The sequence below is a fragment of the Mobula birostris genome, chromosome 9, assembly GCF_030028105.1.
Source record: "Mobula birostris isolate sMobBir1 chromosome 9, sMobBir1.hap1, whole genome shotgun sequence".
Taxonomy (NCBI): domain Eukaryota; kingdom Metazoa; phylum Chordata; class Chondrichthyes; order Myliobatiformes; family Myliobatidae; genus Mobula; species Mobula birostris.
Window position 1 is genome coordinate 57,820,346 of NC_092378.1, and position 576,716 is coordinate 58,397,061.

Sequence of the window (576,716 nt, forward strand, 5' to 3'; positions counted from 1 at the left end):
AATGATCACCAATGCACTGCAATTTCCAGAACCACCTCCTTTAGTACCCTAGGATGCAGACCATCTGGACCTGGGGATTTGTTAGCCTTCAGTCCCATTAGTCTACTCATCACCGTTTCCTTCCTAATGTCAATCTGTTTCTGTTCCTCTGTTGCCCTATGTCCCTGGCCCATCCATACATCTGGGAGATTGCTTGTGTCTTCCCTAGTGAAGACAGATCCAAAGTACTTATTAAATTCGTCCGCCATTTCTCTGTTTCCCATAACAATTTCTCCCAATTCATTCTTCAAGGGCCCAACATCGTTCTTAACTATCTTCCTTCTCTTCACATACCTAAAAAAACTTTTGCTATCCTCCTTTATATTCCCAGCTAGCTTGCGTTCATACCTCATTTTTTCTCCCCGTATAGCCTTTTTAGTTAAGTTCTGTTGCTCCTTAAAAATTTCCCAGTCATCCGTCTTCCCACTCACCTTAGCTCTGTTATACTTCTTTTTTAATGCTATGCTACCTCTGACTTCCTTTGTCAACCACTGTGGCCACTTTCCCCCCTTTGAATCCTTCCTTCTCCGGGGGATGAACTGATTTTGCACCTTGTGCATTATTCCTAAGAATACCTGCCATTGCTGTTCCACTGTCTTTTCTGCTCCGATATCCGACCAGTCAACTTTGGCCAGCTCCTCCCTCATGGCTCCATAGTCTCCTTTGTTCAACTGCAGTACTGACACTTCTGATCTGCCCTTATCCCTCTCAACTTGCAGATAAAAGCTTATCATATTATGGTCACTACCTCCTAATGGCTCCTTTACTTCAAGATCACTTATCAAATCCTGTTCATTGCACAACACTAAATCCAGAATAGCCTTATCCCTGGTTGGCTCTCGTACAAGCTGCTCCAAAAATGCATCCCGTAGCCACTCTACAAACTCCCTATCCTGGGGTCCAGTACCAACCTGATTTTCCCAGTTCACCTCCATGTTGAAATCCCCCATAACTACTGCGACATTTCCTTTGCCACATGCCATTGTTAACTCCCTATTCAACTTGCACCCAATATCCATGCTACTGTTTGGGAGCCTGTAGGTAACACCTATTAGGGTCTGTTTGCCCTTACTGTTCCTCAGTTCTATCCACACTGACTCTACTTCTCCTGATTCTATGTCCCCCCTTGCAAGGGACTGAATCTCATTCCTCACCAACGGGCCACCCCACCCCCTCTGCCCATCTGTCTGTCCCTTCGATAGCACGTATGCCCTTGTACATTCAGTTCCCAGGTCTGATCCCCCTGCAGCCATGTCTCCATTATCCCAACAACATCATAGTTACCCATTCACACCTGAGCTTCAAGCTCACCTGCCTTATTTCTAACACTTCGTGCACTCAGAGATAGAATTTTTAACCCATTTCTCCTCTCTCTGTTTAAATCGCTGCCTATTGTGCATAACCCAGCTCCCCAAACTCTCACCGGGCTATACGCCCCTTGAATTTTGTTGTCCTTCTTAAATTTACTTACTCTTTCTGCACATTTAACTCCATGCTCCGTCAGACCATCCCTCTGCACATGTATCCTCCTTATCACTCGTTCCACCTCACCTTTCTCTACTTCACACTTAATATTCTGGAACTGTGTAGTCCCCACCTGTCCTTTATACTTCATCTCGCTATCCTCTCTCACATTCTGGATCCCTGCCCCCTGCAAATTTAGTTTAAACCCCCCCAAGCAGCACTAGCAAACTTTCCTGCAAGAATGTTAGTACCCCTCCAGTTCACGTGTAAACGGTCCCGTCGGAACAGATCCCACCTTCCCTGGAACAAAGCTCAATTATCTAAAAACCTGAAGCCCTCCCTCCTGCACCATCCTCTCAGCCACGTATTGATCTGTATAATCCTTTTGTTCCTCGCCTCACTCGCACGTGGCACAGGTAGCAATCCTGAGATTGTTACCCTGGAGCTCCTGCCCTTCAGTTTCGCACCTAACTCCCTGAACTCACTACGCAGGACCCCCTCACTCTTTCTACCTACGTTGTTGGACCACAGCATCTGGATTCTTGCCCTCCCTCTCGAGAATAACCTGCACCCGATCTGAGATGTCCCAGACCCCAGCACCAGGGAGGCAACATACCATCCGAGTCTCCCGATCTCCTATCTGCCCCCCTGACTATAGAATCCCCTAACACTACCGCTGTCCTCTCTTCCCTTCTCCCCTTCTGAGTCGAGGGTCCAACCTCAGTGCCAGAGACAGGACCACTGCAACTTGTTCCTGGTAGGTCACCCCACCAACAGTATCCAAAATGGTATACTTATTGTTGATGGGAATGGCCACAGGGGTACTCTGCACTCTCTGCCTGCTCCCCCTCCATCATGGTCATAACACAGTCACAAAATATCCATGAGGTATGTAACACTTCCCTCCAAAAAAAAAATTTTGATCTTTTAAGAACAAAATTTTTACAATTAACTATTTACAAAAAAATTCACAACATACACAATATACACAGTATTATCTTTCAGCACTTTACAAATTAATATACAGCAGGAAGGTTACAAATGTTAAAATACCACTCCATAAAAAATTTACAATGTACATTTAACATCTAGATACACAATCAGCGATCACATTATCTTTACCTTTAATATAAGTGATCAAAATATTATACTCTTGCAACATTAAACTCCAACATAATAATCTATTTTTGTTTTTCATTTCACTCAAAAACACTAACAGATTATGATTGGTATAAACTGTGAGTGGTTTATGAGTAGTACTAATATACACTTCAAAATATTGTAAAGCCAAAACAAGAGATAATAATTCCTTTTCTATTGTTGAATAATTTCTTTGATGGGCATGATCAACTTCATCACCCTCATCTCTTTGAAGTAACACTGCTCCTGCAGATTCATCACTAGCATCTACAGCTAACGAAAATGGTTTTTCAAAGTCAGGAGATTTGAGCACAGGTTGACTATATAGAACCATAGAACCATAGAAACTACAGCACAGAAACAGGCCCTTTGGCCCTTCTTGGCTGTGCCGAACCATTTTCTGCCTAGTCCCACTGACCTGCACACGGACCATATCCCTCCATACACCTCCCATCCATGTATCTGTCCAATTTATTCTTAAATGTTAAAAAAGAACCCGCATCTACCACCTCGTCTGGCAGCTCATTCCATACTCCCACCACTCTCTGTGTGAAGAAGCCCCCCCTAATGTTCCCTTTAAACTTTTCCCCCCTCACCCTTAACCCATGTCCTCTGGTTTTTTTCTCCCCTTGCCTCAGTGGAAAAAGCCTGCTTGCTTTCACTCTATCTATACCCATCATAATTTTATGTACCTCTATCAAATCTCCCCTCATTCTTCTACGCTCCAGGGAATAAAGTCCTAACCTATTCAACCTTTCTCTGTAACTGAGTTTCTCAAGTTCCGGCAACATTCTTGTAAACCTTCTCTGCACTCTTTCAACCTTATTTATATCCTTCCTGTAATTTGGTGACCAAAACTGAACACCATACTCCAGATTCGGCCTCACCAATGCCTTATACAACCTCATCATAACGTTCCAGCTCTTATACTCAATACTTCGATTAATAAAGGCCAATGTACCAAAAGCTCTCTTTACGACCCTATCTACCTGTGACGACACTTTTAGGGAATTTTGTATCTGTATTCCCAGATCCCTCTGTTCCACTGCACTCCCCAGTACCTTACCATTAACCCTGTATGTTCTACCTTGGTTTGTCCTTCCAACATGCAATTCCTCACACTTGTCAGTATTAAACTCCATCTGCCATTTTTCAGCCCATTTTTCCAGCTGGTCCAAGTCCCCCTGCAGGCTCTGAAAATCTTCCTCACTGTCTACTACACCTCCAATCTTTGTATCATCAGCAAACTTGCTGATCCAATTTACCTCATTATCATCCAGATCATTGATATAGATGACAAATAACAATGGACCCAGCACTGATCCCTGTGGCACACCACTAGTCACAGGCCTCCACTCAGAGAAGCAATTTTCTACCACCACTCTCTGGCTTCTTCCATCGAGCCAATGTCCAATCCAATTTACCACCTCTCCATGTATACCTAGCGACTGAATTTTCCTAACTAACCTCCCATGCCGGACCTTGTCAAAGGCCTTACTGAAGTCCATATAGACAATATCCACTGCCTTCCCTTCATCCACTTTCCTGGTAACCTCCTCGAAAAACTCCAACAGATTGGTCAAACATGACCTACCACGCACAAAGCCATGTTGACTCTCCCTAATAAGCCCCTGTCTATCCAAATGCTTGTAGATTCTGTCTTTTAGTACTCCCTCCAATAACTTACCTACTACTGACGTTAAACTCACCGGCCTATAATTTCCTGGATTAATTTTCGATCCTTTTTTAAACAACGGAACAACATGAGCCACTCTCCAATCCTCCGGCACTTCACCTGTAGACAGCGACATTTTAAATATTTCTGCCAGGGCCCCTGCAATTTCAACACTAGTCTCCTTCAAGGTCCGAGGGAACACCCTGTCAGGTCCCGGGGATTTATCCACTTTAATTGTCCTCAAGACAGCAAGCACCTCCTCCTTTTCAATCTGTACAGTTTCCATGGTCTCACTACTTGATTCCCTCAATTCCATAGATTTCATGCCAGCTTCCTTAGTAAATACAGACACAAAAAACCCATTTAAGATCTCCCCCATTTCCTTTGGTTCTGCACAAAGCCGACCACTCTGATCTTCAAGAGGACCAATTTTATCCCTTACAATCCTTTTGCTATTAATATACTTGTAAAAGCTCTTTGGATTATCCTTCACTTTGACTGCCAAGCCAACCTCATGTCTTCTTTTTGCCCTCCTGATTTCTTTCTTAAGTATTTTCTTGCACTTCTTATACTCCTCAAGCACCTGATTTACCCCCTGTTTCCTATACATTTCATACAACTCCCTCTTCTTCTTTATCAGAGTTGCCATATCCCTTGAGAACCAAGGTTCCTTATTCCTATTCAATTTGCCTTTAATCCTGACAGGAACATACAAACTCTGCACTTTCAAAATTTCCCCTTTGAAGGCTTCCCACCTACCAATCACATCTTTGCCAGAGAACAACCTGCCCCAATCCACGCTTTTTAGATCCTTTCTCATTTCTTCAAATTTGACCTTCTTCCAGTTCAGAACCTCAAACCTAGGACTAGATCTATCCTTGTCCATGATTAAATTGAAACTAATGGCGTTATGAGCACTGGAACCAAAGTGCTCCCCTACACAGACTTCCGTCACTTGCCCTAATTCGTTACCTAACAGGAGATCCAATATTGCATCCCCTCTAGTTGGTCCCTCTATATACTGATTTAGAAAACTTTCCTGAACACATTTTACAAACTCTAAACCATCTAGACCCCTAACAGTATGGGAGTCCCAAACAATGTATGGAAAATTAAATTATATTAGAGTTTTCAATTTATCAAATGCTTCTTGACAATGCTCTGTCCGAACAAACTTTTTGCTTTGATTAGTTAATGGAAGAGCAATGTTCGCAAAATTCTTACAAAATTTTCTGTAATATCTTACCATACCCAAGAATCTTCTGAGAGTTTTTTTACTAGTTAGAGTGGGTACTTCTAAAATTGCCTGAACTTTTGCTTGAACAGGAGCTAATTTTTCTTGACCCACAACATGCCCAAGGTAAGTCACAGTGGTATGTCCAAATTCACTTTTAGCTCAGTTAATAGTTAAGTTAGCTTTTGAAAGTCTCTCAAATAATTTCTCCACCGCAGTAATATGTGCTTTCCACATATTATTTCCTGTACTAAATCATCAATACAGGCATCTGTATCTTTTAATCCATGAATCACACTATTAATCATCCTCTGAAAAGTACCTGGTGCATTCTTCATCCCAAATGGAAGAACATTATGTTCATATAACCCAGATGGAGTTACAATTGCAGAAATCTCTCTACCTCTATCCGTCAACAGAACACACCAATAACCTTTTAACAACTCAAACTTTGTAAGGAATTTGGCTTGTCCAACTTTACCTACACCATCATCTACCCCCTAGGAATTGGATACGCATCAGATTTTGTCATAGCATTCACCTTCCTATAATCTGTACAAAACCTAACACTATTGTGTGGCTTAGGCACCATGACACCAGGTGAATGCAATTCCAATCAGAAGGTTTAATAATATCATTCTCTAACATATACTTAACTTCTTGTTCAGCAAGTTCACATTTTTCCCTGTTCATGCGATACGGATGTTGTTTTATGAGTTTTGCATCTCCAACATCTACAGCATGTGAAGCTACGGTGGTTCTTCTAGGAATGTCTGGAAATATATCCCTATATTTTAAAATTAACTGTTCCATCTGCTCTCTCTGCTCTGGCTGCAAATGAGGTAATTTCTCATCAATATTTTCTAGAATTTTTGAATTTGGTAACCTAGCTGAAATAATGTTGGGTTTAAAATGAGTTTCAGACAAATCATCCATTAAGTTTTTAGAAAGATTAGGCTCATTATTGACCACAACAGTCATAGTAGCAGCTTCTCTCTCATAATACGGTTTTATCATATTTATATGACACAGTTGTGTTGGCTGTCTTCGATCTGCGATTTTTATCATGGAATCCACATCATTTACTTTAGATTTCATCTCATATGGACCATGAAATTTAGCTAGTAACGGGCTACAGGTGTCTTTAGATGTCTACTGGCGCGAGATGAGATTCTATCGCTCTCCCGCTCACCCACTGCTCCTGGAGGAAGGAACTTGCGGGTGAATGGTCTCTTTCTCACCCTCACTTGATGTTGCTGGAATCATTGGTCTTTAGTAAGGTGTAATCAACGTGATTTGTGGATTGCACTCCAGCTCACGTTAGATGTGTCCTGATTTCACGTCACTCCCTTTTTCTGTGCAATGCTGATCGGGGTGGACAGAGCCCGTGGCCCACAGATAGTGAGATTGAACTGAACTGAATATGCCTCCACTGATGACTAGATGCTGGTACTGGATGCGTCCTATAATGAGAGTGAGAGGATATTTCACAATATCTTTCAGCTGCTTCCTAAAATTCATCTGGGTTATCGCGTAAAGAAGGGGTCCTCAACCTTTTTAGCACCACAGACTGGTTTGATATTGACAATATTCTTGTGGACTGGCCGACCGGGAGGTGGGGGGGGGTGTGGTAGGGTTGCCAACTTTCTCACTGTGTTACCCGGAGAAAGACTACCATGACCATGAAGCCTTGCACGGGCACCTGTGTGCTCATGCATGCCATGCGCATACATTCTGTGCGCGTGTGTGTACGTGCCGAAATCGTTTTTGGCGATTCTGCTCAGTGAAACTACATTGTGCATACATTATTTCTACTTTATATAGGCTGTGTATTTATCATATCATTCCTTTTACTATATGTTAGTGTTATTTTATGTTTTATGTGTTACTTGGCATGATTTGGTAGGTTACTTTGGGTCTGGGGACGCTCAGAAAGTTTTCCCATATAAATTAATGGTATTTGCTGCTTCGCTTTACGCCATTTTGGCATGAAAGGTTTCATATGAATGCTCTACCTTAGCGGGGGAAATACGGGACAAAGGCAGTCTTGTATGGGACAAACCAATTTAACCCAATATACTGGATATCCTGGCGAATACGGGACAGTTGGCAACCCAATATCGCTGAATCAGTGGGAGCCCTGGGCCTGTTTCACTGCAACAAGACGGTCCCATCGAGGGCTGATGGGAGACAGCGATACTCAAAGGGGGTTTCTTAGGTCCAGTCTATTCCACAAACTTAGTTTTCATTGCATTCATTGCAGAAAATTCCACTTCACAAAGATATGATGTTGGAAATGGAAGCAACGTTTTCAGTGCTTTCGTGGTTATCTCAGGGTATTCAGCCTTGACTTTGATCCAGAATGCCGGCAGAGATGTGATGCCAAACATACTTTTCAGCCCACCGTCACTAGCAAGCTCGAGGAGTTGATCTTCTTCCTGCGCTGACATGGATGATTCACAGGGGACATTCACAAATGGGTCACGGACCCATTCCTTTGCACGTCTTGGGTCACTTGCGGTTGGGAAGTAACGCTCAAATTCTGTCGACAGCGAGGTTAAGTGATCGCGCACCAGGTTTGAGAAAGACGGTGCAGCCTCAGTCTCTCCCAAAATCCCAGCTAATGTTGGGAATATGTCAAATATGCCCCTGTCCACTCGCCGTCCCTGCAGTTCCAGTTTGGCTTTGAAAGCAGACACTTTATCTGCCAACTTGAAGACAGTTGTCATTCTCCCCGGTGACAAATTGAGTTCATTGAACAGGTTGACAATGTCACACAGATAACTGAGTTTTGCCATCCACTCCTTGCCACTGAAGTGTGCTGCCAGTGGTGACTTTTTTCCTGAAAGAAACCTCTGTAGCTGCTCTCTCAACTGTATATATCGAAATATATATCGCACATAAACCAGCAGCATTGCCTTGCTGTCGACATCGGCAGTCTCATCGACCTGGATAGCATACCATGGTGACTTGTTAAGCTGTTCCAACAGCTGATCTTTGATGTCCTCCGCTATGTCATTGATTCTCCTTCAAACTGTGGTAGCTGGAAGTGAAACCAGTGCCATCTTGTTAGCTGCAGCTTCTCCCAACAGTTCACAGCACATGCCCTTGGCAGCAGGCAGAATCAATTCTTCACCAATGGTGAAAGGCTTCTTAGCAATACAGCTAGCCAGTAAGTACGATGCTGTCAGCGCAGCAGCATTTGCAGAGGTGGTGGCTCTCAGCACTTGCTTGCTCATGTTTTTTCCGCTCAAAAAACTCAACGGGTTTACCTTCAAGTGCAGGGTGCTTGGATTCAAGGTGCCGAAGCAGTTTTGGGGGCTTCATTACCTCATTAGACAGCTTGTCTCCACGCATCACACACAGGGGGTTTGGAGCGTGCGAGTCACTGGTCACAATAAAGCCATATTTTATGTACGACTCATTGTATTTTCTGTTGAAGGAAGCTTTTTCTTTTGCAGTCTCTGCCTCAGATGTCCCTGTGTTATCATCACCGTTAGACCTTGTATGTCCTCTTCCAAAGAAATTCTCAAGCGCCGTTTGTTTTTTACTCATACTGGCTGATGACATCCAGCGTGGGTGATGTCCGCATGGGTAATAACCACGCGTGCGTTGGAGCTCAACAGTTCACATGACAGGAAATGAGGAAAGGTGCAGCTGACCCATATCGCTTCACATCGCCAAATCATACAGATTCCTCGTGGCCCGGCAGCACATGCTTTGCGGCCCGGTGGTTGGGGACCACTGGCGTAAAGAGCCGCGGCGGTGCAGCAGCTAAGAAACTGCAGCATGTAAGCCAGCTCTTGCAATGAATAAGGCGGAATTTCTGTCCTCCGCACCAAGTAACCGAGTCGACACCATATAAAATTTACTGCAAGCCAGGTCCATAATCTTTTTAAAATCTGAAGTTCGTAATGCAATAATTAAGACGAAGATAGGAAAGACTATGGAATTGAAAAACTTACTGATGTCATCAATGACATTTATGAAACTGGAATAATACCAGAAGAGATGAAAAATCAGTACTTATCACTCTTCCTAAGAAACCTGGAGCAATAGAATGCTAATTACATAGGATCATAAGCTTAATGAGTCATATTACTAAGACACTTCTAAGAATTTTGATGACAGCGCTGAAAGTAAGATACAAGCTGAAATAGGTAAATGACAATGTGATTTTGTGAAAGACCAAGGTACAAGAAACGCGATGTTGATGCTAAGGATACTTTCAGAACAAGCTATTCAAGTGCAAAAACATTTGTTTGTTTTATCGACTACACAAAAGCATTTGATAAAGTGAAGCACAATAAGTTATTTGAAATATTACAGGAAACTCTAGATCAAGATCCAAAAGACCTCCGCCTAATCAGAAATCTGTACTGGGAACAAACTGCCGCTGTAAGAATAGATGGAGAAGTGAGTCAGTTTACGAAAATCAGGAGAGGCGTTAGACAAGGGTGTGTTTTCTCCACTGATTTAATGTGTACAGTGAAACAATATTACAAAAAATTACAGACATTTTGGGAATCAAAGTTGGCGGTGAAAACATCAATATTTTAGATATGCGGATGACTTTATATACTTTATTGTCGCCAAACAATTGATACTAGAACGTACAATCATCACAGCGATATTTGATTCCGCGCTTCACACTCCCTGAATTACAAATATTAAATATTAAAAAATATTTAAAAGTTAAAATTAGTAAATATTAAAAATTTAAATTATAAATCATACATAGAAAATAGAAAAATGGAAGGCAAGGTAGTCCAACAGTTGGAGAGGCAGGTCTGGATATTTGGAGGGTACGGCCCAGATCCGGGTCAAGATCTGTTCAGCAGTCTTATCACAGTTAGAAAGAAGATGTTCCCAAATCTGGCCGTACGAGTCTTCAAGCTCCTGAACCTTCTCCCGGAGGGAAGAGGGACGAAAAGCATGTTGGCTAGGTGGGTCGTGTCCTTGATTATCCTGGCAGCACTGCTCTGACAGCGTGCGGTGTAAAGTGAGTCCACGGACGGGAGATTGGTTTGTGTGATGTGCTGCACCGTGTTCACGATCTCCTGCAGCTTCTTTCGGTCTTGAACAGGACAACTTCCATACCAGGTTGTGATGCACCCTAGAAGAATGCTTTCTACGGTGCATCTATAAAAATTAGTGAGGGTTTTAGGGGACAGGCCAAATTTCCTTAGTTTTCTTAGGAGGTAAAGGCGCTGGTGGGCCTTCTTGGCAGTGATCTCTGCTTGGTTGGACCAAGTCAGGTCATTTGTGATATTGACCCCAAGGAACTGAAAGCTTTTGACCTGTTCCACTTGCGCACCACTGACGTAAATTGGGTCGTGCAGTCCACTACTCCTTCTGAAGTCAACTACCAATTCCTTCATCTTGCTGATGTTGAGGGATAGGTTATTGCCTTTGCACCATGCCACCAGGTTCTTAATTTCCTCTCTGTACTCAAACTCGTCATTACCCAAGATACGGCCTACAATTTTTGTGTCATCAGCAAACTTAAATATTGAGTTTGATGGAACCTTGGCTACACGATCATGGGTGTGCAGTGAGTACAGCAGGGGGCTGAGTACACAGCTTTGTGGGGCACCGGTGCTCAGAGTGATTGTAGAGGAGAGCTTCTCCCCTATTTTTACAGCCTGGGTCCTGTCTGTGAGGAAGTTGAAGATCCAGCTGCAGATCTGAGTGCTAAAGGAGGCCCAGGTTCCGGAGCTTAGGAATCAGTTTATTTGGAATGATGGTATTAACGGCAGAGCTGTAGTCAATGAAAAGGAGCCTTATGTATGCATCTTTATTCTCCAGGTGTTCTAAGGAGGAATATAGGGCCAGAGAGATGGCATCTGCCGTTGACCTGTTGGTCCAGTAGGTGAATTGCAAAGCGTCGAGGTTGACCAGTTGGCTGTGGTTGATGTGTGCCATAACCAATCTCTCGAAATACTTCATAGGAATTGATATCAGAGCCACAGGTCGATAGTCATTCAGGCATACCACCTTGCTCTTCTTTGGCACTGGGATTATCGTTGCCTTCTTAAAACATGAGGGGATCTGAGACTGAAAGAGGAGCAGTTGAAGATATCAGCAGACACTCCAGCCAGCTCGCTTGCACAGGGCCGGATAACCCGTCCTGGGACGCTATCTGGTCCCGTCACCTTCCTTGGATTTATCTTCGTGAAGGCCCTTCTAACATCCTCCTCGGTGACAATGAATCTCCATGCCATCAGGTCTGGTTCATCCGGAGGATGCGGGACGCTCCTCTTCTGTTCGAATCTTGTGTAGAATACATTAAGTTCATCAGGAAGAGAAGCGTGACAGTTATTGATATTCCCAGCCTTTTCTCTGCGCCCAGTGATCTCATTTAGACCCTGCCATAGTCTACTGGCATCCCTTTGGTTAGCCTGGGCTTCCAACTTGGCTCGATATTGCCTCTTGGTGCCCTTAATGGCTTTCCGGAGTTCACGCCTGGACCCCCTGTAGCGACTGGTATCTTCAGACCTAAAAGCCGCAGCTCTAGCCTTTAAAAGGACCTCATAATTCATCCAAGGTTTCCAGTTAGGAAATACCCAGATCGTCTTGCGAGACACGCGGTCCTCCGTGCATTTCCGAATAAAGTCCGTGACAGCTGAGGCATACTCATCGAGGTTAGCTGCCGAGTCCTTGAATACTAACCAGTCCACTGATTCAAAGCAGTCACGGAGGACCTCATCCGTTTCCTCCCTCCAACACGACACTACTTTTGACACCATGACCTCCTGCTTCAGTTTCTGTTTGTAATCCGGGAGGAGGAGTATGGCCTGATGGTCCGATTTTCCGAAGTGAGGGCGTGGAACGGAATGGTAAGCATCCTTGTGTAGCAGTGGTCAAGTATATTCGGGCCTCTCGTGGGGCAGGAGACACGTTGGTATAACTTTGGCAGCGCATTTCTGAGGTTGGCCTGGTTAAAGTCCCCGGCTGTAATGAGCAAAGCCTCCGGATACCTGGTCTCAAGTTCATTGATTTTGGCATACAGTAAATTCAGAGCACACTCCACGTCCGCCTGGGGGGGGGCGGGGAATGTAGACCGCTGTCAGTATGACCGAGGTGAATTCCCGTGGCAGATAGTAGGGACGACACTTCACCGACAGGTGTTCCAGATCCGGGCTGCAGGAGCTTTTCAGTGCCACTGTGTCCGAGCACCACCCAGTGTTGATTAGTAGGCAGACACCACCTCCCCTCGCCTTGGCCGAAGATATTGTGCGGACCATCCGATGGATCGAAAATCCCTCCGGTCGGATGGCACAGTCGGGGGTGGCAGGGGAGACCCAGGTCTCGGTGAAACAGAATACACAGCAGTTCTGTATCTCCCTGCAGTAGGTGCGTCTCCACTTATGATCATCCACCTTGTTAGCTAGTAGATTGGTGGGCATAGGGGCCCTGAAGCCCCTCAGCTTCAATCTGACCAGCAGCCCAGCTCTTTTCCCAAGCTTCCTCGGTAAGTCGTGCATCTTTCCAGGTCAAGGCTCGATTTCCGAGGTCGGCGATGGTGGCCTCACTTCCGGCAGGCGTGCATAGCCACCAACGGGGCTTTACGGTGGTCGCCCCAGGGAAGCGTCTGGGGTACCTTGAGGTCTCCGGGAACATGGTGGACCTCGTTGGTCGGATCCAGTTGCGGTCCGGAGTTTAAGAAGCAGTTCTGCCGCGGTGGTCTCCAGCTGGGTCAGTAGCTTCGGCAGGGTGTTGTTGATCTTGATCTTGCTAAATTGGAGGTTTAGAAGGGTTTCTCGGGTATAGGATAGTGGAGAGGGCAGTTTGCTCGGGAGAGCACGCGCGAAGTCGCCAGTTACCGGCACCGTCTTAACATATGAAGACACTGTGTTAATTGCAAGTACGGAGAAAGAACTACAAAACTTAATTGATACAGTTGTGGAAGAAACTGGAAAAATGGGTCTCTCTATCAATTTCATAAAGAATGTATGGTGTATCATGGGCCGGATCGGGTTCCCTTTAAATTTACTTCCTTTGTGTTACGATCCGGACGTTGAATCCCAGGATCCCTTTGGTTCCCAGTTTTCCCGTGTCGCTCGGGCTTGGTGATTGGAGGCAATTTAAACTCGGCTGCACCGGCAGGTTATAAATCGCCGGCTTTCGGCTGGTTGGTGTGAGAGTGGTAACAAAATCGGTGGAGGTGCTGTGAGCTAGTATCATCTGGCCGGAGTAAGCTTAGTCTCCTTCCGAAGCAGGTGCCAGTAAGCTGCCTTCCCTTGTCAGTACGGGTCAGTCAAAGTTAAGCGGCTGGAGTGAGTCAAGAACTCGGCGCGGTTTGGAGCGTATTTGAGCCCAGTTACAGTTTTGTTTATCGTTGTGTAGTCTCCGTATCCAAGTCGTTCGTCTAAACGGGGTGCTGGCCCTATAGCCTGATCGGGTTTTGACCCTGTGTTAAGAAGAGTCCCGACTCCATCCTGTATTTAAAGGCGATTCCCGGCGGCTCCTGGCAGCTGGGTGCCGGGCCCCGGCGGCTCCTGTCAGCGGGCTGGCGGGCCCCGGCGGCTCCTGTCAGCGGGCTGGCGGGCCCCGGCGGCTCCTGTCAGCGGGCTGCCGGGCCCCGGCGGCTCCTGTCTGCGGGCTGGCGGGCCCCGGCGGCTCCTGTCAGCGGGCTGCCGGGCCCCGGCGGCTCCTGTCTGCGGGCTGCCGGGCCCCGGCGGCTCCTGTCAGCGGGCTGGCGGGCCCCGGCGGCTCCTGTCAGCGGGCTGGCGGGCCCCGGCGGCTCCTGTCAGCGGGCTGCCGGGCCCCGGCGGCTCCTGTCTGCGGGCTGGCGGGCCCCGGCGGCTCCTGTCAGCGGGCTGCCGGGCCCCGGCGGCTCCTGTCTGCGGGCTGCCGGGCCCCGGCGGCTCCTGTCAGCGGGCTGGCGGGCCCCGGCGGCTCCTGTCAGCGGGCTGGCGGGCCCCGGCGGCTCCTGTCAGCGGGCTGGCGGGCCCCGGCGGCTCCTGTCAGCGGGCTGGCGGGCCCCGGCGGCTCCTGTCAGCGGGCTGGCGGGCCCCGGCGGCTCCTGTCTGCGGGCTGGCGGGCCCCGGCGGCTCCTGTCAGCGGGCTGGCGGGCCCCGGCGGCTCCTGTCTGCGGGCTGGCGGGCCCCGGCGGCTCCTGTCAGCGGGCTGGCGGGCCCCGGCGGCTCCTGTCAGCGGGCTGGCGGGCCCCGGCGGCTCCTGCCTGCGGGCTGGCGGGCCCCGGCGGCTCCTGTCAGCGGGCTGGCGGGCCCCGGCGGCTCCTGCCTGCGGGCTGGCGGGCCCCGGCGGCTCCTGTCAGCGGGCTGGCGGGCCCCGGCGGCTCCTGTCAGCGGGCTGGCGGGCCCCGGCGGCTCCTGGCCATCCACTCCTTGCCACTGAAGTGTGCTGCCAGTGGTGACTTTGTTCCTGAAAGAAACCTCTGTAGCTGCTCTCTCAACTGTATATATCGAAATATATATCGCACATAAACCAGCAGCATTGCCTTGCTGTCGTCATCGACCTGGATAGCATACCATGGTGACTTGTCAAGATGTTCCAACAGCTGATCTTTGATGTCCTCCGCTATGTCATTGATTCTCCTTCAAACTGTGGTAGCTGGAAGTGAAACCAGTGCCATCTTGTTAGCAGCAGCTTCTCCCAACAGTTCACAGCACATGCCCTTGGCAGCAGGCAGAATCAATTCTTCACCAATGGTGAAAGGCTTCTTAGCAATACAGCTAGCCAGTAAGTACGATGCTGTCAGCGCAGCAGCATTTGCAGAGGTGGTGGCTCTCAGCACTTGCTTGCTCATGTTTTTTCCGCTCAAAAAACTCAACGGGTTTACCTTTAAGTGCAGGGTGCTTGGATTCAAGGTGCCGAAGCAGTTTTGGGGGCTTCATTACCTCATTAGACAGCTTGTCTCCACGCATCACACACGGGGTTTGGAGCGTGCGAGTCACTGGTCACAATAAAGCCATATTTTATGTACGACTCATTGTATTTTCTGTTGAAGGAAGCTTTTTCTTTTGCAGTCTCTGCCTCAGATGTCCCTGTGTTATCATCACCGTTAGACCTTGTATGTCCTCTTCCAAAGAAATTCTCAAGCGTCGTTTGTTTTTCACTCATACTGGCTGATGACATCCAGCGTGGGTGATGTCCGCATGGGTAATAACCACGCGTGCGTTGGAGCTCAACAGTTCACATGACAGGAAATGAGGAAAGGTGCAGCTGACCCATATCACTTCACATCGCCAAATCATACAGATTCCTCGTGGCCCGGCAGCACATGCTTTGCGGCCTGGCACCGGGTTGCGGCCTGGCACCGGGTTGCGGCCCGGTGGTTGGGGACCACTGGCGTAAAGAGCCGCGGCGGTGCAGCAGCTAAGAAACTGCAGCATGTAAGCCAGCTCTTGCAATGAATAAGGCGGAATTTCTGTCCTCCGCACCAAGTAACCGAGTCGACACCATATAAAATTTACTGCAAGTTAAATTGCAAGTACGGAGAAAGAACTACAAAACTTAATTGATACAGTTGTGGAAGAAACTGGAAAAATAGGTCACTCTATCAATTTCATAAAGAATGTATGGTGTATCATGGGCCGGATCGGGTTCCCTTTAAATTTACTTCCTTTGTGTTACGATCCGGACCGTTGAATCCCTGGATCCCTTTGGTTCCCAGTTTTCCCGTGTCGCTCGGGCTTGGTGATTGGAGGCAATTTAAACTCGGCTGCACCGGCAGTTTATAAATCGCCGGCATTCGGCTGGTTGGTGTGAGAGTGGTAACAAAATCGGTGGAGGTGCTGCGAGCTAGTATCATCTGGCCGGAGTAAGCTTAGTCTCCTTCCGAAGCAGGTGCCAGTAAGCTGCCTTCCCTTGTCAGTACGGGTCAGTCAAAGTTAAGCGGCTGGAGTGAGTCAAGAACTCGGCGCGGTTTGGAGCGTATTTGAGCCCAATTATAGTTCTGTTTATCGTTGTGTAGTCTCCGTATCCAAGTCGTTCGTCTAAACGGGGTGCTGGCCCTATAGCCTGATCGGGTTTTGACCCTGTGTTAAGAAGAGTCCCGACTCCATCCTGTATTTAAAGGCGATTCCCGGCGGCTCCTGTCAGCTGGGTGCCGGGCCCCGGCGGCTCCTGTCAGCGGGCTGGCGGGCCCCGGCGGCTCCTGTCAGCGGGCTGGCGGGCCCCGGCGGCTCCTGTCAGCGGGCGGGCGGGCCCCGGCGGCTCCTGTCAGCGGGCGGGCGGGCCCCGGCGGCTCCTGCCAGCGGGCTGGCGGGCCCCGGCGGCTCCTGCCAGCGGGCTGGCGGGCCCCGGCGGCTCCTGCCAGCGGGCTGGCGGGCCCCGGCGGCTCCTGCCAGCGGGCTGGCGGGCCCCGGCGGCTCCTGCCAGCGGGCTGGCGGGCCCCGGCGGCTCCTGGCAGCGGGCTGGCGGGCCCCGGCGGCTCCTGGCAGCGGGCTGGCGGGCCCCGGCGGCTCCTGCCAGCGGGCTGGCGGGCCCCGGCGGCTCCTGGCAGCGGGCTGGCGGGCCCCGGCGGCTCCTGGCAGCGGGCTGGCGGGCCCCGGCGGCTCCTGTCTGCGGGCTGGCGGGCCCCGGCGGCTCCTGTCTGCGGGCTGGCGGGCCCCGGCGGCTCCTGGCAGCTGGGTGCCGGGCCCCGGCGGCTCCTGTCAGCGGGCTGGCGGGCCCCGGCGGCTCCTGTCAGCGGGCTGGCGGGCCCCGGCGGCTCCTGCCAGCGGGCTGGCGGGCCCCGGCGGCTCCTGCCAGCGGGCTGGCGGGCCCCGGCGGCTCCTGCCAGCGGGCTGGCGGGCCCCGGCGGCTCCTGCCAGCGGGCTGGCGGGCCCCGGCGGCTCCTGCCTGCGGGCTGGCGGGCCCCGGCGGCTCCTGTCAGCGGGCTGGCGGGCCCCGGCGGCTCCTGTCAGCGGGCTGGCGGGCCCCGGCGGCTCCTGGCCATCCACTCCCTGCCACTGAAGTGTGCTGCCAGTGGTGACTTTGTTCCTGAAAGAAACCTCTGTAGCTGCTCTCTCAACTGTATATATCGAAATATATATCGCACATAAACCAGCAGCATTGCCTTGCTGTCGTCATCGACCTGGATAGCATACCATGGTGACTTGTTAAGATGTTCCAACAGCTGATCTTTGATGTCCTCCGCTGTGTCATTGATTCTCCTTCAAACTGTGGTAGCTGGAAGTGAAACCAGTGCCATCTTGTTAGCAGCAGCTTCTCCCAACAGTTCACAGCACATGCCCTTGGCAGCAGGCAGAATCAATTCTTCACCAATGGTGAAAGGCTTCTTAGCAATACAGCTAGCCAGTAAGTACGATGCTGTCAGCGCAGCAGCATTTGCAGAGGTGGTGGCTCTCAGCACTTGCTTGCTCATGTTTTTTCCGCTCAAAAAACTCAACGGGTTTACCTTTAAGTGCAGGATGCTTGGATTCAAGGTGCCGAAGCAGTTTTGGGGGCTTCATTACCTCATTAGACAGCTTGTCTCCACGCATCACACATGGGGTTTGGAGCGTGCGAGTCACTGGTCACAATAAAGCCATATTTTATGTACGACTCATTGTATTTTCTGTTGAAGGAAGCTTTTTCTTTTGCAGTCTCTGCCTCAGATGTCCCTGTGTTATCATCACCGTTAGACGTTGTATGTCCTCTTCCAAAGAAATTCTCAAGCGCTGTTTGTTTTTCACTCATACTGGCTGATGACATCCAGCGTGGGTGATGTCCGCATGGGTAATGACCACGCGTGCGTTGGAGCTCAACAGTTCACATGACAGGAAATGAGGAAAGGTGCAGCTGACCCATATCGCTTCACATCGCCAAATCATACAGATTCCTCGTGGCCCGGCAGCACATGCTTTGCGGCCTGGCACCGGGTTGCGGCCTGGCACCGGGTTGCGGCCCGGTGGTTGGGGACCACTGGCGTAAAGAGCCGCGGCGGTGCAGCAGCTAAGAAACTGCAGCATGTAAGCCAGCTCTTGCAATGAATAAGGCGGAATTTCTGTCCTCCGCACCAAGTAACCGAGTCGACACCATATAAAATTTACTGCAAGTTAAATTGCAAGTACGGAGAAAGAACTACAAAACTTAATTGATACAGTTGTGGAAGAAACTGGAAAAATGGGTCTCTCTATCAATTTCATAAAGAATGTATGGAGTATCATGGGCCGGATCGGGTTCCCTTTAAATTTACTTCCTTTGTGTTACGATCCGGACCGTTGAATCCCTGGATCCCTTTGGTTCCCAGTTTTCCCGTGTCGCTCGGGCTTGGTGATTGGAGGCAATTTAAACTCGGCTGCACCGGCAGTTTATAAATCGCCGGCATTCGGCTGGTTGGTGTGAGAGTGGTAACAAAATCGGTGGAGGTGCTGCGAGCTAGTATCATCTGGCCGGAGTAAGCTTAGTCTCCTTCCGAAGCAGGTGCCAGTAAGCTGCCTTCCCTTGTCAGTACGGGTCAGTCAAAGTTAAGCGGCTGGAGTGAGTCAAGAACTCGGCGCGGTTTGGAGCGTATTTGAGCCCAATTATAGTTCTGTTTATCGTTGTGTAGTCTCCGTATCCAAGTCGTTCGTTTAAACGGGGTGCTGGCCCTATAGCCTGATCGGGTTTTGACCCTGTGTTAAGAAGAGTCCCGACTCCATCCTGTATTTAAAGGCGATTCCCGGCGGCTCCTGTCAGCTGGGTGCCGGGCCCCGGCGGCTCCTGTCAGCGGGCTGGCGGGCCCCGGCGGCTCCTGTCAGCGGGCGGGCGGGCCCCGGCGGCTCCTGTCAGCGGGCTGGCGGGCCCCGGCGGCTCCTGTCAGCGGGCTGGCGGGCCCCGGCGGCTCCTGTCAGCGGGCGGGCGGGCCCCGGCGGCTCCTGTCAGCGGGCTGGCGGGCCCCGGCGGCTCCTGTCAGCGGGCTGGCGGGCCCCGGCGGCTCCTGCCTGCGGGCTGGCGGGCCCCGGCGGCTCCTGCCTGCGGGCTGGCGGGCCCCGGCGGCTCCTGTCAGCGGGCTGGCGGGCCCCGGCGGCTCCTGTCAGCGGGCTGGCGGGCCCCGGCGGCTCCTGTCAGCGGGCTGGCGGGCCCCGGCGGCTCCTGGCCATCCACTCCTTGCCACTGAAGTGTGCTGCCAGTGGTGACTTTGTTCCTGAAAGAAACCTCTGTAGCTGCTCTCTCAACTGTATATATCGAGATATATATCGCACATAAACCAGCAGCATTGCCTTGCTGTCGTCATCGACCTGGATAGCATACCATGGTGACTTGTTAAGATGTTCCAACAGCTGATCTTTGATGTCCTCCGCTGTGTCATTGATTCTCCTTCAAACTGTGGTAGCTGGAAGTGAAACCAGTGCCATCTTGTTAGCAGCAGCTTCTCCCAACAGTTCACAGCACATGCCCTTGGCAGCAGGCAGAATCAATTCTTCACCAATGGTGAAAGGCTTCTTAGCAATACAGCTAGCCAGTAAGTACGATGCTGTCAGCGCAGCAGCATTTGCAGAGGTGGTGGCTCTCAGCACTTGCTTGCTCATGTTTTTTCCGCTCAAAAAACTCAACGGGTTTACCTTTAAGTGCAGGATGCTTGGATTCAAGGTGCCGAAGCAGTTTTGGGGGCTTCATTACCTCATTAGACAGCTTGTCTCCACGCATCACACACGGGGTTTGGAGCGTGCGAGTCACTGGTCACAATAAAGCCATATTTTATGTACGACTCATTGTATTTTCTGTTGAAGGAAGCTTTTTCTTTTGCAGTCTCTGCCTCAGATGTCCCTGTGTTATCATCACCGTTAGACGTTGTATGTCCTCTTCCAAAGAAATTCTCAAGCGCCGTTTGTTTTTCACTCATACTGGCTGATGACATCCAGCGTGGGTGATGTCCGCATGGGTAATGACCACGCGTGCGTTGGAGCTCAACAGTTCACATGACAGGAAATGAGGAAAGGTGCAGCTGACCCATATCGCTTCACATCGCCAAATCATACAGATTCCTCGTGGCCCGGCAGCACATGCTTTGCGGCCTGGCACCGGGTTGCGGCCTGGCACCGGGTTGCGGCCCGGTGGTTGGGGACCACTGGCGTAAAGAGCCGCGGCGGTGCAGCAGCTAAGAAACTGCAGCATGTAAGCCAGCTCTTGCAATGAATAAGGCGGAATTTCTGTCCTCCGCACCAAGTAACCGAGTCGACACCATATAAAATTTACTGCAAGTTAAATTGCAAGTACGGAGAAAGAACTACAAAACTTAATTGATACAGTTGTGGAAGAAACTGGAAAAATGGGTCTCTCTATCAATTTCATAAAGAATGTATGGAGTATCATGGGCCGGATCGGGTTCCCTTTAAATTTACTTCCTTTGTGTTACGATCCGGACCGTTGAATCCCTGGATCCCTTTGGTTCCCAGTTTTCCCGTGTCGCTCGGGCTTGGTGATTGGAGGCAATTTAAACTCGGCTGCACTGGCAGTTTATAAATCGCCGGCTTTCGGCTGGTTGGTGTGAGAGTGGTAACAAAATCGGTGGAGGTGCTGCGAGCTAGTATCATCTGGCCGGAGTAAGCTTAGTCTCCTTCCGAAGCAGTTGCCAGTAAGCTGCCTTCCCTTGTCAGTACGGGTCAGTCAAAGTTAAGCGGCTGGAGTGAGTCAAGAACTCGGCGCGGTTTGGAGCGTATTTGAGCCCAGTTATAGTTCTGTTTATCGTTGTGTAGTCTCCGTATCCAAGTCGTTCGTCTAAACGGGGTGCTGGTCCTATAGCCTGATCGGGTTTTGACCCTGTGTTAAGAAGAGTCCTGACTCCATCCTGTATTTAAAGGCGATTCCCGGCGGCTCCTGCCTGCGGGCTGGCGGGCCCCGGCGGCTCCTGTCAGCGGGCTGGCGGGCCCCGGCGGCTCCTGCCGGCGGGCTGGCGGGCCCCGGCGGCTCCTGTCGGCGGGCTGGCGGGCCCCGGCGGCTCCTGCCTGCGGGCTGGCGGGCCCCGGCGGCTCCTGTCGGCGGGCTGGCGGGCCCCGGCGGCTCCTGCCTGCGGGCTGGCGGGCCCCGGCGGCTCCTGTCGGCGGGCTGGCGGGCCCCGGCGGCTCCTGTCGGCGGGCTGGCGGGCCCCGGCGGCTCCTGCCGGCGGGCTGGCGGGCCCCGGCGGCTCCTGCCGGCGGGCTGGCGGGCCCCGGCGGCTCCTGTCTGCGGGCTGGCGGGCCCCGGCGGCTCCTGTCAGCGGGCTGGCGGGCCCCGGCGGCTCCTGCCTGCGGGCTGGCGGGCCCCGGCGGCTCCTGCCTTCGGGCTGGCGGGCCCCGGCGGCTCCTGCCTGCGGGCTGGCGGGCCCCGGCGGCTCCTGCCTGCGGGCTGGCGGGCCCCGGCGGCTCCTGTCAGCGGGCTGGCGGGCCCCGGCGGCTCCTGGCAGCTGGGTGCCGGGCCCCGGCGGCTCCTGCCTGTGGGCTGACGGGCCCCGGCGGCTCCTGTCAGCGGGCGGGCGGGCCCCGGCGGCTCCTGCCTGCGGGCTGGCGGGCCCCGGCGGCTCCTGCCTGCGGGCTGGCGGTCCCCGGCGGCTCCTGCCTGCGGGCTGGCGGGCCCCGGCGGCTCCTGTCAGCGGGCTGGCGGGCCCCGGCGGCTCCTGTCAGCGGGCTGGCGGGCCCCGGCGGCTCCTGTCAGCGGGCTGGCGGGCCCCGGCGGCTCCTGCCTGCGGGCTGGCGGGCCCCGGCGGCTCCTGCCTGCGGGCTGGCGGGCCCCGGCGGCTCCTGCCTGCGGGCTGGCGGGCCCCGGCGGCTCCTGTCAGCGGGCTGGCGGGCCCCGGCGGCTCCTGCCTGCGGGCTGGCGGGCCCCGGCGGCTCCTGCCTGCGGGCTGGCGGGCCCCGGCGGCTCCTGCCTGCGGGCTGGCGGGCCCCGGCGGCTCCTGCCTGCGGGCTGGCGGGCCCCGGCGGCTCCTGCCTGCGGGCTGGCGGGCCCCGGCGGCTCCTGCCAGCGGGCTGGCGGGCCCCGGCGGCTCCTGCCAGCGGGCTGGCGGGCCCCGGCGGCTCCTGCCTGCGGGCTGGCGGGCCCCGGCGGCTCCTGTCAGCGGGCTGGCGGGCCCCGGCGGCTCCTGTCAGCGGGCTGGCGGGCCCCGGCGGCTCCTGGCCATCCACTCCTTGCCACTGAAGTGTGCTGCCAGTGGTGACTTTGTTCCTGAAAGAAACCTCTGTAGCTGCTCTCTCAACTGTATATATCGAAATATATATCGCACATAAACCAGCAGCATTGCCTTGCTGTCGTCATCGACCTGGATAGCATACCATGGTGACTTGTTAAGATGTTCCAACAGCTGATCTTTGATGTCCTCCGCTGTGTCATTGATTCTCCTTCAAACTGTGGTAGCTGGAAGTGAAACCAGTGCCATCTTGTTAGCAGCAGCTTCTCCCAACAGTTCACAGCACATGCCCTTGGCAGCAGGCAGAATCAATTCTTCACCAATGGTGAAAGGCTTCTTAGCAATACAGCTAGCCAGTAAGTACGATGCTGTCAGCGCAGCAGCATTTGCAGAGGTGGTGGCTCTCAGCACTTGCTTGCTCATGTTTTTTCCGCTCAAAAAACTCAACGGGTTTACCTTTAAGTGCAGGGTGCTTGGATTCAAGGTGCCGAAGCAGTTTTGGGGGCTTCATTACCTCATTAGACAGCTTGTCTCCACGCATCACACACGGGGTTTGGAGCGTGCGAGTCACTGGTCACAATAAAGCCATATTTTATGTACGACTCATTGTATTTTCTGTTGAAGGAAGCTTTTTCTTTTGCAGTCTCTGCCTCAGATGTCCCTGTGTTATCATCACCGTTAGACCTTGTATGTCCTCTTCCAAAGAAATTCTCAAGCGCCGTTTGTTTTTCACTCATACTGGCTGATGACATCCAGCATGGGTGATGTCCGCATGGGTAATGACCACGCGTGCGTTGGAGCTCAACAGTTCACATGACAGGAAATGAGGAAAGGTGCAGCTGACCCATATCGCTTCACATCGCCAAATCATACAGATTCCTCGTGGCCCGGCAGCACATGCTTTGCGGCCTGGCACCGGTCCGCGGCCCGGTGGTTGGGGACCACTGGCGTAAAGAGCCGCGGCGGTGCAGCAGCTAAGAAACTGCAGCATGTAAGCCAGCTCTTGCAATGAATAAGGCGGAATTTCTGTCCTCCGCACCAAGTAACCGAGTCGACACCATATGAAATTTACTGCAAGCCAGGTCCATAATCTTTTTAAAATCTGAAGTTCGTAATGCAATAAATAAGACGAAGATAGGAAAGACTATGGAATTGAAAAACTTACTGATGTAATCAATGACATTTATGAAACTGGAATAATACCAGAAGAGATGAAAAATCAGTACTTATCACTCTTCCTAAGAAACCTGGAGCAATAGAATGTTAATTACATAGGATCATAAGCTTAATGAGTCATATTACTAAGACACTTCTAAGAATTTTGATGACAGCGCTGAAAGTAAGATACAAGCTGAAATAGGTAAATGACAATGTGATTTTGTGAAAGACCAAGGTACAAGAAACGCAATGTTGATGCTAAGGATACTTTCAGAACAAGCTATTCAAGTGCAAAAACATTTGTTTGTTTTATCGACTACACAAAAGCATTTGATAAAGTGAAGCACAATAAGTTATTTGAAATATTACAGGAAACTCTAGATCAAGATCCAAAAGACCTCCGCCTAATCAGAAATCTGTACTGGGAACAAACTGCCGCTGTAAGAATAGATGGAGAAGTGAGTCAGTTTACGAAAATCAGGAGAGGCGTTAGACAAGGGTGTGTTTTCTCCACTGATTTAATGTGTACAGTGAAACAATATTACAAAAAATTACAGACATTTTGGGAATCAAAGTTGGCGGTGAAAACATCAATATTTTAGATATGCGGATGACTTTATATACTTTATTGTCGCCAAACAATTGATACTAGAACGTACAATCATCACAGCGATATTTGATTCCGCGCTTCACACTCCCTGAATTACAAATATTAAATATTAAAAAATATTTAAAACAGTTAAAATTAGTAAATATTAAAAATTTAAATTATAAATCATAGAAAATAGAAAAATGGAAAGCAAGGTAGTCCAACAGTTGGAGAGGCAGGTCTGGATATTTGGAGGGTACGGCCCAGATCCGGGTCAAGATCTGTTCAGCAGTCTTATCACAGTTAGAAAGAAGCTGTTCCCAAATCTGGCCGTACGAGTCTTCAAGCTCCTGAACCTTCTCCTGGAAGGAAGAGGGACGAAAAGCGTGTTGGCTGGGTGGGTCGTCTCCGTGATTATCCTGGCAGCACTGCTCTGACAGCGTGCGGTGTAAAGTGAGTCCACGGACGAGAGATCGGTTTGTGTGATGTGCTGCACCGTGTTCACGATCTTCTGCAGCTTCTTTCGGTCTTGAACAGGACAACTTCCATACCAGGTTGTGATGCACCCTAGAAGAATGCTTTCTACGGTGCATCTATAAAAATTAGTGAGGGTTTTAGGGGACAGGCCAAATTTCCTTAGTTTCCTTAGGAGGTAAAGGCGCTGGTGGGCCTTCTTGGCAGTGATCTCTGCTTGGTTGGACCAAGTCAGGTCATTTGTGATATTGACCCCAAGGAACTGAAAGCTTTTGACCTGTTCCACTTGCGCACCACTGACGTAAATTGGGTCGTGCAGTCCACTACTCCTTCTGAAGTCAACAACCAATTCCTTCATCTTGCTGATGTTGAGGGATAGGTTATTGCCTTTACACCATGCCACCAGGTTCTTAATTTCCTCTCTGTACTCAAACTCATCATTACCCAAGATACGGCCTACAATTTTTGTGTCATCAGCAAACTTAAATATTGAGTTTGATGGAACCTTGGCTGCACGATCATGGGTGTGCAGTGAGTTCAGCAGGGGGCTGAGTACACAGCTTTGTGGGGCACCGGTGCTCAGAGTGATTGTAGAGGAGAACTTCTCCCCTATTTTTACAGCCTGGGTCCTGTCTGTGAGGAAGTTGAAGATCCAGCTGCAGATCTGAGTGCTAAAGAAGGCCCAGGTTCCGGAGCTTAGGAATCAGTTTATTTGGAATAATGGTATTAACGGCAGAGCTGTAGTCAATGAAAAGGAGCCTTATGTATGCATCTTTATTCTCCAGGTGTTCTAAGGAGGAATATAGGGCCAGAGAGATGGCATCTGCCGTTGACCTGTTGGTCCGGTAGGTGAATTGCAAAGCGTCGAGGTTGACCAGTTGGCTGTGGTTGATGTGTGCCATAACCAATCTCTCGAAATACTTCATAGGAATTGATATCAGAGCCACAGGTCGATAGTCATTCAGGCATACCACCTTGCTCTTCTTTGGCACTGGGATTATCGTTGCCTTCTTAAAACATGAGGGGATCTGAGACTGAAAGAGGAGCAGTTGAAGATATCAGCAGACACTCCAGCCAGCTCGCTTGCACAGGCCCGGATAACCCGTCCTGGGACGCTATCTGGTCCCGTCACCTTCCTTGGATTTATCTTCGTGAAGGCCCTTCTAACATCCTCCTCGGTGACAATGAATCTCCATGCCATCAGGTCTGGTTCATCCGGAGGATGCGGGACGCTCCTCTTCTGTTCGAATCTTGTGTAGAATACATTAAGTTCATCAGGAAGAGAAGCGTGACAGTTATTGATATTCCCAGCCTTTTCTCTGCGCCCAGTGATCTCATTTAGACCCTGCCATAGTCTACTGGCATCCCTTTGGTTAGCCTGGGCTTCCAACTTGGCTCGATATTGCCTCTTGGTGCCCTTAATGGCTTTCCGGAGTTCACGCCTGGACCCCCTGTAGCGACTGGTATCCTCAGACCTAAAAGCCGCAACTCTAGCCTTTAAAAGGGACTTGACCTCATAATTCACCAAGGTTTCCAGTTAGGGAATACCCAGATCGTCTTGCGAGACACATGGTCCTCCGTGCATTTCCGAATAAAGTCCGTGACAGCTGAGGCATACTCATCGAGGTTAGCTGCCGAGTCCTTGAATACTAACCAGTCCACTGATTCAAAGCAGTCACGGAGGACCTCATCCGTTTCCTCCGGATACCTGGTCTCAAGTTCATTGATTTTGGCATACAGTAAATTCAGAGCACACTCCACGTCCGCCTGGGGGGGGGGGGCGGGGAATGTAGACCGCTGTCAGTATGACCGAGGTGAATTCCCGTGGCAGATAGTAGGGACGACACTTCACCGACAGGTGTTCCAGATCCGGGCTGCAGGAGCTTTTCAGTGCCACTGTGTCCGAGCACCACCCAGTGTTGATTAGTAGGCAGACACCACCTCCCCTCGCCTTGGCCGAAGATATCGTGCGGACCATCCGATGGATCGAAAATCCCTCCGGTCGGATGGCACAGTCGGGGGTGGCAGGGGAGACCCAGGTCTCGGTGAAACAGAATACACAGCAGTTCTGTATCTCCCTGCAGTAGGTGCGTCTCCACTTATGATCATCCACCTTGTTAGCTAGTAGATTGGTGGGCATAGGGGCCCTGAAGCCCCTCAGCTTCAATCTGACCAGCAGCCCAGCTCTTTTCCCAAGCTTCCTCGGTAAGTCGTGCATCTTTCCAGGTCAAGGCTCGATTTCCGAGGTCGGCGACGGTGGCCTCACTTCCGGCAGGTGTGCATAGCCACCAACGGGGCTTTACGGTGGTCGCCCCAGGGAAGCGTCTGGGGTACCTTGAGGTCTCCGGGAACATGGTGGGCCTCGTTTGTCGGATCCAGTTGCGGTCCGGAGTTTAAGAAGCAGTTCTGCCGCGGTGGTCTCCAGCTGGGTCAGTAGCTTCGGCAGGGTGTTGTTGATCTTGATCTTGCTAAATTGGAGGTTTAGAAGGGTTTCTCGGATATAGGATAGTGGAGAGGGCAGTTTGCTCGGGAGAGCACGCGCGAAGTCGCCAGTTACCGGCACCATCTTTACATATGAAGACACTGTGTTAATTGCAAGTACGGAGAAAGAACTACAAAACTTAATTGATACAGTTGTGGAAGAAACTGGGAAAATGGGTCTCTCTATCAATTTTATAAAGAATGTATGGTGTATCATGGGCCGGATCGGGTTCCCTTTAAATTTACTTCCTTTGTGTTACGATCCGGACCGTTGAATCCCTGGATCCCTTTGGTTCCCAGTTTTCCCGTGTCGCTCGGGCTTGGTGATTGGAGGCAATTTAAACTCGGCTGCACTGGCAGTTTATAAATCGCCGGCTTTCGGCTGGTTGGTGTGAGAGTGGTAACAAAATCGGTGGAGGTGCTGCGAGCTAGTATCATTTGGTCGGACTAAGCTTAGTCTCCTTCCGAAGCAGGTGCCAGTAAGCTGCCTTCCCTTGTCAGTACGGGTCAGTCAAAGTTAAGCGGCTGGAGTGAGTCAAGAACTCGGCGCGGTTTGGAGCGTATTTGAGCCCAGTTATAGTTTTGTTTATCGTTGTGTAGTCTCCGTATCCAAGTCGTGCGTCTAAAAGGGGTGCTGGCCCTATAGCCTAGTCGGGTTTTGATCCTGTGTTAAGAAGAGTCCCGACTCCATCCTGTATTTAAAGGCGATTCCCGGCGGCTCCTGGCAGCGGGCTGGCGGGCCCCGGCGGCTCCTGGCAGCGGGCTGGCGGGCCCCGGCGGCTCTTGGCAGCGGGCTGGCGGGCCCCGGCGGCTCCTGGCAGCGGGCTGGCGGGCCCCGGCGGCTCCTGGCAGCGGGCTGGCGGGCCCCGGCGGCTCCTGGCAGCGGGCTGGCGGGCCCCGGCGGCTCCTGGCAGCGGGCTGGCGGGCCCCGGCGGCTCCTGGCAGCGGGCTGGCGGGCCCCGGCGGCTCCTGGCAGCGGGCTGGCGGGCCCCGGCGGCTCCTGGCAGCGGGCTGGCGGGCCCCGGCGGCTCCTGGCAGCGGGCTGGCGGGCCCCGGCGGCTCCTGGCAGCGGGCTGGCGGGCCCCGGCGGCTCCTGGCAGCGGGCTGGCGGGCCCCGGCGGCTCCTGGCAGCGGGCTGGCGGGCCCCGGCGGCTCCTGGCAGCGGGCTGGCGGGCCCCGGCGGCTCCTGGCAGCGGGCTGGCGGGCCCCGGCGGCTCCTGGCAGCGGGCTGGCGGGCCCCGGCGGCTCCTGGCAGCGGGCTGGCGGGCCCCGGCGGCTCCTGGCAGCGGGCTGGCGGGCCCCGGCGGCTCCTGGCAGCGGGCTGGCGGGCCCCGGCGGCTCCTGGCAGCGGGCTGGCGGGCCCCGGCGGCTCCTGGCAGCGGGCTGGCGGGCCCCGGCGGCTCCTGGCAGCGGGCTGGCGGGCCCCGGCGGCTCCTGGCAGCGGGCTGGCGGGCCCCGGCGGCTCCTGGCAGCGGGCTGGCGGGCCCCGGCGGCTCCTGGCAGCGGGCTGGCGGGCCCCGGCGGCTCCTGGCGGGTCTGCTGGACACCAAAACGTTTCTGATGGTAACTGTCTTGAGCACCAGAACCAGGAGAAACGGGAGCACAGGAGTGAGCGGGTAATAGAGGGTAGCAATTGCTCCCTAGACTGGAGAATCCAGAACACCTTTTTTTGCACCGCAAAATTTGGGGTTATCAGCAGTAAAATACATTCCTGTCGGAATTAAATAGCAGAAAATGTTCTTTGAACAACTCACTGCGGACCTTGTCTCCAGGATCACCGCCGCCGTTCTCTCGGTGTTGTATTTATTCTTCAGCCTCTGGCAACAAATGGCCACACATTGATCAAATGTGAATGCGACAGTAAACCAGATCGACCAGTCGGTGGCAGCGTAAATCAGAGCCCCCTGGATGTTACACGACGCAGTGAAACCAGTAAACTGAAGTATTTCGAATAAACAATCGGATCTGCCTCATAATCAGCTTGAGAAAGATGACCAGTAGAACAGCCGCTGTCATGGCAACCAGCTAGCGAGTGCCAACTTTGGAGAGTCCGCACTGCTCCCGCGATAGAATCGCAATCGTCACAATGTTTAATCCGGCGTGGGGAAAAAACAGGAGGATTCCGTACGAAGCCGAAGAACAAGATAACAGATTCACTGAGAACGATTAGTAATGAAACCAGGCTGTGTAAATCTGGGGAAAACTCCTTCCGGTCCTGCCAGTGCGACTGAGACGGCTCTCCCGTCCCAAAGCCAGGCTTTTGTGGATGCTGTGTAATTTGTTACTCTGTTACAAATTGGTGCCCATGAAATAACTGATAGTGCACTGCATACGATTAAAACAATTATATTTATGAATCTCAGTTTAAGGGTTAGTAAAGAAAAGTACCCATTCTAATTAAAGAGTCAAGTATGCACAAATTAGAGCTCATCTTGAACTTCTCCGTCATTCACACGCTGAGCACCGTGAAAGCACACACCACCTTCCGACGTCGCTCGCAATCCATCTCGAACAAACGGGTCTCCCACCAAGTCGTATGCTATGAGTGGTTCTCCCCAGAATATTCTCTCCATCTCCTGCTGAACACAAAACCCAAGACCAACCTTATTGTCCCTCACCAAGAAAACCTCCCCCAGAATGGATGGCACATTTTCCACATCAACCCGCTTCTTCAACAGGCTAAACGCAGAAAAGACTGCTTTCCCAGTGCTGCTGAATGAAATACCTATACCATAACAGTAAAGATGTGAACCAGGGTAGAATGATGGTGCAACTGTGATTATGAATAGCAACGAGGCAATCAGCTTAACTTGCCGCTGACAAGCATGCGCAAGTACGCTCCTTTGGTGTCAAAGTAGGAGTAATTGTTCCAGCTCTTGAGCATCGCCCAAAACCTTGGGCAAATATGAGGGATTAGTCCAGTTTTGTGTTCCTGATTATTTAACAAAAGCAATGGATGCGAGGAGAAAAATATCTGCTTCATCGTTGACCTTTACACAGAGATTTGGGTCACTGGGGGAGTGTGGGGAGGCAGCCTGCGTATGATGTGAGGTGTTAAATCAGCCCAAATCCTTTCTGCTCTTTGCTGTGCACGAAACCAGAGAGTGTGTGGTGCATCTGGACCCAAAATGTCGATAACTCCTCCCCCCCCCCCCCGCACCCAACAGATGCTGCTCAAACCGCTGAGTTTCTCCAGTAAATTGCTTGTTGCTCCAGATTCCAGTATCTGCAGTTTCTTGTGTCTCCATATGGAGGAGAAGAGGATAAAGAAGTAAGTTGAGAAGTTTAGATAAGAAAAGATGGAGGTTCAAGTGGAGTGTGAACACTGGCATAGATCAGTTGGGCTAAATGGCCTGTGCTCCATATCCTATATAATCTAATAAATTATGCTCTGCTTTGTGCTGCGAGTTTACAGTCTTCAACTCAACACATCACAGGCCACTTCTCTGGGCTATCTCAATCACCATCTCAGTAGGGATCAAAGAATTTTGTCCCCACACACTGCAACACACTATGTTTAAAGTGTGAGTTAAATTGAGCAATTCAAATCCTGAAATGAAACTACAGATCCAGGGTGGAATTAATAGTCCGGATGTGTAGAATGAGACCAATATAAGCTCTAAGGAGCATAGATATTTCCGTGCAGTTGGGCTAACAGGAGTATCGTTTGTTAGAAGGGTTGTCCACTGCAACGAAAATGAGACTTTCATTTCTGTAGCACTTTTTGCTGCTTAATGTGTCCTAAACAAATCCAGTCACTGATGTAATATAGTCAGTGTGAGCACAAAAATCTCCCGCAAACAGAAATGTGATAATGTTCAAATTATCTGGTTCAGTATTGTTTATCGAGATTTAATCATGGGCCAGACCACTGGCAGATCCCCTGCCCTTTGTCATATTGTACCTAATGATCCTTTAGGTCTATCGAAGAACACTTTGGTTTAACATGTCTTTCTAATGGTGCAGCACTGTCTCAGCTTTGCTTGTAAAGCATAGTAACAATTCCTCAGTATTGCACTGAAGCATCAACTGAAATTCCTGTGCTTGAATTTGAGGACTGGGACTTGAACCCACAAGCTGCTCACTTAGAGGTGGGAGCACTGCCACTGGGCACTGGTGTAGATGTAAGCAAGAGGGTAGTTGTAAGTTGTGGAGATCCAACCATCTGCAACCCTGTGAAGAGGAAAGCATTGCATTTGGTTTCCTTCAAATCACGTCCATCACGTCACGGACTATATTACATCAGGGGAGATCTAATAGAAATTTACTAGATTATAAGAGGCATGGATAGAGTAGAAAATGTGCATTGTTTGCCTAGTATGAAAATGTCTGATACTCAATGGCATGTAAAAATCATGTGAGGGAGTTAGCTTAAAGGTGATGAGTGGGCAGATTTTATTTTTTTTTTAACAGAGTGGTGGGTCCCTGCAATATGCTGTAATGAGTGACAGTGGAAACAAATATGGTAGAACAGAGGCATTTAAGAGACTATTGGACAGACACATGAATGTACAAGATTAGATGCATATGGATGTTGTGTAGACAGTGGATTAGTATGGTTAGACACTTACTTTATACTTTAATTAGTTTGGCACAGTATAGTAGGCAATGGGACCTGTTTCTGTGCTATTTGTCTTTTTTGATTTTTGAATTCCATCTTTAATGCAAAACCAGTCCCTTGTCATTAGATTCACATACTGGCATTTGGAAGTAAATGCCAGGAATTATTTTTTTTAAGCCTTTGACACTGGTTTGACTGCTGCATCCGTTTCAGAGTGAAGGACAGTGACAGTCACATCAAACACTCTGAGAAAATGCGGAGGAAAATGAACAAGATGGACCAGTGATTTTATAATGGATGAAGAAATTTATTCCTCTCTTCCGAGAACAGTAATGATATTTTAAGCAGTTCCAGTTCATAAGGGCTTTTGATGTAATCTGTCAAGTGGATTTCTTGGCAGAATCAGATAATGGAGACCAGAAGACTTTAGGACGAGAGAGAGAGAGAGAGAGAGAGATCCTGAAGGGATAGCTGTTTTTACTCAATACCAGTTAAAATATAGCTATGTGCCTTTCTCTGCTGTGTGTTATCCTGTTTAGTCTGACTGAAGGAGGGAGTGAGTGATGGAGGAGGGAGCAATGAGGGACAGAAAGAGCAAGGGATGGAGGGAGGGACAGATTCAGATCTGGAGAAAAGTGAAAGGGAAGTAGACAGATAGAGAGGGAGAGGTTGAGAGATAGAGGCAGGCAGGAAATTTACAAAGCTGTCGTGAACATATAGGGAAATGGGTCTCTCTGAAAGGATAAGTTCGTTTCTTTCTTTTCCAGTCTTTATTAATTTTTAAATGGTGAGCAAAACAATAATAATAATGGGGAATGGGATTACATTATTGATAGCTAACATTAGCAAATATAAAATTGCTAATAATACAAATAGATCTCCCCAACTCCAAATACAATTGAACATGGTAAAGAATAAATGGAAAAAAAAACTTTTAAAAAAGAAACCCCCAAACCAAAAAAGGGAAAAAAAAAAAAGCATTTAACGATGCTAATCAAAACTAAAACACAGTCGGGCTAACATATTACATTGCATACAATCATTAATGTCGTTAAATCCACTCCTCTATCTGTATATCTTTAGTTTAAAAAAAAATAGGATTCAAAAAGTTCAAACTACATCATATGAAAATGTTGAATAGATGGTCTCCACATTTCTTAAAATTTAAGCGAGGGATCAGAGGTTCCACTTCTAATTTTCTCTGAATTTAAACAAGATATAGTTTGAGAAAACAGTTGAAATGTAGTAGGAGGATTGACCTCTTTCCAATTCAATAAGATAGATATTCTCAGCTTTAATGTGAGAAATGCAATCATTCGACAGGCTGAAGGGGATAGGTAACTATCTTCAATCATCGGTAACCCAAAAATTGCAGTAATGGGGTGAGGTTGTAAATCAATACACAAAACTGTAGAAATAATATTGAAAATATTTTTCCAATATATTTCCAAAAAGGGACAAGACCAGAACATGTGAGTCAAAGAAGCAACTTCAGAATGACCTCTGTCACTAATAGGGCTGATATGAGAATAAAAATGAGCTAATTTATCTTTAGACATATGAGCCCTATGCACCACATTAAATTGTATCAATGTATGTTTAGTGCATAAAGAAGACAGATTAACTAATTGAAAAATCTGTACAAGGGTTTTCTGACTTCCAGTTTAGGGACTTCTCTTCCATTTGCTCTTTCTAAATTAAATGAATGATTAATCCAATAATTAAACATACACTATGAATATGGTTTCAATTTCGTAAATATTTTGGATCGAGTCCGATTACATCGAACTTTTTGATTCAACCATCCCTATTAGACCAACCTTTTTTAGTATGGAAAATGAAGGGTATATTAAGCTTTCGTGATTTACTTTTGGATAGCTGTTTTATGTCTTTTGAACAGTTATCTAATAAATATAATTTGCCTAGATCTCAGTTTTTCAGATATTTACAAATTAGGAATTTTTTTAAATACTAGGCTACCTACATTCCCAACTTCATATCCATTTGATATTACGGAAAAAAATTAGGTTTAAATCCTTACCAGAAGGGTTTAATAGCAATCATTTATGATTTGATTATGAAAATAAATTCAGGTATATCTGATAAAATTAAGACTGAATGGGAAAGGGAACTTCAACTTTATTTATCTACAGAAAAATGGGAAACAATTTTCAATGAGTTCATTTCTTAATATGCTAAGAATGATAAAATTGATAAAAAGGGGTTAATGACACTGGATCGACATTTGTAAAACGCAGCAGATCCTGGGAAGAGTTCTTGTTTGTCAAACCTCTTAACAAGAGATGCCAGGTGAAGATGGAAAGTTCAATGCACATATCCAGAAAGGAGTGTGATGGCTGTCAGGGTTGTTGGTAATGCAGATAATATGAAATGGCTAAATTTCCAGATGAAAAATGAGTGAGAAAACAGTCTCCTTCAATCACAGATATTGTCCAGTAGAGAGTGCAGTTAGTGAACAGAAATTTAGAATTTATACCCTAAAAATAGTCCCCAAACTTCCAAATATTGAAAAGACAGTAACTAAAACACAATAGAAATTCACAGTTGTGATAACTGGAAATGATGACTTCATTGAAACACCCACACCCAAAGTAGCAGTGTTGAGTAAGTAACTTAGAAGAAGCGCAAAGCTTTTCTTAATTAACACCAGTAACGCCAAGTACGAAGGGAGAATATCCCTTAGCAAGGGTAAGGCATTTAAGCGCATCTTGGAATTAGACAATGAATTGAGAGACTCACCTGGAACAGCAACAATAGCAAGGATGGGAAGGTAAATTTGTTGAATAGTCAGGAGTGCATAGTAGATCCAGTCATCCAGTGTCAGCCAGTCTGCATCTGCAAATATATAGTGAGCTGCCCAGAATACATTTCCCCCGATTCCTGGAATATTCGACACATCTGTTCCCATATTCTGATGGATCTCTTTCCTCTTCCACCCAACTGTTCACAGAGTTCACCGTCCCTCCTTCATGTGCTACTAATTTCTGCTGGTGCGAGAGGAACTGCTGTTGCAAACAGGTATGGAATGAAACCCTCTTTAATACAGGAGACAGACACATCAGTGACACAATCCAGCTCCATGGAAACCAACTTTAATTGCAGCTAATGAACAAATCGGCGAATCCCTTTCTGTCTAGAAAGCTTTGGCAACAGGAGCAGAGAGCAGTCAGCAGGCCAATGGATATCAGCCTTTCTATCCAGAGAGTTAAACATTCAGTCACAATCAGCAGGACTGATGACATCAAGACCTCATAATCAAAATTCCATTGGATCTGAATGGTTCCCAGTACCTGCAAATCAGATATCTGTACAAACGTTCATATGGCATCGCAATAATAAAATAAATAAATAGAATACAATGTCTGAGCACAACTTAATATCGGAGAGCAAAGCCATTGAAACTTATTCTCGCTTGACTGGCTTCACTAATTGGGAAAAAATAGATGTTGTTGTGAAAGAATCTGTAACAGTAAATTATGGTGATAAAAGTGGATTTGGGTTGATTCAACAGGGATTTTTGAAAAGGAGCTGCTATGGAGAAACTGTTTTGCTGGTGTTTTGACGCTGTAGCTTGCAGCAGATCTAAGGGTGAAACAGTGGCTACGACTAAATAAACTTCAGGAAGACCTTCAACATATTTCCTCACAGGAGATTATCAAAAGAAACTGGAACTCACTATATTTGCATAGTATTTCGAATTGGTGAAATGAGAGAAAATTGAGTTGGAAATAATGGATCCTTTAGAATTGTAAGATACCCCTTTGTACTGTTTTGTGCCACAAGTTCACTGACCTTGTTTTGAATACCACGGACATTGAAATAGTGTCCTAACACTCACCGTGCTTTTAAAACCTTTCAATCTTTTAATCTGATGCTCTTCACTTTTCTGCACTCCACTCTTACTTTTCTCTTTCTACCTTTTGCTTTTTCTTTATCCACACTTTTTGTTTTTTACTTCATCTATACTTCTCCAACCTGCTGAAACCCACCACCACAACCACTATTTAAATTAAAGCACTATTCACAGTCCTAGTTATGCAATTCACTCGGATCCTGGACCCATCATGCTTCAGGTGGAGCCCATCCCATTAGTGCAGTTGAGATGGCAAAGGGAACTGGAAAAGGCATGTAATAAGCATAATGTCACAATTGCAATGGGGGAGTTCAATATGCAAGGGGATCAGGTTGGTGTTGAATTCCAAGAGGAAATCCGTTGTATCCCCATGAGGTGGCTTTATTTCAGTAGCTTGCACTTGAGTCTACTTATGGAAAGGCTGTCTTAGGTTGAATGTTGTGTAATAATCCAGATCTTATTAGGGAGTGCAATGTAAACTAACCCTTAGGAGGCAGTGAACATAATATGATTGAATTCATACTAACAGTTGAGAGGGAGAAGCTTAAGTCACATATATCAGTATCATAATCGAATAAAGGGAACTACAGATGTATGAGAGAGGAGCTTGCCCAGGTGGATTGTAGGAGAATACAGGTGGGGATTACGGCAGAGCAGACATGGCTGAAATTTCTGTGAATTGTTCACAAGCCACAGGATAGATATGTCCCACAGAAGAAGCTGCTCTCAAATGGCAGGGGTAGGCAGCAATGGCTCACAAGGGAAGTTAAGGACTGCATAAAAGCCAAGGAAAGGGTATATAAGGTAGCAAAAGTGAGTGGGAATTTGGATGATTAGGAGGCTTGTAAAATTCAACATTATCTAAATGGGGATAAGGTTCCATCATCAGAGGTGCAGAGGGACAGGAGTCCTCATGCAAGACTCCCAGAAGGTTAATTTACAGGTTGAGTCTGAGATAAAGAAGGAAAATGCAATGTTGACATTTATATCAAGGGGAATAGAATATAAAAGCAAGGAGATAATGCTGAGGCTTTATAAAGCTTTATAAAGCACTAGTCAGGCTGCACTTGGAGTATTGTTGATGGTTTTGGGCCCCACCTCAGAAAGGATGTGTTGCCATTGGAGAGAGTCCAGACAACTCCACGAGGATGATTCTGGGAATGAAAGGGTTAACATGTGATGAGCGTTTGGCAGCTTTGGGCCTGTACTCAATGGAATTGAAAAGAATGGAAGGGGATCTCACTGAAACCGACTGAATATTGAAATGACTGGATAGGGTGGATGTGGAGAGGATGTTTGCTATGGTGGGGGTATCCAGAACTAGAGAGCACAGCCTCAAATTTGAGGAGCGACCTTTTAGAACGGAGGTAAGGAGGATTTTTTTTTTGCCAGAGAGTAGTGAATCTGTGGTATTTCTGCCACAGACTGCGTGGAGGTGAAGTCTGTATTTAAGGTGGAAGTTGATAGTTTACTCATCAGTCAGGGCATCAAAGGACATGATGAGAATGCAGTATTGAACCAACCCAATATTTGCTGTTAGAAGACCATCAGTATATAAAGACGCAAGACAGAGTAAACTCTGATGAGGAAGCCAGTACATCCGATAAATCTGATTGGTGCTCATTATTGAAGATCATGTGTCACTTCATTTACTTCATTTTTTTCTTTCAAAGGTCATTTTGCTACTATTGGAGCCTGTGGTCTACATTTTGGTGGTGTGTTTTCAGGCTGAACAAGCGATCTGGTGCTTTGCTGTTCCCGAGGGAGTTCGGTGAGGTTTCAACTGAAGTGTATGGCCTGGAGGCCAAGAAGCCTGGTGATGAGGCATGAGCACAATGATTGATGCTAGTTCTTGCCGATCTGACTGATTAAAACATTGAGGAAGATTGAAATCAATAAGAACAAGAGTGGAAGGTGCCTGCACATTAATGGATGTTTTCTCCCTCTTGCTTGATGCTGCTGGAGTCCGGGGTCTTGGGCAAGGTTTAGTTGATGTGGTTTGCGGATTTGTGAATCAGAATCAGGTTTATTATCACTGGGATGTGATGTGAAATTTGTTAACTTAGCAGCAACAGTTCAATGCAATACATAATATACCAGAGAGGGGGAAAGCTCCTCCACTGGACAACTATAGAAGTCTTTGAGTTTATTTGTTGACGTGCCAAAACTCTTCAAACTACTGATAAAATATCGCCACTGTCTTTATGACTACATCGATATGTTGGGACCAGGTTAGATCCCCAGAGATCTTGACACAGAGGAACTTGAATCTACTCACTGTCTCCACTTCTGATCCCTCTATGAGGATTGGTATGTGTTCTTTCATCTTACTTTTCTTGAAGTCCACAATCATGTCTTTCATCTTACTGATGTTGAGTGCCAGGTTGTTGCTGCGGCACCATTTCTGGAGTTGGCATATCTCACTCCTGTACACCCTCTCGTCACCACCTGAGATTCTACCAACAGTGGTTGTATCATCGGCACATTTTTAGATGGCATTTGAACTATGCCTAGCCACACAGTCATGTGTATATGGAGAGTAGAGCAGTCAGCTAAGAACACACCCTGGAGATATGCCAGTGTTGATCGTGAGCGAGGAGGATATGTTTCATCTGTAACTTCTCAATTGTGGGAATGATGGTATTAAATGCTGAGCTGTAGTCAATGAACAGCATCCTGATGTAGGTGTTTGTGTTGTCTAGGTGGTCTAAAGCCTTGTGGAGAGGCATTGAGATTGCATCTGCCAATGACCTATAGTGGTGATAGGCAAATTGCAATGGGTCCAGGTCCTTGCTGAGGCAGGAGTTCAGTCCAGTCATAACCAATATCTCAAAGCATTTCATTGCTCTCGATGTGAGTGCCATCAGGTAACAGTCACTAAGGCACCCACATTATTCTTCTTAGGCACTTATGTAATTGTTGCCTTCTTGAAGCAAGTGGTAACTCCTGCCCGTAGCAGTGAGAGGTTCAAAATGTCCTTGAATACTCCTGCTAGTTGGTCAGCACAGGTTTTCAGAGCCTTACCAGGTACAACATCGGGACCTTCTGCCTTGCGAGGGTTCATTCTGTTTAATGACAGTCTAACATCGGCCTCTGAGACAGAGATCAGTGTCATCAGGTGCAGCAGGGATCATCACAGCTGTAGTTGTGTTCTCCCTTTTGAAGCGTGCATAGAAGGCGTTGAGTTCATCTGGTAGTGAAGCATTGCTGCCATTCATACTATTGGGTTTTGCTTTGTAGGAAGTAACGTCTTGCAGATGCTGCCAGAGTTGCCGAGCATCTGATGTCACCTCCAACCTCTTTCAAAGTTGTCTGATCACCCTTGAAATAGCCCTCCGCAAATCATCAAAGTTGCTGGTGAACGCAGCAGGCCAGGCAGCATTTCTAGGAAGAGGTACAGTCGACGTTTCAGGCCGAGACCCTTCGTCAGGACTAACTGAAGGAAGGGTGAGTAAGAGATTTGAAAGTTGGAGGGCGAGGGGGAGATCCAAAATGATAGGAGAAGACAGGACGGGGAGGGATGGAGCCAAGAGCTAGACAGGTGATTGGCAAAAGGGATACGAGAGGATCATGGGACAGGAGGTCTGGGAAGAAAGACAAGGAGGGGGAGGGGGAACCCAGAGGATGGACAAGGGGTATATTCAGAGGGACGGAGGGAGAAAAAGGAGAGTGAGAGAAAGAATGTGTGTATAAAAATAAATAACAGATGGGGTACGAGGGGGAGGTGGGGCATTAGCGGAAGTTAGAGAAGTCGATGTGCATGCCATCAGGTTGGAGGCTACCCAGACGGAATATAAGGTGTTGTTCCTCCAACCTGAGTGTGGCTTCATCTTTACAGTAGAGGAGGCCGTGGATGGACATGTCAGAATGGGAATGGGATGTGGAATTAAAATGTGTGGCCACTGGGAGATCCTGCTTTCCGTACCCCATCTGTTATTTATTTTTATACACACATTCTTTCTCTCACTCTCCTTTTTCTCCCTCTGTCCCTCTGAATATACCCCTTGTCCATCCTCTGGGTTCCCCCTCCCCCTCAGTTGGTTTTCAAATGAATCCCACATGTCAGATGTGCACTTGCCGAAAACAAATGCTCCTTATTTACTTTGTCCAGTTCCTGTCTAATAACGCTGTCATTGCCCTCAAAGTCCAGACTTACCCTTATGCATAACTATCTAAAAACCTGAGGAGTTTTGATGACTGTTCCTAAAAAGCTATCCTACTGACTCCAATCACTTGGCAAGGATAATTTTCCAAACACGGCCTAATATAGCTTCTCTTGTTTGTCTAGCTATTTACTGTTTCTTGAACAGATATCGTCCCATCTAAGCCTCTGACACAAAGAAAGACCCAGTCAATCTTAGAGTAGTTAAATTTACCCCTTACTACAGCTCCTTTATTTTTACATTATACCATAATCGACCAATATCTCTATTCCTCTGTCTTGAAGAGGTTTTTAGAAGGCATACAGTACAGTCAAATCCCATCACAGTTATCCTACTTTTACTATTTTGAGCTCAGCCCATTCTGCCTCAGTGGATGAGTCCTCTCGTATATTCTTTGTGAGTTCAGCTGGTGATATTTTTCCTCTCTTACCTCCCTTTTATCACATTGGAAACATCAAAATCCTGGAACAGTGTTGTCCCTCTCACCACCCAAGCCTCAGTGACTCTGGTCCTGGACTGGTGAAGTGGAGAGGGCCAAAGTTTCTGTTCTTGATGGTCATGTAGTTTACCAGTGTAACTCTGTGGCTATAAATAGCAACTTCACGTAATCAGTCTAGGTTTCTGCTGACAAGCATGTGCAAGTACTCTTGGCTGGTGTCAAAGTAGAAATACTTGTTCCAGCTCTTGAGCATCACCCAAAGACCTTGGGCAAATGTGAGGGACTCAGTCCAGCTTTGTGTTCCCAATTATTCTATGAAAGTTATGGGCTTGTGAGGAGAAAAGTTGCTTGCTTCATCTTTTGACCTTTATCCAGTGACCCTGGGTCACCAGTCTGAGTGTGGGGATGGGGCCTGGGAATAATGTAGGGAGTGGGAGAAATCAGTCCAAATCTTTCTTGCTCTTTGTTGTGCGTTAAACCTGAGTGTGTAGGTGCTGTCAGATCAAGCTTATGCCATTATACATTGCCACTGACCATGGTATACTCATATCAAATAACCAGTCTTGACCCTGGTCATTAGCTGATGACCCAGTGACATCATCAGTTTCACCAGGTCACCATTTGACCTGTCATGTCTTTAACATTCACTAGTTTTGAATGCCATCTTTGACTTCACCTTGTACACTTTAACAGATTTCTCATTCTTGAATCCTTCTCTCCCATATTCATCCATGCCTTAGTAAATGTGATCTCCTGTTCTGCTGCCAGTTCATGAACCTGTAACAAAGACAGTGGTTCTTTCCCACACCACTTCAGAAAAACCTGCTGCTCCAATCCTTTCCAACATTTTCTGTTTTATTTCATAAAACTCTGATTAGGCCCCACCTGGAGTACTGAATTCAGTCAACAGGAATTCTACAGATGCTGGAAATTCAAGCAACACACATCAAAGTTGCTGGTGGATGAAGGGTCTCGGCCTGAAACGTCAACTGTACCTCTTCCTAGAGATGCTGCCTGGCCTGCTGCGTTCACTGGCAACTTTGATGTTTACTGAATTCAGTTCTGCTCACCCCATAATAGGAAGCACGTGGAACTGTGCAGGAGATGCAGAAGGGCCTGTACTATCAGAAGAAGCATCGACAAACTTAGCTTGTTCTCTCTGGAGTGGTTGAGGCTAAGGGGAGATCTGACAGAAATTTACTAGAGTATAAGAGGCATAGATCGAGTTATATGAGATGCATTTGAGAGACTATTAGATAAATACATGAATCTACAAGATTAGAGTCATATAGATGTTGTGCAGACAGATGGGATCAGTTTAGTTGGACATTTTAGATTAGATTTAGTTTAGTTAGACCTCTTAGTTTAATTAGTTTGGCACAACATAGTGGCCCAGGGGACCTGTTTCTTTGTTGTTTGGTTCCATGTTATATTTTTGAATTACATCCTTAATGCAAAAACAATCCCTGGGACATAAAATTCACCTTCTGGCATCAAGAAGTAAATGCCAGGAATGATTTGTTTTTAAGCTAGTGAGCACTGTTTGACTGTTGTATCCATTTCAGAGCCAAGGACATTGGCAGTCACATCAAACACTCAGAGAAGATGCAGAAAGGATGAACAAGAGGGACAAGTGATTTAATATTGAATGAAGAACTTAGTTTTTCCTCTGTTCAGAGAAGGGCAATGATATTTAATGCAGATTTCCAGCTCAAAAGGGCTTTTGTTGTAATGATTTAAGTTGATTCCTTGGCAAAGACTGATACCAGAGATCGAAGACATTGAAACAGAAATGAGAGTGATACTAAAGAGATGGTTCTTTCTATTCAATAGCTGTTTAAAAAGTAGCTTTCTCTGCTGTGTGTTATCCTCTTTTTACTCTGACTGAGGGAGGCAGCGAGGGAGGGAGATTGCTAGGGAAGGAGAGATATAAAGAAAGATGGTAGAGAAAGAGAGATTGAGAGAGAGAGACAGAATACAGGGAAACAGCACATTTTTGAAGTTGTAGTGAATATTATAGGGAAATGTGTCTCTCTGAAAGGTTGAGTCCATTTGGCACAAATAACCCATGCTGACCTTAATCCTGACCCTAGTTCCTCCTATTTGCCAGCGTTTAATGTATATCCTTCTAAATATTGCCATTCCAACTGACTTTTAAAAGTGTTGGAGGGCAGCAAAACAGAAAGGATCCAATATGACCATCCATGGTCTCCTCCTTTGCCGGGATTAGGCCACACTTAGGTTGGAGGAACAAAACCTTATATTCCGTTTGGGTAGCATCCAACCTGATGGCATGAATATCAATTTCTCAAACTTCCAAGTAACGTCTCCACGATCCACACCCCCCCCCAACTTCACCATTTTTCATCCCCTTGTCCCTCTCTCATGTTACCTCCTTGCCCACCCATCACCTCGCTCTGGTGCTCCTCCCCCATCCACCTTTCTTCTTTCTTCCATGGCCTTCTGTCTCTTTCATCAATCTGCTTCCTAGATGTTTTCTCTAGTCCTGCCGAAGGGATTCGGACCAAAACATCAACTGTACTTTTTTTCGTAGATGCCGCCTGGCCTGCTGAGTTCTTCCAGGATTTTGTGTGTGTCTTTTAAGAGCATTATTACTCCCTTTCTCAGACAGCTCCTTCCCCATATATACCACTGTTTGTTGAAAATTATTGTTCTTCGAGTTCTTAAGAAATCCTTCTTCCCTTAAACCTATGCCCTTTAAATTTCTGATTTCCCAACCTTGTGAAAAGGACAGAGTGCCTTCACTCTATGCCCCTCATGATTGTGTACACATCTATAATATCACCTGTCATTCTCCTACACTCCAAGGAATCCTAATGTCTCCAACCTCTCCCTATATCCCAGCCCCTCAAGTCCTGGAAACATGCTTGTAAGTATTTTCTATGCACTTCCCAGTTCGATAAAATCTTTCCAAGGTGACCACAGCTGAGCAAGATACCCTAAGTGTGGCATCTCCAGAGTCCTGTACATGACGCCCAAATTTTGTACCAATGCCCTGAATTATGACGGCCAGCTTGCTAAAAGACTTCTTCACCTAGATGACTACTTCTGATTCCACTTTCAGCAAAACACATACTTGCACACCAGAGCTGCTTTTTTCTGCAACTCTCTGCAGATTTCTGCCATTCACTGTAAAATTCTTCCTGGGTTTTACTTTCCAAAAATGTTACAGTTTGTACATTTGATTTAAACTCCATTTACCTGTGTAGATGGGTGGGATTTTGATGTGCTGAAGATGTTTATGACCTTAAACTCTAATAATGCCCCTTATAACATTGTATGCCTCAGTCAGAACCCTCATCAGCTTTCCCCCCCATTAAAGAAAATAAGCACAGCCTGTCCAGTCTATCCTCATAACTGAAATTGTTATTTTTCGCGCAAAAGGCAAAACAGCACCTCTTTCACCTCAGACGTTTGAAGAAGTTTGGTATGGGTACCCAAATCCTAAGAACTTTCCACAGGGGCACAACTGAGAGCATCCTGACAGGCTGTATCACAGGCTTGTATGGGAACTGTACTTCCCTCAATCGCAGGATCCTGCAGAGAGTGGTGTGGACAGCCCAGCACATCTGTAGATATGAACTTCCCACTAAACAGGACGTTTACAAAGACAGGTGTGTAAAAAAGGCCCGAAGGATCATTAGGGACCCGAGTCACCCCAACTACAAACTGTTCCAGGTGAAATCCAGAGAAGTGTGAGGTGGTACACTTTGGAAGGACAAACTCCAAGGCAGAGTACAAAGTAAATGGCAAGATACTTGGTAGTGTGGAGGAGCAGAGGGATCTGGGGGTACATGTCCACAGGTCCCTGAAAGTTGCTTCACAGGTAGATATGGTAGTTAAGAAAGCTTATGTGGTGTTAGCTTTCAGAAGTCGCGGGATAGAGTTTAAGAGTCACGATGTAATGATGCAGCTCTATAAAACTCTGGTTAGGCCACACTTGGAGTACTGTGTCCAGTTCTAGTCGGCTTACTATAGGAAGGATGTGGAAGCATTGGAAAGGGTACGGAGGAGATCTACCAGGATGCTGCCTGGCTTAGAGAGTATGCATTATGATCAGAGATTAAGGGAGCTAGGGCTTTACTCTTTGGAGATAAGGAGGATGAGGGGAGACATGATAGAGGTGTACAAGATAATAAGAGGAATAGATAGAGTGGATAGCCAGCACCTCTTCCCCAGGGCACCACTGCTCAATACCAGAGGACATGGCTTTAAGGTAAGGGGTGGGAAGTTCAAGGGGGATATTAGAGGAAGGTTTTTTACTCAGAGTGGTTGGTGTGTGGAATGCACTGCCTGAGACAGATACACTTGTGAAGTTAAAGAGACTATCAGACAGGTATATGGAGGAATTTAAGGTGGGGGGTTATACGGGAGGCAAGGTTTGAGGGTCGGCACAACATTGTGGGCCAAAAGGCCTGTACTGTGCTGTACTATTCTATGTTCTAGCATCTGGGAAGCGTTACCACAACATAAAAACCAGTACCAACAGGCTCTGGGACAGCTTCTTCCACCAGGCCATCAGACTGATTAATTCATGCTAACATAACTGTATTTCTATGTTATATTGTTGTACAGACCACTTATTGTAAATTACTATAAATTTCACATTGCACATTTAGACGGAGATGTAATGTAAAGATTTTTACACCTCAGGTACATGAAAAATGTATGTAGTAAATTCAAAATCAATTCAGTTCAATTCAATACATGCATTGACAATAAAATGAACCTTTGAACCTCTTTGAACCTTTATAATGGCACCCTCTGCTGCGCAAGCGTACCCTCCCTTTAATGTAACAACTGGAACTACACAAAATATTCGTGCTATGACCATCCTTTATGAATTTGTACCATGATCTCCCTCCAATAATAGTATCTATGCTTCGGCTGATGATGACACTCATTCCCCTTGCTTCCTCAGTATCCTACTAGTGCACGACAGGGAAGTCCAGCAGACAGAGTAACAGTTCACATCACCAGTGGCCCGGGTTCAATTTCTGCCTCTGTATGCAAGGAGTTTGTTCATTCTCCTCAATAAGAGTGTGTGTTCCTCCTGGATATTCCGGTTTCCTCCCACATTCCAAAGGTGCACTGTTATGGTTATTGATACTACTTGGGATGCTACTTTGGAGCTGAAATCACAGCAACACTTTCCCAGGATGGTGTTCTGCTCTCATTCTTCAGGATCAGGGATTTCTCAGTGTGGCTAAAGAATGTTCTTAAGAACATTAAAGAATGCAGCCAGAGTTTGTGGTACATGTTGGAATCGATGACAGAAATAGAAAAAGGGATTAGATTAGATTATGAGGACACACAGTCCTCTTTTATTGTCATTTACTAATTCATGCATTAAGAAATGATACAATGTTTCTCCAGAATGATATCACAGAAACATGTGACAAACCGGCTGAAAAACTGACAGAAACCACATAATTATAACATATAGTTACAACAGTACAAAGCAATACCATAATTTGATAGAGAACAAACCATGGGCATGGTAAAAAATCTCAAAGTCTCTCGAAAGTCCTATCATCTCACGCAGACGGTGAATCTCCAGCACCGCAGATTTGCTGATGCAGCATCCTGGAAGCATCTGACCACAGTCCGACTCTGAGTCTGTCTGAAAACTCCGAGCCTCCGACCAGCTCTCTGACACCGAGCACCATCTCTACCGAGTGCTTTAACCCCGGCCCCGGCAACAGGAAGTAAGCAAAGCCGAGGATTTGGGGCCTTCCTCTCCGGAGATTCTTGATCGCGCAGTAGCAGCGGCAGTGAAGCGGGCATTTCAGAAGTTTCTCCAGGTGTTCCTCTGTGTTTCTCACGGCTGTCTCCATCAAATTTGAATTGTGCACAGCCCCTAGTTACACATACAATATCATTCAGAACGGCCACGCGCCCTGTGTCGCGCCACCATCTTCTCCTCGCTCCTTCTCCATGTGAATACATGGAGTTAACAGAGAAATAAAGAGGAGGACCTGATGCAGTAATGTCTGTGTCATGTGTAGTTCAGGTTGGGAACAGAACTTTAGAGCCATTGGATGTGTGGATGAGGAGCTGGTGCTGTGGACAGGGTTTCAGGATTCTGTGCCATGCAATTTCTTCTTAGATAGGTGTGGGCTGGACAAGAGGGATGGACTGGAGGAGGACCAAAATCCAGGCGGTGAGACTTCCTGCTGCTATGCGGGAGGTTAAAACTACATTAGAAGGAGGCAGGAAGCATAACAGTAAATTAAAGGATTGAACCTAAAACTTCTTCAGGGTCGGCAGTTAGATGACAAGAGCAGCAATACTGTAAGGAAAGAGAGAGAGAAAGAAAAACTACTGTAAGGTTCAGAAAGCAAGGATCAGACAAGACTCTATGGATTAACTAAGTAGCCAAGAAGGAGCTGAAGAACAGGTTTAGGAGAGCAAGAAGGTGCCACAAGAAGCCTTTGTGAGAAGGATTAAGACACGTCCCAATGCATTCTACACTTACATGAAGAACAGGAGAATGAAGGGAAGACATCTGCCCGTAGTTAGAGGAGGGAGCATGGTTCTTAATAAATTCTTTTCTCCATATTCTCTAAAGTGAGGGATCTTGTTATTTGCCATTACAGCGTAAAACAGGCTGTGTGATAGAATATGTCAACTTTAAGAAAGGGGATGTGCTGGAAGGTTTGAAAAAGATTACGATAGATATGTCACGGAGACCAGATTGTCTATACTCCAGCTTTCTGCAGGTAGTGAGGGAAGAGATTGCTACACCTTTGGCAATGATCTGTGCATCATCACTAGCCACAGCAGTAGTACCAAATGATTGGAGAGAGACAGATGTTATTGCTTTTTTTTTTCCAAGAAAGGGAGTAGGGATAACCCAGGAAATTATTAACCAGTGGGTCTTACTTCATTCAGTTTTGGGCAAATTATTGGAGGAGATTCTTAGAGATAGAACATATGAATATTTGGAGAAGCATAGGGATATCCGATCTGGCTTTGTGATGGATAGATCTTGTCTCATGAACCTGTTTGAATACTTTGAGGATACAACAAAGCACACTTATACAGGTAGAGCAGTGGATGTGGTGTATATGGTTTTCAGTGAGGCACTTGATACGGTTCCCCATGGTAGGCTGATTCAGAATGTCAGGTGACAGGGGTTCCAAGGAAATCTGGCTGCACGGATTCAGAATTTGCTTGTCCAGAGAAGGTAGAGGGTGGTAGCAGATGTAGTGTATGCTGCCTTGAGGTTGCTGACCAGCTGGGTTTCTGCAGGCATCTGGTCTGGGATCCCTGCTATTTGTGATATCTATAAATGACTTGGATGAGGAGGTGAAGGAGTGTGTAAGCAAGCTTGAAAATGAGACAAAGGTTGGTGGAGTTGTGAACAGTGTAGAAGGTTGTCGCAGGTAACAATGAGGCAGGGACAGAATGCAGAGCTTTCTTCTTTACTTTGTTGATCTTTTTGTTGATTTAAAAGGAACATAAATACAAACAAGTGGAGAATTATCTCGAGTATATATATATCAATAACAATACAAACCGAGATTGAGATAGACATTATCAAAATCATACATAGTCTTAAGGCAGTATATAGTATAAAACAAAAAAAACCAGCAATTTTCCTCTTATCAGTTGATAAAGAGGAAAACATTCATTTTATACATAAGAATGAGATGAGGTTACCATATCCAGCGAGCTCAGTCCTTCTGGCACCTTTGTTGTCGTCTGCCGTCTGCAGTTGACACACCTCTCCTGCTTCCTTATATTTCCTTAATGCTAAAGAAATTTACTGAATACTGTTTCCCTTTCATTTACCCACCCTAAGTGCACACTTGTCTGGATTATTGTCTGGCAATTCCCTTCCCATATTGGTATTGACTGTAATCCCACTGATTGTTAATGAACACCACTGGTCACAGACCTTTAGCCAGAATTAATGCCTTCTCCCACTAATTTGTTTCTTTGGTAAAGCTACAATGACTATTCCTGTTCACTCCCAACTTTTGCAATAGCTCAAAAACCCTGTCACTCAAAGTCATTAATGTGAATTTGATCTTGGAGCCATCTGAACTTTGCAGTCACTTTCCAGAATCTATGGACAAGATCCCCCACAAAATAATCTATTCCTGTATTTTAATTTCTTCAGGGCAACTTTCTCTGAGTTTCAGTAGTTGCTCAATGTGAAAAAGGTGAAAAGATTAAGACATTAAAGATGGAAGTACATTCATTAAGCTGTTACCAACAAGTTAAAGGTAGGTGAGGGACAGTGACTGGTCTGTTGATAATTGTTTCTTTAAGTTTCATCTTAATACATGACAGAGAAGGACTATATCTTTTATCCCCACAGAAGACAGATGAAAAAATGCCCTTTGATCCATTCACAATCCTTGAGGGCCTCGAGTCACAGTTCTAGCTTCTAGAGGACTTGCAGAGTATGGTGTGTGAGACACCCTGCACGAGACCAAATATACAAGTGTTGCAAGGAAATAAGCTATATATATTTAACCAACCCACGTAAGCATATAAAGACTCAAGAAAGAATGAAACTCTTGCACCTGTGTTTAAGAAATAATAAAAGGATGGTGAGGTAGACAGTTACATCCGGTGAAGCCAATTGGTCTTCATCACTGAAGATGGTGCCAGCGAACAATGCATCCAAGGGCAACATCCGTCAAGCAGCTCATGAAACTATTTCTTTCACTATGGTTACTTAATCTTTTTCTTTCAAATGTCATTCTGCTATGATTGGAGCCTGTGATCAACATTATGGTGGTGTGTTTTTGGGCCGATTGAATGAACAGGTACTTTGCTGTTCCCGAGGGGGTTCAGTGAGGTTTCGAGCAGAGTGTATGGCCTGCAGACTGGGCGTGACCCCTTGTGTGACTCTATTCCTTGCTGATCTCACCAATTAAACCTTCAAGGAAGATTGAAATCATTAACAAGAGCAGAAGGCAGGTGCGTGTTCAATGATGTCTACCGGCACGAGATGAGATTCTCTCTTTCTCCCGCTCATCCACTGCTCCTGGAGGAAGGATCCTGTGGGTGAATGGTCTCTTTCTCACTCTCACTTGATATTGCTGGAATCCTTGGTCTTGAGTAAGGTGTAATCAAAGTTGTTTTTGGATTGGACTCCAGTTCACTTTAGACATGTCCTGATTTCTGGTCACCCCCCTATTTTTGTGAAATGTTGATCATGGTGGACAGGCCCTGTGGCCTACAGACAGTGAGATTGAACTGAACTGAATATGCCTGCACTGATGTCTTTCTGATTAGGTGTTTTGTTTATTTTACGCATTGTTTTTTTGCTGCTTGTGTAACTTGTTCAATTTTTTTTTGCGTGTTGGGAGTTTGTTATTTTCCATGGTTTTCTTTGTCTCATGGCTGTCCGTGACAATATGAATCTCAGAGCTCTATGCTGCATGCATACTTAAATAATAAATGTAATTTGAATCTTTGCATTTATGTCGTTTAACTGTGGAGTACGATGTTGGTAAATACTCCAGAATGCATCATGCTAGAGAATGCAGGGTGCAGAAGGAAATAAGTTTTGGTGCAAGTGTTGTTAAATGACAAAATGAATATTTTGTCTTAGAACAGACAGAGAAAATGCTAGAGGAACTCAGCAGGCCAGGCAGCATCTTTGGGGAAAAAAGCGCAGTTGACGTTTCAGGCCAAGACCCTTTGGCAGGACACCAGCATCTGCAGATTTTGTCTTATTTGTATTTTGACTGTGTAGTTCATTTGAGAACAAAGCAGTGAAAATAAGTGTTAGTTGAAGTAAACCATCGAATTGTCACAACAGAACGAGCCAGCGATACAGCACAGATACAGGCCCTTTAGCCTAAGAAGTCCATGCCTACTATATTGCCAATCAGGCCAGCCCCAGTAGCCTGTGTTTAGCGCACTTCCCTCCAAGACCTCACCCTCCAGAAAACTATTCGTGCTTCTTCAATGATGCTATCATACACACTTCACTCACTTCTTCTGGCAGAATATTCCATTTACTCACCACACTGCACATGAAAAAGTAGCCCCTGAGTGCCTTTTAAAATCATTCACCTCACATCCTAAACCTATGTTCCTTTTTGGATTCCCCTACCCTGGGGAAAATACTGTTGCCTCCATAATTTCTCATAATTTTAAACACATCAATAAGGTTGCCTTTCAGTCTCCCGTGTTCCCAGGAGTGAAGACCTAGCCGGGCCAACCTCTATAACTCAGGGCCTCTGGAGCAACACACAATGTATTGGCTCATACCAGTTTATCCAACTCGATTGAGATCAATTTTTAAACTGTCAAAAATTATTAATTAGCACATCTAATTTAAGTGAAGTCACACCTCATAGAGAAGTGACTCTTCCCCTTTATTAGGGAGAGAGAGAGAACCTGTGGTATGTCAAATTGTTGGGTGAATGATTACTTTTTGTCATACTGCAGATCATGGTCTCTCTCGTGGGGCTTTGCTATTGCTTACTTGGTGGTTGGAGGCTGTTGATGCTTTTTTGCTGAAGCATGTGGGACAAGGGTAGGGTCGATGCTTTGCTGCAGTTCCTGTGTGGGTGGGGGTGGGTGTGTGTGTGTGTGTGTGTGTGTGTGTGTGTGTGGCTTTAGGGTTCTAACTTTTTAACTGTCACTCATTCTTTGCAGTACACTTCTGCTTTAATGGATGTCTGTGAAGAAAAATAATTTCAGGTTGTATATTCTATACATTCTCTGTTAATAAATGAACTACTGAACTAATTTGATTTTTTAATCTGTGGTTTATTTATTTGTCATATGCAGAATGAAACATCAAAACAAGCAGTGAGTATGTTGTTTGCATCAATGACCAACACAGTCCAAGGATGTGCTGGAGGTAGCCCAGCCAGTGTCACCGTGTTTCCAGTGACAAAATAAGATGCCCACAACTCATGAACCCTAACTCTACATCTTTGGAATGTGGGAGGAAACATGAGCACCCAAAAGAAACCTATGTAATCAAGGGTAAAATGTACTGACAGAGTTTGTTTCGAATTGATCAGGTGGTACTTGATATACACAGTGAAAGATATTTATACTACAAGACAATGCTGTTCAGTTTAATTTTGACAAAGTGAAACTGCCAAGTTAATGTGGCAACAGGGGGTTGGAGGTAAATGGACAAGATTCTGGGAAATGAGAGATTACCAACTTCAGTTTGAAAGGAGAGATTATATGCTTCCTGCAACATTTTGATCAGAAAGAGGAATGGAATAGGTTTGAGAATGATTTATTAATATGATTTATTGATGTTTGAACAGTTTATAATAGAGTAGTTTTAGTAACAATGAAATAAAGGGCAGAAACAGAATCTTATTTTGTTCACAACTGGTGAAGATTTCATAAGACTCCTTCTGGAAAAACCCACCAATCCTGTGCTTGAGAAGGTGAAGAAAATAAATCAAATAATAAAGGAAGATCAAGTTGTCAAACCTGAGAAGGCATTGTATGATGTGTGCACATTAACTATTATTTGATAGAACATACCTATCATACTCTGACATATTATTTTAATCATACAACATCAAAGATACTCATATGGACCATCTTATCAGAGGGCCTTTTTCACTGCTGTGTTACTCAATGTTCCCCAGCCCCTCATGTCTAGGATGACCATCAAATACTCATCTATGTTATTGTCACTTACCAGCATCTGAACTTTAGTCCTTGATGCACAAGTGGTGAAGTCTTCTTCTTACCGAAATGACCCGAAGTCCTCAGGCAACTGTCCTCTTCTGTAATTTTTTTCCCTTAGTCATCATCTGAAACCCCTCCAATCCCCTTTTGAATTATTTTCCTGATGCTCTACTTGTTTCAGACCCTACCATGAAAAAAGACTATGTACCAAATTCGTGCCTTTTAGAATTTGAACATCTCTATCAAGTCATCCCTCAGCCATCAGAATGAATGAACCATTCAGTTAGTTGGAGGAGGTTTGTGGTACTTTCATTATTAATCTGCAATAACTTGTTGCATTAATTGAGTCAGAGAGAGGAATATAATTGGCTGTGAAAAGAGAGCGTTTAAATAGAAACAAAATATTTACAAGCAGGATGATTAGCAGCCCAGCATATTATCCACTCTGAATCTGGTAGATATCTGTAGGAACAGAGGGTGACATGGACCTGGCGAAGTATCAGTGGAACAAAGCACGTGATGAAGGGGAGGGGAGGGTGCTGGTTGCGGTAAGTCACGCATGTTGGGCAGAAAGGGACAGTAGATTACTTGGCGCTCGTAGGTACTGGGTGCCTGGGTGCTGTAATGAGAGTGAGAGGATATTTGACAATATCATTTAGCTGCTTCCTAAAATTCATCTGGGTTATCGCGTAAAGAGCTGCGTTGGTGCAGTAGCTCAGAAACTGCAGCATGTAGGCCTGCACTTGCAATGAAAACGGTGGAATTTCTGTCCCCCACAACAAGTAACCGAGTTGAGCCCATATAAAATTTACTGCAAGCATTACCCATAATCTTTTTTCAAATCTGAAGTTCATAATGCAATAAATAAGCTGAAGATAGCAAAAGTTATGGAATTGAAAAACTTACTGATTTAATCAATGACATTTATAAGACTGGGATAATATCAGAAGAGATGAAAAATCAGTATTTATCACTCTTCCTAAGTAACCTGGAGCAATAGAATATGAATTACATAGGATCATGTTTAATGAGTAATATCACTAAGATACTTATAAGAATTTTGATGACAAGAGCTAAAAGTAAGATACAAGCTGAAATAGGTAAAGAGCAATGTGATTTTGTCAAAGACGAAGGTACAAGAAATACAATGTTGATGTTAAGGATACTTTCAGAATGAGCTATTCAAGTGCAAAAACATTTGTTTGTTTGTTTTACCGACTACACAAAAGCATTTGATAAATTGAGGCACACTAAGTTATTTGAATTATTACAGGAAACTCTAGGTCTAGATTCGAAAGACCTCCGCCAAATCATAAATCTGTACTGGGAACAAAAAGCTGCTGTAAGAATAGATGGAGAAGTGAGTCAGTTCACCAAAATCAAGAGAGGCGTTGGACAAGGTTATGTTTCCTCCCCTGATTTGTTTAGTGTGTGCAGTGAAACCATATTACAAAAAATAAGAGAAATCTTGGGGATCAAAATTGGCAGTGAAAACATAAATAATTTTAGATATGCGGATGACACTGTTAATTGCAAGTACGGAGGGAGAACTACAAAACTTAATTGATATAGGTGTGGAAGAAACTGGAAAAATGGGTCTATCCATCAATTTCAAAAAGACAATGTATGGGGATATCCAAAAAGAAGGAAAATCCTATCTGAAGTTTTGGTCCCCTAATCTGAGGAAAGACATTCTTGCCATAGAGGGAGTACAAAGAAGGTTCACCAGATTGATTCCTGGGATGGCAGGACTTTCATATGATGAAAGACTGGATGAACTAGGCTTATACTCGTTGGAACTTAGAAGATTGAGGGGGGATCTGATTGAAACATATAAAATCCTAAAGGGATTGGACAGGCTAGATGCAGGAAAATTGTTCCCGATGTTGGGGAAGTCCAGAACAAGGAGTCACAGTTTGAGGATAAAGGGGAAGCCTTTTAGGACTGAGATTAGGAAAAACTTCTTCACACAGAGAGTGGTGAATCTGTGGAATTCTCTGCCACAGGAAACAGTTGAGGCCAGTTCATTGGCTATATTTAAGAGGGAGTTAGATATGGCCCTTGTGGCCAATGGGATCAGGGGGTATGGAGGGAAGGCTGGTACAGGGTTCTGAGTTGGATGATCGCCATGATCATACTGAATGGCGATGCAGGCTTGAAGGGCCAAATGGCCTACTCCTGCACCTATTTTCTATGAAGGCTGAATATAAACCGGGAAGACATAAAATAAGTACAGAACTTTTGATATTTGGGAAGCTGGGTGACATCAGATGGCAGATCTGACATTGACATCAAAAGAACAGTAATGGAAAAAGACACCCTTTCGAGAGTGAAGAGAATACTGACCAACACTAAACTCGGCATGACAACTCGCCTCAGAGTACCGAAATGTTACGTTTATCCAGTTATGTTATATGGATCAGAATGTTGGACAATATCTAGTAACATGAGGAAACGAATTTGCGCAGCAGAGGTGTGGTTTTTGAGGAGGATGCAAAGAATATCATGGACGAAATATCTAACGAGGATGTCATGAACAGAGCAAGCACAAAAAGAGAAATAATGTATGAGATCATGAAAAGGCGACGTAACTTCATTGGACATGTGATTAGGAAAGAGTAGTTAGATTGCATGATAATTATGGGAAAGACTGAAGGGAAGAGTGCAAGAGGAAGGCAAAGACAAATGATGATGGAGACAGCAGCCAGAGAACTGGAAATGAATACCAATTAATTGATCCACTTGAACCAAAACAGGAGTGTATGGGCCATGGCAGTCAAAGCTCAAACTGGGCATGGCACCTGAAGATGACGAGGAGTGCCCATAAGGAAATGAAGTTCCCAAAAATGACCAGCAATAGAATGAGGGATTTTCTGCGGCTCTCCATCGCTGGGTCTCTGGGAGTTTCCCCAATGCCGGGATCTCGGAGTCTCTTGCGTGCTCTGCTGGACACCAAAACATGTCTGATAGTCACTGCGCTGAGCAGCAGAACCAGGACAAACGGGACCACAGGGGTGAGCAGGTAATGGAGGGTAGCAATTGTTCCCTAGACTGGAGAACCCAGAACACCTTTTCTTGCACCGCAAAATCTGAGGCTATCAGCAATAAAATGCATACCTGTGAGAATAGAATACCAGAAAATATTCTTTGAACAGCTCACAGCGGTCACTGTCCCCAGGATCACTGCCGCCGTTCTCTCGGTGCAGTATTTGCTCTTCAGTCTCTGGCAACAAATGACCACACATCGATCAAATGTGAAAGCGACGGTAAACCAAACCGAACGGTCAGTGGCTGCGTAAATCATGGCCGCCTGGATGTTACACAACGCAGCGAAACCAGGAAACTGAAGTACTACAAATAAGCAATCAGATTCTGCCTCGAAATCGGCTCGAGAAAAATGACCAGTAGAACAGCCGCTGTCAAGAGAACCAGCTAGCGAGTGACAACTTTGGAGAGTCCGCACTTCCCCCGGGACAGAATAGCAATCGTCACAATGTTCACTACAGGGACGGAAAGAAAAACAGGAGGATTACGCATGAGGCCAAGGAACAAGATAACAGATTCACTGAGAACGATTAGTAGTGAAACCACCTGGTTTCCTTGGCTGTGTAAATCTGGGGAAAACACTTTCCGGTCTTGGCAGTGAGACTGAGACGGCTCTCCCGTCCCTAAGCCAGGCTTTTGTGGACGCTGTGTAATTTGCTGCTCTGTTACAAACTGGTGCCATGAAATAACCGATAGTACACTGCATACGGTTAAAGGAATTATATTTATGAATCTCAACTTTAGGGTTAGTAAAGAAAACCAAAAACAAAGATCCCATTCTAATTAAACAGTCAAATATGCACAAGTTGGAGCTCATCTTGAACTTCTCCGTCATTCACACGCTGAGCAGCGTGAAAGCACACACCACCTGCCGTCGTGGCTCGCAATCCATCTCGAACAAACGGGTCTCCCACCAAGTCGTATCCTATGAGCGGTTCTCCCCAGAATATTCTCTCTCCATCTCCCGCTGAACACAAAACCCAAGACCAACCTTATTGTCCCTCATCAAGAAAACCTAGATGGCACATATTCCACATCATCCCCTATCTTCAACAGGCTAAACACAGAACAGACTGCTCTGACAGAGCTGCTGAATGAAATATCTATAGCATAACAGTAAAGATGTGAACCAGGGTAGAATGATGGTGCAACTGTGATTTTGAATAGCAACGAGGCAATCAGCTTAAGTTGCCACTGACAAGCATGCGCAAGTACGCTCCTTTGGTGTCAGAGAAGGAGCATTTGTTTCAGCTCTTGAGCATCACCCAAAGACCTTGGGCAAATGTGAGGGACTTAGTCCAGTTTTGTGTTCCTGATTATTTAACAAAAGCTATGGACGTGAGAAGAAAAAATGTCTGCTTCATCTTTTGACCTTTACTCAGAGATCCAGGGTCACTGGGGGAGTGTGGGGAGTGGGCCTGGTATGATGTGGGGTTTAAATCAGCCCAATTCCATTGCCAGTGACCTTGGGGTACTCCAATGGAAAATCCAATCTACGTTCTGATCATTAGCTAATGACCCCATGACCCTGAGGGGGTTTCAACCCCACGGTAAGTGTGAGGTAAATTACCAAGTCCCTGCTACTGGTTATTCCCTAGTGACATTGGGTTATGATGACAGAATCACCCAGGATCCTTCTACTAGTTTTTATGCACTGACCCTGATTGGGGTGGGGCAATCAATTGAAATTCCGGCTCCTGATTGTTTCCCAAAGACTCTGAATTTGATTGGATAACAGGCCAGGCACCTTGGCCATTCCTCTAGTGTCCCTGGGAAATATGAGGAAATCAATCCAGTTTCTGCTCCAGTCTATTGCCCCTGTGCTAGCGTGGGGATGACAGTCCCATTTCCATGTCCCAATGGTTACAGAATGAACTTGGCATTGTTGGTGAAAAAGCTCAATTCTCATCTGTTGATCATTACATTGTGTGAGCGAGTCAGCCATGTTCTACGTCATTGCATGGTGACCCTTGGACCTGGACCCCACTTCCACTGATTGTGTTCCTCCTTCTTGCCATTTTTGACTCCATCTTGTACACTTTAACAGATTGCTCATTCTTCAATTCTTCTCTCCCATGTTCATCAATACCTTCATAAATATGACGTACCTGTTCTGATGCCAGATCCTGAACCTATAACAAAGACAGTTCTTCTTCCCCACATTGCTGCAGACAAATTTGCAGAACAAATTCTTTCCAACATTTTCTGCTTTACTTCATAAAACTCTGATTAGGGCCCATTGGGAGTTTAGCATTCAGATCTGGTCACCCCACAATAGGACGCATGTGGAATGGTGTAGGAGGTGCAGAAGAGGCTTAGCAGGATGCTGTCTGGATTAAACGGCCTACTCCATTACGAAATGGATGGACAGATTTGGGTTGTTCTCTCTAGAGTTGTTGAGGCCAAGGGGAGATCTAATAGAAATTTACTGGATTACAAGAGGCATGGATAGAGTAGATAATGTGCATCGTTCTCCCAGGCTCAAAATGTGCCATACTCAAGGGCATGCAAATCAGGTGAGGGGGTTAGCTTAAAGGCGATTAGTGGGCACAGTTTTTTTACAAAGTGATGGGTGCCTGGAACATGCTGCTAGGAGTGACAATGGAAACAAACTTAGTAGAACAGAGGCATTTAAAAGACTGTTCGATAGATACATGTATGTACAAGATTAGATAGATATGCATGTTGTGTCGACAGATTGGGTTAGTTTGGTTAGACATATACTTTCTAATTTAATTAGTTTGGCACAATATAGTAGGACATGGGACCTGTTTCTGTGCTATTTGTTTCCATTTTCAATTCTTGAATTCATTGTGGAGTGGAATGATTGAACAGGAATTAAGAGTTTATACCCTGAAAATAATCCACACACTTCCAAATATTGAAAAGATAGTAACTAAAATACAACAGAAATTTACAGTTGTGATAACTGGAATTGGTGAATTCATTGAAACACCCACACCCAAAGTAGCAGTGTTGAGTAAGTAAATTACAATTACCGCAAGGGTTTTCTTAATTAACACCTGTAACACCAAGTAAGAAGAGAAAATACCCCTCAGGGCATTTAAGCACATCTTGGAATAAGTCAATGAACTGAGAGACTCACCAAGAACAGCAACAATAACAAGGATGGGAAGGTAAGTTTGTTGAATAGTCACGAGTGCATAGTGGATCCGGTCATCCAGTGTCAGCCAGTCCACATCTGCAAATATATAGTGAGCTGCCCAGAATACATTTCTCCCCATTCTTGGAATATTCCACACATTTGTTCCCATATTCTGATGGATCTCTTTCCTCTTCCACTCTACTATTCACAGAGTTCACCCTCCCTCCTTCATGTGCTACTGATTTCTGCTGGTGCGAGAGGAACTGCTGTTGCAAACAGGTATGGAATGAAACCCTCATTAATGCAGGAGAGAGACCCATCAGTGATATAATCTACCTCCATGGAAACTGACTTTAATTTCAGCTAATGAACAAATAGACAAATCCCTTTCTGTCTAGAAGGCATTCACAACAGGAGCAGAGAGCAGTCAGCAGGCCAATGGATGTCAGCCTTCCTATCCAGAGAGTTAAACATTCAGTCAGTCAGCAGGACTGGATGATATCAAGACTTCATAATCTAAACTCCATTGTATCTAACTGGTTCCCAGTACCTGCAAATCAGATATCTGTACATACGTTCATGCGGTATCTCAATAATAAATTAAATAAATAGAATGCAAATGTCTCAGCACAATTTAATATCAGAGAATGAAGCCATTGATACTTAGTCAAGCTCGGTTGGTTTCGCTAATTGGGAAAAATAGATTCTGTATGGAAAGAATCTCTAACAGTAAATTCTGGTGATAAAATTGGATTTGGGTTGATTGAACAAGGATTTATGAGTCTGAGCTACTATCGATATGTTGCTTGCTGGTGCTTTGATGTTGTAGCTTGCAGCACTTCTAATGGTGAAACAGTGTTTATAACTAAATAAACTTTAGGAAGACATTCAACATATTTCCATACAGGAGATTATCAAAAGAAACTGGAACTCACTATATTCGGGGAGTATTACATTGTGGTGAAATGAGAGTTGGAAATAATAGATCATTTACATCTGTGAGATACCCCTTTGTGCTGATTTGTGCCACAGGTTCACTGACCTTGTTTTGAATACTACGGGCATTCAAATTCTGTCCTTACACTCACAGTGTATTACTTTACTCTTATGCACTTCACTTTTCTTAACTCCACTCTTACTTTTTTCTTCTATCTTTTGCTTTTTCTTTATCCACACATTTCTTTTTTACTTTATCCATAATTCTCCAATCATTGAACCCACTCACCAACCCCTACTATTTAGATTAAAGCACTATTCGCAGACCTAGTTATGCAATTCACTCAGATCCAGGTCCCATCATGGTTCACGTGGAGCCCGTCCCATTGGTACAGCTGCCTCCTTCCCCAATACTGGTGCCAATTTTCCCATCAGTTCAAATCCATCTCTCCCACGCCAATCCTTGAGCCACACATTTAACTCTCTAATCTTCTGGATCCTATGCAATTTGCATGTGGCCCATGTAGTAACCCAGAAAGCACCACCTTTTTGGTTCTACTTTTTAACCATTCCTCACTGCTCGAATTCCCTCAGCAGAACCTCTTTCCTCGTTCTACCTATGCCATTGGTTCCCACATGGACCATGATAATTGGGTCTTTCCCCTCCCACTCCAAACACTTCTGCAGGTCAGATAAGATGTCCCGAACCCAGCCACAAGGCAGGCAACACAGCCTTCAGGACACTTTGTGCTTGTGACAGAGAAGTCTGGTCCATTCTGCTGACTGTACTATCCCTAATTTACCACCACATTTCTTTTCTTTCCCCCGCTCTTGAATGTCTCCCTGAACTACAGTTCCACAGTTAGGTTAATCATCCTTCCTTCAGACCTCACTCTCATGCACACAGGGAGCAAGAATCTCAGACCTGTTGGACAAGCTGAAGGATTGAGGATCCTCCAGCACTATGTCTTGGATTCCACTACTCGCAATCACACCATCTGGTCCATGACCACAGACCGAATTTGAGGCAGCTAATCTAATGGGTGTCACTACCTCCTGAAACAGAGAATCCAGGTAACTATCCCCCTCCCTAATGTGCCACAGTGTATGAAGCTCAGATTCCAGGTCATCAGCTTTGAGCCCGAGTTCCTCGAGTCGTCAACACTTGCTGCACGCAGAGGCAAATTTTAAACTGATGAAGACTACAGGACTGAATTTGTTGTATTTAATAGTGCACTGCATTTGGAATAAGCTGGGCGAGCTCATGGTGCATATAGAGATTGGTCGGTAGGATATTGTGGGCATCACTGAGCCATGGTTGAAAGAAAACCATAGTTGGGAGTCTAATATCAAAAGATATAGTTTGTACCGAAAGGACAGGCAGGAAGGCATAGGCAGTGCTGTGGCTATGTTGGTAAGAGATGGAATTACATCCTTAGAAAGAGGTGACAAAGGATCAGAGAATTTTGAATCTTTGTGGGTGGAATTAAGAAACTGCAAGGGTACAAAAAACATTTTCTGAATCATGTATAGGCCTCCAAATAGTAGCCAGGATGTGGAGTTGAGATTGGAAAGGGAACTGGAAAAGGAATATAATAAGGTTAATTCACAATTGTAATGAGGGACTTCAATATGCATTGGGATTGGATAAATCAGGTTGGTGTCGAGTTGTGAGAAGAAATTTGTTGTATACCTACGAGGTGGCTTTTCTTCGGTAGCTTGCACTCGAGTCTACTTGGGGAAGGACTATCTTAGATTGCGTGTTGTGTAATAACCCAGATCTTATTAAGGAGTGTAATGTAAAGGAACCCTTCAGAGGCAGTGATCATAATATGATTGAATTCATACTACAATTTGAGAGGGAGGAGCTTTAGTCACATGTATCAGTATCACAATAAAATAAAGAGAATTACAGATGCATGAGAGAGGAACTTGCCTAAATTGATTGGAGGAGAATACTGGTGGGGATTATGGCAGAGCAGACATGGCTGAAGTTTCTGGGAATTGTTCACAAGCCACAGGATAGATATGTCCCACAGAAGAAGCTGCTGTCAAATGGCAGGGGTAGGCAACCATGGCTCACAAGGGAAGTTAAGGACTGCATAAAAGCCAAGGAAACTGTATACAAGGTAGCAAAAGTCAATGGTATGTTGGATGATTAGGAAGCTTGTAAAATCTAACATTATCTAAATGGGGATAAGGTTCCATCATTGGAGGTGCAGAGGGACTTGGGATTCCTCATGCAAGACTCCCAGAAGGTTAATTTACAGATTGAGTCTGAGGTAAAGAAAGAAAATGCAATGTTGACATTTACTTCAAGGGGAATAGAATATAAAAGCAAGGAGATAATGCTGAGGCTTTATAAAGCAGTAGTCAGGCCGCACTTGGAGTATAGTTAATGGTTTTGGGCCCCACCTCAGAAAGGATGTGTTGCCATTGGAGAGAGTCCGGAGAAGATCCACGAGGATGATTCTGGGAGTGAATTGGTTAACATATGGTGAGTGTTCGGCAGCTTTGGGTCTGTACTCATTGGAATTGAAAAGAATACAAGGGGATCACACTGATACATACTGACTGTTGAAAGGACTAGATAGGGTGGATGTGGAGAGAAACTAAAGAGCACAGTCTCAAATTTGAGGAGCGACCTTTAAGAAGAGGTCAGGAGGATTTTTATTTGCCAGAGAGTAGTGAATCTGTGGAATGCTCTGCCACACACTGCGATGGAGAACAAGTCTATATATATTTAAGGTGGAATTGATAGTTTACTGATCGGTCAGGGCATCAAAGGATATGGCAAGAATGCAGATGTATGGGATTGAGTGGGATCCAGAGTCAGCAATGATAGAATGACAGAGCACGTTCAATGTGCTGAATGGCCGAATTCTGCTCCAAAGTCTCATTGTCTTTGGCCCAAAACAGATTAAAATCTGCCCTTTGACACAGTCAAAATACTTGAAGGCCAGATGTCTCAGCTGCAGCTTCCAGAGGACTTAGCATATAACCATATAATCATATAACAATTACAGCATGGAAACAGGCCACCTCAGCTCTTCTAGTCCGTGCCGAACTCTTACTCTCTCCTAGTCCCACCGACCTGCACTCAGCCCATAACCCTCCATTCCTTTCCTGTCCATATATCTATCCAATTTAACTTTAAATGAGAACATCGGACCTGCCTCAACCACTTCTGCTGATGGCTCATTCCACACAGATACCACTCTCTGAGTAAAGAAGTTCCCCCTCATGTTACCCCTAAACTTTTGTCCTTTAACTCTCAACTTAAGTCCTCTTGTTTGAATCTTCCCCACTCTCAATGGAAAAAGCTGATCCATGTCAACTCTATCTATCCCCCTCATAATTTTAAATACCTCTATCAAGTCCCCACTCAACCTTCTACGCTCCAAAGAATAAAGACCTAACTTGTTCAACCTTTCTCTGTAACTTAGGTGATGAAACCCAGGCAACATTTTAGTAAACTTCCTCTACTTTCTCAATTTTATTGACATCTTTCCTATAATTTGGTGACCAGAACTGTACACAATACTCCAAATTTGGCCTTACCAATGCCTTATACAATTTCAACATTACATCCCAACTCCTATACTCAATGCTCTGATTAATAAAGGCCAGTATACCAAAAGCTTTCTTCACCACCCTATCCACATGAGATTCCACCTTCAGGGAACTATGCACCATTATTCCTAGATCCCTCTGTTCTACAGCATTCTTCAATGCCCTATCATTTACTATGTATGTCCTATTTTGATTAGTCTTACCAAAATGCAGCACCTCACAGTTTTCAGCATTAAACTCCATCTGCCATCTTTCAGCCCACTCTTCAAAGTGGCCTCAATCTCAGAGTATGGGCTTGCTGAGCATGGTGCAACACTCTCTACATAACATTGATATAAACATGTTGTAAGTAAATAAGCCATATATTGAACCAACCCAAAAGACCACATCAGTATATAAATACACAAGACAGAGTGAAACTCTGATGAGGAAGCCAGTTACATCTGATGAATCTGATTGGTGCTCATTATTGAAGGCCGTGCCACAATTCATTCACTTCATCTTTTTCTTTCAAATGTAGTTTTACTACAATTGGAGCCTGTGATCTACATTTTGGTGGTGTGTTTTCAGGCTGAACAAGCGATCTGGTGCTTCCCTGTCCCTGAGGGAGTTCAGTGAGGTTTCAAGTGAAGTGTATGGCCTGGAGGCCAAGAAGCCTGGTGATGAGGCATGAGCCCATGGTTGACGCCATCTTTAGCCAATCTCATTCATTAAAGCATTGAGAAAGTCTGAAATCAATGAGGACAAGAGTGGAAGGTGCCTGTGCATGAATGTATGTTTTCTCCCTCTTGCTTGATGCTGCTGGAGTCCGGGGTCTTGGGCAAGGTTTAGTTGAGGTGGTTGGTAGATTTGTGAATCAGAATAAGGTTTATTTTCACTGGCATGTGACGTGAAATTTGTTAACTTAGCAGCAGCAGCAATCTACCAAAGAGATTAAAAATAATTAAACTAGATTTGCAGGGGGATGGGAACCAGAGTGCCAGAGCTGACAGTGTGGCTGGGGTGAAAATAAATGATATTGAAAGTTTAAGCAAATCTGCTGATAGAAAGGTTGTGAGTGGTGGTAAAAATCTTCTGAGGTGTATATATTTCAATGCTAGGAGTATTGCGGGGAAGGCGGATGAGTTGAGGGCGTGGATTGACACATGGAATTATGATGTTGTAGCAATTAGTGAAACTTGGCCGCAGGAGGGGCAGGACTGGCAGCTTAATATTCCGGGGTTCCGATGTTTCAGATGTGATCGAGGCAGAGGAATGAAAGGTGGGGGAGTAGCACTGCTTGTTAGGGAAAATATTACAGCAGTGCTCAGGCAGGATAGATTAGAGGGTTTATCTACTGAGTCCTTATGGGTGGAGCTGAGAAACAGGAAAGGTATGGCCACATTAGTGGGATTGTATTACAGACCACCCAATAGTCAATGAGACTTGGAAGAGTAAATCTGCAGAGAGATAGCAGACAACTGCAGGAAAAATAAAGTTGTGGTGGTAGGGGATTTTAATTTTCCATACATTGATTGGGACTCCCATACTGTTAGGGGTCTAGATGGTTTAGAGTTTGTAAAATGTGTTCAGGAAACTTTTCTAAATCAGTATATAGAGGGACCAACTAGAGGGGATGCAATATTGGATCTCATGTTAGGAAACGAATTAGGGCAAGTGACAGAAGTCTGTGTAGGGGAGCACTTTGGTTCCAGTGATCATAACACCATTAGTTTCAACTTGATCATGGACAAGGATAGATCTGGTCCTAGGGTTGAGGTTCTGAACTGGAAGAAGGCCAAATTTGAAGAAATGAGAAAGGATCTAAAAAGCGTGGATTGGGACAGGTTGTTCTCTGGCAAAGATGTGATTGGTAGGTGGGAAGCCTTCAAAGGGGAAATTTTGAGAGTGCAGAGTTCGTATGTTCCTGTCAGGATTAAAGGCAAATTGAATAGGAATAAGGAACCTTGGTTCTCAAGGGATATTGCAACTCTGATAAAGAAGAAGAGGGAGTTGTATGAAATGTATAGGAAACAGGGGGTAAATCAGGTGCTTGAGGAGTATAAGAAGTGCAAGAAAATACTTAAGAAAGAAATCAGGAGGGCAAATAGAAGACATGAGGTTGCCTTGGCAGTCAAAGTGAAGGATAATCCAAAGAGCTTTTACAAGTATATTAAGAGCAAAAGGTTTGTAAGGGATAAAATTGGTCCTCTTGAAGATTAGAGTGGTCGGCTTTGTGCGGAACCAAAGGAAATGGGGGAGATCTTAAATAGGTTTTTTGCGTCTGTATTTACTAAGGAAGCTGGCATGAAATCTATGGAATTGAGGGAATCAAGTAGTGAGACCATGGAAAATGTACAGATTGAAAAGGAGGAGGTGCTTGCTGTCTTGAGGAAAATTAAAGTGGATAAATCCCCGGGACCTGACAGAGTGTTCCCTCGGACCTTGAAGGAGACTAGTGTTGAAATTGCGGGGGCCCTGGCAGAAATATTTAAAATGTCGCTGTCTACGGGTGAAGTGCCAGAGGATTGGAGAGTGGCTCATGTTGTTCCGTTGTTTAAAAAAGGATCGAAAATTAATCCAGGAAATTATAGGCCGGTGAGTTTAACGTCAGTAGTAGGTAAGTTATTGGAGGGAGTACTAAAAGACAGAATCTACAAGCATTTGGATAGACAGGGGCTTATTAGGGAGAGTCAACATGGCTTTGTGCGTGGTAGGTCATGTTTGACCAATCTGTTGGAGTTTTTCGAGGAGCTTACCAGGAAGTGGATGAAGGGAAGGCAGTGGATATTGTCTACATGGACTTCAGTAAGGCCTTTGACAAAGTCCCGCATGGGAGGTAAGTTAGGAAAATTCAGTCGCTAGGTATACATAGAGAGGTGGTAAATTGGATTGGACATTGGCTCGATGGAAGAAGCCAGAGAGTGGTGGTAGAGAATTGCTTCTCTGAGTGGAGGCCAGTGACTAGTGGTGTGCCACAGGGATCAGTGCTGGGTCCATTGTTATTTGTCATCTATATCAGTGATCTGGATGATAATGTGGTAAATTGGATCAGCAAGTTTGCTGATGATACAAAGATTGGAGGTGTAGTAGACAGTGAGGAAGTTTTTCAGAGCCTGCAGAGGGACTTGGACCAGCTGGAAAAATGGGCTGAAAAATGGCAGATGGAGTTTAATACTGACAAGTGTGAGGTATCGCACGTTGGAAGGACAAACCAACGTAGAACATACAGGGTTAATGGTAAGGCACTGAGGAGTGCAGTGGAACAGAGGGATCTGGGAATACAGATACAAAATTCCCTAAAAGTGTCGTCGCAGGTAGATAGGGTCGTAAAGAGAGCTTTTGGTACATTGGCCTTTATTAATCGAAGTATTGAGTATAAGAGCTGGAATGTTATGATGAGGTTGTATAAGGCATTCGTGAGGCCGAATCTGGAGTACTGTGTTCAGTTTTGGTCACCGAATTACAGGAAGGATATAAATAAGGTTGAAAGAGTGCAAAGAAGCTTTACAAGGATGTTGCCGGGACTTGTGAAACTCAGTTACAGAGAAAAGTTGAATAGGTTAGGACTTTATTCCCTGGAGCATAGAAGAATGAGGGGAGATTTGATAGAGGTATATAAAATTATGATGGGTATAGATAGAGTGAATGCAAGCAGGCTTTTTCCACTGAGGCAAGGGAAGAAAAAAACCAGAGGACTTGGGTTAAGGATGAGGGGGGAAAAGTTTAAAGGGAACATTAGGGGGGGCTTCTTCACACAGAGAGTGGTGGGAGTATGGAATGAACTGCCAGACGAGGTGGTAAATGCGGGTTCTTTTTTAACATTTAAGAATAAATTGAACAGATACATGGATGGGAGGTGTATGAAGGGATATGGTCCGTGTGCAGGTCAGTGGGACTAGGCAGAAAATGGTTCGGCACAGCCAAGAAGGGCCAAAGGGCCTGATTCTGTGCTGTAGTTTCTATGGTTCTAAATAACATAAAACATAATAATAAACAAATCAATTACGTATATTGAATAGCATTTTAAAAATTGTGCAAAAACAAAAATACTGTATATTAAAAAAAGTGAGGTAGTGTCCAAAGCTTCAATGTCCATTTAAGAATCGGATGGCAGAGGGGAAAAAACCGTTCTTGAATGGCTGAGTGCATGCCTCTAGGCTTCTGTATCTCCTACTGATGGTAACAGTGATAAAATGTCATGCCCTGGGTGCTGGAGGTCCTCAATAAGGAATGCTACCTATCTAAGTTACCTCTCCCTAAAGATGCCCTTGATACTTTGTAGGCTCCTGTTCAAGATGGAGCTGAATAGATTTACAACCTTCTGCTGTCATAAATGGGGCACTGAGAGCAGACCCAATGCAAGACACAGACACTGAAGAACTAGGAACAGGTCTAGGCAAGACAAGGAAGCAAGGGTATAAGGGAAGAAATGACACTGGACATTGACACAGGCCCTAGATGAGACAAGGATTCAGGGCCTGGGCTAGGACTCGACTAGGATAGCGGAACCAGGAAATGGAACTGGGAACTAGGAGCCTGGGCTTGGAATCCGACCCAGAACCTGGGTCTTGACTTGGGCTCGGACTCCAGAACTAGGCGAGGATGAGACATGCCTACAGGATGAGGAGTGGCAACAGGACTGCACGTAAGACTCCTGGACAGGACAAGGGAACCCCAGAACTGGGCTGGGCAAAGTAGTTCTGGGCTGGGCGAGGCAGATGGACAGGATGAGAACAGAAAACCACTAGGTAGCGACAAATGGCCAGACCTACCTAGCGAAGGCGTGGACACAGGGACAGTTCACAACAACGATAGACAGTTCCTTATCTTGCCCCTGTGGTTGAACTTGACAGCGGTGCAGGCAAAGGTTACAGGCGAGGTGAGACACGGCGAGACAAGGCTTCAGACGGCGGTTGCAGACAAGGCTTCAGGAGGAAGGTGAAGGGAAGGGATTCACACAAGAGGTTTGGACAGGAACAAATAGCAGGCAGAGGCTGAATCCTGAAGCTATTTATGAAGCCAGCCCAAACGAGAATCAGCTGCCTCAACAGAAACTGAGGAAAACTGGAAAACCTGGAAAAAGGAACATGGACTGGATTGTGAACCGGAACGGGGATTACACGGACCGTACCATGGCACCTGCAGCTTCTTTCAGTTCTGTGCAGTAATCTCCTCCATATTAGACAGTGATGCAGCCTGTCAGAATGCTCTCCACTGTACAACTATAGAAGTTTTTGAGTGTATTTGTTGATGTGCCAAATCTCTTCAAACTCCTGATAAAGTATAGCCACTGTCTTTATGACTACATCGATATGATGGGACCAGGTTAGATACTCCGAGGTCTTGACATCGGGGAACTTGAATCTGCTCAGTCTCTCCACTTCTGATCCCTCTATGAGGATTGCTATGTGTTCCTTTGTCTCATCTTTCCTGAAGTTCACGATCAGCACTTTCATCTTACTGTGACGTTGAGTGGCAGGTTGTTGCTGCAGCACCATTCCACTTATTGGCAAATCATACTCCTGTACACCGTCTCATCACCACCTGAGATTCCAGCAACAATGGCTATATTGTCAGCAAATTTGTAGATGGTAATTAAGCCTAGCCACACATTCATGTGTATACCAAGAGTAGAGCAGTGGGCTAAGCACACACCCCTGAGGTACGCCAATTTTTATCGTCAGCGGGAAGGATATGTTATTATCAATCTGCACAGACTGTAGTCTTCCGGTTAGGAAGCAAAGGATCCAATTGCATAGGGAGGCACAGAGGCCCAGGTTCTGTAACTTCTCAACCAGGATTGTGGGAATGATGGTATTAAATGCTGAGCTGTAGTCGATGAACAGCATCCTGATGTAGGTGTTTGTGTTGTCTAGGTGGTCTAAAGCCCTGTGGAGAGGCATTGAGATTGTGTCTGCCGCTGACCTATTGTGGCAATAGGCAAATTGCAATGGGTCCAGGTCCTTGTTGAGGCAGAAGTTCAGTCCACTCAAAACCAACCTCTCAAAGCATTTAGTGACTGTCGATGTGAGTGCTACCGGGCAAGAGTCATTAAGGCAGCCCGCATTACTCTTCTTAGGCACTGATATAATTGTTGCTTTTTTAAAGCAAGTGTTAACTCTTGCCTGTAGCAGTGAGAGCTTGAAAATACTCCTTGAATACTCCCGCCAGTTGGTCGGCACTGATTTTCAGAGCCTTACCTGGTACACAATCGGGACCTTCTGCCTTGCGAGGGTTCACTCTCTTTAAGGACAGTCTACCATCGGCCTCTGAGACAGAGATCACAGGGTCATCAGGTGCAGCAGGGATCTTCACAGCTGTAGTTGTGTTCTCCATTTCAAAGTGTGAATAGAAGGTGTTGAGTTCATCTGGTAGTGAAGAATTGTTGCCATTCATACTATTGGGTTTCACTTTGTAGGAAATAAACCTGCCAGAGTTGCTGTGCGTCTGATAGTGCCTCCAACCTCATTCAAAATTGTCTATTCACCCTTGAAGTAGCCCTCCGCAAATCATACCTGGTTTTCTAGTACAGGCCTGGGTTACCAGTCTTGAATGCCGCTGTTTACATAGATCTACTGATGCTTCTGGACACATCTTTAGTGATGTTCCTGGAATCATCGGGTGTTTCAGGTCTTCCAACATCATACAACCTCCTCCAGGTGACCCAGCCGGGGCTGATCAGACCCCAGCTTGTCCAGATGGCTAGCTACTTCTGACTCCATGGCTCCCCTCTTTTCAGCCACAGCCATCTTGAGGCCCTCTCTGCCGCATCGGTGGTAATGCGGATGGCTCTCCTCTTCCTCTCCACCTTGATGCCCAAATTGCTGAAGGCTCTAGCTAAAGAACAGGCTGCAAATCCCCTACAACCAACCTCCACTGGGAGACACTTCGCTCTCCATCCATCCTGCTGACATTTGCTGACCAGTCCTGCGTACTTGGAGAGCTTCCTTTCAAAGGCCTCTTCCAGGCGATCTTCCCATGGGACTGTCAGCTCCAGCAGCACCACTTGCTTAGTAGAATCAGACACAAGGACAATGTCTGGTCACAGGGTGGTGGCTGCGATATGGTTGGGGAACTTCAGCTGCCGTTTGATGTCCATCAACAGCTGCCAGTCCCTTGCAGAGGTCAGAATGCCTGCAGATGTTCTTTTGGCGGGTATTGGCTGCTCCCCAGCTCTGACAAAGGCAATGGTTTGCTTGGAGGTTCAGGACCGCTTTGCCCACTCAACTGCTGCGCTGACGGCTTCAGCGATGGTCTTCAGGACCTGATCATGCCTCCATCTGCACCGTCCCTCACCAAGTGTCCTTGCGCAGCCGCTGTGGACGTCCTCCAGGGTTCCTCTCTTGGAGCACAGTGAGCACGCAGATGACTCTGCCTTGCCCCATTTGTGCACGTCTGATGGGCTTGGAAGCACATCGTACACTGCCTGGATGTGAAATTGGATGCGGTGTTGTTCGGCTTTCCAAAGATTTGTCCATGTGGCTTTCCTCTCAACCGCATTCTCCCGTCTTGCCCAAGCTCCCTGTTGCTTCATTCCCACCAACTTGCAGGTTCTTGTCTCCTCCACTACTGCTCACGCCTCCTCCTGAACTCGACAACGCCTTTCCTTCCCTCTGGTGTCGATTTGGAAAGGATCCTAGCCCAGCTCGGCCTCGTTTGACCACTCCCACCAGCCTCCTGTGATGCAGCCTCGCCTCTGCTTCCTGAAAAGCTTCCTCTGTCCTCCACTTCCTGCCAGTCCTAACTTGGATCCCTGCTCTAGCCACCTTCGGGTCACCTGAGTCCCTATACTGTAGCACTTCTCTGGCTCTTGTTACCTTGAATTCTTCCTCCAAGGATTTGAAGGGCAGTTGCAGTTTGTTGTGGTGTCCATAGAGTGCGATGCTGTTCAGGCTCTTTGGCAGCCTCAGCCATCTCCTGAGGAGGTTGCTAACCCTCTTCTCTAAGGTTTCGACTGCCGAGAACAGAACTGCATGGAAGAGGAGGGGCCACAGGATTCTGGGAAGATTGCCATGCTGATACACCCAGGCTTTAAACTTCCCAAGTAGGCCAGATTTGTCCACAGATAGTCAGTCATAGATATTGAGAGATAAGGCACTGGACTGAATTGAACAGAATATGCTTGGATCAATGACTTTATGTTTTGTATTTCGTGTTTTTACTTTTTTTTGATGTTTGTGTGGTTTAATCAGTTTTTTGCAAATTGGTGTTTGCTGTTTTTCTTTGAGTGTGTTCCATGGTTTGTGTCTCGTGGCAGTCTGCGGGAAGATGAATCTCAGGGATGTATACTACATACAAAATGAGGTAATAAATCTACTTTGAATCTTTTAATTTGTGTCAATTACCTGTAGAGAATATTCCAGATTTATCACGATTCGAAGATCTAAACAAGATGCAAAAGAACATTAGCTTTGGTGCATAAAATGAAGCATTTTGCCATTGTTAAATGACAAAATAAATATTTTGACTGTATAGTTCATTTGAGAACAAAGCAGCAGAATTAAGTGTCCACTGAAGCAGACCATTGATTTGTCACAGTGGAGGCAGAGAGCAACACAGCATTGGTACAGGCCTTTTTGCCAAAAGATTCCATGCTTACCAGATTGTCCATCACCCCAGTCCCAATAGCCTGTGTTCAGCTCATTTCCCCCCAGGCCCTAAATGATGCTATCATCTCTGCTTCACCCACTTCCTCTGGCAGAACATTTCATCAACTCACCAGTGTCTGCATGAAAATGTTGCCCCTTGGGGGCCTTTCAGAATCATTTGCCTCACATCCTAAATCGATGCTCCTTTTTGGACTCCCCTACCCTGGGGAAAATATTGTTGCCATCCACCTTATCTATGTCTCTCATCATTTTAAACACATCTATAAGGTTATCTCTTAGTCCTCTACGTTCCAAAGAGTGAAGACATAGCCCGGCCAACCTCCATAACTCAGGGTCTCTGGAGCAATACGCAATGTATTAGTTTATAACAGATCACCCAACTAGATTGAGAACATTTATTAGACTGTCAAAAAAAATTAGATTAGCTAATCTAATTTAAGTAAACTAACGCCTCACAGAGAAATGACGCCTCTCTGCCCCGGTGAGAGATAACCTCCGGTATGTCAAATTGTCAGGAGAACAATTAGTTTTTGTTCTACTGCAGATCATGGTCTTTCTTGGGAGTTTGCTAATGTTTGCTTGGTGGGTGTAGGGTGTTGATGTTTTCTTTGCTGAAGAAGATGGGGTAAGGGGATGGTCAATGGTTTGCTGCTGCTTGTGCATGTGGGGACTTTGGGGTTCTAACACTTTTACCGTCACTCATTCTTTGGGGCACTCTTCTGTTTCCATGGATGTCCATGAAGAACAAGAATTTCAGGTTGTATATTGCATACATTCTCTGATATTAAGTATAACTATTGAACTAGATTATTTTTTTTTATCTGAGGTTTACTTATTTGTCACATGCACTATGAAATATCAAAATATACTGTGTGTTTATGCATCAATGACCAGCAGAGGCCGAGGATGTGCTGGAGGTTGCCCAGCCAGTGTCACCATACTTCCAATGCCAAAATAACATGCCCACAACTCACTAACCCAAACCATACATCTTTGGAATGTTGGAGGAAACAGGAGCACCCAAAGGAAACCCATGCCATCAAGGGGAGAGTGTACTTACAGTGATGGGAATTGAACCCAGGTTACTGGCACTGTAAAGCATTATGCTAAATGTTACACTACCACACTGCCCAATATACCAGGACAAATGTACTGAGCAATAAATACATTCTGGTGTTTGGTCCCTATTGATCAGGTGGTACTTGAAATACACAGTAAAAGACAGTTAGTGTATAGGACAATGCTGTTTGTTTTAATTTTGACCAAAATGAAACTGCCAAATTGGTGTGGCAACAATGGAGCTAAATTGATGTGATTTTGAGAATTGAAAGTTTAGCACCTTCAGTTTGAATGGAAATATGGTATGCTTCCTGCAACAGTTTGATCAGAAGGAGGAACGGAATAGAGAAGTTTGAAAAATGATTTACATGAACAAATATGATTTATTTGAGACTTGACCACTTTATAATAGAGTAATATTAGAAACAAAGAAATTAAGGGTAGAAACGAAATTCTGATTTTGATCACAACTAGTACAGATTTTATAACACTGAATTTTGCAAAGCTTGTCAATCTTGTTGAGATGGCAAGGAAGATAGATGAAATAATCAATAAAGTACAATAAAGTTGTCCAACCAGAGAAAGCACTGCATAATGTGTGCGCAATACCTGTTAATTGTTTGATGGGATATATCCATCATACTCACACTCATTATTTCCAGCATACAACTTCTGGTGAGGCACAAGAGAAGATGGCAGCACAGCACTGAGCGCTGACATATAACCCTCCCTTTTCAAGTTCTTTAGGGCTCATAGATGGTCTTAATACAAGGTTGAGTTGGAGAAAGATCTAACTAAAGACACGACCACAAAAAAGGTCCAAATTCAACCAGGAAACAAGATACCAGCAGACGACACCAAGCTAGCAATTCATCCGAGGAAATAGCTATGCTGATTAAGCAAACAATGGCAACGGAAATGGAATTGCTGCAAGACACGGTAGCCCACATGCTAAAGGAGTCGCTGGAAAAGGCTCTCGACCCCATACAGAAGCATATGGCAGAGAATGGCAACATTCCCGGCCGTTAAAGGAGCAAGCGGACATTCACGCTAAAACATTTAACACGGTTTTCAATAAAGTAGACAACATTCAGGTTTGCTTACGCAAGAATGAGAAAGTTACTAACTCCTGTCTCGCGGAGATGACTAAGATATGGAAGAAGCTAAACGAGTTGGAGGGCAGATCCAGGAGAAACAATGTGCGGCTGGTCAACTTACCGACAGGTGCTGAGGGCGACGATCCAAGAGGTTACCTCCATGCTGCCTGATTGGATTCCAACGCTCAATATCTCCCACAGCACTCCATTGAAGATCGATAGAGCACATAGGATCTTTTCCAACAACACCACAAGACCGCGGACCATGGACTTTAGGCTTCTACGGTACACCGACCAGCAGGCTATTCCGGAGGGTGCGGGGAAAGCCAAACCTAAACCTACTCTCCCTGATGGCACCCAGCTGCAGTTCTTCGCCGACTACAGCCCCGGCACGATGCAGGAACGGCAAGGGTACAAGGAGATCCGCGCTAAGCTTCGACAGAAGGGGATCGACTCGTTCCTCATATACCCGGTGATTTTGAGAGTGAATATCAAGGGCATGAAGATGTTGTTTAACTCGGCAGAGGATGCGAAAGAAGCTCTGAAATCATCGGTGCTGGGAGATACGGAAGAAGACCCTGGGCAAAGTCCACACGCCCCTCGGGAGGAGATGGACCTGCGTTGAGAGGCTCGGACCAGCCTGTATGTGCAATCTAACAGACATGGCCAAGTTAACGCCCTGGGTGTAAAGTTCTCTGATTATTCTTTTATCAGAAAGTCATTCGTTGCACTTTTGTATTTAGTTTATTAAGGGGACAATTTGTTTCTGAGTATTGGAGGTCAGAGTTTTAAGGTGATATTCAATATACCCAAATGTCACACTTCATCAAAAATGAAGCTGAAAAACAGCAGTTTGTTCTGAATAACTTTAGAACATTATGTCTCCAGTAGACTTGTTTACGTTCCTGGGCACCAGATAAGACGTCCCGGGCGTCATCGCTAAGTGACGGTCTATTAAGGCAACATTTTCTTGCAAAGATAGCTGTTGGGGTCTTGAATATGTGTTATTCTATATTTGAGACGGAAATGGTTTTAATTATATATGTTAACGGGTTTATCCAGGTTTTTTTTCCTGTCTTTTTGATATGATTGTCCATGAGAACTGCTTTGCCTTTCTAATTTGTTGGTGCTGTGGGGGGGGAGGGGCAGTTAATGTCAATGTTCAGTGTCTGACATTGCTAAGTGACTCTCACAGATGTTACAAAGTAAAGGATTGAATGCGTGGAGTGATGGGGCGGGGGGGGGGATGGTGGGAATGGGATAACTCAGGGCTCTACCACCAACTTACAACAGCAGATCCAGGGGAAGATGAGCAATACAGATAGATTAGAAAATCTTACTATTGTGGCATTTAATGTTAGAGGATTAAACTCTCCCTACAAGCGTTCAAAGTTTTTAGATTTCTTACGCAGAAAGAAAATAGATACTGCGCTGTTACGGGAAACACATTGTAAATCTAATGCCATTCCCAGGGTTCAAAACGGCTTTTATAAACCTGTTGTGGCATCAGCTGATGGTACTCTTACGAAAGAGTTATTATATTAATGAGACGTAATATTAATGTATCAATTGAAAGGACTGGCGCCGACAATAAAGGACGTCTATTTTTTTGCTGCACATCTATTCAGGGTAAAAATGTTACATTCATTAGCCTATATGCCCCAACTATATTCAAGGTTGAATTTTTTCCCTCAATTACCTCACAATTACTGAAGTTAAGTGACTACCAACTATATGTTGGTTCGGACATGAATGCGTTTGTAAACATTAACCTCGATAAATCTTCCTCAACTATATCAAGCTCTCAAGAATCCGCTTCCAAAGCACTTAACCTTTTCCTAACGGATTTAAATTTAACTGATGTGTGGAGGGTGCATAATCCATCTGCTAAAGACTATATCTTCTCCACAAGACAATAGACCATAGACAATAGGTGAAGGAGTAGGCCATTCGGCCCCTCGAGACAGCACCACCATTCACTGTGATCATGGCTGATCATCCACAATCAGTATTCAGTTCCTGTCTTATCCCCATAACCTTTGATTCCACTATCTTTAAGAGCTCTATCCATCCCTTTCTTGAAAGCATCCAGAGACATGGTCTCCAAAGCCTTCTGGGGCAGAGCATTCCATATATCCACCACTCTCTGGGTGAAAAAGTTTTTCCTCAACTCCGTTCTAAATGGCCTACCCCTTATTCTTAAACTGTGGCCTCTAGTTCTGGACTCACCCATCAGTGGGAACATGCTTCCTGCCTCCAGCGTGTCCAATCCCCTAATAATCTTATATGTTTCAATAAGATCCCCTCTCAGCCTTCTACATTCCAGAGTGTACAAGCCCAGTCGCTCCAATCTTTCGACATATGACAGTCCCGCCATCCTGGGAATTAATCTTGTGAACCTACACTGCACTCCCTCAATAGCAAGAATGTCCTTCCTCAAATTTGGAGACCAAAACTGCACACAGTACTCCAGGTGTGGTCTCACCAGGGCCCTGCACAGCTGCAGAAGGAGCTCTTTGCTCTTATACTCAATTCCCCTTGTTATGAAGGCCAGCATGCCATTAGCTTTCTTCACAGCCTGCTGTACTTGCATGCTTGCTTTCAGTGACTGATGTACAAGAACACTTAGTTCTCATTGTGCTTCCCCTTTTCCTAACTTGACTCCATTTAGATAATAATCTGCCTTCCTGTTCTTACCACCAAAGTGGGTAACCTCACATTTATCCACATTAAACTGCATCTGCCATGCATCTGCCCTCTCATCCAGCCTGTCCAAGTCACCCTGTATGCTCATAACATCCTCCTCACATTTCACACTGCCACCCAGCTTTGTGTCATCAGCAAATTTGCTAATGTTACTTTAAATTCCCTCATCTAAATCATTAATATATATTGTAAACAGCTGCAATCCCAGCACTGAATCCTGCGGTTTCGAGAAAAATGACCAGAAGATCTGCTGCTGCCATGGCAACCAGGTAGTGAGTGACAACTTTGGAGAGTCCGCACTTCCCCAGGGATAGAATCGCAATCGTCACAATGTTTACTATGGGGAGAGAAACAAACAGGAAGATTACACATGAGGCCAAAGAATAAGATAACAGATTCAAAGAGAAGGTTTAGTAGTGAAAACACCTGGTTAAGAGGAATAGATAGTGTGGATAGTCAGCGCCTCTTCCCCAGGGCACCACTGCTCAATACAAGGGGACATGGCTTTAGGGTAAGGGGTGGGAAGTTTAAGGGGGATATTAGAGGAAGGTTTTTTACTCAGAGAGTGGTTGGTGCCTGGAATGCACTGCCTGAGTCAGTGGTGGAGGCAGGTAAACCAGTGAAATTTCAGAGACTACTAGACATGTATATGGAGGAATTTAAGGTGGGGGGGTTATACGGGAGGCAGGTTTTGAGGGTTGGCACAACAATGTGGGCCGAAAGGCCTGTACTGTGCTGTACTATTCTATGTTCTATGTTCATTGACTGCGTAAGTCTCGGGGAAAACACTCTCCGCTCCCGCCTCATTCCCTGTATGTGTGGATGTTGTGTAAGTTGCTACCCTGTTACAAATTGGCGCCATTAAATAACGGAAAGAACACTGCATACTACTAAAGGAATTATCGGTTCTCCCCAGCGTCTTCTCTCTCCATCACCGGCTGAACAAAAATCCCAAGACCAACCTTATTGTCCCTCACCAAGAAAACTTTCCCCTAATTGGATGGCACATATTCCACATCATCCCTTATCTTCAACAATAACCCAACAGGGTGAACACAGAACAGACCGCTCTCACAGAGCTGCTAAATGAAATACCCAGAGCATAACAGTAAAGATGTGAACCAGGGCATTATAATAGTGTAATTGTGGTTGTAAATAGCAACGACGCAATCAGCATAAGTTGTCACCAACAATCATCGGCAAGTACCCTCTGCTGATTTCAAAGTAGGAGTAATTGTTCCAGCTCTTGAGCATCACCCAAAGACCTTGGGCAAATATGAGGAATTAGTCCAGTTTTGTGTTCCTGATTAATTAACAAAAGCAATGGACACGAGGAGAAAAAATGTCTGCTTCATCTTTTGACCTTTACCGAGAGATCCTGGGTCACTGGGGGAGTGTGGGGAGACGGCCCGCGTATGATGTGAGGGGTTAAATCAGCCCAAATCCTTTCTGCTCTTTGCTGTGCAGTAAACCAGAGTGTGGTGTTGTCGGATCATGCCTATGCCATTATACATTGTCAGTGACCTTGGGATACTCCAATGCAATATCCAATCTACACTCCGATCATTAGCTAATGACCCAGTGACCATAAGGGGGTTTCAACCCTGCTATAAATGTGAGGGAAATTACCAGGTCCCTGCTACTGGTTATTGCCTAGTGACCTTTGGTTGCGATGACAGAATCATACAGGATCGTTCAATTAGTTATATTGAACTGGCCCTGATTGAGGTGGGCAATCAATTCAAATTCCTGCTCCTGATTGTTTCCCAGTTACTCACAATTTGACTGGATAACAGGCCAGGCACCCTGACCTTTCCTCCAGTGTCTCTGGCTTAATATGAGGAAATCAATCTAGTTTCTGCTCCAGTCTACTGCCCCTGTGCTAGATCTGGGGATGACAGCTCCATTTCCAGGTCCCAGCTGTTACAGAATGAATTAGGCAATGTGGGTGAAAAATCTCAATTCTCATCTCTTGATAATCACCTGGTGTGGGCGAGTCTGCCATGTTCCACGTCATTGCATGGTGACCCTTGGACCTGGACCCCACCTCCACTGATTGTGTTCCTCCTCTTTACCGTGTAAGTGTTGTGAACGTGAGGCAAGTGCAATGATCCCTGCTGTTCTATCTACAGAAAGTGATGATTACTGCCCAGTCCATCACAGGCAAAGTCATCCATACCATTGAGCACACTTACAAGGAGTGTTGCCACAAGAAGGCAGCACCCATACTATCTACAGACTCACTTTGAAGGACTCTACAACTGATATTCTCAGTATTATTTATGGGTTTTTTACATTTTTTCTGCAATTTTCTTCTTTTGCACATCATTATGTTGTGTTCTTGTTGAAATATAGTGTTCATAGTGTTTCCTTATTTTCCTGTAAATTACTGCAAGAAAATGAATCTCAAGTTTGTAGCTGGTGACACCCACACACGTTGATAACAAATTTACTTTGACTGTTCAGTAGACATCTTGACCTGGTATCTCTGTCCCCCTGATTTTAATTGATCTCTCCACTATGATCTCCCTCCTCAGACACTGATGCTAGTCCTATCAAACTCATCATCAATTTGACCAGGTCACCATTTGACCTCAACAACAGGAATTCTGCAGATGCTGGAAATTCAAGCAACACACATCAAAGTTGCTGGTGAACGCAGCAGGCCAGGCAGCATCTGTAGGAAGAGGTACGGTCGACGTTTCAGGCTGAGGCCCTTCGTCAGGACAATTTGAAGAAAGACTTAGTAAGAGATTTGAAAGTGGGAGGGGGAGGGGGGGATCCAAAATAACAGGAGAAGACAGGAGGGGGAGGGATGGAGCCAAGAGCTGGACAGGTGATTGGCAAAGGGGATATGAGAGAATCATGGGACAGGAGGCCCAGGGAGAGAGAAAGACAAAGTGGTGGGGGGGGGGGGGGAACCAGAGGATGGGCAAGGGGTATAGTCAGAGGGACAGAGGGAGAAAAAGGAGAGTGAGAGAAAGAATTTATGTATAAAAATAAAACGGATGGGGTACGAGGGGGATGTGGGACATTAGTGGAAGTTAGAGAAGTCAGTGTTCATGCCATCAGGTTGGAGGCTACCCAGACGGAATATAAGGTGTTGTTCCTCCAACCTGAGTGTGGCTTCATCTTTACCGTAGAGGAGGCCGTGGATAGACATGTCAGAATGGGAATGGGACGTGGAATTAATATGTGTGGCCACTGGGAGATCCTGCTTTCTCTGGCAGACAGAGCGTAGGTGTTCAGCAAATTGGTCTTCCGGTCTGCGTCGGGTCTCACCAATGTATAGAAGGCCACATCGGTAGCACCGGACGCAGTATATCACCCCAGTCGACTCACAGGTGAAGTGTCGCCTCACCTGGAAGGACTGTCTGGGGCCCTGAATGGCGGTAAGGGAGGAAGTGTAAGGGCATGTGTAGCACTTGTTCCGCTTACAAGGATAAGTGCCTGGAGGGAGATCAGTGGGGAGGGATGGGGGTGATGACTGGACAAGGGAGTCGCGTAGGGAGCGATCTCTGCGGAAAGCAGAGGGGGTTGGGGAGGGAAAGATGTGCTTAGTGGTGGGATCCTGTTGGAGGTGGCGGAAGTTACGGAGAATAATATGTTGGAACCGGAGGCTGGTGGGGTGGTAGGTGAGGACCAGGGGAACCCTATTCCTAGTGGGGTGGCGGGAGGATGGAGTGAGAGCGGATGTGAGTGAAATGGGGGAGGTGCGTTTGAGAGCAGAGTTGATGGTGGAGGAAGGGAAGCCCCTTGCTTTAAAAAAGGAGGACATCTCCCTCGTCCTGGAATGAAAAGCCCCATTCGTCCCCCCCATTCCTCCCCACTGATCTCCCTCCTGGCACTTATCCTTGTAAGCGGAACAAGTGCTACACATGCCCTTACACTTCTTCCCTTACCATCATTCAGGGCCCCAGACAGTCCTTCCAGATGAGGTGACACTTCACCTGTGAGTCGACTGGGGTGATATACTGCATCCGGTGCTCCTGATGTGGCCTTCTATATATTGGCGGGACCCCATGCAGACTGGGAGATCGCTTCGCTGAACACCTACGCTCTGTCCGCCAGAGAAAGCAGGATCTCCCAGTGGCCACACATTTTAATTCCACATCCCATTCCCATTCTGACATGTCTATCCATGTCCTCCTTTACTGTAAAGATGAAGCCACACTCAGGTTGGAGGAACAACACCTTATATTCTGTCTGGGTAGCCTCCAACCTGATGGCATGAACACTGACTTCTCTAACTTCCGCTAATGCCCCACCTCCCACTCGTACCCCATCCGTTTTATTTTTATACACACATTCTTTCTCTCACTCTCCTTTTCCTCCCTCTGTCCCTCTGACTATACCTCTTGCCCATCCTCTGGGTCCCCCCCGCCACTTTGTCTTTCTCCCTGGGCCTCCTGTCCATGATCCTCTCATATCCCCTTTGTCAATCACCTGTCCAGCTCTTGGCTCCATCCCTCCCTTTCCTGTCTTCTCCTATCATTTTGGATCTCCCCCTCCCCCTCCCACTTTCAAATCTCTTACTATCTTTTCCTTCAGTTAGTCCTGACAAAGGGCCTTGGCCTGAAACATCGACTGTACCTCTTCCTAGAGATGCTGCCTGGCCTGCTGCGTTCACCAGCATCTTTGATGTATGTTACCAGGATGCTGTCTGGATTAAACGGCCTGCACAATTATGAAATGGATGGGCACACCTGGGTTCTACTCTCTGGAGTGGTTCAGGCCAAGGGGAGATCTAACAGAAATTTTCTAGAATATAAGAAGCATAGATAGAGTAGATAATATGCGTCGTTCGCCCAGGCTGAAAATGTCTGATACTCAAGTGCATGCAAATCAGGTGAGGGAGTTAACTTAAAGGAGATGTGTGGGCATTTTTTATACAAAGTGTGGTAGGCGCCTGGAATGCGCTGCTAGGAGTGACAGTGGAAACAAATATCGTAGAGCAGAGGCATTTAAGAGTCTATTAGATAGACACATGGATATATGAGATTAGATGGATGTAGATGTTGTGTAGACAGAGGGGATTAATTTGTTTAGACATTTAATTTCTAGGTTATTTAGTTTGGCACAATATAGTAGGCCATGGGACCTGTTTCTGTGGTATTTATTTCCATTTTCTAATTTTGAAACGCATCTTTAATGCAAAAACAATCCCTTGTCATTTGATTCACATACTGGCATTAGGAAGTAAATGCTATGAATTATGTTTTTAAGCCAGTGAACACTGGTTTGACAGCTGCATCCGTTTCAGAGCCCAGGACAGTGGCAGTCACATCAAACACTCCAAGAAAATGCAGAGGAAAATGAACAAGAGGGACCAGTGATTTTATAATGGATGAAGAACATTGTTATTCCTCTATTCAGTGAACAGTCATGATATTTTACACAGTTCCAGTTCATAAGGGCTTTTGGTGTCATCTGTCAGGTTAATTTCTTGGCAGAGACAGATATTGGATTCCAAAAGACATTAGAACAGAAGAGAGAGAGAGAGGGAGAGATACTGAGAGTGACATAGTTAATTCAGAAACAAAGGTTCTGAACTTAAAGAGGGGTAACTTTGAAGGTATGAGACGTGAATTAGCTAAGATAGACTGGCAAATGACACTTAAAGGATTGACAGTGGATATGCAATGGCAAGCATTTAAAGATTGCATGGATGAACTACAACAAGTGTTCATCCCAGTTTGGCAAAAGAATAAATCAAGGAAGGTAGTGCACCCGTGGCTGACAAGAGAAATTAGGGATAGTATCAATTCCAAAGAAGAAGCATACAAATTAGCCAGAAAAAGTGGCTCACTTGAGGACTGGGAGAAATTCAGAGTTCAGCAGAGGAGGACAAAGGGCTTAATTAGGAAGGGGAAAAAAGATTATGAGAGAAAACTGGCAGGGAACATAAAAACTGACTGTAAAAGCTTTTATAGATATGTAAAAAGGAAAAGACTGGTAAAGACAAATGTAGGTCCCCTACAGACAGAACCAGGTGAATTGATTATGGGGAGCAAGGACATGGCAGACCAATTGAATAATTACTTTGGTTCTGTCTTCACTAAGGAGGACATAAATAATCTTCCAGAAATAGTAGGTGACAGGGGGTCCAGTGAGATGGAGGAACTGAGCGAAATACATGTTAGTAGGGAAGTGGTGTTAGGTAAATTGAAGGGATTGAAGGCAGATAAATCCCCAGGGCCAGATGGTCTGCATCCCAGAGTGCTTAAGGAAGTAGCCCAAGAAATAGTGGATGCATTAGTGATAATTTTTCAAAACTCGTTAGATTCTGGACTAGTTCCTGAGGATTGGAGGGTGGCTAATGTAACCCCACTTTTTAAAAAAGGAGGGAGAGAGAAACCGGGGAATTATAGACCGGTTAGCCTAACATCGGTGGTGGGGAAACTGCTGGAGTTAGTTATCAAAGATGTGATAACAGCACATTTGGAAAGCGGTGAAATCATCGGACAAAGTCAGCATGGATTTGTGAAAGGAAAATCATGTCTGACGAATCTCATAGAATTTTTTGAGGATGTAAATAGTAGAGTGGATAGGAGAGAACCAGTGGATGTGGTATATTTGGATTTTCAAAAGGCTTTTGACAAGGTCCCACACAGGAGATTAGTGTGCAAACTTAAAGCACACGGTATTGGGGGTAAGGTATTGATGTGGATAGAGAATTGGTTAGCAGACAGGAAGCAAAGAGTGGGAATAAACGGGACCTTTTCAGAATGGCAGGTGGTGACTATTGGGGTACTGCAAGGCTCAGTGCTGGGACCCCAGTTGTTTACAATATATATTAATGACTTGGATGAGGGAATTAAATGCAGCATCTCCAAGTCTGCGGCTGACACGAAGCTGGGTGGCAGTGTTAGCTGTGAGGAGGATGCTAAGAGGATGCAGAGTGACTTGGGTGAGTGGGCAAATTTATGGCAGATGCAATTTAATGTGGAAAAGTGTGAAGTTATCCATTTTGGTGGCAAAAATAGGAAAACAGATTATTATCTGAATGGTGACCGATTAGGAAAAGGGGAGGTGCAACGAGACCTGGGTGTCATTATACACCAGTCATTGAAAGTGGGCATGCAGGTACAGCAGGCGGTGGAAAAAGCGAATGGTATGCTGCCATTTATAGCAAGAGGATTCGAGTACAGGAGCAGGGAGGTACTACTGCAGTTGTACAAGGCCTTGGTGAGACCACACCTGGAGTATTGTGTGCAGTTTTGGTCCCCTAATCTGAGGAAAGATATCCTTGCCATAGAGGGAGTACAAAGAAAGTTCACCAGATTGATTCCTGGGATGGCAGGACTTTCATATGAAGAAAGACTGGATGAACTGGGCTTGTACTCGTTGGAATTTAGAAGATTGAGGGGGGATCTGATTGAAACGTATAAAATCCTAAAGGGATTGGACAGGCTAGATGCAGGAAGATTGTTCCCGATGTTGGGGAATTCCAGAATGAGGGGTCACAATTTGAGGATAAAAGGGAAGCCTTTTAGGACCGAGATTAGGAAAAACTTCTTCACACAGAGAGTGGTGAATCTGTGGAATTCTCTGCCACAGGAAACAGTTGAGGCCAGTTCATTGGCTATATTTAAGAGGGAGTTAGATATGGCCCTTGTGGCTACGGGGATCAGGGGGTATGGAAGGAAGGCTGGGGCAGGGTTCTGAGTTGGATGATCATCCATGATCATAATAAATGGCAGTGCAGGCTCGAAAGGCCGAATGGCCTACTCCTGCACCTATTTTCTATGTTTCTATGAAGAGATAGCTCTTTCTACTCAATGCCAGTTAAAAATATAGCTCTGAGCCTTTCTCTGCTGTGTGTTACCCTATTTTTAGTCTGACTAAGGGAGGGAGGGAGTGATGGATGAGGGAGAAATGAGGGACATTACCGACAAGGGAGGAAGGGACGGAGAGAACGAGGGAGGGAAGCAGGGATATGGAGAAAGGTGAAAGTGAAAGAGAAATACATAGGTACAGAGGGAGAGGTTGAGAGATGGAGGAAGGCAGGAAATTTACAAAGCTGTAGGGAACATATAGGAAAACGGGTGTCTCAGAAACGCTGAGTTTATTTCTTAATGTGCTAAGGATCATAAAATTGATGAAAAGAGGTTAATGACACTGGATCAAAAACTGTAAAAAGCAGCAGATACTGGGAAGACTTCTTGTTTGTCAAACCTCTTAACAAGAGATGGCAGGGGAAGATGATGGCATAATGGAGAGGTTCAATACACATGTCCAGAATGGAGTGGGATGGCTGCCAGAGTTGTTGGTAATGTAGACAACGTGAAATAGCTAAATTTCCAGAAGAAAAATGAGTGACAAAGCAGTCTCCTTCAGTGACAGGTATTTTCCAGTATAGAATGCAGTTAGTGAGCATGAATTAAGAGTTTATACCCTGACCATAGTCCACGAACTTCCAAATATTGAAATGACAGTAACTAAAGCACAATAGAAATTTACGGTTGCGATAACTGGAAATGGTGACGTCATTGAAACACCCACACACAAAGCAGAAATGTTGAGTAAGTAATTTACAAGAACCGCAAAGCTTTTCTGAATTACCACCTGTAACACCAAGTAAGAAGGGAGAATACCCCTCGGGAAGAGTGAGGCATTAAGCACATCTTGGAATTAGTCAATGAATTGAGAGACTCACCAGGAACAGCAACAATAGCAAGGATGGGAAGGTAAATTTGTTGAATAGTCACGAGTGCATAGTCGATCCGGTCATCCAGTGTCAGCCAGTCTGCATCTGCAAATATATAGTGAGCTGCCCAGAACACATTTCTCCCCATTCCTGGAATATTCGACACATCTGTTCCCATATTCTGATGGATCTCTTTCCCCTTCCACTCTGCTGTTCACAGAATTCACCTTCCCTCCTTCATGTGCTACTAATTTCTGCTGGTGCTGGATAAGCTGATGTTGCAAACAGGTATGGAACGAAACCCTCTTTAATACAGGAGGGAGACACATCAGTGACACAATCTAGCTCCAGGGAGACCGACTTTAATTGCAGCTAATGAACAAATAGGTGAATGCGTTTCTATCTAGAAGTCTTTCACAACAGGAGTAGATAGCAGTCAGCAGGCTAATGGATGTCAGCCTTCTATCCAGAGGAGTTAAAGATTCAGTCACAGTCAGCAGGACTGATGATATCAAGACTTCATTATCAAAATTCCATTGCATCTAAATGGGTCCCAGTACCTGCAAATCAGCTATCGGTGCATATGTTGACGCAGTATCTCAATAATAAAATAAATAAATAGAATGCAAATGTCTCAGCACAGCTTAATATCGGAAAGTGAAGCCATTGAATCTTATTCAATCTTGAGTGGCTTCACAAATTGGGAAAAAATAGATTCTGTTGTCAAATAATCTGTAACAGTAAATTGTGGTGATGAAAGTGGATTTGTGTTGATTGAACAGGGATTTATGAAACTGAGCTACTACCGACAAGCTCTTTGCTGGTGTTTTGACGCTGTAACTTGTAACACATCTAAGGGTGAAACAGTGGCTACGACTAAATAAACTTTAGGAAGATCTTCAACATATTTCCACACAGGAGATTATCAAAAGAAACTGGAACTCACTGTATTTGGATAGAATTACGAATTGATTATGACAAGAATACACATAGATTAAGATGTAGCTGGCCTGGGATGGCACCAGTGGAATCAGCAGTTGGTCTGCCACCTGTCTTCAGGAGAAAGAGAGATAAGGAAAACATTGGGCAGCATTTGGAGATGTTAATGAAGGAAGGAGAGCTGTCAAGAGCGGCTCGCCCTTTGAACCCCGAACTGTTTGAAGTGATGGACAGGCGATACCCCAGCAGGGGGATAAAAAGGGACAGGTTCACTAAGGTGACACACACGACACCCGAGGTAACAAGACCCTGGAAGCGGTGGTCTCTCACAAGTCGGTGGGAAGTTTTGAAAGGCACGATCGGCGGGAACCTGGTGTGTGTCCACCCTTGCCTGGATGCCAGGTTCACCGCAGGGAAACGATTCGCATCTGGAAACGGAGGGGTCACGGTCGGTGACCTCAGATGACATCACAAAGGACTCGCCCGAAAGCTGACTGCGAAGGTCTGTCTGGAAGTCTTGAATATTCATTCGTTTTGGCTCTCTCTCTCCTTCCCCCACACTGTCCATCTCCCACGGCAGCGATTACTGCAAACTGAACTGAACTAAATTGAACTGTACTTTGTGTCATTTTGAAACTGGTCATTTACCCCTAGACAATGATAGAGCTTGATTGATCCGATTATCTTAATTCTGTGTACATGTATGTTTATCATTGCTGAACTGTTGCATTCATTATCCTTTTGATTAGTACTGTGTTGCTTGTTTCTTTAATAAAACTTTCTTAGTTCTAGTAATCCAGACTCCAACTGAGTGATCCATTTCTGCTGGTTTGGCAACCCAGTTACGGGGTACGTAACATGATGAAATGAGAGAAAGTTGAGTTGGAAATAATGGATCATTTAGTATTGTCAGGTACCACTTTGTACTGATTTGTGTGACAAGCTTAATGACCTTGTTTTGAATATTACGGGCATTCAAATTGTGTCCTCACACTCACCGTGCTTTTAAAATCTTGTAATATTTTACTCTTATGCACTTCACTTTTCTTCACTCCACTCTTACATCTCTCTTTCTATCTTCTGCTTTCTCTTTATCCACACTTCTTTTTTTACTTTATCCGTACTTCTCCAATCTGTTGAACCAACTACCCCCACTATTTAGATTAAAGCACTAAACCCTAGTTATGCAATTCACTAGGATCCAGGTGCCATCATGGTTCAGGTGGAGCCCGTCCCATTGGTACAGCTCCCTTCTTCCACAATACTGGTGCCAATTTCCCATGAATTCAAATCCACTTCTCCCACACCAATCCTTGAGCAACACATTTAACTGCCTAATCTTCTTGACCGTATGCCAATTTGCACGTGGCTCATGTAGTAACCCAGAAATTACCACATTTTTGGATTTGCTTTTTACTTTAGTCTCTAGCTGCTCAAATTCCCTCAGCAGAACCTCCTTCCTCAATCTACCTATGTCATTTGTACCCACATGGTCAACGACAACTGGATCTGTCTCCTTCCACTCCAAATTTCTCTGCAGGTCAGATAAATGTCCCGAACCCAGGCACCAAGCAGGAACAGAGGAATTCAGGACACTTTATGTTCGTGACAGAGAACTCTGGTCCATTCTGTTGTCTATAATCATCCTCATCAGGTGCCATGGCCAGTTTGAGCTTTGACTGCCACGGCCCACGCACCGCTGTTTCGGGTCAAGTGGATCAATTCATTGGTATTCACTTCCAGTTCGCTAGCTGCTGTCTCCATCATCATTTGTCTTTGCTTTCCTCTTGCTTTCTTCCCTTCAATCCTTCCCAGAATTACCATGCATTCTAGGTCCTCTTTCCCAATCACAAGTCCAATGAAGTTACTTTGCGTATTCATGATCTCATATATTATTTCTCTTTTTGTGCTTGCTCTGTTCATGACATCCTGGTAAGATATTCGTTTCGTCCATGATATTCTTTGCATCCCCCTCAAAAACCACATCTCTGCTGCTTCAGTTCGTTTCCTCATGTTACTAGATATTGTCCAACATTCTGAGCCATATAACATAACTGGATAATTGTAACATTTCAGTGCTCTGAGGCAGGTTGTCATGCCTAGTTTAGTGTTCATTAGTATACTCTTCATTCTCGTAAAGGTGTCTTTTGCCATCCCTATTGCTCTTTTGATGTCCATGTCGTACCTGCCATCTGATGTCACCCAGCTTCCTAAGTAGCAAAAGTTCTGTACTTGTTTTATGTCTTCCCCTTTATTCTCAGCCTGCAGATAGGATTCTCCTTCATTTTGGATATCACCATACATTCTGGCTTTTTGCAATGGATAGATAGACCCATTTTTGCACTTCCTTCAACAACTATATCAATTAAGTTTTGTAGTTCTTACTTCGTACTTGCAATTAACACAGCGTCATCCGCATATCTAAAATTATTGATGTTTTCACCGCCAACTTTGATGCTCAAGACGTCTATTATTTTTGTAATATTGTTTCACTGTGCATATTAAACAAATCAGGGGAGAAAACACACCCTTGTCTAAAGCCTCCCTTGAATTTCGCAAACTGACTCACTTCTCCATCTATTCTTAGAGCAGCAGTTTGTTCCCAGTACAGATTTCTGATTCACGGAGGTCTTTCAAAACTAGATCTAGAGAGTCCTGCAATATTTTAAATAACTTATTTTGTTTCACTTTATTAAATGCTTTCGTCTAGTCGGTAAAATAAAGAAATCTTTTTGCACTGGAATAGCTCCTCCTCATGGTATGCTTAAAATCAATATTGTGTTTCTTGTCCCTTTGTCTTTCACAAAACCACATTGTTCTTTACTGATTTCAGCTTGTATCTTACTTTTAGCTCTTGTCATCAAAACTCTTGGATGTATCTTGGTAATATAACTGATTAAACTTATGGTCGTATGTTATTCACATTCTATTGCTCTAGGTTTCTTAAGAAGAGTGATAAACACTGATTTTTTAAAAATCTTTTCTGGTACAATATTATTCCAGTTTCATAAATGTCATTGATTAAGTCAGTAAGTTTTTCAATTCCATAATCTTCAAGGACGATAATTTATTCTATTGCTAATTTATCAGGACCTGCTGCCTTTCCTTTCTTCATCTTATTTATTGCATTACGAATTTCAGATTTTAGAATAGTTGGACCTTCAATGTTCTTCTTAATTTCCGGTTTTTCACCTCGATCATCTTCAAACAATTCCTGAATATACTCAGTCCATCCGTTCATAATCTTATCTTTTTCCCTGATAATTGTACAGTCCTTTGCTTTCAAACATCCACCTGAGGAACAGAGGTGCTTTTTACAAGTGATATTCTTGATTTGTTGGTGTAACCCTTTTGGATCAGTGATAGGGATTCTTTCTAATTGCTCACATTCCTGGTTTAACCGTTCTTCTTTTGCTTTTTGACACAAGCTTTCAACTTTTTTATCGAAGGACTTTATAAAGGATTTGCTTTCTTCCGTTTTCTTTCTTTCATTAGATTTTTGATTTCATCTGGCATCCATTTATTCTTAGTGCTCTTTTCTTTTTTAGTAATCACTGACTTTGCTGATTCTACCAAGGCATCCGTTAGAGAATTAAACTTCATTTCTACATGATTGCTATCATCTTGAACAGATTCTATTTCTAGTCTTTGAAATCTATTCCTTACTTCAATTGTAAATTTTTGTTGTAAATTTCTTTCTTTAATTAATTGTGAGTAGTCAAGGGATTGTTCAGGTTTTTGCTTCTTTAGTTTTTTTAACTTTTACTTTTACATGATGTATTACTGGCTTATGGTCTCTATTACAGTCTGCACTTGGATATGTTTTGCATTGAGTCAATGAGTTTCTAAATCTTTGGTTTATAGTAATGGAGTCAATTTGATTTCTGGTGTTATAATCTGGACTTTTCCATGTCCATAAGCGTCTTGAATTGTTTTTAAAGTAGGTATTCATAATGACTTGATAATTCATCTTGCACCATTCTACCTATTTCCCACCTCTTTCATTTATTTCCCTTTGTCCAAATATTCCTGTGGTATTTGCATCAGCTCCTCGTCCTACATTAGCATTTAGATCTCCCATGACAATAACAATATCTACAGATTTGCATCCATTCTTTGCTTGTTCAAGCTCTTCAAAGAATTTATCTCCATCCTCATTTGTTCCAGCTGTTGTTGGTGAATATACCTGTATAACTGCTGTCTACACTATCCCCAATCACCACTACATTTCTCTTCAATCCCATCCCTTTCTTCAGTAGTTTGCACTTGAATCTACTTGGGGAAAGGGTATCTTAGATTGGGTGTTGTGTAATAACCCACATTTTATTAGGGAGCGTAATGTAATGTAACCCTTGGAAGGCAGTATTCATAATATGACTGAATTCATACTACATTGGAGAGACAGAAGCTTAAGTCAAAAGTATCAGTATCTCAACGGAATAAAGGGAACTACAGATGTATGAGAGAGGAGCTTGCCCAGGTGGATTGTAGGAGAAGTCAGGTGGGGATTACAGCAGAGCAGACGTGGCTGAAGTTTCTGGGAATTGTTCACAAGGCACAGGATAGATAAGTCCCACAGAAGAAGCTGCTCTCAAATGGCAGGGGTAGGCAACCATAGCTCACAAGGGAAGTTAAGGACTGCAAAAAAACCCAAGGAAAGGTTATATAATGTAGCAAAAGTGAGTGGGAGGTTGGATGATTAGGAAGCTTGTAAAATCCAACATCACCTAAATGGGGATAAGTTTTCAGCATTAGAGGTGCAGACAGACTTTGGATTCCTCATGCAAGACTCCCAGAAGGTTAATTTACAGGCTGAATCTGAGATCAAGAAAGAAAATGGCCGTGGCTGGGTATGGCAGGGGGGGGTTTTCTTCCTTCTCCCGTCTGCGTGAGATGTGGGACGTTTGAGAGACTTTAAACTTTCACTGCACTCATGGACTTCTTCATCAAGTTATGGTATTGTTGCACTGTTGTAACTATATGTTATAATTATGTGGTCCTGTTAGTTTTTTTTCCAGTCTTGGTCTGTCCTGTGTTTTGTGATATCACACTGGAGGAGATACTGTATCATTTCTTAATGCATGCATTACTAAATGACAATAAAAGAGGACTGCGTGTCTTCATAATCTAAAAAATGCAATGTTGACATTTATTTCAAGGGGGAATAGAATATAAAAGCAAGGAGGTAATGCTGAGGCTTCATAAAGCATTACTCAGGCCGCACTTGGAGTATGTCAATGGTTTGGGGCCCCATCTCAGAAAGGATGTGTTGCCATTGGAGAATGTCCAGAGCACTCCACAAGAATTATTCTGGGAATGAAGGGGTTAACATGTAATGAGTGTCTGGCAGTTTTGGGCCTGTATTCATTGGAATTGAAAAGAATGCAAGGGGATCTCATTGAAACCTACTGAATGTTGAAATGACTAGATAGGGTGGATGTGGAGAGGATGGTTCATATCGTGGGTGCATCCTGAACTAGAGTTCACAGCCTCAAATTTGAGGAGCGATCTTTTGGAACAGAGGTAAGGAGGATTTTTTTTTTTGCCAGGGAGTACTGAATCTGTGGAATGCTCTGCCACAGACTGCAGTGGAGACCAAGTCTGTAGGTATATTTAAGGCAGAAGTTGATAGTTTGCTGATCGGTCAGGGCATCAAAGGATATGGTGAAAAGGCAGATGTATGGGATTGAGTGAGATCTGGGATCACCCATGATAGAATGGCAGAGCAGACTCAATGTGCTGAATAGCCTAATTCTGCTCCTGTGACTCATTGTGTTATGGTCCAAAACAGATTAAAAACTGCCCTCTGACACAGTGAGAATACTTGAGGGCCAGACATCTCAGCTGCAGCTCAAAGAGGACTTGAAGAGTACGGTGTAACACTCCCTGTATAAGATCGATATACAAGTGTGGTAAGTAAATATGCCAGATATTTAGCCAACCCAATATATGCTGTTGCAGGACTACATTAGTATTTAAAGACCCAAGATAGAGTAAAACTCTGATGAGGATGACACTTCCATCCGATGAATCTGATTGGTGCTCATTATTGAAGATCCAGCCTCACTTCGTTTACTTCATCTTTTTCATTCAAAATGGTTTTGCTACTATTGGAACATGTGATCTATATTTTGGTGGTGTGTTTTCCAGCTGATCAAGCAGTCTGGTGCTTTGTTGCCCCGAGTGTGTTCAGTGAGGTTTCAAGTGATTTATACGGCCTGGAGGCCAAGAAGCTTGATGACGAGGGATGAGCCCATGACTGATGTCATTTCTTGCAGATCTCACTGATTGAAGCATTGAAGAAGATTGAAATCAATGAGGACAAGAGTAGAAGGTGCCTGCACATTAATGGATGTTTTCTCCATCTTGCTTGATGCTGCTGGAGTCCTGGGTCTTGGGCAAGGTTAAGTTGAGGTGGTTTGTGGATTTGTGAATCAGAATCAGGTTTATTATCACCGGCATGTGACGTGAAATTTGTTAACTTAGCAGCAGCAGTACAATGCAATTCATAGTCTACCAGAGAGAGAAAAACAATAATAATAAATAAAATAAAACAAAATAATAAATAAACAAGTAAATCAATTACGTATATTGAATAGCTTTTTTTAAAAATGTGCAAAAGCAGAAATACTGTACATTTAAAAAAAGTGATGTCGTATCCAAATCTTCAAGGTCCATTTAGGAATCAGATGGCAGTGGGGAAGAAACTGTTCCTGAATCGCTGAGTGTGTGCCTTCAGGCTTCTGTATCTCCTACCTATGGTAGCAGTGAGAAAAGGGCATGCCCTGGGTGCTGGATGTCCTTAATAAAGAATGCTGCCTTTCTGAGACACCGCTCCCTAAAGATGTCCTCGGTACTTTGTAGGCTCGTGCTCAAGATGGAGCTGACTAGATTTACAACCTTCTGCAGCTTCTTTTGGTTCTGTACAGCAGCCCCTCCATACCAGACAGTGATGCAGCCTGTCAGAATACTCTCCACTGGACAACTATAGAAGTTTTTGAGTGTACTTGTTGACTTGCGAAAGCTCTTCAAACTCCGAATAAAGTATAGCCACTGTCTTTATGATGACATCGATATGTTGGGACCAGGTTAAATGCTCAGACATCTTGACACCCAGGAACTTGAAGCTGCTCACTCTCTTCACTTCTGATCCCTCTATGAGGATTGGTATGTGTTCCTTCATCTTACCTTTCCTGCAGTGCACAATCAGCTCTTTCATGTTACTGACGTTGAGTGCCAGGTTGTTTCTGCGGCACCATTCCACCTGTTGGCATATCTCACTTCTGTACACCCTCTCATCACCACCTGAGTTTCTACCAACAATGGTTGTATCGTCAGCGAATTTGTTGCTGGCATTTGAGCTTGGCCTAGCCACACAGTCATGTGTATACAGAGAGTAGAGCAGTGGGCTGAGCACACCCCCCTGATGTGCACCAGTGTTGAAATTCAACGAGGAGGATATGTCATCACCAATCTGAAAAGACTGTTTTCTACCGGTTCAGAAGTAATGGATCCATTTGCAGAGGGAGGTACAGAGGCCCAAGTTCTGTAACATCCCAATCGGGAATGTGCGAATGATGGTAGAGTCGACATTCACTATTCCAACTACCTGTAATCCGGTTCCTTAGATAATTCGACACTGATTATGCTTAATGTGATCCTTCTGTAATTCAGTATTTTCACTAACCCAGCTCTCCTCAGGTCCAAATGGTGCCGGATTAGTGCAGGTTGACCTGTATTAAATGCTGAGCTATCGTCAATGAACAGCATCCTGCTGTAGGTGTTTGTGTTGTCTAGGTGGTCTAAAGCCTTCTGGAGAGCCATTGAGATTGCGTCTATTGTGGTGACAGGCAAGTTGCAATGGGTCCAGCTCCCTGCTGAGGCAGGAGTTCATTCTAGTCATAACCAACCTCTCAAAGAATTTCATTACTGTCGATGTGAGTGCTACTGGGAGATAGCTATCAAGGCAGATCACAGTATTCTTCTTATGCATTGATATAATTGTGATAACTTCTGTCTGTAGCAGTGAGAAGTTGAAAATGTCCTTGAATACTCCTGCTAGTTGGTCGGCACAGGTTTTCAGAGCCTTACCAGGTGCACCATCGGGACTTTGTCTTGTGAGGGTTCACACTCTTTAATGACAGCCCGACATCGGCCTCTGAGACAGAGATCACAGGGTCATCAGGCACAGCAGGGATCTTCACGGCTGTAGTTGTGTTCTCCCTTTCAATGCGTGCATAGAAGACATTGAGTATATCTGGTAGTGAAGCATCGCTGCCATTCATACTTTTGGATTTCGCTTTGTGGGAGGTAATGTCTTGCAGACCCTGCCAGAGTTGCCGTGCATCTGTTCTCGCCTCCAACCTCCTTCAAAATTATCTCCTTGCCCTTGAGATAGCCCTCCGCAAATCATACCTGGTTTTGTGGTACAGGCCTGGATTGCCAGACTTGAAAGCCACAGACAGTCATAGATATTAAGAGATATGGCACTGGATTGAATTGAATTGAATAGAAAATGCTGGGATCAATGACTTTGTGTTTTGTATTCTGTGTTTTTCACTTTTTTTTTGATGTCTGTATGATTTGATCAGGGCTGTATACTACATACAAAATTCGATAATAAGTCTACTTTGAGTCTTTTAATTTATGTCAATTACCTGTAGAGAATAAAGTTGGTAAACACTCTAGAATGCATCATGCTTCTAAGTATAAACAAGGGAAAACAAGATGCAAATGAACATTAGTTTTGTTGCATAAAATCAAACATTTGACCAGTGTTAGATGTCAAAATTAATATTTCGACTGTATATCTTATTTGAGAACAAAGCAGCAGAATTAGGTGTCCACTTAAGCAAACCATTGAATTGTCACAATCAAGGCAGAGAGCAATACAGCTTTGGTACAGGCCCTTTTGCCAAAGAGTCCATGCTTACCTTATTGTCCATCACCCCAGTCCCAATAGCCTGTGTTCAGTGCATTTCCCTCCAGGCCCGAAATGATGCTGTTATCTATGCTTCACCCACTTCCTCTGGCAGAACATTCCATTTACTCACCACTGTTTACTTGAAAACGTTGTCCCTTGAGTGTCTTTCAGAATCCTTTCCCTCAAACCCTAAATCGATGCTCCTTTTTGGACTCCCCTAACCTGGACAAAATACTGTTGCTATCTACCTTATCTGTGTCTTTCATAATGTTACACACATCTTTAAGGTCATCACTTTGTCTCTTAAGTTCCAAAGAGTGAAGACCTAGCCTGGTGAACCTTCATAATTCAGGGCCTCTGGAGCAATACACAATGTATTAGTTCATAACAGATCAACCAACTAGATTGAGAACATTTATTAAACTGTCAAAATAAACTAGATTAGCTAATCTAATTGAAGTGAACTAACACCTCACAGAGAAATGACACCTCTCTGACCCTTTATGAGGGAGAGAGAGAGCCTGCAGTATGTCAGATTGTCAGGAGAACAATTAGTTTTTGTTCTGCTGCAGATCATGATCTTTCCTGGGGTTTGCTATTGCTTGCTTGATGGGTCGAGGGTGTTGACCAATCTTTGCTGAAGTAAATTGAGGAGGGGGATGTCATTGCTATAATGGTCCTTGTGCATGTGGGGACTTTGGGTTCTAATACTTCTACCATCACCCATTCTTTGGGGCACTCTTCTGTTTTCATGGATGTCTGTTAAGAACAAGAATTTCAGGTTGTAGATTGCATACATTCTCTGATATTAAATATAACTATTGAACTAGTTTGATGTTTTTAATCTGAAGTTTACTTACTTGCCACATGCACTATGAAATATCAAAATATACAGTGTGTGTTATTTGTATCAATGACCAACAGAGTCCAAGGATGTGCTGGAGGTTGCCCAACAAGTGTCACCATACTTCCAATGCCAAAATAACATGCCCACAAGTCACTAATCCTAACCCTACATCTTTGGAATTTTGGAGAGGTCCTGGCTCTGTTCTGCATTTCTGTCGTCCCGAGTCCAAGGTTCCGAGGTTTCTGTCGTCCGGAGTCCAAGGTTCCGAGGTTTCTGTCATCCCATGTCCGAGGCTCGGCTGTTCCTGACTACGAAGTCTTCGTGTTCTCGTCCGATCCATGTGCTTCATCCTGTGCTGGATTTCCTTCGTCCTGTACTGGAGTTCCCTCATCCTGTACTGGAGTTCCCTCGTCCTGTACTGGAGTTCCCTTTTCTTGCACAGAAGTCTTTCGTTCTGTCCTGTAGCCTTGCCTAGTCCTGTCTCCCAAGACCACGTCATGTCTCCACCAAGTTCCGGAGCCTGAGCCCGTGTCAAGACCTAGGTTCTGGGACCTTCTTCAGTCTCTGGCTCGGAGTCCAAACCCAAGCCTCATCCTGTCCTCGCCTCGAAGAACCAAAGTCATGAAGTACCAAAGCCACGAAGTACCCAAGCCATGAAGAACCCAAGCCTCAAGGAACGCAAGCCATGTCCAGTCCTGTAGCCACGTCATGTCCTTGCCTAGTTCCGTGTTCCGAGCCCAAGTCAAGACCCTGGTTCTGGGTCCATGTCCAGTCTCCGGCTCGGAGTCCAAGCCGAGGCTCCTAGTCCTGGTCCTGCTTGCCTAGCCAATGTCCGAGCCCAAGTCTGCGTTCTTGTCCCAGCTCTCTAGTCATGTCCTGTTCCTAGTACTTCAGTGCCTGTGTCTTTCATTTGGATCCACCCTCAGCGCCCTCCTTATGACAGAACTAACCAGCGATACATGGACCCAGCAATGTAGACACTGTCATTTAACTCTTGTCATCCTGGGTTCCCTCTTGATTGTATAACCCCCCCCCCCCCCACCACCCACCCAGGTTTTCCTTAGTCCTGGAGAGCCTGTTCGGTCGCCCAGAGACTCCCATAGAGGGGGTGGTACTGTTATGGTCTGGTCCGTGATGTCTGCATTCTGGTTCATGGTCCAGTCCCTGGACACCGGACTCCAGGTCTCCTGGCTGTCCCTTGTATCATTTGGGCTTAATATTAGGCACCTGATGCTCATCTTGGGGCTGGGATATAAGTGTCCCTGGGTTCGTGTGGTTGCTGGTTCGTCTTCTCAGTATCCCGTCCTTGCCTCTGTGAGGTAAGTCAGGCCGTCTTTGCCATTAACCTGAGGTTGGATCTGTCCCTTCATGTCTGTGCCTCCATTGGGTAAGCCAAGCCGTCTTTGCCTTTACCCTGAGGCTGGACTGTTCTCCTCCCTTCCCCTTCCTTCTGAAGCCTTGCCTTCAACCTTGTCAAGTTCAACCACCAGAGCGAGACCAGAGTCTTGCTGTGCCAAGATAAGGAACTGTTTATAGATGAGTTGGATCTGTCTCTGTGTCCACGCCTTTGCTAGGTAGGTCCTGCCGTTTGCCGCTACCTAGTGTTGCAAACTGTCTGTGTCCACATCTGAGGCGACACTTCACTTCTGAGTCGGCTGGGGTGATATACTGCATCCGGTGCTCCCGATGCAGGCTTCTATATATTGACGAGTCCCAGCGCAGGCTGGGAGACCATTACACTGAACACCTATGCTCTGTACACCAGAGAAAGCAGGATCTCCCAGTAGCCACACATTTTAATTCCATGTCCCATTCCCATTCTGATACGTCTATCCATGCCCTCCCCTACTGTCAAGATGAAGCCACACTCAGGTTGGAGGAGCAACACGTTATATTCCATCTGGGTAGCCTCCAACCTAATGGCATGAACATTGACTTCTCACTAATGCCCCCACTCCCCTTCCAACCCATTCATTACTTATTTATTTGTTACTGTTTTTTTCTCTCTCCTTTTTCTCCCTCCGTCCCTGACACTATACTCCTTGCCCAGCCTCAGGACTTCCCTCCTCCCCATTTCTTTCTCAGTTGGCCTCCCGTCCCATGATCCTCTCCTTTCTCCAGGCTCATGTCCCTTTTGCCAACTACTTTCCAGCTCTTGGCTCCATCCCTCCCCCTCCCCCTCCTGTCTTCTCCTATTATTTTGGATCTCCCCCTCCCCATCCCACTTTCAAATCTCTTACTAGCTATTCTTTCAGTTAGTCCTGATGAAGGGTCTCAGCCCAAATCATTGACTGTACCTCTTCCTAGAGATGCTGCCTGGCCTGCTGCATTCACTAGCATTTTTTGTTTATGTTGCTTGAAATTCCAGCATCTGCAGATTTCCTTGTGTCTTTCAATTACATAATATTGGAATCACAGATATAGTTTAATTTCCCCATGTCCGTATACATTAAGTTTAAACATAATATTGAAAAGATATACTTTTATTATACAAAAAAAATCTAACTACACTACCAGAAAAAAACGCTACTTGGTTTAAAAAAAAAAAAGGAAAATATCCTTATCATGTAATAAAAAAGTATTGTTAGCCAACATCTGTGGTTAATAGCAAATCAAAGATTTTAAAAATAATTCAAAAAAGGTCCCCACAATGTTAAAAAGTCTTGTCTGGGTTCAGAAAGTGAACAACGAATCTTCTCTAAATTAAAACATGACATAACATCATTTAACCAATGAGTATGAGTAGGTGTAGTAGCATCCTTCCACTTAAGCAACAATACCCTCCTGGCTATAAGAGACATAAATCATGCAAATCATGTGATTCCACAATAATATCATTTCCTCCAACAATACCAAGTAAGGCAGTCAAAGGATTAGGTTTAAAGTTTACTTTAAAATGCACGGAAAAAGTTTGGAACACTTTCTTCCAATATTTTTCAAGACTCGGACGAGTCCAAAACATATGAATTAGTGAAGCTTCTCCATTGTTACATGTATCACAATAGGGAGATATATCCGAATAAAAATGAGAGAGCTTATCTTTAGTCGTGCGGGTCCTATGAACACTTCAAATTGTAGAAGGGAATGACGGGCACATAATGATGAGGTATTAACCAATTTAAAATTTTCATTGCAAGTGTTCTCAGCAATTGGAATCTGTAAATCTTTTTCACGTAGCTAAACAAGCCTGGATGATGGATCACATTCTGAAGCTCATGGAAGAGAGGAGGAAGCATAAGAAGGACGCATCTAAGCACAAGGAATTGGACCAACACATAAGAGCAGAATGTGCAAAAGCTAAAGAACAATGGTTTATCCTAATAATCTAATGGTGTTCTCATAATCTAATCTAATCTAATCTAATCTAATCAAACAACGTGAAAAGATAGAGACCATTGACATGTTGCATCATTCAAGGGATATGCACAGGGAGATTGCAGAGATGACCAACAGGAACAAGAAACAATCAAGGACTGGCATTATTCAAGACAAGGACGGGAACATACTCTTTGAATTGACAGGGTGGAAAGTAGATGGATGAAATACATTAGGGAATTGTACTACGATGCTAGAAATGATCAAGTAAGTGAGAGGAACACGGAAGGTCCGGAAATTTTGGTAACGGAAGTAAGGGCAGCAATTGTAAAGTTAAAAACTTGTAAAGCTTGTGGTGTAGATGGTATTACAGCCGAAATGATGAAATGCCTTGGCGACTCGGGGGTTGAGGAGATCACAAGGCTTTGCAATACAATCTACTCAACAGGAAACTGGCCAACAGATTTTGTGGTGTCAGAGTTTGTCATGATCCCAAAGAAAAGTAAGAGCACGAAATGCTCAGACTTTAGAACTATAAGTCTTATAAGTCATGCCTCCAAGATCTTGTTATTAATACTTCGAAGCAGAATAAAAAGGACAGTCCTTAAGGAAATTAATGAGTGCCAGAGCAGATTTATACCGGGTAAGGGTACCCGTGAAGGGATTTTTGATTTGTGAACGATTGCAGAACGAGGTCTAAGAAATAAAAGACATTCACATGTGCTTCCTGAATTACAGAAAAGCTTTTGACCGAGTCAATCATGACAGCTGGTCAATTGCCTGAACTCATTGTGGCTGGATGGGAAAGATATTCGACTGATTGTGAGTCTGTACTGGCATCAGAAGGCAGTAAGTTGAAATCCAAAAAGGGGTTTTCGAGGGCTACATTATCTCCCCTTTATTGTTTAACATTTACTCAGAGGTAATCTTCAGGGTGTTGAATGATGAAGCAGGTGTCTAAATTGGTGGAGTAATGGTGAACAACTTGAAGTATGCAGATGATTCAGTGTTGTTAGCCGAGACTGAGGACGAGTTACTCAGAATAGTAGATAAGATAAATGCTGAAGGTGCACGATTTGGAATGAAAATAACTGCTGCAAAGACGAAGATGATGCTAGTATCACGGAAGAAAGAATTCCTCAGAATCACTATCAAAATTAATGGTGTAGGCATAGAGCAAGTCAAGAAGTTTGTGTACTTGGGACATATGGTCACAGAGGATATGAAATATGATTCAGAAATTAAGAACATAGAACATAGAATAGTACAGCACAGTACATGCCCTTCAGACAACAATGTTGTGCCGACGCTCAAACCCTGCCTCCCATATAGGCCCCCAACTTAAATTCCTCCATATACCTGTCTAGTAGTCTCTTAAACTTCACTAGTGTATCTGCCTCCACCACTGACTCAGGCAGTGCATTCCACGCTCTAACCATTCTCTGAGTAAAAAACCTTTCTCTAGTATCCCCCTTGAACTTCCCACCCCTTACCTTAAAGCAATGTCCTCTTGTATTGAGCAGTGGTGCCCTGGGAAAGAGGCGCTGGCTATCCACTCTATCTATTCCTCTTATTATCTTGTACACCTCTATCATGTCTCCTCTCATCCTCCTTCTCTCCAAAGAGTAAAGCCCTAGCTCCCTTAATCTCTGATCATAATGCATACTCTCTAAACCAGGCAGCATCCTGGTAAATCTCCTCTGTACCCTTTCCAATGCTTCCACATCCTTCCTACAGTGAGGCAACCAGAACTGGACACAGTAGTCCAAGTGTGGCCTAACCAGAGTTTTATAGAGCTGCATCATTACCCCTCGACTCTTAAACTCTATCCCTCGACTTATGAAAGCTAACACCCTATAAGCTTTCTTAACTACCCTATCCACCTGTGAGGCAACTTTCAGGGATCTGTGGACATGTACCCCCAGATACCTCTGCTCCTCCACATTACCAAGTATCCTGCCATTTACTTTGTACTCTCCCTTGGAGTTTGTCCTTCCAAAGTGCACCACCTCACACTTCTCTAGGTTGAACTCCATCTGCCACTTCTCAGCCCACTTCTGCATCCTATCAATGTCTCTCTGCAATCTTTGACAATCCTCTACACTATCTACAACACCACCAACCTTTGTGTCATCTGCAAACTTGCCAACCCACCCTTCTACCCCCACATCCAGGTCGTTAATAAAAATCACGAAGAGGTCCCAGAACATATCCTTGTGGGACACCACTAATCACAATCCTCCAATCTGAATGTACTCCCTCCATCACGACCCTCTGCCTTCTGCAGGCAAGCCAATTCTGAATCCACCTGGCAAAACTTCCCTGGATCCCATGCCTTCTGACTTTCTGAATAAGCCTTCCATGTGGAACCTTGTCAAATGCTTTACTAAAATCCATATAGATCACATCCACTGCACTACCCTCATCTATATGTCTGGTCACCTCCTCAAAGAACTCCATCAGGCTTGTTAGACACGATCTGCCCTTCACAAGGCCATGCTGACTGTCCCTGATCAGACCATGATTCTCTAAATGCCCAGAGATCCTATGTCTAAGAATCTTTTCCAACAGCTTTCCCACCACAGACATAAGGCTCACTGGTCTATAATTAGCCAGACTATCCCTACTACCCTTTTTGAACAAGGGGGCAACATTCACCTCCCTCCAGTCCTCCGGTACCATTCCCGTGGACAACGAGGACATAAAGATCCTAGTCAGAGGCTCAGCAATCTCTTCCCTCGCCTCGTGGAGTAGCCTGGGGAAAACCCTGTTATTTTTGCACCTTTCCAAAATCTGCCTCCCAATCTGCTCCTCGGTATCTCTGCTGCTATCAGGGGGCCTATAGAATACCCTCAATAGAGCTACTGCCTCCTTCCTGTTCCTGACTTCCACCCATACTGACTCAAAAGAGGATCCTGCTACATAATCCACCCTTTCTGTAGCTGTAATAGCATCCCTGACCAGTAATGCCACCCCTCCTCCCCATTTTCTGCCCTCTCTATCCCTTATAAAGCACTGAAATCAAGGAATATTGAGAATCCATTCCTGCCCTGGTGCCAGCTAAGTCTCTGTAATGGCCACTACATCATAATTCCATGTATGTATTCAAGCTCTCAGTTTATCACCTTTGTTCCCGATGCTTCTTGCATTGAGGTTCACACATTTCAGCCCTTCTACCTTACTGTCTTTACACCGTTTATCCTGCTTCTCTTTCCTCAAAGCCTCTCTATATGTTAGATCTGGCTTTACTCCATGCACTTCTTTCACTGCTCTATCGCTCTGGGTCCCATTCCCCTTGCAAATTAGTTTAAACCCTCCCGAACCATGCCAGTGAACCTACCTGCAAGGACATTGCTCTCCCTCGAGTTCAGGTGCAACCCATCCAATTTGTACAGGTCCCACCTTCCGCAGAAGAGATCCCAATGGTCCAAAAATCTAAAACCCTGCTCCCTGCACCAACTCCTCAGCCACGCATTCAACTGCCATCCCCTCCAATTCTTACCATCATTGTCATGTAGCACTGGCAGCAATCCTGAGAACGCCACCCTTGAGGTCCTGTTCTTCGACCTTCTGCCTAGTTCCTGAAACTCACACTTCAGGACCTCATCCCTCTTCCTGCCTATGTCGTTGGTCCCAACATCTATCATGACTTCTGGTTGCTTTCCCTCTCATACCAGGATGTCGTGCACCCAGTCAGAGACATCCCGGACCCTGGCACCCAGGAGGCAACAAGCCATGCGGGTGTCCTTCTCACGTCCACAAAATCTCCTGTCTGTTCCCGTGACTATAGAGTCTCCAATGACAACAGCTCTCCTCTTCTCCGTCTCACAATTCTGCACCACCGGGTCAGACTCAGTGCCGGAGGCCCTACCACCATGGCTCACACCTGGTCGGTTATCCCCGCCAACAGTATCTGGGGCGATAAACTTATTATTCAGGGAAATGGCTACAGGTGTGCTCTGCACTACCTGTCTGCTTATCTTCGCTTTCCCCCCTCTGACTGTCAGCCAATGACCTGCTTCCGACAGCCTAGGTGTGACTACCTCCCTGTAGCTCTCATCTATGACTGCCTCATTCTCTCTTATGAGTCGAAGGTCATCCAGGTGCTGCTTCAGATTCCTTACATGGTCTTCCAGATCGCCCAGCCGTATGCACTTCTGGCAGATGTGACTCTGCGGGAGAGGGGCGTTCCCCCAAGACTGCCACATCTCTCATGAGAGGCACATCACCGTCTCAGGAGACATTGTAAAGACTAACTGCGATCAAGCTCGTCCTCCGCCTCTTCTCGTCAAATCCTCTCAAGTCAAAGCCTCAAAGCTCCACTCCTTCACTGGCCCACTCACTCATTGGCTGCTTTCCACAGGCCACTTCACTTGAGCTATTCCTCTATTTATCTGTTTGAGCTTTTCAAAGTACTTGGTCACCTGATCTTGATTGCCCAATCAGCTGCTTTCTGCTGAGTCTGAGCAATCAAATTTTGATTGTCTAATCAATGGCTTTCTGTTGATCTATTCAAATCTTGATTGACTTGATTGCACAGACCAACTGCCAAAACTGCCAGAATCTCTCGAGTCAAAGCCTCAAAGCTGCACTCCTCCACTGGCCCACTCACTCACTGGCCGCTTTCCACCTCAACGAAGAATTGAGGTTGCAAGATCAACGTTCTGGAGCCTGAGTGACGTGCTGTGTGGCAACAGGTTGGACTTTGGGCTGCGTTGTAGAATTTGGAAATGCTACGTCTGGAGCAGTCTGTTGTATGGATTTGAATCATGGACCTTATGCAAGGAAGCGCAACGACGACGGGTGGCATTTGAAATGTGGTGTTTAAGGAGAATGCAGAAAATTTGATGGGTGATGAAGGTCAGTAATATGGAAGTGTTGAAGAGAGCGAGGAGATAAAAGGAGTTGCTTAATAATGTGCAGGAAAGGAAACTGGAATATGCTGGGTACTTGTTAAGAGGTGGTGGACTGCAGAAATTGTTATCGGGAGGGATGATACTGTAGAAGGAAAGAGGGAAAGAGGAAGGCAGCGAACCACTTGGTATGATAATGTGAGGCAATGGACTGGTTTGAGTTATGCTGAGGCCAGAAAATGAGCGCAAGATCAAAGAAGATGGAGGTGCATAGCTGCCAACCCCGAATTCAGGATGGCACCCACTGACTGACTGACTGAAATGTTGTTCCCAGAGATTTTTAATTTAGTATAAAGAAATATTTCTCATTCCCAGCAACATACCATAAATATTAAGTATATATCCATTATGGAAGGGTTTCAAATTAAAAATTATATCAAGTAAATTCATTTCTTTGTAATTTATTTTTTTATTGAGTTTCATCATCAAACAAAGATTTCCATAAGAGGTATTTCAGATACTATACATATATATCATATCATCATATTAGTAACAGATCTCCACGTAATATTTATCTGAAGTATACACTTACAGAAAGGACAGGAAAGAAAGAACAATCGAAAGAAGAAAACTATGTATGGAGTAGAAAGTGATCTTTTGATGTGATTTTGGGAATTGAAAGCTTAGCACCTTCAGTTTGAACGGAAACATGGTATGATTCCTGCAACAGTTTGTTCAGAAGGAGGCACGGAATAGAAAAAGTTGAAAAATGATTTACCTGTACAAATATGTTTCATTCAGGCTTGAACAGTTTATAATGGCGTAGTATTATTCAAAAAGATTCAAAGACAATCTGAAATCGTACATCAAATGGGCAGACCTCCAGCCTTGACAACTTGAGGAGTCCACAGCCGACAGGGCTGCGTGGCGCGCCCCAACCGGAAAAGCTGCATCTGACACTGAGGATGACCGAAGTCAGTGCCTTGTAGCAGCACGAGACCGACACCACAAAGCTGTGTATGCACCTGTTCGAACAACAGCCATTCCATGTCCAACCTGCAACCACATGTGTGTTTCGGCCTTGGGCCTCCAAAGCCACATGCGCATCCACAGATGACTGCACAATGTTTAGTCCTCCTCGGACCCCGAGAGACGACCACCATTAGTAACAATGAAATTAAGGATAAAAACAGAATCTTATTTTGTTCACAACTTGTATAGGTTTCATAACACTCTATTTTGCAAAGCTCGCCAATCCTGCTGAAATGACAAGCTGAAACACCTCCAAACTCCTTTTAAGTTCTTTCCTCTTAGCTTGCTCTACTTGTCTCAGACCCAGTCTATGCCTTTGATAATTTCTTTGCCTCCCTCAATTCTTCCTTCAACCACTTTTGCATTGAAAAGTAGGAATTGTTGAACTAGCTGGAGGAAGTTTGTGGTTCATTCATTTTAAAGTCATTGATTACTCTACAATATCTACAATAATTTGAAGCTTTAATTGTGTCAGACAGAGGAGTACAATTATCCATCAGTTGGCTGTGAAAAGATGGCGTTTAAATAGAAACAAATGATTCACGAACAGGATGATAATCAACCCAGCACATTATCCACTCCGATTCGGGTCGATGAGGGTCATGAACCGCAGGAACAGCATGTGACACGGACCTTTCCAAGTATCAGTGTAATGAAGAACGTGTTAAAGGAGAGTGGGGTGCGGGAAAACCAGGCATGTTAGGCAAAACGAGGCAGTGGATTGCTTGGCCCTCGTCGGAAATGGCTGTGTTTTATAATGAGAGTCAAAGGATATTTCACAATATCTTTCAGCTGCTCCCTAAAAAGCGTCTGGGTCAGAGCGTAAAGAGCTGTATTCGTGCAGCAGCCAAGAAGCCGCAGCATGTAGGCCACCTCCTGCATTGAATAAGGTGGAAATTCTGTCCCCCGCAACAGGTAATACAGTTGGAACCATATATAATTTACTGCAAACAATGCCCATAATGAAATGAAGTTCCCCGAAATTGCCAGCAATAGGATGAAGGTTTTTCTGCAGCTCTCCATCTTTGAGCGTCTGGGACTTTGCCCAATGACCAGATCTCGGAGTCTCTTGCGGGCTCTGCTGGCCACCAAAATGTGTCTGATGGTCACTGAGTTGAGCAGCAGAACCAGAACAAACTGGACCACAGGGGTGAGCAAGTAATGGAGGAGAGCAATTATTCTCCGGACTGGAGAACCTTTACCTTGCCGTCCCTGTCCTTCCTCCTAACTGGAACATGTCAGTTCTCAACTTGGACCAGTTAATGTTCAAATGACTCCCACAAGTCAGGTGTGCACTTGCCGATAACAAATGCTCCTTATTTATTTTGTCTAGTTCCTGTCTAATAACACTGTCAATGCGCTCCAAAAGTCCATACTTAACCTTGTTCATAACTATCTAAAAATCTAAGGAGCTTTAATCAGTGTTCCTAAAATACAATCACTTGGCAAGGATAATTTCCCAAACAATGCTTAATGCAGTTTCTCCTGTTGGACTAGCTATTTACTGTTTCTTGAACAGATATTGTCTCTGACACAAAGAAAGCCCCAGTCAATCTTAGAGTAGTTAAATTTACCCATTACTACAGCTCCTTTACTTTTACATTATTCCATAATCTGCCAATATTTCAATTCCTCTGTCTCTAAGAGGTTTTTAGAAGGCATACAGTACAGATAAATCCTATCACAGTTATTCAACTTTTTCTATTTTTGTGCTCAGCCCATTCTGCCTCAGTGGATGAGTCCTCTAGTATATTCTTTCTGAGTTCAGCTGGTGATATTTTCCCTCTCTTACCTCCCTTTTATCACATTGGGAACATCAAAATCCTGGAACAGTGTCGTTCCTCTCACCACCCAAGCCTCAGTGACTCTGATCCTGGTCTGGTGAAGTGGAGAGGGCCAAAGTTTCTGTTCTTGATGGTCATGTAGTTTACCAGTGTAACTCTGTGGCTATAAATAGCTACTTCATATCATCAGTCTAGGTTTCCACTGACAAGCATGTGCAAGTACCCTTGGTTAGTGTCAAAGTAGGAATACTTGTTCCAGCTCTTGAGCATCACCCAAAGACTTTGGGCAAATGTGAGGGATTAGTTCAGTTTTGTGTTCTCAATTATTCTATGAAAGTTATGGGCTTGTGAGGAGAAAAGTTGCCTGCTTCATCTTTTGACCTTTATCCAATGATCCTGGGTCACTAGTGTGAGGGTGGGGAGGGAGCCTGGGTATAACGTAGGGAGTGGGAGAAATCAGTCCAAATCTTTCTTGCTCTTTGTGAGTGTGTTGGTGCTGTCAGATCAAGCTTATGCTATTATATATTGACACTGACCATGGTATACTCAAATCAAATAACCAGCCTTGACCCTGGTCATTACCTAATGACCCAGTGACGTCATCAGTTTCACCAGGTCACCATTTGACCTGTCATGTCTTTAACGTTCACTAGTTTTGAATGCCATCTTTGACATCATCTTGTACACTTTAACAGATTTCTCATTCTTGAATCCTTCTCTCCCATATTCAACCGTGCCTAAGTAAATATGATCTCCTGTTCAGCTGCCAGTTCATGAACTAGGTCCAAAGACAATGGTTCTTTCCCTCACCGCTTCAGATCAATCTGCTGCTCCAATCCTTTCCAACATTTCTGTTTTATTTCATAAAACTCTGAGTAGGCCCCACCTGGAGTACTGAATTCAGTTCTGGTCACCCCATAATAGGAAGCACGTGGAGCTGTGCAGGAGATGCAGAAAAGGCTTACCAGGGTGCTGTACAGATTAGAGAGCCTGTACTATCAGAAGAAGCATCGACAAACCTAGGTTGTTCTCTCTGGAGTGGTTCAGGCTACGGGGGGATCTGACAGAAATTTACTAGATTATAAGAGGCATAGATAGAGTAGATACAGAGCATCATACTCCCAGGCTCAACATGTTTGATACTTTAGGGCATTTAAATCAAGTGGGAGGGGTGATTTTAAATGAGATGTGTGGCCATTTTTTTAAAGAATGGTGAATGCCTGGAACGTGCTGCCAGGAGTGAGAGTGGAAACAAATACAACAGAAGAGAGGTATTTAAGAGACGATTAGATAGACACATGAATCTGCAAGATTAGAGACATATAGATGTTGTGCAGACAGATGGGATCAGTTTAGTTAGACATTTTAGATTAGATTTAGTTTATTAGACATTTTAGACTAGATTTAGTTTAGTTAGACATTTTAGATTAGATTTAGTTTAGTTAGACATCTTAGTTTAATTAGTTTGGCACAACATGGTGGCCCGGGGACCTGTTTCTTTGTTGTTTGGCTCCATGTTATATTTTTGAATTACATCCTTAATGCAAAAACAATCCCTGGGACATAAAATTCACGAACTGGCATCTGGAAGTAAATGTCAGGAATGACTTTTTTTAAGCGAGTGAAGACTGTTTGACTGCTGTATCCATTTCAGAGCCAAGGACGTGCAGTCACATCAAACACTGAGAGGAGATGCAGAGGAGGATGAACAAGAGGGACCAGTGATTTAATAATGGATGAATAACTTTGTTTTACCTATGTTCAGAGAAGGTCAATAATATTTAATGCAGAGTTCCAGCTCATAAGGGCTTTTGATGTAATAATTCAAGTTGATTCCTTGGCAAAGACTGATATCGGAGATCAAAGACATTAAAACAGAAGATAGAGCGATACTAAAGAGATGGTTCTTTCTATTCAATAGCCGTTAAAAAACAGCTACGTGCCTTTCTCTACTGTGTGTTATTCTCTTTTTACCCTGACTGAGGGAGCAAATGACGGTGGGAGCGAGCGAGGGAATGAGAGAGGGAGCAAGCGAGGGAAGGACCGAGGAAGGGAGCTAAGGAGGGAGAGATATAGAAAAAGGTAAAATTGAAAGAGAGGTTGAGAGAGAGACAGAGTACAGGGAAACAGCAGACTGATGAGTTGTAGTGAACATATAGGGAAATGTGTCTCTCTGAAAGGTTGAATACTTTGAGCATGTAATGAAGCACACTGATAAAGGTAGAGCAGTGGATGTGGTGTATATGGTTTTCATTAAGGCAGTTGATAAGGTTCCCCATGATAGGCTCATTCAGAATGTCAGGAGATAGGGGACCCAGGGAAATCTGGCTGCACGGATTCAAAATTTGCTTGTCCAGAAAAGGTAGAAGGTGGTGGTAGATGTAGGGTATGCTGTCTTGAGGTTGCTGACCAGCAGGGTTTCTGCAGGCATATGCTCTGGGATTCCTGCTATTTGTGATATTTATAAATGACTTGGATAAGGAAGTGAAAGAGTGGGTAAGTAAGCTTGAAGATGAGATGAACGTTGGTGGAGTTATGAATAATGTAGATGGTTGTCACAGGTAACAATGAGGCAGAGACAGAATGCAAAGCAGGTAGAGTAATGATAGATGGATCTCAAACCAGAAATGTGTGAAGTAATTCACTTTGGAAGATTGGACTTGGAGGAAGTAAATAGGGTTCATGGCAAGGTTCTTGATTGTGCGGAGGAACTGAAGGATCTTGTGGACCATATTCATAGATCCCTAAATGTTGCCTTGTAAGTTGAGGGGGTTATTAAAACGTGTTTGGTGTATTTGGTCTTCAGCAGCTGGTGAATTAAGTTCAGGGGCCATGACGTAACCAAATAAAGCCTCAGTCAGACCACAATTGGAATATTGTGTATGTTTCTCATCTCATCATATAAGAAGGATGTGGAAGCTTTCGAGACTGTGCAGAGGAGATTTACCAGGCTGCTGCTGGATTAGAGAACATATCAGACAAGGAAAAGTTGAGTGAGCTAGGGCTTTCCTCTTTGCTGAGGAGTTCCAGAGGTGTTTTGTTAGAGGTGTACAAGACAATAGGAGGCATCAACCAAATAGATAGTCGCAGATTTTTCCCCCAGGGAGGAAATAAGTAACACTGGGGGCACAATTTCAGGGTAATTGGAGAAAAATATATGGTGCATAAGAGGTGAGATTTATCTTTGAACAGAGTGTTGTTAGAGCATGTGACACACCACGGTTTGTGGTGGTAAATGCAGGTATATTAGGGACACTTAATAATCCTTTAGACAAGGGCATGGATCATAGAAACATGTAGGGCGATGTGGAAAGGAAGGATCAGGTTGATCTTAGCGTAGGTTAAAATGTTGGCACAATATCGTGGGCTTAAGGTATGTATTATAATGTGTATTATTGAAAATGTTTGCTTTCATTGTTCTAACTGCAGATTTTTCTGTTTCACTGAAGGTAGTTGGATATGGAAACTGTTTTAACTTACCACTATTGGTCACTCATTGGAAGAATTCCCACTCATCACATGGGATGCAGAGGTTGGATTCCTACCCAGCGTTTTATGTACTGTGATGTCAGTTACATTATGTCATGTGGTTTAGAGCTGCTTCTGTAAAGTTTGATGAGCCTTTAAGTATCCTACACCTTCTGGCTTTTCCAGTCCATTTATCTTACATTCACTAAAGTAGAACTCCTCTTTTAGCAAACTCGCAATTTGTTAACATGCAGTTCAACTTCCCACCTGCTTCAGAAGGGCATCTATTGCATTGCTGGTCAAGAAAAGCGTTGTGACCTGCTCATGACTACTGAGATCAGTGCAGAATGTACTAATATGCTAGCGCATTTTGAGATAAAGAAGGTGGGGGTGTTGAAACACCATGCTGGATAATCCCCCATTGCTTATCGGATATATCTCAAATTTTTGACAGAAGGGAGAGGTGAGATTACTGGGTTCTTGATCCATATCTCTGCGTCTTCTTAAGCCAGGTAAAGTCCTGGAGGATGGACAAGTAGCTGTTGTTGTTCTGTATTTAAGTAGCTAATAAATTGGTGACTTTTATATCAGTGGTAATGAAGTGTCGAGTCTCTGTCCACCAAGTCTCACAATCACAATGCCAACAGTGAATAGATCTTTATCACACACCTTTATTACTCGCAAAATGACTGTTTATCTCCACTCCCATCTAGGATGATGGGACACCTCCAACACACTATTTACAAAGCGTTCATTTTATACATAAAAATGAGATGAGGTTACTATATCCAGCGAGCTCAGTCATTCTGGTACCTTTGTTGCAGTCTGCCATCTGCATTGACATACCTCTCCTGCTTCCTTATTTTTCCTTAATGCTAAAGAAATTTACTGTATACTGTTTCCCTTTCATCTACCCACCCTAAGTGCACCATTGTCTGGATTATTTGTCTGGCACTTCCCTTCCCGTATTGGTATTGACAGTAATCCCACTGATTGTTAATGAACACCACTGGTCACAGACATTGAGCCAGAGTTAATGCCTTCTGCCACTAATTTGTTTCTTTGCTAAAGCTAAAATGTCTATTCTTGATCATTCCCAACTTCTGCAATGGCTCAAAAACCCTGTCACTCAAAATCATTAATGTGAATTTGATCTTGGAGTCTTCTGAACTTTGCAGTTACTTTCCAGGATCTGTGGACTTGGACTCCAAGATCACCCACACAAAAAGTAATTCTATATTTTCATTTGTTCAGGGCAACTTCCTCTGAGGTTGAATTGTTGCTCAATGTGAAGAAGGTGAAAAGATTAAGCCATTAAAGATGGAAGTACGTTCACTAAGCTGTTATCAACAAGTTCAATGAATTAAAGGTAGGTGAGGGACAGGGACTGGTCTGTTGATAATTTGTTTACGTTTCATCTTAATGCATGACAGAGAAGGACTATAACTTTTATCCCCAGAGAAGACAGATGAAAATCTGCCCTTTGACCCAGTCACAATCTTGGAGGGCCAGAAGTCTCAGTTCCAGCTTCCAGAGGACTTGACGAGTATGTTGTGTGAGACACCCTGCACAAGACCAATTGTACAAATGTTGCAAGGAAATAATCCATATATTTAACCAACCCACATAAACATATAAAGACTCAAGAAAGAGTGAAACTCTTGCTACTGTGTTTAAGAAATAATAATAAGATGGTGAAGAAGACAGTTACATCCGGTGAAGCCAATTGGTGTTCATCATTGAAGATCGTGCCAGCGAACAACACATCCAAGGGCAACATCCGTCAAGCAGTTCATGAAACTACTTCTTTCCTTTTGGCTGCTTAATCTTTTTCTTTCAAACGTGGCTCTGTTATGATTGGAGCCTTTTCCCTCAATTACCTCACAATTACTGAAGCTAAGTGACTACCAACTATATGTTGGTTCGGACACGAATGCGTTGGTAAACATTAACCTCGATAAATCTTCCTCAACTATATCAAGCTCTCAAGAATCTGCTTCCAAAGCACTTAACCTTTTTCTAACGGATTTAAATTTAACTGATGTGTGGAGGGTGCATAATCCATCTGCTAAAGACTATACCTTCTTCTCCACAAGACATAAAACTTTCTCTCCGATTGATTACATTCTTATATCCTCCGGTCTGCTGCATTTAGTACACTCAATAGAATTTTTGCCCAGACATCTATCTGATCACATCCCAGTCATATCTACTTTTAATTATGGCAAAATTAAAAATAAGGCTACTAGGTGGAGGTTCAACTCCACCCTTCTAAAAAACGATGAATTTCTATCACAACTGAGAACAGAATAGACAGAATTTATAAATTTAAATAAAAATAGTGTCTCAGATGTGAAAGTGATATAGGCCTCCATCAAGGGTTTCTTATGAAATAACGCCATATGGTTCAGTTCCCACCTACATAAAAGCCGCTCCAAAAGATTTCCACCCGAGAAGAAGAATGTAAGGTTTTGGAGAATGATCCCAAAAGGAGATAGACCATAACAAAAGAGAACGAACTCAAAACAAAACAAGCAGAAGTAAATGATTTATTAAGAAGCAGGGCAGAATATATGATCCATATAACCAAACATAAGTATGATGCAGAAGGCAGCAGACAAAGCCATCTTTTAGCTCTAACACTCAAAAACAGGAAGCTAAAAGGTCTATACCAGCGATTAGATGTGCTAAACGTGGAGTAGTATCTTCAGAGGAAATAAATGAAATATTCAAGAATTACTTTAAAGAGCTGTATACAAGTGGGTCAGTTCCTTCTGAGAATGACTTCACCGATTTTTTTTTAGTGGATTAGACCTCCCTACGGTGTCATTAGAGGACACCAAAACTCTAGACTCTGCTATTACACTGGATGAGCTACTTAAAGCAGTCAAAGCTACAAATAAGGGCTGTACGCCAGGCATAGATGGCATACCTGTGGAACTTTACCGAGCACTTCAGGATATTCTGGGACCAGTATGGTTAGAAACATTAAATTATGCTTTTGGAAATGGCGCTTTCCACAGAGGTCTAAACACAGCCCTGATCACAGTTATACCTAAGCCCGGTAAGGACCCTTGGAGTGTGCCAATTACCGTCCAATCTCCTTGATAAATGCCAACCTCAAGATATTTTTCAAAGTTTCTGCCAGTAGACTTGATACAGTAGTTGGGAAAATAACTAGCCCAGATCAAACGGGCTTTATCAGGGGGCGTCTCGCATCTGATAATATGCGCTGGCTCTTACACATACTGAGTGCAACACATAAAATCCCACCTGCCTGTGGTCTGCTATTTCTCGATGCTGAAAAAGCATTCGATCGCCTTGAATGACCATACCTTTGCAGAGTTCTAAAAGAATTCAAGTTCGGCGATAAATTTATCAATATGATTCAAACACTGTATGCTAATCCTTCAGCCCAGGTATGTGTGGGAGGAGGATTATCAGAGCTATTTGACATAGGAAGGGGCACACGACAAGGGGACCCTTTGTCTCCTTTAATTTTTACTATATGTATTGAACCGCTTGCACATTTAATTAGAAACTCTCCTCAGATCTCCCCTATTACAACAGGTACAACATCACACGTTAGTTTATATGGCAAATGTTCAACAAGCTCTCCCCTATGTTTTAAAAACACTGGAGCAGTTTGGATTTGTTTCAGGATACAAAGTCAATTTGTCAAAATCAGCACTGATGCTGATTAATACGGATAAAAGTAAGATATCTCTTCCTCCCCAAATTAAGGTTACATATGAGGTCCTCTACTTGGGTATTAAAGTTAATACTTCCCTATCATCTGTGGCTAAAACAAATACTCTTTAATTTTGAAAAAAATAGAAGAAGATATTAATAGATGGAGAAACCTGCCAGCATCAGTCCCTGCCCGTATATCGGTCATTAAAATGAACATCTTGCTCCGCATTAGTTTTATCAGCTGAATGATCCACTTGCACCTCCAGCAGGATATTGGCAAAAACTGGACTCCTTACTACGATGCTATGATTGGAATGGTAAACGACCCAATATAAAACGGTCAGCGCTACAATTCAAAAAGTCGGAGGGAGGATTGGCATGTCCAAATTTTAAATTGTTATCACTGGACATTTGTACTAAAAAGTCTTAGCTATTGGATGGAGGAGGATAAAGTTTCATCATGGAAAAATATAGAACAAGAACTAATAGCACCAATAAGGTTGAAGGACTTTCTCCTTATAGGTATGTCTACCAAAAAATCTGATTTGTATTACGGTCCAATTTTAACCTAAATGCTACAAGTGTTTAGAGCGGCAGAGAAATTCCTGAAATTTAAAAACGTATGGTGGAAATCATCTCCATTATGGAACAATAATCGTTTTCTATGTGGGGGGGAAACCATTCATTAACAGAACTTGGGAGGATAAAGGTATTATTACTCTTCAAGATATTAATGGGGCAAATACTATCCTTAGCTTTCAAGAACTGATATCTCGATATAATATTGATAAACACTCTCTTTTCTTCTACTTTCGAGTAAGACCAGCTTGTAAAGCCTACGGCGTTCCCTGGGGGATCAGATTTAAAGGATCATCCCATTTTAAGTTGGATACAGAGTGCTCCAGGACAGATAGTGTTATATACCAATGATAAATTAAACTCCCAGAAATATATGCCCACATCAGGAACGAAAGCCTGGGATAGGGACATATCCGAATTGGGACAAGACTTAGACTGGGATGCGATTTGGGATAATGCTGCCAGTGCTTCGAAAAACCCAAATCATCGGTATATACACTTGAAATTTTGTCATAGAGCATATTTAGCACCGAGAATTAGACATCAAATGGGACTAGTTCCTGACCCTTATTGCTTATTTTGCCCCCATGGAACCGTTGGCTCTTTTATACATATTGTATGTGAATGTCCAGGGGTTTTTGGTTTGTGGGGGAAGATTATGAGTACTCTTACAGAACTAACAGGGGTACAATTACCAATGGACCCCACGGTGCATCTTCTAAATGATGACTCCCACCTTTCCCTTAGAGAAAAAACACACAAAATCTGGCTGGCAGGCCTGACTGCAGCTAAGAAGATTGTAGTCCAGCGTTGGAAACCTCCCCATGATATTTCAAATACTCACTGGCTTCGGAGATTTTTGGACATTTCTTACCTGGAACTTTCGTCAGCAAGAGTAAATGATGCACAGCCAAACACAATCTTAATGTGGACACATTTGATATCCAACTTAAAAGATCTTTTGTTAAAATAGGAATGCTTTGTCTGTGTATGTACTACTATTCAGTTGGTTGGTGGAGGGGGGATGGTGATCAAGGTTGGGGATGGCTGGGTGAAACAGTCAAAATGTAATTGGCAATTGGTTGTATCGAATTTAATTTGTTGGTGTTGCAATAAAAATAATAAAAAAAAGAGAGTCAGCTGGACCATCTTATCACAGGGCATTTTACCCTGCTGTGTGACTCAACCCCCCCCACCACCCCATGTCCATGATAACCACCAAATACTTATCTATCCTATTACCACTTACCAGCACTTGGACTGTAGCCTTTGAAGCTTAACCGGTTCATGTGTTCTTCTTTTGTCAATGTTGTGCTGTCTCCACTAAGTTCTCAGGCAATCATTCTCTCAGCGACGTTCCTTTTTCCCCTTGGTTCCTTTCTTAGTGGTCAGCTGAAACCCCTCCAATCCCTTTTTAAATTCTTTCCCCTCACCTTGCTCTACTTGGCTCAGACCCAACCATGAAAAAAGACTATATACCTTTGATAATTTATATACCACCGTCAAGTCATCATTCAACCACTTTTTCATTGGAAAGAAGGGATTGTTGAATTAACTGGAGAAGGTGTGTGGTTCTTCCAGTTTAAAGTCCTTTATTAATCTACAATAATTTGAAGCTTTAATTGTGTTAGCCAGAGGAGTACAATTATCGATCAGCTGGCTGTGAAAAGATGGTGTTTAAATAGAAGCAAATGATTGACAAACAGGATGATAATCAGCCCAGCACATTATCCACTCTGAATCGGGTCGATGAGGGTCATGAACTGCAGGAACAGCGTGTGACACGGACCTTGCCAAGTATCAATGGAACAGAGAGCGTGTTAAAGGAGAGTGGATGCGAGAAAACCAGACATGTTAGGCAGAACGAGGCAGTGACCCCAAAGTGGGTGTTTGAAAAAGCTGATTGGGGTAAGTTCCAGAAGTTGAGTGAAGAAGGGTTGACAAAGATTGATATTTCTGGAAATGTAGATGAATTAAACAGTCAGGTGACTTCAGCAATTATCATGGCAGCAGAAGGATCTATACCGAGGAGTCAAAATAGGATGAATAGAAAACTGGTACCATGGTGGACAGAGGAATGTTGTCAGGCTGTAAAAAACAGAAACAGAGCATTCAGGCTAGTTAAAAGAACCCATAATATGCAGCATTTGGTTCAATATAAGAAAGCACAGGCAGTGGTGAGAAGAACTATACGTCAAGCAAAAAGAGCAAGTTGGAGGAGTTTTTGCAACAAGGTAGGAAGAACAACACCTGTGGGAGAGATATGGGGAATGATTAAGAGGATGGGAGGAGATAGAAGGGAATGGGAATATCCAGTAATGATATCTGAGGAGGAAATTGCAGTCTCCAGTAGGGATAAGGCTGAGATCATGGCCAAGTCATTTGTTCTGATACACAGTTCAGAAAATTTGTCTGAAGAAGGGAGAAGAAGAAGGGAAAAAATAATGAGCCAACACCCAGGTGTGTTAAGCAGGAGGGAAGGAACAGATGATATAATTGATGATCCATTTACATTCGCAGAAATGGTGAGAGCAAAAAAGAGATCGAGACCAACTTCCCCAGGGAAAGATCTGATATGCTCTGTGATGCAAAAAAATCTAGGAGAAGGAGCGCTCTTGAAGTTGCTGCATTTTTATAACAGAGTGTGGGAGGAGGGAAGATTACCAAGTGCATGGAAAGAAGCAGCAGTAATTCCAATAAGGAAGCCTGGCAAGGATCTGTCAAAACCCACTAGCTACAGACCAATTGCATTAACATCAAGTATATGTAAGATAATGGAAAGGATGATAACAGAAAGGTTATCATATGAGCTTGAGAAAAGGGGAATGCTGGCAAGTTATCAGAGTGGTGTTAGAAAGGGAAGGAATTCCATGGACTCAGTGATTATGTTAGAGACTGAAATAAGGAAGGACCAGGCAAATAGAGAGTCAGTAGTGGCAGTGTTCTTTGACATTGAAAAAGCCTATGATATGATGTGGAAGGAAAGATTATTAATTAAACTGCACAAATTGGGGGTTGGTGGGAGAGTTTTTAATTGGATTAAAGATTTTTTGTTTGGTAGAAAAATTCAAGTTCGGATTGGATCAGAATTATTAAAACAGTACATAGTGGAAAATGGCACACCTCAAGGTAGTGTGATTAGCCCGTTACTTTTCATCATTATGATCAATGATATCTTCACAAAGATACCAGTGGATATAGGTAGGTCATTGTTTGCGGATGATGGGGCCTTGTGGAAAAGAGGCAGGAACATGGACCATATAATCAGGAAACTACAAGAAGCAATTGATGAAGTGGTGGAGTGGGGTTATGATTGGGGATGTAGATTTTCAGTAGACAAAACTCAAACTGTATTTTTTACCAGGAAAAGGGTTGAGGTAGGGAAGAAGTTAAGGATGTATGGGGTTGAATTAGAAAGGGTTGCATCATTTAAATTTCTGGGAGTTATATTTGATTCACGAATAACATGGGCAGACCATATCAGGAAGGTTGAGGAGAAAAGTAAAAAAGTAATAAATGTGATGAGATGTTTGACTGGTAGGGAATGGGGAGCAAGTTGTTCAGCTTTGAAGAGAATGTATGTGGCATAAGTAAGATCTGTATTGGATTATGGAAATATAGTATATGGATCAGCAGCTAGGTCTCTTATAAGGAAACTGGATATGATTCAGGCTCAGGCCTTGAGAGTGTGCAGTGGGGCTTTTAAAACGTCACCAGTGTCAGCCCTACAGGTAGAAATGGGAATAATGCCTTTGGAACTAAGAAGGATGCAACTGATGGCAAACTACTGGGCTAACTTGCAGGGGCACAATGATTCTCACCCTACTAAAGGAGTGTTGCAGGAGTGCTGGGAAAATGGGAGGTTTCAGAGGGATACTTTTAGTCGGGTAGGGAATGATATCGCGAAAGAATGTGGAGTATTTGATCTGAGGATAAGTCCTTCAGTAGTTTATCCAGTGGTAGCTCCATGGAAGCTTGTATGGCCTGACATAGACTGGCATTTGTTAGAGGTAAAAAGGAAAGAAAGATGTAAAACAGATTTGGTAAATGCATTTAACTGTCATGTGATGGAAAAGTATAATGATTATACTCACAATTATATGGATGGTGCGAAGTAACCTGAAACAGGAGTGACAGGGTTTGGGGTGGTAATACCAGCAAAAGAAATTGGAATCATCAGAAGAACATCTAATAAGTTAGGGGTGTTTACAGTGGAGATGCTGGCAGTGTTGGTTGCGTTGCAATGGGTGCAGAAAGCCAGACAAGCCAAAGCATTGATATGTTCAGATTCATCCTCAGTTCTAGCAAGTTTAAGGTCTTTTCACACAAACAGTCAGCAAGATGTACTTTATGAAGTCCTTCAGTTAGTTACAAGAATTGCAAATCAGGGAGGTCAGGTAAAATTTCTATGGGTTCCAGCACATGTAGGGGTGAAGGGGAATGAGAGGGTGGATGAGTTGGCAAAGAGGGCGTTAAAGAAAGAAAATGTGGAAATGCACATTAGTATCAGTAAAGCAGAGGTTAAGTGTGTAATCTGGGAAAAAGTCAACCGAATGTGGCAAGAAAGATGGAACAGGGAGGGGAAAGGGAGGCATTTATATCAAATACAAAAGAGTGTTGCAGTTACTAGGGTAGGTAATGGAAACAGAAGAGAGGAAATTGTGTGGACTAGATTAAGGCTGGGGCATTGTGCATTAAACAAAACATTGAAAATGATAGGGAAACACCAGACAGGATTGTGTGAGGAATGTCAGGAAGAGGAGTCAGTAGAACATGTAGTTCTGAGTTGCAGGAAGTATGGGATACAGAGAGAGATGATGAGAAATAAATTAAGGGAGTTGGGGATGCAGGAATTCACATTAAAAGGGTTGCTGGGCATGGGTGAGAGAGCGCAAGTCCGGGTATTTTTAGCATTTTTAAGGGGTACAGGGGTTTTTTATAGAATATGACGAATAAACAGGAATAGGATACTAGGATGGTCAAAGATGGGAGGGTGGTGTGGGTTTGTGTGTGTGTGCGTGCGCACGTGATTGGGTGAAGGGATTTAGAATGTATGTCTAGTGCACATTCTGGAGCAGAGGGTGGCGGTAATGCACCATTAAGCTGGATGCCAACCGCCGTAAAACAAGATACAGACAGACAGGCAGAACGAGGCAGTGGATTGCTTGGCCCTCGTCGGAACTGGGTATGCTTTATAATGAGAGTCTGAGGATATTTCACAATATCTTTCAGCTGCTCCCTAAAAAGCGTCTGGGTGATAGCATAAAGAGCTGTATTCGTGCAGCAGCTAAGGAGCTGCAGCATGTAAGCCACCTCCTGAATTGGTGGAAATTTTGTCCCTCGCACCAGCTGATACAGTTTGACCCATATAAAATTTACAGCAAGCAATGCCCATAAGGAAATGAAGTTCCCCGAAATTGCCAGCAATAGGATGACGGATTTTCTGCGGCTCTTCATCTCTGGGTCTCTGGGAGTTTCACCAATGCCGGGACCTCGGAGTCTCTTGCGGGCTCTGCTGGCCACCAAAATGTGTCTGATGGTCACTGCGTTGGGCAGCAGAACCAGAACAAATGGGACCACAGGGGTGAACAGGTAATGGAGGATAGCAATTATTCTCCAGACTGAAGAACGTTGAAAGCTATTTCTCGTCCCGCAAAATCTGGGGTTATCAGCAAAAAAGTACATACCTGTGAAAATAAAATAGCAGAAAATATTCTTTGAACAGCTCACAGCGGTCACTGTACACAGAACCACTGCCGCCATTCTCTCAGTGCAGTATTTATTCTTCAGCCTCTGGTAACAAATGGCCACACATGGATCAAATGTGAAAGCAACCGTAAACCAAACCGAACAGTCGGTGGCTGCGTAAATCATGGCCGCCTGAATGTTACACATGCTCAGCGAAAACAGGAACCTGAAGTATTTCCAATAAACAACCGGAATCTGTCTCAAAATCAGGTCGAGAAAAATGACCAGAGGATCTGCTGCTGCCATGGCAACCAGGTAGTGAGTGACAACTTTGGAGAGTCCGCACTTCCCCCGGGATAAAATCGCAATCGTCACAATATTCACTATGGGGAGGGAAACAAACAGGAAGATTACGCATGAGGCCAAAGAATAAGATAACAGATTCACAGAGAACGTTTAGTAGTGAAAACACCTGGTTAAGAGGAATAGATAGTGTGGATAGTCAGCGCCTCTTCCCCAGGGCACCACTGCTCAATACAAGGGGACATGGCTTTAAGGTAAGGGGTGGGAAGTTTAAGGGGGATATTAGAGGAAGGTTTTTCACTCAGAGAGTGGTTTGTGCGTGGAATGCTCTGCCTGAGTCAGTGTAGGAGGCAGATAAACCAATGAAATTTCAGAGACTACTAGACATGTATGTGGAGGAATTTAAGGTCGGGGGGGGTTAAATGGGAGGCAGGTTTTGAGAGTCGGCACAACAATGTGGGCCGAAGGGCCTGTACTGTGCTGTACTATTTTATGTTCTATGTTCATTGACTGCGTAAGTTTTGGGGAAAACACTCTCCAGTCCCGCCTCATTCCCGGTATGTGTGGATGCTGTGTAAGTTGCTACCCTGTTACAAATTGGTGCCATTAAATAACGGACATAACACTGCACACTATTAAAGGTATTATCAGTTCGCCCCAGCGTCTTCTCTCTCCATCACCCGCTGAACAAAAAACCGAAGACAAACCATATTGTCCCTCACCAAGAAATCCTCCCCCAGTTGGATGGCACGTATTCCACATCATCCCTTATCTTCAACAATAACCCAACAAGGTGAACGCAGAACAGACTGATCTCACAGAGCTGCTAAATGAAACACCCAGAGCATAACAGTGAAGATGTGAACCAGGGCATTATAATGGTGTAACTGTGGTTGTAAATAGCAACGACGCAATCAGCATTAGTTGTCACCAACAATCATCGGCAAGTACCCTCCGCTGATGTCAAAGTAGGAGGACTTGTTCCAGCTCTTGAGCATCACCCAAAGACCTAGGGCAAATATGAGGAATTAGTCCAGTTTTGTATTCCTGATTACTTAACAAAAGCAATGGACACGAGGAGAAAAAATGTCTGCTTCATCTTTTGACCTTTACCCAGAGATCCTGGGTCACTGGGGGAGTGTGGGGAGGTGGGCCACGTATGATGTGAATGGTTAAATCAGCCCAAATCCTTTCCGCTCTTTGCTGTGCAGTAAACCAGAGTGTGGTGTTGTCAGATCATGCCCATGCCATTATACATTGTCAGTGACCTTGGGATACTCCAATGCAATATCCAATCTACACTCCGATCATTAGCTAATGACCCAGTGACCATAAGGGGGTTTCAACCCTGCTATAAGTGTGAGGGAAATTACCAGGTCTCTGCTACTGGTTATTGCCTAGTGACCTTTGGTTGCGATGACAGAATCATACAGAATCCCTCAATTAGTTATTTTGAACTGGCCCTGATTGGGGTGGGCAATCAATTCAAATTCCTGCTCCTGATTGTTTCCCAATTACTCTCGACTTGACTGGATAACAGGTCAGGCACCCTGGCCTTTCCTCCAGTGTCTCTGGCTTAATATGAGGAAATCAATCCAGTTTCTGCTCCAGTCTACTGCCCCTGTGCGAGATCTGGGGATGACTGCTCCATTTCCAGTTCCCAGTGGCTACAGAATGAATTAGGCAATGTAGGTGAAAAATCTCAATTCTCAGCTCTTGATAATCACCTGGTGTGGGCGAGTCTGCCATGTTCCACGTCATTGCATGGTGACCCTTGGACCTGGACCCCACCTCCACTGATTGTGTTCCTCCTTTTTACCGTGTAAGTGTTGTGAACGTGAGGCAAGTGCAATGATCGCTGCTGTTCTATCTACAGGAAGTGGTGATTACTGCCCAGTCCATCACAGGCAAAGTCATCCACACCATTGAGCATACTGACAAGGAGTGTTGCCACAAGAAGACAGCACCCATACTATCTACAGACTCACTTTGAAGGACTCTACAATTCATATTCTCAGTATTATTTGTTTTTTTTTCTTTTTTTCTGCAATTTTCTTCTTTTGCACATCATTATGTTGTGTTCTTGTTGATTTATAGTGTTCATAGTGTTTCCTTATTTTCCTGTAAATTACTGCAAGAAAATGAATCTCAAGTTTGTAGCTGGTGACACCCACACACGTTGATAACAAATTTACTTTGACTGTTCAGTAGACATCTTGACCTAGTATCTCTGTCCCCCTGATTTTAATTGATCTCTCCACTATGATCTCCCTCCTCAGACACTGATGCTAGTCCTATCAAACTCATCATCAATTTGACCAGGTCACCATTTGACCTGTCATGTCCTTAACAATCAATAATTTTGATGGACATCTTTGATTTCACTTTGTACACTTTAACAGATTGCTCATTCTTCAATCCTTCTCTCCCATATTCATCCAGATGTTAGTGATTATGATTTACCTGTTCTGATGCCAGTTTGTGAAACTGTAACAAAGAGAGTTCTTCTTTTCCACAGTGTTGCAGACAAATCTGCAGATCCAATTCTTTCCAACATTTTCTGCTTTAGTTCATAAAACTCTGATAAGTGATCATTTGGAGTATTGCATTCACTTCTGGTCACCCCACAATAGAAATCATGTGCGGTAGTGTAGGAGGTGCAGAAGAGGCTTACCAGGATGTTAACAACAGAAAGTCTGCAGATGCTGGAAATTCAAGCAACACACATCAAAGTTGCTGGTGAATGCAGCAGACCAGGCAGCATCTCTAGGAAGAGGTACAGTCGACGTTTCAGGCCGAGGCCCTTCATCAGGAAAACTGAAGGAAGAGTTAGTAAGAGATTTGAAAGTGGGAGGGGGAGGGGATGATCCAAAATGATAAGAGAAGACAGGAGGGGGAGGGATGGAGCCAAGAGCTGGACAGGTGATTGGCAAAGGGGATATGAGAGGATCATGGGACAGGAGGCCCAGGGAGAAAGACAAAGTGAGGGGGGGGACCCAGAGGATGTGCAAGGGGTAGAGTCAGAGGGACAGAGGGAGAAAAGGGAGAGTCAGAGAAAGAATGTGTGTATAAAAATAAAACAGATGGGGTGCGAGTGGGAGGTGGGGCATTAGCGGAAGTTAGAGAAGTCAATGTTCATGCCATCGGCGTGGAGGCTACCCAGACGGAATATAAGGTGTTGTTCCTCCAACCTGAGTGTGGCTTCATCTTTACAGTAGAGGAGGCCATGGATAGACATGTCAGAATGGGAATGGGATGTGGAATTAAAATGTGTGGCCATTGGGAGATCCTGCTTTCTCTGGTGGACAGAGCATAGGTGTTCAGCAAAGAGGTCTCCCAGTCTGCGTCGGGTCTCGCCAGTGTATAGAGAGCCACATCGGGAGCACCGGACGCAGTATATCACCCCAGCCGACTCACAGGTGAAGTGTTGCCTCACCTGGAAGGACTGTCTGGGGCTCTGAATGGCGGTAAGGGAGGAAGTGTAAGGGCATGTGTAGCACTTGTTCCGCTTACAAGGATAAGTGTCAGCAGGGAGATCAGTAGGGAGGGATGGGGGGGACGAATGGACAAGGGAGTCGCATAGGGAGCGATCCCTGCGGAAAGCGACGGGGGGCGGGGGAGTGGTGAGGGAAAGATGTGCTTAGTGGTGGGATCCTGTTGGAGGTGGCGGAAGTTACGGAGAATAATATGTTGGACCCGGAGGCTGGTGGGGTGGTGGGTGAGGACAAGGGGAACCCTATTTCTAGTGGGGTTGCAGTAGCATGGAGTGAGAGCAGATGTGCGTGAAATGGGGGAGATGCGTTTGAGAGCAGAGTTGATGGTGGAGGAAGGGAAGCCCCTTTCTTTAAAAAAGGGGGACATCTCCTTCGTCCTGGAATGAAAAGCCTCATCCTGAGAGCAGATCCCTTGTCCATTCGTCACCCCCATCGCTAAATTTCTAGAAGCAAAATGAGTGACAAGACAGTCTCCTTCAGTGACAGGCATTTACCAGTATAGAGTCAAGTTAGTGAACAGGAAGTAAGAGCTTATACCCTAACCGTAGTCCACAAACTTCCAAATATTGAAATGACAGTAACTAAAACACAATAGAAATTTACGGTTGCGATAACTGGAAATGGTGACGTCATTGAAACACCCACACACAAACCAGAAGTGTTGAGTAAGTAATTTACAAGAACTGCAAAGCTTTTCTGAATTACCACCTGTAACACCAAGTACGACGGGAGAATACCCCTCGGGAAGAGTGAGGCATTTAAGCACATCTTGGAATTAGTCAATGAATTGAGAGACTCACCAGGAACAGCAACAATAGCAAGGATGGGAAGGTAAATTTGTTGAGTAGTCATGAGTGCATAGTAGATCCGGTCATCCAGTGTCAGCCAGTCCGCATCTGCAAATATATAGTGAGCTGCCCAGAATACATTTCTCCCCATTCCTGGAATATTCGACACATCTGTTCCCATATTCTGATGGATCTCTTTCCTGTTCCACTCTGCTGTTCACAGAGTTCACCCTCCCTCCTTCATGTGCTACTGATTTCTGCTGGTGCTAGAGGAACTGCTGTTGCAAATGGGTATGGAACGAAATCCTCTTTAATACAGGAAAGAGACACATCAGTGACACAATCCAGCTCCAGGGAGACCTAATTTAATTGCAGTTTATGAACAAATTGGTGAATCCCTTTCTGTCTAGAAAGCTTTCGCAACAGGAGCAGAGAGCAGTCATCAGGCCAATGGATGTCAGCCTTTCTATCCAGAGAGTTAAACATTCAGTCACAGTCAGCAGGACTAATAATATCAAGACTTCATTATCAAAATTCCATTGCATCTTAATGGTTCCCAGTACCTGCAAATCAGATATCGGTGCATATGTTCATGCGGTATCTCAATAATAAAATAAATAAATAGAATGCAAATGTCTCAGCACAGCTTAATATCAGAGAGTGAAGCCATTGAATCTTAGTCAATCTTGAGTGGCTTCACAAATTGGGAAAAAATAGATTCTGTTGTGAAATAATCTGTAACAGTTAATTTTGGTGATAAAAGTGGATTTGTGTTGATTGAACAAGGATTTATGAAACTGAGCTACTACCGACAAGCTCTTTGCTGGTGTTTTGACGCTGTAGCTTGCAACACTTCTAAGGATGAAACAGTGGCTACGACTAAATAAACTTTAGGAAGATCTTCAACATATTTCCACACAGGAGATTATCAAAAGAAACTGGAACTCACTATATTCTGACAGTATTACAAATTGAAGAAATGAGAGAAAATTGAGTTGGAAATAATGGATCATTTAGTATTGTCAGGTACCCCTTTGTACTGACTTGTGCGACAAGCTTAATGACCTTGTTTTGAACACTACGGGCATTCAAATTGTGTCCTAACTCTCACTGTGCTTTTAAAATCTTGTAATATTTTACTCTTATGCACTTCACTTTTCTTCGCTCCATTCTTACATTTCTCTTTCTATCTTTTGCTTTCTCTTTATCCACATTTCTTTTTTTACTTTATCTGTACTTCTCCAATCTGTTGAACCTCCTACCTCCGACTATTTAGATTAAAGCACTAAACCCTAGTTATGCAATTCACTGGGATCCAGGTGCCATCATGGTTCAGGTGGAGCCCGTCCCATTGGTACAGCTCCCTTCTTCCACAATACTGGGGCCAATTTCCCATGAATTCAAACCCACTTCTCCCACACCAATCCCTGACCCACACATTTAACTGCCTAATCGTCTTGACCGTATGCCAATCTGCACGTGGCTCATGTAGTAACCCAGAAATTACTACGTTTTTGATTTTGCTTTTTAATTTAGTCCCTAACTGCACAAATTCCCTCAGCAGAACCTCCTTCCTCATTCTACCTATGTCATTTGTACCCACATGGACAACGACAACTGGATCTTTCCCCTCCCACTCGAAATTCCTCTGCAAGTCAGATAAATGTCCTGAACCTAGGCACCAGGCAAGCAATACAGCCTTCAGGACACTTTATGTTCGTGACAGAGAACTCTGGTCCATTCTGCTGTCTATAATCATCCTCATCAGGTGCCATGGCCAGTTTGAGCTTTGACTGCCATGGCCCACGCACTGCTGTTTCGGGTCAAGTGGATCAATTCATTGGTATTCACTTCCAGTTCACTAGCTGCTGCCTCCATCATCATTTGTCTTTGCTTTCCTCTTGCTTTCTTCCCTTCAATCCTTCCCAGAATTACCATGCATTCTAGTTCCTCTTTCCCAATCACAAGTCCAATGAAGTTACTTTGCCTATTCATGATCTCATATATTATTTCTCTTCTTGTGCTTGCTCTGTTCATGACATCCTCGTAAGATATTCGTTTCATCCATGATATTCTTTGCATCTCCCTCAAAAACCACATCCCTGTGGCTTCAATTCGTTTCCTCATGTTACTAGATATTGTCCAACATTCTGAGCCATATAACATAACTGGATAATTGTAACATTTCAGTGCTCTGAGGCGGGTTGTCATGCCTAGTTTAGTGTTCATTAGTATACTCCTCATTCTCGTAAAGGTGCCTTTTGCCATCCTTCTTGTTCTTTTGATGTCCATGTCGTACCTGCCATCTGATGTCACCCAGCTTCCTAAGTAGCAAAAGTTCTGTACTTGTTTTATGTCTTCCCCTTTATTCTCAGCCTGCAGATAGGATTCTCCTTCTGTTTGGATATCACCATACATTCTGTTTCTTTGCAATGGATAGATAGACCCGTTTTTGCACTTTCTTCAACAACTATATCAATTAAGTTTTGTAGTTCTTCCTCAGTACTTGCAATTAACACAGCGTCATCCGCCTATCTAAAATTATTGATGTTTTCACTGCCAACTTTGATGCTCAAGACATCTATTATTTTTGTAATATTGTTTCACTGTGCATATTAAACAAAGCAGGGGAGAAAACACACCCTTGTCTAAAGCCTCTCTTGATTTTCGCAAACTGACTCACTTCTCCATGTATTCTTAGAGCGGCAGTTTGTTCCCAGTACAGATTTCTGATTCGCGGAGGTCTTTCGAAACTAGATCTAGAGAGTCCTGCAATATTTTAAATAACTTATTTTGTTTCACTTTATTAAATGCTTTTGTCTACTCGGTAAAATAAACAAAAAAATCTTTTTGCACTGGAATAGCTCGTTCTCATGGTATCCTTAAAATCAATATCGTGTTTCTTGTCCCTTTGTCTTTCAGAAAACCACATTGTTCTTTACCGATTTCAGCTTGTATCTTACTTTTAGCTCTTGTCATCAAACACTCTTGGATGTATCTTGGTAATATGACTGATTAAACTTATGGTCATATGTAATTCACATTCTATTGCTCTAGGTTTCTTTGGAAGATTGATAAATACTGATTTTTTAAAAATCTTTTCTGGTACAGTAATGTTCCAGTTTCATAAATGTCATTGATTAAGTCAGTAAGTTTTTCAATTCCTGGTCTTGGTCTGTCCTGTGTTTTGTGATATCACACCGGAGGAGATACTGTATCATTTCTTAATGCATGCATTATCAAATGACAATAAAAGAGGACTGCGTGTCTTCATAATCTAAAAATTGCAATGTTGACATTCATTTCAAGGGGGAATAGAATATAAAAGCAAGGAGGTAATGCTGAGGCTTTATAAAGCATTACTCAGGCCGCACTTGGAGTATGTCAATGGTTTGGGGCCCCATCTCAGAAAGGATGTGTTGCCATTGGAGAATGTCCAGAGCACTCAAGAAGAATTATTCTGGGATTGAAGGGGTTAACATGTAATGAGTGTCCGGCAGCTTTGGGCCTGTACTCACTGGAATTGAAAAGAATGCAAGGGGATCTCATTGAAACCTACTGAATGTTGAAGTGACTAGATAGGGTGGATGTGGAGAGGATGTTTCCTATCGTGGGTGCATCCTGAACTAGAGTTCACAGCCTCAAATTTGAGGAGCGACCTTTTAGAACAGAGGTAAGGAGGATTTTTTTTTTTGCCAGGGAGTACTGAATCTGTGGAATGCTCTGCCACAGACAGCAGTGGAGGCCAAGTCAGTAGGTATATTTAAGGCAGAAGTTGATAGTTTGCTGATGGGTCAGGGCATCAAAGGATATAGCGAGAAGGCAGATGTATGGGATTGAGTGCGATCTGGGATCACCCATGATAGAATGGCAGAGCAGACTCAATGGGCTGAATAGCCTAATTCTGATTCTGTGACTCATTGTATTATGGTCCAAAACAGATTAAAAACTGCCCTCTGACACAGTGAGAATACTTGAGGGCCAGACGTCTCAGCTGCAGCTAAAAGAGGACTGGAAGAGTATGATGTAACACTCCCTGTACAAGATCGATATACAAATGTGGTAAGTAAAAATATACTTAGTTAACCCAATATATGCTGTTGGAGGACTACATTAGTATTTAAAGACCCAAGATAGAGTAAAACTCTGATGAGGATGACACTTACATCCGATGAATCTGATTGGTGCTCATTATTGAAGATCCAGCCTCACTTCGTTTACTTCACCTTTTTCATTCAAAATGGTTTTGCTACTATTGGAACATGTGAACTATATTTTGGTGGCGTGTTTTCAAGCTGATCAAGCAATCTGGTGCTTTGCTGCCCCAAGGGTGTTCAGTGAGGTTTTAAGTGAAGTGTATGGCCTGGAGGCCAAGAAGCTTGGTGACAAGGGATGAGCCCATGACTGATGCCATTTCTTGACGATCTCACTGATTAAAACATTGAGGAAGATTGAAATCAATGAGGACAAGAGTAGAAGGTGCCTGCACATTAATGGATGTTTTTTCCGTCTTGCTTGATGCTGCTGGAGTCCTAGGTCTTGGGCAAGGTTTAGTTGAGGTGGTTTGTGGATTTGTGAATCAGAATCAGGTTTATTATCACCGGCATGTGACGTAAAATTTGTTAACTTAGCAGCAGCAGTACAATGCAATTCATAGTCTACCAGAGAGAGAAAAACAATAATAATAAATAAAATAAAACATAATAATAAATAAACAAGTAAGTCAATTACGTATATTGAATAGCTTTTTTTTTAAATGTGCAAAAACAGAAATACTGTACATTAAAAAAAGTGATGTCGTATCCAAATCTTCAATGTCCATTTAGGAATCGAATGGCAGAGGGGAAGAAGCTATTCCTGAATCGCTGAGTGCGTGCCTTCAGGCTTCTGTATCTCCAACTGATGGTAGCAGTGAGAAAAGGGCATGCCCTGGGTGCTGGATGTCCTTAATAAAGAATGCTGCCTTTCTGAGACACCGCTCCCTAAAGATGTCCTCGGTACTTTGTAGGCTTGTGCTCAAGATGGAGCTGACTAGATTTACAACCTTCTGCAGCTTCTTTTGGTTCTGTGCAGCAGCCCCTCCATACCAGACAGTGATGCAGCCTGTCAGAATGCTCTCCACTGGACAAATATAGAAGTTTTTGAGTGTACTTGTTGACTTGCGAAAGCTCTTCAAACTCCGAATAAAGTATAGCCACTGTCTGTATGATGACATCGATATGTTGGGACCAGGTTAAATGCTCAGAGATCTTGACACCCAGGAACTTGAAGCTGATCACTCTCTTCACTTCTGATCCCTCTAAAAGGATTGGTATGTGTTCCTTCGTCTTACCTTTCCGGAAGTCCACAATCAGCTCTTTCATGTTACTGACATTGAATTTCAGGTTGTTGCTTTGGCACCACTCCACCTGTTGGCATATCTCACTCCTGTACACCCTCTCATCACCACCTGAGTTTCTACCAACAATGGTTGTATCGTCAGCGAATTTGTTGCTGGCATTTGAGCTTGGCCTAGCCACACAGTCATGTGCATACAGAGAGTAGAGCAGTGGGCTAAGCACACACCCCTGATGTGCACCAGTGTTAAAATTCAACGAGGAGGATATATTATCACCAATCTGGAAAGACTGTTTTCTACCGGTTCGGAAGTAATGGATCCAATTGCAGAGGGAGGTACAGAGGCCCAAGTTCTGTAACATCCCAATCGGGATTGTGCAAATGATGGTACAGTCGACCTTCACTATTCTGACTACCTGTAATCCGGTTCCTTCGATAATTAACACTGATTATGCTTAATGTGATCCTTCTGTAATTCAGTATTTGCACTAACCCGGCACTCCTCAGGTCCAAATGGTGCCGGATTAGTGCAGGTCGACCTGTATTAAATGCTGAGCTATCGTCGAAGAACAGCATCCTGCTGTATGTGTCTGTGCTGTCTTGGTGGTCTAAAGCCTATTGGAGAGCCATTGAGATTGCGTCTATTGTGGTTACAGACAAATTGCAATGGGTCCAGCTCCCTGCTGAGGCAGGAGTTCAGTCTAGTCATAACCAACCTCTCAAAGAATTTCATTACTGTCAATGTGCATGCTTCTGGGCGATAGCTATCAAGGCAGACCATATTATTCTTCTTAGGCATTGATATAATTGTGGTAGCTTCTGTCCGTAGCAGTGAGAAGTTGAAAATGTCCTTGAATACTCCTGCCAGTTGATCGGCACAGGTTTTCAGAGCTTTACCAAGTACACCATCGGGACCTTCTGTCTTGCAAAGGTTCACACTCTTTAACGACAGCCCGACATCAGCCTCTGAGACAGAGACCACAGGGTCATCAGGTGCAGCAGGGATCTTCACAGCTGTAGTTATGTTCTCCCTTTCAATGCGTGCACAGAAGACATTGAGTACCTCTGGTAGTGAAACATCGCTGCCATTCAGACTATTGGATTTTGCTTTGTAGGAGGTAATGTCTTGCAGACCCTGCCAGAGTTGCCGTGCATCTGATATCGCTTCCAACCTCCTTCAAAATTATCTCCTTGCCCTTGAAATAACCCTCCGCAAATCATACCTGGTTTTGTGGTACAGGTCTGGATTGCCAGACTTGAAAGCCACAGATAGTCATAGATATTAAGAGATATGGCACTGGATTGAATTGAATTGAGTAGAATATGCTCGGATCAATGACTTTGTGTTTTGTATTCTGTGTTTTTCACTTTTTTTTGATGTTTGTGTGATTTGATCAGGGCTGTATGCTACATTCAAAATTCAATAATAAGTCTACTTTGAGTCTTTTAATTTACGTCAATTACCTGTCGAAAATAAAGTTGGTAAACACTCTAGTATGCATCATGCTTCTAAGTATAAACAAGGGAAAACAAGATGCAAATGAACATTAGCTTTGTTGCATAAAATCAAACATTTGACCAGTGTTAGATGTCAAAATTAATATTTCGACTGTATATCTTATTTGAGAACAAAGCAGCAGAATTAGGTGACCACTTAAGGAAACCACTGAATCGTCACAATCAAGGCAGAGAGCAATACAGCTTTGGTACAGGCCCTTTTGCCAAAGAGTCCATGCTTACCATATTGTCCATCACCCTAGTCCCAATAGGCTGTGTTCAGTGCATTTCCCTCCAGGCCCTAAATGATGCTGTTATCTATGCTTCACCCACTTCCTCTGGCAGATCATTCCATTTACTCACCACTGTCTACTTGAAAACGTTGTCCCTTGAGTGTCTTTCAGAATCCTTTCCCTCAAATCCTAAATTGATGCTCCTTTTTGGACTCCCCTAACCTGGACAAAATACTGTTGCTATCCACCTTATCTATGTCTTTCATAATGTTACACACATCTCTAAGGTTGTCGCTTTGTCTCTTAAGTTCCAAAGAGTGAAGATCTAACCCGGCGAACCTCCATAACTCAGGGCCTCTGGAGCAATACACAATGTATTAGTTCATAACAGATCAACCAACTAGATTGAGAACATTTATTAAACTGTCAAAATAAACTAGATTAGCTAATCTAATTGAAGTGAACTAACACCTCACAGAGAAGTGACATCTCTCTGACCCTTTATGAAGGAGAGAGAGAGAGCCTGCAGTATGTCGAAATGTCAGCAGAACAATTAGTTTTTGTTCTGCTGCAGATCATGATCTTTCCTGGGGTTTGCTATTGCTTGCTTGGTAGGTTGAGGGTGTTGATGCTTCTTTGCTGAAGTAAATTGGGGAGGGGGATGTCAATGCTATACTGCTGCTTGTGCACGTGGGGACTTTGGGGTTCTAACACTTTTGCCGTCACTCATTTTTAGATATTACTGGAACTATATAATTAATAGAGAATAAAATATAAAAGGAAAATAAAAGGCACCACATTTATCAAAGTTCAATCACTTTGTGTACAAACAGTTGAAGCTCAGGACCATTCTTCTTCACCCTGCGACCTCTTGGACCACCTCGACCGGCCGCCTGGGACCAAAAACGGTGGTCGACCTGATGCTCCACATGAGTCCATCTCCGTCTCCTCTCCTCGCTTGGGGTCTGACCCTACTAGTGGTCTCAATGCACCTGGACCATCCTCTGTCTCTCTCTCCCGCCGTCTACCCCAAAACCCCGCACATACAATATCTTCAGATACACCAAAAACATAACAACTATCCCAGTTGGTTCATAACATCTTCTTATCACAGTCTAACCCAAAACAAGCTGCTTGCACAAGAACTTTCTCAGCGTTTAACATAACAAAGAAGCATTCCGAAGTGTAACATAACAAAGAAGCTATTTTAGTTAGCCTACGCAGTACCATAAAAGTCGAAACCCCCTTACACGCCTTTGTACTGATTTGTGCCACAAGTTCACTGACCTTGTTTTGAATAGTACGGCCATTCAAATAGTGTCGTAACACTCACGGTGCTTTTAAAATATTGTATTCTTTTACTCTTATGCACTTCACTTTTCTTCACTCCACTCTTACTTTTTTTCTCATTCTATCTTTTGCTTTTTCTTCATGCACACATTTCTTTTTTTACTTTATCCATACTTCTCCAATCTGTTGAATATCCCACCCCCACCACTACTTTGATTAAAACACTATTCACAGCCCTAGTTATGCAATTCACTCGGATCCAGGTCCCATCATGGTTCAGGTGGACCCCGTCCCATTGGTACAGATCCTTCCTTCCCAATACTGGTGCCAATTTCCCATGAATTCAAATCCACTTCTCCCACAGCAAACTTGAGCTACACAGTTAACTCCCTAATCTTCTTGACCCTATGCCAATTTGCAAGTGGCTCATGTAGTAACCCAGAAATTACCACCTTTTTGGTTCTGCTTTTTAACTGAGTCTTTAACTTCTTGAATTCCCTCAGCAGAACCTCTTTCCTCGTTCTACCAATGCCATTGGTACCCACATGGACCATGACAACTGGTTCTTTGCCCTCGCTTTTCAAACTCCTCTGCAGGTCAGATAAGATGTCCCGAACCCAGGCACAAGGCAGGCAACACAGCCTTCAGGACACGTTATGCTCGTGACAGAAAAGTCTGGTCCATTCTTCTGAATATACTATTCCCAATTACCACCACATTTCTTTTCTTTCCCCCTCTTGAATGGCTCCTTGAACTACAGTTCCACAGTTAGGTTACTCATCCTTCCTACAGCCCTCTCTCTCATCCACACAGGGAGCAAGAATCTCAGACCTGTTGGACAAGCTGAAGGATTGAGGATCCTCCAGCACTATCTCTTGGATTCCACTACTCGCAATCACACCGTCTGGTCCCTAACCACAGACTGAATTTGAGGCAGCTAATCTAATGGGTGTAACTACCTCCTGAAACAGAATATCCAGGTGACTATCCCCCTCCTTAATGTGCCACAGTGTTTGAAGCTCAGATTCCAGGTCATCAGCTTTGAGCCCGAGTTCCTCGAGTTGTCAACACTTGCTGCACACAGAGGCAACTTTTAAACTGATGAAGAATACAGAACTGAATTTGTTGTATTTAATAGTGCACTGCATTTGGAATAAGGTTGAAAGAAAACCATAGTTGGGAGTATAACATCAAAGGATATAGTTTGTATCGATAGGACTGGCAGGAAGGCATAGGCAGTGCTGTGGCTCTGTTGGTAAGAGATGGAATTACATCCTTTAAAAGAGGTGACGTTGGGTCAGAGGATGGTGTATCTTTGTGGGTAGAGTTTAGAAACTGCAAGAGTACAAAAAACATTTTCTGCATCATGTATAGGCCTCCAAATAGTACCCAGGATGTCGAGCTGAGATTGCAAAGGGAACTGGAAAAGGCATGTAATAAGGGTAATGTCACGATTATAATGGGGGACTTCAATATTCAAGGGGATTGGAAAAATCAGGTAGGTGTCGAATTGTGAGAGGAAATTTGTTGCATACATATAAGGTGACTTTTCTTTCATTAGCTTCCACTTGAGTCTACTTGGAGAAAGGCTATCTTAGATTGGGTGTCGTGTAATAACCCAGATCTTATTAGGGAGTGTGGTGTAAAGGATTGAATTCATACTACATTTTGCGAGGGAGAAGCTTAAGTCACATGTATCAGTTCACAATGGAGTAAAGGAAATTACAGATGTATGAGAGAGGAGCTCGCCCAGTTGGATTGGAGGAGAATACTGGTGGGCAGAGCAGAAATGGCTGAAGTTTCTGGGAATTGTTCACAAGGCACAAGATAGATATGTCGCATAGGAGAAGCTGCTCTCAAATGGTAACGGTAGGCAACTATAGCTCACAGGGGAATTTAAGGTCTGCATAAAAGCCAAGGAATGGGTATGTAAGTCAGCAAAAGTGAATGGGAAGTTGGATGCTAAGGAAGCTTGTAAAATCCAACATTATCTACATTGAGACAAGGTTCTATCATTTGAGGTACAGAGGGATTTTGGAGTCCTTATGCAAGACTCCAGAGGTTAATTTACAGGATGACTCTGAGGTAAAGAAAGAAAATGCAATGTTGACATTTATTTCAAGGGGAATAGAATATAAAAGCAAGGAGATAATGACGAGGCTTTATAAAGCACCAGTCAGGCCGCACTTGGAGTATTGTCAAGCAACACACATAAAAGTTGCTGGCGAACGCAGCAGGCCAGGCAGCACCTCTAGGAAGAAGTACAGTCAATGTTTCGGGCCGAGACCCTTCATCAGGACTAACTGAAAGAAGAGTTAGTAAGAGATATGAAAGTGGGAGGGGGAGGGGGAGATCCAAAATGATAGGAGAAGACAGGAGGGGGAGGGATGGAGCCAAGAGCTGGACAGTTGACCGGCAAAAGGGATATGAGAGGATCATGGGACAGGAGGCCTAGGGAGAAAGAAAAGGGAGAGGGAGGGGAAATCAGAGGATGGGCAATGGGTATAGTGAGGAGGACAGAGGGAGAAAAAGGAGAGAGAGAAAAAGAATGTGTGTATATAAATAAATAAAGGATGGGGTATGAGTGGGAGGTGGGGCACGAGGGGGAGGCTGAGAAATCAATGTTCATGCCATCAGGTTGGAAGCTAACCAGACAGAATATAAGGTGTTGTTCCTCCAACCTGAGTGTGGCTTCATCTTTAAAGTAGAGATGGCCATGGATAGACATATCAGAATGGGAATGGGACGTGGAATTAAAATGTGTGGCCACTGGAAGATACTGCTTCCTCTGGTGGACGGAGCGTAGGTCTCCCAGACTGCGTCGGGTCTTGCCAATATATAGAAGGCCACATCGAGAGCACCGGACGCAGTATATCACCCCAGCCGACTCACAGTTGAAGTGTCACCTCACCTGGAAGGACTGTCTGGGGCCCTGAATGGTAGTGAGGGAGGAAGTGTAAGGGCAGGTGTAGCACTTGTTCCGCTTACAAGGATAAGTGCCAGGAGGGAATTCTTTGGGGTGGGGGGGATGGTGGGGGGGGGGGGACGAATGGACAATGGAATCATGTAGGGAGCGATCCCTGCGGAAAGCAGATGGAAGGGGGTGGGAAAGATATACTTAGTGGTGGGATCCTGTTGGAGGTGGCGGAATTTACGAAGGATTATATGTTGGACGCGGAGGCTGGTGGAGTGGTAGGTGAGGATAATGGGAACCCTATTCCTCGTGCTTGGAGTATTGTCAATGGTTTTGTGCCCCATCTGAGAAAGGATGCGTTGCCAGAGTCCAGAGAAACTCCATGAGGATGATTCTGGGAGTGAATTGGTTAACATATGATGAGTGTTCAGCAGCTTTGGGCCTGTACTCATTGGAATTGAAAAGAATGCAAGGGGATCTCACTGAAACATACTGAATGTTGAAAAGACTAGATAGGATCGATATGGAGAGGAACTAGAGAGCACAGCTTCAAATTTGAGGATCGGCCTTTAAGAACAGAAGTAAGGAGAATTTTTATTTGCCAGAGAGTAGTGAATTTGTGGAATGCTCTGCCACACACTGTGGTGGAGGCCAGGTCTGCATGTATATTTAAGGCAAGAGTTGATAGTTTACTGATCGGTCAGGGCATCAAAGGATATGGCAAGAATGCAGATGTATGGGATTGAGTGGGATCCAGAGTCAGCAATGATAGAATGACAGAGCACGCTCAATGTGCTGAATGGCCTAATTCTGCTCCTATGTCTCATTGTCTTATGGTCCAAAACAGATTAAAATCTGCCCTTTGACCCAGTCAAGATACTTGCGGGCCAGACGTCTCAGCTGCAGCTTCCAGAGGACTTGCAGAGTACGGTGTAACACTCCCTGCGTAAGATCGATATACAAATGTGGTAAGTAAATAAGCCATATATTGAACCAACACAATATTTGCTGTTAGAAGACCACATCAGGATACAAAGGCCCAAGACAGAGTAAGACTCTGAAGAGGAAGCCAGTTATATCCGATGAATCTGATTGGTGCTCGTTATTGAAGATTTTGCCACAATTCATTCACTTCATCTTTTTCCTTCAAATGTGGTTTTGTTACTATTGGAGCCTGTGATCTACATTTTGGTGGCGTGTTTTCAGGCTGATCAAACGATCTGGTGTTTTGCCATCCCTGAGGGTGTTCAGTGAGGTTTCAAGTGAAGTGTATGGTCTGGAGGCCAAGAAGCCTGGTGATGAGGCATGAGCCCATGATTGACACCATTTCTTGCCAATCTCACTGAATAAAACATTGAGGAAGATTGAAATCAATGAGGACAAGAGTGGAAGGTGCCTGCACATTAATGGACGTTTTTTCCCTCTTGCTTGATGCTGCTGGAGTCCTGGGTCTTGGGCAAGGTTTAGTTGAGGTGCTTTGTGGATTTGTGAATCAGAATCAGGTTTATTATCACCAGGATGTGATGTGAAATTTGTTAAATCAGCAGCAGGAGCAGCAGTTCCTTGCAATACATAATCTACCAGAGAGAGGAAAAATAAATAATAATAAATAAAATAAAACATAATAATAAATACACAAGTAAATCAATTACGTATATTGAATAGATATTAAAAATATGTGCAAAGACAGAATTACAGTATCTTGTAAAAGGTGAGATAGTGTCCAAAGCTTCAATGTCCATTTAGGAATCGAATGGCAGAGGGGAAGAAGCTGTTCCTGAATCACTGAGTGTGTGCCTACAGGCTTCTGTATCTCCAACTGATGGTAACAGTGAGAAAAGTTCATGCCCTGGGTGCTGGATGTCCTTAATAATGAATGCTGCCTATCTAAGACACCGCTCCCTAAAGATGTCCTCGTGACTTTCTAGGCTCCTGTTCAACATGGAACTGAATAGATTTACAGGCCTCTTCAGCTTCTTTCGGTTCTGTGCAGTAGCCCCTCCATACCAGACAATGATGCAGCCTGTCAGAATGCTCTCCACTGCACAACTATAGAAGTCTTTGAGAGCGCAAACAACAGGAATTCTGCAGATGCTGGAAATTCAAGCAACACACATCAAAGTTGCTGGTGAACGCAGCAGGCCAGGTAGCACCTCTAGGAAGAGGAACAGTCGACATTTCAGGCCGAGACCCTTCGTTAGTCCTGACGAAGGGTCTCAGCCTGAACCCTCGACTGTACCTCTTCCTAGAGATGCTGCCTGGCCTGCTGTGTTCACCAGCAACTTGAAGTCTTTGAGAGTATTTGTTGACATGCCAAAACTCCTCAACCTCCTGATAAAATATCGCCGCTGTCTTTATGACCACATCAATATGTTGGGACCAGGTTAGATTCTCAGAGATCTTGACACGGAGGAACTTGAAGCTGCTCACTCTCTCCACTTCTGATCCCTCTATGAGGATTGGTATGTGTTCCTTCGTCTCACCAATCAGCTCTTTCATCTTACTGACGTTGTGTGCCAAGTTTTTGCTGCAGCACCATTCCACTAGTTGGCATATCTCACTCTTGTACACCCTCTCATCACCACCTGAGATTCTACAACAATTGTTGTATTCTCAGCAAATGTGTAGATGGCATTTGAGCTCTGACTAAACACACAGTCATGTGTATACAGAGAGTAGAGCAGTGGGCTAAGCATACACCCCTGAAGTGAGCCAGTGTTGATCGCCAGCGAGGAGGATATGTTATCACCAATCTGCACAGACTGCAGTCTTCCATTAGGAAGTAAAGGATCCAATTGCAGAGGAAGGTACAGAGGCTCAGGTTCTGTAACTTCTCTATCAACTTTGTGGGAATGATGTTATTATATGCTGCGCTGTAGTCGCTGAACAGCATCCTGATGTAGGTGCTTGTGTTGTCTGGGTGATCTAAAACCCTGTGGAGAGCCATTGAGGTTGCTACTGCTGCTTACTTATTTTGGCGGTAGGCAAATTGCAATGGGTCCAGGTCCTTGCTGAGGGAGGAGTTCAGTCCAGTCGTAACCAACTTCTCAAAGCATTTCATTACTGTTGATGTGAGTGCTACTGGGTGACAGTCATTAAGGCAGCCCACATTATTCTTCTTAGGCATTGATATAATTGTTGCCTTTTTGAAGCAAGTGGTAACTTCTGCCCATAGCAGTGAGAGTTTGAAAATGTCCTTGAGTACTCCCACTAGTAGTCGGCATGTGTGTTCAGAGGCTTACCAGGTACACCATCAGGACCTTCTGCCTTGTGAGGGTTCACATTCTTTAAACACAGCCTAATATCAGCCTCTGAAACTGAGATCACAGGGTCATCAGGTGCAGCAGGGATCATCACAGCTGTAGTCGTGTCCTCCCTTTCAAAGTGCGCATAGAAGGCGTTGAGTTCATCTGATAGTGAAGCATCGCTGCCATTCACACGATTGGGTTTCGCTTTGTAGGAGGTAATGTCTGGCAGACCCTGCCAGAGTTGCCGTGCATCTGATATTGCCTCCAACCTCGTTCAAAATTGTCCCTTCACCCTTGAAATAGCCCTCCGCAAATCATACCTGGTTTTCTGGTACAGGGCTGGGTTGCCAGACTTGAATGTCACAGATAGTCATAGATATTGAGAGATACTGCACTGGATTGAATTGAACAGAATATGCTCAGATCAATGACTTTGTGTTTTGTATTCTGTGTTTTTACTTTTTTTCTGATGTTTCTCTGATTTGATCAGTTGCACATCGATGTTTCCTGTTTTTCTTTGAATGGGTTCCATCGTTTTTGTCTCGTAGCAGTTTGTGGGAAGAAGAATCTCAGGGATGTATACTACATACAAAATTAGATAATAAATCTACTTTGAATCTTTTAATTTATGTCAATTACCTGTAGAGAATAAAGTTGGTAAATACCCCAGAGTGTATCATGCTTCTAAGGTCTAAACAAGGGAAAACAAGATGCAAAAGAACATTCGCTTTGGTGCATAAAATCAAGCATTTGTCCAGTGTTAAATGACAAAATGAACATTTCGACTGTATAGTTCATTTGAGAACAAAGCAGCAGAATTAGGTGTCCACTGAAGCAAACCATTGATTTGTCACAGTAGAGGCAGAGAGCAACACAGCATTGATACAGGCCCTTTTGCCAAAAGAGTCCATGCTAACCAGATTGTCCATCACCCCAGTCCCAATACCCTGTGTTCAGCTCATTTTCCTCCAGGCCCTAAATGATGCTATCATCTCTGCTTCACCCACTTCCTCTGGCAGAACATTCCATCTACTCACCAGTGTCTACATGAAAATGTTGCCCCTTGGGGGCCTTTCGGAATCATTTCCCTCACAGCCTAAATCAATGCTCCTTTTTGGACTCCCCTACCCTGGGGAATATATTGTTACCATCCACTCTATCTATGTCTCTCATAATGTTACACACATCTATAAGGTCGTTCCTTGGTCTCTTAAGTTCCAAAGAGTGAAGACCTAGCCCGGCCAACCTCCAGAACTCAGGTCCACTGGAGCAATACACAATGTTTTAGTTCATAACAGATCACCCAACTAGATTGGGAACATTTCTTAAACTGTCAAAACAAATTAAATTAGCTAATCTAATTGAAGTGAACTAACACCTCACAGAGAACTGACACCTTGCTGCCCCTTTATGAAGGAGGGAGAGAGAACCTGCAGTATGTCAAGTTGTCAGGAGAACAATTTAGTTTTTTTTCAGCTGCAGATCATGATCTTTCTTGGGGGCTTTGCTATTTCTTGCTTGGTGGGTGGAGTGTGGTGATGATATTTGCTGAAGTAGACAAGGGAGAGGGACGGTCAATGCATTGCTGCTGCTTGTGCATATGGGCAACTGTGGGGTACGAACACTTTTACCGTCACTCAATCTTTGGGGCACTGTTTTGTTTCCATTGACGTCTATGAAGAACAAGAAATTTTCGGTTGTACATTGCATACATTCTCTGATATTAAATATCAATATTGAACTAGTTTGATTTGTTTATCTGAGGTTTACTCATTTAGGTTAGATTATGAGGACACTTTTATTGTCATTTAATAATGCATGCATTAAGAAATGATACAATGTTTCTCCAGAATGATATCAGAGAAACAGAAATTTGTCAAAAGCACTATGAAATATCAAAAAATACAGTGTGTTTTATTGGCATCAATGACCAACAGAGACCAAGGATGTGCTGGAGGTTGCCCAGCCAGTGTCAGCATACATCCAATGCCAAAATAACATGCCCAACACTCACTAACCCTAACCCTACATCTTTGGAATGTTGGTGGAAACATGAGCACCCAAAGGAAACCCATGCCATCAAGGGGAGAATGTACTTACAGTGATGGGAATTGAACCCAGGTTACTGGCACTGTAAAGCACTATGCTAAATGTTACGCTACCATACTGCCCAATATACCAGGACAAATGTTTTCAGCAATAAACACACTCTGGTGTTTGGTCCCTATTTTGTCAGTGGCACTCCGCACAGACTTCCAATCTGCACCCTGTAAGGCATGAAAATGCCCAACGAAGGCCTCTCAAGGTCTGAGTCGACGTTCCCCTCCCCTGTCAGGTGGAAATTGAAATACACACTACAAGACAGTTAGAGAATAGGACAATGCTAGCTGTTTAAATTTTGACCAAAATGAAAGTGCCAAATTGGTGTGGCAGCAATGGAGCTAAATTGATGTGATTTTGGGAATTGAAAGCTTAGCACCTTCAGTTATAAAGGAAACATGGTATGCTTCCTGCAACAGTTTGATCAGAAGGAAACACGGAATAGAAAAGGTTGAAAAATGACTTACCTGTGCAAATATGAATTATTTTTGTGTCTTGAACAGTTTATAACAGAGTAGTATTATTAACAATGAAATTCAGGGTAGAAACAGAATCTTACTTTGTTCACAACTGATAAAGATTTTCTGAGACTCCAATTTGCAAAGCTCGCCAATCCTGTTGAGATGGCAAGGAAGGTAGATGAAGTAATCAATAAAGTACGATAAAGTTGTCAAACCAGAGAAAGCACTGTATAATGTGTGCACAATAACTGTTAATTCTTTGATACGGTATACCCGTCATACTCACACTCGTTATTTCCAGCATACAACATTAAAGAGAGTCAGTTGGACCATCTTATCAGAGGGCCTTTTCCTCTGCTGTGTGACACTATGTCTCTCCCTCCCACCCAATGTCTATGATGACCATCAAATACTTAACTATCCCATTACCGCTTATCAGCACTTGGATTATAGCCTTTGAAGCTTAACCAGTTCATGTGTTCTTCTTTTGTAAATATTGTGGTGCCTCCACAAAGTTCTTAGGCCAGCATGCCCTCAGCGATGTTCCTTTTTCTACTTGGTTGCTTTCTTGGTGGTCAGCTGAAACCCCTCTAATCTCCTTCTAAATTCCTTCGCTTCACCTTGCTCTACTTGGCTCAGACCCAACCATGAAAAAAGACTCTGTACCATATCTATGTCTTTGATAATTTAATACCACCTCAGGCCATCCTTCAACCACTTTTGCATTGGAAAGAAGAAATTGCTGAATTAACCGGAGAAAGTTTGTGGTTCTTGCATTTTAAAGTATTTGATTAATCTATAATATCTACAATAATTTGAAGCTTTAATTGTGTTAGACAGTGGAGTACAATTAATCATCATTTGGCTGTGAAAAACTGGTGTTTAAATAGAAACAAATGATTGACAAACAGGATGATAATCAGCCCAGCACATTATCCACTCTGAATCAGGTCCATGCGGGTCATGAACTGTAGGAACAGCGTGTGACACAGACCTTGCCAAGTATCAGTGGAACGGAGAGCGTGTTAAAGGAGAGAGGGGTGTGGGAAAACCAGGCATGTTAGGCAGAAGGAGGCAGTGGATTGCTTGGCCCTCGTCTGAACTGGGTGTGTTTTATAATGAGAGTCAGAGGATATTTCACAATATCTTTCAGCTGCTCCCTAAAAAGCGTCTGGGTCATAGCGTAAAGAGCTGTATTCGTGCAGCAGCTAAGGAGCTGCAGCATGTAGGCCACCTCCTGCATTGAATAAGGTGGAAATTTCGTCCCCCGCACCAGCTGATACAGTTTGACCCATATAAAATGTACAGCAAGCAATGCCCATAAGGAAATGAAGTTCCCCGAAATTGCCAGCAATAGGATGACGGATTTTCTGCGGCTCTCCATCGCTGGGTCTCTGGGAGTTTCCCCAATGCCGGGACCTCGGAGTCTCTTGCGGGCTCTGCTGGCCACCAAAATGTGTCTGATGGTCACTGCGTTGAGCAGCAGAACCAGAACAAATGGGACCACAGGGGTGAGCAGGTAATGGAGGATAGCAATTATTCTCCAGACTGGAGCACCTTGAAAACTATTTCTTGTCCCGCAAAATCTGGGGTTATCAGCAAAATAATACATACCTGTGAGAATAAAATACCAGAAAATATTCTTTGAACAGCTCACAGCGGTCACTGTACACAGAACCACTGCCGCCATTCTCTCAGTGCAGTATTTATTCTTCAGCCTCTGGTAACAAATGGCCACACATCGATCAAATGTGAAAGCGACGGTAAACCAAACCGAACAGTCGGTGGCTGCGGAAATCATGGCTGCCTGAATGTTACACATGCCCAGCGAAAACAGGAAACTGAAGTATTTCCAATAAACAACCGGAATCTGCCTCAAAATCAGGTCGAGAAAAACAACCAGAAGATCTGCTGCTGCCATGGCAACCAGGTAGTGAGTGACAACTTTGGAGAGTCCGCACTTCCCCCGGGATAGAATCGCAATCGCCACAATGTTCACTATGGGGAGGGAAACAAACAGGAAGATTATGCATGAGGCCAAAGAATAAGATAACAGATTCACAGAGAACGTTTAGTAGTGAAACCACCTGGTTAAGATAAATAGATAGAGTGGACAGCCAGCGCCTCTTCCCCAGGGCACCACTGCTCAATACAATGGGATGTGGCTTTAAGGTAAGGGGTGGGAAGTACAGAGGGATATTAGAGGAAGGTTTTTTCACTCAGAGAGTGGTTCGTGCATGGAATACACTGCCTGTCAGTGGTGGAGGCAGATATACCAGTGAAATTTCAGAGACTACTAGACAGGTATACGGAGGCATTTAAGGTGGGGGGTGTTATATGGGAGGCAGATTTTGAGGGTCGGCACAACAATGTGGGCCGAAGGACCTGTACTGTGCTGTGCTGTTCTATGTTCTATGTTCATTGGCTGGATAAGTCTTGGGGAAAGCACTCTCTGGTACCGCCTCATTCCCTGTATATGTGGATGCCGTGTAAGTTGCTACCTTGTTACAAATTGGTGCCATGAAATAACGGACAGAACACTGCACACTATTAAAGGAATTATCAGTTCGCCCCAGCGTCTTCTCTCTCCATCACCCGCTGAACAAAAACCCCAAGACCAACCTTACTGTCCCTCACCAAGAAAACTTCCCCCTAATTGGATGGCACCCATTCCACATCATCCCTTATCTTCAACAATAACCCAACAGGGTGAACGCAGCACAGACTGCTCTCAAAGAGCTGCTAAATGAAATACCCAGAGCATAACAGTAAAGATGTGAACCGGGACATCATAATAGTGTAACTGTGGTTATAAATAGCAACGAGGCAATCAGCATAAGTTGCCACTGACGAGCACGTGCAAGTGCCCTCCGCTCGTGTCAAAGTAGGAGGACTTGTTCCAGCTCTTGAGCATCACCCACAGACCTTGGGCAAATGTGGGGGACTTAGTCCAGTTTTGTGTTCCTGATTACTTAACAAGAGCTATGGACATGAGGAGAAAAAATGTCTGCTTCATCTTTTGACCTTTACCCAGAGATCCTGGGTCACTGGGGGAGTGTGGAGAGGCAGCCTGGTATGATGTGGGGGGTTAAATCAGCCCAAATCCTTTCTGCTCTTTGCTGTGCAGTAAACCAGAGTGTGTGTGTGTGGTGTTGTCGGATCAAGCCTATGTCATTATACATTGCCAGTGACCTTGGGATACTTCAATGCAATCACCAATCTACACCTTGATCATTAGCTAATGAACCCATGATCATGAGGGGATTTCAACCCCGCTATATGTGTGAGGGAAATTACCAGGTCCCTGCTACTGGTTATTCCCTAGTGACCTTGGATTACGATGACAGTGATGTGAACGTGAGGTGAGACAAGTGCAATGATCACTGCTGTTCTATCTACAGAAAGTGGTGATTACTGCCCAGTCCATCACAGGCAAATTCATCCACACCATTGAGCATACTGACAAGGAGTGTTGCCACAAGGGTGCAGCACCCATACTATCAACAGACTCACTTTGAAGGACTCTGCAATTCATATTCTCAGTATTATTTGTTTTTTTTTTCTTTTTTCATGCAATTTTCCTCTTTTGCACATCATTATGTTGTGTTCATGTTGATTTATAGTGTTCATAGTGTTTTCTTATTTTCCTGTAAATTACTGCAAGAAAATGAATCTCAAGTTTGTAGCTGGTGACACCCACACACATTGATAACAAATTTACTTTGACTGTTCAGTAGACATCTTGACCTAGTATCTCTGTCCCCCTGATTTTAATTGATCTCTCCACCATGATCTCCCTCCTCAGACACTGATGCTAGGCCTATCAAACTCATCATCAATTTGACCAGGTCACCATTTGACCTGTCATGTCCTTAACAATCAATAATTTTGATGGACATCTTTGACTCCACTTTGTACACTTTAACAGATTGCTCATTCTTCAATCCTCCTCTCCCATATTCATCCAGACGTTAGTGATTATGATTTACCTGTTCTGATGCCAGTTCATGAGCCTGTAACAAAGAGAGTTCTCCTTTTCCACACTGTTGCAGACAAATCTGCAGATCCAATTCTTTCCAACATTTTCTGCTTGTTTTCATAAAACTCTGATAAGGGATCATTTGGAGTATTGAATTCACTTCTGGTCACCCCATAACAGGAATCATGTGCGGTAGTGTAGGAGGTGCAGAAGAGGCTTACCAGGATGTTATCTGGATTACACAGCCTACACAATTATGAAATGGATGGACAGACCTGGGTTGTTCTCTCTGCAGTGGTTCAGGCCAAGGGGAAATCTAATAGAAATTTTCTAGAATATAAGAAGCATAGATAGAGTAGATAATGTGCATCGTTCTCCCAGGCTGAAAATGGCTGATACTCAAGTGCATGTACATCAGGTGAGGGAGTTAGCTTAAAGGAGATGTGTGAGCAATTTTTATATGAAGTGTAGTAGGTGCCTGGAATGCGCTGCTAGGAGTGACATTGGAAACAAATATGGTAGAGCAGAGGCATTTAAGAGAATATTAGATAGACACATGAATGTATGAGATTAGATGGATATGGATGTTGTGTAGACAGAGGAGATTAATTTGTTTAGACATTTAATTTCTAGATTATTTAGTTTGGCACAATATAGTAGGCCATGGGACCTGTTTCTGTGGTATTTATTTCCATTTTCTAATTTTGAAATCCATCTTTAATGCAAAAACAATCCCTTGTCATTTGATTCACATACTGGCATTAGGAAGGAAATGCTAGGAATTATTTTTTTAGCCAGTGAAAATCAGTTTGACAGCTGCATCTGTTTCAGAGCCAAGGACAGGTTCAGTCATATCAAACACTCAGAGAAAATGCAGAGGAAAATGAACAAGAGGGACCAGTGATTTTATAATGGATGAAGAACGTTGTTATTCCTCTGTTCAGTGAACAGTCATGATATTTTATGCAGTTGCAGTTCATAAGGGCTTTTGGTGTCATCTGTCAAGTTGATTTCTTGGCAGAGACAGATATTGGAGAGGAAAATACATTAGAACAGAAGAGAGAGAGAGGGAGAGATACTGAAGAGATAGCTCTTTCTACTCAATGCCAGTTAACAATATAGCTCTGAGCCTTTCTCTGCTGTGTGTTACCCTATTTTTAGTCTGACTAAGGGAGGGAAGGAGTGATGGATGTGGGAGCAATGAGCGACATTACCGACAAGGGAGGAAGGGAGGGAGAGAACGAGGGAGGGAAGCAGAGATATGGAGAAAGGTGAAAGTGAAAGAGAAATGCATAGATACAGAGGGAGAGGTTGAGAGATGGACGAAGGCAGGAAATTTACAAAGCTATAGGGAACATATAGGGAAACAGGTGTCTCTGAAAGGCAGAGTTCATTTCTTAATGTGCTAAGGACCATAAAATTGATAGAAAGGGGTTAATGACACTGTATCAAAAATTGTAAAAAGCAGCAGATTCTGGGAAGACTTCTTGTTTGTCAAACCTCTTAACAATAGATGTCAGGGGAAGATGATAGCATAATGGGGAGGTTCAATACACATATCCAGAATGGAGTGGGATGGCTGCCAGAGTTGTTGGTAATGGAGACAATGTGAAATGGCTAAATTTCCAGAAGAAAAATGAGTGACAAAGCAGTCTCCTTCAGTGACAGATATTGTCCAGTAGAGAGTGGAGTTAGTGAACAGGAATTAAGAGTTTATACCCCGACCGTAGTCCACAAACTTCCAAATATTGAAATGACAGTAACTAAAACACAATAGAAATTTACGGTTGCGATAACTGGAAATGGTGACTTCATTGAAACACCCACACACAAAGTAGAAGTGTTGAGTAAGTAATTTACAAGAAGAACAAAGCTTTTCTGAATTAACACCAGTAACACCAAGTACGAAGGGAGAATACCCCTCAGGAAGAGTGAGGCATTTAAGCACATCTTGGAATTAGTGAATGAATGGAGGGACTCACCAGGAACAGCAACAATAGCAAGGATGGGAAGGTAAATTTGTTGAACAGTCACCAGTGCATAGTAGATCCGGTCATCCAGTGTCAGCCAGTCCGCATCTGCAAATATATAGTGAGCTGCCCAGAACACATTTCTCCCCATTCCTGGAATATTTGACACATCTGTTCCCATATTCTGATGGATCTCTTTCCTGTTCCACTCTACTGTTCACAGAGTTCACCCTCAATCCTTCATGTGCTACTAATTTCTGCTGGTGCTAGATAAGCTGCTGTTGCAAACAGGTATGGAACGAAACCCTCTTTAATACAGGAGAGAGACACATCAGTGACATAATCCAGCTCCAGTGAGACCTGCTTTAATTGCAGTTAATGAACAAATAGGTGAATGCGTTTCTATCTAGAAGTCTTTCACAACAGGAGTAGATAGCAGTCAGCAGGCTAATGGATGTCAGCCTTTCTATCCAGAGAGTTAAACATTCAGTCACAGCCAGCAGGACTAATGATATCAAGACTTCATAATCAAAATTCCATTGCACCTAAATGGTTCCCAGTACCTGCAAATCAGATATCGGTGCATATTTTCACGCGGTATCTCAATAATAAAATAAATAAATAGAATGCAAATGTCTCAGCACAGCTTAATATCAGAGAGTGAAGCCATTGAATCTTAGTCAATCTCGAGTGGCTTCACAAATTGGGAAAAAATAGATTCTGTTGTGAAATAATCTGTAACAGTAAATTATGGTGATAAAAGTGGATTTGTGTTGATTCAACAGGGATTTATGAAACTGAGCTACTACTGACAAGCTCTTTGCTGGTGTTTTGACGCTGTAACTTGCAACACATCTAAGGGTGAAACAGTGGCTACGACTAAATAAACTTTAGGAAGACCTTCAACATATTTCCACACAGGAGATTATCAAAAGAAACTGGAACTCACTATATTTGGATAGTATTACGAATTGAAGAAATGAGAGAAAGTTGAGTTGGAAATAATGGATCATTTAGTATTGTCAGGTACCCCTTTGTACTGATTTGTGCGACAAGCTTAATGACCTTGTTTTGAATATTACGGGCATTCAAATTGTGTCCTAACTCTCACCGTGCTTTTAAAATCTTGTAATATTTTACTCTTATGCACTTCACTTTTCTTCACTCCACTCTTACATCTCTCTTTCTATCTTCTGCTTTCTCTTTATCCAAACTTCTTTTTTTACTTTATCCGTACTTCTCCAATCTGTTGAACCAACTACCCCCACTATTTAGATTAAAGCACTAAACCCTAGTTACGCAATTCACTGGGATCCAGGTCCCATCATGGTTCAGGTGGAGCCCGTCCCATTGGTACAGCTCCTTTTTTCCACAATACTGGTGCCAATTTCCCATAAATTCAAATCCACTTCTCCCACACAAATCCTTGAACAACACATTTAACTGCCTAATCTTCTTGACCGTATGCCAATTTGCACGTGGCTCATGTAGTAACCCAGAAATGACCACGTTTTTGGTTTTGCTTTTTACTTCAGTCCCTAACTGCTCAAATTTCCTTAGCAGAACCTCTTTCCTCGTTCTACCTATGTCATTAGTACCCACATGGTCAACGACAACTGGATCTTTCTCTTCCCACTCCAAATTCCTCTGCAGGTCAGATAGATGTCCCGAACCCAGGCACCAAGCAGGAACAGAGCCTTCAGGACACTTTATGTTCGTGACAGAGAACTCTGGTCCATTCTGTTGTCTATAATCATCCTCATCAGGTGCCATGGCCAGTTTGAGCTTTGACTGCCATGGCCCACGCACCGCTGTTTCGGGTCAAATGGATCAATTCATTGGTATTCACTTCCAGTTCGCTAGCTGCTGCCTCCATCATCATTTGTCTTTGCTTTCCTCTTGCTTTCTTCCCTTCAATCCTTCCCAGAATTACCGTGCATTCTAAATCCTCTTTCCCAATCACAAGTCCAATGAAGTGACGTTGCCTATTCATGATCTCATACATTATTTCTTTTTTTGTGCTTGCTCTGTTCATGACATCCTCGTAAGATATTCGTTTCGTCCATGATATTCTTTGCATCCCCCTCAAAAACCACATCTCTGCTGCTTCAGTTTGTTTCCTCATGTTACTAGATATGGTCCAAAATTCTAAGCCATATAACATAACTGGATAATTGTAACATTTCAGTGCTCTGAGGCGGGTTGTCATGCCCAGTTTAGTGTTCATTAGTATACTCTTCATTCTCGTAAAGGTGTCTTTTGCCATCCCTATTGTTCTTTTGATGTCCATGTCGTACCTCTCATCTGATGTCACCCAGCTTCCTAAGTAGCAAAAGTTCTGTACTTGTTTTATGTCTTCCGCTTTATTCTCGGCCTGCAGATAGGATTCTCCTTCATTTTGGATATCACCATACATTCTGGCTTTTTGCAATGGATAGATAGACACATTTTTGCACTTTCTTCAACAACTACATCAATTAAGTTTTGTAGTTCTTCCTCCGTACTTGCAATTAACACAGTACCATCTGCATATCTAAAATTATTGATGTTTTCACTGCCAACTTTGATGCTCAAGACGTCTATTATTTTTGTAATGTTGTTTCACTGTGCATATTAAACAAATCAGGGGAGAAAACACACCCTTGTCTAAAGCCTCTCTTGATTTTCGCAAACTGACTCACTTCTCCATCTATTCTTAGAGCGGCAGTTTGTTCCCAGTACAGATTTCTGATTCGTGGAGGTCTTTGGAAACTAGATCTAGAGGGTCCTGCAATATTGTAAATAACTTATTTTGTTTCACTTTATTAAATGCTTTTGTCTAGTCGGTAAAATAAACAAAGAAATCTTTTTGCACTGGAATAGCTCGTTCTCATGGTATCCTTAAAATCAATATCGCGTTTCTTGTCCCTTTGTCTTTCACAAAACCACATTGTTCTTTACTGATTTCAGCTTGTATCTTACTTTTAGCTCTTGTCATCAAAACTCTTGTATGTATCTTGGTAATATAACTGATTAAACTTATGGTCGTATGTTATTCACATTCTATTGCTCTAGTTTTCTTAAGAAGAGTGATAAACACTGATTTTTTAAAAATCTTTTCTGGTACAGTATTATTCCAGTTTCATAAATGTCACTGATTAAGTCAGTAAGTTTTTCAATTCCATAATCTTTGAGTGCGATAATTTGTTCTATTGCTAATTTATCAGGACCTGCTGCCTTTCCTTTCTTCATCTTATTTATTGCATTACGAATTTCAGATTTTAGAATACTTGGACCTTCAATGTTCTTCTTAATTTCCGGTTTTTCACCTCGATCGTCTTCAAACAATTCCTGAATATACTCAGTCCATCCGTTCATAATCTTATCTTTTTCAATGATAATTGTACAGTCCTTTGCTTTCAAACATCCACCTGAGGAACAGAGGTGCTTTTTAGAAGTGATATTCTTGATTTGTTGGTGTAACCCTTTTGGATCAGTGATAGGGATTCTTTCTAATTGCTCACATTCCTGGTTTAACCGTTCTTCTTTTGCTTTTTGACACAAGCTTTCAACTTTTTTATCGAAGGACTTATATTATAAAGGATTTGTTTTCTTCCGTCTCCTTTCTTTCATTAGATTTTTGATTTCATCTGGCATCCATTTATTCTTAGTGCTCTTTTCTTCTTTAGTAATCACTGACTTTGCTGATTCTACCAAGGCATCCGTTGGAGAGTTAAACTTCATTTCCACATGATTGCGATCATCTTGAACAGATTCTATTTCTAGTCTTTGAAATCTATTCCTTACTTCAATTGTAAATTTTTGTCGTAAATTTCTTTCTTTAATTAATTGTGAGTAGTCAAGGGATTGTTCAGGTTTTTGCTTCTTTAGTTTTTTTAACTTTTACTTTTACATGATGTATTACTGGCTTATGGTCTCTATTACAGTCTGCACTTGGATATGTTTTGCATTGAGTCAATGAGTTTCTAAATCTTTGGTTTATAGTAATGGAGTCAATTTGATTTCTGGTGTTATAATCTGGACTTTTCCATGTCCATAAGCGTCTTGAATTGTTTTTAAAGTAGGTATTCATAATGACTTGATAATTCATCTTGCACCATTCTACCTATTCCCCACCTCTTTCATTTATTTCTCTTTGTCCAAATATTCCTGTGGTATTTGCATCAGCTCTTTGTCTTCATTTAGCATTTAGATCTCCCATGACAATAACAATATCTACAGATTTGCATCCATTCTTCAAAGAATATATCTATATCCTCATTTGTTCCATCTGTTGTTGGTGAATATACCTGTATAACTGCTGTCTACACTATCCCCAATCACCACTACATTTCTCTTCAATCCCATCCCTTTCTTCAGTAGTTTGCACTTCAGTCTACTTGGGGAAAGGGTATCTTAGATTGGGTGTTGTGTAATAACCCAGATCTTATTAGGGAGCGTAATGTAATGTAACCTTTGGGAGGCAGTATTCATAATATGATTGAATTCATACTACAATTTGAGAGACAGAAGCTTAAGTCAAAAGTATCAGTATCTCAATGGAATAAAGGGAACGACAGATGTATGAAAGAGGAGCTTGCCCAGGTGGATTGTAGGAGAATACAGGTGGGGATTACGGCAGAGCAGACATGGCTGAAGTTTCTGGAAATTGTTCACAAGGCACAGGATAGATAAGTCCCACAGAAGAGGCTGCTCTCGAATGGCAGGTGTAGGCAACCATAGCTCACAAGGGAAGTTAAGGACTGCAAAAAAAGCTAAGGAAAGGTTATATAATGTAGCAAAAGTGAGTGGGAAGTCAGATGATGAGGAAGCTTGTAAAATCCAACATTATCTAAATGGGAATAAGTTTCCATCATCAGAGGTGCAGAGGAACTTAGGAGTCCTCATGCAAGACTCCCAGAAGGTTAATTTACAGGCTGAATCTGAGATCAAGAAAGAAAATGGCCGTGGTTGGGAATGGCAGGGAGAGCTTTTCTTCCTTCTCCCGTCTGCGTGAGATGTGGGACGTTTGAGAGACTTTGAACTTTTACTGCGCTTATGGACATCTTCATCAAGTTATGGTATTGTTGCACTGTTGTAACTATATGTTATAATTATGTGGCTTTGTTAGTTTCTTTTCCAGTCTTGGTCTGTCCTGTGTTTTGTGATATCACACCGGAGGAAATATTGTATCATTTCTTAAAGCACCAATGACTAAATGACAATAAAAGAGGACTGCGTATCTTCATAATCTAAAAAATGCAATGTTGACATTTATTTCAAGGGGAATAGAATATAAAAGCAAGGAGATAATGCTAAGGCTTTATAAAGCAGTAGTCAGGCCGCACTTGGAGTATTGGCGATGGATTTGGGCCCCATCTCAGAAAGGATGTGTTGCCATTGGAGAATGTCCAGAGAAACTCCACAATAATTATTCTGGGAATGAAGGGGTTAACATGTAATGAGTGTCCGGCAGCTTTGGGCCTGTACTCACTGGAATTGAAAAGAATGCAAGAGGATCTCATTGAAACTTACTGAATGTTGAAATGACTAGATAGGGTGGATGTGGAGAGGATGGTTCATATCGTGGGTGCATCCTGAACTAAAGATCACAGCCTCAAATTTGAGGAGTGACCTTTTAGAACAGAGGTAAGGAGGATTTTTTTTTTTGCCAGGGAGTACTGGATCTGTGGAATGCTCTGCCACAGACAGCAGTGGAGGCCAAGTCTGTAGGTATATTTAAGGTGGAAGTTGATAACTTACTAATCAGTCAGGGCATCAAAGGATATGGCAAGAAGGCAGATGTATGGGATTGAGTGCAATCCGGGATCAGCCATGATAGAATGACAGAGCAGACTCAATGTGCTGAATGGCCTAATTCTGTTTCTGTCACTCATTGTATTAAGGTCCAAAACAAATTAAGAACTGCCCTCTGACACAGTGAGAATACTTGAAGGCCAGACATCTCAGCTGCAGCTAAAAGAGGACTGGAAGACTATGATGTAACGCTCCCTGTATAAGGTCGATATACAAATGTGGTAAGTAAATATGCCATATACTTAGCCAACCCAATCTATGCTGTTGGAGGACTACATTAGTATTTAAAGACCCAAGATAGAGTAAAACTCTGATGAGGATGACACTTACATCCGATGAATCTGATTGGTGCTCATTATTGAAGATCCAGCCTCACTTCGTTTACTTCATCTTTTTCATTCAAAATGGTTTTGCTGCTATTGGAACATGTGATCTATATTTTGGTGGTGTGTTTTTAAGCTGATCAAGCGATCTGGTGCTTTGCTGCCCCAAGGGTGTTCAGTGAGGTTTTAAGCGAAGTGTATGGCCTGAAGGCCAAGAAGCTTGGTGACAAGGGATGAGCCCATGACTGATGCCATTTCTTGCCGATCTCATTGATTAAAACATTGAGGAAGATTGAAATCAATGAGGACAAGAGTAGAAGGTGCCTGCACATTAATGGATGTTTTCTCCGTCTTGCTTGATGCTGCTAGAGTCCCGGGTCTTGGGCAAGGTTTAGTTAATGTGGTTTGTGGATTTATGAATCAGAATCCGGTTTATTATCACCGGCATGTGACGTGAAATTTGTTAACTTAGCAGCAGCAGTACAATGCAATTCATAGTCTATCAGAGAGAGAAAAACAATAATAATAAATAAAATAAAACATAATAAATAAACAAGTAAGTCAATTACGTATATTGAATAGCCTTTTTTTTTAAACGTGCAAAAACAGAGATACTGTAGTTTAAAAAAAGTGATGTCGTATCCAAATCTTCAATGTCCATTTAGGAATCCAATGGCAGAGGGGAAGAAGTTGTTCCTGAATCGCTGAGTGCTTGCCTTCAGGCTTCTGTATCTCCTACTGATGGTTGCAGTGAGAAATGGGCATGCCCTGGGTGCTGGATGTCCTTAATAAAGAATGCTGCCTTTCTGAGACACCGCTCCCTAAAGATGTCCTCGGTACTTTGTAGGCTAGTACCCAAGATGGAGCTGACGAGATTTACAACCTTCTGCAGCTTCTTTTGGTTCTGTGCAGCGGCCCCTCCATACCAGACAGTGATGCAGCCTGTCAGAATACTCTCCACCGGACAAATATAGAAGTTTTTGAGTGTACTTGTTGACTTGCCAAAGCTCTTCAAACTCCGAATAAAGTATAGCCACTGTCTGTATGACGACATCGATATGTTGGGACCAGGTTAAGTGCTCAGAAATCTTGACACCCAGGAACTTGAAGCTGATCACTCTCTTCACTTCTGATCCCTCTATGAGGATTGGTATGTGTTCCTTCGTCTTACCTTTCCTGAAGTCCACAATCAGCTCTTTCATGTTACTGACATTGAATTTCAGTTTGTTGCTTTGGCACCATTCCACCTGTTGGCATATCTCACTCCTGTACACCCTCTCATCACCACCTGAGATTCTACCAACAATAATTGTATCATCAGCGAATTTGTTGATGGCATTTGGGCTGGGCCTAGCCACACAGTCATGTGTATACAGAGAGTAGAGCAGTGGGCAGAGCACACACCCCTAATGTGCACCAGTGTTAAAATTCAACGAGGAGAATATGTCATCACCAATCTGGAAAGACTGTTTTCTACCGGTTCGGACGTAATGGATCCAATTGCAGAGGGAGGTACAGAGGCCCAAGTTCTGTAACATCCCAATTGGGATTGTGCGAATGATGGTACAGTCGACCTTCACTGTTCCGACTACCTGTAATCCGGTTCCTTCGATAATTCGACAGTGATTATGCTTAATGTGATCCTTCTGTAATTTGGTATTTTCACTAACCCGGCACTCCTCAGGGGGTGCAGCAGGGATCTTCACAGCTGTAGTTCTGTTCTCCTTTTCGATGCGTGCACAGAAGACATTGAATTTTTCTGGCAGTGAAGCATCACTGCCTTCTTACTTCTGTGTTTGACCTTGTAGGAAGCAATGACTTGCAGACCCTGTCAAAGTTACTGTGGATCTGTTATCGCCTCCAACCTCCTTCAAAATTGTCTCCTTGGCCATGAGATAGCCGTCCGCAAATCATACCTGGTTTTGTGGTACAGGCCTGGGTTGCCAGACTTGAAAGCCACAGATAGTCATAGATATTAAGAGATATGGTACTGGATTGAATTGAATAGAATATGCTCGGATCAATGGCTTTGTGTTTTGTATTCTGTGGTTTTTACTTTTTTTTGATGTTTGTGTGATTTGATCAGTTTTTTGCACATTGGTGTTTGATGTTTTTCTTTGAATGGGTTCCATGGTTTTAGTCTTGTGGCAGTATGTGGGAAAATGAATCTCAGCGCTGTATACTACATACAAAATATAATAATAAGTCTACTTTGAGTCTTAATTTATGTCAATTACCTGTAGAGAATGAAGTTGGTAGATACTCTAGAATACATCATGCTTCTAAGTATAAACAAGGGAAAACAAGATGCAAATGAACATTAGCTTTTTTGCATAAAATCAAGCATTTGACCAGTGTTAAATGACAAAATTAATAATTTGAATGTATATCTCATTTGAGAACAAAGCAACAGAATTAGGTGTCCACTTAAGGAAACCATTGAATTGTCACAATCGAGGCAGAGAGCAATACAGCTTTGGTACAGGCCCTTTTGCCAAAGGGTCCATGCTTACCAGATTGTCCATCACCCCAGTCCCAATAGCCTGTGTTCAGCGCATTTCCCTCCAGGCCCTAAATGACGCTGTCATCTCTGCTTCACCCTCTTCCTCTGGCAGAACATTCCATTTACTCACCACTGTCTGCATGAAAATGTTGTCCCTTGAGTGCCTTTCAGAATCCTTTCCCTCCCATCCTAAATTGATGCTCCTTTTTGGACTCCGCTAACCCGGACAAAATATTGTTGCTATCTACCTTATCTATGTCTTTCATAATGTTACACACATCCCTAAGGTCATCACTTTGTCTCTTAAGTTCCAAAGAGTGAAGACCTAGCCCAGTGAACCTCCATAACTCAGGGCCTCTGGAGCAATACACAATGTATTAGTTCATAACAGATCAACCAACTAGATTGAGAACATTTATTAAACTGTCAAAATAAACTAGATTAGCTAATCTAATTGAAGTGAACTAACACCTCACAGAGAAGTGACACCTCTCTGCCCCTTTATGAAGAAGAGAGAGAGCCTGCAGTATGTCAAATTGTCAGGAGAACAATTAGTTTTTGTTGTGCTGCAGATCATGATCTTTCCTGGGGTTTGCTATTGCTTGCTTGGTGGGTCGAGGGTGTTGATGCCTCTTTGCTGAAGTAAATTGGGGAGTGGGATGTCAATGGTTTGCTGCTGCTTGTGCATGTGGGGACTTTGGGGTTCTAACACTTTTACCATCACTATTTCTTTGGGGCACTCTTCTGTTTTCATGGGTGTGTTTTATAATGAGAGTCAGAGGATATTTCACAATATCTTTCAGCTGTTCCCTAAAAAGCGTCTGGGTCACAACGTAAAGAGCCGTATTCGTGCAGCAGCTAAGGAGTTGCAGCATGTAGGCCACCTCCTGCATTGAATAGGGTGGAAATTTTGTCCCCCGCACCAGCTGATACAGTTTGACCCATATATAATTTACTGTAAACAATGCCCATAAGGAAATGAAGTTCCCCGAAATTGCCAGCAATAGGATGAGGGATTTTCTGCGGCTCTCCATCTCTGGGTCTCTGGGAGTTTCCCCAGCGCCGGGACCTCGGAGTCTCTTGCGGGCTCTGCTGGCCACCAAAATGGGTCTGATGGTCACTGCATTGAGCAGCAGAACCAGAATAAACGGGACCACAGGGGTGAGCAGGTAATGGAGGATAGCAATTATTCTCCGGACTGGATAACCCAGAACACCATTTCTTGATCCGCAAAATCTGGGGTTAACATCAATAATATACACACCTATGAGAATGATATACCAGAAGATATTCTTTGAACAGCTCACAGCGGTCACTGTCCCCAGAACCACTGCCGCCATTCTCTCAGTGCAGTATTTAATCTTCAGCCTCTGGTAACAAATGGCCACACATCGATCAAATGTGAAAGCGACGGTAAACCAAACCGAACAATCGGTGGCTGCGGAAATCATGGCTGCCTGGATGTTACACATGCAGAGCGAAAACAGGAAACTGAAGTACTTCGAATAAACAACCGGAATCTGCCTCAAAATCAGGTCGAGAAAAACGACCAGAAGATCTGCTGTTGCCATGGCAACCAGGTAGTGAGTGACAACTTTGGAGAGTCCACACTTTCCCCGGAATAGAATCGCAATTGTCACAATGTTCACTATGGGGGGGGGAATAAACAGGTGGATTAAGTATGAGGCCAAAGAATAAGATAACAGATTCATTGAGAACGTTTAGTAGTGAGGGAAATTACCAGGTCCCTGTTACTGGTTATTCCCTAGTGACCTTTGGTTATATTGACAGAATCATACAGGATCCTTCTATTAGTTATTATCCACTGACCCTGATTGGGGTTGGCCAATAAATACAAATTCCTGCTCCTGATAGTTTCCCAAAGACTCTGAATTTGATTAGATAACAGGCCAGGCACCTTGGCCTTTCCTCCAGTGTCCCTAGATTAATATGAGGAAATCAATCCAGTTTCTGCTCTAGCCTATTGCCCCTGTGCTAGCGTGGGGATGACAGCTCCATTTCCATGTCCCAGCAGTTACAGAATGAACTTGGCAATGTTCATGAAGAAACTCAATTCTCACAATGTGAGGGGATCCAGGAGTGCCGCTATTAACTGTTTGGAGAGAGACATTTATCATTGATGGTTTGTTTGGAAAGGAGAGAGAGACGAAGATTAACAGTTGGACTGTCACTTTAAGGCATTTGAAGTAACTTTGGATTTTTACTGAGTTTGGAGTTGGAGACAGCACCGAGCACTCGTAAGTTGCTATGGTGACTGAAGGCAGTGTTATTTAATGGACACTCGATGCTATGATTTTCAGCACATTATTGATGTTACTTCCAAGGACTTGTTGCCTGCTTGTGCATTTCTTCACAGACAAAGGAGGAGGGACTCCTTGAATGACAGGTGATGCTCAGCACAGAGAAATAAATTGGATGTCAGATGATACAGACACAGGACACATGATCTGGGCACTGAATGAGCATTGTTGTGCCCGCAGAGAAAGTGGGTTTTGGAGGATCAATCAGGCGGATTGATCCAAATTGCTATTCCAACGTAGGAGAAGGGGTTGACTGGTGGGGAGTTGTCTATGTGTCCACCCTTGCCGGGGTGATAGCTCCACCACAGGAAGACCGGTCCCCCTGGTTAAAGTCACAGTCGGTGACTTGTGAAGGATTTCAGAAGAAGACAAGAAGATCGACGGCATCAGCTCACCTGAAGACTCAACTCATAGAACATAGAACATAGAATAGTACAGCACAGTACAGGCCCTTCGGCCCACAATATTGTGCCGACCCTCAAACCCTACCTCCCATATAAGACCCCACCTTAAATTCCTCCATATACCTGTCTGGTAGTCTCTTAAACTTCACTAGTGTATCTGCCTCCACCACTGACTCAGGCAGTGCATTCCACGCACCAACCACTCTCTGAGTAAAAAACCTTCCTCTAATACCCCCCTTGAACTTTCCACCCCTTACCTTAAAGCCATTTCCTGGGGAAGAGGTGCTGGCTATCCACTCTATCTATTCCTCTTATTATCTTGTACACATCTATCATGTCTCCTCTCATCCTCCTTCTCTCCAAAGAGTAAAGCCCTAGCTCCCTCTCTCTCACTCTCTCTCTCCCCATCAACTAAATACCATGAACTGAACTGAACTCAACATCGTAAGACTGTATCTTTTTACCCCTAGACTTAAAGAAGCTTGGTTTTCATACATATATATTCCACACTTACTTTTATATATAATCATTGCTAACCTGTTTGATTTATCTACATTTATATTACTGTATTGCATAGTTACTAATAAATATTATTAGTTTATAGCAATACTGGACTCCAAAGTGTTTTCTATTTCTGCTGATTCGTTATCCCCGTCACGGGGTACGTGACAACAATCACCTGGTGTGGGTGAGTCTGTCATGTTCGACGTCATTGCATGGTGACCCTTGGACTTGGACCCCACCTCCACTGATTGTGTTCCTCCTCTTTACCGTGTAAGTGATGTGAACGTGAGGCAAGTGCAATGATCGCTGCTGTTCTATCTACAGAAAGTGGTGAATACTGACCAGTCCATCACAGGCAAAGTCATCCACACCATTGAGCACACTTACAAGGAGTGTTGCCACAAGAAGGCAGCACCCATACTATTAGCAGACTCACTTTGAAGGACTCTGCAACTCCTAGTCTCATGACTATTTATGTTCTTTTTTCTTTTTTCTGCAATTTTCTTCTTTTTCACATCATTATCTTGTGCTTTTGTTGAAATATAGTGTTCATAGCGTTTTATTTCTTTATTTTCCTGTTAATTACTGCAAGAAAATGAATCTCAAGTTTGTATGTGGTGACACCCTCGTACAGTGATAATAAATATACTTTGACTGTTCAGTAGACAAACTTGACCTATTATCTCTGTCCCCCTGGATTTTAATACCTCTCTCCACTATGACCTCCCTCCTCAGATTCTGATGCTAGTCCTAACAAACCCATCATCAGTTTGACTAGGTCACCATTTGACCTGTCATCTCTTTAACATTAACTGACTTTGAATGCCATCTTTGACTCCACCTTGTACACTTTAACAGATTGCTCATTCTTGAACCCTTCTCTTCGAGATGCATCCATACATAAGTAAATATAAACGAACTGTTCTGATGCCAGTTCATGAACCTGTAACAAGACAGTTCTTCTTTCCCACACTGTTGCAGATAAAACTGCAGATCCAATTCTTTCCAACATTTTCTGCTTTATCTCACAAATCTCAGATTAGGGCCCATTTGGAGTTTTGCATTCATTTCTGCTCAACCTACAATAGGAATCATGTGCAGTCGTGTAGGAGGTGCAGAAGAGGCTTAGCAGGATGCTGTCTGGATTAAACGGCCTACACCATTACGAAATGGATGGACAGACTTGGGTTGTTCTCTCTAGAGTGGTTGAGGCCAAGGGGAGATCTAATAGAAATTTACTAGATTATAAGAGGTATAGGTAGAGTAGATAATGTGCATCGTTCTCCCAGGCTCAAAATGTGCCATACTCAAGGGCGTGTAAAAATTATGTGAGAGGCTTAGCTTAAAGGAGATTAGTGGGCACATTTTTTTACAAATGAGTGGTGGGTGCCTGGAACATGCTGCTAGGAGTGACAGTGGAAACACATATGGTAGAGTAGAGCCATTTAAGAGACTATTAGATAGCCACATGAATGTACGAGATTAGATGCATATGGATGTTGTGTAGACAGAGGGGATTAGTTTGGTTCGACATTTACTTTCCTGTTTAATCAGTTTGGCGCAATGTAGTGGGCCATGGGACTTGTTTCTGTGCTATTTGTTTCCATTTTCTATTTTTGAATTCCATCTTTAATGCAAGAACAATTCCTTGTCATTAGATTCACATACTGGCTTTTGGAAGTAAATGCCAGGAATCATTTTTTTAAGCCAGTGAACACTATTTTGACTGCTGCATCCATTTCAGAGCCAAGGACAGTGGCAGTCATATCAAACACTCCGAGAAAATGCAGAGGAAAATGAACAAGAGGGACCAGTGATTTTATAATGGATGAAGAACGTTGTTATTCCTCTGTTGAGTGAACAGTCATGATATTTTATGCAGTTCCAGTTCATAAGGGCTCCTGTTGTATTCTGTCAAGTTGATTTCTTGGAAACCAAAAGACATTAGAACAGAAGAGAGAGAGAGAGAGAGAGAGAGAGAGATCCTGAAGAGATAGCTCTTTCTACTCAATGTCAGTTAAAATATATATCTGTGTGCCTTTCTCTGCTGTGTGTTATCCTCTTTTTAGTCTGACTGAGGGAGGTGAGAGAGTGATGGAGCAGGGAGCAATGAGGGACAGAGGGAGGAAGGGAGTGAGAGATATGGAGAAAGGTGAAAGAGAAAAAGAGGGAGACGTTGAGAGATTGAAGAAGGCAGGACATTTACAAAGCTGTAGTGAACATACAGGGAAATAGGTCTCTCTGAAAGGATGAGTTTACTTCTTAATGTGTCAAGAATGATAAAATTGATAAAAAGGGGTTAATGACACTGGATTGAAATTTGTAAAAAGCAGCAGATTCTGGGAAGAGTTCTTGTTTGTCAAAGCTCTTAACAAGAGATGCCAGGGAAAAATGATGGCATAATGGTGAGGTTCAGTACACATGTCCAGAATGGAGTGGGATGGCTGCCAGAGTTGTTGGTAATGTAGACAAAGTGAAATGGCTAAATTTCTAGAAGAAAAATGAGTGACAAAACAGTCTCCTGCAGTGACAGATATTGTACACTAGAGAGTGGAGTTCTCTCTTTCTCTCCGTCCAGTTTTATGGCAGTTGGCACCCGGCTTAATGGTGCATTACCACCACCTTCTGCTGCAATAGACTTACATTCTAAATCCCTTCACCCAATCATACACACACACACACACACACACACACACACACACACACACACACTTACCCTCATCTACACTTTATCCTCCCATCTTTGGCCATCCTAGTACCCTATTCCTGCTTATCCATCATATCCTATTAAAAAAAAACCCTGTACCCTTAAGAAAGCTAAAAGTACCCTTACCTGTGCTCTCTCACCCATGCCCAGCAACTCTTTTAATGTGAATTCCTGCACCCCCAAATCTCTTAGATTAATTCTCATCATCTCTCTCTGTATCCCATTCTTCCTGCAACTCAGAACCACGTGTTCTACTGACTCCTCTCCTTGACATTCCTCACACAATCCTGTCTGGTGTTTCTCTATCATTTTCAATGTTTTATTTAATGCACAGTGTCCCAGCCTTAACCTAGTCCACACAGTCTCCTCTCTTCTGTTTCCACTACCTGCCCCAGAATCTGCAACGCTTTTTTGTATTTGATATAAATGCCTCCCTTTCTCCTTCCTGTCCCATCTTTCTTGCCACATTTGGTTGATTTTTTTTCCCAGATTACACACTTAACCTCTACTTTACTAATACTAATGTGCATTTCTATATTTTCTTTCTTTAACACCCTCTTTGCCAACTCATCCACCCTCTCATTCCCCTTCACCCCTACATGTGCTGGAACCCGTACAAATTTTACCTGACCTCCCTGATTTACAATTCTTGTGACTGACTGAAGGACTTCATAAAGTACATCTTGCTGAATGTTTGAGTGAAAAGACCTTAAACTGGTTAGAACTGAGGATGAATCAGAGCATATCGACACTTTGATTTGTCTAGCTTTCTCCACTCATTGCAATGCAACCAACACTGCCAGCATCTCCACTGTATACACTCCTAACTTATTAGATTTTCTTCTGCTGATTCCAATTTCGTTTGCTGGTATAGCCACTCCAAACCCTGTTTCAGGTCTCTAAGCATCATCCGTATAAATCTGAGTATACTCACTATACTTTTCCATCACATGACAGTTAAATACACTTACCAAATCAGGTTTATATTTTCCTTTCCTTTTTACCCCTAACAAATGCCAGTCTATGTCAGGCCATACAAGATTCCATGGAGCTACAACCAGATAAACTACTGAAGGACTTATCCTTAGATCAAACACTACACACTCTTCAGCAATATCATTCCCTACCCGACTAAATTTATCCTTCTGAAACCTCCCATTTTCCCAGCATTCCTGCAACACTCCTTTAGCAGGGTGAGAATCATTGAGCCCCTGCAAATTAGACCAGTAGTTTGCCATCAATTGCATCCTTCTTAGTTCCAAAGACATTACTCCCATTTCTACCTGTAGGGCTGATACTAGTGATGCTTTAAAAGCCCCACTGCACACTCTCAAAGCCTGAGCCTGAATCACATTCAGTTTCCTCATAAGAGACCTAGCTGCTGATCCATATACTATATTTCCATAATCCAGTACAGATCTCACTAAAGCCACATATATTCTCTTCAACGCTGAACAACTTGCTCCCCATTCCCTACCAGTCAAATATCTCATCACATTTATTACTTTTTTACATTTCTCCTCAACTTTTCTGATATGATCTGCCCATGTTAATCGTGAATCAAATATAACTCCCAGAAATTTAAATGATCCAACCGTTTCTAATTCAATGCCATACATGCTCAACTTCATCCCTACCTCAATCCTTTTCCTGGTGAAAAATACAGTTTGAGTTTTTTCTTCTGAAAATCTACATCCCCAATCATAACCCCACTCCATCACCTCATTAATTGATCTTTCTAGTTTCCTTATTATATGCTCCATGTTCCTGCCTTTTTACCGCAAGGCCCCATCCCAGAGAGTGGAGTTACTGAACAGGAATTAGGAGGTTTTACTCTGATAATAGTTCACAAACTTCCAAATATTGAAAAGACAGTAACTAAAACACAACAGAAATCTACAGTTGTGATAACTGGAAATGGTGACGTCATTGAAACACCCACACCCAAAGTAGCAGTGTTGAGTCAGTAACTTACAAGAAGCGCAAAGCTTTTCTTAATTAACACCAGTAACACCAAGTACGAAGGGAGAATACCCCTCAGGAAGAGTGAGGCATTTAAGCACATCTTGGAATTAGTCAATGAATTGAGAGACTCACCAGGAATAGCAACAATAGCAAGGATGGGAAGGTAAATTTGTTGAATAGTCAGGAGTGCATAGTAGATCCAGTCATCCAGTGTCAGCCAGTCTGCATCTGCAAATATATAGTGAGCTGCCCAGAATACATTTCTCCCCATTCCTGGAATATTCGACACATCTGTTCCCATATTCTGATGGATCTCTTTCCTCTTCCACCCGACTGTTCACAGAGTTCACCGTCCCTCCTTCATGTGCTACTAATTTCTGCTGGTGCGAGAGGAACTGCTGTGCAAATGGGTATGGAACGATACCCTCTTTAATACAGGAGACAGACACATCAGTGACACAATCCAGCTCCAGGGAGACCAACTTTAATTGCAGCTAATGAACAAACAGGCGAATCCCTTTCTGTCTGGAAAGCTTTCGCAACAGGAGCAGAGAGCAGTCAGCAGGCCAATGGATGTCAGCCTCTCTATCCAATCCAAGGAGTTAAACATTCAGTCACAGTCAGCAGGACTGATGATATGAAGACTTCATAATCAAAATTCCATTGCACCTAAATGGCTCCCAGTATCTGAACATCAGATATCTGTACATACGTTCACGCGGTATCTCAATAATAAAATAAATAAATAGAGTGCAAATGTCTCAGCACAATTTAATATCAGAGAATGAAGCCATTGAAACTTAGTCAACCTTGACTGGCTTTGCTAATTGGGAAAAAATAGATTCTGTTGTGAAAGAATCTGTAACAGTAAATTATGGTGATAAAAGTGGATTTGGGTTGATTCAATAAGGATTTATGAAACTGAGCTACTATCGGCAAACTGTTTGCTGGTGTTTTGACGCTGTAGCTTGCAGCAGATCTAAGGGTGAAACAGTGGCTACGACTAAATCAACTTCAGGAAGACCTTCAACATGTTTCCACATTGGAGATTATCAAAAGAAACTGGAACTCACTGTATTCGGAGAGTATTGCGATGCGATGAAATGAGAGAAAATTGAGTTGGAAATAATGGATCATTTAGTTTTGTGAGATAGCTCTTTGTGCTGATTTGTGCCACAAGTTCACTGACCTTGTTTTGAATACTACGGGCATTCAAATAGTGTCCTAACACTCACTGTGCTTTTATCTGGGCAGCAGGCTGAGGGTGGCAGACACCAACAAAATCAACAAACTTATTCGAAAGGCCAGTGATGTTGTGGGGATGGAACTGGACTCTCTCATGGTGGTGTCTGAAAAGAGGATGCTGTCTAAGTTGCATGCCATCTTGGTCAATGTCTCCCATCTACTATATAATGTACTGGGTGGGCACAGGAGTACATTCAGCCAGAGACTCATTCCTCCAAGATGCAGCACAGAGCGTCATAGGAAATCATTCCCGCCCGTGGCCATCAAACTTTACAACTCCTCCCTTGGAGGGTCAGACACCCTGTGCCGAGAGGCTGGTCCTGGACTTATTTCATAATTTACTGGCATAATTTACATATTACTATTTAACTATTTATGGTTCTATTACTATTTATTATTTATGGTGCAACTGTAACGAAAAGCAATTTCCCCCGGGATCAATAAAGTATGACTATGACTCTGAAAATCTTGTAATCTTTTACTATTATGCGCTGCACTTTTCTTCACTCCAATCTTACTTTTCTGTTCCTATCTTTTGCTTTTTCTTTATCCACACTTCTTTTTTTTACTTTATCCATACTTCTCCAATCTGTTCAACCCACCCCCACCCCGCTATTTAGATTAAAGCGCTACTCACAGCCCTAGTTATGCACTTCACTCGGATCCAGGTCCCATCATGGTTCAGGTGGTGCTTGTCCCATTGGTACAGCTCCCTCGTTTCCCTATACTGGTGCCAATTTCCCATCAGTTCAAATCCACTTCTCCCACAGCAACCCCTGAGCCATGAACTTAACTCTCTAATCTCCTTGACCCTATGCCAATTTGCACGTGGCTCATGTAGTAACCCAGAAATTACCACTTTTTTGGTTCTGTTTTTTAATTTAGTCCCTAACTGCTCAAATTCCCTCAGCAGAACTCTTTCCTCTTTCCACCTATGTCATTGATACCCACATGGACCACGTCAACTGGATCTTCCCCCCCCCCCACTACAAATTCCTCAGCAGGTCAGATCAGATGTCCCGAAACCAGGCAACACAGCCTTCAGGACACTATGCTCGTGAAAGAGAAGTCTGGTACATTCTGCTGACTATACTATCCCCAATTACCACCACATTTCTTTTCTTCCCCCCTCTTGAATGTCTCCCTGAATTACAGTGCCACAGTTAGGTTGCTCATCCTTCCTACAACCCTCACTCTCATCCACACAGGGAGCAAGAATCTCAGACCCGTTGGACAAGCTCAAGAAATGAGGCTCCTCCAGCACTGTCTCTGTCATCCCAGTACTCGCAACACACCGTCCTGTCCCAGACCACTGACCGAATTTGAGGCAGCTAATCTAATGGGTGTGACTACCTCCTGAAACAGAGAATCCAGGTAACTATACCCCTCTATAATGTGCCACAGTGTTCGAAGCTCAGATTAGAGGTCATCAACTTTGAGCCTGAGATCCTCGAGTAGTCAACACTTGTTGCACACAGAGACAACTTTTAAAATGATGATGAATACAGGACTGAAGGTGTTGTATTTCAATGTGCATTGTATTTGGAATAAGCTGGGCGAACTCATGGTGCATTAAGGGATTGGTCGGTATGATGTTGTGGGCATCACTGAATCAAGGTTGAAAGAAAGCGATAGTTGGGAGTTTAACATCAAAGGATATACTTTGTATCTAAAGGACTGGCAGGAAGGCATAGGCAGTGGTGTGGCTCTGTTGGTAAGAGATGGAATTACATCCTTAGAAAGAGGTGACTGACATAGGGTCAGAGAATGTTGAATCTTTGTGGGTGGAGTTAAGAAACTGCAAGTGTACAAAAAAATATTTTCTGTATCATATATATACCTCCAAATAGTAGCCAGGATGTGGAGTTGAGATTGCAGAGGGAACTGGAAAAGGCATGTAATAAGGGTAATGTCACAATTGTAATGGGGGACTTCAATATTCAAGGGGATTGGAAAAATTGGGTTGGTGTCGAATTGCCAGAGGAAGTTTGTTGTATACCTTCGAGGTGGCTTTTTTTTCAGTAGCTTGCACTTGGGTCTACTTTGGGAAAGGCTATCTAAGATTGGGTGTTGTGTAATAACCCAGATCTTATTAGGAAGCTTAATGTAAAGGAACCCTTAGAAGACAGTTGTCATAATTTGATTTGAATTCATACTACAATTTGAGAGGGAGAAGCTGAAGTCACATATATCAGTATCACAATGGAATAAAGGGAATTACAGATGCATGAGAGAGGAGCTTGCCCAGGTGGATTGGAAGAGAATACTGGTGGGGATTACGGCAGACCAGTCATGGCTGAAGTTTCTGGGAATTGTTCACAAGCCACAGGATAGATATGTCCCACAGAAGACGCTGCTCTCAAATGGCAGGGGTAGGCAACCATGGCTCACAAGGGAAGATAAGGACTGCAAAAAAGCCAAGCAAAGGGTATATAAGGTAGCAAAAGTGAGTGGGAAGTTGGATGATTAGGAGGCTTGTAAAATCCAACATGATCTAAATGGGATAAGGTTCCATCATCAGAGGTGCAGAGGGACAGGAGTCCTCATGCAAGACTCCCAGAAGGTTAATTTACAGGTTGAGTCTGAGGTAAAGAAGGAAAATGCAATGTTGACATTTATTTCAAGGGGAATAGAATATAAAAGTAAGAGATAATGCTGAGACTTTATAAAGCAGTAGTCAGGCCGCACTTGGAGTATTGTCAATGGTTTTGGCCCCACCTCAGAAAGGATGTGTTGCCATTGGACAGAGTCCAGAGAAACTCCACGAGGATGATTCTGGGAGTGAAAGGGTTAACATATGATGAGTGTTTGGCTGCTTTGGGCTTGTACTGATTGGAATTGAAAAGAATGCAAGGGTATCTCACTGAAACTTACGAAATGTTGAAAGGACTAGATAGGGTGGATGTGGAGAGGAACTAAAGAGCACAGGCTCAAATTTGAGGGGCGACCTTTAGTGCATCTGTGGAATGCTCTGCCACACACTGCGGTGGAGGTGAAGTCTGTATGTATATTAAAGGCGGACGTTGATAGTTTACTGATCGGTCAGGGCATCAAAGGATATGGCGAGAATGCAGATGTATGGGATTGAGTGGGATCCAGAATCAGCCATGATAGAATGACAGAGCAGACTCAATCTGCTGAATGGCTTAATTCTGCTCCTATGTCTCATTGTCTTATGGTCCAAAACAGATTAAAATCTGCCCTTTGACCCAGTCAAAATACTTGAGTGCCCGACGTCTCAGCTGCAGCTTCCAGAGGATTTGCAGAGTACGGTGTAACCCTCCCTGCGTAAGATCGATATACAAATGTGGTAAGTAAATAAGCCATATATTGAACCAAACCCAATATTTGCTGTTAGAAGACCACATCAGTATAGGAAAGACACAAGACAGAGTAAAACTCTGATGAGGAAGCCAGTTATATCCAATGAATCTGATTGGTGCTCATTAATGAAGATCATGCCTCACTTCATTCACTTCATCTTTTTCCTTCAAATGTGGTTTTGCTACTATTGGAGCCTGTGATCTACATTTTGGTGATGTGTTTTCAGGCTGATCAAGTGATCTGGTGTTTTGCCGTCCCTGAGGGAGTTCAGTGAGGTTTCAAGTGAAGTGTATGGCCTGGAGGCCAAGAAGCTTGGTGACGAGGGATGAGCCCATGATTGACGCCATTTCTTGCAGATCTCACTGATTAAAACATTGAGGAAGATTGAAATCAATGAGGACAAGAGTAGAAGGTGCCTGCACATTAATGGATGTTTTCTCCCTCTTGCTTGATGCTGCTGGAGTCTGGGGTCTTGGGCAAGGTTTAGTTGAGGTGGTTTGTGGATTTGTGAATCAGAATCAGGTTTATTATCACCGGGATGTGATGTGAAATTTGTTAACATAGCAGCAGCAGTTCAATGTAATACATAATCTACCAGAGAGAGAAAAAATTATAATAATAAATAAAAATAAAACATAGTAATAAATAAACAAGTAAATCAATTACATATGTTGAATAGATTTAAAAAATGTGCAAACACAGAAATATTGTATAATAAAAAAATTGAGATGGTGTCCAAATCTTCAATGTCCATTTAGGAATCAGATGGCAGGAGGGAAGAAGCTGTTCCTGAATCGCTGAGTCCGACCTTTCAGGCTTCTGTATCTCCTACTGATGGTAGCAGTGAGAAAAGGGCATGCCCTGGGTGCTGGATGTCCTTAATAAAGAATGCTGCCTCTCTGAGACACCGCTCCCTAAAGATGTCCTCGGTACTTTGTAGGCTAGTACCCAAGATGGAGCTGACTAGATTTTTACAACCTTCTGCAGATTCTGTGAGTAGCCCCTCCATACCAGTGATACAGCCTGTCACTGCTCTCCACCGTACAACTATAGAAGTTTTTGAGAGTACTTGTTGACATGTCAAATCTCTTCAAACTCCTAATGAAGTAGAGTTGCTCTCTTTATGACCACATCGATATGTTGGAACAAGGTTAGATCCTTAGAGGTCTTGACACCTAGGAAATTGAAGCCGCTCCCTCTCTCCACTTCTGATCCCCAATGAACATTGGTATGTGTTCCTTTGTCTTACCTTTCCCGAGCTCCACAGTCAGCTTTGTCATCTTACTGATATTGAGTGCCAGGTTGTTGCTGTGGCACAATTCCACTTATGGGCGAATCTCACCCTTGTACGCCCTCTCGTCACCACCTGAGATTCCACCAACAATGGTTGTATCGTCAGCAAATTTGCAGATCGCATTTGAGCTATGCCTAGCCTCACAGTCATGTGTATACAGAGAGTAGAGTAGTGGACTAAGCACACACCCCGAGGTGCGCCAGTGTTGATCGTCAGCGAGGTAGCTATGTTATCACCAATCTGCACAGACTGTAGTCTTCCGGTTAGGAAGTAAAGGATCCATCTGCAGAGGGAGGTACAGAGCTTCAGGTTCTGAAAGTTCTCAATCAGGATTGTGGGAATGATAGTACTAAATGCTGAGCTGTAGTCGATGAACAGCATCCTGATGTAGGTGTTTGTGTTGTCTAGGTGGTCTAAAGCCTTATGGAGAGCCATTGAGATTGCATCAGCCGCTGACCTATTGTGGCGATAGGCAAATTACAATGGGTCCAGGTCCTTGCTGAGGGTCGAGTTCAGTCCAGTCATAACCAATATCTCAAAGCATTTCATGACTGTTGATGTGAGTGCCAGCGGGCGATAGTCATTAAGGCAGCCCACATTATTCTTCTTAGGCACTGATATAATTGTTGCCTTTTTGCAGCAAGTAGTAACTTCTGCCCATAGCCATGAGAGGTTCAAAACGTCTTTGAATACTCCCGCTAGTTGGCCGGCACAGGATTTCAGAGCCTTACCAGTTACTTCACCATCTGTCTTGCAAACGTTCACTCTCCTTAAAGACAGTCTAACATCGGCCTCAGGCAAAGCCCTATGGGGATGTAAAAATGTGGATGAAAACAGATTAGTGATAGAAGAATTTCTAGATGATGAAAACCTGCTATGTATAAATAATGGAGAAGGTACGAGATATAATATATCCCAAAACACAGAAACTGCAATAGACTTAACATTTGTAAGTAGGGAATTAGCAGGAATCAGTACTTGGAACCTATTGAAACAAACTACAGTAGGAAGTGATCACCATCCCTTCGTCACAAGCATTCAGGTTAAAATAGAACAAAATGTAGGTTCTAGAGTGTCAAAGTGGAAACTAAATAAGGCAGAGTGGGAGATATTTGAAAAAAGAAGTGAAGTAAGATGCACAAAGATTTTCGATGAAAATATATCAGAAATGGAAGAAATGGATGATAAATTGGTCACAACAACTATAAATTCCACAGAAGAAACAATTCCCAAAAGTAAAGGTACAGGAAAGAGGAAAGGCGTTCCATGGTGGAACTGTGAATGTAGTAGAAGCACAAAAGCAAGAAATAAAGCATTTAAAATGTTAAAAAGACAACATTCGGTAGAAACATTAATACAATATAAAAGAGTACAAGCAGAAGTTAGGAAAAGAATCAGACAAGCAAAGCGAGCATTTTGGAGACAGTATTGTAACAAAATTGGAAGAGAAACTTAACTGTCGGAAATATGGGGCAAGATAAGGAAAATGAATGGTATGAGAAGTAGTAAAGAGATTCCTGTGCTAAAAAGTAAGGATAAAATGGCAATTAACAATGTAGAAAAAGCAACAATATTGGCAAAAACTTTTGAAAACTTACATAGCTCGGAGAATTTGACAGTCGAGGCTAGACAGGAAAGGGAGGAGAGGCTTAAGCAAAATTCAGGAATTCTGGACAAAAGAGCAACATCAGAAGAAGTGCTGGATACACCTATTAGCATAACAGAAATAGAAAGAGCCATTATGAATTCGCGGCCAACTTCTCCTGGGAAGAATCAAGTATGGGGTATAATGCTGAAGCATTTACCAAGAAGTGCACTTCTAGTTCTACAGAGACTGTTTAATCAGATATGGGAAATAGGTAAATTACTAACTGCATGGAAACTTCCTGTTATTGTTCCAGTATTAAAACCTGGTAGATTCATCAGACCCAACAAATTATAGACCAATTGCACTAACTTCACAGCTAGGTAAACTTATGGAACAGATAATAACTGATAGGCTTACGTATTTTCTAGAAAAAAGAAATCTTATTTCTCCCTACCAAAGCAGTTTTCGTAAAGGAAGAACTACAGTAGATTCAATACTTAGCTTGGAATCTGAAATAAGGAAGGCTCAAACAAATAAGGAAGTGGTCCTGGCGACATTTTTTGACATAGAAAAGGCATATGATATGCTCTGGAAAGAGGGAGTGTTAATTAAGTTGAAAGAATTAGGGGTGGAAGGAAAATTATATAATTGGGTTCTAGACTTTCTTTTTGGTCGAACAATTCAAGTCAATGTGGACATATCTGGTTGAAAATGGAACACAATAAGGTAGTGTCTGCAGTCCATTACTATTTTCCATAGTGATAAATGACATATTTGTGCAAGTTGAACATAGTGTGGGGAAATCCTTATATGCAGATGACGGGGCTTTATGGGTGAGGGGAAGAACTTTAAATTTATACACAAAGGAAAATGCAAGATACAATAAATAAAGTGGAGGAGTGGGCAAATAAATGGGGTTTCAAATTGTCTACAAATAAGTCGCATGTTTCTCAAGAAGTCACAAAGGAGTTTCCATGAAATTATATGCACAAAATTTAGAGCAGATAAAGGTAATTTGGTTCCTTGGCTTGTTATGTGATGAGAAACTTAAATGGAAAAAGCAAATTGAGAAAATTTCAAACAAATGTAAAAAAATAATTAACTTATTGAGGGGTCTTGCCGGACAGGACTGGGGTGCAAGCAGGATATCGCTATTAACTATTTATCAAACTTTAATGAGGGCTACATTGGATTATGGAAGTGTAGCTTACATGTCAGCTGCAGAAAGTAATTTAAAAATGCTGGATGTTGAGCAAGCTCAGGCCCTCAGGATATGCAGCGGTGCATTCAGAACTTCACCTATATCAGCTCTTCAAGTCGAAATGGGGGACATGCTGTTAAGACTTAGAAGAATAAAGCTAATGCTAAATTACTGGGTTAACATCATGGGACATAACTACTGACATCCAGCTAAAGCCGTGCTGGGAACATAATAATTCAAGTTATAATAGCTTTGGATGGATTGGGGATGAAGCAGCACAAAAATATGGTCTGCACGAAAATGGAATATAGCCCTACAGTTCCAATATCTGATGTTCCTCCATGGCTCTTTACAATGCATATGTAGATAAAAACCTGCAACAACTTTTAAAAAAGAAGTCTAACTATGGAATCAAACAGATAGTACTAGAATATATAGACTCGCATGTTAGAAATGAACTTGCAATATTTACGGATGGATCAAAAGACTCTAGATCTGGCCACACAGGTATTGCAGACTACATTCTTCAGTGCAAAACTAGTATCAGGTAAAGAACATCAAACCATTTATCAGTGTATACAACAGAGTTAATGGCAATATTGAGTGCATTATCTTGGATAGAAGAAAATAATATCAAAAAGGCTGTAATCTGTTCAGACAGTTTATTTGCATTAACCTCAATCAAATCAAGAAAATCAGAAAGTAGACAGGATATTCTATTGGAGACTCTATGCAAGTTATACACACTGACCAAAAATGGGGTAGAAGTAAGCCTTCTCTGGGCTCCTGCTCATTGTGCAGTGGAGGGTAATGAAAAAGTGTATAGCATAGCTAAACAATCGCTCAAATCATCTATAATAAAGGTCCAGATCCCTCTTAGCAAAGCGGAAGTCAAGAGCATTATAAAAACACGTATTGAGGAGACATGGCAGAAGCATTGAGATGAGAGTGAAACAGGCAGACAACTGTACAAAATACAGAGGCAAGTCAGATACAAAAGATTGTCAAGTGGATATAGAAAGACAGAAGTGATCAGCAGTCGTTTGAGAACTGGACACACTAATCTTAACTACACATTACACAAAATAGGGAAACATCCAACTGGGTTGTGTGAATACTGCAATCAACCAGAAACAGTTGAACATGTACTGATAAAATGTAAGAAGTATCAAAAAGAAAGAGTGAAGATGATAGGAGCGCTAAAGATAAAAAAAAAACTGATGTTTGTATAGAAGACATTTTAAGAGGGAATTCAAGAGAAATACAGATCCGTATCATGAAGAATATGAAAGACTCAGGTTTATTATATATGATATAGGGAATGCAATTCTTTTCCCTTCTCCTGTTTATCCAATGATCCACACTATAGTCTAGCAGGTGGCGGTAATACACCTAAAAGCTGGTTGCCAACCGCCATAAAACAACACAAGAAGAAGTAAACCAGGCATGTTAGGCAGAAGGAGGCAGTGGATTGCTTGGCCCTCGTCAGAACTGGGTGTGTTTTATAATGAGAGTCAGAGGATATTTCACATTATCTTTCAGCTGCTCCCTAAAGAGCTGTATTCGTGCAGCAGCTAAGGAGCTGCAGCACGTAGTCCACATCCTACAATGAATAAGGTGGAAATTCTTCCCCCTGCATAAGCTGAATAAGATGGACCCATATATAATTTGTTGTAAACAATGCCCATAATGAAATGAAGTTCCCTGAAATTACCAACAATAGGATGAGGGATCTTCTGCAGCCCTCCATCTCTGGGTCTCTGGGATTTTCCCAGTGTCGGGACCTCGGAGTCGCTTGCAGGCTCTGCTGGCCACCAAAATGTGTCTGATGGTCACTGCATTGAGCAGCAGAACCAGGACAAACGGGACCACAGGGGTGAGCAGGTAATGGAGGATAGCAATTGTTCCTCAGACTGGAGAGCCCAGAACACTATTTCTTGTCCTGCAAAATCTGTGGTTATCATCAACAAAATACACACCTGTGAGTATAAAATACCAGAAAATATTCTTTGAACAGCTCACAGCGGTCACTGTCTGCAGGACCACTGCCGCCATTCTCTCAATGCAGTATTTATTCTTCAGCCTTGTAACAAATGGCCACACATCAATCAAATGTGAAAGTGATGGTAAACCAGAATCTGCCTCAAAAAGACCAGAAGGCCTGCGGCTGCCATGGCAACCAGGTAGTGAGTGACAACTTTGGAGAGTCCACACTTCCCCCGGGAGAGAATCGCAATCGTCACAATGTTCACTATGGGGAGGGAAATAAGCAGGAGGATTATGTATGAGGCCGAAGAATAAGATAACAGATTCGTTGAGAACGTTTAGTAGTGAAACCACCTCATTTCCTTGGCTGTGTAAGACTGGGGAAAACACTATCCAGCTCTGCCTCATACCCCTGTATGTGTGGTTGCTGTGTCATTTGCTACCCTGTTACAAATTGGTGCCATTAAATAACGGGCACTACACTGCATACGAGCAGCACTGCATGTGACACCCCAGCGTCTTCTCTCTCCATCTCGGGCTGAACAAAAAAACCTTATTGTCCCTCACCAAGAAAACCTCCCCCAGTTGGATGGCACACATTCCACATCATCCCTTATCTTCAACAATAACCCAAACAGACTGAACGCAGAACAGACTGATCTCACAGAGCTGCTAAATGAAATACCTATAGCATAACAGTAAAGATGTGAACCAGGGCATTATAATAGTGTAACTGTGGTTGTAAATAGCAATGAGGCAATCAGCATAAGTTGCCATTGACAATCATCTGCATGTACCCTCCGCTGATGTCAAAGCAGGAGTACTCGTTCCAGCTCTTGAGCATCAGCCAAAGACCTTGGGCAAATACAAAGGACATAGTTCCTGATTAATTAACAAAAGCTATGGATGGTTGAGAAAAAATGTCTGCTTCATCTTTTCACCTTTACACAGAGATCCTGGGTCACTGGGGGATTGTGTGGAGGCTGCCTGCATATGATGTAGGGGGTTAAATCAGGCCAAATCCTTTCTGGTCGCTGCTCTGCACTAAACCAGAGTGTGTGTGGTGTTGTCGGATCAAGCTTATGCTAGTATACATTACCAGTAGCCTTGGGACTCTCCAATGAAATAACCAATCTACACCCTGATCATTAGCTATTGACCAAGTGACTATGAGGTGGTTTCAACCCCAGGGTAAGTGTGAAGGAAATTACCAGGTCCCTGCTACTGGTGATTCCCTAGTGACCTTGAGTTCCGATGACAGAATCATACAGGATCATTCTATTAGCTATTATGCACTGACCCTGATTGGGGTGAACAATCAATTCAAATTCCGGCTCCTGATTGTTTCCCAAAGACTCTGAATTTGATTGGATAACAGGCCAGGCACCTTGGCCTTTCCTCCAGTGTCCCTGGATTAATGTGAGGAAATCAATCCAGTTTCTGCTCCAGTCTATTGCCCATGTGCTAGCGTGGGGATGACAGCTCCATTTCCGTGTCCCAGCGGTTACAGAATGAACTTGGCAATGTGGGTGAAAAAGCTCAATTCTCATCTCTTGATAATCACCTGGTGTGGGCGAGTCTGCCATGTTCCACGTCATTGCATGGTGACCCTTGGACTTGGACCCCACCTCCACTGATTATGTTCCTCCTCTTTACCGTGTAAGTGTTGTGAACGTGAGGCAAGTGCAATGATCGCTGCTATTCTATCTACAGAAAGTCGTGAATACTGCCCAGTCCATCACAGGCAAAGTTATCCACACCATTGAGCATACTGACAAGGAGTGTTGCCACAAGAAGGCAGCACCCATACTATCTACAGACTCACTTTGATGGACTCTACAACTCATTCTCAGTATTATGTAAGTCTCTTTTCTTTTTTCTACAATTTTCTTCCTTTGCACATCATTATGTTGTGATCTTTTTGAAATATAGTGTTCATAGTGTTTTATTTCCTATTTTTCCTGTAAATTACTGCAAGAAAATGAATCTCAAGTTAGTATATGTTGACATCCACATGTGTTGATAATAAATTGACTTTGACTGTTCAGTAGACAAACTTTGACCTGGTATCTCTGTCCTGCTGGATTTTAATACCTCTCTCCACTATGATCTCCCTCCTCAGACACTGATGCTAGTTCTATCAAACTCATCATCAGTTTGACCAGGTCACCATTTGACCTGTCATGTCCTTAACATTCACTGATTTTGATTGCCATCTTTGACTCCACCTTGTACACTTTAACAGATTGCTCATTCTTCAATCCTCCTCTCCCATATTCATCCAGACATTAGTGATTATGATTTACCTGTTCTGATGCCAGTTCATGAGCCTGTAACAAAGAGAGTTCTTCTTTTCCACACTGCAGCAGACAAATCTGCAGATCCAATTCCTTCCAACATTTTCTGCTTTATTTCATAAAACTCTGATTAGGGCCCATTTGGAGTTTGCATTCGGATCTGGTCACCCCACAATAGGAGTCATGTGGAATGGTGCTGGAGGTGCAGAAGACGCTTACCAGGATGTTGTCTGGATTAAACGGCCTACAACATTACGAAATGGATGGACAGATTCGGGTTGTTCTCCCTAGAGTTGTTGAAGCCAAGGGGAGATCTAATAGAAATTTACTGGAGTATAAGAGGCACAGATAGAGTAGATAATGTGTATCATTCTCCCAGGTTCAAAATGTCTCACACTCAAGGGCATGCAAATCAGGTGAGGGAGTTAGCTTAAAAGAGATGTGTGGGCATGTTTTTTTTGAAAGAGTAGTGAGTGCCTGGTATATGCTGCTAGGAGTGACAGTGGAAACACATATGGTAGAACAGAGGCATTTAAGAGACTATTAAATAGACACATGAATGTACCAGATTAGATGGATATGGATATTGTGTAGACAGAGGCGATTAGTTTGGTTAGACATTTACTTTCTACTTTAATTAGTTTGGCACAATATAGTAGGCAATGGGACCTGTTTCTGTGCTATTTGTTTCCATTTTCTATTTTTGAATTCCATCTTTAATGCAAAAACAATTCCTTGTCATTAGATTCACATAATGGCTTCAGGAAGCAAATGCCAGGAGTTATGTTTTTAAGCCAGCTTACACTGGTTTGATTGCTGTATCCATTTTAGAGCCAAGGACAGGGGCAGTCACATCAAACACTCTGAGAAAATGCAGAGGAAAATGAACAAGAGAGACCAGTGATTTTATAATGGATGAAGAACTTCATTATTCCACTGTTCAGAGAACAGTAATGATATTTTAAGCACTTCCAGTTCATAAGGGCTTTTGGTGTAATCTGTCAAGTTGATTTCTTGGCAGAGACAGATATTGGAGACCAAAAGACATTAGAACAGAAGAGAGAGAGATCCTGAAGAGATAGATTTTTCTACTCAATGCCAGTTAAAAATATATCTGTGTGCCTTTCTCTGCTGTTTGTTATCCTCTTTCCAGTCTGACTGAGAGAGAGAAAGAGTGATGGAGGAGGGAGCAATGAGGGACAGAAAGATCAAGGGAGGAAGGGTGTGAGAGAATGAGGGAGGGAGGGAGAGATATGGAGAAAGGTGAAAGAGAAAGAGAGGTAGATAGATATAGAGGGAGTATTTAAGAGTCGGAGGAAGGCAGGAAATTTACAAAGCTGTGAACATATAGGGAAATGGGTCTCTCTGAAATGATAATTTCATTTCTTAATGTGCTAAGAATGACAAAATTGATAAAAAAGAGGTTAATGACACTGGAGTGAAATTTGTGAAAAGCAGCAGATTCTGGGAAGAGTTCTTGTTTGTCAAACCTCTTAACAAGAGATGTCAGGGTAAGATGATGGCAAAATGGAGAGGTTCAATACACATGTCCAGACAGAGTTGTTGATAATCTAGACAATGTGAAATGGCTAGATTTCCAGTATTAAAATGAGTGACAAAACAGTCTCCTTTAGTGACAGATATTGTCCAGTAGATAGTGGAGTTAGTGAACAGGAATTAAGAGTTTATACCCTGAAAATAGTCCACAAACTTCCAAATATTATAAAGGCAGTAACTAAAACACATCAGAAATTTACAGTTGCGATAACTGGAAATGGTGACTTTATTGGAGCACCCACACCCAAAGTAGCAGTGTTGAGTAAGTAACTTACAAGAATCGCAAGGCTTTTCTGAATTACCACCAGTGACACCAAGTAAGAAGGGAGAATACCCCTCAGGAAAAATGAGGCATTTAAGCACGTCTTGAAATTAGTCAATGAACCCAGAGACTCACCAGGACCAGCAACAATAGCAAGGATGGGAAGGTAAATTTGTTGAATAGACGCGAGTGCTTAGTAGATCCAGTCATCCAGTGTCAGTCAGTCCGCAGCTGCAAATATATGGTGAGCTGCCCAGAATACATTTCTCCCCATTCCTGGAATATTTGACACATCTATTCCCATATTCTAATGGATCTCTTTCCTCTTCCACTCTACTGTTCACAGAGTTCACCGTCCCTCCTTCATGTGCTACTAATTTCTGTTGGTACGAGAGGAAATGCTGTTGCAAACAGGTATGGAACGAAACCCTTATTAATACAGCAGAGAGACACATCAGTGACACAATCCAGCTCCAGGGAGACCGACTTTAATTGCAGCTAATACACAAATAGGTGGAACCCTTTCTGTGTTGAAGGCCTTTGTAACAGGAGCAGAGAGAAGTCAGCAGGCCAATGGATGTCAGCTTTTCTATCCAGACAGTTAAACATTCAGTCACAGTCAGCAGGACTGATGATATCAAGACTTCATTATCAAAATTCCATTGCATGTGAATGGTTCCCAGTACCTGCAAATCAGATATCTGACCATACGTTCATGCGGTATCTCAATAATAAAATAATTAAATAGAATGCAAGTGTCTCAGTACAATTTAATATCAGACAGTGAAGCCATTGAAACTTAGTCAACCTTGACTGGCTTTGCTAATTGGGAAAAAATAGATTCTGTTGTGAAAGAATCTGTAACAGTAAATTATGGTGATAAAAGTGGATTTGGGTTGATTCAACAGGGATTTATGAAACTGAGCTACTACCAACAAGCTCTTTGCTGGTGTTTTGACGCTGTAGCTTGCAGCAGATCTAAGGGTGAAACAGTGGCTACGACTAAATCAACTTCAGGAAGACCTTCAACATATTTCCGCACAGGAGATTATCAGAAGAAACTGGAACTCACTATATTCAGAGAGTATTAACGGTGTGGTGAAATGAGAGAAAATTGAGTTGGAAATAATGGATCATTTAGTTTTGTGAGAAACCCCTTTGTACTGATTTGTGCCATAAGTTCACTGACCCTCTTTTGAATAATTCTGGCATTCAAATAGTTTCCTTACACTCACCGTGCTTTCAAAATCTTGTAATCTATTACTCTTATGCACTTCACTTTTCTTCATTCTTACTCTTCTCTTTCTATCTTTTGCTTTTTCTTCATCCACACTTTCCTTTTTTTACTTTATCCATAATTCTCTAATTTGGTCTATACCTGCTCAAATTCATCCAGCAGAACCTCTTTCCTCGTTCTCCCTATGTCATTGGTACCCACATGGACCATGACAACTGAATCTTTCCCCTCCCACTCCAAATTCCTCTGCAGGTCACCTGAGATGTCCCGAGCCCAGGCACCAGGCAGGCAATACAGCCTTCAGGGCACATTATGCTCGTGACAGAGAAGCCTGCTCCCTCTGCTGACTATACTATCCCCAATTACCAATACATTTCTCTTCTTTCTCCCCTCTAGAATGGCCTCAGACCTGTTGGAGAAGCTCAAGGGGTGAGGCTCCTCCAGCACTGTCTCTTGTATCCCACGCCTCGGCTTACTTGCAGTCACACCTTCTTGTCCCTGAGTACGGACTGAACTTTCAGGCAGCTAATCTAATGTGTGTGATTACCTCATAAAACAGAGAATCCAGGTAACCATACCCCTCCCTAATGTGCCACAGTGTTTGAAGCTCAGATTCCAGGTAATCACATTTCAGCCTGAGTTCCTCAAGTAGTCAACACTTGCTGCACACAGAGGCAACTTTTAAATGTTTGAAGAATACAGAACTGAAGATGTTGTATTTAAATGTGCATTGCATTTGGAATAAGGTGGGCAAACTCCTGGTGCATTTAGAGATTGTTCGGTATGATGTTGTGGGCATCACTGAGTTATGGTTGAAAGAAAACCATAGTTGGGAGACAACATCAAGGGATATACCTTGTATCGAAAGGACTGGCAGGAAGGAATAGGCAGTGGTATGGCTGTGTTGGTAACAGATGGAATTACATTCTTAGAAAGAAGTGAGATAGGGTCAGAGAATGTTGAATATTTGTGGGTGGATTTAAGAAACTGCAAGAGTACAGAAAAACATTTCCTGATTCATATGTAGCCCTCCAAATAGTAGCCAGGATGTGGAGTTGAGATTGCAAAGGGAACTGGAAAAGGCATTTAATAAGCGTAAAGTCACAATTGCAATGGGGGACTTCAATATGCAAGGGGATCGGGTTGGTATCGAATTGCAAGAGGAAATTTGTTTTATACTGTCCCTATGAGGTGGCTTTTTCTCAGTACCTTGCACTTGAGTCTACTTGGGGAAAGACTATCTTAGAGTGGGTGTTGTGTAATAACCCAGATCTTATCAGGGAGCGTAACGTAAAGGAACCCTTAGGAGTCAGTGATCATAATATGATTGAATTCGTGCTACAATTTGAGAGGAGAAGCATAACTCACATGTATCAGTACCGCAATGAAATAAGTGGAATTACAGATGCATGAGAGAGGAGTTTGCCCAGGTGGATTGGAGGAGAATACTGGTGGAGATTACAGCAGAGCAGACGTGCCTGAAGTTTCTGGGGATTGTTCACAAGGCACAGGACAGATATGTCCCAGAGAAGAAGCTGCTGTCAAATGGCAGTGTTAGGCAACCATGGCTCACAAGGGAAGTTAAGGACTGCATAAAAGTCAAGGAAAGGGTATATAAGGTAGCAAAAGTGAATGGGAATTCGGATGATTAGGAAGCTTGTAAAATCCAACATTATCTAAATGGAATAAGGTTCCATCATCAGAGGTGCAGAGGGACAGCAGTCCTCATGCAAGACTCCCAGAAGGTTAATTTATAGGTTGAGTCTGAGGTAAAGAAAGAAAATGCAATGTTGACATTTATTTGAAGGGAAATAGAATATAAAAGCAAGGAGATAAGGCTGAGGCTTTATAAAGCAGTAGTCAGGCCGCACTTGGAGTATTGTCAATGGTTTTGGGCCCCATCTCAGAAAGGATGTGTTGCCATTGGAGAGAGTCCAGAGAAGATTCACGAGGGTGATTCTGGGAATGAAACGGTTAATATATGATGAGTGTTCGACAGCTTTGGACCTGTACTCATTGGAATTGAAAAGAATGCAAGGGGATCTCACTGAAACCAACTGAATGTTGAAAGGACTAGATAGGGTGGATGTTTCCTATGGTGGGGGTATCCAGAACTAGAGAGCACAGCCTGAAATTTCGTAAGGAGGATTTTTTTTTTTGCCAGAGAGCAGTGAATCTGTGGAATGCTCTGCCACAGACTGCGATGGAGGCCAAGTCTGCAGGGATATTGAAGGTGGAAGTTGATAGTTTACTGATCGGTCAGGGCATCAAAGGATATGGCAAGAATGCAGATGTATGGGATTGAGTGGGATCCAGAATCAGCCATGATAGAATGACAGAGCAGACTCAATATGCTGAATGGCCTAATTCTGCTCCTATGTCTCATTGTCTTATGGCCCAAAACAGATTAAAATCTGCCCTTTGACACAGTCAAAATACTTGCGGGCCAGATGCCTCAGCTGCAACTTCCAGAAGACTTGCAGAGTACGGTGTAACACTTCCTGCATAAGATGCATATACAAATGTGGTAAATAAATAAGCCATATACTGCGCCAAACCCAATATTTGCTGTTAGAAGACCACATCAGGATATAACGACCCAAGACAGAGTAAAACTCTGATGAGGAAGTCAGTTACATCTGATGAATCTGATTGATGCTCATTAATGAAGATCATGCCTCACTTCATTTACTTCATCTTTTTCTTTCAAATATGGTTTTGCTACTATTGGAGCCTGTGATCTACATTCTTGTGGTGTGTTTTCAGGCTGATCAAGCAATCTGGAGCTTTGCTGTCCCTGAGGGAGTTCAGTGAGGTTTCAAGTGTACGGCCTGGAGGCTAAGAAGCCTGGTGATGAGGCATGAGCCCATGACTGATGTCATTTCTTGCCGATCTCACTGATTAAAACATTGAGGAAAATTGAAATCAATGAGGACAAGAGTGGAAGGTGCCTGCACATGAATGGATGTTCTCTCCCTCTTGCTTGATGCTGCTGGAGTCCTGGGTTTTGGGCAAGGTTTAGTTGAGGTGGTTTGTGGATTTGTGAATCAGAATCAGGTTTATTATCACCGGCATGTGACATGAAATTTGTTAACTTAGTAGCAGCAGTTCAATGCAATATATAATGTACCACAGAGAGAAAACATTAATAATAAATAAAATAAAACAAAATAATAAATAAACAAGTAAATCAATTCCGTATATTGAATAGATTTTTTTTAAGTGTGCAAAAGCAGAAATACTGTACATTAAAAAAGTGATGTCGTGTCCATATCTTCAATATCCATTTAGGAATTGGATGGCAGAGGGGAAGAAACTGTTCCTGAATCGCTGAGTGTGTGCCTTCAGGCTTCTGTTTCTCCTACTGATGGTAACAGTGAGAAAAGGGCATGCCCTGGGTGCTGGAGGTCCTTCATAAAGAATGCTGCCTTTCTAAGACACCGCTCCCTAAAGATGTCCTTGGAACTTGTAGGCTAGTGCTCAAGATGGAGCTGACTGTATTTAAAACCTTCTGCAGGTTCTGTGCAGCAGCCCCTCCATACCAGACAGTGATGCAGCCACTCAGAATGCTCCCCACTCTACAACTATAGAAGTTTTTGAGTGTATTTTTTGACATGCCAAATCTCTTCAAACTTCTGACAAAGTATAGCCACTGTCTTTATGACTACATCGATATGTTGGGACCAGGTTAGATCCTCAAAGATCTTGACACCCAGGAACTTACAGCTGCTCACTCTCTCCACTTCTGATCCCTCTATGACGATTGCTATGTGTTCCTTCGTCTCACCTTCCCTGAAGTTCACAATCAGCACTTTCATTGTACTGACATTGAGTGGCAGGTTGTTGCTGTGGCACCATTCCACTTGTTGGCATATCACACTCCTGAACACGGTCTCGTCACCACGTGAGATTCCACCAACAGTGATTGTATTGTCAGCAAATTTGGAGATGGCATTTGAGCTATTCCTAGCCACACATTCATGTGCATACGGAGAGTAGAGCAGTGGACTAAGCACACACCAGAGGTGCGCCAGTGTTGATTGTTAGCGAGGTAGCTATGCTATCATTAATCTGCACAGACTGTAGTATTCCAGTTAAGTAGTAAAGGATCCAATTGCATAGGGAGGCACAGAGGCCCAGGTTCTGTAACTTCTCAATCAGGATTGTGGGAATGATGGTGTTAAATGCTGAGCTGTAGTCGATGAACAGCATCCTGATGTAGGTGTTTGTGTTGTCTAGGTGGTCTAAAGCCTCATGGAGAGCCATTGAGATTGCGTCTGCCACTGACCTATTGTGGTGACAGGCAAATTGCAATGGGTCCAGGTCCTTGTTGAGGCAGGAGTTTAGTCCAGCCATAACCAATGTCTCAAAGCATTTCATTGCTCTCGATGTGAGTGTTACCGGGCAATAGTCTTTAAGGCAGCCCACACTATTCTTCTTAGGCACTGACATAATTGTTGCCTTTTTGAAGCAAGTGGTAACTCCTGACGTAGTAGTGAGAGGTTCAAAATGTCCTTGAATACTCCCGCTAGTTGGTTGGCACAGATTTTCAGAGCCTTACCAGGTACACCATTGGGACCTTCTGTCTTGGAAGGGTTCACTCTCTTCAAAGACAGTCTAACATCAGCATCTGAGACAGAGATCACAGTGTCATCAGGTGCAGCAGGGATCTTCACAGCTGTAGTTGTGTTCTCCCTTTCAAAGCATGCACAGAAGGCGTTGAGTTCATCTGATAGTGAAGCATCGCTGCCATTCAGACTATTGGGTTTTGCTTTGTAGGAAGTAATGTCTGGCAGACCCTGCCAGAGTTGCCGTGCATCTGATATCGCTTCCAACCTCATTCAAAATTGTCTCTTTGCCCTTGAAATAGCCCTCTGCAAATCATGTCTGGTTTTCTGGTACAGGCCTGGGTTGCCAGACTTGAATGCCAGACATAGGCATAGATATTGAGAGACGCAGCACTGGATTGAATTGATCAGAATATGCTTGGATCAATGACTTTGTGTTTTGTATTCTGTGATTTCACTTTTATTTTGATATTTGTGTGATTTGATCAGTTTTTTGCACATTGGTGTTTGATAATTTTCTTTGAATGGGTTCCATATATTTTTTCTCGTGGCAGTCTGTGGGAAGATGAATCTCAGGGTTGTATACTACATGCAAAATTTGATAATGAATCTACTTCCCTCACATCATAACTCAATGCTCCTTTTTGGACTGTCCTGCACGGGGGAAAATATTGCTGCCATCCACCTTATCTATGTCTCTCATACTTTTAAACACATCTCTAAGTTCGTCCCTTAGTCTCCTAAGTTCCAAAGAGTGAAGACCTAGCCCGGCCAACCTTCACAACTCAGGATCTCTCGAGCAGTACACAATGTATTAGTTCATAACAGATCACCCAACTAGATTGGGAGCATTTCTTAAACTGTCAAACCAAATTAGATTAGCTAATCTAACTGAAGTGAACTAACACCTCACAGAGAAGTAACACTTCTCTGCCCCTTTATGAAGGTGAGTGAGAGCCTGTGGTATGTCAAATTGTCAGGAGAACAATTGTTTTTTCTTCTACTGCCAATTATGATCTTTCTTGGAGCTTTGCTATTGCCTGCTTGGTGGGTGGAGGGTGGTGATGATTTTTGCTGAAGTAGACAGGGGAGAGGGATGGTCAATGCTTTGCTGCGGCTTGTGCATGTGGGGGACATTGGGGTTCTAACACTTTCACCTTCACTTATTCTTTGGGGCATTCTTCTGTTTTCATGGATGTTCGTGAAGAACAAAAACTTCGGGTTATATATTGCATACATTCTCTGATATTAAATATAACTATTGAACTGGTTTGATTTTTTTAATCTGAGGTTTACTTATTTGTCACATGCACTATCAAATATCAAAATATACATTGTGTGTTATTTGCATTAATGACCAACAGAGTCCGAGGATGTGCTGGAGGTAGCCCAGCCAGCGTCACCGTACTTCCAATGCCAAAATAAGATGCCCACAACTCACTAATCCTAACCCTACATCTTTGCAATGTTGGAGGAAACACAAGCACCCAAAGGAAACCCATGCCATCAAGGGGAGAATGTACTTACGGTGATGGGAATGAATTGAGATTACTGGCACTGTAAAGCATTATGCTAAATATTATGCTACAAAACTGCCCAATATACCAGGACAATTGTACTGAGCATAAATACATTCTGGTGTTTGGTCCCTATTGATCAGGTGGTACTTGAAATACACAGTACAAGACAGTTAGGGCAGAGGAGAATGCTAATTGTTTTAATTTTGACCAAAATGAAACTTCCAAATTGGTGTGGCAACAACCCAGCTAAATTGATGTGATTTTTAGAAGTGAAAGCTTAGCACCTTCAGCTTGAACGGAAACATGGTATGCTTCCTGCAGTAGTTTGATCAGAAGGAGAAACGGAATAGAAGAGGTTGAAAAATGATTTACCTGTACAAATATGATTTACTGAGGCTTGAACAGTTTATAATATAGTAGTTTTAGTAACAGTGTGATTAAGGATTGAAACAGAATCTAATTTTGTTCACAATTGGAAAACATTTTGTAGGACTCCATTTTGCAAATCTTGCCAATCGTGTTGAGATGGCAAGGAAGATAGATGAAATAATCAATAAAGTACGATAAAGTTGTCAAACCAGACAAAGCAATGTATAATGTGTGCACAATACCTGTTAATTGTTTGATAGGTTATACCCGTCATACTCACATTCATTATTTCCAGTATACAACATTAAAGAGAGTCAGCTGGACCATCTTATCATAGGGCCTTTTCCCCTGCTGTGTGACTCAATGTCTCCCCCCGCCCCATGTCCATGATGACCATCAAATACTTATCTATCCTATTACCACTTACCAGCACTTGGACTGTAGCCTTCGAAGCTTAACCGGTTCATGTGTTCTTCTTTTGTCAATGTTGTGCTGCCTCCACTAAGTTCTCAGGCAACCATCCTCGCAGCGATGTTCCATTTTCTCCTTGGTTCCTTTCTTAGTGGTCAACTGAAACCCCTCCAATCCCCTTTGAAATTCCTTCCCCTCACATTGTTCTACTTGGCTCAGACCCAACCATGAAAAAAGACAATGTACCATATCTATGCCTTTGATAACTTATATACCTCCCTCAAGTCATCCTTCAACCACTTTTTCATTGGAAAGAATGAATTGTTGAATCAACTGGAGAAAGTTTGTTGTTCTTCCATTTTAAAGCCCTTTATTAATCTACAATATGTACAATAATTTGAAGCTTTAATTGTGTTAGCCAGAGGGGTACAATTGTCCATCAGTTGGCTGTGAAAAGATGGTGTTTAAATAGAAACAAATGATTCACAAACAGGCTGATCAGCAGCCCAGCACATTATCCACTCTGAATCAGCTCGATGAGGGTCATGAACTGCAGCAACAGCGTGTGACACGGACCTTGCCAAGTATCAGTGGAACGGAGAGCATGTTAAAGGAGAGGGGGGTGTGGGAAAACCAGGCATGTTAGGCAGAACAAGGCAGTGGATTGCTTGGATCTGGTTGGAACTGGGTGTGTTTTATAATGAGAGTCAGAGGAGATTTCACAGTATCTTTCAGCTGCTCCCTAAAAAACATCTGGGTCACAGCGTAAAGAGCTGTATTCGTGCAGCAGCTAAGGAGCTGCAGCATGTAGGCCACCTCCTGCATTGAATAATGTGGAAATTCTGTCCCCCGCACCAGGTAATACAGTTGGACCCATATATAATTTACTGTAAACAATGCCCATAATGAAATGAACTTCCCTGAAATTGCCAGCAATAGGATGACGGATTTTCTGCGGCTCTCCATCTCTGGGTGTCTGGGAGTTTCCCCAGTGCCGGGACCTCGGAGTCTCTTGCGGGCTCTGCTGGCCACCAAAATGTGTCTGATGGTCACTGCGTTGAGCAGCAGAACCAGAACAAATGGGACCACAGGGGTGAGCAGGTAATGGAGGATAGTAATTGTTCCCCAGACTGCAGAACCCAGAACGCCATTTCTTGCCCCAGAAAATCTGGGGTTATCAGCAATAAAATACATACCTGTGGGGATAAAATACCAGAAAATATTCTTTGAACAGCTCACAGCAGTCACTGTCCCCAGGACCCCTGCCGTCATCCTCTCAGTGCAGTATTTATTCTTCAGCAACACACATCAAAGATGCTGGTGAATGCAGCAGGCCAGGCAGCATCTCTATGAAGAGGTACAGTCGACGTTTCAGGCCGAGACCCTTCGTCAGGACTAACTGAAAGAAGAGCTAGTAAGAGATTTGAAAGTGGGAGGGGGGAGATCCAAAATGATAGGAGAAGACAGGAGGGGGAGGGTTGGAGCCAAGAGCTGGACAGTTGATTGGCAAAAGGGATATGAGAGGATTATGGGACAGGAGGCCCAGGGAGAAGGAAAAGGGGGAGGGGGGAAAACCCAGAGGATGAGCAAGGGGTATAGTGAGAGGGACAGAGGGAGAAAAAGGAGAGAGAAAAAGAATGTGTGTATATAAATAAATAACGGATGGGGTACAAGGGGGAGGTGGGGCATTAGCGGAAGTTTGAGAAGTCAATGTTCATGCCATCAGGTGGGAGGCTACTGATATTTATATGATCTGTGAATTTATTAACCCACACACCATGTATTCGTCCAATTCATTTATATCTGTCACAGATAGGAGTTGTCTGTAATATATGTAAATGTGGAATACGACAGGTCACAGCCCTCTAGCCATTTATGTGAGTAAGCCAATTTTAGTTTCTTAACCCTTATATATATAGCCTTTTACTTCATGATGAAAGGCACAACCTCTGTTTGCAGCAAGTTTGCTTTACCTTCCCATCCTCGTCCTTCCTCCTTACTGGAACATGTCAGTTCTCAAACCTGAGCAGTTGGTATTCAAATGACTCCCACCTGTCAGATGAGGACTTGCCGATAACAAATGCTGCTTATTTACTTTGTCTAGTTCCTGTCTAATAACACTGTCATTGCCCTCCAAAAGTCCAGAATTACCCTTATTCGTAACTACCTAGAAGCCTAAGGAGCTTTGAACACTGTTCCTAAAATGCTATCCCAGTGAATTCCAATCACTTGGCAAGGATAATTTCCCAAACAAGGCCTAATATAGCTTCTCCTGTTGGACTAGCTATTTACTGTTTATGAGTATACCATGGTCAATGCCCTCCAGTGTGTAACAATCCTCCGAGTGAAGAAAATTCTTCCTCAGATACTCTCAAATTCTCCAAATCCTCACCTTAACCTGATTCACATCCCGATATTGAGGGATACAATCATTTCAGATGGAAACTGCCCTTTGGCACGACTAATCCATGCTGACCTCGACCCTGATCCAAGTTCCTCCTATTTCCCAGTGTTTAATGTATATCCTTCTAAATATTGCCATTCCAACTGACTTTCAGAAGTGTTGAAAGGCAACAAAGCAGAAAGGATCCGATATGGCCATCCATGGTTTCTTCCTCTGCCAGGACAAGGCCACACTAAGGTTGGAGGAACAACATTTTATAGTCCGCTTGGATAGCCTCCAACCGGATGGCATGAATATCAATTTCTCAAACTTCCAAATAACGCCTCCACGATCCACCCCCTCACTTCATCATTTTCCATCCCCTTGTCCCTCTCTCATGTTACTCCTTGCCCACCCATCACTTCCCTCTGGTGCTCCTTCCCCACCCACCTTTCTTCTTTCTTCCATGGCCTTCTGTCTCTTTAACCAATCAACTTCCTAGCTTTTTTTTCTCCAGACCTGCCGAAGGGATTCAGCCCGAAATATTAACTGTACATTTTTACATAGATGCTGCCTGGCCTGCTGAGTTCTTCCAGTATCTTGTGTGTGTCTTTTGAAAGCATTATTACTCCCTTTCTCAGACAGCTCCTTCCCCTTATATACCACTGTTTGCTGAAAATTATTGTTCTTCGAGTTCTTTTGAAAGCTTTTCCCTCTTCCCTTAAACCCATGCCTTTTAAATTCCTGATTTCCCAACCTTGTGAAAAGGACAGAGTGCCTTCACTCTATGCCCTTCATGATTGCTTAGACATCTATAATATCTCCTGTCATTCTCCTACACTCCAAGGAATCCTAATGTCTCCAACCTCTCCCTATATCCCAGCCCCAATCTTTCCAAAACCTCAAATAAGTAAGACCAATCCACCCTATCAAAGGCTTTCTCTGCATCAAGAGAAACAACACATTCAGATTCTTTAGATGGAGAAGAGTGAATAATGTTTAATAATCTTAATGTTAAAATGTGAATATCTATTTTTAATAAATCCAAGTTGGTCATTGGAAATAACAGTAGGTAAAATACTCTCACATCTATTTGCTAAGACTTTAGAAAGAATTTTGAAATCCACATTCAATAGAGAAACTGGTCTATAAGTGCATTCAGATAAATCTTTATCTTTTTTTAGGAATTAAGGAGATTGAAGCTTCATAAAAAGTTTTTGGGAGAGTCCCAAAGGTTATAGAAACAGTGAAAATTTGACATAAATGAGGTATAAGTGTATCAGTAAATGTCTTATAAAATTCCACTGTATATGCATCCGGTCCCGGAGACTTAGCTAATTGGAAAGGGGATATAGCTAGCAGGGAAATGGTAGATGGAGGTCAAACCGGAAATGTGTGAAATATTTCACTCTGGAAGGTTGGATATGAAGGCAGTCTGTAGGGTTCATGACAGGGTTCCTGGTTGTTTGGAGGAACTAAGGGATCTTGTAGACCATATCCATAGATCCCTTAATGTTGCCTTGTAAGTTGAGGGGGTTGTCAAAAAGTGTTTGTTTTGTTGGCCTTCATCAGTTGGGGAATTAAGCTCATGGGCCACGACGTAACCAAACAAAACCCTGGTTAGAGCACGATTGGAATATTGTGTACATTTCTGATCTCCTCATTTTAGAAGGATGTGGAAGCTTTAGAGAGTGCACAGAGATTTACTATGATATTACACAACATAACATACAAGGAAAAGTTGATTGAGCTACGGCTTCTCTCTTTGGAGAGTAGTTCCAGAGGTGTTTCGATAGAGGTGCACAAGATAATAAGAGGCATCGATCAAATGGATAGTCAGAGATTTTACCCCCCAGAGTGGAAATAAATAATACAAGGTGGCACAATTTTAAGGCAATTGGAAGAAAGTATATGGTGGCTAAGAGGTGAGATTTATCTTTAAACACAGTGTGGTTAGAGCATGTGACACACTGCTGTTTGTGGTGGTAATGCAGGTATATTAGCAGGTCATGTGGTGTACAGCTACTTCTGTAAAGTTTGATGTGCCTTTATGTATCCTACACTATCGGGCTTTTCCAGTCCATTTATCTTACTTTCACTAAAGCAGAATCCTCTTTTAGCAAGCTTGCCATTTGTTAACATGCATTTCAACTTCCCACCTGCTTCAGAAGGGCATCTATTGCATTGTTGGCAAAGAAAAGCATCGTGACCTGCTCATGACTAGGATGAGCAGCTCCATTCATGACCTGCTCCATTCCCATCTAACACACTATTTACAAAGCGTTCATTTTATACATAAGAATGAGATGTGGTTGCTATATCCAGTGAGCTCTGTCCTTCTGGTACCTTTGTTGTTGTCTGTCATCTGCAGTTGACACACCTCTCCTGCTTCCTTATTTTTCCTTAATGCTGAAGAAATTTACTGAATACTGTTTTCCTTTCATTTACCCTCCCTAAGTGCACCATTGTCTGGATTATTTGTCTGGCACTTCCCTTCCCGTATTGGTATTGACCGTAATCCCACTGATTGTTAATGAACACCACTGGTCACAGACTTTTAGCCAGAATTAATGCCTTCTCCCACTAATTTGTTTCCTTGGTACAGCTACAATGACTATTCCTGATCACTCCCAACTTTTGCAATAGCTCAAAAACCCTGTCACTCAAAATCATTTGTTACATAACTGGCAACAATGAATATCAATTGAGTCAGGTTATATAAAGACAACCAAACATTTATTAAACACTGATAAACAATATAAGAAAACAAACAAAAACCTTAACCGGAAATTAACCGCTACGCGGCCATTCAACAAACCGTCACTCAGTAGTAGTTCTTAAAGCAATAAATGCGAAAAGTTCTTAAAGCGGTAAAGTCAAACACAGTTCTTAAAATGGTAAATTCGAAAGTCCAAGAGATTTATACAGTCAATTAGGAGAGACTTCTCTGGAGAAGGATTTCTTCATAGACGCGACTTTCCTGCTGGTTCTGTCCAAACGATTCACAACGAAGGAAATAGACGGCTTAAAAGCAACTGACCTTTCTTCTGGCCAGCAAATCCTGCATGAACGACCTTGCTCTTTTGGCTGGAGTTATCTTCGATGCATGTTGCTACTTCTTCAACGATGACTCAATATGTCGATCCTTTATGAAACTGTCGAACGATACCAACTTCTCTTAATCCTTCAGATCCTGTACTTCGATAAAGTCTTCCCTCTCCAATATTATTGAAAAGGTAAATAAACAAATCTGGCAGAAATGGGTAAACTGCAAGTTCAACACTGTTGTACCTTACAATAGAACGTAAAACCCTGTTTTAAAAATGAAGCTGCGTCACTAAAAGAAACACAACGGAGCGGAGTCTCTGGCTAACGTTCTAGCTGGAAAACTAAACTGTGTCACTGGGGTCTCCCTTTTATATACCAGTTGAGAACAGGTCATCATGTGACTTCACATCGGCGTGAAAATTACATTAGGTGACCTCCAACAAAAAAAAACCATTACATCAATAGACAATAGACAATAGGTGCAGAATTAGACCATTTGGCCCTTCGAGTCTGCACCGCCATTCTGAGATCATGGCTGATCATCTACTATCAATACCCGTTTCATGTCTTGTCCCCATAACCCTTGATTCCCCTATCCATAAGATACCTATCTAGCTCCTTCTTGAAAGCATCCAGAGAATTGGCCTCCACTGCCTTCTGAGGCAGTGCGTTCCACACCTCCACAACTCTCTGGGAGAAGGAGTTCCTCCTCAACTCTGTCCTAAATGACCTACCCCTTATTCTTAAACCATGCCCTCTGGTACTGGACTCTCCCAGCATCTGGAACATATTTCCTGCCTCTATCTTGTCCAATCCCTTAATAATATTATATGTCTCAATCAGATTCCCCCCTCAATCTCCTTAATTCCAGTGTGTACAAGCCCAGTCTCTCTAACCTCTCTGCGTAAGACAGTCCGGACATCCCAGGAATTAACCTAGTGAACCTACGCTGCACCTCCTCCACAGCCAGGATGTCCTTCCTTCATCCTGGAGACCAAAACTGCACACAATACTCCAGGTGTGGTCTCACCAGGGCCCTGTACAAATGCAAAAGGATTTCCCTGCTCTTGTACTCAATTCCCTTTGTAATAAAGGACAACATTCCATTAGCCTTCTTCACTGCCTGCTGCACTTGCTCATTCACCTTCAGAGACTGATGAACAAGTACTCCTAGATTTCTTTGTATTTCTCCCTTATCTAACTCCACACCCTTCAGATAATAATCTGCCTTCCTGTTCTTGCTCCCAAAGTGAATAACCTCACACTTATTCACATTAAACGCCATCTGCCCACTCACCCAGCCCATCCAAGTCACCTTGAATTCTCCTAACATCCTCAACACATGGCACACTACCACTCAGCAAACTTGCTGATGTTATTCACAATGCCTTCCTCTAAATCATTGATGTAAATCGTAAACATCTGTGGTCCCAATACCGAGCCCTGTGGCACCCCACTAGTCACCACCTGCCATTCCGAGAAACACCCATTCACTGCTACCCTTTGTTTTCTATCTGCCAACCAGTTTTCTATCCATGTCAATATCCTCCCCTCAATACCATGAGCTCTGATTTTACCCACCAATCTCCTATGTAGTACCTTATCAAATGCCTTCTGAAAGTCAAGGTACACCACATCCACTGGATCTCCCGCGTCTATCTTCCTGGTTACATCCTCGAAAAACTCCAATAGATTAGTCAAGCATGATTTGCCCTTGGTAAATCCATGCTGGCTCGGCCCAATCCTATCACTGCTATCAAGATATGCCGCTATTTCATCTTTAATGATGGACTCTAGCATCTTCCCCACTACTGATGTTAGGCTAACAGGGTGATAGTTCTCTGTTTACTCCCTCTCTCCTTCCTTAAAAAATGGGATAACATTAGCCATTCGCCAATCCTCAGGAACTGATCCTGAATCTAAGGAACATTGGAAAATGATCACCAATGCACTGCAATTTCCAGAACCACCTCCTTTAGTACCCTAGGATGCAGACCATCTGGACCTGGGGATTTGTTAGCCTTCAGTCCCATTAGTCTACTCATCACCGTTTCCTTCCTAATGTCAATCTGTTTCTGTTCCTCTGTTGCCCTATGTCCCTGGCCCATCCATACATCTGGGAGATTGCTTGTGTCTTCCCTAGTGAAGACAGATCCAAAGTACTTATTAAATTCGTCCGCCATTTCTCTGTTTCCCATAACAATTTCTCCCAATTCATTCTTCAAGGGCCCAACATCGTTCTTAACTATCTTCCTTCTCTTCACATACCTAAAAAAACTTTTGCTATCCTCCTTTATATTCCCAGCTAGCTTGCGTTCATACCTCATTTTTTCTCCCCGTATAGCCTTTTTAGTTAAGTTCTGTTGCTCCTTAAAAATTTCCCAGTCATCCGTCTTCCCACTCACCTTAGCTCTGTTATACTTCTTTTTTAATGCTATGCTACCTCTGACTTCCTTTGTCAACCACTGTGGCCACTTTCCCCCCTTTGAATCCTTCCTTCTCCGGGGGATGAACTGATTTTGCACCTTGTGCATTATTCCTAAGAATACCTGCCATTGCTGTTCCACTGTCTTTTCTGCTCCGATATCCGACCAGTCAACTTTGGCCAGCTCCTCCCTCATGGCTCCATAGTCTCCTTTGTTCAACTGCAGTACTGACACTTCTGATCTGCCCTTATCCCTCTCAACTTGCAGATAAAAGCTTATCATATTATGGTCACTACCTCCTAATGGCTCCTTTACTTCAAGATCACTTATCAAATCCTGTTCATTGCACAACACTAAATCCAGAATAGCCTTATCCCTGGTTGGCTCTCGTACAAGCTGCTCCAAAAATGCATCCCGTAGCCACTCTACAAACTCCCTATCCTGGGGTCCAGTACCAACCTGATTTTCCCAGTTCACCTCCATGTTGAAATCCCCCATAACTACTGCGACATTTCCTTTGCCACATGCCATTGTTAACTCCCTATTCAACTTGCACCCAATATCCATGCTACTGTTTGGGAGCCTGTAGGTAACACCTATTAGGGTCTGTTTGCCCTTACTGTTCCTCAGTTCTATCCACACTGACTCTACTTCTCCTGATTCTATGTCCCCCCTTGCAAGGGACTGAATCTCATTCCTCACCAACGGGCCACCCCACCCCCTCTGCCCATCTGTCTGTCCCTTCGATAGCACGTATGCCCTTGTACATTCAGTTCCCAGGTCTGATCCCCCTGCAGCCATGTCTCCATTATCCCAACAACATCATAGTTACCCATTCACACCTGAGCTTCAAGCTCACCTGCCTTATTTCTAACACTTCGTGCACTCAGAGATAGAATTTTTAACCCATTTCTCCTCTCTCTGTTTAAATCGCTGCCTATTGTGCATAACCCAGCTCCCCAAACTCTCACCGGGCTATACGCCCCTTGAATTTTGTTGTCCTTCTTAAATTTACTTACTCTTTCTGCACATTTAACTCCATGCTCCGTCAGACCATCCCTCTGCACATGTATCCTCCTTATCACTCGTTCCACCTCACCTTTCTCTACTTCACACTTAATATTCTGGAACTGTGTAGTCCCCACCTGTCCTTTATACTTCATCTCGCTATCCTCTCTCACATTCTGGATCCCTGCCCCCTGCAAATTTAGTTTAAACCCCCCCAAGCAGCACTAGCAAACTTTCCTGCAAGAATGTTAGTACCCCTCCAGTTCACGTGTAAACGGTCCCGTCGGAACAGATCCCACCTTCCCTGGAACAAAGCTCAATTATCTAAAAACCTGAAGCCCTCCCTCCTGCACCATCCTCTCAGCCACGTATTGATCTGTATAATCCTTTTGTTCCTCGCCTCACTCGCACGTGGCACAGGTAGCAATCCTGAGATTGTTACCCTGGAGCTCCTGCCCTTCAGTTTCGCACCTAACTCCCTGAACTCACTACGCAGGACCCCCTCACTCTTTCTACCTACGTTGTTGGACCACAGCATCTGGATTCTTGCCCTCCCTCTCGAGAATAACCTGCACCCGATCTGAGATGTCCCAGACCCCAGCACCAGGGAGGCAACATACCATCCGAGTCTCCCGATCTCCTATCTGCCCCCCTGACTATAGAATCCCCTAACACTACCGCTGTCCTCTCTTCCCTTCTCCCCTTCTGAGTCGAGGGTCCAACCTCAGTGCCAGAGACAGGACCACTGCAACTTGTTCCTGGTAGGTCACCCCACCAGCAGTATCCAAAATGGTATACTTATTGTTGATGGGAATGGCCACAGGGGTACTCTGCACTCTCTGCCTGCTCCCCCTCCATCATGGTCATAACACAGTCACAAAATATCCATGAGGTATGTAACACTTCCCTCCAAAAAAAAAATTTTGATCTTTTAAGAACAAAATTTTTACAATTAACTATTTACAAAAAAATTCACAACATACACAATATACACAGTATTATCTTTCAGCACTTTACAAATTAATATACAGCAGGAAGGTTACAAATGTTAAAATACCACTCCATAAAAAATTTACAATGTACATTTAACATCTAGATACACAATCAGCGATCACATTATCTTTACCTTTAATATAAGTGATCAAAATATTATACTCTTGCAACATTAAACTCCAACATAATAATCTATTTTTGTTTTTCATTTCACTCAAAAACACTAACAGATTATGATTGGTATAAACTGTGAGTGGTTTATGAGTAGTACTAATATACACTTCAAAATATTGTAAAGCCAAAACAAGAGATAATAATTCCTTTTCTATTGTTGAATAATTTCTTTGATGGGCATGATCAACTTCATCACCCTCATCTCTTTGAAGTAACACTGCTCCTGCAGATTCATCACTAGCATCTACAGCTAACGAAAATGGTTTTTCAAAGTCAGGAGATTTGAGCACAGGTTGACTATATAGAACCATAGAACCATAGAAACTACAGCACAGAAACAGGCCCTTTGGCCCTTCTTGGCTGTGCCGAACCATTTTCTGCCTAGTCCCACTGACCTGCACACGGACCATATCCCTCCATACACCTCCCATCCATGTATCTGTCCAATTTATTCTTAAATGTTAAAAAAGAACCCGCATCTACCACCTCGTCTGGCAGCTCATTCCATACTCCCACCACTCTCTGTGTGAAGAAGCCCCCCCTAATGTTCCCTTTAAACTTTTCCCCCCTCACCCTTAACCCATGTCCTCTGGTTTTTTTCTCCCCTTGCCTCAGTGGAAAAAGCCTGCTTGCTTTCACTCTATCTATACCCATCATAATTTTATGTACCTCTATCAAATCTCCCCTCATTCTTCTACGCTCCAGGGAATAAAGTCCTAACCTATTCAACCTTTCTCTGTAACTGAGTTTCTCAAGTTCCGGCAACATTCTTGTAAACCTTCTCTGCACTCTTTCAACCTTATTTATATCCTTCCTGTAATTTGGTGACCAAAACTGAACACCATACTCCAGATTCGGCCTCACCAATGCCTTATACAACCTCATCATAACGTTCCAGCTCTTATACTCAATACTTCGATTAATAAAGGCCAATGTACCAAAAGCTCTCTTTACGACCCTATCTACCTGTGACGACACTTTTAGGGAATTTTGTATCTGTATTCCCAGATCCCTCTGTTCCACTGCACTCCCCAGTACCTTACCATTAACCCTGTATGTTCTACCTTGGTTTGTCCTTCCAACATGCAATTCCTCACACTTGTCAGTATTAAACTCCATCTGCCATTTTTCAGCCCATTTTTCCAGCTGGTCCAAGTCCCCCTGCAGGCTCTGAAAATCTTCCTCACTGTCTACTACACCTCCAATCTTTGTATCATCAGCAAACTTGCTGATCCAATTTACCTCATTATCATCCAGATCATTGATATAGATGACAAATAACAATGGACCCAGCACTGATCCCTGTGGCACACCACTAGTCACAGGCCTCCACTCAGAGAAGCAATTTTCTACCACCACTCTCTGGCTTCTTCCATCGAGCCAATGTCCAATCCAATTTACCACCTCTCCATGTATACCTAGCGACTGAATTTTCCTAACTAACCTCCCATGCCGGACCTTGTCAAAGGCCTTACTGAAGTCCATATAGACAATATCCACTGCCTTCCCTTCATCCACTTTCCTGGTAACCTCCTCGAAAAACTCCAACAGATTGGTCAAACATGACCTACCACGCACAAAGCCATGTTGACTCTCCCTAATAAGCCCCTGTCTATCCAAATGCTTGTAGATTCTGTCTTTTAGTACTCCCTCCAATAACTTACCTACTACTGACGTTAAACTCACCGGCCTATAATTTCCTGGATTAATTTTCGATCCTTTTTTAAACAACGGAACAACATGAGCCACTCTCCAATCCTCCGGCACTTCACCTGTAGACAGCGACATTTTAAATATTTCTGCCAGGGCCCCCGCAATTTCAACACTAGTCTCCTTCAAGGTCCGAGGGAACACCCTGTCAGGTCCCGGGGATTTATCCACTTTAATTGTCCTCAAGACAGCAAGCACCTCCTCCTTTTCAATCTGTACAGTTTCCATGGTCTCACTACTTGATTCCCTCAATTCCATAGATTTCATGCCAGCTTCCTTAGTAAATACAGACACAAAAAACCCATTTAAGATCTCCCCCATTTCCTTTGGTTCTGCACAAAGCCGACCACTCTGATCTTCAAGAGGACCAATTTTATCCCTTACAATCCTTTTGCTATTAATATACCTGTAAAAGCTCTTTGGATTATCCTTCACTTTGACTGCCAAGGCAACCTCATGTCTTCTTTTTGCCCTCCTGATTTCTTTCTTAAGTATTTTCTTGCACTTCTTATACTCCTCAAGCACCTGATTTACCCCCTGTTTCCTATACATTTCATACAACTCCCTCTTCTTCTTTATCAGAGTTGCCATATCCCTTGAGAACCAAGGTTCCTTATTCCTATTCAATTTGCCTTTAATCCTGACAGGAACATACAAACTCTGCACTTTCAAAATTTCCCCTTTGAAGGCTTCCCACCTACCAATCACATCTTTGCCAGAGAACAACCTGCCCCAATCCACGCTTTTTAGATCCTTTCTCATTTCTTCAAATTTGACCTTCTTCCAGTTCAGAACCTCAAACCTAGGACTAGATCTATCCTTGTCCATGATTAAATTGAAACTAATGGCGTTATGAGCACTGGAACCAAAGTGCTCCCCTACACAGACTTCCGTCACTTGCCCTAATTCGTTACCTAACAGGAGATCCAATATTGCATCCCCTCTAGTTGGTCCCTCTATATACTGATTTAGAAAACTTTCCTGAACACATTTTACAAACTCTAAACCATCTAGACCCCTAACAGTATGGGAGTCCCAAACAATGTATGGAAAATTAAATTATATTAGAGTTTTCAATTTATCAAATGCTTCTTGACAATGCTCTGTCCGAACAAACTTTTTGCTTTTCCTCAAGAGATTAGTTAATGGAAGAGCAATGTTCGCAAAATTCTTACAAAATTTTCTGTAATATCTTACCATACCCAAGAATCTTCTGAGAGTTTTTTTACTAGTTAGAGTGGGTACTTCTAAAATTGCCTGAACTTTTGCTTGAACAGGAGCTAATTTTTCTTGACCCACAACATGCCCAAGGTAAGTCACAGTGGTATGTCCAAATTCACTTTTAGCTCAGTTAATAGTTAAGTTAGCTTTTGAAAGTCTCTCAAATAATTTCTCCACCGCAGTAATATGTGCTTTCCACATATTATTTCCTGTACTAAATCATCAATACAGGCATCTGTATCTTTTAATCCATGAATCACACTATTAATCATCCTCTGAAAAGTACCTGGTGCATTCTTCATCCCAAATGGAAGAACATTATGTTCATATAACCCAGATGGAGTTACAATTGCAGAAATCTCTCTACCTCTATCCGTCAACAGAACACACCAATAACCTTTTAACAACTCAAACTTTGTAAGGAATTTGGCTTGTCCAACTTTACCTACACCATCATCTACCCCCTAGGAATTGGATACGCATCAGATTTTGTCATAGCATTCACCTTCCTATAATCTGTACAAAACCTAACACTATTGTGTGGCTTAGGCACCATGACACCAGGTGAATGCAATTCCAATCAGAAGGTTTAATAATATCATTCTCTAACATATACTTAACTTCTTGTTCAGCAAGTTCACATTTTTCCCTGTTCATGCGATACGGATGTTGTTTTATGAGTTTTGCATCTCCAACATCTACAGCATGTGAAGCTACGGTGGTTCTTCTAGGAATGTCTGGAAATATATCCCTATATTTTAAAATTAACTGTTCCATCTGCTCTCTCTGCTCTGGCTGTAAATGAGGTAATTTCTCATCAATATTTTCTAGAATTTTTGAATTTGGTAACCTAGCTGAAATAATGTTGGGTTTAAAATGAGTTTCAGACAAATCATCCATTAAGTTTTTAGAAAGATTAGGCTCATTATTGACCACAACAGTCATAGTAGCAGCTTCTCTCTCATAATACGGTTTTATCATATTTATATGACACAGTTGTGTTGGCTGTCTTCGATCTGCGATTTTTATCATGGAATCCACATCATTTACTTTAGATTTCATCTCATATGGACCATGAAATTTAGCTAGTAACGGGCTACAGGTGTCTTTAGATGTCTACTGGCGCGAGATGAGATTCTATCGCTCTCCCGCTCACCCACTGCTCCTGGAGGAAGGAACTTGCGGGTGAATGGTCTCTTTCTCACCCTCACTTGATGTTGCTGGAATCATTGGTCTTTAGTAAGGTGTAATCAACGTGATTTGTGGATTGCACTCCAGCTCACGTTAGATGTGTCCTGATTTCACGTCACTCCCTTTTTCTGTGCAATGCTGATCGGGGTGGACAGAGCCCGTGGCCCACAGATAGTGAGATTGAACTGAACTGAATATGCCTCCACTGATGACTAGATGCTGGTACTGGATGCGTCCTATAATGAGAGTGAGAGGATATTTCACAATATCTTTCAGCTGCTTCCTAAAATTCATCTGGGTTATCGCGTAAAGAAGGGGTCCTCAACCTTTTTAGCACCACAGACTGGTTTGATATTGACAATATTCTTGTGGACTGGCCGACCGGGAGGTGGGGGGGGGGGGTGGTAGGGTTGCCAACTTTCTCACTGTGTTACCCGGAGAAAGACTACCATGACCATGAAGCCTTGCACGGGCACCTGTGTGCTCATGCATGCCATGCGCATACATTCTGTGCGCGTGTGTGTACGTGCCGAAATCGTTTTTGGCGATTCTGCTCAGTGAAACTACATTGTGCATACATTATTTCTACTTTATATAGGCTGTGTATTTATCATATCATTCCTTTTACTATATGTTAGTGTTATTTTATGTTTTATGTGTTACTTGGCATGATTTGGTAGGTTACTTTGGGTCTGGGGACGCTCAGAAAGTTTTCCCATATAAATTAATGGTATTTGCTGCTTCGCTTTACGCCATTTTGGCATGAAAGGTTTCATATGAATGCTCTACCTTAGCGGGGGAAATACGGGACAAAGGCAGTCTTGTATGGGACAAACCAATTTAACCCAATATACTGGATATCCTGGCTAATACGGGACAGTTGGCAACCCAATATCGCTGAATCAGTGGGAGCCCTGGGCCTGTTTCACTGCAACAAGACGGTCCCATCGAGGGCTGATGGGAGACAGCGATACTCAAAGGGGGTTTCTTAGGTCCAGTCTATTCCACAAACTTAGTTTTCATTGCATTCATTGCAGAAAATTCCACTTCACAAAGATATGATGTTGGAAATGGAAGCAACGTTTTCAGTGCTTTCGTGGTTATCTCAGGGTATTCAGCCTTGACTTTGATCCAGAATGCCGGCAGAGATGTGATGCCAAACATACTTTTCAGCCCACCGTCACTAGCAAGCTCGAGGAGTTGATCTTCTTCCTGCGCTGACATGGATGATTCACAGGGGACATTCACAAATGGGTCACGGACCCATTCCTTTGCACGTCTTGGGTCACTTGCGGTTGGGAAGTAACGCTCAAATTCTGTCGACAGCGAGGTTAAGTGATCGCGCACCAGGTTTGAGAAAGACGGTGCAGCCTCAGTCTCTCCCAAAATCCCAGCTAATGTTGGGAACATGTCAAATATGCCCCTGTCCACTCGCCGTCCCTGCAGTTCCAGTTTGGCTTTGAAAGCAGACACTTTATCTGCCAACTTGAAGACAGTTGTCATTCTCCCCGGTGACAAATTGAGTTCATTGAACAGGTTGACAATGTCACACAGGTAACTGAGTTTTGCCATCCACTCCTTGCCACTGAAGTGTGCTGCCAGTGGTGACTTTTTTCCTGAAAGAAACCTCTGTAGCTGCTCTCTCAACTATATATATCGAAATATATATCGCACATAAACCAGCAGCATTGCCTTGCTGTCGACATCGGCAGTCTCATCGACCTGGATAGCATACCATGGTGACTTGTTAAGCTGTTCCAACAGCTGATCTTTGATGTCCTCCGCTATGTCATTGATTCTCCTTCAAACTGTGGTAGCTGGAAGTGAAACCAGTGCCATCTTGTTAGCTGCAGCTTCTCCCAACAGTTCACAGCACATGCCCTTGGCAGCAGGCAGAATCAATTCTTCACCAATGGTGAAAGGCTTCTTAGCAATACAGCTAGCCAGTAAGTACGATGCTGTCAGCGCAGCAGCATTTGCAGAGGTGGTGGCTCTCAGCACTTGCTTGCTCATGTTTTTTCCGCTCAAAAAACTCAACGGGTTTACCTTCAAGTGCAGGGTGCTTGGATTCAAGGTGCCGAAGCAGTTTTGGGGGCTTCATTACCTCATTAGACAGCTTGTCTCCACGCATCACACACGGTGTTTGGAGCGTGCCAGTCACTGGTCACAATAAAGCCATATTTTATGTACGACTCATTGTATTTTCTGTTGAAGGAAGCTTTTTCTTTTGCAGTCTCTGCATCAGATGTCCCTGTGTTATCATCACCGTTAGACCTTGTATGTCCTCTTCCAAAGAAATTCTCAAGCGCCGTTTGTTTTTTACTCATACTGGCTGATGACATCCAGCGTGGGTGATGTCCGCATGGGTAATAACCACGCGTGCGTTGGAGCTCAACAGTTCACATGACAGGAAATGAGGAAAGGTGCAGCTGACCCATATCGCTTCACATCGCCAAATCATACAGATTCCTCGTGGCCCGGCAGCACATGCTTTGCGGCCCGGTGGTTGGGGACCACTGGCGTAAAGAGCCACAGCGGTGCAGCAGCTAAGAAACTGCAGCATGTAAGCCAGCTCTTGCAATGAATAAGGCGGAATTTCTGTCCTCCGCACCAAGTAACCGAGTCGACACCATATAAAATTTACTGCAAGCCAGGTCCATAATCTTTTTAAAATCTGAAGTTCGTAATGCAATAATTAAGACGAAGATAGGAAAGACTATGGAATTGAAAAACTTACTGATGTCATCAATGACATTTATGAAACTGGAATAATACCAGAAGAGATGAAAAATCAGTACTTATCACTCTTCCTAAGAAACCTGGAGCAATAGAATGCTAATTACATAGGATCATAAGCTTAATGAGTCATATTACTAAGACACTTCTAAGAATTTTGATGACAGCGCTGAAAGTAAGATACAAGCTGAAATAGGTAAATGACAATGTGATCTTGTGAAAGACCAAGGTACAAGAAACGCGATGTTGATGCTAAGGATACTTTCAGAACAAGCTATTCAAGTGCAAAAACATTTGTTTGTTTTATCGACTACACAAAAGCATTTGATAAAGTGAAGCACAATAAGTTATTTGAAATATTACAGGAAACTCTAGATCAAGATCCAAAAGACCTCCGCCTAATCAGAAATCTGTACTGGGAACAAACTGCCGCTGTAAGAATAGATGGAGAAGTGAGTCAGTTTACGAAAATCAGGAGAGGCGTTAGACAAGGGTGTGTTTTCTCCACTGATTTAATGTGTACAGTGAAACAATATTACAAAAAATTACAGACATTTTGGGAATCAAAGTTGGCGGTGAAAACATCAATATTTTAGATATGCGGATGACTTTATATACTTTATTGTCGCCAAACAATTGATACTAGAACGTACAATCATCACAGCGATATTTGATTCCGCGCTTCACACTCCCTGAATTACAAATATTAAATATTAAAAAATATTTAAAAGTTAAAATTAGTAAATATTAAAAATTTAAATTATAAATCATACATAGAAAATAGAAAAATGGAAGGCAAGGTAGTCCAACAGTTGGAGAGGCAGGTCTGGATATTTGGAGGGTACGGCCCAGATCCGGGTCAAGATCTGTTCAGCAGTCTTATCACAGTTAGAAAGAAGATGTTCCCAAATCTGGCCGTACGAGTCTTCAAGCTCCTGAACCTTCTCCCGGAGGGAAGAGGGACGAAAAGCGTGTTGGCTGGGTGGGTCGTGTCCTTGATTATCCTGGCAGCACTGCTCTGACAGCGTGCGGTGTAAAGTGAGTCCACGGACGGGAGATTGGTTTGTGTGATGTGCTGCACCGTGTTCACGATCTCCTGCAGCTTCTTTCGGTCTTGAACAGGACAACTTCCATACCAGGTTGTGATGCACCCTAGAAGAATGCTTTCTACGGTGCATCTATAAAAATTAGTGAGGGTTTTAGGGGACAGGCCAAATTTCCTTAGTTTTCTTAGGAGGTAAAGGCGCTGGTGGGCCTTCTTGGCAGTGATCTCTGCTTGGTTGGACCAAGTCAGGTCATTTGTGATATTGACCCCAAGGAACTGAAAGCTTTTGACCTGTTCCACTTGCGCACCACTGACGTAAATTGGGTCGTGCAGTCCACTACTCCTTCTGAAGTCAACTACCAATTCCTTCATCTTGCTGATGTTGAGGGATAGGTTATTGCCTTTGCACCATGCCACCAGGTTCTTAATTTCCTCTCTGTACTCAAACTCGTCATTACCCAAGATACGGCCTACAATTTTTGTGTCATCAGCAAACTTAAATATTGAGTTTGATGGAACCTTGGCTACACGATCATGGGTGTGCAGTGAGTACAGCAGGGGGCTGAGTACACAGCTTTGTGGGGCACCGGTGCTCAGAGTGATTGTAGAGGAGAGCTTCTCCCCTATTTTTACAGCCTGGGTCCTGTCTGTGAGGAAGTTGAAGATCCAGCTGCAGATCTGAGTGCTAAAGGAGGCCCAGGTTCCGGAGCTTAGGAATCAGTTTATTTGGAATGATGGTATTAACGGCAGAGCTGTAGTCAATGAAAAGGAGCCTTATGTATGCATCTTTATTCTCCAGGTGTTCTAAGGAGGAATATAGGGCCAGAGAGATGGCATCTGCCGTTGACCTGTTGGTCCAGTAGGTGAATTGCAAAGCGTCGAGGTTGACCAGTTGGCTGTGGTTGATGTGTGCCATAACCAATCTCTCGAAATACTTCATAGCAATTGATATCAGAGCCACAGGTCGATAGTCATTCAGGCATACCACCTTGCTCTTCTTTGGCACTGGGATTATCGTTGCCTTCTTAAAACATGAGGGGATCTGAGACTGAAAGAGGAGCAGTTGAAGATATCAGCAGACACTCCAGCCAGCTCGCTTGCACAGGGCCGGATAACCCGTCCTGGGACGCTATCTGGTCCCGTCACCTTCCTTGGATTTATCTTCGTGAAGGCCCTTCTAACATCCTCCTCGGTGACAATGAATCTCCATGCCATCAGGTCTGGTTCATCCGGAGGATGCGGGACGCTCCTCTTCTGTTCGAATCTTGTGTAGAGTACATTAAGTTCATCAGGAAGAGAAGCGTGACAGTTATTGATATTCCCAGCCTTTTCTCTGCGCCCAGTGATCTCATTTAGACCCTGCCATAGTCTACTGGCATCCCTTTGGTTAGCCTGGGCTTCCAACTTGGCTCGATATTGCCTCTTGGTGCCCTTAATGGCTTTCCGGAGTTCACGCCTGGACCCCCTGTAGCGACTGGTATCTTCAGACCTAAAAGCCGCAGCTCTAGCCTTTAAAAGGACCTCATAATTCATCCAAGGTTTCCAGTTAGGGAATACCCAGATCGTCTTGCGAGACACACGGTCCTCCGTGCATTTCCGAATAAAGTCCGTGACAGCTGAGGCATACTCATCGAGGTTAGCTGCCGAGTCCTTGAATACTAACCAGTCCACTGATTCAAAGCAGTCACGGAGGACCTCATCCGTTTCCTCCGTCCAACACGACACTACTTTTGACACCATGACCTCCTGCTTCAGTTTCTGTTTGTAATCCGGGAGGAGGAGTATGGCCTGATGGTCCGATTTTCCGAAGTGAGGGCGTGGGACGGAATGGTAAGCATCCTTGTGTAGCAGTGGTCAAGTATATTCGGGCCTCTTGTGGGGCAGGAGACACGTTGGTATAACTTTGGCAGCGCATTTCTGAGGTTGGCCTGGTTAAAGTCCCCGGCTGTAATGAGCAAAGCCTCCGGATACCTGGTCTCAAGTTCATTGATTTTAGCATACAGTAAATTCAGAGCACACTCCACGTCCGCCTGGGGGGGGGGGGGGGCGGGGAATGTAGACCGCTGTCAGTATGACCGAGGTGAATTCCCGTGGCAGATAGTAGGGACGACACTTCACCGACAGGTGTTCCAGATCCGGGCTGCAGGAGCTTTTCAGTGCCACTGTGTCCGAGCACCACCCAGTGTTGATTAGTAGGCAGACACCACCTCCCCTCGCCTTGGCCGAAGATATCGTGCGGACCATCCGATGGATCGAAAATCCCTCCGGTCGGATGGCACAGTCGGGGGTGGCAGGGGAGACCCAGGTCTCGGTGAAACAGAATACACAGCAGTTCTGTATCTCCCTGCAGTAGGTGCGTCTCCACTTATGATCATCCACCTTGTTAGCTAGTAGATTGGTGGGCATAGGGGCCCTGAAGCCCCTCAGCTTCAATCTGACCAGCAGCCCAGCTCTTTTCCCAAGCTTCCTCGGTAAGTCGTGCATCTTTCCAGGTCAAGGCTCGATTTCCGAGGTCGGCGATGGTGGCCTCACTTCCGGCAGGCGTGCATAGCCACCAACGGGGCTTTACGGTGGTCGCCCCAGGGAAGCGTCTGGGGTACCTTGAGGTCTCCGGGAACATGGTGGACCTCGTTGGTCGGATCCAGTTGCGGTCCGGAGTTTAAGAAGCAGTTCTGCCGCGGTGGTCTCCAGCTGGGTCAGTAGCTTCGGCAGGGTGTTGTTGATCTTGATCTTGCTAAATTGGAGGTTTAGAAGGGTTTCTCGGGTATAGGATAGTGGAGAGGGCAGTTTGCTCGGGAGAGCACGCGCGAAGTCGCCAGTTACCGGCATCGTCTTAACATATGAAGACACTGTGTTAACTGCAAGTACGGAGAAAGAACTACAAAACTTAATTGATACAGTTGTGGAAGAAACTGGAAAAATGGGTCTCTCTATCAATTTCATAAAGAATGTATGGTGTATCATGGGCCGGATCGGGTTCCCTTTAAATTTACTTCCTTTGTGTTACGATCCGGACCGTTGAATCCCTGGATCCCTTTGGTTCCCAGTTTTCCCGTGTCGCTCGGGCTTGGTGATTGGAGGCAATTTAAACTCGGCTGCACCGGCAGTTTATAAATCGCCGGCTTTCGGCTGGTTGGTGTGAGAGTGGTAACAAAATCGGTGGAGGTGCTGCGAGCTAGTATCATCTGGCCGGACTAAGCTTAGTCTCCTTCCGAAGCAGGTGCCAGTAAGCTGCCTTCCCTTGTCAGTACGGGTCAGTCAAAGTTAAGCGGCTGGAGTGAGTCAAGAACTCGGCGCGGTTTGGAGCGTATTTGAGCCCAGTTATAGTTCTGTTTATCGTTGTGTAGTCTCCGTATCCAAGTCGTTCGTCTAAACGGGGTGCTGGCCCTATAGTCTGATCGGGTTTTGACCCTGTGTTAAGAAGAGTCCCGACTCCATCCTGTATTTAAAGGCGATTCCCGGCGGCTCCTGGCAGCTGGGTTCCGGGCCCCGGCGGCTCCTGTCAGCGGGCTGGCGGGCCCCGGCGGCTCCTGTCAGCGGGCTGGCGGGCCCCGGCGGCTCCTGTCAGCGGGCTGGCGGGCCCCGGCGGCTTCTGCCAGCGGGCTGGCGGGCCCCGGCGGCTCCTGCCAGCGGGCTGGCGGGCCCCGGCGGCTCCTGCCTGCGGGCTGGCGGGCCCCGGCGGCTCCTGCCTGCGGGCTGGCGGGCCCCGGCGGCTCCTGCCTGCGGGCTGGCGGGCCCCGGCGGCTCCTGCCAGCGGGCTGGCGGGCCCCGGCGGCTCCTGCCTGCGGGCTGGCGGGCCCCGGCGGCTCCTGCCAGCGGGCTGGCGGGCCCCGGCGGCTCCTGCCAGCGGGCTGGCGGGCCCCGGCGGCTCCTGTCTGCGGGCTGGCGGGCCCAGGCGGCTCCTGTCTGCGGGCTGGCGGGCCCCGGCGGCTCCTGTCTGCGGGCTGGCGGGCCCGGCGGCTCCTGTCTGCGGGCTGGCGGGCCCCGGCGGCTCCTGCCAGCGGGCTGGCGGGCCCCGGCGGCTCCTGCCTGCGGGCTGGCGGGCCCCGGCGGCTCCTGCCTGCGGGCTGGCGGGCCCCGGCGGCTCCTGCCTGCGGGCTGGCGGGCCCCGGCGGCTCCTGCCTGCGGGCTGGCGGGCCCCGGCGGCTCCTGCCTGCGGGCTGGCGGGCCCCGGCGGCTCCTGTCAGCGGGCTGGCGGGCCCCGGCGGCTCCTGTCAGCGGGCTGGCGGGCCCCGGCGGCTCCTGTCTGCGGGCTGGCGGGCCCCGGCGGCTCCTGGCCATCCACTCCTTGCCACTGAAGTGTGCTGCCAGTGGTGACTTTGTTCCTGAAAGAAACCTCTGTAGCTGCTCTCTCAACTGTATATATCGAAATATATATCGCACATAAACCAGCAGCATTGCCTTGCTGTCGTCATCGACCTGGATAGCATACCATGGTGACTTGTTAAGATGTTCCAACAGCTGATCTTTGATGTCCTCCGCTATGTCATTGATTCTCCTTCAAACTGTGGTAGCTGGAAGTGAAACCAGTGCCATCTTGTTAGCAGCAGCTTCTCCCAACAGTTCACAGCACATGCCCTTGGCAGCAGGCAGAATCAATTCTTCACCAATGGTGAAAGGCTTCTTAGCAATACAGCTAGCCAGTAAGTACGATGCTGTCAGCGCAGCAGCATTTGCAGAGGTGGTGGCTCTCAGCACTTGCTTGCTCATGTTTTTTCCGCTCAAAAAACTCAACGGGTTTACCTTTAAGTGCAGGGTGCTTGGATTCAAGGTGCCGAAGCAGTTTTGGGGGCTTCATTACCTCATTAGACAGCTTGTCTCCACGCATCACACACGGGGTTTGGAGCGTGCGAGTCACTGGTCACAATAAAGCCATATTTTATGTACGACTCATTGTATTTTCTGTTGAAGGAAGCTTTTTCTTTTGCAGTCTCTGCCTCAGATGTCCCTGTGTTATCATCACCGTTAGACCTTGTATGTCCTCTTCCAAAGAAATTCTCAAGCGCCGTTTGTTTTTTACTCATACTGGCTGATGACATCCAGCGTGGGTGATGTCCGCATGGGTAATAACCACGCGTGCGTTGGAGCTCAACAGTTCACATGACAGGAAATGAGGAAAGGTGCAGCTGACCCATATCGCTTCACATCGCCAAATCATACAGATTCCTCGTGGCCCGGCAGCACATGCTTTGCGGCCTGGCACCGGGTTGCGGCCTGGCACCGGGTTGCGGCCCGGTGGTTGGGGACCACTGGCGTAAAGAGCCGCGGCGGTGCAGCAGCTAAGAAACTGCAGCATGTAAGCCAGCTCTTGCAATGAATAAGGCGGAATTTCTGTCCTCCGCACCAAGTAACCGAGTCGACACCATATAAAATTTACTGCAAGTTAAATTGCAAGTACGGAGAAAGAACTACAAAACTTAATTGGTACAGTTGTGGAAGAAACTGGAAAAATGGGTCTCTCTATCAATTTCATAAAGAATGTATGGTGTATCATGGGCCGGATCGGGTTCCCTTTAAATTTACTTCCTTTGTGTTACGATCCGGACCGTTGAATCCCTGGATCTCTTTGGTTCCCAGTTTTCCCGTGTCGCTCGGGCTTGGTGATTGGAGGCAATTTAAACTCGGCTGCACCGGCAGTTTATAAATCGCCGGCTTTCGGCTGGTTGGTGTGAGAGTGGTAACAAAATCGGTGGAGGTGCTGCGAGCTAGTATCATCTGGCCGGAGTAAGCTTAGTCTCCTTCCGAAGCAGGTGCCAGTAAGCTGCCTTCCCTTGTCGGTACGGGTCAGTCAAAGTTAAGCGGCTGGAGTGAGTCAAGAACTCGGCGCGGTTTGGAGCGTATTTGAGCCCAGTTATAGTTCTGTTTATCGTTGTGTAGTCTCCGTATCCAAGTCGTTCGTCTAAACGGGGTGCTGGCCCTATAGCCTGATCGGGTTTTGACCCTGTGTTAAGAAGAGTCCCGACTCCATCCTGTATTTAAAGGCGATTCCCGGCGGCTCCTGTCAGCGGGCTGGCGGGCCCCGGCGGCTCCGGGCAGCTGGGTGCCGGGCCCCGGCGGCTCCTGGCAGCGGGCTGGCGGGCCCCGGCGGCTCCTGTCAGCGGGCTGGCGGGCCCCGGCGGCTCCTGTCAGCGGGCTGGCGGGCCCCGGCGGCTCCTGTCTGCGGGCTGGCGGGCCCCGGCGGCTCCTGCCTGCGGGCTGGCGGGCCCCGGCGGCTCCTGTCAGCGGGCTGGCGGGCCCCGGCGGCTCCTGTCAGCGGGCTGGCGGGCCCCGGCGGCTCCTGTCAGCGGGCTGGCGGGCCCCGGCGGCTCCTGTCAGCGGGCTGGCGGGCCCCGGCGGCTCCTGTCTGCGGGCTGGCGGGCCCCGGCGGCTCCTGTCTGCGGGCTGGCGGGCCCCGGCGGCTCCTGTCAGCGGGCTGGCGGGCCCCGGCGGCTCCTGGCAGCGGGCTGGCGGGCCCCGGCTGCTCCTGTCAGCGGGCTGGCGGGCCCCGGCGGCTCCTGTCAGCGGGCTGGCGGGCCCCGGCGGCTCCTGTCAGCGGGCTGGCGGGCCCCGGCGGCTCCTGGCCATCCACTCCTTGCCACTGAAGTGTGCTGCCAGTGGTGACTTTGTTCCTGAAAGAAACCTCTGTAGCTGCTCTCTCAACTGTATATATCGAAATATATATCGCACATAAACCAGCAGCATTGCCTTGCTGTCGTCATCGACCTGGATAGCATACCATGGTGACTTGTTAAGATGTTCCAACAGCTGATCTTTGATGTCCTCCGCTATGTCATTGATTCTCCTTCAAACTGTGGTAGCTGGAAGTGAAACCAGTGCCATCTTGTTAGCAGCAGCTTCTCCCAACAGTTCACAGCACATGCCCTTGGCAGCAGGCAGAATCAATTCTTCACCAATGGTGAAAGGCTTCTTAGCAATACAGCTAGCCAGTAAGTACGATGCTGTCAGCGCAGCAGCATTTGCAGAGGTGGTGGCTCTCAGCACTTGCTTGCTCATGTTTTTTCCGCTCAAAAAACTCAACGGGTTTACCTTTAAGTGCAGGGTGCTTGGATTCAAGGTGCCGAAGCAGTTTTGGGGGCTTCATTACCTCATTAGACAGCTTGTCTCCACGCATCACACAGGGGGTTTGGAGCGTGCGAGTCACTGGTCACAATAAAGCCATATTTTATGTACGACTCATTGTATTTTCTGTTGAAGGAAGCTTTTTCTTTTGCAGTCTCTGCCTCAGATGTCCCTGTGTTATCATCACCGTTAGACCTTGTATGTCCTCTTCCAAAGAAATTCTCAAGCGCCGTTTGTTTTTTACTCATACTGGCTGATGACATCCAGCGTGGGTGATGTCCGCATGGGTAATAACCACGCGTGCGTTGGAGCTCAACAGTTCACATGACAGGAAATGAGGAAAGGTGCAGCTGACCCATATCGCTTCACATCGCCAAATTATACAGATTCCTCGTGGCCCGGCAGCACATGCTTTGCGGCCTGGCACCGGGTTGCGGCCTGGCACCGGGTTGCGGCCCGGTGGTTGGGGACCACTGGCGTAAAGAGCCGCGGCGGTGCAGCAGCTAAGAAACTGCAGCATGTAAGCCAGCTCTTGCAATGAATAAGGCGGAATTTCTGTCCTCCGCACCAAGTAACCGAGTCGACACCATATAAAATTTACTGCAAGTTAAATTGCAAGTACGGAGAAAGAACTACAAAACTTAATTGATGCAGTTGTGGAAGAAACTGGAAAAATGGGTCTCTCTATCAATTTCATAAAGAATGTATGGTGTATCATGGGCCGGATCGGGTTCCCTTTAAATTTACTTCCTTTGTGTTACGATCTGGACCGTTGAATCCCTGGATCCCTTTGGTTCCCAGTTTTCCCGTGTCGCTCGGGCTTGGTGATTGGAGGCAATTTAAACTCGGCTGCACCGGCAGTTTATAAATCGCCGGCTTTCGGCTGGTTGGTGTGAGAGTGGTAACAAAATCGGTGGAGGTGCTGCGAGCTAGTATCATCTGGCCGGAGTAAGCTTAGTCTCCTTCCGAAGCAGGTGCCAGTAAGCTGCCTTCCCTTGTCAGTACGGGTCAGTCAAAGTCAAGCGGCTGGAGTGAGTCAAGAACTCGGCGCGGTTTGGAGCGTATTTGAGCCCAGTTATAGTTCTGTTTATCGTTGTGTAGTCTCCGTATCCAAGTCGTGCGTCTAAAAGGGGTGCTGGCCCTATAGCCTGATCGGGTTTTGACCCTGTGTTAAGAAGAGTCCCGACTCCATCCTGTATTTAAAGGCGATTCCCGGCGGCTCCTGGCAGCTGGGTGCTGGGCCCCGGCGGCTCCTGTCTGCGGGCTGGCGGGCCCCGGCGGCTCCTGTCAGCGGGCTGGCGGGCCCCGGCGGCTCCTGTCAGCGGGCTGGCGGGCCCCGGCGGCTCCTGTCTGCGGGCTGGCGGGCCCCGGCGGCTCCTGTCAGCGGGCTGGCGGGCCCCGGCGGCTCCTGTCAGCGGGCTGGCGGGCCCCGGCGGCTCCTGTCAGCGGGCTGGCGGGCCCCGGCGGCTCCTGTCAGCGGGCTGGCGGGCCCCGGCGGCTCCTGCCTGCGGGCTGGCGGGCCCCGGCGGCTCCTGGCAGCGGGCTGGCGGGCCCCGGTGCTCCTGCCTGCGGGCTGGCGGGCCCCGGCGGCTCCTGCCTGCGGGCTGGCGGGCCCCGGCGGCTCCTGCCTGCGGGATGGCGGGCCCCGGCGGCTCCTGTCAGCGGGCTGGCGGGCCCCGGCGGCTCCTGTCAGCGGGCTGGCGGGCCCCGGCGGCTCCTGTCTGCGGGCTGGCGGGCCCCGGCGGCTCCTGGCAGCTGGGTGCCGGGCCCCGGCGGCTCCTGTCAGCGGGCTGGCGGGCCCCGGCGGCTCCTGCCTGCGGGCTGGCGGGCCCCGGCGGCTCCTGCCTGCGGGCTGGCGGGCCCCGGCGGCTCCTGCCTGCGGGCTGGCGGGCCCCGGCGGCTCCTGCCTGCGGGCTGGCGGGCCCCGGCGGCTCCTGTCTGCGGGCTGGCGGGCCCCGACGGCTCCTGGCCATCCACTCCTTGCCACTGAAGTGTGCTGCCAGTGGTGACTTTGTTCCTGAAAGAAACCTCTGTAGCTGCTCTCTCAACTGTATATATCAAAATATATATCGCACATAAACCAGCAGCATTGCCTTGCTGTCGTCATCGACCTGGATAGCATACCATGGTGACTTGTTAAGATGTTCCAACAGCTGATCTTTGATGTCCTCCGCTATGTCATTGATTCTCCTTCAAACTGTGGTAGCTGGAAGTGAAACCAGTGCCATCTTGTTAGCAGCAGCTTCTCCCAACAGTTCACAGCACATGCCCTTGGCAGCAGGCAGAATCAATTCTTCACCAATGGTGAAAGGCTTCTTAGCAATACAGCTAGCCAGTAAGTACGATGCTGTCAGCGCAGCAGCATTTGCAGAGGTGGTGGCTCTCAGCACTTGCTTGCTCATGTTTTTTCCGCTCAAAAAACTCAACGGGTTTACCTTTAAGTGCAGGGTGCTTGGATTCAAGGTGCCGAAGCAGTTTTGGGGGCTTCATTACCTCATTAGACAGCTTGTCTCCACGCATCACACAGGGGGTTAGGAGCGTGCGAGTCACTGGTCACAATAAAGCCATATTTTATGTACGACTCATTGTATTTTCTGTTGAAGGAAGCTTTTTCTTTTGCAGTCTCTGCCTCAGATGTCCCTGTGTTATCATCACCGTTAGACCTTGTATGTCCTCTTCCAAAGAAATTCTCAAGCGCCGTTTGTTTTTTACTCATACTGGCTGATGACATCCAGCGTGGGTGATGTCCGCATGGGTAATAACCACGCGTGCGTTGGAGCTCAACAGTTCACATGACAGGAAATGAGGAAAGGTGCAGCTGACCCATATCGCTTCACATCGCCAAATCATACAGATTCCTCGTGGCCCGGCAGCACATGCTTTGCGGCCTGGCACCGGGTTGCGGCCCGGTGGTTGGGGACCACTGGCGTAAAGAGCCGCGGCGGTGCAGCAGCTAAGAAACTGCAGCATGTAAGCCAGCTCTTGCAATGAATAAGGCGGAATTTCTGTCCTCCGCACCAAGTAACCGAGTCGACACCATATAAAATTTACTGCAAGTTAAATTGCAAGTACGGAGAAAGAACTACAAAACTTAATTGATACAGTTGTGGAAGAAACTGGAAAAATGGGTCTCTCTATCAATTTCATAAAGAATGTATGGTGTATCATGGGCCGGATCGGGTTCCCTTTAAATTTACTTCCTTTGTGTTACGATCTGGACCGTTGAATCCCTGGATCCCTTTGGTTCCCAGTTTTCCCGTGTCGCTCGGGCTTGGTGATTGGAGGCAATTTAAACTCGGCTGCACCGGCAGTTTATAAATCGCCGGCTTTCGGCTGGTTGGTGTGAGAGTGGTAACAAAATCGGTGGAGGTGCTGCGAGCTAGTATCATCTGGCCGGAGTAAGCTTAGTCTCCTTCCGAAGCAGGTGCCAGTAAGCTGCCTTCCCTTGTCAGTACGGGTCAGTCAAAGTTAAGCGGCTGGAGTGAGTCAAGAACTCGGCGCGGTTTGGAGCGTATTTGAGCCCAGTTATAGTTCTGTTTATCGTTGTGTAGTCTCCGTATCCAAGTCGTGCGTCTAAAAGGGGTGCTGGCCCTATAGCCTGATCGGGTTTTGACCCTGTGTTAAGAAGAGTCCCGACTCCATCCTGTATTTAAAGGCGATTCCCGGCGGCTCCTGGCAGCTGGGTGCTGGGCCCCGGCGGCTCCTGTCTGCGGGCTGGCGGGCCCCGGCGGCTCCTGTCAGCGGGCTGGCGGGCCCCGGCGGCTCCTGTCAGCGGGCTGGCGGGCCCCGGCGGCTCCTGTCTGCGGGCTGGCGGGCCCCGGCGGCTCCTGTCAGCGGGCTGGCGGGCCCCGGCGGCTCCTGTCAGCGGGCTGGCGGGCCCCGGCGGCTCCTGTCAGCGGGCTGGCGGGCCCCGGCGGCTCCTGTCAGCGGGCTGGCGGGCCCCGGCGGCTCCTGCCTGCGGGCTGGCGGGCCCCGGCGGCTCCTGGCAGCGGGCTGGCGGGCCCCGGCGGCTCCTGCCTGCGGGCTGGCGGGCCCCGGCGGCTCCTGCCTGCGGGCTGGCGGGCCCCGGCGGCTCCTGCCTGCGGGATGGCGGGCCCCGGCGGCTCCTGTCAGCGGGCTGGCGGGCCCCGGCGGCTCCTGCCTGCGGGCTGGCGGGCCCCGGCGGCTCCTGTCAGCGGGCTGGCGGGCCCCGGCGGCTCCTGCCTGCGGGCTGGCGGGCCCCGGCGGCTCCTGGCAGCTGGGTGCCGGGCCCCGGCGGCTCCTGTCAGCGGGCTGGCGGGCCCCGGCGGCTCCTGTCAGCGGGCTGGCGGGCCCCGGCGGCTCCTGCCTGCGGGCTGGCGGGCCCCGGCGGCTCCTGCCTGCGGGCTGGCGGGCCCCGGCGGCTCCTGCCTGCGGGCTGGCGGGCCCCGGCGGCTCCTGCCTGCGGGCTGGCGGGCCCCGGCGGCTCCTGCCAGCGGGCTGGCGGGCCCCGGCGGCTCCTGCCAGCGGGCTGGCGGGCCCCGGCGGCTCCTGCCAGCGGGCTGGCGGGCCCCGGCGGCTCCTGTCAGCGGGCTGGCGGGCCCCGGCGGCTCCTGGCCATCCACTCCTTGCCACTGAAGTGTGCTGCCAGTGGTGACTTTGTTCCTGAAAGAAACCTCTGTAGCTGCTCTCTCAACTGTATATATCAAAATATATATCGCACATAAACCAGCAGCATTGCCTTGCTGTCGTCATCGACCTGGATAGCATACCATGGTGACTTGTTAAGATGTTCCAACAGCTGATCTTTGATGTCCTCCGCTATGTCATTGATTCTCCTTCAAACTGTGGTAGCTGGAAGTGAAACCAGTGCCATCTTGTTAGCAGCAGCTTCTCCCAACAGTTCACAGCACATGCCCTTGGCAGCAGGCAGAATCAATTCTTCACCAATGGTGAAAGGCTTCTTAGCAATACAGCTAGCCAGTAAGTACGATGCTGTCAGCGCAGCAGCATTTGCAGAGGTGGTGGCTCTCAGCACTTGCTTGCTCATGTTTTTTCCGCTCAAAAAACTCAACGGGTTTACCTTTAAGTGCAGGGTGCTTGGATTCATGGTGCCGAAGCAGTTTTGGGGGCTTCATTACCTCATTAGACAGCTTGTCTCCACGCATCACACACGGGGTTTGGAGCGTGCGAGTCACTGGTCACAATAAAGCCATATTTTATGTACGACTCATTGTATTTTCTGTTGAAGGAAGCTTTTTCTTTTGCAGTCTCTGCCTCAGATGTCCCTGTGTTATCATCACCGTTAGACCTTGTATGTCCTCTTCCAAAGAAATTCTCAATCGCCGTTTGTTTTTTACTCATACTGGCTGATGACATCCAGCGTGGGTGATGTCCGCATGGGTAATAACCACGCGTGCGTTGGAGCTCAACAGTTCACATGACAGGAAATGAGGAAAGGTGCAGCTGACCCATATCGCTTCACATCGCCAAATCATACAGATTCCTCGTGGCCCGGCAGCACATGCTTTGCGGCCTGGCACCGGGTTGCGGCCTGGCACCGGGTTGCGGCCCGGTGGTTGGGGACCACTGGCGTAAAGAGCCACGGCGGTGCAGCAGCTAAGAAACTGCAGCATGTAAGCCAGCTCTTGCAATGAATAAGGCGGAATTTCTGTCCTCCGCACCAAGTAACCGAGTCGACACCATATGAAATTTACTGCAAGCCAAGTCCATAATCTTTTTAAAATCTGAAGTTCGTAATGCAATAAATAAGACGAAGATAGGAAAGACTATGGAATTGAAAAACTTACTGATGTAATCAATGACATTTATGAAACTGGAATAATACCAGAAGAGATGAAAAATCAGTACTTATCACTCTTCCTAAGAAACCTGGAGCAATAGAATGTTAATTACATAGGATCATAAGCTTAATGAGTCATATTACTAGGACACTTCTAAGAATTTTGATGACAGCGCTGAAAGTAAGATACAAGCTGAAATAGGTAAATGACAATGTGATTTTGTGAAAGACCAAGGTACAAGAAACGCAATGTTGATGCTAAGGATACTTTCAGAACAAGCTATTCAAGTGCAAAAACATTTGTTTGTTTTATCGACTACACAAAAGCATTTGATAAAGTGAAGCACAATAAGTTATTTGAAATATTACAGGAAACTCTAGATCAAGATCCAAAAGACCTCCGCCTAATCAGAAATCTGTACTGGGAACAAACTGCCGCTGTAAGAATAGATGGAGAAGTGAGTCAGTTTACGAAAATCAGGAGAGGCGTTAGACAAGGGTGTGTTTTCTCCACTGATTTAATGTGTACAGTGAAACAATATTACAAAAAATTACAGACATTTTGGGAATCAAAGTTGGCGGTGAAAACATCAATATTTTAGATATGCGGATGACTTTATATACTTTATTGTCGCCAAACAATTGATACTAGAACGTACAATCATCACAGCGATATTTGATTCCGCGCTTCACACTCCCTGAATTACAAATATTAAATATTAAAAAATATTTAAAACAGTTAAAATTAGTAAATATTAAAAATTTAAATTATAAATCATAGAAAATAGAAAAATGGAAAGCAAGGTAGTCCAACAGTTGGAGAGGCAGGTCTGGATATTTGGAGGGTACGGCCCAGATCCGGGTCAAGATCTGTTCAGCAGTCTTATCACAGTTAGAAAGAAGCTGTTCCCAAATCTGGCCGTACGAGTCTTCAAGCTCCTGAACCTTCTCCTGGAGGGAAGAGGGACGAAAAGCGTGTTGGCTGGGTGGGTCGTCTCCGTGATTATCCTGGCAGCACTGCTCTGACAGCGTGCGGTGTAAAGTGAGTCCACGGACGAGAGATCGGTTTGTGTGATGTGCTGCACTGTGTTCACGATCTTCTGCAGCTTCTTTCGGTCTTGAACAGGACAACTTCCATACCAGGTTGTGATGCACCCTAGAAGAATGCTTTCTACGGTGCATCTATAAAAATTAGTGAGGGTTTTAGGGGACAGGCCAAATTTCCTTAGTTTCCTTAGGAGGTAAAGGCGCTGGTGGGCCTTCTTGGCAGTGATCTCTGCTTGGTTGGACCAAGTCAGGTCATTTGTGATATTGACCCCAAGGAACTGAAAGCTTTTGACCTGTTCCACTTGCGCACCACTGACGTAAATTGGGTCGTGCAGTCCACTACTCCTTCTGAAGTCAACAACCAATTCCTTCATCTTGCTGATGTTGAGGGATAGGTTATTGCCTTTACACCATGCCACCAGGTTCTTAATTTCCTCTCTGTACTCAAACTCATCATTACCCAAGATACGGCCTACAATTTTTGTGTCATCAGCAAACTTAAATATTGAGTTTGATGGAACCTTGGCTACACGATCATGGGTGTGCAGTGAGTACAGCAGGGGGCTGAGTACACAGCTTTGTGGGGCACCGGTGCTCAGAGTGATTGTAGAGGAGAGCTTCTCCCCTATTTTTACAGCCTGGGTCCTGTCTGTGAGGAAGTTGAAGATCCAGCTGCAGATCTGAGTGCTAAAGAAGGCCCAGGTTCCGAAGCTTAGGAATCAGTTTATTTGGAATAATGGTATTAACGGCAGAGCTGTAGTCAATGAAAAGGAGCCTTATGTATGCATCTTTATTCTCCAGGTGTTCTAAGGAGGAATATAGGGCCAGAGAGATGGCATCTGCCGTTGACCTGTTGGTCCGGTAGGTGAATTGCAAAGCGTCGAGGTTGACCAGTTGGCTGTGGTTGATGTGTGCCATAACCAATCTCTCGAAATACTTCATAGGAATTGATATCAGAGCCACAGGTCGATAGTCATTCAGGCATACCACCTTGCTCTTCTTCGGCACTGGGATTATCGTTGCCTTCTTAAAACATGAGGGGATCTGAGACTGAAAGAGGAGCAGTTGAAGATATCAGCAGACACTCCAGCCAGCTCGCTTGCACAGGCCCGGATAACCCGTCCTGGGACGCTATCTGGTCCCGTCACCTTCCTTGGATTTATCTTCGTGAAGGCCCTTCTAACATCCTCCTCGGTGACAATGAATCTCCATGCCATCAGGTCTGGTTCATCCGGAGGATGCGGGACGCTCCTCTTCTGTTCGAATCTTGTGTAGAATACATTAAGTTCATCAGGAAGAGAAGCGTGACAGTTATTGATATTCCCAGCCTTTTCTCTGCGCCCAGTGATCTCATTTAGACCCTGCCATAGTCTACTGGCATCCCTTTGGTTAGCCTGGGCTTCCAACTTGGCTCGATATTGCCTCTTGGTGCCCTTAATGGCTTTCCGGAGTTCACGCCTGGACCCCCTGTAGCGACTGGTATCCTCAGACCTAAAAGCCGCAACTCTAGCCTTTAAAAGGGACTTGACCTCATAATTCATCCAAGGTTTCCAGTTAGGGAATACCCAGATCGTCTTGCGAGACACACGGTCCTCCGTGCATTTCCGAATAAAGTCCGTGACAGCTGAGGCATACTCATCGAGGTTAGCTGCCGAGTCCTTGAATACTAACCAGTCCACTGATTCAAAGCAGTCACGGAGGACCTCATCCGTTTCCTCCGGATACCTGGTCTCAAGTTCATTGATTTTGGCATACAGTAAATTCAGAGCACACTCCACGTCCGCCTGGGGGGGGGGGGGGGGGGCGGGGAATGTAGACCGCTGTCAGTATGACCGAGGTGAATTCCCGTGGCAGATAGTAGGGACGACACTTCACCGACAGGTGTTCCAGATCCGGGCTGCAGGAGCTTTTCAGTGCCACTGTGTCCGAGCACCACCCAGTGTTGATTAGTAGGCAGACACCACCTCCCCTCGCCTTGGCCGAAGATATCGTGCGGACCATCCGATGGATCGAAAATCCCTCCGGTCGGATGGCACAGTCGGGGGTGGCAGGGGAGACCCAGGTCTCGGTGAAACAGAATACACAGCAGTTCTGTATCTCCCTGCAGTAGGTGCGTCTCCACTTATGATCATCCACCTTGTTAGCTAGTAGATTGGTGGGCATAGGGGCCCTGAAGCCCCTCAGCTTCAATCTGACCAGCAGCCCAGCTCTTTTCCCAAGCTTCCTCGGTAAGTCGTGCATCTTTCCAGGTCAAGGCTCGATTTCCGAGGTCGGCGACGGTGGCCTCACTTCCGGCAGGTGTGCATAGCCACCAACGGGGCTTTACGGTGGTCGCCCCAGGGAAGCGTCTGGGGTACCTTGAGGTCTCCGGGAACATGGTGGGCCTCGTTGGTCGGATCCAGTTGCGGTCCGGAGTTTAAGAAGCAGTTCTGCCGCGGTGGTCTCCAGCTGGGTCAGTAGCTTCGGCAGGGTGTTGTTGATCTTGATCTTGCTAAATTGGAGGTTTAGAAGGGTTTCTCGGGTATAGGATAGTGGAGAGGGCAGTTTGCTCGGGAGAGCACGCGCGAAGTCGCCAGTTACCGGCACCATCTTTACATATGAAGACACTGTGTTAATTGCAAGTACGGAGAAAGAACTACAAAACTTAATTGATACAGTTGTGGAAGAAACTGGGAAAATGGGTCTCTCTATCAATTTTATAAAGAATGTATGGTGTATCATGGGCCGGATCGGGTTCCCTTTAAATTTACTTCCTTTGTGTTACGATCCGGACCGTTGAATCCCTGGATCCCTTTGGTTCCCAGTTTTCCCGTGTCGCTCGGGCTTGGTGATTGGAGGCAATTTAAACTCGGCTGCACCGGCAGTTTATAAATCGCCGGCTTTCGGCTGGTTGGTGTGAGAGTGGTAACAAAATCGGTGGAGGTGCTGCGAGCTAGTATCATCTGGCCGGACTAAGCTTAGTCTCCTTCCGAAGCAGGTGCCAGTAAGCTGCCTTCCCTTGTCAGTACGGGTCAGTCAAAGTTAAGCGGCTGGAGTGAGTCAAGAACTCGGCGCGGTTTGGAGCGTATTTGAGCCCAGTTATGGTTTTGTTTATCGTTGTGTAGTCTCCGTATCCAAGTCGTGCGTCTAAAAGGGGTGCTGGCCCTATAGCCTAGTCGGGTTTTGACCCTGTGTTAAGAAGAGTCCCGACTCCATCCTGTATTTAAAGGCGATTCCCGGCGGCTCCTGGCAGCGGGCTGGCGGGCCCCGGCGGCTCCTGGCAGCGGGCTGGCGGGCCCCGGCGGCTCCTGGCAGCGGGCTGGCGGGCCCCGGCGGCTCCTGGCAGCGGGCTGGCGGGCCCCGGCGGCTCCTGGCAGCGGGCTGGCGGGCCCCGGCGGCTCCTGGCAGCGGGCTGGCGGGCCCCGGCGGCTCCTGGCAGCGGGCTGGCGGGCCCCGGCGGCTCCTGGCAGCGGGCTGGCGGGCCCCGGCGGCTCCTGGCAGCGGGCTGGCGGGCCCCGGCGGCTCCTGGCAGCGGGCTGGCGGGCCCCGGCGGCTCCTGGCAGCGGGCTGGCGGGCCCCGGCGGCTCCTGGCAGCGGGCTGGCGGGCCCCGGCGGCTCCTGGCAGCGGGCTGGCGGGCCCCGGCGGCTCCTGGCAGCGGGCTGGCGGGCCCCGGCGGCTCCTGGCAGCGGGCTGGCGGGCCCCGGCGGCTCCTGGCAGCGGGCTGGCGGGCCCCGGCGGCTCCTGGCAGCGGGCTGGCGGGCCCCGGCGGCTCCTGGCAGCGGGCTGGCGGGCCCCGGCGGCTCCTGGCAGCGGGCTGGCGGGCCCCGGCGGCTCCTGGCAGCGGGCTGGCGGGCCCCGGCGGCTCCTGGCAGCGGGCTGGCGGGCCCCGGCGGCTCCTGGCAGCGGGCTGGCGGGCCCCGGCGGCTCCTGGCAGCGGGCTGGCGGGCCCCGGCGGCTCCTGGCAGCGGGCTGGCGGGCCCCGGCGGCTCCTGGCAGCGGGCTGGCGGGCCCCGGCGGCTCCTGGCGGGTCTGCTGGACACCAAAACGTTTCTGATGGTAACTGTCTTGAGCACCAGAACCAGGAGAAACGGGAGCACAGGAGTGTGCGGGTAATAGAGGGTAGCAATTGCTCCCTAGACTGGAGAATCCAGAACACCTTTTTTTGCACCGCAAAATTTGGGGTTATCAGCAGTAAAATACATTCCTGTCGGAATTAAATAGCAGAAAATGTTCTTTGAACAACTCACTGCGGACCTTGTCTCCAGGATCACCGCCGCCGTTCTCTCGGTGTTGTATTTATTCTTCAGCCTCTGGCAACAAATGGCCACACATTGATCAAATGTGAATGCGACAGTAAACCAGATCGACCAGTCGGTGGCAGCGTAAATCAGAGCCCCCTGGATGTTACACGACGCAGTGAAACCAGTAAACTGAAGTATTTCGAATAAACAATCGGATCTGCCTCATAATCAGCTTGAGAAAGATGACCAGTAGAACAGCCGCTGTCATGGCAACCAGCTAGCGAGTGCCAACTTTGGAGAGTCCGCACTGCTCCCGCGATAGAATCGCAATCGTCACAATGTTTAATCCGGCGTGGGGAAAAAACAGGAGGATTCCGTACGAAGCCGAAGAACAAGATAACAGATTCACTGAGAACGATTAGTAATGAAACCAGGCTGTGTAAATCTGGGGAAAACTCCTTCCGGTCCTGCCAGTGCGACTGAGACGGCTCTCCCGTCCCAAAGCCAGGCTTTTGTGGATGCTGTGTAATTTGTTACTCTGTTACAAATTGGTGCCCATGAAATAACTGATAGTGCACTGCATACGATTAAAGCAATTATATTTATGAATCTCAGTTTAAGGGTTAGTAAAGAAAAGTACCCATTCTAATTAAAGAGTCAAGTATGCACAAATTAGAGCTCATCTTGAACTTCTCCGTCATTCACACGCTGAGCACCGTGAAAGCACACACCACCTTCCGACGTCGCTCGCAATCCATCTCGAACAAACGGGTCTCCCACCAAGTCGTATGCTATGAGTGGTTCTCCCCAGAATATTCTCTCCATCTCCTGCTGAACACAAAACCCAAGACCAACCTTATTGTCCCTCACCAAGAAAACCTCCCCCAGAATGGATGGCACATTTTCCACATCAACCCGCTTCTTCAACAGGCTAAACGCAGAAAAGACTGCTTTCCCAGTGCTGCTGAATGAAATACCTATACCATAACAGTAAAGATGTGAACCAGGGTAGAATGATGGTGCAACTGTGATTATGAATAGCAACGAGGCAATCAGCTTAACTTGCCGCTGACAAGCATGCGCAAGTACGCTCCTTTGGTGTCAAAGTAGGAGTAATTGTTCCAGCTCTTGAGCATCGCCCAAAGACCTTGGGCAAATATGAGGGATTAGTCCAGTTTTGTGTTCCTGATTATTTAACAAAAGCAATGGATGCGAGGAGAAAAATATCTGCTTCATCGTTGACCTTTACACAGAGATTTGGGTCACTGGGGGAGTGTGGGGAGGCAGCCTGCGTATGATGTGAGGTGTTAAATCAGCCCAAATCCTTTCTGCTCTTTGCTGTGCACGAAACCAGAGAGTGTGTGGTGCATCTGGACCCAAAATGTCGATAACTCCTCCCCCCCCCCCCCCGCACCCAACAGATGCTGCTCAAACCGCTGAGTTTCTCCAGTAAATTGCTTGTTGCTCCAGATTCCAGTATCTGCAGTTTCTTGTGTCTCCATATGGAGGAGAAGAGGATAAAGAAGTAAGTTGAGAAGTTTAGATAAGAAAAGATGGAGGTTCAAGTGGAGTGTGAACACTGGCATAGATCAGTTGGGCTAAATGGCCTGTGCTCCATATCCTATATAATCTAATAAATTATGCTCTGCTTTGTGCTGCGAGTTTACAGTCTTCAACTCAACACATCACAGGCCACTTCTCTGGGCTATCTCAATCACCATCTCAGTAGGGATCAAAGAATTTTGTCCCCACACACTGCAACACACTATGTTTAAAGTGTGAGTTAAATTGAGCAATTCAAATCCTGAAATGAAACTACAGATCCAGGGTGGAATTAATAGTCCGGATGTGTAGAATGAGACCAATATAAGCTCTAAGGAGCATAGATATTTCCGTGCAGTTGGGCTAACAGGAGTATCGTTTGTTAGAAGGGTTGTCCACTGCAACAAAAATGAGACTTTCATTTCTGTAGCACTTTTTGCTGCTTAATGTGTCCTAAACAAATCCAGTCACTGATGTAATATAGTCAGTGTGAGCACAAAAATCTCCCGCAAACAGAAATGTGATAATGTTCAAATTATCTGGTTCAGTATTGTTTATCGAGATTTAATCATGGGCCAGACCACTGGCAGATCCCCTGCCCTTTGTCATATTGTACCTAATGATCCTTTAGGTCTATCGAAGAACACTTTGGTTTAACATGTCTTTCTAATGGTGCAGCACTGTCTCAGCTTTGCTTGTAAAGCATAGTAACAATTCCTCAGTATTGCACTGAAGCATCAACTGAAATTCCTGTGCTTGAATTTGAGGACTGGGACTTGAACCCACAAGCTGCTCACTTAGAGGTGGGAGCACTGCCACTGGGCACTGGTGTAGATGTAAGCAAGAGGGTAGTTGTAAGTTGTGGGGATCCAACCATCTGCAACCCTGTGAAGAGGAAAGCATTGCATTTGGTTTCCTTCAAATCACGTCCATCACGTCACGGACTATATTACATCAGGGGAGATCTAATAGAAATTTACTAGATTATAAGAGGCATGGATAGAGTAGAAAATGTGCATTGTTTGCCTAGTATGAAAATGTCTGATACTCAATGGCATGTAAAAATCATGTGAGGGAGTTAGCTTAAAGGTGATGAGTGGGCAGATTTTATTTTTTTTTTAACAGAGTGGTGGGTCCCTGCAATATGCTGTAATGAGTGACAGTGGAAACAAATATGGTAGAACAGAGGCATTTAAGAGACTATTGGACAGACACATGAATGTACAAGATTAGATGCATATGGATGTTGTGTAGACAGTGGATTAGTATGGTTAGACACTTACTTTATACTTTAATTAGTTTGGCACAGTATAGTAGGCAATGGGACCTGTTTCTGTGCTATTTGTCTTTTTTGATTTTTGAATTCCATCTTTAATGCAAAACCAGTCCCTTGTCATTAGATTCACATACTGGCATTTGGAAGTAAATGCCAGGAATTATTTTTTTTAAGCCTTTGACACTGGTTTGACTGCTGCATCCGTTTCAGAGTGAAGGACAGTGACAGTCACATCAAACACTCTGAGAAAATGCGGAGGAAAATGAACAAGATGGACCAGTGATTTTATAATGGATGAAGAAATTTATTCCTCTCTTCCGAGAACAGTAATGATATTTTAAGCAGTTCCAGTTCATAAGGGCTTTTGATGTAATCTGTCAAGTGGATTTCTTGGCAGAATCAGATAATGGAGACCAGAAGACTTTAGGACGAGAGAGAGAGAGAGAGAGAGATCCTGAAGGGATAGCTGTTTTTACTCAATACCAGTTAAAATATAGCTATGTGCCTTTCTCTGCTGTGTGTTATCCTGTTTAGTCTGACTGAAGGAGGGAGTGAGTGATGGAGGAGGGAGCAATGAGGGACAGAAAGAGCAAGGGATGGAGGGAGGGACAGATTCAGATCTGGAGAAAAGTGAAAGGGAAGTAGACAGATAGAGAGGGAGAGGTTGAGAGATAGAGGCAGGCAGGAAATTTACAAAGCTGTCGTGAACATATAGGGAAATGGGTCTCTCTGAAAGGATAAGTTCGTTTCTTTCTTTTCCAGTCTTTATTAATTTTTAAATGGTGAGCAAAACAATAATAATAATGAATGGGGAATGGGATTACATTATTGATAGCTAACATCAGCAAATATAAAATTGCTAATAATACAAATAGATCTCCCCAACTCCAAATACAATTGAACATGGTAAAGAATAAATGGAAAAAAAAACTTTTAAAAAAGAAACCCCCAAACCAAAAAAGGGGAAAAAAAAAAAGCATTTAACGATGCTAATCAAAACTAAAACACAGTCGGGCTAACATATTACATTGCATACAATCATTAATGTCGTTAAATCCACTCCTCTATCTGTATATCTTTAGTTTAAAAAAAAATAGGATTCAAAAAGTTCAAACTACATCATATGAAAACGTTGAATAGATGGTCTCCACATTTCTTAAAATTTAAGCGAGGGATCAGAGGTTCCACTTCTAATTTTCTCTGAATTTAAACAAGATATAGTTTGAGAAAACAGTTGAAATGTAGTAGGAGGATTGACCTCTTTCCAATTCAATAAGATAGATATTCTCAGCTTTAATGTGAGAAATGCAATCATTCGACAGGCTGAAGGGGATAGGTAACTATCTTCAATCATCGGTAACCCAAAAATTGCAGTAATGGGGTGAGGTTGTAAATCAATACACAAAACTGTAGAAATAATATTGAAAATATTTTTCCAATATATTTCCAAAAAGGGACAAGACCAGAACATGTGAGTCAAAGAAGCAACTTCAGAATGACCTCTGTCACTAATAGGGCTGATATGAGAATAAAAATGAGCTAATTTATCTTTAGACATATGAGCCCTATGCACCACATTAAATTGTATCAATGTATGTTTAGTGCATAAAGAAGACAGATTAACTAATTGAAAAATCTGTACAAGGGTTTTCTGACTTCCAGTTTAGGGACTTCTCTTCCATTTGCTCTTTCTAAATTAAATGAATGATTAATCCAATAATTAAACATACACTATGAATATGGTTTCAATTTCGTAAATATTTTGGATCGAGTCCGATTACATCGAACTTTTTGATTCAACCATCCCTATTAGACCAACCTTTTTTAGTATGGAAAATGAAGGGTATATTAAGCTTTCGTGATTTACTTTTGGATAGCTGTTTTATGTCTTTTGAACAGTTATCTAATAAATATAATTTGCCTAGATCTCAGTTTTTCAGATATTTACAAATTAGGAATTTTTTTAAATACTAGGCTACCTACATTCCCAACTTCATATCCATTTGATATTACGGAAAAAAATTAGGTTTAAATCCTTACCAGAAGGGTTTAATAGCAATCATTTATGATTTGATTATGAAAATAAATTCAGGTATATCTGATAAAATTAAGACTGAATGGGAAAGGGAACTTCAACTTTATTTATCTACAGAAAAATGGGAAACAATTTTCAATGAGTTCATTTCTTAATATGCTAAGAATGATAAAATTGATAAAAAGGGGTTAATGACACTGGATCGACATTTGTAAAACGCAGCAGATCCTGGGAAGAGTTCTTGTTTGTCAAACCTCTTAACAAGAGATGCCAGGTGAAGATGGAAAGTTCAATGCACATATCCAGAAAGGAGTGTGATGGCTGTCAGGGTTGTTGGTAATGCAGATAATATGAAATGGCTAAATTTCCAGATGAAAAATGAGTGAGAAAACAGTCTCCTTCAATCACAGATATTGTCCAGTAGAGAGTGCAGTTAGTGAACAGAAATTTAGAATTTATACCCTAAAAATAGTCCCCAAACTTCCAAATATTGAAAAGACAGTAACTAAAACACAATAGAAATTCACAGTTGTGATAACTGGAAATGATGACTTCATTGAAACACCCACACCCAAAGTAGCAGTGTTGAGTAAGTAACTTAGAAGAAGCGCAAAGCTTTTCTTAATTAATACCAGTAACGCCAAGTACGAAGGGAGAATATCCCTTAGCAAGGGTAAGGCATTTAAGCGCATCTTGGAATTAGACAATGAATTGAGAGACTCACCTGGAACAGCAACAATAGCAAGGATGGGAAGGTAAATTTGTTGAATAGTCAGGAGTGCATAGTAGATCCAGTCATCCAGTGTCAGCCAGTCTGCATCTGCAAATATATAGTGAGCTGCCCAGAATACATTTCCCCCGATTCCTGGAATATTCGACACATCTGTTCCCATATTCTGATGGATCTCTTTCCTCTTCCACCCAACTGTTCACAGAGTTCACCGTCCCTCCTTCATGTGCTACTAATTTCTGCTGGTGCGAGAGGAACTGCTGTTGCAAACAGGTATGGAATGAAACCCTCTTTAATACAGGAGACAGACACATCAGTGACACAATCCAGCTCCATGGAAACCAACTTTAATTGCAGCTAATGAACAAATCGGCGAATCCCTTTCTGTCTAGAAAGCTTTGGCAACAGGAGCAGAGAGCAGTCAGCAGGCCAATGGATATCAGCCTTTCTATCCAGAGAGTTAAACATTCAGTCACAATCAGCAGGACTGATGACATCAAGACCTCATAATCAAAATTCCATTGGATCTGAATGGTTCCCAGTACCTGCAAATCAGATATCTGTACAAACGTTCATATGGCATCGCAATAATAAAATAAATAAATAGAATACAATGTCTGAGCACAACTTAATATCGGAGAGCAAAGCCATTGAAACTTATTCTCGCTTGACTGGCTTCACTAATTGGGAAAAAATAGATGTTGTTGTGAAAGAATCTGTAACAGTAAATTATGGTGATAAAAGTGGATTTGGGTTGATTCAACAGGGATTTTTGAAAAGGAGCTGCTATGGAGAAACTGTTTTGCTGGTGTTTTGACGCTGTAGCTTGCAGCAGATCTAAGGGTGAAACAGTGGCTACGACTAAATAAACTTCAGGAAGACCTTCAACATATTTCCTCACAGGAGATTATCAAAAGAAACTGGAACTCACTATATTTGCATAGTATTTCGAATTGGTGAAATGAGAGAAAATTGAGTTGGAAATAATGGATCCTTTAGAATTGTAAGATACCCCTTTGTACTGTTTTGTGCCACAAGTTCACTGACCTTGTTTTGAATACCACGGACATTGAAATAGTGTCCTAACACTCACCGTGCTTTTAAAACCTTTCAATCTTTTAATCTGATGCTCTTCACTTTTCTGCACTCCACTCTTACTTTTCTCTTTCTACCTTTTGCTTTTTCTTTATCCACACTTTTTGTTTTTTACTTCATCTATACTTCTCCAACCTGCTGAAACCCACCACCACAACCACTATTTAGATTAAAGCACTATTCACAGTCCTAGTTATGCAATTCACTCGGATCCTGGACCCATCATGCTTCAGGTGGAGCCCATCCCATTAGTGCAGTTGAGATGGCAAAGGGAACTGGAAAAGGCATGTAATAAGCATAATGTCACAATTGCAATGGGGGAGTTCAATATGCAAGGGGATCAGGTTGGTGTTGAATTCCAAGAGGAAATCCGTTGTATCCCCATGAGGTGGCTTTATTTCAGTAGCTTGCACTTGAGTCTACTTATGGAAAGGCTGTCTTAGATTGAATGTTGTGTAATAATCCAGATCTTATTAGGGAGTGCAATGTAAACTAACCCTTAGGAGGCAGTGAACATAATATGATTGAATTCATACTAACAGTTGAGAGGGAGAAGCTTAAGTCACATATATCAGTATCATAATCGAATAAAGGGAACTACAGATGTATGAGAGAGGAGCTTGCCCAGGTGGATTGTAGGAGAATACAGGTGGGGATTACGGCAGAGCAGACATGGCTGAAATTTCTGTGAATTGTTCACAAGCCACAGGATAGATATGTCCCACAGAAGAAGCTGCTCTCAAATGGCAGGGGTAGGCAGCAATGGCTCACAAGGGAAGTTAAGGACTGCATAAAAGCCAAGGAAAGGGTATATAAGGTAGCAAAAGTGAGTGGGAATTTGGATGATTAGGAGGCTTGTAAAATTCAACATTATCTAAATGGGGATAAGGTTCCATCATCAGAGGTGCAGAGGGACAGGAGTCCTCATGCAAGACTCCCAGAAGGTTAATTTACAGGTTGAGTCTGAGATAAAGAAGGAAAATGCAATGTTGACATTTATATCAAGGGGAATAGAATATAAAAGCAAGGAGATAATGCTGAGGCTTTATAAAGGAGAGTGAGAGAAAGAATGTGTGTATAAAAATAAATAACAGATGGGGTACGAGGGGGAGGTGGGGCATTAGCGGAAGTTAGAGAAGTCGATGTGCATGCCATCAGGTTGGAGGCTACCCAGACGGAATATAAGGTGTTGTTCCTCCAACCTGAGTGTGGCTTCATCTTTACAGTAGAGGAGGCCGTGGATGGACATGTCAGAATGGGAATGGGATGTGGAATTAAAATGTGTGGCCACTGGGAGATCCTGCTTTCCGTACCCCATCTGTTATTTATTTTTATACACACATTCTTTCTCTCACTCTCCTTTTTCTCCCTCTGTCCCTCTGAATATACCCCTTGTCCATCCTCTGGGTTCCCCCTCCCCCTCAGTTGGTTTTCAAATGAATCCCACATGTCAGATGTGCACTTGCCGAAAACAAATGCTCCTTATTTACTTTGTCCAGTTCCTGTCTAATAACGCTGTCATTGCCCTCAAAGTCCAGACTTACCCTTATGCATAACTATCTAAAAACCTGAGGAGTTTTGATGACTGTTCCTAAAAAGCTATCCTACTGACTCCAATCACTTGGCAAGGATAATTTTCCAAACACGGCCTAATATAGCTTCTCTTGTTTGTCTAGCTATTTACTGTTTCTTGAACAGATATCGTCCCATCTAAGCCTCTGACACAAAGAAAGACCCAGTCAATCTTAGAGTAGTTAAATTTACCCCTTACTACAGCTCCTTTATTTTTACATTATACCATAATCGACCAATATCTCTATTCCTCTGTCTTGAAGAGGTTTTTAGAAGGCATACAGTACAGTCAAATCCCATCACAGTTATCCTACTTTTACTATTTTGAGCTCAGCCCATTCTGCCTCAGTGGATGAGTCCTCTCGTATATTCTTTGTGAGTTCAGCTGGTGATATTTTTCCTCTCTTACCTCCCTTTTATCACATTGGAAACATCAAAATCCTGGAACAGTGTTGTCCCTCTCACCACCCAAGCCTCAGTGACTCTGGTCCTGGACTGGTGAAGTGGAGAGGGCCAAAGTTTCTGTTCTTGATGGTCATGTAGTTTACCAGTGTAACTCTGTGGCTATAAATAGCAACTTCACGTAATCAGTCTAGGTTTCTGCTGACAAGCATGTGCAAGTACTCTTGGCTGGTGTCAAAGTAGAAATACTTGTTCCAGCTCTTGAGCATCACCCAAAGACCTTGGGCAAATGTGAGGGACTCAGTCCAGCTTTGTGTTCCCAATTATTCTATGAAAGTTATGGGCTTGTGAGGAGAAAAGTTGCTTGCTTCATCTTTTGACCTTTATCCAGTGACCCTGGGTCACCAGTCTGAGTGTGGGGATGGGGCCTGGGAATAATGTAGGGAGTGGGAGAAATCAGTCCAAATCTTTCTTGCTCTTTGTTGTGCGTTAAACCTGAGTGTGTAGGTGCTGTCAGATCAAGCTTATGCCATTATACATTGCCACTGACCATGGTATACTCATATCAAATAACCAGTCTTGACCCTGGTCATTAGCTGATGACCCAGTGACATCATCAGTTTCACCAGGTCACCATTTGACCTGTCATGTCTTTAACATTCACTAGTTTTGAATGCCATCTTTGACTTCACCTTGTACACTTTAACAGATTTCTCATTCTTGAATCCTTCTCTCCCATATTCATCCATGCCTTAGTAAATGTGATCTCCTGTTCTGCTGCCAGTTCATGAACCTGTAACAAAGACAGTGGTTCTTTCCCACACCACTTCAGAAAAACCTGCTGCTCCAATCCTTTCCAACATTTTCTGTTTTATTTCATAAAACTCTGATTAGGCCCCACCTGGAGTACTGAATTCAGTCAACAGGAATTCTACAGATGCTGGAAATTCAAGCAACACACATCAAAGTTGCTGGTGGATGAAGGGTCTCGGCCTGAAACGTCAACTGTACCTCTTCCTAGAGATGCTGCCTGGCCTGCTGCGTTCACTGGCAACTTTGATGTTTACTGAATTCAGTTCTGCTCACCCCATAATAGGAAGCACGTGGAACTGTGCAGGAGATGCAGAAGGGCCTGTACTATCAGAAGAAGCATCGACAAACTTAGCTTGTTCTCTCTGGAGTGGTTGAGGCTAAGGGGAGATCTGACAGAAATTTACTAGAGTATAAGAGGCATAGATCGAGTTATATGAGATGCATTTGAGAGACTATTAGATAAATACATGAATCTACAAGATTAGAGTCATATAGATGTTGTTCAGACAGATGGGATCAGTTTAGTTGGACATTTTAGATTAGATTTAGTTTAGTTAGACCTCTTAGTTTAATTAGTTTGGCACAACATAGTGGCCCAGGGGACCTGTTTCTTTGTTGTTTGGTTCCATGTTATATTTTTGAATTACATCCTTAATGCAAAAACAATCCCTGGGACATAAAATTCACCTTCTGGCATCAAGAAGTAAATGCCAGGAATGATTTGTTTTTAAGCTAGTGAGCACTGTTTGACTGTTGTATCCATTTCAGAGCCAAGGACATTGGCAGTCACATCAAACACTCAGAGAAGATGCAGAAAGGATGAACAAGAGGGACAAGTGATTTAATATTGAATGAAGAACTTAGTTTTTCCTCTGTTCAGAGAAGGGCAATGATATTTAATGCAGATTTCCAGCTCAAAAGGGCTTTTGTTGTAATGATTTAAGTTGATTCCTTGGCAAAGACTGATACCAGAGATCGAAGACATTGAAACAGAAATGAGAGTGATACTAAAGAGATGGTTCTTTCTATTCAATAGCTGTTTAAAAAGTAGCTTTCTCTGCTGTGTGTTATCCTCTTTTTACTCTGACTGAGGGAGGCAGCGAGGGAGGGAGATTGCTAGGGAAGGAGAGATATAAAGAAAGATGGTAGAGAAAGAGAGATTGAGAGAGAGAGACAGAATACAGGGAAACAGCACATTTTTGAAGTTGTAGTGAATATTATAGGGAAATGTGTCTCTCTGAAAGGTTGAGTCCATTTGGCACAAATAACCCATGCTGACCTTAATCCTGACCCTAGTTCCTCCTATTTGCCAGCGTTTAATGTATATCCTTCTAAATATTGCCATTCCAACTGACTTTTAAAAGTGTTGGAGGGCAGCAAAACAGAAAGGATCCAATATGACCATCCATGGTCTCCTCCTTTGCCGGGATTAGGCCACACTTAGGTTGGAGGAACAAAACCTTATATTCCGTTTGGGTAGCATCCAACCTGATGGCATGAATATCAATTTCTCAAACTTCCAAGTAACGTCTCCACGATCCACACCCCCCCCCAACTTCACCATTTTTCATCCCCTTGTCCCTCTCTCATGTTACCTCCTTGCCCACCCATCACCTCGCTCTGGTGCTCCTCCCCCATCCACCTTTCTTCTTTCTTCCATGGCCTTCTGTCTCTTTCATCAATCTGCTTCCTAGATGTTTTCTCTAGTCCTGCCGAAGGGATTCGGACCAAAACATCAACTGTACTTTTTTTCGTAGATGCCGCCTGGCCTGCTGAGTTCTTCCAGCATTTTGTGTGTGTCTTTTAAGAGCATTATTACTCCCTTTCTCAGACAGCTCCTTCCCCATATATACCACTGTTTGTTGAAAATTATTGTTCTTCGAGTTCTTAAGAAATCCTTCTTCCCTTAAACCTATGCCCTTTAAATTTCTGATTTCCCAACCTTGTGAAAAGGACAGAGTGCCTTCACTCTATGCCCCTCATGATTGTGTACACATCTATAATATCACCTGTCATTCTCCTACACTCCAAGGAATCCTAATGTCTCCAACCTCTCCCTATATCCCAGCCCCTCAAGTCCTGGAAACATGCTTGTAAGTATTTTCTATGCACTTCCCAGTTCGATAAAATCTTTCCAAGGTGACCACAGCTGAGCAAGATACCCTAAGTGTGGCATCTCCAGAGTCCTGTACATGACGCCCAAATTTTGTACCAATGCCCTGAATTATGACGGCCAGCTTGCTAAAAGACTTCTTCACCTAGATGACTACTTCTGATTCCACTTTCAGCAAAACACATACTTGCACACCAAAGCTGCTTTTTTCTGCAACTCTCTGCAGATTTCTGCCATTCACTGTAAAATTCTTCCTGGGTTTTACTTTCCAAAAATGTTACAGTTTGTACATTTGATTTAAACTCCATTTACCTGTGTAGATGGGTGGGATTTTGATGTGCTGAAGATGTTTATGACCTTAAACTCTAATAATGCCCCTTATAACATTGTATGCCTCAGTCAGAACCCTCATCAGCTTTCCCCCCCATTAAAGAAAATAAGCACAGCCTGTCCAGTCTATCCTCATAACTGAAATTGTTATTTTTCGCGCAAAAGGCAAAACAGCACCTCTTTCACCTCAGACGTTTGAAGAAGTTTGGTATGGGTACCCAAATCCTAAGAACTTTCCACAGGGGCACAACTGAGAGCATCCTGACAGGCTGTATCACAGGCTTGTATGGGAACTGTACTTCCCTCAATCGCAGGATCCTGCAGAGAGTGGTGTGGACAGCCCAGCACATCTGTAGATATGAACTTCCCACTAAACAGGACGTTTACAAAGACAGGTGTGTAAAAAAGGCCCGAAGGATCATTAGGGACCCGAGTCACCCCAACTACAAACTGTTCCAGGTGAAATCCAGAGAAGTGTGAGGTGGTACACTTTGGAAGGACAAACTCCAAGGCAGAGTACAAAGTAAATGGCAAGATACTTGGTAGTGTGGAGGAGCAGAGGGATCTGGGGGTACATGTCCACAGGTCCCTGAAAGTTGCTTCACAGGTAGATATGGTAGTTAAGAAAGCTTATGTGGTGTTAGCTTTCAGAAGTCGCGGGATAGAGTTTAAGAGTCACGATGTAATGATGCAGCTCTATAAAACTCTGGTTAGGCCACACTTGGAGTACTGTGTCCAGTTCTAGTCGGCTTACTATAGGAAGGATGTGGAAGCATTGGAAAGGGTACGGAGGAGATTTACCAGGATGCTGCCTGGCTTAGAGAGTATGCATTATGATCAGAGATTAAGGGAGCTAGGGCTTTACTCTTTGGAGATAAGGGGAGACATGATAGAGGTGTACAAGATAATAAGAGGAATAGATAGAGTGGATAGCCAGCACCTCTTCCCCAGGGCACCACTGCTCAATACCAGAGGACATGGCTTTAAGGTAAGGGGTGGGAAGTTCAAGGGGGATATTAGAGGAAGGTTTTTTACTCAGAGTGGTTGGTGTGTGGAATGCACTGCCTGAGACAGATACACTTGTGAAGTTAAAGAGACTACCAGACAGGTATATGGAGGAATTTAAGGTGGGGGGTTATACGGGAGGCAAGGTTTGAGGGTCGGCACAACATTGTGGGCCAAAAGGCCTGTACTGTGCTGTACTATTCTATGTTCTAGCATCTGGGAAGCGTTACCACAACATAAAAACCAGTACCAACATGCTCTGGGACAGCTTCTTCCACCAGGCCATCAGACTGATTAATTCATGCTAACATAACTGTATTTCTATGTTATATTGTTGTACAGACCACTTATTGTAAATTACTATAAATTTCACATTGCACATTTAGACGGAGATGTAATGTAAAGATTTTTACACCTCAGGTACATGAAAAATGTATGTAGTAAATTCAAAATCAATTCAGTTCAATTCAATACATGCATTGACAATAAAATGAACCTTTGAACCTCTTTGAACCTTTATAATGGCACCCTCTGCTGCGCAAGCGTACCCTCCCTTTAATGTAACAACTGGAACTACACAAAATATTCGTGCTATGACCATCCTTTATGAATTTGTACCATGATCTCCCTCCAATAATAGTATCTATGCTTCGGCTGATGATGACACTCATTCCCCTTGCTTCCTCAGTATCCTACTAGTGCACGACAGGGAAGTCCAGCAGACAGAGTAACAGTTCACATCACCAGTGGCCCGGGTTCAATTTCTGCCTCTGTATGCAAGGAGTTTGTTCATTCTCCTCAATAAGAGTGTGTGTTCCTCCTGGATATTCCGGTTTCCTCCCACATTCCAAAGGTGCACTGTTATGGTTATTGATACTACTTGGGATGCTACTTTGGAGCTGAAATCACAGCAACACTTTCCCAGGATGGTGTTCTGCTCTCATTCTTCAGGATCAGGGATTTCTCAGTGTGGCTAAAGAATGTTCTTAAGAACATTAAAGAATGCAGCCAGAGTTTGTGGTACATGTTGGAATCGATGACAGAAATAGAAAAAGGGATTAGATTAGATTATGAGGACACGCAGTCCTCTTTTATTGTCATTTACTAATTCATGCATTAAGAAATGATACAATGTTTCTCCAGAATGATATCACAGAAACATGTGACAAACCGGCTGAAAAACTGACAGAAACCACATAATTATAACATATAGTTACAACAGTACAAAGCAATACCATAATTTGATAGAGAACAAACCATGGGCATGGTAAAAAATCTCAAAGTCTCTCGAAAGTCCTATCATCTCACGCAGACGGTGAATCTCCAGCACCGCAGATTTGCTGATGCAGCATCCTGGAAGCATCTGACCACAGTCCGACTCTGAGTCTGTCTGAAAACTCCGAGCCTCCGACCAGCTCTCTGACACCGAGCACCATCTCTGCCGAGCGCTTTAACCCCGGCCCCGGCAACAGGAAGTAAGCAAAGCCGAGGATTTGGGGCCTTCCTCTCCGGAGATTCTTGATCGCGCAGTAGCAGCGGCAGTGAAGCGGGCATTTCAGAAGTTTCTCCAGGTGTTCCTCCGTGTTTCTCACGGCTGTCTCCATCAAATTTGAATTGTGCACAGCCCCTAGTTACACATACAATATCATTCAGAACGGCCACGCGCCCTGTGTCGCGCCACCATCTTCTCCTCGCTCCTTCTCCATGTGAATACATGGAGTTAACAGAGAAATAAAGAGGAGGACCTGATGCAGTAATGTCTGTGTCATGTGTAGTTCAGGTTGGGAACAGAACTTTAGAGCCATTGGATGTGTGGATGAGGAGCTGGTGCTGTGGACAGGGTTTCAGGATTCTGTGCCATGCAATTTCTTCTTAGATAGGCGTGGGCTGGACAAGAGGGATGGACTGGAGGAGGACCAAAATCCAGGCGGTGAGACTTCCTGCTGCTATGCGGGAGGTTAAAACTACATTAGAAGGAGGCAGGAAGCATAACAGTAAATTAAAGGATTGAACCTAAAACTTCTTCAGGGTCGGCAGTTAGATGACAAGAGCAGCAATACTGTAAGGAAAGAGAGAGAGAAAGAAAAACTACTGTAAGGTTCAGAAAGCAAGGATCAGACAAGACTCTATGGATTAACTAAGTAGCCAAGAAGGAGCTGAAGAACAGGTTTAGGAGAGCAAGAAGGTGCCACAAGAAGCCTTTGTGAGAAGGATTAGGACACGTCCCAATGCATTCTACACTTACATGAAGAACAGGAGAATGAAGGGAAGACATCTGCCCGTAGTTAGAGGAGGGAGCATGGTTCTTAATAAATTCTTTTCTCCATATTCTCTAAAGTGAGGGATCTTGTTATTTGCCATTACAGCGTAAAACAGGCTGTGTGATAGAATATGTCAACTTTAAGAAAGGGGATGTGCTGGAAGGTTTGAAAAAGATTACGATAGATATGTCACGGAGACCAGATTGTCTATACTCCAGCTTTCTGCAGGTAGTGAGGGAAGAGATTGCTACACCTTTGGCAATGATCTGTGCATCATCACTAGCCACAGCAGTAGTACCAAATGATTGGAGAGAGACAGATGTTATTGCTTTTTTTTTTCAAGAAAGGGAGTAGGGATAACCCAGGAAATTATTAACCAGTGGGTCTTACTTCATTCAGTTTTGGGCAAATTATTGGAGGAGATTCTTAGAGATAGAACATATGAATATTTGGAGAAGCATAGGGATATCCGATCTGGCTTTGTGATGGATAGATCTTGTCTCATGAACCTGTTTGAATACTTTGAGGATACAACAAAGCACACTTATACAGGTAGAGCAGTGGATGTGGTGTATATGGTTTTCAGTGAGGCACTTGATACGGTTCCCCATGGTAGGCTGATTCAGAATGTCAGGTGACAGGGGTTCCAAGGAAATCTGGCTGCACGGATTCAGAATTTGCTTGTCCAGAGAAGGTAGAGGGTGGTAGCAGATGTAGTGTATGCTGCCTTGAGGTTGCTGACCAGCTGGGTTTCTGCAGGCATCTGGTCTGGGATCCCTGCTATTTGTGATATCTATAAATGACTTGGATGAGGAGGTGAAGGAGTGTGTAAGCAAGCTTGAAAATGAGACAAAGGTTGGTGGAGTTGTGAACAGTGTAGAAGGTTGTCGCAGGTAACAATGAGGCAGGGACAGAATGCAGAGCTTTCTTCTTTACTTTGTTGATCTTTTTGTTGATTTAAAAGGAACATAAATACAAACAAGTGGAGAATTATCTCGAGTATATATATATCAATAACAATACAAACCGAGATTGAGATAGACATTATCAAAATCATACATAGTCTTAAGGCAGTATATAGTATAAAACAAAAAAAACCAGCAATTTTCCTCTTATCAGTTGATAAAGAGGAAAACATTCATTTTATACATAAGAATGAGATGAGGTTACCATATCCAGCGAGCTCAGTCCTTCTGGCACCTTTGTTGTCGTCTGCCGTCTGCAGTTGACACACCTCTCCTGCTTCCTTATATTTCCTTAATGCTAAAGAAATTTACTGAATACTGTTTCCCTTTCATTTACCCACCCTAAGTGCACACTTGTCTGGATTATTGTCTGGCAATTCCCTTCCCATATTGGTATTGACTGTAATCCCACTGATTGTTAATGAACACCACTGGTCACAGACCTTTAGCCAGAATTAATGCCTTCTCCCACTAATTTGTTTCTTTGGTAAAGCTACAATGACTATTCCTGTTCACTCCCAACTTTTGCAATAGCTCAAAAACCCTGTCACTCAAAGTCATTAATGTGAATTTGATCTTGGAGCCATCTGAACTTTGCAGTCACTTTCCAGAATCTATGGACAAGATCCCCCACAAAATAAGCTATTCCTGTATTTTAATTTCTTCAGGGCAACTTTCTCTGAGTTTCAGTAGTTGCTCAATGTGAAAAAGGTGAAAAGATTAAGACATTAAAGATGGAAGTACATTCATTAAGCTGTTACCAACAAGTTAAAGGTAGGTGAGGGACAGTGACTGGTCTGTTGATAATTGTTTCTTTAAGTTTCATCTTAATACATGACAGAGAAGGACTATATCTTTTATCCCCACAGAAGACAGATGAAAAAATGCCCTTTGATCCATTCACAATCCTTGAGGGCCTCGAGTCACAATTCTAGCTTCAAGAGGACTTGCAGAGTATGGTGTGTGAGACACCCTGCACGAGACCAAATATACAAGTGTTGCAAGGAAATAAGCTATATATATTTAACCAACCCACGTAAGCATATAAAGACTCAAGAAAGAATGAAACTCTTGCACCTGTGTTTAAGAAATAATAAAAGGATGGTGAGGTAGACAGTTACATCCGGTGAAGCCAATTGGTCTTCATCACTGAAGATGGTGCCAGCGAACAATGCATCCAAGGGCAACATCCGTCAAGCAGCTCATGAAACTATTTCTTTCACTATGGTTACTTAATCTTTTTCTTTCAAATGTCATTCTGCTATGATTGGAGCCTGTGATCAACATTATGGTGGTGTGTTTTTGGGCCGATTGAATGAACAGGTACTTTGCTGTTCCCGAGGGGGTTCAGTGAGGTTTCGAGCAGAGTGTATGGCCTGCAGACTGGGCGTGACCCCTTGTGTGACTCTATTCCCTGCTGATCTCACCAATTAAACCTTCAAGGAAGATTGAAATCATTAACAAGAGCAGAAGGCAGGTGCGTGTTCAATGATGTCTACCGGCACGAGATGAGATTCTCTCTTTCTCCCGCTCATCCACTGCTCCTGGAGGAAGGATCCTGTGGGTGAATGGTCTCTTTCTCACTCTCACTTGATATTGCTGGAATCCTTGGTCTTGAGTAAGGTGTAATCAAAGTTGTTTTTGGATTGGACTCCAGTTCACTTTAGACATGTCCTGATTTCTGGTCACTCCCCTATTTTTGCGAAATGTTGATCATGGTGGACAGGCCCTGTGGCCTACAGACAGTGAGATTGAACTGAACTGAATATGCCTGCACTGATGTCTTTCTGATTAGGTGTTTTGTTTATTTTACGCATTGTTTTTTTGCTGCTTGTGTAACTTGTTCAATTTTTTTTGCGTGTTGGGAGTTTGTTATTTTCCATGGTTTTCTTTGTCTCATGGCTGTCCGTGACAATATGAATCTCAGAGCTCTATGCTGCATGCATACTTAAATAATAAATGTAATTTGAATCTTTGCATTTATGTCGTTTAACTGTGGAGTACGATGTTGGTAAATACTCCAGAATGCATCATGCTAGAGAATGCAGGGTGCAGAAGGAAATAAGTTTTGGTGCAAGTGTTGTTAAATGACAAAATGAATATTTTGTCTTAGAACAGACAGAGAAAATGCTAGAGGAACTCAGCAGGCCAGGCAGCATCTTTGGGGAAAAAAGCGCAGTTGACGTTTCAGGCCAAGACCCTTTGGCAGGACACCAGCATCTGCAGATTTTGTCTTATTTGTATTTTGACTGTGTAGTTCATTTGAGAACAAAGCAGTGAAAATAAGTGTTAGTTGAAGTAAACCATCGAATTGTCACAACAGAACGAGCCAGCGATACAGCACAGATACAGGCCCTTTAGCCTAAGAAGTCCATGCCTACTATATTGCCAATCAGGCCAGCCCCAGTAGCCTGTGTTTAGCGCACTTCCCTCCAAGACCTCACCCTCCAGAAAACTATTCGTGCTTCTTCAATGATGCTATCATACACACTTCACTCACTTCTTCTGGCAGAATATTCCATTTACTCACCACACTGCACATGAAAAAGTAGCCCCTGAGTGCCTTTTAAAATCATTCACCTCACATCCTAAACCTATGTTCCTTTTTGGATTCCCCTACCCTGGGGAAAATACTGTTGCCTCCATAATTTCTCATAATTTTAAACACATCAATAAGGTTGCCTTTCAGTCTCCCGTGTTCCCAGGAGTGAAGACCTAGCCGGGCCAACCTCTATAACTCAGGGCCTCTGGAGCAACACACAATGTATTGGCTCATACCAGTTTATCCAACTCGATTGAGATCAATTTTTAAACTGTCAAAAATTATTAATTAGCACATCTAATTTAAGTGAAGTCACACCTCATAGAGAAGTGACTCTTCCCCTTTATTAGGGAGAGAGAGAGAACCTGTGGTATGTCAAATTGTTGGGTGAATGATTACTTTTTGTCATACTGCAGATCATGGTCTCTCTCGTGGGGCTTTGCTATTGCTTACTTGGTGGTTGGAGGCTGTTGATGCTTTTTTGCTGAAGCATGTGGGACAAGGGTAGGGTCGATGCTTTGCTGCAGTTCCTGTGTGGGTGGGGGTGGGTGTGTGTGTGTGTGTGGCTTTAGGGTTCTAACTTTTTAACTGTCACTCATTCTTTGCAGTACACTTCTGCTTTAATGGATGTCTGTGAAGAAAAATAATTTCAGGTTGTATATTCTATACATTCTCTGTTAATAAATGAACTACTGAACTAATTTGATTTTTTAATCTGTGGTTTATTTATTTGTCATATGCAGAATGAAACATCAAAACAAGCAGTGAGTATGTTGTTTGCATCAATGACCAACACAGTCCAAGGATGTGCTGGAGGTAGCCCAGCCAGTGTCACCGTGTTTCCAGTGACAAAATAAGATGCCCACAACTCATGAACCCTAACTCTACATCTTTGGAATGTGGGAGGAAACATGAGCACCCAAAAGAAACCTATGTAATCAAGGGTAAAATGTACTGACAGAGTTTGTTTCGAATTGATCAGGTGGTACTTGATATACACAGTGAAAGATATTTATACTACAAGACAATGCTGTTCAGTTTAATTTTGACAAAGTGAAACTGCCAAGTTAATGTGGCAACAGGGGGTTGGAGGTAAATGGACAAGATTCTGGGAAATGAGAGATTACCAACTTCAGTTTGAAAGGAGAGATTATATGCTTCCTGCAACATTTTGATCAGAAAGAGGAATGGAATAGGTTTGAGAATGATTTATTAATATGATTTATTGATGTTTGAACAGTTTATAATAGAGTAGTTTTAGTAACAATGAAATAAAGGGCAGAAACAGAATCTTATTTTGTTCACAACTGGTGAAGATTTCATAAGACTCCTTCTGGAAAAACCCACCAATCCTGTGCTTGAGAAGGTGAAGAAAATAAATCAAATAATAAAGGAAGATCAAGTTGTCAAACCTGAGAAGGCATTGTATGATGTGTGCACATTAACTATTATTTGATAGAACATACCTATCATACTCTGACATATTATTTTAATCATACAACATCAAAGATACTCATATGGACCATCTTATCAGAGGGCCTTTTTCACTGCTGTGTTACTCAATGTTCCCCAGCCCCTCATGTCTAGGATGACCATCAAATACTCATCTATGTTATTGTCACTTACCAGCATCTGAACTTTAGTCCTTGATGCACAAGTGGTGAAGTCTTCTTCTTACCGAAATGACCCGAAGTCCTCAGGCAACTGTCCTCTTCTGTAATTTTTTTCCCTTAGTCATCATCTGAAACCCCTCCAATCCCCTTTTGAATTATTTTCCTGATGCTCTACTTGTTTCAGACCCTACCATGAAAAAAGACTATGTACCAAATTCGTGCCTTTTAGAATTTGAACATCTCTATCAAGTCATCCCTCAGCCATCAGAATGAATGAACCATTCAGTTAGTTGGAGGAGGTTTGTGGTACTTTCATTATTAATCTGCAATAACTTGTTGCATTAATTGAGTCAGAGAGAGGAATATAATTGGCTGTGAAAAGAGAGCGTTTAAATAGAAACAAAATATTTACAAGCAGGATGATTAGCAGCCCAGCATATTATCCACTCTGAATCTGGTAGATATCTGTAGGAACAGAGGGTGACATGGACCTGGCGAAGTATCAGTGGAACAAAGCACGTGATGAAGGGGAGGGGAGGGTGCTGGTTGCGGTAAGTCACGCATGTTGGGCAGAAAGGGACAGTAGATTACTTGGCGCTCGTAGGTACTGGGTGCCTGGGTGCTGTAATGAGAGTGAGAGGATATTTGACAATATCATTTAGCTGCTTCCTAAAATTCATCTGGGTTATCGCGTAAAGAGCTGCGTTGGTGCAGTAGCTCAGAAACTGCAGCATGTAGGCCTGCACTTGCAATGAAAACGGTGGAATTTCTGTCCCCCACAACAAGTAACCGAGTTGAGCCCATATAAAATTTACTGCAAGCATTACCCATAATCTTTTTTCAAATCTGAAGTTCATAATGCAATAAATAAGATGAAGATAGCAAAAGTTATGGAATTGAAAAACTTACTGATTTAATCAATGACATTTATAAGACTGGGATAATATCAGAAGAGATGAAAAATCAGTATTTATCACTCTTCCTAAGTAACCTGGAGCAATAGAATATGAATTACATAGGATCATGTTTAATGAGTAATATCACTAAGATACTTATAAGAATTTTGATGACAAGAGCTAAAAGTAAGATACAAGCTGAAATAGGTAAAGAGCAATGTGATTTTGTCAAAGACGAAGGTACAAGAAATACAATGTTGATGTTAAGGATACTTTCAGAATGAGCTATTCAAGTGCAAAAACATTTGTTTGTTTGTTTTACCGACTACACAAAAGCATTTGATAAATTGAGGCACACTAAGTTATTTGAATTATTACAGGAAACTCTAGGTCTAGATTCGAAAGACCTCCGCCAAATCATAAATCTGTACTGGGAACAAAAAGCTGCTGTAAGAATAGATGGAGAAGTGAGTCAGTTCACCAAAATCAAGAGAGGCGTTGGACAAGGTTATGTTTCCTCCCCTGATTTGTTTAGTGTGTGCAGTGAAACCATATTACAAAAAATAAGAGAAATCTTGGGGATCAAAATTGGCAGTGAAAACATAAATAATTTTAGATATGCGGATGACACTGTTACTTGCAAGTACGGAGGGAGAACTACAAAACTTAATTGATATAGGTGTGGAAGAAACTGGAAAAATGGGTCTATCCATCAATTTCAAAAAGACAATGTATGGGGATATCCAAAAAGAAGGAAAATCCTATCTGAAGTTTTGGTCCCCTAATCTGAGGAAAGACATTCTTGCCATAGAGGGAGTACAAAGAAGGTTCACCAGATTGATTCCTGGGATGGCAGGACTTTCATATGATGAAAGACTGGATGAACTAGGCTTATACTCGTTGGAATTTAGAAGATTGAGGGGGGATCTGATTGAAACATATAAAATCCTAAAGGGATTGGACAGGCTAGATGCAGGAAAATTGTTCCCGATGTTGGGGAAGTCCAGAACAAGGAGTCACAGTTTGAGGATAAAGGGGAAGCCTTTTAGGACTGAGATTAGGAAAAACTTCTTCACACAGAGAGTGGTGAATCTGTGGAATTCTCTGCCACAGGAAACAGTTGAGGCCAGTTCATTGGCTATATTTAAGAGGGAGTTAGATATGGCCCTTGTGGCCAATGGGATCAGGGGGTATGGAGGGAAGGCTGGTACAGGGTTCTGAGTTGGATGATCGCCATGATCATACTGAATGGCGATGCAGGCTTGAAGGGCCAAATGGCCTACTCCTGCACCTATTTTCTATGAAGGCTGAATATAAACCGGGAAGACATAAAATAAGTACAGAACTTTTGATATTTGGGAAGCTGGGTGACATCAGATGGCAGATCTGACATTGACATCAAAAGAACAGTAATGGAAAAAGACACCCTTTCGAGAGTGAAGAGAATACTGACCAACACTAAACTCGGCATGACAACTCGCCTCAGAGTACCGAAATGTTACGTTTATCCAGTTATGTTATATGGATCAGAATGTTGGACAATATCTAGTAACATGAGGAAACGCATTTGCGCAGCAGAGGTGTGGTTTTTGAGGAGGATGCAAAGAATATCATGGACGAAATATCTAACGAGGATGTCATGAACAGAGCAAGCACAAAAAGAGAAATAATGTATGAGATCATGAAAAGGCGACGTAACTTCATTGGACATGTGATTAGGAAAGAGTAGTTAGATTGCATGATAATTATGGGAAAGACTGAAGGGAAGAGTGCAAGAGGAAGGCAAAGACAAATGATGATGGAGACAGCAGCCAGAGAACTGGAAATGAATACCAATTAATTGATCCACTTGAACCAAAACAGGAGTGTATGGGCCATGGCAGTCAAAGCTCAAACTGGGCATGGCACCTGAAGATGACGAGGAGTGCCCATAAGGAAATGAAGTTCCCAAAAATGACCAGCAATAGAATGAGGGATTTTCTGCGGCTCTCCATCGCTGGGTCTCTGGGAGTTTCCCCAATGCCGGGATCTCGGAGTCTCTTGCGTGCTCTGCTGGACACCAAAACATGTCTGATAGTCACTGCGCTGAGCAGCAGAACCAGGACAAACGGGACCACAGGGGTGAGCAGGTAATGGAGGGTAGCAATTGTTCCCTAGACTGGAGAACCCAGAACACCTTTTCTTGCACCGCAAAATCTGAGGCTATCAGCAATAAAATGCATACCTGTGAGAATAGAATACCAGAAAATATTCTTTGAACAGCTCACAGCGGTCACTGTCCCCAGGATCACTGCCGCCGTTCTCTCGGTGCAGTATTTGCTCTTCAGTCTCTGGCAACAAATGACCACACATCGATCAAATGTGAAAGCGACGGTAAACCAAACCGAACAGTCAGTGGCTGCGTAAATCATGGCCGCCTGGATGTTACACAACGCAGCGAAACCAGGAAACTGAAGTACTACAAATAAGCAATCAGATTCTGCCTCGAAATCGGCTCGAGAAAAATGACCAGTAGAACAGCCGCTGTCAAGAGAACCAGCTAGCGAGTGACAACTTTGGAGAGTCCGCACTTCCCCCGGGACAGAATAGCAATCGTCACAATGTTCACTACAGGGACGGAAAGAAAAACAGGAGGATTACGCATGAGGCCAAGGAACAAGATAACAGATTCACTGAGAACGATTAGTAGTGAAACCACCTGGTTTCCTTGGCTGTGTAAATCTGGGGAAAACACTTTCCGGTCTTGGCAGTGAGACTGAGACGGCTCTCCTGTCCCTAAGCCAGGCTTTTGTGGACGCTGTGTAATTTGCTGCTCTGTTACAAACTGGTGCCATGAAATAACCGATAGTACACTGCATACGGTTAAAGGAATTATATTTATGAATCTCAACTTTAGGGTTAGTAAAGAAAACCAAAAACAAAGATCCCATTCTAATTAAACAGTCAAATATGCACAAGTTGGAGCTCATCTTGAACTTCTCCGTCATTCACACGCTGAGCAGCGTGAAAGCACACACCACCTGCCGTCGTGGCTCGCAATCCATCTCGAACAAACGGGTCTCCCACCAAGTCGTATCCTATGAGCGGTTCTCCCCAGAATATTCTCTCTCCATCTCCCGCTGAACACAAAACCCAAGACCAACCTTATTGTCCCTCATCAAGAAAACCTAGATGGCACATATTCCACATCATCCCCTATCTTCAACAGGCTAAACACAGAACAGACTGCTCTGACAGAGCTGCTGAATGAAATACCTATAGCATAACAGTAAAGATGTGAACCAGGGTAGAATGATGGTGCAACTGTGATTTTGAATAGCAACGAGGCAATCAGCTTAAGTTGCCACTGACAAGCATGCGCAAGTACGCTCCTTTGGTGTCAGAGAAGGAGCATTTGTTTCAGCTCTTGAGCATCACCCAAAGACCTTGGGCAAATGTGAGGGACTTAGTCCAGTTTTGTGTTCCTGATTATTTAACAAAAGCTATGGACGTGAGAAGAAAAAATGTCTGCTTCATCTTTTGACCTTTACTCAGAGATCCAGGGTCACTGGGGGAGTGTGGGGAGTGGGCCTGGTATGATGTGGGGTTTAAATCAGCCCAATTCCATTGCCAGTGACCTTGGGGTACTCCAATGGAAAATCCAATCTACGTTCTGATCATTAGCTAATGACCCCATGACCATGAGGGGGTTTCAACCCCACGGTAAGTGTGAGGTAAATTACCAAGTCCCTGCTACTGGTTATTCCCTAGTGACATTGGGTTATGATGACAGAATCACCCAGGATCCTTCTACTAGTTTTTATGCACTGACCCTGATTGGGGTGGGGCAATCAATTGAAATTCCGGCTCCTGATTGTTTCCCAAAGACTCTGAATTTGATTGGATAACAGGCCAGGCACCTTGGCCATTCCTCTACTGTCCCTGGGAAATATGAGGAAATCAATTCAGTTTCTGCTCCAGTCTATTGCCCCTGTGCTAGCGTGGGGATGACAGTCCCATTTCCATGTCCCAATGGTTACAGAATGAACTTGGCATTGTTGGTGAAAAAGCTCAATTCTCATCTGTTGATCATTACATTGTGTGAGCGAGTCAGCCATGTTCTACGTCATTGCATGGTGACCCTTGGACCTGGACCCCACTTCCACTGATTGTGTTCCTCCTTCTTGCCATTTTTGACTCCATCTTGTACACTTTAACAGATTGCTCATTCTTCAATTCTTCTCTCCCATGTTCATCAATACCTTCATAAATATGACGTACCTGTTCTGATGCCAGATCCTGAACCTAGAACAAAGACAGTTCTTCTTCCCCACATTGCTGCAGACAAATTTGCAGAACAAATTCTTTCCAACATTTTCTGCTTTACTTCATAAAACTCTGATTAGGGCCCATTGGGAGTTTAGCATTCGGATCTGGTCACCCCACAATAGGACGCATGTGGAATGGTGTAGGAGGTGCAGAAGAGGCTTAGCAGGATGCTGTCTGGATTAAACGGCCTACTCCATTACGAAATGGATGGACAGATTTGGGTTGTTCTCTCTAGAGTTGTTGAGGCCAAGGGGAGATCTAATAGAAATTTACTGGATTACAAGAGGCATGGATAGAGTAGATAATGTGCATCGTTCTCCCAGGCTCAAAATGTGCCATACTCAAGGGCATGCAAATCAGGTGAGGGGGTTAGCTTAAAGGCGATTAGTGGGCACAGTTTTTTTACAAAGTGATGGGTGCCTGGAACATGCTGCTAGGAGTGACAATGGAAACAAACTTGGTAGAACAGAGACATTTAAAAGACTGTTCGATAGATACATGTATGTACAAGATTAGATAGATATGCATGTTGTGTCGACAGATTGGGTTAGTTTGGTTAGACATATACTTTCTAATTTAATTAGTTTGGCACAATATAGTAGGACATGGGACCTGTTTCTGTGCTATTTGTTTCCATTTTCAATTCTTGAATTCATTGTGGAGTGGAATGATTGAACAGGAATTAAGAGTTTATACCCTGAAAATAATCCACACACTTCCAAATATTGAAAAGATAGTAACTAAAATACAACAGAAATTTACAGTTGTGATAACTGGAATTGGTGAATTCATTGAAACACCCACACCCAAAGTAGCAGTGTTGAGTAAGTAAATTACAATTACCGCAAGGGTTTTCTTAATTAACACCTGTAACACCAAGTAAGAAGAGAAAATACCCCTCAGGGCATTTAAGCACATCTTGGAATAAGTCAATGAACTGAGAGACTCACCAAGAACAGCAACAATAACAAGGATGGGAAGGTAAGTTTGTTGAATAGTCACGAGTGCATAGTGGATCCGGTCATCCAGTGTCAGCCAGTCCACATCTGCAAATATATAGTGAGCTGCCCAGAATACATTTCTCCCCATTCTTGGAATATTCCACACATTTGTTCCCATATTCTGATGGATCTCTTTCCTCTTCCACTCTACTATTCACAGAGTTCACCCTCCCTCCTTCATGTGCTACTGATTTCTGCTGGTGCGAGAGGAACTGCTGTTGCAAACAGGTATGGGATGAAACCCTCATTAATGCAGGAGAGAGACCCATCAGTGATATAATCTACCTCCATGGAAACTGACTTTAATTTCAGCTAATGAACAAATAGACAAATCCCTTTCTGTCTAGAAGGCATTCACAACAGGAGCAGAGAGCAGTCAGCAGGCCAATGGATGTCAGCCTTCCTATCCAGAGAGTTAAACATTCAGTCAGTCAGCAGGACTGGATGATATCAAGACTTCATAATCTAAACTCCATTGTATCTAACTGGTTCCCAGTACCTGCAAATCAGATATCTGTACATACGTTCATGCGGTATCTCAATAATAAAATAAATAAATAGAATGCAAATGTCTCAGCACAATTTAATATCAGAGAATGAAGCCATTGATACTTAGTCAAGCTCGGTTGGTTTCGCTAATTGGGAAAAATAGATTCTGTATGGAAAGAATCTCTAACAGTAAATTCTGGTGATAAAATTGGATTTGGGTTGATTGAACAGGGATTTATGAGTCTGAGCTACTATCGATATGTTGCTTGCTGGTGCTTTGATGTTGTAGCTTGCAGCACTTCTAATGGTGAAACAGTGTTTATAACTAAATAAACTTTAGGAAGACATTCAACATATTTCCATACAGGAGATTATCAAAAGAAACTGGAACTCACTATATTCGGGGAGTATTACATTGTGGTGAAATGAGAGTTGGAAATAATAGATCATTTACATCTGTGAGATACCCCTTTGTGCTGATTTGTGCCACAGGTTCACTGACCTTGTTTTGAATACTACGGGCATTCAAATTCTGTCCTTACACTCACAGTGTATTACTTTACTCTTATGCACTTCACTTTTCTTAACTCCACTCTTACTTTTTTCTTCTATCTTTTGCTTTTTCTTTATCCACACATTTCTTTTTTACTTTATCCATAATTCTCCAATCATTGAACCCACTCACCGACCCCTACTATTTAGATTAAAGCACTATTCGCAGACCTAGTTATGCAATTCACTCAGATCCAGGTCCCATCATGGTTCACGTGGAGCCCGTCCCATTGGTACAGCTGCCTCCTTCCCCAATACTGGTGCCAATTTTCCCATCAGTTCAAATCCATCTCTCCCACGCCAATCCTTGAGCCACACATTTAACTCTCTAATCTTCTGGATCCTATGCAATTTGCATGTGGCTCATGTAGTAACCCAGAAAGCACCACCTTTTTGGTTCTACTTTTTAACCATTCCTCACTGCTCGAATTCCCTCAGCAGAACCTCTTTCCTCATTCTACCTATGCCATTGGTTCCCACATGGACCATGATAATTGGGTCTTTCCCCTACCACTCCAAACACTTCTGCAGGTCAGATAAGATGTCCCGAACCCAGCCACAAGGCAGGCAACACAGCCTTCAGGACACTTTGTGCTTGTGACAGAGAAGTCTGGTCCATTCTGCTGACTGTACTATCCCTAATTTACCACCACATTTCTTTTCTTTCCCCCGCTCTTGAATGTCTCCCTGAACTACAGTTCCACAGTTAGGTTAATCATCCTTCCTTCAGACCTCACTCTCATGCACACAGGGAGCAAGAATCTCAGACCTGTTGGACAAGCTGAAGGATTGAGGATCCTCCAGCACTATGTCTTGGATTCCACTACTCGCAATCACACCATCTGGTCCATGACCACAGACCGAATTTGAGGCAGCTAATCTAATGGGTGTCACTACCTCCTGAAACAGAGAATCCAGGTAACTATCCCCCTCCCTAATGTGCCACAGTGTATGAAGCTCAGATTCCAGGTCATCAGCTTTGAGCCCGAGTTCCTCGCGTCGTCAACACTTGCTGCACGCAGAGGCAAATTTTAAACTGATGAAGACTACAGGACTGAATTTGTTGTATTTAATAGTGCACTGCATTTGGAATAAGCTGGGCGAACTCATGGTGCATATAGAGATTGGTCGGTAGGATATTGTGGGCATCACTGAGCCATGGTTGAAAGAAAACCATAGTTGGGAGTCTAATATCAAAAGATATAGTTTGTACCGAAAGGACAGGCAGGAAGGCATAGGCAGTGCTGTGGCTATGTTGGTAAGAGATGGAATTACATCCTTAGAAAGAGGTGACAAAGGATCAGAGAATTTTGAATCTTTGTGGGTGGAATTAAGAAACTGCAAGGGTACAAAAAACATTTTCTGAATCATGTATAGGCCTCCAAATAGTAGCCAGGATGTGGAGTTGAGATTGGAAAGGGAACTGGAAAAGGAATATAATAAGGTTAATTCACAATTGTAATGAGGGACTTCAATATGCATTGGGATTGGATAAATCAGGTTGGTGTCGAGTTGTGAGAAGAAATTTGTTGTATACCTACGAGGTGGCTTTTCTTCGGTAGCTTGCACTCGAGTCTACTTGGGGAAGGACTATCTTAGATTGCGTGTTGTGTAATAACCCAGATCTTATTAAGGAGTGTAATGTAAAGGAACCCTTCAGAGGCAGTGATCATAATATGATTGAATTCATACTACAATTTGAGAGGGAGGAGCTTTAGTCACATGTATCAGTATCACAATAAAATAAAGAGAATTACAGATGCATGAGAGAGGAACTTGCCTAAATTGATTGGAGGAGAATACTGGTGGGGATTATGGCAGAGCAGACATGGCTGAAGTTTCTGGGAATTGTTCACAAGCCACAGGATAGATATGTCCCACAGAAGAAGCTGCTGTCAAATGGCAGGGGTAGGCAACCATGGCTCACAAGGGAAGTTAAGGACTGCATAAAAGCCAAGGAAACTGTATACAAGGTAGCAAAAGTCAATGGTATGTTGGATGATTAGGAAGCTTGTAAAATCTAACATTATCTAAATGGGGATAAGGTTCCATCATTGGAGGTGCAGAGGGACTTGGGATTCCTCATGCAAGACTCCCAGAAGGTTAATTTACAGATTGAGTCTGAGGTAAAGAAAGAAAATGCAATGTTGACATTTACTTCAAGGGGAATAGAATATAAAAGCAAGGAGATAATGCTGAGGCTTTATAAAGCAGTAGTCAGGCCGCACTTGGAGTATAGTTAATGGTTTTGGGCCCCACCTCAGAAAGGATGTGTTGCCATTGGAGAGAGTCCGGAGAAGATCCACGAGGATGATTCTGGGAGTGAATTGGTGAATTGGGTGAGTGTTCGGCAGCTTTGGGTCTGTACTCATTGGAATTGAAAAGAATACAAGGGGATCACACTGATACATACTGACTGTTGAAAGGACTAGATAGGGTGGATGTGGAGAGAAACTAAAGAGCACAGTCTCAAATTTGAGGAGCGACCTTTAAGAAGAGGTCAGGAGGATTTTTATTTGCCAGAGAGTAGTGAATCTGTGGAATGCTCTGCCACACACTGCGATGGAGAACAAGTCTATATATATTTAAGGTGGAATTGATAGTTTACTGATCGGTCAGGGCATCAAAGGATATGGCAAGAATGCAGATGTATGGGATTGAGTGGGATCCAGAGTCAGCAATGATAGAATGACAGAGCACGTTCAATGTGCTGAATGGCCGAATTCTGCTCCAAAGTCTCATTGTCTTTGGCCCAAAACAGATTCAAATCTGCCCTTTGACACAGTCAAAATACTTGAGGGCCAGATGTCTCAGCTGCAGCTTCCAGAGGACTTAGCATATAACCATATAATCATATAACAATTACAGCATGGAAACAGGCCACCTCAGCTCTTCTAGTCCGTGCCGAACTCTTACTCTCTCCTAGTCCCACCGACCTGCACTCAGCCCATAACCCTCCATTCCTTTCCTGTCCATATATCTATCCAATTTAACTTTAAATGAGAACATCGGACCTGCCTCAACCACTTCTGCTGATGGCTCATTCCACACAGATACCACTCTCTGAGTAAAGAAGTTCCCCCTCATGTTACCCCTAAACTTTTGTCCTTTAACTCTCAACTTAAGTCCTCTTGTTTGAATCTTCCCCACTCTCAATGGAAAAAGCTGATCCATGTCAACTCTATCTATCCCCCTCATAATTTTAAATACCTCTATCAAGTCCCCACTCAACCTTCTACGCTCCAAAGAATAAAGACCTAACTTGTTCAACCTTTCTCTGTAACTTAGGTGATGAAACCCAGGCAACATTTTAGTAAACTTCCTCTACTTTCTCAATTTTATTGACATCTTTCCTATAATTTGGTGACCAGAACTGTACACAATACTCCAAATTTGGCCTTACCAATGCCTTATACAATTTCAACATTACATCCTAACTCCTATACTCAATGCTCTGATTAATAAAGGCCAGTATACCAAAAGCTTTCTTCACCACCCTATCCACATGAGATTCCACCTTCAGGGAACTATGCACCATTATTCCTAGATCCCTCTGTTCTACAGCATTCTTCAATGCCCTATCATTTACTATGTATGTCCTATTTTGATTAGTCTTACCAAAATGCAGCACCTCACATTTTTCAGCATTAAACTCCATCTATCATCTTTCAGCCCACTCTTCAAAGTGGCCTCAATCTCAGAGTATGGGCTTGCTGAGCATGGTGCAACACTCTCTACATAACATTGATATAAACATGTTGTAAGTAAATAAGCCATATATTGAACCAACCCAAAAGACCACATCAGTATATAAATACACAAGACAGAGTGAAACTCTGATGAGGAAGCCAGTTACATCTGATGAATCTGATTGGTGCTCATTATTGAAGGCCGTGCCACAATTCATTCACTTAATCTTTTTCTTTCAAATGTAGTTTTACTACAATTGGAGCCTGTGATCTACATTTTGGTGGTGTGTTTTCAGGCTGAACAAGCGATCTGGTGCTTCCCTGTCCCTGAGGGAGTTCAGTGAGGTTTCAAGTGAAGTGTATGGCCTGGAGGCCAAGAAGCCTGGTGATGAGGCATGAGCCCATGGTTGACGCCATCTTTAGCCAATCTCATTCATTAAAGCATTGAGAAAGTCTGAAATCAATGAGGACAAGAGTGGAAGGTGCCTGTGCATGAATGTATGTTTTCTCCCTCTTGCTTGATGCTGCTGGAGTCCGGGGTCTTGGGCAAGGTTCAGTTGAGGTGGTTGGTAGATTTGTGAATCAGAATAAGGTTTATTTTCACTGGCATGTGACGTGAAATTTGTTAACTTAGCAGCAGCAGCAATCTACCAAAGAGATTAAAAATAATTAAACTAGATTTGCAGGGGGATGGGAACCAGAGTGCCAGAGCTGACAGTGTGGCTGGGGTGAAAATAAATGATATTGAAAGTTTAAGCAAGTCTGCTGATAGAAAGGTTGTGAGTGGTGGTAAAAATCTTCTGAGGTGTATATATTTCAATGCTAGGAGTATTGCGGGGAAGGCAGATGAGTTGAGGGCATGGATTGACACATGGAATTATGATGTTGTAGCAATTAGTGAAACTTGGCCACAGGAGGGGCAGGACTGGCAGCTTAATATTCCGGGGTTCCGATGTTTCAGATGTGATCGAGGCAGAGGAATGAAAGGTGGGGGAGTAGCACTGCTTGTTAGGGAAAATATTACAGCAGTGCTCAGGCAGGACAGATTAGAGGGTTTATCTACTGAGTCCTTATGGGTGGAGCTGAGAAACAGGAAAGGTATGGCCACATTAGTTGGATTGTATTACAGACCACCCAATAGTCAATGAGACTTGGAAGAGTAAATCTGCAGAGAGATAGCAGACAACTGCAGGAAAAATAAAGTTGTGGTGGTAGGGGATTTTAATTTTCCATACATTGATTGGGACTCCCATACTGTTAGGGGTCTAGATGGTTTAGAGTTTGTAAAATGTGTTCAGGAAACTTTTCTAGATCAGTATATAGAGGGACCAACTAGAGGGGATGCAATATTGGATCTCATGTTAGGAAACGAATTAGGGCAAGTGATAGAAGTCTGTGTAGGGGAGCACTTTGGTTCCAGTGATCATAACACCATTAGTTTCAACTTGATCATGGACAAGGATAGATCTGGTCCTAGGGTTGAGGTTCTGAACTGGAAGAAGGCCAAATTTGAAGAAATGAGAAAGGATCTTAAAAGCGTGGATTGGGACAGGTTGTTCTCTGGCAAAGATGTGATTGGTAGGTGGGAAGCCTTCAAAGGGGAAATTTTGAGAGTGCAGAGTTCGTATGTTCCTGTCAGGATTAAAGGCAAATTGAATAGGAATAAGGAACCTTGGTTCTCAAGGGATATTGCAACTCTGATAAAGAAGAAGAGGGAGTTGTATGAAATGTATAGGAAACAGGGGGTAAATCAGGTGCTTGAGGAGTATAAGAAGTGCAAGAAAATACTTAAGAAAGAAATCAGGAGGGCAAAAAGAAGACATGAGGTTGCCTTGGCAGTCAAAGTGAAGGATAATCCAAAGAGCTTTTACAAGTATATTAAGAGCAAAAGGTTTGTAAGGGATAAAATTGGTCCTCTTGAAGTTTAGAGTGGTCGGCTTTGTGCGGAACCAAAGGAAATGGGGGAGATCTTAAATAGGTTTTTTGCGTCTGTATTTACTAAGGAAGCTGGTATGAAATCTATGGAATTGAGGGAATCAAGTAGTGAGACCATGGAAACTGTACAGATTGAAAAGGAGGAGGTGCTTGCTGTCTTGAGGAAAATTAAAGTGCATAAATCCCCGGGACCTGACAGAGTGTTCCCTCGGACCTTGAAGGAGACTAGTGTTGAAATTGCGGGGGCCCTGGCAGAAATATTTAAAATGTCGCTGTCTACGGGTGAAGTGCCGGAGGATTGGAGAGTGGCTCATGTTGTTCCGTTGTTTAAAAAAGGATCGAAAAGTAATTCAGGAAATTATAGGCCGGTGAGTTTAACGTCAGTAGTAGGTAAGTTATTGGAGGGAGTACTAAAAGACAGAATCTACAAGCATTTGGATAGACAGGGGCTTATTAGGGAGAGTCAACATGGCTTTGTGCGTGGTAGGTCATGTTTGACCAATCTGTTGGAGTTTTTCGAGGAGCTTACCAGGAAGTGGATGAAGGGAAGGCAGTGGATATTGTCTACATGGACTTCAGTAAGGCCTTTGACAAAGTCCCGCATGGGAGGTAAGTTAGGAAAATTCAGTCGCTAGGTATACATAGAGAGGTGGTAAATTGGATTGGACATTGGCTCGATGGAAGAAGCCAGAGAGTGGTGGTAGAGAATTGCTTCTCTGAGTGGAGGCCAGTGACTAGTGGTGTGCCACAGGGATCAGTGCTGGGTCCATTGTTATTTGTCATCTATATCAGTGATCTGGATGATTATGTGGTAAATTGGATCAGCAAGTTTGCTGATGATACAAAGATTGGAGGTGTAGTAGACAGTGAGGAAGTTTTTCAGAGCCTGCAGAGGGACTTGGACCAGCTGGAAAAATGGGCTGAAAAATGGCAGATGGAGTTTAATACTGACAAGTGTGAGGTATCGCACGTTGGAAGGACAAACCAACGTAGAACATACAGGGTTAATGGTAAGGCACTGAGGAGTGCAGTGGAACAGAGGGATCTGGGAATACAGATACAAAATTCCCTAAAAGTGTCGTCGCAGGTAGATAGGGTCGTAAAGAGAGCTTTTGGTACATTGGCCTTTATTAATCGAAGTATTGAGTATAAGAGCTGGAATGTTATGATGAGGTTGTATAAGGCATTCGTGAGGCCGAATCTGGAGTACTGTGTTCAGTTTTGGTCACCGAATTACAGGAAGGATATAAATAAGGTTGAAAGAGTGCAAAGAAGCTTTACAAGGATGTTGCCGGGACTTGTGAAACTCAGTTACAGAGAAAAGTTGAATAGGTTAGGACTTTATTCCCTGGAGCATAGAAGAATGAGGGGAGATTTGATGGAGGTATATAAAATTATGATGGGTATAGATAGAGTGAATGCAAGCAGGCTTTTTCCACTGAGGCAAGGGAAGAAAAAAACCAGAGGACTTGGGTTAAGGATGAGGGGGGAAAAGTTTAAAGGGAACATTAGGGGGGGCTTCTTCACACAGAGAGTGGTGGGAGTATGGAATGAACTGCCAGACGAGGTGGTAAATGCGGGTTCTTTTTTAACATTTAAGAATAAATTGGACAGATACATGGATGGGAGGTGTATGAAGGGATATGGTCCGTGTGCAGGTCAGTGGGACTAGGCAGAAAATGGTTCGGCACAGCCAAGAAGGGCCAAAGGGCCTGATTCTGTGCTGTAGTTTCTATGGTTCTATGGTTCTAAATAACATAAAACATAATAATAAACAAATCAATTACGTATATTGAATAGCATTTTAAAAATTGTGCAAAAACAAAAATACTGTATATTAAAAAAAGTGAGGTAGTGTCCAAAGCTTCAATGTCCATTTAAGAATCGGATGGCAGAGGGGAAAAAACCGTTCTTGAATGGCTGAGTGCATGCCTCTAGGCTTCTGTATCTCCTACTGATGGTAACAGTGATAAAATGTCATGCCCTGAGTGCTGGAGGTCCTCAATAAGGAATGCTACCTATCTAAGTTACCTCTCCCTAAAGATGCCCTTGATACTTTGTAGGCTCCTGTTCAAGATGGAGCTGAATAGATTTACAACCTTCTGCTGTCATAAATGGGGCACTGAGAGCAGACCCAATGCAAGACACAGACACTGAAGAACTAGGAACAGGTCTAGGCAAGACAAGGAAGCAAGGGTATAAGGGAAGAAATGACACTGGACATTGACACAGGCCCTAGATGAGACAAGGATTCAGGGCCTGGGCTAGGACTCGACTAGGATAGCGGAACCAGGAAATGGAACTGGGAACTAGGAGCCTGGGCTTGGAATCCGACCCAGAACCTGGGTCTTGACTTGGGCTCGGACTCCAGAACTAGGCGAGGATGAGACATGCCTACAGGATGAGGAGTGGCAACAGGACTGCACGTAAGACTCCTGGACAGGACAAGGGAACCCCAGAACTGGGCTGGGCAAAGTAGTTCTGGGCTGGGCGAGGCAGATGGACAGGATGAGAACAGAAAACCACTAGGTAGCGACAAATGGCCAGACCTACCTAGCGAAGGCGTGGACACAGGGACAGTTCACAACAACGATAGACAGTTCCTTATCTTGCCCCTGTGGTTGAACTTGACAGCGGTGCAGGCAAAGGTTACAGGCGAGGTGAGACACGGCGAGACAAGGCTTCAGACGGCGGTTGCAGACAAGGCTTCAGGAGGAAGGTGAAGGGAAGGGATTCACACAAGAGGTTTGGACAGGAACAAATAGCAGGCAGAGGCTGAATCCTGAAGCTATTTATGAAGCCAGCCCAAACGAGAATCAGCTGCCTCAACAGAAACTGAGGAAAACTGGAAAACCTGGAAAAAGGAACATGGACTGGATTGTGAACCGGAACGGGGATTACACGGACCGTACCATGGCACCTGCAGCTTCTTTCGGTTCTGTGCAGTAATCTCCTCCATATTAGACAGTGATGCAGCCTGTCAGAATGCTCTCCACTGTACAACTATAGAAGTTTTTGAGTGTATTTGTTGATGTGCCAAATCTCTTCAAACTCCTGATAAAGTATAGCCACTGTCTTTATGACTACATCGATATGATGGGACCAGGTTAGATACTCCGAGGTCTTGACATCGGGGAACTTGAATCTGCTCAGTCTCTCCACTTCTGATCCCTCTATGAGGATTGCTATGTGTTCCTTTGTCTCATCTTTCCTGAAGTTCACGATCAGCACTTTCATCTTACTGTGACGTTGAGTGGCAGGTTGTTGCTGCAGCACCATTCCACTTATTGGCAAATCATACTCCTGTACACCGTCTCATCACCACCTGAGATTCCAGCAACAATGGCTATATTGTCAGCAAATTTGTAGATGGTAATTAAGCCTAGCCACACATTCATGTGTATACCAAGAGTAGAGCAGTGGGCTAAGCACACACCCCTGAGGTACGCCAATTTTTATCGTCAGCGGGAAGGATATGTTATTATCAATCTGCACAGACTGTAGTCTTCCGGTTAGGAAGCAAAGGATCCAATTGCATAGGGAGGCACAGAGGCCCAGGTTCTGTAACTTCTCAACCAGGATTGTGGGAATGATGGTATTAAATGCTGAGCTGTAGTCGATGAACAGCATCCTGATGTAGGTGTTTGTGTTGTCTAGGTGGTCTAAAGCCCTGTGGAGAGGCATTGAGATTGTGTCTGCCGCTGACCTATTGTGGCAATAGGCAAATTGCAATGGGTCCAGGTCCTTGTTGAGGCAGAAGTTCAGTCCACTCAAAACCAACCTCTCAAAGCATTTAGTGACTGTCGATGTGAGTGCTACCGGGCAAGAGTCATTAAGGCAGCCCGCATTACTCTTCTTAGGCACTGATATAATTGTTGCTTTTTTAAAGCAAGTGTTAACTCTTGCCCGTAGCAGTGAGAGCTTGAAAATACTCCTTGAATACTCCCGCCAGTTGGTCGGCACTGATTTTCAGAGCCTTACCTGGTACACAATCGGGACCTTCTGCCTTGCGAGGGTTCACTCTCTTTAAGGACAGTCTACCATCGGCCTCTGAGACAGAGATCACAGGGTCATCAGGTGCAGCAGGGATCTTCACAGCTGTAGTTGTGTTCTCCATTTCAAAGTGTGAATAGAAGGTGTTGAGTTCATCTGGTAGTGAAGAATTGTTGCCATTCATACTATTGGGTTTCACTTTGTAGGAAATAAACCTGCCAGAGTTGCTGTGCGTCTGATAGTGCCTCCAACCTCATTCAAAATTGTCTATTCACCCTTGAAGTAGCCCTCCGCAAATCATACCTGGTTTTCTAGTACAGGCCTGGGTTACCAGTCTTGAATGCCGCTGTTTACATAGATCTACTGATGCTTCTGGACACATCTTTAGTGATGTTCCTGGAATCATCGGGTGTTTCAGGTCTTCCAACATCATACAACCTCCTCCAGGTGACCCAGCCGGGGCTGATCAGACCCCAGCTTGTCCAGATGGCTAGCTACTTCTGACTCCATGGCTCCCCTCTTTTCAGCCACAGCCATCTTGAGGCCCTCTCTGCCGCATCGGTGGTAATGCGGATGGCTCTCCTCTTCCTCTCTACCTTGATGCCCAAATTGCTGAAGGCTCTAGCTAAAGAACAGGCTGCAAATCCCCTACAACCAACCTCCACTGGGAGACACCTGGCTCTCCATCCAACCTGCTGACAGTTGCTGACCAGTCCTGCGTACTTGGAGAGCTTCCTTTCAAAGGCCTCTTCCAGGCGATCTTCCCATGGGACTGTCAGCTCCAGCAGCACCACTTGCTTAGTAGACTCAGACACAAGGACAATGTCTGGTCACAGGGTGGTGGCTGCGATATGGTTGGGGAACTTCAGCTGCCGTTTGATGTCCATCAACAGCTGCCAGTCCCTTGCAGAGGTCAGAATGCCTGCAGATGTTCTTTTGGCAGGTATTGGCTGCTCCCCAGCTCTGACAAAGGCAATGGTTTGCTTGGAGGTTCAGGACCGCTTTGCCCACTCAACTCCTGTGCTGACGGCTTCAGCGGTGGTCTTCAGGACCTGATCATGCCTCCATCTGCACCGTCCCTCACCAAGTGTCCTTGCGCAGCCGCTGTGGACGTCCTCCAGGGTTCCTCTCTTGGAGCACAGTGAGCACGCAGATGACTCTGCCTTGCCCCATTTGTGCACGTCTGATGGGCTTGGAAGCACATCGTACACTGCCTGGATGTGAAATTGGATGCGGTGTTGTTCGGCTTTCCAAAGATTTGTCCATGTGGCTTTCCTCTCAACCGCATTCTCCCGTCTTGCCCAAGCTCCCTGTTGCTTCATTCCCACCAACTTGCAGGTTCTTGTCTCCTCCACTACTGCTCACGCCTCCTCCTGAACTCGACAACGCCTTTCCTTCCCTCTGGTGTCGATTTGGAAAGGATCCTAGCCCAGCTCGGCCTCGTTTGACCACTCCCACCAGCCTCCTGTGATGCAGCCTCGCCTCTGCTTCCTGAAAAGCTTCCTCTGTCCTCCACTTCCTGCCAGTCCTAACTTGGATCCCTGCTCTAGCCACCTTCGGGTCACCTGAGTCCCTATACTGTAGCACTTCTCTGGCTCTTGTTACCTTGAATTCTTCCTCCAAGGATTTGAAGGGCAGTTGCAGTTTGTTGTGGTGTCCATAGAGTGCGATGCTGTTCAGGCTCTTTGGCAGCCTCAGCCATCTCCTGAGGAGGTTGCTAACCCTCTTCTCTAAGGTTTCGACTGCCGAGAACAGAACTGCATGGAAGAGGAGGGGCCACAGGATTCTGGGAAGATTGCCATGCTGATACACCCAGGCTTTAAACTTCCCAAGTAGGCCAGATTTGTCCACAGATAGTCAGTCATAGATATTGAGAGATAAGGCACTGGACTGAATTGAACAGAATATGCTTGGATCAATGACTTTATGTTTTGTATTTCGTGTTTTTACTTTTTTTTGATGTTTGTGTGGTTTAATCAGTTTTTTGCAAATTGGTGTTTGCTGTTTTTCTTTGAGTGTGTTCCATGGTTTGTGTCTCGTGGCAGTCTGTGGGAAGATGAATCTCAGGGATGTATACTACATACAAAATGAGGTAATAAATCTACTTTGAATCTTTTAATTTGTGTCAATTACCTGTAGAGAATAAAGATCGTAAATATTCCAGATTTATCACGATTCGAAGATCTAAACAAGATGCAAAAGAACATTAGCTTTGGTGCATAAAATGAAGCATTTTGCCATTGTTAAATGACAAAATAAATATTTTGACTGTATAGTTCATTTGAGAACAAAGCAGCAGAATTAAGTGTCCACTGAAGCAGACCATTGATTTGTCACAGTGGAGGCAGAGAGCAACACAGCATTGGTACAGGCCTTTTTGCCAAAAGATTCCATGCTTACCAGATTGTCCATCACCCCAGTCCCAATAGCCTGTGTTCAGCTCATTTCCCCCCAGGCCCTAAATGATGCTATCATCTCTGCTTCACCCACTTCCTCTGGCAGAACATTTCATCAACTCACCAGTGTCTACATGAAAATGTTGCCCCTTGGGGGCCTTTCAGAATCATTTGCCTCACATCCTAAATCGATGCTCCTTTTTGGACTCCCCTACCCTGGGGAAAATATTGTTGCCATCCACCTTATCTATGTCTCTCATCATTTTAAACACATCTATAAGGTTATCTCTTAGTCCCCTACGTTCCAAAGAGTGAAGACATAGCCCGGCCAACCTCCATAACTCAGGGTCTCTGGAGCAATACGCAATGTATTAGTTTATAACAGATCACCCAACTAGATTGAGAACATTTATTAGACTGTCAAAAAAAATTAGATTAGCTAATCTAATTTAAGTAAACTAACGCCTCACAGAGAAATGACGCCTCTCTGCCCCGGTGAGAGATAACCTCCGGTATGTCAAATTGTCAGGAGAACAATTAGTTTTTGTTCTACTGCAGATCATGGTCTTTCTTGGGAGTTTGCTAATGTTTGCTTGGTGGGTGTAGGGTGTTGATGTTTTCTTTGCTGAAGAAGATGGGGTAAGGGGATGGTCAATGATTTGCTGCTGCTTGTGCATGTGGGGACTTTGGGGTTCTAACACTTTTACCGTCACTCATTCTTTGGGGCACTCTTCTGTTTCCATGGATGTCCATGAAGAACAAGAATTTCAGGTTGTATATTGCATACATTCTCTGATATTAAGTATAACTATTGAACTAGATTATTTTTTATATCTGAGGTTTACTTATTTGTCACATGCACTATGAAATATCAAAATATACTGTGTGTTTATGCATCAATGACCAGCAGAGGCCGAGGATGTGCTGGAGGTTGCCCAGCCAGTGTCACCATACTTCCAATGCCAAAATAACATGCCCACAACTCACTAACCCAAACCATACATCTTTGGAATGTTGGAGGAAACAGGAGCACCCAAAGGAAACCCATGCCATCAAGGGGAGAGTGTACTTACAGTGATGGGAATTGAACCCAGGTTACTGGCACTGTAAAGCATTATGCTAAATGTTACACTACCACACTGCCCAATATACCAGGACAAATGTACTGAGCAATAAATACATTCTGGTGTTTGGTCCCTATTGATCAGGTGGTACTTGAAATACACAGTAAAAGACAGTTAGTGTATAGGACAATGCTGTTTGTTTTAATTTTGACCAAAATGAAACTGCCAAATTGGTGTGGCAACAATGGAGCTAAATTGATGTGATTTTGAGAATTGAAAGTTTAGCACCTTCAGTTTGAATGGAAATATGGTATGCTTCCTGCAACAGTTTGATCAGAAGGAGGAACGGAATAGAGAAGTTTGAAAAATGATTTACATGAACAAATATGATTTATTTGAGACTTGACCACTTTATAATAGAGTAATATTAGAAACAAAGAAATTAAGGGTAGAAACGAAATTCTGATTTTGATCACAACTAGTACAGATTTTATAACACTGAATTTTGCAAAGCTTGTCAATCTTGTTGAGATGGCAAGGAAGATAGATGAAATAATCAATGAAGTACAATAAAGTTGTCCAACCAGAGAAAGCACTGCATAATGTGTGCGCAATACCTGTTAATTGTTTGATGGGATATATCCATCATACTCACACTCATTATTTCCAGCATACAACTTCTGGTGAGGCACAAGAGAAGATGGCAGCACAGCACTGAGCGCTGACATATAACCCTCCCTTTTCAAGTTCTTTAGGGCTCATAGATGGTCTTAATACAAGGTTGAGTTGGAGAAAGATCTAACTAAAGACACGACCACAAAAAAGGTCCAAATTCAACCAGGAAACAAGATACCAGCAGACGACACCAAGCTAGCCATTCATCCGAGGAAATAGCTATGCTGATTAAGCAAACAATGGCAACGGAAATGGAATCGCTGCAAGACACGGTAGCCCACATGCTAAAGGAGTCGCTGGAAAAGGCTCTCGACCCCATACAGAAGCATATGGCAGAGAATGGCAACATTCCCGGCCGTTAAAGGAGCAAGCGGACATTCACTCTAAAACATTTAACACGGTTTTCAATAAAGTAGACAACATTCAGGTTTGCTTACGCAAGAATGAGAAAGTTACTAACTCCTGTCTCGCGGAGATGACTAAGATATGGAAGAAGCTAAACGAGTTGGAGGGCAGATCCAGGAGAAACAATGTGCGGCTGGTCAACTTACCGACAGGTGCTGAGGGCGACGATCCAAGAGGTTACCTCCATGCTGCCTGATTGGATTCCAACGCTCAATATCTCCCACAGCACTCCATTGAAGATCGATAGAGCACATAGGATCTTTTCCAACAACACCACAAGACCGCGGACCATGGACTTTAGGCTTCTACGGTACACCGACCAGCAGGCTATTCCGGAGGGTGCGGGGAAAGCCAAACCTAAACCTACTCTCCCTGATGGCACCCAGCTGCAGTTCTTCGCCGACTACAGCCCCGGCACGATGCAGGAACGGCAAGGGTACAAGGAGATCCGCGCTAAGCTTCGACAGAAGGGGATCGACTCGTTCCTCATATACCCGGTGATTTTGAGAGTGAATATCAAGGGCATGAAGATGTTGTTTAACTCGGCAGAGGATGCGAAAGAAGCTCTGAAATCATCGGTGCTGGGAGATACGGAAGAAGACCCTGGGCAAAGTCCACACGCCCCTCGGGAGGAGATGGACCTGCGTTGAGAGGCTCGGACCAGCCTGTATGTGCAATCGAACAGACATGGCCAAGTTAACGCCCTGGGTGTAAAGTTCTCTGATTATTCTTTTATCAGAAAGTCATTCGTTGCACTTTTGTATTTAGTTTATTAAGGGGACAATTTGTTTCTGAGTATTGGAGGTCAGAGTTTTAAGGTGATATTCAATATACCCAAATGTCACACTTCATCAAAAATGAAGCTGAAAAACAGCAGTTTGTTCTGAATAACTTTAGAACGTTATGTCTCCAGTAGACTTGTTTACGTTCCTGGGCACCAGATAAGACGTCCCGGGCGTCATCGCTAAGTGACGGTCTATTAAGGCAACATTTTCTTGCAAAGATAGCTGTTGGGGTCTTGAATATGTGTTATTCTATATTTGAGACGGAAATGGTTTTAATTATATATGTTAACGGGTTTATCCAGGTTTTTTTTCCTGTCTTTTTGATATGATTGTCCATGAGAACTGCTTTGCCTTTCTAATTTGTTGGTGCTGTGGGGGGGGGAGGGGCAGTTAATGTCAATGTTCAGTGTCTGACATTGCTAAGTGACTCTCACAGATGTTACAAAGTAAAGGATTGAATGCGTGGAGTGATGGGGCGGGGGGGGGGATGGTGGGAATGGGATAACTCAGGGCTCTACCACCAACTTACAACAGCAGATCCAGGGGAAGATGAGCAATACAGATAGATTAGAAAATCTTACTATTGTGGCATTTAATGTTAGAGGATTAAACTCTCCCTACAAGCGTTCAAAGTTTTTAGATTTCTTACGCAGAAAGAAAATAGATACTGCGCTGTTACGGGAAACACATTGTAAATCTAATGCCATTCCCAGGGTTCAAAACGGCTTTTATAAACCTGTTGTGGCATCAGCTGATGGTACTCTTACGAAAGAGTTATTATATTAATGAGACGTAATATTAATGTATCAATTGAAAGGACTGGCGCCGACAATAAAGGACGTCTATTTTTTTGCTGCACATCCATTCAGGGTAAAAATGTTACATTCATTAGCCTTTATGCCCCAACTATATTCAAGGTTGAATTTTTTCCCTCAATTACCTCACAATTACTGAAGTTAAGTGACTACCAACTATATGTTGGTTCGGACATGAATGCGTTTGTAAACATTAACCTCGATAAATCTTCCTCAACTATATCAAGCTCTCAAGAATCCGCTTCCAAAGCACTTAACCTTTTCCTAACGGATTTAAATTTAACTGATGTGTGGAGGGTGCATAATCCATCTGCTAAAGACTATATCTTCTCCACAAGACAATAGACCATAGACAATAGGTGAAGGAGTAGGCCATTCGGCCCCTCGAGACAGCACCACCATTCACTGTGATCATGGCTGATCATCCACAATCAGTATTCAGTTCCTGTCTTATCCCCATAACCTTTGATTCCACTATCTTTAAGAGCTCTATCCATCCCTTTCTTGAAAGCATCCAGAGACATGGTCTCCAAAGCCTTCTGGGGCAGAGCATTCCATATATCCACCACTCTCTGGGTGAAAAAGTTTTTCCTCAACTCCGTTCTAAATGGCCTACCCCTTATTCTTAAACTGTGGCCTCTAGTTCTGGACTCACCCATCAGCGGGAACATGCTTCCTGCCTCCAGCGTGTCCAATCCCCTAATAATCTTATATGTTTCAATAAGATCCCCTCTCAGCCTTCTACATTCCAGAGTGTACAAGCCCAGTCGCTCCAATCTTTCGACATATGACAGTCCCGCCATCCTGGGAATTAATCTTGTGAACCTACACTGCACTCCCTCAATAGCAAGAATGTCCTTCCTCAAATTTGGAGACCAAAACTGCACACAGTACTCCAGGTGTGGTCTCACCAGGGCCCTGCACAGCTGCAGAAGGAGCTCTTTGCTCTTATACTCAATTCCCCTTGTTATGAAGGCCAGCATGCCATTAGCTTTCTTCACAGCCTGCTGTACTTGCATGCTTGCTTTCAGTGACTGATGTACAAGAACACTTAGTTCTCATTGTGCTTCCCCTTTTCCTAACTTGACTCCATTTAGATAATAATCTGCCTTCCTGTTCTTACCACCAAAGTGGGTAACCTCACATTTATCCACATTAAACTGCATCTGCCATGCATCTGCCCTGTCATCCAGCCTGTCCAAGTCACCCTGTATGCTCATAACATCCTCCTCACATTTCAGACTGCCACCCAGCTTTGTGTCATCAGCAAATTTGCTAATGTTACTTTAAATTCCCTCATCTAAATCATTAATATATATTGTAAACAGCTGCAATCCCAGCACTGAACCCTGCGGTTTCGAGAAAAATGACCAGAAGATCTGCTGCTGCCATGGCAACCAGGTAGTGAGTGACAACTTTGGAGAGTCCGCACTTCCCCAGGGATAGAATCGCAATCGTCACAATGTTTACTATGGGGAGAGAAACAAACAGGAAGATTACACATGAGGCCAAAGAATAAGATAACAGATTCAAAGAGAAGGTTTAGTAGTGAAAACACCTGGTTAAGAGGAATAGATAGTGTGGATAGTCAGCGCCTCTTCCCCAGGGCACCACTGCTCAATACAAGGGGACATGGCTTTAGGGTAAGGGGTGGGAAGTTTAAGGGGGATATTAGAGGAAGGTTTTTTACTCAGAGAGTGGTTGGTGCCTGGAATGCACTGCCTGAGTCAGTGGTGGAGGCAGGTAAACCAGTGAAATTTCAGAGACTACTAGACATGTATATGGAGGAATTTAAGGTGGGGGGGTTATACGGGAGGCAGGTTTTGAGGGTTGGCACAACAATGTGGGCCGAAAGGCCTGTACTGTGCTGTACTATTCTATGTTCTATGTTCATTGACTGCGTAAGTCTCGGGGAAAACACTCTCCGCTCCCGCCTCATTCCCTGTATGTGTGGATGTTGTGTAAGTTGCTACCCTGTTACAAATTGGCGCCATTAAATAACGGAAAGAACACTGCATACTACTAAAGGAATTATCGGTTCTCCCCAGCGTCTTCTCTCTCCATCACCGGCTGAACAAAAATCCCAAGACCAACCTTATTGTCCCTCACCAAGAAAACTTTCCCCTAATTGGATAGCACATATTCCACATCATCCCTTATCTTCAACAATAACCCAACAGGGTGAACACAGAACAGACCGCTCTCACAGAGCTGCTAAATGAAATACCCAGAGCATAACAGTAAAGATGTGAACCAGGGCATTATAATAGTGTAATTGTGGTTGTAAATAGCAACGACGCAATCAGCATTAGTTGTCACCAACAATCATCGGCAAGTACCCTCTGCTGATTTCAAAGTAGGAGTAATTGTTCCAGCTCTTGAGCATCACCCAAAGACCTTGGGCAAATATGAGGAATTAGTCCAGTTTTGTGTTCCTGATTAATTAACAAAAGCAATGGACACGAGGAGAAAAAATGTCTGCTTCATCTTTTGACCTTTACCGAGAGATCCTGGGTCACTGGGGGAGTGTGGGGAGGCGGCCCGCGTATGATGTGAGGGGTTAAATCAGCCCAAATCCTTTCTGCTCTTTGCTGTGCAGTAAACCAGAGTGTGGTGTTGTCGGATCATGCCTATGCCATTATACATTGTCAGTGACCTTGGGATACTCCAATGCAATATCCAATCTACACTCCGATCATTAGCTAATGACCCAGTGACCATAAGGGGGTTTCAACCCTGCTATAAATGTGAGGGAAATTACCAGGTCCCTGCTACTGGTTATTGCCTAGTGACCTTTGGTTGCGATGACAGAATCATACAGGATCGTTCAATTAGTTATATTGAACTGGCCCTGATTGAGGTGGGCAATCAATTCAAATTCCTGCTCCTGATTGTTTCCCAGTTACTCTCAATTTGACTGGATAACAGGCCAGGCACCCTGACCTTTCCTCCAGTGTCTCTGGCTTAATATGAGGAAATCAATCCAGTTTCTGCTCCAGTCTACTGCCCCTGTGCTAGATCTGGGGATGACAGCTCCATTTCCAGTTCCCAGCGACTACAGAATGAATTAGGCAATGTGGGTGAAAAATCTCAATTCTCATCTCTTGATAATCACCTGGTGTGGGCGAGTCTGCCATGTTCCACGTCATTGCATGGTGACCCTTGGACCTGGACCCCACCTCCACTGATTGTGTTCCTCCTCTTTACCGTGTAAGTGTTGTGAACGTGAGGCAAGTGCAATGATCCCTGCTGTTCTATCTACAGAAAGTGATGATTACTGCCCAGTCCATCACAGGCAAAGTCATCCATACCATTGAGCACACTTACAAGGAGTGTTGCCACAAGAAGGCAGCACCCATACTATCTACAGACTCACTTTGAAGGACTCTACAACTGATATTCTCAGTATTATTTATGGGTTTTTTACATTTTTTCTGCAATTTTCTTCTTTTGCACATCATTATGTTGTGTTCTTGTTGAAATATAGTGTTCATAGTGTTTCCTTATTTTCCTGTAAATTACTGCAAGAAAATGAATCTCAAGTTTGTAGCTGGTGACACCCACACACGTTGATAACAAATTTACTTTGACTGTTCAGTAGACATCTTGACCTGGTATCTCTGTCCCCCTGATTTTAATTGATCTCTCCACTATGATCTCCCTCCTCAGACACTGATGCTAGTCCTATCAAACTCATCATCAATTTGACCAGGTCACCATTTGACCTCAACAACAGGAATTCTGCAGATGCTGGAAATTCAAGCAACACACATCAAAGTTGCTGGTGAACGCAGCAGGCCAGGCAGCATCTGTAGGAAGAGGTACGGTCGACGTTTCAGGCTGAGGCCCTTCGTCAGGACAATTTGAAGAAAGACTTAGTAAGAGATTTGAAAGTGGGAGGGGGAGGGGGGGATCCAAAATAACAGGAGAAGACAGGAGGGGGAGGGATGGAGCCAAGAGCTGGACAGGTGATTGGCAAAGGGGATATGAGAGAATCATGGGACAGGAGGCCCAGGGAGAGAGAAAGACAAAGTGGTGGGGGGGGGGGGAACCAGAGGATGGGCAAGGGGTATAGTCAGAGGGACAGAGGGAGAAAAAGGAGAGTGAGAGAAAGAATTTATGTATAAAAATAAAACGGATGGGGTACGAGGGGGATGTGGAACATTAGTGGAAGTTAGAGAAGTCAGTGTTCATGCCATCAGGTTGGAGGCTACCCAGACGGAATATAAGGTGTTGTTCCTCCAACCTGAGTGTGGCTTCATCTTTACCGTAGAGGAGGCCGTGGATAGACATGTCAGAATGGGAATGGGACGTGGAATTAATATGTGTGGCCACTGGGAGATCCTGCTTTCTCTGGCAGACAGAGCGTAGGTGTTCAGCAAATTGGTCTTCCGGTCTGCGTCGGGTCTCACCAATGTATAGAAGGCCACATCGGTAGCACCGGACGCAGTATATCACCCCAGTCGACTCACAGGTGAAGTGTCGCCTCACCTGGAAGGACTGTCTGGGGCCCTGAATGGCGGTAAGGGAGGAAGTGTAAGGGCATGTGTAGCACTTGTTCCGCTTACAAGGATAAGTGCCTGGAGGGAGATCAGTGGGGAGGGATGGGGGTGATGACTGGACAAGGGAGTCGCGTAGGGAGCGATCTCTGCGGAAAGCAGAGGGGGTTGGGGAGGGAAAGATGTGCTTAGTGGTGGGATCCTGTTGGAGGTGGCGGAAGTTACGGAGAATAATATGTTGGAACCGGAGGCTGGTGGGGTGGTAGGTGAGGACCAGGGGAACCCTATTCCTAGTGGGGTGGCGGGAGGATGGAGTGAGAGCGGATGTGAGTGAAATGGGGGAGGTGCGTTTGAGAGCAGAGTTGATGGTGGAGGAAGGGAAGCCCCTTGCTTTAAAAAAGGAGGACATCTCCCTCGTCCTGGAATGAAAAGCCCCATTCGTCCCCCCCATTCCTCCCCACTGATCTCCCTCCTGGCACTTATCCTTGTAAGCGGAACAAGTGCTACACATGCCCTTACACTTCTTCCCTTACCATCATTCAGGGCCCCAGACAGTCCTTCCAGATGAGGTGACACTTCACCTGTGAGTCGACTGGGGTGATATACTGCATCCGGTGCTCCTGATGTGGCCTTCTATATATTGGCGGGACCCCATGCAGACTGGGAGATCGCTTCGCTGAACACCTACGCTCTGTCCGCCAGAGAAAGCAGGATCTCCCAGTGGCCACACATTTTAATTCCACATCCCATTCCCATTCTGACATGTCTATCCATGTCCTCCTTTACTGTAAAGATGAAGCCACACTCAGGTTGGAGGAACAACACCTTATATTCTGTCTGGGTAGCCTCCAACCTGATGGCATGAACACTGACTTCTCTAACTTCCGCTAATGCCCCACCTCCCACTCGTACCCCATCCGTTTTATTTTTATACACACATTCTTTCTCTCACTCTCCTTTTCCTCCCTCTGTCCCTCTGACTATACCTCTTGCCCATCCTCTGGGTCCCCCCCGCCACTTTGTCTTTCTCCCTGGGCCTCCTGTCCATGATCCTCTCATATCCCCTTTGTCAATCACCTGTCCAGCTCTTGGCTCCATCCCTCCCTTTCCTGTCTTCTCCTATCATTTTGGATCTCCCCCTCCCCCTCCCACTTTCAAATCTCTTACTATCTTTTCCTTCAGTTAGTCCTGACAAAGGGCCTTGGCCTGAAACATCGACTGTACCTCTTCCTAGAGATGCTGCCTGGCCTGCTGCGTTCACCAGCATCTTTGATGTATGTTACCAGGATGCTGTCTGGATTAAACGGCCTGCACAATTATGAAATGGATGGGCACACCTGGGTTCTACTCTCTGGAGTGGTTCAGGCCAAGGGGAGATCTAACAGAAATTTTCTAGAATATAAGAAGCATAGATAGAGTAGATAATATGCGTCGTTCGCCCAGGCTGAAAATGTCTGATACTTAAGTGCATGCAAATCAGGTGAGGGAGTTAACTTAAAGGAGATGTGTGGGCATTTTTTATACAAAGTGTGGTAGGCGCCTGGAATGCGCTGCTAGGAGTGACAGTGGAAACAAATATCGTAGAGCAGAGGCATTTAAGAGTCTATTAGATAGACACATGGATATATGAGATTAGATGGATGTAGATGTTGTGTAGACAGAGGGGATTAATTTGTTTAGACATTTAATTTCTAGGTTATTTAGTTTGGCACAATATAGTAGGCCATGGGACCTGTTTCTGTGGTATTTATTTCCATTTTCTAATTTTGAAACGCATCTTTAATGCAAAAACAATCCCTTGTCATTTGATTCACATACTGGCATTAGGAAGTAAATGCTATGAATTATGTTTTTAAGCCAGTGAACACTGGTTTGACAGCTGCATCCGTTTCAGAGCCCAGGACAGTGGCAGTCACATCAAACACTCCAAGAAAATGCAGAGGAAAATGAACAAGAGGGACCAGTGATTTTATAATGGATGAAGAACATTGTTATTCCTCTATTCAGTGAACAGTCATGATATTTTACACAGTTCCAGTTCATAAGGGCTTTTGGTGTCATCTGTCAGGTTAATTTCTTGGCAGAGACAGATATTGGATTCCAAAAGACATTAGAACAGAAGAGAGAGAGAGAGGGAGAGATACTGAGAGTGACATAGTTAATTCAGAAACAAAGGTTCTGAACTTAAAGAGGGGTAACTTTGAAGGTATGAGACGTGAATTAGCTAAGATAGACTGGCAAATGACACTTAAAGGATTGACAGTGGATATGCAATGGCAAGCATTTAAAGATCGCATGGATGAACTACAACAAGTGTTCATCCCAGTTTGGCAAAAGAATAAATCAAGGAAGGTAGTGCACCCGTGGCTGACAAGAGAAATTAGGGATAGTATCAATTCCAAAGAAGAAGCATACAAATTAGCCAGAAAAAGTGGCTCACTTGAGGACTGGGAGAAATTCAGAGTTCAGCAGAGGAGGACAAAGGGCTTAATTAGGAAGGGGAAAAAAGATTATGAGAGAAAACTGGCAGGGAACATAAAAACTGACTGTAAAAGCTTTTATAGATATGTAAAAAGGAAAAGACTGGTAAAGACAAATGTAGGTCCCCTACAGACAGAACCAGGTGAATTGATTATGGGGAGCAAGGACATGGCAGACCAATTGAATAATTACTTTGGTTCTGTCTTCACTAAGGAGGACATAAATAATCTTCCAGAAATAGTAGGTGACAGGGGGTCCAGTGAGATGGAGGAACTGAGCGAATTACATGTTAGTAGGGAAGTGGTGTTAGGTAAATTGAAGGGATTGAAGGCAGATAAATCCCCAGGGCCAGATGGTCTGCATCCCAGAGTGCTTAAGGAAGTAGCCCAAGAAATAGTGGATGCATTAGTGATAATTTTTCAAAACTCGTTAGATTCTGGACTAGTTCCTGAGGATTGGAGGGTGGCTAATGTAACCCCACTTTTTAAAAAAGGAGGGAGAGAGAAACCGGGGAATTATAGACCGGTTAGCCTAACATCGGTGGTGGGGAAACTGCTGGAGTTAGTTATCAAAGATGTGATAACAGCACATTTGGAAAGCGGTGAAATCATCGGACAAAGTCAGCATGGATTTGTGAAAGGAAAATCATGTCTGACGAATCTCATAGAATTTTTTGAGGATGTAAATAGTAGAGTGGATAGGAGAGAACCAGTGGATGTCGTATATTTGGATTTTCAAAAGGCTTTTGACAAGGTCCCACACAGGAGATTAGTGTGCAAACTTAAAGCACACGGTATTGGGGGTAAGGTATTGATGTGGATAGAGAATTGGTTAGCAGACAGGAAGCAAAGAGTGGGAATAAACGGGACCTTTTCAGAATGGCAGGTGGTGACTATTGGGGTACTGCAAGGCTCAGTGCTGGGACCCCAGTTGTTTACAATATATATTAATGACTTGGATGAGGGAATTAAATGCAGTATCTCCAAGTCTGCGGCTGACACGAAGCTGGGTGGCAGTGTTAGCTGTGAGGAGGATGCTAAGAGGATGCAGAGTGACTTGGGTGAGTGGGCAAATTTATGGCAGATGCAATTTAATGTGGAAAAGTGTGAAGTTATCCATTTTGGTGGCAAAAATAGGAAAACAGATTATTATCTGAATGGTGACCGATTAGGAAAAGGGGAGGTGCAACGAGACCTGGGTGTCATTATACACCAGTCATTGAAAGTGGGCATGCAGGTACAGCAGGCGGTGGAAAAAGCGAATGGTATGCTGCCATTTATAGCGAGAGGATTCGAGTACAGGAGCAGGGAGGTACTACTGCAGTTGTACAAGGCCTTGGTGAGACCACACCTGGAGTATTGTGTGCAGTTTTGGTCCCCTAATCTGAGGAAAGATATCCTTGCCATAGAGGGAGTACAAAGAAAGTTCACCAGATTGATTCCTGGGATGGCAGGACTTTCATATGAAGAAAGACTGGATGAACTGGGCTTGTACTCGTTGGAATTTAGAAGATTGAGGGGGGATCTGATTGAAACGTATAAAATCCTAAAGGGATTGGACAGGCTAGATGCAGGAAGATTGTTCCCGATGTTGGGGAATTCCAGAATGAGGGGTCACAATTTGAGGATAAAAGGGAAGCCTTTTAGGACCGAGATTAGGAAAAACTTCTTCACACAGAGAGTGGTGAGTCTGTGGAATTCTCTGCCACAGGAAACAGTTGAGGCCAGTTCATTGGCTATATTTAAGAGGGAGTTAGATATGGCCCTTGTGGCTACGGGGATCAGGGGGTATGGAAGGAAGGCTGGGGCAGGGTTCTGAGTTGGATGATCATCCATGATCATAATAAATGGCAGTGCAGGCTCGAAAGGCCGAATGGCCTACTCCTGCACCTATTTTCTATGTTTCTATGAAGAGATAGCTCTTTCTACTCAATGCCAGTTAAAAATATAGCTCTGAGCCTTTCTCTGCTGTGTGTTACCCTATTTTTAGTCTGACTAAGGGAGGGAGGGAGTGATGGATGAGGGAGAAATGAGGGACATTACCGACAAGGGAGGAAGGGACGGAGAGAACGAGGGAGGGAAGCAGGGATATGGAGAAAGGTGAAAGTGAAAGAGAAATACATAGGTACAGAGGGAGAGGTTGAGAGATGGAGGAAGGCAGGAAATTTACAAAGCTGTAGGGAACATATAGGAAAACGGGTGTCTCAGAAACGCTGAGTTTATTTCTTAATGTGCTAAGGATCATAAAATTGATGAAAAGAGGTTAATGACACTGGATCAAAAACTGTAAAAAGCAGCAGATACTGGGAAGACTTCTTGTTTGTCAAACCTCTTAACAAGAGATGGCAGGGGAAGATGATGGCATAATGGAGAGGTTCAATACACATGTCCAGAATGGAGTGGGATGGCTGCCAGAGTTGTTGGTAATGTAGACAACGTGAAATAGCTAAATTTCCAGAAGAAAAATGAGTGACAAAGCAGTCTCCTTCAGTGACAGGTATTTTCCAGTATAGAATGCAGTTAGTGAGCATGAATTAAGAGTTTATACCCTGACCATAGTCCACGAACTTCCAAATATTGAAATGACAGTAACTAAAGCACAATAGAAATTTACGGTTGCGATAACTGGAAATGGTGACGTCATTGAAACACCCACACACAAAGCAGAAATGTTGAGTAAGTAATTTACAAGAACCGCAAAGCTTTTCTGAATTACCACCTGTAACACCAAGTAAGAAGGGAGAATACCCCTCGGGAAGAGTGAGGCATTAAGCACATCTTGGAATTAGTCAATGAACTGAGAGACTCACCAGGAACAGCAACAATAGCAAGGATGGGAAGGTAAATTTGTTGAATAGTCATGAGTGCATAGTCGATCCGGTCATCCAGTGTCAGCCAGTCTGCATCTGCAAATATATAGTGAGCTGCCCAGAACACATTTCTCCCCATTCCTGGAATATTCGACACATCTGTTCCCATATTCTGATGGATCTCTTTCCCCTTCCACTCTGCTGTTCACAGAATTCACCTTCCCTCCTTCATGTGCTACTAATTTCTGCTGGTGCTGGATAAGCTGATGTTGCAAACAGGTATGGAACGAAACCCTCTTTAATACAGGAGGGAGACACATCAGTGACACAATCTAGCTCCAGGGAGACCGACTTTAATTGCAGCTAATGAACAAATAGGTGAATGCGTTTCTATCTAGAAGTCTTTCACAACAGGAGTAGATAGCAGTCAGCAGGCTAATGGATGTCAGCCTTCCATCCAGAGGAGTTAAAGATTCAGTCACAGTCAGCAGGACTGATGATATCAAGACTTCATTATCAAAATTCCATTGCATCTAAATGGGTCCCAGTACCTGCAAATCAGCTATCGGTGCATATGTTGACGCAGTATCTCAATAATAAAATAAATAAATAGAATGCAAATGTCTCAGCACAGCTTAATATCGGAAAGTGAAGCCATTGAATCTTATTCAATCTTGAGTGGCTTCACAAATTGGGAAAAAATAGATTCTGTTGTCAAATAATCTGTAACAGTAAATTGTGGTGATGAAAGTGGATTTGTGTTGATTGAACAGGGATTTATGAAACTGAGCTACTACCGACAAGCTCTTTGCTGGTGTTTTGACGCTGTAACTTGTAACACATCTAAGGGTGAAACAGTGGCTACGACTAAATAAACTTTAGGAAGATCTTCAACATATTTCCACACAGGAGATTATCAAAAGAAACTGGAACTCACTATATTTGGATAGAATTACGAATTGATTATGACAAGAATACACATAGATTAAGATGTAGCTGGCCTGGGATGGCACCAGTGGAATCAGCAGTTGGTCTGCCACCTGTCTTCAGGAGAAAGAGAGATAAGGAAAACATTGGGCAGCATTTGGAGATGTTAATGAAGGAAGGAGAGCTGTCAAGAGCGGCTCGCCCTTTGAACCCCGAACTGTTTGAAGTGATGGACAGGCGATACCCCAGCAGGGGGATAAAAAGGGACAGGTTCACTAAGGTGACACACACGACACCCGAGGTAACAAGACCCTGGAAGCGGTGCGTCTCTCACAAGTCGGTGGGAAGTTTTGAAAGGCACGATCGGCGGGAACCTGGTGTGTGTCCACCCTTGCCTGGATGCCAGGTTCACCGCAGGGAAACGATTCGCATCTGGAAACGGAGGGGTCACGGTCGGTGACCTCAGATGACATCACAAAGGACTCGCCCGAAAGCTGACTGCGAAGGTCTGTCTGGAAGTCTTGAATATTCATTCGTTTTGGCTCTCTCTCTCCTTCCCCCACACTGTCCATCTCCCACGGCAGCGATTACTGCAAACTGAACTGAACTAAATTGAACTGTACTTTGTGTCATTTTGAAACTGGTCATTTACCCCTAGACAATGATAGAGCTTGATTGATCCGATTATCTTAATTCTGTGTACATGTATGTTTATCATTGCTGAACTGTTGCATTCATTATCCTTTTGATTAGTACTGTGTTGCTTGTTTCTTTAATAAAACTTTCTTAGTTCTAGTAATCCAGACTCCAACTGAGTGATCCATTTCTGCTGGTTTGGCAACCCAGTTACGGGGTACGTAACATGATGAAATGAGAGAAAGTTGAGTTGGAAATAATGGATCATTTAGTATTGTCAGGTACCACTTTGTACTGATTTGTGTGACAAGCTTAATGACCTTGTTTTGAATATTACGGGCATTCAAATTGTGTCCTCACACTCACCGTGCTTTTAAAATCTTGTAATATTTTACTCTTATGCACTTCACTTTTCTTCACTCCACTCTTACATCTCTCTTTCTATCTTCTGCTTTCTCTTTATCCACACTTCTTTTTTTACTTTATCCGTACTTCTCCAATCTGTTGAACCAACTACCCCCACTATTTAGATTAAAGCACTAAACCCTAGTTATGCAATTCACTAGGATCCAGGTGCCATCATGGTTCAGGTGGAGCCCGTCCCATTGGTACAGCTCCCTTCTTCCACAATACTGGTGCCAATTTCCCATGAATTCAAATCCACTTCTCCCACACCAATCCTTGAGCAACACATTTAACTGCCTAATCTTCTTGACCGTATGCCAATTTGCACGTGGCTCATGTAGTAACCCAGAAATTACCACATTTTTGGATTTGCTTTTTACTTTAGTCTCTAACTGCTCAAATTCCCTCAGCAGAACCTCCTTCCTCAATCTACCTATGTCATTTGTACCCACATGGTCAACGACAACTGGATCTGTCTCCTTCCACTCCAAATTCCTCTGCAGGTCAGATAAATGTCCCGAACCCAGGCACCAAGCAGGAACAGAGGAATTCAGGACACTTTATGTTCGTGACAGAGAACTCTGGTCCATTCTGTTGTCTATAATCATCCTCATCAGGTGCCATGGCCAGTTTGAGCTTTGACTGCCACGGCCCACGCACCGCTGTTTCGGGTCAAGTGGATCAATTCATTGGTATTCACTTCCAGTTCGCTAGCTGCTGTCTCCATCATCATTTGTCTTTGCTTTCCTCTTGCTTTCTTCCCTTCAATCCTTCCCAGAATTACCATGCATTCTAGGTCCTCTTTCCCAATCACAAGTCCAATGAAGTTACTTTGCGTATTCATGATCTCATATATTATTTCTCTTTTTGTGCTTGCTCTGTTCATGACATCCTGGTAAGATATTCGTTTCGTCCATGATATTCTTTGCATCCCCCTCAAAAACCACATCTCTGCTGCTTCAGTTCGTTTCCTCATGTTACTAGATATTGTCCAACATTCTGAGCCATATAACATAACTGGATAATTGTAACATTTCAGTGCTCTGAGGCAGGTTGTCATGCCTAGTTTAGTGTTCATTAGTATACTCTTCATTCTCGTAAAGGTGTCTTTTGCCATCCCTATTGCTCTTTTGATGTCCATGTCGTACCTGCCATCTGATGTCACCCAGCTTCCTAAGTAGCAAAAGTTCTGTACTTGTTTTATGTCTTCCCCTTTATTCTCAGCCTGCAGATAGGATTCTCCTTCATTTTGGATATCACCATACATTCTGGCTTTTTGCAATGGATAGATAGACCCATTTTTGCACTTCCTTCAACAACTATATCAATTAAGTTTTGTAGTTCTTACTTCGTACTTGCAATTAACACAGCGTCATCCGCATATCTAAAATTATTGATGTTTTCACCGCCAACTTTGATGCTCAAGACATCTATTATTTTTGTAATATTGTTTCACTGTGCATATTAAACAAATCAGGGGAGAAAACACACCCTTGTCTAAAGCCTCCCTTGAATTTCGCAAACTGACTCACTTCTCCATCTATTCTTAGAGCAGCAGTTTGTTCCCAGTACAGATTTCTGATTCACGGAGGTCTTTCAAAACTAGATCTAGAGAGTCCTGCAATATTTTAAATAACTTATTTTGTTTCACTTTATTAAATGCTTTCGTCTAGTCGGTAAAATAAAGAAATCTTTTTGCACTGGAATAGCTCCTCCTCATGGTATGCTTAAAATCAATATTGTGTTTCTTGTCCCTTTGTCTTTCACAAAACCACATTGTTCTTTACTGATTTCAGCTTGTATCTTACTTTTAGCTCTTGTCATCAAAACTCTTGGATGTATCTTGGTAATATAACTGATTAAACTTATGGTCGTATGTTATTCACATTCTATTGCTCTAGGTTTCTTAAGAAGAGTGATAAACACTGATTTTTTAAAAATCTTTTCTGGTACAATATTATTCCAGTTTCATAAATGTCATTGATTAAGTCAGTAAGTTTTTCAATTCCATAATCTTCAAGGACGATAATTTGTTCTATTGCTAATTTATCAGGACCTGCTGCCTTTCCTTTCTTCATCTTATTTATTGCATTACGAATTTCAGATTTTAGAATAGTTGGACCTTCAATGTTCTTCTTAATTTCCGGTTTTTCACCTCGATCATCTTCAAACAATTCCTGAATATACTCAGTCCATCCGTTCATAATCTTATCTTTTTCCCTGATAATTGTACAGTCCTTTGCTTTCAAACATCCACCTGAGGAACAGAGGTGCTTTTTACAAGTGATATTCTTGATTTGTTGGTGTAACCCTTTTGGATCAGTGATAGGGATTCTTTCTAATTGCTCACATTCCTGGTTTAACCGTTCTTCTTTTGCTTTTTGACACAAGCTTTCAACTTTTTTATCGAAGGACTTTATAAAGGATTTGCTTTCTTCCGTTTTCTTTCTTTCATTAGATTTTTGATTTCATCTGGCATCCATTTATTCTTAGTGCTCTTTTCTTTTTTAGTAATCACTGACTTTGCTGATTCTACCAAGGCATCCGTTAGAGAATTAAACTTCATTTCTACATGATTGCTATCATCTTGAACAGATTCTATTTCTAGTCTTTGAAATCTATTCCTTACTTCAATTGTAAATTTTTGTTGTAAATTTCTTTCTTTAATTAATTGTGAGTAGTCAAGGGATTGTTCAGGTTTTTGCTTCTTTAGTTTTTTTAACTTTTACTTTTACATGATGTATTACTGGCTTATGGTCTCTATTACAGTCTGCACTTGGATATGTTTTGCATTGAGTCAATGAGTTTCTAAATCTTTGGTTTATAGTAATGGAGTCAATTTGATTTCTGGTGTTATAATCTGGACTTTTCCATGTCCATAAGCGTCTTGAATTGTTTTTAAATTAGGTATTCATAATGACTTGATAATTCATCTTGCACCATTCTACCTATTTCCCACCTCTTTCATTTATTTCCCTTTGTCCAAATATTCCTGTGGTATTTGCATCAGCTCCTTGTCCTACATTAGCATTTAGATCTCCCATGACAATAACAATATCTACAGATTTGCATCCATTCTTTGCTTGTTCAAGCTCTTCAAAGAATTTATCTCCATCCTCATTTGTTCCAGCTGTTGTTGGTGAATATACCTGTATAACTGCTGTCTACACTATCCCCAATCACCACTACATTTCTCTTCAATCCCATCCCTTTCTTCAGTAGTTTGCACTTGAATCTACTTGGGGAAAGGGTATCTTAGATTGGGTGTTGTGTAATAACCCACATTTTATTAGGGAGCGTAATGTAATGTAACCCTTGGAAGGCAGTATTCATAATATGACTGAATTCATACTACATTGGAGAGACAGAAGCTTAAGTCAAAAGTATCAGTATCTCAATGGAATAAAGGGAACTACAGATGTATGAGAGAGGAGCTTGCCCAGGTGGATTGTAGGAGAAGTCAGGTGGGGATTACAGCAGAGCAGACGTGGCTGAAGTTTCTGGGAATTGTTCACAAGGCACAGGATAGATAAGTCCCACAGAAGAAGCTGCTCTCAAATGGCAGGGGTAGGCAACCATAGCTCACAAGGGAAGTTAAGGACTGCAAAAAAACCCAAGGAAAGGTTATATAATGTAGCAAAAGTGAGTGGGAGGTTGGATGATTAGGAAGCTTGTAAAATCCAACATCACCTAAATGGGGATAAGTTTTCAGCATTAGAGGTGCAGACAGACTTTGGATTCCTCATGCAAGACTCCCAGAAGGTTAATTTACAGGCTGAATCTGAGATCAAGAAAGAAAATGGCCGTGGCTGGGTATGGCAGGGGGGGGTTTTCTTCCTTCTCCCGTCTGCGTGAGATGTGGGACGTTTGAGAGACTTTAAACTTTCACTGCACTCATGGACTTCTTCATCAAGTTATGGTATTGTTGCACTGTTGTAACTATATGTTATAATTATGTGGTCCTGTTAGTTTTTTTTCCAGTCTTGGTCTGTCCTGTGTTTTGTGATATCACACTGGAGGAGATACTGTATCATTTCTTAATGCATGCATTACTAAATGACAATAAAAGAGGACTGCGTGTCTTCATAATCTAAAAAATGCAATGTTGACATTTATTTCAAGGGGGAATAGAATATAAAAGCAAGGAGGTAATGCTGAGGCTTCATAAAGCATTACTCAGGCCGCACTTGGAGTATGTCAATGGTTTGGGGCCCCATCTCAGAAAGGATGTGTTGCCATTGGAGAATGTCCAGAGCACTCCACAAGAATTATTCTGGGAATGAAGGGGTTAACATGTAATGAGTGTCTGGCAGTTTTGGGCCTGTATTCATTGGAATTGAAAAGAATGCAAGGGGATCTCATTGAAACCTACTGAATGTTGAAATGACTAGATAGGGTGGATGTGGAGAGGATGGTTCATATCGTGGGTGCATCCTGAACTAGAGTTCACAGCCTCAAATTTGAGGAGCGATCTTTTGGAACAGAGGTAAGGAGGATTTTTTTTTTTGCCAGGGAGTACTGAATCTGTGGAATGCTCTGCCACAGACTGCAGTGGAGACCAAGTCTGTAGGTATATTTAAGGCAGAAGTTGATAGTTTGCTGATCGGTCAGGGCATCAAAGGATATGGTGAAAAGGCAGATGTATGGGATTGAGTGAGATCTGGGATCACCCATGATAGAATGGCAGAGCAGACTCAATGTGCTGAATAGCCTAATTCTGCTCCTGTGACTCATTGTGTTATGGTCCAAAACAGATTAAAAACTGCCCTCTGACACAGTGAGAATACTTGAGGGCCAGACATCTCAGCTGCAGCTAAAAGAGGACTTGAAGAGTACGGTGTAACACTCCCTGTATAAGATCGATATACAAGTGTGGTAAGTAAATATGCCAGATATTTAGCCAACCCAATATATGCTGTTGCAGGACTACATTAGTATTTAAAGACCCAAGATAGAGTAAAACTCTGATGAGGATGACACTTCCATCCGATGAATCTGATTGGTGCTCATTATTGAAGATCCAGCCTCACTTCGTTTACTTCATCTTTTTCATTCAAAATGGTTTTGCTACTATTGGAACATGTGATCTATATTTTGGTGGTGTGTTTTCCAGCTGATCAAGCAGTCTGGTGCTTTGTTGCCCCGAGTGTGTTCAGTGAGGTTTCAAGTGATTTATACGGCCTGGAGGCCAAGAAGCTTGATGACGAGGGATGAGCCCATGACTGATGTCATTTCTTGCAGATCTCACTGATTGAAGCATTGAAGAAGATTGAAATCAATGAGGACAAGAGTAGAAGGTGCCTGCACATTAATGGATGTTTTCTCCATCTTGCTTGATGCTGCTGGAGTCCTGGGTCTTGGGCAAGGTTTAGTTGAGGTGGTTTGTGGATTTGTGAATCAGAATCAGGTTTATTATCACCGGCATGTGACGTGAAATTTGTTAACTTAGCAGCAGCAGTACAATGCAATTCATAGTCTACCAGAGAGAGAAAAACAATAATAATAAATAAAATAAAACAAAATAATAAATAAACAAGTAAATCAATTACGTATATTGAATAGCTTTTTTTAAAAATGTGCAAAAGCAGAAATACTGTACATTAAAAAAAAGTGATGTCGTATCCAAATCTTCAAGGTCCATTTAGGAATCAGATGGCAGTGGGGAAGAAACTGTTCCTGAATCGCTGAGTGTGTGCCTTCAGGCTTCTGTATCTCCTACCTATGGTAGCAGTGAGAAAAGGGCATGCCCTGGGTGCTGGATGTCCTTAATAAAGAATGCTACCTTTCTGAGACACCGCTCCCTAAAGATGTCCTCGGTACTTTGTAGGCTCGTGCTCAAGATGGAGCTGACTAGATTTACAACCTTCTGCAGCTTCTTTTGGTTCTGTACAGCAGCCCCTCCATACCAGACAGTGATGCAGCCTGTCAGAATACTCTCCACTGGACAACTATAGAAGTTTTTGAGTGTACTTGTTGACTTGCCAAAGCTCTTCAAACTCCGAATAAAGTATAGCCACTGTCTTTATGATGACATCGATATGTTGGGACCAGGTTAAATGCTCAGACATCTTGACACCCAGGAACTTGAAGCTGCTCACTCTCTTCACTTCTGATCCCTCTATGAGGATTGGTATGTGTTCCTTCATCTTACCTTTCCTGCAGTGCACAATCAGCTCTTTCATGTTACTGACGTTGAGTGCCAGGTTGTTTCTGCGGCACCATTCCACCTGTTGGCATATCTCACTCCTGTACACCCTCTCATCACCACCTGAGTTTCTACCAACAATGGTTGTATCGTCAGCGAATTTGTTGCTGGCATTTGAGCTTGGCCTAGCCACACAGTCATGTGTATACAGAGAGTAGAGCAGTGGGCTGAGCACACCCCCCTGATGTGCACCAGTGTTGAAATTCAACGAGGAGGATATGTCATCACCAATCTGAAAAGACTGTTTTCTACCGGTTCAGAAGTAATGGATCCATTTGCAGAGGGAGGTACAGAGGCCCAAGTTCTGTAACATCCCAATCGGGAATGTGCGAATGATGGTAGAGTCGACATTCACTATTCCAACTACCTGTAATCCGGTTCCTTAGATAATTCGACACTGATTATGCTTAATGTGATCCTTCTGTAATTCAGTATTTTCACTAACCCAGCTCTCCTCAGGTCCAAATGGTGCCGGATTAGTGCAGGTTGACCTGTATTAAATGCTGAGCTATCGTCAATGAACAGCATCCTGCTGTAGGTGTTTGTGTTGTCTAGGTGGTCTAAAGCCTTCTGGAGAGCCATTGAGATTGCGTCTATTGTGGTGACAGGCAAGTTGCAATGGGTCCAGCTCCCTGCTGAGGCAGGAGTTCATTCTAGTCATGACCAACCTCTCAAAGAATTTCATTACTGTCGATGTGAGTGCTACTGGGAGATAGCTATCAAGGCAGATCACAGTATTCTTCTTATGCATTGATATAAGTGTGATAACTTCTGTCTGTAGCAGTGAGAAGTTGAAAATGTCCTTGAATACTCCTGCTAGTTGGTCGGCACAGGTTTTCAGAGCCTTACCAGGTGCACCATCGGGACTTTGTCTTGTGAGGGTTCACACTCTTTAATGACAGCCCGACATCGGCCTCTGAGACAGAGATCACAGGGTCATCAGGCACAGCAGGGATCTTCACGGCTGTAGTTGTGTTCTCCCTTTCAATGCGTGCATAGAAGACATTGAGTATATCTGGTAGTGAAGCATCGCTGCCATTCATACTTTTGGATTTCGCTTTGTGGGAGGTAATGTCTTGCAGACCCTGCCAGAGTTGCCGTGCATCTGTTATCGCCTCCAACCTCCTTCAAAATTATCTCCTTGCCCTTGAGATAGCCCTCCGCAAATCATACCTGGTTTTGTGGTACAGGCCTGGATTGCCAGACTTGAAAGCCACAGACAGTCATAGATATTAAGAGATATGGCACTGGATTGAATTGAATTGAATAGAAAATGCTGGGATCAATGACTTTGTGTTTTGTATTCTGTGTTTTTCACTTTTTTTTTGATGTCTGTATGATTTGATCAGGGCTGTATACTACATACAAAATTCGATAATAAGTCTACTTTGAGTCTTTTAATTTATGTCAATTACCTGTAGAGAATAAAGTTGGTAAACACTCTAGAATGCATCATGCTTCTAAGTATAAACAAGGGAAAACAAGATGCAAATGAACATTAGTTTTGTTGCATAAAATCAAACATTTGACCAGTGTTAGATGTCAAAATTAATATTTCGACTGTATATCTTATTTGAGAACAAAGCAGCAGAATTAGGTGTCCACTTAAGCAAACCATTGAATTGTCACAATCAAGGCAGAGAGCAATACAGCTTTGGTACAGGCCCTTTTGCCAAAGAGTCCATGCTTACCTTATTGTCCATCACCCCAGTCCCAATAGCCTGTGTTCAGTGCATTTCCCTCCAGGCCCTAAATGATGCTGTTATCTATGCTTCACCCACTTCCTCTGGCAGAACATTCCATTTACTCACCACTGTTTACTTGAAAACGTTGTCCCTTGAGTGTCTTTCAGAATCCTTTCCCTCAAACCCTAAATCGATGCTCCTTTTTGGACTCCCCTAACCTGGACAAAATACTGTTGCTATCTACCTTATCTGTGTCTTTCATAATGTTACACACATCTTTAAGGTCATCACTTTGTCTCTTAAGTTCCAAAGAGTGAAGACCTAGCCTGGTGAACCTTCATAATTCAGGGCCTCTGGAGCAATACACAATGTATTAGTTCATAACAGATCAACCAACTAGATTGAGAACATTTATTAAACTGTCAAAATAAACTAGATTAGCTAATCTAATTGAAGTGAACTAACACCTCACAGAGAAGTGACACCTCTCTGACCCTTTATGAGGGAGAGAGAGAGCCTGCAGTATGTCAGATTGTCAGGAGAACAATTAGTTTTTGTTCTGCTGCAGATCGTGATCTTTCCTGGGGTTTGCTATTGCTTGCTTGATGGGTCGAGGGTGTTGACCAATCTTTGCTGAAGTAAATTGAGGAGGGGGATGTCATTGCTATAATGGTCCTTGTGCATGTGGGGACTTTGGGTTCTAATACTTCTACCATCACCCATTCTTTGGGGCACTCTTCTGTTTTCATGGATGTCTGTTAAGAACAAGAATTTCAGGTTGTAGATTGCATACATTCTCTGATATTAAATATAACTATTGAACTAGTTTGATGTTTTTAATCTGAAGTTTACTTACTTGCCACATGCACTATGAAATATCAAAATATACAGTGTGTGTTATTTGTATCAATGACCAACAGAGTCCAAGGATGTGCTGGAGGTTGCCCAACAAGTGTCACCATACTTCCAATGCCAAAATAACATGCCCACAAGTCACTAATCCTAACCCTACATCTTTGGAATTTTGGAGAGGTCCTGGCTCTGTTCTGCATTTCTGTCGTCCCGAGTCCAAGGTTCCGAGGTTTCTGTCGTCCGGAGTCCAAGGTTCCGAGGTTTCTGTCATCCCATGTCCGAGGCTCGGCTGTTCCTGACTACGAAGTCTTCGTGTTCTCGTCCGATCCATGTGCTTCATCCTGTGCTGGATTTCCTTTGTCCTGTACTGGAGTTCCCTCATCCTGTACTGGAGTTCCCTCGTCCTGTACTGGAGTTCCCTTTACTTGCACAGAAGTCTTTCGTTCTGTCCTGTAGCCTTGCCTTGTCTTGTCTCCCAAGACCACGTCATGTCTCCACCAAGTTCCGGAGCCTGAGCCCGAGCCCGTGTCAAGACCTAGGTTCTGGGACCTTCTTCAGTCTCTGGCTCGGAGTCCAAACCCAAGCCTCATCCTGTCCTCGCCTCGAAGAACCAAAGTCATGAAGTACCAAAGCCACGAAGTACCCAAGCCATGAAGAACCCAAGCCTCAAGGAACGCAAGCCATGTCCAGTCCTGTAGCCACGTCATGTCCTTGCCTAGTTCCGTGTTCCGAGCCCAAGTCAAGACCCTGGTTCTGGGTCCATGTCCAGTCTCCGGCTCGGAGTCCAAGCCGAGGCTCCTAGTCCTGGTCCTGCTTGCCTAGCCAATGTCCGAGCCCAAGTCTGCGTTCTTGTCCCAGCTCTCTAGTCATGTCCTGTTCCTAGTACTTCAGTGCCTGTGTCTTTCATTTGGATCCACCCTCAGCGCCCTCCTTATGACAGAACTAACCAGCGATACATGGACCCAGCAATGTAGACACTGTCATTTAACTCTTGTCATCCTGGGTTCCCTCTTGATTGTATAACCCCCCCCCCCCCCACCACCCACCCAGGTTTTCCTTAGTCCTGGAGAGCCTGTTCGGTCGCCCAGAGACTCCCATAGAGGGGGTGGTACTGTTATGGTCTGGTCCGTGATGTCTGCATTCCGGTTCATGGTCCAGTCCCTGGACACCGGACTCCAGGTCTCCTGGCTGTCCCTTGTATCATTTGGGCTTAATATTAGGCACCTGATGCTCGTCTTGGGGCTGGGATATAAGTGTCCCTGGGTTCGTGTGGTTGCTGGTTCGTCTTCTCAGTATCCCGTCCTTGCCTCTGTGAGGTAAGTCAGGCCGTCTTTGCCATTAACCTGAGGTTGGATCTGTCCCTTCATGTCTGTGCCTCCATTGGGTAAGCCAAGCCGTCTTTGCCTTTACCCTGAGGCTGGACTGTTCTCCTCCCTTCCCCTTCCTTCTGAAGCCTTGCCTTCAACCTTGTCAAGTTCAACCACCAGAGCGAGACCAGAGTCTTGCTGTGCCAAGATAAGGAACTGTTTATAGATGAGTTGGATCTGTCTCTGTGTCCACGCCTTTGCTAGGTAGGTCCTGCCGTTTGCCGCTACCTAGTGTTGCAAACTGTCTCTGTGTCCACATCTGAGGCGACACTTCACTTCTGAGTCGGCTGGGGTGATATACTGCATCCGGTGCTCCCGATGCAGGCTTCTATATATTGACGAGTCCCAGCGCAGGCTGGGAGACCATTACACTGAACACCTATGCTCTGTACACCAGAGAAAGCAGGATCTCCCAGTAGCCACACATTTTAATTCCATGTCCCATTCCCATTCTGATACGTCTATCCATGCCCTCCCCTACTGTCAAGATGAAGCCACACTCAGGTTGGAGGAGCAACACGTTATATTCCATCTGGGTAGCCTCCAACCTAATGGCATGAACATTGACTTCTCACTAATGCCCCCACTCCCCTTCCAACCCATTCATTACTTATTTATTTGTTACTGTTTTTTTCTCTCTCCTTTTTCTCCCTCCGTCCCTGACACTATACTCCTTGCCCAGCCTCAGGACTTCCCTCCTCCCCATTTCTTTCTCAGTTGGCCTCCCGTCCCATGATCCTCTCCTTTCTCCAGGCTCATGTCCCTTTTGCCAACTACTTTCCAGCTCTTGGCTCCATCCCTCCCCCTCCCCCTCCTGTCTTCTCCTATTATTTTGGATCTCCCCCTCCCCATCCCACTTTCAAATCTCTTACTAGCTATTCTTTCAGTTAGTCCTGATGAAGGGTCTCAGCCCAAATCATTGACTGTACCTCTTCCTAGAGATGCTGCCTGGCCTGCTGCATTCACTAGCATTTTTTGTTTATGTTGCTTGAAATTCCAGCATCTGCAGATTTCCTTGTGTCTTTCAATTACATAATATTGGAATCACAGATATAGTTTAATTTCCCCATGTCCGTATACATTAAGTTTAAACATAATATTGAAAAGATATACTTTTATTATACAAAAAAAATCTAACTACACTACCAGAAAAAAACGCTACTTGGTTTAAAAAAAAAAGGAAAATATCCTTATCATGTAATAAAAAAGTATTGTTAGCCAACATCTGTGGTTAATAGCAAATCAAAGATTTTAAAAATAATTCAAAAAAGGTCCCCACAATGTTAAAAAGTCTTGTCTGGGTTCAGAAAGTGAACAACGAATCTTCTCTAAATTAAAACATGACATAACATCATTTAACCAATGAGTATGAGTAGGTGTAGTAGCATCCTTCCACTTAAGCAACAATACCCTCCTGGCTATAAGAGACATAAATCATGCAAATCATGTGATTCCACAATAATATCATTTCCTCCAACAATACCAAGTAAGGCAGTCAAAGGATTAGGTTTAAAGTTTACTTTAAAATGCACGGAAAAAGTTTGGAACACTTTCTTCCAATATTTTTCAAGACTCGGACGAGTCCAAAACATATGAATTAGTGAAGCTTCTCCATTGTTACATGTATCACAATAGGGAGATATATCCGAATAAAAATGAGAGAGCTTATCTTTAGTCGTGCGGGTCCTATGAACACTTCAAATTGTAGAAGGGAATGACGGGCACATAATGATGAGGTATTAACCAATTTAAAATTTTCATTGCAAGTGTTCTCAGCAATTGGAATCTGTAAATCTTTTTCACGTAGCTAAACAAGCCTGGATGATGGATCACATTCTGAAGCTCATGGAAGAGAGGAGGAAGCATAAGAAGGACGCATCTGAGCACAAGGAATTGGACCAACACATAAGAGCAGAATGTGCAAAAGCTAAAGAACAATGGTTTATCCTAATAATCTAATGGTGTTCTCATAATCTAATCTAATCTAATCTAATCAAACAACGTGAAAAGATAGAGACCATTGACATGTTGCATCATTCAAGGGATATGCACAGGGAGATTGCAGAGATGACCAACAGGAACAAGAAACAATCAAGGACTGGCATTATTCAAGACAAGGACGGGAACATACTCTTTGAATTGACAGGGTGGAAAGTAGATGGATGAAATACATTAGGGAATTGTACTACGATGCTAGAAATGATCAAGTAAGTGAGAGGAACACGGAAGGTCCGGAAATTTTGGTAACGGAAGTAAGGGCAGCAATTGTAAAGTTAAAAACTTGTAAAGCTTGTGGTGTAGATGGTATTACAGCCGAAATGATGAAATGCCTTGGCGACTCGGGGGTTGAGGAGATCACAAGGCTTTGCAATACAATCTACTCAACAGGAAACTGGCCAACAGATTTTGTGGTGTCAGAGTTTGTCATGATCCCAAAGAAAAGTAAGAGCACGAAATGCTCAGACTTTAGAACTATAAGTCTTATAAGTCATGCCTCCAAGATCTTGTTATTAATACTTCGAAGCAGAATAAAAAGGACAGTCCTGAAGGAAATTAATGAGTGCCAGAGCAGATTTATACCGGGTAAGGGTACCCGTGAAGGGATTTTCGATTTGTGAACGATTGCAGAACGAGGTCTAAGAAATAAAAGACATTCACATGTGCTTCCTGAATTACAGAAAAGCTTTTGACCGAGTCAATCATGACAGCTGGTCAGTTGCCTGAACTCATTGTGGCTGGATGGGAAAGATATTCGACTGATTGTGAGTCTGTACTGGCATCAGAAGGCAGTAAGTTGAAATCCAAAAAGGGGTTTTCGAGGGCTACATTATCTCCCCTTTATTGTTTAACATTTACTCAGAGGTAATCTTCAGGGTGTTGAATGATGAAGCAGGTGTCTAAATTGGTGGAGTAATGGTGAACAACTTGAAGTATGCAGATGATTCAGTGTTGTTAGCCGAGACTGAGGACGAGTTACTCAGAATAGTAGATAAGATAAATGCTGAAGGTGCACGATTTGGAATGAAAATAACTGCTGCAAAGACGAAGATGATGCTAGTATCACGGAAGAAAGAATTCCTCAGAATCACTATCAAAATTAATGGTGTAGGCATAGAGCAAGTCAAGAAGTTTGTGTACTTGGGACATATGGTCACAGAGGATATGAAATATGATTCAGAAATTAAGAACATAGAACATAGAATAGTACAGCACAGTACATGCCCTTCAGACAACAATGTTGTGCCGACGCTCAAACCCTGCCTCCCATATAGGCCCCCAACTTAAATTCCTCCATATACCTGTCTAGTAGTCTCTTAAACTTCACTAGTGTATCTGCCTCCACCACTGACTCAGGCAGTGCATTCCACACTCTAACCATTCTCTGAGTAAAAAACCTTTCTCTAGTATCCCCCTTGAACTTCCCACCCCTTACCTTAAAGCAATGTCCTCTTGTATTGAGCAGTGGTGCGCTGGGAAAGAGGCGCTGGCTATCCACTCTATCTATTCCTCTTATTATCTTGTACACCTCTATCATGTCTCCTCTCATCCTCCTTCTCTCCAAAGAGTAAAGCCCTAGCTCCCTTAATCTCTGATCATAATGCATACTCTCTAAACCAGGCAGCATCCTGGTAAATCTCCTCTGTACCCTTTCCAATGCTTCCACATCCTTCCTACAGTGAGGCAACCAGAACTGGACACAGTTGTCCAAGTGTGGCCTAACCAGAGTTTTATAGAGCTGCATCATTACCCCTCGACTCTTAAACTCTATCCCTCGACTTATGAAAGCTAACACCCTATAAGCTTTCTTAACTACCCTATCCACCTGTGAGGCAACTTTCAGGGATCTGTGGACATGTACCCCCAGATACCTCTGCTCCTCCACATTACCAAGTATCCTGCCATTTACTTTGTACTCTCCCTTGGAGTTTGTCCTTCCAAAGTGCACCACCTCACACTTCTCTAGGTTGAACTCCATCTGCCACTTCTCAGCCCACTTCTGCATCCTATCAATGTCTCTCTGCAATCTTTGACAATCCTCTACACTATCTACAACACCACCAACCTTTGTGTCATCTGCAAACTTGCCAACCCACCCTTCTACCCCCACATCCAGGTCGTTAATAAAAATCACGAAAAGTAGAGGTCCCAGAACATATCCTTGTGGGACACCACTAATCACAATCCTCCAATCTGAATGTACTCCCTCCATCACGACCCTCTGCCTTCTGCAGGCAAGCCAATTCTGAATCCACCTGGCAAAACTTCCCTGGATCCCATGCCTTCTGACTTTCTGAATAAGCCTTCCATGTGGAACCTTGTCAAATGCTTTACTAAAATCCATATAGATCACATCCACTGCACTACCCTCATCTATATGTCTGGTCACCTCCTCAAAGAACTCCATCAGGCTTGTTAGACACGATCTGCCCTTCACAAGGCCATGCTGACTGTCCCTGATCAGACCATGATTCTCTAAATGCCCAGAGATCCTATGTCTAAGAATCTTTTCCAACAGCTTTCCCACCACAGACATAAGGCTCACTGGTCTATAATTAGCCAGACTATCCCTACTACCCTTTTTGAACAAGGGGGCAACATTCACCTCCCTCCAGTCCTCCGGTACCATTCCCGTGGACAACGAGGACATAAAGATCCTAGTCAGAGGCTCAGCAATCTCTTCCCTCGCCTCGTGGAGTAGCCTGGGGAAAACCCTGTTATTTTTGCACCTTTCCAAAATCTGCCTCCCAATCTGCTCCTCGGTATCTCTGCTGCTATCAGGGGGCCTATAGAATACCCTCAATAGAGCTACTGCCTCCTTCCTGTTCCTGACTTCCACCCATACTGACTCAAAAGAGGATCCTGCTACATAATCCACCCTTTCTGTAGCTGTAATAGCATCCCTGACCAGTAATGCCACCCCTCCTCCCCATTTTCTGCCCTCTCTATCCCTTATAAAGCACTGAAATCAAGGAATATTGAGAATCCGTTCCTGCCCTGGTGCCAGCTAAGTCTCTGTAATGGCCACTACATCATAATTCCATGTATGTATTCAAGCTCTCAGTTTATCACCTTTGTTCCCGATGCTTCTTGCATTGAGGTTCACACATTTCAGCCCTTCTACCTTACTGTCTTTACACCGTTTATCCTGCTTCTCTTTCCTCAAAGCCTCTCTATATGTTAGATCTGGCTTTACTCCATGCACTTCTTTCACTGCTCTATCGCTCTGGGTCCCATTCCCCTTGCAAATTAGTTTAAACCCTCCCGAACCATGCCAGTGAACCTACCTGCAAGGACATTGCTCTCCCTCGAGTTCAGGTGCAACCCATCCAATTTGTACAGGTCCCACCTTCCGCAGAAGAGATTCCAATGGTCCAAAAATCTAAAACCCTGCTCCCTGCACCAACTCCTCAGCCACGCATTCAACTGCCATCCCCTCCAATTCTTACCATCATTGTCATGTAGCACTGGCAGCAATCCTGAGAACGCCACCCTTGAGGTCCTGTTCTTCGACCTTCTGCCTAGTTCCTGAAACTCACACTTCAGGACCTCATCCCTCTTCCTGCCTATGTCGTTGGTCCCAACATCTATCATGACTTCTGGTTGCTTTCCCTCTCATACCAGGATGTCGTGCACCCAGTCAGAGACATCCCGGACCCTGGCACCCAGGAGGCAACAAGCCATGCGGGTGTCCTTCTCACGTCCACAAAATCTCCTGTCTGTTCCCGTGACTATAGAGTCTCCAATGACAACAGCTCTCCTCTTCTCCGTCTCACAATTCTGCACCACCGGGTCAGACTCAGTGCCGGAGGCCCTACCACCATGGCTCACACCTGGTCGGTTATCCCCGCCAACAGTATCTGGGGCGATAAACTTATTATTCAGGGAAATGGCTACAGGTGTGCTCTGCACTACCTGTCTGCTTATCTTCGCTTTCCCCCCTCTGACTGTCAGCCAATGACCTGCTTCCGACAGCCTAGGTGTGACTACCTCCCTGTAGCTCTCATCTATGACTGCCTCATTCTCTCTTATGAGTCGAAGGTCATCCAGGTGCTGCTTCAGATTCCTTACATGGTCTTCCAGATCGCCCAGCCGTATGCACTTCTGGCAGATGTGACTCTGCGGGAGAGGGGCGTTCCCCCAAGACTGCCACATCTCTCATGAGAGGCACATCACCGTCTCAGGAGACATTGTAAAGACTAACTGCAATCAAGCTCGTCCTCCGCCTCTTCTCGTCGAATCCTCTCAAGTCAAAGCCTCAAAGCTCCACTCCTTCACTGGCCCACTCACTCATTGGCTGCTTTCCACAGGCCACTTCACTTGAGCTATTCCTCTATTTATCTGTTTGAGCTTTTCAAAGTACTTGGTCACCTGATCTTGATTGCCCAATCAGCTGCTTTCTGCTGAGTCTGAGCAATCAAATTTTGATTGTCTAATCAATGGCTTTCTGTTGATCTATTCAAATCTTGATTGACTTGATTGCACAGACCAACTGCCAAAACTGCCAGAATCTCTCGAGTCAAAGCCTCAAAGCTGCACTCCTCCACTGGCCCACTCACTCACTGGCCGCTTTCCACCTCAACGAAGAATTGAGGTTGCAAGATCAACGTTCTGGAGCCTGAGTGACGTGCTGTGTGGCAACAGGTTGGACTTTGGGCTGCGTTGTAGAATTTGGAAATGCTACGTCTGGAGCAGTCTGTTGTATGGATTTGAATCATGGACCTTATGCAAGGAAGCGCAACGACGACGGGTGGCATTTGAAATGTGGTGTTTAAGGAGAATGCAGAAAATTTGATGGGTGATGAAGGTCAGTAATATGGAAGTGTTGAAGAGAGCGAGGAGATAAAAGGAGTTGCTTAATAATGTGCAGGAAAGGAAACTGGAATATGCTGGGCACTTGTTAAGAGGTGGTGGACTGCAGAAATTGTTATCGGGAGGGATGATACTGTAGAAGGAAAGAGGGAAAGAGGAAGGCAGCGAACCACTTGGTATGATAATGTGAGGCAATGGACTGGTTTGAGTTATGCTGAGGCCAGAAAATGAGCGCAAGATCAAAGAAGATGGAGGTGCATAGCTGCCAACCCCGAATTCAGGATGGCACCCACTGACTGACTGACTGAAATGTTGTTCCCAGAGATTTTTAATTTAGTATAAAGAAATATTTCTCATTCCCAGCAACATACCATAAATATTAAGTATATATCCATTATGGAAGGGTTTCAAATTAAAAATTATATCAAGTAAATTCATTTCTTTGTAATTTATTTTTTTATTGAGTTTCATCATCAAACAAAGATTTCCATAAGAGGTATTTCAGATACTATACATATATATCATATCATCATATTAGTAACAGATCTCCACGTAATATTTATCTGAAGTATACACTTATAGAAAGGACAGGAAAGAAAGAACAATCGAAAGAAGAAAACTATGTATGGAGTAGAAAGTGATCTTTTGATGTGATTTTGGGAATTGAAAGCTTAGCACCTTCAGTTTGAACGGAAACATGGTATGATTCCTGCAACAGTTTGTTCAGAAGGAGGCACGGAATAGAAAAAGTTGAAAAATGATTTACCTGTACAAATATGTTTCATTCAGGCTTGAACAGTTTATAATGGCGTAGTATTATTCAAAAAGATTCAAAGACAATCTGAAATCGTACATCAAATGGGCAGACCTCCAGCCTCGACAACTTGAGGAGTCCACAGCCAACAGGGCTGCGTGGCGCGCCCCAACCGGAAAAGCTGCATCTGACACTGAGGATGACCGAAGTCAGTGCCTTGTAGCAGCACGAGACCGACACCACAAAGCTGTGTATGCACCTGTTCGAACAACAGCCATTCCATGTCCAACCTGCAACCACATGTGTGTTTCGGCCTTGGGCCTCCAAAGCCACATGCGCATCCACAGATGACTACACAATGTTTAGTCCTCCTCGGACCCCGAGAGACGACCACCATTAGTAACAATGAAATTAAGGATAAAAACAGAATCTTATTTTGTTCACAACTGGTATAGGTTTCATAACACTCTATTTTGCAAAGCTCGCCAATCCTGCTGAAATGACAAGCTGAAACACCTCCAAACTCCTTTTAAGTTCTTTCCACTTAGCTTGCTCTACTTGTCTCAGACCCAGTCTATGCCTTTGATAATTTCTTTGCCTCCCTCAATTCTTCCTTCAACCACTTTTGCATTGAAAAGTAGGAATGGTTGAACTAGCTGGAGGAAGTTTGTGGTTCATTCATTTTAAAGTCATTGATTAATCTACAATATCTACAATAATTTGAAGCTTTAATTGTGTCAGACAGAGGAGTACAATTATCCATCAGTTGGCTGTGAAAAGATGGCGTTTAAATAGAAACAAATGATTCACGAACAGGATGATAATCAACCCAGCACATTATCCACTCCGATTCGGGTCGATGAGGGTCATGAACCGCAGGAACAGCATGTGACACGGACCTTTCCAAGTATCAGTGTAATGAAGAACGTGTTAAAGGAGAGTGGGGTGCGGGAAAACCAGGCATGTTAGGCAAAACGAGGCAGTGGATTGCTTGGCCCTCGTCGGAAATGGCTGTGTTTTATAATGAGAGTCAAAGGATATTTCACAATATCTTTCAGCTGCTCCCTAAAAAGCGTCTGGGTCAGAGCGTAAAGAGCTGTATTCGTGCAGCAGCCAAGAAGCCGCAGCATGTAGGCCACCTCCTGCATTGAATAAGGTGGAAATTCTGTCCCCCGCAACAGGTAATACAGTTGGAACCATATATAATTTACTGCAAACAATGCCCATAATGAAATGAAGTTCCCCGAAATTGCCAGCAATAGGATGAAGGTTTTTCTGCAGCTCTCCATCTTTGAGCGTCTGGGACTTTGCCCAATGACCAGATCTCGGAGTCTCTTGCGGGCTCTGCTGGCCACCAAAATGTGTCTGATGGTCACTGAGTTGAGCAGCAGAACCAGAACAAACTGGACCACAGGGGTGAGCAAGTAATGGAGGAGAGCAATTATTCTCCGGACTGGAGAACCTTTACCTTGCCGTCCCTGTCCTTCCTCCTAACTGGAACATGTCAGTTCTCAACTTGGACCAGTTAATGTTCAAATGACTCCCACAAGTCAGGTGTGCACTTGCCGATAACAAATGCTCCTTATTTATTTTGTCTAGTTCCTGTCTAATAACACTGTCAATGCGCTCCAAAAGTCCATACTTAACCTTGTTCATAACTATCTAAAAATCTAAGGAGCTTTAATCAGTGTTCCTAAAATACAATCACTTGGCAAGGATAATTTCCCAAACAATGCTTAATGCAGTTTCTCCTGTTGGACTAGCTATTTACTGTTTCTTGAACAGATATTGTCTCTGACACAAAGAAAGCCCCAGTCAATCTTAGAGTAGTTAAATTTACCCATTACTACAGCTCCTTTACTTTTACATTATTCCATAATCTGCCAATATTTCAATTCCTCTGTCTCTAAGAGGTTTTTAGAAGGCATACAGTACAGATAAATCCTATCACAGTTATTCAACTTTTTCTATTTTTGTGCTCAGCCCATTCTGCCTCAGTGGATGAGTCCTCTAGTATATTCTTTCTGAGTTCAGCTGGTGATATTTTCCCTCTCTTACCTCCCTTTTATCACATTGGGAACATCAAAATCCTGGAACAGTGTCGTTCCTCTCACCACCCAAGCCTCAGTGACTCTGATCCTGGTCTGGTGAAGTGGAGAGGGCCAAAGTTTCTGTTCTTGATGGTCATGTAGTTTACCAGTGTAACTCTGTGGCTATAAATAGCTACTTCATATCATCAGTCTAGGTTTCCACTGACAAGCATGTGCAAGTACCCTTGGCTAGTGTCAAAGTAGGAATACTTGTTCCAGCTCTTGAGCATCACCCAAAGACTTTGGGCAAATGTGAGGGATTAGTTCAGTTTTGTGTTCTCAATTATTCTATGAAAGTTATGGGCTTGTGAGGAGAAAAGTTGCCTGCTTCATCTTTTGACCTTTATCCAATGATCCTGGGTCACTAGTGTGAGGGTGGGGAGGGAGCCTGGGTATAACGTAGGGAGTGGGAGAAGTCAGTCCAAATCTTTCTTGCTCTTTGTTGTGCATTAAACCTGAGTGTGTTGGTGCTGTCAGATCAAGTTTATGCTATTATATATTGACACTGACCATGGTATACTCAAATCAAATAACCAGCCTTGACCCTGGTCATTACCTAATGACCCAGTGACGTCATCAGTTTCACCAGGTCACCATTTGACCTGTCATGTCTTTAACATTCACTAGTTTTGAATGCCATCTTTGACATCATCTTGTACACTTTAGCAGATTTCTCATTCTTGAATCCTTCTCTCCCATATTCAACCGTGCCTAATTAAATATGATCTCCTGTTCAGCTGCCAGTTCATGAACTAGGTCCAAAGACAATGGTTCTTTCCCTCACCGCTTCAGATCAATCTGCTGCTCCAATCCTTTCCAACATTTCTGTTTTATTTCATAAAACTCTGAGTAGGCCCCACCTGGAGTACTGAATTCAGTTCTGGTCACCCCATAATAGGAAGCACGTGGAGCTGTGCAGGAGATGCAGAAAAGGCTTACCAGGGTGCTGTACAGATTAGAGAGCCTGTACTATCAGAAGAAGCATCGACAAACCTAGGTTGTTCTCTCTGGAGTGGTTCAGGCTACGGGGGGATCTGACAGAAATTTACTAGATTATAAGAGGCATAGATAGAGTAGATACAGAGCATCATACTCCCAGGCTCAACATGTTTGATACTTTAGGGCATTTAAATCAAGTGGGAGGGGTGATTTTAAATGAGATGTGTGGCCATTTTTTTAAAGAATGGTGAATGCCTGGAACGTGCTGCCAGGAGTGAGAGTGGAAACAAATACAACAGAAGAGAGGTATTTAAGAGACGATTAGATAGACACATGAATCTGCAAGATTAGAGACATATAGATGTTGTGCAGACAGATGGGATCAGTTTAGTTAGACATTTTAGATTAGATTTAGTTTATTAGACATTTTAGACTAGATTTAGTTTAGTTAGACATTTTAGATTAGATTTAGTTTAGTTAGACATCTTAGTTTAATTAGTTTGGCACAACATGGTGGCCCGGGGACCTGTTTCTTTGTTGTTTGGCTCCATGTTATATTTTTGAATTACATCCTTAATGCAAAAACAATCCCTGGGACATAAAATTCACGAACTGGCATCTGGAAGTAAATGTCAGGAATGACTTTTTTTAAGCGAGTGAAGACTGTTTGACTGCTGTATCCATTTCAGAGCCAAGGACGTGCAGTCACATCAAACACTGAGAGGAGATGCAGAGGAGGATGAACAAGAGGGACCAGTGATTTAATAATGGATGAATAACTTTGTTTTACCTATGTTCAGAGAAGGTCAATAATATTTGATGCAGAGTTCCAGCTCATAAGGGCTTTTGATGTAATAATTCAAGTTGATTCCTTGGCAAAGACTGATATCGGAGATCAAAGACATTAAAACAGAAGATAGAGCGATACTAAAGAGATGGTTCTTTCTATTCAATAGCCGTTAAAAAACAGCTACGTGCCTTTCTCTACTGTGTGTTATTCTCTTTTTACCCTGACTGAGGGAGCAAATGACGGTGGGAGCGAGCGAGGGAATGAGAGAGGGAGCAAGCGAGGGAAGGACCGAGGAAGGGAGCTAAGGAGGGAGAGATATAGAAAAAGGTAAAATTGAAAGAGAGGTTGAGAGAGAGACAGAGTACAGGGAAACAGCAGACTGATGAGTTGTAGTGAACATATAGGGAAATGTGTCTCTCTGAAAGGTTGAATACTTTGAGCATGTAATGAAGCACACTGATAAAGGTAGAGCAGTGGATGTGGTGTATATGGTTTTCATTAAGGCAGTTGATAAGGTTCCCCATGATAGGCTCATTCAGAATGTCAGGAGATAGGGGACCCAGGGAAATCTGGCTGCACGGATTCAAAATTTGCTTGTCCAGAAAAGGTAGAAGGTGGTGGTAGATGTAGGGTATGCTGTCTTGAGGTTGCTGACCAGCAGGGTTTCTGCAGGCATATGCTCTGGGATTCCTGCTATTTGTGATATTTATAAATGACTTGGATAAGGAAGTGAAAGAGTGGGTAAGTAAGCTTGAAGATGAGATGAACGTTGGTGGAGTTATGAATAATGTAGATGGTTGTCACAGGTAACAATGAGGCAGAGACAGAATGCAAAGCAGGTAGAGTAATGATAGATGGATCTCAAACCAGAAATGTGTGAAGTAATTCACTTTGGAAGATTGGACTTGGAGGAAGTAAATAGGGTTCATGGCAAGGTTCTTGATTGTGCGGAGGAACTGAAGGATCTTGTGGACCATATTCATAGATCCCTAAATGTTGCCTTGTAAGTTGAGGGGGTTATTAAAACGTGTTTGGTGTATTTGGTCTTCAGCAGCTGGTGAATTAAGTTCAGGGGCCATGACGTAACCAAATAAAGCCTCAGTCAGACCACAATTGGAATATTGTGTATGTTTCTCATCTCATCATATAAGAAGGATGTGGAAGCTTTCGAGACTGTGCAGAGGAGATTTACCAGGCTGCTGCTGGATTAGAGAACATATCAGACAAGGAAAAGTTGAGTGAGCTAGGGCTTTCCTCTTTGCTGAGGAGTTCCAGAGGTGTTTTGTTAGAGGTGTACAAGACAATAGGAGGCATCAACCAAATAGATAGTCACAGATTTTTCCCCCAGGGAGGAAATAAGTAACACTAGGGGCACAATTTCAGGGTAATTGGAGAAAAATATATGGTGCATAAGAGGTGAGATTTATCTTTGAACAGAGTGTTGTTAGAGCATGTGACACACCACGGTTTGTGGTGGTAAATGCAGGTATATTAGGGACACTTAATAATCCTTTAGACAAGGGCATGGATCATAGAAACATGTAGGGCGATGTGGAAAGGAAGGATCAGGTTGATCTTAGTGTAGGTTAAAATGTTGGCACAATATCGTGGGCTTAAGGTATGTATTATAATGTGTATTATTGAAAATGTTTGCTTTCATTGTTCTAACTGCAGATTTTTCTGTTTCACTGAAGGTAGTTGGATATGGAAACTGTTTTAACTTACCACTATTGGTCACTCATTGGAAGAATTCCCACTCATCACATGGGATGCAGAGGTTGGATTCCTACCCAGCGTTTTATGTACTGTGATGTCAGTTACATTATGTCATGTGGTTTAGAGCTGCTTCTGTAAAGTTTGATGAGCCTTTAAGTATCCTACACCTTCTGGCTTTTCCAGTCCATTTATCTTACATTCACTAAAGTAGAACTCCTCTTTTAGCAAACTCGCAATTTGTTAACATGCAGTTCAACTTCCCACCTGCTTCAGAAGGGCATCTATTGCATTGCTGGTCAAGAAAAGCGTTGTGACCTGCTCATGACTACTGAGATCAGTGCAGAATGTACTAATATGCTAGCGCATTTTGAGATAAAGAAGGTGGGGGTGTTGAAACACCATGCTGGATAATCCCCCATTGCTTATCGGATATATCTCAAATTTTTGACAGAAGGGAGAGGTGAGATTACTGGGTTCTTGATCCATATCTCTGCGTCTTCTTAAGCCAGGTAAAGTCCTGGAGGATGGACAAGTAGCTGTTGTTGTTCTGTATTTAAGTAGCTAATAAATTGGTGACTTTTATATCAGTGGTAAGGAAGTGTCGAGTCTCTGTCCACCAAGTCTCACAATCACAATGCCAACAGTGAATAGATCTTTATCACACACCTTTATTACTCGCAAAATGACTGTTTATCTCCACTCCCATCTAGGATGATGGGACACCTCCAACACACTATTTACAAAGCGTTCATTTTATACATAAAAATGAGATGAGCTTACTATATCCAGCGAGCTCAGTCATTCTGGTACCTTTGTTGCAGTCTGCCATCTGCATTGACATACCTCTCCTGCTTCCTTATTTTTCCTTAATGCTGAAGAAATTTACTGTATACTGTTTCCCTTTCATCTACCCACCCTAAGTGCACCATTGTCTGGATTATTTGTCTGGCACTTCCCTTCCCGTATTGGTATTGACAGTAATCCCACTGATTGTTAATGAACACCACTGCTCACAGACATTGAGCCAGAGTTAATGCCTTCTGCCACTAATTTGTTTCTTTGCTAAAGCTAAAATGTCTATTCTTGATCATTCCCAACTTCTGCAATGGCTCAAAAACCCTGTCACTCAAAATCATTAATGTGAATTTGATCTTGGAGTCTTCTGAACTTTGCAGTTACTTTCCAGGATCTGTGGACTTGGACTCCAAGATCACCCACACAAAAAGTAATTCTATATTTTCATTTGTTCAGGGCAACTTCCTCTGAGGTTGAATTGTTGCTCAATGTGAAGAAGGTGAAAAGATTAAGCCATTAAAGATGGAAGTACGTTCACTAAGCTGTTATCAACAAGTTCAATGAATTAAAGGTAGGTGAGGGACAGGGACTGGTCTGTTGATAATTTGTTTACGTTTCATCTTAATGCATGACAGAGAAGGACTATAACTTTTATCCCCAGAGAAGACAGATGAAAATCTGCCCTTTGACCCAGTCACAATCTTGGAGGGCCAGAAGTCTCAGTTCCAGCTTCCAGAGGACTTGACGAGTATGATGTGTGAGACACCCTGCACAAGACCAATTGTACAAATGTTGCAAGGAAATAATCCATATATTTAACCAACCCACATAAACATATAAAGACTCAAGAAAGAGTGAAACTCTTGCACCTGTGTTTAAGAAATAATAATAGGATGGTGAAGAAGACAGTTACATCCGGTGAAGCCAATTGGTGTTCATCATTGAAGATCGTGCCAGCGAACAACACATCCAAGGGCAACATCCGTCAAGCAGTTCATGAAACTACTTCTTTCCTTTTGGCTGCTTAATCTTTTTCTTTCAAACGTGGCTCTGTTATGATTGGAGCCTTTTCCCTCAATTACCTCACAATTACTGAAGCTAAGTGACTACCAACTATATGTTGGTTCGGACACGAATGCGTTGGTAAACATTAACCTCGATAAATCTTCCTCAACTATATCAAGCTCTCAAGAATCTGCTTCCAAAGCACTTAACCTTTTTCTAACGGATTTAAATTTAACTGATGTGTGGAGGGTGCATAATCCATCTGCTAAAGACTATACCTTCTTCTCCACAAGATATAAAACTTTCTCTCCGATTGATTACATTCTTATATCCTCCAGTCTGCTGCATTTAGTACACTCAATAGAATTTTTGCCCAGACATCTATCTGATCACATCCCAGTCATATCTACTTTTAATTATGGCAAACCCTTCTAAAAAACGATGAATTCAACTCCACCCTTCTAAAAAACGATGAATTTCTATCACAACTGAGAACAGAATAGACAGAATTTATAAATTTAAATAAACTAGTGTCTCAGATGTGACAGTGATATAGGCCTCCATCAAGGGTTTCTTATGAAATAACGCCATATGGTTCAGTTCCCACCTACATAAAAGCCGCTCCAAAAGATTTCCACCCGAGAAGAAGAATGTAAGGTTTTGGAGAATGATCCCAAAAGGAGATAGACCATAACAAAAGAGAACGAACTCAAAACAAAACAAGCAGAAGTAAATGATTTATTAAGAAGCAGGGCAGAATATATGATCCATATAACCAAACATAAGTATGATGCAGAAGGCAGCAGACAAAGCCATCTTTTAGCTCTAACGCTCAAAAACAGGAAGCTAAAAGGTCTATACCAGCGATTAGATGTGCTAAACGTGGAGTAGTATCTTCAGAGGAAATAAATGAGATATTCAAGAATTACTTTAAAGAGCTGTATACAAGTGGGTCAGTTCCTTCTGAGAATGACTTCACCGATTTTTTTTAGTGGATTAGACCTCCCTACGGTGTCATTAGAGGACACCAAAACTCTAGACTCTGCTATTACACTGGATGAGCTACTTAAAGCAGTCAAAGCTACAAATAAGGGCTGTACGCCAGGCATAGATGGCATACCTGTGGAACTTTACCGAGCACTTCAGGATATTCTGGGACCAGTATGGTTAGAAACATTAAATTATGCTTTTGGAAATGGCGCTTTCCACAGAGATCTAAACACAGCCCTGATCACAGTTATACCTAAGCCCGGTAAGGACCCTTAGAGTGTGCCAATTACCGTCCAATCTCCTTGATAAATGCCAACCTCAAGATATTTTTCAAAGTTTCGGCCAGTAGACTTGATACAGTAGTTGGGAAAATAACTAGCCCAGATCAAACGGGCTTTATCAGGGGGCGTCTCGCATCTGATAATATGCGCTGGCTCTTACACATACTGAGTGCAACACATAAAATCCCACCTGCCTGTGGTCTGCTATTTCTAGATGCTGAAAAAGCATTCGATCGCCTTGAATGACCATACCTTTGCAGAGTTCTAAAAGAATTCAAGTTCGGCGATAAATTTATCAATATGATTCAAACACTGTATGCTAATCCTTCAGCCCAGGTATGTGTGGGAGGAGGATTATCAGAGCTATTTGACATAGGAAGGGGCACACGACAAGGGGACCCTTTGTCTCCTTTAATTTTTACTATATGTATTAAACCGCTTGCACATTTAATTAGAAACTCTCCTCAGATCTCCCCTATTACAACAGGTACAACATCACACGCTAGTTTATATGGCAAATGTTCAACAAGCTCTCCCCTATGTTTTAAAAACACTGGAGCAGTTTGGATTTGTTTCAGGATACAAAGTCAATTTGTCAAAATCAGCACTGATGCTGATTAATACGGATAAAAGTAAGATATCTCTTCCTCCCCAAATTAAGGTTACATATGAGGTCCTCTACTTGGGTATTAAAGTTAATACTTCCCTATCATCTGTGGCTAAAACAAATACTCTTTAATTTTGAAAAAAATAGAAGAAGACATTAATAGATGGAGAAACCTGCCAGCATCAGTCCCTGCCCGTATATCGGTCATTAAAATGAACATCTTGCTCCGCATTAGTTTTATCAGCTGAATGATCCACTTGCACCTCCAGCAGGATATTGGCAAAAACTGGACTCCTTACTACGATGCTATGATTGGAATGGTAAACGACCCAATATAAAACGGTCAGCGCTACAATTCAAAAAGTCGGAGGGAGGATTGGCATGTCCAAATTTTAAATTGTTATCACTGGACATTTGTACTAAAAAGTCTTAGCTATTGGATGGAGGAGGATAAAGTTTCATCATGGAAAAATATAGAACAAGAACTAATAGCACCAATAAGGTTGAAGGACTTTCTCCTTATAGGTATGTCCACCAAAAAATCTGATTTGTATTACGGTCCAATTTTAACCTAAATGCTACAAGTGTTTAGAGCGGCAGAGAAATTCCTGAAATTTAAAAACGTATGGTGGAAATCATCTCCATTATGGAACAATAATCGTTTTCTATGTGGGGGGGAAACCATTCATTAACAGAACTTGGGAGGATAAAGGTATTATTACTCTTCAAGATATTAATGGGGCAAATACTATCCTTAGCTTTCAAGAACTGATATCTCGATATAATATTGATAAACACTCTCTTTTCTTCTACTTTCGAGTAAGACCAGCTTGTAAAGCCTACGGCGTTCCCTGGGGGATCAGATTTAAAGGACCATCCCATTTTAAGTTGGATACAGAGTGCTCCAGGACAGATAGTGTTATATACCAATGATAAATTAAACTCCCAGAAATATATGCCCACATCAGGAATGAAAGCCTGGGATAGGGACATATCCGAATTGGGACAAGACTTAGACTGGGATGCGATTTGGGATAATGCTGCCAGTGCTTCGAAAAACCCAAATCATCGGTATATACACTTGAAATTTTGTCATAGAGCATATTTAGCACCGAGAATTAGACATCAAATGGGACTAGTTCCTGACCCTTATTGCTTATTTTGCCCCCATGGAACCGTTGGCTCTTTTATACATATTGTATGTGAATGTCCAGGGGTTTTTGGTTTGTGGGGGAAGATTATGAGTACTCTTACAGAACTAACAGGGGTACAATTACCAATGGACCCCACGGTGCATCTTCTAAATGATGACTCCCACCTTTCCCTTAGAGAAAAAACACACAAAATCTGGCTGGCAGGCCTGACTGCAGCTAAGAAGATTGTAGTCCAGCGTTGGAAACCTCCCCATGATATTTCAAATACTCACTGGCTTCGGAGATTTTTGGACATTTCTTACCTGGAACTTTCGTCAGCAAGAGTAAATGATGCACAGCCAAACACAATCTTAATGTGGACACATTTGATATCCAACTTAAAAGATCTTTTGTTAAAATAGGAATGCTTTGTCTGTGTATGTACTACTATTCAGTTGGTTGGTGGAGGGGGGATGGTGATCAAGGTTGGGGATGGCTGGGTGAAACAGTCAAAATGTAATTGGCAATTGGTTGTATCGAATTTAATTTGTTGGTGTTGCAATAAAAATAATAAAAAAAGAGAGTCAGCTGGACCATCTTATCACAGGGCATTTTACCCTGCTGTGTGACTCAACCCCCCCCACCACCCCATGTCCATGATAACCACCAAATACTTATCTATCCTATTACCACTTACCAGCACTTGGACTGTAGCCTTTGAAGCTTAACCGGTTCATGTGTTCTTCTTTTGTCAATGTTGTGCTGTCTCCACTAAGTTCTCAGGCAATCATTCTCTCAGCGACGTTCCTTTTTCCCCTTGGTTCCTTTCTTAGTGGTCAGCTGAAACCCCTCCAATCCCTTTTTAAATTCTTTCCCCTCACCTTGCTCTACTTGGCTCAGACCCAACCATGAAAAAAGACTATATACCTTTGATAATTTATATACCACCGTCAAGTCATCATTCAACCACTTTTTCATTGGAAAGAAGGGATTGTTGAATTAACTGGAGAAGGTGTGTGGTTCTTCCAGTTTAAAGTCCTTTATTAATCTACAATAATTTGAAGCTTTAATTGTGTTAGCCAGAGGAGTACAATTATCGATCAGCTGGCTGTGAAAAGATGGTGTTTAAATAGAAGCAAATGATTGACAAACAGGATGATAATCAGCCCAGCACATTATCCACTCTGAATCGGGTCGATGAGGGTCATGAACTGCAGGAACAGCGTGTGACACGGACCTTGCCAAGTATCAATGGAACAGAGAGCGTGTTAAAGGAGAGTGGATGCGAGAAAACCAGACATGTTAGGCAGAACGAGGCAGTGACCCCAAAGTGGGTGTTTGAAAAAGCTGATTGGGGTAAGTTCCAGAAGTTGAGTGAAGAAGGGTTGACAAAGATTGATATTTCTGGAAATGTAGATGAATTAAACAGTCAGGTGACTTCAGCAATTATCATGGCAGCAGAAGGATCTATACCGAGGAGTCAAAATAGGATGAATAGAAAACTGGTACCATGGTGGACAGAGGAATGTTGTCAGGCTGTAAAAAACAGAAACAGAGCATTCAGGCTAGTTAAAAGAACCCATAATATGCAGCATTTGGTTCAATATAAGAAAGCACAGGCAGTGGTGAGAAGAACTATACGTCAAGCAAAAAGAGCAAGTTGGAGGAGTTTTTGCAACAAGGTAGGAAGAACAACACCTGTGGGAGAGATATGGGGAATGATTAAGAGGATGGGAGGAGATAGAAGGGAATGGGAATATCCAGTAATGATATCTGAGGAGGAAATTGCAGTCTCCAGTAGGGATAAGGCTGAGATCATGGCCAAGTCATTTGTTCTGATACACAGTTCAGAAAATTTGTCTGAAGAAGGGAGAAGAAGAAGGGAAAAAATAATGAGCCAACACCCAGGTGTGTTAAGCAGGAGGGAAGGAACAGATGATATAATTGATGATCCATTTACATTCGCAGAAATGGTGAGAGCAAAAAAGAGATCGAGACCAACTTCCCCAGGGAAAGATCTGATATGCTCTGTGATGCAAAAAAATCTAGGAGAAGGAGCGCTCTTGAAGTTGCTGCATTTTTATAACAGAGTTTGGGAGGAGGGAAGATTACCAAGTGCATGGAAAGAAGCAGTAGTAATTCCAATAAGGAAGCCTGGCAAGGATCTGTCAAAACCCACTAGCTACAGACCAATTGCATTAACATCAAGTATATGTAAGATAATGGAAATGATGATAACAGAAAGGTTATCATATGAACTTGAGAAAAGGGGAATGCTGGCAAGTTATCAGAGTGGTTTTAGAAAGGGAAGGAATTCCATGGACTCAGTGATTATGTTAGAGACTGAAATAAGGAAGGACCAGGCAAATAGAGAGTCAGTAGTGGCAGTGTTCTTTGACATTGAAAAAGCCTATGATATGATGTGGAAGGAAGGATTATTAATTAAACTGCACAAATTGGGGGTTGGTGGGAGAGTTTTTAATTGGATTAAAGATTTTTTGTTTGGTAGAAAAATTCAAGTTCGGATTGGATCAGAATTATTAAAACAGTACATAGTGGAAAATGGCACACCTCAAGGTAGTGTGATTAGCCCGTTACTTTTCATCATTATGATCAATGATATCTTCACAAAGATACCAGTGGATATAGGTAGGTCATTGTTTGCGGATGATGGGGCCTTGTGGAAAAGAGGCAGGAACATGGACCATATAATCAGGAAACTACAAGAAGCAATTGATGAAGTGGTGGAGTGGGGTTATGATTGGGGATGTAGATTTTCAGTAGACAAAACTCAAACTGTATTTTTTACCAGGAAAAGGGTTGAGGTAGGGAAGAAGTTAAGGATGTATGGGGTTGAATTAGAAAGGGTTGCATCATTTAAATTTCTGGGAGTTATATTTGATTCACGAATAACATGGGCAGACCATATCAGGAAGGTTGAGGAGAAAAGTAAAAAAGTAATAAATGTGATGAGATGTTTGACTGGTAGGGAATGGGGAGCAAGTTGTTCAGCTTTGAAGAGAATGTATGAGGCATTAGTAAGATCTGTATTGGATTATGGAAATATAGTATATGGATCAGCAGCTAGGTCTCTTATAAGGAAACTGGATGTGATTCAGGCTCAGGCCTTGAGAGTGTGCAGTGGGGCTTTTAAAACGTCACCAGTGTCAGCCCTACAGGTAGAAATGGGAATAATGCCTTTGGAACTAAGAAGGATGCAACTGATGGCAAACTACTGGGCTAACTTGCAGGGGCACAATGATTCTCACCCTACTAAAGGAGTGTTGCAGGAGTGCTGGGAAAATGGGAGGTTTCAGAGGGATACTTTTAGTCGGGTAGGGAATGATATCGCGAAAGAATGTGGAGTATTTGATCTGAGGATAAGTCCTTCAGTAGTTTATCCAGTGGTAGCTCCATGGAAGCTTGTATGGCCTGACATAGACTGGCATTTGTTAGAGGTAAAAAGGAAAGAAAGATGTAAAACAGATTTGGTAAATGCATTTAACTGTCATGTGATGGAAAAGTATAATGATTATACTCACAATTATATGGATGGTGCGAAGTAACCTGAAACAGGAGTGACAGGGTTTGGGGTGGTAATACCAGCAAAAGAAATTGGAATCATCAGAAGAACATCTAATAAGTTAGGGGTGTTTACAGTGGAGATGCTGGCAGTGTTGGTTGCGTTGCAATGGGTGCAGAAAGCCAGACAAGCCAAAGCATTGATATGTTCAGATTCATCCTCAGTTCTAGCAAGTTTAAGGTCTTTTCACACAAACAGTCAGCAAGATGTACTTTATGAAGTCCTTCAGTTAGTTACAAGAATTGCAAATCAGGGAGGTCAGGTAAAATTTCTATGGGTTCCAGCACATGTAGGGGTGAAGGGGAATGAGAGGGTGGATGAGTTGGCAAAGAGGGCGTTAAAGAAAGAAAATGTGGAAATGCACATTAGTATCAGTAAAGCAGAGGTTAAGTGTGTAATCTGGGAAAAAGTCAACCGAATGTGGCAAGAAAGATGGAACAGGGAGGGGAAAGGGAGGCATTTATATCAAATACAAAAGAGTGTTGCAGTTACTAGGGTAGGTAATGGAAACAGAAGAGAGGAAATTGTGTGGACTAGATTAAGGCTGGGGCATTGTGCATTAAACAAAACATTGAAAATGATAGGGAAACACCAGACAGGATTGTGTGAGGAATGTCAGGAAGAAGAGTCAGTAGAACATGTAGTTCTGAGTTGCAGGAAGTATGGGATACAGAGAGAGATGATGAGAAATAAATTAAGGGAGTTGGGGATGCAGGAATTCACATTAAAAGGGTTGCTGGGCATGGGTGAGAGAGCACAAGTCCGGGTATTTTTAGCATTTTTAAGGGGTACAGGGGTTTTTTATAGAATATGACGAATAAACAGGAATAGGATACTAGGATGGTCAAAGATGGGAGGGTGGTGTGGGTTTGTGTGTGTGTGCGTGCGCACGTGATTGGGCGAAGGGATTTAGAATGTATGTCTAGTGCACATTCTGGAGCAGAGGGTGGCGGTAATGCACCATTAAGCTGGATGCCAACTGCCGTAAAACAAGATACAGACAGACAGGCAGAACGAGGCAGTGGATTGCTTGGCCCTCGTCGGAACTGGGTATGCTTTATAATGAGAGTCTGAGGATATTTCACAATATCTTTCAGCTGCTCCCTAAAAAGCGTCTGGGTGATAGCATAAAGAGCTGTATTCGTGCAGCAGCTAAGGAGCTGCAGCATGTAGGCCACCTCCTGAATTGGTGGAAATTTTGTCCCTCGCACCAGCTGATACAGTTTGACCCATATAAAATTTACAGCAAGCAATGCCCATAAGGAAATGAAGTTCCCCGAAATTGCCAGCAATAGGATGACGGATTTTCTGCGGCTCTTCATCTCTGGGTCTCTGGGAGTTTCACCAATGCCGGGACCTCGGAGTCTCTTGCGGGCTCTGCTGGCCACCAAAATGTGTCTGATGGTCACTGCGTTGGGCAGCAGAACCAGAACAAATGGGACCACAGGGGTGAGCAGGTAATGGAGGATAGCAATTATTCTCCAGACTGAAGAACGTTGAAAGCTATTTCTCGTCCCGCAAAATCTGGGGTTATCAGCAAAAAAGTACATACCTGTGAAAATAAAATAGCAGAAAATATTCTTTGAACAGCTCACAGCGGTCACTGTACACAGAACCACTGCCGCCATTCTCTCAGTGCAGTATTTATTCTTCAGCCTCTGGTAACAAATGGCCACACATGGATCAAATGTGAAAGCAACCGTAAACCAAACCGAACAGTCGGTGGCTGCGTAAATCATGGCCGCCTGAATGTTACACATGCTCAGCGAAAACAGGAACCTGAAGTATTTCCAATAAACAACCGGAATCTGTCTCAAAATCAGGTCGAGAAAAATGACCAGAGGATCTGCTGCTGCCATGGCAACCAGGTAGTGAGTGACAACTTTGGAGAGTCCGCACTTCCCCCGGGATAAAATCGCAATCGTCACAATATTCACTATGGGGAGGGAAACAAACAGGAAGATTACGCATGAGGCCAAAGAATAAGATAACAGATTCACAGAGAACGTTTAGTAGTGAAAACACCTGGTTAAGAGGAATAGATAGTGTGGATAGTCAGCGCCTCTTCCCCAGGGCACCACTGCTCAATACAAGGGGACATGGCTTTAAGGTAAGGGGTGGGAAGTTTAAGGGGGATATTAGAGGAAGGTTTTTTACTCAGAGAGTGGTTTGTGCGTGGAATGCTCTGCCTGAGTCAGTGTAGGAGGCAGATAAACCAATGAAATTTCAGAGACTACTAGACATGTATGTGGAGGAATTTAAGGTCGGGGGGGGTTAAATGGGAGGCAGGTTTTGAGAGTCGGCACAACAATGTGGGCCGAAGGGCCTGTACTGTGCTGTACTATTTTATGTTCTATGTTCATTGACTGCGTAAGTTTTGGGGGAAACACTCTCCAGTCCCGCCTCATTCCCGGTATGTGTGGATGCTGTGTAAGTTGCTACCCTGTTACAAATTGGTGCCATTAAATAACGGACATAACACTGCACACTATTAAAGGTATTATCAGTTCGCCCCAGCGTCTTCTCTCTCCATCACGCGGTGAACAAAAAACCGAAGACAAACCATATTGTCCCTCACCAAGAAATCCTCCCCCAGTTGGATGGCACGTATTCCACATCATCCCTTATCTTCAACAATAACCCAACAGGGTGAACGCAGAACAGACTGATCTCACAGAGCTGCTAAATGAAACACCCAGAGCATAACAGTAAAGATGTGAACCAGGGCATTATAATGGTGTAACTGTGGTTGTAAATAGCAACGACGCAATCAGCATTAGTTGTCACCAACAATCATCGGCAAGTACCCTCCGCTGATGTCAAAGTAGGAGGACTTGTTCCAGCTCTTGAGCATCACCCAAAGACCTAGGGCAAATATGAGGAATTAGTCCAGTTTTGTATTCCTGATTACTTAACAAAAGCAATGGACACGAGGAGAAAAAATGTCTGCTTCATCTTTTGACCTTTACCCAGAGATCCTGGGTCACTGGGGGAGTGTGGGGAGGTGGGCCACGTATGATGTGAATGGTTAAATCAGCCCAAATCCTTTCCGCTCTTTGCTGTGCAGTAAACCAGAGTGTGGTGTTGTCAGATCATGCCCATGCCATTATACATTGTCAGTGACCTTGGGATACTCCAATGCAATATCCAATCTACACTCCGATCATTAGCTAATGACCCAGTGACCATAAGGGGGTTTCAACCCTGCTATAAGTGTGAGGGAAATTACCAGGTCTCTGCTACTGGTTATTGCCTAGTGACCTTTGGTTGCGATGACAGAATCATACAGAATCCCTCAATTAGTTATTTTGAACTGGCCCTGATTGGGGTGGGCAATCAATTCAAATTCCTGCTCCTGATTGTTTCCCAATTACTCTCGACTTGACTGGATAACAGGTCAGGCACCCTGGCCTTTCCTCCAGTGTCTCTGGCTTAATATGAGGAAATCAATCCAGTTTCTGCTCCAGTCTACTGCCCCTGTGCGAGATCTGGGGATGACTGCTCCATTTCCAGTTCCCAGTGGCTACAGAATGAATTAGGCAATGTAGGTGAAAAATCTCAATTCTCAGCTCTTGATAATCACCTGGTGTGGGCGAGTCTGCCATGTTCCACGTCATTGCATGGTGACCCTTGGACCTGGACCCCACCTCCACTGATTGTGTTCCTCCTTTTTACCGTGTAAGTGTTGTGAACGTGAGGCAAGTGCAATGATCGCTGCTGTTCTATCTACAGGAAGTGGTGATTACTGCCCAGTCCATCACAGGCAAAGTCATCCACACCATTGAGCATACTGACAAGGAGTGTTGCCACAAGAAGACAGCACCCATACTATCTACAGACTCACTTTGAAGGACTCTACAATTCATATTCTCAGTATTATTTGTTTTTTTTTCTTTTTTTCTGCAATTTTCTTCTTTTGCACATCATTATGTTGTGTTCTTGTTGATTTATAGTGTTCATAGTGTTTCCTTATTTCCCTGTAAATTACTGCAAGAAAATGAATCTCAAGTTTGTAGCTGGTGACACCCACACACGTTGATAACAAATTTACTTTGACTGTTCAGTAGACATCTTGACCTAGTATCTCTGTCCCCCTGATTTTAATTGATCTCTCCACTATGATCTCCCTCCTCAGACACTGATGCTAGTCCTATCAAACTCATCATCAATTTGACCAGGTCACCATTTGACCTGTCATGTCCTTAACAATCAATAATTTTGATGGACATCTTTGATTTCACTTTGTACACTTTAACAGATTGCTCATTCTTCAATCCTTCTCTCCCATATTCATCCAGATGTTAGTGATTATGATTTACCTGTTCTGATGCCAGTTTGTGAAACTGTAACAAAGAGAGTTCTTCTTTTCCACAGTGTTGCAGACAAATCTGCAGATCCAATTCTTTCCAACATTTTCTGCTTTAGTTCATAAAACTCTGATAAGTGATCATTTGGAGTATTGCATTCACTTCTGGTCACCCCACAATAGAAATCATGTGCGGTAGTGTAGGAGGTGCAGAAGAGGCTTACCAGGATGTTAACAACAGAAAGTCTGCAGATGCTGGAAATTCAAGCAACACACATCAAAGTTGCTGGTGAATGCAGCAGACCAGGCAGCATCTCTAGGAAGAGGTACAGTCGACGTTTCAGGCCGAGGCCCTTCATCAGGAAAACTGAAGGAAGAGTTAGTAAGAGATTTGAAAGTGGGAGGGGGAGGGGATGATCCAAAATGATAAGAGAAGACAGGAGGGGGAGGGATGGAGCCAAGAGCTGGACAGGTGATTGGCAAAGGGGATATGAGAGGATCATGGGACAGGAGGCCCAGGGAGAAAGACAAAGTGAGGGGGGGGACCCAGAGGATGTGCAAGGGGTAGAGTCAGAGGGACAGAGGGAGAAAAGGGAGAGTCAGAGAAAGAATGTGTGTATAAAAATAAAACAGATGGGGTGCGAGTGGGAGGTGGGGCATTAGCGGAAGTTAGAGAAGTCAATGTTCATGCCATCAGCGTGGAGGCTACCCAGACGGAATATAAGGTGTTGTTCCTCCAACCTGAGTGTGGCTTCATCTTTACAGTAGAGGAGGCCATGGATAGACATGTCAGAATGGGAATGGGATGTGGAATTAAAATGTGTGGCCATTGGGAGATCCTGCTTTCTCTGGTGGACAGAGCATAGGTGTTCAGCAAAGAGGTCTCCCAGTCTGCGTCGGGTCTCGCCAGTGTATAGAGAGCCACATCGGGAGCACCGGACGCAGTATATCACCCCAGCCGACTCACAGGTGAAGTGTTGCCTCACCTGGAAGGACTGTCTGGGGCTCTGAATGGCGGTAAGGGAGGAAGTGTAAGGGCATGTGTAGCACTTGTTCCGCTTACAAGGATAAGTGTCAGCAGGGAGATCAGTAGGGAAGGATGGGGGGGACGAATGGACAAGGGAGTCGCATAGGGAGCGATCCCTGCGGAAAGCGGCGGGGGGCGGGGGAGTGGTGAGGGAAAGATGTGCTTAGTGGTGGGATCCTGTTGGAGGTGGCGGAAGTTACGGAGAATAATATGTTGGACCCGGAGGCTGGTGGGGTGGTGGGTGAGGACAAGGGGAACCCTATTTCTAGTGGGGTTGCAGTAGCATGGAGTGAGAGCAGATGTGCGTGAAATGGGGGAGATGCGTTTGAGAGCAGAGTTGATGGTGGAGGAAGGGAAGCCCCTTTCTTTAAAAAAGGGGGACATCTCCTTCGTCCTGGAATGAAAAGCCTCATCCTGAGAGCAGATCCCTTGTCCATTCGTCACCCCCATCGCTAAATTTCTAGAAGCAAAATGAGTGACAAGACAGTCTCCTTCAGTGACAGGCATTTACCAGTATAGAGTCAAGTTAGTGAACAGGAAGTAAGAGCTTATACCCTAACCGTAGTCCACAAACTTCCAAATATTGAAATGACAGTAACTAAAACACAATAGAAATTTACGGTTGCGATAACTGGAAATGGTGACGTCATTGAAACACCCACACACAAACCAGAAGTGTTGAGTAAGTAATTTACAAGAACTGCAAAGCTTTTCTGAATTACCACCTGTAACACCAAGTACGACGGGAGAATACCCCTCGGGAAGAGTGAGGCATTTAAGCACATCTTGGAATTAGTCAATGAATTGAGAGACTCACCAGGAACAGCAACAATAGCAAGGATGGGAAGGTAAATTTGTTGAGTAGTCATGAGTGCATAGTAGATCCGGTCATCCAGTGTCAGCCAGTCCGCATCTGCAAATATATAGTGAGCTGCCCAGAATACATTTCTCCCCATTCCTGGAATATTCGACACATCTGTTCCCATATTCTGATGGATCTCTTTCCTGTTCCACTCTGCTGTTCACAGAGTTCACCCTCCCTCCTTCATGTGCTACTGATTTCTGCTGGTGCTAGAGGAACTGCTGTTGCAAATGGGTATGGAACGAAATCCTCTTTAATACAGGAAAGAGACACATCAGTGACACAATCCAGCTCCAGGGAGACCTAATTTAATTGCAGTTTATGAACAAATTGGTGAATCCCTTTCTGTCTAGAAAGCTTTCGCAACAGGAGCAGAGAGCAGTCATCAGGCCAATGGATGTCAGCCTTTCTATCCAGAGAGTTAAACATTCAGTCACAGTCAGCAGGACTAATAATATCAAGACTTCATTATCAAAATTCCATTGCATCTTAATGGTTCCCAGTACCTGCAAATCAGATATCGGTGCATATGTTCATGCGGTATCTCAATAATAAAATAAATAAATAGAATGCAAATGTCTCAGCACAGCTTAATATCAGAGAGTGAAGCCATTGAATCTTAGTCAATCTTGAGTGGCTTCACAAATTGGGAAAAAATAGATTCTGTTGTGAAATAATCTGTAACAGTTAATTTTGGTGATAAAAGTGGATTTGTGTTGATTGAACAAGGATTTATGAAACTGAGCTACTACCGACAAGCTCTTTGCTGGTGTTTTGACGCTGTAGCTTGCAACACTTCTAAGGATGAAACAGTGGCTACGACTAAATAAACTTTAGGAAGATCTTCAACATATTTCCACACAGGAGATTATCAAAAGAAACTGGAACTCACTATATTCTGACAGTATTACAAATTGAAGAAATGAGAGAAAATTGAGTTGGAAATAATGGATCATTTAGTATTGTCAGGTACCCCTTTGTACTGACTTGTGCGACAAGCTTAATGACCTTGTTTTGAACACTACGGGCATTCAAATTGTGTCCTAACTCTCACTGTGCTTTTAAAATCTTGTAATATTTTACTCTTATGCACTTCACTTTTCTTCGCTCCATTCTTACATTTCTCTTTCTATCTTTTGCTTTCTCTTTATCCACATTTCTTTTTTTACTTTATCTGTACTTCTCCAATCTGTTGAACCTCCTACCTCCGACTATTTAGATTAAAGCACTAAACCCTAGTTATGCAATTCACTGGGATCCAGGTGCCATCATGGTTCAGGTGGAGCCCGTCCCATTGGTACAGCTCCCTTCTTCCACAATACTGGGGCCAATTTCCCATGAATTCAAACCCACTTCTCCCACACCAATCCCTGACCCACACATTTAACTGCCTAATCGTCTTGACCGTATGCCAATCTGCACGTGGCTCATGTAGTAACCCAGAAATTACTACGTTTTTGATTTTGCTTTTTAATTTAGTCCCTAACTGCACAAATTCCCTCAGCAGAACCTCCTTCCTCATTCTACCTATGTCATTTGTACCCACATGGACAACGACAACTGGATCTTTCCCCTCCCACTCGAAATTCCTCTGCAAGTCAGATAAATGTCCTGAACCTAGGCACCAGGCAAGCAATACAGCCTTCAGGACACTTTATGTTCGTGACAGAGAACTCTGGTCCATTCTGCTGTCTATAATCATCCTCATCAGGTGCCATGGCCAGTTTGAGCTTTGACTGCCATGGCCCACGCACTGCTGTTTCGGGTCAAGTGGATCAATTCATTGGTATTCACTTCCAGTTCGCTAGCTGCTGCCTCCATCATCATTTGTCTTTGCTTTCCTCTTGCTTTCTTCCCTTCAATCCTTCCCAGAATTACCATGCATTCTAGTTCCTCTTTCCCAATCACAAGTCCAATGAAGTTACTTTGCCTATTCATGATCTCATATATTATTTCTCTTCTTGTGCTTGCTCTGTTCATGACATCCTCGTAAGATATTCGTTTCATCCATGATATTCTTTGCATCTCCCTCAAAAACCACATCCCTGTGGCTTCAATTCGTTTCCTCATGTTACTAGATATTGTCCAACATTCTGAGCCATATAACATAACTGGATAATTGTAACATTTCAGTGCTCTGAGGCGGGTTGTCATGCCTAGTTTAGTGTTCATTAGTATACTCCTCATTCTCGTAAAGGTGCCTTTTGCCATCCTTCTTGTTCTTTTGATGTCCATGTCGTACCTGCCATCTGATGTCACCCAGCTTCCTAAGTAGCAAAAGTTCTGTACTTGTTTTATGTCTTCCCCTTTATTCTCAGCCTGCAGATAGGATTCTCCTTCTGTTTGGATATCACCATACATTCTGTTTCTTTGCAATGGATAGATAGACCCGTTTTTGCACTTTCTTCAACAACTATATCAATTAAGTTTTGTAGTTCTTCCTCCGTACTTGCAATTAACACAGCGTCATCCGCCTATCTAAAATAATTGATGTTTTCACTGCCAACTTTGATGCTCAAGACATCTATTATTTTTGTAATATTGTTTCACTGTGCATATTAAACAAAGCAGGGGAGAAAACACACCCTTGTCTAAAGCCTCTCTTGATTTTCGCAAACTGACTCACTTCTCCATCTATTCTTAGAGCGGCAGTTTGTTCCCAGTACAGATTTCTGATTCGCGGAGGTGTTTCGAAACTAGATCTAGAGAGTCCTGCAATATTTTAAATAACTTATTTTGTTTCACTTTATTAAATGCTTTTGTCTACTCGGTAAAATAAACAAAAAAATCTTTTTGCACTGGAATAGCTCGTTCTCATGGTATCCTTAAAATCAATATCGTGTTTCTTGTCCCTTTGTCTTTCAGAAAACCACATTGTTCTTTACCGATTTCAGCTTGTATCTTACTTTTAGCTCTTGTCATCAAACACTCTTGGATGTATCTTGGTAATATGACTGATTAAACTTATGGTCATATGTAATTCACATTCTATTGCTCTAGGTTTCTTTGGAAGATTGATAAATACTGATTTTTTAAAAATCTTTTCTGGTACAGTAATGTTCCAGTTTCATAAATGTCATTGATTAAGTCAGTAAGTTTTTCAATTCCTGGTCTTGGTCTGTCCTGTGTTTTGTGATATCACACCGGAGGAGATACTGTATCATTTCTTAATGCATGCATTATCAAATGACAATAAAAGAGGACTGCGTGTCTTCATAATCTAAAAATTGCAATGTTGACATTCATTTCAAGGGGGAATAGAATATAAAAGCAAGGAGGTAATGCTGAGGCTTTATAAAGCATTACTCAGGCCGCACTTGGAGTATGTCAATGGTTTGGGGCCCCATCTCAGAAAGGATGTGTTGCCATTGGAGAATGTCCAGAGCACTCAAGAAGAATTATTCTGGGATTGAAGGGGTTAACATGTAATGAGTGTCCGGCAGCTTTGGGCCTGTACTCACTGGAATTGAAAAGAATGCAAGGGGATCTCATTGAAACCTACTGAATGTTGAAGTGACTAGATAGGGTGGATGTGGAGAGGATGTTTCCTATCGTGGGTGCATCCTGAACTAGAGTTCACAGCCTCAAATTTGAGGAGCGACCTTTTAGAACAGAGGTAAGGAGGATTTTTTTTTTTGCCAGGGAGTACTGAATCTGTGGAATGCTCTGCCACAGACAGCAGTGGAGGCCAAGTCAGTAGGTATATTTAAGGCAGAAGTTGATAGTTTGCTGATGGGTCAGGGCATCAAAGGATATAGCGAGAAGGCAGATGTATGGGATTGAGTGCGATCTGGGATCACCCATGATAGAATGGCAGAGCAGACTCAATGGGCTGAATAGCCTAATTCTGATTCTGTGACTCATTGTATTATGGTCCAAAACAGATTAAAGACTGCCCTCTGACACAGTGAGAATACTTGAGGGCCAGACGTCTCAGCTGCAGCTAAAAGAGGACTGGAAGAGTATGATGTAACACTCCCTGTACAAGATCGATATACAAATGTGGTAAGTAAAAATATACTTAGTTAACCCAATATATGCTGTTGGAGGACTACATTAGTATTTAAAGACCCAAGATAGAGTAAAACTCTGATGAGGATGACACTTACATCCGATGAATCTGATTGGTGCTCATTATTGAAGATCCAGCCTCACTTCGTTTACTTCACCTTTTTCATTCAAAATGGTTTTGCTGCTATTGGAACATGTGAACTATATTTTGGTGGCGTGTTTTCAAGCTGATCAAGCAATCTGGTGCTTTGCTGCCCCAAGGGTGTTCAGTGAGGTTTTAAGTGAAGTGTATGGCCTGGAGGCCAAGAAGCTTGGTGACAAGGGATGAGCCCATGACTGATGCCATTTCTTGACGATCTCACTGATTAAAACATTGAGGAAGATTGAAATCAATGAGGACAAGAGTAGAAGGTGCCTGCACATTAATGGATGTTTTTTCCGTCTTGCTTGATGCTGCTGGAGTCCTAGGTCTTGGGCAAGGTTTAGTTGAGGTGGTTTGTGGATTTGTGAATCAGAATCAGGTTTATTATCACCGGCATGTGACGTGAAATTTGTTAACTTAGCAGCAGCAGTACAATGCAATTCATAGTCTACCAGAGAGAGAAAAACAATAATAATAAATAAAATAAAACATAATAATAAATAAACAAGTAAGTCAATTACGTATATTGAATAGCTTTTTTTTTAAATGTGCAAAAACAGAAATACTGTACATTAAAAAAAGTGATGTCGTATCCAAATCTTCAATGTCCATTTAGGAATCGAATGGCAGAGGGGAAGAAGCTATTCCTGAATCGCTGAGTGCGTGCCTTCAGGCTTCTGTATCTCCAACTGATGGTAGCAGTGAGAAAAGGGCATGCCCTGGGTGCTGGATGTCCTTAATAAAGAATGCTGCCTTTCTGAGACACCGCTCCCTAAAGATGTCCTCGGTACTTTGTAGGCTTGTGCTCAAGATGGAGCTGACTAGATTTACAACCTTCTGCAGCTTCTTTTGGTTCTGTGCAGCAGCCCCTCCATACCAGACAGTGATGCAGCCTGTCAGAATGCTCTCCACTGGACAAATATAGAAGTTTTTGAGTGTACTTGTTGACTTGCGAAAGCTCTTCAAACTCCGAATAAAGTATAGCCACTGTCTGTATGATGACATCGATATGTTGGGACCAGGTTAAATGCTCAGAGATCTTGACACCCAGGAACTTGAAGCTGATCACTCTCTTCACTTCTGATCCCTCTAAAAGGATTGGTATGTGTTCCTTCGTCTTACCTTTCCGGAAGTCCACAATCAGCTCTTTCATGTTACTGACATTGAATTTCAGGTTGTTGCTTTGGCACCACTCCACCTGTTGGCATATCTCACTCCTGTACACCCTCTCATCACCACCTGAGTTTCTACCAACAATGGTTGTATCGTCAGCGAATTTGTTGCTGGCATTTGAGCTTGGCCTAGCCACACAGTCATGTGCATACAGAGAGTAGAGCAGTGGGCTAAGCACACACCCCTGATGTGCACCAGTGTTAAAATTCAACGAGGAGGATATATTATCACCAATCTGGAAAGACTGTTTTCTACCGGTTCGGAAGTAATGGATCCAATTGCAGAGGGAGGTACAGAGGCCCAAGTTCTGTAACATCCCAATCGGGATTGTGCAAATGATGGTACAGTCGACCTTCACTATTCTGACTACCTGTAATCCGGTTCCTTCGATAATTAACACTGATTATGCTTAATGTGATCCTTCTGTAATTCAGTATTTGCACTAACCCGGCACTCCTCAGGTCCAAATGGTGCCGGATTAGTGCAGGTCGACCTGTATTAAATGCTGAGCTATCGTCGAAGAACAGCATCCTGCTGTATGTGTCTGTGCTGTCTTGGTGGTCTAAAGCCTATTGGAGAGCCATTGAGATTGCGTCTATTGTGGTTACAGACAAATTGCAATGAGTCCAGCTCCCTGCTGAGGCAGGAGTTCAGTCTAGTCATAACCAACCTCTCAAAGAATTTCATTACTGTCAATGTGCATGCTTCTGGGCGATAGCTATCAAGGCAGACCATATTATTCTTCTTAGGCATTGATATAATTGTGGTAGCTTCTGTCCGTAGCAGTGAGAAGTTGAAAATGTCCTTGAATACTCCTGCCAGTTGATCGGCACAGGTTTTCAGAGCTTTACCAAGTACACCATCGGGACCTTCTGTCTTGCAAAGGTTCACACTCTTTAACGACAGCCCGACATCAGCCTCTGAGACAGAGACCACAGGGTCATCAGGTGCAGCAGGGATCTTCACAGCTGTAGTTGTGTTCTCCCTTTCAATGCGTGCATAGAAGACATTGAGTACATCTGGTAGTGAAGCATTGCTGCCATTCAGACTATTGGATTTCGCTTTGTAGGAAGTAATGTCTTGCAGACCCTGCCAGAGTTGCCGAGCATCTGATATCGCTTCCAACCTCCTTCAAAATTATCTCCTTGCCCTTGAAATAGCCCTCTGCAAATCATGCCTGGTTTTGTGGTACAGGTCTGGATTGCCAGACTTGAAAGCCACAGATAGTCATAGATATTAAGAGATATGGCACTGGATTGAATTGAATTGAGTAGAATATGCTCGGATCAATGACTTTGTGTTTTGTATTCTGTGTTTTTCACTTTTTTTTGATGTTTGTGTGATTTGATCAGGGCTGTATGCTACATTCAAAATTCAATAATAAGTCTACTTTGAGTCTTTTAATTTATGTCAATTACCTGTAGAGAATAAAGTTGGTAAACACTCTAGAATGCATCATGCTTCTAAGTATAAACAAGGGAAAACAAGATGCAAATGAACATTAGTTTTGTTGCATAAAATCAAACATTTGACCAGTGTTAGATGTCAAAATTAATATTTCGACTGTATATCTTATTTGAGAACAAAGCAGCAGAATTAGGTGACCACTTAAGGAAACCATTGAATCGTCACAATCAAGGCAGAGAGCAATACAGCTTTGGTACAGGCCCTTTTGCGAAAGAGTCCATGCTTACCATATTGTCCATCACCCCAGTCCCAATAGCCTGTGTTCAGTGCATTTCCCTCCAGGCCCTAAATGATGCTATCATCTATGCTTCACCCACTTCCTCTGTCAGGACATTCCATTTACTCACCACTGTCTACTTGAAAACGTTGTCCCTTGAGTGCCTTTCAGAATCCTTTCCCTCAAATCCTAAATTGATGCTCCTTTTTGGACTCCCCTAACCTGGACAAAATACTGTTGCTATCTACCTTATCTATGTCTTTCATAATGTTACACACATCTCTAAGGTTGTCGCTTTGTCTCTTAAGTTCCAAAGAGTGAAGACCTAGCCCGGTGAACCTCCATAACGCAGGGCCTCTGGAGCAATACACAATGTATTAGTTCATAACAGATCAACCAACTAGATTGAGAACATTTATTAAACTGTCAAAATAAACTAGATTAGCTAATCTAATGGAAGTGAAGTAACACCTCACAGAGAAGTGACATCTCTCTGCCCCTTTATGAAGGAGAGAGAGACAGCCTGCAGTATGTCGAAATGTCAGCAGAACAATTAGTTTTTGTTCTGCTGCAGATCATGATCTTTCCTGGGGTTTGCTATTGCTTGCTTGGTGGGTTGAGGGTGTTGATGCTTCTTTGCTGAAGTAAATTGGGGAGGAGGATGTCAATGCTATACTGCTGCTTGTGCACGTGGGGACTTTGGGGTTCTAACACTTTTGCCGTCACTCATTTTTAGATATTACTGGAACTATATAATTAATAGAGAATAAAATATAAAAGGAAAATAAAAGGCGCCACATTTATCAAAGTTCAATCACTTTGTGTACAAACAGTTGGAGCTCAGGACCATTCTTCTTCACCCTGCGACCTCTCGAACCACCTCGACCAGCCGCCTGGGACCAAAAACGGTGGTCGACCTGATGCTCCACACGAGTCCATCTCCGTCTCCTCTCCTCGCTTGGGGTCTGACCCTACTAGTGGTCTCAATGCACCTGGACCATCCTCTGTCTCTCTCTCCCGCCGTCTACCCCAAAACCCCGCACATACAATATCTTCAGATACACCAAAAACATAACAACTATCCCAATTGGTTCATAACATCTTCTTAGCACAGCCTAACCCAAAACAAGCTGCTTGCACAAGAACTTTCTCAGCGTTTAACATAACAAAGAAGCATTCCGAAGTGTAACATAACAAAGAAGCTACTTTAGTTAGCCTACGCAGTACCATAAAAGTCGAAACCCCCTTACACGCCTTTGTACTGATTTGTGCCACAAGTTCACTGACCTTGTTTTGAATAGTACGGCCATTCAAATAGTGTCCTAACACTCACGGTGCTTTTAAAATATTGTATTCTTTTACTCTTATGCACTTCACTTTTCTTCACTCCACTCTTACTTTTTTTCTCATTCTATCTTTTGCTTTTTCTTCATGCACACATTTCTTTTTTTACTTTATCCATACTTCTCCAATCTGTTGAACATCCCACCCCCACCACTACTTTGATTAAAACACTATTCACAGCCCTAGTTATGCAATTCACTCGGATCCAGGTCCCATCATGGTTCAGGTGGACCCTGTCCCATTGGTACAGATCCTTCCTTCCCAATACTGGTGCCAATTTCCCATGAATTCAAATTCACTTCTCCCACAGCAAACTTGAGCTACAGAGTTAACTCCTTAATCTTCTTGACCCTATGCCAATTTGCAAGTGGCTCATGTAGTAACCCAGAAATTACCACCTTTTTGGTTCTGTTTTTAACTGAGTTTTTAACTTCTCGAATTCCCTCAGCAGAACCTCTTTCCTCGTTCTACCAGTGCCATTGGTACCCACATGGACCATGACAACTGGTTTTTGCCCTCGCTTTTCAAACTCCTCTGCAGGTCGGATAAGATGTCCCGAACCCAGGCACAAGGCAGGCAACACAGCCTTCAGGACACGTTATGCTCGTGACAGAAAAGTCTGGTCCATTCCTCTGAATATACTATTCCCAATTACCACCACATTTCTTTTCTTTCCCCCGCTCTTGAATGGCTCCTTGAACTACAGTTCCACAGTTAGGTTACTCATCCTTCCTACAGCCCTCTCTCTCATCCACACAGGGAGCAAGAATCTCAGACCTGTTGGACAAGCTGAAGGATTGAGGATCCTCCAGCACTATCTCTTGGATTCCACTACTCGCAATCACACCGTCTGGTCCCTAACCACAGACTGAATTTGAGGCAGCTAATCTAATGGGTGTAACTACCTCCTGAAACAGAATATCCAGGTGACTATCCCCCTCCTTAATGTGCCACAGTGTTTGAAGCTCAGATTCCAGGTCATCAGCTTTGAGCCCCAGTTCCTCAAGTTGTCAACACTTGCTGCACACAGAGGCAACTTTTAAACTGATGAAGAATACAGAACTGAATTTGTTGTATTTAATAGTGCACTGCATTTGGAATAAGGTTGAAAGAAAACCATAGTTGGGAGTATAACATCAAAGGATATAGTTTGTATCGATAGGACTGGCAGGAAGGCATAGGGAGTGCTGTGGCTCTGTTGGTAAGAGATGGAATTACATCCTTTAAAAGAGGTGACGTTGGGTCAGAGGATGGTGTATCTTTGTGGGTAGAGTTTAGAAACTGCAAGAGTACAAAAAACATTTTCTGCATCATGTATAGGCCTCCAAATAGTACCCAGGATGTCGAGCTGAGATTGCAAAGGGAACTGGAAAAGGCATGTAATAAGGGTAATGTCACGATTATAATGGGGGACTTCAATATTCAAGGGGATTGGAAAAATCAGGTAGGTGTCGAATTGTGAGAGGAAATTTGTTGCATACATATAAGGTGACTTTTCTTTCATTAGCTTCCACTTGAGTCTACTTGGAGAAAGGCTATCTTAGATTGGGTGTCGTGTAATAACCCAGATCTTATTAGGGAGTGTAGTGTAAAGGATTGAATTCATACTACATTTTGCGAGGGAGAAGTTTAAGTCACATGTATCAGTTCACAATGGAGTAAAGGAAATTACAGATGTATGAGAGAGGAGCTCGCCCAGTTGGATTGGAGGAGAATACTGGTGGGCAGAGCAGAAATGGCTGAAGTTTCTGGGAATTGTTCACAAGGCACAAGATAGATATGTCGCATAGGAGAAGCTGCTGTCAAATGGCAACGGTAGGCAACTATAGCTCACAGGGGAATTTAAGGTCTGCATAAAATCCAAGGAATGGGTATGTAAGTCAGCAAAAGTGAATGGGAAGTTGGATGCTAAGGAAGCTTGTAAAATCCAACATTATCTACATTGAGACAAGGTTCTATCATTTGAGGTACAGAGGGATTTTGGAGTCCTTATGCAAGACTCCAGAGGTTAACTTACAGGATGACTCTGAGGTAAAGAAAGAAAATGCAATGTTGACATTTATTTCAAGGGGAATAGAATATAAAAGCAAAGAGATAATGACGAGGCTTTATAAAGCACCAGTCAGGCCGCACTTGGAGTATTGTCAAGCAACACACATAAAAGTTGCTGGTGAACGCAGCAGGCCAGGCAGCATCTCTAGGAAGAAGTACAGTCAATGTTTCGGGCCGAGACCCTCATCAGGACTAACTGAAAGAAGAGCTAGTAAGAGATATGAAAGTGGGAGGGGGAGGGATGGAGCCAAGAGCTGGACAGTTGACCGGCAAAAGGGATATGAGAGGATCATGGGACAGGAGGCCTAGGGAGAAAGAAAAGGGAGAGGGAGGGGAAATCAGAGGATGGGCAATGGGTATAGTGAGGAGGACAGAGGGAGAAAAAGGAGAGAGAGAAAAAGAATGTGTGTATATAAATAAATAACGGATGGGGTATGAGTTGGAGGTGGGGCACGAGGGGGAGGCTGAGAAATCAATGTTCATGCCATCAGGTTGGAAGCTAACCAGACAGAATATAAGGTGTTGTTCCTCCAACCTGAGTGTGGCTTCATCTTTAAAGTAGAGATGGCCATGGATAGACATATCAGAATGGGAATGGGACGTGGAATTAAAATGTGTGGCCACTGGAAGATACTACTTCCTCTGGTGGACAGAGCGTAGGTCTCCCAGACTGCGTCGGGTCTTGCCAATATATAGAAGGCCACATCGAGAGCACCGGACGCAGTATATCACCCCAGCCGACTCACAGTTGAAGTGTCACCTCACCTGGAAGGACTGTCTGGGGCCCTGAATGGTAGTGAGGGAGGAAGTGTAAGGGCAGGTGTAGCACTTGTTCCGCTTACAAGGATAAGTGCCAGGAGGGAAATCTTTGGGGTGGGGGGGATGGTGGGGGGGGGGACGAATGGACAATGGAATCATGTAGGGAGCGATCCCTGCGGAAAGCAGATGGAGGGGGGTGGGAAAGATATGCTTAGTGGTGGGATCCTGTTGGAGGTGGCGGAAGTTACGAAGGATTATATGTTGGACGCGGAGGCTGGTGCAGTGGTAGGTGAGGATAATGGGAACCCTATTCCTCGTGCTTGGAGTATTGTCAATGGTTTTGTGCCCCATCTGAGAAAGGATGCGTTGCCATTGGAGAGAGTCCAGAGAAACTCCATGAGGATGATTCTGGGAGTGAATTGGTTAACATATGATGAGTGTTCAGCAGCTTTGGGCCTGTACTCATTGGAATTGAAAAGAATGCAAGGGGATCTCACTGAAACATACTGAATGTTGAAAAGACTAGATAGGATCGATATGGAGAGGAACTAGAGAGCACAGCCTCAAATTTGAGGAGCAGCCTTTAAGAACAGAAGTAAGGAGAATTTTTATTTGCCAGAGAGTAGTGAATTTGTAGAATGCTCTGCCACACACTGTGGTGGAGGCCAGGTCTGCATGTATATTTAAGGCAAGAGTTGATAGTTTACTGATCGGTCAGGGCATCGAAGGATATGGCAAGAATGCAGATGTATGGGATTGAGTGGGATCCAGAGTCAGCAATGATAGAATGATAGAGCACGCTCAATGTGCTGAATGGCCTAATTCTGCTCCTATGTCTCATTGTCTTATGGTCCAAAACAGATTAAAATCTGCCCTTTGACCCAGTCAAGATACTTGCGGGCCAGACGTCTCAGCTGCAGCTTCCAGAGGATTTGCAGAGTACGGTGTAACCCTCCCTGCGTAAGATCGATATACAAATGTGGTAAGTAAATAAGCCATATATTGAACCAACACAATATTTGCTGTTAGAAGACCACATCAGTATACAAAGGCCCAAGACAGAGTAAAACTCTGAAGAGGAAGCCAGTTATATCCGATGAATCTGATTGGTGCTCGTTATTGAAGATTTTGCCACAATTCATTCACTTCATCTTTTTCCTTCAAATGTGGTTTTGTTACTATTGGAGCCTGTGATCTACATTTTGGTGGTGTGTTTTCAGGCTGATCAAACGATCTGGTGTTTTGCCATCCCTGAGGGAGTTCAGTGAGGTTTCAAGTGAAGTGTATGGTCTGGAGGCCAAGAAGCCTGGTGATGAGGCATGAGCCCATGATTGACACCATTTCTTGCCAATCTCACTGAATAAAACATTGAGGAAGATTGAAATCAATGAGGACAAGAGTGGAAGGTGCCTGCACATTAATGGATGTTTTTTCCCTCTTGCTTGATGCTGCTGGAGTCTGGGGTCTTGGGCAAGGTTTAGTTGAGGTGGTTTGTGGATTTGTGAATCAGAATCAGGTTTATTATCACCGGGATGTGATGTGAAATTTGTTAAATTAGCAGCAGGAGCAGCAGTTCCTTGCAATACATAATCTACCAGAGAGAGGAAAAATAAATAATAATAAATAAAATAAAACATAATAATAAATACACAAGTAAATCAATTACGTATATTGAATAGATATTAAAAATATGTGCAAAGACAGAATTACAGTATCTTATAAAAGGTGAGATAGTGTCCAAAGCTTCAATGTCCATTTAGGAATCGAATGGCAGAGGGGAAGAAGCTGTTCCTGAATCGCTGAGTGTGTGCTTTCAGGCTTCTGTATCTCCAACTGATGGTAACAGTGAGAAAAGTTCATGCCCTGGGTGCTGGATGTCCTTAATAATGAATGCTGCCTATCTAAGACACCGCTCCCTAAAGATGTCCTCGTGACTTTCTAGGCTCCTGTTCAACATGGAACTGAATAGATTTACAGGCCTCTTCAGCTTCTTTCGGTTCTGTGCAGTAGCCCCTCCATACCAGACAGTGATGCGGCCTGTCAGAATGCTATCCACTGCACAACTATAGAAATCTTTGAGAGCGCAAACAACAGGAATTCTGCAGATGCTGGAAATTCAAGCAACACACATCAAAGTTGCTGGTGAATGCAGCAGGCCAGGTAGCACCTCTAGGAAGAGGTACAGTCGACATTTCAGGCCGAGACCCTTCGTTAGTCCTGACGAAGGGTCTCAGCCTGAACCCTCGACTGTACCTCTTCCTAGAGCTGCTGCCTGGCCTGCTGTGTTCACCAGCAACTTTGAAGTCTTTGAGAGTATTTGTTGACATGCCAAAACTCCTCAACCTCCTGATAAAATATCGCCGCTGTCTTTATGACCACATCAGTATGTTGGGACCAGGTTAGATTCTCAGAGATCTTGACACGGAGGAACTTGAAGCTGCTCACTCTCTCCACTTCTGATCCCTCTATGAGGATTGGTATGTGTTCCTTCGTCTCACCAATCAGCTCTTTCATCTTACTGACGTTGTGTGCCAAGTTTTTGCTGCAGCACCATTCCACTAGTTGGCATATCTCACTCCTGTATGCCCTCTCATCACCACCTGAGATTCTACAACAATTGTTGTATTCTCAGCAAATTTGTAGATGGCATTTGAGCTCTGACTAAACACACAGTCATGTGTATACAGAGAGTAGAGCAGTGGGCTAAGCACACACCCCTGAAGTGAGCCAGTGTTGATCGCCAGCGAGGAGGATATGTTATCACCAATCCGCACAGACTGCAGTCTTCCATTAGGAAGTAAAGGATCCAATTGCAGAGGAAGGTACAGAGGCTCAGGTTCTGTAACTTCTCTATCAACTTTGTGGGAATGATGTTATTATATGCTGCGCTGTAGTCGCTGAACAGCATCCTGATGTAGGTGCTTGTGTTGTCTGGGTGATCTAAAACCCTGTGGAGAGCCATTGAGATTGCTACTGCTGCTTACTTATTTTGGCGGTAGGCAAATTGCAATGGGTCCAGGTCCTTGCTGAGGGAGGAGTTCAGTCCAGTCGTAACCAACTTCTCAAAGCATTTCATTACTGTTGATGTGAGTGCTACTGGGTGACAGTCATTAAGGCAGCCCACATTATTCTTCTTAGGCATTGATATAATTGTTGCCTTTTTGAAGCAAGTGGTAACTTCTGCCCATAGCAGTGAGAGTTTGAAAATGTCCTTGAGTACTCCCACTAGTAGTCGGCATGTGTGTTCAGAGGCTTACCAGGTACACCATCAGGACCTTCTGCCTTGTGAGGGTTCACATTCTTTAAACACAGCCTAATATCGGCCTCTGAAACTGAGATCACAGGGTCATCAGGTGCAGCAGGGATCATCACAGCTTTAGTTGTGTTCTCCCTTTCAAAGTGCGCATAGAAGGCGTTGAGTTCATCTGATAGTGAAGCATCGCTGCCATTCATACGATTGGGTTTCGCTTTGTAGGAAGTAATGTCTGGCAGACCCTGCCAGAGTTGCCGTGCATCTGATATTGCCTCCAACCTCGTTCAAAATTGTCCCTTCACCCTTGAAATAGCCCTCCGCAAATCATACCTGGTTTTCTGGTACAGGGCTGGGTTGCCAGACTTGAATGTCACAGATAGTCATAGATATTGAGAGATACGGCACTGGATTGAATTGAACAGAATACGCTCAGATCAATGACTTTGTGTTTTGTATTCTGTGTTTTTACTTTTTTTCTGATGTTTCTCTGATTTGATCAGTTGCACATCGATGTTTCCTGTTTTTCTTTGAATGGGTTCCATCGTTTTTGTCTCGTGGCAGTTTGTGGGAAGAAGAATCTCAGGGATGTATACTACATACAAAATTAGATAATAAATCTACTTTGAATCTTTTAATTTATGTCAATTACCTGTAGAGAATAAAGTTGGTAAATACCCCAGAGTGTATCATGCTTCTAAGGTCTAAACAAGGGAAAACAAGATGCAAAAGAACATTCTCTTTGGTGCATAAAATCAAGCATTTGTCCAGTGTTAAATGACAAAATGAACATTTCGACTGTATAGTTCATTTGAGAACAAAGCAGCAGAATTAGGTGTCCACTGAAGCAAACCATTGATTTGTCACGATAGAGGCAGAGAGCAGCACAGCATTGATACAGGCCCTTTTGCCAAAAGAGTCCATGCTAACCAGATTGTCCATCACCCCAGTCCCAATACCCTGTGTTCAGCTCATTTTCCTCCAGGCCCTAAATGATGCTATCATCTCTGCTTCACCCACTTCCTCTGGCAGAACATTCCATCTACTCACCACTGTCTATATGAAAATGTTGCCCCTTGGGGGCCTTTCGGAATCATTTCCCTCACAGCCTAAATCAATGCTCCTTTTTGGACTCCCCTACCCTGGGGAATATATTGTTACCATCCACTCTATCTATGTCTCTCATAATGTTACACACATCTATAAGGTCGTCCCTTGGTCTCTTAAGTTCCAAAGAGTGAAGACCTAGCCCGGCCAACCTCCAGAACTCAGGTCCACTGGAGCAATTCACAATGTATTAGTTCATAACAGATCACCCAACTAGATTGGGAACATTTCTTAAACTGTCAAAACAAATTAAATTAGCTAATCTAATTGAAGTGAACTAACACCTCACAGAGAACTGACACCTTGCTGCCCCTTTATGAAGGAGGGAGAGAGAACCTGCAGTATGTCAAGTTGTCAGGAGAACAATTTAGTTTTTTTTCAGCTGCAGATCATGATCTTTCTTGGGGGCTTTGCTATTTCTTGCTTGGTGGGTGGAGTGTGGTGATGATATTTGCTGAAGTAGACAAGGGAGAGGGACGGTCAATGCATTGCTGCTGCTTGTGCATGTGGGCGACTGTGGGGTACGAACACTTTTACCGTCACTCAGTCTTTGGGGCACTGTTTTGTTTCCATTGACGTCTATGAAGAACAAGAAATTTTCGGTTGTACATTGCATACATTCTCTGATATTAAATATAAATATTGAACTAGTTTGATTTGTTTATCTGAGGTTTACTCATTTAGGTTAGATTATGAGGACACTTTTATTGTCATTTAATAATGCATGCATTAAGAAATGATACAATGTTTCTCCAGAATGATATCAGAGAAACAGAAATTTGTCGAAAGCACTATGAAATATCAAAAAATACAGTGTGTTTTATTGGCATCAATGACCAACAGAGACCAAGGATGTGCTGTAGGTTGCCCAGCCAGTGTCAGCATACATCCAATGCCAAAATAACATGCCCAACACTCACTAACCCTAACCCTACATCTTTTTATGTTGGAGGAAACATGAGCACCCAAAGGAAACCCATGCCATCAAGGGGAGAATGTACTTACAGTGATGGGAATTGAACCCAGGTTACTGGCACTGTAAAGCACTATGCTAAATGTTACGCTACCATACTGCCCAATATACCAGGACAAATGTTTTCAGCAATAAACACACTCTGGTGTTTGGTCCCTATTTTGTCAGTGGCACTCCGCACAGACTTCCAATCTGCACCCTGTAAGGCATGAAAATGCCCAACGCAGGCCTCTCAAGGTCTGAGTCGACGTTCCCCTCCCCTGTCAGGTGGTAATTGAAATACACACTACAAGACAGTTAGGGTATAGGACAATGCTAGCTGTTTAAATTTTGACCAAAATGAAAGTGCCAAATTGGTGTGGCAGCAATGGAGCTAAATTGATGTGATTTTGGGAATTGAAAGCTTAGCACCTTCAGTGAGAAAGGAAACATGGTATGCTTCCTGCAACAGTTTGATCAGAAGGAAACACGGAATAGAAAAGGTTGAAAAATGACTTAATTGTGCAAATATGAATTATTTTTGTGTCTTGAACAGTTTATAACAGAGTAGTATTATTAACAATGAAATTCAGGGTAGAAACAGAATCTTACTTTGTTCACAACTGATAAAGATTTTCTGAGACTCCAATTTGCAAAGCTCGCCAATCCTGTTGAGATGGCAAGGAAGGTAGATGAAGTAATCAATAAAGTACGATAAAGTTGTCAAAGCAGAGAAAGCACTGTATAATGTGTGCACAATAACTGTTAATTGTTTGATACGGTATACCCGTCATACTCACACTCGTTATTTCCAGCATACATCATTAAAGAGAGTCAGTTGGACCATCTTATCAGAGGGCCTTTTCCTCTGCTGTGTGACACTATGTCTCTCCCTCCCACCCAATGTCTATGATGACCATCAAATACTTAACTATCCCATTACCGCTTATCAGCACTTGGATTATAGCCTTTGAAGCTTAACCAGTTCATAGGTTCTTCTTTTGTAAATATTGTGGTGTCTCCACAAAGTTCTTAGGCCAGCATGCCCTCAGCGATGTTCCTTTTTCTACTTGGTTGCTTTCTTGGTGGTCAGCTGAAACCCCTCTAATCTCCTTCTAAATTCCTTCGCTTCACCTTGCTCTACTTGGCTCAGACCCAACCATGAAAAAAGACTCTGTACCATATCTATGTCTTTGATAATTTAATACCACCTCAGGCTATCCTTCAACCACTTTTGCATTGGAAAGAAGAAATTGCTGAATTAACCGGAGAAAGTTTGTGGTTCTTGCATTTTAAAGTATTTGATTAATCTATAATATCTACAATAATTTGAAGCTTTAATTGTGTTAGACAGTGGAGTACAATTAATCATCATTTGGCTGTGAAAAGCTGGTGTTTAAATAGAAACAAATGATTGACAAACAGGATGATAATCAGCCCAGCACATTATCCACTCTGAATCAGGTCCATGCGGGTCATGAACTGTAGGAACAGCGTGTGACACAGACCTTGCCAAGTATCAGTGGAACGGAGAGCGTGTTAAAGGAGAGAGGGGTGTGGGAAAATCAGGCATGTTAGGCAGAACGAGGCAGTGAATTGCTTGGCCCTCGTCGGAACAGGGTGTGTTTTATAATGAGAGTCAGAGGATATTTCACAATATCTTTCAGCTGCTCCCTAAAGAGCGTCTGGGTCATAGCGTAAAGAGCTGTATTCGTGCAGCAGCTAAAGAGTTGCAGCATGTAGGCCACCTCCTGCATTGAATAAGGTGGAAATTTTGTCCCCCGCACCAGCTGATACAGTTTGACCCATATAAAATGTACAGCAAGCAATGCCCATAAGGAAATGAAGTTCCCCGAAATTGCCAGCAATAGGATGACGGATTTTCTGCGGCTCTCCATCTCTGGATCTCTGGGAGTTTCCCCAATGCCGGGACCTCGGAGTCTCTTGCGGGCTCTGCTGGCCACCAAAATGTGTCTGATGGTCACTGCGTTGAGCAGCAGAACCAGAACAAATGGGACCACAGGGTTGAGCAGGTAATGGAGGATAGCAATTATTCTCCAGACTGGAGCACCTTGAAAACTATTTCTTGTCCCGCAAAATCTGGGGTTATCAGCATAATAATATACCTGTGAGAATAAAATACCAGAAAATATTCTTTGAACAGCTCACAGCGGTCACTGTACACAGAACCACTGCCGCCATTCTCTCAGTGCAGTATTTATTCTTCAGCTTCTGGTAACAAATGGCCACACATCGATCAAATGTGAAAGCAACTGTAAACCAGACCGAACAGTTGGTGGCTGCGGAAATCATGGCTGCCTGAATGTTCCACATGCCCAGCGAAAACAGGAAACTGAAGTATTTCCAATAAACAACCGGAATCTGCCTCAAAATCAGGTCGAGAAAAACAACCAGAAGATCTGCTGCTGCCATGGCAACCAGGTAGTGAGTGACAACTTTGGAGAGTCCGCACTTCCCCCGGGATAGAATCGCAATCGCCACAATGTTCACTATGGGGAGGGAAACAAACAGGAAGATTACGCATGAGGCCAAAGAATAAGATAACAGATTCACAGAGAACGTTTAGTAGTGAAACCACCTGGTTAAGATAAATAGATAGAGTGGACAGCCAGCGCCTCTTCCCCAGGGCTCCACTGCTCAATACAATGGGATGTGGCTTTAAGGTAAGGGGTGGGAAGTACAAGGGGGATATTAGAGGAAGGTTTTTTCACTCAGAGAGTGGTTCGTGCATGGAATACACTGCCTGTCAGTGGTGGAGGCAGATACACCAGTGAAATTTCAGAGACTACTAGACAGGTATACGGAGGCATTTAAGGTGGGGGGTGTTATATGGGAGGCAGATTTTGAGGGTCAGCACAACAATGTGGGCTGAAGGGCCTGTACTGTGCTATGCTGTTCTATGTTCTATGTTCATTGGCTGGGTAAGTCTTGGGGAAAGCACTCTCTGGTACCGCCTCATTCCCTGTATATGTGGATGCTGTGTAAGTTGCTACCTTGTTACAAATTGGTGCCATGAAATAACGGACAGAACACTGCACACTATTAAAGGAATTATCAGTTCGCCCCAGCGTCTTCTCTCTCCATCACCCGCTGAACAAAAAACCCAAGACCAACCTTACTGTCCCTCACCAAGAAAACTTCCCCCTAATTGGATGGCACCCATTCCACATCATCCCTTATCTTCAACAATAACCCAACAGGGTGAACGCAGAACAGACTGCTCTCAAAGAGCTGCTAAATGAAATACCCAGAGCATAACAGTAAAGATGTGAACCGGGACATCATAATAGTGTAACTGTGGTTATAAATAGCAACGAGGCAATCAGCATAAGTTGCCACTGACGAGCACGTGCAAGTGCCCTCCGCTCGTGTCAAAGTAGGAGGACTTGTTCCAGCTCTTGAGCATCACCCACAGACCTTGGGCAAATGTTGGGGGACTTAGTCCAGTTTTGTGTTCCTGATTACTTAACAAGAGCTATGGACATGAGGAGAAAAAATGTCTGCTTCATCTTTTGACCTTTACCCAGAGATCCTGGGTCACTGGGGGAGTGTGGAGAGGCAGCCTGGTATGATGTGGGGGGTTAAATCAGCCCAAATCCTTTCTGCTCTTTGCTGTGCAGTAAACCAGAGTGTGTGTGTGTGGTGTTGTCGGATCAAGCCTATGTCATTATACATTGCCAGTGACCTTGGGATACTTCAATGCAATCACCAATCTACACCCTGATCATTAGCTAATGAACCCGTGATCATGAGGGGATTTCAACCCCGCTTTATGTGTGAGGGAAATTACCAGGTCCCTGCTACTGGTTATTCCCTAGTGACCTTGGATTACGATGACAGTGATGTGAACGTGAGGTGAGACAAGTGCAATGATCACTGCTGTTCTATCTACAGAAAGTGGTGATTACTGCCCAGTCCATCACAGGCAAAGTCATCCACACCATTGAGCATACTGACAAGGAGTGTTGCCACAAGGGTGCAGCACCCATACTATCAACAGACTCACTTTGAAGGACTCTGCAATTCATATTCTCAGTATTATTTGTTTTTTTTTTCTTTTTTCATGCAATTTTCCTCTTTTGCACATCATTATGTTGTGTTCATGTTGAAATATAGTGTTCATAGTGTTTTCTTATTTTCCTGTAAATTACTGCAAGAAAATGAATCTCAAGTTTGTAGCTGGTGACACCCACACACATTGATAACAAATTTACTTTGACTGTTCAGTAGACATCTTGACCTAGTATCTCTGTCCCCCTGATTTTAATTGATCTCTCCACTATGATCTCCCTCCTCAGACACTGATGCTAGTCCTATCAAACTCATCATCAATTTGACCAGGTCACCATTTGACCTGTCATGTCCTTAACAATCAATAATTTTGATGGACATTTTTGACTCCACTTTGTGCACTTTAACAGATTGCTCATTCTTCAATCCTCCTCTCCCATATTCATACAGACGTTAGTGATTATGATTTACCTGTTCTGATGCCAGTTCATGAACCTGTAACAAAGAGAGTTCTTCTTTTCCACACTGTTACAGACAAATCTGCAGATCCAATTCTTTCCAACATTTTCTGCTTTATTTCATAAAACTCTGATTAGGGATCATTTGGAGTATTGAATTCACTTCTGGTCACCCCATAACAGGAATCATGTGCTGTAGTGTAGGAGGTGCAGAAGAGGCTTACCAGGATGTTATCTGGATTACACGGCCTACACAATTATGAAATGGATGGACAGACCTGGGTTGTTCTCTCTGCAGTGGTTCAGGCCAAGGGGAGATCTAATAGAAATTTTCTAGAATATAAGAAGCATAGATAGAGTAGATAATGTGCATCGTTCTCCCAGGCTGAAAATGGCTGATACTCAAGTGCATGTACATCAGGTGAGGGAGTTAGCTTAAAGGAGATGTGTGAGCAATTTTTATGCAAAGTGTAGTAGGTGCCTGGAATGCGCTGCTAGGAGTGACAGTGGAAACAAATATGGTAGGGCAGAGGCATTTAAGAGAATATTAGATAGACACATGAATGTATGAGATTAGATGGATATGGATGTTGTGTAGACAGAGGAGATTAATTTGTTTAGACATTTAATTTCTAGATTATTTAGTTTGGCACAATATAGTAGGCCATGGGACCTGTTTCTGTGGTATTTATTTCCATTTTCTAATTTTGAAATCCATCTTTAATGCAAAAACAATCCCTTGTCATTTGATTCACATACTGGCATTAGGAAGGAAATGCTAGGAATTATTTTTTTAGCCAGTGAAAATCAGTTTGACAGCTGCATCTGTTTCAGAGCCAAGGACAGGTTCAGTCATATCAAACACTCAGAGAAAATGCAGAGGAAAATGAACAAGAGGGACCAGTGATTTTATAATGGATGAAGAACGTTGTTATTCCTCTGTTCAGTGAACAGTCATGATATTTTATGCAGTTGCAGTTCATAAGGGCTTTTGGTGTCATCTGTCAAGTTGATTTCTTGGCAGAGACAGATATTGGAGAGGAAAATACATTAGAACAGAAGAGAGAGAGAGGGAGAGATACTGAAGAGATAGCTCTTTCTACTCAATGCCAGTTAACAATATAGCTCTGAGCCTTTCTCTGCTGTGTGTTACCCTATTTTTAGTCTGACTAAGGGAGGGAAGGAGTGATGGATGTGGGAGCAATGAGCGACATTACCGACAAGGGAGGAAGGGAGGGAGAGAACGAGGGAGGGAAGCAGAGATATGGAGAAAGGTGAAAGTGAAAGAGAAATGCATAGATACAGAGGGAGAGGTTGAGAGATGGACGAAGGCAGGAAATTTACAAAGCTATAGGGAACATATAGGGAAACAGGTGTCTCTGAAAGGCAGAGTTCATTTCTTAATGTGCTAAGGATCATAAAATTGATAGAAAGGGGTTAATGACACTGTATCAAAAATTGTAAAAAGCAGCAGATTCTGGGAAGACTTCTTGTTTGTCAAACCTCTTAACAATAGATGTCAGGGGAAGATGATAGCATAATGGGGAGGTTCAATACACATATCCAGAATGGAGTGGGATGGCTGCCAGAGTTGTTGGTAATGTAGACAATGTGAAATGGCTAAATTTCCAGAAGAAAAATGAGTGACAAAGCAGTCTCCTTCAGTGACAGATATTGTCCAGTAGAGAATGGAGTTAGTGAACAGGAATTAAGAGTTTATACCCCGACCGTAGTCCACAAACTTCCAAATATTGAAATGACAGTAACTAAAACACAATAGAAATTTACAGTTGCGATAACTGGAAATGGTGACTTCATTGAAACACCCACACACAAAGTAGAAGTGTTGAGTAAGTAATTTACAAGAAGAACAAAGCTTTTCTGAATTAACACCAGTAACACCAAGTACGAAGGGAGAATACCCCTCAGGAAGAGTGAGGCATTTAAGCACATCTTGGAATTAGTGAATGAATGGAGGGACTCACCAGGAACAGCAACAATAGCAAGGATGGGAAGGTAAATTTGTTGAACAGTCACCAGTGCATAGTAGATCCGGTCATCCAGTGTCAGCCAGTCCGCATCTGCAAATATATAGTGAGCTGCCCAGAACACATTTCTCATCATTCCTGGAATATTTGACACATCTGTTCCCATATTCTGATGGATCTCTTTCCTGTTCCACTCTACTGTTCACAGAGTTCACCCTCAATCCTTCATGTGCTACTAATTTCTGCTGGTGCTAGATAAGCTGCTGTTGCAAACAGGTATGGAACGAAACCCTCTTTAATACAGGAGAGAGACACATCAGTGACATAATCCAGCTCCAGTGAGACCTGCTTTAATTGCAGTTAATGAACAAATAGGTGAATGCGTTTCTATCTAGAAGTCTTTCACAACAGGAGTAGATAGCAGTCAGCAGGCTAATGGATGTCAGCCTTTCTATCCAGAGAGTTAAACATTCAGTCACAGCCAGCAGGACTGATGATATCAAGACTTCATAATCAAAATTCCATTGCACCTAAATGGTTCCCAGTACCTGCAAATCAGATATCGGTGCATATTTTCACGCGATATCTCAATAATAAAATAAATAAATAGAATGCAAATGTCTCAGCACAGCTTAAAATCGGAAAGTGAAGCCATTGAATCTTATTCAATCGTGAGTAGCTCACAAATTGGGAAAAAGTAGATACTGTTGTGAAATAATCTGTAACAGTTAATTTTGGTGATAAAAGTGGATTTGTGTTGATTCAACAGGGATTTATGAAACTGAGCTACTACTGACAAGCTCTTTGCTGGTGTTTTGATGCTGTAACTTGCAACACATCTAAGGGTGAAACAGTGGCTACGACTAAATAAACTTTAGGAAGATCTTCAACATATTTCCACACAGGAGATTATCAAAAGAAACTGGAACTCACTATATTTGGATAGTATTACGAATTGAAGAAATGAGAGAAAGTTGAGTTGGAAATAATGGATCATTTAGTATTGTCAGGTACCACTTTGTACTGATTTGTGCGACAAGCTTAATGACCTTGTTTTGAATATTACGGGCATTCAAATTGTGTCCTAACTCTCACCGTGCTTTTAAAATCTTGTAATATTTTACTCTTATGCACTTCACTTTTCTTCACTCCACTCTTACATCTCTCTTTCTATCTTCTGCTTTCTCTTTATCCAAACTTTTTTTACTTTATCCGTACTTCTCCAATCTGTTGAACCAACTACCCCCACTATTTAGATTAAAGCACTAAACCCTAGTTATGCAATTCACTGGGATCCAGGTCCCGTCATGGTTCAGGTGGAGCCTGTCCCATTGGTACAGCTCCTTTTTTCCACAATACTGGGGCCAATTTCCCATGAATTCAAACCCACTTCTCCCACACCAACCCCTGACCCACACATTTAACTGCCTAATCGTCTTGACCGTATGCTAATTTGCACGTGGCTTATGTAGTAACCCAGAAATTACTACGTTTTTGGTTTTGCTTTTTAATTTAGTCCCTAACTGCTCAAATTCCCTCAGCAGAACCTCCTTCCTCATTCGACCTATGTCATTTGTACCCACATGGACAACGACAACTGGATCTTTCCCCTCCCACTCGAAATTCCTCTGCAAGTCAGATAAATGTCCTGAACCTAGGCACCAGGCAAGCAACACAGCCTCAGGACACTTTATGTTCGTGACAGAGAACTCTGGTCCATTCTGCTGTCTATAATCATCCTCATCAGGTGCCATGTCCAGTTTGAGCTTTGACTGCTGTGGCCCACGCACTGCTGTTTCGGGTCAAGTGGATCAATTCATTGGTATTCACTTCCAGTTCGCTAGCTGCTGCCTCCATCATCATTTGTCTTTGCTTTCCTCTTGCTTTCTTCCCTGCAATCCTTCCCAGAATTACCATGCATTCTAAATCATCTTTCCCAATCATAAGTCCAATGAAGTTACGTTGCCTTTTCATGATCTCATACATTATTTCTCTTCTTGTGCTTGCTCTGTTCATGATATCCTGGTAAGATATTCGTTTCGTCCGTGATATTCTTTGCATCCCCCTCAAAAACCACATCCCTGTGGCTTCAATTCGTTTCCTCATATTATTAGATATTGTCCAACATTCTGAGCCATATAACATAACTGGATAATTGTAACATTTCAGTGCTCTGAGGCGGGTTGTCATGCCTAGTTTAGTGTTCGTTAGTATACTCTTCATTCTCGTAAAGGTGCCTTTTGCCATCCCTCTTGTTCTTTTGATGTCCATGTCGCACCTGCCAGCTGATGTCACCCAGCTTCCTAAGCAGCAAAAGTTCTGTACTTGTTTTATGTCTTTCGCTTTATTCTCAGCCTGCAGATAGGATTCTCCTTCTGTTTGGATATCACCATACATTCTGTTTTTTTGCAATGGATAGATAGACCCGTTTTTGCACTTTCTTCAACAACTATATCAATTAAGTTTTGTAGTTCTTCCTCCGTACTTGCAATTAACACAGCGTCATCCGCATATCTAAAATTATTGATGTTTTCACTGCCAACTTTGATGCTCAAGATGTCTATTATTTTTGTAATATTGTTTCACTGTGCGTATTAAACAAATCAGGGGAGAAAACATACCCTTGTCTAAAGCCTCTCTTGACTTTCGCAAACTGACTCACTTCTCCATCTATTCTTAGAGTGGCAGTTTGTTCCCAGTACAGATTTCTGATTCGCGGAGGTCTTTCGAAACTAGATCTAGAGAGTCCTGCAATATTTTAAATAACTTATTTTGTTTCACTTTATTAAATGCTTTTGTCTACTCGGTAAAATAAACAAAAAAATCTTTTTGCACTGGAATAGCTCGTTCTCATGGTATCCTTAAAATCAATATCACGTTTCTTGTCCCTTTGTCTTTCACAAAACCACATTGTTCTTTACCGATTTCAGCTTGTATCTTACTTTTAGCTCTTGTCATCAAACACTCTTGGATGTATCTTGGTAATATAACTGATTAAACTTATGGTCATATGTAATTCACATTCTATTGCTCTAGGTTTCTTTGGAAGATTGATAAATACTGATTTTTTAAAAATCTTTTCTGGTACAGTAATGTTCCAGTTTCATAAATGTCATTGATTAAGTCAGTAAGTTTTTCAATTCCTGGTCTTGGTCTGTCCTGTGTTTTGTGATATCACACCGGAGGAGATACTGTATCATTTCTTAATGCATGCATTATCAAATGACAATAAAAGAGGACTGCGTGTCTTCATAATCTAAAAATTGCAATGTTGACATTCATTTCAAGGGGGAATAGAATATAAAAGCAAGGAGATAATGCTGAGGCTTTATAAAGCATTACACAGGCCGCACTTGGAGTATGTCAATAGTTTGGGGCCCCATCTCAGAAAGGATGTGTTGCCATTGGAGAATGTCCAGAGCACTCAAGAAGAATTATTCTGGGATTGAAGGGTTTAACATGTAATGAGTGTCCGGCAGCTTTGGGCCTGTACTCACTGGAATTGAAAAGAATGCAAGGGGATCTCATTGAAACCTACTGAATGTTGAAGTGACTAGATAGGGTGGATGTGGAGAGGATGTTTCCTATCGTGGGTGCATCCTGAACTAGAGTTCACAGCCTCAAATTTGAGGAGCGACCTTTTAGAACAGAGGTAAGGAGGATTTTTTTTTTTGCCAGGGAGTACTGAATCTGTGGAATGCTCTGCCACTGACAGCAGTGGAGGCCAAGTCAGTAGATATATTTAAGGCGGAAGTTGATAGTTTGCTGATCGGTCAGGGCATCAAAGGATATGGCGAAAAGGCAGATGTATGGGATTGAGTGAGATCTGGGATCACCCATGATAGAATGGCAGAGCAGACTCAATGTGCTGAATAGCCTAATTCTGCTCCTGTGACTCATTGTATTATGGTCCAAAACAGATTAAAAACTGCCCTCTGACACAGTGAGAATACTTGAGGGCCAGACGTCTCAGCTGCAGCTAAAAGAGGACTGGAAGACTATGATGTAACGCTCCCTGTATAAGGTCGATATACAAATGTGGTAAGTAAATATGCCATATACTTAGTTAAACCAATCTATGCTGTTGGAGGACTACATCAGTACTTAAAGACCCAAGATAGAGTAAAACTCTGATGAGGATGACACTTACATCCGATGAATCTGATTGGTGCTCATTATTGAAGATCCAGCCTCACTTCGTTTACTTCATCTTTTTCATTCAAAATGGTTTTGCTGCTATTGGAACATGTGAACTAAATTTTGGTGGCGTGTTTTCAAGCTGATCAAGCGATCTGGTGCTTTGCTGCCCCAAGGGTGTTCAGTGAGGTTTTAAGTGAAGCGTATGGCCTGGAGGCCAAGAAGCTTGGTGACAAGGGATGAGCCCGTGACTGATGCCATTTCTTGCAGATCTCACTGATTAAAACATTGAGGAAGATTGAAATCAATGAGGACAAGAGTAGAAGGTGCCTGCACATTAATGGATGTTTTCTCCATCTTGCTTGATGCTGCTGGAGTCCTGGGTCTTGGGCAAGGTTTAGTTGAGGTGGTTTGTGGATTTGTGAATTTGTGAATCAGAATCAGGTTTATTATCACCGGCATGTGACGTGAAATTTGTTAACTTAGCAGCAGCAGTACAATGCAATTCATAGTCTACCAGAGAGAGAAAAACAATAATAATAAATAAAATAAAACAAAATAATAAATAAACAAGTAAATCAATTACATATGTTGAATAGCTTTTTTTTAAAATGTGCAAAAACAGAAATACTGTACATTAAAAAAAGTGATGTCGTATCCAAATCTTCAATGTCCATTCAGGAATCGAATGGCAGAGGGGAAGAAACTGTTCCTGAATCGCTGAGTGCTTGTCTTCAGGCTTCTGTATCTCCTACTGATGGTAGCAGTGAGAAAAGGGCATGCCCTGGGTGCTGGATGTCCTTAATAAAGAATGCTGCCTTTCTGAGACACCGCTCCCTAAAGATGTCCTCGGTACTTTGTAGGCTTGTGCTCAAGATGGAGCTGACTAGATTTACAACCTTCTGCAGCTTCTTTTGGTTCTGTACAGCAGCCCCTCCACACCAAGCAGTGATGCAGCCTGTCAGAATACTCTCCACTGGACAAATATAGAAGTTTTTGAGTGTGCTTGTTGACTTGCGAAAGCTCTTCAAACTCCGAATAAAGTATAGCCACTGTCTGTATGACGACATCGATATGTTGGGACCAGGTTAAATGCTCAGAGATCTTGACACCCAGGAACTTGAAGCTGATCACTCTCTTCACTTCTGATCCCTCTATGAGGATTGGTATGTGTTCCTTCGTCTTTCCTTTCCTGAAGGCCACAATCAGCTCTTTCATGTTACTGACATTGAATTTCAGGTTGTTGCTTTGGCACCACTCCACCTGTTGGCATATCACACTCCTGTACACCCTCTCATCACCACCTGAGTTTCTACCAACAATGGTTGTATCGTCAGCGAATTTGTTGCTGGCATTTGAGCTTGGCCTAGCCACACAGTCATGTGTATACAGAGAGTAGAGCAGTGGGCTAAGCACACACCCCTGATGTGCACCAGTGTTAAAATTCAACGAGGAGGATATATTATCACCAATCTCGAAAGACTGTTTTCTACCGGTTCGGAAGTAATGGATCCAATTGCAGAGGGAAGTACAGAGGCCCAAGTTCTGTAACATCCCAATCGGGATTGTGCGAATGATGGTACAGTCGACCTTCACTACTCTGACTACCTGTAATCCGGTTCCTTCGATAATTAACACTGATTATGCTTAATGTGATCCTTCTGTAATTCAGTATTTGCACTAACCCGGCACTCCTCAGGTCCAAATGGTGCTGGATTAATGCAGGTCGACCTGTATTAAATGCTGAGGTATCGTCGAAGAACAGCATCCTGCTGTATGTGTCTGTGTTGTCTTGGTGGTCTAAAGCCTATTGGAGAGCCATTGAGATTGCATCTATTGTGGTTACAGACAAATTACAATGGGTCCAGCTCCCTGCTGAGGCAGGAGTTCAGTCTAGTCATAACCAACCTCTCAAAGAATTTCATTACTGTCAATGTGAGTGCTACTGGGAGATAGCTATCAAGGCAGACCATATTATTCTTCTTAGGCATTGATATAATTGTGGTAGCTTCTGTCCGTAGCAGTGAGAAGTTGAAAATGTCCTTGAATACTCCTGCCAGTTGATCGGCACAGGTTTTCAGAGCTTTACCAAGTACACCATCGGGACCTTCTGTCTTGCAAGGGTTCACACTCTTTAACGACAGCCCAACATCGGCCTCTGAGACAGAGATCACAGGGTCATCAGGTGCAGCAGGGATCTTCACAGCTGTAGTTATGTTCTCCCTTTCAATGCGTGCACAGAAGACATTGAGTACCTCTGGTAGTGAAGCATCGCTGCCATTCAGACTATTGGATTTCGCTTTGTGGGAAGTAATGTCTTGCAGACCCTGCCAGAGTTGCCGTGCATCTGTTATCGCCTCCAACCTCCTTCAAAATTATCTCCTTGCCCTTGAAATAGCCCTCTGCAAATCATGCCTGGTTTTGTGGTACAGGCCTGGATTGCCAGACTTGAAAGCCACAGATAGTCATAGATATTAAGAGATATGGCACTGGATTGAATTGAATTGAGTAGAATATGCTCGGATCAATGACTTTGTGTTTTGCATTCTGTGTTTTTCACTTTTTTTTGATGTTTGTGTGATTTGATCAGGGCTGTATGCTACATTCAAAATTCAATAATAAGTCTACTTTGAGTCTTTTAATTTACGTCAATTACCTGTCGAAAATAAAGTTGGTAAACACTCTAGAATGCATCATGCTTCTAAGTATAAACAAGGGAAAACAAGATGCAAATGAACATTAGCTTTGTTGCATAAAATCAAACATTTGACCAGTGTTAGATGTCAAAATTAATATTTCGACTGTATATCTTATTTGAGAACAAAGCAGCGGAATTAGGTGACCACTTAAGGAAACCACTGAATCGTTACAATCGAGGCAGAGAGCAATACAGCTTTGGTACAGGCCCTTTTGCGAAAGAGTCCATGCTTACCATATTGTCCATCACGCCAGTCCCAATAGCCTGTGTTCAGTGCATTTCCCTCCAGGCCCTAAATGATGCCATCATCTATGCTTCACCCACTTCCTCTGGCAGATCATTCCATTTACTCACCACTGTCTACTTGAAAACGTTGTCCCTTGAGTGTCTTTCAGAATCCTTTCCCTCAAATCCTAAATTGATGCTCCTTTTTGGACTCCCCTAACCTGGACAAAATACTGTTGCTATCCACCTTATCTTTGTCTTTCATAATGTTACACACATCTCTAAGGTTGTCGCTTTGTCTCTTAAGTTCCAAAGAGTGAAGATCTAACCCGGCGAACCTCCATAACTCAGGGCCTCTGGAGCAATACACAATGTATTAGTTCATAACAGATCAACCAACTAGATTGAGAACATTTATTAAACTGTCAAAATAAACTAGATTAGCTAATCTAATTGAAGTGAACTAACACCTCACAGAGAAGTGACATCTCTCTGACCCTTTATGAAGGAGAGAGAGAGAGCCTGCAGTATGTCGAAATGTCAGCAGAACAATTAGTTTTTGTTCTGCTGCAGATCATGATCTTTCCTGGGGTTTGCTATTGCTTGCTTGGTGGGTTGAGGGTGTTGATGCTTCTTTGCTGAAGTAAATTGGGGAGGGGGATGTCAATGCTATACTGCTGCTTGTGCACGTGGGGACTTTGGGGTTCTAACACTTTTGCCGTCACTCATTTTTAGATATTACTGGAACTATATAATTAATAGAGAATAAAATATAAAAGGAAAATAAAAGGCACCACATTTATCAAAGTTCAATCACTTTGTGTACAAACAGTTGAAGCTCAGGACCATTCTTCTTCACCCTGCGACCTCTTGGACCACCTCGACCGGCCGCCTGGGACCAAAAACGGTGGTCGACCTGATGCTCCACATGAGTCCATCTCCGTCTCCTCTCCTCGCTTGGGGTCTGACCCTACTAGTGGTCTCAATGCACCTGGACCATCCTCTGTCTCTCTCTCCCGCCGTCTACCCCAAAACCGCGCACATACAATATCTTCAGATACACCAAAAACATAACAACTATCCCAGTTGGTTCATAACATCTTCTTATCACAGTCTAACCCAAAACAAGCTGCTTGCACAAGAACTTTCTCAGCGTTTAACATAACAAAGAAGCATTCCGAAGTGTAACATAACAAAGAAGCTATTTTAGTTAGCCTACGCAGTACCATAAAAGTCGAAACCCCCTTACACGCCTTTCTACTGATTTGTGCCACAAGTTCACTGACCTTGTTTTGAATAGTACGGCCATTCAAATAGTGTCGTAACACTCACGGTGCTTTTAAAATATTGTATTCTTTTACTCTTATGCACTTCACTTTTCTTCACTCCACTCTTACTTTTTTTCTCATTCTATCTTTTGCTTTTTCTTCATGCACACATTTCTTTTTTTACTTTATCCATACTTCTCCAATCTGTTGAATATCCCACCCCCACCACTACTTTGATTAAAACACTATTCACAGCCCTAGTTATGCAATTCACTCGGATCCAGGTCCCATCATGGTTCAGGTGGACCCCGTCCCATTGGTACAGATCCTTCCTTCCCAATACTGGTGCCAATTTCCCATGAATTCAAATCCACTTCTCCCACAGCAAACTTGAGCTACACAGTTAACTCCCTAATCTTCTTGACCCTATGCCAATTTGCAAGTGGCTCATGTAGTAACCCAGAAATTACCACCTTTTTGGTTCTGCTTTTTAACTGAGTCTTTAACTTCTTGAATTCCCTCAGCAGAACCTCTTTCCTCGTTCTACCAATGCCATTGGTACCCACATGGACCATGACAACTGGTTCTTTGCCCTCGCTTTTCAAACTCCTCTGCAGGTCAGATAAGATGTCCCGAACCCAGGCACAAGGCAGGCAACACAGCCTTCAGGACACGTTATGCTCGTGACAGAAAAGTCTGGTCCATTCCTCTGAATATACTATTCCCAATTACCACCACATTTCTTTTCTTTCCCCCTCTTGAATGGCTCCTTGAACTACAGTTCCACAGTTAGGTTACTCATCCTTCCTACAGCCCTCTCTCTCATCCACACAGGGAGCAAGAATCTCAGACCTGTTGGACAAGCTGAAGGATTGAGGATCCTCCAGCACTATCTCTTGGATTCCACTACTCGCAATCACACCGTCTGGTCCCTAACCACAGACTGAATTTGAGGCAGCTAATCTAATGGGTGTAACTACCTCCTGAAACAGAATATCCAGGTGACTATCCCCCTCCTTAATGTGCCACAGTGTTTGAAGCTCAGATTCCAGGTCATCAGCTTTGAGCCCGAGTTCCTCGAGTCGTCAACACTTGCTGCACACAGAGGCAACTTTTAAACTGATGAAGAATACAGGACTGAATTTGTTGTATTTAATAGTGCACTGCATTTGGAATAAGGTTGAAAGAAAACCATAGTTGGGAGTATAACATCAAAGGATATAGCTTGTATCGATATGACTGGCAGGAAGGCATAGGGAGTGCTGTGGCTCTGTTGGTAAGAGATGGAATTACATCCTTTAAAAGAGGTGACGTTGGGTCAGAGGATGGTGTATCTTTGTGGGTAGAGTTTAGAAACTGCAGGGGTACAAAAAACATTTTCTGCATCATGTATAGGCCTCCAAATAGTACCCAGGATGTCGAGCTGAGATTGCAAAGGGAACTGGAAAAGGCATGTAATAAGGGTAATGTCACGATTATAATGGGGGACTTCAATATTCAAGGGGATTGGAAAAATCAGGTAGGTGTCGAATTGTGAGAGGAAATTTGTTGCATACATATAAGGTGACTTTTCTTTCATTAGCTTCCACTTGAGTCTACTTGGAGAAAGGCTATCTTAGATTGGGTGTCGTGTAATAACCCAGATCTTATTAGGGAGTGTAGTGTAAAGGATTGAATTCATACTACATTTTGCGAGGGAGAAGCTCAAGTCACATGTATCAGTTCACAATGGAGTAAAGGAAATTACAGATGTATGAGAGAGGAGCTCGCCCAGTTGGATTGGAGGAGAATACTGGTGGGCAGAGCAGAAATGGCTGAAGTTTCTGGGAATTGTTCACAAGGCACAAGATAGATATGTCGCATAGGAGAAGCTGCTCACAAATGGTAACGGTAGGCAACTATAGCTCACAGGGGAATTTAAGGTCTGCATAAAAGCCAAGGAATGGGTATGTAAGTCAACAAAAGTGAATGGGAAGTTGGATGCTAAGGAAGCTTGTAAAATCCAACATTATCTACATTGAGACAAGGTTCTATCATTTGAGGTACAGAGGGATTTTGGAGTCCTTATGCAAGACTCCAGAGGTTAATTTACAGGATGACTCTGAGGTAAAGAAAGAAAATGCAATGCTGACATTTATTTCAAGGGGAATAGAATATAAAAGCAAGGAGATAATGACGAGGCTTTATAAAGCACCAGTCAGGCCGCACTTGGAGTATTGTCAAGCAACACACATAAAAGTTGCTGGCGAACGCAGCAGGCCAGGCAGCACCTCTAGGAAGAAGTACAGTCAATGTTTCGGGCCGAGACCCTTCATCAGGACTAACTGAAAGAAGAGTTAGTAAGAGATATGAAAGTGGGAGGGGGAGGGGGAGATCCAAAATGATAGGAGAAGACAGGAGGGGGAGGGATGGAGCCAAGAGCTGGACAGTTGACCGGCAAAAGGGATATGAGAGGATCATGGGACAGGAGGCCTAGGGAGAAAGAAAAGGGAGAGGGAGGGGAAATCAGAGGATGGGCAATGGGTATAGTGAGGAGGACAGAGGGAGAAAAAGGAGAGAGAGAAAAAGAATGTGTGTATATAAATAAATAAAGGATGGGGTATGAGTGGGAGGTGGGGCACGAGGGGGAGGCTGAGAAATCAATGTTCATGCCATCAGGTTGGAAGCTAACCAGACAGAATATGAGGTGTTGTTCCTCCAACCTGAGTGTGGCTTCATCTTTAAAGTAGAGATGGCCATGGATAGACATATCAGAATGGGAATGGGACGTGGAATTAAAATGTGTGGCCACTGGAAGATACTGCTTCCTCTGGTGGACAGAGCGTAGGTCTCCCAGACTGCGTCGGGTCTTGCCAATATATAGAAGGCCACATCGAGAGCACCGGACGCAGTATATCACCCCAGCCGACTCACAGTTGAAGTGTCACCTCACCTGGAAGGACTGTCTGGGGCCCTGAATGGTAGTGAGGGAGGAAGTGTAAGGGCAGGTGTAGCACTTGTTCCGCTTACAAGGATAAGTGCCAGGAGGGAATTCTTTGGGGTGGGGGGGATGGTGGGGGGGGGGGACCAATGGACAATGGAATCATGTAGGGAGCGATCCCTGCGGAAAGCAGATGGAAGGGGGTGGGAAAGATATACTTAGTGGTGGGATCCTGTTGGAGGTGGCGGAATTTACGAAGGATTATATGTTGGACGTGGAGGCTGGTGGAGTGGTAGGTGAGGATAATGGGAACCCTATTCCTCGTGCTTGGAGTATTGTCAATGGTTTTGTGCCCCATCTGAGAAAGGATGCGTTGCCAGAGTCCAGAGAAACTACATGAGGATGATTCTGGGAGTGAATTGGTTCACATATGATGAGTGTTCAGCAGCTTTGGGCCTGTACTCATTGGAATTGAAAAGAATGCAAGGGGATCTCACTGAAACATACTGAATGTTGAAAAGACTAGATAGGATCGATATGGAGAGGAACTAGAGAGCACAGCTTCAAATTTGAGGAGCGGCCTTTAAGAACAGAAGTAAGGAGAATTTTTATTTGCCAGAGAGTAGTGAATTTGTGGAATGCTCTGCCACACACTGTGGTGGAGCCAGGTCTGCATGTATATTTAAGGCAAGAGTTGATAGTTTACTGATCGGTCAAGGCATCAAAGGATATGGCAAGAATGCAGATGTGTGGGATTGAGTGGGATCCAGAGTCAGCAATGATAGAATGATAGAGCACGCTCAATGTGCTGAATGGCCTAATTCTGCTCCTATGTCTCATTGTCTTATGGTCCAAAACAGATTAAAATCTGCCCTTTGACCCAGTCAAGATACTTGCGGGCCAGACGTCTCAGCTGCAGCTTCCAGAGGACTTGCAGAGTACGGTGTAACCCTCCCTGCGTAAGATCGATATACAAATGTGGTAAGTAAATAAGCCATATATTGAACCAACACAATATTTGCTGTTAGAAGACCACATCAGGATACAAAGGCCCAAGACAGAGTAAGACTCTGAAGAGGAAGCCAGTTATATCCGATGAATCTGATTGGTGCTCGTTATTGAAGATTTTGCCACAATTCATTCACTTCATCTTTTTCCTTCAAATGTGGTTTTGTTACTATTGGAGCCTGTGATCTACATTTTGGTGGTGTGTTTTCAGGCTGATCAAACGATCTGGTGTTTTGCCATCCCTGAGGGTGTTCAGTGAGGTTTCAAGTGAAGTGTATGGTCTGGAGGCCAAGAAGCCTGGTGATGAGGCATGAGCCCATGATTGACACCATTTCTTGCCAATCTCACTGAATAAAACATTGAGGAAGATTGAAATCAATGAGGACAAGAGTGGAAGGTGCCTGCACATTAATGGACGTTTTTTCCCTCTTGCTTGATGCTGCTGGAGTCCTGGGTCTTGGGCAAGGTTTAGTTGAGGTGCTTTGTGGATTTGTGAATCAGAATCAGGTTTATTATCACCGGCATGTGATGTGAAATTTGTTAAATTAGCAGCAGGAGCAGCAGTTCCTTGCAATACATAATCTACCAGAGAGAGGAAAAAAAAAATAATAATAAATAAAATAAAACATAATAATAAATACACAAGTAAATCAATTATGTATATTGAATAGATATTAAAAATATGTGCAAAGACAGAATTACAGTATCTTGTAAAAGGTGAGATAGTGTCCAAAGCTTCAATGTCCATTTAGGAATCGAATGGCAGAGGGGAAGAAGCTGTTCCTGAATCACTGAGTGTGTGCCTACAGGCTTCTGTATCTCCTACTGATGGTAACAGTGAGAAAAGTTCATGCCCTGGGTGCTGGATGTCCTTAATAATGAATGCTGCCTATCTAAGACACCGCTCCCTAAAGATGTCCTCGTGACTTTCTAGGCTCCTGTTCAACATGGAACTGAATAGATTTACAGGCCTCTGCAGCTTCTTTCGGTTCTGTGCAGTAGCCCCTCCATACCAGACAATGATGCAGCCTGTCAGAATGCTCTCCACTGCACAACTATAGAACTCTTTGAGAGCGCAAACAACAGGAATTCTGCAGATGCTGGAAATTCAAGCAACACACATCAAAGTTGCTGGTGAACGCAGCAGGCCAGGTAGCACCTCTAGGAAGAGGTACAGTCGACATTTCAGGCCGAGACCCTTCGTTAGTCCTGACGAAGGGTCTCAGCCTGAACCCTCGACTGTACCTCTTCCTAGAGATGCTGCCTGGCCTGCTGTGTTCACCAGCAACTTGAAGTCTTTGAGAGTATTTGTTGACATGCCAAAACTCCTCAACCTCCTGATAAAATATCGCCGCTGTCTTTATGACCACATCAATATGTTGGGACCAGGTTAGATTCTCAGAGATCTTGACACGGAGGAACTTGAAGCTGCTCACTCTCTCCACTTCTGATCCCTCTATGAGGATTGGTATGTGTTCCTTCGTCTCACCAATCAGCTCTTTCATCTTACTGACGTTGTGTGCCAAGTTTTTGCTGCAGCACCATTCCACTAGTTGGCATATCTCACTCTTGTACACCCTCTCATCACCACCTGAGATTCTACAACAATTGTTGTATTCTCAGCAAATGTGTAGATGGCATTTGAGCTCTGACTAAACACACAGTCATGTGTATACAGAGAGTAGAGCAGTGGGCTAAGCACACACCCCTGAAGTGAGCCAGTGTTGATCGCCAGCGAGGAGGATATGTTATCACCAATCCGCACAGACTGCAGTCTTCCATTAGGAAGTAAAGGATCCAATTGCAGAGGAAGGTACAGAGGCTCAGGTTCTGTAACTTCTCTATCAACTTTGTGGGAATGATGTTATTATATGCTGCGCTGTAGTCGCTGAACAGCATCCTGATGTAGGTGCTTGTGTTGTCTGGGTGATCTAAAACCCTGTGGAGAGCCATTGAGATTGCTACTGCTGCTTACTTATTTTGGCGGTAGGCAAATTGCAATGGGTCCAGGTCCTTGCTGAGGGAGGAGTTCAGTCCAGTCGTAACCAACTTCTCAAAGCATTTCATTACTGTTGATGTGAGTGCTACTGGGTGACAGTCATTAAGGCAGCCCACATTATTCTTCTTAGGCATTGATATAATTGTTGCCTTTTTGAAGCAAGTGGTAACTTCTGCCCATAGCAGTGAGAGTTTGAAAATGTCCTTGAGTACTCCCACTAGTAGTCGGCATGTGTGTTCAGAGGCTTACCAGGTACACCATCAGGACCTTCTGCCTTGTGAGGGTTCACATTCTTTAAACACAGCCTAATATCGGCCTCTGAAACTGAGATCACAGGGTCATCAGGTGCAGCAGGGATCATCACAGCTTTAGTTGTGTTCTCCCTTTCAAAGTGCGCATAGAAGGCGTTGAGTTCATCTGATAGTGAAGCATCGCTGCCATTCACACGATTGGGTTTCGCTTTGTAGGAGGTAATGTCTGGCAGACCCTGCCAGAGTTGCCGTGCATCTGATATTGCCTCCAACCTCGTTCAAAATTGTCCCTTCACCCTTGAAATAGCCCTCCGCAAATCATACCTGGTTTTCTGGTACAGGGCTGGGTTGCCAGACTTGAATGTCACAGATAGTCATAGATATTGAGAGATACTGCACTGGATTGAATTGAACAGAATATGCTCAGATCAATGACTTTGTGTTTTGTATTCTGTGTTTTTACTTTTTTTCTGATGTTTCTCTGATTTGATCAGTTGCACATCGATGTTTCCTGTTTTTCTTTGAATGGGTTCCATCGTTTTTGTCTCGTGGCAGTTTGTGGGAAGAAGAATCTCAGGGATGTATACTACATACAAAATTAGATAATAAATCTACTTTGAATCTTTTAATTTATGTCAATTACCTGTAGAGAATAAAGTTGGTAAATACCCCAGAGTGTATCATGCTTCTAAGGTCTAAACAAGGGAAAACAAGATGCAAAAGAACATTCTCTTTGGTGCATAAAATCAAGCATTTGTCCAGTGTTAAATGACAAAATGAACATTTCGACTGTATAGTTCATTTGAGAACAAAGCAGCAGAATTAGGTGTCCACTGAAGCAAACCATTGATTTGTCACAGTAGAGGCAGAGAGCAACACAGCATTGATACAGGTCCTTTTGCCAAAAGAGTCCATGCTAACCAGATTGTCCATCACCCCAGTCCCAATACCCTGTGTTCAGCTCATTTTCCTCCAGGCCCTAAATGATGCTATCATCTCTGCTTCACCCACTTCCTCTGGCAGAACATTCCATCTGCTCACCAGTGTCTACATGAAAATGTTGCCCCTTGGGGGCCTTTCGGAATCATTTCCCTCACAGCCTAAATCAATGCTCCTTTTTGGACTCCCCTACCCTGGGGAATATATTGTTACCATCCACTCTATCTATGTCTCTCATAATGTTACACACATCTATAAGGTCGTTCCTTGGTCTCTTAAGTTCCAAAGAGTGAAGACCTAGCCCGGCCAACCTCCAGAACTCAGGTCCACTGGAGCAATACACAATGTTTTAGTTCATAATAGATCACCCAACTAGATTGGGAACATTTCTTAAACTGTCAAAACAAATTAAATTAGCTAATCTAATTGAAGTGAACTAACACCTCACAGAGAACTGACACCTTGCTGCCCCTTTATGAAGGAGGGAGAGAGAGCCTGCAGTATGTCAAGTTGTCAGGAGAACAATTTAGTTTTTTTTCAGCTGCAGATCATGATCTTTCTTGGGGGCTTTGCTATTTCTTGCTTGGTGGGTGGAGTGTGGTGATGATATTTGCTGAAGTAGACAAGGGAGAGGGACGGTCAATGCATTGCTGCTGCTTGTGCATATGGGCAACTGTGGGGTACGAACACTTTTACCGTCACTCAATCTTTGGGGCACTGTTTTGTTTCCATTGACGTCTATGAAGAACAAGAAATTTTCGGTTGTACATTGCATACATTCTCTGATATTAAATATCAATATTGAACTAGTTTGATTTGTTTATCTGAGGTTTACTCATTTAGGTTAGATTATGAGGACACTTTTATTGTCATTTAATAATGCATGCATTAAGAAATGATACAATGTTTCTCCAGAATGATATCAGAGAAACAGAAATTTGTCAAAAGCACTATGAAATATCAAAAAATACAGTGTGTTTTATTGGCATCAATGACCAACAGAGACCAAGGATGTGCTGGAGGTTGCCCAGCCAGTGTCAGCATACATCCAATGCCAAAATAACATGCCCAACACTCACTAACCCTAACCCTACATCTTTGGAATGTTGGTGGAAACATGAGCACCCAAAGGAAACCCATGCCATCAAGGGGAGAATGTACTTACAGTGATGGGAATTGAACCCAGGTTACTGGCACTGTAAAGCACTATGCTAAATGTTACGCTACCATACTGCCCAATATACCAGGACAAATGTTTTCAGCAATAAACACACTCTGGTGTTTGGTCCCTATTTTGTCAGTGGCACTCCGCACAGACTTCCAATCTGCACCCTGTAAGGCATGAAAATGCCCAACGCAGGCCTCTCATGGTCTGAGTCGATGTTCCCCTCCCCTGTCAGGTGGTAATTGAAATACACACTACAAGACAGTTAGAGTATAGGACAATGCTAGCTGTTTAAATTTTGACCAAAATGAAAGTGCCAAATTGGTGTGGCAGCAATGGAGCTAAATTGATGTGATTTTGGGAATTGAAAGCTTAGCACCTTCAGTTATAAAGGAAACATGGTATGCTTCCTGCAACAGTTTGATCAGAAGGAAACACGGAATAGAAAAGGTTGAAAAATGACTTACCTGTGCAAATATGAATTATTTTTGTGTCTTGAACAGTTTATAACAGAGTAGTATTATTAACAATGAAATTCAGGGTAGAAACAGAATCTTACTTTGTTCACAACTGATAAAGATTTTCTGAGACTCCAATTTGCAAAGCTCGCCAATCCTGTTGAGATGGCAAGGAAGGTAGATGAAGTAATCAATAAAGTACGATAAAGTTGTCAAAGCAGAGAAAGCACTGTATAATGTGTGCACAATAACTGTTAATTCTTTGATACGGTATACCCGTCATACTCACACTCGTTATTTCCAGCATACAACATTAAAGAGAGTCAGTTGGACCATCTTATCAGAGGGCCTTTTCCTCTGCTGTGTGACACTATGTCTCTCCCTCCCACCCAATGTCTATGATGACCATCAAATACTTAACTATCCCATTACCGCTTATCAGCACTTGGATTATAGCCTTTGAAGCTTAACCAGTTCATGTGTTCTTCTTTTGTAAATATTGTGGTGCCTCCACAAAGTTCTTAGGCCAGCATGCCCTCAGCGATGTTCCTTTTTCTACTTGGTTGCTTTCTTGGTGGTCAGCTGAAACCCCTCTAATCTCCTTCTAAATTCCTTCGCTTCACCTTGCTCTACTTGGCTCAGACCCAACCATGAAAAAAGGCTCTGTACCATATCTATGTCTTTGATAATTTAATACCACCTCAGGCCATCCTTCAACCACTTTTGCATTGGAAAGAAGAAATTGCTGAATTAACCGGAGAAAGTTTGTGGTTCTTGCATTTTAAAGTATTTGATTAATCTATAATATCTACAATAATTTGAAGCTTTAATTGTGTTAGACAGTGGAGTACAATTAATCATCATTTGGCTGTGAAAAACTGGTGTTTAAATAGAAACAAATGATTGACAAACAGGATGATAATCAGCCCAGCACATTATCCACTCTGAATCAGGTCCATGCGGGTCATGAACTGTAGGAACAGCGTGTGACACAGACCTTGCCAAGTATCAGTGGAACGGAGAGCGTGTTAAAGGAGAGAGGGGTGTGGGAAAACCAGGCATGTTAGGCAGAAGGAGGCAGTGGATTGCTTGGCCCTCGTCTGAACTGGGTGTGTTTTATAATGAGAGTCAGAGGATATTTCACAATATCTTTCAGCTGCTCCCTAAAAAGCATCTGGGTCATAGCGTAAAGAGCTGTATTCGTGCAGCAGCTAAGGAGCTGCAGCATGTAGGCCACCTCCTGCATTGAATAAGGTGGAAATTTCGTCCCCCGCACCAGCTGATACAGTTTGACCCATATAAAATGTACAGCAAGCAATGCCCATAAGGAAATGAAGTTCCCCGAAATTGCCAGCAATAGGATGACGGATTTTCTGCGGCTCTCCATCGCTGGGTCTCTGGGAGTTTCCCCAATGCCGGGACCTCGGAGTCTCTTGCGGGCTCTGCTGGCCACCAAAATGTGTCTGATGGTCACTGCGTTGAGCAGCAGAACCAGAACAAATGGGACCACAGGGGTGAGCAGGTAATGGAGGATAGCAATTATTCTCCAGACTGGAGCACCTTGAAAACTATTTCTTGTCCCGCAAAATCTGGGGTTATCAGCAAAATAATACATACCTGTGAGAATAAAATACCAGAAAATATTCTTTGAACAGCTCACAGCGGTCACTGTACACAGAACCACTGCCGCCATTCTCTCAGTGCAGTATTTATTCTTCAGCCTCTGGTAACAAATGGCCACACATCGATCAAATGTGAAAGCGACGGTAAACCAAACCGAACAGTCGGTGGCTGCGGAAATCATGGCTGCCTGAATGTTACACATGCCCAGCGAAAACAGGAAACTGAAGTATTTCCAATAAACAACCGGAATCTGCCTCAAAATCAGGTCGAGAAAAACAATCAGAAGATCTGCTGCTGCCATGGCAACCAGGTAGTGAGTGACAACTTTGGAGAGTCCGCACTTCCCCCGGGATAGAATCGCAATCGCCACAATGTTCACTATGGGGAGGGAAACAAACAGGAAGATTACGCATGAGGCCAAAGAATAAGATAACAGATTCACAGAGAACGTTTAGTAGTGAAACCACCTGGTTAAGATAAATAGATAGAGTGGACAGCCAGTGCCTCTTCCCCAGGGCACCACTGCTCAATACAATGGGATGTGGCTTTAAGGTAAGGGGTGGGAAGTACAGAGGGATATTAGAGGAAGGTTTTTTCACTCAGAGAGTATTCCATGCACGAACCACACTGCCTGTCAGTGGTGGAGGCAGATATACCAGTGAAATTTCAGAGACTACTAGACAGGTATACGGAGGCATTTAAGGTGGGGGGTGTTATATGGGAGGCAGATTTTGAGGGTCAGCACAACAATGTGGGCTGAAGGGCCTGTACTGTGCTGTGCTGTTCTATGTTCTATGTTCATTGGCTGGATAAGTCTTGGGGAAAGCACTCTCTGGTACCGCCTCATTCCCTGTATATGTGGATGCCATGTAAGTTGCTACCTTGTTACAAATTGGTGCCATGAAATAACGGACAGAACACTGCACACTATTAAAGGAATTATCAGTTCGCCCCAGCGTCTTCTCTCTCCATCACCCGCTGAACAAAAAACCCAAGACCAACCTTACTGTCCCTCACCAAGAAAACTTCCCCCTAATTGGATGGCACCCATTCCACATCATCCCTTATCTTCAACAATAACCCAACAGGGTGAACGCAGCACAGACTGCTCTCAAAGAGCTGCTAAATGAAATACCCAGAGCATAACAGTAAAGATGTGAACCGGGACATCATAATAGTGTAACTGTGGTTATAAATAGCAACGAGGCAATCAGCATAAGTTGCCACTGACGAGCACGTGCAAGTGCCCTCCGCTCGTGTCAAAGTAGGAGGACTTGTTCCAGCTCTTGAGCATCACCCACAGACCTTGGGCAAATGTGGGAGACTTAGTCCAGTTTTGTGTTCCTGATTATTTAACAAGAGCTATGGACATGAGGAGAAAAAATGTCTGCTTCATCTTTTGACCTTTACCCAGAGATCCTGGGTCACTGGGGGAGTGTGGAGAGGCAGCCTGGTATGATGTGGGGGGTTAAATCAGCCCAAATCCTTTCTGCTCTTTGCTGTGCAGTAAACCAGAGTGTGTGTGTGTGGTGTTGTCGGATCAAGCCTATGTCATTATACATTGCCAGTGACCTTGGGATACTTCAATGCAATCACCAATCTACACCCTGATCATTAGCTAATGAACCCATGATCATGAGGGGATTTCAACCCCGCTATATGTGTGAGGGAAATTACCAGGTCCCTGCTACTGGTTATTCCCTAGTGACCTTGGATTACGATGACAGTGATGTGAACGTGAGGTGAGACAAGTGCAATGATCACTGCTGTTCTATCTACAGAAAGTGGTGATTACTGCCCAGTCCATCACAGGCAAATTCATCCACACCATTGAGCATACTGACAAGGAGTGTTGCCACAAGGGTGCAGCACCCATACTATCAACAGACTCACTTTGAAGGACTCTGCAATTCATATTCTCAGTATTATTTGTTTTTTTTTTCTTTTTTCATGCAATTTTCCCCTTTTGCACATCATTATGTTGTGTTCATGTTGATTTATAGTGTTCATAGTGTTTTCTTATTTTCCTGTAAATTACTGCAAGAAAATGAATCTCAAGTTTGTAGCTGGTGACACCCACACACATTGATAACAAATTTACTTTGACTGTTCAGTAGACATCTTGACCTAGTATCTCTGTCCCCCTGATTTTAATTGATCTCTCCACCATGATCTCCCTCCTCAGACACTGATGCTAGGCCTATCAAACTCATCATCAATTTGACCAGGTCACCATTTGACCTGTCATGTCCTTAACAATCAATAATTTTGATGGACATCTTTGACTCCACTTTGTACACTTTAACAGATTGCTCATTCTTCAATCCTCCTCTCCCATATTCATCCAGACGTTAGTGATTATGATTTACCTGTTCTGATGCCAGTTCATGAGCCTGTAACAAAGAGAGTTCTTCTTTTCCACACTGTTGCAGACAAATCTGCAGATCCAATTCTTTCCAACATTTTCTGCTTGTTTTCATAAAACTCTGATAAGGGATCATTTGGAGTATTGAATTCACTTCTGGTCACCCCATAACAGGAATCATGTGCGGTAGTGTAGGAGGTGCAGAAGAGGCTTACCAGGATGTTATCTGGATTACACGGCCTACACAATTATGGAATGGATGGACAGACCTGGGTTGTTCTCTCTGCAGTGGTTCAGGCCAAGGGGAAATCTAATAGAAATTTTCTAGAAATTTTCTAGAATATAAGAAGCATAGATAGAGTAGATAATGTGCATCGTTCTCCCAGGCTGAAAATGGCTGATACTCAAGTGCATGTACATCAGGTGAGGGAGTTAGCTTGAAGGAGATGTGTGAGCAATTTTTATATGAAGTGTAGTAGGTGCCTGGAATGCGCTGCTAGGAGTGACATTGGAAACAAATATGGTAGAGCAGAGGCATTTAAGAGAATATTAGATAGACACATGAATGTATGAGATTAGATGGATATGGATGTTGTGTAGACAGAGGAGATTAACTTGTTTAGACATTTAATTTCTAGATTATTTAGTTTGGCACAATATAGTAGGCCATGGGACCTGTTTCTGTGGTATTTATTTCCATTTTCTAATTTTGAAATCCATCTTTAATGCAAAAACAATCCCTTGTCATTTGATTCACATACTGGCATTAGGAAGGAAATGCTAGGAATTATTTTTTTAGCCAGTGAAAATCAGTTTGACAGCTGCATCTGTTTCAGATCCAAGGACAGGTTCAGTCATATCAAACACTCAGAGAAAATGCAGAGGAAAATGAACAAGAGGGACCAGTGATTTTATAATGGATGAAGAACGTTGTTATTCCTCTGTTCAGTGAACAGTCATGATATTTTATGCAGTTGCAGTTCATAAGGGCTTTTGGTGTCATCTGTCAAGTTGATTTCTTGGCAGAGACAGATATTGGAGAGGAAAATACATTAGAACAGAAGAGAGAGAGAGGGAGAGATACTGAAGAGATAGCTCTTTCTACTCAATGCCAGTTAACAATATAGCTCTGAGCCTTTCTCTGCTGTGTGTTACCCTATTTTTAGTCTGACTAAGGGAGGGAAGGAGTGATGGATGTGGGAGCAATGAGCGACATTACCGACAAGGGAGGAAGGGAGGGAGAGAACGAGGGAGGGAAGCAGAGATATGGAGAAAGGTGAAAGTGAAAGAGAAATGCATAGATACAGAGGGAGAGGTTGAGAGATGGACGAAGGCAGGAAATTTACAAAGCTATAGGGAACATATAGGGAAACAGGTGTCTCTGAAAGGCAGAGTTCATTTCTTAATGTGCTAAGGATCATAAAGTTGATAGAAAGGGGTTAATGACACTGTATCAAAAATTGTAAAAAGCAGCAGATTCTGGGAAGACTTCTTGTTTGTCAAACCTCTTAACAATAGATGTCAGGGGAAGATGATAGCATAATGGGGAGGTTCAATACACATATCCAGAATGGAGTGGGATGGCTGCCAGAGTTGTTGGTAATGTAGACAATGTGAAATGGCTAAATTTCCAGAAGAAAAATGAGTGACAAAGCAGTCTCCTTCAGTGACAGATATTGTCCAGTAGAGAGTGGAGTTAGTGAACAGGAATTAAGAGTTTATACCCCGACCGTAGTCCACAAACTTCCAAATATTGAAATGACAGTAACTAAAACACAATAGAAATTTACGGTTGCGATAACTGGAAATGGTGACTTCATTGAAACACCCACACACAAAGTAGAAGTGTTGAGTAAGTAATTTACAAGAAGAACAAAGCTTTTCTGAATTAACACCAGTAACACCAAGTACGAAGGGAGAATACCCCTCAGGAAGAGTGAGGCATTTAAGCACATCTTGGAATTAGTGAATGAATGGAGGGACTCACCAGGAACAGCAACAATAGCAAGGATGGGAAGGTAAATTTGTTGAACAGTCACCAGTGCATAGTAGATCCGGTCATCCAGTGTCAGCCAGTCCGCATCTGCAAATATATAGTGAGCTGCCCAGAACACATTTCTCCCCATTCCTGGAATATTTGACACATCTGTTCCCATATTCTGATGGATCTCTTTCCTGTTCCACTCTACTGTTCACAGAGTTCACCCTCAATCCTTCATGTGCTTCTAATTTCTGCTGGTGCTGGATAAGCTGCTGTTGCAAACAGGTATGGAACGAAACCCTCTTTAATACAGGAGAGAGACACATCAGTGACATAATCCAGCTCCAGTGAGACCTGCTTTAATTGCAGTTAATGAACAAATAGGTGAATGCGTTTCTATCTAGAAGTCTTTCACAACAGGAGTAGATAGCAGTCAGCAGGCTAATGGATGTCAGCCTTTCTATCCAGAGAGTTAAACATTCAGTCACAGCCAGCAGGACTAATGATATCAAGACTTCATAATCAAAATTCCATTGCACCTAAATGGTTCCCAGTACCTGCAAATCAGATATCGGTGCATATTTTCACGCGGTATCTCAATAATAAAATAAATAAATAGAATGCAAATGTCTCAGCACAGCTTAATATCGGAAAGTGAAGCCATTGAATCTTATTCAATCTTGAGTGGCTTCACAAATTGGGAAAAAATAGATTCTGTTGTCAAATAATCTGTAACAGTAAATTATGGTGATAAAAGTGGATTTGTGTTGATTCAACAGGGATTTATGAAACTGAGCTACTACTGACAAGCTCTTTGCTGGTGTTTTGACGCTGTAACTTGCAACACATCTAAGGGTGAAACAGTGGCTACGACTAAATAAACTTTAGGAAGACCTTCAACATATTTCCACACAGGAGATTATCAAAAGAAACTGGAACTCACTATATTTGGATAGTATTACGAATTGAAGAAATGAGAGAAAGTTGAGTTGGAAATAATGGATCATTTAGTATTGTCAGGTACCCCTTTGTACTGATTTGTGCGACAAGCTTAATGACCTTGTTTTGAATATTACGGGCATTCAAATTGTGTCCTAACTCTCACCGTGCTTTTAAAATCTTGTAATATTTTACTCTTATGCACTTCACTTTTCTTCACTCCACTCTTACATCTCTCTTTCTATCTTCTGCTTTCTCTTTATCCAAACTTCTTTTTTTACTTTATCCGTACTTCTCCAATCTGTTGAACCAACTACCCCCACTATTTAGATTAAAGCACTAAACCCTAGTTATGCAATTCACTGGGATCCAGGTCCCATCATGGTTCAGGTGGAGCCCGTCCCATTGGTACAGCTCCTTTTTTCCACAATACTGGTGCCAATTTCCCATAAATTCAAATCCACTTCTCCCACACAAATCCTTGAACAACACATTTAACTGCCTAATCTTCTTGACCGTATGCCAATTTGCATGTGGCTCATGTAGTAACCCAGAAATGACCACGTTTTTGGTTTTGCTTTTTACTTCAGTCCCTAACTGCTCAAATTTCCTTAGCAGAACCTCTTTCCTCGTTCTACCTATGTCATTAGTACCCACATGGTCAACGACAACTGGATCTTTCTCTTCCCACTCCAAATTCCTCTGCAGGTCAGATAAATGTCCTGAACCCAGGCACCAAGCAGGAACAGAGCCTTCAGGACACTTTATGTTCGTGACAGAGAACTCTGGTCCATTCTGTTGTCTATAATCATCCTCATCAGGTGCCATGGCCAGTTTGAGCTTTGACTGCCATGGCCCACGCACCGCTGTTTCGGGTCAAATGGATCAATTCATTGGTATTCACTTCCAGTTCGCTAGCTGCTGCCTCCATCATCATTTGTCTTTGCTTTCCTCTTGCTTTCTTCCCTTCAATCCTTCCCAGAATTACCGTGCATTCTAAATCCTCTTTCCCAATCACAAGTCCAATGAAGTGACGTTGCCTATTCATGATCTCATACATTATTTCTTTTTTTGTGCTTGCTCTGTTCATGACATCCTCGTAAGATATTCGTTTCGTCCATGATATTCTTTGCATCCCCCTCAAAAACCACATCTCTGCTGCTTCAGTTTGTTTCCTCATGTTACTAGATATGGTCCAACATTCTAAGCCATATAACATAACTGGATAATTGTAACATTTCAGTGCTCTGAGGCGGGTTGTCATGCCCAGTTTAGTGTTCATTAGTATACTCTTCATTCTCGTAAAGGTGTCTTTTGCCATCCCTATTGTTCTTTTGATGTCCATGTCGTACCTCTCATCTGATGTCACCCAGCTTCCTAAGTAGCAAAAGTTCTGTACTTGTTTTATGTCTTCCGCTTTATTCTCGGCCTGCAGATAGGATTCTCCTTCATTTTGGATATCACCATATATTCTGGCTTTTTGCAATGGATAGATAGACACATTTTTGCACTTTCTTCAACAACTACATCAATTAAGTTTTGTAGTTCTTCCTCCGTACTTGCAATTAACACAGTACCATCTGCATATCTAAAATTATTGATGTTTTCACTGCCAACTTTGATGCTCAAGACGTCTATTATTTTTGTAATGTTGTTTCACTGTGCATATTAAACAAATCAGGGGAGAAAACACACCCTTGTCTAAAGCCTCTCTTGATTTTCGCAAACTGACTCACTTCTCCATCTATTCTTAGAGCGGCAGTTTGTTCCCAGTACAGATTTCTGATTCGTGGAGGTCTTTGGAAACTAGATCTAGAGGGTCCTGCAATATTGTAAATAACTTATTTTGTTTCACTTTATTAAATGCTTTTGTCTAGTCGGTAAAATAAACAAAGAAATCTTTTTGCACTGGAATAGCTCGTTCTCATGGTATCCTTAAAATCAATATCGCGTTTCTTGTCCCTTTGTCTTTCACAAAACCACATTGTTCTTTACTGATTTCAGCTTGTATCTTACTTTTAGCTCTTGTCATCAAAACTCTTGTATGTATCTTGGTAATATAACTGATTAAACTTATGGTCGTATGTTATTCACATTCTATTGCTCTAGTTTTCTTAAGAAGAGTGATAAACACTGATTTTTTAAAAATCTTTTCTGGTACAGTATTATTCCAGTTTCATAAATGTCACTGATTAAGTCAGTAAGTTTTTCAATTCCATAATCTTTGAGTGCGATAATTTGTTCTATTGCTAATTTATCAGGACCTGCTGCCTTTCCTTTCTTCATCTTATTTATTGCATTACGAATTTCAGATTTTAGAATACTTGGACCTTCAATGTTCTTCTTAATTTCCGGTTTTTCACCTCGATCGTCTTCAAACAATTCCTGAATATACTCAGTCCATCCGTTCATAATCTTATCTTTTTCAATGATAATTGTACAGTCCTTTGCTTTCAAACATCCACCTGAGGAACAGAGGTGCTTTTTAGAAGTGATATTCTTGATTTGTTGGTGTAACCCTTTTGGATCAGTGATAGGGATTCTTTCTAATTGCTCACATTCCTGGTTTAACCGTTCTTCTTTTGCTTTTTGACACAAGCTTTCAACTTTTTTATCGAAGGACTTATATTATAAAGGATTTGTTTTCTTCCGTCTCCTTTCTTTCATTAGATTTTTGATTTCATCTGGCATCCATTTATTCTTAGTGCTCTTTTCTTCTTTAGTAATCACTGACTTTGCTGATTCTACCAAGGCATCCGTTGGAGAGTTAAACTTCATTTCCACATGATTGCGATCATCTTGAACAGATTCTATTTCTAGTCTTTGAAATCTATTCCTTACTTCAATTGTAAATTTTTGTCGTAAATTTCTTTCTTTAATTAATTGTGAGTAGTCAAGGGATTGTTCAGGTTTTTGCTTCTTTAGTTTTTTTAACTTTTACTTTTACATGATGTATTACTGGCTTATGGTCTCTATTACAGTCTGCACTTGGATATGTTTTGCATTGAGTCAATGAGCTTCTAAATCTTTGGTTTATAGTAATGGAGTCAATTTGATTTCTGGTGTTATAATCTGGACTTTTCCATGTCCATAAGCGTCTTGAATTGTTTTTAAAGTAGGTATTCATAATGACTTGATAATTCATCTTGCACCATTCTACCTATTCCCCACCTCTTTCATTTATTTCTCTTTGTCCAAATATTCCTGTGGTATTTGCATCAGCTCTTTGTCTTCATTTAGCATTTAGATCTCCCATGACAATAACAATATCTACAGATTTGCATCCATTCTTCAAAGAATATATCTATATCCTCATTTGTTCCATCTGTTGTTGGTGAATATACCTGTATAACTGCTGTCTACACTATCCCCAATCACCACTACATTTCTCTTCAATCCCATCCCTTTCTTCAGTAGTTTGCACTTCAGTCTACTTGGGGAAAGGGTATCTTAGATTGGGTGTTGTGTAATAACCCAGATCTTATTAGGGAGCGTAATGTAATGTAACCCTTGGGAGGCAGTATTCATAATATGATTGAATTCATACTACAATTTGAGAGACAGAAGCTTAAGTCAAAAGTATCAGTATCTCAATGGAATAAAGGGAACGACAGATGTATGAAAGAGGAGCTTGCCCAGGTGGATTGTAGGAGAATACAGGTGGGGATTACGGCAGAGCAGACATGGCTGAAGTTTCTGGAAATTGTTCACAAGGCACAGGATAGATAAGTCCCACAGAAGAAGCTGCTCTCGAATGGCAGGTGTAGGCAACCATAGCTCACAAGGGAAGTTAAGGACTGCAAAAAAAGCTAAGGAAAGGTTATATAATGTAGCAAAAGTGAGTGGGAAGTCAGATGATGAGGAAGCTTGTAAAATCCAACATTATCTAAATGGGAATAAGTTTCCATCATCAGAGGTGCAGAGGGACTTAGGAGTCCTCATGCAAGACTCCCAGAAGGTTAATTTGCAGGCTGAATCTGAGATCAAGAAAGAAAATGGCCGTGGTTGGGAATGGCAGGGAGAGCTTTTCTTCCTTCTCCCGTCTGCGTGAGATGTGGGACGTTTGAGAGACTTTGAACTTTTACTGCGCTTATGGACATCTTCATCAAGTTATGGTATTGTTGCACTGTTGTAACTATATGTTATAATTATGTGGCTTTGTTAGTTTCTTTTCCAGTCTTGGTCTGTCCTGTGTTTTGTGATATCACACCGGAGGAAATATTGTATCATTTCTTAAAGCACCAATGACTAAATGACAATAAAAGAGGACTGCGTATCTTCATAATCTAAAAAATGCAATGTTGACATTTATTTCAAGGGGAATAGAATATAAAAGCAAGGAGATAATGCTAAGGCTTTATAAAGCAGTAGTCAGGCCGCACTTGGAGTATTGTCGATGGATTTGGGCCCCATCTCAGAAAGGATGTGTTGCCATTGGAGAATGTCCAGAGAAACTCCACAATAATTATTCTGGGAATGAAGGGGTTAACATGTAATGAGTGTCCGGCAGCTTTGGGCCTGTACTCACTGGAATTGAAAAGAATGCAAGAGGATCTCATTGAAACTTACTGAATGTTGAAATGACTAGATAGGGTGGATGTGGAGAGGATGGTTCATATCGTGGGTGCATCCTGAACTAAAGATCACAGCCTCAAATTTGAGGAGTGACCTTTTAGAACAGAGGTAAGGAGGATTTTTTATTTTGCCAGGGAGTACTGGATCTGTGGAATGCTCTGCCACAGACAGCAGTGGAGGCCAAGTCTGTAGGTATATTTAAGGTGGAAGTTGATAACTTACTAATCAGTCAGGGCATCAAAGGATATGGCAAGAAGGCAGATGTATGGGATTGAGTGCAATCCGGGATCAGCCATGATAGAATGACAGAGCAGACTCAATGTGCTGAATGGCCTAATTCTGTTTCTGTCACTCATTGTATTAAGGTCCAAAACAAATTAAGAACTGCCCTCTGACACAGTGAGAATACTTGAAGGCCAGACATCTCAGCTGCAGCTAAAAGAGGACTGGAAGACTATGATGTAACGCTCCCTGTATAAGGTCGATATACAAATGTGGTAAGTAAATATGCCATATACTTAGCCAACCCAATCTATGCTGTTGGAGGACTACATTAGTATTTAAAGACCCAAGATAGAGTAAAACTCTGATGAGGATGACACTTACATCCGATGAATCTGATTGGTGCTCATTATTGAAGATCCAGCCTCACTTCGTTTACTTCATCTTTTTCATTCAAATGTGGTTTTGCTGCTATTGGAACATGTGATCTATATTTTGGTGGTGTGTTTTTAAGCTGATCAAGCGATCTGGTGCTTTGCTGCCCCAAGGGTGTTCAGTGAGGTTTTAAGCGAAGTGTATGGCCTGAAGGCCAAGAAGCTTGGTGACAAGGGATGAGCCCATGACTGATGCCATTTCTTGCCGATCTCATTGATTAAAACATTGAGGAAGATTGAAATCAATGAGGACAAGAGTAGAAGGTGCCTGCACATTAATGGATGTTTTCTCCGTCTTGCTTGATGCTGCTAGAGTCCCGGGTCTTGGGCAAGGTTTAGTTAATGTGGTTTGTGGATTTATGAATCAGAATCCGGTTTATTATCACCGGCATGTGACGTGAAATTTGTTAACTTAGCAGCAGCAGTACAATGCAATTCATAGTCTATCAGAGAGAGAAAAACAATAATAATAAATAAAATAAAACATAATAAATAAACAAGTAAGTCAATTACGTATATTGAATAGCCTTTTTTTTTAAACGTGCAAAAACAGAGATACTGTAGTTTAAAAAAAGTGATGTCGTATCCAAATCTTCAATGTCCATTTAGGAATCCAATGGCAGAGGGGAAGAAGTTGTTCCTGAATCGCTGAGTGCTTGCCTTCAGGCTTCTGTATCTCCTACTGATGGTTGCAGTGAGAAATGGGCATGCCCTGGGTGCTGGATGTCCTTAATAAAGAATGCTGCCTTTCTGAGACACCGCTCCCTAAAGATGTCCTCGGTACTTTGTAGGCTAGTACCCAAGATGGAGCTGACGAGATTTACAACCTTCTGCAGCTTCTTTTGGTTCTGTGCAGCAGCCCCTCCATACCAGACAGTGATGCAGCCTGTCAGAATACTCTCCACCGGACAAATATAGAAGTTTTTGAGTGTACTTGTTGACTTGCCAAAGCTCTTCAATCTCCGAATAAAGTATAGCCACTGTCTGTATTACGACATCGATATGTTGGGACCAGGTTAAATGCTCAGAAATCTTGACACCCAGGAACTTGAAGCTGATCACTCTCTTCACTTCTGATCCCTCTATGAGGATTGGTATGTGTTCCTTCGTCTTACCTTTCCTGAAGTCCACAATCAGCTCTTTTATGTTACTGACATTGAATTTCAGTTTGTTGCTTTGGCACCATTCCACCTGTTGGCATATCTCACTCCTGTACACCCTCTCATCACCACCTGAGATTCTACCAACAATAATTGTATCATCAGCGAATTTGTTGATGGCATTTGGGCTGGGCCTAGCCACACAGTCATGTGTATACAGAGAGTAGAGCAGTGGGCAGAGCACACACCCCTGATGTGCACCAGTGTTAAAATTCAACGAGGAGAATATGTCATCACCAATCTGGAAAGACTGTTTTCTACCGGTTCGGACGTAATGGATCCAATTGCAGAGGGAGGTACAGAGGCCCAAGTTCTGTAACATCCCAATTGGGATTGTGCGAATGATGGTACAGTCGACCTTCACTGTTCTGACTACCTGTAATCCGGTTCCTTCGATAATTCGACAGTGATTATGCTTAATGTGATCCTTCTGTAATTTGGTATTTTCACTAACCCGGCACTCCTCAGGGGGTGCAGCAGGGATCTTCACAGCTGTAGTTCTGTTCTCCTTTTCGATGCGTGCACAGAAGACATTGAATTTTTCTGGCAGTGAAGCATCACTGCCTTATTACTTCTGTGTTTGACCTTGTAGGAAGCAATGACTTGCAGACCCTGTCAAAGTTACTGTGGATCTGTTATCGCCTCCAACCTCCTTCAAAATTGTCTCCTTGGCCATGAGATAGCCGTCCGCAAATCATACCTGGTTTTGTGGTACAGGCCTGGGTTGCCAGACTTGAAAGCCACAGATAGTCATAGATATTAAGAGATATGGTACTGGATTGAATTGAATAGAATATGCTCGGATCAATGGCTTTGTGTTTTGTATTCTGTGGTTTTTACTTTTTTTTGATGTTTGTGTGATTTGATCAGTTTTTTGCACATTGGTGTTTGATGTTTTTCTTTGAATGGGTTCCATGGTTTTAGTCTTGTGGCAGTATGTGGGAAAATGAATCTCAGCGCTGTATACTACATACAAAATATAATAATAAGTCTACTTTGAGTCTTAATTTATGTCAATTACCTGTAGAGAATGAAGTTGGTAGATACTCTAGAATACATCATGCTTCTAAGTATAAACAAGGGAAAACAAGATGCAAATGAACATTAGCTTTTTTGCATAAAATCAAGCATTTGACCAGTGTTAAATGACAAAATTAATAATTTGAATGTATATCTCATTTGAGAACAAAGCAACAGAATTAGGTGTCCACTTAAGGAAACCATTGAATTGTCACAATCGAGGCAGAGAGCAATACAGCTTTGGTACAGGCCCTTTTGCTAAAGGGTCCATGCTTACCAGATTGTCCATCACCCCAGTCCCAATAGCCTGTGTTCAGCGCATTTCCCTCCAGGCCCTAAATGACGCTGTCATCTCTGCTTCACCCTCTTCCTCTGGCAGAACATTCCATTTACTCACCACTGTCTGCATGAAAATGTTGTCCCTTGAGTGCCTTTCAGAATCCTTTCCCTCAAATCCTAAATCGATGCTCCTTTTTGGACTCCGCTAACCCGGACAAAATATTGTTGCTATCTACCTTATCTATGTCTTTCATAATGTTACACACATCTCTAAGGTCATCACTTTGTCTCTTAAGTTCCAAAGAGTGAAGACCTAGCCCAGTGAACCTCCATAACTCAGGGCCTCTGGAGCAATACACAATGTATTAGTTCCTAACAGATCAACCAACTAGATTGAGAACATTTATTAAACTGTCAAAATAAACTAGATTAGCTAATCTAATTGAAGTGAACTAACACCTCACAGAGAAGTGACACCTCTCTGCCCCTTTATGAGGGAGAGAGAGAGCCTGCAGTATGTCAAATTGTCAGGAGAACAATTAGTTTTTGTTGTGCTGCAGATCATGATCTTTCCTGGGGTTTGCTATTGCTTGCTTGGTGGGTCGAGGGTGTTGATGCCTCTTTGCTGAAGTAAATTGGGGAGTGGGATGTCAATGGTTTGCTGCTGCTTGTGCATGTGGGGACTTTGGGGTTCTAACACTTTTACCATCACTATTTCTTTGGGGCACTCTTCTGTTTTCATGGATGTCTGTTAAGAACAAGAATTTCAGGTTGTATATTGCATACATTCTCTAATATTAAATGTAACTATTGAACTAGTTTGATTTTTTAAATCTGAAGTTTACTTATTTGTCACATGCACTATGAAATATCACAAAATACATTGTGTGTTATTTGCATCAATGACCAACAGTCCGAGGATGTGCTGGAGGTTGCCCAGCCAGTGTCACCATACTTCCAATGCCAAAATAACATGCCCACAAGTCACTAATCCTAAACCTACATCTTTGGAATGTTGGAGAGGTCCTGGCTCTGTTCTGCATTTCTGTCATCCCAAGTCCAAGGTTCCGAGGTTTCTGTCGTCCCATGTCCAATTCTCGGCTGTTCCTGAGTACAAAGTCTTCGTGTCCTTGTCCTATCCATATGCTTCGTCCTGTGCTGGAGTTCCCTCGTCCTGTACTGGAGTTCCCTCGTCCTGTGCTGGACTTCCCTTTTCTTGCACAGAAGTCTTTCGTTCTGTCCTGTAACCTCGCCTAGTCCTGTCTGCCAAGACCACGTCATGTCTTTGCTTAGTTCTGGAGTCTGAGCCCGTGTCAACACCTAGGTTCTGGGTCCTTCTTCAGTCTCTGGCTCGGAGTCTGAACCCAAGCCTCGTCCTGTCCTCACCTCGAAGAACCCAAGCCTCGTCATGTCCTCGCCTCGAAGTACCAAACCCATGAAGTACCCAAGCCTCGAGGAACCCAAGCCATGTCCAGTCCTGTAGCCACGTCATGTCCTCCCCTAGTTCCGTGGTCCGAGCCCGAGTCAAGACCCAGGTTCTCGGTCCTTGTCCAGTCTCCGGCTCGGAGTCCAAGCCCAGGTTCCTAGCCCTGGTCCCGCTTGCCTAGTCAATGTCCTAGCCCAAGTCTGCGTTCTTGTCCCTGCTCTCTAGTCATGTCCTGTTCCTAGTACTTCAGTGTCTGTGTCTTGCATTTGGATCCGCCCTCAGCGCCCCCTTTATGACAGAACTAACCAGCGATACATGGACCCAGCAACACAGACACTCTCATCTAACTCTAGTCATCCTGGGTTCCCTCCTGATTGTATAACACCCCCTCACCCGCCCATGTCGTCCTTAGTCCTGGAGAGCTTGTTCAGTCACCTGGAGACTCCCACAGAGGGGGTGATATTGTTATGGTCTGGTCCATGATGTCCACGTTCTGGTTCATGGTCTGGTCTATGGACTCTGTACTCCAGGTCTTCCGGCTGTCCTTTGTTTCATTTGGGCTTAATATTAGGCACCTGATGCTCATCTTGGGGCTGGGATATAAGTGTCCCTGGGTTCGAGTGTGGTTGCTGGTTCATCTTGTCAGTATCCCGTCCTCGCCTCCGTGGGGTAAGTCAGGCCATCTTTGCCATTACCCTGCGGTGGGATCTGTCCCTTCCTGTCCTTGCCTCCATTGGGTAAGCCAGGCCGTCTTTACCTTTACCTTGAGGCTGGACTGTCCTCCTCCCTTCCCCTTCCTTCTGAAGCCTTGCCTGCAATCTTTTCAAGTTCAACCACCAGAGCGAGACCGGAGCCTTGCTCTACCAAGATAAGGAACTGTTTATCGATGAGTTAGAACTGTCTTTGTGTCCACGCCTTCGCTAGGTAGGTCCTGCCGTTTGCCGCTACCTAGTGTTGGGAACTGTCTCTGTGTCCAGGCCTGAGGCGAAAGTTCACCTCTGAGTGGGCTGGGGTGATATACTGCATCCGGTGCTCCCAATGTGGCCTTCTATATACTGGCAAGACCCGGCGCAGGCTGGGAGACCATTTCGCTGAACACCTACGTTCTGTCAGCCAGAGAAAGCAGGGTCTCCCAGTAGCCACACATTTTAATTCCACGTCCCATTCCCATTCTGATATGTCTATCCATGGCCTCCTCAACTGTCAAGATGAAGCCACACTGAGGTTAGAGAAACAGCACCTTATATTCCGCCTGGGTAACCTCCAACCTAATGGCATGAACATTCACTTCTCGCTAATGCCCCCCCCCTCCCCTTCCAACCCATTCATTACTTATTTATTTGTTACTATTTTTTTCTCTCTCCTTTTTCTCTCTCTGTCCCTGTCACAATACTCCTTGCCCATCCGCAGGACTTCGCTCCTCCCATTTCTTTCTCAGTCGGCCTCCCGTCCCATGATCCTCTCCCTTCTCCAGGCTCATATTCCTTTCGCCAATCTACTTTCCAGCTCTTGGCTCCATCCCTCCCCCGCCTGTCTTCTCCTATCATTTCCGATCTCCCCCTCCCCCTCCCACTTTCAAATCTCTTGCTATCTCTTCTTTCAGTTAGTCCTGACGAAGGGTCTCAGCCTGAAATGTAGACTGTACCTCTTCCTGGAGATCCTGCCTGGCCTGCTGCGATCACTAGCATTTTTTGTTTATGTTGCTTGAAATTCCGGCATCTGCAGATTTCCTCGTGTTTATCAATTACATTATAAGACCATAAGACAAAGGAGCAGAAGCTGGCCATTCGGCCCATCGAGTCTGATCTGCCATTTTATCATGAGCTGATCCATTCTCCCATTTAGTCCCACTCCCCCGCCTTCTCACCATAACCTTTGATGCCCTGGCTACTCAGGTACCTATCAATCTCTGCCTTAAATACACCCAGTGACTTGACCTCCACTGCTGCCTGTGGCAACAAATTCCATAGATTCACCACCCTCTGACTAAAAAAATTTCTTCAGATTTCTGTTCTGAATGGACGCCCTTCAATTTTTAAGTCATGCCCTCTCGTACTAGACTCCCCCATCATGGGAAATAACTTTGCCACATCCATTCTGTCCATGCCTTTCAACATTCGAAATGTTTCTATGAGGTCTCCCCTCATTCTTCTAAACTCCAAGGAATACAATCCAAGAGCGGACAAACGTTCCTCATATGTTAACCCTCTCATTCCAGGAATCATTCTAGTGAATCTTCTCTGTACCCTCTCCAACGTCGGCACATCCTTTCTTAAATAAGGAGACCAAAACTGCCCACTGTACTCCAAGTGAGGTCTCACCAGCGCCTTATAGAGCCTCAACATCACTATCCTATACTCTGTTCCTCTCGAAATGAATGCCAACATTGCATTCGCCTTCTTCACTACCAACTCAACCTGGAGGTTAACCTTAAGGGTATCCTGTACGAGGACTCCCAAGTCCCATTGCATCTCAGAACTTTGAATTCTTTCTCCATTTAAATAATAGTCTGCCCGTTTATTTCTTCTGCCAATGTGCGTAACCATACACTTTCCAACATTGTATTTCATTTGCCACTTCTTTGCCCATTCTTCCAATCTATCCAAGTCTCTGCAGACTCTCTGTTTCCTCAGCACTACCGGTCCCTCCACCTATCTTTGTATCACCAGCAAACCTAGCCACAAAGCCATCTATTCCATAATCCAAATCGTTGATGTACAATGTGAAATGAAGCGGCCCCAACACGGATCCCTGTGGAACACCACTGGTAACCGGCAGCCAATCAGAATAGGATCCCTTTATTCCCACTCTCTGTTTCCTGCCAATCAGCCAACGCTCTATCCATGTAACTTTCCTGTAATTCCATGGGCTCTTATCTTGTTAAGTAGCCTCATGTGTGGCACCTTGTCAAAGGCCTTCTGTAAATCCAAATATACAACATCTCCCTTGTCTAGCCTACTGGTAATTTCCTCAAAAAATTGTAATAGGTTTGTCAGGCAGGAATCCATGCTGAGTTCTGCCTATCTTGTCATATGCCTCCAGGTACTCTGTAACCTCATCCTTGACAATCGACTCCAACAACTTCCCAACCACCGATGTCAAGCTAACAGGTCTATAATTTCCTTTTTGTTTCCTTGCCCCCTTATTAAATAGCAGAGTGATATTTGCAATCTCCCAGACCTTAGGGACCATGCCAGAATCTTTCAACTTTTGAAAGATCATTGCCAATGCCTCCGCAATCTCCACAGTGACTTCCTTCAGAACACACGAGGGCATTCCATCTGGTCCGGGAGATTTATCTACCTTTAGACTATTCAGCTTCCTGAGTGCTTTATCTGTCGTAATTGTGACTGAGCACATTTCTCTTCCCTGCCACCCTTGAGTGTCCGGTATACTGCTAGTGTCTTCCTCAGTGAAGACTGATGCAAAATACTCGTTCAGTTCCTCTGCCATCTCCTCATCTCCCATTACAATTTCTCCAGCATCATTTTCTATCGGTCCCATATCTACTCTCACCTGTCTTTTACTCTTTATATACTTGAAAAAGCTTTTAGTATCCTCTTTGATATTATTTGCTAGCTTCCTTTCATAGTCAACCTTTTCCCTCCTAATGACCTTCTTAGTTTCCTTTTGTAAGGTTTTAAAAACTTCCCAATCCTCTGTCTTCCCATTAATTTTTGCGTCCTTGTATGCCCTCTCCTTTGCTTTAACATTGGCTTTGACTTCTCTTGTCAACCACAGTTGCATCCTTTTACCATTCGAAAATTTCTTCTTTTTTGGAATATACTTGTCTTGCACCTTCCTCACTTCTCACATAAACTCCAGCCACTGCTGCTCTGCTGTCCTTCCCACCAGTGTCTCTTTCCAGTCAACTTTTGCCAGTTCCTCTCTCATGCCACTGTAATTTCCTTTACTCCACTGAAGTACCGACACATCAGATTTCGGCTTCTCTTTTTCAAATTTCACAGTGAACTCAATCATGTTCTGATCATTGCCTCTTAAGGGTTCCATCACCTCAATCTCTCTAATCACCTCTGGTTCATTACACAATACCCAATCCAGTACAGCCGATCCCCTAGTGGGCTCAACAACAAGCTGTTCTAAAAAGCCATCTCGCAAGACATTCTATAAATTCTCTCTCTTGAGATCCAGTGCCGACCTAATTTTCCCAATCCACTCGCGTGTTAAAATCCCCCACAATTATCATAACACTGCCCTTCTGACAAGCCTTTTCTATTTCCTGTTGTAATTTGTAGTCCACATCACTGCAGCTGTTTGGAGGCCTATAAATAACTGCCATCAGGGTCCTTTTACCACTGTGATTTCTTAGCTCAACCCATAAAGACTCTGCACCTTCCGATCCTATGTCACCTCATTCTAATGACTTAATATCACTTCTTACCAATTAAGCCACACCTCCCCCTCTGCCTACCTTCCTATCCTTCGATACACCGTGTATCCTTGGACGTTCATCTCCCAGAGACATGCCTCCTTTAGCCATGTCTCAGTGATGGCCACAATATCATACCTGCCAATATGTAGCTGTACGACAAGATCATCCACCTTATTCCTTATGCTGTGTGCATTTAAGTATAACACCTTAAGACCAGTATTTGGTACTTTTCCCTTTGATTTCACTGCAACTTTTTTGCACTGCAACTCATCCCAATGGCTACAAATTTGCCCCATCACCTGCCTGTCTTTCCTGACATCTTTACTGCTCACTATCTTAGATTTATTTCTGTTTTCCCCTTCCTCCGCTCTGTCATTCCGATTCCCACCCCCCTGCCAAATTAGTTTAAACCCTCCCTAACAGCTCTATTAAACTTTCCCGCCAGGATATTGGTCCCCTTTGGGTTCAGGTGTAACCTGTCCTTTTTGAACAGGTCATACTTCCCCCAGAAGAGATCCCAATTATCCAAGAATCTGAAGCCCTGCTCCCTGCACCAGTCTCTCAGCCACGCATTCATCTGCTTGATCCTACTATTCATGCCCTCGCTAGCACGTGGAACAGGTAGCAATCCTAAGATTATTACCCTGGAGGTCCTGCTTTTCAGCTTCCTTCCTAACTCCTTGAAATCTGTCTTCAGGACCTGCTCCTTTGTCCTATCTATGTCATTGATACCAACATGTACCAAGACAACTGGCTGCTCACCCTCCCCCTTCAGAATATTCAGGACCTGATCCGAGACATCCCGTACCCTGGCACCTTGGAGGCAACCATGCGGGTATCTCTATCAGGCTCACAGAATCTCTTGTCCGTTCCCCTGACTATGGAATCCCCTATGATTACCGCATTCCTCTTCTCCCTTCTTCTCTCCTGCACAACAGCGCCATGCTCAGTGCCAGAGACCCGGTCACCGTGGGCGTCCCCTTTCAGGTCATCCCCCTCTACAGCATCCAGAACAAGATATTTGTTGCTGAGGGGGACAGCCACAGGTGTGCTCTCCACTATCCAGGCATTTCCCTTCCCTCTCTTGACAGTGACCCAGTTTTCTGACCCCTGTAGCCCAGGGATGACTGCCTCCCTGTAGCTCCTGTCTATCACCTCTTCACTTTCCCTGATAAGCAGTAGGTCATCAAGCTGCAGCTCCAGATCCCGAACATGGTCTCTGAGGAGCTGCATCCCGGTGCACCTGGCGCAGCTGTGGCCATCAGGGAGGCTGGAGGTCTCCCAGGATACCCACATCTGACACCCTGAACAAAGCACTAACTCTGCAGGCATGCTATCTAATTCTACAGGAATGAAACAGGAAAAATAAGTCTACTTACCTGCTTACCTCGCCAAACAGATGAACTTTTTAAACCGTTAGCCCATACCGTTAGCTGTGAGAGCCCTGCTGTTCCTGTCTGTCTGGACCGATTCGCGAGAGGGGTGGGGGGGAGAAAAAAAGAGTTGGTGCTTCACTCTTGCCTCTTCCCGTTTACCGCCGAAGCCCGTTGAAGCCAAAGCCCTGCACTCTGCTACCGCTCACTCCGCTGCCTGCTGTATAGGGTGGTCTCCTTTCTAAACTCTCCGTGCTGTTCTGTTGATGTCACGCGCCTGTGCAGTCTCGTCCTTCTTGCACTCGAAGAACTTTTTTAAAAAACTGCCTTCCTTCAGAATTCAGCTCCCTCGACGCTCTGTAGTCCCGATCCAAAAGACAGCCATTGGTAGCAACCTTCCTTTTTAAACTCTTATCATATAATAAATAGTATTGTTAGCCAACATCTGTGGTTAATAACAAATCAAAGATCTTAAAAATAATTCAGAAACGGTCCCCACAATGTTAAAAGTTCTTGTCTTGGTTCAGAAGTTGAACCACGAATCTTCTCTAAATTGAAACATGATATAAGATCATTTAACCAATGAGTATGAGTAGGCATAGTAGCATCCTTCCATTTAAGCAACAATGCCCTCCTGGCTGTAAGAGACATAAAGGCCAATATATGCAAATCATGTGACTCCAAAATAATATCATTTCCTCCAACAATACCAAGTAAGGCAGTCAAAGGATTAGGTTTAAAGTTTACTTTAAAATGCACGGAAAAAGTTTGGAACAATTCCTTCCAATATTTATCAAGACTCCAAAACAAATGAATTAGTAAAGCTTCTCCATTGTTACATGTATCACAATAGGGAGATATATCCAAATAAAAACGAGAGAGCTTATCTTTAGTCATGTGGGCCCTATGAAGACTTTAAGTTGTAGAAGGGAATGACAGGCACATAACGATCAGGTATTAACCAATTTAAAATTTTCATTGCAAGTGTTCTCAGAAATTGGAATCTGTAAATCTTTTTCACGTAGCTAAACAAGCCTGGATGATGGATTACATTCTGAAGCTCATGGAAGAGAGAAGGAAGCACAGAAAAGACGCATCTAAGTACAAGGAATTGGACCAACACATAAGAGCGGAATGTGGAAAAGCTAAAGAACAATGGTTTATCCTAATAATCTAATGGTATCCTCATAATCTAAAATAATCTAACCTAATCAAACGGTGTGAAAAGATAGAGACCATGGACATGTTGTATCATTCAGGGGATATGCACAGGGAGATCGATAAAATGACCAACAGGAACAAGGAACAATCAAGGGCTGGCATTATTCAAGACAAGGATGGGAACATAAGCACAAAATAATCTGCAGATGCTGGGGTCAAAGCAACACTCACAACACGCTGGAGGAACTCAGCAGGTCAGGCAGCATCCGTGGAAAAGATCGGTCGATGTTTCGGGCCGGAACGCTTCGTCAGTACTGCCTCAGCCCCTTCCCTCTACAGTCCTGATGAAGGGTTCCGGCCCAAAATATCGACGGATCTTTTCCACGGATGCTGCCCGACCTGCTGAGTTCCTCCAGCGTATTGTGAAGGATGGGAACCTACTCTTTGAATTGACAAGGTGGAAAGTAGATGGATGGAATACATTAGGGAATTGTACTATGATGCTAGAAATGATCAAGTAAGTGAGAGGAACACGGAAGGTCCGGAAATTTTGGTAACGGAAGTAAGGGCAGCCATTGGAAAGTTAAAAACTTGTAAAGCTTGTGGTGTAGATGGTATTACAGTCGAAATGTTGAAATGCCTTGGCAACTCAGAGGTTGAGGAGATCATGAGGCTTTGCAATACAATCTTCAACAGGAAACTGGCCAACAGATTTTGTGGTGTCAGAGTTTGTCATGATCCCAAAGCAAAGTAAGAGCATGAAATGCTCAGACTTTAGAACTATAAGTCTTATAAGTCATGCCTCCAAGATCTCGTTATTAATACTTCGAAGCAGAATAAAAAGGACAGTCCTTAAGGAAATTAATGAGTGCCAGAGCAGTTTTATACCAGGTAAGGGTACCTGTGAAGGGATTTTTGATTTGCGAATGATTGTGGAACGAGGTTTAGGAAATAAAAGACATTCAAATGTGCTTCCTGGATTACGGAAAAGCTTTTGACCGAGTCAATCATGAACAGCTGGTCAATTGCCTGAACTCATTGTGGCTGGATGGGAAAGATGTTCGACTGATTGTGAGTCTGTACTGGCATCAGAAGGCAGTAATAAGATCTAGTAGTGGGAATTCACCGGAAGTTGAGATCCAAAAAGGGGTTTGCCAGGGCTGCATTATCTCCCCTTTATTGTTTAACATTTACTCAGAGGTAATCTTCAGGGTGTTGAACGATGAAGCAGGTGTCTAAATTGGTGGAGTAATGGTGAACAACTTGAAGTATGCAGGTGATTCAGTGTTGTTAGCAGAGACTGAGGACGAGTTACTCAGAATAGTCGATAAGATAAATGCTGAAGGTGCACGATTTGGAATGAAAATAACTGCTGCAAAGACAAGAATGATGCTAGTATCACGGAAGAAAGAATTCCCCAGAATCAGTATCAAAATTAATGGCATAGGCATAGAGCAAGTCAAGAAGTTTGTGTACTTGGGACATATGATCACAGAGGATGTGAAATGTGATACAGAAATTGGACGAAGAATTGAGGTTGCAAGATCAACGTTCTGGAGCCTGAGTGACGTGCTGTGTGGCAACAGGTTGGACTTTGGGCTGCGTTGTAGAATTTGGAAATGCTACGTCTGGAGCAGTCTGTTGTATGGATTTGAATCATGGACCTTATGCAAGGAAGCGCAACGACGACTGGAGGCATTTGAAATGTGGTGTTTAAGGAGAGTGCAGAAAATTAGATGGGTGATGAAGGTCAGTAATATGGAAGTGTTGAAGAGAGCGAGGAGATAAAAGGAGTTGCTTAATAATGTGCAGGAAAGGAAACTGGAATATGCTGGGCACTTGTTAAGAGGTGGTGGACTGCAGAAATTGTTATCGGGAGGGATGATACTGTAGAAGGAAAGAGGGAAAGAGGAAGGCAGCGAACCACTTGGTATGATAATGTGAGGCAATGGACTGGTTTGAGTTATGCTGAGGCCAGAAAATGAGCGCAAGATCGAAGAAGATGGAGGTGCATAGCCGCCAACCCCGAATTCGGGATGGCATCCACTGACTGACTGAAATGTTGTTCCCAGAGATTTTTAATTTAGTATAAAGGAATATTTCTCATTCCCAGAAACATACCATAAATATTAAGTATATATCCATTATGGAAGGGTTTCAAATTAAAAATTGTATCAAGTAAATGCTTTTTTTTGTAATTTATTTTTTATCGAATTTCATTATCAAAGATTTCCATAAGAGGTATTTCAGATACTGTACATATATATCATATAATCATATTAGTCACAGATCTCCACATAATATTTATCTGAAGTATACACTTATAGAAAGGACAGGAAAGAAAGAACAATCGAAAGAAGAAAACTATGTATGGAGTAGAGAGTGATCTTTTGATGTGATTTTGGAAATTGAAAGCTTAGCACCTTCAGTTTGAACGGAAACATGGTATGATTCCTGCAACAGTTTGTTCAGAAGGAGGCACGGAATAGAAAAGGTTGAAAAATGATTTACCTGTACAAATATGTTTCATTCAGGCTTGAACAATTTATAATAGCGTAGTATTATTCAAAAAGATTCAAAGACAATCTGAAATCGTACATCAAATGGGCAGAACTCCAGCCTCGACAACTTGAGGAGTCCACAGCCGACAGGGCTGCGTGGCGCGCCCCGACCGGAAAAGCTGCATCTGACACTGAGGATGACCGAAGTCAGCGCCTTGTAGCAGCACGAGACCAACACCACAAAGCTGTGTATGCACCTGTTCGAACCACAGCCATTCCATGTCCAACCTGCAACCACATGTGTGTTTCGGCCTTTGGCCTCCGAAGCCACATGCGTATCCACAGATGACTACACAATATTTAGTCCTCCTCGGACCCCGAGAGACAACCACCATTAGTAACAATGAAATTAAGGGTAGAAACAGAATCTTATTTTGTTCACAACTGGTATAGGTTTCATAACACTCCATTTTGCAAAGCTCGCCAATCCTGCTGAAATGACAAGCTGAAACACCTCCAAACCCCTTTTAAGTTCTTTCCCCTCAGCTTGCTCCTCTTGGCCCAGACCCAGTCTATGCCTTTGATAATTTCTTTGCCTCCCTCAACTCTTCCTTCAACCACTTTTGCATTGAAAAGTAGGAATTGTTGAATTAACTGGAGGAAGTTTGTGGTTCATTCATTTTAAAGTCATTGATTAATCTACAATATCTACAATTATTTGTAGCTTTAATTGTGTCAGACAGAGGAGTACAATTATCCATCAGCTGGCTGTGAAAAGATGGTGTTTAAATGGAAACAAATGATTCACGAACAGGATGATAATCAACCCAGCACATTATCCACTCTGAATCGGGTCGATGAGGGTCATGAACTGCAGGAACAGCGTGTGATAGGGACCTTGCCAAGTATCAGTGGAACAGAGAGCGTGTTAAAGGAGAGGGAGGAGCGGGAAAACCAGGCATGTTAGGCAGAACGAGGCAGTGGATTGCTTGGCCCTCGTCGGAACTGGGTGTGTTTTATAATGAGAGTCAGAGGATATTTCACAATATCTTTCAGCTGCTCCCTAAAAAGCGTCTGGGTCATAGCGTAAAGAGCCGTATTCGTGCAGCAGCTAAGGAGCTGCAGCATGTAGACCACCTCCTGCATTGAATAAGGTGGAAATTTCGTCCCCCACGCCAGGTAATACAGTTTGACCCATATATAATTTACTGTAAACAATGCCCATAATGGAATGAAGTTCCCCGAAATTGCCAGCAATAGGATGACAGATTTTCTGCGGCTCTCCATCTCTGGGTGTCTGGGAGTTTCCCTAGTGCCGGGACCTCGGAGTCTCTTGCGGGCTCTGTTGGCCACCAAAATGTGTCTGATGGTCACTGCGTTGAGCAGCAGAACCAGAACAAATGGGACCACAGGGGTGAGCAGGTAATGGAGGATAGCAATTGTTCCCCAGACTGGAGAACCCACAACACCATTTCTTGTCCCACAAAATCTGGGGTTATCAGAAAAAACTATATACCTGTGAGCACAAAATACCAGAAAATATTCTTTGAACAGTTCACAGAGGCACTGTCCCCAGGACCTCTGCCGCCATTCTCTCGGTGCAGTGTTTACTCTCCAGCCTCTGGCAACAAATAGCCACACATCGATCAAATGTGAAAGAGACAGCAAACCAAACCGAACAGTCGGTAAATCTACATAAATCATGGCCGACCGGATGTTAATCATGCGCAGCAAAAACAGGAAACTGCACTACTTCGAATAGACAACCGGAATCTGCCTCAAAATCAGGTCGTGAAAAACGACCAGAGGACCTGCAGCTGCCATGGCAACCAGGTAGTGAGTGACAACTTTGGAAAGTCCACACTTCCCCCGGGATAGAATTGCAATCGTCACAATGTTCACTATGGGATGCGAAATAAACATGATGATTATGTATGAGGCCAAAGAATAAGATAACAGATTCACTGGGAATGTCAGGATGATAAGATGTTTTTTTTTTTCTGTTATATTAATACCCTATAACTTGAAGCTGCTGACTATCCCTTCTGCCAAGCCTCAAATACAGACTGCTGCATATTCTCTCTCCCTGACCTTGCTGAATTCTCCAATCATGTTGCTAGTTTTGTTGGTGATGAATGACTTATTGTGGAATCACCTAATTAGGTGTTCTATCTCACACTAAAAACTGACTCATCAGCACCTGTGATTCTTGAGATTACACCTCTCATAATCTTACAAACTCCTTCGCTCCAGTGAAGCTTGTCCAAACTCTCTTTATATTACATGGATTCTTCTGCACCTTATCCAAAGTCTCTACATCCTTCCTATGATGGGGTGATCAGAACTTAATATAATACTCAAGATGCGGCTCAGCTGAATATTTATAAACTGTAACATCCGGCTTCTTGAACTCAATGCTCGACTGAGAAGGTGAACATGCCATATCTCTTCTTTACCAACCTATCAACCTGTGAAGGGAACTATTGAGTTACACCCCAAGATCCCCTGTATATCATCTCTGTTAAGGATCCTGCCATTAACGGTGTCCCTTCACTTTTGATCTTCCAAGCTGCAAAACTTAGCTGGATGACAATCTATCTATATTATTTCTATCCGTATCTGCAACTATCTGTATATTTTGGCAATCACTGACACTCCCCACAATCCCTCTAGTCTTTGTATCATCTGTGAATTGATTAACCCATCCACCATGTTTTTGTCCAATTCATTGATATCTGTTACAGACAGTAGAGGTCTGTAATGTATGTAAATGTGGAACAAGACTGGTCACAGCTATTTATGTGAGTAAGCCAATTTCAGGTTATTAAAACATACATATGCGGCCCTTCACTTCTTCATGAAATGGCAACCTCAGATCGCATGCAAGTTTGCTTTACCTTGCCATTCCTATCTTTCCTCCTAACTGGAACATGTCAGTTCTCAACTTGGACCAATTAGTGTTCAAATGACTCGCACTTGTCAGGTGTGGACTTGCCATTAACAAATGCTCCTTATTGATTTTGTCTAGTTCCTGTCTAATATCACTGTCAATGCGCTCCAAAAATCCGTACTTACCCTTGTTCATAACTATCTAAAAACTTAAGGAGCTTTGATCAGTGTTCCTAAAATGCTCTCCTAGTGAAACTCCAATCACTTGGTAAGGATAATTTCCCAAACAAGGCTTAATATAGTTTCTCCTGTTAGACTAGCTATTTACTGTTTATTGAACAGATATTGTCCCATCTAAGCCCCTGACACAAAGAAAGCCCCAGTCAATCTTAGAGTAGTGAAATTTACACATTACTACAGCTCCTTTATTTTTACATTATTCCATAATCTACTAATATTTCAATTCCCCTGTCTCCAAGAGGTTCTTAGAAGGCATACAGTACAGATAAATCCCATCACAGTTATTCAATTTTTACTATTTTTGTGCTCAGCCCATTCTGCCTCAGTGGATGAGTCCTCTCGTATATTCTTTGTGAGTTCAGCTGGTGATATTTTCTCTCTCTTACCTCCCTTTTATCACATTGGAAACATCAAAATCCTGGAACAGTGTCGTTCCTCTCACCACCCAAGCCTCAGTGACTCTGATCCTGGACTGGTGAAGTGGAGAGGGCCAAAGTTTCTGTTCCTGATGGTCATGTAGTTTACCAGTGTAACTCTGTGGCTATAAATAGCAACTTCACGTAATCAGTCTAGGTTTCCACTGACAAGCATGTACAAGTACCCTTGGCTGGTGTCAAAGTAGGAATACTTGTTCCAGCTCTTGAGCATCACCCAATGGCCTTGGGCAAATGTGAGGGACTCAGTCCAGCTTTGTGTTCCCAATTATTCTATGAAAGTTATGGGCTTGTGAGGAGAAAAGTTGCCTGCTTCATCTTTTGACCTTTATCCAGTGATCCTGGGTCACCAGTCTGAGTGTGGGGAGGGGGCCTGGGTATAACGTAGGGAGTGGGAGAAATCAGTCCAAATCTTTCTTGCTCTTTGTTGTGCATTAAACCTGAGTGTGTAGGTGCTGTCAGATCAAGCTTATGCCATTATACATTGACCCTGACCATGTTATACTCAAATCAAATAACCAGTCTTGACAGGCTAGATGCAGGAAGATTGTTCCCGATGTTGGGGAAGTCCAGAACGAGGGGTCACAGTTTGAGGATAGAGGGGAAGCCTTTTAGGACCGAGATTAGGAAAAACTTCTTCACACAGAGAGTGGTGAATCTGTGGAATTCTCTGCCACAGGAAACAGTTGAGGCCAGTTCATTGGCTATATTTAAGAGAGAGTTAGATATGGCCCTTGTGGCTACGGGGGTCAGGGGGTATGGAGGGAAGGCTGGTGCGGTGTTCTGAGTTGGATGATCAGCCATGATCATAATAAATGGCGGTGCAGGCTCGAAGGGCCGAATGGCCTACTCCTGCACCTATTTTCTATGTTTCTATGTTTCTATTACCTAATGATCCAGTGACATCATCAGTTTCACCAGGTCACCATTTGACCTGTCATGTCTTTAACATTCACTAGCTTTGAATGCCTTCTTTGGCTTCATCTTGTACACTTTAACAGATTTCTCCTTCTTGAATCCTTCTCTCCCATATTCAACCATGCCTTTGTAAATATGATCTCCTGTTCAGCTGCCAGTTCATGAACCTGTAACAAAGACTGTGCTTCTTTCCCTCACAGCTTCAGAGAAATCTGCTGCTCCAATCCTTTCCAACATTTTCTGTTTTATTTCATGAAACTCTGATTAGTCCCCATCTGGAGTACTGAAAAGATTAGACAGATTAGATTTAGTTTAGTTAGATATTTTAGATTAGATTTACTTTAGTTAGACATCTTAGTTTAATTAGTTTGGCACAACATGGTGGCCTGGGGACCTGTTTCTTTGTTGTTTGGCTCCATGTTATATTTTTGAATTACATCTGTAATGCAAAAACTATCCCTGGGACATAAAATTCAGAACTGGCATCAGGAAGTAAATGTCAGGAATGACTTTTTTTAAGCTAGTGAAGATCGTTTGACTGCTGTATCCATTTCAGAGCCAAGGCCATTGGCAGTGACATCAAGTCCTCAGAAAAGATGCAAAGGAGAATAGACAAGAGGGACCAGTGATTTAATAATGGACAGATGAAATGGTGAAGCAGACTCGATGGGCCAAGTGGCCTAATTCTGCTCCTATATCTTATGGATAGATAACTTTGTTTTCCCTCTGTTCAGAGAAGGGCAATAATATTTAACGCAGAGTTCCAGCTCATAAGGACTTTTGTTGTAATCATTCAAGTTGATTCCTTGGCAAAGACTGATATTGGAGATCAAAGACATTAAAACAGAAGACAGAGCGATACTAAAGAGATGGTTCTTTCTATTCAATAGCCGTTAAAAAACAGCTATGTGCCTTTCTCTGCTGTGTGTTATCCTCTTTTTACTATGACTGAGGGAGCGAATGATGGTGGGAGCGAGTGAGGGAATGAGAGAGGAAGCAAGCGAGGGAAGGAGCGAGGGAGGGAGCAAGAGAGGGAGATAGCTAAGGAGGGAGCAAGGGAGGGAGGTAGCTAGGGAGGGAGAAATATAGAGAAAGGTAAAAGAGAAAGAGCAGTTGAGAGAGGGAGACAGAATACAGGGAAACAGCACATTGATAAGCTGTGGTGAACATATGGGGAAATGTGTCTCTCTGAAAGGTTGAATACTTTGAGCATGTAATGAAGCACACTGATAAAGGTAGAGCAGGGGATGTGGTATATATGGTTTTCAGTAAGGTACTTGATAAGGTTCCCCATGATAGGCTCATTCAGAATGTCAGGAGATAGGGGACCCAAGGAAATCTGGCTGCACGGATTCAGAATTTGCTTGTCCAGAGAAGGTAGAAGGTGGTGGTAGATGTAGTGTATGCTGTCTTGATGTTGCTGACCAGCAGGGTTTCTGCAGGCATCTGCTCTGGGATTCCTGCTATTTGTGATATTTATAAATGACTTGGATAAGGAAGTGAAAGAGTGGGTAAGTAAGCTTGAAGATGAGATGAACATTGGTGGAGTTATGAATAATGTAGAGGGTTGTCACAGGTAACAATGAGGCAGGGACAGAATGCAAAGCAGGTAGAGTAATGAAAAGATGGATCTCAAACCAAGAATGTGTGAAGTAATTCACTTTGGAAGGTTGGATTTGGAGGCAGTAAGTAGGGTTCATGGCAGGGTTCTTGATTGTGCGGAGGAACTGAAGGATCTTGTGGACCATATCCATAGATCCCTAAATGTTGCCTTGTAAGTTGAGGGGGTTATTAAAACGTGTTTGGTGTGTTGGTCTTCATCAGCTGGTGAATTAAGTTCAGGAGCCATGACGTAACCATATAAAGCCTTGGTCAGACCACAATTGGAATATTGTGTATGTTTCTCATCTCATCATATAAGAAGGATGTGGAAGCTTTCGAGACTGTGCAGAGGAGATTTACCAGGCTGCTGCTGGATTAGAGAACATATCAGACAAGGAAAAGTTGAGTGAGCTAGGGCTTTCCTCTTTGCCGAGGAGTTCCAGAAGTGTTTTGTTAGAGGTGTACAAGATAATAAGAGGCATCAACCAAGTGGATAGTCACAGACTTTTTCCCCCAGGGCGGAAATAAGTAATACAGGGGGCACAATTTCAAGGCAATTGGAGAAAAATATATGGTGCATTAGAGGGGAGATTTATCTTTGAACAGAGTGTTGTTAGAGCATGTGACACACCACGGTTTGTGGTGGCAAATGCAGGTATATTAGGGACATTTAATAAGCCTTTAGACAAGGGCATGGATCATAAAAAAATGTAGGGCGATGTGGAAAGTTAGGATCAGGTTGATCTTAGCGTAGGTTACAATGTTGGTACAATATCGTGGGCTTAAGGTATGTATTATAATGTGTATTATTGAAAATGTTTGCTTTCATTATTCTGACCGCAGATTTTTCTCTTTCACTGAAGATAGTTGGATGTGGAAACTGTTTTAACTTACCACTACTGGTCACTCATTGGAAGAATACCCACTCATCACATGGGATGCAGAGGTTGAATTCCTAACCAGCGTTTTATGTACTGTGATGTCAGTTACATTATGTCATGTGGTTTAGAGCTGCTTCTGTAAAGTTTGATGAGCCTTTAAGTATCCTACACCTTCTGGCTTTTCCAGTCCATTTTTCTTACATTCACTAAAGTAGAACTCCTCTTTTAGCAAGCTCGCAATTTGTTAACATGCAGTTCAACTTCCCACCTGCTTCAGAAAGGCATCTATTGCATTGCTGGTCAAGAAAAGCATGGTGACCCTCTCATGACTACTGAGATCAGTGCAGAATGTACTAATATGCTAGTGCATTTTGAGATAAAGAAGGTGGGGGTGTTGAAACACCATGATGGATAATCTCCTATTGCTTATCAGATATATCCCAAATTTTTGACAGAAGGGAGAGGTGAGATTACTGGGTTCTTGATCCATATCTCTGGGTCTTCTTAAGCCAGGCAAAATCCTGGAGGATGGACAAGTAGCTGTTGTTGTTCTGTATTTAAGTAGCTAATAAATTGGTGACTTTTATATCAGTGGTAAGGAAATGTCGAGTCTCTGTTCACCAAGTCTCACAAAATCACAACACCAACACTGAATAGATCTTTATCACACACCTTTATTACTTACAATATGACAGATCATCTCCACTCCCATCTAGGATGATGGGAGACCTCCAACACACTATTTACAAAACATTCATTTTATACATAAAAATGAGATGAGGTTACTATATCCAGCAAGCTCAGTCATTCTGGTACCTTTGTAGTCTGCCATCTGCAGTTGACATACCTCTCCTGCTTCCTTATTTTTCCTTAATGCTAAAGAAATTTACTGAATACTGTTTCCCTTTCATTTACCCACCCTAAGTGCACACTTGTCTGGATTATTTGTCTGGCACTTCCCTTCTCGTATTGGTATTGACCGTAATCCCACTGATTGTTAATGAACACCACTGGTCATCGACATTGAGCCAGGATTAATGCCTTCTGCCACTAATTTGTTTCTTTGCTAAAGCGAAGATGTCTATTCTTGATCATTCTCAACTTCAGCAATGGCTCAAAAACCCTGTCACTCAAAATCATTAATGTGAATTTGATCTTGGAGTCTTCTGAACTTTGCAGTTACTTTCCAGGATCTGTGGACTTGGACTCCAAGATCATCCACAAAATAAGTAATTCTATATTTTCATTTGTTCAGGGCAACTTCCTCTGAGTTTCAATTGTTGCTCAATGTGAAGAAGGTGAAAAGATTAAGCCATTAAAGATGGAAGTACGTTCATTAAGCTGTTATCAACAAGTTCAGTGAATTAAAGGTAGGTGAGGGACAGTGACTGGTCTGTTGATAATTTGTTTACGTTTCATCTTAATACATGACAGAGAAGGACTATAACTTTTATCCCCAGAGAAGACAGATGAAAATCTGCCCTTTGACCCAGTCACAATCCTTGAGGGCCAGAAGTCTCAGTTCCAGCTTCCAGAGGACTTGAAGTGTATGATGTGTGAGACACCCTGCACAAGACCAATTGTACAAATGTTGCAAGGAAATAATCCATATATTTAACCAACCCACATAAACATATAAAGACTCAAGAAAGAGTGAAACTCTTGCACCTGTGTTTAAGAAATAATAATAGGATGGTGAAGAAGACAGTTACATCCGGTGAAGCCAATTGGTGTTCATCATTGAAGATCGTGCCAGCGAACAACACATCCAAGGGCAACATCCGTCAAGCAGTTCATGAAACTACTTCTTTCCTTTTGGCTGCTTAATCTTTTTCTTTCAAACGTGGCTCTGTTATGATTGGAGCCTTTTCCCTCAATTACCTCACAATTACTGAAGCTAAGTGACTACCAACTATATGTTGGTTCGGACACGAATGCGTTGGTAAACATTAACCTCGATAAATCTTCCTCAACTATATCAAGCTCTCAAGAATCTGCTTCCAAAGCACTTAACCTTTTTCTAACGGATTTAAATTTAACTGATGTGTGGAGGGTGCATAATCCATCTGCTAAAGACTATACCTTCTTCTTCACAAGATATAAAACTTTCTCTCCGATTGATTACATTCTTATATCCTCCGGTCTGCTGCCTTTAGTACACTCAATAGAATTTTTGCCCAGACATCTATCTGACCACAACCCAGTCATATCTACTTTTAATTATGGCAAAATTAAAAATAAGGCTACTAGGTGCAGGTTCAACTCCACCCTTCTAAAAAACGATGAATTTCTATCACAACTGAGAACAGAATAGACAGAATTTATAAACTTAAATAAAAATAGTGTCTCAGATGTGACCGGGATTTAGGCCTCCATCAAGGGTTTCTTATGAAATAACGCCATATGGTTCAGTTCCCACCTACATAAAAGCCGCTCCAAAAGATTTCCACCCGAGAAGAAGAATGTAAGGTTTTGGAGAATGATCCCAAAAGGAGATAGACCATAACAAAAGAGAACGAACTCAAAACAAAACAAGCAGAAGTAAATGATTTATTAAGAAGCAGGGCAGAATATATGATCCATATCACCAAACATAAGTATGATGCAGAAGGCAGCAGACAAAGCCATCTTTTAGCTCTAACGCTCAAACAACAGGAAGCTAAAAGGTCTATACCAGCGATTAGATGTGTTAAATGTGGAGTAGTATCTTCAACAGAGGAAATAAATGAGATATTCAAGAATTACTTTAAAGAGCTGTATACAAGTGGGTCAGTCCCTTCTGAGAATGACTTCACCGATTTTTTTTAGTGGATTAGACCTCCCTACGGTGTCATTAGAGGACACCAAAACTCTAGACTCTGCTATTACACTGGATGAGCTACTTAAAGCAGTCAAAGCTACAAATAAGGGCTGTACGCCAGGCATAGATGGCATACCTGTGGAACTTTACCGAGCACTTCAGGATATTCTTGGAACAGTATGGTTAGAAACATTAAATTATGCTTTTGGAAATGGCGCATTCCACAGAGGTCTAAACACAGCCCTGATCACAGTTATACCTAAGCCCGGTAAGGACCCTTGGAGTGTGCCAATTACCATCCAATCTCCTTGATAAGTGCCGGCCTCAAGATATTTTCCAAAGTTTCGGCCAGTAGACTTGAGACAGTAGTTGGGAAAATAACTAGCCCAGATCAAACGGGCTTTATCAGGGGGCGTCTCGCATCTGATAATATGCGCTGGCTCTTACACATACTGAGTGCAACACATAAAATCCCGCCTGCCTGTGGCCTGCTATTTCTAGATGCTGAAAAAGCATTCGATCGCCTTGAATGACCATACCTTTGCAGAGTTCTAAAAGAATTTAAGTTCGGCGATAAATTTATCAATATGATTCAAACACTGTATGCTAATCCTTCAGCCCAGGTATGTGTGGGAGGAGGATTATCAGAGCTATTTGACATAGGACGGGGCACACGACAAGGGGACCCTTTGTCTCCTTTAATTTTGACTATATCTCTTGAACCGCTTGCACATTTAATTAGAAACTCTTCTCAGATCTCCCCTATTACAACAGGTACAACATCACACGCTAGTTTATATGGCAAATGTTCAACAAGCTCTCCCCTATGTTTTAAAAACACTGGAGCAGTTTGGATTTCTTTCAGGATACAAAGTCAATTTGTCAAAATCAGCACTGATGCTGATTAATACGAATAAAAGTAAGATGTCTCTTCCTCCCCAAATTAAGGTTACAAATGAGGTCCTCTACTTGGGTATTAAAGTTAATACTTCCCTATCATCTGTGGACTCCTTACTACGATGCTATGATTGGAATGGTAAACGACCCAATATAAAATGGTCAGCGCTACAATTCAAAAAGTCGGAGGGAGGACTGGCATATCCAAATTTTAAATTGTAACACTGGGCATTTGTACTAAAAAGTCTGAGCTATTGGATGGAGGAGGATAAAGTTTCATCATGGAAAAATATAGAACAAGAGCTAATAGCACCAATAAGGTTAAAGGACTTTCTCCTTATAGGTATGTCTACCAAAAAATCTGATTTGTATTACAGTCCAATTTTAACCTAAATGCTACAAGTATTTAGAGCAGCAGAGAAATTCTTGAAATTTAAAAGCGTATGGTGTAAATCATCTCCATTATGGAACAATAATCGTTTTCTATCTGGGGGGGAACCATTCATTAACAGAACTTGGGAGGATAAAGGTAGTACTACTCTTCAAGATATTAATGGGGCAAATACTATCCTTAGCTTTCAAGAACTGATATCTTGATATAATATTGATAAACACTCTCTTTTCTTCCACTTTCGAGGAAGATCAGCTTGTAAGGCCTACGGCGTTCCCTGGGGGTCAGATTTAAAGGACCATCTCATTTTAAGTTGGATACAGACTGCTCCAGGACAGATAGTGTTATATATCTATGATAAATTAAACTCCCAGAAATATATGCCCACATCAGGAATGAAAGCCTGCAATAGGGACATATCTGAATTGGGACAAGACTTAGACTGGGATGCGAATTGGGATAATGCTGCCAGTGCTTTGAAAAACCTAAATCATCGGTATATACACTTGAAATTTTGTCATAGAGCATATTTAGCACCGAGAATTAGACATCAAATGGGACTGGTTCCTGACCCTTATTGTTCATTTTGCCCCCATGGAACCATTGGCTCTATATACACGTTGTATGTGAATGTCCAGGGGTTTTTAGTTTGTGGGGGAAGGTTATCAGTACTCTTACAGAACTAACGGGCGTACAATTATCAATGGACCCCGTGATACATCTAAATGATGGCTCCCACCTTTCCCTTAGAGAAAAGACACGCAAAATCTGGCTGGCAGGCCTGACTGCAGCTAAGGAGATTGTAGTCCAGCGTTGGAAACCTCCCCATGATATTTCAAATACTCACTGGCTTCGGAGCTTTTTGGACATTCCTTACCTGGAACTTTCATCAGCAAGAGTAAATGATGCACAGCCAAACACAATCTTAATGTGGACACATTTGATATCCAACTTAAAAGATCTTTTGTTAAAATAGGAATGCTTTGTCTGTGCATGCACTACTATTCAGTTGGTTGGCGGAGGGGAGAGGGGTGGAGGGGGGACGGTGATGAAGATTGGGGGGTGGCTGGGTGAAACAGTCAAAATGTAATTGGCAATTGGTTGTATCGAATGTAATTTGTTGGCGTTGCAATAAAAATATTATAAAATAGAGAGTCAGCTGGACCATCTTATCATATGGCATTTTACCCTGCTGTGTGACTCAATTCCCCCCACCCCCCAATGTCGATGATGACCACCAAATACTTATCTATCCTATTACCACTTACCAGCACTTGGACTGTAGCCTTTGAAGCTTAACCGGTTCATGTGTTCTTCTTTTGTCAATGTTGTGGTGTCTCCACTAAGTTCTCAGGCAACCATCCTCGCAGCGATGTTCCATTTTCTCTTTGGTTCCTTTCTTAGTGGTCAGCTGAAACCCCTCCAATCCCTTTTTAAATTCCTTCCCCTCACCTTGCTCTACTTGGCTCAGACCCAACCATGAAAAAAGACAATGTACCATATCTATGCCTTTAATAATTTATATACCTCCCTCAAGTCATCCTTCAACCACTTTTTCATTGGAAAGAAGGGATTGTTGAATTAACTGGAGAAGGTCTGTCTGTCTGTATCTTGTTTACGGCGGTTGGCATCCAGCTTAATGGTGCATTACCGCCACCCTCTGCTCCAGGATGTGCACTAGACATACATTCTAAATCCCTTCACCCAATCATACACACACACACACACACACACACACACACACACACACACACATATATATATACAAACCTACACTACACCCTCCCATCTTTGACCATCCTAGTATCCTATTCCTGTTTATTCGTCATATTCTATAAAAAACCCCTGTACCCCTTAAAAATGCTAAAAATACCCGGACTTGTGCTCTCTCACCCATGCCCAGCAACCTTTTTAATGTGAATTCCTGCATCCCCAACTCCCTTAATTTATTTCTCATCATCTCTCTCTGTATCCCATACTTCCTGCAACACAAAACTACATGTTCTACTGACTCCTCTTCCAGACATTCCTCACACAATCCTGTCTGGTGTTTCCCTATCATTTTCAATGTTTTGTTTAATGCACAATGCCCCAGCCTTAACCTAGTCCACACAATTTCCTCTCTTCTGTTTCCATTACCTACCCTAGTAACTGCAACACTCTTTTGTATTTGATATAAATGCTTCCCTTTCCCCTCCCTGTCCCATCTTTCTTGCCACATTCGGTTGACTTTTTCCCAGATTACACACTTAACCTCTGCTTTACTGATACTAATGTGCATTTCCACATTTTCTTTCTTTAACGCCCTCTTTGCCAACTCATCCACCCTCTCATTCCCCTTCACCCCTACATGTGCTGGAACCCATAGAAATTTTACCTGACCTCCCTGATTTGCAATTCTTGTAACTAACTGAAGGACTTCATAAAGTACATCTTGCTAACTGTTTGTGTGAAAAGACCTTAAACTTGCTAGAACTGAGGATGAATCTGAACATATCAATGCTTTGGCTTGTCTGGCTTTCTGCACCCATTGCAACGCAACCAACACTGCCAGCATCTCCACTGTAAACACCCCTAACTTATTAGATGTTCTTCTGATGATTCCAATTTCTTTTGCTGGTATTACCACCCCAAACCCTGTCACTCCTGTTTCAGGTTCCTTTGCACCATCCGTATAAAGGTGAGTATAATCACTATACTTTTCCATCACATGACAGTTAAATGCATTTACCAAATCTGTTTTATATCTTTCTTTCCTTTTTACCTCTAACAAATGCCAGTCTATGTCAGGCCATACAAGCTTCCATGGAGCTACAACCGGATAAACTACTGAAGGACTTATCCTCAGATCAAATACTCCACATTCTTTCACGATATCATTCCCTACCCGACTAAGGGTATCCCTCTGGAACCTCCCATTTTCCCAGCACTCCTGCAACACTCCTTTAGTAGGGTGAGAATCATTGTGCCCCTGCAAGTTAACCCAGTAGTTTGCCATCAGTTGCATCCTTCTTAGTTCCAAAGGCATTATTCCCATTTCTACCTGTAGGGCTGACACTGGTGACGTTTTAAAAGTCCCACTGCACACTCTCAAGGCCTGAGCCTGAATCACATCCAGTTTCTTTATAAGAGACCTAGCTGCTGATCCATATACTATATTTCCATAATCCAATACAGATCTTACTAAAGCCACATATATTCTCTTCAACGCTGAACAACTTGCTCCCCATTCCCTACCAGTCAAACATCTCATCACATTTATTACTTTTTTACATTTCTCCTCAACTTTCCTGATATGGTCTGCCCATGTTAATCGTGAATCGAATATAACTCCCAGAAATTTAAATGATGCAACCCTTTCTAATTCAACCCCATACATCCTTAACTTCTTCCCTACCTCAACCCTTTTCCTGGTATAAAATACAGTTTGAGTTTTGTCTGCTGAAAATCTACATCCCCAATCATAACCCCACTCCACCACTTCATCAATTGCTTCTTGTAGTTTCCTGATTATATGCTCCATGTTCCTGCCTCTTTTCCACAAGGCCCCATCATCCGCAAACAGTGACCTACCTATATCCACTGGTATCTTTGTGAAGACATCATTGATCATAATGATGAAAAGTAACGGGCTCATCACACTACCTTGAGGTGTGCCATTTTCCACTATGTACTGTTTTGATAATTCTGATCCAATCCGAACTTGAATTTTTCTACCAAACAAAAAATCTTTAATCCAATTAAAAACTCTCCCACCAACCCCCATCTTGTGCAGTTTAATTAATAATCCTTCCTTCCACATCATATCATAGGCTTTTTCAATGTCAAAGAACACTGCCACTACTGACTCTCTATTTGCCTGGTCCTTCCTTATTTCAGTCTCTAACATAATCACTGAGTCCATGGAATTCCTTCCCTTTCTAAAACCACTCTGATAACTTGCCAGCATTCCCCTTTTCTCAAGCTCATATGATAACCTTTCTGTTATCATCCTTTCCATTATCTTACATATACTTGATGTTAATGCAATTGGTCTGTAGCTAGTGGGATTTGACAGATCCTTGCCAGGCTTCCTTATTGGAATTACTACTGCTTCTTTCCATGCACTTGGTAATCTTCCCTCCTCCCGCACTCTGTTATAAAAATGCAGCAACTTCAAGAGCGCTCCTTCTAGATTTTTTAGCATCACAGAGCATATCAGATCTTTCCCTAGGGAGGTTGGTCTCCATCTCTTTATTGCTCTCACCATTTCTGCTAATGTAAATGGATCATCAATTATATCATCTGTTCCTTCCCTCCTGCTTAACACACCTGGGTGTTGGCTCATTATTCTTTCCCTTCTTCTTCTCCCTTCTTCAGACAAATTTTCTGAACTGTATATCAGTACAAATGACTTGGCCATGACCTCAGCCTTATCCCTACTGGAAACTGCAGTTTCCTCCTCAGATATAATTACTGGATATTCCCATTCCTTTCTATCTCCTCCCATCCTCTTAAACATTCCCCTTATCTCTCCCACAGGTGTTGTTCTTCCTACCTTGTCGCAAAAACTCCTCCAACTTGCCCTTTTAGCTTGACGTATAGTTCTTCTCACCACTGCCTGTGCTTTCTTATATTGAACCAAATGCTGCATATTATGGGTTCTTTTAACTAGCTTGAATGCTCTGTTTCTGTTTTTTACAGCCTGACAACATTCCTCTGTCCACCATGGTACCAGTTTTCTATTCATCCTATTTTTACTCCTAGGTATAGATCCTTCTGCTGCCATGATAATTGCTGAAGTCACCTGACTGTTTAATTCATCTACATTTCCAGAAATATCAATCTTTGTCAACCCTTCTTCACTCAACTTCTGGAACTTACCCCAATCAGCTTTTTCAAACACCCACTTTGGGGTTCCGCCACCTGGTCTTACTTCAACTCTTTCACCCACTGAACACAAAACTGGGTAGTGATCACTGCCTACTGTTGAAGCAGTCCAAACTCCCCAGTTACTAATGCCAGCCAAGGTATTAGACACTAACGTAATATCTAACACTGACTCAGTTCCTGTTGTTATATCTATCCTTGTGCCGCTACCATCATTCATACACACCAAATCCCTTTCTTCCATCAAATCTTCAATTACCTTTCCATTTGGATCTGTAATCTGATGCCCCGATATTGTGTTAGGAGCATTGAAATCTGCACACCACACTACTTTATGTCTGTTTTGTCCTTGTATCTTTAATAGGCTGTCCAAATCCAACCTTTTACATGGATTGTAGTAGTTAATTATAACCACTCCCTCCCCTCTCTCCCACACTTCCACCACTATGTATTCCTGATCATCTCCTTTTTCCAGTACCCTATATGGTATACCCTGCTTGATTAACATAGCACAACCCCCTCCTCCCCCTAGATTTCTATCTTTCCTTATCATTGTATACCCATATACCACAAAGTCTAAAGTTGGTTTCAACCAAGTTTCCTGAATACACACTACATCCGGTTTTACAACCATTTCTTTAATAAAGTGCTTGAATTCCTGGCTATTGGCCAGTAAGCTCCTTGCATTCCATTGTAAAAGAATCACCATAATTAGTATTAACCAACACATGACACTTCCTGGCTTGACTGATTACTGAGGTTCTCCCTCACTTCCTCCCATGTCAGTCCTACTAACCCTAAATGGTTTACTGCTGCTTTTACCACCAGCTGAATTTTGTCACTTTTTGACTTTACCTCAGCCGTACTATTAATCACTCCTGCAATGAATGTTACTAGAGCCTTTTTGTCCACATAAATCCTGTCATTTGTTCTTTGTTGCATCTCTCATATCCCTATTGCTCCCTGTTCATTAGGAGCATTATTCTCTTCTCTTGACATTCTTACAGCTTCTGCATAAGTGATCTTTCTTTTCACTCTTATTTCTTGAATTTTAGTCTCCCGCCTGACAACCTCACACCCACTATATGCAACATTATGAGCTCCTCCACAATTGCAGCATTTTGGTTGAACTCCTGTTCCACACTTTCCATATTCATGATCACTCCCACATCTAGCACATCTCCTCTGCCTTTTACAGTTTTTAGCCACGTGTCCAAACCTTTGACAATTATAGCACCTCAGTGGCTTTGGCACATACACCCTTACTGGGTAACTCATGAAACCCAGGAACACCTTCCTTGGCACTCTTTCTTCTTCAAGTTCAATCAATACTGATTCACTTTCCTTTTTCACTCCCTCCTTTGTTGTTTTCAGTCTTTGAACATTCATTACTTTCCCTCCTTTGATATTCCTCGTTATCTCCTCCGTATTTATACTCATTGGTATCCCCGTGATCAGTCCTTTACAACCACTGTTTTGTGCTCCCACCCTCCCAGTGTATTCCACCTTGTATTTTCCTATCTCTTTTAGCTTGAGTGCTTTCTCAAGTTGTTCCTCATTCGCACATCTTACCAATAAGTTGCCATCATTAAGGACTTTTGCAAATACTATTTCCCCGACCTTATTTGTCAGAGTTGTTGTTAGCAAAATGGGTTAATTTTCTTCATATGTCCCTGAGCCTTCTCATTAAACCTAATTATGACAACACCTCCTCTCTGAGCTTGTTCATCTTCCTCACTTTCAGAGCTTTCTCCACTATCATTTCTTATTCTTTTATACCCTTTGTCTTGGTTTTTATTCATCCGACCCCTCACTACCTCCTCATTCCCTTTATTTCTCCCTTCACAATAATCCACCTCTCCCCAGCTGCCTACCTCTGGTCCCAAGTCTCTATCCCTCTCCTTCTCCACTTTCTTTCCCTCAACCCTGCCTCTTATCTTGTCCGCCATTACCGGACCCACATGACCCCCTCCCAGCAATTTCCGTTCCTTCCCCACTCTCTTTCCCTCAACAGGTTCCAAACCACATTCACGCATCAAGCAAAACACAGCCAACTTCCAGTCGAGCCTTTGGAACTAAGAAGGATGCAACTGATGGCAAACTACTGGGCTAACTTGCAGGGGCACAATGATTCTCACCCTACTAAAGGAGTGTTGCAGGAGTGCTGGGAAAATGGGAGGTTTCAGAGGGATACCTTTAGTCGGGTAGGGAATGATATCGCGAAAGAATGTGGAGTATTTGATCTGAGGATAAGTCCTTCAGTAGTTTATCCGGTTGTAGCTCCATGGAAGCTTGTATGGCCTGACATAGACTGGCATTTGTTAGAGGTAAAAAGGAAAGAAAGATGTAAAACAGATTTGGTAAATGCATTTAACTGTCATGTGATGGAAAAGTATAATGATTATACTCACATTTATATGGATGGTGCGAAGTAACCTGAAACAGGAGTGACAGGGTTTGGGGTGATAATACCAGCAAAAGAAATTGGAATCAGCAGAAGAACATCTAATAAGTTAGAGGTGTTTACAGTGGAGATGCTGGCAGTGTTGGTTGCGTTGCAATGGGTGCAGAAAGCCACACAAGCCAAAGCATTGATATGTTCAGATTCATCCTCAGTTCTAGCAAGTTTAAGGTCTTTTCACACAAACAGTCAGCAAGATGTACTTTATGAAGTCCTTCAGTTAGTTACAAGAATTGCAAATCAGGGAGGTCAGATAAAATTTCTATGGGTTCCAGCACATGTAGGGGTGAAGGGGAATGAGAGGGTGGATGAGATGGCAAAGAGGGCGTTAAATAGGAAAATGTGGAAATGCACATTAGTATCAGTAAAGCAGAGGTTAAGTGTGTAATCTGGGAAAAAGTCAACCGAATGTGGCAAGAAAGATGGGACAGGGAGGGGAAAGGGAGGCATTTATATCAAATACAAAAGAGTGTTGCAGTTACTAGGGTAGGTAATGGAAACAGAAGAGAGGAAATTGTGTGGACTAGGTTAAGGCTATAGAATATGACGAATAAACAGGAATAGGATACTAGGATGGTCAAAGATGGGAGGGTGAAGTGTAGGTTTGTTTGTGTGTGTGTGTGTGTGTGTGTGTGTGTGTGTGTGCGTGCGCACGCGATTGGGTGAAGGGATTTAGAATGTATGACTAGTGCATATTCTGGAGCAGATGGTGGCGGTAATGCACCATTAAGCTGGATGCCAACCGCCGTAAAACAAGATACAGACAGACAGACAAAACGAGGCAGTGGATTGCTTGGATCTGATTGGAACTGGGTGTGTTTTATAATGAGAGTCAGAGGATATTTCACAATATCTTTCAGCTGTTCCCTAAAAAGCGTCTGGGTCACAACGTAAAGAGCCGTATTCGTGCAGCAGCTAAGGAGCTGCAGCATGTAGGCCACCTCCTGCATTGAATAGGGTGGAAATTTTGTCCCCCGCACCAGCTGATACAGTTTGACCCATATATAATTTACTGTAAACAATGCCCATAAGGAAATGAAGTTCCCCGAAATTGCCAGCAATAGGATGAGGGATTTTCTGTGGCTCTCCATCTCTGGGTCTCTGGGAGCTTCCCCAGCGCCGGGACCTCGGAGTCTCTTGCGGGCTCTGCTGGCCACCAAAATGGGTCTGATGGTCACTGCATTGAGCAGCAGAACCAGAATAAACGGGACCACAGGGGTGAGCAGGTAATGGAGGATAGCAATTATTCTCCGGACTGGATAACCCAGAACACCATTTCTTGATCCGCAAAATCTGGGGTTAACATCAATAATATACACACCTATGAGAATGATATACCAGAAGATATTCTTTGAACAGCTCACAGCGGTCACTGTCCCCAGAACCACTGCCGCCATTCTCTCAGTGCAGTATTTAATCTTCAGCCTCTGGTAACAAATGGCCACACATCGATCAAATGTGAAAGCGACGGTAAACCAAACCGAACAATCGGTGGCTGCGGAAATCATGGCTGCCTGGATGTTACACATGCAGAGCGAAAACAGGAAACTGAAGTACTTCGAATAAACAACCGGAATCTGCCTCAAAATCAGGTCGAGAAAAACGACCAGAAGATCTGCTGTTGCCATGGCAACCAGGTAGTGAGTGACAACTTTGGAGAGTCCACACTTTCCCCGGAATAGAATCGCAATTGTCACAATGTTCACTATGGGGGGGGGGAATAAACAGGTGGATTAAGTATGAGGCCAAAGAATAAGATAACAGATTCATTGAGAACGTTTAGTAGTGAGGGAAATTACCAGGTCCCTGTTACTGGTTATTCCCTAGTGACCTTTGGTTATATTGACAGAATCATACAGGATCCTTCTATTAGTTATTATCCACTGACCCTGATTGGGGTTGGCCAATAAATACAAATTCCTGCTCCTGATAGTTTCCCAAAGACTCTGAATTTGATTAGATAATAGGCCAGGCACCTTGGCCTTTCCTCCAGTGTCCCTAGATTAATGTGAGGAAATCAATCCAGTTTCTGCTCTAGCCTATTGCCCCTGTGCTAGCGTGGGGATGACAGCTCCATTTCCATGTCCCAGCAGTTACAGAATGAACTTGGCAATGTTCATGAAGAAACTCAATTCTCACAATGTGAGGGGATCCAGGAGTGCCGCTATTAACTGTTTGGAGAGAGACATTTATCATTGATGGTTTGTTTGGAAAGGAGAGAGAGACGAAGATTAACAGTTGGACTGTCACTTTAAGGCATTTGAAGTAACTTTGGATTTTTACTGAGTTTGGAGTTGGAGACAGCACCGAGCACTCGTAAGTTGCTATGGTGACTGAAGGCAGTGTTATTTAATGGACACTCGATGCTATGATTTTCAGCACATTATTGATGTTACTTCCAAGGACTTGTTGCCTGCTTGTGCATTTCTTCACAGACAAAGGAGGAGGGACTCCTTGAATGACAGGTGATGCTCAGCACAGAGAAATAAATTGGATGTCAGATGATACAGACCTCAGACACATGATCTGGGCACTGAATGAGCATTGTTGTGCCCGCAGAGAAAGTGGGTTTTGGAGGATCAATCAGGCGGATTGATCCAAATTGCTATTCCAACGTAGGAGAAGGGGTTGACTGGTGGGGAGTTGTCTATGTGTCCACCCTTGCCGGGGTGATAGCTCCACCACAGGAAGACCGGTCCCCCTGGTTAAAGTCACAGTCGGTGACTTGTGAAGGATTTCAGAAGAAGACAAGAAGATCGACGGCATCAGCTCACCTGAAGACTCAACTCATAGAACATAGAACATAGAATAGTACAGCACAGTACAGGCCCTTCGGCCCACAATATTGTGCCGACCCTCAAACCCTACCTCCCATATAAGACCCCACCTTAAATTCCTCCATATACCTGTCTGGTAGTCTCTTAAACTTCACTAGTGTATCTGCCTCCACCACTGACTCAGGCAGTGCATTCCACGCACCAACCACTCTCTGAGTAAAAAACCTTCCTCTAATATCCCCCTTGAACTTTCCACCCCTTACCTTAAAGCCATTTCCTGGGGAAGAGGTGCTGGCTATCCACTCTATCTATTCCTCTTATTATCTTGTACACATCTATCATGTCTCCTCTCATCCTCCTTCTCTCCAAAGAGTAAAGCCCTAGCTCCCTCTCTCTCACTCTCTCTCTCCCCATCAACTAAATACCATGAACTGAACTGAACTCAACATCGTAAGACTGTATCTTTTTACCCCTAGACTTAAAGAAGCTTGGTTTTCATACATATATATTCCACACTTACTTTTATATATAATCATTGCTAACCTGTTTGATTTATCTACATTTATATTACTGTATTGCATAGTTACTAATAAATATTATTAGTTTATAGCAATACTGGACTCCAAAGTGTTTTCTATTTCTGCTGATTCGTTATCCCCGTCACGGGGTACGTGACAACAATCACCTGGTGTGGGTGAGTCTGTCATGTTCGACGTCATTGCATGGTGACCCTTGGACTTGGACCCCACCTCCACTGATTGTGTTCCTCCTCTTTACCGTGTAAGTGATGTGAACGTGAGGCAAGTGCAATGATCGCTGCTGTTCTATCTACAGAAAGTGGTGAATACTGACCAGTCCATCACAGGCAAAGTCATCCACACCATTGAGCACACTTACAAGGAGTGTTGCCACAAGAAGGCAGCACCCATACTATTAGCAGACTCACTTTGAAGGACTCTGCAACTCCTAGTCTCATGACTATTTATGTTCTTTTTTCTTTTTTCTGCAATTTTCTTCTTTTTCACATCATTATCTTGTGCTTTTGTTGAAATATAGTGTTCATAGCGTTTTATTTCTTTATTTTCCTGTTAATTACTGCAAGAAAATGAATCTCAAGTTTGTATGTGGTGACACCCTCGTACAGTGATAATAAATATACTTTGACTGTTCAGTAGACAAACTTGACCTATTATCTCTGTCCCCCTGGATTTTAATACCTCTCTCCACTATGACCTCCCTCCTCAGATTCTGATGCTAGTCCTAACAAACCCATCATCAGTTTGACTAGGTCACCATTTGACCTGTCATCTCTTTAACATTAACTGACTTTGAATGCCATCTTTGACTCCACCTTGTACACTTTAACAGATTGCTCATTCTTGAACCCTTCTCTTCGAGATGCATCCATACATAAGTAAATATAAACGAACTGTTCTGATGCCAGTTCATGAACCTGTAACAAGACAGTTCTTCTTTCCCACACTGTTGCAGATAAAACTGCAGATCCAATTCTTTCCAACATTTTCTGCTTTATCTCACAAATCTCAGATTAGGGCCCATTTGGAGTTTTGCATTCATTTCTGCTCAACCTACAATAGGAATCATGTGCAGTCGTGTAGGAGGTGCAGAAGAGGCTTAGCAGGATGCTGTCTGGATTAAACGGCCTACACCATTACGAAATGGATGGACAGACTTGGGTTGTTCTCTCTAGAGTGGTTGAGGCCAAGGGGAGATCTAATAGAAATTTACTAGATTATAAGAGGTATAGGTAGAGTAGATAATGTGCATCGTTCTCCCAGGCTCAAAATGTGCCATACTCAAGGGCGTGTAAAAATTATGTGAGAGGCTTAGCTTAAAGGAGATTAGTGGGCACATTTTTTTACAAATGAGTGGTGGGTGCCTGGAACATGCTGCTAGGAGTGACAGTGGAAACACATATGGTAGAGTAGAGCCATTTAAGAGACTATTAGATAGCCACATGAATGTACGAGATTAGATGCATATGGATGTTGTGTAGACAGAGGGGATTAGTTTGGTTCGACATTTACTTTCCTGTTTAATCAGTTTGGCGCAATGTAGTGGGCCATGGGACTTGTTTCTGTGCTATTTGTTTCCATTTTCTATTTTTGAATTCCATCTTTAATGCAAGAACAATTCCTTGTCATTAGATTCACATACTGGCTTTTGGAAGTAAATGCCAGGAATCATTTTTTTAAGCCAGTGAACACTATTTTGACTGCTGCATCCATTTCAGAGCCAAGGACAGTGGCAGTCATATCAAACACTCCGAGAAAATGCAGAGGAAAATGAACAAGAGGGACCAGTGATTTTATAATGGATGAAGAACGTTGTTATTCCTCTGTTGAGTGAACAGTCATGATATTTTATGCAGTTCCAGTTCATAAGGGCTCCTGTTGTATTCTGTCAAGTTGATTTCTTGGAAACCAAAAGACATTAGAACAGAAGAGAGAGAGAGAGAGAGAGAGAGAGAGAGATCCTGAAGAGATAGCTCTTTCTACTCAATGTCAGTTAAAATATATATCTGTGTGCCTTTCTCTGCTGTGTGTTATCCTCTTTTTAGTCTGACTGAGGGAGGTGAGAGAGTGATGGAGCAGGGAGCAATGAGGGACAGAGGGAGGAAGGGAGTGAGAGATATGGAGAAAGGTGAAAGAGAAAAAGAGGGAGACGTTGAGAGATTGAAGAAGGCAGGACATTTACAAAGCTGTAGTGAACATACAGGGAAATAGGTCTCTCTGAAAGGATGAGTTTACTTCTTAATGTGTCAAGAATGATAAAATTGATAAAAAGGGGTTAATGACACTGGATTGAAATTTGTAAAAAGCAGCAGATTCTGGGAAGAGTTCTTGTTTGTCAAAGCTCTTAACAAGAGATGCCAGGGAAAAATGATGGCATAATGGTGAGGTTCAGTACACATGTCCGGAATGGAGTGGGATGGCTGCCAGAGTTGTTGGTAATGTAGACAAAGTGAAATGGCTAAATTTCTAGAAGAAAAATGAGTGACAAAACAGTCTCCTGCAGTGACAGATATTGTACACTAGAGAGTGGAGTTCTCTCTTTCTCTCTGTCCAGTTTTATGGCAGTTGGCACCCGGCTTAATGGTGCATTACCACCACCTTCTGCTGCAATAGACTTACATTCTAAATCCCTTCACCCAATCATACACACACACACACACACACACACACACACACACACACACACTTACCCTCATCTACACTTTATCCTCCCATCTTTGGCCATCCTAGTACCCTATTCCTGCTTATCCATCATATCCTATTAAAAAAAAACCCTGTACCCTTAAGAAAGCTAAAAGTACCCTTACCTGTGCTCTCTCACCCATGCCCAGCAACTCTTTTAATGTGAATTCCTGCACCCCCAAATCTCTTAGATTAATTCTCATCATCTCTCTCTGTATCCCATTCTTCCTGCAACTCAGAACCACGTGTTCTACTGACTCCTCTCCTTGACATTCCTCACACAATCCTGTCTAGTGTTTCTCTATCATTTTCAATGTTTTATTTAATGCACAGTGTCCCAGCCTTAACCTAGTCCACACAGTCTCCTCTCTTCTGTTTCCACTACCTGCCCCAGAATCTGCAACGCTTTTTTGTATTTGATATAAATGCCTCCCTTTCTCCTTCCTGTCCCATCTTTCTTGCCACATTTGGTTGATTTTTTTCCCCAGATTACACACTTAACCCCTACTTTACTAATACTAATGTGCATTTCTATATTTTCTTTCTTTAACACCCTCTTTGCCAACTCATCCACCCTCTCATTCCCCTTCACCCCTACATGTGCTGGAACCCGTACAAATTTTACCTGACCTCCCTGATTTACAATTCTTGTGACTGACTGAAGGACTTCATAAAGTACATCTTGCTGAATGTTTGAGTGAAAAGACCTTAAACTGGTTAGAACTGAGGATGAATCAGAGCATATCAACACTTTGATTTGTCTAGCTTTCTCCACCCATTGCAATGCAACCAACACTGCCAGCATCTCCACTGTATACACTCCTAACTTATTAGATTTTCTTCTGCTGATTCCAATTTCGTTTGCTGGTATAGCCACTCCAAACCCTGTTTCAGGTCTCTAAGCATCATCCGTATAAATCTGAGTATACTCACTATACTTTTCCATCACATGACAGTTAAATACATTTACCAAATCAGGTTTATATTTTCCTTTCCTTTTTACCCCTAACAAATGCCAGTCTATGTCAGGCCATACAAGATTCCATGGAGCTACAACCAGATAAACTACTGAAGGACTTACCCTTAGATCAAACACTCCACACTCTTCAGCAATATCATTCCCTACCCGACTAAATTTATCCTTCTGAAACCTCCCATTTTCCCAGCATTCCTGCAACACTCCTTTAGCAGGGTGAGAATCATTGTGCCCCTGCAAATTAGACCAGTAGTTTGCCATCAATTGCATCCTTCTTAGTTCCAAAGACATTACTCCCATTTCTACCTGTAGGGCTGATACTAGTGATGCTTTAAAAGCCCCACTGCACACTCTCAAAGCCTGAGCCTGAATCACATTCAGTTTCCTCATAAGAGACCTAGCTGCTGATCCATATACTATATTTCCATAATCCAGTACAGATCTCACTAAAGCCACATATATTCTCTTCAACGCTGAACAACTTGCTCCCCATTCCCTACCAGTCAAATATCTCATCACATTTATAACTTTTTTACATTTCTCCTCAACTTTTCTGATATGATCTGCCCATGTTAATCGTGAATCAAATATAACTCCCAGAAATTTAAATGATCCAACCGTTTCTAATTCAATGCCATACATGCTCAACTTCATCCCTACCTCAACCCTTTTCCTGGTGAAAAATACAGTTTGAGTTTTTTCTTCTGAAAATCTACATCCCCAATCATAACCCCACTCCATCACCTCATTAATTGATCTTTCTAGTTTCCTTATTATATGCTCCATGTTCCTGCCTTTTTACCGCAAGGCCCCATCCCAGAGAGTGGAGTTACTGAACAGGAATTAGGAGGTTTTACTCTGATAATAGTTCACAAACTTCCAAATATTGAAAAGACAGTAACTAAAACACAACAGAAATCTACAGTTGTGATAACTGGAAATGGTGACGTCATTGAAACACCCACACCCAAAGTAGCAGTGTTGAGTCAGTAACTTACAAGAAGCGCAAAGCTTTTCTTAATTAACACCAGTAACACCAAGTACGAAGGGAGAATACCCCTCAGGAAGAGTGAGGCATTTAAGCACATCTTGGAATTAGTCAATGAATTGAGAGACTCACCAGGAATAGCAACAATAGCAAGGATGGGAAGGTAAATTTGTTGAATAGTCAGGAGTGCATAGTAGATCCAGTCATCCAGTGTCAGCCAGTCCGCATCTGCAAATATATAGTGAGCTGCCCAGAATACATTTCTCCCCATTCCTGGAATATTCGACACATCTGTTCCCATATTCTGATGGATCTCTTTCCTCTTCCACCCGACTGTTCACAGAGTTCACCGTCCCTCCTTCATGTGCTACTAATTTCTGCTGGTGCGAGAGGAACTGCTGTGCAAATGGGTATGGAACGATACCCTCTTTAATACAGGAGACAGACACATCAGTGACACAATCCAGCTCCAGGGAGACCAACTTTAATTGCAGCTAATGAACAAACAGGCGAATCCCTTTCTGTCTGGAAAGCTTTCGCAACAGGAGCAGAGAGCAGTCAGCAGGCCAATGGATGTCAGCCTCTCTATCCAATCCAAGGAGTTAAACATTCAGTCACAGTCAGCAGGACTGATGATATGAAGACTTCATAATCAAAATTCCATTGCACCTAAATGGCTCCCAGTATCTGAACATCAGATATCTGTACATACGTTCACGCGGTATCTCAATAATAAAATAAATAAATAGAGTGCAAATGTCTCAGCACAATTTAATATCAGAGAATGAAGCCATTGAAACTTAGTCAACCTTGACTGGCTTTGCTAATTGGGAAAAAATAGATTCTGTTGTGAAAGAATCTGTAACAGTAAATTATGGTGATAAAAGTGGATTTGGGTTGATTCAATAAGGATTTATGAAACTGAGCTACTATCGGCAAACTGTTTGCTGGTGTTTTGACGCTGTAGCTTGCAGCAGATCTAAGGGTGAAACAGTGGCTACAACTAAATCAACTTCAGGAAGACCTTCAACATGTTTCCACATTGGAGATTATCAAAAGAAACTGGAACTCACTGTATTCGGAGAGTATTGCGATGCGATGAAATGAGAGAAAATTGAGTTGGAAATAATGGATCATTTAGTTTTGTGAGATAGCTCTTTGTGCTGATTTGTGCCACAAGTTCACTGACCTTGTTTTGAATACTACGGGCATTCAAATAGTGTCCTAACACTCACTGTGCTTTTATCTGGGCAGCAGGCTGAGGGTGGCAGACACCAACAAAATCAACAAACTTATTCGAAAGGCCAGTGATGTTGTGGGGATGGAACTGGACTCTCTCATGGTGGTGTCTGAAAAGAGGATGCTGTCTAAGTTGCATGCCATCTTGGTCAATGTCTCCCATCTACTATATAATGTACTGGGTGGGCACAGGAGTACATTCAGCCAGAGACTCATTCCTCCAAGATGCAGCACAGAGCGTCATAGGAAATCATTCCCGCCCGTGGCCATCAAACTTTACAACTCCTCCCTTGGAGGGTCAGACACCCTGTGCCGAGAGGCTGGTCCTGGACTTATTTCATAATTTACTGGCATAATTTACATATTACTATTTAACTATTTATGGTTCTATTACTATTTATTATTTATGGTGCAACTGTAACGAAAAGCAATTTCCCCCGGGATCAATAAAGTATGACTATGACTCTGAAAATCTTGTAATCTTTTACTATTATGCGCTGCACTTTTCTTCACTCCAATCTTACTTTTCTGTTCCTATCTTTTGCTTTTTCTTTATCCACACTTCTTTTTTTTACTTTATCCATACTTCTCCAATCTGTTCAACCCACCCCCACCCCGCTATTTAGATTAAAGCGCTACTCACAGCCCTAGTTATGCACTTCACTCGGATCCAGGTCCCATCATGGTTCAGGTGGTGCTTGTCCCATTGGTACAGCTCCCTCGTTTCCCTATACTGGTGCCAATTTCCCATCAGTTCAAATCCACTTCTCCCACAGCAACCCCTGAGCCATGAACTTAACTCTCTAATCTCCTTGACCCTATGCCAATTTGCACGTGGCTCATGTAGTAACCCAGAAATTACCACTTTTTTGGTTCTGTTTTTTAATTTAGTCCCTAACTGCTCAAATTCCCTCAGCAGAACTCTTTCCTCTTTCCACCTATGTCATTGATACCCACATGGACCACGTCAACTGGATCTTTCCCCCCCCCCCCACTACAAATTCCTCAGCAGGTCAGATCAGATGTCCCGAAACCAGGCAACACAGCCTTCAGGACACTATGCTCGTGAAAGCGAAGTCTGGTACATTCTGCTGACTATACTATCCCCAATTACCACCACATTTCTTTTCTTCCCCCCTCTTGAATGTCTCCCTGAATTACAGTGCCACGGGTAGGTTGCTCATCCTTCCTACAACCCTCACTCTCATCCACACAGGGAGCAAGAATCTCAGACCCGTTGGACAAGCTCAAGAAATGAGGCTCCTCCAGCACTGTCTCTGTCATCCCAGTACTCGCAACACACCGTCCTGTCCCAGACCACTGACCGAATTTGAGGCAGCTAATCTAATGGGTGTGACTACCTCCTGAAACAGAGAATTCAGGTAACTATACCCCTCTATAATGTGCCACAGTGTTCGAAGCTCAGATTAGAGGTCATCAACTTTGAGCCTGAGATCCTCGAGTAGTCAACACTTGTTGCACACAGAGACAACTTTTAAAATGATGATGAATACAGGACTGAAGGTGTTGTATTTCAATGTGCATTGTATTTGGAATAAGCTGGGCGAACTCATGGTGCATTAAGGGATTGGTCGGTATGATGTTGTGGGCATCACTGAATCAAGGTTGAAAGAAAGCGATAGTTGGGAGTTTAACATCAAAGGATATACTTTGTATCTAAAGGACTGGCAGGAAGGCATAGGCAGTGGTGTGGCTCTGTTGGTAAGAGATGGAATTACATCCTTAGAAAGAGGTGACTGACATAGGGTCAGAGAATGTTGAATCTTTGTGGGTGGAGTTAAGAAACTGCAAGTGTACAAAAAAATATTTTCTGTATCATATATATACCTCCAAATAGTAGCCAGGATGTGGAGTTGAGATTGCAGAGGGAACTGGAAAAGGCATGTAATAAGGGTAATGTCACAATTGTAATGGGGGACTTCAATATTCAAGGGGATTGGAAAAATTGGGTTGGTGTCGAATTGCCAGAGGAAGTTTGTTGTATACCTTCGAGGTGGCTTTTTTTTCAGTAGCTTGCACTTGGGTCTACTTTGGGAAAGGCTATCTAAGATTGGGTGTTGTGTAATAACCCAGATCTTATTAGGAAGCTTAATGTAAAGGAACCCTTAGAAGACAGTTGTCATAATTTGATTTGAATTCATACTACAATTTGAGAGGGAGAAGCTGAAGTCACATATATCAGTATCACAATGGAATAAAGGGAATTACAGATGCATGAGAGAGGAGCTTGCCCAGGTGGATTGGAAGAGAATACTGGTGGGGATTACGGCAGACCAGTCATGGCTGAAGTTTCTGGGAATTGTTCACAAGCCACAGGATAGATATGTCCCACAGAAGACGCTGCTCTCAAATGGCAGGGGTAGGCAACCATGGCTCACAAGGGAAGATAAGGACTGCAAAAAAGCCAAGCAAAGGTTATATAAGGTAGCAAAAGTGAGTGGGAAGTTGGATGATTAGGAGGCTTGTAAAATCCAACATGATCTAAATGGGATAAGGTTCCATCATCAGAGGTGCAGAGGGACAGGAGTCCTCATGCAAGACTCCCAGAAGGTTAATTTACAGGTTGAGTCTGAGGTAAAGAAGGAAAATGCAATGTTGACATTTATTTCAAGGGGAATAGAATATAAAAGTAAGAGATAATGCTGAGACTTTATAAAGCAGTAGTCAGGCCGCACTTGGAGTATTGTCAATGGTTTTGGCCCCACCTCAGAAAGGATGTGTTGCCATTGGACAGAGTCCAGAGAAACTCCACGAGGATGATTCTGGGAGTGAAAGGGTTAACATATGATGAGTGTTTGGCTGCTTTGGGCTTGTACTGATTGGAATTGAAAAGAATGCAAGGGTATCTCACTGAAACTTACGGAATGTTGAAAGGACTAGATAGGGTGGATGTGGAGAGGAACTAAAGAGCACAGGCTCAAATTTGAGGAGCGACCTTTAGTGCATCTGTGGAATGCTCTGCCACACACTGCGGTGGAGGTGAAGTCTGTATGTATATTAAAGGCGGACGTTGATAGTTTACTGATCGGTCAGGGAATCAAAGGATATGGCGAGAATGCAGATGTATGGGATTGAGTGGGATCCAGAATCAGCCATGATAGAATGACAGAGCAGACTCAATCTGCTGAATGGCTTAATTCTGCTCCTATGTCTCATTGTCTTATGGTCCAAAACAGATTAAAATCTGCCCTTTGACCCAGTCAAAATACTTGAGTGCCCGACGTCTCAGCTGCAGCTTCCAGAGGATTTGCAGAGTACGGTGTAACCCTCCCTGCGTAAGATCGATATACAAATGTGGTAAGTAAATAAGCCATATATTGAACCAAACCCAATATTTGCTGTTAGAAGACCACATCAGTATAGGAAAGACACAAGACAGAGTAAAACTCTGATGAGGAAGCCAGTTATATCCAATGAATCTGATTGGTGCTCATTAATGAAGATCATGCCTCACTTCATTCACTTCATCTTTTTCCTTCAAATGTGGTTTTGCTACTATTGGAGCCTGTGATCTACATTTTGGTGATGTGTTTTCAGGCTGATCAAGTGATCTGGTGTTTTGCCGTCCCTGAGGGAGTTCAGTGAGGTTTCAAGTGAAGTGTATGGCCTGGAGGCCAAGAAGCTTGGTGACGAGGGATGAGCCCATGATTGACGCCATTTCTTGCAGATCTCACTGATTAAAACATTGAGGAAGATTGAAATCAATGAGGACAAGAGTAGAAGGTGCCTGCACATTAATGGATGTTTTCTCCCTCTTGCTTGATGCTGCTGGAGTCTGGGGTCTTGGGCAAGGTTTAGTTGAGGTGGTTTGTGGATTTGTGAATCAGAATCAGGTTTATTATCACCGGGATGTGATGTGAAATTTGTTAACATAGCAGCAGCAGTTCAATGTAATACATAATCTACCAGAGAGAGAAAAAATTATAATAATAAATAAAAATAAAACATAGTAATAAATAAACAAGTAAATCAATTACATATGTTGAATAGATTTAAAAAATGTGCAAACACAGAAATATTGTATAATAAAAAAATTGAGATGGTGTCCAAATCTTCAATGTCCATTTAGGAATCAGATGGCAGGAGGGAAGAAGCTGTTCCTGAATCGCTGAGTCCGACCTTTCAGGCTTCTGTATCTCCTACTGATGGTAGCAGTGAGAAAAGGGCATGCCCTGGGTGCTGGATGTCCTTAATAAAGAATGCTGCCTCTCTGAGACACCGCTCCCTAAAGATGTCCTCGGTACTTTGTAGGCTAGTACCCAAGATGGAGCTGACTAGATTTTTACAACCTTCTGCAGATTCTGTGAGTAGCCCCTCCATACCAGTGATACAGCCTGTCACTGCTCTCCACCGTACAACTATAGAAGTTTTTGAGAGTACTTGTTGACATGTCAAATCTCTTCAAACTCCTAATGAAGTAGAGTTGCTCTCTTTATGACCACATCGATATGTTGGAACAAGGTTAGATCCTTAGAGGTCTTGACACCTAGGAAATTGAAGCCGCTCCCTCTCTCCACTTCTGATCCCCAATGAACATTGGTATGTGTTCCTTTGTCTTACCTTTCCCGAGCTCCACAGTCAGCTTTGTCATCTTACTGATATTGAGTGCCAGGTTGTTGCTGTGGCACAATTCCACTTATGGGCGAATCTCACCCTTGTACGCCCTCTCGTCACCACCTGAGATTCCACCAACAATGGTTGTATCGTCAGCAAATTTGCAGATCGCATTTGAGCTATGCCTAGCCTCACAGTCATGTGTATACAGAGAGTAGAGTAGTGGACTAAGCACACACCCCGAGGTGCGCCAGTGTTGATCGTCAGCGAGGTAGCTATGTTATCACCAATCTGCACAGACTGTAGTCTTCCGGTTAGGAAGTAAAGGATCCATTTGCAGAGGGAGGTACAGAGCTTCAGGTTCTGAAAGTTCTCAATCAGGATTGTGGGAATGATAGTACTAAATGCTGAGCTGTAGTCGATGAACAGCATCCTGATGTAGGTGTTTGTGTTGTCTAGGTGGTCTAAAGCCTTATGGAGAGCCATTGAGATTGCATCAGCCGCTGACCTATTGTGGCGATAGGCAAATTACAATGGGTCCAGGTCCTTGCTGAGGGTCGAGTTCAGTCCAGTCATAACCAATATCTCAAAGCATTTCATGACTGTTGATGTGAGTGCCAGCGGGCGATAGTCATTAAGGCAGCCCACATTATTCTTCTTAGGCACTGATATAATTGTTGCCTTTTTGCAGCAAGTAGTAACTTCTGCCCATAGCCATGAGAGGTTCAAAACGTCTTTGAATACTCCCGCTAGTTGGCCGGCACAGGATTTCAGAGCCTTACCAGTTACTTCACCATCTGTCTTGCAAACGTTCACTCTCCTTAAAGACAGTCTAACATCGGCCTCAGGCAAAGCCCTATGGGGATGTAAAAATGTGGATGAAAACAGATTAGTGATAGAAGAATTTCTAGATGATGAAAACCTGCTATGTATAAATAATGGAGAAGGTACGAGATATAATATATCCCAAAACACAGAAACTGCAATAGACTTAACATTTGTAAGTAGGGAATTAGCAGGAATCAGTACTTGGAACCTATTGAAACAAACTACAGTAGGAAGTGATCACCATCCCTTCGTCACAAGCATTCAGGTTAAAATAGAACAAAATGTAGGTTCTAGAGTGTCAAAGTGGAAACTAAATAAGGCAGAGTGGGAGATATTTGAAAAAAGAAGTGAAGTAAGATGCACAAAGATTTTCGATGAAAATATATCAGAAATGGAAGAAATGGATGATAAATTGGTCACAACAACTATAAATTCCACAGAAGAAACAATTCCCAAAAGTAAAGGTACAGGAAAGAGGAAAGGCGTTCCATGGTGGAACTGTGAATGTAGTAGAAGCACAAAAGCAAGAAATAAAGCATTTAAAATGTTAAAAAGACAACATTCGGTAGAAACATTAATACAATATAAAAGAGTACAAGCAGAAGTTAGGAAAAGAATCAGACAAGCAAAGCGAGCATTTTGGAGACAGTATTGTAACAAAATTGGAAGAGAAACTTAACTGTCGGAAATATGGGGCAAGATAAGGAAAATGAATGGTATGAGAAGTAGTAAAGAGATTCCTGTGCTAAAAAGTAAGGATAAAATGGCAATTAACAATGTAGAAAAAGCAACAATATTGGCAAAAACTTTTGAAAACTTACATAGCTCGGAGAATTTGACAGTCGAGGCTAGACAGGAAAGGGAGGAGAGGCTTAAGCAAAATTCAGGAATTCTGGACAAAAGAGCAACATCAGAAGAAGTGCTGGATACACCTATTAGCATAACAGAAATAGAAAGAGCCATTATGAATTCGCGGCCAACTTCTCCTGGGAAGAATCAAGTATGGGGTATAATGCTGAAGCATTTACCAAGAAGTGCACTTCTAGTTCTACAGAGACTGTTCAATCAGATATGGGAAATAGGTAAATTACTAACTGCATGGAAACTTCCTGTTATTGTTCCAGTATTAAAACCTGGTAGATTCATCAGACCCAACAAATTATAGACCAATTGCACTAACTTCACAGCTAGGTAAACTTATGGAACAGATAATAACTGATAGGCTTACGTATTTTCTAGAAAAAAGAAATCTTATTTCTCCCTACCAAAGCAGTTTTCGTAAAGGAAGAACTACAGTAGATTCAATACTTAGCTTGGAATCTGAAATAAGGAAGGCTCAAACAAATAAGGAAGTGGTCCTGGCGACATTTTTTGACATAGAAAAGGCATATGATATGCTCTGGAAAGAGGGAGTGTTAATTAAGTTGAAAGAATTAGGGGTGGAAGGAAAATTATATAATTGGGTTCTAGACTTTCTTTTTGGTCGAACAATTCAAGTCAATGTGGACATATCTGGTTGAAAATGGAACACAATAAGGTAGTGTCTGCAGTCCATTACTATTTTCCATAGTGATAAATGACATATTTGTGCAAGTTGAACATAGTGTGGGGAAATCCTTATATGCAGATGACGGGGCTTTATGGGTGAGGGGAAGAACTTTAAATTTATACACAAAGGAAAATGCAAGATACAATAAATAAAGTGGAGGAGTGGGCAAATAAATGGGGTTTCAAATTGTCTACAAATAAGTCGCATGTTTCTCAAGAAGTCACAAAGGAGTTTCCATGAAATTATATGCACAAAATTTAGAGCAGATAAAGGTAATTTGGTTCCTTGGCTTGTTATGTGATGAGAAACTTAAATGGAAAAAGCAAATTGAGAAAATTTCAAACAAATGTAAAAAAATAATTAACTTATTGAGGGGTCTTGCCGGACAGGACTGGGGTGCAAGCAGGATATCGCTATTAACTATTTATCAAACTTTAATGAGGGCTACATTGGATTATGGAAGTGTAGCTTACATGTCAGCTGCAGAAAGTAATTTAAAAATGCTGGATGTTGAGCAAGCTCAGGCCCTCAGGATATGCAGCGGTGCATTCAGAACTTCACCTATATCAGCTCTTCAAGTCGAAATGGGGGACATGCTGTTAAGACTTAGAAGAATAAAGCTAATGCTAAATTACTGGGTTAACATCATGGGACATAACTACTGACATCCAGCTAAAGCCGTGCTGGGAACATAATAATTCAAGTTATAATAGCTTTGGATGGATTGGGGATGAAGCAGCACAAAAATATGGTCTGCACGAAAATGGAATATAGCCCTACAGTTCCAATATCTGATGTTCCTCCATGGCTCTTTACAATGCATATGTAGATAAAAACCTGCAACAACTTTTAAAAAAGAAGTCTAACTATGGAATCAAACAGATAGTACTAGAATATATAGACTCGCATGTTAGAAATGAACTTGCAATATTTACGGATGGATCAAAAGACTCTAGATCTGGCCACACAGGTATTGCAGACTACATTCTTCAGTGCAAAACTAGTATCAGGTAAAGAACATCAAACCATTTATCAGTGTATACAACAGAGTTAATGGCAATATTGAGTGCATTATCTTGGATAGAAGAAAATAATATCAAAAAGGCTGTAATCTGTTCAGACAGTTTATTTGCATTAACCTCAATCAAATCAAGAAAATCAGAAAGTAGACAGGATATTCTATTGGAGACTCTATGCAAGTTATACACACTGACCAAAAATGGGGTAGAAGTAAGCCTTCTCTGGGCTCCTGCTCATTGTGCAGTGGAGGGTAATGAAAAAGTGTATAGCATAGCTAAACAATCGCTCAAATCATCTATAATAAAGGTCCAGATCCCTCTTAGCAAAGCGGAAGTCAAGAGCATTATAAAAACACGTATTGAGGAGACATGGCAGAAGCATTGAGATGAGAGTGAAACAGGCAGACAACTGTACAAAATACAGAGGCAAGTCAGATACAAAAGATTGTCAAGTGGATATAGAAAGACAGAAGTGATCAGCAGTCGTTTGAGAACTGGACACACTAATCTTAACTACACATTACACAAAATAGGGAAACATCCAACTGGGTTGTGTGAATACTGCAATCAACCAGAAACAGTTGAACATGTACTGATAAAATGTAAGAAGTATCAAAAAGAAAGAGTGAAGATGATAGGAGCGCTAAAGATAAAAAAAAAACTGATGTTTGTATAGAAGACATTTTAAGAGGGAATTCAAGAGAAATACAGATCCGTATCATGAAGAATATGAAAGACTCAGGTTTATTATATATGATATAGGGAATGCAATTCTTTTCCCTTCTCCTGTTTATCCAATGATCCACACTATAGTCTAGCAGGTGGCGGTAATACACCTAAAAGCTGGTTTGCCAACCGCCATAAAACAACACAAGAAGAAGTAAACCAGGCATGTTAGGCAGAAGGAGGCAGTGGATTGCTTGGCCCTCGTCAGAACTGGGTGTGTTTTATAATGAGAGTCAGAGGATATTTCACATTATCTTTCAGCTGCTCCCTAAAGAGCCGTATTCGTGCAGCAGCTAAGGAGCTGCAGCACGTAGTCCACATCCTACAATGAATAAGGTGGAAATTCTTCCCCCTGCATAAGCTGAATAAGATGGACCCATATATAATTTGTTGTAAACAATGCCCATAATGAAATGAAGTTCCCTGAAATTACCAACAATAGGATGAGGGATCTTCTGCAGCCCTCCATCTCTGGGTCTCTGGGATTTTCCCAGTGTCGGGACCTCGGAGTCTCTTGCAGGCTCTGCTGGCCACCAAAATGTGTCTGATGGTCACTGCATTGAGCAGCAGAACCAGGACAAACGGGACCACAGGGGTGAGCAGGTAATGGAGGATAGCAATTGTTCCTCAGACTGGAGAGCCCAGAACACTATTTCTTGTCCTGCAAAATCTGTGGTTATCATCAACAAAATACACACCTGTGAGTATAAAATACCAGAAAATATTCTTTGAACAGCTCACAGCGGTCACTGTCTGCAGGACCACTGCCGCCATTCTCTCAATGCAGTATTTATTCTTCAGCCTTGTAACAAATGGCCACACATCAATCAAATGTGAAAGTGATGGTAAACCAGAATCTGCCTCAAAAAGACCAGAAGGCCTGCGGCTGCCATGGCAACCAGGTAGTGAGTGACAACTTTGGAGAGTCCACACTTCCCCCGGGAGAGAATCGCAATCGTCACAATGTTCACTATGGGGAGGGAAATAAGCAGGAGGATTATGTATGAGGCCGAAGAATAAGATAACAGATTCGTTGAGAACGTTTAGTAGTGAAACCACCTCATTTCCTTGGCTGTGTAAGACTGGGGAAAACACTATCCAGCTCTGCCTCATACCCCTGTATGTGTGGTTGCTGTGTCATTTGCTACCCTGTTACAAATTGGTGCCATTAAATAACGGGCACTACACTGCATACGAGCAGCACTGCATGTGACACCCCAGCGTCTTCTCTCTCCATCTCGGGCTGAACAAAAAAACCTTATTGTCCCTCACCAAGAAAACCTCCCCCAGTTGGATGGCACACATTCCACATCATCCCTTATCTTCAACAATAACCCAAACAGACTGAACGCAGAACAGACTGATCTCACAGAGCTGCTAAATGAAATACCTATAGCATAACAGTAAAGATGTGAACCAGGGCATTATAATAGTGTAACTGTGGTTGTAAATAGCAATGAGGCAATCAGCATAAGTTGCCATTGACAATCATCTGCATGTACCCTCCGCTGATGTCAAAGCAGGAGTACTCGTTCCAGCTCTTGAGCATCAGCCAAAGACCTTGGGCAAATACAAAGGACATAGTTCCTGATTAATTAACAAAAGCTATGGATGGTTGAGAAAAAATGTCTGCTTCATCTTTTCACCTTTACACAGAGATCCTGGGTCACTGGGGGATTGTGTGGAGGCTGCCTGCATATGATGTAGGGGGTTAAATCAGGCCAAATCCTTTCTGGTCGCTGCTCTGCACTAAACCAGAGTGTGTGTGGTGTTGTCGGATCAAGCTTATGCTAGTATACATTACCAGTAGCCTTGGGACTCTCCAATGAAATAACCAATCTACACCCTGATCATTAGCTATTGACCAAGTGACTATGAGGTGGTTTCAACCCCAGGGTAAGTGTGAAGGAAATTACCAGGTCCCTGCTACTGGTGATTCCCTAGTGACCTTGAGTTCCGATGACAGAATCATACAGGATCATTCTATTAGCTATTATGCACTGACCCTGATTGGGGTGAACAATCAATTCAAATTCCGGCTCCTGATTGTTTCCCAAAGACTCTGAATTTGATTGGATAACAGGCCAGGCACCTTGGCCTTTCCTCCAGTGTCCCTGGATTAATGTGAGGAAATCAATCCAGTTTCTGCTCCAGTCTATTGCCCATGTGCTAGCGTGGGGATGACAGCTCCATTTCCGTGTCCCAGCGGTTACAGAATGAACTTGGCAATGTGGGTGAAAAAGCTCAATTCTCATCTCTTGATAATCACCTGGTGTGGGCGAGTCTGCCATGTTCCACGTCATTGCATGGTGACCCTTGGACTTGGACCCCACCTCCACTGATTATGTTCCTCCTCTTTACCGTGTAAGTGTTGTGAACGTGAGGCAAGTGCAATGATCGCTGCTGTTCTATCTACAGAAAGTGGTGAATACTGCCCAGTCCATCACAGGCAAAGTTATCCACACCATTGAGCATACTGACAAGGAGTGTTGCCACAAGAAGGCAGCACCCATACTATCTACAGACTCACTTTGATGGACTCTACAACTCATTCTCAGTATTATGTAAGTCTCTTTTCTTTTTTCTACAATTTTCTTCCTTTGCACATCATTATGTTGTGATCTTTTTGAAATATAGTGTTCATAGTGTTTTATTTCCTATTTTTCCTGTAAATTACTGCAAGAAAATGAATCTCAAGTTAGTATATGTTGACATCCACATGTGTTGATAATAAATTGACTTTGACTGTTCAGTAGACAAACTTTGACCTGGTATCTCTGTCCTGCTGGATTTTAATACCTCTCTCCACTATGATCTCCCTCCTCAGACACTGATGCTAGTTCTATCAAACTCATCATCAGTTTGACCAGGTCACCATTTGACCTGTCATGTCCTTAACATTCACTGATTTTGATTGCCATCTTTGACTCCACCTTGTACACTTTAACAGATTGCTCATTCTTCAATCCTCCTCTCCCATATTCATCCAGACATTAGTGATTATGATTTACCTGTTCTGATGCCAGTTCATGAGCCTGTAACAAAGAGAGTTCTTCTTTTCCACACTGCAGCAGACAAATCTGCAGATCCAATTCCTTCCAACATTTTCTGCTTTATTTCATAAAACTCTGATTAGGGCCCATTTGGAGTTTGCATTCGGATCTGGTCACCCCACAATAGGAGTCATGTGGAATGGTGCTGGAGGTGCAGAAGACGCTTACCAGGATGTTGTCTGGATTAAACGGCCTACAACATTACGAAATGGATGGACAGATTCGGGTTGTTCTCCCTAGAGTTGTTGAAGCCAAGGGGAGATCTAATAGAAATTTACTGGAGTATAAGAGGCACAGATAGAGTAGATAATGTGTATCATTCTCCCAGGTTCAAAATGTCTCACACTCAAGGGCATGCAAATCAGGTGAGGGAGTTAGCTTAAAAGAGATGTGTGGGCATGTTTTTTTTGAAAGAGTAGTGAGTGCCTGGTATATGCTGCTAGGAGTGACAGTGGAAACACATATGGTAGAACAGAGGCATTTAAGAGACTATTAAATAGACACATGAATGTACCAGATTAGATGGATATGGATATTGTGTAGACAGAGGCGATTAGTTTGGTTAGACATTTACTTTCTACTTTAATTAGTTTGGCACAATATAGTAGGCAATGGGACCTGTTTCTGTGCTATTTGTTTCCATTTTCTATTTTTGAATTCCATCTTTAATGCAAAAACAATTCCTTGTCATTAGATTCACATAATGGCTTCAGGAAGCAAATGCCAGGAGTTATGTTTTTAAGCCAGCTTACACTGGTTTGATTGCTGTATCCATTTTAGAGCCAAGGACAGGGGCAGTCACATCAAACACTCTGAGAAAATGCAGAGGAAAATGAACAAGAGAGACCAGTGATTTTATAATGGATGAAGAACTTCATTATTCCACTGTTCAGAGAACAGTAATGATATTTTAAGCACTTCCAGTTCATAAGGGCTTTTGGTGTAATCTGTCAAGTTGATTTCTTGGCAGAGACAGATATTGGAGACCAAAAGACATTAGAACAGAAGAGAGAGAGATCCTGAAGAGATAGATTTTTCTACTCAATGCCAGTTAAAAATATATCTGTGTGCCTTTCTCTGCTGTTTGTTATCCTCTTTCCAGTCTGACTGAGAGAGAGAAAGAGTGATGGAGGAGGGAGCAATGAGGGACAGAAAGATCAAGGGAGGAAGGGTGTGAGAGAATGAGGGAGGGAGGGAGAGATATGGAGAAAGGTGAAAGAGAAAGAGAGGTAGATAGATATAGAGGGAGTATTTAAGAGTCGGAGGAAGGCAGGAAATTTACAAAGCTGTGAACATATAGGGAAATGGGTCTCTCTGAAATGATAATTTCATTTCTTAATGTGCTAAGAATGACAAAATTGATAAAAAAGAGGTTAATGACACTGGAGTGAAATTTGTGAAAAGCAGCAGATTCTGGGAAGAGTTCTTGTTTGTCAAACCTCTTAACAAGAGATGTCAGGGTAAGATGATGGCAAAATGGAGAGGTTCAATACACATGTCCAGACAGAGTTGTTGATAATCTAGACAATGTGAAATGGCTAGATTTCCAGTATTAAAATGAGTGACAAAACAGTCTCCTTTAGTGACAGATATTGTCCAGTAGATAGTGGAGTTAGTGAACAGGAATTAAGAGTTTATACCCTGAAAATAGTCCACAAACTTCCAAATATTATAAAGGCAGTAACTAAAACACATCAGAAATTTACAGTTGCGATAACTGGAAATGGTGACTTTATTGGAGCACCCACACCCAAAGTAGCAGTGTTGAGTAAGTAACTTACAAGAATCGCAAGGCTTTTCTGAATTACCACCAGTGACACCAAGTAAGAAGGGAGAATACCCCTCAGGAAAAATGAGGCATTTAAGCACGTCTTGAAATTAGTCAATGAACCGAGAGACTCACCAGGACCAGCAACAATAGCAAGGATGGGAAGGTAAATTTGTTGAATAGACGCGAGTGCTTAGTAGATCCAGTCATCCAGTGTCAGTCAGTCCGCAGCTGCAAATATATGGTGAGCTGCCCAGAATACATTTCTCCCCATTCCTGGAATATTTGACACATCTATTCCCATATTCTAATGGATCTCTTTCCTCTTCCACTCTACTGTTCACAGAGTTCACCGTCCCTCCTTCATGTGCTACTAATTTCTGTTGGTACGAGAGGAAATGCTGTTGCAAACAGGTATGGAACGAAACCCTTATTAATACAGCAGAGAGACACATCAGTGACACAATCCAGCTCCAGGGAGACCGACTTTAATTGCAGCTAATACACAAATAGGTGGAACCCTTTCTGTGTTGAAGGCCTTTGTAACAGGAGCAGAGAGAAGTCAGCAGGCCAATGGATGTCAGCTTTTCTATCCAGACAGTTAAACATTCAGTCACAGTCAGCAGGACTGATGATATCAAGACTTCATTATCAAAATTCCATTGCATGTAAATGGTTCCCAGTACCTGCAAATCAGATATCTGACCATACGTTCATGCGGTATCTCAATAATAAAATAATTAAATAGAATGCAAGTGTCTCAGTACAATTTAATATCAGACAGTGAAGCCATTGAAACTTAGTCAACCTTGACTGGCTTTGCTAATTGGGAAAAAATAGATTCTGTTGTGAAAGAATCTGTAACAGTAAATTATGGTGATAAAAGTGGATTTGGGTTGATTCAACAGGGATTTATGAAACTGAGCTACTACCAACAAGCTCTTTGCTGGTGTTTTGACGCTGTAGCTTGCAGCAGATCTAAGGGTGAAACAGTGGCTACGACTAAATCAACTTCAGGAAGACCTTCAACATATTTCCGCACAGGAGATTATCAGAAGAAACTGGAACTCACTATATTCAGAGAGTATTAACGGTGTGGTGAAATGAGAGAAAATTGAGTTGGAAATAATGGATCATTTAGTTTTGTGAGAAACCCCTTTGTACTGATTTGTGCCATAAGTTCACTGACCCTCTTTTGAATAATTCTGGCATTCAAATAGTTTCCTTACACTCACCGTGCTTTCAAAATCTTGTAATCTATTACTCTTATGCACTTCACTTTTCTTCATTCTTACTCTTCTCTTTCTATCTTTTGCTTTTTCTTCATCCACACTTTCCTTTTTTTACTTTATCCATAATTCTCTAATTTGGTCTATACCTGCTCAAATTCATCCAGCAGAACCTCTTTCCTCGTTCTCCCTATGTCGTTGGTACCCACATGGACCATGACAACTGGATCTTTCCCCTCCCACTCCAAATTCCTCTGCAGGTCACCTGAGATGTCCCGAGCCCAGGCACCAGGCAGGCAATACAGCCTTCAGGGCACATTATGCTCGTGACAGAGAAGCCTGCTCCCTCTGCTGACTATACTATCCCCAATTACCAATACATTTCTCTTCTTTCTCCCCTCTAGAATGGCCTCCTTGCAGTCACACCTTCTTGTCCCTGAGTACGGACTGAACTTTCAGGCAGCTAATCTAATGTGTGTGATTACCTCATAAAACAGAGAATCCAGGTAACCATACCCCTCCCTAATGTGCCACAGTGTTTGAAGCTCAGATTCCAGGTAATCACATTTCAGCCTGAGTTCCTCAAGTAGTCAACACTTGCTGCACACAGAGGCAACTTTTAAATGTTTGAAGAATACAGAACTGAAGATGTTGTATTTAAATGTGCATTGCATTTTGGAATAAGGTGGGCAAACTCCTGGTGCATTTAGAGATTGTTCGGTATGATGTTGTGGGCATCACTGAGTTATGGTTGAAAGAAAACCATAGTTGGGAGACAACATCAAGGGATATACCTTGTATCGAAAGGACTGGCAGGAAGGAATAGGCAGTGGTATGGCTGTGTTGGTAACAGATGGAATTACATTCTTAGAAAGAAGTGAGATAGGGTCAGAGAATGTTGAATATTTGTGGGTGGATTTAAGAAACTGCAAGAGTACAGAAAAACATTTCCTGATTCATATGTAGCCCTCCAAATAGTAGCCAGGATGTGGAGTTGAGATTGCAAAGGGAACTGGAAAAGGCATTTAATAAGCGTAAAGTCACAATTGCAATGGGGGACTTCAATATGCAAGGGGATCGGGTTGGTATCGAATTGCAAGAGGAAATTTGTTTTATACTGTCCCTATGAGGTGGCTTTTTCTCAGTACCTTGCACTTGAGTCTACTTGGGGAAAGACTATCTTAGAGTGGGTGTTGTGTAATAACCCAGATCTTATCAGGGAGCGTAACGTAAAGGAACCCTTAGGAGTCAGTGATCATAATATGATTGAATTCGTGCTACAATTTGAGAGGAGAAGCATAACTCACATGTATCAGTACCGCAATGAAATAAGTGGAATTACAGATGCATGAGAGAGGAGTTTGCCCAGGTGGATTGGAGGAGAATACTGGTGGAGATTACAGCAGAGCAGACGTGCCTGAAGTTTCTGGGGATTGTTCACAAGGCACAGGACAGATATGTCCCAGAGAAGAAGCTGCTGTCAAATGGCAGTGTTAGGCAACCATGGCTCACAAGGGAAGTTAAGGACTGCATAAAAGTCAAGGAAAGGGTATATAAGGTAGCAAAAGTGAATGGGAATTCGGATGATTAGGAAGCTTGTAAAATCCAACATTATCTAAATGGAATAAGGTTCCATCATCAGAGGTGCAGAGGGACAGCAGTCCTCATGCAAGACTCCCAGAAGGTTAATTTATAGGTTGAGTCTGAGGTAAAGAAAGAAAATGCAATGTTGACATTTATTTGAAGGGAAATAGAATATAAAAGCAAGGAGATAAGGCTGAGGCTTTATAAAGCAGTAGTCAGGCCGCACTTGGAGTATTGTCAATGGTTTTGGGCCCCATCTCAGAAAGGATGTGTTGCCATTGGAGAGAGTCCAGAGAAGATTCACGAGGGTGATTCTGGGAATGAAACGGTTAATATATGATGAGTGTTCGACAGCTTTGGACCTGTACTCATTGGAATTGAAAAGAATGCAAGGGGATCTCACTGAAACCAACTGAATGTTGAAAGGACTAGATAGGGTGGATGTTTCCTATGGTGGGGGTATCCAGAACTAGAGAGCACAGCCTGAAATTTCGTAAGGAGGATTTTTTTTTTTGCCAGAGAGCAGTGAATCTGTGGAATGCTCTGCCACAGACTGCGATGGAGGCCAAGTCTGCAGGGATATTGAAGGTGGAAGTTGATAGTTTACTGATCGGTCAGGGCATCAAAGGATATGGCAAGAATGCAGATGTATGGGATTGAGTGGGATCCAGAATCAGCCATGATAGAATGACAGAGCAGACTCAATATGCTGAATGGCCTAATTCTGCTCCTATGTCTCATTGTCTTATGGCCCAAAACAGATTAAAATCTGCCCTTTGACACAGTCAAAATACTTGCGGGCCAGATGCCTCAGCTGCAACTTCCAGAAGACTTGCAGAGTACGGTGTAACACTTCCTGCATAAGATGCATATACAAATGTGGTAAATAAATAAGCCATATACTGCGCCAAACCCAATATTTGCTGTTAGAAGACCACATCAGGATATAACGACCCAAGACAGAGTAAAACTCTGATGAGGAAGTCAGTTACATCTGATGAATCTGATTGATGCTCATTAATGAAGATCATGCCTCACTTCATTTACTTCATCTTTTTCTTTCAAATATGGTTTTGCTACTATTGGAGCCTGTGATCTACATTCTTGTGGTGTGTTTTCAGGCTGATCAAGCAATCTGGAGCTTTGCTGTCCCTGAGGGAGTTCAGTGAGGTTTCAAGTGTACGGCCTGGAGGCTAAGAAGCCTGGTGATGAGGCATGAGCCCATGACTGATGTCATTTCTTGCCGATCTCACTGATTAAAACATTGAGGAAAATTGAAATCAATGAGGACAAGAGTGGAAGGTGCCTGCACATGAATGGATGTTCTCTCCCTCTTGCTTGATGCTGCTGGAGTCCTGGGTTTTGGGCAAGGTTTAGTTGAGGTGGTTTGTGGATTTGTGAATCAGAATCAGGTTTATTATCACCGGCATGTGACATGAAATTTGTTAACTTAGTAGCAGCAGTTCAATGCAATATATAATGTACCACAGAGAGAAAACATTAATAATAAATAAAATAAAACAAAATAATAAATAAACAAGTAAATCAATTCCGTATATTGAATAGATTTTTTTTTAAGTGTGCAAAAGCAGAAATACTGTACATTAAAAAAGTGATGTCGTGTCCATATCTTCAATATCCATTTAGGAATTGGATGGCAGAGGGGAAGAAACTGTTCCTGAATCGCTGAGTGTGTGCCTTCAGGCTTCTGTTTCTCCTACTGATGGTAACAGTGAGAAAAGGGCATGCCCTGGGTGCTGGAGGTCCTTCATAAAGAATGCTGCCTTTCTAAGACACCGCTCCCTAAAGATGTCCTTGGAACTTGTAGGCTAGTGCTCAAGATGGAGCTGACTGTATTTAAAACCTTCTGCAGGTTCTGTGCAGCAGCCCCTCCATACCAGACAGTGATGCAGCCACTCAGAATGCTCCCCACTCTACAACTATAGAAGTTTTTGAGTGTATTTTTTGACATGCCAAATCTCTTCAAACTTCTGACAAAGTATAGCCACTGTCTTTATGACTACATCGATATGTTGGGACCAGGTTAGATCCTCAAAGATCTTGACACCCAGGAACTTACAGCTGCTCACTCTCTCCACTTCTGATCCCTCTATGACGATTGCTATGTGTTCCTTCGTCTCACCTTCCCTGAAGTTCACAATCAGCACTTTCATTGTACTGACATTGAGTGGCAGGTTGTTGCTGTGGCACCATTCCACTTGTTGGCATATCACACTCCTGAACACGGTCTCGTCACCACGTGAGATTCCACCAACAGTGATTGTATTGTCAGCAAATTTGGAGATGGCATTTGAGCTATTCCTAGCCACACATTCATGTGCATACGGAGAGTAGAGCAGTGGACTAAGCACACACCAGAGGTGCGCCAGTGTTGATTGTTAGCGAGGTAGCTATGCTATCATTAATCTGCACAGACTGTAGTATTCCAGTTAAGTAGTAAAGGATCCAATTGCATAGGGAGGCACAGAGGCCCAGGTTCTGTAACTTCTCAATCAGGATTGTGGGAATGATGGTGTTAAATGCTGAGCTGTAGTCGATGAACAGCATCCTGATGTAGGTGTTTGTGTTGTCTAGGTGGTCTAAAGCCTCATGGAGAGCCATTGAGATTGCGTCTGCCACTGACCTATTGTGGTGACAGGCAAATTGCAATGGGTCCAGGTCCTTGTTGAGGCAGGAGTTTAGTCCAGCCATAACCAATGTCTCAAAGCATTTCATTGCTCTCGATGTGAGTGTTACCGGGCAATAGTCTTTAAGGCAGCCCACACTATTCTTCTTAGGCACTGACATAATTGTTGCCTTTTTGAAGCAAGTGGTAACTCCTGACGTAGTAGTGAGAGGTTCAAAATGTCCTTGAATACTCCCGCTAGTTGGTTGGCACAGATTTTCAGAGCCTTACCAGGTACACCATTGGGACCTTCTGTCTTGGAAGGGTTCACTCTCTTCAAAGACAGTCTAACATCAGCATCTGAGACAGAGATCACAGTGTCATCAGGTGCAGCAGGGATCTTCACAGCTGTAGTTGTGTTCTCCCTTTCAAAGCATGCACAGAAGGCGTTGAGTTCATCTGATAGTGAAGCATCGCTGCCATTCAGACTATTGGGTTTTGCTTTGTAGGAAGTAATGTCTGGCAGACCCTGCCAGAGTTGCCGTGCATCTGATATCGCTTCCAACCTCATTCAAAATTGTCTCTTTGCCCTTGAAATAGCCCTCTGCAAATCATGTCTGGTTTTCTGGTACAGGCCTGGGTTGCCAGACTTGAATGCCAGACATAGGCATAGATATTGAGAGACGCAGCACTGGATTGAATTGATCAGAATATGCTTGGATCAATGACTTTGTGTTTTGTATTCTGTGATTTCACTTTTATTTTGATATTTGTGTGATTTGATCAGTTTTTTGCACATTGGTGTTTGATAATTTTCTTTGAATGGGTTCCATATATTTTTTCTCGTGGCAGTCTGTGGGAAGATGAATCTCAGGGTTGTATACTACATGCAAAATTTGATAATGAATCTACTTCCCTCACATCATAACTCAATGCTCCTTTTTGGACTGTCCTGCACGGGGGAAAATATTGCTGCCATCCACCTTATCTATGTCTCTCATACTTTTAAACACATCTCTAAGTTCGTCCCTTAGTCTCCTAAGTTCCAAAGAGTGAAGACCTAGCCCGGCCAACCTTCATAACTCAGGATCTCTCGAGCAGTACACAATGTATTAGTTCATAACAGATCACCCAACTAGATTGGGAGCATTTCTTAAACTGTCAAACCAAATTAGATTAGCTAATCTAACTGAAGTGAACTAACACCTCACAGAGAAGTAACACTTCTCTGCCCCTTTATGAAGGTGAGTGAGAGCCTGTGGTATGTCAAATTGTCAGGAGAACAATTGTTTTTTCTTCTACTGCCAATTATGATCTTTCTTGGAGCTTTGCTATTGCCTGCTTGGTGGGTGGAGGGTGGTGATGATTTTTGCTGAAGTAGACAGGGGAGAGGGATGGTCAATGCTTTGCTGCGGCTTGTGCATGTGGGGGACATTGGGGTTCTAACACTTTCACCTTCACTTATTCTTTGGGGCATTCTTCTGTTTTCATGGATGTTCGTGAAGAACAAAAACTTCGGGTTATATATTGCATACATTCTCTGATATTAAATATAACTATTGAACTGGTTTGATTTTTTTAATCTGAGGTTTACTTATTTGTCACATGCACTATCAAATATCAAAATATACATTGTGTGTTATTTGCATTAATGACCAACAGAGTCCGAGGATGTGCTGGAGGTAGCCCAGCCAGCGTCACCGTACTTCCAATGCCAAAATAAGATGCCCACAACTCACTAATCCTAACCCTACATCTTTGCAATGTTGGAGGAAACACAAGCACCCAAAGGAAACCCATGCCATCAAGGGGAGAATGTACTTACGGTGATGGGAATGAATTGAGATTACTGGCACTGTAAAGCATTATGCTAAATATTATGCTACAAAACTGCCCAATATACCAGGACAATTGTACTGAGCATAAATACATTCTGGTGTTTGGTCCCTATTGATCAGGTGGTACTTGAAATACACAGTACAAGACAGTTAGGGCAGAGGAGAATGCTAATTGTTTTAATTTTGACCAAAATGAAACTTCCAAATTGGTGTGGCAACAACCCAGCTAAATTGATGTGATTTTTAGAAGTGAAAGCTTAGCACCTTCAGCTTGAACGGAAACATGGTATGCTTCCTGCAGTAGTTTGATCAGAAGGAGAAACGGAATAGAAGAGGTTGAAAAATGATTTACCTGTACAAATATGATTTACTGAGGCTTGAACAGTTTATAATATAGTAGTTTTAGTAACAGTGTGATTAAGGATTGAAACAGAATCTAATTTTGTTCACAATTGGAAAACATTTTGTAGGACTCCATTTTGCAAATCTTGCCAATCGTGTTGAGATGGCAAGGAAGATAGATGAAATAATCAATAAAGTACGATAAAGTTGTCAAACCAGACAAAGCAATGTATAATGTGTGCACAATACCTGTTAATTGTTTGATAGGTTATACCCGTCATACTCACATTCATTATTTCCAGTATACAACATTAAAGAGAGTCAGCTGGACCATCTTATCATAGGGCCTTTTCCCCTGCTGTGTGACTCAATGTCTCCCCCCGCCCCATGTCCATGATGACCATCAAATACTTATCTATCCTATTACCACTTACCAGCACTTGGACTGTAGCCTTCGAAGCTTAACCGGTTCATGTGTTCTTCTTTTGTCAATGTTGTGCTGCCTCCACTAAGTTCTCAGGCAACCATCCTCGCAGCGATGTTCCATTTTCTCCTTGGTTCCTTTCTTAGTGGTCAACTGAAACCCCTCCAATCCCCTTTGAAATTCCTTCCCCTCACATTGTTCTACTTGGCTCAGACCCAACCATGAAAAAAGACAATGTACCATATCTATGCCTTTGATAACTTATATACCTCCCTCAAGTCATCCTTCAACCACTTTTTCATTGGAAAGAATGAATTGTTGAATCAACTGGAGAAAGTTTGTTGTTCTTCCATTTTAAAGCCCTTTATTAATCTACAATATGTACAATAATTTGAAGCTTTAATTGTGTTAGCCAGAGGGGTACAATTGTCCATCAGTTGGCTGTGAAAAGATGGTGTTTAAATAGAAACAAATGATTCACAAACAGGCTGATCAGCAGCCCAGCACATTATCCACTCTGAATCAGCTCGATGAGGGTCATGAACTGCAGCAACAGCGTGTGACACGGACCTTGCCAAGTATCAGTGGAACGGAGAGCATGTTAAAGGAGAGGGGGGTGTGGGAAAACCAGGCATGTTAGGCAGAACAAGGCAGTGGATTGCTTGGATCTGGTTGGAACTGGGTGTGTTTTATAATGAGAGTCAGAGGAGATTTCACAGTATCTTTCAGCTGCTCCCTAAAAAACATCTGGGTCACAGCGTAAAGAGCTGTATTCGTGCAGCAGCTAAGGAGCTGCAGCATGTAGGCCACCTCCTGCATTGAATAATGTGGAAATTCTGTCCCCCGCACCAGGTAATACAGTTGGACCCATATATAATTTACTGTAAACAATGCCCATAATGAAATGAACTTCCCTGAAATTGCCAGCAATAGGATGACGGATTTTCTGCGGCTCTCCATCTCTGGGTGTCTGGGAGTTTCCCCAGTGCCGGGACCTCGGAGTCTCTTGCGGGCTCTGCTGGCCACCAAAATGTGTCTGATGGTCACTGCGTTGAGCAGCAGAACCAGAACAAATGGGACCACAGGGGTGAGCAGGTAATGGAGGATAGTAATTGTTCCCCAGACTGCAGAACCCAGAACGCCATTTCTTGCCCCAGAAAATCTGGGGTTATCAGCAATAAAATACATACCTGTGGGGATAAAATACCAGAAAATATTCTTTGAACAGCTCACAGCAGTCACTGTCCCCAGGACCCCTGCCGCCATCCTCTCAGTGCAGTATTTATTCTTCAGCAACACACATCAAAGATGCTGGTGAATGCAGCAGGCCAGGCAGCATCTCTATGAAGAGGTACAGTCGACGTTTCAGGCCGAGACCCTTCGTCAGGACTAACTGAAAGAAGAGCTAGTAAGAGATTTGAAAGTGGGAGGGGGGAGATCCAAAATGATAGGAGAAGACAGGAGGGGGAGGGTTGGAGCCAAGAGCTGGACAGTTGATTGGCAAAAGGGATATGAGAGGATTATGGGACAGGAGGCCCAGGGAGAAGGAAAAGGGGGAGGGGGGAAAACCCAGAGGATGAGCAAGGGGTATAGTGAGAGGGACAGAGGGAGAAAAAGGAGAGAGAAAAAGAATGTGTGTATATAAATAAATAACGGATGGGGTACAAGGGGGAGGTGGGGCATTAGCGGAAGTTTGAGAAGTCAATGTTCATGCCATCAGGTGGGAGGCTACTGATATTTATATGATCTGTGAATTTATTAACCCACACACCATGTATTCGTCCAATTCATTTATATCTGTCACAGATAGGAGTTGTCTGTAATATATGTAAATGTGGAATACGACAGGTCACAGCCCTCTAGCCATTTATGTGAGTAAGCCAATTTTAGTTTCTTAACCCTTATATATATAGCCTTTTACTTCATGATGAAAGGCACAACCTCTGTTTGCAGCAAGTTTGCTTTACCTTCCCATCCTCGTCCTTCCTCCTTACTGGAACATGTCAGTTCTCAAACCTGAGCAGTTGGTATTCAAATGACTCCCACCTGTCAGATGAGGACTTGCCGATAACAAATGCTGCTTATTTACTTTGTCTAGTTCCTGTCTAATAACACTGTCATTGCCCTCCAAAAGTCCAGAATTACCCTTATTCGTAACTACCTAGAAGCCTAAGGAGCTTTGAACACTGTTCCTAAAATGCTATCCCAGTGAATTCCAATCACTTGGCAAGGATAATTTCCCAAACAAGGCCTAATATAGCTTCTCCTGTTGGACTAGCTATTTACTGTTTATGAGTATACCATGGTCAATGCCCTCCAGTGTGTAACAATCCTCCGAGTGAAGAAAATTCTTCCTCAGATACTCTCAAATTCTCCAAATCCTCACCTTAACCTGATTCACATCCCGATATTGAGGGATACAATCATTTCAGATGGAAACTGCCCTTTGGCACGACTAATCCATGCTGACCTCGACCCTGATCCAAGTTCCTCCTATTTCCCAGTGTTTAATGTATATCCTTCTAAATATTGCCATTCCAACTGACTTTCAGAAGTGTTGAAAGGCAACAAAGCAGAAAGGATCCGATATGGCCATCCATGGTTTCTTCCTCTGCCAGGACAAGGCCACACTAAGGTTGGAGGAACAACATTTTATAGTCCGCTTGGATAGCCTCCAACCGGATGGCATGAATATCAATTTCTCAAACTTCCAAATAACGCCTCCACGATCCACCCCCTCACTTCATCATTTTCCATCCCCTTGTCCCTCTCTCATGTTACTCCTTGCCCACCCATCACTTCCCTCTGGTGCTCCTTCCCCACCCACCTTTCTTCTTTCTTCCATGGCCTTCTGTCTCTTTAACCAATCAACTTCCTAGCTTTTTTTTCTCCAGACCTGCCGAAGGGATTCAGCCCGAAATATTAACTGTACATTTTTACATAGATGCTGCCTGGCCTGCTGAGTTCTTCCAGTATCTTGTGTGTGTCTTTTGAAAGCATTATTACTCCCTTTCTCAGACAGCTCCTTCCCCTTATATACCACTGTTTGCTGAAAATTATTGTTCTTCGAGTTCTTTTGAAAGCTTTTCCCTCTTCCCTTAAACCCATGCCTTTTAAATTCCTGATTTCCCAACCTTGTGAAAAGGACAGAGTGCCTTCACTCTATGCCCTTCATGATTGCTTAGACATCTATAATATCTCCTGTCATTCTCCTACACTCCAAGGAATCCTAATGTCTCCAACCTCTCCCTATATCCCAGCCTCAATCTTTCCAAAACCTCAAATAAGTAAGACCAATCCACCCTATCAAATGCTTTCTCTGCATCAAGAGAAACAACACATTCAAATTCTTTAGATGGAGAAGAGTGAATAATGTTTAATAATCTTAATGTTAAAATGTGAATATCTATTTTTAATAAATCCAAGTTGGTCATTGGAAATAACAGTAGGTAAAATACTCTCACATCTATTTGCTAAGACTTTAGAAAGAATTTTGAAATCCACATTCAATAGAGAAACTGGTCTATAAGTGCATTCAGATAAATCTTTATCTTTTTTTAGGAATTAAGGAGATTGAAGCTTCATAAAAAGTTTTTGGGAGAGTCCCAAAGGTTATAGAAACAGTGAAAATTTGACATAAATGAGGTATAAGTGTATCAGTAAATGTCTTATAAAATTCCACTGTATATGCCTCCGGTCCCGGAGACTTAGCTAATTGGAAAGGGGATATAGCTAGCAGGGAAATGGTAGATGGAGGTCAAACCGGAAATGTGTGAAATATTTCACTTTGGAAGGTTGGATATGAAGGCAGTCTGTAGGGTTCATGACAGGGTTCCTGGTTGTTTGGAGGAACTAAGGGATCTTGTAGACCATATCCATAGATCCCTTAATGTTGCCTTGTAAGTTGAGGGGGTTGTCAAAAAGTGTTTGTTTTGTTGGCCTTCATCAGTTGGGGAATTAAGCTCATGGGCCACGACGTAACCAAACAAAACCCTGGTTAGAGCACGATTGGAATATTGTGTACATTTCTGATCTCCTCATTTTAGAAGGATGTGGAAGCTTTAGAGAGTGCACAGAGATTTACTATGATATTACACAACATAACATACAAGGAAAAGTTGATTGAGCTACGGCTTCTCTCTTTGGAGAGTAGTTCCAGAGGTGTTTCGATAGAGGTGCACAAGATAATAAGAGGCATCGATCAAATGGATAGTCAGAGATTTTACCCCCCAGAGTGGAAATAAATAATACAAGGTGGCACAATTTTAAGGCAATTGGAAGAAAGTATATGGTGGCTAAGAGGTGAGATTTATCTTTAAACACAGTGTGGTTAGAGCATGTGACACACTGCTGTTTGTGGTGGTAATGCAGGTATATTAGCAGGTCATGTGGTGTACAGCTACTTCTGTAAAGTTTGATGTGCCTTTATGTATCCTACACTATCGGGCTTTTCCAGTCCATTTATCTTACTTTCACTAAAGCAGAATCCTCTTTTAGCAAGCTTGCCATTTGTTAACATGCATTTCAACTTCCCACCTGCTTCAGAAGGGCATCTATTGCATTGTTGGCAAAGAAAAGCATCGTGACCTGCTCATGACTAGGATGAGCAGCTCCATTCATGACCTGCTCCATTCCCATCTAACACACTATTTACAAAGTGTTCATTTTATACATAAGAATGAGATGTGGTTGCTATATCCAGTGAGCTCTGTCCTTCTGGTACCTTTGTTGTTGTCTGTCATCTGCAGTTGACACACCTCTCCTGCTTCCTTATTTTTCCTTAATGCTGAAGAAATTTACTGAATACTGTTTTCCTTTCATTTACCCTCCCTAAGTGCACCATTGTCTGGATTATTTGTCTGGCACTTCCCTTCCCGTATTGGTATTGACCGTAATCCCACTGATTGTTAATGAACACCACTGGTCACAGACTTTTAGCCAGAATTAATGCCTTCTCCCACTAATTTGTTTCCTTGGTACAGCTACAATGACTATTCCTGATCACTCCCAACTTTTGCAATAGCTCAAAAACCCTGTCACTCAAAATCATTTGTTACATAACTGGCAACAATGAATATCAATTGAGTCAGGTTATATAAAGACAACCAAACATTTATTAAACACTGATAAACAATATAAGAAAACAAACAAAAACCTTAACCGGAAATTAACCGCTACGCGGCCATTCAACAAACCGTCACTCAGTAGTAGTTCTTAAAGCAATAAATGCGAAAAGTTCTTAAAGCGGTAAAGTCAAACACAGTTCTTAAAATGGTAAATTCGAAAGTCCAAGAGATTTATACAGTCAATTAGGAGAGACTTCTCTGGAGAAGGATTTCTTCATAGACGCGACTTTCCTGCTGGTTCTGTCCAAACGATTCACAACGAAGGAAATAGACGGCTTAAAAGCAACTGACCTTTCTTCTGGCCAGCAAATCCTGCATGAACGACCTTGCTCTTTTGGCTGGAGTTATCTTCGATGCATGTTGCTACTTCTTCAACGATGACTCAATATGTCGATCCTTTATGAAACTGTCGAACGATACCAACTTCTCTTAATCCTTCAGATCCTGTACTTCGATAAAGTCTTCCCTCTCCAATATTATTGAAAAGGTAAATAAACAAATCTGGCAGAAATGGGTAAACTGCAAGTTCAACACTGTTGTACCTTACAATAGAACGTAAAACCCTGTTTTAAAAATGAAGCTGCGTCACTAAAAGAAACACAACGGAGCGGAGTCTCTGGCTAACGTTCTAGCTGGAAAACTAAACTGTGTCACTGGGGTCTCCCTTTTATATACCAGTTGAGAACAGGTCATCATGTGACTTCACATCGGCGTGAAAATTACATTAGGTGAACTCCAACAAAAAAAAACCATTACATCAATAGACAATAGACAATAGGTGCAGAATTAGACCATTTGGCCCTTCGAGTCTGCACCGCCATTCTGAGATCATGGCTGATCATCTACTATCAATACCCGTTTCATGTCTTGTCCCCATAACCCTTGATTCCCCTATCCATAAGATACCTATCTAGCTCCTTCTTGAAAGCATCCAGAGAATTGGCCTCCACTGCCTTCTGAGGCAGTGCGTTCCACACCTCCACAACTCTCTGGGAGAAGGAGTTCCTCCTCAACTCTGTCCTAAATGACCTACCCCTTATTCTTAAACCATGCCCTCTGGTACTGGACTCTCCCAGCATCTGGAACATATTTCCTGCCTCTATCTTGTCCAATCCCTTAATAATATTATATGTCTCAATCAGATTCCCCCCTCAATCTCCCTAATTCCAGTGTGTACAAGCCCAGTCTCTCTAACCTCTCTGCGTAAGACAGTCCGGACATCCCAGGAATTAACCTAGTGAACCTACGCTGCACCTCCTCCACAGCCAGGATGTCCTTCCTTCATCCTGGAGACCAAAACTGCACACAATACTCCAGGTGTGGTCTCACCAGGGCCCTGTACAAATGCAAAAGGATTTCCCTGCTCTTGTACTCAATTCCCTTTGTAATAAAGGACAACATTCCATTAGCCTTCTTCACTGCCTGCTGCACTTGCTCATTCACCTTCAGAGACTGATGAACAAGTACTCCTAGATTTCTTTGTATTTCTCCCTTATCTAACTCCACACCCTTCAGATAATAATCTGCCTTCCTGTTCTTGCTCCCAAAGTGAATAACCTCACACTTATTCACATTAAATGCCATCTGCCCACTCACCCAGCCCATCCAAGTCACCTTGAATTCTCCTAACATCCTCAACACATGGCACACTACCACTCAGCAAACTTGCTGATGTTATTCACAATGCCTTCCTCTAAATCATTGATGTAAATCGTAAACATCTGTGGTCCCAATACCGAGCCCTGTGGCACCCCACTAGTCACCACCTGCCATTCCGAGAAACACCCATTCACTGCTACCCTTTGTTTTCTATCTGCCAACCAGTTTTCTATCCATGTCAATATCCTCCCCTCAATACCATGAGCTCTGATTTTACCCACCAATCTCCTATGTGGTACCTTATCAAATGCCTTCTGAAAGTCAAGGTACACCACATCCACTGGATCTCCCGCGTCTATCTTCCTGGTTACATCCTCGAAAAACTCCAATAGATTAGTCAAGCATGATTTGCCCTTGGTAAATCCATGCTGGCTCGGCCCAATCCTATCACTGCTATCAAGATATGCCGCTATTTCATCTTTAATGATGGACTCTAGCATCTTCCCCACTACTGATGTTAGGCTAACAGGGTGATAGTTCTCTGTTTACTCCCTCTCTCCTTCCTTAAAAAATGGGATAACATTAGCCATTCGCCAATCCTCAGGAACTGATCCTGAATCTAAGGAACATTGGAAAATGATCACCAATGCACTGCAATTTCCAGAACCACCTCCTTTAGTACCCTAGGATGCAGACCATCTGGACCTGGGGATTTGTTAGCCTTCAGTCCCATTAGTCTACTCATCACCGTTTCCTTCCTAATGTCAATCTGTTTCTGTTCCTCTGTTGCCCTATGTCCCTGGCCCATCCATACATCTGGGAGATTGCTTGTGTCTTCCCTAGTGAAGACAGATCCAAAGTACTTATTAAATTCGTCCGCCATTTCTCTGTTTCCCATAACAATTTCTCCCAATTCATTCTTCAAGGGCCCAACATCGTTCTTAACTATCTTCCTTCTCTTCACATACCTAAAAAAACTTTTACTATCCTCCTTTATATTTCCAGCTAGCTTGCGTTCATACCTCATTTTTTCTCCCCGTATAGCCTTTTTAGTTAAGTTCTGTTGCTCCTTAAAAATTTCCCAGTCATCCGTCTTCCCACTCACCTTAGCTCTGTTATACTTCTTTTTTAATGCTATGCTACCTCTGACTTCCTTTGTCAACCACTGTGGCCACTTTCCCCCCTTTGAATCCTTCCTTCTCCGGGGGATGAACTGATTTTGCACCTTGTGCATTATTCCTAAGAATACCTGCCATTGCTGTTCCACTGTCTTTTCTGCTCCGATATCCGACCAGTCAACTTTGGCCAGCTCCTCCCTCATGGCTCCATAGTCTCCTTTGTTCAACTGCAATACTGACACTTCTGATCTGCCCTTATCCCTCTCAACTTGCAGATAAAAGCTTATCATATTATGGTCACTACCTCCTAATGGCTCCTTTACTTCAAGATCACTTATCAAATCCTGTTCATTGCACAACACTAAATCCAGAATAGCCTTATCCCTGGTTGGCTCTCGTACAAGCTGCTCCAAAAATGCATCCCGTAGCCACTCTACAAACTCCCTATCCTGGGGTCCAGTACCAACCTGATTTTCCCAGTTCACCTCCATGTTGAAATCCCCCATAACTACTGCGACATTTCCTTTGCCACATGCCATTGTTAACTCCCTATTCAACTTGCACCCAATATCCATGCTACTGTTTGGGAGCCTGTAGGTAACACCTATTAGGGTCTGTTTGCCCTTACTGTTCCTCAGTTCTATCCACACTGACTCTACTTCTCCTGATTCTATGTCCCCCCTTGCAAGGGACTGAATCTCATTCCTCACCAACGGGCCACCCCACCCCCTCTGCCCATCTGTCTGTCCCTTCGATAGCACGTATGCCCTTGTACATTCAGTTCCCAGGTCTGATCCCCCTGCAGCCATGTCTCCATTATCCCAACAACATCATAGTTACCCATTCACACCTGAGCTTCAAGCTCACCTGCCTTATTTCTAACACTTCGTGCACTCAGAGATAGAATTTTTAACCCATTTCTCCTCTCTCTGTTTAAATCGCTGCCTATTGTGCATAACCCAGCTCCCCAAACTCTCACCGGGCTATACGCCCCTTGAATTTTGTTGTCCTTCTTAAATTTACTTACTCTTTCTGCACATTTAACTCCATGCTCCGTCAGACCATCCCTCTGCACATGTATCCTCCTTATCACTCGTTCCACCTCACCTTTCTCTACTTCACACTTAATATTCTGGAACTGTGTAGTCCCCACCTGTCCTTTATACTTCATCTCGCTATCCTCTCTCACATTCTGGATCCCTGCCCCCTGCAAATTTAGTTTAAACCCCCCCAAGCAGCACTAGCAAACTTTCCTGCAAGAATGTTAGTACCCCTCCAGTTCACGTGTAAACGGTCCCGTCGGAACAGATCCCACCTTCCCTGGAACAAAGCTCAATTATCTAAAAACCTGAAGCCCTCCCTCCTGCACCATCCTCTCAGCCACGTATTGATCTGTATAATCCTTTTGTTCCTCGCCTCACTCGCACGTGGCACAGGTAGCAATCCTGAGATTGTTACCCTGGAGCTCCTGCCCTTCAGTTTCGCACCTAACTCCCTGAACTCACTACGCAGGACCCCCTCACTCTTTCTACCTACGTTGTTGGACCACAGCATCTGGATTCTTGCCCTCCCTCTCGAGAATAACCTGCACCCGATCTGAGATGTCCCAGACCCCAGCACCAGGGAGGCAACATACCATCCGAGTCTCCCGATCTCCTATCTGCCCCCCTGACTATAGAATCCCCTAACACTACCGCTGTCCTCTCTTCCCTTCTCCCCTTCTGAGTCGAGGGTCCAACCTCAGTGCCAGAGACAGGACCACTGCAACTTGTTCCTGGTAGGTCACCCCACCAGCAGTATCCAAAATGGTATACTTATTGTTGATGGGAATGGCCACAGGGGTACTCTGCACTCTCTGCCTGCTCCCCCTCCATCATGGTCATAACATAGTCACAAAATATCCATGAGGTATGTAACACTTCCCTCCAAAAAAAAAATTTTGATCTTTTAAGAACAAAATTTTTACAATTAACTATTTACAAAAAAATTCACAACATACACAATATACACAGTATTATCTTTCAGCACTTTACAAATTAATATACAGCAGGAAGGTTACAAATGTTAAAATACCACTCCATAAAAAATTTACAATGTACATTTAACATCTAGATACACAATCAGCGATCACATTATCTTTACCTTTAATATAAGTGATCAAAATATTATACTCTTGCAACATTAAACTCCAACATAATAATCTATTTTTGTTTTTCATTTCACTCAAAAACACTAACAGATTATGATTGGTATAAACTGTGAGTGGTTTATGAGTAGTACTAATATACACTTCAAAATATTGTAAAGCCAAAACAAGAGATAATAATTCCTTTTCTATTGTTGAATAATTTCTTTGATGGGCATGATCAACTTCATCACCCTCATCTCTTTGAAGTAACACTGCTCCTGCAGATTCATCACTAGCATCTACAGCTAACGAAAATGGTTTTTCAAAGTCAGGAGATTTGAGCACAGGTTGACTATATAGAACCATAGAACCATAGAAACTGCAGCACAGAAACAGGCCCTTTGGCCCTTCTTGGCTGTGCCGAACCATTTTCTGCCTAGTCCCACTGACCTGCACACGGACCATATCCCTCCATACACCTCCCATCCATGTATCTGTCCAATTTATTCTTAAATGTTAAAAAAGAACCCGCATCTACCACCTCGTCTGGCAGCTCATTCCATACTCCCACCACTCTCTGTGTGAAGAAGCCCCCCCTAATGTTCCCTTTAAACTTTTCCCCCCTCACCCTTAACCCATGTCCTCTGGTTTTTTTCTCCCCTTGCCTCAGTGGAAAAAGCCTGCTTGCTTTCACTCTATCTATACCCATCATAATTTTATGTACCTCTATCAAATCTCCCCTCATTCTTCTACGCTCCAGGGAATAAAGTCCTAACCTATTCAACCTTTCTCTGTAACTGAGTTTCTCAAGTTCCGGCAACATTCTTGTAAACCTTCTCTGCACTCTTTCAACCTTATTTATATCCTTCCTGTAATTTGGTGACCAAAACTGAACACCATACTCCAGATTCGGCCTCACCAATGCCTTATACAACCTCATCATAACGTTCCAGCTCTTATACTCAATACTTCGATTAATAAAGGCCAATGTACCAAAAGCTCTCTTTACGACCCTATCTACCTGTGACGACACTTTTAGGGAATTTTGTATCTGTATTCCCAGATCCCTCTGTTCCACTGCACTCCCCAGTACCTTACCATTAACCCTGTATGTTCTACCTTGGTTTGTCCTTCCAACATGCAATTCCTCACACTTGTCAGTATTAAACTCCATCTGCCATTTTTCAGCCCATTTTTCCAGCTGGTCCAAGTCCCCCTGCAGGCTCTGAAAATCTTCCTCACTGTCTACTACACCTCCAATCTTTGTATCATCAGCAAACTTGCTGATCCAATTTACCTCATTATCATCCAGATCATTGATATAGATGACAAATAACAATGGACCCAGCACTGATCCCTGTGGCACACCACTAGTCACAGGCCTCCACTCAGAGAAGCAATTTTCTACCACCACTCTCTGGCTTCTTCCATCGAGCCAATGTCCAATCCAATTTACCACCTCTCCATGTATACCTAGCGACTGAATTTTCCTAACTAACCTCCCATGCCGGACCTTGTCAAAGGCCTTACTGAAGTCCATATAGACAATATCCACTGCCTTCCCTTCATCCACTTTCCTGGTAACCTCCTCGAAAAACTCCAACAGATTGGTCAAACATGACCTACCACGCACAAAGCCATGTTGACTCTCCCTAATAAGCCCCTGTCTATCCAAATGCTTGTAGATTCTGTCTTTTAGTACTCCCTCCAATAACTTACCTACTACTGACGTTAAACTCACCGGCCTATAATTTCCTGGATTAATTTTCGATCCTTTTTTAAACAACGGAACAACATGAGCCACTCTCCAATCCTCCGGCACTTCACCTGTAGACAGCGACATTTTAAATATTTCTGCCAGGGCCCCCGCAATTTCAACACTAGTCTCCTTCAAGGTCCGAGGGAACACCCTGTCAGGTCCCGGGGATTTATCCACTTTAATTGTCCTCAAGACAGCAAGCACCTCCTCCTTTTCAATCTGTACAGTTTCCATGGTCTCACTACTTGATTCCCTCAATTCCATAGATTTCATGCCAGCTTCCTTAGTAAATACAGACACAAAAAACCCATTTAAGATCTCCCCCATTTCCTTTGGTTCTGCACAAAGCCGACCACTCTGATCTTCAAGAGGACCAATTTTATCCCTTACAATCCTTTTGCTATTAATATACTTGTAAAAGCTCTTTGGATTATCCTTCACTTTGACTGCCAAGCCAACCTCATGTCTTCTTTTTGCCCTCCTGATTTCTTTCTTAAGTATTTTCTTGCACTTCTTATACTCCTCAAGCACCTGATTTACCCCCTGTTTCCTATACATTTCATACAACTCCCTCTTCTTCTTTATCAGAGTTGCCATATCCCTTGAGAACCAAGGTTCCTTATTCCTATTCAATTTGCCTTTAATCCTGACAGGAACATACAAACTCTGCACTTTCAAAATTTCCCCTTTGAAGGCTTCCCACCTACCAATCACATCTTTGCCAGAGAACAACCTGCCCCAATCCACGCTTTTTAGATCCTTTCTCATTTCTTCAAATTTGACCTTCTTCCAGTTCAGAACCTCAAACCTAGGACTAGATCTATCCTTGTCCATGATTAAATTGAAACTAATGGCGTTATGAGCACTGGAACCAAAGTGCTCCCCTACACAGACTTCCGTCACTTGCCCTAATTCGTTACCTAACAGGAGATCCAATATTGCATCCCCTCTAGTTGGTCCCTCTATATACTGATTTAGAAAACTTTCCTGAACACATTTTACAAACTCTAAACCATCTAGACCCCTAACAGTATGGGAGTCCCAAACAATGTATGGAAAATTAAATTATATTAGAGTTTTCAATTTATCAAATGCTTCTTGACAATGCTCTGTCCGAACAAACTTTTTGCTTTTCCTCAAGAGATTAGTTAATGGAAGAGCAATGTTCGCAAAATTCTTACAAAATTTTCTGTAATATCTTACCATACCCAAGAATCTTCTGAGAGTTTTTTTACTAGTTAGAGTGGGTACTTCTAAAATTGCCTGAACTTTTGCTTGAACAGGAGCTAATTTTTCTTGACCCACAACATGCCCAAGGTAAGTCACAGTGGTATGTCCAAATTCACTTTTAGCTCAGTTAATAGTTAAGTTAGCTTTTGAAAGTCTCTCAAATAATTTCTCCACCGCAGTAATATGTGCTTTCCACATATTATTTCCTGTACTAAATCATCAATACAGGCATCTGTATCTTTTAATCCATGAATCACACTATTAATCATCCTCTGAAAAGTACCTGGTGCATTCTTCATCCCAAATGGAAGAACATTATGTTCATATAACCCAGATGGAGTTACAATTGCAGAAATCTCTCTACCTCTATCCGTCAACAGAACACACCAATAACCTTTTAACAACTCAAACTTTGTAAGGAATTTGGCTTGTCCAACTTTACCTACACCATCATCTACCCCCTAGGAATTGGATACGCATCAGATTTTGTCATAGCATTCACCTTCCTATAATCTGTACAAAACCTAACACTATTGTGTGGCTTAGGCACCATGACACCAGGTGAATGCAATTCCAATCAGAAGGTTTAATAATATCATTCTCTAACATATACTTAACTTCTTGTTCAGCAAGTTCACATTTTTCCCTGTTCATGCGATACGGATGTTGTTTTATGAGTTTTGCATCTCCAACATCTACAGCATGTGAAGCTACGGTGGTTCTTCTAGGAATGTCTGGAAATATATCCCTATATTTTAAAATTAACTGTTCTATCTGCTCTCTCTGCTCTGGCTGTAAATGAGGTAATTTCTCATCAATATTTTCTAGAATTTTTGAATTTGGTAACCTAGCTGAAATAATGTTGGGTTTAAAATGAGTTTCAGACAAATCATCCATTAAGTTTTTAGAAAGATTAGGCTCATTATTGACCACAACAGTCATAGTAGCAGCTTCTCTCTCATAATACGGTTTTATCATATTTATATGACACAGTTGTGTTGGCTGTCTTCGATCTGCGATTTTTATCATGGAATCCACATCATTTACTTTAGATTTCATCTCATATGGACCATGAAATTTAGCTAGTAACGGGCTACAGGTGTCTTTAGATGTCTACTGGCGCGAGATGAGATTCTATCGCTCTCCCGCTCACCCACTGCTCCTGGAGGAAGGAACTTGCGGGTGAATGGTCTCTTTCTCACCCTCACTTGATGTTGCTGGAATCATTGGTCTTTAGTAAGGTGTAATCAACGTGATTTGTGGATTGCACTCCAGCTCACGTTAGATGTGTCCTGATTTCACGTCACTCCCTTTTTCTGTGCAATGCTGATCGGGGTGGACAGAGCCCGTGGCCCACAGATAGTGAGATTGAACTGAACTGAATATGCCTCCACTGATGACTAGATGCTGGTACTGGATGCGTCCTATAATGAGAGTGAGAGGATATTTCACAATATCTTTCAGCTGCTTCCTAAAATTCATCTGGGTTATCGCGTAAAGAAGGGGTCCTCAACCTTTTTAGCACCACAGACTGGTTTGATATTGACAATATTCTTGTGGACTGGCCGACCGGGAGGTGGGGGGGGGGGGGGGGTGGTAGGGTTGCCAACTTTCTCACTGTGTTACCCGGAGAAAGACTACCATGACCATGAAGCCTTGCACGGGCACCTGTGTGCTCATGCATGCCATGCGCATACATTCTGTGCGCGTGTGTGTACGTGCCGAAATCGTTTTTGGCGATTCTGCTCAGTGAAACTACATTGTGCATACATTATTTCTACTTTATATAGGCTGTGTATTTATCATATCATTCCTTTTACTATATGTTAGTGTTATTTTATGTTTTATGTGTTACTTGGCATGATTTGGTAGGTTACTTTGGGTCTGGGGACGCTCAGAAAGTTTTCCCATATAAATTAATGGTATTTGCTGCTTCGCTTTACGCCATTTTGGCATGAAAGGTTTCATATGAATGCTCTACCTTAGCGGGGGAAATACGGGACAAAGGCAGTCTTGTATGGGACAAACCAATTTAACCCAATATACTGGATATCCTGGCGAATACGGGACAGTTGGCAACCCAATATCGCTGAATCAGTGGGAGCCCTGGGCCTGTTTCACTGCAACAAGACGGTCCCATCGAGGGCTGATGGGAGACAGCGATACTCAAAGGGGGTTTCTTAGGTCCAGTCTATTCCACAAACTTAGTTTTCATTGCATTCATTGCAGAAAATTCCACTTCACAAAGATATGATGTTGGAAATGGAAGCAACGTTTTCAGTGCTTTCGTGGTTATCTCAGGGTATTCAGCCTTGACTTTGATCCAGAATGCCGGCAGAGATGTGATGCCAAACATACTTTTCAGCCCACCGTCACTAGCAAGCTCGAGGAGTTGATCTTCTTCCTGCGCTGACATGGATGATTCACAGGGGACATTCACAAATGGGTCACGGACCCATTCCTTTGCACGTCTTGGGTCACTTGCGGTTGGGAAGTAACGCTCAAATTCTGTCGACAGCGAGGTTAAGTGATCGCGCACCAGGTTTGAGAAAGACGGTGCAGCCTCAGTCTCTCCCAAAATCCCAGCTAATGTTGGGAACATGTCAAATATGCCCCTGTCCACTCGCCGTCCCTGCAGTTCCAGTTTGGCTTTGAAAGCAGACACTTTATCTGCCAACTTGAAGACAGTTGTCATTCTCCCCGGTGACAAATTGAGTTCATTGAACAGGTTGACAATGTCACACAGATAACTGAGTTTTGCCATCCACTCCTTGCCACTGAAGTGTGCTGCCAGTGGTGACTTTTTTCCTGAAAGAAACCTCTGTAGCTGCTCTCTCAACTGTATATATCGAAATATATATCGCACATAAACCAGCAGCATTGCCTTGCTGTCGACATCGGCAGTCTCATCGACCTGGATAGCATACCATGGTGACTTGTTAAGCTGTTCCAACAGCTGATCTTTGATGTCCTCCGCTATGTCATTGATTCTCCTTCAAACTGTGGTAGCTGGAAGTGAAACCAGTGCCATCTTGTTAGCAGCAGCTTCTCCCAACAGTTCACAGCACATGCCCTTGGCAGCAGGCAGAATCAATTCTTCACCAATGGTGAAAGGCTTCTTAGCAATACAGCTAGCCAGTAAGTACGATGCTGTCAGCGCAGCAGCATTTGCAGAGGTGGTGGCTCTCAGCACTTGCTTGCTCATGTTTTTTCCGCTCAAAAAACTCAACGGGTTTACCTTTAAGTGCAGGGTGCTTGGATTCAAGGTGCCGAAGCAGTTTTGGGGGCTTCATTACCTCATTAGACAGCTTGTCTCCACGCATCACACACAGGGGGTTTGGAGCGTGCCAGTCACTGGTCACAATAAAGCCATATTTTATGTACGACTCATTGTATTTTCTGTTGAAGGAAGCTTTTTCTTTTGCAGTCTCTGCCTCAGATGTCCCTGTGTTATCATCACCGTTAGACCTTGTATGTCCTCTTCCAAAGAAATTCTCAAGCGCCGTTTGTTTTTTACTCATACTGGCTGATGACATCCAGCGTGGGTGATGTCCGCATGGGTAATAACCACGCGTGCGTTGGAGCTCAACAGTTCACATGACAGGAAATGAGGAAAGGTGCAGCTGACCCATATCGCTTCACATCGCCAAATCATACAGATTCCTCGTGGCCCGGCAGCACATGCTTTGCGGCCCGGTGGTTGGGGACCACTGGCGTAAAGAGCCGCGGCGGTGCAGCAGCTAAGAAACTGCAGCATGTAAGCCAGCTCTTGCAATGAATAAGGCGGAATTTCTGTCCTCCGCACCAAGTAACCGAGTCGACACCATATAAAATTTACTGCAAGCCAGGTCCATAATCTTTTTAAAATCTGAAGTTCGTAATGCAATAATTAAGACGAAGATAGGAAAGACTATGGAATTGAAAAACTTACTGATGTCATCAATGACATTTATGAAACTGGAATAATACCAGAAGAGATGAAAAATCAGTACTTATCACTCTTCCTAAGAAACCTGGAGCAATAGAATGCTAATTACATAGGATCATAAGCTTAATGAGTCATATTACTAAGACACTTCTAAGAATTTTGATGACAGCGCTGAAAGTAAGATACAAGCTGAAATAGGTAAATGACAATGTGATTTTGTGAAAGACCAAGGTACAAGAAACGCGATGTTGATGCTAAGGATACTTTCAGAACAAGCTATTCAAGTGCAAAAACATTTGTTTGTTTTATCGACTACACAAAAGCATTTGATAAAGTGAAGCACAATAAGTTATTTGAAATATTACAGGAAACTCTAGATCAAGATCCAAAAGACCTCCGCCTAATCAGAAATCTGTACTGGGAACAAACTGCCGCTGTAAGAATAGATGGAGAAGTGAGTCAGTTTACGAAAATCAGGAGAGGCGTTAGACAAGGGTGTGTTTTCTCCACTGATTTAATGTGTACAGTGAAACAATATTACAAAAAATTACAGACATTTTGGGAATCAAAGTTGGCGGTGAAAACATCAATATTTTAGATATGCGGATGACTTTATATACTTTATTGTCGCCAAACAATTGATACTAGAACGTACAATCATCACAGCGATATTTGATTCCGCGCTTCACACTCCCTGAATTACAAATATTAAATATTAAAAAATATTTAAAAGTTAAAATTAGTAAATATTAAAAATTTAAATTATAAATCATACATAGAAAATAGAAAAATGGAAGGCAAGGTAGTCCAACAGTTGGAGAGGCAGGTCTGGATATTTGGAGGGTACGGCCCAGATCCGGGTCAAGATCTGTTCAGCAGTCTTATCACAGTTAGAAAGAAGATGTTCCCAAATCTGGCCGTACGAGTCTTCAAGCTCCTGAACCTTCTCCCGGAGGGAAGAGGGACGAAAAGCATGTTGGCTAGGTGGGTCGTGTCCTTGATTATCCTGGCAGCACTGCTCTGACAGCGTGCGGTGTAAAGTGAGTCCACGGACGGGAGATTGGTTTGTGTGATGTGCTGCACCGTGTTCACGATCTCCTGCAGCTTCTTTCGGTCTTGAACAGGACAACTTCCATACCAGGTTGTGATGCACCCTAGAAGAATGCTTTCTACGGTGCATCTATAAAAATTAGTGAGGGTTTTAGGGGACAGGCCAAATTTCCTTAGTTTTCTTAGGAGGTAAAGGCGCTGGTGGGCCTTCTTGGCAGTGATCTCTGCTTGGTTGGACCAAGTCAGGTCATTTGTGATATTGACCCCAAGGAACTGAAAGCTTTTGACCTGTTCCACTTGCGCACCACTGACGTAAATTGGGTCGTGCAGTCCACTACTCCTTCTGAAGTCAACTACCAATTCCTTCATCTTGCTGATGTTGAGGGATAGGTTATTGCCTTTGCACCATGCCACCAGGTTCTTAATTTCCTCTCTGTACTCAAACTCGTCATTACCCAAGATACGGCCTACAATTTTTGTGTCATCAGCAAACTTAAATATTGAGTTTGATGGAACCTTGGCTACACGATCATGGGTGTGCAGTGAGTACAGCAGGGGGCTGAGTACACAGCTTTGTGGGGCACCGGTGCTCAGAGTGATTGTAGAGGAGAGCTTCTCCCCTATTTTTACAGCCTGGGTCCTGTCTGTGAGGAAGTTGAAGATCCAGCTGCAGATCTGAGTGCTAAAGGAGGCCCAGGTTCCGGAGCTTAGGAATCAGTTTATTTGGAATGATGGTATTAACGGCAGAGCTGTAGTCAATGAAAAGGAGCCTTATGTATGCATCTTTATTCTCCAGGTGTTCTAAGGAGGAATATAGGGCCAGAGAGATGGCATCTGCCGTTGACCTGTTGGTCCAGTAGGTGAATTGCAAAGCGTCGAGGTTGACCAGTTGGCTGTGGTTGATGTGTGCCATAACCAATCTCTCGAAATACTTCATAGCAATTGATATCAGAGCCACAGGTCGATAGTCATTCAGGCATACCACCTTGCTCTTCTTTGGCACTGGGATTATCGTTGCCTTCTTAAAACATGAGGGGATCTGAGACTGAAAGAGGAGCAGTTGAAGATATCAGCAGACACTCCAGCCAGCTCGCTTGCACAGGGCCGGATAACCCGTCCTGGGACGCTATCTGGTCCCGTCACCTTCCTTGGATTTATCTTCGTGAAGGCCCTTCTAACATCCTCCTCGGTGACAATGAATCTCCATGCCATCAGGTCTGGTTCATCCGGAGGATGCGGGACGCTCCTCTTCTGTTCGAATCCTGTGTAGAATACATTAAGTTCATCAGGAAGAGAAGCGTGACAGTTATTGATATTCCCAGCCTTTTCTCTGCGCCCAGTGATCTCATTTAGACCCTGCCATAGTCTACTGGCATCCCTTTGGTTAGCCTGGGCTTCCAACTTGGCTCGATATTGCCTCTTGGTGCCCTTAATGGCTTTCCGGAGTTCACGCCTGGACCCCCTGTAGCGACTGGTATCTTCAGACCTAAAAGCCGCAGCTCTAGCCTTTAAAAGGACCTCATAATTCATCCAAGGTTTCCAGTTAGGAAATACCCAGATCGTCTTGCGAGACACGCGGTCCTCCGTGCATTTCCGAATAAAGTCCGTGACAGCTGAGGCATACTCATCGAGGTTAGCTGCCGAGTCCTTGAATACTAACCAGTCCACTGATTCAAAGCAGTCACGGAGGACCTCATCCGTTTCCTCCCTCCAACACGACACTACTTTTGACACCATGACCTCCTGCTTCAGTTTCTGTTTGTAATCCGGGAGGAGGAGTATGGCCTGATGGTCCGATTTTCCGAAGTGAGGGCGTGGGACGGAATGGTAAGCATCCTTGTGTAGCAGTGGTCAAGTATATTCGGGCCTCTTGTGGGGCAGGAGACACGTTGGTATAACTTTGGCAGCGCATTTCTGAGGTTGGCCTGGTTAAAGTCCCCGGCTGTAATGAGCAAAGCCTCCGGATACCTGGTCTCAAGTTCATTGATTTTGGCATACAGTAAATTCAGAGCACACTCCACGTCCGCCTGGGGGGGGGCGGGGAATGTAGACCGCTGTCAGTATGACCGAGGTGAATTCCCGTGGCAGATAGTAGGGACGACACTTCACCGACAGGTGTTCCAGATCCGGGCTGCAGGAGCTTTTCAGTGCCACTGTGTCCGAGCACCACCCAGTGTTGATTAGTAGGCAGACACCACCTCCCCTCGCCTTGGCCGAAGATATTGTGCGGACCATCCGATGGATCGAAAATCCCTCCGGTCGGATGGCACAGTCGGGGGTGGCAGGGGAGACCCAGGTCTCGGTGAAACAGAATACACAGCAGTTCTGTATCTCCCTGCAGTAGGTGCGTCTCCACTTATGATCATCCACCTTGTTAGCTAGTAGATTGGTGGGCATAGGGGCCCTGAAGCCCCTCAGCTTCAATCTGACCAGCAGCCCAGCTCTTTTCCCAAGCTTCCTCGGTAAGTCGTGCATCTTTCCAGGTCAAGGCTCGATTTCCGAGGTCGGCGATGGTGGCCTCACTTCCGGCAGGCGTGCATAGCCACCAACGGGGCTTTACGGTGGTCGCCCCAGGGAAGCGTCTGGGGTACCTTGAGGTCTCCGGGAACATGGTGGACCTCGTTGGTCGGATCCAGTTGCGGTCCGGAGTTTAAGAAGCAGTTCTGCCGCGGTGGTCTCCAGCTGGGTCAGTAGCTTCGGCAGGGTGTTGTTGATCTTGATCTTGCTAAATTGGAGGTTTAGAAGGGTTTCTCGGGTATAGGATAGTGGAGAGGGCAGTTTGCTCGGGAGAGCACGCGCGAAGTCGCCAGTTACCGGCACCGTCTTAACATATGAAGACACTGTGTTAATTGCAAGTACGGAGAAAGAACTACAAAACTTAATTGATACAGTTGTGGAAGAAACTGGAAAAATGGGTCTCTCTATCAATTTCATAAAGAATGTATGGTGTATCATGGGCCGGATCGGGTTCCCTTTAAATTTACTTCCTTTGTGTTACGATCCGGACGTTGAATCCCAGGATCCCTTTGGTTCCCAGTTTTCCCGTGTCGCTCGGGCTTGGTGATTGGAGGCAATTTAAACTCGGCTGCACCGGCAGGTTATAAATCGCCGGCTTTCGGCTGGTTGGTGTGAGAGTGGTAACAAAATCGGTGGAGGTGCTGCGAGCTAGTATCATCTGGCCGGAGTAAGCTTAGTCTCCTTCCGAAGCAGGTGCCAGTAAGCTGCCTTCCCTTGTCAGTACGGGTCAGTCAAAGTTAAGCGGCTGGAGTGAGTCAAGAACTCGGCGCGGTTTGGAGCGTATTTGAGCCCAGTTACAGTTTTGTTTATCGTTGTGTAGTCTCCGTATCCAAGTCGTTCGTCTAAACGGGGTGCTGGCCCTATAGCCTGATCGGGTTTTGACCCTGTGTTAAGAAGAGTCCCGACTCCATCCTGTATTTAAAGGCGATTCCCGGCGGCTCCTGTCAGCTGGGTGCCGGGCCCCGGCGGCTCCTGTCAGCGGGCTGGCGGGCCCCGGCGGCTCCTGTCAGCGGGCGGGCGGGCCCCGGCGGCTCCTGTCAGCGGGCGGGCGGGCCCCGGCGGCTCCTGTCAGCGGGCGGGCGGGCCCCGGCGGCTCCTGTCAGCGGGCTGGCGGGCCCCGGCGGCTCCTGCCTGCGGGCTGGCGGGCCCCGGCGGCTCCTGCCTGCGGGCTGGCGGGCCCCGGCGGCTCCTGTCAGCGGGCTGGCGGGCCCCGGCGGCTCCTGTCAGCGGGCTGGCGGGCCCCGGCGGCTCCTGTCAGCGGGCTGGCGGGCCCCGGCGGCTCCTGTCAGCGGGCTGGCGGGCCCCGGCGGCTCCTGTCAGCGGGCTGGCGGGCCCCGGCGGCTCCTGTCAGCGGGCTGGCGGGCCCCGGCGGCTCCTGTCAGCGGGCTGGCGGGCCCCGGCGGCTCCTGTCAGCGGGCTGGCGGGCCCCGGCGGCTCCTGTCAGCGGGCTGGCGGGCCCCGGCGGCTCCTGTCAGCGGGCTGGCGGGCCCCGGCGGCTCCTGGCCATCCACTCCTTGCCACTGAAGTGTGCTGCCAGTGGTGACTTTGTTCCTGAAAGAAACCTCTGTAGCTGCTCTCTCAACTGTATATATCGAGAAATATATCGCACATAAACCAGCAGCATTGCCTTGCTGTCGTCATCGACCTGGATAGCATACCATGGTGACTTGTTAAGATGTTCCAACAGCTGATCTTTGATGTCCTCCGCTGTGTCATTGATTCTCCTTCAAACTGTGGTAGCTGGAAGTGAAACCAGTGCCATCTTGTTAGCAGCAGCTTCTCCCAACAGTGCACAGCACATGCCCTTGGCAGCAGGCAGAATCAATTCTTCACCAATGGTGAAAGGCTTCTTAGCAATACAGCTAGCCAGTAAGTACGATGCTGTCAGCGCAGCAGCATTTGCAGAGGTGGTGGCTCTCAGCAGTTGCTTGCTCATGTTTTTTCCGCTCAAAAAACTCAACGGGTTTACCTTTAAGTGCAGGATGCTTGGATTCAAGGTGCCGAAGCAGTTTTGGGGGCTTCATTACCTCATTAGACAGCTTGTCTCCACGCATCACACACGGGGTTTGGAGCGTGCGAGTCACTGGTCACAATAAAGCCATATTTTATGTACGACTCATTGTATTTTCTGTTGAAGGAAGCTTTTTCTTTTGCAGTCTCTGCCTCAGATGTCCCTGTGTTATCATCACCGTTAGACGTTGTATGTCCTCTTCCAAAGAAATTCTCAAGCGCCGTTTGTTTTTCACTCATACTGGCTGATGACATCCAGCGTGGGTGATGTCCGCATGGGTAATGACCACGCGTGCGTTGGAGCTCAACAGTTCACATGACAGGAAATGAGGAAAGGTGCAGCTGACCCATATCGCTTCACATCGCCAAATCATACAGATTCCTCGTGGCCCGGCAGCACATGCTTTGCGGCCTGGCACCGGTCCGCGGCCCGGTGGTTGGGGACCACTGGCGTAAAGAGCCGCGGCGGTGCAGCAGCTAAGAAACTGCAGCATGTAAGCCAGCTCTTGCAATGAATAAGGCGGAATTTCTGTCCTCCGCACCAAGTAACCGAGTCGACACCATATGAAATTTACTGCAAGCCAGGTCCATAATCTTTTTAAAATCTGAAGTTCGTAATGCAATAAATAAGACGAAGATAGGAAAGACTATGGAATTGAAAAACTTACTGATGTAATCAATGACATTTATGAAACTGGAATAATACCAGAAGAGATGAAAAATCAGTACTTATCACTCTTCCTAAGAAACCTGGAGCAATAGAATGTTAATTACATAGGATCATAAGCTTAATGAGTCATATTACTAAGACACTTCTAAGAATTTTGATGACAGCGCTGAAAGTAAGATACAAGCTGAAATAGGTAAATGACAATGTGATTTTGTGAAAGACCAAGGTACAAGAAACGCAATGTTGATGCTAAGGATACTTTCAGAACAAGCTATTCAAGTGCAAAAACATTTGTTTGTTTTATCGACTACACAAAAGCATTTGATAAAGTGAAGCACAATAAGTTATTTGAAATATTACAGGAAACTCTAGATCAAGATCCAAAAGACCTCCGCCTAATCAGAAATCTGTACTGGGAACAAACTGCCGCTGTAAGAATAGATGGAGAAGTGAGTCAGTTTACGAAAATCAGGAGAGGCGTTAGACAAGGGTGTGTTTTCTCCACTGATTTAATGTGTACAGTGAAACAATATTACAAAAAATTACAGACATTTTGGGAATCAAAGTTGGCGGTGAAAACATCAATATTTTAGATATGCGGATGACTTTATATACTTTATTGTCGCCAAACAATTGATACTAGAACGTACAATCATCACAGCGATATTTGATTCCGCGCTTCACACTCCCTGAATTACAAATATTAAATATTAAAAAATATTTAAAACAGTTAAAATTAGTAAATATTAAAAATTTAAATTATAAATCATAGAAAATAGAAAAATGGAAAGCAAGGTAGTCCAACAGTTGGAGAGGCAGGTCTGGATATTTGGAGGGTACGGCCCAGATCCGGGTCAAGATCTGTTCAGCAGTCTTATCACAGTTAGAAAGAAGCTGTTCCCAAATCTGGCCGTACGAGTCTTCAAGCTCCTGAACCTTCTCCTGGAAGGAAGAGGGACGAAAAGCGTGTTGGCTGGGTGGGTCGTCTCCGTGATTATCCTGGCAGCACTGCTCTGACAGCGTGCGGTGTAAAGTGAGTCCACGGACGAGAGATCGGTTTGTGTGATGTGCTGCACCGTGTTCACGATCTTCTGCAGCTTCTTTCGGTCTTGAACAGGACAACTTCCATACCAGGTTGTGATGCACCCTAGAAGAATGCTTTCTACGGTGCATCTATAAAAATTAGTGAGGGTTTTAGGGGACAGGCCAAATTTCCTTAGTTTCCTTAGGAGGTAAAGGCGCTGGTGGGCCTTCTTGGCAGTGATCTCTGCTTGGTTGGACCAAGTCAGGTCATTTGTGATATTGACCCCAAGGAACTGAAAGCTTTTGACCTGTTCCACTTGCGCACCACTGACGTAAATTGGGTCGTGCAGTCCACTACTCCTTCTGAAGTCAACAACCAATTCCTTCATCTTGCTGATGTTGAGGGATAGGTTATTGCCTTTACACCATGCCACCAGGTTCTTAATTTCCTCTCTGTACTCAAACTCATCATTACCCAAGATACGGCCTACAATTTTTGTGTCATCAGCAAACTTAAATATTGAGTTTGATGGAACCTTGGCTGCACGATCATGGGTGTGCAGTGAGTTCAGCAGGGGGCTGAGTACACAGCTTTGTGGGGCACCGGTGCTCAGAGTGATTGTAGAGGAGAACTTCTCCCCTATTTTTACAGCCTGGGTCCTGTCTGTGAGGAAGTTGAAGATCCAGCTGCAGATCTGAGTGCTAAAGAAGGCCCAGGTTCCGGAGCTTAGGAATCAGTTTATTTGGAATAATGGTATTAACGGCAGAGCTGTAGTCAATGAAAAGGAGCCTTATGTATGCATCTTTATTCTCCAGGTGTTCTAAGGAGGAATATAGGGCCAGAGAGATGGCATCTGCCGTTGACCTGTTGGTCCGGTAGGTGAATTGCAAAGCGTCGAGGTTGACCAGTTGGCTGTGGTTGATGTGTGCCATAACCAATCTCTCGAAATACTTCATAGGAATTGATATCAGAGCCACAGGTCGATAGTCATTCAGGCATACCACCTTGCTCTTCTTTGGCACTGGGATTATCGTTGCCTTCTTAAAACATGAGGGGATCTGAGACTGAAAGAGGAGCAGTTGAAGATATCAGCAGACACTCCAGCCAGCTCGCTTGCACAGGCCCGGATAACCCGTCCTGGGACGCTATCTGGTCCCGTCACCTTCCTTGGATTTATCTTCGTGAAGGCCCTTCTAACATCCTCCTCGGTGACAATGAATCTCCATGCCATCAGGTCTGGTTCATCCGGAGGATGCGGGACGCTCCTCTTCTGTTCGAATCTTGTGTAGAATACATTAAGTTCATCAGGAAGAGAAGCGTGACAGTTATTGATATTCCCAGCCTTTTCTCTGCGCCCAGTGATCTCATTTAGACCCTGCCATAGTCTACTGGCATCCCTTTGGTTAGCCTGGGCTTCCAACTTGGCTCGATATTGCCTCTTGGTGCCCTTAATGGCTTTCCGGAGTTCACGCCTGGACCCCCTGTAGCGACTGGTATCCTCAGACCTAAAAGCCGCAACTCTAGCCTTTAAAAGGGACTTGACCTCATAATTCACCAAGGTTTCCAGTTAGGGAATACCCAGATCGTCTTGCGAGACACATGGTCCTCCGTGCATTTCCGAATAAAGTCCGTGACAGCTGAGGCATACTCATCGAGGTTAGCTGCCGAGTCCTTGAATACTAACCAGTCCACTGATTCAAAGCAGTCACGGAGGACCTCATCCGTTTCCTCCGGATACCTGGTCTCAAGTTCATTGATTTTGGCATACAGTAAATTCAGAGCACACTCCACGTCCGCCTGGGGGGGGGGGGGGCGGGGAATGTAGACCGCTGTCAGTATGACCGAGGTGAATTCCCGTGGCAGATAGTAGGGACGACACTTCACCGACAGGTGTTCCAGATCCGGGCTGCAGGAGCTTTTCAGTGCCACTGTGTCCGAGCACCACCCAGTGTTGATTAGTAGGCAGACACCACCTCCCCTCGCCTTGGCCGAAGATATCGTGCGGACCATCCGATGGATCGAAAATCCCTCCGGTCGGATGGCACAGTCGGGGGTGGCAGGGGAGACCCAGGTCTCGGTGAAACAGAATACACAGCAGTTCTGTATCTCCCTGCAGTAGGTGCGTCTCCACTTATGATCATCCACCTTGTTAGCTAGTAGATTGGTGGGCATAGGGGCCCTGAAGCCCCTCAGCTTCAATCTGACCAGCAGCCCAGCTCTTTTCCCAAGCTTCCTCGGTAAGTCGTGCATCTTTCCAGGTCAAGGCTCGATTTCCGAGGTCGGCGACGGTGGCCTCACTTCCGGCAGGTGTGCATAGCCACCAACGGGGCTTTACGGTGGTCGCCCCAGGGAAGCGTCTGGGGTACCTTGAGGTCTCCGGGAACATGGTGGGCCTCGTTGGTCGGATCCAGTTGCGGTCCGGAGTTTAAGAAGCAGTTCTGCCGCGGTGGTCTCCAGCTGGGTCAGTAGCTTCGGCAGGGTGTTGTTGATCTTGATCTTGCTAAATTGGAGGTTTAGAAGGGTTTCTCGGGTATAGGATAGTGGAGAGGGCAGTTTGCTCGGGAGAGCACGCGCGAAGTCGCCAGTTACCGGCACCGTCTTAACATATGAAGACACTGTGTTAATTGCAAGTACGGAGAAAGAACTACAAAACTTAATTGATACAGTTGTGGAAGAAACTGGGAAAATGGGTCTCTCTATCAATTTTATAAAGAATGTATGGTGTATCATGGGCCGGATCGGGTTCCCTTTAAATTTACTTCCTTTGTGTTACGATCCGGACCGTTGAATCCCTGGATCCCTTTGGTTCCCAGTTTTCCCGTGTCGCTCGGGCTTGGTGATTGGAGGCAATTTAAACTCGGCTGCACTGGCAGTTTATAAATCGCCGGCTTTCGGCTGGTTGGTGTGAGAGTGGTAACAAAATCGGTGGAGGTGCTGCGAGCTAGTATCATTTGGTCGGACTAAGCTTAGTCTCCTTCCGAAGCAGGTGCCAGTAAGCTGCCTTCCCTTGTCAGTACGGGTCAGTCAAAGTTAAGCGGCTGGAGTGAGTCAAGAACTCGGCGCGGTTTGGAGCGTATTTGAGCCCAGTTATAGTTTTGTTTATCGTTGTGTAGTCTCCGTATCCAAGTCGTGCGTCTAAAAGGGGTGCTGGCCCTATAGCCTAGTCGGGTTTTGATCCTGTGTTAAGAAGAGTCCCGACTCCATCCTGTATTTAAAGGCGATTCCCGGCGGCTCCTGGCAGCGGGCTGGCGGGCCCCGGCGGCTCCTGGCAGCGGGCTGGCGGGCCCCGGCGGCTCCTGGCAGCGGGCTGGCGGGCCCCGGCGGCTCCTGGCAGCGGGCTGGCGGGCCCCGGCGGCTCCTGGCAGCGGGCTGGCGGGCCCCGGCGGCTCCTGTCAGCGGGCTGGCGGGCCCCGGCGGCTCCTGTCAGCGGGCTGGCGGGCCCCGGCGGCTCCTGTCAGCGGGCTGGCGGGCCCCGGCGGCTCCTGGCAGCGGGCTGGCGGGCCCCGGCGGCTCCTGGCAGCGGGCTGGCGGGCCCCGGCGGCTCCTGGCGGGTCTGCTGGACACCAAAACGTTTCTGATGGTAACTGTCTTGAGCACCAGAACCAGGAGAAACGGGAGCACAGGAGTGAGCGGGTAATAGAGGGTAGCAATTGCTCCCTAGACTGGAGAATCCAGAACACCTTTTTTTGCACCGCAAAATTTGGGGTTATCAGCAGTAAAATACATTCCTGTCGGAATTAAATAGCAGAAAATGTTCTTTGAACAACTCACTGCGGACCTTGTCTCCAGGATCACCGCCGCCGTTCTCTCGGTGTTGTATTTATTCTTCAGCCTCTGGCAACAAATGGCCACACATTGATCAAATGTGAATGCGACAGTAAACCAGATCGACCAGTCGGTGGCAGCGTAAATCAGAGCCCCCTGGATGTTACACGACGCAGTGAAACCAGTAAACTGAAGTATTTCGAATAAACAATCGGATCTGCCTCATAATCAGCTTGAGAAAGATGACCAGTAGAACAGCCGCTGTCATGGCAACCAGCTAGCGAGTGCCAACTTTGGAGAGTCCGCACTGCTCCCGCGATAGAATCGCAATCGTCACAATGTTTAATCCGGCGTGGGGAAAAAACAGGAGGATTCCGTACGAAGCCGAAGAACAAGATAACAGATTCACTGAGAACGATTAGTAATGAAACCAGGCTGTGTAAATCTGGGGAAAACTCCTTCCGGTCCTGCCAGTGCGACTGAGACGGCTCTCCCGTCCCAAAGCCAGGCTTTTGTGGATGCTGTGTAATTTGTTACTCTGTTACAAATTGGTGCCCATGAAATAACTGATAGTGCACTGCATACGATTAAAACAATTATATTTATGAATCTCAGTTTAAGGGTTAGTAAAGAAAAGTACCCATTCTAATTAAAGAGTCAAGTATGCACAAATTAGAGCTCATCTTGAACTTCTCCGTCATTCACACGCTGAGCACCGTGAAAGCACACACCACCTTCCGACGTCGCTCGCAATCCATCTCGAACAAACGGGTCTCCCACCAAGTCGTATGCTATGAGTGGTTCTCCCCAGAATATTCTCTCCATCTCCTGCTGAACACAAAACCCAAGACCAACCTTATTGTCCCTCACCAAGAAAACCTCCCCCAGAATGGATGGCACATTTTCCACATCAACCCGCTTCTTCAACAGGCTAAACGCAGAAAAGACTGCTTTCCCAGTGCTGCTGAATGAAATACCTATACCATAACAGTAAAGATGTGAACCAGGGTAGAATGATGGTGCAACTGTGATTATGAATAGCAACGAGGCAATCAGCTTAACTTGCCGCTGACAAGCATGCGCAAGTACGCTCCTTTGGTGTCAAAGTAGGAGTAATTATTCCAGCTCTTGAGCATCGCCCAAAACCTTGGGCAAATATGAGGGATTAGTCCAGTTTTGTGTTCCTGATTATTTAACAAAAGCAATGGATGCGAGGAGAAAAATATCTGCTTCATCGTTGACCTTTACACAGAGATTTGGGTCACTGGGGGAGTGTGGGGAGGCAGCCTGCGTATGATGTGAGGTGTTAAATCAGCCCAAATCCTTTCTGCTCTTTGCTGTGCACGAAACCAGAGAGTGTGTGGTGCATCTGGACCCAAAATGTCGATAACTCCTCCCCCCCCCCCCGCACCCAACAAATGCTGCTCAAACCGCTGAGTTTCTCCAGTAAATTGCTTGTTGCTCCAGATTCCAGTATCTGCAGTTTCTTGTGTCTCCATATGGAGGAGAAGAGGATAAAGAAGTAAGTTGAGAAGTTTAGATAAGAAAAGATGGAGGTTCAAGTGGAGTGTGAACACTGGCATAGATCAGTTGGGCTAAATGGCCTGTGCTCCATATCCTATATAATCTAATAAATTATGCTCTGCTTTGTGCTGCGAGTTTACAGTCTTCAACTCAACACATCACAGGCCACTTCTCTGGGCTATCTCAATCACCATCTCAGTAGGGATCAAAGAATTTTGTCCCCACACACTGCAACACACTATGTTTAAAGTGTGAGTTAAATTGAGCAATTCAAATCCTGAAATGAAACTACAGATCCAGGGTGGAATTAATAGTCCGGATGTGTAGAATGAGACCAATATAAGCTCTAAGGAGCATAGATATTTCCGTGCAGTTGGGCTAACAGGAGTATCGTTTGTTAGAAGGGTTGTCCACTGCAACGAAAATGAGACTTTCATTTCTGTAGCACTTTTTGCTGCTTAATGTGTCCTAAACAAATCCAGTCACTGATGTAATATAGTCAGTATGAGCACAAAAATCTCCCGCAAACAGAAATGTGATAATGTTCAAATTATCTGGTTCAGTATTGTTTATCGAGATTTAATCATGGGCCAGACCACTGGCAGATCCCCTGCCCTTTGTCATATTGTACCTAATGATCCTTTAGGTCTATCGAAGAACACTTTGGTTTAACATGTCTTTCTAATGGTGCAGCACTGTCTCAGCTTTGCTTGTAAAGCATAGTAACAATTCCTCAGTATTGCACTGAAGCATCAACTGAAATTCCTGTGCTTGAATTTGAGGACTGGGACTTGAACCCACAAGCTGCTCACTTAGAGGTGGGAGCACTGCCACTGGGCACTGGTGTAGATGTAAGCAAGAGGGTAGTTGTAAGTTGTGGAGATCCAACCATCTGCAACCCTGTGAAGAGGAAAGCATTGCATTTGGTTTCCTTCAAATCACGTCCATCACGTCACGGACTATATTACATCAGGGGAGATCTAATAGAAATTTACTAGATTATAAGAGGCATGGATAGAGTAGAAAATGTGCATTGTTTGCCTAGTATGAAAATGTCTGATACTCAATGGCATGTAAAAATCATGTGAGGGAGTTAGCTTAAAGGTGATGAGTGGGCAGATTTTATTTTTTTTTTAACAGAGTGGTGGGTCCCTGCAATATGCTGTAATGAGTGACAGTGGAAACAAATATGGTAGAACAGAGGCGTTTAAGAGACTATTGGACAGACACATGAATGTACAAGATTAGATGCATATGGATGTTGTGTAGACAGTGGATTAGTATGGTTAGACACTTACTTTATACTTTAATTAGTTTGGCACAGTATAGTAGGCAATGGGACCTGTTTCTGTGCTATTTGTCTTTTTTGATTTTTGAATTCCATCTTTAATGCAAAACCAGTCCCTTGTCATTAGATTCACATACTGGCATTTGGAAGTAAATGCCAGGAATTATTTTTTTTAAGCCTTTGACACTGGTTTGACTGCTGCATCCGTTTCAGAGTGAAGGACAGTGACAGTCACATCAAACACTCTGAGAAAATGCGGAGGAAAATGAACAAGATGGACCAGTGATTTTATAATGGATGAAGAAATTTATTCCTCTCTTCCGAGAACAGTAATGATATTTTAAGCAGTTCCAGTTCATAAGGGCTTTTGATGTAATCTGTCAAGTGGATTTCTTGGCAGAATCAGATAATGGAGACCAGAAGACTTTAGGACGAGAGAGAGAGAGAGAGAGATCCTGAAGGGATAGCTGTTTTTACTCAATACCAGTTAAAATATAGCTATGTGCCTTTCTCTGCTGTGTGTTATCCTGTTTAGTCTGACTGAAGGAGGGAGTGAGTGATGGAGGAGGGAGCAATGAGGGACAGAAAGAGCAAGGGATGGAGGGAGGGACAGATTCAGATCTGGAGAAAAGTGAAAGGGAAGTAGACAGATAGAGAGGGAGAGGTTGAGAGATAGAGGCAGGCAGGAAATTTACAAAGCTGTCGTGAACATATAGGGAAATGGGTCTCTCTGAAAGGATAAGTTCGTTTCTTTCTTTTCCAGTCTTTATTAATTTTTAAATGGTGAGCAAAACAATAATAATAATGAATGGGGAATGGGATTACATTATTGATAGCTAACATTAGCAAATATAAAATTGCTAATAATACAAATAGATCTCCCCAACTCCAAATACAATTGAACATGGTAAAGAATAAATGGAAAAAAAAACTTTTAAAAAAGAAACCCCCAAACCAAAAAAGGGAAAAAAAAAAAAAAAAAGCATTTAACGATGCTAATCAAAACTAAAACACAGTCGGGCTAACATATTACATTGCATACAATCATTAATGTCGTTAAATCCACTCCTCTATCTGTATATCTTTAGTTTAAAAAAAAAATAGGATTCAAAAAGTTCAAACTACATCATATGAAAACGTTGAATAGATGGTCTCCACATTTCTTAAAATTTAAGCGAGGGATCAGAGGTTCCACTTCTAATTTTCTCTGAATTTAAACAAGATATAGTTTGAGAAAACAGTTGAAATGTAGTAGGAGGATTGACCTCTTTCCAATTCAATAAGATAGATATTCTCAGCTTTAATGTGAGAAATGCAATCATTCGACAGGCTGAAGGGGATAGGTAACTATCTTCAATCATCGGTAACCCAAAAATTGCAGTAATGGGGTGAGGTTGTAAATCAATACACAAAACTGTAGAAATAATATTGAAAATATTTTTCCAATATATTTCCAAAAAGGGACAAGACCAGAACATGTGAGTCAAAGAAGCAACTTCAGAATGACCTCTGTCACTAATAGGGCTGATATGAGAATAAAAATGAGCTAATTTATCTTTAGACATATGAGCCCTATGCACCACATTAAATTGTATCAATGTATGTTTAGTGCATAAAGAAGACAGATTAACTAATTGAAAAATCTGTACAAGGGTTTTCTGACTTCCAGTTTAGGGGCTTCTCTTCCATTTGCTCTTTCTAAATTAAATGAATGATTAATCCAATAATTAAACATACACTATGAATATGGTTTCAATTTCGTAAATATTTTGGATCGAGTCCGATTACATCGAACTTTTTGATTCAACCATCCCTATTAGACCAACCTTTTTTAGTATGGAAAATGAAGGGTATATTAAGCTTTCATGATTTACTTTTGGATAGCTGTTTTATGTCTTTTGAACAGTTATCTAATAAATATAATTTGCCTAGATCTCAGTTTTTCAGATATTTACAAATTAGGAATTTTTTAAAATACTAGGCTACCTACATTCCCAACTTCATATCCATTTGATATTACGGAAAAAAATTAGATTTAAATCCTTACCAGAAGGGTTTAATAGCAATCATTTATGATTTGATTATGAAAATAAATTCAGGTATATCTGATAAAATTAAGACTGAATGGGAAAGGGAACTTCAACTTTATTTATCTACAGAAAAATGGGAAACAATTTTCAATGAGTTCATTTCTTAATATGCTAAGAATGATAAAATTGATAAAAAGGGGTTAATGACACTGGATCGACATTTGTAAAACGCAGCAGATCCTGGGAAGAGTTCTTGTTTGTCAAACTTCTTAACAAGAGATGCCAGGTGAAGATGGAAAGTTCAATGCACATATCCAGAAAGGAGTGTGATGGCTGTCAGGGTTGTTGGTAATGCAGATAATATGAAATGGCTAAATTTCCAGATGAAAAATGAGTGAGAAAACAGTCTCCTTCAATCACAGATATTGTCCAGTAGAGAGTGCAGTTAGTGAACAGAAATTTAGAATTTATACCCTAAAAATAGTCCCCAAACTTCCAAATATTGAAAAGACAGTAACTAAAACACAATAGAAATTCACAGTTGTGATAACTGGAAATGATGACTTCATTGAAACACCCACACCCAAAGTAGCAGTGTTGAGTAAGTAACTTAGAAGAAGCGCAAAGCTTTTCTTAATTAATACCAGTAGCGCCAAGTACGAAGGGAGAATATCCCTTAGCAAGGGTAAGGCATTTAAGCGCATCTTGGAATTAGACAATGAATTGAGAGACTCACCTGGAACAGCAACAATAGCAAGGATGGGAAGGTAAATTTGTTGAATAGTCAGGAGTGCATAGTAGATCCAGTCATCCAGTGTCAGCCAGTCTGCATCTGCAAATATATAGTGAGCTGCCCAGAATACATTTTCCCCGATTCCTGGAATATTCGACACATCTGTTCCCATATTCTGATGGATCTCTTTCCTCTTCCACCCAACTGTTCACAGAGTTCACCGTCCCTCCTTCATGTGCTACTAATTTCTGCTGGTGCGAGAGGAACTGCTGTTGCAAACAGGTATGGAATGAAACCCTCTTTAATACAGGAGACAGACACATCAGTGACACAATCCAGCTCCATGGAAACCAACTTTAATTGCAGCTAATGAACAAATCGGCGAATCCCTTTCTGTCTAGAAAGCTTTGGCAACAGGAGCAGAGAGCAGTCAGCAGGCCAATGGATATCAGCCTTTCTATCCAGAGAGTTAAACATTCAGTCACAATCAGCAGGACTGATGACATCAAGACCTCATAATCAAAATTCCATTGGATCTGAATGGTTCCCAGTACCTGCAAATCAGATATCTGTACAAACGTTCATATGGCATCGCAATAATAAAATAAATAAATAGAATACAATGTCTGAGCACAACTTAATATCAGAGAGCAAAGCCATTGAAACTTATTCTCGCTTGACTGGCTTCACTAATTGGGAAAAAATAGATGTTGTTGTGAAAGAATCTGTAACAGTAAATTATGGTGATAAAAGTGGATTTGGGTTGATTCAACAGGGATTTTTGAAAAGGAGCTGCTATGGAGAAACTGTTTTGCTGGTGTTTTGACGCTGTAGCTTGCAGCAGATCTAAGGGTGAAACAGTGGCTACGACTAAATAAACTTCAGGAAGACCTTCAACATATTTCCTCACAGGAGATTATCAAAAGAAACTGGAACTCACTATATTTGCATAGTATTTCGAATTGGTGAAATGAGAGAAAATTGAGTTGGAAATAATGGATCCTTTAGAATTGTAAGATACCCCTTTGTACTGTTTTGTGCCACAAGTTCACTGACCTTGTTTTGAATACCACGGACATTGAAATAGTGTCCTAACACTCACCGTGCTTTTAAAACCTTTCAATCTTTTAATCTGATGCTCTTCACTTTTCTGCACTCCACTCTTACTTTTCTCTTTCTACCTTTTGCTTTTTCTTTATCCACACTTTTTGTTTTTTACTTCATCTATACTTCTCCAACCTGCTGAAACCCACCACCACAACCACTATTTAAATTAAAGCACTATTCACAGTCCTAGTTATGCAATTCACTCGGATCCTGGACCCATCATGCTTCAGGTGGAGCCCATCCCATTAGTGCAGTTGAGATGGCAAAGGGAACTGGAAAAGGCATGTAATAAGCATAATGTCACAATTGCAATGGGGGAGTTCAATATGCAAGGGGATCAGGTTGGTGTTGAATTCCAAGAGGAAATCCGTTGTATCCCCATGAGGTGGCTTTATTTCAGTAGCTTGCACTTGAGTCTACTTATGGAAAGGCTGTCTTAGGTTGAATGTTGTGTAATAATCCAGATCTTATTAGGGAGTGCAATGTAAACTAACCCTTAGGAGGCAGTGAACATAATATGATTGAATTCATACTAACAGTTGAGAGGGAGAAGCTTAAGTCACATATATCAGTATCATAATCGAATAAAGGGAACTACAGATGTATGAGAGAGGAGCTTGCCCAGGTGGATTGTAGGAGAATACAGGTGGGGATTACGGCAGAGCAGACATGGCTGAAATTTCTGTGAATTGTTCACAAGCCACAGGATAGATATGTCCCACAGAAGAAGCTGCTCTCAAATGGCAGGGGTAGGCAGCAATGGCTCACAAGGGAAGTTAAGGACTGCATAAAAGCCAAGGAAAGGGTATATAAGGTAGCAAAAGTGAGTGGGAATTTGGATGATTAGGAGGCTTGTAAAATTCAACATTATCTAAATGGGGATAAGGTTCCATCATCAGAGGTGCAGAGGGACAGGAGTCCTCATGCAAGACTCCCAGAAGGTTAATTTACAGGTTGAGTCTGAGATAAAGAAGGAAAATGCAATGTTGACATTTATATCAAGGGGAATAGAATATAAAAGCAAGGAGATAATGCTGAGGCTTTATAAAGCTTTATAAAGCACTAGTCAGGCTGCACTTGGAGTATTGTTGATGGTTTTGGGCCCCACCTCAGAAAGGATGTGTTGCCATTGGAGAGAGTCCAGACAACTCCACGAGGATGATTCTGGGAATGAAAGGGTTAACATGTGATGAGCGTTTGGCAGCTTTGGGCCTGTACTCAATGGAATTGAAAAGAATGGAAGGGGATCTCACTGAAACCGACTGAATATTGAAATGACTGGATAGGGTGGATGTGGAGAGGATGTTTGCTATGGTGGGGGTATCCAGAACTAGAGAGCACAGCCTCAAATTTGAGGAGCGACCTTTTAGAACGGAGGTAAGGAGGATTTTTTTTTTGCCAGAGAGTAGTGAATCTGTGGTATTTCTGCCACAGACTGCGTGGAGGTGAAGTCTGTATTTAAGGTGGAAGTTGATAGTTTACTCATCAGTCAGGGCATCAAAGGACATGATGAGAATGCAGTATTGAACCAACCCAATATTTGCTGTTAGAAGACCATCAGTATATAAAGACGCAAGACAGAGTAAACTCTGATGAGGAAGCCAGTACATCCGATAAATCTGATTGGTGCTCATTATTGAAGATCATGTGTCACTTCATTTACTTCATTTTTTTCTTTCAAAGGTCATTTTGCTACTATTGGAGCCTGTGGTCTACATTTTGGTGGTGTGTTTTCAGGCTGAACAAGCGATCTGGTGCTTTGCTGTTCCCGAGGGAGTTCGGTGAGGTTTCAACTGAAGTGTATGGCCTGGAGGCCAAGAAGCCTGGTGATGAGGCATGAGCACAATGATTGATGCTAGTTCTTGCCGATCTGACTGATTAAAACATTGAGGAAGATTGAAATCAATAAGAACAAGAGTGGAAGGTGCCTGCACATTAATGGATGTTTTCTCCCTCTTGCTTGATGCTGCTGGAGTCCGGGGTCTTGGGCAAGGTTTAGTTGATGTGGTTTGCGGATTTGTGAATCAGAATCAGGTTTATTATCACTGGGATGTGATGTGAAATTTGTTAACTTAGCAGCAACAGTTCAATGCAATACATAATATACCAGAGAGGGGGAAAGCTCCTCCACTGGACAACTATAGAAGTCTTTGAGTTTATTTGTTGACGTGCCAAAACTCTTCAAACTACTGATAAAATATCGCCACTGTCTTTATGACTACATCGATATGTTGGGACCAGGTTAGATCCCCAGAGATCTTGACACAGAGGAACTTGAATCTACTCACTGTCTCCACTTCTGATCCCTCTATGAGGATTGGTATGTGTTCTTTCATCTTACTTTTCTTGAAGTCCACAATCATGTCTTTCATCTTACTGATGTTGAGTGCCAGGTTGTTGCTGCGGCACCATTTCTGGAGTTGGCATATCTCACTCCTGTACACCCTCTCGTCACCACCTGAGATTCTACCAACAGTGGTTGTATCATCGGCACATTTTTAGATGGCATTTGAACTATGCCTAGCCACACAGTCATGTGTATATGGAGAGTAGAGCAGTCAGCTAAGAACACACCCTGGAGATATGCCAGTGTTGATCGTGAGCGAGGAGGATATGTTTCATCTGTAACTTCTCAATTGTGGGAATGATGGTATTAAATGCTGAGCTGTAGTCAATGAACAGCATCCTGATGTAGGTGTTTGTGTTGTCTAGGTGGTCTAAAGCCTTGTGGAGAGGCATTGAGATTGCATCTGCCAATGACCTATAGTGGTGATAGGCAAATTGCAATGGGTCCAGGTCCTTGCTGAGGCAGGAGTTCAGTCCAGTCATAACCAATATCTCAAAGCATTTCATTGCTCTCGATGTGAGTGCCATCAGGTAACAGTCACTAAGGCACCCACATTATTCTTCTTAGGCACTTATGTAATTGTTGCCTTCTTGAAGCAAGTGGTAACTCCTGCCCGTAGCAGTGAGAGGTTCAAAATGTCCTTGAATACTCCTGCTAGTTGGTCAGCACAGGTTTTCAGAGCCTTACCAGGTACAACATCGGGACCTTCTGCCTTGCGAGGGTTCATTCTGTTTAATGACAGTCTAACATCGGCCTCTGAGACAGAGATCAGTGTCATCAGGTGCAGCAGGGATCATCACAGCTGTAGTTGTGTTCTCCCTTTTGAAGCGTGCATAGAAGGCGTTGAGTTCATCTGGTAGTGAAGCATTGCTGCCATTCATACTATTGGGTTTTGCTTTGTAGGAAGTAACGTCTTGCAGATGCTGCCAGAGTTGCCGAGCATCTGATGTCACCTCCAACCTCTTTCAAAGTTGTCTGATCACCCTTGAAATAGCCCTCCGCAAATCATCAAAGTTGCTGGTGAACGCAGCAGGCCAGGCAGCATTTCTAGGAAGAGGTACAGTCGACGTTTCAGGCCGAGACCCTTCGTCAGGACTAACTGAAGGAAGGGTGAGTAAGAGATTTGAAAGTTGGAGGGCGAGGGGGAGATCCAAAATGATAGGAGAAGACAGGACGGGGAGGGATGGAGCCAAGAGCTAGACAGGTGATTGGCAAAAGGGATACGAGAGGATCATGGGACAGGAGGTCTGGGAAGAAAGACAAGGAGGGGGAGGGGGAACCCAGAGGATGGACAAGGGGTATATTCAGAGGGACGGAGGGAGAAAAAGGAGAGTGAGAGAAAGAATGTGTGTATAAAAATAAATAACAGATGGGGTACGAGGGGGAGGTGGGGCATTAGCGGAAGTTAGAGAAGTCGATGTGCATGCCATCAGGTTGGAGGCTACCCAGACGGAATATAAGGTGTTGTTCCTCCAACCTGAGTGTGGCTTCATCTTTACAGTAGAGGAGGCCGTGGATGGACATGTCAGAATGGGAATGGGATGTGGAATTAAAATGTGTGGCCACTGGGAGATCCTGCTTTCCGTACCCCATCTGTTATTTATTTTTATACACACATTCTTTCTCTCACTCTCCTTTTTCTCCCTCTGTCCCTCTGAATATACCCCTTGTCCATCCTCTGGGTTCCCCCTCCCCCTCAGTTGGTTTTCAAATGAATCCCACATGTCAGATGTGCACTTGCCGAAAACAAATGCTCCTTATTTACTTTGTCCAGTTCCTGTCTAATAACGCTGTCATTGCCCTCAAAGTCCAGACTTACCCTTATGCATAACTATCTAAAAACCTGAGGAGTTTTGATGACTGTTCCTAAAAAGCTATCCTACTGACTCCAATCACTTGGCAAGGATAATTTTCCAAACACGGCCTAATATAGCTTCTCTTGTTTGTCTAGCTATTTACTGTTTCTTGAACAGATATCGTCCCATCTAAGCCTCTGACACAAAGAAAGACCCAGTCAATCTTAGAGTAGTTAAATTTACCCCTTACTACAGCTCCTTTATTTTTACATTATACCATAATCGACCAATATCTCTATTCCTCTGTCTTGAAGAGGTTTTTAGAAGGCATACAGTACAGTCAAATCCCATCACAGTTATCCTACTTTTACTATTTTGAGCTCAGCCCATTCTGCCTCAGTGGATGAGTCCTCTCGTATATTCTTTGTGAGTTCAGCTGGTGATATTTTTCCTCTCTTACCTCCCTTTTATCACATTGGAAACATCAAAATCCTGGAACAGTGTTGTCCCTCTCACCACCCAAGCCTCAGTGACTCTGGTCCTGGACTGGTGAAGTGGAGAGGGCCAAAGTTTCTGTTCTTGATGGTCATGTAGTTTACCAGTGTAACTCTGTGGCTATAAATAGCAACTTCACGTAATCAGTCTAGGTTTCTGCTGACAAGCATGTGCAAGTACTCTTGGCTGGTGTCAAAGTAGAAATACTTGTTCCAGCTCTTGAGCATCACCCAAAGACCTTGGGCAAATGTGAGGGACTCAGTCCAGCTTTGTGTTCCCAATTATTCTATGAAAGTTATGGGCTTGTGAGGAGAAAAGTTGCTTGCTTCATCTTTTGACCTTTATCCAGTGACCCTGGGTCACCAGTCTGAGTGTGGGGATGGGGCCTGGGAATAATGTAGGGAGTGGGAGAAATCAGTCCAAATCTTTCTTGCTCTTTGTTGTGCGTTAAACCTGAGTGTGTAGGTGCTGTCAGATCAAGCTTATGCCATTATACATTGCCACTGACCATGGTATACTCATATCAAATAACCAGTCTTGACCCTGGTCATTAGCTGATGACCCAGTGACATCATCAGTTTCACCAGGTCACCATTTGACCTGTCATGTCTTTAACATTCACTAGTTTTGAATGCCATCTTTGACTTCACCTTGTACACTTTAACAGATTTCTCATTCTTGAATCCTTCTCTCCCATATTCATCCATGCCTTAGTAAATGTGATCTCCTGTTCTGCTGCCAGTTCATGAACCTGTAACAAAGACAGTGGTTCTTTCCCACACCACTTCAGAAAAACCTGCTGCTCCAATCCTTTCCAACATTTTCTGTTTTATTTCATAAAACTCTGATTAGGCCCCACCTGGAGTACTGAATTCAGTCAACAGGAATTCTACAGATGCTGGAAATTCAAGCAACACACATCAAAGTTGCTGGTGAATGAAGGGTCTCGGCCTGAAACGTCAACTGTACCTCTTCCTAGAGATGCTGCCTGGCCTGCTGCGTTCACTGGCAACTTTGATGTTTACTGAATTCAGTTCTGCTCACCCCATAATAGGAAGCACGTGGAACTGTGCAGGAGATGCAGAAGGGCCTGTACTATCAGAAGAAGCATCGACAAACTTAGCTTGTTCTCTCTGGAGTGGTTGAGGCTAAGGGGAGATCTGACAGAAATTTACTAGAGTATAAGAGGCATAGATCGAGTTATATGAGATGCATTTGAGAGACTATTAGATAAATACATGAATCTACAAGATTAGAGTCATATAGATGTTGTGCAGACAGATGGGATCAGTTTAGTTGGACATTTTAGATTAGATTTAGTTTAGTTAGACCTCTTAGTTTAATTAGTTTGGCACAACATAGTGGCCCAGGGGACCTGTTTCTTTGTTGTTTGGTTCCATGTTATATTTTTGAATTACATCCTTAATGCAAAAACAATCCCTGGGACATAAAATTCACCTTCTGGCATCAAGAAGTAAATGCCAGGAATGATTTGTTTTTAAGCTAGTGAGCACTGTTTGACTGTTGTATCCATTTCAGAGCCAAGGACATTGGCAGTCACATCAAACACTCAGAGAAGATGCAGAAAGGATGAACAAGAGGGACAAGTGATTTAATATTGAATGAAGAACTTAGTTTTTCCTCTGTTCAGAGAAGGGCAATGATATTTAATGCAGATTTCCAGCTCAAAAGGGCTTTTGTTGTAATGATTTAAGTTGATTCCTTGGCAAAGACTGATACCAGAGATCGAAGACATTGAAACAGAAATGAGAGTGATACTAAAGAGATGGTTCTTTCTATTCAATAGCTGTTTAAAAAGTAGCTTTCTCTGCTGTGTGTTATCCTCTTTTTACTCTGACTGAGGGAGGCAGCGAGGGAGGGAGATTGCTAGGGAAGGAGAGATATAAAGAAAGATGGTAGAGAAAGAGAGATTGAGAGAGAGAGACAGAATACAGGGAAACAGCACATTTTTGAAGTTGTAGTGAATATTATAGGGAAATGTGTCTCTCTGAAAGGTTGAGTCCATTTGGCACAAATAACCCATGCTGACCTTAATCCTGACCCTAGTTCCTCCTATTTGCCAGCGTTTAATGTATATCCTTCTAAATATTGCCATTCCAACTGACTTTTAAAAGTGTTGGAGGGCAGCAAAACAGAAAGGATCCAATATGACCATCCATGGTCTCCTCCTTTGCCGGGATTAGGCCACACTTAGGTTGGAGGAACAAAACCTTATATTCCGTTTGGGTAGCATCCAACCTGATGGCATGAATATCAATTTCTCAAACTTCCAAGTAACGTCTCCACGATCCACACCCCCCCCAACTTCACCATTTTTCATCCCCTTGTCCCTCTCTCATGTTACCTCCTTGCCCACCCATCACCTCGCTCTGGTGCTCCTCCCCCATCCACCTTTCTTCTTTCTTCCATGGCCTTCTGTCTCTTTCATCAATCTGCTTCCTAGATGTTTTCTCTAGTCCTGCCGAAGGGATTCGGACCAAAACATCAACTGTACTTTTTTTCGTAGATGCCGCCTGGCCTGCTGAGTTCTTCCAGCATTTTGTGTGTGTCTTTTAAGAGCATTATTACTCCCTTTCTCAGACAGCTCCTTCCCCATATATACCACTGTTTGTTGAAAATTATTGTTCTTCGAGTTCTTAAGAAATCCTTCTTCCCTTAAACCTATGCCCTTTAAATTTCTGATTTCCCAACCTTGTGAAAAGGACAGAGTGCCTTCACTCTATGCCCCTCATGATTGTGTACACATCTATAATATCACCTGTCATTCTCCTACACTCCAAGGAATCCTAATGTCTCCAACCTCTCCCTATATCCCAGCCCCTCAAGTCCTGGAAACATGCTTGTAAGTATTTTCTATGCACTTCCCAGTTCGATAAAATCTTTCCAAGGTGACCACAGCTGAGCAAGATACCCTAAGTGTGGCATCTCCAGAGTCCTGTACATGACGCCCAAATTTTGTACCAATGCCCTGAATTATGACGGCCAGCTTGCTAAAAGACTTCTTCACCTAGATGACTACTTCTGATTCCACTTTCAGCAAAACACATACTTGCACACCAAAGCTGCTTTTTTCTGCAACTCTCTGCAGATTTCTGCCATTCACTGTAAAATTCTTCCTGGGTTTTACTTTCCAAAAATGTTACAGTTTGTACATTTGATTTAAACTCCATTTACCTGTGTAGATGGGTGGGATTTTGATGTGCTGAAGATGTTTATGACCTTAAACTCTAATAATGCCCCTTATAACATTGTATGCCTCAGTCAGAACCCTCATCAGCTTTCCCCCCCATTAAAGAAAATAAGCACAGCCTGTCCAGTCTATCCTCATAACTGAAATTGTTATTTTTCGCGCAAAAGGCAAAACAGCACCTCTTTCACCTCAGACGTTTGAAGAAGTTTGGTATGGGTACCCAAATCCTAAGAACTTTCCACAGGGGCACAACTGAGAGCATCCTGACAGGCTGTATCACAGGCTTGTATGGGAACTGTACTTCCCTCAATCGCAGGATCCTGCAGAGAGTGGTGTGGACAGCCCAGCACATCTGTAGATATGAACTTCCCACTAAACAGGACGTTTACAAAGACAGGTGTGTAAAAAAGGCCCGAAGGATCATTAGGGACCCGAGTCACCCCAACTACAAACTGTTCCAGGTGAAATCCAGAGAAGTGTGAGGTGGTACACTTTGGAAGGACAAACTCCAAGGCAGAGTACAAAGTAAATGGCAAGATACTTGGTAGTGTGGAGGAGCAGAGGGATCTGGGGGTACATGTCCACAGGTCCCTGAAAGTTGCTTCACAGGTAGATATGGTAGTTAAGAAAGCTTATGTGGTGTTAGCTTTCAGAAGTCGCGGGATAGAGTTTAAGAGTCACGATGTAATGATGCAGCTCTATAAAACTCTGGTTAGGCCACACTTGGAGTACTGTGTCCAGTTCTAGTCGGCTTACTATAGGAAGGATGTGGAAGCATTGGAAAGGGTACGGAGGAGATTTACCAGGATGCTGCCTGGCTTAGAGAGTATGCATTATGATCAGAGATTAAGGGAGCTAGGGCTTTACTCTTTGGAGATAAGGGGAGACATGATAGAGGTGTACAAGATAATAAGAGGAATAGATAGAGTGGATAGCCAGCACCTCTTCCCCAGGGCACCACTGCTCAATACCAGAGGACATGGCTTTAAGGTAAGGGGTGGGAAGTTCAAGGGGGATATTAGAGGAAGGTTTTTTACTCAGAGTGGTTGGTGTGTGGAATGCACTGCCTGAGACAGATACACTTGTGAAGTTAAAGAGACTACCAGACAGGTATATGGAGGAATTTAAGGTGGGGGGTTATACGGGAGGCAAGGTTTGAGGGTCGGCACAACATTGTGGGCCAAAAGGCCTGTACTGTGCTGTACTATTCTATGTTCTAGCATCTGGGAAGCGTTACCACAACATAAAAACCAGTACCAACATGCTCTGGGACAGCTTCTTCCACCAGGCCATCAGACTGATTAATTCATGCTAACATAACTGTATTTCTATGTTATATTGTTGTACAGACCACTTATTGTAAATTACTATAAATTTCACATTGCACATTTAGACGGAGATGTAATGTAAAGATTTTTACACCTCAGGTACATGAAAAATGTATGTAGTAAATTCAAAATCAATTCAGTTCAATTCAATACATGCATTGACAATAAAATGAACCTTTGAACCTCTTTGAACCTTTATAATGGCACCCTCTGCTGCGCAAGCGTACCCTCCCTTTAATGTAACAACTGGAACTACACAAAATATTCGTGCTATGACCATCCTTTATGAATTTGTACCATGATCTCCCTCCAATAATAGTATCTATGCTTCGGCTGATGATGACACTCATTCCCCTTGCTTCCTCAGTATCCTACTAGTGCACGACAGGGAAGTCCAGCAGACAGAGTAACAGTTCACATCACCAGTGGCCCGGGTTCAATTTCTGCCTCTGTATGCAAGGAGTTTGTTCATTCTCCTCAATAAGAGTGTGTGTTCCTCCTGGATATTCCGGTTTCCTCCCACATTCCAAAGGTGCACTGTTATGGTTATTGATACTACTTGGGATGCTACTTTGGAGCTGAAATCACAGCAACACTTTCCCAGGATGGTGTTCTGCTCTCATTCTTCAGGATCAGGGATTTCTCAGTGTGGCTAAAGAATGTTCTTAAGAACATTAAAGAATGCAGCCAGAGTTTGTGGTACATGTTGGAATCGATGACAGAAATAGAAAAAGGGATTAGATTAGATTATGAGGACACGCAGTCCTCTTTTATTGTCATTTACTAATTCATGCATTAAGAAATGATACAATGTTTCTCCAGAATGATATCACAGAAACATGTGACAAACCGGCTGAAAAACTGACAGAAACCACATAATTATAACATATAGTTACAACAGTACAAAGCAATACCATAATTTGATAGAGAACAAACCATGGGCATGGTAAAAAATCTCAAAGTCTCTCGAAAGTCCTATCATCTCACGCAGACGGTGAATCTCCAGCACCGCAGATTTGCTGATGCAGCATCCTGGAAGCATCTGACCACAGTCCGACTCTGAGTCTGTCTGAAAACTCCGAGCCTCCGACCAGCTCTCTGACACCGAGCACCATCTCTGCCGAGCGCTTTAACCCCGGCCCCGGCAACAGGAAGTAAGCAAAGCCGAGGATTTGGGGCCTTCCTCTCCGGAGATTCTTGATCGCGCAGTAGCAGCGGCAGTGAAGCGGGCATTTCAGAAGTTTCTCCAGGTGTTCCTCCGTGTTTCTCACGGCTGTCTCCATCAAATTTGAATTGTGCACAGCCCCTAGTTACACATACAATATCATTCAGAACGGCCACGCGCCCTGTGTCGCGCCACCATCTTCTCCTCGCTCCTTCTCCATGTGAATACATGGAGTTAACAGAGAAATAAAGAGGAGGACCTGATGCAGTAATGTCTGTGTCATGTGTAGTTCAGGTTGGGAACAGAACTTTAGAGCCATTGGATGTGTGGATGAGGAGCTGGTGCTGTGGACAGGGTTTCAGGATTCTGTGCCATGCAATTTCTTCTTAGATAGGCGTGGGCTGGACAAGAGGGATGGACTGGAGGAGGACCAAAATCCAGGCGGTGAGACTTCCTGCTGCTATGCGGGAGGTTAAAACTACATTAGAAGGAGGCAGGAAGCATAACAGTAAATTAAAGGATTGAACCTAAAACTTCTTCAGGGTCGGCAGTTAGATGACAAGAGCAGCAATACTGTAAGGAAAGAGAGAGAGAAAGAAAAACTACTGTAAGGTTCAGAAAGCAAGGATCAGACAAGACTCTATGGATTAACTAAGTAGCCAAGAAGGAGCTGAAGAACAGGTTTAGGAGAGCAAGAAGGTGCCACAAGAAGCCTTTGTGAGAAGGATTAGGACACGTCCCAATGCATTCTACACTTACATGAAGAACAGGAGAATGAAGGGAAGACATCTGCCCGTAGTTAGAGGAGGGAGCATGGTTCTTAATAAATTCTTTTCTCCATATTCTCTAAAGTGAGGGATCTTGTTATTTGCCATTACAGCGTAAAACAGGCTGTGTGATAGAATATGTCAACTTTAAGAAAGGGGATGTGCTGGAAGGTTTGAAAAAGATTACGATAGATATGTCACGGAGACCAGATTGTCTATACTCCAGCTTTCTGCAGGTAGTGAGGGAAGAGATTGCTACACCTTTGGCAATGATCTGTGCATCATCACTAGCCACAGCAGTAGTACCAAATGATTGGAGAGAGACAGATGTTATTGCTTTTTTTTTTCAAGAAAGGGAGTAGGGATAACCCAGGAAATTATTAACCAGTGGGTCTTACTTCATTCAGTTTTGGGCAAATTATTGGAGGAGATTCTTAGAGATAGAACATATGAATATTTGGAGAAGCATAGGGATATCCGATCTGGCTTTGTGATGGATAGATCTTGTCTCATGAACCTGTTTGAATACTTTGAGGATACAACAAAGCACACTTATACAGGTAGAGCAGTGGATGTGGTGTATATGGTTTTCAGTGAGGCACTTGATACGGTTCCCCATGGTAGGCTGATTCAGAATGTCAGGTGACAGGGGTTCCAAGGAAATCTGGCTGCACGGATTCAGAATTTGCTTGTCCAGAGAAGGTAGAGGGTGGTAGCAGATGTAGTGTATGCTGCCTTGAGGTTGCTGACCAGCTGGGTTTCTGCAGGCATCTGGTCTGGGATCCCTGCTATTTGTGATATCTATAAATGACTTGGATGAGGAGGTGAAGGAGTGTGTAAGCAAGCTTGAAAATGAGACAAAGGTTGGTGGAGTTGTGAACAGTGTAGAAGGTTGTCGCAGGTAACAATGAGGCAGGGACAGAATGCAGAGCTTTCTTCTTTACTTTGTTGATCTTTTTGTTGATTTAAAAGGAACATAAATACAAACAAGTGGAGAATTATCTCGAGTATATATATATCAATAACAATACAAACCGAGATTGAGATAGACATTATCAAAATCATACATAGTCTTAAGGCAGTATATAGTATAAAACAAAAAAACCCAGCAATTTTCCTCTTATCAGTTGATAAAGAGGAAAACATTCATTTTATACATAAGAATGAGATGAGGTTACCATATCCAGCGAGCTCAGTCCTTCTGGCACCTTTGTTGTCGTCTGCCGTCTGCAGTTGACACACCTCTCCTGCTTCCTTATATTTCCTTAATGCTAAAGAAATTTACTGAATACTGTTTCCCTTTCATTTACCCACCCTAAGTGCACACTTGTCTGGATTATTGTCTGGCAATTCCCCTCCCATATTGGTATTGACTGTAATCCCACTGATTGTTAATGAACACCACTGGTCACAGACCTTTAGCCAGAATTAATGCCTTCTCCCACTAATTTGTTTCTTTGGTAAAGCTACAATGACTATTCCTGTTCACTCCCAACTTTTGCAATAGCTCAAAAACCCTGTCACTCAAAGTCATTAATGTGAATTTGATCTTGGAGCCATCTGAACTTTGCAGTCACTTTCCAGAATCTATGGACAAGATCCCCCACAAAATAAGCTATTCCTGTATTTTAATTTCTTCAGGGCAACTTTCTCTGAGTTTCAGTAGTTGCTCAATGTGAAAAAGGTGAAAAGATTAAGACATTAAAGATGGAAGTACATTCATTAAGCTGTTACCAACAAGTTAAAGGTAGGTGAGGGACAGTGACTGGTCTGTTGATAATTGTTTCTTTAAGTTTCATCTTAATACATGACAGAGAAGGACTATATCTTTTATCCCCACAGAAGACAGATGAAAAAATGCCCTTTGATCCATTCACAATCCTTGAGGGCCTCGAGTCACAATTCTAGCTTCTAGAGGACTTGCAGAGTATGGTGTGTGAGACACCCTGCACGAGACCAAATATACAAGTGTTGCAAGGAAATAAGCTATATATATTTAACCAACCCACGTAAGCATATAAAGACTCAAGAAAGAATGAAACTCTTGCACCTGTGTTTAAGAAATAATAAAAGGATGGTGAGGTAGACAGTTACATCCGGTGAAGCCAATTGGTCTTCATCACTGAAGATGGTGCCAGCGAACAATGCATCCAAGGGCAACATCCGTCAAGCAGCTCATGAAACTATTTCTTTCACTATGGTTACTTAATCTTTTTCTTTCAAATGTCATTCTGCTATGATTGGAGCCTGTGATCAACATTATGGTGGTGTGTTTTTGGGCCGATTGAATGAACAGGTACTTTGCTGTTCCCGAGGGGGTTCAGTGAGGTTTCGAGCAGAGTGTATGGCCTGCAGACTGGGCGTGACCCCTTGTGTGACTCTATTCCCTGCTGATCTCACCAATTAAACCTTCAAGGAAGATTGAAATCATTAACAAGAGCAGAAGGCAGGTGCGTGTTCAATGATGTCTACCGGCACGAGATGAGATTCTCTCTTTCTCCCGCTCATCCACTGCTCCTGGAGGAAGGATCCTGTGGGTGAATGGTCTCTTTCTCACTCTCACTTGATATTGCTGGAATCCTTGGTCTTGAGTAAGGTGTAATCAAAGTTGTTTTTGGATTGGACTCCAGTTCACTTTAGACATGTCCTGATTTCTGGTCACTCCCCTATTTTTGCGAAATGTTGATCATGGTGGACAGGCCCTGTGGCCTACAGACAGTGAGATTGAACTGAACTGAATATGCCTGCACTGATGTCTTTCTGATTAGGTGTTTTGTTTATTTTACGCATTGTTTTTTTGCTGCTTGTGTAACTTGTTCAATTTTTTTTGCGTGTTGGGAGTTTGTTATTTTCCATGGTTTTCTTTGTCTCATGGCTGTCCGTGACAATATGAATCTCAGAGCTCTATGCTGCATGCATACTTAAATAATAAATGTAATTTGAATCTTTGCATTTATGTCGTTTAACTGTGGAGTACGATGTTGGTAAATACTCCAGAATGCATCATGCTAGAGAATGCAGGGTGCAGAAGGAAATAAGTTTTGGTGCAAGTGTTGTTAAATGACAAAATGAATATTTTGTCTTAGAACAGACAGAGAAAATGCTAGAGGAACTCAGCAGGCCAGGCAGCATCTTTGGGGAAAAAAGCGCAGTTGACGTTTCAGGCCAAGACCCTTTGGCAGGACACCAGCATCTGCAGATTTTGTCTTATTTGTATTTTGACTGTGTAGTTCATTTGAGAACAAAGCAGTGAAAATAAGTGTTAGTTGAAGTAAACCATCGAATTGTCACAACAGAACGAGCCAGCGATACAGCACAGATACAGGCCCTTTAGCCTAAGAAGTCCATGCCTACTATATTGCCAATCAGGCCAGCCCCAGTAGCCTGTGTTTAGCGCACTTCCCTCCAAGACCTCACCCTCCAGAAAACTATTCGTGCTTCTTCAATGATGCTATCATACACACTTCACTCACTTCTTCTGGCAGAATATTCCATTTACTCACCACACTGCACATGAAAAAGTAGCCCCTGAGTGCCTTTTAAAATCATTCACCTCACATCCTAAACCTATGTTCCTTTTTGGATTCCCCTACCCTGGGGAAAATACTGTTGCCTCCATAATTTCTCATAATTTTAAACACATCAATAAGGTTGCCTTTCAGTCTCCCGTGTTCCCAGGAGTGAAGACCTAGCCGGGCCAACCTCTATAACTCAGGGCCTCTGGAGCAACACACAATGTATTGGCTCATACCAGTTTATCCAACTCGATTGAGATCAATTTTTAAACTGTCAAAAATTATTAATTAGCACATCTAATTTAAGTGAAGTCACACCTCATAGAGAAGTGACTCTTCCCCTTTATTAGGGAGAGAGAGAGAACCTGTGGTATGTCAAATTGTTGGGTGAATGATTACTTTTTGTCATACTGCAGATCATGGTCTCTCTCGTGGGGCTTTGCTATTGCTTACTTGGTGGTTGGAGGCTGTTGATGCTTTTTTGCTGAAGCATGTGGGACAAGGGTAGGGTCGATGCTTTGCTGCAGTTCCTGTGTGGGTGGGGGTGGGTGTGTGTGTGTGTGTGTGTGTGTGTGTGTGGCTTTAGGGTTCTAACTTTTTAACTGTCACTCATTCTTTGCAGTACACTTCTGCTTTAATGGATGTCTGTGAAGAAAAATAATTTCAGGTTGTATATTCTATACATTCTCTGTTAATAAATGAACTACTGAACTAATTTGATTTTTTAATCTGTGGTTTATTTATTTGTCATATGCAGAATGAAACATCAAAACAAGCAGTGAGTATGTTGTTTGCATCAATGACCAACACAGTCCAAGGATGTGCTGGAGGTAGCCCAGCCAGTGTCACCGTGTTTCCAGTGACAAAATAAGATGCCCACAACTCATGAACCCTAACTCTACATCTTTGGAATGTGGGAGGAAACATGAGCACCCAAAAGAAACCTATGTAATCAAGGGTAAAATGTACTGACAGAGTTTGTTTCGAATTGATCAGGTGGTACTTGATATACACAGTGAAAGATATTTATACTACAAGACAATGCTGTTCAGTTTAATTTTGACAAAGTGAAACTGCCAAGTTAATGTGGCAACAGGGGGTTGGAGGTAAATGGACAAGATTCTGGGAAATGAGAGATTACCAACTTCAGTTTGAAAGGAGAGATTATATGCTTCCTGCAACATTTTGATCAGAAAGAGGAATGGAATAGGTTTGAGAATGATTTATTAATATGATTTATTGATGTTTGAACAGTTTATAATAGAGTAGTTTTAGTAACAATGAAATAAAGGGCAGAAACAGAATCTTATTTTGTTCACAACTGGTGAAGATTTCATAAGACTCCTTCTGGAAAAACCCACCAATCCTGTGCTTGAGAAGGTGAAGAAAATAAATCAAATAATAAAGGAAGATCAAGTTGTCAAACCTGAGAAGGCATTGTATGATGTGTGCACATTAACTATTATTTGATAGAACATACCTATCATACTCTGACATATTATTTTAATCATACAACATCAAAGATACTCATATGGACCATCTTATCAGAGGGCCTTTTTCACTGCTGTGTTACTCAATGTTCCCCAGCCCCTCATGTCTAGGATGACCATCAAATACTCATCTATGTTATTGTCACTTACCAGCATCTGAACTTTAGTCCTTGATGCACAAGTGGTGAAGTCTTCTTCTTACCGAAATGACCCGAAGTCCTCAGGCAACTGTCCTCTTCTGTAATTTTTTTCCCTTAGTCATCATCTGAAACCCCTCCAATCCCCTTTTGAATTATTTTCCTGATGCTCTACTTGTTTCAGACCCTACCATGAAAAAAGACTATGTACCAAATTCGTGCCTTTTAGAATTTGAACATCTCTATCAAGTCATCCCTCAGCCATCAGAATGAATGAACCATTCAGTTAGTTGGAGGAGGTTTGTGGTACTTTCATTATTAATCTGCAATAACTTGTTGCATTAATTGAGTCAGAGAGAGGAATATAATTGGCTGTGAAAAGAGAGCGTTTAAATAGAAACAAAATATTTACAAGCAGGATGATTAGCAGCCCAGCATATTATCCACTCTGAATCTGGTAGATATCTGTAGGAACAGAGGGTGACATGGACCTGGCGAAGTATCAGTGGAACAAAGCACGTGATGAAGGGGAGGGGAGGGTGCTGGTTGCGGTAAGTCACGCATGTTGGGCAGAAAGGGACAGTAGATTACTTGGCGCTCGTAGGTACTGGGTGCCTGGGTGCTGTAATGAGAGTGAGAGGATATTTGACAATATCATTTAGCTGCTTCCTAAAATTCATCTGGGTTATCGCGTAAAGAGCTGCGTTGGTGCAGTAGCTCAGAAACTGCAGCATGTAGGCCTGCACTTGCAATGAAAACGGTGGAATTTCTGTCCCCCACAACAAGTAACCGAGTTGAGCCCATATAAAATTTACTGCAAGCATTACCCATAATCTTTTTTCAAATCTGAAGTTCATAATGCAATAAATAAGATGAAGATAGCAAAAGTTATGGAATTGAAAAACTTACTGATTTAATCAATGACATTTATAAGACTGGGATAATATCAGAAGAGATGAAAAATCAGTATTTATCACTCTTCCTAAGTAACCTGGAGCAATAGAATATGAATTACATAGGATCATGTTTAATGAGTAATATCACTAAGATACTTATAAGAATTTTGATGACAAGAGCTAAAAGTAAGATACAAGCTGAAATAGGTAAAGAGCAATGTGATTTTGTCAAAGACGAAGGTACAAGAAATACAATGTTGATGTTAAGGATACTTTCAGAATGAGCTATTCAAGTGCAAAAACATTTGTTTGTTTGTTTTACCGACTACACAAAAGCATTTGATAAATTGAGGCACACTAAGTTATTTGAATTATTACAGGAAACTCTAGGTCTAGATTCGAAAGACCTCCGCCAAATCATAAATCTGTACTGGGAACAAAAAGCTGCTGTAAGAATAGATGGAGAAGTGAGTCAGTTCACCAAAATCAAGAGAGGTGTTGGACAAGGTTATGTTTCCTCCCCTGATTTGTTTAGTGTGTGCAGTGAAACCATATTACAAAAAATAAGAGAAATCTTGGGGATCAAAATTGGCAGTGAAAACATCAATAATTTTAGATATGCGGATGACACTGTTAATTGCAAGTACGGAGGGAGAACTACAAAACTTAATTGATATAGGTGTGGAAGAAACTGGAAAAATGGGTCTATCCATCAATTTCAAAAAGACAATGTATGGGGATATCCAAAAAGAAGGAAAATCCTATCTGAAGTTTTGGTCCCCTAATCTGAGGAAAGACATTCTTGCCATAGAGGGAGTACAAAGAAGGTTCACCAGATTGATTCCTGGGATGGCAGGACTTTCATATGATGAAAGACTGGATGAACTAGGCTTATACTCGTTGGAATTTAGAAGATTGAGGGGGGATCTGATTGAAACATATAAAATCCTAAAGGGATTGGACAGGCTAGATGCAGGAAAATTGTTCCCGATGTTGGGGAAGTCCAGAACAAGGAGTCACAGTTTGAGGATAAAGGGGAAGCCTTTTAGGACTGAGATTAGGAAAAACTTCTTCACACAGAGAGTGGTGAATCTGTGGAATTCTCTGCCACAGGAAACAGTTGAGGCCAGTTCATTGGCTATATTTAAGAGGGAGTTAGATATGGCCCTTGTGGCCAATGGGATCAGGGGGTATGGAGGGAAGGCTGGTACAGGGTTCTGAGTTGGATGATCGCCATGATCATACTGAATGGCGATGCAGGCTTGAAGGGCCAAATGGCCTACTCCTGCACCTATTTTCTATGAAGGCTGAATATAAACCGGGAAGACATAAAATAAGTACAGAACTTTTGATATTTGGGAAGCTGGGTGACATCAGATGGCAGATCTGACATTGACATCAAAAGAACAGTAATGGAAAAAGACACCCTTTCGAGAGTGAAGAGAATACTGACCAACACTAAACTCGGCATGACAACTCGCCTCAGAGTACCGAAATGTTACGTTTATCCAGTTATGTTATATGGATCAGAATGTTGGACAATATCTAGTAACATGAGGAAACGAATTTGCGCAGCAGAGGTGTGGTTTTTGAGGAGGATGCAAAGAATATCATGGACGAAATATCTAACGAGGATGTCATGAACAGAGCAAGCACAAAAAGAGAAATAATGTATGAGATCATGAAAAGGCGACGTAACTTCATTGGACATGTGATTAGGAAAGAGTAGTTAGATTGCATGATAATTATGGGAAAGACTGAAGGGAAGAGTGCAAGAGGAAGGCAAAGACAAATGATGATGGAGACAGCAGCCAGAGAACTGGAAATGAATACCAATTAATTGATCCACTTGAACCAAAACAGGAGTGTATGGGCCATGGCAGTCAAAGCTCAAACTGGGCATGGCACCTGAAGATGACGAGGAGTGCCCATAAGGAAATGAAGTTCCCAAAAATGACCAGCAATAGAATGAGGGATTTTCTGCGGCTCTCCATCGCTGGGTCTCTGGGAGTTTCCCCAATGCCGGGATCTCGGAGTCTCTTGCGTGCTCTGCTGGACACCAAAACATGTCTGATAGTCACTGCGCTGAGCAGCAGAACCAGGACAAACGGGACCACAGGGGTGAGCAGGTAATGGAGGGTAGCAATTGTTCCCTAGACTGGAGAACCCAGAACACCTTTTCTTGCACCGCAAAATCTGAGGCTATCAGCAATAAAATGCATACCTGTGAGAATAGAATACCAGAAAATATTCTTTGAACAGCTCACAGCGGTCACTGTCCCCAGGATCACTGCCGCCGTTCTCTCGGTGCAGTATTTGCTCTTCAGTCTCTGGCAACAAATGACCACACATCGATCAAATGTGAAAGCGACGGTAAACCAAACCGAACGGTCAGTGGCTGCGTAAATCATGGCCGCCTGGATGTTACACAACGCAGCGAAACCAGGAAACTGAAGTACTACAAATAAGCAATCAGATTCTGCCTCGAAATCGGCTCGAGAAAAATGACCAGTAGAACAGCCGCTGTCAAGAGAACCAGCTAGCGAGTGACAACTTTGGAGAGTCCGCACTTCCCCCGGGACAGAATAGCAATCGTCACAATGTTCACTACAGGGACGGAAAGAAAAACAGGAGGATTACGCATGAGGCCAAGGAACAAGATAACAGATTCACTGAGAACGATTAGTAGTGAAACCACCTGGTTTCCTTGGCTGTGTAAATCTGGGGAAAACACTTTCCGGTCTTGGCAGTGAGACTGAGACGGCTCTCCCGTCCCTAAGCCAGGCTTTTGTGGACGCTGTGTAATTTGCTGCTCTGTTACAAACTGGTGCCATGAAATAACCGATAGTACACTGCATACGGTTAAAGGAATTATATTTATGAATCTCAACTTTAGGGTTAGTAAAGAAAACCAAAAACAAAGATCCCATTCTAATTAAACAGTCAAATATGCACAAGTTGGAGCTCATCTTGAACTTCTCCGTCATTCACACGCTGAGCAGCGTGAAAGCACACACCACCTGCCGTCGTGGCTCGCAATCCATCTCGAACAAACGGGTCTCCCACCAAGTCGTATCCTATGAGCGGTTCTCCCCAGAATATTCTCTCTCCATCTCCCGCTGAACACAAAACCCAAGACCAACCTTATTGTCCCTCATCAAGAAAACCTAGATGACACATATTCCACATCATCCCCTATCTTCAACAGGCTAAACACAGAACAGACTGCTCTGACAGAGCTGCTGAATGAAATACCTATAGCATAACAGTAAAGATGTGAACCAGGGTAGAATGATGGTGCAACTGTGATTTTGAATAGCAACGAGGCAATCAGCTTAAGTTGCCACTGACAAGCATGCGCAAGTACGCTCCTTTGGTGTCAGAGAAGGAACATTTGTTTCAGCTCTTGAGCATCACCCAAAGACCTTGGGCAAATGTGAGGGACTTAGTCCAGTTTTGTGTTCCTGATTATTTAACAAAAGCTATGGACGTGAGAAGAAAAAATGTCTGCTTCATCTTTTGACCTTTACTCAGAGATCCAGGGTCACTGGGGGAGTGTGGGGAGTGGGCCTGGTATGATGTGGGGTTTAAATCAGCCCAATTCCATTGCCAGTGACCTTGGGGTACTCCAATGGAAAATCCAATCTACGTTCTGATCATTAGCTAATGACCCCATGACCATGAGGGGGTTTCAACCCCACGGTAAGTGTGAGGTAAATTACCAAGTCCCTGCTACTGGTTATTCCCTAGTGACATTGGGTTATGATGACAGAATCACCCAGGATCCTTCTACTAGTTTTTATGCACTGACCCTGATTGGGGTGGGGCAATCAATTGAAATTCCGGCTCCTGATTGTTTCCCAAAGACTCTGAATTTGATTGGATAACAGGCCAGGCACCTTGGCCATTCCTCTAGTGTCCCTGGGAAATATGAGGAAATCAATCCAGTTTCTGCTCCAGTCTATTGCCCCTGTGCTAGCGTGGGGATGACAGTCCCATTTCCATGTCCCAATGGTTACAGAATGAACTTGGCATTGTTGGTGAAAAAGCTCAATTCTCATCTGTTGATCATTACATTGTGTGAGCGAGTCAGCCATGTTCTACGTCATTGCATGGTGACCCTTGGACCTGGACCCCACTTCCACTGATTGTGTTCCTCCTTCTTGCCATTTTTGACTCCATCTTGTACACTTTAACAGATTGCTCATTCTTCAATTCTTCTCTCCCATGTTCATCAATACCTTCATAAATATGACGTACCTGTTCTGATGCCAGATCCTGAACCTATAACAAAGACAGTTCTTCTTCCCCACATTGCTGCAGACAAATTTGCAGAACAAATTCTTTCCAACATTTTCTGCTTTACTTCATAAAACTCTGATTAGGGCCCATTGGGAGTTTAGCATTCGGATCTGGTCACCCCACAATAGGACGCATGTGGAATGGTGTAGGAGGTGCAGAAGAGGCTTAGCAGGATGCTGTCTGGATTAAACGGCCTACTCCATTACGAAATGGATGGACAGATTTGGGTTGTTCTCTCTAGAGTTGTTGAGGCCAAGGGGAGATCTAATAGAAATTTACTGGATTACAAGAGGCATGGATAGAGTAGATAATGTGCATCGTTCTCCCAGGCTCAAAATGTGCCATACTCAAGGGCATGCAAATCAGGTGAGGGGGTTAGCTTAAAGGCGATTAGTGGGCACAGTTTTTTTACAAAGTGATGGGTGCCTGGAACATGCTGCTAGGAGTGACAATGGAAACAAACTTGGTAGAACAGAGGCATTTAAAAGACTGTTCGATAGATACATGTATGTACAAGATTAGATAGATATGCATGTTGTGTCGACAGATTGGGTTAGTTTGGTTTGACATTTTCTTTCTAATTTAATTAGTTTGGCACAATATAGTAGGACATGGGACCTGTTTCTGTGCTATTTGTTTCCATTTTCAATTCTTGAATTCATTGTGGAGTGGAATGATTGAACAGGAATTAAGAGTTTATACCCTGAAAATAATCCACACACTTCCAAATATTGAAAAGATAGTAACTAAAATACAACAGAAATTTACAGTTGTGATAACTGGAATTGGTGAATTCATTGAAACACCCACACCCAAAGTAGCAGTGTTGAGTAAGTAAATTACAATTACCGCAAGGGTTTTCTTAATTAACACCTGTAACACCAAGTAAGAAGAGAAAATACCCCTCAGGGCATTTAAGCACATCTTGGAATAAGTCAATGAACTGAGAGACTCACCAAGAACAGCAACAATAACAAGGATGAGAAGGTAAGTTTGTTGAATAGTCACGAGTGCATAGTGGATCCGGTCATCCAGTGTCAGCCAGTCCACATCTGCAAATATATAGTGAGCTGCCCAGAATACATTTCTCCCCATTCTTGGAATATTCCACACATTTGTTCCCATATTCTGATGGATCTCTTTCCTCTTCCACTCTACTATTCACAGAGTTCACCCTCCCTCCTTCATGTGCTACTGATTTCTGCTGGTGCGAGAGGAACTGCTGTTGCAAACAGGTATGGAATGAAACCCTCATTAATGCAGGAGAGAGACCCATCAGTGATATAATCTACCTCCATGGAAACTGACTTTAATTTCAGCTAATGAACAAATAGACAAATCCCTTTCTGTCTAGAAGGCATTCACAACAGGAGCAGAGAGCAGTCAGCAGGCCAATGGATGTCAGCCTTCCTATCCAGAGAGTTAAACATTCAGTCAGTCAGCAGGACTGGATGATATCAAGACTTCATAATCTAAACTCCATTGTATCTAACTGGTTCCCAGTACCTGCAAATCAGATATCTGTACATACGTTCATGCGGTATCTCAATAATAAAATAAATAAATAGAATGCAAATGTCTCAGCACAATTTAATATCAGAGAATGAAGCCATTGATACTTAGTCAAGCTCGGTTGGTTTCGCTAATTGGGAAAAATAGATTCTGTATGGAAAGAATCTCTAACAGTAAATTCTGGTGATAAAATTGGATTTGGGTTGATTGAACAGGGATTTATGAGTCTGAGCTACTATCGATATGTTGCTTGCTGGTGCTTTGATGTTGTAGCTTGCAGCACTTCTAATGGTGAAACAGTGTTTATAACTAAATAAACTTTAGGAAGACATTCAACATATTTCCATACAGGAGATTATCAAAAGAAACTGGAACTCACTATATTCGGGGAGTATTACATTGTGGTGAAATGAGAGTTGGAAATAATAGATCATTTACATCTGTGAGATACCCCTTTGTGCTGATTTGTGCCACAGGTTCACTGACCTTGTTTTGAATACTACGGGCATTCAAATTCTGTCCTTACACTCACAGTGTATTACTTTACTCTTATGCACTTCACTTTTCTTAACTCCACTCTTACTTTTTTCTTCTATCTTTTGCTTTTTCTTTATCCACACATTTCTTTTTTACTTTATCCATAATTCTCCAATCATTGAACCCACTCACTGACCCCTACTATTTAGATTAAAGCACTATTCGCAGACCTAGTTATGCAATTCACTCAGATCCAGGTCCCATCATGGTTCACGTGGAGCCCGTCCCATTGGTACAGCTGCCTCCTTCCCCAATACTGGTGCCAATTTTCCCATCAGTTCAAATCCATCTCTCCCACGCCAATCCTTGAGCCACACATTTAACTCTCTAATCTTCTGGATCCTATGCAATTTGCATGTGGCTCATGTAGTAACCCAGAAAGCACCACCTTTTTGGTTCTACTTTTTAACCATTCCTCACTGCTCGAATTCCCTCAGCAGAACCTCTTTCCTCGTTCTACCTATGCCATTGGTTCCCACATGGACCATGATAATTGGGTCTTTCCCCTCCCACTCCAAACACTTCTGCAGGTCAGATAAGATGTCCCGAACCCAGCCACAAGGCAGGCAACACAGCCTTCAGGACACTTTGTGCTTGTGACAGAGAAGTCTGGTCCATTCTGCTGACTGTACTATCCCTAATTTACCACCACATTTCTTTTCTTTCCCCCGCTCTTGAATGTCTCCCTGAACTACAGTTCCACAGTTAGGTTAATCATCCTTCCTTCAGACCTCACTCTCATGCACACAGGGAGCAAGAATCTCAGACCTGTTGGACAAGCTGAAGGATTGAGGATCCTCCAGCACTATGTCTTGGATTCCACTACTCGCAATCACACCATCTGGTCCATGACCACAGACCGAATTTGAGGCAGCTAATCTAATGGGTGTCACTACCTCCTGAAACAGAGAATCCAGGTAACTATCCCCCTCCCTAATGTGCCACAGTGTATGAAGCTCAGATTCCAGGTCATCAGCTTTGAGCCCGAGTTCCTCGAGTCGTCAACACTTGCTGCACGCAGAGGCAAATTTTAAACTGATGAAGACTACAGGACTGAATTTGTTGTATTTAATAGTGCACTGCATTTGGAATAAGCTGGGCGAACTCATGGTGCATATAGAGATTGGTCGGTAGGATATTGTGGGCATCACTGAGCCATGGTTGAAAGAAAACCATAGTTGGGAGTCTAATATCAAAAGATATAGTTTGTACCGAAAGGACAGGCAGGAAGGCATAGGCAGTGCTGTGGCTATGTTGGTAAGAGATGGAATTACATCCTTAGAAAGAGGTGACAAAGGATCAGAGAATTTTGAATCTTTGTGGGTGGAATTAAGAAACTGCAAGGGTACAAAAAACATTTTCTGAATCATGTATAGGCCTCCAAATAGTAGCCAGGATGTGGAGTTGAGATTGGAAAGGGAACTGGAAAAGGAATATAATAAGGTTAATTCACAATTGTAATGAGGGACTTCAATATGCATTGGGATTGGATAAATCAGGTTGGTGTCGAGTTGTGAGAAGAAATTTGTTGTATACCTACGAGGTGGCTTTTCTTCGGTAGCTTGCACTCGAGTCTACTTGGGGAAGGACTATCTTAGATTGCGTGTTGTGTAATAACCCAGATCTTATTAAGGAGTGTAATGTAAAGGAACCCTTCAGAGGCAGTGATCATAATATGATTGAATTCATACTACAATTTGAGAGGGAGGAGCTTTAGTCACATGTATCAGTATCACAATAAAATAAAGAGAATTACAGATGCATGAGAGAGGAACTTGCCTAAATTGATTGGAGGAGAATACTGGTGGGGATTATGGCAGAGCAGACATGGCTGAAGTTTCTGGGAATTGTTCACAAGCCACAGGATAGATATGTCCCACAGAAGAAGCTGCTGTCAAATGGCAGGGGTAGGCAACCATGGCTCACAAGGGAAGTTAAGGACTGCATAAAAGCCAAGGAAACTGTATACAAGGTAGCAAAAGTCAATGGTATGTTGGATGATTAGGAAGCTTGTAAAATCTAACATTATCTAAATGGGGATAAGGTTCCATCATTGGAGGTGCAGAGGGACTTGGGATTCCTCATGCAAGACTCCCAGAAGGTTAATTTACAGATTGAGTCTGAGGTAAAGAAAGAAAATGCAATGTTGACATTTACTTCAAGGGGAATAGAATATAAAAGCAAGGAGATAATGCTGAGGCTTTATAAAGCAGTAGTCAGGCCGCACTTGGAGTATAGTTAATGGTTTTGGGCCCCACCTCAGAAAGGATGTGTTGCCATTGGAGAGAGTCCGGAGAAGATCCACGAGGATGATTCTGGGAGTGAATTGGTTAACATATGGTGAGTGTTCGGCAGCTTTGGGTCTGTACTCATTGGAATTGAAAAGAATACAAGGGGATCACACTGATACATACTGACTGTTGAAAGGACTAGATAGGGTGGATGTGGAGAGAAACTAAAGAGCACAGTCTCAAATTTGAGGAGCGACCTTTAAGAAGAGGTCAGGAGGATTTTTATTTGCCAGAGAGTAGTGAATCTGTGGAATGCTCTGCCACACACTGCGATGGAGAACAAGTCTATATATATTTAAGGTGGAATTGATAGTTTACTGATCGGTCAGGGCATCAAAGGATATGGCAAGAATGCAGATGTATGGGATTGAGTGGGATCCAGAGTCAGCAATGATAGAATGACAGAGCACGTTCAATGTGCTGAATGGCCGAATTCTGCTCCAAAGTCTCATTGTCTTTGGCCCAAAACAGATTAAAATCTGCCCTTTGACACAGTCAAAATACTTGAGGGCCAGATGTCTCAGCTGCAGCTTCCAGAGGACTTAGCATATAACCATATAATCATATAACAATTACAGCATGGAAACAGGCCACCTCAGCTCTTCTAGTCCGTGCCGAACTCTTACTCTCTCCTAGTCCCACCGACCTGCACTCAGCCCATAACCCTCCATTCCTTTCCTGTCCATATATCTATCCAATTTAACTTTAAATGAGAACATCGGACCTGCCTCAACCACTTCTGCTGATGGCTCATTCCACACAGATACCACTCTCTGAGTAAAGAAGTTCCCCCTCATGTTACCCCTAAACTTTTGTCCTTTAACTCTCAACTTAAGTCCTCTTGTTTGAATCTTCCCCACTCTCAATGGAAAAAGCTGATCCATGTCAACTCTATCCCCCTCATAATTTTAAATACCTCTATCAAGTCCCCACTCAACCTTCTACGCTCCAAAGAATAAAAACCTAACTTGTTCAACCTTTCTCTGTAACTTAGGTGATGAAACCCAGGCAACATTTTAGTAAACTTCCTCTACTTTCTCAATTTTATTGACATCTTTCCTATAATTTGGTGACCAGAACTGTACACAATACTCCAAATTTGGCCTTACCAATGCCTTATACAATTTCAACATTACATCCCAACTCCTATACTCAATGCTCTGATTAATAAAGGCCAGCATACCAAAAGCTTTCTTCACCACCCTATCCACATGAGATTCCACCTTCAGGGAACTATGCACCATTATTCCTAGATCCCTCTGTTCTACAGCATTCTTCAATGCCCTATCATTTACTATGTATGTCCTATTTTGATTAGTCTTACCAAAATGCAGCACCTCACATTTTTCAGCATTAAACTCCATCTGCCATCTTTCAGCCCACTCTTCAAAGTGGCCTCAATCTCAGAGTATGGGCTTGCTGAGCATGGTGCAACACTCTCTACATAACATTGATATAAACATGTTGTAAGTAAATAAGCCATATATTGAACCAACCCAAAAGACCACATCAGTATATAAATACACAAGACAGAGTGAAACTCTGATGAGGAAGCCAGTTACATCTGATGAATCTGATTGGTGCTCATTATTGAAGGCCGTGCCACAATTCATTCACTTCATCTTTTTCTTTCAAATGTAGTTTTACTACAATTGGAGCCTGTGATCTACATTTTGGTGGTGTGTTTTCAGGCTGAACAAGCGATCTGGTGCTTCCCTGTCCCTGAGGGAGTTCAGTGAGGTTTCAAGTGAAGTGTATGGCCTGGAGGCCAAGAAGCCTGGTGATGAGGCATGAGCCCATGGTTGACGCCATCTTTAGCCAATCTCATTCATTAAAGCATTGAGAAAGTCTGAAATCAATGAGGACAAGAGTGGAAGGTGCCTGTGCATGAATGTATGTTTTCTCCCTCTTGCTTGATGCTGCTGGAGTCCGGGGTCTTGGGCAAGGTTTAGTTGAGGTGGTTGGTAGATTTGTGAATCAGAATAAGGTTTATTTTCACTGGCATGTGACGTGAAATTTGTTAACTTAGCAGCAGCAGCAATCTACCAAAGAGATTAAAAATAATTAAACTAGATTTGCAGGGGGATGGGAACCAGAGTGCCAGAGCTGACAGTGTGGCTGGGGTGAAAATAAATGATATTGAAAGTTTAAGCAAATCTGCTGATAGAAAGGTTGTGAGTGGTGGTAAAAATCTTCTGAGGTGTATATATTTCAATGCTAGGAGTATTGCGGGGAAGGCGGATGAGTTGAGGGCGTGGATTGACACATGGAATTATGATGTTGTAGCAATTAGTGAAACTTGGCCACAGGAGGGGCAGGACTGGCAGCTTAATATTCCGGGGTTCCGATGTTTCAGATGTGATCGAGGAAGAGGAATGAAAGGTGGGGGAGTAGCACTGCTTGTTAGGGAAAATATTACAGCAGTGCTCAGGCAGGACAGATTAGAGGGTTTATCTACTGAGTCCTTATGGGTGGAGCTGAGAAACAGGAAAGGTATGGCCACATTAGTGGGATTGTATTACAGACCACCCAATAGTCAATGAGACTTGGAAGAGTAAATCTGCAGAGAGATAGCAGACAACTGCAGGAAAAATAAAGTTGTGGTGGTAGGGGATTTTAATTTTCCATACATTGATTGGGACTCCCATACTGTTAGGGGTCTAGATGGTTTAGAGTTTGTAAAATGTGTTCAGGAAACTTTTCTAAATCAGTATATAGAGGGACCAACTAGAGGGGATGCAATATTGGATCTCATGTTAGGAAACGAATTAGGGCAAGTGACAGAAGTCTGTGTCGGGGAGCACTTTGGTTCCAGTGATCATAACACCATTAGTTTCAACTTGATCATGGACAAGGATAGATCTGGTCCTAGGGTTGAGGTTCTGAACTGGAAGGCGGCCAAATTTGAAGAAATGAGAAAGGATCTAAAAAGCGTGGATTGGGACAGGTTGTTCTCTGGCAAAGATGTGATTGGTAGGTGGGAAGCCTTCAAAGGGGAAATTTTGAGAGTGCAGAGTTCGTATGTTCCTGTCAGGATTAAAGGCAAATTGAATAGGAATAAGGAACCTTGGTTCTCAAGGGATATTGCAACTCTGATAAAGAAGAAGAGGGAGTTGTATGAAATGTATAGGAAACAGGGGGTAAATCAGGTGCTTGAGGAGTATAAGAAGTGCAAGAAAATACTTAAGAAAGAAATCAGGAGGGCAAATAGAAGACATGAGGTTGCCTTGGCAGTCAAAGTGAAGGATAATCCAAAGAGCTTTTACAAGTATATTAAGAGCAAAAGGTTTGTAAGGGATAAAATTGGTCCTCTTGAAGATTAGAGTGGTCGGCTTTGTGCGGAACCAAAGGAAATGGGGGAGATCTTAAATAGGTTTTTTGCGTCTGTATTTACTAAGGAAGCTGGCATGAAATCTATGGAATTGAGGGAATCAAGTAGTGAGACCATGGAAAATGTACAGATTGAAAAGGAGGAGGTGCTTGCTGTCTTGAGGAAAATTAAAGTGGATAAATCCCCGGGACCTGACAGAGTGTTCCCTCGGACCTTGAAGGAGACTAGTGTTGAAATTGCGGGGGCCCTGGCAGAAATATTTAAAATGTCGCTGTCTACGGGTGAAGTGCCAGAGGATTGGAGAGTGGCTCATGTTGTTCCGTTGTTTAAAAAAGGATCGAAAATTAATCCAGGAAATTATAGGCCGGTGAGTTTAACGTCAGTAGTAGGTAAGTTATTGGAGGGAGTACTAAAAGACAGAATCTACAAGCATTTGGATAGACAGGGGCTTATTAGGGAGAGTCAACATGGCTTTGTGCGTGGTAGGTCATGTTTGACCAATCTGTTGGAGTTTTTCGAGGAGCTTACCAGGAAGTGGATGAAGGGAAGGCAGTGGATATTGTCTACATGGACTTCAGTAAGGCCTTTGACAAAGTCCCGCATGGGAGGTAAGTTAGGAAAATTCAGTCGCTAGGTATACATAGAGAGGTGGTAAATTGGATTGGACATTGGCTCGATGGAAGAAGCCAGAGGGTGGTGGTAGAGAATTGCTTCTCTGAGTGGAGGCCAGTGACTAGTGGTGTGCCACAGGGATCAGTGCTGGGTCCATTGTTATTTGTCATCTATATCAGTGATCTGGATGATAATGTGGTAAATTGGATCAGCAAGTTTGCTGATGATACAAAGATTGGAATGTAGTAGACAGTGAGGAAGTTTTTCAGAGCCTGCAGAGGGACTTGGACCAGCTGGAAAAATGGGCTGAAAAATGGCAGATGGAGTTTAATACTGACAAGTGTGAGGTATCGCACGTTGGAAGGACAAACCAACGTAGAACATACAGGGTTAATGGTAAGGCACTGAGGAGTGCAGTGGAACAGAGGGATCTGGGAATACAGATACAAAATTCCCTAAAAGTGTCGTCGCAGGTAGATAGGGTCGTAAAGAGAGCTTTTGGTACATTGGCCTTTATTAATCGAAGTATTGAGTATAAGAGCTGGAATGTTATGATGAGGTTGTATAAGGCATTCGTGAGGCCGAATCTGGAGTACTGTGTTCAGTTTTGGTCACCGAATTACAGGAAGGATATAAATAAGGTTGAAAGAGTGCAAAGAAGCTTTACAAGGATGTTGCCGGGACTTGTGAAACTCAGTTACAGAGAAAAGTTGAATAGGTTAGGACTTTATTCCCTGGAGCATAGAAGAATGAGGGGAGATTTGATAGAGGTATATAAAATTATGATGGGTATAGATAGAGTGAATGCAAGCAGGCTTTTTCCACTGAGGCAAGGGAAGAAAAAAACCAGAGGACTTGGGTTAAGGATGAGGGGGGAAAAGTTTAAAGGGAACATTAGGGGGGGCTTCTTCACACAGAGAGTGGTGGGAGTATGGAATGAACTGCCAGACGAGGTGGTAAATGCGGGTTCTTTTTTAACATTTAAGAATAAATTGGACAGATACATGGATGGGAGGTGTATGAAGGGATATGGTCCGTGTGCAGGTCAGTGGGACTAGGCAGAAAATGGTTCGGCACAGCCAAGAAGGGCCAAAGGGCCTGATTCTGTGCTGTAGTTTCTATGGTTCTATGGTTCTAAATAACATAAAACATAATAATAAACAAATCAATTACGTATATTGAATAGCATTTTAAAAATTGTGCAAAAACAAAAATACTGTATATTAAAAAAAGTGAGGTAGTGTCCAAAGCTTCAATGTCCATTTAAGAATCGGATGGCAGAGGGGAAAAAACTGTTCTTGAATGGCTGAGTGCATGCCTCTAGGCTTCTGTATCTCCTACTGATGGTAACAGTGATAAAATGTCATGCCCTGGGTGCTGGAGGTCCTCAATAAGGAATGCTACCTATCTAAGTTACCTCTCCCTAAAGATGCCCTTGATACTTTGTAGGCTCCTGTTCAAGATGGAGCTGAATAGATTTACAACCTTCTGCTGTCATAAATGGGGCACTGAGAGCAGACCCAATGCAAGACACAGACACTGAAGAACTAGGAACAGGTCTAGGCAAGACAAGGAAGCAAGGGTATAAGGGAAGAAATGACACTGGACATTGACACAGGCCCTAGATGAGACAAGGATTCAGGGCCTGGGCTAGGACTCGACTAGGATAGCGGAACCAGGAAATGGAACTGGGAACTAGGAGCCTGGGCTTGGAATCCGACCCAGAACCTGGGTCTTGACTTGGGCTCGGACTCCAGAACTAGGCGAGGATGAGACATGCCTACAGGATGAGGAGTGGCAACAGGACTGCACGTAAGACTCCTGGACAGGACAAGGGAACCCCAGAACTGGGCTGGGCAAAGTAGTTCTGGGCTGGGCGAGGCAGATGGACAGGATGAGAACAGAAAACTACTAGGTAGCGACAAATGGCCAGACCTACCTAGCGAAGGCATGGACACAGGGACAGTTCACAACAACGATAGACAGTTCCTTATCTTGCCCCTGTGGTTGAACTTGACAGCGGTGCAGGCAAAGGTTACAGGCGAGGTGAGACACGGCGAGACAAGGCTTCAGACGGCGGTTGCAGACAAGGCTTCAGGAGGAAGGTGAAGGGAAGGGATTCACACAAGAGGTTTGGACAGGAACAAATAGCAGGCAGAGGCTGAATCCTGAAGCTATTTATGAAGCCAGCCCAAACGAGAATCAGCTGCCTCAACAGAAACTGAGGAAAACTGGAAAACCTGGAAAAAGGAACATGGACTGGATTGTGAACCGGAACGGGGATTACACGGACCGTACCATGGCACCTGCAGCTTCTTTCGGTTCTGTGCAGTAATCTCCTCCATATTAGACAGTGATGCAGCCTGTCAGAATGCTCTCCACTGTACAACTATAGAAGTTTTTGAGTGTATTTGTTGATGTGCCAAATCTCTTCAAACTCCTGATAAAGTATAGCCACTGTCTTTATGACTACATCGATATGATGGGACCAGGTTAGATACTCCGAGGTCTTGACATCGGGGAACTTGAATCTGCTCAGTCTCTCCACTTCTGATCCCTCTATGAGGATTGCTATGTGTTCCTTTGTCTCATCTTTCCTGAAGTTCACGATCAGCACTTTCATCTTACTGTGACGTTGAGTGGCAGGTTGTTGCTGCAGCACCATTCCACTTATTGGCAAATCATACTCCTGTACACCGTCTCATCACCACCTGAGATTCCAGCAACAATGGCTATATTGTCAGCAAATTTGTAGATGGTAATTAAGCCTAGCCACACATTCATGTGTATACCAAGAGTAGAGCAGTGGGCTAAGCACACACCCCTGAGGTACGCCAATTTTTATCGTCAGCGGGAAGGATATGTTATTATCAATCTGCACAGACTGTAGTCTTCCGGTTAGGAAGCAAAGGATCCAATTGCATAGGGAGGCACAGAGGCCCAGGTTCTGTAACTTCTCAACCAGGATTGTGGGAATGATGGTATTAAATGCTGAGCTGTAGTCGATGAACAGCATCCTGATGTAGGTGTTTGTGTTGTCTAGGTGGTCTAAAGCCCTGTGGAGAGGCATTGAGATTGTGTCTGCCGCTGACCTATTGTGGCAATAGGCAAATTGCAATGGGTCCAGGTCCTTGTTGAGGCAGAAGTTCAGTCCACTCAAAACCAACCTCTCAAAGCATTTAGTGACTGTCGATGTGAGTGCTACCGGGCAAGAGTCATTACGGCAGCCCGCATTACTCTTCTTAGGCACTGATATAATTGTTGCTTTTTTAAAGCAAGTGTTAACTCTTGCCCGTAGCAGTGAGAGCTTGAAAATACTCCTTGAATACTCCCGCCAGTTGGTCGGCACTGATTTTCAGAGCCTTACCTGGTACACAATCGGGACCTTCTGCCTTGCGAGGGTTCACTCTCTTTAAGGACAGTCTACCATCGGCCTCTGAGACAGAGATCACAGGGTCATCAGGTGCAGCAGGGATCTTCACAGCTGTAGTTGTGTTCTCCATTTCAAAGTGTGAATAGAAGGTGTTGAGTTCATCTGGTAGTGAAGAATTGTTGCCATTCATACTATTGGGTTTCACTTTGTAGGAAATAAACCTGCCAGAGTTGCTGTGCGTCTGATAGTGCCTCCAACCTCATTCAAAATTGTCTATTCACCCTTGAAGTAGCCCTCCGCAAATCATACCTGGTTTTCTAGTACAGGCCTGGGTTACCAGTCTTGAATGCCGCTGTTTACATAGATCTACTGATGCTTCTGGACACATCTTTAGTGATGTTCCTGGAATCATCGGGTGTTTCAGGTCTTCCAACATCATACAACCTCCTCCAGGTGACCCAGCCGGGGCTGATCAGACCCCAGCTTGTCCAGATGGCTAGCTACTTCTGACTCCATGGCTCCCCTCTTTTCAGCCACAGCCATCTTGAGGCCCTCTCTGCCGCATCGGTGGTAATGCGGATGGCTCTCCTCTTCCTCTCTACCTTGATGCCCAAATTGCTGAAGGCTCTAGCTAAAGAACAGGCTGCAAATCCCCTACAACCAACCTCCACTGGGAGACACCTGGCTCTCCATCCATCCTGCTGACATTTGCTGACCAGTCCTGCGTACTTGGAGAGCTTCCTTTCAAAGGCCTCTTCCAGGCGATCTTCCCATGGGACTGTCAGCTCCAGCAGCACCACTTGCTTAGTAGACTCAGACACAAGGACAATGTCTGGTCACAGGGTGGTGGCTGCGATATGGTTGGGGAACTTCAGCTGCCGTTTGATGTCCATCAACAGCTGCCAGTCCCTTGCAGAGGTCAGAATGCCTGCAGATGTTCTTTTGGCAGGTATTGGCTGCTCCCCAGCTCTGACAAAGGCAATGGTTTGCTTGGAGGTTCAGGACTGCTTTGCCCACTCAACTCCTGTGCTGACGGCTTCAGCGATGGTCTTCAGGACCTGATCATGCCTCCATCTGCACCGTCCCTCACCAAGTGTCCTTGCGCAGCCGCTGTGGACGTTCTCCAGGGTTCCTCTCTTGGAGCACAGTGAGCACGCAGATGACTCTGCCTTGCCCCATTTGTGCACGTCTGATGGGCTTGGAAGCACATCGTACACTGCCTGGATGTGAAATTGGATGCGGTGTTGTTCGGCTTTCCAAAGATTTGTCCATGTGGCTTTCCTCTCAACCGCATTCTCCCGTCTTGCCCAAGCTCCCTGTTGCTTCATTCCCACCAACTTGCAGGTTCTTGTCTCCTCCACTACTGCTCACGCCTCCTCCTGAACTCGACAACGCCTTTCCTTCCCTCTGGTGTCGATTTGGAAAGGATCCTAGCCCAGCTCGGCCTCGTTTGACCACTCCCACCAGCCTCCTGTGATGCAGCCTCGCCTCTGCTTCCTGAAAAGCTTCCTCTGTCCTCCACTTCCTGCCAGTCCTAACTTGGATCCCTGCTCTAGCCACCTTCGGGTCACCTGAGTCCCTATACTGTAGCACTTCTCTGGCTCTTGTTACCTTGAATTCTTCCTCCAAGGATTTGAAGGGCAGTTGCAGTTTGTTGTGGTGTCCATAGAGTGCGATGCTGTTCAGGCTCTTTGGCAGCCTCAGCCATCTCCTGAGGAGGTTGCTAACCCTCTTCTCTAAGGTTTCGACTGCCGAGAACAGAACTGCATGGAAGAGGAGGGGCCACAGGATTCTGGGAAGATTGCCATGCTGATACACCCAGGCTTTAAACTTCCCAAGTAGGCCAGATTTGTCCACAGATAGTCAGTCATAGATATTGAGAGATAAGGCACTGGACTGAATTGAACAGAATATGCTTGGATCAATGACTTTATGTTTTGTATTTCGTGTTTTTACTTTTTTTTGATGTTTGTGTGGTTTAATCAGTTTTTTGCAAATTGGTGTTTGCTGTTTTTCTTTGAGTGTGTTCCATGGTTTGTGTCTCGTGGCAGTCTGTGGGAAGATGAATCTCAGGGATGTATACTACATACAAAATGAGGTAATAAATCTACTTTGAATCTTTTAATTTGTGTCAATTACCTGTAGAGAATAAAGATCGTAAATATTCCAGATTTATCACGATTCGAAGATCTAAACAAGATGCAAAAGAACATTAGCTTTGGTGCATAAAATGAAGCATTTTGCCATTGTTAAATGACAAAATAAATATTTTGACTGCATAGTTCATTTGAGAACAAAGCAGCAGAATTAAGTGTCCACTGAAGCAGACCATTGATTTGTCACAGTGGAGGCAGAGAGCAACACAGCATTGGTACAGGCCTTTTTGCCAAAAGATTCCATGCTTACCAGATTGTCCATCACCCCAGTCCCAATAGCCTGTGTTCAGCTCATTTCCCCCCAGGCCCTAAATGATGCTATCATCTCTGCTTCACCCACTTCCTCTGGCAGAACATTTCATCAACTCACCAGTGTCTACATGAAAATGTTGCCCCTTGGAGGCCTTTCAGAATCATTTGCCTCACATCCTAAATCGATGCTCCTTTTTGGACTCCCCTACCCTGGGGAAAATATTGTTGCCATCCACCTTATCTATGTCTCTCATCATTTTAAACACATCTATACGGTTATCTCTTAGTCCTCTACATTCCAAAGAGTGAAGACATAGCCCGGCCAACCTCCATAACTCAGGGTCTCTGGAGCAATACGCAATGTATTAGTTTATAACAGATCACCCAACTAGATTGAGAACATTTATTAGACTGTCAAAAAAAATAGATTAGCTAATCTAATTTAAGTAAACTAACGCCTCACAGAGAAATGACGCCTCTCTGCCCCGGTGAGAGATAACCTCCGGTATGTCAAATTGTCAGGAGAACAATTAGTTTTTGTTCTACTGCAGATCATGGTCTTTCTTGGGAGTTTGCTAATGTTTGCTTGGTGGGTGTAGGGTGTTGATGTTTTCTTTGCTGAAGAAGATGGGGTAAGGGGATGGTCAATGGTTTGCTGCTGCTTGTGCATGTGGGGACTTTGGGGTTCTAACACTTTTACCGTCACTCATTCTTTGGGGCACTCTTCTGTTTCCATGGATGTCCATGAAGAACAAGAATTTCAGGTTGTATATTGCATACATTCTCTGATATTAAGTATAACTATTGAACTAGATTATTTTTTTTATCTGAGATTTACTTATTTGTCACATGCACTATGAAATATCAAAATATACTGTGTGTTTATGCATCAATGACCAACAGAGGCCGAGGATGTGCTGGAGGTTGCCCAGCCAGTGTCACCATACTTCCAATGCCAAAATAACATGCCCACAACTCACTAACCCAAACCATACATCTTTGGAATGTTGGAGGAAACAGGAGCACCCAAAGGAAACCCATGCCATCAAGGGGAGAGTGTACTTACAGTGATGGGAATTGAACCCAGGTTACTGGCACTGTAAAGCATTATGCTAAATGTTACACTACCACACTGCCCAATATACCAGGACAAATGTACTGAGCAATAAATACATTCTGGTGTTTGGTCCCTATTGATCAGGTGGTACTTGAAATACACAGTAAAAGACAGTTAGTGTATAGGACAATGCTGTTTGTTTTAATTTTGACCAAAATGAAACTGCCAAATTGGTGTGGCAACAATGGAGCTAAATTGATGTGATTTTGAGAATTGAAAGTTTAGCACCTTCAGTTTGAATGGAAATATGGTATGCTTCCTGCAACAGTTTGATCAGAAGGAGGAACGGAATAGAGAAGTTTGAAAAATGATTTACATGAACAAATATGATTTATTTGAGACTTGACCACTTTATAATAGAGTAATATTAGAAACAAAGAAATTAAGGGTAGAAACGAAATTCTGATTTTGATCACAACTAGTACAGATTTTATAACACTGAATTTTGCAAAGCTTGTCAATCTTGTTGAGATGGCAAGGAAGATAGATGAAATAATCAATAAAGTACAATAAAGTTGTCCAACCAGAGAAAGCACTGCATAATGTGTGCGCAATACCTGTTAATTGTTTGATGGGATATATCCATCATACTCACACTCATTATTTCCAGCATACAACTTCTGGTGAGGCACAAGAGAAGATGGCAGCACAGCACTGAGCGCTGACATATAACCCTCCCTTTTCAAGTTCTTTAGGGCTCATAGATGGTCTAAATACAAGGTTGAGTTGGAGAAAGATCTAACTAAAGACATGACCACAAAAAAGGTCCAAATTCAACCAGGAAACAAGATACCAGCAGACGACACCAAGCTAGCAATTCATCCGAGGAAATAGCTATGCTGATTAAGCAAACAATGGCAACGGAAATGGAATCGCTGCAAGACACGGTAGCCCACATGCTAAAGGAGTCGCTGGAAAAGGCTCTCGACCCCATACAGAAGCATATGACAGAGAATGGCAACATTCCCGGCCGTTAAAGGAGCAAGCGGACATTCACGCTAAAACATTTAACACGGTTTTCAATAAAGTAGACAACATTCAGGTTTGCTTACGCAAGAATGAGAAAGTTACTAACTCCTGTCTCGCGGAGATGACTAAGATATGGAAGAAGCTAAACGAGTTGGAGGGCAGATCCAGGAGAAACAATGTGCGGCTGGTCAACTTACCGACAGGTGCTGAGGGCGACGATCCAAGAGGTTACCTCCATGCTGCCTGATTGGATTCCAACGCTCAATATCTCCCACAGCACTCCATTGAAGATCGATAGAGCACATAGGATCTTTTCCAACAACACCACAAGACCGCGGACCATGGACTTTAGGCTTCTACGGTACACCGACCAGCAGGCTATTCCGGAGGGTGCGGGGAAAGCCAAACCTAAACCTACTCTCCCTGATGGCACCCAGCTGCAGTTCTTCGCCGACTACAGCCCCGGCACGATGCAGGAACGGCAAGGGTACAAGGAGATCCGCGCTAAGCTTCGACAGAAGGGGATCGACTCGTTCCTCATATACCCGGTGATTTTGAGAGTGAATATCAAGGGCATGAAGATGTTGTTTAACTCGGCAGAGGATGCGAAAGAAGCTCTGAAATCATCGGTGCTGGGAGATACGGAAGAAGACCCTGGGCAAAGTCCACACGCCCCTCGGGAGGAGATGGACCTGCGTTGAGAGGCTCGGACCAGCCTGTATGTGCAATCTAACAGACATGGCCAAGTTAACGCCCTGGGTGTAAAGTTCTCTGATTATTCTTTTATCAGAAAGTCATTCGTTGCACTTTTGTATTTAGTTTATTAAGGGGATAATTTGTTTCTGAGTATTGGAGGTCAGAGTTTTAAGGTGATATTCAATATACCCAAATGTCACACTTCATCAAAAATGAAGCTGAAAAACAGCAGTTTGTTCTGAATAACTTTAGAACGTTATGTCTCCAGTAGACTTGTTTACGTTCCTGGGCACCAGATAAGACGTCCCGGGCGTCATCGCTAAGTGACGGTCTATTAAGGCAACATTTTCTTGCAAAGATAGCTGTTGGGGTCTTGAATATGTGTTATTCAAAATTTGAGACGGAAATGGTTTTAATTATATATGTTAACGGGTTTATCCAGGTTTTTTTTCCTGTCTTTTTGATATGATTGTCCATGAGAACTGCTTTGCCTTTCTAATTTGTTGGTGCTGTGGGGGGGGGGGAGGGGCAGTTAATGTCAATGTTCAGTGTCTGACATTGCTAAGTGACTCTCACAGATGTTACAAAGTAAAGGATTGAATGCGTGGAGTGATGGGGCGGGGGGGGGGGGGGATGGTGGGAATGGGATAACTCAGGGCTCTACCACCAACTTACAACAGCAGATCCAGGGGAAGATGAGCAATACAGATAGATTAGAAAATCTTACTATTGTGGCATTTAATGTTAGAGGATTAAACTCTCCCTACAAGCGTTCAAAGTTTTTAGATTTCTTACGCAGAAAGAAAATAGATACTGCGCTGTTACGGGAAACACATTGTAAATCTAATGCCATTCCCAGGGTTCAAAACGGCTTTTATAAACCTGTTGTGGCATCAGCTGATGGTACTCTTACGAAAGAGTTATTATATTAATGAGACGTAATATTAATGTATCAATTGAAAGGACTGGCGCCGACAATAAAGGACGTCTATTTTTTTGCTGCACATCCATTCAGGGTAAAAATGTTACATTCATTAGCCTATATGCCCCAACTATATTCAAGGTTGAATTTTTTCCCTCAATTACCTCACAATTACTGAAGTTAAGTGACTACCAACTATATGTTGGTTCGGACATGAATGCGTTTGTAAACATTAACCTCGATAAATCTTCCTCAACTATATCAAGCTCTCAAGAATCCGCTTCCAAAGCACTTAACCTTTTCCTAACGGATTTAAATTTAACTGATGTGTGGAGGGTGCATAATCCATCTGCTAAAGACTATATCTTCTCCACAAGACAATAGACCATAGACAATAGGTGAAGGAGTAGGCCATTCGGCCCCTCGAGACAGCACCACCATTCACTGTGATCATGGCTGATCATCCACAATCAGTATTCAGTTCCTGTCTTATCCCCATAACCTTTGATTCCACTATCTTTAAGAGCTCTATCCATCCCTTTCTTGAAAGCATCCAGAGACATGGTCTCCAAAGCCTTCTGGGGCAGAGCATTCCATATATCCACCACTCTCTGGGTGAAAAAGTTTTTCCTCAACTCCGTTCTAAATGGCCTACCCCTTATTCTTAAACTGTGGCCTCTAGTTCTGGACTCACCCATCAGCGGGAACATGCTTCCTGCCTCCAGCGTGTCCAATCCCCTAATAATCTTATATGTTTCAATAAGATCCCCTCTCAGCCTTCTACATTCCAGAGTGTACAAGCCCAGTCGCTCCAATCTTTCGACATATGACAGTCCCGCCATCCTGGGAATTAATCTTGTGAACCTACACTGCACTCCCTCAATAGCAAGAATGTCCTTCCTCAAATTTGGAGACCAAAACTGCACACAGTACTCCAGGTGTGGTCTCACCAGGGCCCTGCACAGCTGCAGAAGGAGCTCTTTGCTCTTATACTCAATTCCCCTTGTTATGAAGGCCAGCATGCCATTAGCTTTCTTCACAGCCTGCTGTACTTGCATGCTTGCTTTCAGTGACTGATGTACAAGAACACTTAGTTCTCATTGTGCTTTCCCTTTTCCTAACTTGACTCCATTTAGATAATAATCTGCCTTCCTGTTCTTACCACCAAAGTGGGTAACCTCACATTTATCCACATTAAACTGCATCTGCCATGCATCTGCCCTGTCATCCAGCCTGTCCAAGTCACCCTGTATGCTCATAACATCCTCCTCACATTTCACACTGCCACCCAGCTTTGTGTCATCAGCAAATTTGCTAATGTTACTTTAAATTCCCTCATCTAAATCATTAATATATATTGTAAACAGCTGCAATCCCAGCACTGAACCCTGCGGTTTCGAGAAAAATGACCAGAAGATCTGCTGCTGCCATGGCAACCAGGTAGTGAGTGACAACTTTGGAGAGTCCGCACTTCCCCAGGGATAGAATCGCAATCGTCACAATGTTTACTATGGGGAGAGAAACAAACAGGAAGATTACACATGAGGCCAAAGAATAAGATAACAGATTCAAAGAGAAGGTTTAGTAGTGAAAACACCTGGTTAAGAGGAATAGATAGTGTGGATAGTCAGCGCCTCTTCCCCAGGGCACCACTGCTCAATACAAGGGGACATGGCTTTAGGGTAAGGGGTGGGAAGTTTAAGGGGGATATTAGAGGAAGGTTTTTTACTCAGAGAGTGGTTGGTGCCTGGAATGCACTGCCTGAGTCAGTGGTGGAGGCAGGTAAACCAGTGAAATTTCAGAGACTACTAGACATGTATATGGAGGAATTTAAGGTGGGGGGGTTATACGGGAGGCAGGTTTTGAGGGTTGGCACAACAATGTGGGCCGAAAGGCCTGTACTGTGCTGTACTATTCTATGTTCTATGTTCATTGACTGCGTAAGTCTCGGGGAAAACACTCTCCACTCCCGCCTCATTCCCTGTATGTGTGGATGTTGTGTAAGTTGCTACCCTGTTACAAATTGGCGCCATTAAATAACGGAAAGAACACTGCATACTACTAAAGGAATTATCGGTTCTCCCCAGCGTCTTCTCTCTCCATCACCCGCTGAACAAAAATCCCAAGACCAACCTTATTGTCCCTCACCAAGAAAACTTTCCCCTAATTGGATGGCACATATTCCACATCATCCCTTATCTTCAACAATAACCCAACAGGGTGAACACAGAACAGACCGCTCTCACAGAGCTGCTAAATGAAATACCCAGAGCATAACAGTAAAGATGTGAACCAGGGCATTATAATAGTGTAATTGTGGTTGTAAATAGCAACGACGCAATCAGCATAAGTTGTCACCAACAATCATCGGCAAGTACCCTCTGCTGATGTCAAAGTAGGAGTATTTGTTCCAGCTCTTGAGCATCACCCAAAGACCTAGGGCAAATATGAGGAATTAGTCCAGTTTTGTGTTCCTGATTAATTAACAAAAGCAATGGACACGAGGAGAAAAAATGTCTGCTTCATCTTTTGACCTTTACCGAGAGATCCTGGGTCACTGGGGGAGTGTGGGGAGGCGGCCCGCGTATGATGTGAGGGGTTAAATCAGCCCAAATCCTTTCTGCTCTTTGCTGTGCAGTAAACCAGAGTGTGGTGTTGTCGGATCATGCCTATGCCATTATACATTGTCAGTGACCTTGGGATACTCCAATGCAATATCCAATCTACACTCCGATCATTAGCTAATGACCCAGTGACCATAAGGGGGTTTCAACCCTGCTATAAATGTGAGGGAAATTACCAGGTCCCTGCTACTGGTTATTGCCTAGTGACCTTTGGTTGCGATGACAGAATCATACAGGATCGTTCAATTAGTTATATTGAACTGGCCCTGATTGAGGTGGGCAATCAATTCAAATTCCTGCTCCTGATTGTTTCCCAGTTACTCTCAATTTGACTGGATAACAGGCCAGGCACCCTGACCTTTCCTCCAGTGTCTCTGGCTTAATATGAGGAAATCAATCTAGTTTCTGCTCCAGTCTACTGCCCCTGTGCTAGATCTGGGGATGACAGCTCCATTTCCAGTTCCCAGCGACTACAGAATGAATTAGGCAATGTGGGTGAAAAATCTCAATTCTCATCTCTTGATAATCACCTGGTGTGGGCGAGTCTGCCATGTTCCACGTCATTGCATGGTGACCCTTGGACCTGGACCCCACCTCCACTGATTGTGTTCCTCCTCTTTACCGTGTAAGTGTTGTGAACGTGAGGCAAGTGCAATGATCCCTGCTGTTCTATCTACAGAAAGTGATGATTACTGCCCAGTCCATCACAGGCAAAGTCATCCATACCATTGAGCACACTTACAAGGAGTGTTGCCACAAGAAGGCAGCACCCATACTATCTACAGACTCACTTTGAAGGACTCTACAACTGATATTCTCAGTATTATTTATGGGTTTTTTACATTTTTTCTGCAATTTTCTTCTTTTGCACATCATTATGTTGTGTTCTTGTTGAAATATAGTGTTCATAGTGTTTCCTTATTTTCCTGTAAATTACTGCAAGAAAATGAATCTCAAGTTTGTAGCTGGTGACACCCACACACGTTGATAACAAATTTACTTTGACTGTTCAGTAGACATCTTGACCTGGTATCTCTGTCCCCCTGATTTTAATTGATCTCTCCACTATGATCTCCCTCCTCAGACACTGATGCTAGTCCTATCAAACTCATCATCAATTTGACCAGGTCACCATTTGACCTCAACAACAGGAATTCTGCAGATGCTGGAAATTCAAGCAACACACATCAAAGTTGCTGGTGAACGCAGCAGGCCAGGCAGCATCTGTAGGAAGAGGTACGGTCGACGTTTCAGGCTGAGGCCCTTCGTCAGGACAATTTGAAGAAAGACTTAGTAAGAGATTTGAAAGTGGGAGGGGGAGGGGGGGATCCAAAATAACAGGAGAAGACAGGAGGGGGAGGGATGGAGCCAAGAGCTGGACAGGTGATTGGCAAAGGGGATATGAGAGAATCATGGGACAGGAGGCCCAGGGAGAGAGAAAGACAAAGTGGTGGGGGGGGGGGGGGAACCAGAGGATGGGCAAGGGGTATAGTCAGAGGGACAGAGGGAGAAAAAGGAGAGTGAGAGAAAGAATTTATGTATAAAAATAAAACGGATGGGGTACGAGGGGGATGTGGGACATTAGTGGAAGTTAGAGAAGTCAGTGTTCATGCCATCAGGTTGGAGGCTACCCAGACGGAATATAAGGTGTTGTTCCTCCAACCTGAGTGTGGCTTCATCTTTACCGTAGAGGAGGCCGTGGATAGACATGTCAGAATGGGAATGGGACGTGGAATTAATATGTGTGGCCACTGGGAGATCCTGCTTTCTCTGGCAGACAGAGCGTAGGTGTTCAGCAAATTGGTCTTCCGGTCTGCGTCGGGTCTCACCAATGTATAGAAGGCCACATCGGTAGCACCGGACGCAGTATATCACCCCAGTCGACTCACAGGTGAAGTGTCGCCTCACCTGGAAGGACTGTCTGGGGCCCTGAATGGCGGTAAGGGAGGAAGTGTAAGGGCATGTGTAGCACTTGTTCCGCTTACAAGGATAAGTGCCTGGAGGGAGATCAGTGGGGAGGGATGGGGGTGATGACTGGACAAGGGAGTCGCGTAGGGAGCGATCTCTGCGGAAAGCAGAGGGGGTTGGGGAGGGAAAGATGTGCTTAGTGGTGGGATCCTGTTGGAGGTGGCGGAAGTTACGGAGAATAATATGTTGGAACCGGAGGCTGGTGGGGTGGTAGGTGAGGACCAGGGGAACCCTATTCCTAGTGGGGTGGCGGGAGGATGGAGTGAGAGCGGATGTGAGTGAAATGGGGGAGGTGCGTTTGAGAGCAGAGTTGATGGTGGAGGAAGGGAAGCCCCTTGCTTTAAAAAAGGAGGACATCTCCCTCGTCCTGGAATGAAAAGCCCCATTCGTCCCCACCATTCCTCCCCACTGATCTCCCTCCTGGCACTTATCCTTGTAAGCGGAACAAGTGCTACACATGCCCTTACACTTCTTCCCTTACCATCATTCAGGGCCCCAGACAGTCCTTCCAGATGAGGTGACACTTCACCTGTGAGTCGACTGGGGTGATATACTGCATCCGGTGCTCCTGATGTGGCCTTCTATATATTGGCGGGACCCCATGCAGACTGGGAGATCGCTTCGCTGAACACCTACGCTCTGTCCGCCAGAGAAAGCAGGATCTCCCAGTGGCCACACATTTTAATTCCACATCCCATTCCCATTCTGACATGTCTATCCATGTCCTCCTTTACTGTAAAGATGAAGCCACACTCAGGTTGGAGGAACAACACCTTATATTCTGTCTGGGTAGCCTCCAACCTGATGGCATGAACACTGACTTCTCTAACTTCCGCTAATGCCCCACCTCCCACTCGTACCCCATCCGTTTTATTTTTATACACACATTCTTTCTCTCACTCTCCTTTTTCTCCCTCTGTCCCTCTGACTATACCTCTTGCCCATCCTCTGGGTCCCCCCCGCCACTTTGTCTTTCTCCCTGGGCCTCCTGTCCATGATCCTCTCATATCCCCTTTGCCAATCACCTGTCCAGCTCTTGGCTCCATCCCTCCCTTTCCTGTCTTCTCCTATCATTTTGGATCTCCCCCTCCCCCTCCCACTTTCAAATCTCTTACTATCTTTTCCTTCAGTTAGTCCTGACAAAGGGCCTTGGCCTGAAACATCGACTGTACCTCTTCCTAGAGATGCTGCCTGGCCTGCTGCGTTCACCAGCATCTTTGATGTATGTTACCAGGATGCTGTCTGGATTAAACGGCCTATGAAATGGATGGGCACACCTGGGTTCTACTCTCTGGAGTGGTTCAGGCCAAGGGGAGATCTAACAGAAATTTTCTAGAATATAAGAAGCATAGATAGAGTAGATAATATGCGTCGTTCGCCCAGGCTGAAAATGTCTGATACTCAAGTGCATGCAAATCAGGTGAGGGAGTTAACTTAAAGGAGATGTGTGGGCATTTTTTATACAAAGTGTGGTAGGCGCCTGGAATGCGCTGCTAGGAGTGACAGTGGAAACAAATATCGTAGAGCAGAGGCATTTAAGAGTCTATTAGATAGACACATGGATATATGAGATTAGATGGATGTAGATGTTGTGTAGACAGAGGGGATTAATTTGTTTAGACATTTAATTTCTAGATTATTTAGTTTGGCACAATATAGTAGGCCATGGGACCTGTTTCTGTGGTATTTATTTCCATTTTCTAATTTTGAAACGCATCTTTAATGCAAAAACAATCCCTTGTCATTTGATTCACATACTGGCATTAGGAAGTAAATGCTGTGAATTATGTTTTTAAGCCAGTGAACACTGGTTTGACAGCTGCATCCATTTCAGAGCCCAGGACAGTGGCAGTCACATCAAACACTCCAAGAAAATGCAGAGGAAAATGAACAAGAGGGACCAGTGATTTTATAATGGATGAAGAACATTGTTATTCCTCTATTCAGTGAACAGTCATGATATTTTACACAGTTCCAGTTCATAAGGGCTTTTGGTGTCATCTGTCAGGTTAATTTCTTGGCAGAGACAGATATTGGATTCCAAAAGACATTAGAACAGAAGAGAGAGAGAGAGGGAGAGATACTGAGAGTGACATAGTTAATTCAGAAACAAAGGTTCTGAACTTAAAGAGGGGTAACTTTGAAGGTATGAGACGTGAATTAGCTAAGATAGACTGGCAAATGACACTTAAAGGATTGACAGTGGATATGCAATGGCAAGCATTTAAAGATCGCATGGATGAACTACAACAAGTGTTCATCCCAGTTTGGCAAAAGAATAAATCAAGGAAGGTAGTGCACCCGTGGCTGACAAGAGAAATTAGGGATAGTATCAATTCCAAAGAAGAAGCATACAAATTAGCCAGAAAAAGTGGCTCACTTGAGGACTGGGAGAAATTCAGAGTTCAGCAGAGGAGGACAAAGGGCTTAATTAGGAAGGGGAAAAAAGATTATGAGAGAAAACTGGCAGGGAACATAAAAACTGACTGTAAAAGCTTTTATAGATATGTAAAAAGGAAAAGACTGGTAAAGACAAATGTAGGTCCCCTACAGACAGAACCAGGTGAATTGATTATGGGGAGCAAGGACATGGCAGACCAATTGAATAATTACTTTGGTTCTGTCTTCACTAAGGAGGACATAAATAATCTTCCAGAAATAGTAGGTGACAGGGGGTCCAGTGAGATGGAGGAACTGAGCGAAATACATGTTAGTAGGGAAGTGGTGTTAGGTAAATTGAAGGGATTGAAGGCAGATAAATCCCCAGGGCCAGATGGTCTGCATCCCAGAGTGCTTAAGGAAGTAGCCCAAGAAATAGTGGATGCATTAGTGATAATTTTTCAAAACTCGTTAGATTCTGGACTAGTTCCTGAGGATTGGAGGGTGGCTAATGTAACCCCACTTTTTAAAAAAGGAGGGAGAGAGAAACCGGGGAATTATAGACCGGTTAGCCTAACATCGGTGGTGGGGAAACTGCTGGAGTTAGTTATCAAAGATGTGATAACAGCACATTTGGAAAGCGGTGAAATCATCGGACAAAGTCAGCATGGATTTGTGAAAGGAAAATCATGTCTGACGAATCTCATAGAATTTTTTGAGGATGTAAATAGTAGAGTGGATAGGAGAGAACCAGTGGATGTCGTATATTTGGATTTTCAAAAGGCTTTTGACAAGGTCCCACACAGGAGATTAGTGTGCAAACTTAAAGCACACGGTATTGGGGGTAAGGTATTGATGTGGATAGAGAATTGGTTAGCAGACAGGAAGCAAAGAGTGGGAATAAACGGGACCTTTTCAGAATGGCAGGTGGTGACTATTGGGGTACTGCAAGGCTCAGTGCTGGGACCCCAGTTGTTTACAATATATATTAATGACTTGGATGAGGGAATTAAATGCAGCATCTCCAAGTCTGCGGCTGACACGAAGCTGGGTGGCAGTGTTAGCTGTGAGGAGGATGCTAAGAGGATGCAGAGTGACTTGGGTGAGTGGGCAAATTTATGGCAGATGCAATTTAATGTGGAAAAGTGTGAAGTTATCCATTTTGGTGGCAAAAATAGGAAAACAGATTATTATCTGAATGGTGACCGATTAGGAAAAGGGGAGGTGCAACGAGACCTGGGTGTCATTATACACCAGTCATTGAAAGTGGGCATGCAGGTACAGCAGGCGGTGGAAAAAGCGAATGGTATGCTGCCATTTATAGCAAGAGGATTCGAGTACAGGAGCAGGGAGGTACTACTGCAGTTGTACAAGGCCTTGGTGAGACCACACCTGGAGTATTGTGTGCAGTTTTGGTCCCCTAATCTGAGGAAAGATATCCTTGCCATAGAGGGAGTACAAAGAAAGTTCACCAGATTGATTCCTGGGATGGCAGGACTTTCATATGAAGAAAGACTGGATGAACTGGGCTTGTACTCGTTGGAATTTAGAAGATTGAGGGGGGATCTGATTGAAACGTATAAAATCCTAAAGGGATTGGACAGGCTAGATGCAGGAAGATTGTTCCCGATGTTGGGGAATTCCAGAATGAGGGGTCACAGTTTGAGGATAAAAGGGAAGCCTTTTAGGACCGAGATTAGGAAAAACTTCTTCACACAGAGAGTGGTGAATCTGTGGAATTCTCTGCCACAGGAAACAGTTGAGGCCAGTTCATTGGCTATATTTAAGAGGGAGTTAGATATGGCCCTTGTGGCTACGGGGATCAGGGGGTATGGAAGGAAGGCTGGGGCAGGGTTCTGAGTTGGATGATCAGCCATGATCATAATAAATGGCAGTGCAGGCTCGAAGGGCCGAATGGCCTACTCCTGCACCTATTTTCTATGTTTCTATGAAGAGATAGCTCTTTCTACTCAATGCCAGTTAAAAATATAGCTCTGAGCCTTTCTCTGCTGTGTGTTACCCTATTTTTAGTCTGACTAAGGGAGGGAGGGAGTGATGGATGAGGGAGCAATGAGGGACATTACCGACAAGGGAGGAAGGGACGGAGAGAACGAGGGAGGGAAGCAGGGATATGGAGAAAGGTGAAAGTGAAAGAGAAATACATAGGTACAGAGGGAGAGGTTGAGAGATGGAGGAAGGCAGGAAATTTACAAAGCTGTAGGGAACATATAGGGAAACGGGTGTCTCAGAAACGCTGAGTTTATTTCTTAATGTGCTAAGGATCATAAAATTGATGAAAAGAGGTTAATGACACTGGATCAAAAACTGTAAAAAGCAGCAGATACTGGGAAGACTTCTTGTTTGTCAAACCTCTTAACAAGAGATGGCAGGGGAAGATGATGGCATAATGGAGAGGTTCAATACACATGTCCAGAATGGAGTGGGATGGCTGCCAGAGTTGTTGGTAATGTAGACAACGTGAAATAGCTAAATTTCCAGAAGAAAAATGAGTGACAAAGCAGTCTCCTTCAGTGACAGGTATTTTCCAGTATAGAATGCAGTTAGTGAGCATGAATTAAGAGTTTATACCCTGACCATAGTCCACGAACTTCCAAATATTGAAATGACAGTAACTAAAGCACAATAGAAATTTACGGTTGCGATAACTGGAAATGGTGACGTCATTGAAACACCCACACACAAAGCAGAAATGTTGAGTAAGTAATTTACAAGAACCGCAAAGCTTTTCTGAATTACCACCTGTAACACCAAGTAAGAAGGGAGAATACCCCTCGGGAAGAGTGAGGCATTAAGCACATCTTGGAATTAGTCAATGAACTGAGAGACTCACCAGGAACAGCAACAATAGCAAGGATGGGAAGGTAAATTTGTTGAATAGTCACGAGTGCATAGTCGATCCGGTCATCCAGTGTCAGCCAGTCTGCATCTGCAAATATATAGTGAGCTGCCCAGAACACATTTCTCCCCATTCCTGGAATATTCGACACATCTGTTCCCATATTCTGATGGATCTCTTTCCCCTTCCACTCTGCTGTTCACAGAATTCACCTTCCCTCCTTCATGTGCTACTAATTTCTGCTGGTGCTGGATAAGCTGATGTTGCAAACAGGTATGGAACGAAACCCTCTTTAATACAGGAGGGAGACACATCAGTGACACAATCTAGCTCCAGGGAGACCGACTTTAATTGCAGCTAATGAACAAATAGGTGAATGCGTTTCTATCTAGAAGTCTTTCACAACAGGAGTAGATAGCAGTCAGCAGGCTAATGGATGTCAGCCTTCTATCCAGAGGAGTTAAAGATTCAGTCACAGTCAGCAGGACTGATGATATCAAGACTTCATTATCAAAATTCCATTGCATCTAAATGGGTCCCAGTACCTGCAAATCAGCTATCGGTGCATATGTTGACGCAGTATCTCAATAATAAAATAAATAAATAGAATGCAAATGTCTCAGCACAGCTTAATATCGGAAAGTGAAGCCATTGAATCTTATTCAATCTTGAGTGGCTTCACAAATTGGGAAAAAATAGATTCTGTTGTCAAATAATCTGTAACAGTAAATTGTGGTGATGAAAGTGGATTTGTGTTGATTGAACAGGGATTTATGAAACTGAGCTACTACCGACAAGCTCTTTGCTGGTGTTTTGACGCTGTAACTTGTAACACATCTAAGGGTGAAACAGTGGCTACGACTAAATAAACTTTAGGAAGATCTTCAACATATTTCCACACAGGAGATTATCAAAAGAAACTGGAACTCACTATATTTGGATAGAATTACGAATTGATTATGACAAGAATACACATAGATTAAGATGTAGCTGGCCTGGGATGGCACCAGTGGAATCAGCAGTTGGTCTGCCACCTGTCTTCAGGAGAAAGAGAGATAAGGAAAACATTGGGCAGCATTTGGAGATGTTAATGAAGGAAGGAGAGCTGTCAAGAGCAGCTCGCCCTTTGAACCCCGAACTGTTTGAAGTGATGGACAGGCGATACCCCAGCAGGGGGATAAAAAGGGACAGGTTCACTAAGGTGACACACACGACACCCGAGGTAACAAGACCCTGGAAGCGGTGCATCTCTCACAAGTCGGTGGGAAGTTTTGAAAGGCACGATCGGCGGGAACCTGGTGTGTGTCCACCCTTGCCTGGATGCCAGGTTCACCGCAGGGAAACGATTCGCATCTGGAAACGGAGGGGTCACGGTCGGTGACCTCAGATGACATCACAAAGGACTCGCCCGAAAGCTGACTGCGAAGGTCTGTCTGGAAGTCTTGAATATTCATTCGTTTTGGCTCTCTCTCTCCTTCCCCCACACTGTCCATCTCCCACGGCAGCGATTACTGCAAACTGAACTGAACTAAATTGAACTGTACTTTGTGTCATTTTGAAACTGGTCATTTACCCCTAGACAATGATAGAGCTTGATTGATCCGATTATCTTAATTCTGTGTACATGTATGTTTATCATTGCTGAACTGTTGCATTCATTATCCTTTTGATTAGTACTGTGTTGCTTGTTTCTTTAATAAAACTTCCTTAGTTCTAGTAATCCAGACTCCAACTGAGTGATCCATTTCTGCTGGTTTGGCAACCCAGTTACGGGGTACGTAACATGATGAAATGAGAGAAAGTTGAGTTGGAAATAATGGATCATTTAGTATTGTCAGGTACCACTTTGTACTGATTTGTGTGACAAGCTTAATGACCTTGTTTTGAATATTACGGGCATTCAAATTGTGTCCTCACACTCACCGTGCTTTTAAAATCTTGTAATATTTTACTCTTATGCACTTCACTTTTCTTCACTCCACTCTTACATCTCTCTTTCTATCTTCTGCTTTCTCTTTATCCACACTTCTTTTTTTACTTTATCCGTACTTCTCCAATCTGTTGAACCAACTACCCCCACTATTTAGATTAAAGCACTAAACCCTAGTTATGCAATTCACTAGGATCCAGGTGCCATCATGGTTCAGGTGGAGCCCGTCCCATTGGTACAGCTCCCTTCTTCCACAATACTGGTGCCAATTTCCCATGAATTCAAATCCACTTCTCCCACACCAATCCTTGAGCAACACATTTAACTGCCTAATCTTCTTGACCGTATGCCAATTTGCACGTGGCTCATGTAGTAACCCAGAAATTACCACATTTTTGGATTTGCTTTTTACTTTAGTCTCTAACTGCTCAAATTCCCTCAGCAGAACCTCCTTCCTCAATCTACCTATGTCATTTGTACCCACATGGTCAACGACAACTGGATCTGTCTCCTTCCACTCCAAATTCCTCTGCAGGTCAGATAAATGTCCCGAACCCAGGCACCAAGCAGGAACAGAGGAATTCAGGACACTTTATGTTCGTGACAGAGAACTCTGGTCCATTCTGTTGTCTATAATCATCCTCATCAGGTGCCATGGCCAGTTTGAGCTTTGACTGCCACGGCCCACGCACCGCTGTTTCGGGTCAAGTGGATCAATTCATTGGTATTCACTTCCAGTTCGCTAGCTGCTGTCTCCATCATCATTTGTCTTTGCTTTCCTCTTGCTTTCTTCCCTTCAATCCTTCCCAGAATTACCATGCATTCTAGGTCCTCTTTCCCAATCACAAGTCCAATGAAGTTACTTTGCGTATTCATGATCTCATATATTATTTCTCTTTTTGTGCTTGCTCTGTTCATGACATCCTGGTAAGATATTCGTTTCGTCCATGATATTCTTTGCATCCCCCTCAAAAACCACATCTCTGCTGCTTCAGTTCGTTTCCTCATGTTACTAGATATTGTCCAACATTCTGAGCCATATAACATAACTGGATAATTGTAACATTTCAGTGCTCTGAGGCAGGTTGTCATGCCTAGTTTAGTGTTCATTAGTATACTCTTCATTCTCGTAAAGGTGTCTTTTGCCATCCCTATTGCTCTTTTGATGTCCATGTCGTACCTGCCATCTGATGTCACCCAGCTTCCTAAGTAGCAAAAGTTCTGTACTTGTTTTATGTCTTCCCCTTTATTCTCAGCCTGCAGATAGGATTCTCCTTCATTTTGGATATCACCATACATTCTGGCTTTTTGCAATGGATAGATAGACCCATTTTTGCACTTCCTTCAACAACTATATCAATTAAGTTTTGTAGTTCTTACTTCGTACTTGCAATTAACACAGCGTCATCCGCATATCTAAAATTATTGATGTTTTCACCGCCAACTTTGATGCTCAAGACGTCTATTATTTTTGTAATATTGTTTCACTGTGCATATTAAACAAATCAGGGGAGAAAACACACCCTTGTCTAAAGCCTCCCTTGAATTTCGCAAACTGACTCACTTCTCCATCTATTCTTAGAGCAGCAGTTTGTTCCCAGTACAGATTTCTGATTCACGGAGGTCTTTCAAAACTAGATCTAGAGAGTCCTGCAATATTTTAAATAACTTATTTTGTTTCACTTTATTAAATGCTTTCGTCTAGTCGGTAAAATAAAGAAATCTTTTTGCACTGGAATAGCTCCTCCTCATGGTATGCTTAAAATCAATATTGTGTTTCTTGTCCCTTTGTCTTTCACAAAACCACATTGTTCTTTACTGATTTCAGCTTGTATCTTACTTTTAGCTCTTGTCATCAAAACTCTTGGATGTATCTTGGTAATATAACTGATTAAACTTATGGTCGTATGTTATTCACATTCTATTGCTCTAGGTTTCTTAAGAAGAGTGATAAACACTGATTTTTTAAAAATCTTTTCTGGTACAATATTATTCCAGTTTCATAAATGTCATTGATTAAGTCAGTAAGTTTTTCAATTCCATAATCTTCAAGGACGATAATTTGTTCTATTGCTAATTTATCAGGACCTGCTGCCTTTCCTTTCTTCATCTTATTTATTGCATTACGAATTTCAGATTTTAGAATAGTTGGACCTTCAATGTTCTTCTTAATTTCCGGTTTTTCACCTCGATCATCTTCAAACAATTCCTGAATATACTCAGTCCATCCGTTCATAATCTTATCTTTTTCCCTGATAATTGTACAGTCCTTTGCTTTCAAACATCCACCTGAGGAACAGAGGTGCTTTTTACAAGTGATATTCTTGATTTGTTGGTGTAACCCTTTTGGATCAGTGATAGGGATTCTTTCTAATTGCTCACATTCCTGGTTTAACCGTTCTTCTTTTGCTTTTTGACACAAGCTTTCAACTTTTTTATCGAAGGACTTTATAAAGGATTTGCTTTCTTCCGTTTTCTTTCTTTCATTAGATTTTTGATTTCATCTGGCATCCATTTATTCTTAGTGCTCTTTTCTTTTTTAGTAATCACTGACTTTGCTGATTCTACCAAGGCATCCGTTAGAGAATTAAACTTCATTTCTACATGATTGCTATCATCTTGAACAGATTCTATTTCTAGTCTTTGAAATCTATTCCTTACTTCAATTGTAAATTTTTGTTGTAAATTTCTTTCTTTAATTAATTGTGAGTAGTCAAGGGATTGTTCAGGTTTTTGCTTCTTTAGTTTTTTTAACTTTTACTTTTACATGATGTATTACTGGCTTATGGTCTCTATTACAGTCTGCACTTGGATATGTTTTGCATTGAGTCAATGAGTTTCTAAATCTTTGGTTTATAGTAATGGAGTCAATTTGATTTCTGGTGTTATAATCTGGACTTTTCCATGTCCATAAGCGTCTTGAATTGTTTTTAAAGTAGGTATTCATAATGACTTGATAATTCATCTTGCACCATTCTACCTATTTCCCACCTCTTTCATTTATTTCCCTTTGTCCAAATATTCCTGTGGTATTTGCATCAGCTCCTTGTCCTACATTAGCATTTAGATCTCCCATGACAATAACAATATCTACAGATTTGCATCCATTCTTTGCTTGTTCAAGCTCTTCAAAGAATTTATCTCCATCCTCATTTGTTCCAGCTGTTGTTGGTGAATATACCTGTATAACTGCTGTCTACACTATCCCCAATCACCACTACATTTCTCTTCAATCCCATCCCTTTCTTCAGTAGTTTGCACTTGAATCTACTTGGGGAAAGGGTATCTTAGATTGGGTGTTGTGTAATAACCCACATTTTATTAGGGAGCGTAATGTAATGTAACCCTTGGAAGGCAGTATTCATAATATGACTGAATTCATACTACATTGGAGAGACAGAAGCTTAAGTCAAAAGTATCAGTATCTCAATGGAATAAAGGGAACTACAGATGTATGAGAGAGGAGCTTGCCCAGGTGGATTGTAGGAGAAGTCAGGTGGGGATTACAGCAGAGCAGACGTGGCTGAAGTTTCTGGGAATTGTTCACAAGGCACAGGATAGATAAGTCCCACAGAAGAAGCTGCTCTCAAATGGCAGGGGTAGGCAACCATAGCTCACAAGGGAAGTTAAGGACTGCAAAAAAACCCAAGGAAAGGTTATATAATGTAGCAAAAGTGAGTGGGAGGTTGGATGATTAGGAAGCTTGTAAAATCCAACATCACCTAAATGGGGATAAGTTTTCAGCATTAGAGGTGCAGACAGACTTTGGATTCCTCATGCAAGACTCCCAGAAGGTTAATTTACAGGCTGAATCTGAGATCAAGAAAGAAAATGGCCGTGGCTGGGTATGGCAGGGGGGGGTTTTCTTCCTTCTCCCGTCTGCGTGAGATGTGGGACGTTTGAGAGACTTTAAACTTTCACTGCACTCATGGACTTCTTCATCAAGTTATGGTATTGTTGCACTGTTGTAACTATATGTTATAATTATGTGGTCCTGTTAGTTTTTTTTCCAGTCTTGGTCTGTCCTGTGTTTTGTGATATCACACTGGAGGAGATACTGTATCATTTCTTAATGCATGCATTACTAAATGACAATAAAAGAGGACTGCGTGTCTTCATAATCTAAAAAATGCAATGTTGACATTTATTTCAAGGGGGAATAGAATATAAAAGCAAGGAGGTAATGCTGAGGCTTCATAAAGCATTACTCAGGCCGCACTTGGAGTATGTCAATGGTTTGGGGCCCCATCTCAGAAAGGATGTGTTGCCATTGGAGAATGTCCAGAGCACTCCACAAGAATTATTCTGGGAATGAAGGGGTTAACATGTAATGAGTGTCTGGCAGTTTTGGGCCTGTATTCATTGGAATTGAAAAGAATGCAAGGGGATCTCATTGAAACCTACTGAATGTTGAAATGACTAGATAGGGTGGATGTGGAGAGGATGGTTCATATCGTGGGTGCATCCTGAACTAGAGTTCACAGCCTCAAATTTGAGGAGCGATCTTTTGGAACAGAGGTAAGGAGGATTTTTTTTTTTTGCCAGGGAGTACTGAATCTGTGGGATGCTCTGCCACAGACTGCAGTGGAGACCAAGTCTGTAGGTATATTTAAGGCAGAAGTTGATAGTTTGCTGATCGGTCAGGGCATCAAAGGATATGGTGAAAAGGCAGATGTATGGGATTGAGTGAGATCTGGGATCACCCATGATAGAATGGCAGAGCAGACTCAATGTGCTGAATAGCCTAATTCTGCTCCTGTGACTCATTGTGTTATGGTCCAAAACAGATTAAAAACTGCCCTCTGACACAGTGAGAATACTTGAGGGCCAGACATCTCAGCTGCAGCTAAAAGAGGACTTGAAGAGTACGGTGTAACACTCCCTGTATAAGATCGATATACAAGTGTGGTAAGTAAATATGCCAGATATTTAGCCAACCCAATATATGCTGTTGCAGGACTACATTAGTATTTAAAGACCCAAGATAGAGTAAAACTCTGATGAGGATGACACTTCCATCCGATGAATCTGATTGGTGCTCATTATTGAAGATCCAGCCTCACTTCGTTTACTTCATCTTTTTCATTCAAAATGGTTTTGCTACTATTGGAACATGTGATCTATATTTTGGTGGTGTGTTTTCCAGCTGATCAAGCAGTCTGGTGCTTTGTTGCCCCGAGTGTGTTCAGTGAGGTTTCAAGTGATTTATACGGCCTGGAGGCCAAGAAGCTTGATGACGAGGGATGAGCCCATGACTGATGTCATTTCTTGCAGATCTCACTGATTGAAGCATTGAAGAAGATTGAAATCAATGAGGACAAGAGTAGAAGGTGCCTGCACATTAATGGATGTTTTCTCCATCTTGCTTGATGCTGCTGGAGTCCTGGGTCTTGGGCAAGGTTTAGTTGAGGTGGTTTGTGGATTTGTGAATCAGAATCAGGTTTATTATCACCGGCATGTGACGTGAAATTTGTTAACTTAGCAGCAGCAGTACAATGCAATTCATAGTCTACCAGAGAGAGAAAAACAATAATAATAAATAAAATAAAACAAAATAATAAATAAACAAGTAAATCAATTACGTATATTGAATAGCTTTTTTTAAAAATGTGCAAAAGCAGAAATACTGTACATTTAAAAAAAGTGATGTCGTATCCAAATCTTCAAGGTCCATTTAGGAATCAGATGGCAGTGGGGAAGAAACTGTTCCTGAATCGCTGAGTGTGTGCCTTCAGGCTTCTGTATCTCCTACCTATGGTAGCAGTGAGAAAAGGGCATGCCCTGGGTGCTGGATGTCCTTAATAAAGAATGCTGCCTTTCTGAGACACCGCTCCCTAAAGATGTCCTCGGTACTTTGTAGGCTCGTGCTCAAGATGGAGCTGACTAGATTTACAACCTTCTGCAGCTTCTTTTGGTTCTGTACAGCAGCCCCTCCATACCAGACAGTGATGCAGCCTGTCAGAATACTCTCCACTGGACAACTATAGAAGTTTTTGAGTGTACTTGTTGACTTGCGAAAGCTCTTCAAACTCCGAATAAAGTATAGCCACTGTCTTTATGATGACATCGATATGTTGGGACCAGGTTAAATGCTCAGACATCTTGACACCCAGGAACTTGAAGCTGCTCACTCTCTTCACTTCTGATCCCTCTATGAGGATTGGTATGTGTTCCTTCATCTTACCTTTCCTGCAGTGCACAATCAGCTCTTTCATGTTACTGACGTTGAGTGCCAGGTTGTTTCTGCGGCACCATTCCACCTGTTGGCATATCTCACTTCTGTACACCCTCTCATCACCACCTGAGTTTCTACCAACAATGGTTGTATCGTCAGCGAATTTGTTGCTGGCATTTGAGCTTGGCCTAGCCACACAGTCATGTGTATACAGAGAGTAGAGCAGTGGGCTGAGCACACCCCCCTGATGTGCACCAGTGTTGAAATTCAACGAGGAGGATATGTCATCACCAATCTGAAAAGACTGTTTTCTACCGGTTCAGAAGTAATGGATCCATTTGCAGAGGGAGGTACAGAGGCCCAAGTTCTGTAACATCCCAATCGGGAATGTGCGAATGATGGTAGAGTCGACATTCACTATTCCAACTACCTGTAATCCGGTTCCTTAGATAATTCGACACTGATTATGCTTAATGTGATCCTTCTGTAATTCAGTATTTTCACTAACCCAGCTCTCCTCAGGTCCAAATGGTGCCGGATTAGTGCAGGTTGACCTGTATTAAATGCTGAGCTATCGTCAATGAACAGCATCCTGCTGTAGGTGTTTGTGTTGTCTAGGTGGTCTAAAGCCTTCTGGAGAGCCATTGAGATTGCGTCTATTGTGGTGACAGGCAAGTTGCAATGGGTCCAGCTCCCTGCTGAGGCAGGAGTTCATTCTAGTCATAACCAACCTCTCAAAGAATTTCATTACTGTCGATGTGAGTGCTACTGGGAGATAGCTATCAAGGCAGATCACAGTATTCTTCTTATGCATTGATATAATTGTGATAACTTCTGTCTGTAGCAGTGAGAAGTTGAAAATGTCCTTGAATACTCCTGCTAGTTGGTCGGCACAGGTTTTCAGAGCCTTACCAGGTGCACCATCGGGACTTTCTGTCTTGTGAGGGTTCACACTCTTTAATGACAGCCCGACATCGGCCTCTGAGACAGAGATCACAGGGTCATCAGGCACAGCAGGGATCTTCACGGCTGTAGTTGTGTTCTCCCTTTCAATGCGTGCATAGAAGACATTGAGTATATCTGGTAGTGAAGCATCGCTGCCATTCATACTTTTGGATTTCGCTTTGTGGGAGGTAATGTCTTGCAGACCCTGCCAGAATTGCCGTGCATCTGTTCTCGCCTCCAACCTCCTTCAAAATTATCTCCTTGCCCTTGAGATAGCCCTCCGCAAATCATACCTGGTTTTGTGGTACAGGCCTGGATTGCCAGACTTGAAAGCCACAGACAGTCATAGATATTAAGAGATATGGCACTGGATTGAATTGAATTGAATAGAAAATGCTGGGATCAATGACTTTGTGTTTTGTATTCTGTGTTTTTCACTTTTTTTTTTGATGTCTGTATGATTTGATCAGGGCTGTATACTACATACAAAATTCGATAATAAGTCTACTTTGAGTCTTTTAATTTATGTCAATTACCTGTAGAGAATAAAGTTGGTAAACACTCTAGAATGCATCATGCTTCTAAGTATAAACAAGGGAAAACAAGATGCAAATGAACATTAGTTTTGTTGCATAAAATCAAACATTTGACCAGTGTTAGATGTCAAAATTAATATTTCGACTGTATATCTTATTTGAGAACAAAGCAGCAGAATTAGGTGTCCACTTAAGCAAACCATTGAATTGTCACAATCAAGGCAGAGAGCAATACAGCTTTGGTACAGGCCCTTTTGCCAAAGAGTCCATGCTTACCTTATTGTCCATCACCCCAGTCCCAATAGCCTGTGTTCAGTGCATTTCCCTCCAGGCCCGAAATGATGCTGTTATCTATGCTTCACCCACTTCCTCTGGCAGAACATTCCATTTACTCACCACTGTTTACTTGAAAACGTTGTCCCTTGAGTGTCTTTCAGAATCCTTTCCCTCAAACCCTAAATCGATGCTCCTTTTTGGACTCCCCTAACCTGGACAAAATACTGTTGCTATCTACCTTATCTGTGTCTTTCATAATGTTACACACATCTTTAAGGTCATCACTTTGTCTCTTAAGTTCCAAAGAGTGAAGACCTAGCCTGGTGAACCTTCATAATTCAGGGCCTCTGGAGCAATACACAATGTATTAGTTCATAACAGATCAACCAACTAGATTGAGAACATTTATTAAACTGTCAAAATAAACTAGATTAGCTAATCTAATTGAAGTGAACTAACACCTCACAGAGAAGTGACACCTCTCTGACCCTTTATGAGGGAGAGAGAGAGCCTGCAGTATGTCAGATTGTCAGGAGAACAATTAGTTTTTGTTCTGCTGCAGATCATGATCTTTCCTGGGGTTTGCTATTGCTTGCTTGATGGGTCGAGGGTGTTGACCAATCTTTGCTGAAGTAAATTGAGGAGGGGGATGTCATTGCTATAATGGTCCTTGTGCATGTGGGGACTTTGGGTTCTAATACTTCTACCATCACCCATTCTTTGGGGCACTCTTCTGTTTTCATGGATGTCTGTTAAGAACAAGAATTTCAGGTTGTAGATTGCATACATTCTCTGATATTAAATATAACTATTGAACTAGTTTGATGTTTTTAATCTGAAGTTTACTTACTTGCCACATGCACTATGAAATATCAAAATATACAGTGTGTGTTATTTGTATCAATGACCAACAGAGTCCAAGGATGTGCTGGAGGTTGCCCAACAAGTGTCACCATACTTCCAATGCCAAAATAACATGCCCACAAGTCACTAATCCTAACCCTACATCTTTGGAATTTTGGAGAGGTCCTGGCTCTGTTCTGCATTTCTGTCGTCCCGAGTCCAAGGTTCCGAGGTTTCTGTCGTCCGGAGTCCAAGGTTCCGAGGTTTCTGTCATCCCATGTCCGAGGCTCGGCTGTTCCTGACTACGAAGTCTTCGTGTTCTCGTCCGATCCATGTGCTTCATCCTGTGCTGGATTTCCTTCGTCCTGTACTGGAGTTCCCTCATCCTGTACTGGAGTTCCCTCGTCCTGTACTGGAGTTCCCTTTTCTTGCACAGAAGTCTTTCGTTCTGTCCTGTAGCCTTGCCTAGTCCTGTCTCCCAAGACCACGTCATGTCTCCACCAAGTTCCGGAGCCTGAGCCCGTGTCAAGACCTAGGTTCTGGGACCTTCTTCAGTCTCTGGCTCGGAGTCCAAACCCAAGCCTCATCCTGTCCTCGCCTCGAAGAACCAAAGTCATGAAGTACCAAAGCCACGAAGTACCCAAGCCATGAAGAACCCAAGCCTCAAGGAACGCAAGCCATGTCCAGTCCTGTAGCCACGTCATGTCCTTGCCTAGTTCCGTGTTCCGAGCCCAAGTCAAGACCCTGGTTCTGGGTCCATGTCCAGTCTCCGGCTCGGAGTCCAAGCCGAGGCTCCTAGTCCTGGTCCTGCTTGCCTAGCCAATGTCCGAGCCCAAGTCTGCGTTCTTGTCCCAGCTCTCTAGTCATGTCCTGTTCCTAGTACTTCAGTGCCTGTGTCTTTCATTTGGATCCACCCTCAGCGCCCTCCTTATGACAGAACTAACCAGCGATACATGGACCCAGCAATGTAGACACTGTCATTTAACTCTTGTCATCCTGGGTTCCCTCTTGATTGTATAACCCCCCCCCCCCCACCACCCACCCAGGTTTTCCTTAGTCCTGGAGAGCCTGTTCGGTCGCCCAGAGACTCCCATAGAGGGGGTGGTACTGTTATGGTCTGGTCCGTGATGTCTGCATTCCGGTTCATGGTCCAGTCCCTGGACACCGGACTCCAGGTCTCCTGGCTGTCCCTTGTATCATTTGGGCTTAATATTAGGCACCTGATGCTCATCTTGGGGCTGGGATATAAGTGTCCCTGGGTTCGTGTGGTTGCTGGTTCGTCTTCTCAGTATCCCGTCCTTGCCTCTGTGAGGTAAGTCAGGCCGTCTTTGCCATTAACCTGAGGTTGGATCTGTCCCTTCATGTCTGTGCCTCCATTGGGTAAGCCAAGCCGTCTTTGCCTTTACCCTGAGGCTGGACTGTTCTCCTCCCTTCCCCTTCCTTCTGAAGCCTTGCCTTCAACCTTGTCAAGTTCAACCACCAGAGCGAGACCAGAGTCTTGCTGTGCCAAGATAAGGAACTGTTTATAGATGAGTTGGATCTGTCTCTGTGTCCACGCCTTTGCTAGGTAGGTCCTGCCGTTTGCCGCTACCTAGTGTTGCAAACTGTCTGTGTCCACATCTGAGGCGACACTTCACTTCTGAGTCGGCTGGGGTGATATACTGCATCCGGTGCTCCCGATGCAGGCTTCTATATATTGACGAGTCCCAGCGCAGGCTGGGAGACCATTACACTGAACACCTATGCTCTGTACACCAGAGAAAGCAGGATCTCCCAGTAGCCACACATTTTAATTCCATGTCCCATTCCCATTCTGATACGTCTATCCATGCCCTCCCCTACTGTCAAGATGAAGCCACACTCAGGTTGGAGGAGCAACACGTTATATTCCATCTGGGTAGCCTCCAACCTAATGGCATGAACATTGACTTCTCACTAATGCCCCCACTCCCCTTCCAACCCATTCATTACTTATTTATTTGTTACTGTTTTTTTCTCTCTCCTTTTTCTCCCTCCGTCCCTGACACTATACTCCTTGCCCAGCCTCAGGACTTCCCTCCTCCCCATTTCTTTCTCAGTTGGCCTCCCGTCCCATGATCCTCTCCTTTCTCCAGGCTCATGTCCCTTTTGCCAACTACTTTCCAGCTCTTGGCTCCATCCCTCCCCCTCCCCCTCCTGTCTTCTCCTATTATTTTGGATCTCCCCCTCCCCATCCCACTTTCAAATCTCTTACTAGCTATTCTTTCAGTTAGTCCTGATGAAGGGTCTCAGCCCAAATCATTGACTGTACCTCTTCCTAGAGATGCTGCCTGGCCTGCTGCATTCACTAGCATTTTTTGTTTATGTTGCTTGAAATTCCAGCATCTGCAGATTTCCTTGTGTCTTTCAATTACATAATATTGGAATCACAGATATAGTTTAATTTCCCCATGTCCGTATACATTAAGTTTAAACATAATATTGAAAAGATATACTTTTATTATACAAAAAAAATCTAACTACACTACCAGAAAAAAACGCTACTTGGTTTAAAAAAAAAAAGGAAAATATCCTTATCATGTAATAAAAAAGTATTGTTAGCCAACATCTGTGGTTAATAGCAAATCAAAGATTTTAAAAATAATTCAAAAAAGGTCCCCACAATGTTAAAAAGTCTTGTCTGGGTTCAGAAAGTGAATAACGAATCTTCTCTAAATTAAAACATGACATAACATCATTTAACCAATGAGTATGAGTAGGTGTAGTAGCATCCTTCCACTTAAGCAACAATACCCTCCTGGCTATAAGAGACATAAATCATGCAAATCATGTGATTCCACAATAATATCATTTCCTCCAACAATACCAAGTAAGGCAGTCAAAGGATTAGGTTTAAAGTTTACTTTAAAATGCACGGAAAAAGTTTGGAACACTTTCTTCCAATATTTTTCAAGACTCGGACGAGTCCAAAACATATGAATTAGTGAAGCTTCTCCATTGTTACATGTATCACAATAGGGAGATATATCCGAATAAAAATGAGAGAGCTTATCTTTAGTCGTGCGGGTCCTATGAACACTTCAAATTGTAGAAGGGAATGACGGGCACATAATGATGAGGTATTAACCAATTTAAAATTTTCATTGCAAGTGTTCTCAGCAATTGGAATCTGTAAATCTTTTTCACGTAGCTAAACAAGCCTGGATGATGGATCACATTCTGAAGCTCATGGAAGAGAGGAGGAAGCATAAGAAGGACGCATCTAAGCACAAGGAATTGGACCAACACATAAGAGCAGAATGTGCAAAAGCTAAAGAACAATGGTTTATCCTAATAATCTAATGGTGTTCTCATAATCTAATCTAATCTAATCTAATCAAACAACGTGAAAAGATAGAGACCATTGACATGTTGCATCATTCAAGGGATATGCACAGGGAGATTGCAGAGATGACCAACAGGAACAAGAAACAATCAAGGACTGGCATTATTCAAGACAAGGACGGGAACATACTCTTTGAATTGACAGGGTGGAAAGTAGATGGATGAAATACATTAGGGAATTGTACTACGATGCTAGAAATGATCAAGTAAGTGAGAGGAACACGGAAGGTCCGGAAATTTTGGTAACGGAAGTAAGGGCAGCAATTGTAAAGTTAAAAACTTGTAAAGCTTGTGGTGTAGATGGTATTACAGCCGAAATGATGAAATGCCTTGGTGACTCGGGGGTTGAGGAGATCACAAGGCTTTGCAATACAATCTACTCAACAGGAAACTGGCCAACAGATTTTGTGGTGTCAGAGTTCGTCATGATCCCAAAGAAAAGTAAGAGCACGAAATGCTCAGACTTTAGAACTATAAGTCTTATAAGTCATGCCTCCAAGATCTTGTTATTAATACTTCGAAGCAGAATAAAAAGGACAGTCCTGAAGGAAATTAATGAGTGCCAGAGCAGATTTATACCGGGTAAGGGTACCCGTGAAGGGATTTTCGATTTGTGAACGATTGCAGAACGAGGTCTAAGAAATAAAAGACATTCACATGTGCTTCCTGAATTACAGAAAAGCTTTTGACCGAGTCAATCATGACAGCTGGTCAATTGCCTGAACTCATTGTGGCTGGATGGGAAAGATATTCGACTGATTGTGAGTCTGTACTGGCATCAGAAGGCAGTAAGTTGAAATCCAAAAAGGGGTTTTCGAGGGCTACATTATCTCCCCTTTATTGTTTAACATTTACTCAGAGGTAATCTTCAGGGTGTTGAATGATGAAGCAGGTGTCTAAATTGGTGGAGTAATGGTGAACAACTTGAAGTATGCAGATGATTCAGTGTTGTTAGCCGAGACTGAGGACGAGTTACTCAGAATAGTAGATAAGATAAATGCTGAAGGTGCACGATTTGGAATGAAAATAACTGCTGCAAAGACGAAGATGATGCTAGTATCACGGAAGAAAGAATTCCTCAGAATCACTATCAAAATTAATGGTGTAGGCATAGAGCAAGTCAAGAAGTTTGTGTACTTGGGACATATGGTCACAGAGGATATGAAATATGATTCAGAAATTAAGAACATAGAACATAGAATAGTACAGCACAGTACATGCCCTTCAGACAACAATGTTGTGCCGACGCTCAAACCCTGCCTCCCATATAGGCCCCCAACTTAAATTCCTCCATATACCTGTCTAGTAGTCTCTTAAACTTCACTAGTGTATCTGCCTCCACCACTGACTCAGGCAGTGCATTCCACGCTCTAACCATTCTCTGAGTAAAAAACCTTTCTCTAGTATCCCCCTTGAACTTCCCACCCCTTACCTTAAAGCAATGTCCTCTTGTATTGAGCAGTGGTGCCCTGGGAAAGAGGCGCTGGCTATCCACTCTATCTATTCCTCTTATTATCTTGTACACCTCTATCATGTCTCCTCTCATCCTCCTTCTCTCCAAAGAGTAAAGCCCTAGCTCCCTTAATCTCTGATCATAATGCATACTCTCTAAACCAGGCAGCATCCTGGTAAATCTCCTCTGTACCCTTTCCAATGCTTCCACATCCTTCCTACAGTGAGGCAACCAGAACTGGACACAGTAGTCCAAGTGTGGCCTAACCAGAGTTTTATAGAGCTGCATCATTACCCCTCGACTCTTAAACTCTATCCCTCGACTTATGAAAGCTAACACCCTATAAGCTTTCTTAACTACCCTATCCACCTGTGAGGCAACTTTCAGGGATCTGTGGACATGTACCCCCAGATACCTCTGCTCCTCCACATTACCAAGTATCCTGCCATTTACTTTGTACTCTCCCTTGGAGTTTGTCCTTCCAAAGTGCACCACCTCACACTTCTCTCGGTTGAACTCCATCTGCCACTTCTCAGCCCACTTCTGCATCCTATCAATGTCTCTCTGCAATCTTTGACAATCCTCTACACTATCTACAACACCACCAACCTTTGTGTCATCTGCAAACTTGCCAACCCACCCTTCTACCCCCACATCCAGGTCGTTAATAAAAATCACGAAAAGTAGAGGTCCCAGAACATATCCTTGTGGGACACCACTAATCACAATCCTCCAATCTGAATGCACTCCCTCCATCACGACCCTCTGCCTTCTGCAGGCAAGCCAATTCTGAATCCACCTGGCAAAACTTCCCTGGATCCCATGCCTTCTGACTTTCTGAATAAGCCTTCCATGTGGAACCTTGTCAAATGCTTTACTAAAATCCATATAGATCACATCCACTGCACTACCCTCATCTATATGTCTGGTCACCTCCTCAAAGAACTCCATCAGGCTTGTTAGACACGATCTGCCCTTCACAAGGCCATGCTGACTGTCCCTGATCAGACCATGATTCTCTAAATGCCCAGAGATCCTATGTCTAAGAATCTTTTCCAACAGCTTTCCCACCACAGACATAAGGCTCACTGGTCTATAATTAGCCAGACTATCCCTACTACCCTTTTTGAACAAGGGGGCAACATTCACCTCCCTCCAGTCCTCCGGTACCATTCCCGTGGACAACGAGGACATAAAGATCCTAGTCAGAGGCTCAGCAATCTCTTCCCTCGCCTCGTGGAGTAGCCTGGGGAAAACCCTGTTATTTTTGCACCTTTCCAAAATCTGCCTCCCAATCTGCTCCTCGGTATCTCTGCTGCTATCAGGGGGCCTATAGAATACCCTCAATAGAGCTACTGCCTCCTTCCTGTTCCTGACTTCCACCCATACTGACTCAAAAGAGGATCCTGCTACATAATCCACCCTTTCTGTAGCTGTAATAGCATCCCTGACCAGTAATGCCACCCCTCCTCCCCATTTTCTGCCCTCTCTATCCCTTATAAAGCACTGAAATCAAGGAATATTGAGAATCCATTCCTGCCCTGGTGCCAGCTAAGTCTCTGTAATGGCCACTACATCATAATTCCATGTATGTATTCAAGCTCTCAGTTTATCACCTTTGTTCCCGATGCTTCTTGCATTGAGGTTCACACATTTCAGCCCTTCTACCTTACTGTCTTTACACCGTTTATCCTGCTTCTCTTTCCTCAAAGCCTCTCTATATGTTAGATCTGGCTTTACTCCATGCACTTCTTTCACTGCTCTATCGCTCTGGGTCCCATTCCCCTTGCAAATTAGTTTAAACCCTCCCGAACCATGCCAGTGAACCTACCTGCAAGGACATTGCTCTCCCTCGAGTTCAGGTGCAACCCATCCAATTTGTACAGGTCCCACCTTCCGCAGAAGAGATCCCAATGGTCCAAAAATCTAAAACCCTGCTCCCTGCACCAACTCCTCAGCCACGCATTCAACTGCCATCCCCTCCAATTCTTACCATCATTGTCATGTAGCACTGGCAGCAATCCTGAGAACACCACCCTTGAGGTCCTGTTCTTCGACCTTCTGCCTAGTTCCTGAAACTCACACTTCAGGACCTCATCCCTCTTCCTGCCTATGTCGTTGGTCCCAACATCTATCATGACTTCTGGTTGCTTTCCCTCTCATACCAGGATGTCGTGCACCCAGTCAGAGACATCCCGGACCCTGGCACCCAGGAGTCAACAAGCCATGCGGGTGTCCTTCTCACGTCCACAAAATCTCCTGTCTGTTCCCGTGACTATAGAGTCTCCAATGACAACAGCTCTCCTCTTCTCCGTCTCACAATTCTGCACCACCGGGTCAGACTCAGTGCCGGAGGCCCTACCACCATGGCTCACACCTGGTCGGTTATCCCCGCCAACAGTATCTGGGGCGATAAACTTATTATTCAGGGAAATGGCTACAGGTGTGCTCTGCACTACCTGTCTGCTTATCTTCGCTTTCCCCCCTCTGACTGTCAGCCAATGACCTGCTTCCGACAGCCTAGGTGTGACTACCTCCCTGTAGCTCTCATCTATGACTGCCTCATTCTCTCTTATGAGTCGAAGGTCATCCAGGTGCTGCTTCAGATTCCTTACATGGTCTTCCAGATCGCCCAGCCGTATGCACTTCTGGCAGATGTGACTCTGCGGGAGAGGGGCGTTCCCCCAAGACTGCCACATCTCTCATGAGAGGCACATCACCGTCTCAGGAGACATTGTAAAGACTAACTGCGATCAAGCTCGTCCTCCGCCTCTTCTCGTCGAATCCTCTCAAGTCAAAGCCTCAAAGCTCCACTCCTTCACTGGCCCACTCACTCATTGGCTGCTTTCCACAGGCCACTTCACTTGAGCTATCCCTCTATTTATCTGTTTGAGCTTTTCAAAGTACTTGGTCACCTGATCTTGATTGCCCAATCAGCTGCTTTCTGCTGAGTCTGAGCAATCAAATTTTGATTGTCTAATCAATGGCTTTCTGTTGATCTATTCAAATCTTGATTGACTTGATTGCACAGACCAACTGCCAAAACTGCCAGAATCTCTCGAGTCAAAGCCTCAAAGCTGCACTCCTCCACTGGCCCACTCACTCACTGGCCGCTTTCCACCTCAACGAAGAATTGAGGTTGCAAGATCAACGTTCTGGAGCCTGAGTGACGTGCTGTGTGGCAACAGGTTGGACTTTGGGCTGCGTTGTAGAATTTGGAAATGCTACGTCTGGAGCAGTCTGTTGTATGGATTTGAATCATGGACCTTATGCAAGGAAGCGCAACGACGACGGGTGGCATTTGAAATGTGGTGTTTAAGGAGAATGCAGAAAATTTTTTGGGTGATGAAGGTCAGTAATATGGAAGTGTTGAAGAGAGCGAGGAGATAAAAGGAGTTGCTTAATAATGTGCAGGAAAGGAAACTGGAATATGCTGGGCACTTGTTAAGAGGTGGTGGACTGCAGAAATTGTTATCGGGAGGGATGATACTGTAGAAGGAAAGAGGGAAAGAGGAAGGCAGCGAACCACTTGGTATGATAATGTGAGGCAATGGACTGGTTTGAGTTATGCTGAGGCCAGAAAATGAGCGCAAGATCAAAGAAGATGGAGGTGCATAGCTGCCAACCCCGAATTCAGGATGGCACCCACTGACTGACTGACTGAAATGTTGTTCCCAGAGATTTTTAATTTAGTATAAAGAAATATTTCTCATTCCCAGCAACATACCATAAATATTAAGTATATATCCATTATGGAAGGGTTTCAAATTAAAAATTATATCAAGTAAATTCATTTCTTTGTAATTTATTTTTTTATTGAGTTTCATCATCAAACAAAGATTTCCATAAGAGGTATTTCAGATACTGTACATATATATCATATCATCATATTAGTAACAGATCTCCACGTAATATTTATCTGAAGTATACACTTATAGAAAGGACAGGAAAGAAAGAACAATTGAAAGAAGAAAACTATGTATGGAGTAGAAAGTGATCTTTTGATGTGATTTTGGGAATTGAAAGCTTAGCACCTTCAGTTTGAACGGAAACATGGTATGATTCCTGCAACAGTTTGTTCAGAAGGAGGCACGGAATAGAAAAAGTTGAAAAATGATTTACCTGTACAAATATGTTTCATTCAGGCTTGAACAGTTTATAATGGCGTAGTATTATTCAAAAAGATTCAAAGACAATCTGAAATCGTACATCAAATGGGCAGACCTCCAGCCTCGACAACTTGAGGAGTCCACAGCCGACAGGGCTGCGTGGCGCGCCCCAACCGGAAAAGCTGCATCTGACACTGAGGATGACCGAAGTCAGTGCCTTGTAGCAGCACGAGACCGACACCACAAAGCTGTGTATGCACCTGTTCGAACAACATCCATTCCATGTCCAACCTGCAACCACATGTGTGTTTCGGCCTTGGGCCTCCAAAGCCACATGCGCATCCACAGATGACTACACAATGTTTAGTCCTCCTCGGACCCCGAGAGACGACCACCATTAGTAACAATGAAATTAAGGATAAAAACAGAATCTTATTTTGTTCACAACTGGTATAGGTTTCATAACACTCTATTTTGCAAAGCTCGCCAATCCTGCTGAAATGACAAGCTGAAACACCTCCAAACTCCTTTTAAGTTCTTTCCTCTTAGCTTGCTCTACTTGTCTCAGACCCAGTCTATGCCTTTGATAATTTCTTTGCCTCCCTCAATTCTTCCTTCAACCACTTTTGCATTGAAAAGTAGGAATTGTTGAACTAGCTGGAGGAAGTTTGTGGTTCATTCATTTTAAAGTCATTGATTAATCTACAATATCTACAATAATTTGAAGCTTTAATTGTGTCAGACAGAGGAGTACAATTATCCATCAGTTGGCTGTGAAAAGATGGCGTTTAAATAGAAACAAATGATTCACGAACAGGATGATAATCAACCCAGCACATTATCCACTCCGATTCGGGTCGATGAGGGTCATGAACCGCAGGAACAGCATGTGACACGGACCTTTCCAAGTATCAGTGTAATGAAGAACGTGTTAAAGGAGAGTGGGGTGCGGGAAAACCAGGCATGTTAGGCAAAACGAGGCAGTGGATTGCTTGGCCCTCGTCGGAAATGGCTGTGTTTTATAATGAGAGTCAAAGGATATTTCACAATATCTTTCAGCTGCTCCCTAAAAAGCGTCTGGGTCAGAGCGTAAAGAGCTGTATTCGTGCAGCAGCCAAGAAGCCGCAGCATGTAGGCCACCTCCTGCATTGAATAAGGTGGAAATTCTGTCCCCCGCAACAGGTAATACAGTTGGAACCATATATAATTTACTGCAAACAATGCCCATAATGAAATGAAGTTCCCCGAAATTGCCAGCAATAGGATGAAGGTTTTTCTGCAGCTCTCCATCTTTGAGCGTCTGGGACTTTGCCCAATGACCAGATCTCGGAGTCTCTTGCGGGCTCTGCTGGCCACCAAAATGTGTCTGATGGTCACTGAGTTGAGCAGCAGAACCAGAACAAACTGGACCACAGGGGTGAGCAAGTAATGGAGGAGAGCAATTATTCTCCGGACTGGAGAACCTTTACCTTGCCGTCCCTGTCCTTCCTCCTAACTGGAACATGTCAGTTCTCAACTTGGACCAGTTAATGTTCAAATGACTCCCACAAGTCAGGTGTGCACTTGCCGATAACAAATGCTCCTTATTTATTTTGTCTAGTTCCTGTCTAATAACACTGTCAATGCGCTCCAAAAGTCCATACTTAACCTTGTTCATAACTATCTAAAAATCTAAGGAGCTTTAATCAGTGTTCCTAAAATACAATCACTTGGCAAGGATAATTTCCCAAACAATGCTTAATGCAGTTTCTCCTGTTGGACTAGCTATTTACTGTTTCTTGAACAGATATTGTCTCTGACACAAAGAAAGCCCCAGTCAATCTTAGAGTAGTTAAATTTACCCATTACTACAGCTCCTTTACTTTTACATTATTCCATAATCTGCCAATATTTCAATTCCTCTGTCTCTAAGAGGTTTTTAGAAGGCATACAGTACAGATAAATCCTATCACAGTTATTCAACTTTTTCTATTTTTGTGCTCAGCCCATTCTGCCTCAGTGGATGAGTCCTCTAGTATATTCTTTCTGAGTTCAGCTGGTGATATTTTCCCTCTCTTACCTCCCTTTTATCACATTGGGAACATCAAAATCCTGGAACAGTGTCGTTCCTCTCACCACCCAAGCCTCAGTGACTCTGATCCTGGTCTGGTGAAGTGGAGAGGGCCAAAGTTTCTGTTCTTGATGGTCATGTAGTTTACCAGTGTAACTCTGTGGCTATAAATAGCTACTTCATATCATCAGTCTAGGTTTCCACTGACAAGCATGTGCAAGTACCCTTGGCTAGTGTCAAAGTAGGAATACTTGTTCCAGCTCTTGAGCATCACCCAAAGACTTTGGGCAAATGTGAGGGATTAGTTCAGTTTTGTGTTCTCAATTATTCTATGAAAGTTATGGGCTTGTGAGGAGAAAAGTTGCCTGCTTCATCTTTTGACCTTTATCCAATGATCCTGGGTCACTAGTGTGAGGGTGGGGAGGGAGCCTGGGTATAACGTAGGGAGTGGGAGAAATCAGTCCAAATCTTTCTTGCTCTTTGTGAGTGTGTTGGTGCTGTCAGATCAAGCTTATGCTATTATATATTGACACTGACCATGGTATACTCAAATCAAATAACCAGCCTTGACCCTGGTCATTACCTAATGACCCAGTGACGTCATCAGTTTCACCAGGTCACCATTTGACCTGTCATGTCTTTAACATTCACTAGTTTTGAATGCCATCTTTGACATCATCTTGTACACTTTAACAGATTTCTCATTCTTGAATCCTTCTCTCCCATATTCAACCGTGCCTAAGTAAATATGATCTCCTGTTCAGCTGCCAGTTCATGAACTAGGTCCAAAGACAATGGTTCTTTCCCTCACCGCTTCAGATCAATCTGCTGCTCCAATCCTTTCCAACATTTCTGTTTTATTTCATAAAACTCTGAGTAGGCCCCACCTGGAGTACTGAATTCAGTTCTGGTCACCCCATAATAGGAAGCACGTGGAGCTGTGCAGGAGATGCAGAAAAGGCTTACCAGGGTGCTGTACAGATTAGAGAGCCTGTACTATCAGAAGAAGCATCGACAAACCTAGGTTGTTCTCTCTGGAGTGGTTCAGGCTACGGGGGGATCTGACAGAAATTTACTAGATTATAAAAGGCATAGATAGAGTAGATACAGAGCATCATACTCCCAGGCTCAACATGTTTGATACTTTAGGGCATTTAAATCAAGTGGGAGGGGTGATTTTAAATGAGATGTGTGGCCATTTTTTTAAAGAATGGTGAATGCCTGGAACGTGCTGCCAGGAGTGAGAGTGGAAACAAATACAACAGAAGAGAGGTATTTAAGAGACGATTAGATAGACACATGAATCTGCAAGATTAGAGACATATAGATGTTGTGCAGACAGATGGGATCAGTTTAGTTAGACATTTTAGATTAGATTTAGTTTATTAGACATTTTAGACTAGATTTAGTTTAGTTAGACATTTTAGATTAGATTTAGTTTAGTTAGACATCTTAGTTTAATTAGTTTGGCACAACATGGTGGCCCGGGGACCTGTTTCTTTGTTGTTTGGCTCCATGTTATATTTTTGAATTACATCCTTAATGCAAAAACAATCCCTGGGACATAAAATTCACGAACTGGCATCTGGAAGTAAATGTCAGGAATGACTTTTTTTAAGCGAGTGAAGACTGTTTGACTGCTGTATCCATTTCAGAGCCAAGGACGTGCAGTCACATCAAACACTGAGAGGAGATGCAGAGGGGGATGAACAAGAGGGACCAGTGATTTAATAATGGATGAATACCTTTGTTTTACCTATGTTCAGAGAAGGTCAATAATATTTAATGCAGAGTTCCAGCTCATAAGGGCTTTTGATGTAATAATTCAAGTTGATTCCTTGGCAAAGACTGATATCGGAGATCAAAGACATTAAAACAGAAGATAGAGCGATACTAAAGAGATGGTTCTTTCTATTCAATAGCCGTTAAAAAACAGCTACGTGCCTTTCTCTACTGTGTGTTATTCTCTTTTTACCCTGACTGAGGGAGCAAATGACGGTGGGAGCGAGCGAGGGAATGAGAGAGGGAGCAAGCGAGGGAAGGACCGAGGAAGGGAGCTAAGGAGGGAGAGATATAGAAAAAGGTAAAATTGAAAGAGAGGTTGAGAGAGAGACAGAGTACAGGGAAACAGCAGACTGATGAGTTGTAGTGAACATATAGGGAAATGTGTCTCTCTGAAAGGTTGAATACTTTGAGCATGTAATGAAGCACACTGATAAAGGTAGAGCAGTGGATGTGGTGTATATGGTTTTCATTAAGGCAGTTGATAAGGTTCCCCATGATAGGCTCATTCAGAATGTCAGGAGATAGGGGACCCAGGGAAATCTGGCTGCACGGATTCAAAATTTGCTTGTCCAGAAAAGGTAGAAGGTGGTGGTAGATGTAGGGTATGCTGTCTTGAGGTTGCTGACCAGCAGGGTTTCTGCAGGCATCTGCTCTGGGATTCCTGCTATTTGTGATATTTATAAATGACTTGGATAAGGAAGTGAAAGAGTGGGTAAGTAAGCTTGAAGATGAGATGAACGTTGGTGGAGTTATGAATAATGTAGATGGTTGTCACAGGTAACAATGAGGCAGAGACAGAATGCAAAGCAGGTAGAGTAATGATAGATGGATCTCAAACCAGAAATGTGTGAAGTAATTCACTTTGGAAGATTGGACTTGGAGGAAGTAAATAGGGTTCATGGCAAGGTTCTTGATTGTGCGGAGGAACTGAAGGATCTTGTGGACCATATTCATAGATCCCTAAATGTTGCCTTGTAAGTTGAGGGGGTTATTAAAACGTGTTTGGTGTATTTGGTCTTCAGCAGCTGGTGAATTAAGTTCAGGGGCCATGACGTAACCAAATAAAGCCTCAGTCAGACCACAATTGGAATATTGTGTATGTTTCTCATCTCATCATATAAGAAGGATGTGGAAGCTTTCGAGACTGTGCAGAGGAGATTTACCAGGCTGCTGCTGGATTAGAGAACATATCAGACAAGGAAAAGTTGAGTGAGCTAGGGCTTTCCTCTTTGCTGAGGAGTTCCAGAGGTGTTTTGTTAGAGGTGTACAAGACAATAGGAGGCATCAACCAAATAGATAGTCGCAGATTTTTCCCCCAGGGAGGAAATAAGTAACACTGGGGGCACAATTTCAGGGTAATTGGAGAAAAATATATGGTGCATAAGAGGTGAGATTTATCTTTGAACAGAGTGTTGTTAGAGCATGTGACACACCACGGTTTGTGGTGGTAAATGCAGGTATATTAGGGACACTTAATAAGCCTTTAGACAAGGGCATGGATCATAGAAACATGTAGGGCGATGTGGAAAGGAAGGATCAGGTTGATCTTAGCGTAGGTTAAAATGTTGGCACAATATCGTGGGCTTAAGGTATGTATTATAATGTGTATTATTGAAAATGTTTGCTTTCATTGTTCTAACTGCAGATTTTTCTGTTTCACTGAAGGTAGTTGGATATGGAAACTGTTTTAACTTACCACTATTGGTCACTCATTGGAAGAATTCCCACTCATCACATGGGATGCAGAGGTTGGATTCCTACCCAGCGTTTTATGTACTGTGATGTCAGTTACATTATGTCATGTGGTTTAGAGCTGCTTCTGTAAAGTTTGATGAGCCTTTAAGTATCCTACACCTTCTGGCTTTTCCAGTCCATTTATCTTACATTCACTAAAGTAGAACTCCTCTTTTAGCAAACTCGCAATTTGTTAACATGCAGTTCAACTTCCCACCTGCTTCAGAAGGGCATCTATTGCATTGCTGGTCAAGAAAAGCGTTGTGACCTGCTCATGACTACTGAGATCAGTGCAGAATGTACTAATATGCTAGCGCATTTTGAGATAAAGAAGGTGGGGGTGTTGAAACACCATGCTGGATAATCCCCCATTGCTTATCGGATATATCTCAAATTTTTGACAGAAGGGAGAGGTGAGATTACTGGGTTCTTGATCCATATCTCTGCGTCTTCTTAAGCCAGGTAAAGTCCTGGAGGATGGACAAGTAGCTGTTGTTGTTCTGTATTTAAGTAGCTAATAAATTGGTGACTTTTATATCAGTGGTAAGGAAGTGTCGAGTCTCTGTCCACCAAGTCTCACAATCACAATGCCAACAGTGAATAGATCTTTATCACACACCTTTATTACTCGCAAAATGACTGTTTATCTCCACTCCCATCTAGGATGATGGGACACCTCCAACACACTATTTACAAAGCGTTCATTTTATACATAAAAATGAGATGAGCTTACTATATCCAGCGAGCTCAGTCATTCTGGTACCTTTGTTGCAGTCTGCCATCTGCATTGACATACCTCTCCTGCTTCCTTATTTTTCCTTAATGCTAAAGAAATTTACTGTATACTGTTTCCCTTTCATCTACCCACCCTAAGTGCACCATTGTCTGGATTATTTGTCTGGCACTTCCCTTCCCGTATTGGTATTGACAGTAATCCCACTGATTGTTAATGAACACCACTGGTCACAGACATTGAGCCAGAGTTAATGCCTTCTGCCACTAATTTGTTTCTTTGCTAAAGCTAAAATGTCTATTCTTGATCATTCCCAACTTCTGCAATGGCTCAAAAACCCTGTCACTCAAAATCATTAATGTGAATTTGATCTTGGAGTCTTCTGAACTTTGCAGTTACTTTCCAGGATCTGTGGACTTGGACTCCAAGATCACCCACACAAAAAGTAATTCTATATTTTCATTTGTTCAGGGCAACTTCCTCTGAGGTTGAATTGTTGCTCAATGTGAAGAAGGTGAAAAGATTAAGCCATTAAAGATGGAAGTACGTTCACTAAGCTGTTATCAACAAGTTCAATGAATTAAAGGTAGGTGAGGGACAGGGACTGGTCTGTTGATAATTTGTTTACGTTTCATCTTAATGCATGACAGAGAAGGACTATAACTTTTATCCCCAGAGAAGACAGATGAAAATCTGCCCTTTGACCCAGTCACAATCTTGGAGGGCCAGAAGTCTCAGTTCCAGCTTCCAGAGGACTTGACGAGTATGTTGTGTGAGACACCCTGCACAAGACCAATTGTACAAATGTTGCAAGGAAATAATCCATATATTTAACCAACCCACATAAACATATAAAGACTCAAGAAAGAGTGAAACTCTTGCACCTGTGTTTAAGAAATAATAATAAGATGGTGAAGAAGACAGTTACATCCGGTGAAGCCAATTGGTGTTCATCATTGAAGATCGTGCCAGCGAACAACACATCCAAGGGCAACATCCGTCAAGCAGTTCATGAAACTACTTCTTTCCTTTTGGCTGCTTAATCTTTTTCTTTCAAACGTGGCTCTGTTATGATTGGAGCCTTTTCCCTCAATTACCTCACAATTACTGAAGCTAAGTGACTACCAACTATATGTTGGTTCGGACACGAATGCGTTGGTAAACATTAACCTCGATAAATCTTCCTCAACTATATCAAGCTCTCAAGAATCTGCTTCCAAAGCACTTAACCTTTTTCTAACGGATTTAAATTTAACTGATGTGTGGAGGGTGCATAATCCATCTGCTAAAGACTATACCTTCTTCTCCACAAGACATAAAACTTTCTCTCCGATTGATTACATTCTTATATCCTCCGGTCTGCTGCATTTAGTACACTCAATAGAATTTTTGCCCAGACATCTATCTGATCACATCCCAGTCATATCTACTTTTAATTATGGCAAAATTAAAAATAAGGCTACTAGGTGGAGGTTCAACTCCACCCTTCTAAAAAACGATGAATTTCTATCACAACTGAGAACAGAATAGACAGAATTTATAAATTTAAATAAAAATAGTGTCTCAGATGTGAAAGTGATATAGGCCTCCATCAAGGGTTTCTTATGAAATAACGCCATATGGTTCAGTTCCCACCTACATAAAAGCCGCTCCAAAAGATTTCCACCCGAGAAGAAGAATGTAAGGTTTTGGAGAATGATCCCAAAAGGAGATAGACCATAACAAAAGAGAACGAACTCAAAACAAAACAAGCAGAAGTAAATGATTTATTAAGAAGCAGGGCAGAATATATGATCCATATAACCAAACATAAGTATGATGCAGAAGGCAGCAGACAAAGCCATCTTTTAGCTCTAACACTCAAAAACAGGAAGCTAAAAGGTCTATACCAGCGATTAGATGTGCTAAACGTGGAGTAGTATCTTCAGAGGAAATAAATGAAATATTCAAGAATTACTTTAAAGAGCTGTATACAAGTGGGTCAGTTCCTTCTGAGAATGACTTCACCGATTTTTTTTTAGTGGATTAGACCTCCCTACGGTGTCATTAGAGGACACCAAAACTCTAGACTCTGCTATTACACTGGATGAGCTACTTAAAGCAGTCAAAGCTACAAATAAGGGCTGTACGCCAGGCATAGATGGCATACCTGTGGAACTTTACCGAGCACTTCAGGATATTCTGGGACCAGTATGGTTAGAAACATTAAATTATGCTTTTGGAAATGGCGCTTTCCACAGAGGTCTAAACACAGCCCTGATCACAGTTATACCTAAGCCCGGTAAGGACCCTTGGAGTGTGCCAATTACCGTCCAATCTCCTTGATAAATGCCAACCTCAAGATATTTTTCAAAGTTTCGGCCAGTAGACTTGATACAGTAGTTGGGAAAATAACTAGCCCAGATCAAACGGGCTTTATCAGGGGGCGTCTCGCATCTGATAATATGCGCTGGCTCTTACACATACTGAGTGCAACACATAAAATCCCACCTGCCTGTGGTCTGCTATTTCTAGATGCTGAAAAAGCATTCGATCGCCTTGAATGACCATACCTTTGCAGAGTTCTAAAAGAATTCAAGTTCGGCGATAAATTTATCAATATGATTCAAACACTGTATGCTAATCCTTCAGCCCAGGTATGTGTGGGAGGAGGATTATCAGAGCTATTTGACATAGGAAGGGGCACACGACAAGGGGACCCTTTGTCTCCTTTAATTTTTACTATATGTATTGAACCGCTTGCACATTTAATTAGAAACTCTCCTCAGATCTCCCCTATTACAACAGGTACAACATCACACGTTAGTTTATATGGCAAATGTTCAACAAGCTCTCCCCTATGTTTTAAAAACACTGGAGCAGTTTGGATTTGTTTCAGGATACAAAGTCAATTTGTCAAAATCAGCACTGATGCTGATTAATACGGATAAAAGTAAGATATCTCTTCCTCCCCAAATTAAGGTTACATATGAGGTCCTCTACTTGGGTATTAAAGTTAATACTTCCCTATCATCTGTGGCTAAAACAAATACTCTTTAATTTTGAAAAAAATAGAAGAAGATATTAATAGATGGAGAAACCTGCCAGCATCAGTCCCTGCCCGTATATCGGTCATTAAAATGAACATCTTGCTCCGCATTAGTTTTATCAGCTGAATGATCCACTTGCACCTCCAGCAGGATATTGGCAAAAACTGGACTCCTTACTACGATGCTATGATTGGAATGGTAAACGACCCAATATAAAACGGTCAGCGCTACAATTCAAAAAGCCGGAGGGAGGATTGGCATGTCCAAATTTTAAATTGTTATCACTGGACATTTGTACTAAAAAGTCTTAGCTATTGGATGGAGGAGGATAAAGTTTCATCATGGAAAAATATAGAACAAGAACTAATAGCACCAATAAGGTTGAAGGACTTTCTCCTTATAGGTATGTCTACCAAAAAATCTGATTTGTATTACGGTCCAATTTTAACCTAAATGCTACAAGTGTTTAGAGCGGCAGAGAAATTCCTGAAATTTAAAAACGTATGGTGGAAATCATCTCCATTATGGAACAATAATCGTTTTCTATGTGGGGGGGAAACCATTCATTAACAGAACTTGGGAGGATAAAGGTATTATTACTCTTCAAGATATTAATGGGGCAAATACTATCCTTAGCTTTCAAGAACTGATATCTCGATATAATATTGATAAACACTCTCTTTTCTTCTACTTTCGAGTAAGATCAGCTTGTAAAGCCTACGGCGTTCCCTGGGGGATCAGATTTAAAGGACCATCCCATTTTAAGTTGGATACAGAGTGCTCCAGGACAGATAGTGTTATATACCAATGATAAATTAAACTCCCAGAAATATATGCCCACATCAGGAATGAAAGCCTGGGATAGGGACATATCCGAATTGGGACAAGACTTAGACTGGGATGCGATTTGGGATAATGCTGCCAGTGCTTCGAAAAACCCAAATCATCGGTATATACACTTGAAATTTTGTCATAGAGCATATTTAGCACCGAGAATTAGACATCAAATGGGACTAGTTCCTGACCCTTATTGCTTATTTTGCCCCCATGGAACCGTTGGCTCTTTTATACATATTGTATGTGAATGTCCAGGGGTTTTTGGTTTGTGGGGGAAGATTATGAGTACTCTTACAGAACTAACAGGGGTACAATTACCAATGGACCCCACGGTGCATCTTCTAAATGATGACTCCCACCTTTCCCTTAGAGAAAAAACACACAAAATCTGGCTGGCAGGCCTGACTGCAGCTAAGAAGATTGTAGTCCAGCGTTGGAAACCTCCCCATGATATTTCAAATACTCACTGGCTTCGGAGATTTTTGGACATTTCTTACCTGGAACTTTCGTCAGCAAGAGTAAATGATGCACAGCCAAACACAATCTTAATGTGGACACATTTGATATCCAACTTAAAAGATCTTTTGTTAAAATAGGAATGCTTTGTCTGTGTATGTACTACTATTCAGTTGGTTGGTGGAGGGGGGATGGTGATCAAGGTTGGGGATGGCTGGGTGAAACAGTCAAAATGTAATTGGCAATTGGTTGTATCGAATTTAATTTGTTGGTGTTGCAATAAAAATAATAAAAAAAAGAGAGTCAGCTGGACCATCTTATCACAGGGCATTTTACCCTGCTGTGTGACTCAACCCCCCCCACCACCCCATGTCCATGATAACCACCAAATACTTATCTATCCTATTACCACTTACCAGCACTTGGACTGTAGCCTTTGAAGCTTAACCGGTTCATGTGTTCTTCTTTTGTCAATGTTGTGCTGTCTCCACTAAGTTCTCAGGCAATCATTCTCTCAGCGACGTTCCTTTTTCCCCTTGGTTCCTTTCTTAGTGGTCAGCTGAAACCCCTCCAATCCCTTTTTAAATTCTTTCCCCTCACCTTGCTCTACTTGGCTCAGACCCAACCATGAAAAAAGACTATATACCTTTGATAATTTATATACCACCGTCAAGTCAGCATTCAACCACTTTTTCATTGGAAAGAAGGGATTGTTGAATTAACTGGAGAAGGTGTGTGGTTCTTCCAGTTTAAAGTCCTTTATTAATCTACAATAATTTGAAGCTTTAATTGTGTTAGCCAGAGGAGTACAATTATCGATCAGCTGGCTGTGAAAAGATGGTGTTTAAATAGAAGCAAATGATTGACAAACAGGATGATAATCAGCCCAGCACATTATCCACTCTGAATCGGGTCGATGAGGGTCATGAACTGCAGGAACAGCGTGTGACACGGACCTTGCCAAGTATCAATGGAACAGAGAGCGTGTTAAAGGAGAGTGGATGCGAGAAAACCAGACATGTTAGGCAGAACGAGGCAGTGACCCCAAAGTGGGTGTTTGAAAAAGCTGATTGGGGTAAGTTCCAGAAGTTGAGTGAAGAAGGGTTGACAAAGATTGATATTTCTGGAAATGTAGATGAATTAAACAGTCAGGTGACTTCAGCAATTATCATGGCAGCAGAAGGATCTATACCGAGGAGTCAAAATAGGATGAATAGAAAACTGGTACCATGGTGGACAGAGGAATGTTGTCAGGCTGTAAAAAACAGAAACAGAGCATTCAGGCTAGTTAAAAGAACCCATAATATGCAGCATTTGGTTCAATATAAGAAAGCACAGGCAGTGGTGAGAAGAACTATACGTCAAGCAAAAAGAGCAAGTTGGAGGAGTTTTTGCAACAAGGTAGGAAGAACAACACCTGTGGGAGAGATATGGGGAATGATTAAGAGGATGGGAGGAGATAGAAGGGAATGGGAATATCCAGTAATGATATCTGAGGAGGAAATTGCAGTCTCCAGTAGGGATAAGGCTGAGATCATGGCCAAGTCATTTGTTCTGATACACAGTTCAGAAAATTTGTCTGAAGAAGGGAGAAGAAGAAGGGAAAAAATAATGAGCCAACACCCAGGTGTGTTAAGCAGGAGGGAAGGAACAGATGATATAATTGATGATCCATTTACATTCGCAGAAATGGTGAGAGCAAAAAAGAGATCGAGACCAACTTCCCCAGGGAAAGATCTGATATGCTCTGTGATGCAAAAAAATCTAGGAGAAGGAGCGCTCTTGAAGTTGCTGCATTTTTATAACAGAGTTTGGGAGGAGGGAAGATTACCAAGTGCATGGAAAGAAGCAGTAGTAATTCCAATAAGGAAGCCTGGCAAGGATCTGTCAAAACCCACTAGCTACAGACCAATTGCATTAACATCAAGTATATGTAAGATAATGGAAATGATGATAACAGAAAGGTTATCATATGAGCTTGAGAAAAGGGGAATGCTGGCAAGTTATCAGAGTGGTTTTAGAAAGGGAAGGAATTCCATGGACTCAATGATTATGTTAGAGACTGAAATAAGGAAGGACCAGGCAAATAGAGAGTCAGTAGTGGCAGTGTTCTTTGACATTGAAAAAGCCTATGATATGATGTGGAAGGAAGGATTATTAATTAAACTGCACAAATTGGGGGTTGGTGGGAGAGTTTTTAATTGGATTAAAGATTTTTTGTTTGGTAGAAAAATTCAAGTTCGGATTGGATCAGAATTATTAAAACAGTACATAGTGGAAAATGGCACACCTCAAGGTAGTGTGATTAGCCCGTTACTTTTCATCATTATGATCAATGATATCTTCACAAAGATACCAGTGGATATAGGTAGGTCATTGTTTGCGGATGATGGGGCCTTGTGGAAAAGAGGCAGGAACATGGACCATATAATCAGGAAACTACAAGAAGCAATTGATGAAGTGGTGGAGTGGGGTTATGATTGGGGATGTAGATTTTCAGTAGACAAAACTCAAACTGTATTTTTTACCAGGAAAAGGGTTGAGGTAGGGAAGAAGTTAAGGATGTATGGGGTTGAATTAGAAAGGGTTGCATCATTTAAATTTCTGGGAGTTATATTTGATTCACGAATAACATGGGCAGACCATATCAGGAAGGTTGAGGAGAAAAGTAAAAAAGTAATAAATGTGATGAGATGTTTGACTGGTAGGGAATGGGGAGCAAGTTGTTCAGCTTTGAAGAGAATGTATGTGGCATTAGTAAGATCTGTATTGGATTATGGAAATATAGTATATGGATCAGCAGCTAGGTCTCTTATAAGGAAACTGGATGTGATTCAGGCTCAGGCCTTGAGAGTGTGCAGTGGGGCTTTTAAAACGTCACCAGTGTCAGCCCTACAGGTAGAAATGGGAATAATGCCTTTGGAACTAAGAAGGATGCAACTGATGGCAAACTACTGGGCTAACTTGCAGGGGCACAATGATTCTCACCCTACTAAAGGAGTGTTGCAGGAGTGCTGGGAAAATGGGAGGTTTCAGAGGGATACTTTTAGTCGGGTAGGGAATGATATCGCGAAAGAATGTGGAGTATTTGATCTGAGGATAAGTCCTTCAGTAGTTTATCCAGTGGTAGCTCCATGGAAGCTTGTATGGCCTGACATAGACTGGCATTTGTTAGAGGTAAAAAGGAAAGAAAGATGTAAAACAGATTTGGTAAATGCATTTAACTGTCATGTGATGGAAAAGTATAATGATTATACTCACAATTATATGGATGGTGCGAAGTAACCTGAAACAGGAGTGACAGGGTTTGGGGTGGTAATACCAGCAAAAGAAATTGGAATCATCAGAAGAACATCTAATAAGTTAGGGGTGTTTACAGTGGAGATGCTGGCAGTGTTGGTTGCGTTGCAATGGGTGCAGAAAGCCAGACAAGCCAAAGCATTGATATGTTCAGATTCATCCTCAGTTCTAGCAAGTTTAAGGTCTTTTCACACAAACAGTCAGCAAGATGTACTTTATGAAGTCCTTCAGTTTGTTACAAGAATTGCAAATCAGGGAGGTCAGGTAAAATTTCTATGGGTTCCAGCACATGTAGGGGTGAAGGGGAATGAGAGGGTGGATGAGTTGGCAAAGAGGGCGTTAAAGAAAGAAAATGTGGAAATGCACATTAGTATCAGTAAAGCAGAGGTTAAGTGTGTAATCTGGGAAAAAGTCAACCGAATGTGGCAAGAAAGATGGAACAGGGAGGGGAAAGGGAGGCATTTATATCAAATACAAAAGAGTGTTGCAGTTACTAGGGTAGGTAATGGAAACAGAAGAGAGGAAATTGTGTGGACTAGATTAAGGCTGGGGCATTGTGCATTAAACAAAACATTGAAAATGATAGGGAAACACCAGACAGGATTGTGTGAGGAATGTCAGGAAGAGGAGTCAGTAGAACATGTAGTTCTGAGTTGCAGGAAGTATGGGATACAGAGAGAGATGATGAGAAATAAATTAAGGGAGTTGGGGATGCAGGAATTCACATTAAAAGGGTTGCTGGGCATGGGTGAGAGAGCACAAGTCCGGGTATTTTTAGCATTTTTAAGGGGTACAGGGGTTTTTTATAGAATATGACGAATAAACAGGAATAGGATACTAGGATGGTCAAAGATGGGAGGGTGGTGTGGGTTTGTGTGTGTGTGCGTGCGCACGTGATTGGGCGAAGGGATTTAGAATGTATGTCTAGTGCACATTCTGGAGCAGAGGGTGGCGGTAATGCACCATTAAGCTGGATGCCAACCGCCATAAAACAAGATACAGACAGACAGGCAGAACGAGGCAGTGGATTGCTTGGCCCTCGTCGGAACTGGGTATGCTTTATAATGAGAGTCTGAGGATATTTCACAATATCTTTCAGCTGCTCCCTAAAAAGCGTCTGGGTGATAGCATAAAGAGCTGTATTCGTGCAGCAGCTAAGGAGCTGCAGCATGTAGGCCACCTCCTGAATTGGTGGAAATTTTGTCCCTCGCACCAGCTGATACAGTTTGACCCATATAAAATTTACAGCAAGCAATGCCCATAAGGAAATGAAGTTCCCCGAAATTGCCAGCAATAGGATGACGGATTTTCTGCGGCTCTTCATCTCTGGGTCTCTGGGAGTTTCACCAATGCCGGGACCTCGGAGTCTCTTGCGGGCTCTGCTGGCCACCAAAATGTGTCTGATGGTCACTGCGTTGGGCAGCAGAACCAGAACAAATGGGACCACAGGGGTGAGCAGGTAATGGAGGATAGCAATTATTCTCCAGACTGAAGAACGTTGAAAGCTATTTCTCGTCCCGCAAAATCTGGGGTTATCAGCAAAAAAGTACATACCTGTGAAAATAAAATAGCAGAAAATATTCTTTGAACAGCTCACAGCGGTCACTGTACACAGAACCACTGCCGCCATTCTCTCAGTGCAGTATTTATTCTTCAGCCTCTGGTAACAAATGGCCACACATGGATCAAATGTGAAAGCAACCGTAAACCAAACCGAACAGTCGGTGGCTGCGTAAATCATGGCCGCCTGAATGTTACACATGCTCAGCGAAAACAGGAACCTGAAGTATTTCCAATAAACAACCGGAATCTGTCTCAAAATCAGGTCGAGAAAAATGACCAGAGGATCTGCTGCTGCCATGGCAACCAGGTAGTGAGTGACAACTTTGGAGAGTCCGCACTTCCCCCGGGATAAAATCGCAATCGTCACAATATTCACTATGGGGAGGGAAACAAACAGGAAGATTACGCATGAGGCCAAAGAATAAGATAACAGATTCACAGAGAACGTTTAGTAGTGAAAACACCTGGTTAAGAGGAATAGATAGTGTGGATAGTCAGCGCCTCTTCCCCAGGGCACCACTGCTCAATACAAGGGGACATGGCTTTAAGGTAAGGGGTGGGAAGTTTAAGGGGGATATTAGAGGAAGGTTTTTTACTCAGAGAGTGGTTTGTGCGTGGAATGCACTGCCTGAGTCAGTGTAGGAGGCAGATAAACCAGTGAAATTTCAGAGACTACTAGACATGTATGTGGAGGAATTTAAGGTCGGGGGGGGGTTAAATGGGAGGCAGGTTTTGAGAGTCGGCACAACAATGTGGGCCGAAGGGCCTGTACTGTGCTGTACTATTTTATGTTCTATGTTCATTGACTGCGTAAGTTTTGGGGAAAACACTCTCCAGTCCCGCCTCATTCCCGGTATGTGTGGATGCTGTGTAAGTTGCTACACTGTTACAAATTGGTGCCATTAAATAACGGACATAACACTGCACACTATTAAAGGTATTATCAGTTCGCCCCAGCGTCTTCTCTCTCCATCACGCGGTGAACAAAAAACCGAAGACAAACCATATTGTCCCTCACCAAGAAATCCTCCCCCAGTTGGATGGCACGTATTCCACATCATCCCTTATCTTCAACAATAACCCAACAGGGTGAACGCAGAACAGACTGATCTCACAGAGCTGCTAAATGAAACACCCAGAGCATAACAGTAAAGATGTGAACCAGGGCATTATAATGGTGTAACTGTGGTTGTAAATAGCAACGACGCAATCAGCATTAGTTGTCACCAACAATCATCGGCAAGTACCTTCCGCTGATGTCAAAGTAGGAGGACTTGTTCCAGCTCTTGAGCATCACCCAAAGACCTAGGGCAAATATGAGGAATTAGTCCAGTTTTGTATTCCTGATTACTTAACAAAAGCAATGGACACGAGGAGAAAAAATGTCTGCTTCATCTTTTGACCTTTACCCAGAGATCCTGGGTCACTGGGGGAGTGTGGGGAGGTGGGCCACGTATGATGTGAATGGTTAAATCAGCCCAAATCCTTTCCGCTCTTTGCTGTGCAGTAAACCAGAGTGTGGTGTTGTCGGATCATGCCCATGCCATTATACATTGTCAGTGACCTTGGGATACTCCAATGCAATATCCAATCTACACTCCGATCATTAGCTAATGACCCAGTGACCATAAGGGGGTTTCAACCCTGCTATAAGTGTGAGGGAAATTACCAGGTCTCTGCTACTGGTTATTGCCTAGTGACCTTTCGTTGCGATGACAGAATCATACAGAATCCCTCAATTAGTTATTTTGAACTGGCCCTGATTGGGGTGGGCAATCAATTCAAATTCCTGCTCCTGATTGTTTCCCAATTACTCTCGACTTGACTGGATAACAGGTCAGGCACCCTGGCCTTTCCTCCAGTGTCTCTGGCTTAATATGAGGAAATCAATCCAGTTTCTGCTCCAGTCTACTGCCCCTGTGCGAGATCTGGGGATGACTGCTCCATTTCCAGTTCCCAGCGGCTACAGAATGAATTAGGCAATGTGGGTGAAAAAGCTCAATTCTCAGCTCTTGATAATCACCTGGTGTGGGCGAGTCTGCCATGTTCCACGTCATTGCATGGTGACCCTTGGACCTGGACCCCACCTCCACTGATTGTGTTCCTCCTTTTTACCGTGTAAGTGTTGTGAACGTGAGGCAAGTGCAATGATCGCTGCTGTTCTATCTACAGAAAGTGGTGATTACTGCCCAGTCCATCACAGGCAAAGTCATCCACACCATTGAGCATACTGACAAGGAGTGTTGCCACAAGAAAGCAGCACCCATACTATCTACAGACTCACTTTGAAGGACTCTACAATTCATATTCTCAGTATTATTTGTTTTTTTTTCTTTTTTTCTGCAATTTTCTTCTTTTGCACATCATTATGTTGTGTTCTTGTTGATTTATAGTGTTCATAGTGTTTCCTTATTTCCCTGTAAATTACTGCAAGAAAATGAATCTCAAGTTTGTAGCTGGTGACACCCACACACGTTGATAACAAATTTACTTTGACTGTTCAGTAGACATCTTGACCTAGTATCTCTGTCCCCCTGATTTTAATTGATCTCTCCACTATGATCTCCCTCCTCAGACACTGATGCTGGTCCTATCAAACTCATCATCAATTTGACCAGGTCACCATTTGACCTGTCACGTCCTTAACAATCAATAATTTTGATGGACATCTTTGATTTCACTTTGTACACTTTAACAGATTGCTCATTCTTCAATCCTTCTCTCCCATATTCATCCAGATGTTAGTGATTATGATTTACCTGTTCTGATGCCAGTTTGTGAAACTGTAACAAAGAGAGTTCTTCTTTTCCACAGTGTTGCAGACAAATCTGCAGATCCAATTCTTTCCAACATTTTCTGCTTTAGTTCATAAAACTCTGATAAGTGATCATTTGGAGTATTGCATTCACTTCTGGTCACCCCACAATAGAAATCATGTGCGGTAGTGTAGGAGGTGCAGAAGAGGCTTACCAGGATGTTAACAACAGGAAGTCTGCAGATGCTGGAAATTCAAGCAACACACATCAAAGTTGCTGGTGAATGCAGCAGACCAGGCAGCATCTCTAGGAAGAGGTACAGTCGACGTTTCAGGCCGAGGCCCTTCATCAGGAAAACTGAAGGAAGAGTTAGTAAGAGATTTGAAAGTGGGAGGGGGAGGGGATGATCCAAAATGATAAGAGAAGACAGGAGGGGGAGGGATGGAGCCAAGAGCTGGACAGGTGATTGGCAAAGGGGATATGAGAGGATCATGGGACAGGAGGCCCAGGGAGAAAGACAAAGTGAGGGGGGGGACCCAGAGGATGTGCAAGGGGTAGAGTCAGAGGGACAGAGGGAGAAAAGGGAGAGTCAGAGAAAGAATGTGTGTATAAAAATAAAACAGATGGGGTGCGAGTGGGAGGTGGGGCATTAGCGGAAGTTAGAGAAGTCAATGTTCATGCCATCAGCGTGGAGGCTACCCAGACGGAATATAAGGTGTTGTTCCTCCAACCTGAGTGTGGCTTCATCTTTACAGTAGAGGAGGCCATGGATAGACATGTCAGAATGGGAATGGGATGTGGAATTAAAATGCGTGGCCATTGGGAGATCCTGCTTTCTCTGGTGGACAGAGCATAGGTGTTCAGCAAAGAGGTCTCCCAGTCTGCGTCGGGTCTCGCCAGTGTATAGAGAGCCACATCGGGAGCACCGGACGCAGTATATCACCCCAGCCGACTCACAGGTGAAGTGTTGCCTCACCTGGAAGGACTGTCTGGGGCTCTGAATGGCGGTAAGGGAGGAAGTGTAAGGGCATGTGTAGCACTTGTTCCGCTTACAAGGATAAGTGTCAGCAGGGAGATCAGTAGGGAGGGATGGGGGGGACGAATGGACAAGGGAGTCGCATAGGGAGCGATCCCTGCGGAAAGCGGCGGGGGGCGGGGGAGTGGTGAGGGAAAGATGTGCTTAGTGGTGGGATCCTGTTGGAGGTGGCGGAAGTTACGGAGAATAATATGTTGGACCCGGAGGCTGGTGGGGTGGTGGGTGAGGACAAGGGGAACCCTATTTCTAGTGGGGTTGCAGTAGCATGGAGTGAGAGCAGATGTGCGTAAAATGGGGGAGATGCGTTTGAGAGCAGAGTTGATGGTGGAGGAAGGGAAGCCCCTTTCTTTAAAAAAGGGGGACATCTCCTTCGTCCTGGAATGAAAAGCCTCATCCTGAGAGCAGATCCCTTGTCCATTCGTCACCCCCATCGCTAAATTTCTAGAAGCAAAATGAGTGACAAGACAGTCTCCTTCAGTGACAGGCATTTACCAGTATAGAGTCAAGTTAGTGAACAGGAAGTAAGAGCTTATACCCTAACCGTAGTCCACAAACTTCCAAATATTGAAATGACAGTAACTAAAACACAATAGAAATTTACGGTTGCGATAACTGGAAATGGTGACGTCATTGAAACACCCACACACAAACCAGAAGTGTTGAGTAAGTAATTTACAAGAACTGCAAAGCTTTTCTGAATTACCACCTGTAACACCAAGTACGACGGGAGAATACCCCTCGGGAAGAGTGAGGCATTTAAGCACATCTTGGAATTAGTCAATGAATTGAGAGACTCACCAGGAGCAGCAACAATAGCAAGGATGGGAAGGTAAATTTGTTGAGTAGTCATGAGTGCATAGTAGATCCGGTCATCCAGTGTCAGCCAGTCCGCATCTGCAAATATATAGTGAGCTGCCCAGAATACATTTCTCCCCATTCCTGGAATATTCGACACATCTGTTCCCATATTCTGATGGATCTCTTTCCTGTTCCACTCTGCTGTTCACAGAGTTCACCCTCCCTCCTTCATGTGCTACTGATTTCTGCTGGTGCTAGAGGAACTGCTGTTGCAAATGGGTATGGAACGAAATCCTCTTTAATACAGGAAAGAGACACATCAGTGACACAATCCAGCTCCAGGGAGACCTAATTTAATTGCAGTTTATGAACAAATTGGTGAATCCCTTTCTGTCTAGAAAGCTTTCGCAACAGGAGCAGAGAGCAGTCATCAGGCCAATGGATGTCAGCCTTTCTATCCAGAGAGTTAAACATTCAGTCACAGTCAGCAGGACTAATGATATCAAGACTTCATTTTCAAAATTCCATTGCATCTTAATGGTTCCCAGTACCTGCAAATCAGATATCGGTGCATATGTTCATGCGGTATCTCAATAATAAAATAAATAAATAGAATGCAAATGTCTCAGCACAGCTTAATATCAGAGAGTGAAGCCATTGAATCTTAGTCAATCTTGAGTGGCTTCACAAATTGGGAAAAAATAGATTCTGTTGTGAAATAATCTGTAACAGTTAATTTTGGTGATAAAAGTGGATTTGTGTTGATTGAACAAGGATTTATGAAACTGAGCTACTACCGACAAGCTCTTTGCTGGTGTTTTGACGCTGTAGCTTGCAACACTTCTAAGGATGAAACAGTGGCTACGACTAAATAAACTTTAGGAAGATCTTCAACATATTTCCACACAGGAGATTATCAAAAGAAACTGGAACTCACTATATTCGGACAGTATTACAAATTGAAGAAATGAGAGAAAATTGAGTTGGAAATAATGGATCATTTAGTATTGTCAGGTACCCCTTTGTACTGACTTGTGCGACAAGCTTAATGACCTTGTTTTGAACACTACGGGCATTCAAATTGTGTCCTAACTCTCACCGTGCTTTTAAAATCTTGTAATATTTTACTCTTATGCACTTCACTTTTCTTCGCTCCATTCTTACATTTCTCTTTCTATCTTTTGCTTTCTCTTTATCCACATTTCTTTTTTTACTTTATCTGTACTTCTCCAATCTGTTGAACCTCCTACCTCCGACTATTTAGATTAAAGCACTAAACCCTAGTTATGCAATTCACTGGGATCCAGGTGCCATCATGGTTCAGGTGGAGCCCGTCCCATTGGTACAGCTCCCTTCTTCCACAATACTGGGGCCAATTTCCCATGAATTCAAACCCACTTCTCCCACACCAATCCCTGACCCACACATTTAACTGCCTAATCGTCTTGACCGTATGCCAATTTGCACGTGGCTCATGTAGTAACCCAGAAATTACTACGTTTTTGGTTTTGCTTTTTAATTTAGTCCCTAACTGCACAAATTCCCTCAGCAGAACCTCCTTCCTCATTCTACCTATGTCATTTGTACCCACATGGACAACAACAACTGGATCTTTCCCCTCCCACTCGAAATTCCTCTGCAAGTCAGATAAATGTCCTGAACCTAGGCACCAGGCAAGCAATACAGCCTTCAGGACACTTTATGTTCGTGACAGAGAACTCTGGTCCATTCTGCTGTCTATAATCATCCTCATCAGGTGCCATGGCCAGTTTGAGCTTTGACTGCCATGGCCCACGCACTGCTGTTTCGGGTCAAGTGGATCAATTCATTGGTATTCACTTCCAGTTCGCTAGCTGCTGCCTCCATCATCATTTGTCTTTGCTTTCCTCTTGCTTTCTTCCCTTCAATCCTTCCCAGAATTACCATGCATTCTAGTTCCTCTTTCCCAATCACAAGTCCAATGAAGTTACTTTGCCTATTCATGATCTCATATATTATTTCTCTTCTTGTGCTTGCTCTGTTCATGACATCCTCATAAGATATTCGTTTCATCCATGATATTCTTTGCATCTCCCTCAAAAACCACATCCCTGTGGCTTCAATTCGTTTCCTCATGTTACTAGATATTGTCCAACATTCTGAGCCATATAACATAACTGGATAATTGTAACATTTCAGTGCTCTGAGGCGGGTTGTCATGCCTAGTTTAGTGTTCATTAGTATACTCTTCATTCTCGTAAAGGTGCCTTTTGCCATCCTTCTTGTTCTTTTGATGTCCATGTCGTACCTGCCATCTGATGTCACCCAGCTTCCTAAGTAGCAAAAGTTCTGTACTTGTTTTATGTCTTCCCCTTTATTCTCAGCCTGCAGATAGGATTCTCCTTCTGTTTGGATATCACCATACATTCTGTTTTTTTGCAATGGATAGATAGACCCGTTTTTGCACTTTCTTCAACAACTATATCAATTAAGTTTTGTAGTTCTTCCTCCGTACTTGCAATTAACACAGCGTCATCCGCCTATCTAAAATTATTGATGTTTTCACTGCCAACTTTGATGCTCAAGACATCTATTATTTTTGTAATATTGTTTCACTGTGCATATTAAACAAAGCAGGGGAGAAAACACACCCTTGTCTAAAGCCTCTCTTGATTTTCGCAAACTGACTCACTTCTCCATCTATTCTTAGAGCGGCAGTTTGTTCCCAGTACAGATTTCTGATTCGCGGAGGTCTTTCGAAACTAGATCTAGAGAGTCCTGCAATATTTTAAATTTATTTTGTTTCACTTTATTAAATGCTTTTGTCTACTCGGTAAAATAAACAAAAAAATCTTTTTGCACTGGAATAGCTCGTTCTCATGGTATCCTTAAAATCAATATCGTGTTTCTTGTCCCTTTGTCTTTCAGAAAACCACATTGTTCTTTACCGATTTCAGCTTGGATCTTACTTTTAGCTCTTGTCATCAAACACTCTTGGATGTATCTTGGTAATATGACTGATTAAACTTATGGTCATATGTAATTCACATTCTATTGCTCTAGGTTTCTTTGGAAGATTGATAAATACTGATTTTTTAAAAATCTTTTCTGGTACAGTAATGTTCCAGTTTCATAAATGTCATTGATTAAGTCAGTAAGTTTTTCAATTCCTGGTCTTGGTCTGTCCTGTGTTTTGTGATATCACACCGGAGGAGATACTGTATCATTTCTTAATGCATGCATTATCAAATGACAATAAAAGAGGACTGCGTGTCTTCATAATCTAAAAATTGCAATGTTGACATTCATTTCAAGGGGGAATAGAATATAAAAGCAAGGAGGTAATGCTGAGGCTTTATAAAGCATTACTCAGGCCGCACTTGGAGTATGTCAATGGTTTGGGGCCCCATCTCAGAAAGGATGTGTTGCCATTGGAGAATGTCCAGAGCACTCAAGAAGAATTATTCTGGGATTGAAGGGGTTAACATGTAATGAGTGTCCGGCAGCTTTGGGCCTGTACTCACTGGAATTGAAAAGAATGCAAGGGGATCTCATTGAAACCTACTGAATGTTGAAGTGACTAGATAGGGTGGATGTGGAGAGGATGTTTCCTATCGTGGGTGCATCCTGAACTAGAGTTCACAGCCTCAAATTTGAGGAGCGACCTTTTAGAACAGAGGTAAGGAGGATTTTTTTTTTTGCCAGGGAGTACTGAATCTGTGGAATGCTCTGCCACAGACAGCAGTGGAGGCCAAGTCAGTAGGTATATTTAAGGCAGAAGTTGATAGTTTGCTGATGGGTCAGGGCATCAAAGGATATAGCGAGAAGGCAGATGTATGGGATTGAGTGCGATCTGGGATCACCCATGATAGAATGGCAGAGCAGACTCAATGGGCTGAATAGCCTAATTCTGATTCTGTGACTCATTGTATTATGGTCCAAAACAGATTAAAAACTGCCCTCTGACACAGTGAGAATACTTGAGGGCCAGACGTCTCAGCTGCAGCTAAAAGAGGACTGGAAGAGTATGATGTAACACTCCCTGTACAAGATCGATATACAAATGTGGTAAGTAAATATGCCATATACTTAGTTAACCCAATATATGCTGTTGGAGGACTACATCAGTATTTAAAGACCCAAGATAGAGTAAAACTCTGATGAGGATGACACTTACATCCGATGAATCTGATTGGTGCTCATTATTGAAGATCCAGCCTCACTTCGTTTACTTCACCTTTTTCATTCCAAATGGTTTTGCTACTATTGGAACATGTGAACTATATTTTGGTGGCGTGTTTTCAAGCTGATCAAGCGATCTGGTGCTTTGCTGCCCCAAGGGTGTTCAGTGAGGTTTTAAGTGAAGTGTATGGCCTGGAGGCCAAGAAGCTTGGTGACAAGGGATGAGCCCATGACTGATGCCATTTCTTGACGATCTCACTGATTAAAACATTGAGGAAGATTGAAATCAATGAGGACAAGAGTAGAAGGTGCCTGCACATTAATGGATGTTTTCTCCGTCTTGCTTGATGCTGCTGGAGTCCTAGGTCTTGGGCAAGGTTTAGTTGAGGTGGTTTGTGGATTTGTGAATCAGAATCAGGTTTATTATCACCGGCATGTGACGTGAAATTTGTTAACTTAGCAGCAGCAGTACAATGCAATTCATAGTCTACCAGAGAGAGAAAAACAATAATAATAAATAAAATAAAACATAATAATAAATAAACAAGTAAGTCAATTACGTATATTGAATAGCTTTTTTTTTAAATGTGCAAAAACAGAAATACTGTACATTAAAAAAAGTGATGTCGTATCCAAATCTTCAATGTCCATTTAGGAATCGAATGGCAGAGGGGAAGAAACTATTCCTGAATCGCTGAGTGCGTGCCTTCAGGCTTCTGTATCTCCAACTGATGGTAGCAGTGAGAAAAGGGCATGCCCTGGGTGCTGGATGTCCTTAATAAAGAATGCTGCCTTTCTGAGACACCGCTCCCTAAAGATGTCCTCGGTACTTTGTAGGCTTGTGCTCAAGATGGAGCTGACTAGATTTACAACCTTCTGCAGCTTCTTTTGGTTCTGTGCAGCAGCCCCTCCATACCAGACAGTGATGCAGCCTGTCAGAATGCTCTCCACTGGACAAATATAGAAGTTTTTGAGTGTACTTGTTGACTTGCCAAAGCTTTTCAAACTCCGAATAAAGTATAGCCACTGTCTGTATGATGACATCGATATGTTGGGACCAGGTTAAATGCTCAGAGATCTTGACACCCAGGAACTTGAAGCTGATCACTCTCTTCACTTCTGATCCCTCTAAAAGAATCGGTATGTGTTCCTTCGTCTTACCTTTCCGGAAGTCCACAATCAGCTCTTTCATGTTACTGACATTGAATTTCAGGTTGTTGCTTTGGCACCACTCCACCTGTTGGCATATCTCACTCCTGTACACCCTCTCATCACCGCCTGACATTCTACCAACAATGGTTGTATCGTCAGCGAATTTGTTGCTGGCATTTGAGCTTGGCCTAGCCACACAGTCATGTGTATACAGAGAGTAGAGCAGTGGGCTAAGCACACACCCCTGATGTGCACCAGTGTTAAAATTCAACGAGGAGGATATATTATCACCAATCTGGAAAGACTGTTTTCTACCGGTTCGGAAGTAATGGATCCAATTGCAGAGGGAGGTACAGAGGCCCAAGTTCTGTAACATCCCAATCGGGATTGTGCGAATGATGGTACAGTCGACCTTCACTATTCTGACTACCTGTAATCCGGTTCCTTCGATAATTAACACTGATTATGCTTAATGTGATCCTTCTGTAATTCAGTATTTGCACTAACCCGGCACTCCTCAGGTCCAAATGGTGCCGGATTAGTGCAGGTCGACCTGTATTAAATGCTGAGCTATTGTCGAAGAACAGCATCCTGCTGTATGTGTCTGTGCTGTCTTGGTGGTCTAAAGCCTATTGGAGAGCCATTGCGATTGCATCTATTGTGGTGACAGACAAATTACAATGGGTCCAGCTCCCTGCTGAGGCAGGAGTTCAGTCTAGTCATAACCAACCTCTCAAAGAATTTCATTACTGTCAATGTGAGTGCTTCTGGGCGATAGCTATCAAGGCAGACCATATTATTCTTCTTAGGCATTGATATAATTGTGGTAGCTTCTGTCCATAGCAGTGAGAAGTTGAAAATGTCCTTGAATACTCCTGCCAGTTGATCGGCACAGGTTTTCAGAGCTTTACCAAGTACACCATCGGGACCTTCTGTCTTGCAAAGGTTCACACTCTTTAACGACAGCCCAACATCGGCCTCTGAGGCAGAGATCACAGGGTCATCAGGTGCAGCAGGGATCTTCACAGCTGTAGTTATGTTCTCCCTTTCAATGCGTGCACAGAAGACATTGAGTACCTCTGGCAGTGAAGCATCGCTGCCATTCAGACTATTGGATTTTGCTTTGTAGGAAGTAATGTCTTGCAGACCCTGCCAGAGTTGCCGTGCATCTGATATCGCTTCCAACCTCATTCAAAATTATCTCCTTGCCCTTGAAATAACCCTCTGCAAATCATACCTGGTTTTGTGGTACAGGTCTGGATTGCCAGACTTGAAAGCCACAGATAGTCATAGATATTAAGAGATATGGCACTGGATTGAATTGAATTGAGTAGAATATGCTCGGATCAATGACTTTGTGTTTTGTATTCTGTGTTTTTCACTTTTTTTTGATGTTTGTGTGATTTGATCAGGGCTGTATACTACATTCAAAATTCAATAATAAGTCTACTTTGAGTCTTTTAATTTATGTCAATTACCTGTAGAGAATAAAGTTGGTAAACACTCTAGAATGCATCATGCTTCTAAGTATAAACAAGGGAAAACAAGATGCAAATGAACATTAGTTTTGTTGCATAAAATCAAACATTTGACCAGTGTTAGATGTCAAAATTAATATTTCGACTGTATATCTTATTTGAGAACAAAGCAGCAGAATTAGGTGACCACTTAAGGAAACCATTGAATCGTCACAATCAAGGCAGAGAGCAATACAGCTTTGGTACAGGCCCTTTTGCGAAAGAGTCCATGCTTACCATATTGTCCATCACGCCAGTCCCAATAGCCTGTGTTCAGTGCATTTCCCTCCAGGCCCTAAATGATGCTATCATCTATGCTTCACCCACTTCCTCTGTCAGGACATTCCATTTACTCACCACTGTCTACTTGAAAACGTTGTCCCTTGAGTGCCTTTCAGAATCCTTTCCCTCAAATCCTAAATTGATGATCCTTTTTGGACTCCCCTAACCTGGACAAAATACTGTTGCTATCTACCTTATCTATGTCTTTCATAATGTTACACACATCTCTAAGGTTGTCGCTTTGTCTCTTAAGTTCCAAAGAGTGAAGACCTAGCCCGGTGAACCTCCATAACGCAGGGCCTCTGGAGCAATACACAATGTATTAGTTCATAACAGATCAACCAACTAGATTGAGAACATTTATTAAACTGTCAAAATAAACTAGATTAGCTAATCTAATGGAAGTGAAGTAACACCTCACAGAGAAGTGACATCTCTCTGCCCCTTTATGAAGGAGAGAGAGAGAGCCTGCAGTATGTCGAAATGTCAGCAGAACAATTAGTTTTTGTTCTGCTGCAGATCATGATCTTTCCTGGGGTTTGCTATTGCTTGCTTGGTGGGTTGAGGGTGTTGATGCTTCTTTGCTGAAGTAAATTGGGGAGGGGGATGTCAATGCTATACTGCTGCTTGTGCACGTGGGGACTTTGGGGTTCTAACACTTTTGCCGTCACTCATTTTTAGATATTACTGGAACTATATAATTAATAGAGAATAAAATATAAAAGGAAAATAAAAGGCGCCACATTTATCAAAGTTCAATCACTTTGTGTACAAACAGTTGGAGCTCAGGACCATTCTTCTTCACCCTGCGACCTCTCGAACCACCTTGACCAGCCGCCTGGGACCAAAAACGGTGGTCGACCTGATGCTCCACACGAGTCCATCTCCGTCTCCTCTCCTCGCTTGGGGTCTGACCCTACTAGTGGTCTCAATGCACCTGGACCATCCTCTGTCTCTCTCTCCCGCCGTCTGCCCCAAAACCCCGCACATACAATATCTTCAGATACACCAAAAACATAACAACTATCCCAATTGGTTCATAACATCTTCTTATCACAGTCTAACCCAAAACAAGCTGCTTGCACAAGAACTTTCTCAGCGTTTAACATAACAAAGAAGCATTCCGAAGTGTAACATAACAAAGAAGCTACTTTAGTTAGCCTACGCAGTACCATAAAAGTCGAAACCCCCTTACACGCCTTTGTACTGATTTGTGCCACAAGTTCACTGACCTTGTTTTGAATAGTACGGCCATTCAAATAGTGTCGTAACACTCACGGTGCTTTTAAAATATTGTATTCTTTTACTCTTATGCACTTCACTTTTCTTCACTCCACTCTTACTTTTTTTCTCATTCTATCTTTTGCTTTTTCTTCATGCACACATTTCTTTTTTTACTTTATCCATACTTCTCCAATCTGTTGAACATCCCACCCCCACCACTACTTTGATTAAAACACTATTCACAGCCCTAGTTATGCAATTCACTCGGATCCAGGTCCCATCATGGTTCAGGTGGACCCTGTCCCATTGGTACAGATCCTTCCTTCCCAATACTGGTGCCAATTTCCCATGAATTCAAATTCACTTCTCCCACAGCAAACTTGAGCTACAGAGTTAACTCCCTAATCTTCTTGACCCTATGCCAATTTGCAAGTGGCTCATGTAGTAACCCAGAAATTACCACCTTTTTGGTTCTGCTTTTTAACTGAGTTTTTAACTTCTCGAATTCCCTCAGCAGAACCTCTTTCCTCGTTCTACCAGTGCCATTGGTACCCACATGGACCATGACAACTGGTTCTTTGCCCTCGCTTTTCAAACTCCTCTGCAGGTCAGATAAGATGTCCCGAACCCAGGCACAAGGCAGGCAACACAGCCTTCAGGACACGTTATGCTCGTGACAGAAAAGTCTGGTCCATTCCTCTGAATATACTATTCCCAATTACCACCACATTTCTTTTCTTTCCCCCGCTCTTGAATGGCTCCTTGAACTACAGTTCCACAGTTAGGTTACTCATCCTTCCTACAGCCCTCTCTCTCATCCACACAGGGAGCAAGAATCTCAGACCTGTTGGACAAGCTGAAGGATTGAGGATCCTCCAGCACTATCTCTTGGATTCCACTACTCGCAATCACACCGTCTGGTCCCTAACCACAGACTGAATTTGAGGCAGCTAATCTAATGGGTGTAACTACCTCCTGAAACAGAATATCCAGGTGACTATCCCCCTCCTTAATGTGCCACAGTGTTTGAAGCTCAGATTCCAGGTCATCAGCTTTGAGCCCCAGTTCCTCAAGTTGTCAACACTTGCTGCACACAGAGGCAACTTTTAAACTGATGAAGAATACAGAACTGAATTTGTTGTATTTAATAGTGCACTGCATTTGGAATAAGGTTGAAAGAAAACCATAGTTGGGAGTATAACATCAAAGGATATAGTTTGTATCGATAGGACTGGCAGGAAGGCATAGGGAGTGCTGTGGCTCTGTTGGTAAGAGATGGAATTACATCCTTTAAAAGAGGTGACGTTGGGTCAGAGGATGGTGTATCTTTGTGGGTAGAGTTTAGAAACTGCAGGGGTACAAAAAACATTTTCTGCATCATGTATAGGCCTCCAAATAGTACCCAGGATGTCGAGCTGAGATTGCAAAGGGAACTGGAAAAGGCATGTAATAAGGGTAATGTCACGATTATAATGGGGGACTTCAATATTCAAGGGGATTGGAAAAATCAGGTAGGTGTCGAATTGTGAGAGGAAATTTGTTGCATACATAAAAGGTGACTTTTCTTTCATTAGCTTCCACTTGAGTCTACTTGGAGAAAGGCTATCTTAGATTGGGTGTCGTGTAATAACCCAGATCTTATTAGGGAGTGTGGTGTAAAGGATTGAATTCATACTACATTTTGCGAGGGAGAAGCTTAAGTCACATGTATCAGTTCACAATGGAGTAAAGGAAATTACAGATGTATGAGAGAGGAGCTCGCCCAGTTGGATTGGAGGAGAATACTGGTGGGCAGAGCAGAAATGGCTGAAGTTTCTGGGAATTGCTCACAAGGCACAAGATAGATATGTCGCATAGGAGAAGCTGCTGTCAAATGGCAACGGTAGGCAACTATAGCTCACAGGGGAATTTAAGGTCTGCATAAAATTCAAGGAATGGGTATGTAAGTCAGCAAAAGTGAATGGGAAGTTGGATGCTAAGGAAGCTTGTAAAATCCAACATTATCTACATTGAGACAAGGTTCTATCATTTGAGGTACAGAGGGATTTTGGAGTCCTTATGCAAGACTCCAGAGGTTAACTTACAGGATGACTCTGAGGTAAAGAAAGAAAATGCAATGTTGACATTTATTTCAAGGGGAATAGAATATAAAAGCAAAGAGATAATGACGAGGCTTTATAAAGCACCAGTCAGGCCGCACTTGGAGTATTGTCAAGCAACACACATAAAAGTTGCTGGTGAACGCAGCAGGCCAGGCAGCATCTCTAGGAAGAAGTACAGTCAATGTTTCGGGCCGAGACCCTCATCAGGACTAACTGAAAGAAGAGCTAGTAAGAGATATGAAAGTGGGAGGGGGAGGGATGGAGCCAAGAGCTGGACAGTTGACCGGCAAAAGGGATATGAGAGGATCATGGGACAGGAGGCCTAGGGAGAAAGAAAAGGGAGAGGGAGGGGAAATCAGAGGATGGGCAATGGGTATAGTGAGGAGGACAGAGGGAGAAAAAGGAGAGAGAGAAAAAGAATGTGTGTATATAAATAAATAACGGATGGGGTATGAGTGGGAGGTGGGGCATGAGGGGGAGGCTGAGAAATCAATGTTCATGCCATCAGGTTGGAAGCTAACCAGACAGAATATAAGGTGTTGTTCCTCCAACCTGAGTGTGGCTTCATCTTTAAAGTAGAGATGGCCATGGATAGACATATCAGAATGGGAATGGGACGTGGAATTAAAATGTGTGGCCACTGGAAGATACTACTTCCTCTGGTGGACAGAGCGTAGGTCTCCCAGACTGCGTCGGGTCTTGCCAATATATAGAAGGCCACATCGAGAGCACCGGACGCAGTATATCACCCCAGCCGACTCACAGTTGAAGTGTCACCTCACCTGGAAGGACTGTCTGGGGCCCTGAATGGTAGTGAGGGAGGAAGTGTAAGGGCAGGTGTAGCACTTGTTCCGCTTACAAGGATAAGTGCCAGGAGGGAAATCTTTGGGGTGGGGGGGATGGTGGGGGGGGGGGACGAATGGACAATGGAATCATGTAGGGAGCGATCCCTGCGGAAAGCAGATGGAGGGGGGTGGGAAAGATATGCTTAGTGGTGGGATCCTGTTGGAGGTGGCGGAAGTTACGAAGGATTATATGTTGGACGCGGAGGCTGGTGCAGTGGTAGGTGAGGATAATGGGAACCCTATTCCTCGTGCTTGGAGTATTGTCAATGGTTTTGTGCCCCATCTGAGAAAGGATGCGTTGCCATTGGAGAGAGTCCAGAGAAACTCCATGAGGATGATTCTGGGAGTGAATTGGTTAACATATGATGAGTGTTCAGCAGCTTTGGGCCTGTACTCATTGGAATTGAAAAGAATGCAAGGGGATCTCACTGAAACATACTGAATGTTGAAAAGACTAGATAGGATCGATATGGAGAGGAACTAGAGAGCACAGCCTCAAATTTGAGGAGCAGCCTTTAAGAACAGAAGTAAGGAGAATTTTTATTTGCCAGAGAGTAGTGAATTTGTAGAATGCTCTGCCACACACTGTGGTGGAGGCCAGGTCTGCATGTATATTTAAGGCAAGAGTTGATAGTTTACTGATCGGTCAGGGCATCGAAGGATATGGCAAGAATGCAGATGTATGGGATTGAGTGGGATCCAGAGTCAGCAATGATAGAATGATAGAGCACGCTCAATGTGCTGAATGGCCTAATTCTGCTCCTATGTCTCATTGTCTTATGGTCCAAAACAGATTAAAATCTGCCCTTTGACCCAGTCAAGATACTTGTGGGCCAGACGTCTCAGCTGCAGCTTCCAGAGGATTTGCAGAGTACGGTGTAACCCTCCCTGCGTAAGATCGATATACAAATGTGGTAAGTAAATAAGCCATATATTGAACCAACACAATATTTGCTGTTAGAAGACCACATCAGTATACAAAGGCCCAAGACAGAGTAAAACTCTGAAGAGGAAGCCAGTTATATCCGATGAATCTGATTGGTGCTCGTTATTGAAGATTTTGCCACAATTCATTCACTTCATCTTTTTCCTTCAAATGTGGTTTTGTTACTATTGGAGCCTGTGATCTACATTTTGGTGGTGTGTTTTCAGGCTGATCAAACGATCTGGTGTTTTGCCATCCCTGAGGGAGTTCAGTGAGGTTTCAAGTGAAGTGTATGGTCTGGAGGCCAAGAAGCCTGGTGATGAGGCATGAGCCCATGATTGACACCATTTCTTGCCAATCTCACTGAATAAAACATTGAGGAAGATTGAAATCAATGAGGACAAGAGTGGAAGGTGCCTGCACATTAATGGATGTTTTTTCCCTCTTGCTTGATGCTGCTGGAGTCTGGGGTCTTGGGCAAGGTTTAGTTGAGGTGGTTTGTGGATTTGTGAATCAGAATCAGGTTTATTATCACCGGGATGTGATGTGAAATTTGTTAAATTAGCAGCAGGAGCAGCAGTTCCTTGCAATACATAATCTACCAGAGAGAGGAAAAATAAATAATAATAAATAAAATAAAACATAATAATAAATACACAAGTAAATCAATTACGTATATTGAATAGATATTAAAAATATGTGCAAAGACAGAATTACAGTATCTTATAAAAGGTGAGATAGTGTCCAAAGCTTCAATGTCCATTTAGGAATCGAATGGCAGAGGGGAAGAAGCTGTTCCTGAATCGCTGAGTGTGTGCTTTCAGGCTTCTGTATCTCCAACTGATGGTAACAGTGAGAAAAGTTCATGCCCTGGGTGCTGGATGTCCTTAATAATGAATGCTGCCTATCTAAGACACCGCTCCCTAAAGATGTCCTCGTGACTTTCTAGGCTCCTGTTCAACATGGAACTGAATAGATTTACAGGCCTCTTCAGCTTCTTTCGGTTCTGTGCAGTAGCCCCTCCATACCAGACAGTGATGCGGCCTGTCAGAATGCTATCCACTGCACAACTATAGAAATCTTTGAGAGCGCAAACAACAGGAATTCTGCAGATGCTGGAAATTCAAGCAACACACATCAAAGTTGCTGGTGAATGCAGCAGGCCAGGTAGCACCTCTAGGAAGAGGTACAGTCGACATTTCAGGCCGAGACCCTTCGTTAGTCCTGACGAAGGGTCTCAGCCTGAACCGTCGACTGTACCTCTTCCTAGAGCTGCTGCCTGGCCTGCTGTGTTCACCAGCAACTTTGAAGTCTTTGAGAGTATTTGTTGACATGCCAAAACTCCTCAACCTCCTGATAAAATATCGCCGCTGTCTTTATGACCACATCAGTATGTTGGGACCAGGTTAGATTCTCAGAGATCTTGACACGGAGGAACTTGAAGCTGCTCACTCTCTCCACTTCTGATCCCTCTATGAGGATTGGTATGTGTTCCTTCGTCTCACCAATCAGCTCTTTCATCTTACTGACGTTGTGTGCCAAGTTTTTGCTGCAGCACCATTCCACTAGTTGGCATATCTCACTCTTGTACACCCTCTCATCACCACCTGAGATTCTACAACAATTGTTGTATTCTCAGCAAATGTGTAGATGGCATTTGAGCTCTGACTAAACACACAGTCATGTGTATACAGAGAGTAGAGCAGTGGGCTAAGCACACACCCCTGAAGTGAGCCAGTGTTGATCGCCAGCGAGGAGGATATGTTATCACCAATCCGCACAGACTGCAGTCTTCCATTAGGAAGTAAAGGATCCAATTGCAGAGGAAGGTACAGAGGCTCAGGTTCTGTAACTTCTCTATCAACTTTGTGGGAATGATGTTATTATATGCTGCGCTGTAGTCGCTGAACAGCATCCTGATGTAGGTACTTGTGTTGTCTGGGTGATCTAAAACCCTGTGGAGAGCCATTGAGATTGCTACTGCTGCTTACTTATTTTGGCGGTAGGCAAATTGCAATGGGTCCAGGTCCTTGCTGAGGGAGGAGTTCAGTCCAGTCGTAACCAACTTCTCAAAGCATTTCATTACTGTTGATGTGAGTGCTACTGGGTGACAGTCATTAAGGCAGCCCACATTATTCTTCTTAGGCATTGATATAATTGTTGCCTTTTTGAAGCAAGTGGTAACTTCTGCCCATAGCAGTGAGAGTTTGAAAATGTCCTTGAGTACTCCCACTAGTAGTCGGCATGTGTGTTCAGAGGCTTACCAGGTACACCATCAGGACCTTCTGCCTTGTGAGGGTTCACATTCTTTAAACACAGCCTAATATCGGCCTCTGAAACTGAGATCACAGGGTCATCAGGTGCAGCAGGGATCATCACAGCTTTAGTTGTGTTCTCCCTTTCAAAGTGCGCATAGAAGGCGTTGAGTTCATCTGATAGTGAAGCATCGCTGCCATTCACACGATTGGGTTTCGCTTTGTAGGAGGTAATGTCTGGCAGACCCTGCCAGAGTTGCCGTGCATCTGATATTGCCTCCAACCTCGTTCAAAATTGTCCCTTCACCCTTGAAATAGCCCTCCGCAAATCATACCTGGTTTTCTGGTACAGGGCTGGGTTGCCAGACTTGAATGTCACAGATAGTCATAGATATTGAGAGATACGGCACTGGATTGAATTGAACAGAATACGCTCAGATCAATGACTTTGTGTTTTGTATTCTGTGTTTTTACTTTTTTTCTGATGTTTCTCTGATTTGATCAGTTGCACATCGATGTTTCCTGTTTTTCTTTGAATGGGTTCCATCGTTTTTGTCTCGTGGCAGTTTGTGGGAAGAAGAATCTCAGGGATGTATACTACATACAAAATTAGATAATAAATCTACTTTGAATCTTTTAATTTATGTCAATTACCTGTAGAGAATAAAGTTGGTAAATACCCCAGAGTGTATCATGCTTCTAAGGTCTAAACAAGGGAAAACAAGATGCAAAAGAACATTCGCTTTGGTGCATAAAATCAAGCATTTGTCCAGTGTTAAATGACAAAATGAACATTTCGACTGTATAGTTCATTTGAGAACAAAGCAGCAGAATTAGGTGTCCACTGAAGCAAACCATTGATTTGTCACGATAGAGGCAGAGAGCAGCACAGCATTGATACAGGCCCTTTTGCCAAAAGAGTCCATGCTAACCAGATTGTCCATCACCCCAGTCCCAATACCCTGTGTTCAGCTCATTTTCCTCCAGGCCCTAAATGATGCTATCATCTCTGCTTCACCCACTTCCTCTGGCAGAACATTCCATCTACTCACCACTGTCTATATGAAAATGTTGCCCCTTGGGGGCCTTTCGGAATCATTTCCCTCACAGCCTAAATCAATGCTCCTTTTTGGACTCCCCTACCCTGGGGAATATATTGTTACCATCCACTCTATCTATGTCTCTCATAATGTTACACACATCTATAAGGTTGTCCCTTGGTCTCTTAAGTTCCAAAGAGTGAAGACCTAGCCCGGCCAACCTCCAGAACTCAGGTCCACTGGAGCAATTCACAATGTATTAGTTCATAACAGATCACCCAACTAGATTGGGAACATTTCTTAAACTGTCAAAACAAATTAAATTAGCTAATCTAATTGAAGTGAACTAACACCTCACAGAGAACTGACACCTTGCTGCCCCTTTATGAAGGAGGGAGAGAGAACCTGCAGTATGTCAAGTTGTCAGGAGAACAATTTAGTTTTTTTTCAGCTGCAGATCATGATCTTTCTTGGGGGCTTTGCTATTTCTTGCTTGGTGGGTGGAGTGTGGTGATGATATTTGCTGAAGTAGACAAGGGAGAGGGACGGTCAATGCATTGCTGCTGCTTGTGCATGTGGGCGACTGTGGGGTACGAACACTTTTACCGTCACTCAGTCTTTGGGGCACTGTTTTGTTTCCATTGACGTCTATGAAGAACAAGAAATTTTCGGTTGTACATTGCATACATTCTCTGATATTAAATATAAATATTGAACTAGTTTGATTTGTTTATCTGAGGTTTACTCATTTAGGTTAGATTATGAGGACACTTTTATTGTCATTTAATAATGCATGCATTAAGAAATGATACAATGTTTCTCCAGAATGATATCAGAGAAACAGAAATTTGTCGAAAGCACTATGAAATATCAAAAAATACAGTGTGTTTTATTGGCATCAATGACCAACAGAGACCAAGGATGTGCTGTAGGTTGCCCAGCCAGTGTCAGCATACATCCAATGCCAAAATAACATGCCCAACACTCACTAACCCTAACCCTACATCTTTTTATGTTGGAGGAAACATGAGCACCCAAAGGAAACCCATGCCATCAAGGGGAGAACGTACTTACAGTGATGGGAATTGAACCCAGGTTACTGGCACTGTAAAGCACTATGCTAAATGTTACGCTACCATACTGCCCAATATACCAGGACAAATGTTTTCAGCAATAAACACACTCTGGTGTTTGGTCCCTATTTTGTCAGTGGCACTCCGCACAGACTTCCAATCTGCACCCTGTAAGGCATGAAAATGCCCAACGCAGGCCTCTCAAGGTCTGAGTCGACGTTCCCCTCCCCTGTCAGGTGGTAATTGAAATACACACTACAAGACAGTTAGGGTATAGGACAATGCTAGCTGTTTAAATTTTGACCAAAATGAAAGTGCCAAATTGGTGTGGCAGCAATGGAGCTAAATTGATGTGATTTTGGGAATTGAAAGCTTAGCACCTTCAGAGAGAAAGGAAACATGGTATGCTTCCTGCAACAGTTTGATCAGAAGGAAACACGGAATAGAAAAGGTTGAAAAATGACTTAATTGTGCAAATATGAATTATTTTTGTGTCTTGAACAGTTTATAACAGAGTAGTATTATTAACAATGAAATTCAGGGTAGAAACAGAATCTTACTTTGTTCACAACTGATAAAGATTTTCTGAGACTCCAATTTGCAAAGCTCGCCAATCCTGTTGAGATGGCAAGGAAGGTAGATGAAGTAATCAATAAAGTACGATAAAGTTGTCAAAGCAGAGAAAGCACTGTATAATGTGTGCACAATAACTGTTAATTGTTTGATACGGTATACCCGTCATACTCACACTCGTTATTTCCAGCATACATCATTAAAGAGAGTCAGTTGGACCATCTTATCAGAGGGCCTTTTCCTCTGCTGTGTGACACTATGTCTCTCCCTCCCACCCAATGTCTATGATGACCATCAAATACTTAACTATCCCATTACCGCTTATCAGCACTTGGATTATAGCCTTTGAAGCTTAACCAGTTCATAGGTTCTTCTTTTGTAAATATTGTGGTGTCTCCACAAAGTTCTTAGGCCAGCATGCCCTCAGCAATGTTCCTTTTTCTACTTGGTTGCTTTCTTGGTGGTCAGCTGAAACCCCTCTAATCTCCTTCTAAATTCCTTCGCTTCACCTTGCTCTACTTGGCTCAGACCCAACCATGAAAAAAGACTCTGTACCATATCTATGTCTTTGATAATTTAATACCACCTCAGGCTATCCTTCAACCACTTTTGCATTGGAAAGAAGAAATTGCTGAATTAACCGGAGAAAGTTTGTGGTTCTTGCATTTTAAAGTATTTGATTAATCTATAATATCTACAATAATTTGAAGCTTTAATTGTGTTAGACAGTGGAGTACAATTAATCATCATTTGGCTGTGAAAAACTGGTGTTTAAATAGAAACAAATGATTGACAAACAGGATGATAATCAGCCCAGCACATTATCCACTCTGAATCAGGTCCATGCGGGTCATGAACTGTAGGAACAGCGTGTGACACAGACCTTGCCAAGTATCAGTGGAACGGAGAGCGTGTTAAAGGAGAGAGGGGTGTGGGAAAACCAGGCATGTTAGGCAGAACGAGGCAATGGATTGCTTGGCCCTCGTCGGAACAGGGTGTGTTTTATAATGAGAGTCAGAGGATATTTCACAATATCTTTCAGCTGCTCCCTAAAGAGCGTCTGGGTCATAGCGTAAAGAGCTGTATTCGTGCAGCAGCTAAAGAGTTGCAGCATGTAGGCCACCTCCTGCATTGAATAAGGTGGAAATTTTGTCCCCCGCACCAGCTGATACAGTTTGACCCATATAAAATGTACAGCAAGCAATGCCCATAAGGAAATGAAGTTCCCCGAAATTGCCAGCAATAGGATGACGGATTTTCTGCGGCTCTCCATCTCTGGATCTCTGGGAGTTTCCCCAATGCCGGGACCTCGGAGTCTCTTGCGGGCTCTGCTGGCCACCAAAATGTGTCTGATGGTCACTGCGTTGAGCAGCAGAACCAGAACAAATGGGACCACAGGGTTGAGCAGGTAATGGAGGATAGCAATTATTCTCCAGACTGGAGCACCTTGAAAACTATTTCTTGTCCCGCAAAATCTGGGGTTATCAGCATAATAATATACCTGTGAGAATAAAATACCAGAAAATATTCTTTGAACAGCTCACAGCAGTCACTGTACACAGAACCACTGCCGCCATTCTCTCAGTGCAGTATTTATTCTTCAGCTTCTGGTAACAAATGGCCACACATCGATCAAATGTGAAAGCAACTGTAAACCAGACCGAACAGTTGGTGGCTGCGGAAATCATGGCTGCCTGAATGTTCCACATGCCCAGCGAAAACAGGAAACTGAAGTATTTCCAATAAACAACCGGAATCTGCCTCAAAATCAGGTCGAGAAAAACAACCAGAAGATCTGCTGCTGCCATGGCAACCAGGTAGTGAGTGACAACTTTGGAGAGTCCGCACTTCCCCCGGGATAGAATCGCAATCGCCACAATGTTCACTATGGGGAGGGAAACAAACAGGAAGATTACGCATGAGGCCAAAGAATAAGATAACAGATTCACAGAGAACGTTTAGTAGTGAAACCACCTGGTTAAGATAAATAGATAGAGTGGACAGCCAGCGCCTCTTCCCCAGGGCTCCACTGCTCAATACAATGGGATGTGGCTTTAAGGTAAGGGGTGGGAAGTACAAGGGGGATATTAGAGGAAGGTTTTTTCACTCAGAGAGTGGTTCGTGCATGGAATACACTGCCTGTCAGAGGTGGAGGCAGATACACCAGTGAAATTTCAGAGACTACTAGACAGGTATACGGAGGCATTTAAGGTGGGGGGTGTTATATGGGAGGCAGATTTTGAGGGTCAGCACAACAATGTGGGCTGAAGGGCCTGTACTGTGCTATGCTGTTCTATGTTCTATGTTCATTGGCTGGGTAAGTCTTGGGGAAAGCACTCTCTGGTACCGCCTCATTCCCTGTATATGTGGATGCTGTGTAAGTTGCTACCTTGTTACAAATTGGTGCCATGAAATAACGGACAGAACACTGCACACTATTAAAGGAATTATCAGTTCGCCCCAGCGTCTTCTCTCTCCATCACCCGCTGAACAAAAAACCCAAGACCAACCTTACTGTCCCTCACCAAGAAAACTTCCCCCTAATTGGATGGCACCCATTCCACATCATCCCTTATCTTCAACAATAACCCAACAGGGTGAACGCAGAACAGACTGCTCTCAAAGAGCTGCTAAATGAAATACCCAGAGCATAACAGTAAAGATGTGAACCGGGACATCATAATAGTGTAACTGTGGTTATAAATAGCAACGAGGCAATCAGCATAAGTTGCCACTGACGAGCACGTGCAAGTGCCCTCCGCTCGTGTCAAAGTAGGAGGACTTGTTCCAGCTCTTGAGCATCACCCACAGACCTTGGGCAAATGTTGGGGGACTTAGTCCAGTTTTGTGTTCCTGATTACTTAACAAGAGCTATGGACATGAGGAGAAAAAATGTCTGCTTCATCTTTTGACCTTTACCCAGAGATCCTGGGTCACTGGGGGAGTGTGGAGAGGCAGCCTGGTATGATGTGGGGGGTTAAATCAGCCCAAATCCTTTCTGCTCTTTGCTGTGCAGTAAACCAGAGTGTGTGTGTGTGGTGTTGTCGGATCAAGCCTATGTCATTATACATTGCCAGTGACCTTGGGATACTTCAATGCAATCACCAATCTACACCCTGATCATTAGCTAATGAACCCGTGATCATGAGGGGATTTCAACCCCGCTTTATGTGTGAGGGAAATTACCAGGTCCCTGCTACTGGTTATTCCCTAGTGACCTTGGATTACGATGACAGTGATGTGAACGTGAGGTGAGACAAGTGCAATGATCACTGCTGTTCTATCTACAGAAAGTGGTGATTACTGCCCAGTCCATCACAGGCAAAGTCATCCACACCATTGAGCATACTGACAAGGAGTGTTGCCACAAGGGTGCAGCACCCATACTATCAACAGACTCACTTTGAAGGACTCTGCAATTCATATTCTCAGTATTATTTGTTTTTTTTTTCTTTTTTCATGCAATTTTCCTCTTTTGCACATCATTATGTTGTGTTCATGTTGAAATATAGTGTTCATAGTGTTTTCTTATTTTCCTGTAAATTACTGCAAGAAAATGAATCTCAAGTTTGTAGCTGGTGACACCCACACACATTGATAACAAATTTACTTTGACTGTTCAGTAGACATCTTGACCTAGTATCTCTGTCCCCCTGATTTTAATTGATCTCTCCACTATGATCTCCCTCCTCAGACACTGATGCTAGTCCTATCAAACTCATCATCAATTTGACCAGGTCACCATTTGACCTGTCATGTCCTTAACAATCAATAATTTTGATGGACATTTTTGACTCCACTTTGTGCACTTTAACAGATTGCTCATTCTTCAATCCTCCTCTCCCATATTCATACAGACGTTAGTGATTATGATTTACCTGTTCTGATGCCAGTTCATGAACCTGTAACAAAGAGAGTTCTTCTTTTCCACACTGTTACAGACAAATCTGCAGATCCAATTCTTTCCAACATTTTCTGCTTTATTTCATAAAACTCTGATTAGGGATCATTTGGAGTATTGAATTCACTTCTGGTCACCCCATAACAGGAATCATGTGCTGTAGTGTAGGAGGTGCAGAAGAGGCTTACCAGGATGTTATCTGGATTACACGGCCTACACAATTATGAAATGGATGGACAGACCTGGGTTGTTCTCTCTGCAGTGGTTCAGGCCAAGGGGAGATCTAATAGAAATTTTCTAGAATATAAGAAGCATAGATAGAGTAGATAATGTGCATCGTTCTCCCAGGCTGAAAATGGCTGATACTCAAGTGCATGTACATCAGGTGAGGGAGTTAGCTTAAAGGAGATGTGTGAGCAATTTTTATGCAAAGTGTAGTAGGTGCCTGGAATGCGCTGCTAGGAGTGACAGTGGAAACAAATATGGTAGGGCAGAGGCATTTAAGAGAATATTAGATAGACACATGAATGTATGAGATTAGATGGATATGGATGTTGTGTAGACAGAGGAGATTAATTTGTTTAGACATTTAATTTCTAGATTATTTAGTTTGGGACAATATAGTAGGCCATGGGACCTGTTTCTGTGGTATTTATTTCCATTTTCTAATTTTGAAATCCATCTTTAATGCAAAAACAATCCCTTGTCATTTGATTCACATACTGGCATTAGGAAGGAAATGCTAGGAATTATTTTTTTAGCCAGTGAAAATCAGTTTGACAGCTGCATCTGTTTCAGAGCCAAGGACAGGTTCAGTCATATCAAACACTCAGAGAAAATGCAGAGGAAAATGAACAAGAGGGACCAGTGATTTTATAATGGATGAAGAACGTTGTTATTCCTCTGTTCAGTGAACAGTCATGATATTTTATGCAGTTGCAGTTCATAAGGGCTTTTGGTGTCATCTGTCAAGTTGATTTCTTGGCAGAGACAGATATTGGAGAGGAAAATACATTAGAACAGAAGAGAGAGAGAGGGAGAGATACTGAAGAGATAGCTCTTTCTACTCAATGCCAGTTAACAATATAGCTCTGAGCCTTTCTCTGCTGTGTGTTACCCTATTTTTAGTCTGACTAAGGGAGGGAAGGAGTGATGGATGTGGGAGCAATGAGCGACATTACCGACAAGGGAGGAAGGGAGGGAGAGAACGAGGGAGGGAAGCAGAGATATGGAGAAAGGTGAAAGTGAAAGAGAAATGCATAGATACAGAGGGAGAGGTTGAGAGATGGACGAAGGCAGGAAATTTACAAAGCTATAGGGAACATATAGGGAAACAGGTGTCTCTGAAAGGCAGAGTTCATTTCTTAATGTGCTAAGGATCATAAAATTGATAGAAAGGGGTTAATGACACTGTATCAAAAATTGTAAAAAGCAGCAGATTCTGGGAAGACTTCTTGTTTGTCAAACCTCTTAACAATAGATGTCAGGGGAAGATGATAGCATAATGGGGAGGTTCAATACACATATCCAGAATGGAGTGGGATGGCTGCCAGAGTTGTTGGTAATGTAGACAATGTGAAATGGCTAAATTTCCAGAAGAAAAATGAGTGACAAAGCAGTCTCCTTCAGTGACAGATATTGTCCAGTAGAGAATGGAGTTAGTGAACAGGAATTAAGAGTTTATACCCCGACCGTAGTCCACAAACTTCCAAATATTGAAATGACAGTAACTAAAACACAATAGAAATTTACAGTTGCGATAACTGGAAATGGTGACTTCATTGAAACACCCACACACAAAGTAGAAGTGTTGAGTAAGTAATTTACAAGAAGAACAAAGCTTTTCTGAATTAACACCAGTAACACCAAGTACGAAGGGAGAATACCCCTCAGGAAGAGTGAGGCATTTAAGCACATCTTGGAATTAGTGAATGAATGGAGGGACTCACCAGGA